The sequence below is a fragment of the Mauremys mutica genome, chromosome 4, assembly GCF_020497125.1.
Source record: "Mauremys mutica isolate MM-2020 ecotype Southern chromosome 4, ASM2049712v1, whole genome shotgun sequence".
Taxonomy (NCBI): Eukaryota; Metazoa; Chordata; order Testudines; family Geoemydidae; genus Mauremys; species Mauremys mutica.
In genome coordinates this window covers 28848581-29376328 of record NC_059075.1, presented here as the reverse complement: position 1 = coordinate 29376328, position 527748 = coordinate 28848581, and the positions used below count along the sequence as shown (strand labels likewise).

The 527748-nt window shown below is 43.7% G+C and overlaps 5 protein-coding genes and 1 long non-coding RNA gene across 20 annotated transcripts; 3 read left to right on the top strand and 3 right to left on the bottom strand.

The window, feature by feature from the left end:
* Positions 1–31992: 31992 nt before the first annotated feature.
* On the top strand, positions 31993–191244 carry UNC79 (unc-79 homolog, NALCN channel complex subunit). Its single transcript, XM_045017008.1, has 52 exons — positions 31993–32092; positions 44949–45069; positions 50820–51124; positions 54591–54761; positions 57457–57549; positions 59198–59253; positions 59988–60117; positions 61945–62009; positions 66123–66211; positions 67328–67368; positions 69721–69749; positions 72430–72659; positions 74520–74691; positions 79533–79763; positions 80896–81086; positions 82050–82173; positions 83641–83781; positions 90992–91213; positions 94313–94540; positions 95402–95543; positions 95973–96055; positions 96146–96294; positions 99175–99332; positions 100808–100989; positions 103576–103777; positions 105428–105607; positions 106728–106793; positions 112555–112841; positions 116586–116768; positions 117647–117809; positions 120202–120351; positions 121493–122704; positions 125159–125266; positions 133311–133427; positions 135306–135389; positions 137785–137887; positions 140172–140312; positions 143995–144033; positions 145495–145607; positions 145698–145783; positions 146757–146930; positions 148239–148307; positions 148888–148998; positions 157083–157187; positions 166911–166988; positions 170102–170191; positions 174948–175123; positions 177060–177246; positions 179038–179235; positions 183217–183294; positions 188992–189033; positions 189854–191244. The coding sequence occupies exons 1-52, from the start codon at positions 32071–32073 to the stop codon at positions 190052–190054; spliced, it is 8118 nt and encodes a 2705-aa protein (XP_044872943.1). The 5' UTR covers positions 31993–32070; the 3' UTR covers positions 190055–191244.
* Positions 191245–206269: 15025 nt separating this feature from the next.
* FAM181A (family with sequence similarity 181 member A) lies at positions 206270–433339 on the top strand. Of its 11 annotated transcripts, none has more exons than XR_006579003.1 (3): positions 206270–206391; positions 236382–236449; positions 242074–242128. XR_006579003.1 is itself a non-coding variant. In XM_045014785.1 (2 exons), exon 2 carries the CDS (start codon positions 431947–431949, stop codon positions 432820–432822), a length of 876 nt encoding a protein of 291 aa, XP_044870720.1. In that variant the 5' UTR covers positions 206278–206391; positions 431878–431946; the 3' UTR covers positions 432823–433339. The 11 variants fall into 11 exon arrangements, 1 of the variants encoding a protein (XP_044870720.1); XR_006578997.1 differs by lacking the exon at positions 242074–242128 and adding an exon at positions 241031–241114; XR_006578998.1 differs by lacking the exons at positions 236382–236449; positions 242074–242128 and adding exons at positions 337998–338081; positions 339776–340496 and having other exon boundaries at positions 206271–206391.
* PRIMA1 (proline rich membrane anchor 1) lies at positions 237550–322455 on the bottom strand. Of its 3 annotated transcripts, none has more exons than XM_045014786.1 (5): positions 321585–322453; positions 321125–321253; positions 311790–311940; positions 272246–272375; positions 237550–242080 (listed from the first exon to the last, which is right to left on the bottom strand). In XM_045014786.1, the coding sequence occupies exons 2-5, from the start codon at positions 321215–321217 to the stop codon at positions 241984–241986; spliced, it is 471 nt and encodes a 156-aa protein (XP_044870721.1). In that variant the 5' UTR covers positions 321218–321253; positions 321585–322453; the 3' UTR covers positions 237550–241983. The 3 variants fall into 3 exon arrangements, with proteins under 3 accessions (XP_044870721.1, XP_044870722.1, XP_044870723.1); XM_045014788.1 differs by lacking the exon at positions 237550–242080 and adding an exon at positions 246969–247423 and having other exon boundaries at positions 321585–322455; XM_045014787.1 differs by lacking the exon at positions 321585–322453 and having other exon boundaries at positions 321125–321406.
* LOC123369328 lies at positions 403333–406236 on the bottom strand. Its single transcript, XR_006579007.1, has 3 exons — positions 406175–406236; positions 404625–404740; positions 403333–403525 (listed from the first exon to the last, which is right to left on the bottom strand). It is a non-coding gene; the product is annotated as an uncharacterized LOC123369328 (long non-coding RNA).
* Positions 433340–435728: 2389 nt separating the features above from the next.
* On the bottom strand, positions 435729–476934 carry ASB2 (ankyrin repeat and SOCS box containing 2). Its single transcript, XM_045014784.1, has 10 exons — positions 476688–476934; positions 468923–469187; positions 467099–467191; positions 464575–464741; positions 460891–461046; positions 458533–458778; positions 454002–454173; positions 446793–447354; positions 441759–441912; positions 435729–440189 (listed from the first exon to the last, which is right to left on the bottom strand). Exons 2-10 carry the CDS (start codon positions 469174–469176, stop codon positions 440053–440055), a joined length of 1941 nt encoding a protein of 646 aa, XP_044870719.1. The 5' UTR covers positions 469177–469187; positions 476688–476934; the 3' UTR covers positions 435729–440052.
* Positions 476935–484286: 7352 nt separating this feature from the next.
* On the top strand, positions 484287–526455 carry CCDC197 (coiled-coil domain containing 197). Of its 3 annotated transcripts, none has more exons than XM_045015281.1 (10): positions 484287–484313; positions 491350–491544; positions 494352–494397; positions 496372–496548; positions 497170–497327; positions 504270–504352; positions 508263–508435; positions 509704–509814; positions 512047–512163; positions 513304–514716. In XM_045015281.1, exons 2-10 carry the CDS (start codon positions 491435–491437, stop codon positions 513499–513501), a joined length of 1173 nt encoding a protein of 390 aa, XP_044871216.1. In that variant the 5' UTR covers positions 484287–484313; positions 491350–491434; the 3' UTR covers positions 513502–514716. The 3 variants fall into 3 exon arrangements, with proteins under 3 accessions (XP_044871216.1, XP_044871217.1, XP_044871218.1); XM_045015282.1 differs by lacking the exon at positions 484287–484313 and adding an exon at positions 491007–491121; XM_045015283.1 differs by lacking the exons at positions 484287–484313; positions 513304–514716 and adding exons at positions 519479–519570; positions 526349–526455 and having other exon boundaries at positions 491228–491544.
* The last annotated feature ends 1293 nt before the right edge of the window (positions 526456–527748 follow it).

The following is a 527748-nucleotide window of genomic DNA, read 5'->3' as shown; positions in this document are numbered from 1 at the left end:
ACCAACCCTTTCTCATTTGTGTTCTTTTTGATGCAATATATACACCAGACTTTCATTTTGTTAGTTTTGCATTTTGCTAGATCTCTGATGCAAATTTTAAATCTACCGCTTTTCATCTAAAGAGCTGGTAGGTGTGCAGTTAGCTCATGGAGATTCAGACTCAGCCCAGTGCAAAAGGCTTGTCAAAGCCTGTTGTAATAACTAAGGCCTAGCTAATTCTTTGATACTTGCAAAATTAAGTGGATGAAATATGACATCAGCAGTCATCTATAACAACAACTGTTGTCAGAAAGACGTATAAATGGAGACAAGGAGACTGGAGACTAGTATATATATCTACAGTAACTCCTTGCTTAATGTTGTAGTTATGTTCCTGAAAAATGTGACTTTAAGCGAAACGATGTTAAGTGAATCCAATTTCCCCATAAGAATTAATGTAACTAGGGGAGTTAGGTTCCAGGGAAATTTTTTTCACCAGACAAAAAACTATATTATTATATATGCGCACAGTATAAGTTTTAAACAAACAATTTAATGCTGTACACAGCAATGATGATTGTGAAGCTTGGTTTAGGTGGTGAAGTTAGAAGATGGAAGAGGGTGGGATATTTCCCAGGGAATGCCTAACTGCTAAATGACGAACTAGCATTCAGCTGAGCCCTCAAGGGTTAACACACTGTTGTTAATGTAGCCTCACACTCTACAAGGCAGCGCGAATGGAGAGAGAGGAGACAGCATGGCACACACCTTGTGTGAGAGGGAGAGAGACGTGCATTGCCCCTTTCAGTACGCTGACACCACATTCTAAGTACATTGCCTTTAAAAAGATTAGGAAGTTGAGACAGCAGCTGTGGCCAACTCTCTGGTCCTGAGCCCTATTGTGTATCCCCCATTCTGTATAAGGAGAAGGGGATAAGTGGGGGGCAGGAGTAGGGGGGAGGGGGATATCCTGACATTAGTCCCTCTCTTCCCCCCTCCCCTGCACAGCAAGCAGGAGGCCCCTGGGAGCAGCTCCAAGGCAGAGGGCAGGAGAAGCACATGGCAGTGGTGGGAGGAATAGCTGAACTGCCAGCAATTGGTAGCCTGCTGGGAGCAGGAAGCTGATGGGGGGCTGCTGGTCCACCCTGGTCCCTAGCCCCTACCAGCTAGCTGCAAAGGGCCGCTCTTCCTGCAAGCAATGGACAAAGCAGGCGGCTGCCAAACCACGTTATAAGGGAGCATTGCGCAACTTTAAATGCGCATGTTCCCTAATTGATCAGCAATGTAACAACGAAACAACATTAACCAGATCACTTTAAGTGACGAGTTACCGTATATCTAATTGATGAAAACATTCTAATGAAAACGGTCTTTATGGCCCAGCAAGCCTTATTGAGCTCTTTAGAAAAGAAGTTTTGGGGAGCCTTGGGATTGACTGGGGAGTTTCCCTTGGGAAAGCTAAAAGGTTTCTGTCTGTTTTGAGTGCTCTTATCTTTATTCATGGACTTTGTGTATACTCAAACATCCAGGTCTCAACACAGCTGGTGAGGACACCAGACCCTCAGTGCCAGATCAACTTGCTCCCAGATTGCCTCCTGGATGTAAGATTTAAGATGTTGGTTTTTTTACTTTCCCTCCCCACATACGTCTTTTTTATTTACCCATTAGTCTCTTCCTCCTTTCCTAACTCCTTCCTGGCTACTATTCAGATCATCTGTGCCATCTACAGCATGGCACAAGCACAAAATAATGAGATATCATTGTCCAGACCTGCAGAGCATAACATGGATCAGCTGGGGGAGACTGGGTTGGGAAGAGACTAACCAAAGACCAGTGGGATGTCATCCCAGGACCTAGACCTGCATCTGTTCATAGCTGAGCTGCCGGTGCCAATTCTGTAAGCTTTAGTGACAAAGTCATATTTCCCCCACCTTTCTCTATCCTGTTCTCCGTCCTACTCACATAAGCCTGTGTATCTAAAAAGCAGAGATAACAAGTGACTTGAAGCTGAAGACAAAATCAGCAGCAAAATTAACCTTCCTCTTCTTTTTACTAAGAAAGAGTTAAAAAAAAAAGATGCAAGGGATTCTAATCAATATCCCCTGTACAAAGAATTTTGCAAAAATTAAAATGACTGTTTTAAATGAATAAACCTTCCATTTTTAGACTTTGTTAAAAGATATTTTAAGGGCTTTGGGTTTCTTTTGCCTCTTTATTCTTAATACACTTTTTAAAAAATGGACAATATTTGCTTAGTAACTAATCCCTCTGTGTTTACAAACCCCCCATATTTAACTATTTAACGTGGTAACAATAATAGGAGTGTCATTAACATCTTTGACTCACTGAGCCTGCTACATCATTCCTATTAATACGAGGCCCCACTTGTTACTTAAGTGAAACTTAAGTCCCAATAGAGAGATTGAAGTAGTGGATAGAGCTTTGATTGGTCCTCTGCACTAGGGTGTGGACTTCCACCCAGAATGAAGTCATGAATAGCAAAGAGCCAGAGGAGCATGTCCAGATCTTGATGATGATGCAGTCTGCCTGCTTCTTTCTCCCCCTAGAATACAGTGTTTAGATATGAGTAGGCTTGGCAGAATTTGATTTTTTAATATAATTTTGACAGATAATATCAATGTTTATTTTTAAGCATTTTAAAAATAATTTAAATTTAAATGATCACAGTTGTGGGAAATCCTAGGGGGATGGGGTCATGCATTAATTATTTAAAACATAAGAACAGCCATACAAAGGTCCATCTAGCCCAGTATCCTGTCTTCCCACAGTGGCCAATGCCAGGTGCCCCAGAGGGAATGAACAGAACAGGTAATCATCAAGTGATTCATTCCCTGTCGCTCATTCCCAGCTTCTGGCAAACAGAGGCTAGGGACACCATCCGCCAATCCTGGCTAATAGCCATTGATGGACCTATCCTCCATGAACTTATCTAGTTCTTTTTTGAACCCTGTCTAATGATAGTAGATATTAGATTCAAAAAGTTAAAGCTACCTGAGTGGCACCCCACTGCAGTTCCCCTCATGCCAGCATTACAACACATTTCATACACATACAGTGGGACTATAAAGTTCTCAAACAGCATTTTTCTTACTTTGCCTATCTTTAAATTTTGATCAGTATTGATAGAAATATGTATGTACATGGTGAAATCACTGTTTATTGACATTTACCAATAAACATGGAATTCTTCCAAACCTAGATATAGGAGAAGCAGAACTTTTTTGCTGGGCTGCTGAAGGTTTCTGGGGGCTGGGGGAGAATGGTGAGAGGAGCAGGCCAACTAGAAACCCCAAGAAGATCCTGGCAGTGGAGGGGAAAGTGGTCCTCTGGAACATGAACTCAGAGGAAAGATTTCAGATCATGGCAACAGGTAAGGGAGAAACAGATCCAATTAGTCTGAAAGGGGGCTGTTTGGGAAAGATAGCTTATATGAGCTGACTAGAAGCCAACCAGACTTCTCTTAGGGTATGTGTGACACTCTGTACCCCAAAGCAACACCCTAGATACCCCTATATTTACCATGGTGACATGATTATGATATGTTTTGTACAATTAATATTCTGTTAAATTGTATGTGTTATCATTGTATGTGGAATTATGAAATTTTGATATGTGTATGTTCCTGAAATATGTTGTAAAGCTGGAAACACCCACAACGAGCCTTTCAGGTGCAACAATGGGACAGCCAGACACTGATGATGGCCCACTAGGGGGAATACACACTCATAAGGACTACCCCAGGAACTGAATATAATGGAGACCTCTCAGAGAAAGCACATAAACAATGGAAACTGCTTGACTCATGTCATAGCAAGAGATCTTTCCAGCAAGCTATAAAGGAGGGGAAGTGCCATTGTGATTTGTCCTCACTCCCCCCACAACTTGTCACCTGGAAACACGTCTGGAGAACAAACAGTTTGAATGGGGGAGGTGGTCTCAGGCTGGAAAGGAGAATCCGAGCTTGCGTAGTAAGGAACTATACCATCAGGGTGAGACACTGCTTGATTCAAATCCTGTCTAGTTAATAGAACTTAGATTGCAATTTTACTTTTTATTTCTTAGGTAACAACTTTCGTCTCAGAGTGGTAGCCATGTTAGTGTGTATCAGCAAAAACAATGAGGCGTCCTTGTGGCACCTTAGAGACTAACAGATTTATTTGGGCGTAAGTTATTAAGATATAGTCTTCACCATGCAGAGTTTGGGAACTTCTTGGGGTAGATAATTAAGTTAGAATATATAACATGCCATGAGTGCTTTACCCTTGGGAAAAGACAACATCTTCAATTAGTTAGCCATGGATGATAAACTAGTTCCCACTAAATACTTGATCACTAACAGAAATAATATATAGTAACTCCTCACTTAGCGTGGTAGTTATGTTCCTGAAAAATGTGACTTTAAGCGAAACAATGTTAAGCGAATCCAATTTTCCCATAAGAATTAATGTAAATAGAGGGGTTAGGTTCAAGGGAAATTTTTTTCATCACACAAAAAACTATATATTATATAGATATACACACTGTATACATTTTAAACAAACAATTTAATACTGTTCACAGCTATGATGATTGTGAAGCTTGGTTGGGGTGGTGAAGTTAAAGGGTGGAAGAGGGAGGGATATTTCCCAGGGAATGCCCTACTGCTAAATGATGAACTAGCACTCGGCTGAGCCCTCAAGGGTTGATACATTGTTGTTAATGTAGCCTCTCACCCAAGGCAGCACGAACATGAGGGAGAGGAGACAGCATAGCAGACAGAGAGAGACACACCTTGTGTGTGGGAGAGAGAGAGAGAGAGAGATGCACACTGCCCTTTTAAGTAAGCTGACCCACTCTTAAGTACATTGTCTTTTTAAGTGGATCAGGAAGTTGAGACAGCAGCTGCTGCCCCAAACTCTCTCTGTCTCTCTCAGTCCGTCCATGTCCCCTCCCTGCTCTATATGGAGAAAGGGTAAGCAGGGTGCAGAGGGGAGGGGGACACTCTGACATTAGCCCCCTCCCTTCCCCCCCTGCACAGCAAGCAGGAGTCTCTAGGAACAGCTCCAAGGCAGAGGGCAGGAGCAGCACATGGCAGTGTGGGGAGGGACAGATGAACTGCTGATTGATAGCCTGCTGGGTGGCTGCAGCACAGGGAACTTAGGGGAGCAGGGAGCTGATAGGAGGGCTGCTGGTTCACCCTGGTTACAAGGCCCCACCAGCTAGCTGCAATGGACAATTCTTGCAAGCAATGGACAAAGCAGGCGGCTGCCAAACGACATTAGAAGGGAGCATTGCACAACTTTAAATGAGCATGTTCCATAATTGATCAGCAACATAAGAACGAAACAGTGATAACTGGGACAACTTTAAGTGAGGAGTTACGGTAATTAATATGAAAATAGGTGTTTGTACAAAGTGAAATGGTGACTCCATTATTTACTACGGCTGGTTTCATACTGCTCTTGAACAAGAGATATTTTACTCTTGATTTTCTCCTCTGGAGTTTCTAGTAAACACTCAGGACCTGATTCCCTCCTCACTTACACAAATCAGGAGCAACTCTATTCAATTCAATGGAGTTATGCCCAGGTGAAGCTGGTTGAAAGGAGAATCAGATCCAGAGTCCACCAGGTGGCACTGTTTGCACTGAAAAGAAACAACAAGCTCCAGTGTGGCAATGGATAGAGGTATAAATATTACACCATGAATTAAAGATACTGGGCCACATTAATCTCTAATATAACTCCGATGGCACCTGTAGAGTTATGCTGGGGCTGAAGTTGGCCCAATCTTTTTGCTTAATTCATAAAAACACTTTAAGCAAAAATATTTGCTTATGTTTCCATCCAGCTTAATCAAGCAGATACTTACTAGGGGTTGCTGAAAGGAATTCACGTAACTCCTATTAAAACTGTCATCTGGATTATGACAGCCTGCAATTTTAAATGATTATTCATATGTAAAATGCAATGTGTGTTATTACGTACCAGCTAGGGGAAGGGTTACCACTTAAAACATCAACATTTGAGCACAGCTATTACAGGTCTGAAACTCAGAGGAAAAGTCTGGTATCCTTGACATCACAGTGTAGTAATTGCTGGTAAATGTGGACTTTATATTGCCAACCACTGTTACTTTAAACTTTTCATCCTAATAGAATAATAGAATCATAGAACTGGAAGGGACCATCTAGTCCAGTCCCCTGTACTCAAGGCTAAGCATTACCATCCCTGACAGGTGTTTGTCTAATCTGATCTAAAAAATCTCCAACGATGGAGATTTCACAACCTCCCTAGGCAATATATTTCAATGCTTAACCACCCTGACAGGAAGTTTTTCCTGATGTCCAACCTAAACCTCCCTTGCTGCAATTTAAATCCATTGCTTCACGTCCTATCCTTAAAGGTTAAGGAGAACAATTTTTCTCCCTCCTTCTTGTAATAACCTTTCATATACTTGAAAACTGTTATCATGTCCTCTCTCAATCATCTCTTCTCCAGACTAAACAAACCCAACTTTTTTTCAATCTTCCCTCATAGGCCATGTTTTCTGAACCCTTAATCCACTTGACATGCCGTTCCAGCTTGACTGTTAACTACTGATAAATACTCTCTGGGAATGGTTTTTTAACCAGTTATGCACCTAGCTTATAGTAGCTCCATCTATGTTGTATTTCCCTAGTTTGTTTATGAGAAGGTCATGTGAGACAGTATCAAAAGTCTTGCTAACGTCAAGATATGCCACATCTACCGCTTTCCCCCATCCACAAGGCTTGTTACCCTGGCAAAGAAAGCTATGAGGTTGGTTTGACATGATTTGTTCTTGACAAATCCATGCTGACTGTTACTTATCACTTTTTTATCTTCTAGGTGTTTTCAAATTGATTGCTTAATAATTAGCACTATATTTTAAAATAATAGCGGAACTAAGTCAAGATAACCTGAGATCTCCCTGGGAAACAGAACTGATTTTCTTAAACACAAAACCTCAACAGAAAAGCCATAGAATTTGAAATTGGCCCGCTTTGCCTTGTCTTCATTCAAACTACAGTAGGCTAAATATGGGCAGTTAAAAAAAAAATACTGTGGCCAAAATTTCTGAAACTGGATGCCTAAATCCCAGCAGACTTCTTTTGGTGAAACTCCATGGATTTCAATGGAATTATTCCAGATTTACACTGTTGTGAAATCACTGTTTTAGTCCTATGAGCCCGTTATCTCCTTTGAACATATTTTTGAGGATAGTGATGTCTCCAAATCTTATTAAATCTAACTCTACACAGCTGTCCCATTCTGCAAAAAAGAAAAGAATTAGAAATGGATAGTCAAAGATAATCTTCAAGAATATATCTGGGGAGAGTTACTAAAGCTAGATGGATCAGAAAGAGGAAAGATTAGAAAAAGAGATATCAATTTTGCATGATTTCTGATGGATTTGTAGGTATTTACCACTACTACATTAGAAAAAATGTGCAATTCATTTTTCTTAACATGTTATTAATGTACATATTGCCATTGCAGTCTGCATTATAAGATGAAGATGTACCTAACATTCTGACTGATAGATGTCCAAAACCTTTACACATCTTTAAGCCTTTTGATGCATAACCAACTCCACTAGTGAGCAAATCCTAATCAGGAGGGAAAATATAACTGCAGACATGCAGAAGAGAGCTAAAAACAAAACTCATGGACTAATTGTTCCCTTGCCAAAGAATTAGTCAAGTGGATGGTGGTTCCTTATGCAACCTAATAAAGTGCACAGATTATTGGAAAATGAGACAAGGTGGGAGTCCAGCTGTACCACATAATGGTGTCAAGTTAGAATTATATCATGATTTTTATATGAAACATTTAGACTGAGGCCTGGTCCACACTAGGACTTTAATTCGAATTTAGCAGCGTTAATTCGAATTAACCATGCACCCGTCCACACCAGGAAGCCATTTAATTCGACCTAGAGGGCTCTTTAGTTCAAATTCGGTACTCCACCCCGACGAGGGGAGTAGTGCTAAATTCGACATGGGTATGTCGAATTAGGCTAGGTGTGGATGCAAATCGAACTTACTAGCTCCGGGAGCTATCCCACACTGCACCACTCTGTTGACGCTCTGGACAGCAGTCCGAGCTTGGATGCTCTGACCAGCCACACAGGAAAAGTCCCGGAAAAATTTGAATTCCTTTTCCTGTCTGGACAGTTAGAATCTCATTTCGTGGTTGGACATCGGGGCAAGCTCAGCAGCACCGGCAGCAATGCAGAGCTCTCCAGCAGAGGAGTTCATGTAATCTCTGAATAGAAAGAGGGACCCAGCATAGACTGACCGGGAACTCTTGGATCTGATCGGTGTGTGGGGCGAGGAGTCTGTGCTTTCGGAGCTGCGCTCCAAAAAACGGAATGCAAAGACCTACGAGAAGGTCTCCAAAGCCATGAGAGACAGAGCATACAGCCGGGATACAACGCAGCGCCGTGTGAAAATCAAGGACCCCAGACAAGGCTACCAAAAAATCAAAGTGGCAGATGGACGCTACGGAGCCTGCCACCACTGCCCCACCAGCGACCATGGACTCTGACGATGGGACAGTGTCGACGGCCAGTTCCTCGGCGATGTTCGCGGACGGGGAAGATGAGGAAGGGTTTATGGAGGACGAGGCAGGCGACAGCGCTTACAACGCTGGTTTCCCCGACAGCCAGGATCTCTTCATCACCGTCACGGAGATCCCCTACCAACTGTCCCCGGCCATTAACCCGGATCCTGAATCAGGGGAGGGAGCAGTGGGTAAGTGCTTTAACCATGTAAACTTTTATTCTTAATATAACAGGAATCTGAAGTATGTGAAAAGGAGGTCTCTCTATATATGGGGATAGAACAGAAATCCTCCTGGGAGATCTCCACGAAGCTCTCCTGGAGGTAATCGAAAAGCCTCCGCAGGAGGTTCCTGGGGAGAGCTGCCTTATTGGGTGCTCCGTGGTAGCACACTTTTCCACGCGAGGCTTTCATGAGGTACTCAGGAAGCATTGCCACCCCGAGCACGGCTGCATAGGGCCCTGGTTTGTGCTGGCTTTCACGCAGCATGCGCTCTCTATCTCCTTCAGTGACCGTCCTCAGGGTGATCTCGCTCGGAGACTCCTGCATCTAATTAGGGGAATTACTGTAATGTTACGCCTGGTCCAAAGTATTTTTAAAAAATCTCCGGACAGACGGCATAGCAGAGACTCAGCACGCTGCTGCGTGACGAGCGTAACAGAAACCCAAAGAATCAAATGGACGCTCATGGAGGGAGGGGGGACTGAGGACGCAAGGTATCCCACAGTTCCTGCTGTCTCCGAAAAGCATTTGCATTCTTGGCTGAGCTCCAAATGCTTCTAGGGTCAAAAACAGTGTCCGCGGTGGATCAGGGCATAGCTCGGCAATTTACGCAGCCCCCCACCCACCCCCAGAAGTGAAAGGGAAAACAATCCTCTCTTGACTCTTTTACATGTCACCCTATCTTTACTGAATGCTGCAGATAGACGCGATGGTGCAGCACTCAACACCAACATCCTTGCTCCCCCCACGCTATGGATGGCTGATGGTGCAATATGGCTGATATCCGTCCTCATCATCAGCCTATTGGCACATGGGGCAGTGCAAAAGGGCTGGTAACCATGCAGACTAGCATCCGTTAGGTCGATCAAGGGCGCCTGGCCCTAATTTTTCCTGGTAGATGGTACAGTATGGCTGATAACCATCGTCATCATAGCAACAGGGGGCTGAGCTTCATCAGCCCCCACCCTTCATGTGTAAAGAAAAGATTCAATTGCCCCTGGACTAGCAGCAGGATGCTGGGCTCCTCTCCTCCACACTCCTTAATGTCCTATCTGGACTATCATAGCAACTGGAGGCTGCCTTCCACTCATTTCTCACTAACAAGTCACTGTGTCTTATTCCTGCATTCTTTATTACTTCATCACACAAGTGGGGGGACAATGCTATGGTAGCCCAGGAAGGCTGGGGAAGAATGGAATGAACAGGTGGGGTTGTTGCAGGAGCACCCCCTGTGAATAGCATACAGCTCATAATCTATGCAGGATCTGACACAGAGCGGCTGTGCTCTCTGGTTCTCTGATACAGTGGTTCTCTATTACACTTGCCCATATTCTAGGCAGGACTGATTCTATTTTTAGATACCAAAAAGGAGGGATTGACTCAGGGAGTCATTCCCAATTTTGGCTTTTGCGCCCCTGGCTAAGAGCAGCCAGGGGCACTTATGACAGCAGCAAACGGTGCAGTGCAAAAGGACTGGTAACCATGCCCATCTTATTACCAATTTATGGTATGGTAGATGGTACAGTATGGCTGGTAACCATCTCTGCTGTCATGCAAAAGCAAAAGCATGCTGCTGTGTAGCGCTGCTGGACTGCCTCTGTCAGCAGCATCTAGTACACATACGGTGACAGGCACAAAAGGCAAAACAGGCTCCATGGTTTCCACGCTGTGGCGTCTGCCAGGGCAATCCAGGGAAAACGGGCTTGAAATGATTGTCTGCTGTAGCTTTCCCGGAGGAAGGGGTGACTGACGACATTTACCCAGAACCACCCGCGAAAATGGTTTTTGCCCCATCAGGCACTGGGATCTCAACCCAGAATTCACAGAGACAGACTAGACTGTGTTCATTGTTTGCAAAACTTTATCTTTGCAAGGAATTCACTCCCTTTTTCCCATCACACAGCTTCGACTGTCTCCAGACCCGCCACAGCATCCCCCTCACAGAGGCTGGCAAAGATTAGGCGGCGAAAGAAAAAGACACGGGACGAGATGTTCGCTGAACTTATAGGGTGCTCCCGAGACGAGGCGGACCAGCAGAGCCAGTGGAGGGAGACCCTCTCTCTGTACCAGCGCTCACACAGCGAACGGGAGGAGAGGTGGCGTGAGGAAGACAAGCAGGTGACTCAAACGCTGCTTGGACTAATGAGGGAGCAAACGGACATGCTCCTGCGCCTTGTGCATGTTCTGCAGGACCTCAGGCAGGAGGACAGAGCCCCCCTGCAGTGTATCTGCAACCGCCCTCCGCCGCCACAAAGTCCCATATTCCCCTCACCCAAAATAACCAGAAGGAGGGGCGCCAGAGGCCATGTAAACTGTCACTGCACCCCAGCAGAGTGCTCAAGTCCCCAAAAGCTCTCATACCCTAAATTTTGAGAAGTCCTTTCCTTCCCGCCTCACCCAAGCCCCCATCCCAGTTTCATCCCCTAACTGTCTAGTTGATAATAAAAAATACTTTTCTGTTAATTACTGTTTCCGTCATGTTCTTTTAGAGGAGACTGTGTTTGAAGGGGGGGAAGGGGGTTGGTAATTTGACAGGACAATCACCTTTACCAGGGTACAGACATGGGGGCAGGATCAGCAGCAGGTCACACACACACTGCAGTCAGTACGCACCCTGGTCGGTATGGGAGGTGGTTTGCAGGTTCTGTGTGGGTGGGGGGGTACGTGACTTTGTAGCGGGGGAGGGGGGATACAGATCTCATGCAACGGTCCCTGTCCTGGACCACAGAGCCACGCAGCAGAGGAATCTGTATCCGTCCTCCCCCGCCAAAAGGCCACATAGCCCCCGCACACAGAGTCCCAAAAAGGAGGGATGGCAGGCTCCGTTGAAACATCCAGTCCGGCACTGCAGACCGCTCTGGGAGCAGGAGCCTGTCATTCCTCGAGTTTACAGGCGGTCTTTACATCACTGCACACCCTACCCAGCACAGTCCGTGTCCCAGTTTCAACCCTGTAACGCAAAGTCATCAATAAAGAAACCTTTGTAAAGTTACAGTGGAACATGTATTTTATTTTTAAACGTGTGTTGGAAGTTGGGGAAGCGGGGTGGGCGGGGTATGTAACTGCAGATGCTAGTCAACAGTCACTTGGTAAAGAAACAGGGGCAGGTTCAGCTTCTCTGTAAAGAAACTGAACAGTCACAGGTCACGCTGCTCGCTGCTCGCTGTTACTTGAAGAGTTCCTTGTCGCTGTGCAAGGCGCCTGCACAGAGCTTCACGAGCCAGGGCATTAGCGGGTAGGCTGGGTCCCCGACAATCACTATAGGCATCTGCACATCCCCAAGACTTATTTTGTGGTCCGGGAAGAAACTACCTTCCTGCAGGCGTCTAAACAGACCACAGTTCCTGAAAACACGCACGTCATGAACTTTGCCTGGCCACCCGACGTTGATGTTGGTAAAACGTCCCCCATGGTCCACCAGTGCTCGCAGCACCATTGAAAAGTAGCCCTATTTCTCAGCAGCTGACTGTGGAAGAGGTGGACGATAAGGTGCGAGGAGTTGACAACGGCCATAACTGCAGCGGGATCCGTGCTCAAAGTGCTGTGGTGCCCGCGCTGTCACTGAGCAGAAAAGTGCACGAACAGATTGCCCGCAGGCGATTTCAGGGAGGGAGGGAGGGAGGGAGGGCGTGATTGACGGTTCAATGATGACAGTTACCCAAAACCACCCTCGACACATTTTTCCCCCCAGCATGCATTGGGGGGAAATCCCAGAATTCCAATGGGCAGCGGGGAGTGCGGGAACTGTGGGATAGCTTCCCACAGTGCACCGCTTCCAAAGTCGACGCTGGCCCCGTTACTGTGGACTCGCACAGTCGAACTAGTGTATTTAGTGTGGATACACAACTTCGACTTCATAAGGTCGATTCCACAAATTCGAATTAAGTTGATTCGAAATAGTCTTGTAGTGTAGACATACCCTTAGAAATGAAAAATGGTCTTGAAAGGACCATCATAAATCTTTTGACTTTTTCCTCCAAATCTAAGGCGCATTTCTTTGACCCTGCCTTCAATAAAATAAACATGGTGGTGTGCACATTTAAATAAAATCCCCCCAAATAAAAACACAACCAAAATAAAATACCTCACTATAGATACAGATCTCCCTCTGGGGAGAGGAGGCACTAGTGGGAGGCTATCAGATACTATGGTTATAAGGGTGATATAAACCTGTATAGCATAATATAGAATTGCAAGGGGTTCATAATCCATCCTCACAGCTAAAATGTGAGGAAACTGTACTAGTTACAGTGAACTAGAAGATGGAGGATGTCATCTGTAGGACAGTTCCAAATGAAGCAGCCAAATTGCCGTAATTTATCCAGTGATATGACACCGCTTACCTCTATGCAAAGAACACGGCTGACTAGAAGGATCTATTTCATGATCCTGAAGACCTACCAGGTGTGTTCCACTTAGAGGTGGCCTTAAAAGTTAAGCCAGTATAATCTCAGCCATGAAAAGTATGAGCAACCTTGGAAGCAGAGCTCAAAAAAAGAGAGACAAAAAAACAGCCTTGTGGCATTAGAAATGCAGTGAAAAAAATCACGGGGTGGATCAGCAGTACAGTGGCAGTGAGAAAGCTAGGTGAGCTGATGATCTGCATTAACCTTAAAGAACGGAGTAGAGTACTAACGTCCTCACGCAATCTCCCTGCAACCCATGAAAGAAGTATTGCTGCAACTAGCCAAAGCAAAAGGTTTTTCAATTCTTCCAGCAGTGGCTGGCTGCAGATACTTCAGAGGGAATGGACAGAACAGGGTAATTAGCGAGTGATCCATCCTCTGTCGTCCAGTCCAACATCCTGCAGTCACAGGCTTAGGGACATCCAGAGCATGGAGTTGCATCCCTGGCCAATCTTGGTTAATAGCCATTGATGGACCTATCCTCCATGAAATTATCTAGTTCTTTTTTTAACCCAATTACACTTTTGGCCTTCACAATGTCCCCTGGCGACATGTTCCACACACTGTCTGTGCACTGTGTGAAGAAGTATTTCCTTATGTTTGTTTTCTTACTCTGTTGCAGCCTTGTAATTACAAGTTCAGAACCTTTCTCTATTGCCTCCCTTCTGCTGGAGCCTTTCATTTCAAAAGGAAAAGACTCAAGCATGTTGGAGGCCGTGGGACACTGCACTGCAAAAAAAATAGCACTGTAGATGTGGGAGGCAGTGCTTGGGTGTGTAGAGAACTATGTGGGGTACATACCTTAGGGTTCAGGTGTGTAGGGCACAGCACTCTACTCTACTCACGTAAGCAGTGCCTCACCCTCTACACTGCTATTTATACCCATGTTAGCTGGATGTGCAGTGTCTGTACTCTACATTGCCACCATAAGTGTAGACATAGCCTAAGAGTACGTCAACACTGGAGCTGGGAGCATGCTTCCCAGCGTGAATAGATAGATGTGCTCTTCTCTAGCTAGCACACTAAAAATAGCAATGTAGCCTGGGAGTAGTAAAGATGGCGGCTCAGGTTAGCCACCAGAGGATGTATCCAGGGGGTCCTGAGAGGTCTTTATTCAGGCGGTTAGCCCAAGCTTTACACTGAATCAGCAGATGATGTTACTGAAGGTTCTGGGCCAAGCAAGTGTAAAGTTCCTGGCACAGAAGAACATGCTAAGGAATATGAGAAACTTAGACATAAACACACTTTTCAGAATTCATAAAAAGTTAAACATTCCATGGATTTCATGTTTGAAAGTCAAAATGTTTTGTGTAATTTGGAGAAGCATGAGAAACTTTCTGAAAAGGGCAGTTCTCTGGTAAGTGGGTGCCAGACTTTTTACATCCGATTCCCCACATGTATCAGACTGCTCTTCTGCTCATGTAAAATGCCTACATATAGAGGAATTATTTTGTTCAATTTTTTTTCTGTAACAACTACAAACTTTTTCAAAAATTAACATTTTTGCAGAAAATTTTCCTTTAGAAGGAAATGTAATTTGATTTAGTGGAAAAAAAGGAAATTATTACAGTTTTTGAAATCAAGAAGCTTTGGGTTTTCAGTTTCTGGTTCCTCTCTTCCTCTTTTTTTCTCTCTTCCCCCTTTCCCTTCAGTGGCAAAATGGTAGGAAATGAGGACAAAGGAGAGTGCCAACAGTTAAATACATGTCTAAGTGTTTTGCTGAATCGGGGCCAAAGAAAGAGGTGTTTTCTCTACCCATATTGTGAGTGAGAATCAGCCACAATGGCCTGGATTACCACTGCACCCTGTGTAGTCATTTACATCTGTGTAAAGTCGGTGTAAAATGATATCAAGTCTCTAATATCAAGAATGAACGTAAGTCAAGAAGTGAAGGAACAGTGAAATCTGGGAATTAATTTCTCAAGTCTCTGCCCTGAAGAGAGGTCATTATTTTCCAACATCTTCCCTACAACTGTCTAGTACAGCATGTGCAAAACTCCTGTTGGACCTTTGTAAACTAGCCAGGGCTTATGGCCACATTCCTTTCTAAATACAAACAAAATGAAGACTAATAGGGAACAAAAAAGCTCTAGGCATTAGAAAGAGCACAAGTAATTAATAAGCTATATTATTAACAAAAATGAACAGAATCAAAGACATATGGAATAACTTATGAAAATGCAAACAAGTCAATGATACCTGCCTCAAATAATAAATGAGGCATTTTCAATGTTAAGGTGACAAACTACATCTAACAGAGTTGCAAAAACTGTAAGGCAAATTTGTTACTGTTCAGTCACGTTGCCTGTATGTGGTTCCCTTGCCCACTAACCTTTGTCTCCGTGCTTGTCTATTTATATGGTTATCTCTTTGATCTTCATACATGTTTGCAAATTTCCTTGCCCACTTTTGGAGAATAACAACAATAACTGAAGAAACGGTTGCTCTCTGAGATGTTCCAGTACAGGACGTAAAGGACAGGTTAGCGTGTGGATCCCATGTATGCATGTACACCTGTCTGCTTCTGGCTTCTTTGTCCACCACGGCAATTTAGAGTAATCTACTCCCAGCATCTCTGGCCATGCCCCCTTTCCTTTAGTCATGCTCCTGACATACTTCCTATGCCAAGGCTAGAGCTGGAGGGGCCAGCTGTATGTTACCTGGGCATTCTCCCCGCTATGGAAATCTTTTAACTGTCCAGTTAGGCCACTTTACAGCCCCTTTGCACCACTGAATCCAATTATATTTGGGGGAGAGTGCTGAAGGAAGTATATTGAATGTCTGCAATAGAAGATAGAAACATTTGGAGGGGGCTGGTTGTTCGTTGAGCAGATAATTTTGTGGGGGAAGATGATGGGCTATTTGTAGTTGTGGACAGATGGGAATTTCAGAGAACATATAATTTTGGGGAGTGATGGTTCATTGTGGGGAGTGATTTCAAGGGCCTAATAGTGATGGGGAACAGATATTTGTGAGGTGATGGGATTTTAAAGTTTAGGCTCCCTTCCCCTTTATCAGTCTCTCTCAGCTGCAAGGACTGACTCCTCCTGTTCCCTGGGCTCAGTAGCTTAAGCAAGCTTGTGGGAGGTGGCTGCAGTAATCCAAAGGTCTTTCTTCCCTTTGGAGAGCAGACACAAGCACTCCGGCAGATGCTGAGCCAGAGGCTGCAGTTCCACAGTAGGTTCTGGTTTCTGTTGACCTTTCACGCATGCATCTTAAAAATAAAAGGATTTGGTTGTTGAGCACAAGGACTCCTTACTTCTTCGAGAAGAACTGCACACCCAACACCAAGCTCCTGGCAGTAGGTGAGGGGACAGAGCCATCCAGGTCTTCACAGCAATAGTTGCTGCTTGGTCAGGATTCCCCAGCTGTGGCCTCCTCTCTCACCAGGAAAGGACGATGGCCCCTCCAGTGCACTATGGATCCCGACTTCTTTCCAGCTATCTCTTCTGGAGGACTGTCAGCAGGGGCAGCCGCCTCCTCCACAGCCAACCACCCCAGGACAACGTGGGACTAGTGGTGAGTTCCTTTCCTTCATCCTCCTGGCTTCAATCCTCACCCACAGCTGGGGGCGTCAGTATGTCCCAAGGGGGCTCTTCTTGCACCTTCCATATACAGAGGCCAAAAAATGTTTTCCCACAGGCACTCCTCTCCCCACAGGGTGGAAGGGCTGGCCAGTTCTTCCCCAGAGCTCTCTTTTCTTTCTAGGGGAAGGAGAGTTCCACTCAAAGCTTCCTATTTCCCCGCAGGCCGGAAGGACTGGCTCCTCATCTGTGGGAAAGGGAATCCTCCTCTCACACCAACATAGATACATAGCAAAAGCCTGTTTACCTGAAATGCCCTTTAATATGAGTCTTAATTACATTACCCAACAGAAATCACTCAGTAACTGCTCCCAATTATCCTAACACTAGATTATGAGTCTAAATGACATCCTCCACCACAAACACCTTACCCAGCATCTCCTCCCTATTGTAGCATCCCCTTTTTTGTCCCACCGTGTTTCATGGATGCACAAGTCTGTCTTGTGTGACTCATTTTGAGGTAAACATCTGTGTAAACGTAGCTCTCAACCAAAGTGATATTATTTCTGTATAGATTTTATGGAAAACAGAAAAAATACACAGAAAATGCACTGTATTTATAGAAATAGCTGCAAAGCTGCTAAACCCTGGGGACACTTTGAAAGTTCTTTGTGTTTGTAGTGGTCTGAGATTTAAAAATCACAGTTTGTTTTTCAGTTGACTTGAAGTACTTCTGCTAGTGAGTTTCATTTAAATTTGTATAATAATCCTCTGTTGTTTGTTCTTCCTTTAGAATCTATCACATTACTGGGATTAGAGTGGTAGTAATTCAGTAATATATCATTTGGTCGGCAACAGACTGCTTCCTTTGGAAGCGTTCCAACTTTTATAGCTTCATTTAACCTTCTTTCCTTTGATTCAGGAGACTGTCATTGGTTTATCAGCATTTTCCCTGGCAGTCCTTGGACCAGCTGGATGGTTCCTGTTCCACCTTCCAAGCTATAAAAAGAAGTAGAAGATGTGCTTTCCTATTTAAGACCTGGAGCCTCAGATCTGCTGTAAATATTCCTTTATGGAGCATCTTTAAAGCGAGAGTGTCAACCTGAAGTCTAGTCAACTAAAAAAATAAATGAGTTAAATGCTAGTTTCAGGTTCTACATCAACTACCTTGTTAGTGTGTGAAAAACTCACACAAGCAGGGAAAATTACTAATTCAGGTCCCCATCCTGCAAAGCCTCATGCAGGTACTCAAGTTTATGCTCTCTGAGTAGTCCCGTTGACTCCAGTGGGCTAAGGTTAAAAGTTAAGCAAATGCATAACTATTTGCAGGAGTGAGGTCTGACCATATAGGGAAAACAGTAAAACTGACACAAATTGCCATAGTATGGCCTGATCTAAGTGGGCTCAACTACATTGACTTCAACTGAGTTGCACTGAGCAGACCCAGCCTGAGTTTGGCCCAGTGTGCTTTCAAAAGTGTAAGCTAAGCTAACTAAAAAAATACAAAGAGATCATTATTTTTAAACTCTTTTTCTGCTTTACAAATATTAGGGGTTCATTTTAACAATAGGAATAAATATTGACAGAGAAGGGTGATTTTTAAGTTGATTGGTTCTCTCTAACTCTTTGTGTCTCTTCTGTGTCAATAGAAAAACCTGTGCATTCCCACTCGAATAAATGTATCCTGCAAATTGCGGTCGGCAGAAACATCAATTTGTTTTAAACTTTTATGTTTAGATTTATGGTATGTGAAGGATTTTGCCATTTTTTATGTTTATAATGGATAGTATTGCAAATATTTTAAAATCTAGTCTTCATTTTAAATAAGTATAATAATGGTTCAATATGTCATAATTACATGGTATTATTCTTGGTTCAAGTCATATCTCTTAATGAGTACATTTCTGGTTTGCAAAAATATAGAGTCCACCCTCTATGATGCTTGATCCAAATCATATTCTGCTAGCTGTCCGTCTCCATTAAGGGTAAATCAACTCACTGTAACATGAAAATACAGCTTCTGAAAACATGGATTTCAGTGCAACTTCTTTCTAGCTAAGTGAAAGTATAAATTCTTAGTGTGCTTCTAAAATGTAATTTTCAAAAAAGCTGAACTGTCTGGTTCTTCTCCACCACTTTAAATGCTTTTAGGCATTTATGAATTGGAGAGAATGGGGGCTCTTTGATAGCTTATAAATAGTGATGCTGTTTTATTGTTCGCAGAAAAATATAGCCCTGTCACTGTAATTCTACCAGCGTGATTCAACGTCCATTGATGTTTATGGAAGGATTCCCACAGATTTCAATGAGCTTTGGATTGAGGCCTAGATTCTTGATCTCCAGAGAACAAACCATGCCAGTACTGATTAGATGAAAACAGAAAGATAGCTGCAGGAAGACACTGTGGAGCACTGATTTTGCAAACATAAGTAGTCAATGGGACTATTCATCTGTGTTAAATTACTCAGTGTGCATATATGCTTGCAGGATCAGGGTCCTAATTTGGTTATTCCTACCTCATTTAATATACAAGAAATAACTTAGTAAGACATGACATATTTTAGTTAATGTATTTGTCCTTCTAAGATATGATAATATCTAGTGAGGTTGCCTGTTTATAACAAAGTAAATAAAGTATGTCAAAAGCTCAATGAAGCAATTGGAATGGCACTAGATGAAAGTCTGGTAAAAAAATTGTTTAACATTTGGAGACATAAGAACATAGGGATATTTATCTTTCAGTAGAAATGCTTCCTAGAAATCAGAGCAGTTATCTGGAGGATTGTTTAAAATATAAGCATTTTTCAGAAATAAAAGAACATTCAAATATCCAGTCCATCTTTAGATGTGTTTCTCTTTCTGCAATGGGAATTGGGTTTCACGGTTCATTAATAATATTCCTTAGCTCTGATACAGCACTTGTCACCAGGAGGGCTCAAAGTCCTTTACAAAGATAGGTGAGTATCATTGTCCTGTAACCCGCATCACAGATGGGGAAGCTGCAGCAAAGAGACTTGCCCGAGGTGACACAACAATTTAGGGGTAGAGCTGGGATTAGAACCCAGGGATAAGATTCTGTTCTGTGTCTCTACAGGGCACAGCACAAATCTAATAGCCCAGTGAGGGCGCAATAGTGGCTTTAAATCACCTTTGTGCCCTCCCAATCCTAGGCTACTCTAGGGCAGTGGTTCCCAAACTGGGGTTCGTGAATCCCTGGGGGTTCGTGAAATGTTACAGGGGGTTCTTGGGGAAAAATTCCCTAATGGCAGACAGAGCTGTACCTAGGGATCCCGGGCAGCACAGGGCCAGCAGCCAAGAGACCCTGGACTTCCAAGAGCTAAGCAGATCAAAGCAAGCGTATCTATCACCCCAAGGAGATTTAAATTTCAAGACTCCTTATAAGAAATGGAAAGGGATGTGGATATTTTTTGCTGTTTTTAAAATTAAATAGGCAGCTAGTATTGTTTTTAAAATTATTATGAAGAACAAGTTTAAGCTTTGTTGTAACGTGTGTTGTTTGCCTGGACTGCTCAAGACCTGAATGCTTGTGTAGGAGGAACTCATTGAGTTGGCTTCTTAAATACCTTCATGCTGTTTCACATCTGATACTCCTTGTTGAAAGATAGGAGCCTTGTCTTATAACAAGCTTATTCAAAGTGATACAAGCTACGAAAGTGAGATCGTGGAAGAGTGTTGCCATTTTCATAATATAATAAAAATACTGTAATGATAAATAATAATAATAAATAGTGTGTAATAAGCATGTCATAAAAACAAATTTCATACTCGGGTAAAGGAGAAAATCCTGGAAATATTCATTTTTAGGAGGGGGTTTGCGAGACTGGACATTTTAGTGAAAGGGGTTCACAGGTTGTTAAAGTTTGGGAACCACTGATCTAGGGACTAGTGGGGCCCCTGACAAACTTTAGACAACTGTGGTGCCTGTCCAAATTACAGCAACCTCCTTGGAATGCCATAGGTGCTGCAGTGCCGCCTGGAATCGTTGCAGAACTGTACACAGTGTGTCCCCTTCCTTAGCCCCAGCTCTGGGATACCCCTATGCCAGGAGTTGCTAGGGAGTCCTCAGAAGGCAGCGTTATGGCTGTCTGCTGCAGTTCCTGTGCCAGCAGAATGCGCTCAGAGCTGGGGCTTTTAGTGGTTCTCTACACCAGGGTGGTGCTTTTACCAGGTGCAAAGGGGCCAGAGCAGGAGTGAAGAGGGTGATTTTTTAAACACTTTCCCTCTCAACTCATAAAATGCACAGGTCTGCTTTTGGTCTATAAATAGCTGGTTTGGCCAATTTTGGGTAAAGAGAGGCATAGCAGAAAGTAAAATGAAATTCATGCTTTGGGGAAAAGTCTTGTGGGTGACATGCATTGGCAGAAACATGGCATGGTTAAATGACTGTTCCTAACACTGTGTTCCTTAGGGCTAATCTGTTAATAGTCCAAGTCTATGTTTATCAGGATGGTACTAATTCTCAATGTGGGATGTCACTTACTTCTCTGAACCCCTCTGCCATGGCAACAAACTAAGCATTTTGGTTTTTTGATGGCTAAAGAAATTACTCAATAATTTAGAGTATTTACCAAAGCTGTTGGGTATTTTTAGCTCACAGATACTGACATTTCTCCCTGGGTGAAATTCACTCTATGCAGGGAGCCAATATCAGATCTAACCCACTTAAGTCCTATTTCGAGGTCTTAAGTGATGCACAAACATGTGCTGGTCCTCTGCACAGAAGTGAATTTCACTCACTATGATCACTAACAGAATCCACTGCTATTGATGCCCAGGCATTCATCTTGCTGTCGTCACATTAACCCAGAGATCATGAGCCCAAAGGAACTTCCCATAGCTTCCCATAGCTCCTCCTGAGTCAGCACCGATACGTGTTGCCCTTTATTCTGGGCTGAGCCTAATGGCTCAGTTTAGCCCTACATCTCATGGATGTTTTCCTCAGCTGTAAATGATAATACCTATCTACCTCATAGGCATGCAGTGAAGATTAATGCTTACTTAGGATTTAGGGACAAATAAAATCAAACAGGATTGACCATTGTTGTGTGTGATGGGGTGTACAAACATTGCACCACAAAGGAAGGGGTTAAAGAGCTACTCTGAGCCCAGCTAATCCCTCCCCACCACACCTGCACAGCATGCCTGGGTTGGAGGAGAAGCTTAAAAGGAGAACAGACTAGCTCACTAGCAGTGGAGGATAATAGTCTTGTATTCTGTTAGCTTTTTGTAGTGAGTTCTGTGAGGGTGTTCAGCTGCCTGGGATCTCTGACTCTGTGACCTACTGAGCAAAGGGATTCTTGACACTCAGAAGGTCTGGAATTTCCTTTTGATATATATTGTTTAATGTCTTTGCTTGTGGAGAGAAAAGGACTGGTAGAAAGTAATTCAGGAAAGCAGTAGTACAGCACCTTTGGGTGCTGACTTTAGATGCTTTCCACAGAGCCCTGAACTGGAAGCTGGTGGAAAGGGTGGGCCATGGTTTCCCTACCTACACCTAAGAGGTGCAGAGAGCTGCGAGCCTACCCTGGCAGGGGAGAATCTGGATGGGAAACAGGGCTCCTGAAACCAGAGGAGTAGAGACATTGAGGCATAGATTTGAGGGAGGCCAGGTAACTTCTTGACTGAGCCTATGACTATCCTTTGGCTGGACTGCTTTGTATATCTTGCATGGAGCAAGGCGCTATGTGACCTGGTTGAAGGGTAGAATGTCACTGAGCCTCTGAAGCTAGTGTCCTGCCTGTGAGCTCCCAATGAGTAACTACAGCCGGACCCATTGTGACCTGATACAAGGGGGTTTCCTGCTGGTGAATTGCTACTGCATATGACAATGCAGTAGCATTGCAAACCAAGTAAAAAATGAGTCAGCTCTACAAAAATCATGAGATTTTTCTCTTTAATTAGGTCATTTTATTTGCCTCCTTTCCCTGAATCTTTATGGTGCACTGGGGTCTTCAACCATGAGGGTTAGAAATGTACTTTTTTTTAAAATGAAAGTTAAAATTCTCATGTAATCCCATATCTCCAAGAGCTGGAGCTTTGAGGAAAATACCAAAGACTTGTGACACTTCAAGGAATTTTCCATACAAGTCAAGGTAAAATGGTTTGATTTGATCTTTTGTATTTTTCCATAAGAATTATCTTCCTTAAAGCAGGCTTGCCAGCACAGTGGATTAAAACCAAATAAATAAAACTGCATGTTATGTGGTTGTTCAGAGTTTATTAGCAAGAAGTTGCATCCACTGTAAGGGACAAATACAGAATGTAGCTTTGAAAACCCAGGCCACTTCTTATATCTTATAATGAAATCAAACTTTCCACTGTTATAACAGATAATGTTAAAACAACTATATATGTGGAAAAAGAAACCAACACACACACCAATCAATGGAAAAAAATCTGTGAATTAAATGTGTCTCTTGGGACAGCAAAGTTGAACTTGGCCAGTAACAAATGTGTCTGATAGAGGCAGATTTTGCAGCTCTGTTAATTCTACTTTGCACCTTAACATCCAGAAAATTTCACTTCTTATGAGGCAAGTATCAATTATTTTGCATTTTTAATAAATTGGTCCAAATGTCTTTGCTTCTCTGTTCATTTGTTGTTACAAACATGTCTTGTACTAATTACTTATGAACTTTCTAGTACTAAAGCTTTTCCTGTTAATTTTTAGTTTTCACAAAGCAGTAAAAGGCATGTGAAAAAACATGAACTGTTTAAGAAGTTCCCAAAGGAGTTCTGTGCATCCTATTAGACAAAATCATGGGGAACTAGCTGGAAAATAATGACCTCTTTTCAGTGGAAAGAGATGAGAAATAAATCCCCAGAGCTCACACTGTTCCTGCAGCTGCTGCCTGCTGATATTAGAGCACAGCTTAAAACATCTGAGCGACCTACTCTCTATAATGACATTAATAAACTAGTCCAACCTAGTTTCATCAAACAACATGTGATCTGGATTTAGTTGAGACAGACAGTGTCCAGGCTTGCACAAAAATTATGGGTAGCAAAAACTGTCTTCTGTATACATGAATCACAGGCTGATAGGTGTAAGACCTTGTTCAATCATGTAGAAATAGCTGTAATTTTCCTGCACTCTGTGAGGGAATAATTGTTATATTAGAAGAGGAACACATGTTTTTCCCACCTGCTCTTCCTCACCTATCTGTCTAGATTTCTATAATGGCCCATCACTATAGTATGTGGACACTATATATATTTAAAGGAAATACCCAGAATCTGTTTTTCTCTGTTTCATGTGCTCCTCCATGCTCTAGAGTTAGGGCCCTACCAAATTCACAGTCCATTTTGGTCAATTTCCCAGTCATAGGATTTTAAAAATCGCAAATGTCATGACTTCAGCTATTTAAATCTGAAATTTCACAGCGTTGTAATTGTAGGGGTCCCAACCCAAAAAGGAGTTGTGTGTGGGGTGGAGGTTGCAAGGTTATTTTAGTGGGGGTTGTGGTACTGCTACTCTTACTTCTGTGCTGCTGCTGGTGGCAGCGCTGCCTTCAGAGCTGGGCAGCTGGAGAGCGGTGGTGGCGGCTGGGAGCCCAGCTCTGAAAGCAGAGTCGCTGCCAGGAGCAGCACAGAAGTCAGGATGGCATGGTATGGTATTGCCACCCTTATTTCTGTGCTGCTGCCTGCAGAGCTGGGCCCTCAGTCAGCAGCCACCACTCTGCAGCCATCCCGCTCTTAAGGCAGCAGCACAGAAGTAAGGGTGGCATGGTATGCTATTGCCACTTTTACTTCTGTGCTGCTGCTGGTGGGGCGCTGCCTTCAGAGCTGGGCACCCAGCCAACAGCCGCCGCTCTCCGGCTGCCCAGCTCTGAAGGGCAGTGCAGAAGTAAGGGTGGCAAGTAATTTTGGCCTGGTCTACACTAGGGGGGGGTCGATCTAAGGTACGCAACTTCAGCTACGTGAATAGTGTAGCTGAAGTCGAAGTACCTTAGCTCGAATTACTTACCCGTCCTCACAGCGCGGGATCGACGTCCGCGGCTCCCCCGTCGACTCCGCTACCGCCACTCGCTCCGGTGGAGTTCCGAAGTCGACGGGAGCGCGTTCGGGGTTCGATATATCACGTCTAGATGAGACGCGATATATCGAACTCTGAGAAATCGATTGCTACCCGCCGATCCGGCGGATAGTGAAGACGTACCCTTACTGTTATAACAGGCAGGAAACTCACTCTGCAGATGAAAATTGCCTGAGGTGGCCTGCTTCTGTCAGATCTGCAGTGCATCTTTCTATATGTACAGCTATGTAGGGTTGCCAACTTTCCAATTTCTTAAAACCGGACACTACAGAGCCCCTACCTCCCCCCGCCTCTGCTCGCTCACTCCTCCCCGCTCACTTGCTCCTCCCTTCCTTCCTCCAGGACCCAGCAGAGCTGGGTGGGGAGCTGAAGCGGAGTCTGCCCACAAAATGCAGTTAGGAGTCAGCCCTGGCGAAGGGGTTGGTGCAGGTTGATGACCCAGCGCCCCTGGTCTCCACGTCCTGGGCCAGGCTGGCAGTGGCCTTTGCAGGCAGCAGTCATGGAGCGGGTGTGGGGTGTTGTCAGTATCTCTGGATGAGCTGGGCCAGGCTGGGGGAAATGACATTTCCTCCTCATGCTGTGTGCGTGAGCTGGGTTCCAGACTCCACAATGAGACGCATGACCTGAGTTTTAAGGGCACTGCTCCCCCACTCTCCTGGGCTGGGCCAAGCTCTCATCTGAGTGGCACAGGGAGGGAGGCGAAGCAGGAGCTGGTGCTGCAAACTCACTTTTCCCTAGTTGCATCTCTGATGCTGGTCATGCATGTTTTGAAGCCCCTGGAATGGCTTCCCAGGAAGATGGGGGGTGGGAGCAGAGCCAAAGAGGAGAGTGGAAAATAGGACGTGATCTAAATGCAATCCCACAGCATGGATTGGCACCCCCCGGCTCACAGCGATGCTGCCCCCAGCTCTCTGCAAGTGCCCCGCTGTGGTCATACACGCTGCAGTGGGCGGTGTCTTGGCACCCCCTGTTCAGACTCCCCTGTGGGCAGTAACTGGACTTCTGGTGTCCAGTCAGTATTTCTGACCAGACACTGTACAGGTCCCTTTTCGAGTGGATTTTCCGTTCAAAAACCTGGCAACGGTAACAGCAGGCACTTCCACTATCAGGGGGTCTGTGTCTAGTGGGGCTGGAAGTATCATGGTACATTAGCAGCTGCCTCCACCCAAAGCTCATTAAATGGAAAGACTCCCTGTACAAAGATTTGCAGGGGCTTGACCCTCTCTGGGGCGGCGGGGAGCCACACCGGCTCACTGCACACAGTTGATCCCGGGGAATTAGTCCCGGGGATAGGTCAGGGCGGGGCAACAAATGCTGAGTCAGTGGCTCAGGCCCTCAGGCAGGGCTGAGCAGTAACAATAGACTCCAGCCTCCTCAGGCCAGGGAGAGGGGGAGTCTGCCACCCAGGCGTTGGGTGGCAGGGGGACATAGGCCCTCCCACTCCACTGCGTCCCAGCCCGGGGCCCTAGCAGCGGCCGAAGAGCCGCTGCGTAGTCAGTGGGGATCCTGGCTGCAATACACTGACATCGGCTCTGGGTGGGCTTCAGCCAGACTAGGGTCGGCTGCCCCCAGGCTACTTCCACACTCCCCCTCGGGCCCTACCTGGGTCCTGGTGTTGGCCTCTGGGGGATCCAGGAGCATGAGTTCTTCGGGGCAGGAGTTGATCAGCAGGCCCGGCAACTCCTCCGGACAGCGGGTGCAGGGCAGGTCCAGCAACTCCTCTGGATAGCAGGCGCAAGGCAGGCCCGGCAACTCCTCCGGACAGCGGGCACAAGGCAGGCCCGGCCAGTCTGGGTGGCCACCTTGGGCCACAGGGGTTTTCCAGTCATGGGCTCCACGAGGGACATCTGTTCCCTCTGCCGGCTGGGCTCCTACTGAGCTCTGAGGGCCAGTCTTTATAGTTCCGGGTCGCTGCCTGACCCTCTGAGGGGTGGGCTCAGAGCTCCCTAGCTCCACCCACTCTGGCCTCCGGATGGGCTCTTCCCCCTCCGGGGCGGCGGGGGAGCCACACCGCCTCACTACACTTTCATTGACTTCAATGGGTTTTGGATCACCTCCCAGCAGCCTATTTCTAATAAAAGGCATGAACCTTGCAGCATGTGCTTCACCTCACTGCACCCCCCCCCCAGACCACACATCTGGGGATATTACAGAGAGCAAGAAAGGGGAATGATGACAGATGGGAGCAAACCTATCCAATGATCATTATTGTGAAACTAATTCTCAGGACCATTGAAAGCTCTCCTCCCCCACTGTGCCCAGGCTTTTCATTTGTCACCCACTCTCATGGAGGTAACTGCTGCTTATTCCGATCCAGTGGCTCTATTGTAAACAGGTTCCTCTTCCTGTCAAGGGTGTAAAAGCCGCAGGGAGTATGGAAGGAAGAACCTCGCAAGGAGGTGCGGGAAGCTATCAGATAAGGGAGGCGGTGATGGCTGTGGTGGAGTGGAGAGTACATTGAGGATTCTGGTGTGGAACTAATTAATTGGGCTGTGAAGTGGGGAAAATGTTGCACATTCAGTATTTTTTAGTTGGTATGAAAACAAAAATAACTAGTTAAAGGCCAATGTATAGATCTGCCTATTTACTGCAGCCCACCAGTGACAAAGGCTCAGATCCTCACAGGTAGTTAGGAACTTCACTCCCACTGAAATTTGAGGATCTGGACTCAGTTGTCTATTGTTCTCAGTCCTGGGCAGCAGTAAGTTGGGTGCACTGGACTCTGTGCCATGATTCTGCTGCAGTGGGCATGGTGGTGCTGCTGACATTTATAGGAAAAGCCCATATGCTTATGTTTGGAAGTCTTGAGGGAAGGACTGGTGTATTGACTATGCAAATAGGCTGTTTTCAGGCTCCCCTGCTCCTGTTGCACAGCCCTCTTTGGCTTCCATGGCCTCCCTATTTTCCTGCCTATCAACTGTTTAGGGGTAGGCTGTTTCCAGCAGGCATTTTATATGTAACCCACAGCTCCTCCATGTCCTTTGCAGATGGAATACTGTTGCTCTGTCACATGGATCTTCCCTATGAAGTTCTCCACAGGAAAGCAGCCTAGAGCCCCTAGTGATGTCCTGGATGGCAGAAATGAAGAAATGTCCCTAGTGAGCCCAGAAAGATAATGGGAGAGCACCTGAATTTACAGCTCAGGTGGTGACTGTCCTGGAATAACCCAAGAGATACAGCAAGGCACAGGGATACATTTGCTTTCTGGAACACATGTCCTGAACTTTCTTACACTACCCATCCAAACCAGCAGCTCCCCCAGTGCTGGAGGAATATCCCTCACCCACTTTCCTCCTTCCTGCCATATAACTGGCACTCCTAGCTGGGAGGTGGGAGAACACTCCCCCTACCTCCTGGAACCAGGGCCAGATTAAGGTTATGAGGGGCCTAAGGCTAATGGGAGGGAAGGGCCTAAGTATTAATTGCATATTGCAAAAAAAATTATGAAGTTATCAAACATTTATCTGCATACATATTTACATATTATTTATTTATGTAAAATGAACAAGTTTATTCTATTCTCACTACCCTCAAGTCTTTGAACAATTTTTTCCCCTAGTTTAGCTGTGGCAAAGTCATGAATGATGTCATCGTAATTCAAAGACCAGCCAATTGCATTCTCAGTGCTCAAGAGGGACAAAGCACTGAGATGCTCTTGAGTCATGGTGGATCAGAGGACATTTTTTACCCTTGTTAGAAGACAGGAGGAATGTTCTCCACTACAGTTAGTGATCATTAGCAACAAATACAGCCATAAAGCAGTTTCAACATTTGGGAAACATTCTATCACATTGGATTCAGAGATAACTTGGTACATCCAAATAGATTTGCTTTCATCATCTTTTCTCTATATATCTGAGAGTGATGTGAATTCAACAAATTGAAGAAATTCTTTAGTAAAATCTGCTGTGAGATCATCTGGGTACTTCAGACACAGACGTTTGATATCTTCACTGACTTTGGAACTTAAAATGTTAGGCGAAAAATTTGTCAGTACACTAAAGGTTTTGTCAATATTTTTGTAAGCTTTGATCCGATGTTCTAATGAAGTCTTCAGTTTGTTGATTGTGATGAAGGTATTAACTCTGAAGGCCTCCTTGTCACTGAATGAGTGGGCAGTGGCATCATTGCATGTCTTCTGTCTTTTGGGGTGTTTGGCTGACTTATACTCATGGTTAGCAGTCCTTGCAGCCCCCTGAATTTCATATTAATCAAAACTATCCTGCATTTGTTGAAGAACAGTTCCAAGACTCCTCATTAGGTTTACAGTAGTGGAAAGATCAATTTGAGCACTTTGCAAGCTTAGACAGCACCTGTTGAATGGCTGAAGTATATCATTCCAGAGCTCACACAAAATACCAGTTTCCAAAGTGTGCATTCCATCACTCAGGATCTTTGCATCTTTTCTTGTTGCTGATTTTTGAGATTCATCGTCCTTGATGCTCTCTAGCACTTCAAGGATGTTGGGGTATCCCAGAACAACTGCATTCACAGCTTCAGCACTGGCACTCCACCATGTCCCTGAGAGTGATTTGGGCACCGGGCATCCCTTTGGTAGTGAATCTCTAGGAATCATCCAATGACTGGTTGATGCAGAGAAAAAAATTGTACAATTCTTGGACAAATCCAAAAAAAGAAACTGTTTCAACACAACAATCTATGGCGGACTGGCCAACAAGGCTGACTGAGTGTGCAGCACATGGTATGTAATCAACCAAAACATTGCACTCTTTTATCTTTGCCTGCATCCCTGAATATTTGCACTCATATTACTTGCATTGTCATAGCTTTGGCCACGACAAAGGCTGATGTCAATCCCATTTTCGGTGAGGAAGTCATGTAGATACGAGGCAAGTTTCTCTCCTGTGTGGCTGGTGATGTTTATGAAGGTCATGACATGCTCAACTGGTCTGCTGGGTAGCACATTATGCAAGATGACAGTCAACTGATCTACGTGACACATCCAGTGTTGAGTCAATGGACACTGAAAAATATCCCACATCTTTAATCTCATCTACAATGGCTGACAGTGTCTTCTTTGCCAGCAGTGCAATGAATTCGTCACAAATAGTCTTTGATAGATATGATGTATGGCCTTTTACATGATTTGCATGCTCATTTATGTGCTGAGCTAAGAAAGGGTCGAACTTAGCGATTAGCTCTAGAATGCCAAGATAATTGCCATTGTGTTTTGATCCAACAGTCTCATCTGAGCCATGGAATGGCAGACCACACTCAGCAAGAAAAACTATTGTTTCAACTATGTGTCTGAGAACATTCTTCCAATAAGCACGAGCTTCCAAAAACTGGTTTTCCATTTGGGTATCAGTTCTGCCACTTTCTTTCAGGCACGGTAGCTGCTTACTGACAATGTATTCTGCTTACTCATTGCATGATTGGTAATGTATGCAGTATTCTTCCAATCATTGAAGCCTTCACAGAACATTCCCCACTTTTTGGTATCAGAAATCAGGCAGCAATAGAAACAGTACACTTTCTTCTTAGAAGGCAAATAGATGAGTCATTCTCACTTGCCAATCTATTTGCTAGGCTTCACATATTCAAAAAATGATTTGGTCAGATAACGATTCTGATTGGTGTATTTGTCAATGAAAAATCAGCATCTAGATTCTGGCATTTCTGTGGGCCCGTCTCAGTCCAATATGTAATGAGATCTTGAGAAGTCATGTCCCACTCACCTGGATTGTTGGAGAAGGATATTTTTGTATTACTATCACTGGGAAAGTGTTCAGAGGAATGAGGTGAGACTGCAGCTGGAGAAGTCACAGGAGGCTGTTCCTTTTCATCAGGCACAGGCACAGCAGGTTCACTTGGGCTGGTATTCATCTGGATTTCCTCACCACCAGACTTAGTAGGAGGAAAAAAAGTTAGGAGAGAAGGAGTATCTTTCAGCCCTACATCTTGTCTTTGCCGTCTTTCTTTGGCCTCCTTCAATTTCTGCCATCCTCCTTTCTTCGACATGGTTTCTATTGTCCAGCGTAGGCCTGCTGTGTACAAAGTTCAATATTGCTTGGGCCCACACTTACTTAGCCCACAAAGACAAAATCACAACCACTGTAAAATGAATTCACGATCTTGATGAATTAATTTGTACAAAGCAATATCTAACGAGACAAAAAAATTTGGAATGCCCCGCTACCCTGGCTTGCTGTTACTTCAATATGGAATGGAAGGCCTACAGTAGCGCCTAAAAATAGGAGGGCCTAAAAATTAGCGCCTAAAAATAGGAGGGCCTAAGGCTATAGCCTTATTAAGCTATGGGTTCATCTGGCCCTGCCTGGAACTAGTAACTATTGGGGGTGTGGAACACTGATTCACCCACTGAATTAGCCTCTGTCCCAAAAAAAAACGAATGGAAGGGAGATGATACTCACACACCTTGACTAGCCCGCCCATCTCCCCCTGGTCCTGAACTGAGGGAGATTTGGGGGCACAGAGAGGTTGGAGTGAGGAGCTGGGAGTCTGGCTGGGAGCTGACGCGTGGGGAAATTATCCATAGTGGGATGCGGATGGGGCTGCAGGGAAGCAGAGGCCTCCACTGCTGGCGGGAGGGGAGCCAGAGCCCTACAGAAATGATAAAACCAGCGCAGCAAAGAATGAAGGGCCCAGGGCTGTTCGACTGGGGCTCCTCTGGCCGCGGGGGGAGGGGCCCCGTGGTAACTCCCCGAAGCAGGGGGTTCACGCGCCGCCCATGTCCAGGGGCCCTGCATTTGTACATTATCCGCACTCTGGAGCTAGGGGGGATCAGAAAGGCTCCGTAGTCAGGTCCAGAACAAAACTCGGGGTGTGTGTAAAACAGGCGCTGCAAGCCTGGGGTGGGGGAAGAGGGTGTCTGTTGCAAAACAGCTCTCAAGAGTATCGGGCGCTTTAATTTCCAAGTCTTCTCCGAGCCCCAGTTTAGGGGCTGAGCAGAGCTTCCCCTTTAAGAGGCTGTTCCTTGTGAATGGAATCGCTCCCCCCCCCCTCGCTGGTAGCGCTCCCGGTGCAATTCACCAGGGCCCCCCAGTCACGCCTCCTGCTCCGTTCTCCCTCCGCCCCTCACGCCCGCAGCCCGGGCGCGTTGGGCTCCGAGCTGCAGGCCAGGCCCCCGGAGGGTTGCTCGGGGCTAGATTTGCCGCCCCAAGCATGGTAGCGGCAGAGGGGCGGGAGGGACGCAGCTCGGCCGGCCGCTCGCGCCGGGGCCGCGGGGAGGGAGCATCGCTCATCGCGGGCTGAGGGGGAGCGAAGAACCCAAAGGCCACCGACATTGGGGCGAAACATTTCCACCCGGACAACATCATGTCCACCAAAGCGGAGCAGTGTAAGTAGCGGGGCCCCGGGGGTCGGTCCCGGCCCCGGCCCCGGCCCCGGCCCCTGCTCTGGGGAACGAGGGAGCAGCCCGGGCTGGGGGGTTGCTGTGTGTGTCCGGGTGCGGCGGAGGAGGGGCGCTGCACTGTCCATGGTCCTGGGAGCTGGGTCGCAGGGGCGGATGGCCGGTGGAGGAGGGTGTGTCAGCGGGGATCTATTACACTGCGCCTTGCAATTTGTCAGCTGCCTGCCACTGCGCTCTGAGCTGTGTCGGGGTGTCTGGCTGTCTCTGCAGTGCGATTTATTTCACACAGCTGCTGAGAAACCCTGTCAAGGGTGCCCACTTTGTGCTCTGCATGATATCGGAGTTAAAAACCGGAGGCTTTTCTGCCTTCCTCCAAGACAGGAGGAAGGAGGAGAGAAGGGAAGCCAGGCCCTGGTTAGTTCTGGTTAGGGCCTGGTTTTAGGTGTTTGATCAGTCTCCCTTGCTGTAAATGGCAGCTGTGGGTTAAAGCTTCCCAGCCTTTGTTCAAAGCTGTTGTACATCATTTTCAGTGCCTGTCCTCTTCCCTATGTAGGGTGACCAGATGTCCTGATTTTATAGGGACAGTCCTGATATTTGGGGCTATGTCTTATACAGGCACCTATTACCCCCCACACCCCATCCTGATTTTTTACACTTCCTGTCTAGTCACCCTATCCCCATGAAGTCTTGCACTTGGTGATTTTTCAATCCCCGTACTGATACAAACTGTTTTGGTTGCTTTTAATAGCCCTTAAACGTTTCACCTATTGCTTTGCATGCTTACCAATGAAATAATATTTACATGCTCTGTTAAAAGGAAAGGAACATAATTATGTGTTGGGGGCGGGAAGGGGGGAATGATTGATTGGCTTGGTTTGGCTTGTGGATTTAGTGATAAAATACAGAGCCTAACACTTCTTGATCACTAGCCCTGATCAGTGGTGACCCAAAGTGAACTGACAACTTCATTGGTTTGTATGAATTGAAGTAAGGGTTTAGTTTGGGTCCTAGTATCTGTATCAAAAGTCACCCAACTAATTGGTCCAAGAGTCTCAACAGAGAGCCTACAGATTGAACTAACATAGAACGTGATCTGCCCTTCACAGTCTTAAGCCTGGTCTACACTAGGCGTTTAAATCGGTTTTAGGAGCATAAAACCGATTTAACGCCACAACCGTCCACACTAGGAGGCACCTTATATCGATTTTAATGGCTCTTTAAATCGGTTTCTGTACTCCTCCCCGACGAGAGGAGTAGCGCTAATATCGGGATTAACATATCGGAATAGGGTTAGTGTGGCCGCAAATCGACGGTATTGGCCTCCGGGCGGTATCCCACAGTGCACCACTGACCGCTCTGGACAGCATTCTGAACTCGGATGCACTGGCCAGGTAGACAGGAAAAGCCCTGCGAACTTTTGAGATTCATTTCCTGCTTCCCCAGCGTGGAGAGCTCATCAGCACAGGTAACAATGCAGTCTCCTGAGAATCGAAAAAGAGCCCCAGCATGGACTGCACGGGAGGTACTGGAACTGATCGCTATATGGGGAGAGGATTCAGTGCTAACAGAACTGCGTTCCAAAAGACGAAATGAAAAAGTATTTGAAAGAATTTCTAAGGCTATGACAGATAAAGGCCACAGCAGGGACTCAGTGCAGTGCAGAGTGAAAGTTAAGGAGCTCAGACAAGCCTACCAGAAAACCAAAGAAGCAAACGGAAGGTCCGGGGCAGGTCGAAAAACATGCCGCTTCTATGCTGAGCTGCATGCAATTTTAGGGGGCTGTGCCACAAGTACCCCACCCCTGATCGTGGATTCCGAGGTGGGGGTTGTAATCTCTGCCATGGCTGAGGATTATGCAGACGGGGAAGATGAAGATGAAGAAGAGGAGGAAGACCTAGCAGAGAGCACACAGCACTCCGTGAGCCCCAGCAGCCAGGAGCTTTTTATCACCCTGACGGAATTACCCTCCTCCCAGCCCTCCCAAGCAAGTATCCCAGACAATGACGCCATGGAAGGGAGCTCTGGTGAGTGTACCTTTGTAAATAGCAAACATTGTTTTTTAAGCAAGCGTTTTTTAATGATTGATTTGCCCTGAGGACTTGGGATGCATTCGCAGACAGTATAGTTACTTAGAAAATGTGTTAACATGTCCGGGGATTGAGAGGAAATCCTCCAGGGACATCTCGATAAAGCACTCCTGTAGGTACTCCAGAAGCCTTTGCAGAAGGTTTCTGGGCAAGGCAGCCTTGTTCCGCCCACCATGGTAGGACACTTTACCACGCCATGCATGTAGCAAGTAATCAGGTATCATTGCGTGGCAAAGCATAGCAGCGTATGGTCCCGGTGACTGCTGGCATTCAAGAAGCATCCGTTCTTTATCTTGTTGTGTTATCCTTAGCAAAGTGATATCGTTCAGGATAACCTGGTTAAAAATCAGGAATTTAATTAAGGGGGATGGCCATTTTCCTACTGGGTTCGTGGACTGCAGCAGCTTAAAAAAAAATCCTTTCCTCCACGTAGCCAAGCGGGGGGAGGGGAGGAATGAAATGCCGATGATCTTTTTTGTGTTTGGTCAGCGGGGCTTCCCCAAGCTACCAGCCACGCAGTGGGTGGGGGGGTGGGAAGGGTGTTGATTAGCAGGGAGCTAGCGTGGTATTAGCTATGCATTGGGGGGAGGGGTAAATCACTGCAGAAGCCGAAAGACAGTGGCTTACCATGGCCGCATGCAAGCTGAATTCTGATGCCTGGACCTGTGTCTGTGAGATCTGTAACTCCAGAGCTGCAGGCACTCACTATTAAGATGAAAAATGCGACCTTGTAGGGAAATCACATGTGCTATGTAAGGTGAATAGAGCTGTTCACTGTGAAAGAGTATAACCATTGTTCTGTAAAATGTATCTTTCTAAATATTTATCTCCCTCATGCAGCTGCAAATTTTTCAACCATCCCTCCTCCATCCCAAAGGCTAGCACAGATAAGGCGGAGGAAAAAGAAGACGTGAGATGAAATGTTCTCGGATATTATGGAAGTTACACGCAATGAAAGAGCTTATCTGAATGAGTGGAAGGACGTGGTATCAAATTACAGGAAAGAGGCCAGTGAACGTGAGGACAGGAGGGACACCTGAGATGAGAGGTGGCGGCAGGAAGACCGGCAGGAAAATCAGCGGTGGCGGCAGGAAGATCAGCGGTGGCGGGATGCAACTCTGGGGCTGCTGCGTGATCAAACTGACATGCTCCGGCGTCTGGTGGAGCTTCAGGAACGGCAGCAGGATCACAGAGTGCCGCTGCAGCCCCTGTATAACCACCCTCAACCCTCACCATGTTCCATATCCTCCTCACCCAGACGTGTAAGAATGCGTGGGGGGAGGCTCCGTGCACCCGCCCACTCCACCCCCGTGGACAGCCCAACCAGAAGGCTGTCGTTAATGTGAATTTTTTTTAATGGCCTTCTCCATCCTTCCTATCCTCCTCCCAAACCACACCCTTACTTCTCTCCCTCTTTTTATAATAAATTAATAAAGAATTCATGATTTTTAAATGAGAGTGACTTTATTTGCATAAGTAAGCTGTACTCGAAGGGGGAGGGTGAGTTGCTTACAGGGAATGAGTCAATCAAGGGGGGTTGGGTGTTCATCAACAAACACAGCAGTCACACTGTACCCTGGCCATTGATGAAGCTCGTTTTCAAAGCTTCTCTGATGCGCACCGCTTCCTGGTGTGCTCTTCTAATCTCCCTGGTGTCTGGCTGCGCGTAATCAGCGGCCAGGTGATTTGCCTCAGCCTCCCACCCCGCCATAAAGGTCTCCCCCTTACTCTCACAGAGATTGTGGAGAATAGAGCAAGCAGCAATAACATAGGGGACATTGGTTTGGCTGAGGTCTGAGCGAGTCAGTAATGTCCGCCAGCGTGCCTTTAAACGGCCAAATGCACATTCCACCACCATTCTGCATTTGCTCAGCCTGTAATTGAACAGATCCTGACCACTGTCCAGGCTGCCTGTGTATGGCTTCATGAGCCATGGCATCAAGGGGTAGGCTGGGTCCCCCAGGATAACGACAGGCATTTCAACATCCCCAACTGTTATTTTCTGGTCTGGGAAGTAATTCCCTTGCTGCAGCCGTTTAAACAGAGTAGTGCTTCTGAATACGCGAGCGTCATGAACCCTCCCTGGCCATCCCACGTGGATGTTTGTGAAACGTCCCTTGTGATCCACCAGTGCTTGCAGCACCATTGAAAAGTACCCCTTGCGGTTTACGTACTGGGTGCCCTGGCGCTGCGGTGACAAGATAGGGATATGGGTTCCATCTATCGCCCCCCCACAGTTAGGGAATCCCAGTGCAGCAAAGCCATCCACTATGGCCTGCACGTTTCCCAGAGTCACAACCTTTCGTAGCAGCAGCTTAGTGATTGCTTTGGCTGCTTGCATCACAGCAGCCCCCACAGTAGATTTTCCAACTCCAAATTGATTCCCGACTGACCGGTAGCTGTCTGGCGTTGCAAGCTTCCACAGGGCTATCGCCACTCGCTTCTCTACTGTGAGGGCTGCTCTCATCTTGGTATTATGGCGTTTCAGGGCAGGGGCAAGCAAGTCACAAAGTTCCATGAAAGTGCCCTTACGCATGCGAAAGTTTCGCAGCCACTGGGAATCGTCCCACACCTGCAACACAATGCGGTCCCACCAGTCAGTGCTTGTTTCCCGGGCCCAAAATCGGCATTCAATGGATAGAATCTGCCCCATTACCATCAGGATCTCCAAAGCGCAGGGGCCCGCAGTTTGAGAGAATTCTGTGTCTACGTCCTCATCACTGTCATCGCCGCGCTGCCGTATCCGCCGCCTCCTCGCCTCGGTTTGAAGGTCCTGGTTCAGCATATACTGCACGAGAGTGCGCGAGGTGTTTAAAACATCCACGATTGCGGTATTGAGCTGAGCAGGGTCCATGCTTGCTGTGTTATGGCGTCCGCACAGTTCACCAAGCAAAAAAGGCGCGAAACGCTTGTCTGCTGCTTTCAGGGAGGGAGGGGTGAGGCTGTACCCAGAACCACCTGCGACAATGATTTTTGCCCCATCAGGCACTGGGATCACAACCCGGAAATTCCAAGGGGCGGGGGAGGCTGCGGGAACTATGGGATAGCTACGGGATAGCTACCCACAGTGCAACGCTCCAGAAATCGACGCTAGCCTTGGACCGTGGACGCACACCACCGATTTAATGTGTTTAGTGTGGCCGCGCGCAATCGATTTTATACAATCTGTTTTGCTAAACCGGTTTATGTAAAATCGGAATAATCCCGTAGTGTAGACGTACCCTTAGAAGTGATCTACCCATGAAGAAGATCATTGACGGAATAGGGAAGCTGGCCTGCTGCTCTGGCTCACACCATGCATCTTCTGTGCTTATACAGAAGTCATCGTTCTCTTACCTTGTCTACTCTATTGTTTCAAACTATTCTGCACTGCTGCTAAAAAACACCAGGGGAGCTCCATTGACGTACCCTAGAGTGGATGCTAGTAGCCACTGACTTTTTAACCACCATGTTTTTTAGATCTACTCTGCCAGCAAAGTCAGATGATGGTGATTGGAATGCAAGCAGCTGGCCCACATCAGCACTCCCACTATTGTTACTACTGTTAATAACTGGCATATTTGCTAGTGCAATAGTGGGAAATTATAAGAAAAATGCCACTGTAGACCAGCACTGAATCCATATAACCTTTTCTTCTGATGCACTATCTTAATGATGTGTTGGGATTGCTCTGTGATCAAGGGCTTAGAGTGCTTTTGGCTCAGCTGGAATAATTTCACCTGACATTCTGGATGTTGAAATTCACTTCCCTCTTTGGTCCATGTCTGTTGATCTTTAGGTTATAGTGCAAAGCCTTTGTGTTTTTTACAGGCCTTTGCCTCATTAGGACAAAGGGACATCTTTTTTTTTTAACTTTTGGGGTTAATCTCTAAGTTATTGTAGCTGATATTTTTGTCTTTTAAGTGTTGTGCTGATGGCCTAGGTGCATCCTTTATGGAGGGTGCATTTTTATAAATCAAGGGATGGTGTCCCTAACCTCTGTTTGCCAGAAGCTGGGAATGGGCAAAAGGGGATGGATCACTTGATGATTACCTGTTCTGTTAATTCCCTCTGGGCCACCTGGCATTGGCCACTGCCAGAAGACAGGATACTGGGCTAGATGGACCTTTGGTCTGACCCAGTATGACAATTCTTATGTTCTTAAAAATGAAAGAGAAAATTCTGTACTTCCTCTCTGCACGATGCAATGTTCTGCTCTCGCCCATTGTGCTACTTTTTTTCTCTGTCTCTCCCACATTTTCTGAACCTGCTCCCCCTTCTCATGCTACTCTGTATCTTACCTCAGATTACTTCACATTACTTCCCGGTAAGTCTAACATCAGTACTGGGCAAATTAGTTGAAACAACAGTAAAGAATAAAATTATCAGACACATGGAAGAACATAAATTGTTGGGCAAAAATAACATGGTTTCTGTAAAGGGAAATCGTGTCTTACTAATCTATTAGAGTTCTTTGAAGGGGTCAACAAACATGTTGACAAGGGGGATCCAGTTGACATAGCGTACTTAGATTTCTAGAAAGCCTTTGACAAGGTCCCTCACCAAAGGCTCTTATGTAAATTAAGTTGTCATGGGATAAGAGGGAAGATCCTTTCATGGATTGAGAACTGGTTAAAAGACAAGGAACAAAGGGTAGGAATAAATGGTACATTTTCAGAATGGAGAGAGGTAACTAGTAGTGCTCCCCAAGAGTCAGTCCTAGGACGAATCCTATTCAATTTATTCATAAATGATCTGGAGAAAGGGGTAAACAGTGAGGTGGCAAAGTTTGCAGTTGATACTAAACTGCTCAAGATAGTTAAGACCAAAGCAGACTGTGAAGAACTTCAAAAAGGTCTCACAAAACTAAGTGATTGGGCAACAAAATGGCAAATGAAATTTAATGTGGATAAATGTAAAGTAATGCACATTGGAAAAAATAACCCCAACTATACATACAATATTATGGGAGCTAATTTAGCTACAACTAATCAGGAAAGAGATCTTGGAGTCATCGTGGATAGTTCTTGGAAGACCTGCACGAGTGTGCAGTGGCAGTCAAAAAGGCAAACAAGATGTTAGGAATAATTAAAAAAGGGAAAGAGAATAAGATGGAGAATATCTTATTTCCCTTATATAAATCCATGGTACGCCCACAACTTGAATACTGTGTACAGATGTGGTCTCCTCATCTCAGAAAAGATATACTGGCATTAGAAAAGGTTCAGAGAAGGGCAACTAAAATGATTAGGGGTTTGGAATGCGTCCCATATGAGGAGAGATTAAAGAGGCTAGGACTTTTCAGCTTGGAAAAGAGGAGACTAAGGGGGGATATTATACAGATATATAAAATCATGAGTGGTGTGGAGAAAGTGAATAAGGAAAAATTATTTACTTATTCCCATAATATAAGAACTAGGGGCCACCAAATTAAATTAATGGGCAGCAGGTTTAACACAAATAAAAGGAAGTTCTTCTTCACACAGTGCACAGGCAACCTGTAGAACTCCTTGCCTGAGGAGGTTGTGAAGGCTAGGACTATAACAGGGTTTAAAAGAGAACTAGATAAATTCATGGAGGTTAAGTCCATTAATGGCTATTAGCTAGGATGGGTAAGGAATGGTGTCCCTAGCCTCTGTTTGTCAGAGGGTGGAGATGGATGGCAGGAGAGAGATCACTTGATCATTGCCTGTTAGGTTCACTCCCTCTGGGGCACCTGGCATTGGTCACTGTCGGTAGACAGAATACTGGGCTGAATGGACCTTTGTTCTGACCCTGTATGGCTGTTTTTATGTTCTTATGTTCACATTAATATATGGAACAGTTCCTTCTGCTTTCCACCCTCTCCATCAGCACCATTTTTGATGTTTTCCCTTTCTGTTATCAGCCTTCGTGTTCCCTCAACCCTAATATTCTTGGCCTGTTCTACTTCGGGCTTCTTTCACTCACTTTTTGCTGGCTGCTATTTACTTTCTTCCCCCCCCCCACCTCTGGTGCTGCTCTGGAGCCCTCACACTGGCATTGCCTTCTCCCTGTTTCTTTTAGTTTTAAGGAACCCCCCCCCCCTTTTTTTTTTTTACAGTTTTGGTCTGTACATTGGTTTTAAATGGGATTCACTTGTGGATCCAGATCATGGATTTCTCCTCTGTTCCGGTCCTGAAGCTGGCTTTCTCCTCCTCATGATGCTTCAGGTTGGGGATCCAGAAATTCCTAACCCACTGAACTTTTGTTTTATAATATGTTTATCAAGGCTCCTCCTTTGCCTAGTTCTTTATGGCATTGTAAAGTGTATTTATTTCCTCTTTGCATAATTCCAATTCTCTTTCACCTGCACTTTTTGACACATGGTGATGATTTCCAACAAGAATTACACTGGCTTATGCACCATTACCAGGCTATCCCTCAAACCTCAACTGATGCTGCCACTGCTACTGTCCTGCTTGACTGACAGGCAAGAAACAGATTGTCTCTCGTAGGCGTAACAAGTAATGATGAGTCCAGAATTTGCCATGAAACAGCAGAAAAAACTAAAGTGAAAGAATACACTGACCAGATCAGAAATGCAAAAATTCCAATCCTAATCATTGGTGGTGTGGAACTCCGCAGGAATACATGACCAAGTAACAGTTTGTTTCCTACTGCTCTGAGCAATACCAGGTCATCCTAACAAAAGGTATAATGGTGACAGCCAACAGAGGGTCACAGGAGGTCACCTGCCATGCTACTCTTCTTTATCCTCTTCATCCTTCTGAGCACATTCTGAAAAGTAAAGTCAATGATTAAGCCTAAAATCACAGCACTCCAGTGGAGCTGAGTTATTGCACATAATAGCACCCACTGACAGCAAACAACCTGGAGACCACCTGTTAATTCCCTTTTCCTCCAGTAATTAAAACTGGCATCTGCTCATGGTAAGTAATGTTCTGGGAATGCCAACTCCCCTCCATTTTCCTGTCCAGGACTTTGAAACAAACAAGGAGACCATCTCCAAAGAATCCAACGCAGCTTTTACACTTGTGTCAAAGAGGAATTTCAGAGTTTAGATGCATATGCAGGGTGGAGATAGACATTGAAGCTAGCAGATATTTATGTCAACATTTTAAAACATGGATAGTTAAAGCAAGACTCCTAAATCCATATTTAGACATAGCAGTACAAGTGGCCTGATTTTCTAAAGTGCTAAACACCTGCACTTCCTGTTGAAGATAATAGGATTTATGGATGCTCAAGGCTTTTCAAAATCAGTTATTCATAATCCAATGCCTGCACTGGATTTAGGAGCCTATCTGTAGGTACAAAGGTTTGCAATATGATGTAATGCTTTCATTCAAAAAAGCTCTCATTAATCTGGGACATGATATAATTACATTTCTATGGGAGGTATGGTCTGATAGCAAAAGAACATGAAGTGACTCATTTTACAAACAAAATTATTATCTAGCTATTGCATTTATGAATGTTCTTTTATGTTGATTGATTTCATTTGGGCACTACCTTGCTTAATAGAAATAAACAGGTTTCCTACTTTGCACAAAACAGCTCCCGACATGCTTTTCCCTCTCTTGAAAACAAGTGGCTGTAAAGATGAAGGAGGCTCTTTAAAATACAGCTTGACTAATATCTCTGGCATTGGTTTTCCTATTTCAGTTATGGACATCTGACTGCGTAGCATGGCACCTGCAATGAACTATAAATCCAGCTGTGAGTTGTTCTTTGGTTGGGAAATCTGATTTGTGACCTGATTATTTTACAAATCTACTAGGCTTCATATCCTTTGCACCAGGGAGACTGGCAACACAAACAACATTAAGTAAATAGAAAAGGCTCTTTCCTAATCTAATCCATGTATTTATACTGTATGACTCTCATTACCATGGAATCTGAGCACCTACGCAAAGGATGTTCTATAATCTAGTTGTCTAACGAGATTTTGGGAACAGGGATCCGTATTCTTACTTATTTGTAAAGGGTCATTTACATCTATAAGGCTGTATCAGTAAACAGTAATAATATACATTATACGCAGGGAGAATGCATGGTGTACTAGAAAAGCTTTTTCCATTTAAATCTGAGGTGCCTGTTTTGCTCACAAGTGGAGAACCCAAATGCACCAGTTCTGCTAACAAGAATGTCATAGATATTGTGGTGGAGGGAAAGAAAGCCTTCCTTGCCTTGCATAATCACTGAATAAGATTTAACACGTTTATTCTGTAGTCATTCAGAACTCAGAACATGATTTTTGCTACTGGATTCTTTAGCCTTCTATTTTGTTGGTCCCAACCATCTGTATATTATTTTGAGTCCACTGAATGGATAGTTGAGGACAAAATATGACTAGTATGACCCACAAGGCCATCAATACCCAGTTGGATGCACAAATGTAGCTTGTTTATGCAAAAACCTTGCTACTGTAAAGATACAAACATGAAAAATTGCACACTGAAAAAAAGGAGACTTTGAGGGGACTTTTTTTTTTAAATTATGAAAGTTATCCATAAAATTAGAGATACAGCCTCCACCTAAGCTCCCCTTTAGGCATACACAATTTTGTGCAGAGGTCCTGGGAAAAAAATAAATATGATCATGTTATTAAAATCAGTATCATAATGCATACATCCAACAGGGCTGAATTCAGGTTGCATAGGCAACCTTAATTCTGGCATTTCCTAACTTTTGAGTGCTTGACTTTGCAACCTGAATAATTATAGCATAGTTTTTGTATTTAATAAATATATAGGATTGTTCACTGGGGGAGTTGATCAAAGCAAAATATATACCGTAAATGTGTTCAAGAGATACCTACATTTAGCTGTAGTCTGGCATGTTGTGATGGATGGCCTTACCTTGTTCCTAAATTGTTTTATATATCTATAGGGCAGGATTTTCACCAATGCTAGCACTGCCCAATTCTGCTTCCACTGAAGTCAATGGGATTTTTAACACTGACTTGAATAGGGGCAGAGTCAGGCCAGTTCTGAGTGCGTGGAAAATCCCACCCGTAATGTTCCTCATTGCAGAGAGAATAGTGAACATGCACTTTGAAGTTCTCTTGCTTTGTTGAAGAAGAGTTAAAGCATTTAAAATCTTAAGCTGTGCTGACATTTATTATGTCATGTTGTCCACTCTCAGAGAATGACAACAACAAAGTGACATAATGAAATAGCATCAGTATTTCATATTAACAAAAATGTTGACCTTTTCTATAGCTATATTGTATTTGTTTGCTGTGGTATTGTACAGAAAATAGATGTGCCCTCTAAGCTTAGGCCTATAACTGATTTACATGCTGAGCTTTCTTTATAATTAACCTTCTTTATAATCAGGGTGATTTTTATGGTAGAAAATAGAAGACCAGCAGTCCATTTGCAGACCAGCAGTCCATCATGAATAGGGAAAGGAACTTATTAGAATAAGGAAAATGCTATTCTTCCTAAAGCTACGATTTCGCCTCCTGCACTCCACTGTAGAAAAGCTGCTTTGAACCATCCCTGACCCCAGCCCACTCTGACCAGGCTGCCTGCTATAGATGTAAATAAACTGTACACATAATCTTACACAATTGATTCACTACATGGCCTAGCGCAAACCACTGAGTTTCTCTTTCCCTCAGGTTGTCCATCCATAAATTGACTGTAGTAATACTTACCTATCTCACGTGAGTGTTGTGTGACTTACTGAATCAATAATTATTGCTCACCCTTTTTGACCTGAGTGGCTAGTCAAAATGTGGAGCCCTGTACATGTTCCAGTTGGGAGTAGAAATTGGTGGTAGTCAGGTATTTCTTGGATACAGTTTATTTTGTTTACAAAGAATGTACAAGAAGGAAACAAACAGCTTATTTTGCTCACAGCACCAAGAGCACTCTTTTCAGCCTGAGCCTGTGACCCAAAAACCTCTCCCTAGATTTCTTCCAGGGTGAGCCACATGCCTTCAGCTGCTGCTGCAGGTGATCCCTCTCACTCAGTCTGTTCTTGGCTAACCTTAGTTTCTGGGTGATCTCTCTTCCCTTGTACCCACACACCTACCCAAAACAACACTCAGGCAGGAGCTCCCGGGGTTCACACACACCTTTTGTCTGAGGTGGGGCTTATGCATATAGTTATAGGTAGAGATCTACCAATCTCAAAGAGGTTTGAACTCAATCCATGACAAGGTTTCACCCAGCTCATAACATTATAAGTGACGCTTGAGATCCATGAATGGAAAAAATGAGACAGGCACTAAGGGCTAGTCTACACTTACCTGCGGGTCGACGCGGTGAGTTCGTCTTCTCGGAGTTCGAACTATCACGTCTAATCTGGACGCGATAGTTCGAACTCCCCGCGCACTCCAGTCGACTCCGGTACTCCACCACTGCAAACGGCGGTGGCGGAGTCGACCTTGGAGCCGCGGACTTCGATCCCGCGGCGTCTGGACGGGTAAGTAGTTCGAACTAGGGTACTTCGAGTTCAGCTACGCTATTCACGTAGCTGAACTTGCGTACCCTAGTTCGACCCCCGCCCTTAGTGTAGACCTGCCCTAAGTGTTTGTTTGATCTGTTAGCACAGAGTAGGCCTAAACCAGATTTTAAAATACTATATACAATTTTTCCTTTTGCTTCCCTCCTTCATCAAAGGATTCAGTTCATTCAGCCACTATAAAGATTGGAAAGACTTGTCTCTTAGGTTTAGCTCACTGCATGAATTTTAACAATACAGTAGGGGTAGAAAACTGATATGGTGTCTTAACCTGAATTAAGCTAAATTAAAGTCTCTGTGTTTTTTTTTTTTTTATCCAGTTGCTTCCAAGATCCGCTACCTACAGGAATACCATAACCGCGTTCTTCACAACATTTACCCTGTGCCCTCTGGAACAGACATTGCAAACACTCTGAAATACTTTTCTCAGACTTTATTGAGGTAAGTTTTAAATTATGCTATTCAAGAGAAAAAATGTTAGGGGATAAGTATTGATTTCTTCTTGGTTAATGGATCTTATGGATCAGTGCTCAACCAGAAGGAGTCAGAGCTCAATATAATTAAAAGTACGGTATGGTATAAATAAATTACAGCAGTGGCTGTTGCCCAATTTGCCCAGTTGAGCTGCTTATTGAGTGGCTGATTCTAAAACAAAACCTGGTTTGCTTGGCCCTACTATAGGTTAGTGGAGTGCACACATGCTTAAAGTAAAGAAGAGAGAAGGTTGCTATAAAATTTCACAAGTTTGACTGTGACCTCTCTGAGAATCCTAAAGCTGTAGGATCCTACCGAGATGAGCCTGAGCAGCAAAACTAGAAGCTGAGCTGTCCCATAGTTCAATGGGCTTTCAGATCTGGATTTTGGTCCAGCCTATTATAGCAATGGGCATAGGCAAAAAGTTTGGATCCAGATCTGGATCTGAATGACATTAACGGTTCAGAGTTGCTCTGATCTAGTGATTTGGTTTAGTCCACTCTAGTTGCAATATAAAAACCAATAAGTACTAAGTATGATTAGAGAATAGATTTAGGTAGGTGATATGACCTTGCAACTTGTTAAAGAGAGCTGTTATGGGTTTGGGACTTCATTAGGAATATTACTTGTATTCCAATTTTCCCACAGTATAATGGATTCATTGACCTGAATTTTCAAAGTGGCCTTCAGATGGCCTTTGATATTGCAGATATAATTTTTGTATGCCTACATTTTTGTGGCTTCATTTTTCATATGCAGATAGTTTTGAGTTCACGGTGCATTTTTGTGTATAACTACGTGATTTGCACCTACAAAAATATTTACGCTTAGAAAATTGCACCCATACTTTCAGAGGCTGCTTTGGAAGTTAGACCATTTGTATTGTCTTGGAGAGAAGAAACATTCTCTCTTGCTCTAAAATATGTTAACAAGCAAGTATTAAAGTTGAATGAAAAACTCACTGAGAGCCTACATTCAGAGACCATGGAATTCAGAAACACTCCATGTTCTATGTTAGTGGGAAAAGTACGTATGTAGAAATACACATTACCTGCAGAATCCCATTTTGGCTGCAAACTCTCAGGAGCTGTGTTTATACTTCACATTCCCAGATTTCATGAATAAAATCATTTAACCATCATGAAATGTTTAGCTCACTGAATATTTTAGGGTGCTGAACCCATCTGTGTTAACTTAAAGGACTCTTTCAGGTCCAACAAATGGAATGATGTTCAATTAATATGTTGCATTAATAGCCAAAAAATCTTTATAGGGATATTGAGAGTAGCTAGGAAGTGTGGTTCTTATTCCATGTCAGTGTATTTTCAATTGGCTAATCAAACAATGAAAACATTTGAAAATCAGGCAAACACTGCACACAAGACTTTGTGTGCAGCAAAACAGCCTCAGCATAAGCTGAGTGGGCCTCCCAAACTATTCAGCCATGCAAATTGTCCTGGATTCTGGCATGTACTCTTCCTCTCCCCTCTCATTAGTGACTTGCTCAAAGGTATACACTAGGATAATCCCCATTTGGGTGGAACTCCATCAGTGGCAGCACTGTTGGAATTTGCAGCATAGAAAAGGTGCAAACATTTTACTGCTGTGTCACCTAACTCTGCACAGAGCAGTACATTGCATAGTGTATTCTTGGTGAGAAATTCTTCACACTTTATAAGCATTCAAGTTGCTGGACTGAGTGAAGCAGATAGTTTTATAGGTTACAAAAGCAGAATGTAGAGGTCTGCACAACTCCCTTTTCTGTGTGGCTGTTTTAAATCTGCAGAATTGTTAATTCCATATGAAGGGAGCAATTCCATTTAACTTCTTTATTTCATGCTAGAGGTTGGACTGAACCAAAACCCTGGTACTGATTACCCTGAACTTGATAAGGTTTGAGGTGATACACACAGTGTATATTCAGATCTGGATATAATTTCATAGATGGCCTCTTTCTTTATAATGGGCAAATCAAAATGCTGAATCTGAACATCCTCCAAATTAGGGAGAGGGCATTAGAAATCCAGCCCTGGATCCAGACCTGAATTTCATTTTAGGCCATTGCCCGTATCCTTAAAATAGGCCAGATCAAATCTCTAATCCAGACCTCCTTTAACTTTGGAGTGTTTGAAATCTGGTTCTGGACCTGGGTGCTGTGGTGTGAGCCCACCACATCTTCATACACATGTTCACACCTAGACAGGGATTAGACAAAACACCTTACCCTACACTGAGTGTGGCAAGTGGAAAGAGAGAAACTCCTGTCTAGTGCACGCAATTCCCTTTTCAGGGACCTTAAGAAGGCTTATTCTAAACAAACATCTCAATACCCTGGGCTTGCTCAAGATTTTGTTCAAGAGTTTCCCTGAATGGCATGCATCCCAAGTCTTCTTTCTGCCTCTCACACTATGAGCGTGTCCACACTCATTATTGCACAACGGAGTATAAAACACAGTCAAATATACCCCATTCAGTTGTTAGCATACTAGGCCTTAGCAGGTGTAGCTTTTGCAGCTTGTTGTACCTTGACAGTACAGTTACTTTTCTGAGTTATAAACATATTGACTTAGTTCTTCCGAGTGGGGCAGTCCCACTGTTTTGGGTCAGAGTCATATCTGGTGTAATACTGGTAGCTTCAGTTTAGTTGAAGCAGGGATTAACTTGGTCCTTTGGTTTATATACATTTGACTATGTAACAGGCTCGGGGTGGGGGCGGGAAGAAGTGGCTATGGTTGAAAAAAGTGAGGCATTTACTTTTTATGAATAAACATCACATAAAATCACCATACACAATGCATAACATATTGATTCATTTAGCTCCTCCTCAATTTTCTCTTTGGGCAGAAGCATTTCTTTACATTACAGCATGAATTTAAGTTTCATGCATTACTCATTTCCAGCCTTTCCTCCCTCACTTGAGGATTGACCTAGAACAACATAAACCTCTTACAGAACATCTGCTTTTTTCTTGTTTTCTTAGAAAAAACTCCTCAGTGCATTTCTTAACTATAGACAAAATTATTTAGTTAATGAACAGTTATTAATGCACAAGATATTTTTACTGCTTTCTTGTGTGTGGAGAGATGCAATTTCTCTGGCACCATGTCTCAAAGAAACACCTCGGGAAGGTAGTAATTTGGAGAATGGCCTATGTTGTAGCAAGCGAGCCCAAACTTTGACCAATTAAGAGATGCATTGGCAACTCATTTGCATATAGTGGGACAGATTCAGTATGGAGGTGGCTTGCAGATACTACAGGTCCCAGTGTACAATGCTCCATATTGAGCAGAAAAGGGAACGAGCTACAGTGGCCAGATCTGAATCTGCAGCCAAACTTTCTCAAAGTTCAGGATTGTTATTGGATCTGGAGTTTTGACTGGTTGCATTATAGAACTTGGCGTCAGCTGCATATCCAGATCCAGAGATCCTCTGAGTTTGGGGATGGTAGGAACTTGGGCTTTGGTAGGGGCACATCCCTAATACCTGAATTGAATAAAAGGCCTCTGTGATCAAGATGGAGTATTGTATGCTGGGACCTGTAGTCTCCATGGGTCCCACCTTCATATTAAGGAGAAGGGAGGTGAATGTTAGCCATCAGTGCCTTTCAACAAGGATTTATTAATGCTCTAATGTCCTTCCTGGAAGTATTGCTCCCAGGGGGCAGCACTTCTGGGGAGTGATGTGTTGGCAAGTGAAGGAACTGGATTTGGTGGGTAATTGGGTAGAATCTGCTCACAGAGAGGGGTTGAATGTAATTTAATACCTCCACATCTCAAATCAGAAGCTGCAAAATGTATTATATGAAAGTCAAGCAAATTAAAAAAAAGCAAATCCAAAAACGAGGAATCAGCACTCTGATCATTCACTTTTAAAATCCTAATAGATCTTGGTTGGTTTATTGATATGATTTCTTAAAAACTGTCAGAACAGTCTTATTACCACTTTTCTTAGACTGGACATTGGGTAACAGAAATGAAAATAATTTACAGGCATACAAGGCACAATAAAAAAAAATAACAACAACTATGCAGTAACTTTTCTTAGGGTAGATTATATTGTATTTATATAACATCTGCATACTTGAGAGATCAGGCATGCCTGACGGTAGCCAGCTTTGCTCAGAGATGTACTTGTAAAAATTTTAATAAAATTTATATGGCAAATAAACCAGGCCCTCTCTTACAAACACATAAGCATGTGTGAAGCTTCCCCATGTGAATTGTCATACTGACTTCTATGGGACAACATGTGAGTAAAGTTACATGGGTGTTTAAGTGTTTGCAAGATTGGGGCCTGAATTCTGTGTAGGGTGGGTGGAATTTTCAAAAGCGCTTACCATTGACCTAACTCTGCTCTACTGAAGTCAATGGATGTTTCAGTGCCCCACCTATACTTTACTAGTTTTAACACTGATTTCAATGGGAGTAGAGGTATGCCAACACTGGCCATTTTTAGAAGCTCACCCTATGGGTACAGTACATGTAAAACAAGTTGGTCTGTGGTTTAATATATTAAAATAGCATATAATACTTTTATAGGAGCATGAAAAAATTTATTAGATAACCCTGTAATGCATATTCATTTTCTGTTAGGCTAGCCAAAATATAGCTTTGTTGCTTAAGCAGCAATTTATTCTATTTTTAAAATTATTAATCATTTCAGAACAATTGGACTAACATGTTTATAACAATTTTTAAAAGACATAGCAAGCTGGTTGATTTTTAGCCTCTATTTTGATGCCCACTAATTTTAATTTTAATTTTTGAAATTATCTTTCCTTTAGTTTGTAGTGGGTTTTGTTGAATAATAACGTAAGTACGTAGCAGCAGGAATGTATGATAACACACTGTCTGTGCAGTTCTATAACTGGTATTGCTTGCTTAGCCCTTAGATTTGGAAGTAACTATTTACCAAAAGAGTGTTTGTATTCATAAAATAAAATGTTTCCTCCCCAAACATGGGCAAAATTAAAAACACACATAAACAACCATTATCATTAGCTCACAAACATATGCTAAAGATCATCTACTATATATTATTTTATAGCTTCTCCAAATGTAGTTTAGTTAACATTTTAGAAATATGATATTATTTCTAAATCCATGTGCCTGTTTAAACTTCATTATCTCAAATGATACTGACGGAATGTCATGAAACAGTATCATAAAATACATACAGACATTATTTTAATGCGATAAACATGTGATTTTTAAGACTATCTTAACAAACCCACATGTTTATTCTTTGCTAAAACATGTTTCTGAAAGTGCCACACCTTTATTTTACAAGTTTTCACTCCCTTGGTTCAAACAATCTTACTGAAAATGTATTTCCCCCAAACCTTCTCAGAAGCAAATTCTCCAGCTATTTGAACACAGCTATTCTTTGCTTAGCAAGCAGCTCAATTCCCAAATTTTGCTTAATTGTGAAACATGGGTATGGCACTGAAACATGCATTTTTATATTTTTGCTCCTTATGAACCAGATAACACATGAGATGCAATGGAAATTTTTACAAACGGCAATTTTTAATTTTACTATCTTGACACATGGAAGTGAATGGTTGCTAGATTTGCCAACACACTGGTATTGGTAGAAATTGCATCTTATGTGGGGTGTATCTGGTGTTTTATTATTTGTTTTATAGTGTCATTTCAATGTAATGTGCTGTTCTTTGTGTCTTTGTTGTCTCTTTTTTTTCTTTGTCCCCCCAACAGCATTTTGTCCCGCACAGGGAAGAAGGAGAATCAAGATGCCTCCAATTTGACAGTGCCCATGACCATGTGTCTTTTTCCTGTGCCATTCCCACTCACCCCATCTCTAAGACCACAGGTCAGTTCCATCAACCCTACTGTTACTCGCTCCCTCCTTTACAGCGTCCTGCGAGATGCTCCATCTGAACGCGGCCAGCAAAGTCGTGATGCTCAGTTATCAGACTACCCATCATTGGACTATCAAGGACTTTACGTGACATTGGTGACTCTGCTGGATCTAGTTCCTTTGCTACAGCATGGTCAGCATGGTAAGCAGGCCTTTGAATCCTTACCGTACACGTAGATCCAGTGCTTTGAATCCATGTGTGGTATGTAAGGCCTGGTCTATGCTATACAGTTACGTTGATGTAAGCTGCCTTGTGTCAACCTAGCTGTGGAAGTGTCTACACGTAAATTTGGCTCCTGCCGACATAAGTGCCTCTCTATGCCGATTTAGTAACACCACCTCCCTGAGTGGCATAGTCACGGTCAATGTAATTAGGTTAACGCAGTGTCAGTGTAGATGCTGTGTTGCTTAAATTGACTGTTACTGTCTTTCAGGGGCAATCCCACAATGCCCCACACTGACAATTCAATCGATACAAGTGCTGCTGGTGAGGAGGTGAACTGCCAACACAAGGACCCAAATGTGCGCGCACACAAGCGATTTAATAAGTGTGGTGGCTGTATGCTGATGGAAGTTAGGTCAACATATTTTGTAGTGTAGACATGGCCTTAATAAAATAATAGAGATGGGCCTAAACCTGTTCAAAAAATGGAAGTATTTTTATCTGGCCTTTTCATTTGACTCAATTGAAGAGTCAGGGCCTATTTGAAAATTGTGGATCTGGCTTTGGGTTTGGATTCTGAAGCCCACTAATGCTCAGGGATGTTCAGATCAGACCCATCTCTGAGTAAAATGTAAAGTAGATTTGATAAAAGATCTTAACAACATTTTAACAATGTAATAGAGCAGTTGTTCCCAAACTTGTTCCGCTGCTTGTGCGGGGAAAGCCCCTAGTGGGCCGGGCCGGTTTGTGTAGCTGCTGCGTCCGCAGGTTCGGCCAATTGCGGCTCCGGGCCAATGGGAGCTGCTGGAAGCGTTGCGGACTGAGGGACGTACTGGCCACCGTTTCCAGCAGCTCCCATTGGCCTGGAGCAGCGAATTGAACTGCTGGGAGCGGCGATCAACTGAACCTGCGGACACGGCAGGTACACAAACCGGCCCGGCCCACCAGGGGCTTTCTCTGCACAAGTGGCAGAACAAGTTTGGGAACCACTGTAATAGAGACTGGTTTAAAATGTAACTGGGTAAAAAGAAAGGATTGTAAGTCTGAATATACAGAAATAGATGGTTTTGCACAGTGCTTTGAATCATCTCATCACAAAATTTATTAGTTTTTGATCACATGTTGCTATTTATATTGTTCTTAGTCAACTCCTCCATTATTCAGTTTTGTAGACTGTGGTTATCTTTACTGAAAGCCTGGGGCCCAGTTCTCCCCATCTCAGGATACCAATATCTATCTTGATTTCAATGGGTGTCACTTGTACACTGAGGTGGAGAGAACTGTGCTCCAGGCTGTTAAGCTTTGGTAAGTATATAAATTAATTTTGCAGGAAAGATTTCCCTGTTGCTTTCAGAATTCCTTTTGGATAGATAATGTATTTTGATTCCAGTATAGACGTAGGAAGAGATGATATGATGTCTGTACAGTGGATTAAAATTTGTAATGAAACTTGTAATTTATTCCTTCCTTCATCTTAGTAATTTCTTTAATAAAATGTAGTTATCAGAACAACTTAGACCTAGAACAATACTGTTGTGCCTTCAGCCAGACCACTTGTATTTTGATCCTGTCAGATTTCACAAGCTAGGCCACATCTGTACTTAGTACTTTTCGTGCAAGATGCTGAGCATTTATTGCAAGAGAGAGGCACTCTGCATCCTGCAGTATGTGGCCCTTGCATGGAGGACCTTTGAAGACACTAAAACGGAATACATTAATGATTGTTAGAACTTATAGAGTGCTTTTCAGTCATAGATCTCTAAGCACTTTACAAAGGTAGGTATAAATATCCCCAGTTTACAGATGGGAAAACAGAGGCACAGGCTGCCTAAGTGACTTGCCCAAGAGCACACAGTGAGTTAGTCACAGAGCTTGGACTAGAAACCCACTTGCTTCAGGAGGAGGTTTTTGTGATTCATAGGAACACAGGAATTGCCAGACTTTACATCAGACTCAAGGGTACCTCTAGTCCCCTCTGTCAGTGGCTGGCACCAGATACTTCAGAGGAAGGCAAATGTGGGAGAATGTGCCTCCCTCACAACAAGTCTGATCCTGATATCTAAAGATTGGCTTAAGCCCTGAAGCACAAGTTTTAATATCCTTTCCATAATTTTTTGTATAATTAATTATGATAACTCTGAATATACTTGATATCCATATAAATATCCAATCTCTTTTTAAATCTTAGTGAGTTCTTGGCCTCAATGACTTACTGTGGTAATGAATTCAGCAGTTTAATCACTTGTTGTGTTGAAAATACAGTGACATTCTTCCCTCTGAGTCAGCACAGAACCAGTGCCCCAGTCTGGTGTTCTGGAAACACTTTGCTCTTTGAATGAGATTTAAAACATAGGTTCTGATTTCCTGTGGCTATGACAGCTGCTATGGCACTTTTTGCAAGAATAGGTCGGTTAATATACCAATGTCCTGGCCAAATTCTAACTCTGATAGTGGCATTCTCCCTACCTAAACCCACGCCCCCATCCATGCTCCTGTGTTGGTTTCACAGAGTTCATTTTCCCTCTAGATGTGGGGTGGGCAAACGTTTTGGCCTGAGGGCCACATCAGGTTTCCAAAACTGTATGGAGAGCCGGGTAGGGAAGGCTGTGCCTCCCCAGACAGCCTGGCCCCTGCCTCCTCCCACTTCCTGCCCCCTGACTGCCCCCCTCACAACTCCCAACCCATTCAACCCCCCCTGTTCCTTGTCCCCTGACCACCACCTCCTGGAACCCCCTGCCCCTAACTGCTCCCCAGGACCCCACCCCCATCCAATCCCCCCTGCTCCCTGTCCCCTGACTGCCCTGACCCCTATCCACACCCCCGCCCCCTGACAAGCCCCTGCGACCCCCTGCCCCTTATCCAATCACCCCGCTCCCTGCCCCCTTACTATGCTGCTTAGAACACCAGAACTGGCAGCCGCACCGCCCGGCCGGAGCCAGCCATGCCACTGCGCAGTCTAGAGCACCAGGGCAGACTCGCGGCTCTCGCCGCCACGCTGCCTAGCTGGAGCTTGCAGTCCCACTGCCCAGAGAGCTGACAGCACAGTGAGCTGAGGCTGCGGGGGAGGGGGAACAGCAGGAGAGGGGCTGGGGGCTAGTCTCTCTGGCTGGGAGCTCAAGGGCGGGCAGGACAGTCCTGGGCTGGATGTGGCCTGCCAGCTGTAGTTTGCCAGCCTCTGCTCTAAACTGTTGCTATTTGCTGTTAAACAGCTGCCTCCTTCCACCCTAGAAGGAAATTCATTATAATGGTGGGTGAAGTGATTCCTGTGTGGTGTTTAAATATCAACTAAATTTCTAAACAATTTTGGGGAGAAAGGCACAATTTAAGTTTAAGTTATTATGATTGTTTTGTAAACAGTCCATAAACCAAAAAATATATCATGTTTTTTTTTTTTAAAAAAAAATAAAATATAATGATGCTCTGTTTATTGAATTTTCTTTGACAGATCTTGGACAGTCGATTTTTTACACAACCACATGTTTGCTTCCTTTTCTCAATGATGACATCCTGAGTACTTTGCCTTATACAATGATTTCAACATTAGCCACCTTTCCACCATTTCTGCACAAGGATATTATAGAGTATCTCAGTACCTCTTTTCTGCCTATGGCTATATGTAAGTGGAATTCATTCTAATAATGTTACATTTCAGAAAGTACGTAGGTTTTTAAAATAACATTAGACCATAGTTATCCATGTTTTATTTACCATGTGGATGTGGTTACATATTAATCTACTTGCTTGCTACAAAATGTAATTCAATGTGGCTGCTGTTACCAGAGGAAGAAGTTATACAGAATGTCTACTTCTTATGTTGTATTACTAGGTTATTTCTTTTCACTTAAAGGGTGAAATAAAACATCGTAAGGTGATATACTGTACTAATTACACAGAGAGCTTCCAATGATAGCAATGGGAGTCCTGAATACAGAGCAAATGTACAATATGTTCCTGAAAATACAGATGCAACAGCAATATGTATAACATTTGCATCGGGATGCACATGAACAACTACAGTCAATATAACTGATGGACATCCAATAGCAGAATTTGGCTCTGTTTATCTTATTGCTTTGTACTGAGTAATTATGGGTGCCAATGGAATCTGTTCTAACTGTAATTGTCAGGAATGAATCTAATAGGTAGCTAATTTTCTGATTTTTCTGAAAGGATATTGAATTACTGCATAAAGTTAAAATCCCTGCAGGCTGTGGATCCAAAGCAATACTGACTAGCTGTGATTTGAACACTCATCTATGTACCTGATAAAAGCTTGCTGACCTTTCAGTAGCTGCTGTAAATACATCTTTTTTTCACATTTCACAAATTTGGAGACTGGGGACTATAACAAGTGTCAGTTGTACCATAACCAGCTAAATTCCCCTTTCTTATCAGCCCTATAGACCTTTGTTGTATGCAGTGTTGTTGTGTAGCCATGCTGGTCCCAGGATATTAGAGTCCTTTATCTGACAGTATGAACTATTTCTGCATTCAGAGCTCCATTAATGGTACTGGGAGTTTTGCACAGCAAATCTCTACAGAATATCGGAAGAAGCATGGTCTAGTGTCCTAAAGCATAGGACTCTGAGGAGGTCTGTTATCTGCTATTCCTGGCTCTCCGACAGATTTGCTGTGTGACCCTGGGCAGGCCACTTAACAGCTCTGTACCTCAGTTTCCCCATTTGTAAAATGGGAATAATAATACTTCCCTATATCATGAGGGTCTTGTGAGGCTTAATTCTATAATGTTTTCTAAAGTTCTTTGATATTGTGGATGGAAGGTCCTATAGAAATACAAATTAATATGCAATAGTCTCACTGTGGTTTAAAGAATCTTGAACTAAAGCCTTTATCTATCCATTATGCTAGATTGTGAAAAATGCATTCAATGCAGAATTTTCTATAGAGTGCTCCTCCAATCCTGTATTTCCTCAAATCTCTGAAACTATTCTCCAGAACAACCTATTAAGTCTAATTCTCCCTTTAGTTAAATGGATACTAGTCCCGCAGTGGATATTGTACATATGTAACTGAGAGCAGTAGTTAGCCAATTGCCTTTTTCTCACACAGTTTTCTCAAATCGCTGTATAAATCAGTCCAACTCTATATTTTGTTTCTAATACCGCATGGTACCTTTTCTGTATAGACTATTTTTAAATGCTAGGTCAGAACTGTGGGAGAATATGTATTTCGCAATATAAATTATCACAAACAGATCGTGCCATAATAATTTGGGGATTGTTTTGAGCGGCATGTAATTACTGGGCTACTGACGTGGCAGAGAATAGTTCCAGCAGAACAGTAATTAAATCAGAGGTAATTACACTTGTGGCATGTACACTCAGGGGTATCAATTATATTCATTATCTGAGTGCTATGATCTATGGGTCCGGCCATCTATAGCACATTGCTGAACTGTTTCACAGCTTCTCTTCCACTAACCCCACTTGCTTAAGCAACTCATAACCCCAGCAACAGGCTCCACTAAGCCTTTGCTTTGTAACTCTGTTTCTGCAATCGATATCAGGAGATGAATGATGGCAGCCCAATAAATACCCTCAATCTTCAGGGCTTTCCCAGGATTCTAGCTGGTGGTGACCAGTAGCTCAACATTGATCAGTCCACTAGGAGATCAGCAGAAGCTCCAGCTAGGGTCTATTAGGTCTTATCCCCTACAACCAGAATCATAGCTCCCATGTTTAAATACTGCTGTTGGTATCAGTGTTCTAGTATAGTTACCCCAGCTAGTGAGGAATGGGATTTTTAGTCTGAATAGTGATTAAAATCATGCTGCCTAGGGACTAATCTATACTATAGACCAACAACAGCCAGCACCCTATTCCACTCCAGCCCCACCCACCATTCCTCAATACCAGTCCTCTCATCAACCCCGTTGCCCCACTCAGTAGCTCCCACAAGCTTTCCATTGTTTCCCCCAGGACCTGAATCCTAACAGAAAAGGATTGTGGGATATGGTGTGTTGTGAGCTGATATTGTGGCCATTTTGTGGGTTGCAGACTGAAAACATTTCAGAGCCATGGTTCCGGAGGAGGGTTTTGCTAGCACAGCTCTCAGACAGAAACCTTGCTATTCAGGGGAACTAGGCTAAAGCCCTGGGAGCAAACACCACATCTACAATAGTCTTTCTTTTGCCATCAGAGAGCTTTTACCCCATCACGGTTGGTTTTTTTTTTTTTTAAATACACGCATCCCTATGCATTTTATTTGCGTCAGTCAAAATCTAAACTGGGTGCAGTTGTTTTCTATTTTTCTTGCTGTACACTAGGAGATATTTTTTGCTTCCCTTTAAGTGGGATCTTCGAGGAGAGAAGGGGTGCCTGCACACGTCAATCTATCTGCATCTTCAATGCTAATGATTGCAATGCAGTACACATCAAATCCCGGTATGTATAAATAAATATGCACCATTGTTTGTATCTCTCTGTCCTTGTAAAGGTATGAGTCATGAAATATTACGTCAAAGAAAGTGTTTGAGAACTCAGCTCGCTGAAAGTTCAGACAATTGGAAATGCTTCTCCTCACCATGCTGGAATTGCGAAAATGGATTTAAAAATAGTCCTTTTAGTTAAAACTTGGCATTTCTGAGACTGGTATTTGAAGCAGCAATGTTTCCAGACAACTAGGCTTGTCAGGATTCCATTTTAATTTTATTTGTTTATAATTTTTATGGATAATGTTGATTATTTGTAAGTATTTTTTTCCTATTTTTATCAAATTAAATTTTCACAGATGTGCAAAATTATGTGTTTTAAGCATATTTTACCAATTTAAAGTTCACAGTTGTGGGTATTGGCGGGGTGGTGGTGGTGGTGCTGGTGTCAGAGAACGGGGTCAGGAATCAGACCTTAAATATTTAGTGACAGCAGATGTTGAGACTGAAAAAAACTACAGCTTTATAACCATTAAAACACAAATTGTCAACATCACATGTCAAAACATACAAAGTACATATTCTTAAATCCAACTCTAGTAAGTTCTCAAGCAGTATTTTTCTTACTCCTCCTATCTGTAAATTTAGATTATTATCAATGAAAATATTTTTTTCATTGGTTTGTGCATGTACAGTGAAATTGAGACTTTAAAGCAGTCCTGCTTATTCTAGCTTAACATCAGAAAATGGAACATTCTAACATCAGTGCTTAGCAATAATTACTAACCATCAGTCATAATTAAAGAATCTGTTTTATTGTCTCATATACTGGACTCCTGTACTGCTAGAATCACAATTGTTGTCACTTTTTTAGCGAGACAGCGATTGCTGTCTACAGGCTCCAAAATAAACTGTAATTAATTTAATTGTAATTAGAAAGCACCCGAAGGCAAAATCTGCTCTCTCTAACACTGGCGCAGCCCCAGTGATGTCAGTGAGGTCACACTACTGTCAAGTGAAGATAACATTTGACCCATAGGAATTGACTCTCTCTTTGCCGTAAACAACTCTCTCCTATTTATTTATTAAGTGGTGTAGATATTGAAATGCACTGGGCCGTCTGTACCATGAGCATGTGAAGAAGTCTTCCACAATACAAACATGATTAACCAAAGCTGAATAAAAGTAGGCCACAACCTAGAAATATGCTATTTTTATGACAAATTTTAAATATGAATGAGATTTTTGTATGAAGTATTTTGCTTTTTGACTCCCAAATCCCTGCTCTAGCCACAACACTGTTACACCAGAGCTGAATTTGGCATCATATATTCACATACTGCCATAAAAACAAGCTCTAAGTGAATAGGCAGATAAATCAGATGTAGGCAAAGGGAACTACTCCATATCTGTGCAAAGAGTAAGTGCCAAAATTTGGTACACGCATTCCTCAGCATCAACGAACTACTGATATTTAATTTCCGACTCTCAATTATCTACTCTAACCCCAGGACAATGAGCCCTTAGCAAAGTGTTCACTTTGTAAACATGGAATTAAACAGAATGTAGATTCAATAAACTAAATTAAATGCGACACAAGCCATTTCTTGAACTTGAGTTTCCATTTCAGTGTCATGCTTATATGATCTTTTCTCTCTCAGTGTATCATTGTCAGTTACTGGAATGCCTCATGAAATATAAGCAAGAAGTATGGAAAGTAAGTTTGTGACCAAATATACCTTTATATAGACAATGTTGTTTACAATAATGAAAACCAGATGGCTTGAAAACTGTAGTCACTTTGAGCCAGAAAGTCAGAAGTAGTGATTTCCATGTGTGATCCTCCTGCTGAATTTGGGGCAAGCATGTGTTGGTTGCTCAGAATTGGAATTTGTAGATGCTGTTCCATCCCTTCAGATCGGGGCCCGTTTTCTGAATCCTGCTTAAATGTTGCTCACGTTGGGAAAAATCTTGTAAGAGCAAGAGATCTTACTAGTTCATATTGGACTGAATTTTTATGAGGATGGTTTGTGTGTAGTATCATTGAGGCCAGAGGTAATTTAGTCCCCATTTGACCTCAAATCTGGATTCTTATCCTTAGCCTGAACCAAATCTGGATCCAGTTATGGATCCAAACTCCACCTTTTTGGTCTGTATCTAGACAGAAGGCTTAATTTGCTTGAAGTTATTATATATTATATGCATTGTGGTAGCACCTGGAGGCCCCAGTCAAGATCACAGATCCATTGTGCTAGGTGCTTTACAAACATACCGGTAGAGTTGCCATCTAAGCTCCCCCAAAGAGTTTGCAAAAGTTGGTGGGCAGGGTGTAAAATGTATACAATTGGTATATGTGTAAGTACATTTGAAAACATACATAAAGTAATGTTATGAAATGAGTTGTGTTTTGTTACTATGCAAACTAAACAGGCTACACATGTTGTTCCTTAGGACTTGCTGTATGTAATAGCTTATGGTCCTTCTCAAGTAAAACCTCCAGCAGTACAAATGCTATTCCACTATTGGCCCAATTTAAAACCGCCAGGGGCAATAAGTGAGTACAGAGGATTGCAGTACACAGGTAAGTGCAAAAATGTTTGTATAAACACAATAAACGAGGTGGTCTGGTGTGTACTAGTGTTAGCTGTTAACTCCTGTCAGAGGGATCCTAACTACAATATTCTATAGGCAATGTCTATTTCAGTGTGCTTTCAAAAGGTGATGGTAACCGGTAGAAGTTATGGGTAGTAGAAGCTGGGATCAGATCCAATAAATCCAGTGTGTCAGTCCCAACACTAACTGGATAACCTCTCCCCATAAACCTACAGTGCAAAGTCCCAAACTGGGATATAAAGGTACCCTGTAGGTACCCAGAAGGGATCCATTCAATGTCCCTTTCTAGTGTCACGTTGGATGCTATTGATGTCTCATTTGTTATAGCTGCTGCTGTTGCTATGACTCCTCTTCTAGCTATTACTGTCACTGGAGTCACGTGCAAACAGAGCTCAGTAGGAAAGTTCCCAGGGCTGGAAAGAAGGATGTGGGAAAGCAGGAAGAGAGAGGCAAAGCTGAGTAGGTGGATGGCACAATGTCTCACGCTCACCTTCCTCTGTGCTGTTTTGCATCTTATATTGGTAGGGACTGTGCTTCTGCTGGGATGGTTCTTAAGGGTGGGAACTTCCTTTTGCTGCTTGTTGGCCTTAACCCCATCTCTCTGCTTTGAAGAATCATATTTTCAATGTTGTGTTGTCTTTTTGGATTTTTTTCCATTTGGAGTACAGTTGGGCTGGCACCAGAACCCCACACTTAAATGACCCTGAGCTTTGGGACATTCAGAATGTGAACTTGGGTCTGGATCCACTGGAATGCACCTCTAATATTTGATTACTGTCACCTCCTATGTAGCATTCACTTTCCCTTTTAATGAGGTCAGATTATTGGGATTTATATGTCGCTCTGGTTTGTATATTGCTTATCTCTGACCTTGTTCATTGTATTATTATATTTTAAATTGTTCTGCGGCTCATTTAGGGCTAGATTGTGTTTCTAGGACACAGTATTGCCACCCTCAAGAGAGCAAAAATAAAGATTTGGACCTCAACAAATCATGAGATTGCCCCCCAAAATCATGGGCTTTCTAAAATAAGATATTCTATTCTGTGGTTTTTGGTCTGTTTTCTGGTTTTTGAACTGCTCCTGCCCATCCCCAGTGTGTGCATGACAGTGTTGCAGATGATTCCACATTTATTGGATAAAGTGATTTTTGGCTCCTGCTACAGGAGCTCTCGCCCCCACATTTGCCTGTTCCCCCCCCCAGCTTCCCCTCTGCTCTTCATGGGTTTTCATCTCCCTCTCCCAGGCCTGGGGGACTGCAGCAGGGTACCCTCTCCCCTTTCCAGTCATGGGGGGCTCCTGCGGAGGAACACTCATGCTGTCCTATCCCTCACATTGCTCAGAGGATGGGATGGAGTTGCCCTGAGCCGCTGGTCTGTTTAGCTCCTTCCTTTCCCCTCCCCTCCTGTCAGAACAGTTTTGGATTGCTATGGGGTGGTGGTGGGGAGAGCTTTTCCTGTAGCAGTCCTGATTGGTTGCTCAGCCCCAGGAGGCAGGTGAGTGGGGCAGACAGCTGATTACAGGGGGTTTCCCCACTAGGCGTGGCTCAAATTCCCTAGAGGGCTGGAATGTGTGACAAAATCTGAGCATTGAGGACACAGCCCTTAGTAAGGGATAGTGTGTTGCTGAGCTGCCCTAGGAACAGCTCAGGAACAGGGGTCGTGTCTTCCTTTGTATTTGTACAGCAGCTAGCACAATGGGGCCCAGTCTGGATTGGGGCCTCTTGGCACTAGCATAATAGTACCTATGAATAATATTTATTTTTTTGTTAATCAGCTGTGTTTTGGTTTTGCAGCCTGGAATCCCATCCACTGCCAGCACATTGAATGCCATAATGCAATTAACAAACCAGCTGTGAAGGTACCGTTATTTCCACAGGACCAGAACTTTGCCCAGTTGAGGGCCTTAATGTAAAATTTCTGTAAGCCCATGGGTTGAAGCTAGGACCCCATTTTGTCTCCGGTCATACACGGAAGTTGGTAAGACTTGTATGTAATCAAGGGCTGAGTTTGGCGTGGAAATCGCTTGCAGTTACCCATATCTTTAATGGCCTGCTTTTGCTTCTACTGAAGTCAGTTGCAAAACTCCTATTGACTTCCATAAGATCAGATACAGGAACTAAGATGGCAGCATGGCCTGTGGAAACTAAAGGGCTTAAGAATATGTCTTGATCTAGATGGCCTACGTCGCCTGGCTGCTCAGATGAAGATGGAGTATTTCATCCTGGATCCTCCATGAGCTATGTCCCAATATTAAATATAAGGATGGTTGCGGGCCACATGTAGGGTTGCCAAGTGTCTCGTTTTTGACCAGAACACCTGGTTGAAAAGGGACCCTGATGGCTCCGGTCGGCATCACCAACTGGGATATTAAAAGTCTGGTCAGCAGCACAGCAGAGGCCCAGGGCTAAGGCAGACTCCCTGCCTGCCCTAGCTCTGCGCAGCTCCTGGAAGTGGTCACCAGGTCACTGCAGTCCCTAGGTGCATGGGTGGCCAGGCAGGCTTGGCACGCTGCCCCTCCCCTCTCCCCGAGGGCCGGCTCTGCAGTTCCCATTGGCCAGGAACCGTGACCAATGGGAGCTGTAGGGGCAGTGCCTGTGGGTGTGAGGGCAGTGCACGGAGCCTCCTCGGCTGTGTCTAGGGGCTGCAGGTACCTAGCGGCAGCTTCCTGGGAGCCATGGTAAGCGGTATCAGGACTGCGCAACTCCTCCCGCATCCCAGCCCTCTGCCCCAGCACAGAGTCCCCTCACACACCCAAACTCCCTCCCGGAGCCTGCACCCCACACCCCAACCCCCTGCCCCAGCCCAGTGAAAGTGAGTGAGGGTGGGGGAGAGTGAGCAATGGAGGGAGGAGAGATGGAGCAAGCAGGGTGGGGCGGGGCTTCAGAGAAGGGGTAGGGCAGGGGTGGGGAAGGGGTGTTCAGTTTTGTAAGTTTAGAAAGTTGGCAACCCTATCCACATGGAAAATCTCTGGAGTGGTCTCTGGCTACCCCAGTGTTATGTTTTCTCAAAAATATTACTAATTATTTTCTCCAAAGTGCTTTAGAAAGGAGATAAATAGCATCATCCCTGTTTTACAGGAAACAGGAATCACAGAGAGGTTAAGTCATTTAGACCCCCGGGTCATTCAGTGGGCAGTAGGAGAGTCAGAAATAGAACCCACATTTACTGAGTCCAAGTCTGGTGCACACTGCCTGTAGTAAAGCTATTTATTTATAGACCTAACCTATATTCCAGGCACCGCAAAACATTAAAACAATTAAACTGATCAAAATGACACTGGATAGATCTCTCCCTCCCAGCAAACTAGTCTCCAGTGTATTATAATTGCAAAAAAAGATGTTCATACTTGACTTCAGAGCTCCCAAAATTTCCCACCCAGCATACTTCAACCCCAGCCCCTCATCCAGCCGTTCCCAGTCATCCCCAGTTAGGTCCTCCCATTGCCAGAGAAAGATAACAGGCAGGTGTCGCATTGTGACCTAAAGGTCACCATGTTTGGACTCCAGCCATTCAGTGGGGAGAGTAACTCTTAGTGAGATTTACAGTTCTAAGGTTTGTACATGTAAATGCTTAATGCTTAGGAGTCTTGAATGGACTTTCATTTGAACTACTTTTTGTTGTAGAATGAAGATCCGAGCTATGTAGAGATATATGAATTGAGGCCTATTCTCTCTTAGATACATGCCCAAAACTCTTGTTAATAGAGAGAAGATGGAAGTTACATCCAAAGAAGAATCTACCCTCTGTCATTCGCAGCAAGATCAAGCTCTTGGCTAGATTAAGAAACACTTTAATTTAGTTTAGAAGTGATATTATGGTGTCTGTTAGCGATTGCCTTTTGTCTTTACTGCCCCCTTGTGGTGAAACTGGGTGACACAGCAAGGCTGCTCAGTTTGCATTCTACTCTGATGGATCCCCTCACCATCTAGCCTGCTCATGGGTCCTTTGTCGTGACCCTAGCCCTCCGGCTGCATGGCTGGTAGTCCTTTCCCCCTTTCAGGGGGCTAAAGAGTCCAATGCTTCAGGAGGTCAATCACCTTAGATGAGAGTCATACAGTCATTGATCTCTTTGAGTGTGGCCCTCTTGCTCAGGGCCTTAGTAAACCCTTCTGATGGGTTTGGTAGGGGAGCCTAAGGCCTGGCCATTTTCTGGGTTCCAGACTAGGAACCCTGTATAAAGGAGTTTGTCAATTTCTTTCAACCCTTTACTGTTTCCCTGGTGTGCTTTCTAACATGCTGCTCCTGTAGACTGTTCCTCTAGTTCACATCTTGTGGTCCTCTCCTCTAGAGGGTCTGGTTTCCTAGGTAGCTTCTCACTGGTCTGTTACAGAGACCTCTGTTCTCTGTGGCTTTATAGTCTATTTGGCACTCCCCAGGCTATGCTCCAAACTGTCCTTTTGGTTTCCCTTCTGGTTTCCCACATCTAGAGGAGTGTGCCCCCAGCCCTCCTCTTGACACTGGGTTTGTAGTTCTAGTCATCAGCATGTTCCTGTTTCAGACAGGAGCAGGCCCAGATTAACCAATGTGCACTTGGTGAACTTGCACAAGGCCTGCCAGAACACAAAACAACACTTCCCCCCCTTTCCCCACAAATCCCACATTTGATTGGTGCTGGGACCCTGTGCGTCAGGTTGCAATGCTACTCAAATTTGGTCCAGCCACTGTCGTGTCCAGGGCTGGCTCCAGGCACCAGCCCAGCAAGCAGGTGCTTGGGGCAGCCACGGGGAAGGGGCGGCATGTCCGGCTCTTTGACAGTAATTCGGTGGCGGGTCCCTCACTCCCTCTCGGAGCAAAGGACCTGCCGCCGCATTGCCACAGAAGACTGAAGTGGCGGCAGTAGAGCTCCCACAGATCGCGATCGCGACTTTTTTTTTTTTTTTGCTGCTTGGGGCGGCAAAAACCCTGGAGCCGGCCCTGGTCGTGTCATGCCACAGGGAAACTGGAGTGAGTAGTGCTGTGACCTGGAGCTCGGCTCCCCACTTTTACAATAATCATTGGACCAGCAGAAGGCTTGCTGTACCCCCACCCAGAAGTCCAGGGGGATGCACCTCCTCGCTCGAGAACCTCTGCTCTAGAGGGTTGGATCAGGGCAGCAAAATGAAGTTTTGCCTAGAGCGGTGATTGTCCTAGCCACCTTACCCCTTTCAGGCCTTGTGTGGGGTGGACACCCCATCACAGTGCCATGCCTTGTGACTGGGGTGGGCTGACCTCTAGGCACCAGTACCCATAAGGGAAAGATCAACCCATCAGTGTCCATGTCCAGACCTATGACCGTCCTGCTTCTAAGTACTTAAATAGTGGAATGCATCTGCTCAGATGTGTGATCATGTTGCCATCTAATGGCTAATCCACAAAAAGGATAAAAGCCTCACCACTGGTGCAAGACAATGGAGTTATTCTTTTAGCTCTGGTGACAGAGGCCTGCATTTTGAGAATCAGAGCTCCTGGGTTCTATATGTGCTGTATAGCCAAGAGCCATGTTGCTTGTATACTTGCAGCATATAGATGTTGCAAGTGACACCACTGAGATTGAAAGATCTAGAATTCTGCCTTAGCTTGGCCTAAAAATATTAAGCCAAATTCTCCTGTATGAGAGTCAGCCTCTTAAAGAAAGAACTGCAATGACCATGAAATATAATACGTGTTTAGTTATAGTAATATAACAGAAAGACATACGTGTGTTACTGCCACTCCCATAGGCTCACTTAAAGCAAGAATGCAGAAAACAGGACTGACAATGCTCTCCTTTTACACAAACTGATTCCCTGTTTTGAGCTTGTCTTTGGCAGAAATCATTTGGGACACAACACTGGCAGGTGCTGCGTGCCTCCTGCAAGATGACGAATGCCCTCCACAAGCACTGATGCTAGTGGATGCTCATTACCTTGTAGCATTGGCCCCTTGGATTGTTATGAAATCAGACCACTTTCATGGAGAGAGGAGTTCATTCTGTTCTTCCTGTGTGTTTCAGATGTGCATAGAACCTTCCTTGTCTGTGGCTCTGGGTGATAAGCCACCCCCGCTTTACCTGTGTGAAGAATGCAGCCAAAGGATTGCAGGGTGGGTAGACTAAGACTCAGAGATGAACGATGATCACAAATAGTTTAAAAACAAATACATACAATGAGTGTACAACTCCAGATTCTAACACCCTGCCTCATCTTGAATAGAATCTTACTCCACAATTAATCCCACTGAAGTTAATAGATCCACCTGTAAAGTAAACTGCTACCTGGTACGAGTAATTGTAGCAGAGTCCGGCCCAAAGTGAACAGCATTTGCTTTTAGTTTTCACATTAGTCTTAAAGATAAGATTTGTGAATGATATGATTTTATGTTATGAATCCACACCCTTTTTGCACAAGAATGTCTCTCCCCTCTCCTTACCATTAAGAGCACTGTAGTGAGGTCTCCCTTGCTGAGGCATCATTACATTTATGGAAAATGTACTTCAGAACGTTCTCTAGTGTATACCATGAAGCAACTGCATAAGGAGTTAAAACTAGATCACACTTGTGAAGTACATGCAGAAATACATTCTGACATGATTTAGCCTCACATTTTAAGTTTTGTTTGGAAACTTGTTAATTTACAAAATCCACTAATTTGCAATGTGTCTCCCAATCATTAGTGCAAATGAGTGAAGTTCTGCTTAGTTCAGAAGCTGTGCATATTTATTTTTGGCTGTTGTTTAACAGACACCTCTGTATCATAGCAGCTGCAGGGAAAAGTAATTAAATTTCACAGAAGTCACCTTTGTTTTGAAGTCATTCTTGATTTAAAGCTACAGGGAAAAGTAATCAAATTTAATTGCAGCCATGGCTTCTAAACAGATATACAGTGTATGGAACAGGTACTTTTCCTTTTTTCATGTTTGTCTAACACTGTTCACCATCAGTTTTTAATCTCAGGATATACAGAACACACTGTATTTTCTAAATTGCTAAATTAATGTCTTCAAAGTAATATTTGAAAGCCTTGAACATGGACAAATATCAGCACAGTGGTAATTTGCAATCAATAGGGCATAACAACGAGAACTGATTTAAAACAGCCTGGTATTTATGATGTGCTATTTACAGAAAAGCTTTTTCAGAACAGTGTAGATCACTGATATTTCTTTTGTGCAAAAATAAAATAAAAAGGGATGTTAATTAAATATTTGAATTATTTTAGGGACCACAGTGAATGGTTGGTTGACGTTCTCCTGCCACAAGGTAAGATTTACTTTAAGGATGAATAACAAGTAATTGTGACTCTACAATCATAGGTTTGTTTATTTTTCTCTGTTATCTGAGGTATTTGTATTATACTTTCAAGAAAACCACACAGAATCCTAGAAAATAATAATTGTTTATATTTAAATGCTCCTTAGCAGCTTCAGAGTAGTGTGCAAACATTCCTAGTTATTATTATGTCTATTACGGTAGTCCGTAAGGGCAAACCAAGAGTGAGGCCCTATTATGCTGGGTGCTGTACAAATAGACTAGCAGATGGTCCCTGCCCCAAAGAGCATCCAATCTAAATAGACAAGACAGACAGAGGCTGAGGGAAGGAGTAGAACACACAAGCAGAATGAACACTGCTAGCAGCAAACATGTTAACTCTGCCATTTGGGGTGCTTGTGAATTTACTTGGGAGGGGATCAGCTAAATGGTAAGAAAAGGGAAGGGAAAGCATGCGTGGGGCAGGGGAGGAGAAGGTAAGAGGTGCAGGTGTGAAGTGAAGCTGAAGTGAAGAGAACGTGAAGGAGAGGGAGGTGGAGGGGGTAGAGCAAACAGCCAGTCAGCACAGGGCAGAGACAGTCCAGACAAAACTAGAAAGTTCTCTGAATGCCTAGACATACAAAGGACCCTGCTTTGACTGCTTCTGCTCCCACCAGCTGCAGTCTCTGGCTGGCTCCTGCCTCCTTTCTGTCTTCTCCCAAGCCCACATAGTGGGGGGATGGGAGTCACCACACTGCGGGCATTGAGACCTAGGTGGAGTGGTCTCCCTGCACAGTTCTGGGTGAAGAGGTATGTTGGAGGAAGGGTAGCTCTGGGTGGGTTCCATTTGATCCCTTCTCTCCAGTGCAGCAGTCAGTATTGCCAACTCCAAGAGATCAAAAATCATGGGCCGGACTCCCAAAAATCATTGGCCCCAAAATCATGACATTTTAAAAGAAGTTTATACTGTGTTTTTTAGGCCAGTCTCTTTATTTCTGAACTCCCCTTGTACATTCCCAGGGGATGTGCATGTAACAGTGTTGCCCACTCTCCACATGTAATGGATAAGGTGATTTTTGGCCCCTGCTGCAGGAGCTCTCACCCCCACATCTCCTGCTCAACAATTAATCCTGTATCCTAGTCCCCCATCAGTTCTCTCCTCACCCAAATCTCCTCAGTACAACCCCTGCCCTCAGTTCAGTCTCCCAGCCCCCATCATCACCACCTCAACGGTTCAGCCCCGTACCCCATCCACCCCCACTGCCCTCAGTTCACCCTCCTGGCACTCACCCCATCTACTCAGAACCCACCATCAGCCCTCACCCTCCTCACTTCAGCCCCCTCTGCAGCCTCCAGCCTCACCTCTGCTCCTTAAAGATTCTTCACCCTCCCCAGACCTGGGGGCGGCAGTGGGGTCCCCTCTTCCACTTCCTAGGCTTGCAGGGGACCAGCCACCCAGGGCTGACAGCTGGAGACACGGCTGTGCCTGGGGTGGCTGACAGGATTTCTAAGTAAAATTAAGCCTCACTTTTAGAACTCTCAAAATCAGGATTTTTTTTTTTCAGTTGATGCTTATTTGAGGTTTGGCCCTCCTCCCCTTCTATCAGATGAAGTTTCTCTCCCCTGCTGGGGTTTAGCCAGCCAGCTGTCTCTTGTTAGTTTGATAGCTCTGCTTACCTGATATGTAAATGAATTATCATTGCCCAAGTACTTTGGAATTAACTGCTGGATGGAGAAAACACCTTCCTTTGTTTAGAATGGGGTATCTCCTGTTTGACTGCAAACACATGATTTGTGCCATGGCTGACAAAAAAAAATCCTATAGTTTACAGCATGCAGCGACCTAACTTGGCCCAAACAGCCTGGCACTGGGGCTGAAGTACTGCACTCTTGGGATGACACATCCATGCAGGAGAGAGAGGCAGTTGTGGCTCACGTTTAGATTTCAGTGGTCTGCATTTTATCAGCCCTTGTACCCAGATGTTATGACTTGCTGGTGGAGAGAAAGGGGCACTGGTTTAAATTCTGCTAGTATAGAAAGTGAATGTAATTATGAAGAACTTTCCTTCAAATTACAGGGCCTGACTTTGCAGTCCCTAGGCAGACAAAGCTTCCATTAATTTCACTGGAATTTTCGCTTATAGAGTTCGGCCCATTGGCTGGGTATAGTTGACATCAATCATCCGATGTGTTCCAGATACAAGTAGGGAAACCTACCATGTAGCTGGAGGAAAAGGCTAATGTTTGGAAAGTCAAGTCAAACCCTGGAGGCTCTTTTTACACATATGTTTCTCCCATGATTGCCATGGTAAGGGAGAAAAGTGATAGTACTGTGTTGATATTTTGTATACCTTCCCCTTACAGCTGAAATTTCTGCTATATGTCAGAAGAAGGTAAGACTAAGTTGTTTCTGTGATGGGGCATGATTTGGTGTGTTTGTGCATAACGTCATCCCATTACTGTGTGATATTTTTTGCCATCTGAAGTTTTTTCATTATGTATCCATTGCCACATTTGTTAAGGGGAAATGAAGGTGATTTAGCAGTAAGATTTGTTTTGGCTCAGATTGCTGCAGTCTGACTCTTGATTTTGAGATGTTTCCATTAAAATAGCTTAACAAAGCAGTCTTCTTGTTCAGTTGATCTTACCAGTCTGTGTATAATACTCCTGTAACCATGCGGGACTCACCCCTGCGGTGCCTCCTGCTGGTACCTTCTGGGAATTAGCGCTCCAGCCATCAGAGCATCCTCCACCGGGCAGTGTCCCCCTCTCACCAGGCCCCCATGTCCCTCCCGGACCTGGTGCCCTTTACACACCAGGGTGGTGCCCCCTGGCAGTACACCCCTCAGTCTCTGGGTCTCCCCTCCCGGGGGAACCCTCACCTCCGCCTCACCTCAGTATATGGCTACTGCCCAGTCCCCATCTAGCCCCTGGTCACTGGGGCAGACTGCAGTATATAAGCCACTCATCACAGGCAAGGGGGGTTTGGACCTGCTGCCTCTGCCTACCCTTGGGCTGTCCCCTGCAACCCCAGTACCTATTTGGCCTTACTCTGGGCCTGTAGCCTGCGGGGTTTCCAGGCCGGAGCTCCCCAGCTCCTTTGGCTTTCCCCGAGCCCTGCTCCTCCTCAGGTACGCTCCCCAGCAGCCAGGCCCCTCCCTCTCAAAGACTAGAGAGAGAGTGTCTCTTGCTCCTAGCCCACTGCCCTCTTATAAGGGCCAGCTGGGGCCTGATTGGGGTGTGGCCACAGTTGAGGCTGCATTCCCAATCAGCCTGGGCTGCTTGCTTCCAGCTAAAGCCCTCTCCTGAGCTGTTTTTAACCCCTCCGGGCAGGAGCAGGGTGACCACTCAGTTACAACTACTTATAAAGAGGAGAGTATGAACTACATCTCTACCCCGATATACTGTGACCCGATAACGCGGGTTTGCATACAATGTGGTAAAGCTCTGACATGCTGCTCTGAGCAGCGTGTTAAGGGTGCTGGGCCAGGCCAGAGCCGAGGGGTTTGATAAGGGGCAGAGGGTCTCGGGGGTGGTCAGGGCCCTCCCCCGGGTCTGAGGGGCAGGAGCTGTGGGAGTGCACTTTTGGGGGCCCCCGCAGTCCCAGAGTGGCCCAGGTGATTAGTGGTGTGCTGGGAGCAGCCCGCTCTGCTTCCCTCGCCCTGGCCCCAGCCATGTCGCTCGGGGGAGGGGGTTTGGGGGAAGGGATCCCCCCCACTAGCAGCGGCGGAAGCGGAGCAGCCCGGCCCCAGCCTGCTCCACTCCACCAGCTCCCAGCTGCAGCGCTCCGTTTCCTGCCGCAGGTGAGTACGGGGGGGCATCCTTTCCCCAACCTCCCCGCACTCACCGACGGCAGGAAGCGGAGTGCCGCGGCTGGGAGGTGGCGGAGTGGAGCGGACTGGGGCCGGGCTGCTTTGCTTCCCGCCGCTGCTGGTGAGTGCCTCTCAGGGGGCGGGGTGGTGGTGGTGGTGGATAGGGGTTGGAGCAGTCAGGGCACAGGGGGTCCTGGGGGTGATTAGGGACGGGGGTCTCTGGAGGGGGTGGTCAGGGAACAAGGAACAGGGCGGGGCAAAGCAAGTTTGATATAACGTGGTCTCACCTATAACACGGTGAGATTTTTTGTCTCTCGAGGACCGTGTTATATCAGGGTTGACGTGTATTAATTTAAAATCCAAGCATTTTATATATTCTGGGCCACAATACTGAAGTACTGAATTAGTCCTTAATTACGCACAACTCCCATTATAGTCAGTGAATTTTGGCTTAGGTAAAGACCAACTCAGTCTTCAGTATTGGATCCTACACAGAGTACTGACCAACCAATCTATTTGCAAAACATACTAGCAACATTTTCTTAATAATAATTTAATAAGTATGGATAGACATGTTCAAGGTCTCATGTGCTAGAAAAAGCCTATACATTGAGCCAAAATCTCAGCTGGTTTAGACTGGCATAGCTCAGTTGAAGTTAATTTATATTTCAGAAATTCTGAAAGTTACCCCGATTGAGTTGGTGTAAATTGGCATATTTCCACTGAAAACAATGAAGCTACATGTATTTAAACCAGCTAAGGATCTGGCCCTGTTATGTGTAACTTTCAAAAATTCTGAGCTATAATTAGGGAGTGAGAGAATTTTGCAGAACACAAGTATTAAATATTCAACAAAGTGAACTCCTTTTCCTTTCTGTATTTCTAGTTTGTTTCTTAGAATCACACTGCTATGAAGAATGAGGGGAATGCTCTGAATCAGAGTACGGGTTTGCTTAGAAATAAATTGGGTACAGGTGAACTGAAAATTAGATGCTGTTATTACCTTTAGAGATTGGCCCAAGCCAGAAAGTTGAGGTTGTTGGCTGAGGCATTGATTTGGCCCATTCCAGAGAAAGGAGACTACATGTATCTTTCCTTGAAGTTTGGTAATGCTTGGCTCCAGGGGCATGTTTTGGACCCATCTCTAGTGAATTTTAAAAAATGCCAACATATTTGCTAGCTCTGTTATGTTGATTTTTCATTCTCATTTTCAGTTCCACTTACTGCCACATGTGGCATGATAAAATCTGTTTGTTTCCAGAACTGTAGCTCACATGTCAGAAGGGCTGTCGTCACCTGCTTCTCAGCAGGCTGCTGTGGCCGCCATGGTAACAGGCCAGTGCGCTACTGCAAAAGATGCCATTCGAACCATCACAGCAGTGAAGTTGGGGCAGCAGCAGAGACCCACCTTTATCAGACATCTCCTCCCCCAATCAATACGCGGGAGTGTGGGGCTGAGGAACTAGTTTGTACTGTGGAAGCTGTGATCAGGTAATGAGGCAAACAAACACAGGGTCAGATCATGACCCTCACACCTGTACTTAGAACAGGAGTACTTGTGGCATCTTAAAGACTAACAAATTTATTTTAGCATGAGCTTTCGTGAGCTGCAGCTCACTTCTTCGGATGCATAGAATGGAACACACAGACAGGAGATATTTATACATACAGAGAACATGAAAAGGTGGAAGTATGCATACCAACAGGAAGAGTCTAATCAATTGAGATGAGCTATCATCAGCAGGAGGAAAAAAAACTTTTTGAAGTAATAATTAAGATGGCCCATAGAAGGTGTGAGGAGAACTTAACATAGGGAAATAGATTCAATTAGTGTAATGACCCAGCCATTCCCAGTCTCTGTTTAGGCCAGTGTTAATTGTATCTAATTTGCATATTAATTCAAGTTCAGCAGTTTCTCTTTGGAGTCTGTTTTTGAAGTTTTTTTGTTGCAAAATTGCCACCTTCAAGTCTGTCACTGAGTGGTTAGAGAGGTTGAAGTGTTCTCCCACTGGTTTTTGAATGTTATGATTCCTGATGTCAGATTTGTGTCCATTTATTCTTTTGCATAGAGACTGTCCGGTTTGGCCAATGTAGATGGCAGAGGGGCATTGCTGGCACATGAAGGCATATATCATGTTGGTAGATGTGCAGGTATACGAGCCCCTGATGGCGTGGCTGATGTGATTAGGTCCTATGATGGTGTCACTTGAATGGATATGTGGACAGAGCTGGCATCGGGCTTTGTTGCAAGGATAGGTTCCTGGGTTAGTGTTTATGTTGTATGGTGTGCAGTTGCTGGTGAGTATTTGCTTCAGGTTGGGAGGCTGTCTATAAGCGAGGACTGGCCTGTCTTACAAGATCTGTGAGAGTGAGGGATCATCTTTAAGGATAGGTTGTAAATCTTTGATGATGCGCTGGAGAGGTTTTAGTTGGGGGCTGTAGGTGATGGCTAGTGGCGTTCTGTTATTTTCTTTTTTAGGCCTGTCCTGTAGTAGGTGGCTTCTGGGTACTCTTCTGGCTCTGTCAATCTGTTTTTTCACTTCAGCAGGTGGGTATTGTAGTTTTAAGAATGCTTGATAGAGATCTTGTAGGTGTTTATCTCTGTCTGAGGGATTGGAGCAAATACGGTTGTATCTTAGAGCTTGGCTGTAGACAATGGATCGTGTGGTGTGTCCGGGATGGAAGCTGGAGGCATGTAAGTAAGTATAGCGGTCAGTGGGTTTCCGGTATAGGGTGGTTTTTATGTGACCATCGTTTATTAGCACAGTAGTGTCTAGGAAATGGACCGCTTGTGTGGATTGGTCTAGGCTGAGGTTGATGGTGGGATGGAAATTGTTAAAATCACGGTGGAATTCCTCGAGGGCTTCTTTTCCATGAGTCCAGATGATGAAGATGTCATCAATGTAGCGCAAGTAGAGTAGGGGCGTTAGGGAACGAGAGCTAAGGAAGCGTTGTTCTAAGTCAGCCATGAAGATGTTGGCATACTGAGGGGCCATGCGGGTACCCATAGCAGTGCCACTGACTTGAATCCTATGCAAATCCTATGCAAGTCCCAGGGCCAGGTTGTGATCCTAGTTTCACCAGCATAAACTACAGTGACTGCACTGAAATCATCCTGGTGTAGCAAAGATGAGAATCCAGCCGAGGGACTTGTACACATGTCTGAGTTTCAGAATTTGACCTTGAAAGCTGAGACTTTATCTTATTTCATTATGTTTTTTACCCTTCAAGGACACCGTGCACAGGGAGATGAATGAAATCTAGTGCTTTAATTTGTAATAGTCACTGACCAGCTATCTACTTCCAGTGCAGAAAGGCTGAATTACGGGCCACATTCACCTTGTTTTGCAGCTTGCTGAAAGAAGCAGAGTTCCATGCTGAGCAGAGGGAGTATGAACTCAACCGCAGGAGGCAGATGGGCCTCTCCTCTTCCCATCATTCCTTGGACAACACTGACTTTGATAACAAAGATGATGACAAGCATGACCAGCGCATCCTGAGCCAGTTTGGAATCTGGTTCTTAGTAAGTGTTTCTTGCTGTTTCTCCCTCTCCCCTCTTTCTGCAGGGTCATCTGTCCTATCATTGACCTCACTCTTAAATTCATTTAGCTTAATTCAGTCATTTACCAGGACAGGATTGATCTAATTAAATTGGTGCCATTTTTATAATACAGACAAGCTCTCAGGCCACATGGCAGAGCTGGGAGGAGAATCCAGATTCCCTGACTGAGTTACTTGCTGTAATCATTGGACTACAAGTTTGCCTCTATATGATGTTACATACTGTATCTTTGTAACTGTTCTACATTGATGTGTTTTACACTATTTCTAGGTAAAGGCAAAGGTATTCATTTTTTTTTCTAATGTGCATAACTAGTTTATAAGAGTTCAGTCTCTAGTGCTTTCCACTATCTTCAAGAACTTTTGTGTTTCTGCTGAAACATCTCAGACAACGAATTTGTTACTATGGTATTATTGCTCCTTCCATTGTGAAGGATGCTGTGCCACAGATTCGTTATCTTTATAATAAGCAAATACTTTAGGCTCGTTAGTTCTTTTCCCATAATTTGCATGACTGGATAACAAGAGGAGTTTGTCTTGCTAGTAGAAATCTGTTTTCACTCTTTCTGCTTTCTACAGTCTGCCCCTTTCTTCTGTTTCAGACACGGATGTTTTTATTGAAGTGCTCCCAGCACTGTTCACATTCTCTTCTCCCTGTGTAAGAAGGTTTTTCCTTAAGTTTAGTATCCAGAAATTCAGTAGTAGTTTTAGTGACAAACATAACAGGAGCACTTTCGTGTACACCAGAGGGCGGAAGCACACGATACATATAATTTTAGATACCATTTGATTTTCATTTGTTTTTCATTACTTCTCCATTGCTTGATGTCTTGCCACTACACATTTCCCAAATTAATTGTGTTTTTTCTTCACCATCCCCACTCACTTTTAAATCGGTTTCAGTCTTGAAAAGATGCTTTCCAGTCTCTGCCCTGCTTCTGCCAAATAAAGCTCTGGGAATGTTTGCAACACACCCTCACAGTCCATATTAAACTCATCCACTTGAGAGTTTTGTTTATTACAAATTTGAAATTCAGCCCATGTTAATTCAAGGTTTGCGAAGGTTCATGCACTGCTTGCTTGAAACTGTGCTGATAAACCCCCCAAAGCCAAGTGTATCTGGATCAAAGTAATGGGGCATTTGTACTTTAAAGATTTTTTTTTTTATCTGAAACCAGGTGAAACAAATTTTGATTGAGTTTCACTTTGAATTTTGGTTTGATTAAAACCTGCAGTTCAGAATGAAACTCAGGAGGTACAAATCCATATTGACTAAAGCTGATGAAAAGGTTTGTATTAACTGCTATAACTACTTAGGGTATGTCTGCACAGCAGCTGGGAGTTTGCTTCCCGTGTGGTTAGATGGACATATGCTAGCTCTGCTTCAGCTAGTGCACTAAAAATAGCCAAGTAGTCTACCCATGCTGGGAAGCATGCTTCCAGTTGCAGTGTAGACATGCCCTCAGTTTCATACATCTCTACCAGCTGGGCCTATACTACCAGTACAAACTTAGCCAAAAGCTCTTTCCTCGTCCCTTGAGGAGTTCTCAAAATTTTCCATAGCATGAACCACATCTTAAAACAGAAATTATCTTGTGGACAACTCCCTTGTTTGCAGTCACATAGGCCTTCTCCCTCCCCATTTGGACTGCACAACATCGCTGTGACAACTACAGCAATTGCCCATATGGAAAAGTAACATTAAGCAAATATTTAATGTGATTTAAGTGTCTTCTAATGTGGAAATAAGGATGAGGAGACAGCACCATGTAACCAGCCAGCTGTCTCCTTCTGCGCTAGGCATTTTAGACCAGTAGTTTAACCTATTTTATCTGCAAATTATTTGTAGAGTATGAAGTAAATCTTCCTGCCTCAGAGTTCCTTTTGGAGGAGAGAACAAAGGTGGTGTGTTGGTGGTTCCACTCAGCCTGTTGTGTGTGGCTGTAAGAAGTTGCCTAAGGACTCTCTGCTCTTGTCTCCTTTAGTCCTAGCCATGTGTCTGAGTACCCTCCTTCCTCATGCCACACCTGCCTCTGTGCCTTTTTTTCATGCATCTCTGTATGTCTGGTCCCCATTTAAGACTCAGGCCATCATGCCTCCACCTGCTGTACTGTTGAGTCCAGTTCTTCAAGGCCATTGATAAAGTACAGTCTTGAAATATATGCTTCATATAGAACAAAAGAAATTTAAAAATCCCTGTGGGGCCTGATTCATCTTTCACTGACTCTGGTGAAAAACAGGAGTAATTTCATTGAATCAAATGAATACGCTGCTTGTAAAATGGGTGTGAAAGGAGAATCCACACCTGCTAACTCTCTGGGTTTTCAGACCCAGCTAGGGGAAAACTCATAGGCTACCAGGAAATTGCCTCTGATTGGCTGTCCTTTCCCATTTACCCACCTCTTGGGGAAGGAGAACCCAGAGCTGCTGCATAAGCTAAATGGACAGCTCATTCCATTAGCCTGGGTAGCAGGCAGAGGTCAGCCCCGGCCTCCCAGCTGGGTAAACAAAAGGGCTGAGCTCTGGTGAACCCCCCAGGCCTTTGATCTCTGTGCATGCTGGGATGCAGCTTCCACCTGCTGGCTCTGCAGCTCCCCATATGCCCTATCCCCCATGTATTTTTAACCATTTCCCAGCATCCCCATATTCCTCTGCTGCCTTCATCCTCCCCATTTACCTCCAATCCACCATGTACCTCTGACCTCCCATGTTCCTGTGATGCCCCCTCCTGATCCCCACCATGTCTCTGACCCCCGGTTCCTAATAGCAAACCCAGGGGTACCAGTTTCCCCTCTTAATTCAGAGTCTTCTGGGAGGGACCCTGATGGGCTGCCCTCCCCTCCTGGATTCAAGGGGTGCCCCGCTGCTCTTTCCAATCTCTAGCCTTCAGGGGGCCATCAAGGGGGAGGTGTCACTGTCCCCCAGCCAATCCAGAGAGAGCACTTGGGGACTGATCACTAGGGGCAGAGGGCAGGGATGGGGCAGAGTCCTTCACCCACCCTGCTGTGCTCACAGGCTGAGTCCTGCTGGCTTGGGTGTTGTTCCAAAGGGTGATGAGGATGGTGAGAGGTGTCTCCCTTGGGTGGGTAGGTAAGCCCTGCCCAAGAAGTAGACATGCCCCAAGCCTGCAGGGTGGGAACGGGCAGGGCCCAAAGTGTAAGCAGTGCTGGGACCTGCTGGGTGAGGGTAGAAAGAGTATCTCCCAGCCCCTGCTGATTGATCCTGGAGTGCTCTCGCTCTCTGAATTGCAGGGAATTGGCAACCCCTCAAAGTCTAGAAATTAGGGGGCAGCAGGACACTGCCTACAGCCAGGAGAGGAGGGCCACCTACTGAGGCCTATGGATGGGTGCTGTCCCAGGGCACCCCCACATGATCTGGGTGGCCCTGCAGGTACCCTGCCTTAGTTTCCCACTGAGTTCCCAGAATAATCCAGTCACAAGAAGGTCTTCGAAACTATATCCCCCCATCTGGAGTCTAACTTATTAAGTAGCATTCAGCTCCCTGAATGACCCCTTTCTGCTCACTCCTCAGGTTTAGGGTCTCACAATCCTTTTTGGGACTGCGTTGCCAGTCCTGGCTTCCCTGGCCTGTAGACTCTCTCTCCTCTGGTTCAGGGATCTCACTGCCTCCCTTCCTGGGGCTGTATCCCAGCTGAGCTCTTCCCCCTCAGCAGCTGTGTGACATCAGCTTGCCCCTTTGACTGGGCTTGGAGCCTCTCTGTCAACTAATTACACTCTGGGCTTCCCCCATGTGGGTCAAAGAACCCCAAACCCTTCCGTGCTGGCTGGGGCTGCAGGGAATCTTGCCCCAGCCAATCTACAAGGCTCCTGATCTCAGGCCCTTAAAGGAGCACTGGTCTGGGATGGCCCCGTACTATCCCTGTCCCCAACTACTCCCTGGGACCATCTTTCTCTCTCCCAATAACTGCTTCACTTACTTCCCAGGACTCATGGAATGGAGTGATTACCTCCTCGGGCCTTAAAGGGCCAGCACCCATTTACAAGGCCTCTTCCAGAAGGCTGAGGAAAGGGGAGGGGAGCTAGGGCCCTGGGATGTGGTGTTAGGGTATGGTGTAGGAAGGCAGAGACATTTATGGAAATATATGTAAATGAGAACCTACGGCTTTCTGTTTACAAATGTTGGCAGGTCTGAGAGTTAGGAGGTGTTTGCACTACTGACTCAAATGATCATGTGACTTTACTGTCTTCACCCTCCTAATATCTCCATGTCTAAACTTCGAGTGTAAGCACTTGAGGCAGAGATTCCAATCTTGTTTTGTATGTTGTTGTGTCCATCTATGATGCTTAAAACAGTTTTCTTGAAAGCTGAAGGTCGCTTTATATTCACAGGAGGTGTAGCATATGGGCAACAGCAGTACAAGCTTACCTGCTCTGTTCTGTCAATGTGCCTCATCTCTGACCTGGAGGGAACATCTCTAGATGGCAGAGTGAAAAGTCAGTGATTTTACTGAACGCCTGTGCAATCCTAGACCTCTCAGAGACTGACAGCAATGGTGCCAGTTAGCATGAAGTGAACACTTTTCCATTAGGAACTGGACAGAGATCAGCAATTCATTTCAAAGAGACTCTCAGATGATAATACTTTTCAGTTAATACACACCTGAGCTGTATTCATACAAATACTGAGAAACAAGTAGCTCCATTACCCCATTATCAAGATGCAGAGTGGAATCTCAGAGAAGATGAAGAATCTTATAGAAAATGGTACAGTCCCCTCCCACCAGCAGTTACCACAGTATCTTGGGATAAATTGAAAATTAGGTTTGTTTTTGCTGTCTTCCAGGTGAGCCTTTGTACTCCCAGTGAGAATACTCCAACAGAGAGCTTAGCTCGCCTGGTTAGTATGGTCTTCCAGTGGTTTCATTCCACAGCTTATATGATGGATGATGAAGTTGGTAGCCTGGTGGAAAAACTCAAACCTCAGTTTGTCACCAAGTGGCTGAAGACGGTTTGTGACGTTCGATTTGATGTCATGGTTATGTGCCTACTTCCTAAACCAATGGAGTTTGCCAGGGTAAGAATATTTTCTGTATTTTGTCTGGAGGTTCTATAAAAGCCATAAAGCTTGAAGTCTTACTGTGGTATATTTAGAAACTTTAAGGAACAAATTCTGCCCTCAGATCAACGCATACAGGCCCAGACCATAAGGGTATTTAGGCACTTAACTCTCAGACAGGGTGCTCTACTCACCACAGGAGGGCACCTCCTCCTGGCCATTTTGGGGATTAGCTTAATGTAACCATTGGTCCTTCTTGGACTTTTCAGCTTGGAAAAGAGGAGACTAAGGTGGGGGGGGATATGATACAGGTATATAAAATCATGAGTGGTGTGGAGAAAGTGAATAAGGAAAAGTTACCGATATGTTCCTGTAATATAAGAACTAGGGGCCACCAAATGAAATTAATGGGCAGCAGGTTTAAAACAAATAAAAGGAAGTTGTTCTTCACACAGCGCACAGTCAACCTGTGGAACTCCTTGCCTGAGGAGGTTGTGAAAGCTAGGACTATAACAGGGTTTAAAAGAGAATTAGATAAATTCATGGAGGTTAAGTCCATTAATGGCTATTAGCCAGGATGGATAAGTCCCTAGCCTCTGTTTGTCAGAGGGTGAAGATGGATGGCAGGAGAGAGGTCACTTGATCATTACCTGTTAGGTTCACTCCCCCTGGGGTGCCTGGCATTGGTCACTGTTGGTAGACAGGATACTGGCTGGCCGGACCTTTGGTCTGACCCAGTATGGCCATTCTTATGTTTTTATGTTCCTGTTGAAGCTGTTCCACTTTGGATAAATAATGAGAGTGACTAAAACAGGTGGACTTGACCTGGTGTCTTCCACCTTTCAGCTAGCTACCCTAACCACTGGACTACAGTCTTTCTCTACTGTGGATAAATACTTAAGTAGTCATTAGGCTGGACAGGGAGAACTGCATTTAAATCTTCAGCTGCACTTCAGTTGCCCCTGGATCATATGAAAAAAAATATGCAGTCCCCATGGCTGAATCTGAAATATGCACTGAACTATACTACTGATCCGTCATCATGATTTAATGTCTGTAAGGTGCCATGCAATTATATGATGCTATACAAATAACAAATGGAAGAATTATAATAGCAGCTAATAAACACTATTCCTGGAAATGCCCTCAGGTTGGTGGATACTGGGACAAATCCTGTAGCACTGTGACACAATTAAAGGAAGGTCTGAATCGCATCCTCTGCCTGATTCCATACAATGTAATAAACCAGCCAGTGTGGGAATGTATTATGCCAGAATGGCTGGAAGCCATTAGAACAGAAGTGCCTGATAATCAACTGAAAGAGTTCAGAGAAGTACTAAGGTAGGTAAACGGGTACTTGAGCTGTAACAATGGTGAGTATATTAATCAACAAGGGTTTTAGCACAAGAAATTGGTGACACTGAATAAAAATGCCTTTCAGAACTGCTTTGTTTATATGCAGTATAAGAGATAGTGACTAGATGCAGCTGCATCATTAATAAGTTAAAGTTGGACCTTAACTGGAACATTTGATCCAAAGTTCCACAGTATCACTGGATCTGTATCCTGATCCAAAAGTAGGACTAGATTGACCTTTACTCTGAGCAGACAACACGTCCAGGGGGTTCGGGCACAGTGGAGAGAGCAGTCTCCAGGGAAGTGCTGCTACTCCCTTACACGTGGGTCTGGAGTGGGTGTGCATGGGTGGGGAATGGGCACAGCTGAGCTGGCACAGAAGCGGATTAGTCTGCTACTGGTCTAGCAAATTACTTCCCCTCTGGAGCAAAGGGGAAGCCAGGGTGTGTGCTCTCAGAATCCCAATGCCCCGTTTCATGCATTCTGGGACAGTGCAGCTACACAGTGCCTCTTAAACTTACAGTCAGTCCTCAGTGGCTGAGGTCTGTCTCCAGTATGCAATGCATTTTCGTGGGGGAAAGGTAAGGAGAGAAATATTTCTATGTGTTGGAGGTAGAGAAAGTCATCACTAACAGATGAAAATATTTCTGCTCTCTGATCTTTCCAATCCATCTGCATAGCCTGGCTGAACACACTTTGAAATTTCATTTGAATTGTTATGATGCGTGACAGACCCACCAAACTCAGGAATGACTCCCCGGAGTCAAAATGACAATTGCAGGTAACACACTCCCTGTGTGATGCAAAATGAGCATGCAAGTGATACATTAGTGAGATGTTAGTATTATTTAGTTGTGATTGGTATTCTATTAATTGTCCGGGTACAGTCTACTATGTACTGCACATAACAGCAAACCAGTGATCATGTATCTTTATTCTTCTTTGCAGCAAAATGTTTGATATTGAGCTTTGCCCACTGCCTTTTTCCATGGAGGAGATGTTTGGCTTCATTAGTTGTCGATTCACAGGCTATCCTTCCTCTGTGCAGGAGCAAGCTTTGCTCTGGCTACATGTAAGTGACTATTATGGATAGGTCGTGCTGAAGCAGCTTATTGGGGTTGTAATTAGAAATGGGTGAAATGGTTAAGACATAAAAGCGCTATCTTGAACTTTCACTCATCTCTGAATCAAACCTTTTTTAAGGGTCAGGAAGTCTTTTTCCTCTTCGCTTACCCCCAGTGCAAGCAAATAGGTAGCTCAGTGCCTACAAGGGAGGTTAGATGTCACTCTCCCATCTCAGGCGATAGGTCTGGCCTTTTGGTGGAAGGCTAGAAGCCCGTTTTCCCTTTGGTTGTAGGTTGTGGCTTGAGAGTAGGCCCGGTGCCCCTGCCTCTTCCCCAGCTGTACGCTAGGGTCTGCACCTAATTTGCTTCGTAGACTGCAGAATGACTTCAGGAACACTTAAGCAGTTTTTAAGGGTCCTTTGTTGTGAAGAGCTGGATTGGATTCCCTTTGGAGTCTATCAAAACCACTTGTTGCCTTGACTTCACTGCTCCTATGTACTAAACCCTGAAGCTGGCCAGCTGGAGTGAAGGTGTACACTGCAACCATGTGTGCTTCCCCTGCATACTGAGCAGCTACTTGGATGAGATTCATCCTGCAGGGTGCAGCTCCCCTTAAAGCCAGGTGCATTTTACAATAGTTGGCCTTTTGTGAATAACGCTTATGCCCATTTTTATTGTTCCTGCCCCGATGAGAGTTATTTGCAGTCAATGCTAGGTTACCTATTTGCAGAGAACAATTTAGTTGATGGCTGTAATAGTTTTGTCTGTTGGCAAATTTTCCACCAACAGATTGTGCCTTTTGCAGATTTGCTTATTAACAACTGTTCGATGACTGTTTGAGAGAGCTCAGTTTTGTCTGGTTTGTTCATGAAGAGGTCACTGTGAGAATTCCCTCTTGGTGATTTGCTGCATGTGATGGGTCCCTTGAGAAAAGGAAGAGCCTCTGGTCTGTTCACCAATATTTGAAATTGTTTGATGAATCTATTGAGGAATAATGAAAAGAGCTTTTCATAATGGCCACAGGAATTATTCTGACTGGAGCCTTGGGGCACTACTGCAATACAAATAATAATTAGTACCAGTGGTATCACCTATTCATGCTAGTAGTTGTGTCATTTTTGCTTCACACAAACATCTCGTGAAAACACCTCACATCGGAATGTTTGTGAGTAAAAGGGGCCTCAAATATCAGCAAAGAGAGTTGTCAGGTTTCAGTTGCAAGCATATTGGAAAGTGCTCTTTGTTGTACTCAGACAGATTTGCTTGGCTCTGATTCAGCCAGGTACTTAGGCATGGGCCTGACTTTAAGCACAAATAGTCCCATTGACTTCAATCAAACTACTCACGTGGTTGAAGTTAGACACATGTTTATGGATCTTGTTGAAATAGGGTCACGGTTAAAGTATTTATAAAGGTAGTTAGTATTTTTGGTCCGAGCTGAAAACTCATGCTTTTTTATTTTTATCTTTCTTCAGGTGTTATCTGAGTTAGACATTGTGGTTCCTCTTCAGCTACTGATCAGTATGTTTTCCGATGGAGTTAATTCTGTCAAAGAGTTAGCAAATCAAAGAAAATCAAGAGTCAGTGAACTGGCAGGGAATCTTGGAGCTCGAAGGGTATTATCTTTCATCTTGTCTAGTTTTTTTCTTTTTCTCCTTAAAACAGTTTCCCTTTTAATTTGCATATGAAGATTTAAAAACTTGCTGCCAATTACTCTAACACTTGATGGAAACAAAGTACAGATTTTGAGAGTGATAAAAATCAACACAGCTTGAGTTAATGCCAGCCTCCCATTCGATCAGTTTTAATTTATAAATTAATTATTTAGTAGATGTGTTGTAATTTGGCAGAGTGTAATTGTGAAATCTCTTTCTGAGTGAACTATTTCACTTGATGTATGGCATCTATATAATAGCTAAGCATTAGTATTTATTTTGTGGTGTTAACTTTTCCAACAATTTTCATTCTCTGTATCTTTTGTCCACTACCATCAACCAGCAATTTTTGATGGACATCTGGTCATCTAGGGTGAGCTTTCATATTCGTGTCGCACATGTTTGGTAGGGCCTAGGCACTTATTGGTGGTGATGACTGAGCAGAATTAGTTTCTTTGTCCCTCCATTTTTCCTTGTATTTTACCTAACCAGCCTCTACACTCTCCAATATTTACCTCTGATGGAAGAAGAAGGAAGCAGCTTCCTTGACCTATTGCTAAGAGCTAACACTTTGTTCAATAGGCAAGCATGCTTAGAGACTTTTTGAAGGGGCCTTTTTGGTGGCAGATGCATATTCAGTCATTGCAGTTAAATCCAATCCTGTCTCAATTTCTCTCCTCTAGTCCTTAAAGTGTTATCTGCTGGTAATATATCAGCAGACAACATAGACTCTGAATCTCTAGGCTGTCTGCTGTACAAATCAAATGAACCAGTTTGCAGCAGCACAAACCCAAACTGGCCAATATTTAACTCATGCGACAAGCAGCAATAGATCAGACATTTGACTGAATGCTTCTCTAACAGCTCCTCCATTTGAAATGGATTCCTCTATCTGGCTCTGGCTTCCAAAATGAATTCATTGGTCTTAAAAGAGAAAATGTGAAAAATGAAGCAAACATATTTATTGAAACCTGTGCATAAATTCTGAAAATCTGTTAGTACTTCATTTCTAAAACACTGTACTGTTTCCTGTGTAACAGAAACACAAGCATGTGTCATTAATAATGATCAGTGGAAGCATGCCCTTTTGCTTTCATCAGCCTTATAAATTCTGCCCTGGTGACTCAAAACTATAGAGTTTATCCTCTGATGTTTCATCTTTTAACATCACTTCCTTATCTTTACTTTTTTTGCTGCTATTCAGTTATTTTTAGTTGAGTTACAGAAAAACAATGGAAAATCCTGCAGTTACTGGGCATGCGATGTTTATGAAAGCAGTGAATGTTTGTTTGCTGGTACTGCAGGTGAGGTGTGGAATGTTTCTTTTACGTTTTAGCACACCTATATTGGGCCAAATTCTGCAGTAGAGGTGCAGAAATAGATGTAAACTAAAGCCACTTGTTAAAATGTGTTCAGGCTTTAAAATTCCAAATTTAGATTCTGTGGAGCAAAAGAAGATAGGTTGGCGCCCAGAGGCATAGTGAATATTCAGGAGAGAACAATGTGATTATCACGCTAAGAGCCTGACTCATAGAGGCGAACAGGAATACTGCTAAATGACACCTCAGGTGACAGTCAGGCAGCTTAAACTCAGAAGGTCAGATCCTCAGCTCCACTTATGGTACAAAGGGGCTAAAAGCTGCCTATTTCAGACAATAGTTGGCCTCAGGCCTGGTCTACACTAGGACTTTAATTCGAATTTAGCAGCGTTAATTCGAACTAACCACTCAACCGTCCACACCAGGAAGCCATTTAATTCGAACTAGAGGGCTCTTTAGTTCGAATTCTGTACTCCACCCCGACAGGTGGAGTAACGCTAAATTCGACATGGCTAGCTCGAATTAGGCTAGGTGTGGATGCAAATCGAACTTAGTAGCTCCGGGAGCTATCCCACAGTGCACCACTCTGTTGACGCTCTGGACAGCAGTCGGAGCTTGGATTCTGTGACCAGCCACACAGGAAATGACCCGGGAAAATTTGAATTCATTTTCCTGTCTGGGCACTTTGAATCTGACGTCCTGGCTGGACATCGGGGCGAGCTCAGCAGCACCTGCCACGATGCAGAGCTCTCCAGCAGAGGAGTTCATGTTATCTGTGAATAGAAAGAGGGACCCAGCATAGACTGACTGGGAACTCTTTGATCTGATCGGTGTGTGGGGCGAGGAGTCTGTGCTTTCGGAGCTGCGCTCCAAAACACGGAATGCAAAGACCTACGAGAAGGTCTCCAAAGCCATGATACAGACAGAGGATACAGCCGGGATGCAACGCAGTGCCGCGTGAAAATAAAGGACCCCAGACAAGGCTACCAAAAAATCAAACCGGCAAACGGACGCTACGGAGCCTGCCACCACTGCCCCACCAGTGAGCATGGGCTCTGATGATGGGACAGTGTCGACGGACAGTTCCTCGGCGATGTTCGCGGACGGGGAAGATGAGGAAGGGTTTGTGGAGGATGAGGCAGGCGAGAGCGCTTACAACGCTGGTTTCCCCGACAGCCAGGATCTATTCATCACCGTCACGGAGATCCCCTACCAACCCTCCCCGGCCATGAACCCGGATCCTGAATCAGGGGAAGGAGCAATCGGTAAGTGCTTTAACCATGTTAACTTTTATTCTTAATATAACAGGAATCTTAAGTGTGTGAAAAGGAGGGCTCTCTATATATGGGGATAGAACAGAAATCATCCTTGGAGATCTCCACGAAGCTCTCCTTGCGTTAATCGAAAAGCATCAGCAGGAGGTTCCTGGGGAGAGCTGCCTTATTGGGTGCTCCGTGGTAGCACACTTTTCCGCGCAAGGCTTTCATGAGGTACTCAGGGAGCACTGCCTCCCCGAGCACGGCTGCATCGGGCCCTGGTTCGTGCTAGCTTTCACGCAGCATGCGCTCTCTATCTCCTTCAGTGACCGTCCTCAGGGTGATCTCGCTCGGAGACTCCTGCATCTAATTAGGGTAATTACTGTAATTTTACGCCTGGTCCAAAGTATTTTTAAAAAATCTACGGACAGACGGCATAGCACAGACTCAGCACGCAGCTGCGTGACGAGCGTAACGGAAAGCCAAAGAATATAATGGACGCTCATGGAGGGAGGGGGGAATGAGGATGCAAGGTATCCCACAGTTCCTGCTGTCTCTGAAAAGTATTTGCATTCTTGGATGAGCTCCAAATGCTTCTAGGGTCAAACACAGTGTCTGCGGTGGGTCAGGGCATAGTTCGGCAATTTGCGCACACACCCCACCCACCACCAGAAGTGAAAACAATCCTCTGTTGACTCTTTTACATGTCACCCTATCTTTACTGAATGCTGCAGATAGACGCGATGGTGCAGCACTCAACACCAACATCCTTGCTCTCCCCACGCTATGGATGGCTGATGGTACAAAACGACTGGTATCCGTCCGCATCATCAGCCTATTGGCACATGGGGCAGTGCAAAAGGACTGGTAACCATGCGTACTAGCATCTGTGAGGTCGATCAAGGGCGCCTGGCCCTAATTTTTCATGGTAGATGGTGCAGTATGGCTGGTAACCGTCCTCATCATTGCAACAGGGGGCTGAGCTCCATCAGCCCCCACCCTTCCTGTGTAAAGAAAAGATTGAATTGCCCCTGGACTAGCAGAGGGATGATGGGCTCCTTCATCCACAGTAATTAATGTCCTGCCTGGACTATCATTGCAGCTGGAGGCTTCCTTCCACTCATTTCTCACAAACAAGTCACTGTGTCTTATTCCTGCATTCTTTATTACTTCATCACACAAGTGGTGGGACAATGGTATGGTAGCCCAGGAAGGCTGTGGGAAGGCCGGAATGAACAGGTGGTTGTTGTTGCAGGAGCACCCCCTGTGAATAGCATACAGCTCCAAATTTATGCAGGATCGGACACAGAGCAGCTGTGCTCTCTGGTTCTATGATACAGTGGTTCTCTAGTACACTTGCCCATAATCTAGGCAGGACTGATTCTATTTTTAGATACCAAAAAGGAGGGATTGACTCAGGGAGTCATTCCCAATTTTTGCTTTTGCGCCCCTGGCTGCTCGGCCAGGGGCACTTATGACAGCACCAAATGGTGCAGTGCAAAAGGACAGGTAACCATGCCCATCTTATTACCATCTTATTACCAATTTATGGTATGGTAGATGGTACAATATGGCTGGTAACCATCTCTGCTGTCATGCAAAAGCATGCTGCTGTGTAGCGCTGCTGGACGCGCCTCTGTCAGCGGCATCTAGTACACATACGGTGACATACACAAAAGGCAAAACAGTGTCCATGGTTGCCACGCTATGGCGTATGCCAGAGGCAATTCTGGGAAAACGGGCTTGAAATGATTGTCTGCCGTTGCTTTCCCGGAGGAAGGAATGACTGGCGACATTTACCCAGAATCCACCGCGAAAATTATTTGTGCCCCAGCAGGCACAGGGGTCTCAACCCAGAATTCACAGAGACAGCCTAGATTCAGTTAATTGTTCGCAAAAATGTATCTTTGCAAGGAATTCACTCCCTGTTTCCCATCTCACAGCTTCCACTGTCTCCAGACCTGCCACAGCATCCCCCTCGCAGAGGCTGGCAAAGATTAGGCGGAGAAAGAAAAAGACAAGGGACAAGATGTTCGATGAACGTATGGGCTGCTACCTAGCCGAGGCGGACCAGCAGAGCCAGTGGAGGGAGACCGTCTCTCTGTACCAGCGCTCACACAGCGAACGGGAGGAGAGGTGGCGTGAGGAAGACAAGCAGGCGACTCAAACAATGTTTGGACTAGTGAGGGAGCAAACGGACATGCTCAGGCGCCTTGTGGATGTTCTGCAGGACCGCAGGAGGACAGAGCCCCCCTGCAGTGTATCTGCAACCGCCCTCCCCCGCCACAAAGTCCCATACCCCCCTCACCCAAAATAACCAGAAGGAGGGGCGCCAGAGGCCGTGTAAACTGTCACTGCACCCCAGCAGAGTGCTCAAGTACCCAAAAGCTCTCATACCCTACATTTGCAGAAGTCGTTCCCTTCCGGACTCACACAAGTCCCAATCCCAGTTCCATCCCCTAAGTGTCTACTTAAGTAATAAAAATACTTTGCTGTTAATTACTGTTTCCGTCATGTTTTTTCAAAGAAGACTGTGTTTGAATGGGGGGCGTGGGGAAGGGGGTTGTTAATTGCATAGGACAGTCACCTTTCCCAGGGTACAGACACGGGGGCAGGATCAGCAGCGGGTCACACACACAGTGCAGTCAGTAGGCACCATGGTAGGTACGGGAGGTGGTTTCCAGGTTCTGTGTGGGCGGGGGGGATGTGACTTTGTAGCGGGGGAGGGCGGTTACAGATCTTATACAGCGGTCCTTGTCCTGGACCGCTGAGTCACGCAGCAGAGGAATCTGTATCCGTACTCCTCCGCCACAAGGTCACATATCCCCCCCCACACAGAATTCGAAAAAGAGGGATGGCAGGCTCCGTTGAAAGAAGCATTCCGGCACTGTGGACCGCTCTAGGAGCAGGAGCCTGTCATTCGTTGAGTTTAGAGGCGGTCTTTACATCACCGCACACCCTACCCAGCACAGTCTGCCTCCCAGTTTCAACCCTTTAACGCAAAGTCATGAATAAAGAAACCTTTCTTCAGTAACAATGGGACATGTATTTTATTTTTACACGTGTGTTGGAAGTGGGGGAAATGGGGTGAACGGGGTATGTAACCGAAGAGGAGAGTCAACAGTCAGTGGGTAAAGAAACAGGGGCAGGTTCAGCTTCTCTGTAAAGAAAATGAACAGTCACAGGTCACGCTGCTCGCTGGTATTTGAAGAGTTCCTTGTCGCTGTCCCAGGCGCCTGTATAGGGCTTCATGAGCAAGTGCATTAGCGGGCAGGCTGGGTCCCCAAGGATGACTTTAGGAATCTGCTCATCCACAACAGTTATTTCGTGGTCCGGGAAGAAACTACCTTCCTGCAGGCGTCTGAGCAGCCCACAGTTCCTGAAAACACACGCATCATGAACCTTGCCCGGCCACCCGACGTTGATGTTTGCAAAACGTCCCCTATGGTCCCCCAGTGCTTGCAGCACCATTGAAAAGTAGCCCAATTTCTCATCAGCTGACTGTGGAAGAGGTGGACGATAAAGTGCGAGGAGGAGAAAACGGCGATGATCGCAGCAGGCTCCATGCTTGCAGTGCTGTGGCGTCCGCGCTGTCACTGACCAGAAAAGTGCACGAACAGATTGCCCGCAGGCGCTTTCAAGGAGGGAGGGAGGGAGGTTGTGATTGACGGTTCAATGACGACACTTACCCAAAACCACCCTCGACACATTTCTCCCCCCAGCAGGCATTGGGGCCTCTACCCAGCATTCCAATGGGCAGCGGGGACTGCGGGAACTGTGGGATAGCTTCCCACAGTGCACCGCTTCCAAAGTCGACGCTGGCCCCGTGAATGTGGACTCAGAAATTTGAATTAGTGTATTTAGTATGGATACACAAATTCGACTTCATAAGGTCGAATCCACAAATTCGAACTAAGTTGATTCGAAATAGTCTTGTAGTGTAGACAAGGCCTCAGAGTAGATAAATGTGTGGTTTGACGCAGACTTCTCTGCACCAGTATGGGATTTTGTGTGTGTTACTGGGAGTGATGTGGGGTGCCTATCATGGTGTGGGTGTAAGTTTCCTGTGCCTGTGTTGCTTTATTTTATGTTCTTTTGCTAGTTGCTTTTCAGCTATCTGACACATCTGCGGATCGCCTTAGTTGACACTATTTTCTTAATACACCCTCTTTTTTTCATCAGCCACTACCCTGCTTACAAAGCATTTGTGGGGTTCGATTCCTTTTGCCTATCATAGAATGTGAGATCAGTGTAACTTGGCTGCTTTATCACCTATATTCATTTTCTGGCCAGTTTACACTAGGAGGCCAAATTCCCCTTTGATGTAACTTTACTGAAATTGGTAGAGTTACACCAAGCATTAATTTGACCTCAACTGTCTTGCATACACCAACATGTACATCAGTGCAGAATTTGGCCCATTGTATTTATAATATATTTTAATGTTTAGTGACATTAACAACCAGTTGAAAATGTACAAGAAACAGCACTAACAGGGAACAGTAAAGCAGTTTCCCTCATTTCCTTTAGTATCATACTAGCCAATGCCAAAGTGTTTAAAGTTGACTTGTGTGCATCCATTTTTTGTTTCTTCAGGTGAGTGTTGCCTCTGACCCTGGACGCAGGGTTCAGCACAATATGCTGAGTCCTTTCCCAAGTCCTTTCCAGAGCCCATTTCGCAGCCCCATGCGCAGTCCTTTCCGCAGCCCATTCAAGAACTTTGGGCATCCTGGAGGGAGGACTATAGACTTTGACTGTGATGAAGATGAAATGAATCTGAATTGCTTCATACTGATGTTTGATCTCATCCTGAAGCAGGTGCCAGCAGATAAAGAATGTCTATGTTAAACTGATGCAGAAATATAGTTCTCAATACTACACACTACTCAGGGGGAGGGATAGCTCAGTGGTTTGCGCATTGGCCTGCTAAACCAAGGTTGTGAGTTCAATCCTTAAGGGGGCCACTTAGGGATCTGGGGCAAAAATCTGCCTGGGGATTGGTCCTGCTTTGAGCAGAGGGTTGGACTAGATGACCTCCTGCGGTTCCTTCCAACCCCGATATTCTATGAAACTCACCTATGTTTTTTCTGAATGACCTGAAAGGAAATTAACTATTCCCATATTTAGATGAACACAAAAGTCAAAAGACATGAAAAATATGTGGATCTAAACAGTGTAATCAGGCTGGTCACTTTATTGTGACTTTTTTGTAGAAATCAATTTACAGCTGTCAACCTGCAGAGTTTCATCGATTTAACTGAAAGTGCGATTTTAAACTAATTTAGTTAAACTTGTACAAAAGGCACCATGGACACTTGTTTAGGTTTAAACCAGACTTATTTTAGTTTGCTTCAATGTCAGCACTTTCCTGTACAAGAAAGTTGCACAGGTTTAATTTAAGGTATAATATTAAATTGCTTTAGTTAGCCTGATGGAAACTCCTTGTGGACAAGTTGTTGAATGGATTAGGCTGAATCAAAATAAGCCACACTTAAACCAGAATAAAAATGTTCACATAGAGGTTTGTATTGATTTAATTAAGTCACTTTATAAACTGATTTAAAGCCAGGTCTACACTAAAAAGTTAGGTTGACCCAGCTAAGTTGCTCAGGGGTGTGAAAAAACCACATTCCTGAGTGACGTAGTTATGTTGACCTAACCCCCAGTGTAGACAACGCTAGGCTGATGGAAGAAATCTTACTTTGACCTAGCTTCTGCCTCTTGGGGAGGAGGACTGACTGTAGCAACAGGAGAACCCATCCCATTGCTGTAGTGAGTGTCTACACTGAAGTGCTACAGCAGGGCATCTGCAGTGCTTTTAAGTGTAGACACTTCTGTAGGTAGACCAGCCCTTAAGAACAGAAATAAACAAAACCAAAATAAACCACTTTTCAATTAAAATAACTGTGTGGACACACAGATTTGCACTAGTTTAGTGAATTTTTTATTTAAGCGGCTGCACTAATTGCAAACGTATATGTTAAAAACCCCATAAGGTGTATCTTTACTAGAGCCATGTCTACACTAGAGAGCTTACAGCAGCGCAACTGTACCAAGGCAACTGCGCTGCTGTAAGATTTCCCATGTAGCTGCTCTATGCCAACAGGAGAGATCTCTCTTGTTGACATAATTAAACCACCCCTAATGAGTGGCGGTGGCTAAGTTAGCAGGAGAATGTCTCCTGCCAACATAGCACTGTCCACACCGGTGCTTCTGTCTGTGTAACTTGGGATGTTTTTTTATACCCCTGAGCAATGTACTGATCGGCGGGTAGTGTTCGATTTATTGGGGATTGATTTATCGCATCTCGTCTGGACGCGATAAATAGATCCGCTAATCGACGCCTGCACTCCACCTCGTCAGGAGGAGTAAGCGGCGTCGATGGGGAAGCCGCACCAGTTGACTCGCCGCCGTGAGGACAGCCAAGTAAGTCGAACTAAGATACTTCAACTTCAGCTACATGAATAGCGTAGCTGAAGTTACGTATCTTAGTTTGAACCCCCCCGCTAGTGTAGCCCAGGCCTATGTTATACTGACAAAAGTGCTAGTGTAGACATAGCCTAGGAAAAAGGTGTGAGTTTAATTTGGGTTATCTAACATGAGGTAAAATCCTAGTGATGGCAATTTGTGGTTTTCACATGAGTTAGCAAGTCAAGTTAAAGACTAGGGGAGCCTCACTGCTAACTCATGTGAAAACTACAAACTGCCTTGTTTTCAGCTAGGGTTTTACCTCATGTTGGTTAGGAATACATCTCTTTTCCTAGTGAAGGCACCTCCTTAATGGGGATGCCTTCATCCAGTGTTAAGGGATTCACTGGTACTTAACCAAGTGTTAAATTGGTGTGAAATTCTGAGCTCTGACCTTTTAATATAGAATTTACCAAATGAAGATTAGGAGCAGCAATAAAGACAAAGTACAGTCTAGATCTTTCTCATTCTTGTCTTTTTTATTCCATTTAAGTCTTTTCCAACTTTTTTTTTAAATGGCTGCCTTTCAGTTTCAGAACAGCTACTTATTCAGGATGATTAGCTGAAAATGGCCTATCCCAGTATATTGCTCTCTAGATATAGGTCCAAATATCCAGAAATGGCCTTTGATTTGCAGTGCCTCTGTTTTTGGGTGCCCCCCCATTAACAGCTGATTTGTAGGTGATCAGCAGCTCTAAAAATCAGGCTCAGATTTCAGATCCCAGCCTCTGCTGAAGTCCCTTTGTACTACTCTAGTGATTCAGAGAGGACATAAAGTTGCCTTGAGTGGACAGATTAGGATGCTCCTGGTTGGAGGAGTCTCAGGGTCACATAGAGTTGTCATAGGTAGCTCTACACAACCTGCTGTCACAGCCACTGATTTAGGTGGAATGGCAAGAGTGTAGGCAGGAAAGAGGATGTGGCCAGAGCACTGCTGTGCTCTGATGATCCTCAGTTGGAGTAATGGCCCCTTGGGGCTGTTACCAATTGGGATAAATGAAAGGACACCAGATGGTTGGTCAAACTTGTGCTGAGAGCCAAACTGGACCTCGCAGACTCAGGGATCAGGGGAAAGCACAAAGTTAGTGTAAAGCCATCTTTGTCTCTCCCCTTAAGTCCTGCACCAAACACATCTCTGCTGGACCCAATGATGGCGCTAGGGCTGAGATTTACAAAGTGGTCTAAGTGATTTAGATACCCATCTCCTATTAAAGTTAATGGAAATTGGACATGCAAATCCCCTATGTGGCTGTGAAAATCCCACCCTAGGTGTCTAAAGTTAGGCACCCAAAATCAGGGGCCACTTTTGAAACTGTGAGCCACACTACATGTCATACTCTTCTCTGTCTAGTTAATTTTAATACTGGCAGTAATGTGAGACCAAGCAGAATAGGAAGAGCACTGGTCATTAAATAGTTAATTCCTTACCATTCTATCACTGACTTTCAGATGGAGCTCCAAGATGATGGCATCACCTTGGGTTTGGAGAACAGTCTCTCGAAGGACATAATTTCCATCATAAACAATGTGTTTCAGGCCCCTTGGGGTGGCTCTCACACCTGTCAGAAAGATGAAAAAGTAGTAGAATGTAACCTGTGCCAGTCTAGCATTCTCTGTTACCAGCTGGCTTGTGAGCTGCTGGAGCGACTAGCTCCAAAAGAAGAAATCAGGCTGGTGGTAAGTAGTGAAAAAAATAGCTTATGTAATTAAATGACAAATTATGAGAGTTCCCCAAAACTCCTGTTTTAATTAGCCTGACATAAGGACGTGAACTGCATTGATCTTGTGCATAGAGGAATTCTAGAGCGAAATTCCCATTGACGTGTCAGATCTGATAAGCTTGGATGGGAAACCTTCAAGGCACACTCGCTAGCAATGATATTGATACAATAGGTGGCACTCTTCCTTCTATATCAGCTTTGAACCAGTGGTGGCAGGGCTCTGCTGTTGGAGGTGATGTCTTTCAGATTAAAAAAGATGCTGCTTAGTGCTTTTCATCTTCAAAGTTGTTTATATAACTAGTTAAAAGCAAGGGCCAAGATTTTCAAGTGACTAGTAATTTTGGGCAATTCAGTTTTCAAGTGTCCAAGTTGGGGTCCCTTAAAGGGGCCTGATTTTTAGACAGTTAGGTCCCTCGAAGCTGTTTCAGGTTGGGCACCTCACATCACTAGTCATTTCTGAATTTCTTAACCAAAGTTCCTGGCCACTTGTGATCATTAAAGATCCTTTGTTACTTTTTATGAGACTCACTTAAATGCCCAGGTTTGAGAATGCTGACATTATCACACCCAAATGTACATGTGTACAGTCCATTCATGCTCAGTTTGGGCCCCATTTATGCATGCAGGATTCAATTTAAAGATTAGTATTTGGCCTACTGTATTGAAGGCTGTACATCAAGAAATGAATGGAATTCCTCAGTTTCCCCATCTGTAAAAAGAGGATGATGATACTGGCCTCCTTTGTAAACTGCTTTGAAGTCTACTGATGAGAAGTGCTTAATAAGAGCTAGGTATAATCATTGTTGTGTTCTTATAGGAGCCCACAGACAACCTTGAGGATAGTCTTCTGTATACTAGACCCGAGTTTATTATAGGAACTGAAGGGGAAGAGGAAAATAAATCTGCAACAAAACATGGAGAAAACCCAGGAAATCATAGAGAGACAACAGAAAATGCTGGTAAGTTAGGGGGACATTTGAACTAGGTGTTAAATGAAGCATTGGTTTGGCTTTATTCCTTAAAAAAATACAAAGATTTGAAGTAATCTTGCAAGTCCAACAGCACAGAATTGATAGTTTTTCATGCATTTAATACTTTAAAAATGTGTTCATTCTATGGGAAAGTTGCGTTCCATTTATACACTTTTATATAGCAAAATTGTTGGACCACGAAAAAAAATCATTAAAAAACCCATTCCTTTGATCACACAGAAAAATGTTATGAGTCAAATAAATTCCTAATATAATTCTACTGACTGCAGTAGAGGTATAGCTGGCATGCATTTGCCCTTTGCAGCAATCTCACCTTCCCTTGGTTTATTTTCTAGTTTCATTCCCAACCAGCAAAAGAGATGATATATTAATGACTCTAATGTAACTTGATTTTAGCATCAATAAAAAATGACACCGAAAGAAAATTCTGTTACCAGCAACTTCCAGTTACCTTGAAGCTCATATACACTATATTGCAGGTACAGCTGATTACTTTTTAAATTTATATATTTGATTTAATGACATCCCTGCTTTGAGAGTAGCATTAATTACATGAATTGCTTGCACAGGAAATGGCTAGATTTGAAGAGCCAGACATTCTTTTTAACATGCTGAACTGTTTGAAGATTCTCTCTCTTCATGGGGAATGTTTGTACATTGCAAGAAAGGACCATCCACAATTCTTGGCTTACATTCAAGATCAGATGCTGATTGCAAGGTATGTTTTTAACCCAGGAATTGTCATTTTTATTTATATTACAGTTAGTGCTTCTAAATTCCAACCAGGATCAGAGGTCCATTTTGCTAGGCATTGTACAAACACACAGTGAGAAGCAGTTGCTACTTCAAAGATCTTACAGTTTAAATAGACAAGATAGACAAAGAATGGGAAGGGAAACAGAGGCACCAAAAAGTGAAGTAACGTGTCCAAGATCACACAGCAGGTCAGTCCCAGAGCTGAGAACAGAACCCATGTATCCTAACTCCCAGTCCAATGCTCCCTTTGCTAGACCACTAGCCTCCCTGATTGCAGTGCAAATTTGCAATAATGGTTCCAGGAATGCTCATATATTGTCCATGAAACTGATTTGTGGACAGTAAAAAAAAAAAAAACAGTTCAAGGAAAAGCAGATCAGAGCTATGTATAGCATGTGAATTTTATTTTTAAATCTTAATAAGTTTTGTTTTGAGTGCTATGGGCTTTGCTTGCAGTAGTTTATTTGCAAGGAGTTTGGCCATGTGAACAACAGACTTGTCATATCATTTACTAAGAAACAGACATTGTGTAAATCTCATTCCTTTCTTTCCTCCCTTCCCTTTTGTCCATTATTGTCTCTCCTTATGTCAAGTCGTATTGCTCTGGGGCCCAATCATGTACCCCTTATTAGCATAAGCAATTCAATCAGCTTTGGAGGGACAACTTGTGTGAGTAAGGACTTGCAGGATTCATCTTAGACTGTTAAATCTTCAGAGCTTTCCTGGATTTTTTATTTGTCTGTAAGGCACCACATGCACTTGTGGTGCAGTATAAATAATGATAATAGTAAGAAGGGTTACACAATATCTCTGTTCTGAAAAGTGCATATGGCAATGTTTGTATTTAAACCTTAACTAGAGCTGATCGAAAATCAGGAAATTGTGGTATTTTAACATTTTGTTTTTATCTGTGCATGCAAAGCGATGCAGTCTAATTTAGCTGTAACCACTCAAGAAAGAGATCTTGGAGTCATCATGGATAGTTCTCTGGAAACATCTGCTGAGTGTGCAGTTGCAGTCAATAAAGCTAATAGAATGTTAGGAACCATTAGGAAAGGGATTGATAATAAGACAGAAAATAACATAATCTCACTCTATAAATCCATGGTACGCCCACTCCTTGAATACTGCATGCAATTCTGGTTACCCCATCTCAAAAAGATATATTAGAAATGGAAAAGGAACAGAGAAGGGCAACAAAAATGATTAAGGGTATGGAACGGATTCCATATTAGAGATTAAAAAAACTGGGACTGTTCAGCTTAGAAAAATAGATGACTAAGAGGAAATATGATAGAGGTCTATAAAATCATAAATGGTATGGAGAAAGTGAATAAGGAAGTATTATTTACCCCTAACACACGTAACACAGGAACCAGAGCTCACCGAATTAAATTAATAGGCAGCAGGTTTAAAACGGAGATACGGAAGTACTTCTTTACACTACGCACAGTCACCCTGTGGAACTTGTTGCCAGGGAATGTTGTGAAGGCTAAAAGTATAACTGGGTTAAAAAAAGAATTAGGTACGTTCACGGAGGCTAGGTCTATCAATACCTGTTAGCGAGGATGGTCAGGGATGCAACCCCATGCTCTGGGTGTCCCTAAACCTCTGACTGCCAGAAGCTGGGACAAGATGACGGGATGGATCACTCGCTAATTGCCCTGTTCTGTTTATTCCCTCTGAAGCATCTGGCATTGGCCACTGTCTGCAGATAGGATACCGGGTTAGATGGACCATTGGTCTGACCCAATAAGGCTGTTCTTATGTTCCAAATCTGGATGAAAAATTGAAATATTGAATATTTTTTCAATGGAATTAGATGTTGAAATGTTTAGGTTCAGTTCGACATTGAACTGTGTCTGCCTGGGTTGCTGCAGTGCCTCAAAGGGATTGTAATTTGGGTGTGTCATCCTCCCCATTCTCTTCTATGGACTGGGTTCCCGTCACAGACTCCATTTCCTGTGATGCACCATAAAGGGACTATCTAGAAGGGAGAATGAGGTGCACCATGGGAGATAAAGTCTGGCTGGGGAGCCAAGCCCATAGGGGAAAAAGGGGGCATGAAGCACTTGAACTACAGCTTCCATGAGGCACTGCAGCTTAATGTTGGACGCAGATTAATGTTGAACTGACCTGAAACAAAATGTTTAATTCAGTTTAAAAAACCGAAAAGTTTTGATTCAGGAACACCCAGTCAGAAATGAAATATTTCATTTAGATTTTCCCAATAAGAAATCAAAAACATTTTGGTAAAATTAAAGTTTTACCAAGGACAACTTACATTTTCCAGGAACAACATTTTCTATCAGAAAAAAAAATTGTTGGAAAATTCCCTGCCACCTCTTAATATTAGCTGAGAAATATGTCGTTTGGCGAGTGTAAAACCAAAGGGGAGTAACCAGCTGTAAGGAGGTGCAAAGCATCACTGTTGGAGGGAGGACACCAGATGAGATCTTCTCTGATCTGATCAGGCCTAGCAGTTGCTACATTCCACACACCAATTGGTTTACAATGAGTCAGATGTATGTTTTTCATGTGGAGTAATACATTTCTGTCTCAGTTATGCTAGTGAATGTCTCTGACAGACAGTTTCCAAAAACTGCTAGAACCTCCCCCAACAAAATTAATTTAAAATGAATGTAGATGCAGGCATATATGAGACTTCCACATATGTTAACAATTCAATGTTGCTGTGAGTGCCGGGTGTAACTCACAAATGTACCCCTTTTCTTATTAAGCAAATTTCCCCAGTAACATAATGTAGACATTTAGTATGAACGATGTTCTATGAGTAAAAGACAGATTCTGTGATCAGATTTGCTTTTGTTGGTCCTTCTAGTTTATGGAGAGTAGTGAAGTCTGATTTCTCTCAGCTTTCTTCATTGGCTGTTCCACTCCTTCTACATGCTCTGTCGCTTCCTCATGGAGCTGATATTTTCTGGACAATCATAAACAGCAATTTTAACAGCAAAGATTGGAAGATGAGGTTTGAAGCAGGTAGGTCTGAAAAGTGTATGATATTTGCATGCAGGTTGCTATGGCAGAGAGGAAGGGGTTTTGTCATTTGTAGATATTGTAGTTGACAATAGCTGTTTAAGGTAGAGAGGCTGTTTTTCTACAGTTTCTTTCCATCTGCTACCCATAAGTGTTTTTTTTTTTAATTCATTGTGTTCATTGGCTGCTCTGGTGGTTGGTTTAATAAAATCATACACCACATTGATAGAAAAGACCCATTAGGTCCTCCACACATAGTCCATCTACCTCTCACTAATGCAGGATTGTTCCTTATAGTCCATTTCCTTGTACTCTGGCTAGCCTAGTTTAAATATCTCCAGTAATGGAGCATTACTCACTGTGTACCCCCTTGTATTGCCTTTTAAAGGTTATTTAACTTAGCTCTCCAGTATTGGTGCATGTTTGTAACATGATAAAATTCTCTAGTAATCTCCATGCATAGTTTTACCCTTCAGAAAAAACAGATCTATATTACTGCCCATTGGATTGATCTTCTCTGTGCTGGTCAATCAAGGCCCATGATGCTACTTCAGGTTTAATGCCAAGAAGCAGTGGCTGTTCCCATCTGCTCCTTAAAAGAGGAATTCCTTCAAATCAGAGTGATCCTGATGTTTGAAATAGGGGAATGAAAAGAAAGAAGCAGCTATTACAATCAATGAGCCTTATTCTCCTTTCTTATCCTGGTGTTACACTGATGTCAATCTATTGACGTTAGTGGAGTTACTTTTAATTTACACTGGTGTAAGGGAGAGGAGACTCAAGCCCACTGGATTTTGTTTTGGAATTATTGGCCCACATCCTTGGCTGCAGACAAGGAGTGCACAGTACAGCTTGGGAAAAGGGGTGGGGTGTAAAGAGGTCTTTGGCCAGTGGTGCACCAGGACAGTCAATCTAAAAGCTGCTCTAAATTCTGCTGTCTGCCAGTGCCCCCAAAGTGCCATTATAGCTGCAATTGCCAGGATGCAGAGAACAGGGTGAAATTTTTTGGCCTGTATTATACGGAAAGTCAGGTTAGATGATTGTAATAGTCCCTTGTGGCCTTAAAATCTATGAATCTATGAATTTAGAAGCTCCTTCCTATAGCCCTGCCAGCTGTAGGCAGGTTGGGTGGTGCAGAAGCAGCTGTGCTGGCTCTGTGCCTCCAAAAGATCCTCCTGCACTGGAATGATCCTCCTGTGGCTGGTTGTGCTGGCGTTGGAGCTACTTTGCACCAAGGGAATGACACGAAGTGGCTGTAGTGTAGGGGAGAATCTGGGAAACTTGTAAGTAATTGGGGTAATGAGAAAAATGTGCACTTGTCGCACAAAGCTGACAGTGAAAACAAGTTGATGTTTTGATTATTCTTTGTTCTTTTCTATGAGATACAGGCCTGTGTATATTGTTCAAAACATAGGGGAAAAGGTCACTGCTTGAATTAATGTGAATATTCTCTTTGTTTGGGGGCTTGTCTGCTGCAGTAGAGAAAGTGGCTGTTTTGTGCAGGTTTCTGGACATTCACTCAGTGACAAAAAATCACCTGCTGAAGTATTCTTTGGCTCATGCATTCTGCTGTTTTTTGACTGCCGTGGAGGATGTCAACCCAGCAGTGGCAACAAGAGCTGGGCTATTACTTGACACCATAAAGAGGCCAGCTTTGCAGGTAGGTTCACCATATGGAACAAAAAAATGCATCAAAGCTAGAAATGAGTGCAAGTGACAAAGACAGGATCTTGACCCATTTTTTCCCCCAAAAGATCAAAGGTGTTCAGATCCATAGTTTGGAGTTTGGCCCATCACTATAACCTCAGAAAACACAGCATCTTAAGGTTCTCAGTAGCTAACTCGCACAGTGGCAGAATGCCCTTGACAGATTCTAGAGGTGCCAGTCTTCTGGTCCAAAACACTAGAGCTTACAATAGGGTTCTACAGCATCTGAGCTATTACTTGAAAAAATATAATTATTTTTATAATAGTAAAACAAATTGGGGTGATTTTCTTTTTAATGCTGGAAAAAAATATAGTTCAAAAATCTGCTGACTCACAAGTAAGACCCTCTGTTTTCACTTTTACTGATTTTTTTTTACTGAAAAATTCCCAGGTTTTGCAAAAGCTATTATTCAGTTTTAATTGGTTTTCACCCTAAGTTTGGACCAATCATGTACAGGAAAATACTGCTTATATTAAGAAAATCTAATATATTATATGAGATAAATGTGTTTATGTTAATAATAAATTAGTCTAAGTGTAATTGCGAGGTTGTCTGTTAAAGTAAGGCAAAGTAGTGGAAGATACACACATGCACATGTGCATATGTGTACAAACTGTTAATGTATATTTTATGAAATAAAGCACAACATTAAACTCCTTTTACTTTCAGTATTTTTACTTTTCTCTATATGTTGCTTTTTCTGTCCTCCTGTCCCCCAATATTTACCAGAAAATGGTGAAGTTAATTTTTTGCACTGATTTTCACCCATTTTTTATCTTTGTAGTAAACACTGATAAATTCCTAGGAATTTTTAAACAAAAAAACCCCTGTATATGAAGGGCCATACTCACAGGTAAACAGATAGCAGAAAATTTATGAAAACAAAGCTACCTATTGCCTTGATCTTTGAAAGATTTATACACATGTTTACCTTTAAGCATGTGAGAAGACCCCTGATTGGACTACTCATTTGCTTAAAATTAAGCACATATATAAATCTTTGCAGGATTAGGACCTACATTTATAAGCAAGATGAAAAAATCTCATTATAAAGTTTAGTGCAATATCTGGTATAAATTATTTCTGGTAGGTAGAACAAAAATGGTATTTAAGTAATAATTCCAGTACAGTTGCCCATAAAATGCAGTTAATAGGTTTGCTATTTTATACGATATATGGGGCAGATTTTCAAAGTACAGCTCAGGGAATGTGGATTCTGCTGAAGACAGTGGGAGCTGCACAGCTCCAGTCCTGTCTAAATCTTTTCAAACGTGTCCCTAGTGCTTTGACAAATTGATTGCATATGCCAAAGGCTACAAATAACTGCCGAAGCCAGATTTTTCTTTGTGGTCTGGCCAAAGGTGGTTCTTGTTGAGGAAGACAGACTTGTCCCACATATGCTGCACGTGTTAAATATTTAATTCCTGTTGTCTTTTTCAAACATGAATGTTGACACCAAGCTCAAAATTCTTGTGCTAATAAAACACAGCAGCATTTGTGTGCCTTTGGTACTTTTAACCATGTAATTTATCTTTCTCATTTGGGGCCTGAGCCTGCCTATCTAAAACGCCTACTGAAATCAATGGGAATTTTGGGTACACTAGAAGGTCAGGATCAGACCTATACTTTTGATCTATGTAGTTATTAAAACATTTAAAATAACAACATTTTTGATTACTTTAAACAGTTGAACCAATGGAATTGCTGCAAAATTCCCATCGTGTTTCATACGTTTCTAGTGGTACATGCAACAATAGTCTCCACTCTCCATGAACTGTATTGAACTCCTTGGATTCCTGTTAGCAAGCGAAGTCCTTTCCATTAGCTTCCATTCATTTTATTTTATCAGAGTATGGTACATGCTTTCTACTTAAGTGCTCTAGCCCCAATGCTACTTTAATGGCTCTGCTGGAAATAAATGGCCAAATTCCCTGAACCCCCCTTGGTTTTGAAGACTCCTTGAAAGCAATGAGTTTGCATGAACGAAAATGAAGGCAGAATTTGGCCCAAGAATTCTAAGGCAAAGGGTTTTGCATGGTATGCACATCTGCATTGCTAATACCCGCAGTGTCCTTCTGCCTGATAGGTATGTCATAGCAACAGCAGGGTTTGCGTTTGAAACTGTTTCTAGATGCACTACATTGGTTCCTATATTCTTTGCTTGTCAGAACTCTGGGTTGCTTCCTCCACTTTAAAATGACTTGGTATACTGGTATAACTTCACTGAAACCAATAGAGCATCAGGGTATGATCAGGGAGAATTTTGTGTTGCATGTAATAGGGTAAAATTTTGCCCTATACTTACATATTTTTAAAAATTAAAATGAAAAATCCCCCATTCAAAATGACGAGGGCCTAATTCTGCCCTCACTTACATTGGTTTTCCATCAGTTTTAGTAGAGTTATTCCCAGCTGACATGTGTGAGAGGGGCCCTTCTTCTCTACCAGCTGATTAGAGAAGTTGAGAGGTTTGCCTCTCTATTTTAAAGAACACTTATACTCTTTCCATCTGAGTTCTGTTCTTTTTTTCCTCCACAGGGTCTGTGCCTCTGCCTTGATTTCCAGTTTGATACAGTTGTCAAAGACAGACCCACAATTCTCAGCAAGCTTTTGCTCCTTCATTTTCTAAAGCAGGACATTCCGGCTTTGAGCTGGGAGTTCTTTGTGAATCGCTTTGAGACACTCTCTCTGGAAGCACAGCTTCATCTGGACTGCAACAAAGAATTCCCTTTTCCAACAAGTAAGCAGACTCAGAAACACATTACCTTTCACCACTGCTGGAATTCAGCTCCCTGAACTAGGGAAGGAGAGAAGTGAAGGCCCCATCTGCAGTGGGGCTTTAACCAGGTTTGCTGAACTGATGCAGTCATTTTAAACTAGAAGTGGATAACCCCGTGTAAACATGCCTAGACCAGATCAGGATACACTATGTTTAAATGTTTTTGAACACTATGTTCTGCTTTAGTTAAAACATGGGTCTCAGACTTTGTTGAAACATGATTTGGTTCTGTGAATAGTCAAGGTCAAACTGAGTTAGCCTGAATGTTCTTTAGAACCGGTTCCCCCAAACATTGTTCTTGACCCCAGTGCAGACGGATATATAGTTTGCCCTCTTAATAATAATTAATACATTAATTTATTATTATTATTTATTTTATTTATTATTATTCCCAAAGGCCCCAGTCATGCTTAGGCCTCATTCTGCTGGGTGCTGTATAAAGATAGGTAAAGAGACAATCCCTGGCCCAGCAGCTATACACTCCAACAGATACAAATGGATGAATGGGAACGATGATATTACATGACAGGTTTTGGAGCTCATACAACAGTTAATAACAGTTAATAATTCCCACAGTATCTGTAACGGACATTTGTTAACAGAGGTACTGCACATACCTGGCTTCCTGTTAAGATACCCATGGAGATCCTGTCTTTTTCCATCCTCCAGTGGGCTAAGACAAAATAATAATTGCACTTGTCTTTGTAGGATTATTTTTACATGGTTTATTGTAAAAATTACAAATCAATCAGTAACTTAAAGTGAAAAATATTTGGGAGCATTTAATATGTAACTATGCTGCAGATGTCCACCTTTTGCCCCTTTGCTTCTTGGCTTTCCAAACATAACCATAAGGTGTTTAGGGGATTTGATTATCTCTTTTGGATCTCTAATTACTGTAAAAATCAAAGGGCTTCAATGTCTCATGTGCCCAGATCATCAATGACTCCATTAAAGCTAATTGAAGTGTACTGGGAGGGCTGAAAGTAACTTAAGGGACTTATCGGTATGCAGGGCTTGGGGGAAGGGGTTGGGCCTTTAAATCCTTGGGCCCTTTAAATTGCTGCCGCTACGCTGGGGCTCTGGTGGAGATTTAAAGGCAGTGGTGACAGTAGTGGAAAGTAGTGGCAGCTGGGAACCCCGGGCCCTTTAAATCACCGCCGGAGCCCCATGGTAGCTGTAGCTGTGGCGACGGCAGCCCTGGCACCCAGGGCCGGCTTTATGATCTGCGTGGCCCAATTGGAATGCTCGGCAGCGGTCCGGGGGCCTCAGTGGCACTTTGGCAGCGGAGGGTCTGCTCCGGGTCTTCTGCGGTACCGAAGGACCCCCTGCCGCTGAAATGCCGCCGAAGACTGTCGGAGTGGACCCTCCACCGCCAAAATGGTGCCAAAGACCCCCGGAGTGGGGTCCCCTTAGGCGCGGGGCCCTCTTCAGCGCGGGACTCGATTCTGGGGAATCGGGGGAATTGGCGTAAAGCCGGCCCTGCTGGCACCCATATAAAGACTTGTTGACTTCAGTGGGGCTCGGGATCTGCCTGTATGAGAGACTTTTCAGGATTGCAGTAAATATGCAGTGGAATGAATCATAACATGGTCGATTGCATTTGTAAAGCTATCACTGCTGTCCGGACAAATGTCGCCAACCTCAGTGATACAGCAATGTGGAAGATCAAGAGGGCTCGTTTTGCACGTAATCGTCAGAAGAGCGTGCGTTCACTGAGGGACAGCGTGAAGGGACCTGGGGAATCAAAGAGAGCACTCTCCCTTCCAGAAACCTTCACCACCAAAATCCGTTGAGTATCCATTTATATTTTTGTGATAAGCCTGCATCTTCTCCCTTAAGATTGCATCCTGTTGCTGAGTACATAATGGAACTTTAAGTATTCATCCAGTGGGGACAGTTTAGCATATCTGGGTAACAGACTGACTCAAACATTATTCTGGTAGTTAGAAGTCAGTGAATTTTGCAAATAACAAGGACCACATTCCAGTTTTGTGCTATACTTGTTTTATTGATAGAATGAAATGCCCTGAAACAAATTTGTAGATAGTTTTTAACCTGCGTAAGGTGGCTAATGTATTGGCTACTTGGACAAGAACTAGAGGAGCTTTTGGAAAGTGATTCAGTTATTTCTGATTATTATTAATATGTTTTTGTCAAATTATACAACACTATACATGTGCTTGGCACTTTTCAAACAACAAGAAATTCTTTGCTGCAGCCATTCTATATTTTCAGATTTCCTATAGCAATATAATAATGTGCATACAAAACATTTTTATAACCATCTTACATACGAGGAAATTGATTCTCAAAATCCTTTGGGCTGCATGCGCTGCAAAAATATCAATGGCTAGAATATTGTTAATATTCTATAGGAAAAACGATATTTAAATCTACTATTTTTCATTTTTAGAGGACTTTACAAATATTAATTAGTCCTGTACTTAAAAGATACTTCAGCAACACTTAATACCCCCAACCCGTATAATATAATACTTGTTAAAATTAGCCTGAGTCGTTGGTGCTAATGAACTGCTAAGATTAATTAGAATTTTTTCCTCTAAAATTAGTAGAGAACAAAATTAAAACCAAAATTATTTTGCTTATAGTTTTCTGTGAATCTTATGTAACTTTTATTGATTAATTCTGGATCCTGCACAAGTCCTTCTTGTTTAATGACTCTTGGACCAGAAAAACTGAGTAATAAAGGAAACTAGAGTTAAGGGATACAGAGTATAAAATCACAACTCCACAAAAATAAATCTTCTAAAATTTTACATTCACTGCATAACAATTAATACATGCAATTGAGAATTCTCTTGGATCAAACTCAGCTTAATGCTGAGCATATGTTTAAGTTTAAGTTGTCTCTATTGCTTATTTAAACAGAGTTATTCTTGGTTTTTAGCTGTGAGGTTGACCAGGCATGAGCAGTCTGCTCCTGCACTTGGTGGAACACCAGAGCAAACGCCAGGTGGGTACTTCCTCTGTTGAAGAGAAGGGTGTATAGTGGATATAGGAAGAAGGGAGGGAATGCAATCTCTTTTATTGGATCATGATTTAATTTGCATTAGGCACTAGCTTATCAAAAAGGTTCTTTCTTAAAATGTTGAGTGCCAGAAGAAGGAATTATTTTGGCCTGCAAGTTTTTGTAAGTTATACATTCTTAGTTTGTCAGTCTGTCTCCACTTCTAGTCTCTTGTCTTATGTAAACTCCTTGGGGCAGGGACTGTTCTTTTGTTCTGGGTTTGTACAGCACCTAGCACAATGGAGTCCTATTCAATGGCTGGGGTTCGTAAGTGTTACTGCACAATAAATAATAATAGTAATATTATTTGCTGGTCTGTGTAAATCAGTGTACAGACTCACCGTCAGGGGACAGAAAAATAAAGTCCCAACTACACAGGGTCTCTTCATGTCCCTTTCTTCAGGTCTAGCTTTATTTGCTAAAATATAAGCTCAAAATTAGGACAAATAGCTCAAACTCCTGAGTGATAAGCTGCAAGGCCTTCCCAGTTTCAGCAACCTGGAAAGGGCAGGAGCACAACCTTGCTTGATGCTAGCCTCCTTTGAACCAGCACCCCCTTCCTGTCATAGCCCCGTGCAGATCAAATCATGTGGCAGGCAGAGATGTATGTCTACACTGCCCGCCAGATCGGCGGGTAGTGATCGATCTATCGTGGATTGATGTATCGCGTCTCGTCTATCTAAGTCAATCTAAGTCGATCTCAGATATGTCAACTTCAGCTACACCGTTCTTGTAGCTGAAATTGTGTATCTTAGATCGATTTCCCCCCACTCCAGTGTACACCAGTCTTTACATGCCAGAATGCCTTTACACTTTGTCACAATCTGATAAAAGGTGTGATACACAGGAGTGTTGGAAGTGACTATTCTTTATTCCCAAGCCCCAGTCAGCTGGCAGAGATCAGGGTTACCAAGGTCAATTCCCTTGTCATATGGGAAGTGTCAGCCTCACAGTACCTAACTTACAGTGTTGCCATCTCTCATGATTGTGTCATGAGTCTCTTGATAGTTTATCTTATTCTTAAAGACTCAGCTCCTGGATTCAGGTGATTGTGAGAATCTCAGCTTTTGTTTTAAAAAATTGGACGTTTCTAGCCCTCCTGATGGTGAAGAAAAGCCTGAAATCATGACCTGAATGCATCCCAAAGTCTTGGAAACCTGCAGGCAAAAAGAGCCCAATGTTTATTATATTTAAAAAAACAACTCATGATTTTTGGAGGCCTGACTCATAAATACTTGCGATTAGTGATACTGAACTTGACTGATTTTTCCAAAGAACCAATATGGATCCAAATACTTTCTGCACATCTGCTATCAAAAAACACACCTCTCTCTTACACTGAAAAAATGTAGAAGTAAAGATTTGATCCTCGTCCCCATCCACTCCATCATTTTAGGTTTAAACCTGCAGTCCCAACTCAGTCAAAACTCCTGTTGAAATCAGTGGAAGTTCTGTGGGAATCAAGGACACAGGATCAGGCCCTTATTAATTATTAACTCTGTTCAGCATTCCAACCCACTTTGTCACAGAAGGCAGGTCATGTTTAGTATGAGGCACAGTCTAATCATGGATTGGTGTTTCATGGTATATTTGATAGGTCATGAGGTAATTTGAGGGTGAAAGGAACTCAGATTAGAATAATAGAATCATAGAACTGGAAGGGATCTCAAGAGGTCATCTAGTTTAGGCCCCTGCACTCAAGGCAGGACTAAGTATTATCTGGACCATCCCTGACAGGTGTTTGTCCAACCTGCTCTTAAAAATCCCCAATGATGGAGATTCCACAACCTACCTAGGCTATTTATTCCAGCGCTTAACCACTCAGACAGTTAGGAAGTTTTTCCTAATGTCAAACCTAAACCTCCCTTGCTGCAATTTAAGCCCATTGCTTCTTGTCCTATCCTCAGAGGTTAAGAAGAACAATTTTTCTTCCTCCTCCTTGTAACAACCTTTTATGTACTTGAAAACTGTTATCATGTCCCCTCTCAGTCTTCTCTTCTCCAGGCTAAACAAACCCAATTTTTTTCAATCTTCCCTCATAGGTCATGTTTTCTAGACCTTTAATCATTTTTGTTGCTCTTCTCTGGACTTTCTCCAGTTTGTCCACATCTTTCCTGAAATGTGGCACCCAGAACTGGACACAATACTCCAGTTGAGGCCTAATCAGAGTGGAGCAGAGCAGAAGAATTATTTCTTGTGTCTTGCTGACAATACTCCTGCTAATACATCCCAGAAAATGTTTGCTTTTTTTGCAACAGTGTTACACTGCTGACTCATATTTAGCTTGTGATCCACTATCCCAGATCCCTAGGCCGTCATTTCCTATTTTGTATGTGTGCAAGAAGTTTAGTCTCCAAATCTGACATACCTTAGAACTGTTACATACTGGTGGGTAATATCGAAATATCTGTATACTGAATTAGATCTGTTGATTCCTACACATTTAAAACAAATAACAGACCAAATACCACTCAAATCCCCCAATAAGCATTGTTTAGCAATTATTATGGGGTAATTGATAAAGAAGCACACATCTAGCCAGTAGGAGGAGGACAATGTAACTAACATATGCCGGGGCTGATCCTCAGTGGAGCTATGATAATTTACGGCAGCTGAGGACCTGCCACCCTGTTTTCCCTGGTGTAGTTTACAGTGGCATCATAATGGCTGCTGATAACAGAGAGAAGTACCAGATATGAGATTTTGCGTGCTTGTGAGAGCATAATACTAACTCTAGAGAGTGAAAGCTCAGAAAAAGTCCTTGGAAGTGTCCATTAACTCATGCCACTACTGTATACCCAAGACTGAATATTTCCTTATCTTCAAGTTTCTGAAAGACACAGCTCAGTGAGCAAAAGTAAAAAGGATAATTTTATCAGATTAATTACTCATTTAATTGTATATGGAAATTTTGGGATAGATTTAGACCCACATTAATGACTCATTCAGTTCCATAGTTACATTTTTTTTTATGTTAAGGAAAAGTCACACAGAATTTAATAGAGATGAAACCAGTAGGGGGCTAAAGAAAAAACTGTAAAATCTTCTGAATGAGACTGATGTCCTTTTCAGAGAAAGTATTCAATAGAACTTAATAGAGAATTATATCTCTGCTGTGGAATTGTTTGGAAAGATTATCACTCTCAATTGAATTCTAAAGGACCAAAAGGAGTCAAGGATGAGAGAGACATACTGTGGGTGAGGTAATATCTTTTACTGGACCAACTTCTGTTGATGCAAGAGACAAACTTTTGAGCTCCCCAGTGCTCTTCCTCAGGTCTGGGGCCAAATTTGAATGAGAGTGGTGCTGAGACCCTGTGTGTCAGGTCACAACGCTTGGAGCCTGGAGCTGAGCCCAGCCTGCAGGACGCAGGAGCTGCCACTGCCTGACTTGAGAGCAGGGTGGGTTCACTCTCAATCCCCAGCCCCAGTCCCATGGGACACAGGAGCCACTGCTGCAGCCCTAATTCATACCTGAAAAAAAGAATGGGAGTTTGAATTATGCAGCAAGTACTTTATTTTAATCAATATTTAAACAGATTGTGTTGGAATTACAGTGCATTGCATTCTCTACCAACACTTCTGCTTTATACCTTCACATACTGTTGTTTGTAAAAAGACCCTCATACTTAGAGGTGCTGGGCACCTGCAGCTCCGGTTGACTTCAGCTGGAGTTGTAGCTACGCAGTACGTCTGATACTTCATCTCTAGTATGAAGGATCTCAGTAATAAAGACGTGCTTATACATATGGTAAAATGGAGGATGATCTTTCATGGGCCAGATAGAGGGGCCCTGACAGGTTAAAACAGGGGTGCTGGAACAGTTTTTATAATGGGGATGCTGAGAGCCATTGAACCAAACTAAACCTGTATATGATGAAAACCACTCCAAGCCAGGAGGTGCGGCAGCACCCCCTGCACACCTAAGTCCAGCACCTATGCATAGGCGCCGACTTTCTAATATGCCGGGGGGTGCTCCCCCCAGCTCTGCCTCAGGCCCTGCCCCCACTCCACCCCTTCCCACAAAGCCCTACCCCTGCCCCGACTTTTCCTGCCCCTTCCCATCCTGCTCAGACCCCTTCCCAGGGTGTGCCTTGCTCTCGCTTCTTCCCCCTCCCCCAGTGCCTCCTGCACGCTGCGGAACAGCTGATCGCAACGGGTGGGAGGTGCTGGGGGAGGCACTGATTGGTGGGGCTGCTGGCGGGTGGGATGCATTGGGGGGGAAGGGGCAGGAGTTGATAGGGGGGCTGCCGTGGGTGCCTAGCACCCACCATTTTTCCCCGTGGTGCTCCAGCCCTAGAGCTCCCAGGGAGTCGGCACCTATGCACCTATGACTTAGAAATCATAAGGGTTAAAAATATTCCTTACTTAAAAATGTTTCTGAAAAGGTTTTAGATTATGAAAATGGAAGGATTGTTATAAATCTAATTTACTATTTGTTCTTTTTGCTGCTTGTTTCCTTTTTGCATTCATTCAGAATGGACAATGATGCTCAGTTAGTCAATTTCCCTCTTGTTCAGATTGTCATGCATTACTGTTTGAGTTGCATGCACTGCAGGGAAATGATCAAATCCAGCTTCTTTCACAGGACAATAATCATGAGAATATTTGTACTAAATATTTAATGTTTGTAAAACTATATATGATATGATATACTGTTGTATACTACAGTATAAGCAACAATTTGGCTTAGTCTATCAGACAGCATACCTTTAACACACTCTGTGTAGATTTTCGGGATTTACTTAGCAGCATTAGATGATAGTTAGGATCTCTGCGTTCCTTTGGAAGCTGGGCTTTCCTGGATAAACCTAAAATGGCACAATCTAATCAGGTAAATCCACTATTCTTCTGTGTCTGGAGAAAAGTATGCACTATGCACGTTAGAAGGTAAATCCTTCATTATCTATTTGATCAAATGCAGGATCTCCTCTCTCTCATATCCTCTAAAGCAGTGGTAGGCAACTTGCGGCCTGTCAGGGTAATCCGCTGGTGGGCCGCGAAACAATTTGTTTACATTGACCGTCCACAGGCACGGCTGCCCACAGCTCCCAGTGGCCGGAGTTCGCCATTCCCAGCCAATGGGAGCTGTGGGAAGTGGCGGGGCCTGCAGGGACATGTTCCCAGCTACTGGGAGCTGTGGGCAGCTGTGCCTGTGGACAGTCAATGTAAACACTGCCTGCCAGTGGATTACCCTGATGGGCCGTGTGTGGCCTGTGGGCCGCAGGTTGCCCACCACTGCTCTAAAATTTTATTGGGATTACCCTTAGCTGGAGTAAATTGTGTTCCATTGAAGTCAAAGGAACTATGAAGAATTACACCAACTGAGGCTCTAACCTATAAAATATTATTCTTCTTTTGCTCACAGTAGTGTAAACCAGGAGTAAGGTCACAGAACGTGGTGGAGTTACACTGGTGTGAAAGGAAATCAGAATCAGTCCCATACAGTATGACTGTTCACTGAGGACGTTTGAGGAATTGAAAAGCTTTTGATTTCAACAAAATACGGAGTTAATTTCATATACCTAAAGTACCTAAAGGCGAGAGTAGATTACTGGCCTCAGAAATGCATGCACAATTCCTACTGACTTCACATGTGCATATAGGGTCAGAAGTGGGACAAGTCTCTTGGATAGATGTCTCTGGCCTGATTCTTTATTGCCTTGCATTGCACTCATTCTCATCATTGTCTTTCTTGTGCTGATAGGACAACCATCCCCAGAGAATGACAATACAATAAAGGACCTGCTTCCAGAGGATGCTGGGATTGATCATCAGACCGTCCACCAGCTGATTACTGTGCTAATGAAGTTTATGGCAAAGGATGAGAGTAGTGCTGAGTCAGATATCAGCAGTGCTAAAGCCTTCAACACAGTGAAGCGCCATCTGTATGTCTTGCTTGGCTATGATCAACAGGAAGGATGCTTCATGATTGCGCCTCAGAAAATGCGCATTTCAACTTGTTTTAATGCATTTATTGCTGGAATAGCACAAGTAGGTGTGATTTATTCTCACTGGGCATATGTGATCCAATGAGCTGGAACCAAAATACCTCACCCAGCCAGTTACTGTTGTCTGGGGTTCCTGAAATGTCTGCAAGGCAGTCGTCTTTACAGTATTAAAAATGCTGGTTGAGTGTTCAGTAAACAAACATAATACCTTTAGATATATGCTCTCATTGTAATAAGTGGATGAATTTGAGAGCGAGAAGGGCTGTGTTGCTTGTTCACCCTTCAAAAGCTCAGTCCAGACATATGAAGTACTTTCATAGTGCTATTGCTTTGGAGAAGGAAGGAAAGTGATTAAAGACAAAGACTGCAAGTTAGAATTGATGGGTTCTATGCCCATTTGCACTATACACTTGCTATATAACCCCGAGCAGGTTAGTTTTCCTCTCTGTGCATTACTTTCTTCGTCTGTAAAATGGGGTCCACAATAATTCCCTGTCTCGCAAGGGTTTAATTAACTCATATTAGTAAAGTGATACTTGGCTGAAAGGTGCTACATGGTTGCAGAGTATCATTATTGTTTTTGATGACAAAGGCTTTTCATTGCTGCAATGTTTCCCCGTAGCTCCTTATTAAAACTCCCTCTTACGTGAACTTTAAGGGAGAAAAATGGTCACTAGTTCAAATAACCGTAAAACATTAAAAATGCCCAATAAAGATGCAAGAATATCACTTTTTTTCATCTGCTTTGTTTGTTATACACATTGGAGGAAGCACCCATTTTTTCCAAAGCAGAGTGCGATGGATGAATCTGCAGAAATTCACAGGCAGCCCCAGGCAAAACATGCAGACATTTGTACTTGCAGATCAGGTACATATATGTGCATGTGGGCAGTTAGATCAGGATTCATTTGTACAAACTGCATGCCAGACCTATCAAGATGCAATCACAGTGTATTGTTCCTGATTTACCTCTCATTTACTGTGGATATATAGTAGTGTATATGAAAGGAGGTTCAGGCCAATTGTGTTGTGTTTAGCTTGAAGGCTCAGAAGGTAGAAGTTAGACTGTAGAACCGTAACCTAAATTTTCCAAAGTAACTAATAATTGGGCTTGCCTCAGTTTTTGGGTGCTCAACTTGAGACACCTTTGAAATGCTTGATTTTTCAGAAGTGCTGAACACCCACTCTCTAAAAATCTGGTCTCTTTAAGGTGTCTCAAGTTGGGCTCACAAAAGCACTATTCACTTTTGAAAATTTAGATCCATGGGTGGAATCCACTGAAGTCAATGGGAACTTTGCCATTTACTTTAATGGGGCCAGGATTTTACTTCATGTCTTTAGTGTGAAAATATTAATTTGGAATTTGTTTTATGATTTTTTTTTACTTGTGATTAAAAGGGAGCATTCTGTAGTGTAGGGAATCTCCTTAGCTGTTAGAGCCACACTCTTTATTGCAGCACTGGCATTTGTTCACAAGAAGAGGGAACTTTGTAAAGTACAACATTAACATAACACAAAATTTATAAATATATACTTTCTATTGCCAGTTCTGGATGAATGTGCTGGTTTATTAGCTTTAACTTCCACAAGCTTAAACCTCGAAAGTTTAGCTCAAGGGAACATTATTTCCAAAGATTATTGTTAATATTCAGCTCCTTACACCCTAATATTGCTGCTCTGCTATTTATTTGTAAGATAGAGATCTTTTATTCCGAGCAGCAAACACTGAGATAAGACTGTGCAAGGTAAAATCATTTTGATGTTATCCCACCAGGTGGTGGTATTGGACAGTTCTTTTTGGAGGAAAGAATATAGCACAGATGGGCCTTGATAATACTTAGTAAAACTGTGCTTTAAGTCCTGTGATTGAGCTATAGTCAGGATATATAATTTTAGACTTCCCAAATCTTAATATAACATGTAGAAAAGTGCCATTGGCTCCAGGGCCTGTCTGCATTACAAAATGTACTGCATTGAGACACCTTGTTATAACACAGTTTGGTCTTACCTGTGACTTACCTGTGGATGATTTGGTCAAAACCTAGTATAATAATGTTATAGCCTTGTTGCAATCAGATGTCAGGCTCTAGGACCGTATACAGAGATACACTATATATTCATCTGACAGTTTATGTATATTGGTAGACAGACAAGATGAGTCTCATTAGCTCGACTCAAGGAATGTTAAATGCTAAAGTAAGAGAGAGATGGAGACAGGAACAGGAAACTCTGCATAGAAAAGCCTAGTCAATCCACTTGTGCAGGAGCTTGGGTGCTAAATCTTTTGTTTGTATATACAGTCCTGTCTTAGGGCTTTGCTACTTTAATAAAAAAATGAATGCAAACCCCAACAGTGAGTAAATTTGGAAAATTGTGTGTGTGTGTGTGTGTGTAGGGCTGAGAGTGAGGTGATTAGACCACCCATTTATATGTGAGGTATTGCTAAACCAAAGTATTTAAAAATCATAAGTCAGGCCCACAAATTATATTAGATATATATAATAGATATTAGAACCTTTAGAGCTGACATTTTCAAGCTTTTCTCTGCAGTAATGAGAGCTAGAAACTTACTTTCTCAAGGAGATATGAGAGTCTTGGCTGGTCACATGACTCCAGGACCTAGGGATTTAAGAAAAACACCTAAAATCAAAAGACTCATGATAAGATCATGAGAGTTGGCAAATTTAGCTGGTTAACTAACATGGGTATAAGTTTGTTTGGTCCTGTTTGTGCATTCATGATCAAACTATGTTATAACATGTGAGTGTTCGAGCATGATATATTTTGTAATATGAGCAGGCCCTGTGCACACTACAGTTCAGACTGTGCTAGACAGAGCTGTTTTTAAACACACCTCTTACTAACACATTTTCCCCATCTAGCTAAACAGGGTCTCATTACAGGATAAACCATTTTACTTGATTTTACGTCACTGAGCATTTTTGTTTGGAAAGTGGTTTATAACATAGTTAGGCCTTGGAGAAATTTTTCAAAAGCGCACAAGTGATTTAGGAGCTTACATGCTTTTTTCAAAAGTGATTCAGGCAGTTAGGAGCGCATTAACTTTCAATGCTATAAATGTAAAGTTTATAATTAATTGAACAATGTATTAAAAGAGTAAAATGTGCTCGCATCCTTCAGTACTAGGATGGTATTTAAGCAAGAGATGTGCAACATTCAGTTTATAGTTCAACCCATTTGCCTGGCTGACTGATCCCCCAAATAATTTTTTTTTGCAATGCCTCACAATATAACACGACATAAAGGCCCAGTTTTTGCCTTAATTTGCTCTTGTGCAAACCTGTTGATAAAAATTATTGTAACTGAAGGCGGAATTTGATCCGCCGAGCTACATTTTATAAGCAAGGCTGCACTCATTGGTTGCAAACTGGGCATTTGTGTGCGTGAACACACACGTGTTGATGCACATCCTCAGTTTCTACACACGAAAAAGGTATTTAGAAACCACAGCAGACATCGATACATATATTGTCGCTGCAACTTAATTGGGGAGGTTTGAAAATGTTGCCAATTGTCCGTTTTGAAATGATAAATAACATAGTGGCAGTGTTGTAGTAAATGACTCATCATGCTGATACCAGGCAAAGAGCTAACAAAATAGCAAACATCCTGAACGTTTTCTAGGGGATTGTGGAAACTCCCTGCAGGCCCTTATTCCCTTCACCTTCCCAGTATTTAAGCTGCTGTTGTAGTATGACAATTGCTAACACAAGTGGAGCTGATTTTCTTGTCGGTGCACTAAAATCTAAATGAATATTCATTTCAGGTGATGGACTATAACATTAACCTGGGAAAACATCTCCTTCCATTAGTGGTTCAGGTGCTGAAGTATTGCACTTGTCCTCAACTAAGACATTACTTCCAGCAGCCACCCCGCTGCTCCCTCTGGTCCATCAAACCTCACATTCGGCAGATGTGGTTAAAGGCGTTACTTGTCATCCTTTACAAGGTTCGTTGTCTTGAAGGGGTGCTGTTATCTTAACATTCACGCCACTCTACCTTTTGTTTCAAATGGTGCCTACGCCTACTGAAACCAGAAGGGATTAGACGGAAACATTTTTCTCTCTTCATTCAGTTTGTTTACTTTGGGTATTTACTTTCAGTTTCACTGTTCACCCTACATAGTCAACTAGCTAGTCAGTTTCCCCCATTGTTGATGTGGATCTTTCACCTAGCAGCTTGAGCAAGAAAAATGTTTTTGAATACAGGAAAATGGGTTGTAAAACCACAAAACTGGCAGGTGGACTCAGATGTGATATCTGATGTTACTTAAAAAACTGACTACATTTTAAGTTAATAGTGTCAATTTAACAACTGGCATTCTTAATTCACATAATGTTTTTATGTGAGTTGTAAAGAACATAACTTCAGTAAAGTACCTACTGGAGCTGAGATCTGAAGCTTTGACAATAATTTGACAAACAGGACACAATTCTAGTGGTTAGATTTGACGTGCCTGAAAATGGAGAAATTGGAAATCAGTGAAATAGCAAATATTTTGCAAATAGATCTGGTAAGACCTCTTGAGGTATCATTAAAAGGCTGCTTTATCATATAAAAACCAAGGAAATCATATATTAAACTATCCTCATAGGTAATTCTTCAAAATGGTTTATCTATAGACCAGTTTTTTTTATAAAGCATTCTTTACAAAGCGGAGGAATATTTCTGCTTTCTAGCATGTATTTAGAAACATAAGATCATAGGAGTGCCAAAGGCCATTTCTATATTATTACCTAAATATTTATTCAAGGGAAGGGCCTACTGTAGACAAATCAAGAGGAAAAGTTAGTTTTTAAGGTAAAATCTTTTTATTTCACCGACTAGTATCCGTACAGAGACTGTGACATCAGCAAGATTGTGCTGCATCTGATTTACATAACAGTCAACACACTCAACGCCCAGTACCACAGCTGCAAGCCACATGCCACAGCCGGTCCTTTGTACAGTGACAACAGTAACATAAGCCGATACAGTGAAAAGGAAAAAGGTATTTTAAATATTTAAATTTCTGTACTAGTCACTGATTTAATTCATTAAGCCGTGGGTGATGAGGGAGTGTGATCTAGCAGTTAGAGGTAGGACTGAGAGTCAGATTCCTGGATTCTATTCCGAGCTTTTCCTGTCTGCTCTTAAGAAGGGGAGCTAGTTTTTCTGCACCTCAGTTTACCAGTTATGAAATTGGTACAGTAATACAGGGGCATATTTGGAGCTGATTTTCTTGTTGGTGCACTAAAATCTAAATGAATATTCATTTCAGGTGATGGAGTATAACATTAGTGTTTGAAAAAGTGACTTGATATCCCTGGGTGAGAACCTATATAATTGCAAATTTTATTATTATAAATCAATTTGATAATTTCCTAGAGGGGTTCTATTGATGATAAAACATAGCTGCCTTTTAGGGAATCTGTTATTACGTTCTTAAGTGACAAAAACTCTTCCTGGTGTGCAGCAATCTGTTTTTCCTGCATGAGAAAAATACTTACAGAGGGGGCAAATTTACCATCGGTTTCTAAAACTTTTCTTTTACCGAGTATGGGCTGGGTACCTAGAGTTTATCCAGTTTCACTGTGATTAAAATCTACTTAAGACTTTTGTGAAAGACTATACCCGCGGGATAAAAGACAAAATGAGTAAAATTAGAATGCGTTTTCTGCCCACTCCATCATTTTATTTATGTCAGTACCTTTTCTGCTGTGCTGCATGTTGCTTAGTGCTTGGCATTTTGAAAAGTTGAATGATAAACGTGTCTGTCAAACAGAGGCCAAAATTCTCATTTACACTAAGGCTACTTTACACCACTCTGCAAGTGTAAAGGGGCCTTCAAATGGTTGTGAATTATATATTTTATATTTACAACAACTTTAAGACACCTTGATGCTGCTAGGGAAGCACAAAGAGGCCTAAGTGTTGCTGAGAACCAGGCTCCGAATATTTTGTTTCTTCAGATGACTCTGGACTAATTTCCCCATCTGTTTGTCTTTGCCTTGATCTGTACAGTAAGCTATAGTGATAGGGAGAACTGGCAATATGCTGGCCTGTAAAATGGAATCAAATTTGAGGGCTGAGATTTAGTAATTCTAAAGGACGTCTTTAAGGGATGTCTAGATACTTGTGGCATCGTGGTCTAGGAGAACGGGCAGTTTGTAAGGATTGAAGAAGCCCTGAGTTCTAATCTTGTCTCTGCTATGGGCCTAGACCCACTGTGTGGCTTTGGACCACACTTCATCTCAGTTTCAAGTAGGGAGAATACTACTTAACTACTTTGCCAGGCTTTTGGGAAGTGCTTTGCAATGCACAAATGAAATGGTCTTTATATGGACAAACTATTACTATATTAGCACAGAGTATTATTATTATTATTAAACTGAGGGATGAATCTCATCCTGTGCTTACTAGTGTGGAAGAACAGGAAGGGGGTATAGGAAGGTTTTTCCCAAACCTGCAAGAAGTAGGCCAGGATCATTCCATAGTGTTTTGGAAAACTGAAGGGCTGGTCCTTTCCCACATCCCCAGGGGTGTGTGTGTGTGTGTGGTCGTCTACAGATTAACAGTCATATTTAGCCTCCAATCAGCTAATGCATATGCCACTATCATCAGCAAATGCTAGGCAGGGGTACATTTTGCTCCTGCTCAGAGGACCAGCAATAGGAGTAATCCTATCTTAGCCCTGGTCTACACACAGCCCCTGGTTCGAACTAGGGTACACGAATTCAGCTACGTGAATAACGTAGCTGAATTCGAACTACCCTAGTTCGAATGACTTACCGTCCAGACGCCGCGGAAGCGAACTCCGCGGCTCCAAGGTCGACTCCGGCAACTCCTCCTGCCGCGGTGGAGTACCGGAGTCGACCGTGGCGCTTCCGGAGTTCGAACTATCGCGTCTAGATCAGACGCGATAGTTCGAACTCCGAGAAGTCGAACTCGCCGCGTCGACCCGGCGGGTAAGTATAGACGTGGCCTTAGTCAGCACTAGTCCTGATGCAGAGGATGCATTTGCCCAGCATCCACCATCTCTCCCAACATCTCTGCTGTACTTCACTGTACTAGTTGTGACAGGTCTGTTGACTTCAATGGAGCTGCACCAATTTATGCCAGCTGAGGATCTCACCATATACTGTGCATGGCGAATGCTACAAGAAGCATTAATTGCTTAGAAAAAAATTCTATTCCTTACTTTTCAGACCTTAATTGTTCAAGCTGTAAAGTGTGTTTTGAATGGTATTACTGTGATACATGTTTCTTTACAAACCTATAGAATGTTTTGAATTTTCTACTTTAAAAACTGATGTGTAGCAGCTGAGGACTTGGTCCATTGGCTCTGTCTCTTGTGCAAGGCCTGACTCTGAAGAGTAATGATGATTTTCTTTCCCAAGCAGAGGAAGATAGTGTCTTTGATGAATCTGATATTCATGATACCCCAACTGGACCCTGCAGTAAAGAGTCACAAACATTCTTTGCAAGACTGAAAAGAATTGGTGGCAGCAAAATGGTGAAATATCAACCAGTTGAGATGAATGCCCAGAGAAGTATGAATTTTTTTATCAGAGTTAATTTGTGAAGAAATATGATAATCTGCTGCTTGTGTCATGCTAAAACCTTAATTTATGTATGCTTTGTCACTATGCATCATTTTAATATTCTCATTCACACATTTCAGAGAATGAATGCTCAGTACTTTCCAGAAATAAGGCCTCTTTAAGACATCTTACGTTGGGCCACAAAATCAATAGTTTCTTGTTAAAACGTGACACAATAATATATAGAAAAGCTATTTAAAGGTCAGTTTGAGAAGTTTCTAAATTTTTCCTCTTCTAATGGCTAAACTGGTGTTGGTTGAAATTTTCAGTTGAAGCTTCTTTTTTGACAGAAGTTGGCTTTTTGATTAAATGGATTTTTTTGTGGAAATAATGCCAATGTTGTTGAAAATGTTTTGGTTTTCCATTGCTTAAAAAAATCAGTTATTATTTGCCCAAACCTGAAAAATGTTCAGTTTTCAGTTATTTGGTTTTTAAATGACCCTTTTTTCTGTGGCAAAAAAATAATTTTCTGACAATCTCTGGGCTGAATGTTTGGAGTAATTTTTCCTTCTGTTTTTGGGGTGATGGGTTTCCAAGGCAGAATGATCTATAGTACCGATAATGACCAGGGCTCCTTGGTACTATAGCAGTGCTACAGCAAAATAAAGTATTTCTAAAACCGTTTTCCTCTAACATATATGCCATATACTGAATACAGGGAGGTATGGGGTAAAGGTGTATTGATGTATGTTTGGGATGACTACTGCGTGGCTTGACCACTCATAAGTAATGCAGCCATCCCAAATGGATGCCAATAAAACCTTTTCACCACACCGTCTTTTATTCAATATATACCGCCAAATAGACCCTATCAAGGGCACATCTGGTGGAAGCTGAGAATTTGCTTTTACAATCTAATGGTCTGAGTAAAGTGATCTGGGCAGTGGATTTCTTGTTGTCTGTGGCAAAATTCTTTGTGGTGTGACTCCGAGATTAAAAGAAATCTCAGACGATTTTGATTGAAGATTATCTGTCATAACACTGGATTTGTATCTGAAATGTCAGTCGTGTGCTGAACTATGAGATGATGACATGATTTCTGCCAAAAATCTCCAAGTAAAATAGTACTAGCTTTTTCTGTTTTAATCAGGTGAAATAGAACTGGCTGAATATAGAGAAACTGGGGCGTTACAAGACAGCATTCTACACTGTGTGAGAGAAGAAAGCATTCAGAAAAAAAAACTGCGCTCTCTAAAACAAAAATCTCTTGATATAGGGAATGCAGACTCCCTGTTGTTTTCATTAGATGAACATCGTAGGAAGTCCTGCATAGACCGGTGTGACTTAGATAAACCACCCACCACTGCTGCTTACACCATGCATAGACAGAATGATTATGGACGACCTAGACAGAATTCTTCTACCAGGACTGAAAATACAGAGACACAAGAGAATCCTTCTGTCATGGAAAGCTTCCAGGAAACAAGGAGACCTGTCATACCAGAAGTCAGGCTAAACTGCATGGAAACATATGAAGTAAAAGTGGATTCTCCAGTGAAACCTCCTGTTCTTAAAGAGGATTTAGATCTGATAGATTTGTCCTCTGACTCAACATCAGGGCCTGACAAGCATTCAATCCTTTCCACTTCAGACAGTGACTCTCTAGTCTTTGAACCTCTTCCTCCCCTGAGAATAGTGGAGAGTGATGAAGAAGAAGAAACAACAAACCAATTAAATGATGGTTTCTCTGGCAAAACTGCTGTGTCATCTCCCTCATCTTCCATCAGTGCCTCTGCCCTCAACCTCAGTGCAACCCGCCTCGTGCAGTTCAGCATTCTGGATTGCTCCAAAGACTTTACATCTAAGGATGAGAGCAATAATATTTCATTGGGAAAAAAGGAAATCCCTTCCACAGCTCCCAAAGATCAAAAAGACTTTGAAGAGTTAGCTAAGCCACAGGAGCTTCAAGATGTATCCTGCGGGAGCCCACTAACACTTAAGCAAAAGCGAGACCTATTGCAAAAGTCATTTGCACTCCCTGAGACGTCCCTTGATGATAACTCTGAGCTTAGCGTGGAAGAAGTTAAACCTAGTGGACCAGTTCCAAGTTCAAATGTAAAAACTGTCCTTATTAAGGTTCCTGAAGACTCTGAAAACCAAACAGAACCTGATAAGCTTGATGCCAACACAGAATCTGATACAGAACAGAAGCAGGAGGAAGAAGCTGAGGAGTCAGAATTTAAGATTCAGATTGTTCCCAGGCAGAGAAAACAGAGAAAGATTGCAGTGAGTGCTATACAGAGAGAATACCTTGACATTTCCTTCAACGTTCTAGACAAGCTGGGAGAACAGAAAGAGGCAGGTGAGGACAACCACAAATTATTAAATTTTCAGTAATGTATCTGTTTGATCAATCAGTCCTGTTTACATGCCGGACAGTAGGATATAAAATGTGAGAACTGATCTCATATAGATGTACCCTTCCAGAGTGTCTGCTTCTCAGTGAATTTGCTGTCAAATGTGTTTGAATCAATTAGGAATGTACTCCCTACACAAGTATCGTGTATGGGTGATGGCATATCTAAAAGACATGCTCTAGTTCAACCACAAGTGTTGTTGGGCTTGATATAGGAATCAGTGGGTGAAATTCTATGGCGTGTGTTAGGAGGTTGGACTAGATGATCACAGTCGTCTCTCTTGCCTTAAAATCTATCAATGTAATCTGTGCAACATTCACTCACTGTTCTTAGAACTTATTTTCTCTGCAGGCTGCAGTCAATAGATAGTAAGAAGATTGTATAGACTAGGACTTTTGGAATCTAATTCCAAGTCAGCTTTGGTTTGAGTTCAGCCTGTCTCTTGGAACCAGTAGAGATTTGCTTGAAGTTTGTTCTTCACAAAATGTTCCCATGAAATACTTTTGTTTTTGCTGTATCTGGGTATCCATGAGCTTTATTAGTCCATTGTTTGTGGTATATTTCAAGTTCAGCCCCAGTTTATTGGGAGAGATCACATGATATTTCTGCTGTAGCCCTGATTGGTTGAACTGATCTCAACACAAAGTATTTTCATTTGGTTTCTCCACAAGACAGAAGTTACATGCTCTGATCCAATTAGCAAAGCCAGAAAGAAGACTTTGGAGGCTGTGGCCTAGTACCATCAGTATTTTTCAGTTATTGAGGACTTATTGCTCAGTTGAGGTCACACACAATAATTAATGATATCACAAGTTTAAAAGGTAAAATATCCGTAAGACTAGAGTTATCTTGTTGCATGAGAAGTGAAGTCTAGTTTTTGTGTACGTCTAGCTCCACCTCCTGTAAATGCCCTTCCATTAATGAGAACAGTCTCCTTATTTTATGTTATAGTTGATGTGATAACTATATTCCAGTTTTGCAAGGGTAAATGTGTTTAACTGCGATCAGTGTTGGTGTTCTGTCAGGGCTGAAGCCTAGTCCCACTTGTGGTTCCAGTGAGCCAAAGAGCCAGTGCAACCAGGTGAAAATGAACCAACTGATCCTAAACCCTTTGTACAGGTTTTCAAAGGGAGGTGGCCACGGGAAAACTGGGTTTGTTCAGACTCAACCCCCTTTTTACCATTAGAGCCTGCAAATCAATGAGAATCAGGTTTCACATGTACACTCACAAACTTCTGTTGAACTGGAATGGTTGGCACAGCTCTGACACACATCAGAGATGTTAGCATCATACCTAGTGTCAAAATATTTAGCCACTGAAGAGCAACATGATTACGCATTTCTGAGTGTATTATTATACAGCCGCATAAAACACTCATAATGTTCCGTTAAATGACCTTGGTTTATAATGCTGTATGTTGCTGGTAGTGACCAGAATGAGTTACATATCTTGTTTCTTTTATCATCCTGATCAGTTTTCTAGTTTGTGAATACATTTATTATAGTTTAGGAAAGTAGGCTTGATGTGATTATCATAATTTGCTGGTTACAGTTTCAAGCACCTATTGCAAAATGCTGAAACTTGCATGCTTTAATATCTTTGGAAAGGATTCTGACATAATTTGTTTCCTAGTGGAATATCCAGATGATCTGTTTCTTCAAATGAGTAATCCATGGGTTCCTGCTTGAGATTTTTTTATAATAATATATAAATTCACATTTTCTTAGTTATTTTGTGCTTGCAGAAGACAGCTAGTAATGCCTGGAGAAACTTTGGGGTTGATTCTTCCAATTTTGATAACTTCAGCTGGTCAGAAATCACGAGATTAGCTTAAAAATCATGATTTAAAAAAATCATATATTTGGGATTCTTTTCCAGTTTTTTAACCTTTAGGATGCATATTTTCAAGCTTTTCTCTGCAACTCTGATAGCAATAAACTTTTTTTTTAATTAAAGTGGAGATTCTCACACAATCAAATAACTTTAGCAACTGAGGCTTCAAGAATAATACCAAATATTGCAAGAGTTGTGGCATTCTGTCATTTACACTAGATTTACACCAGTGTTACTCCATTGACTTCCATTAAGTTAGCTCTGATGTACACTTTGTAACTGAGATCAGTCAGGTGCTTTATGTACATTTATTCATTATAGTATGTACTATATATGAATAGTATCCAAGAGGCTTATCCACAAATCTTCTTTAAAAAGTGATTTAGAAACAATTCCCTGTGCACCTGTAACATCACCACATGTGTATAGCCACTGGAGGTGCCAGATGGCAAATGGAACATTGAAAAGATGTGAAAATGGCAATCAGAGAAAGGAAGCTGATGAAAAAATGTTCTCTGATTTTCAAATAATGCACTCAGAGTTTAAGCACCATTTCCATTTGCAGATCCCACTGCTAAAGGACTTTCAACTCTGGAAATGCCAAGAGAATCATCTTCTGCTCCAACACTTGAAGCAGGTGTGCCAGAGACAAGTAGTCACTCTTCCATATCAAGTAAGTTTTCCCCTAGATTGAAGAACTGAAATTCAATTACTGCATTTGTACATCTAATATGCATCAGCATCTGGAACATTATCTTCCTCCAAACTTTATGTGACTGGAAGCATATTTGTGTGGTGTATTGTTAGATTTGCAATTAAGGACTACAAGGTTTATTGTGACTGGGGGCTTGGCTACACTTACAAGTTGCAGCGCTGGGAGTTACAGCGCTGGTCATGCAGCTGTGGAAGGGCCAGCGCTGGAGTGTGGCCACACTGACAGCTACCAGCGCTGCAGTGTGGCCACACTTGCAGCACTTTCCAGCGCTGTATTGAGAGGTGCATTGTGGGCAGCTATCCCACAGAGCACCTCGTCCCGTTTTGGCACCGTTTTGGCGCTGAGTATTGTGGGAAGGGGAAGGAAGTGTGCGGGTCATTCCGCTTCCTGTTTGCCAGCGCCCCAGTGGTGCATCGCTTCACATCCCAGCATTCACTCTTTCCAGCAGCGTTTGGCGCCATTGTGAGTGTCTTTCTGTTACTCTCTGTGTGAATCGCGATTTCTGTGGCAAATGGAGCCCGATCTGCTGAGGACTCTGCTGATGAGTGTCACCAGCACAACACGTTTGGCAGTCCAGCTATTCCTTCAGCTCCAAAGTGACAGTGAGGATTCCGACGATGATATCAATATGGATTTGCCTGCCGCGTGTGACACTAAAGTGCTTGCGGCATTTACGGAAATGCTCAGCACCGTTGAACGCCGCTTTTGGGCTCGGGGAAACAAGCACTGAGTGGTGGGATCACATCGTCATGGAAAGTCTGGGATGACGAGCAGTGGCTGCAGAACTTTCGTATGAGAAAAGCCACTTTCATGGGACTGTGTGCTGAGCTTCGCCCCCACTCTGCGGCGCAAGGACACAAGATTGAGAGCTGCCCTGACGGTGGAAAAGCGAGTGGCTATTGCAATCTGGAAGCTGGCAACTCCAGACAGCTACCGGTCGGTCGGGAACCAGTTTTGGTGTGGGAAAGTCGACCGTGGGAATCGTTTTGATGCAAGTTTGCAAGGCAATTAATCGCATCCTGCTAAGAAAAGACCGTGACTCTGGGGAGCGTGCAGGACATTGTGGATGGCTTTGCACACATGGGTTTCCCTAACTGTGGAGGGGCGATAGATGGGACGCATATTCCTATTCTGGCCCCCCCCCACCACCCAACAGAGTACGTTAATATGAAGCGATATTTCTCTATGGTTCACCAGGCGCTTGTGGATCACCAGCGGGCGTTTTCATTGACATTTACACAGGCTGGCCTGGAAAGGTGCATGATTGCACGCATCTTTCGGAACAGTGGCCTGTTCAGGAAGATGCAGGCAGGGACTTTTTTCCCAGACAGGAAGATCCCAGTAGGGGATGTCGAAATGCCCACTGTGATCCTTGGAGACCCCGCGTACCCGTTACTGCCTTGGCTCATGAAACCCTATACAGGGAAGCTTGACAGGAGCAAGGACCGGTTTCAACTACAGGCTGAGCCGGTGCAGAATGACTGTGGAGTGTGCTTTTTGGGCGTTTTAAAAGCCCGCTGGCGTTGCTTGTATGGAAGCTAGACTTGGGGGAAAGCAGCATCCCCGCGGTTATATGCGCTTGCTGTACCCTCCATAATATTTGTGAAGGGAAGGGTGAAACATTCAGTGAGGCATGGACCACCGAGGTTCAAGTCCTGGAGGCTGAATATGCACAGCCAGAGAGCAGGGCTAATAGAGAGGCCCAGCACAGGGCTACAAGGATTAGGGATGCCTTGAGGGAAGAATTTGAGGCTGAAAGCCAACAATAATGTTTGCTGCCTTGCATGGGAGTGAATTGCACTGCTTACACTGTTATTCTATTATCCATAATTATTAATATGATTTGTAGTGCCTCTTTCTTTACTGGGCTAAGGTATCTTTCACTATCTGCTATAATAAAGACTGTTTTCAAAGCCAAGAATTGTTTTATTGAAAAGAAAAAAACTTCCTTGACAGACAGACAGACACACAACATTTCATGAACACAAGAGGGCAGGGGTGTGTGTGTGGGTTGGTGAACTGTACAGTCACAAGTTTGCATATGCCCTGTCTGGATTGCTGTTTAATGAATCCTGCACTTCAGGGTTCATATACTGCTTGGTGATGGGGGTTGAATGCAGAGGGTAAGGGTGGTGGTAGGTATCAGGGCTGGTTGGGGAACATACAGGTGTTGGAGGCAGGCTGGTGGTGGTAAGAACCTGGATGCTGGGGAAAGGTGGTTTGAGCTGACATTGGGGCACAAGGCACAAAGGACGGGGGCGGGTGGGGGAGTAGCACGGTAGTGCTCTGCTTGCATGGCAACGAGTGACTCTATAGACTCCGCTTGGCGCTCCAGGATGCTTAGCAGCCGCTCCGTGGGTTTTCCTCTTGGCCACTGCATTTCTCTTGCGTGTCCTGCTTTCTTTCTCTCGCCAATCCTTCAAGTCCTTACTCTCTCGAGCAGACTGATTAAGAACAGTTTTCAGCATGTCTTCTTTGCTCTTTCGGGGATTTTTTCTCAAATTTTTAAGCCTCTGTGATGTTGAACATCTGGGCAGTCCAGTAGTCAAGGTCACTGTAGAAACAGAAATGACAACATTTAACACGGGCAGCATTGTATCCACTATCTCCAGACATGAATTGTTACACTGAGGGAGTGAGTTCTTATTTAAGCATTCTTTTACCCACACGCATAACACTACAGAAGCCACGACATGGTGAGTGAGCAGTGCTTATATGGGGAGAAGTGGGGCTTGGGTGATAGAGGGGAGCTGGTTGCTTCGGGTAATCTGGAGTGCTAGAGGGTTTGAGTGAAATGAAGATGCAGATGCAGGGGTGATCTTATCTCCCTATCTCTTCACTAAAGAGTCTCCCAACATTTTTCACAGGACTTAATCCTGGAAGATGTTTCCCTACTGCGAGTCACTAGGGAACAGCGGGGGGCTCTTTTAGAGCAATGTGGATTCCGCCCGGGACCCTATGCGGCTTGCCTGTGTTCAGAAATGGTCCCCCCACCACTGGCAGAAGAGTGGCGCGGACGCGTCACCGTCACTGGGACAAGGGACACAGTGGCTCTGCCTATAAACCTGCGCAGGCATATTGCCCACGCTCTGGATGAAGCTTTTGCTGAGATAACTGAGGCAGATTACCGCGACGTGATAGACCACATCAACGGGCTATTCCACATCTAGAGGCTGGCATGCATGCATCCATAACCCCCCCTCCTCTCCAGAAACATTTCACCCAGAAAATAAAAGCCGCTTTACCGGTAACACGCTCCTCTGCTTGTCCTTCTGCAACTGCTGGCTGCTGCGATTGGGTGCTTTCCTCCTGGCTTGAGAAGAGCTCCTGGCTGCATGCCTCCAGGGAATCTGCGGTTTCTTCCCCCATGCCAGGAGCTTCACTCGCGGTTTCCTCCCCCCCCCCACGCCTCCGCCTCCGCCGCCTCCTCCGCCTCCTCCTCCTGTCCCCCACAGCCTGCTCAGAAGTGTCCATCGTTATCCTGGGATTGGCAGTGGGGTCACCCCCAAGTATCTCATCCATCTCCCTGTAAAAACGGCAGGTCGTGGGAGCAGCTCCGGATCGTCGATTCCCCTCTCGGGCTTTGTAATAGGCACTCCGCAGCTCTTTAATTTTCACCCTGCATTGTACTGCGTCCCGATCATGGCCCCGATCCAGCATGGCCCTTGATATCTGCTCAAAGATATCGTAATTCCTACGGCCGGAGCGCAGCTGTGCCTGAACAGATGCCTCACCCCAAACACTGATGAGGTCCTGCAATTCACCAGTGCTCCATGCTGGGGCTCGTTTGCCGCGTGGAGGCATGGTCACCTGTAACTGATTAAAACTGATTGCACTCCACACCTGGCTGCAGCAAACAGGAAGGAGATTTTTAAATTTCCCGGGGCATTTACAGGGCGGGTCACCTGAGGCAAGAGCAGTAGAGTGCAAACTGATGTGCAGAGTGGCTGAACAGGAATTCTGGGATACCTCCTTTATTCCCTGGAGGACAGGTTAAAGGCGCTTTCTGGTGAGTGTCCACACCTGCTGGGCAGCGCTGGATCACCAGCGCTGCACTCCTTATACCCCTGCCGGGATGGGTTTTCAGCCAGCGCTGCAACCAGGGAGTTGCAGCGCTGGTTGTGCTCTGCAAGTGTGGACGGGGTGTTGTTGCAGCGCTGGAAAGCCTCCACCAGCGCTGCAACTTGTAAGTGTAGCCAAGCCCATAGCAAACTTCATGGACATTGATTTGCTGCATATGCATTTTACATCCTTAAGCAATTAATGGAATTTTGAGGATGTGGTTGCTGAATGCAGCCTTTTGCTGAAGTTGTGTGTGCACTTTGAATGAGATGTAGCATTATCTAGTTGTCTAAGCACAGGACCAGGAGACAGAAACTCCTCAGAATTCTATTACTAGCTATGTGGTCTTAGAAAAGCTACTTAACCAATTATAAAACAGAGATAATAACTACCCTGCAGGACAGCTGTGAGCATTAATCATTTAAATTAGTGAAGTTCTTTGAAGATTTTGGGCCTGATGCAAATCCGATGTAACTGCACTGGAGCCAAGAGCGTTACACTGATGCAAATGGGGTTTAAGTGAGAGGAGAAACAGGCCCATAGAGTGCTATAAAAATGCTGAGTATTAATTTATTTAGTGATATCCAAGAACCACTGACTTCAGTGGAAGTAATATCAGACCTATAAAAGGAAGGATGGTCTTGAGGTTAGGACTCAGGCAGAGCTGGAATCAGTTCTCCAGCTGCACTACCAACTTCCAGTGTGACCTTGGGCAAGTCCAGAGGGCCAGATTTACAAACTATTTAGGCAGCAAAAGATGCAGCTAGGCACTTAGGGTGATTTCCAAAAGCACCTAAATTGGGGCAGGTTAGCTGCTGAATTCCCACTGATGTAATTGGATATGAGGTGCCTACCCTGCTGAGATGCTTGTGTGAACCCCACTAAGTACCTTTCTGTATCATTAGGCACCTAAAGACCTCTGTAAATCTCGCCCTTTTTGTCTCTGTGTCTCAGTTTCCATCTGTAAAATGGGGATAAAAATGTTTTTGTCTTTCTTGTCTATTTAGCTTTTGAGCTCTTTGGAGCAAGGGCTGTCTCTTGCTATGGGTTTGTTCCGTGTTCAGTACAGCGGGGCCTTGATCTCTGTTGAGGCACTACTCATTATTGTAATACGAATACATAATTATACTTAGGCTGCTGGTTTATAGACACATACATTGTCAAACAGTCCTGATCATGAAAAGTTCCCATAGCGCCTGTCTTCTCCCATAGGAATTTCCATGGACAGAAAGAAACATAGGGGCAGATCATCTGCTGATACACATTATCCTGATCATCAGCTGATACACTCCAATTGAATTATTATGACAATTTACACCAGCTGTGGATCTGCTCCCTAGACTTTTTCAAGTTATTGGTAGAAAACAGATCTTGGAAATAATGTTTCTATTGGTACAATCATACTACATGAAATGTCACATGCTTTTCTGTAGCGACCGACTTGGCTCCAATACAGTTCAAAGGCTGGAGGCAAATTTTTTGTTTTTTCAACGTTTGAAATCACAGCTGTCCTTCAGAAACCAGGTAAATAACTAACTCTGGAAACACGAACCAGTTCAACACCACTGTGATAATGTTGAATATGCATTAAAAAAAAACTTTAATTACAATCACAAAAGCTGGTAAGGAAGTTCAAAGAGATAATTTCCTAGATTTTGACAGTCTTCTGCAGTCTAAGCAACATTGTCAGTTCTGAAATTAATTGCCATTCTTTCATTTGGAAATTTGGTCTTTGATAAACTGATAAAGCATCTATTTAAAACCCCTTGTCCTGGAAGAGATGGAAATTAGATTTTTCTGCTAATTTGCTATGAAAGGCAGCTGCAAAACAAAACAAAAAAGTTAAATATTGAATGGAATCACAATTCGGTTCAGTTCCAGAAGCTCATTTATGCAAGGTTTGGCTTACTGCAGAGTTGGATAATTTTTTGTTGTTGTTGGAGTTTAAATGTGCTTTGGTATATTGAAAGGGTATTGCATAAAAGGGGGGAAACCTACACCACTTCTCATTCTGATGTGTATGACATTGTTTCGATGAGCAGATTCCCAGTGGATGTTGTTATACATTTGATACTGGTACTTATTCTGTTAGAAAGTTCTTTAAATTGTTCTCCTTATGAGATGAGATCCGGGCAAGAAGTAACGGGCTTAAATTGCAGCAAAGGAGATTTAGATTAGATATTAGGAAAAACTTCCTAACTGTGAGAGTAGTTAGGCACCAGAACAAATTACCTAGGAAGGTAGTGGAATCTCCGTCACTGGATGTTTTCAAGAACAGTTATGACAAACACCTGTCAGGGATGATCTAGATAATACTTAGGCCTGCCTCAGCGCAAAGGACTGGACTAAGTGACCTAAAGGGTCCCTTCCAGTCCTACATTATCTATGATTCCATTATTCTGTTTAATTTGGGTTTGAATCTTCTTTGTAGTTAGACACTGAGATGGATCTAACTGAAAACCTGGGATCTGAGTGCCTCGAAACTTTGGGCAAAGTTTGGATCTGAACCTTATGGCTTGTGCTAATCTCCAGTTTTGCCTTTTCAGTTAATGATGTCAAGGACTGTTTGACCTTTTTTTAAAGCTTAGCTGGTTACTATTGTACTGGCAGGTGTCACATTAATACTATTTTTAAACTATGTTAGATTTCTTTTAGTTGCAAATGAAAATGATCACGATGAAGAGGTCTCACATTGCTATCATGTAGGCCTGACTTCAAGAAAATATTTAAACTCAGGCTTAAATCTACATGCTTAAAAGCATCCAGAATAGGTATGGATTTAAGCACATGCTCGAGTGCTTTTCAGATTCAGGGCCCAAGAATCAGTTTCAGGCAGTGAGTAATGGTCTTGGTTTCATTGGGGGAAATACATTGCTCAGATGGGTTGATAAAGTAGAGGAGCCATCCTCATCCTTCTTGATGCTTCTTGTTGAAAGGATGGAAAAAGAAGATAGGTTGGGAGCATCCTATCACCTGTTTCTCTGTCCATTTGAGTATTAGGGAAATATGTTACAATACTGGTCTTAATTTCTGGTTATGTTATAGTTTATTCAGGGAGTATTGTCAGCTAGTCATTTTCAATAAAATATACAGCAATGTAGGTTAAAAAGTATAGAAATTGGGAACCCAATGGACCAGCAGAAGTTGGCTACTTAAAGGACGAGGTCTTCTAATAAAAGTGGAGGGGACAAAAGGGCCATTTTGTGCTATTTGGATGCTGGCCTGCCTAGAAGGTAGTATGGCGTCACCCGACCCCTGGGGAGCTCCGGAGAGAGATGGAATCCCTCCCTGAGTGGCAGGGTGTTCAGTGAGACTATAGGATGCACCAGTCACATAATGTGTCTTGCACTCTGCAGGCCAGTGCAGGGGTTGGGGCACAAGGTCATGATCCTACCACGGGGTGCCTAGAGGGAGCAGTGCTCATGCTTTCCCAAGTGCAGAGACTGTCATTCTACTAACTCTACAATGGCGTGTGCAAATGAAAGGGGATTGTTGGGGAAGACATCCTCCCCAGAATCAATCCAGATGTCTCCTCCCCCAGCATGTGCACACATGGACTAGTCACAGTCTAACTTGATGTCTGGCGATACTTTACGGTGGTTTCTTAAGTTTTAGGGATGTCTAATAAAGGTTGTGTCTTGAACACGTTTCACTGTATTTTAGAGTAAAGATCACAGGCCAAGGAATTGCTAGTAGACACTATGCGTGAAATCCTGGTTTCACTGAAATCCACAGGATTTTTGCCATGGACTGAAGTGGGGCCAGAATTTCACCATGTACAACTATGTGAATAGAGCAGATTACTTTGAATAAAATTCTGAGAGCAAGCAGCTGGTCTTTGTGGATGATATCAGTACCTCCTTCATGCTGATGGACAAAATCGGGGGAATAAGAGCAGCTTGTGTGATTCTCTGAACTCTTTTCAAATTCTGATTTGCAGCTCAGTTCAGACAGATGAAAAGGGGCTCCCTGGGAGCTCTGACAATGAACCAGCTAATGAAGAGACAGCTGGAACACCAATCTAGTGCACCCCATAATATCAGCACTTGGGACACTGGTAAGTTATGCTTCTCTATTCTTTATTTCCATTCCCTTAAACCAGTTAGTGTCTCTTTCTGTGGTGATCAATTGTTGTGAATATAAGTGAGACATTACCATTCTTCCGTTGGAGAAAAGTAACCAAGCTCAGGTCTACAGTGGAATTATATCAGATTCTCTGCTGGTGTGAATCAGGATGGCTCCATTGTAGTGGGATATTTTTCTTTTGAAATAATGGCCGTTACCATTTTGTATACAGCTAGGTGAGATTCTGGTCCTATTGAGATCAAATTGAGTATTGCCACTGACTTCAGCAGGGCCAGGATTTCACCCAGTGTGTGTGAATCATTTTTATAAAGACAAACCTTTTTTCTTTGTTTGCAATCATATTGAGACATCAGGCATTTAAACCTTATGCCAAAGAGACTCTCACTTCCCCATCGGCAGACACTTGGGAGTCTTTTGCCAGCTCATGCAGAACTCATGGGGTTTCTGCTCAGTAATTCATACTGGGTTTCCATGTTTCTCATTAAGAGCAAAATGCAAAGCAGACAATGAAAACTGAATTAAGTACAGAATGTCCCCACTAACCACCTGAAAAAAGTTTTAACCTCTTCTTTTCATTCTTTTTCTCTTGTGTGAAATCTTCTATAGTTCATTGAATTTGTCACAGAATGATGAATTCTGGCATATGTTTCATTGTGACATAATAGAATGATGCTTCCTAGAATTTCACTAGCAAACCAGGAGGTGACAAGAGGGAGGGAAAGAACTGTAAAACATTGACCTGGAATGTAGCACTTGGTTGAACGTCCCCACTGCCAAGTTAGTGGGGAGATTGGTCTCAAAAATTGTGCTTAATTCAGTTTTCACTTTTAAGTCCCATCAGTCTCTTTCCATTTGTGACTCTGAGGCATGGCTTCTCTTGTGACATCCATCCTCAGAATGAAGTGGATTGTCAGTTTCCCTTCCTATCCTTCCCCACATCATCAAGCACAGAATTTGTCATGGGTAGCAGGTCCATGGTAGCCTTCTGACATATCAAGTAAGTTTATCTCACATAGAAATTCAGTTAGCATAACTTATACAATAACCTGGTTTTCCCATTTAGTATTTCAGAACCATATAGTTTATCATTTACCTCTTATGTGACCTATTGAACCTGTCTTCCAAGAGGGCAAGTCAATATTCTAATCACTATATCTTTGAGGAGCTCCATCTTAATGTTCTTGTTGGGAATCCGCTAGCATTCTTTTCACATCTGTCACCTTTCTCTCCAAAAGACCTCACTTCTAGTCACTTCCTCCAGTGACTTGAGACACCAACTGAATTTTTCAAGGGAACTTTTACAATCCCTAATTTCACATCATTTTGTGGCTGCTTTATATTTTCTACATCAGTCCAGCTAAACTGGGTACCATCCTCTCTTTCTTCATCTCTCATTTCAAACTGCTCTGTCCCAAAATCTTTCTCTGAAAAATAAACTCCGTGTGTGTCTATCCTATGCCAGCACAAGCATGTCCATGAACTACTGATCCCTTGGTGTCCCTAAGCATTAACTTTTACTCTTTCTGTGACTCTTTACATATCCATTTCTTGCTGAATCCTTGCAATTAGCCCTATATTTCTTATCAAAAGACCCTGACTTTGAGCTTTCCTAAAAGGCCTCCTTTAATATTGCTAAATCTGGTTCTTGCTTCCTCTATGGAACTATCTTTTACCTTCTTTTCTTTTCTTCTTTTCTGTCTTCATGCTCAGAGATTTAACCCTCTGTTTTCCAGCTGTTGTGTATGTGTGTGGTGATGGTGGTGTTTTAATTGTTGGAGTGAATTTGTGGTGCTGGTGAGAGGCGCTGCATTAACAGTACCACAGTCTGAAGTCTTCTATTTATCCACAGAACAGATACAGCATGGGAAGCGGCCGTGCAATGTCTCAGTTTGCCTAAACCCTGACCTGGAGGGACCACCACTAAGAATAAGAGGTTAGTTCAGTGTCCACATTCATTCAAACTTGGTCTCTCTGCTGAGACTACCAACAAGGTTGCCAATTAGTACCAGTTGTGATGGTGGCTTTGTGTTCTGTTCAGCTAACGTGACACCACCAATTCTTTTTACACAGGACATGGATAGTTGATGGATGCTAATGACTTCCTGTCAGTACCTAGCTCGTCTGGACGTAACTGATGACTTGGAAGTGAAAGACTGTGTGCCCCATTCCCGGTGTCACCAAGTCCCCACTTCTTAGCTATTCAGATTCTCATTCCTGACATCCAAACTGCTCAGCCTTCCTTACAGCTTTTTAATGGCACCACAAACTAGCCTTGCTCTAGCTTGAATCACATTCTCTCTCACTTTTCACCACAAGAGCAAAACAAGTGTTCTTATTATTAGCAGCTTAGCCTTACTCCCAGTTATGTAGCCATGGTTACGTCAACATCCAGCATTTGCATGCTATACTGTAACCTGTAGCTAGAGATGGCATCAGTTAAGCTTCCAGCATGATAATAAAAGGGAGGGTAAAGTGAATCAGTTTATGAAGCAAAGACTAGCTAACAAACTCTTATTTCTTGCATTCTCGATGGTTTCCTATATCACTGAAGACTCCTCAAGACTTTCTAAATTGTCTGCTGCATCCAGTGCAATCTCAAAGGGACCATTACTCAACATATAGGATAGGGTCTTAGCTTGTATAGAAAATAATTATGTTTCCTTCCAAACTTAGCAGAACAATTGTTTGACACTTCTATTTTCATTAAAGCAGCACTCAGCACCCTCCCTATCAGTCTAGAATGGAATCTCATATAGATCATTTGGTCTGAGCTTGCCTTTGCAACAGCAGCTATTGGGACCATATCAATAGCAACTCCATTTGTAACAGGCTTAGTCAGACAATCCACCTCTTGTTTCTTTAACCCATAATGAGGATTACAATAGGCTAGTTTCAACACTAGCTATGAATTCTGTTTGTGAGGCCTTCAGATTGCTGTTTGTTTTCTTGCTGGCTTCTTCAATCACCCTCCAGACCATCCATATCTGCAAGGGTCAAACTGGAGGGAAAAAGACATTGGTGTTCTTCCAAGCTGTAACCACAAAATGAGCTCCACCCATGTGCAACTTCAAAACGAGATGCCACTCAGTGTGGACCATGCAGGTGTGAACACATCTATAATATGAGTTCCACTGGGTTCCTTGAGTTTGGCTCTTCTCAGTGGGTCTTAATTAACTTGGGGGAAAAAGAAGTGGTGCTGTCCCACAAATGCCACTCATGTGTGGCATCAAAATGACATTACTTGATAGTAGGTTGTGCAGATCTATGGCCTTTCCTCTTCTTTCTTACCTGAGAAAAGAAATAATTAACAATGTTGACGTTAAAATATCATCAAAGGGCACTTGCATTAACACTTCATTGAGATGAATGGGGCAGTTCACACCTCTCTGTGCTATTCCAGAGGTTTTTTTTCACAACCATAACATCTAGAGAATTACCTTTAAAAATAAATAAATAAAAATAATAAAAAAGAATTACCTTCAAAAATAAAAAGAAAGGCAGCCAGCAAGCAAGCTGTGATTCTGGAGAACAAGTTAGCTGTTTCAGAGACATGGTGTCCTATAACATCAATCCAAGAGTCCTGTCTTCCAGGATACTCCACCTATTCAATACCTGTCCTATGAGGCTCCTGTTGCCTTCAACCCTTCCTGTTAAACCAAGAATCCACTGCCCGTCCCATCTCCCATGATTTGGGCACAGAAGAAGTGCCCCCTGGGCAAGGGAGAGCCACATGTGACTGCACTATTTGTATTCCTCTATGACCAGGTCTGTAGGCGGTCAGTTCCGCCTCATCGGTATAGCTTGCCTTTAAAAGTTTTCTAACTGAAAATAACACTAATAATACTTTGCACTTCTAAATCATCTTCCATCAATGATCTCTAAGCCTTTTCAAATCTTGATGAATTAAGCCTCAACATTGTTGTGAGGCATTATCATCTCCATTTCACAGATGGGGTGACTGAGGCAAAGAGGATGTTAAGTGATTTCCTCCCCCAAGGTCACACACAATTCTGGGGGGGAAGAATCCAAAGTTCCTAACAGTCTCATACTAACTACAGGACCATCCACTCTACCTAAAGAATGAGGGGATAAAAACTTGACAACTGAACACTAAAGCAGTCATACCACCTTGAATTTGTTTCATTCCTGGCCTTTAAAAAATAAAATAAGCACAAGTAATTGGAGTAATTTTACAGAACCAAAGAATGTGTTGTATCTTTCTCCAGAGAGAAATTTTTATTTACATACACTGCAAAAGCTTTTTTTGTTCATCTATGTCCATTCCAGATTTCCATTTACCATGCTTCTTTTCTTTTAATGGCTTCAAGGTGCCACCAAATCCAGCTTACTGTCAGCACCCAGTATAGTCAGTATGTTTGTACCAGCTCCAGAAGAATTTACCGATGACCAACCTACTATGATGACTGACAAGTAAGCCAGTTTCTATTTCTTTCAAATAATTTGGTAGTTAAAAACCACTGAGCTTCAGAACATATTTGGATGGGCCCTGACTCAGTGAAAGAACATTCTCAAATTTTCTCCTAAGCAGCATAATTTTTTGTAGCAAGGGAAAATTTTCAAAATATTGCAAACCGGGTGTGCTGTGAATATACTGGGACAAGAGTATGTGTGTGCAAAGTGGTGGCTGGGAGTATTATTAGTAGTACTGTTTTATTATTTGAGTGTTGACAGTTTGCCTTGTATGGTATTTAGAGAAAGGTGTGTAGCCTGATTCTCTTCTCACTTACCCCTGGTGAAAATCCGAATTAATGCTATTAAAGGCAAGGTTGTTACGCCAGTGTAAAACGAGTACAAGTAAGATCAAACCCATGGTACCTGTTGCATGGAACTCCTCCAGTTTTAAAGGAACATAAACAGGATAAAGACTGTATCCTTGGGAAAAAGGAGATCTTTCTTTAAAGGGGCTTTTTTAATGATATAGAGATAGTCCTGGGCTAGGACCTGCACTCCAAACTCTTGGATACAAATTCACTGCAATGGTTTTGGATCTGAGTCAGAACCAATGCCTGAAGGAGATCTGATTTGGAAAAGATCCAAACAAAGAAATCTTGTGAGAAAAGCTGACGTCATGAGGTTTCTGAGAACCATTGCCATCTGTGTGGATAGTGGGATAGGAGGAGACACTCAAGTATTAGAGTTTCTATGGCAGTGATCAGGGAATTCATTAATTCTTCTGCTCTGCTTAATCCCTTGATTGGGTAGAATTTGCTGTAAGCAAGTTTTGGGACTTGGCTGATTCTAAAAGCTTTTTGCCTTGAAACTAGGAGTGGTTTTTATTTGTTTGGCCTTAATCAAACTCAAAACCCTGACCTTAACCTAAGATGTATGTGAATCTACACATTGCCTTCATGGCTCATTTTGTTTCTATGGATTTGATCTAGGAAGGGACTTTTATTACATTTGGTTATGTAAATGGATGAAATAATACTGTATCCACAATTAACTAGAGTTTAATTCTACAGTTGAGCTTTCTCTGTTTTTTACTATAAGGGCTCATTGTAATCCACTGAAAACTCTAGTTTTTCTCCCTAAAATGAAAGTTACCATGTTTTTGAATTGCTATGGCTTTTCCATTGCAATGTAAAGCCATGACTGTAAATCAGCACCTTGAATACTACTGTTACCTCCACTACTGCTATTTTGCACTTACATGCTTTTCCTCTACAAGGATCCCCAACACCTTTTACCAACGTTAATTCTTTGATCAAAATCCCATTGAGGCACTGTAATTAAATATGATGGTACTCGTTTTACAGAGAAGCAGTGAAATAGCTGGCTTAAAGCCACCCATTGATTCAAAGGTAGAACTGGGAGTAGAACCCCAGAGTTGCGGCTTTCAACCCTGTGCTCTAGCCACTAGATGAACTGCCAAGATGCTTACTAGAGAAGGTCAAGGCTGTTGTGTGAGTCTTCAGTGGAACTGGAAGTTATGTTGTGTAAATGCTAAACATCCCAAGAAGAGGCTCATTTCATGATCTTCTTTGGCCTTTTTCCAAAAGCTTTGGCATCAGATGCCAAACCAGACGAGATTGATTTTCATAACCTTGCTAGCATCTTCTTCTCCTGTTGAGATCCAAAGGGAGGGAAATTGCTTGTAGAATCCCATTAAGTTAAAATATCAATCTGTTGGAGTCATTAGCGACTGGTTGATCTAATTAACCAAGCCTCCCTATTGGGCTGAGATGTACCAGTTTCCCGGGTTTGTTTATCTTTTTATGTGGTTTTAAAACCCTGCCTCATCTCTCCTGCAGCTGACATCTCCCTTATGATTAGATGTTACAAAGCTATTGCAGAGCTTTCAGAGTTGACTCTCAGCATTGCAGGAGGGGGCAGCAATTCAACAGCAAAACTGGTTTGGAACAGAAAGAGACATCTCTAAAAACAAAGGGAATCTTCCTTGGCCTCCTCCCCACATAAAAATCCTATCATTTCCTCTTGCAAGTCTATAACCACAGCTGTAATCTGATCTCATCAGATTATTGCTTTATTGTTCATCGACACAAAGCATGGATTGGAGTAACTGACCACCTGCCACAGATCAACATTGCCTGTTGATGGAGCTAGTGAAAAGTGTTTTGAATACAGGGTTTAAAGCACAGTGATCTATTTTCTTAGCCATAAAATGTTCAGTGTAACATGGATTCTCCTAATTAATTGAACAAATAATATTAGCTTTTAACAACTTCCCTTGCAGATGCCATGATTGTGGGGCTATCCTCGAAGAGTATGATGAAGAAACACTAGGTCTGGCCATAGTTGTTCTCTCCACATTCATTCACCTCAGCCCAGATTTGGCTGCTCCTTTGTTGTTGGACATCATGCAGTCTGTAGGAAGGTAACCTTTGGACCGCGCTCAATCTCTCTCTCTCTCTTTTGTGAGGGAAGGAAGATTTTTGTGCCCTTGAATTGTGATGAGTTCCCTAGGAGAACTGAAAGGGATGTCCTGGTGGCATATCAGATAGCTCAAAAGGTAGACCATGTTCACTAAAATGTCAAGTCTTGCAAACCCCCTCCTAAAAATGAATGTCTCTAGGGATTTTCTCCTTTACCTGAGTATAAATTATAAAAGCAGTGATCTTGGAAATATAAAATTTGTTTTTATAACATGCTTATTACACACTATTTATTATTAATTATTATTTATCATTACAGTATTTTTATTACATTATGAAAACGGCAACACTCTTCCAAGATCTCCCTTTTGTAGCTTGTATCACTTTGAATAAGCCTGTTATAAGACAAGGCTCCTATGTTTCATCAAGAAGTATCAGATGTGAAACATTATGAAGGTATCTAAGAAGCCAACTCAAAGAGTTCCTCCTACACAAGCATTAAGGTCTTGAGCAGTCCAGGCAAACAACACACGTTACAACAAAGCTTAAACTTGTTCTTCATAATAATTTAAAAAACAATACTAGCTGCCTATTTAATTTTAAAAACAGCAAAAAATATCCACCTCCCTTTCCATTTCTTATAAGGACTCTTGAAATTTAAATCTCCTCAGTGTGATAGATACGCTTGCTTTGATCTGCTTAGCTCTTGGAAGTCCAGGGGCTCTGGGCTGCTGGCCCTGTGCTGCCTGGGATCCCTAGGTAGAGCTCTGTCTGCCATTGGGGAATTTTTCCCCAAGAACTCCCTGTAACAGTTCATGAACCCCAGTTTGGGAACCACTGCTGCAGAGGAAGGGGACAATGCTCTGTGCACCAATCTAGTATATCAGGCCCTATGCAGTGGTATGGTGGATTTGAGGTGATATCTCTTTTTTTTTTTTCCTGGTCATTGTTGTATAGCTGAAAAATGGCAGCCAAAATGAAGGTGATGTAGAGCATGATAAATTCCACTATTTCCAATCACATACAATTCAGAGATGAGAACCTCCATGACACATACTCTGCCGGGATAACAGATGGAAGAAAGCTTATACCCAAAGGCTTTAAAAATGTTAAAATTAAACAACAGCAATGCCCTGCAGAGCTATACTGAGAAGTGTAAGTGATTCAGGACATAGAGAATTGTCTAAAGGCATGTCCACATTGCATGCCACTGGCAGTGGGATGTAGGGTACATCGTAGCTACTGCTGTGTGCAAAGCAGGCTGTGTCCACACTGAGTTTTGTAACTACACATGGTAGTGAAAGGCTCTGGCAGCAGGAAGGTGTTGGAGTTTTTCCCTGCCACAGGGAATTGCATGTCAGGGATCAGGGCATAGGTGGTCTGGCCAGGTGGTCACAGCTGGGCTGGAGTCCACACAGCCAGTGAGCAGGGGTCAGAGGAATCGTTAGAGCTGGGTTCAATAAGCAAGAGTCAGGGTCAAAGTGACGCCGGGATCGGAGACTGGAAATCAGAGGTAGTTCCTGGCTGGAATTGGGAAGTAGGAATTGGGGTCAGGCTGGGATCAGAGGCTGGAGATCAGGAGAGGTCTGGAATCACAGCAGGCCCAAAGTCTGTGGTGTTGCTCAGATAGCTTTCTGGGGCACCCTCCAGGGCTAAATAGGGTGGTTGGCCAATCAGAGGGCCACAAGATACTGTCACTCTGGCTCCCTTGGGTAGTACTTCCTCTAGGCCCCACTCTCCACAGTGCTCCCTGGCTGGGGCTCTGGCACAGTGGGAATGTCAGCTATCCCAGGCTCTTCAGACCTGGGTTCTAGACCCTACAGCCTTATGCTGCCAGAGCGTTTCCCTGGTGCTTCCCCCTGCTACTGGGGCCTTCCCTTACCACAGGTAGTTGCCAGAGCCTTTTCCTGTGTCAGGGAATGGCTCTGGCAGCTCCCTGTGGTGGTGAAAGGCTGTGTGAGCAGAAAGCTGGTGGAGATGGCTTCTGTGCCAACTGCTCTCACAACCCCCAGCATAAGAGGGAAGGAAAGTGTTTGTCAGGGGTATTCCAGGAGTGGTGCCTAAGCAGGATAGTGAAGCAGAGCTCTCTTATACCTGATTCTCCATTGGCATAAGACCCCTGAGGAACCTTAAGTCCGTGGTTTAAATTAAAGCTACTCCCCTACAGCTTTAATTTATGCAGGGGCTTGGTGGTCAAGGATTCTGAAACTGCAGCTGGCTCCCTACAGCCCTCCCTCTCCACCATGTCTGAACTCCACTTGAAGATAGTGGAGAATCAAGCCCTCCATTTCCATTAACTCTGAGGCTGCAGTTCCCTGCTGTCAGTGTTAATGAACTCCGGAGGAGGTAGAGTTTCCAATCTAGACTGATGCCATCTATCCTACTTGTTACTCATAAATACAGCACTAATAGGGCCAGTGAGAAGCCGTGAACAATTAAACTCCTGAAGATTAGTTATCAAAGTGTGGGGGGGGACATCGTACATTTTCCACTCTGAAGTGGAAATACTGCATCCTCAGTGAGACACATCTGAGTCCATTAGTCAAGCAGGTGGTAAAGAATCTGGGGCATTCCAGTATGATGAATGTACTTGGTCATTTCCTAGCATTCAGTCCTGGTCACCACCATTTTTTACTGATCAAGGTGCAGTTACAGGCCCGTGAAGGAATTGCTTTGAATAGATGCAGAACAAGGCAAATTCCCATAGAAGTAGATATGGCAGTGGTTCTTAAACTTTTGTACTGATGACCCCTTTCACATAGCAAGCCTCTGAGTGTGACCCTCCCTTATAAATTAAAAACACTTTTAAATATATTTAACACCATTATAAATGCTGGAGGCAAAGCAGGGTTTGGGGTGGAGGTTGACAGCTCGCAACCCCCATGTAATAACCTCGCGACCCCCTGAGGGGTCCCGACCCCCAGTTTGAGAACCCCTGAGATATGGGGATGAACGCATTCAGGTGGCCTCAGTGTACTTGCTGTTTCATTCCTAGTAAACTTTTTTTTCTGAAGTTATTTTTGTACATTGCTGTCTTTTATCCAGTCTATTAACACAGATGATATTTATGCCCGTGCATCACAAGTGAATTACTTACTCTTTTACTGCTTAGAGAAGATAGTGTTGTCTGATGTTTAGATCAGAGGACTTGGAGTCAGGAGACTCAAGATCTAGGGTAAAATTTTCAAAGCACTAAAGCAACGTAGGGCCAGATTGTCAAAGGTATTTGGGAGCCTAAAGTTGCAGATAGATGCCTAATGGGATTTTCAGAAGCACCTTAGGGGCCTAACTCCTGTTGATTTCAGTCAGCATACAGTTCCTACGCCATCTCTGCAAATTTCTGCTCTCCAAATTGCCCAGGGTGAGTAATTGTTCTTGATGTATGAATACAAGATACTTTCATTATCATTATGGTGATAAGGGAGGGCAATAGAATTTGTCGGAGCTGGCAAATATTTATGACAATATTGCAAGACTGACTTTGATTTTGACTTTTACCCTTTACAAAAATGAATTTAAGAATCCCCTGTGCATCTGATCAAAGGGTCTCTTGTGACCTTTAAAACATGTTCTCCAAAACATCTATTTACTAAATTTTACTTACTGGTAATTTTATTGGCTTGATTAAAAAATATTATGAACAGTACTTTTGTGTGATTTGCTGTTTTCTGCTCTTTACTCCAGGTTGGCGTCAAGTACCTGTTTTTCTAATCAAGCAGAAAGGTACAGTAACCCCGCACTTTCCCCCCAAAAGTGTGCTAGATGTATAAACAAAGAATCAAATCCTGTGCTTTTTTACATAGGTACAAATATCTCATGTTTTCTAGCGATGGGCCTGGACCAAAAAGCCCAGATCCAAACCTCCTTGAACTTTGGAAAAATTCTTACTGGATCAGGGATGAAATCGAGGGCCCCATAAAGTCAGTGACAAAACTCCTATTGATTTTATGGATCCTGGATTTCACTCCACACCTTTGTAGCTCATTCCCATGGCTCATTATATGTGTGGTTTTCCCATTATGCTGGTGAATAAAATGTATGGCCCTGGAAAGGGTTTTCATCTGTATGCATTTAACTAAGGCTATATCTACACTACCACCGTATCGACGCTCTGTCGATCAATGCACCAGGGGTCGAAGACCCACCAAATTGACCACAGATCACTCTCCGGTCAACCCCAGTATGGACGAGAAGAGTAAGGTCAGTAGATAGGAGAGTGTGTCCCGTCGACTCAGCGTTGTGTAGACACCACAGTAAGTCGACATAAGCTACATCATTACTCACATAGCTGGAGTTGAGTAACGTAGGTCGACTTACCGCAGTAGTGTAGACATAGCATAAGTCAGTCATCCATAATTGTGGAGAACACCTACTGGTGAGGTCCCATCATGCAAATAGACCACTGTCCTTCTACGGGGACATCATATGGGCTGCATTCATTTTTGGAAATTGTAAAAAGATTGTGCTGCTTAATTCATTAATGATTGGAAAGTGCTTTGAAGTCTTTGGCTGGGAGGTGCTAAAGAGGAGTAAATGAATGAGCTTCATGGGAGCTTGCATCCAAATGTGGAAGTTCTCCAGGAAGCTGATTCAGCATCCCTGAAATCAGTGAGAGTTTTGCCACTGACTTCAATGATAGCAGGATTGGGCTTCAAATGCTGAAGACTCAATGGCAAAAACATTCCTGACACTACGTAGAGAATGAGAAAAATTTAAACTAACTATTGAGGCCAGAATCAAGCCACGGCACTTCAGCACTTGCTTAACTTAAACCATGTGAATAATCCTGCTGAAGTCATGCAAGTTAAGCCTGTGATTACATGGTTTTCTGGATCAGGACCTTTTGTAGAGCACTCAGGAGGACTCAGAAGGCCTGTGTTCTATTCCTAGCTCTGCTACTAGCCTGCTGGGTGATCTTGGCAAGTCACTTTACCGCCTTATGCCTCAGTTTCCCTATCTGTAAAATGAGGATAATGATCCTGGCCTCCTTTGTGGTCTACTAATGAAAAGTGCTTTATAAGAGCTAGGAGTTATTATCATCACCATCTTCTTGTATTCATAACTGAATTTGTCTTTATCTGTTACTAGAAATAATAGGATCTTCTTTACCTTCTCCAATTTTCAGCTTTGGGAAATATTTTTCATCTACTATGGAATTTCTCCCTCTTTTTTCCTTCATTTCAGCATGATGATCCCTGGTAATGCTGCCGGTGTGGCTAAGCAATTTCTCCGTTGCATTTTCCATCAGCTGGCTCCCAATGGTATATTTCCACAGCTGTTCCAGAGCAATATCAAAGGTAATGTGTAATGCCTGAGTGCATTTCTTCCACCATCAATCATCTCAAGCATTCCAACACTTATCAAAAAGATATGGTTCTGATTTCCAGATGGAAGTTTTTTACGGACCCTGGCTACATCTCTTATGGACTTCAGTGAGCTGAGCTCCGTAGCTGCACTGAGCCAACTATTAGAGGTATGTTCACAATAAGGCTGACTGTATTAGGTACTACCAAGTATATATTTCCGTCCTCCTCTAACATACTAAGAGCTGGATCCTACACCATTAAAGGCAATGAGAATTTTTGCATTGACTTACATGGAAGCAGAATCAAGCCATAATATCCTCCACCGTTTTCAGTCAGAGTCTTGCTCTCACTTCTCCTGCCAGCTATTGGGTTCTTCCTTCTTGATGCAGCAGACCATTTCATTCTCCTGCACTGTCTCCATTTCTATTAATGGTTCTTGTCATAGTGCTATTGCTGCCTGTAAAACCATTTCTCCTCTGTATCTAATGGCAGTTCCCTCTCTGCAATCCTCCTCTGTGGAATCCCTCGAAGTTAAAGTCTAGTCCCTCTGCTTGTTCCTTTCTGCTTCTCCTCCCAACTTAGCTTGTCTCTACCTCAAGTCTCACTTCCTAACATACCTTTCAGCACTAACAGGAACCTGGGGATTGCTTCTTTTTCTTTCAGTAGTAGCCCTATAAGCAAAGCTTTTGATGATACTTTAGCAGTGCTTACATCTTTTCAGCTCACCCACTAGAGACTAAAACAACTGTAGTCTGATAAACATTTGCACAAGTCTGGCATTCCTTCCAATATAGGAAAATGATAGGTATGTACAAGACAATTTGTCACACATGGTCTGCTGGGCCAGAGAAGTGCTGGTGGCTGGTTCTTAATGGATGTCTTTCAGTTGCCTAAAGCTGATTCTGAAAATATATGCTGCTCTAATCTTTTCCTTACCACTATCACTGTTGATGGTCTGCCTCATATTTTATCAGAGGTAGATGCTGTAGAGAAGCAATGCACTTTAAATTATTTGTAGGAGAAGATGGAAATTGAACTGTTAGTCTGACCTTGGTGATTGTAAGTGTGTTTTAAAATATTGTTTAGATGGTTATTTTCTGATGTTTAATTTGTTTTCAAATTCTGCATTTTATTTTCTAGGGTTTAAACAACAAAAAGAACTTGCCAGCAGGGGGCGCAATGCTACGTTGTTTGGAAAACATTGCTACATTTATGGAAGCTTTGCCAATGGATTCTCCTAGTAACCTCTGGACCACTATTAGTAACCAGTTTCAGACTTTCTTTACCAAACTGCCTTGTGTTTTGCCACTTAAGGTATGATGTATGTAATAAAGTTTTTTATTTATAAGGGTAATTTGTAAGTGATCAACCAAAACATCTGACACAAGGGCTGTGCTACTATTGGCTAAGGCATGTGCAAAGTGTTTGAAAGTTGTATACAAACAGAGCATAGTTTGTAATATTTTGTTGTAAATTACCAAACATTTCCAGTAGATCAGGCCTGATCCGTCCCTCTGTCTATACCCTCCATTTAGTAGCCACCATATGGCTGGGGTGGGAATATTTTTCTCCTCCTCACCTTCCACGTCCTCTCTTTGTCAGATTAGGACAATAAATTAGTGATAATCAACATTCTTGGCAATAAAAAGTTCATTCACTGTTACCTCCTTAAGAAGAATTCAATCCCATAGGAAGAAAGGCTACCTCTAAATAATTCCTTAAAATTAATGAATACATAATAGCCAGTCAGGCAGAGAGGCCTTCAGACAGCAGAAGTTGACACATCCTGCTTGACTGATCAGGTTATAATCCCATCAGAGGAACCTAATCAAGATATAGTTGTAGAGGCCAACTTCAGCAGCTCTGGGTTCTGAGCTGTGAACACTCATGGGGCCTGCACAGATGCCTTATATCCAGTAAACAAAGTTCCAAAGGCCTCATTCAAAGTCCACTGAAGTCAGTGCGACTCTCTCCATTGACTTCCATTGGTTTTGTATCAGCGTTTAAGGGCCATATTCTGATACATTTACTTATACTGAATAACAAGTTGCTCCACGAGCGGTCTCATTGTAAAACAATGCTCAGGCAGTAAGACACCATTCAATATATCTTCCATTGTTGTAGCCATGTTGGTTCCAAGATATTAGAGAAACAGGGTGGGTGAGGTAATATCTTGTATTGGACCAATTACTGTTGGTAAGAGAGGCAAGCATTCGAGCTACACAGAGCTGAAGAAGAGCAGAGAGAGACACGGGCCCAGACCAGCTACAGAAACATAGGACACTAGGCTCCTGCTAATCTGTCAGGAACATGTTCCCATACTAACCAAATTCTGTTGGACTAGAAAAGTTGGGCATTTTCTGTTCTACAGAGGATAACGGCAGCATCTTTGACAGCAATTTGGAGTGAACACGGCAAGCCAAGCCTTACTGAGAATTTCCTTCTCCGTAGGCTTTACTGCTGGAGGGGACAATGCAGTCTATGATATTTATATTCACAGCATCCTGCTAAAGATAATTTAGAAGTGATGGTTTTTTGACTTCACCTATTGCATGTTTACGTCTGTCACCATTAAAAACAAGAGGTGTGCAGAGGAAGACACTAACTTTTCTTTTTCCACAGTGTTCTTTAGATTCCAGTTTAAGAATAATGATTTGCCTGTTGAAGATACCTACCACTAGTGCCACCCGGGTAAGTTCCAGAAATACACAACTCTTCTGCAACAGAGTTCTCCATCCTTCACTGTATTACAAATTTGTTCCTTATCGCCTGGCTAGGGAAGTATTATATGTGAGCATGAAAATTTGCAGTCTAGTATTCTATAGTGAATGATAGGAGCTTCAGAATCTAGGTTACATGAATGTGTGCGCGTGAATTTATAGCTTCCTAAAGGTTTGATGTTTTTCTAAAACAACAACTGTAATGATAAACTTTCCCAGAGTCTGATCCTGCAGCCCACTTACTAGTGCAATTCCTGTTGAGGTCAATGGGAGTTTAGTTTTTGTAAGCACTACCAGTAAGCACTGGTATCAAGTAAGCACTGGATTAAGGTGAAACTCTGTTTTCTATTCCTTTGCTTTTAATTTGTTTTATAAACATGAAGTCATATGTCAGAACAACCCTTTGTCTGAAATGGGGTATACCACAGCAACTTATCCTCTGAGTTAAAAATAAAGGTTCTGTTCCATTAAAGCGTTCCAGAACTTGAATGTCATTTATTTTTGCTGAATGATTCAGCTATTGATTTCCCTAAAATCATATTTCCTTGCAGAGTCTTCTTGAGCCGTTTTCAAAATTATTAAGCTTTGTCATTCAGAATGCTGTCTTCACTCTGGCCTACCTGGTAGAACTGTGCGGCTTATGCTACCGAGCCTTCACTAAGGTAACAATGAGCTGATATTTTCCCTTAGGAACAACTGAAAACGGAAGAAAAATGATTAGTTCCCTATGTGGGAAATGCATAGCTAAAAGCTGAAATCAATGTCAAGTCTCAGTCATGTCAGCAGTTTTAATATAGCTTGACTAATCAGTAATTTGGTTGATGCAGTGCCTATTGATAATATTGACTTTCATATTTCTGGTACAGGCACAAATAAAGGGAACTTCCTGTAGAGGTTGTGAGTACAGGATCACCAAGATACACCTTTGAAAATTCACTCCTGTATAGTTCATGTCTGGGCTTTGGGCATGATTTAAAAATATGTGAGAAAATGTAAATCCCGTCAAACATCCCCTAGCATGTGTGTTCAACCACACATCTCTGGCAGTCAAAAAATCAAAATATTTTGAAATTTTCCTATGGTTGGTAGCATGTCTTGACAGTAAAGTTCATAGGGAAGCAGCGTGGACTGATAGTTAGAGCAGAGGACTGGGAGTCAAGAGACCTGGGGTGCATTCTCAACTCTACCCCTGTTTGACCTTGTATGAATCACTCAACCTTTCTGTGCTTCAGTTACTACACATATAAAAAGGAGATGATAGGTGCCCACCTTTGAAAACTCTTTGAGATACTTGGATGAAAGTCACTCTATATGTACAAATAATAAAAAATTAGCCAAATGCATTTTTAGATCAGTTATTGACAAGAGGATACACAATACACAAACAGCAGAAAACAGATTTCCATAAAACTTTTAGCAGAATTCCATAAAGTCCATCAACTCAGTTGTTAAAGCAATAAACACAAGCCTTATCCAGCCTTAAAGTAGACTATTTCCCAATGTAGTCGTTATTATCATAACAATAATTAATACCAGGGAGAGCATTTCTTTCATAAGTAACTATATGCTTTACCAATTCAATATTACACACATACAGGAGGGATCACATTACCCTTCATCAGAATACAGCTACCTGTTGAAAGGGGATGCAGCATCCATAATAAAGGTAACATCAGTGTCACTCAGTAGTTTAATGACAAAAAAATAATTAAATCATTTTATCAGCTGAAGTGACGGGGGAACTTCAGATAGATGGAATTTGTCAGACACCCAGGTGAACGCTTGCAAAAAGTTGCTATCTCTAGTAACAAGTGGACAGTACCTTGGTTTTATGTGTCATGTAAAAGATAGAATCTCTTCCTTCGTAAAATCTATATCTGGGAAATCCTGTCCAGCCATTAGAAATAATTACTCCAAGGGCTGTAAATGATAGAAGGATGGGTCATGTGGAGTAAAGTCAGGAGTGTTGAATTGGTTCCCAGATCTGCCATAGACTTCTTAGTCAAGTCACTTAAAATCTCCATGCCTCGCTGGGACGGGGTGCGACTTACCACTGCGGTGCCTCCTGCTGGCTGACATGGTGATTAGCTCTGCTGGCCAGTGCAGCCTATTCTGATGGTGTCTCGCCGCCATCATGTCTGCTCCAGGACCCATGTCACTCCCAGAACCACGACATCTTCTTCATGAAACAGCCCCCTGGCTGTGCCACACTCTCTGTGCTCCCCCCCTTCTGGGGGAACGTACCACAGTCCAACGGTCCAGCCACTTCCTCAGTTACTTGTGGAGGTGAGAGGGGGACCCGGGCCTGCTCACTACTCCATATCTCGGCCCAAAGACCCTGTAGATGGCAGCCACGCTTTGCATCCCCTCCAACCTCTCAGCCTAATTCCCAGGACCACTTCCCCGCAGCCCCAGCACCATCTCCACCCTTATCTCAGGGCCTCAGCATGCCGGCAGTCAGCCCGGAGGTGGCTCTCACTCCCCTGGTCCTGCCCAGCACTGCTCTGTCCAAGGTGCTAGCTTTTCTCCTCCTGCAAGGTAGGAGCCTCAAGTTCCAGGGAGCAACTGAACCTGCCCTTCCCAGCAGCTATTCTTATATGGACATCTCCTCTTGGCTGCCTTTCACACAGCCTCCCTATGGCTCCTTTAACCCTTTATAGGCCAATAAGGGCCGGACACCCCATCACACTCGCTTTTCCAATCTTTACAATGGAGACAATGATACTTCCCTACCACACAGAGGTGTTCCGAGGCTGAATTCAGATACTGTAATGTATAGATAGTTTCTCATTTTAAGAAATGGTAGGAATTTATGCTATCTGAAAATATTTATCTGAAAATAATACTTGGCACTGTCAGTATAGCACACCTGAATCATTCTGTGTTTGGGCTGTGATAAAAGAATTTATCCAGAGCTACCAAAGCAAATCTTGGAGTGTATGAAATATCCAGGTCCCCTCACATACACCCTATTGCTACCTCAACTTCAGTTATTTCAACAAAGTTCTCTTTCTGGTGTGGATCTTGGTTAGCATTTTTCCCTTACATTTCTCAGTCACATATTCTAAGAATATATTGACTTATTTCATTACAAACAGGAAGCTTGGATTATATCTCTTGGTGAAAATTCCTGCTTGAATTTGTTAATGCAAACTGGTGACCCAGAATGGGATCGTTAGCAAATGTTTCTCTGCAATTTATACCCAGAAAATGCTTCATTTAGTAGAACTTCACGCTACATTATCCTTGCTATTGCTGAATCTTTATCATATGTTTTCATTAGAATTAGCAAATTTATGACTGCCTTTAGGAGAAACTTACCAGTTCAGCCCTCTGTGTTTCTTATATTGGAAATCCCTGTATCTAAAGGACTAATTTATCCGACAGAATACCATACAGGACTGCATGCTGGACAGAATACAATTTGTGAATCTTTAAACTATTCAGATTCACTTGTCCATGTCACAACTTAGGTTTGTCTGTTGGAACCAACCATAGCAACAATAGCATACTCAATCTATGTGTATGCTATGGGGTATGCAGTGTTGTTGTAGCTGTGTTGGTCCCAGGATATTAGAGAGAGAAGGTGGGGGTGAGGTAATATCTTCTATTGGACCAACTTCAGTTGGTGAGATAGACAAGCTTTTGAGCTACACCGAGCTCTTCTTCAGGTCAGGGAAAGGTATTCTGAGCATAAAAGCTTTTATCTCAAATGAACTCACACAGGAAAATGATAAAAGACAAAAACAACCTATCACCTGTGGTGAATACTTTTCATAAAACGATCACTCTGTATCTGACCGATCAGTCCTCATTCTCAAAGGAAACCTGCACAACACTTAAAAGATGAGCCTGGGAGCTTAAATTCATAACTCGGCTATACACTAAAAATCATGGACTAAACAGAGACACTGGATTTATGGTTTATTACAACAATCTGTAATCTACTAATTCTGCCTTTTTTGTCCTATGATGGCAACATTGATAGTGAGCCACTCTACCTTGAATGGTCACTTAGAACACATGCTAACTACCTATGTTAAACAATCTGTTCCACCTTCTGTTTAGCTGTGATGCTCAGAGTACTTTTCCTAGACCTGAAGAAGAGGTCTTTGTCTTTCCCACCAACAGAAGTTGGTCCAATAAAAGATATTACTTCACTTACCTTGTCTCTCTTATGCCATGAGCTGGTATTTATCCCTTTCCAAGGAGCAATGCATTCCTCCACAGCACGCATTTTAGAGGTCAAAGTTGTAGAAGTGGTCAGCATTTTTTATCCATCATTTTCCTAATCCTCTGTGGGAGAAATATCTCAATTTCTCTTGTCTTTATGTTTCCTGGGATTCACATCAATCTCATATTTCTTATCTGAGTTAATTTTCCACGTCACTAGTCTTATTTATCAATGCCTATGGTACTCTCATGCGAATAGCTCTGCCTCTGAGGATTGTAATCTCAATATCTTCAATTTCCCTCTCAGTCTCTTCGAGTCTTAAGTGGATGCTTTGTGGATTTCTTATCTCTTGCAGCCACTGAAGTTTGAACCCCAACTTAGCCTTTTATGAACATTTATAGGACTCGTATTAAGTAAATGTGGCATTGAACTGGACGTGACATCATCTTGCTATTGAAACTTTATGAACAAATTATAATGTGCCAGATCCTCAAGTGTTGTAATTTGGTGTAACTCCATTGAAGTAACAGAAAGATCAAGTTTGCTTTCCTGGCTTGTTTTGTGGGCTATGGACTATTCTACTCAGGAACTGAATACATTCTGGGGACTTTTTTTTGGCGTGAGGGTCATTAGAATTAATGATTAGGTAGACCTCCAAAGTTTCCACACCTATGACTCTCCAAGGTCACCCTGTCCACACATACCGCTGGCAGGGTTTATATAAGGCTTGCTAAGCAGCCTTTCCTTATATAGGCCCACTGCATTTTGTTGAGGGAGTGAGCTTCCATAGAACAAAGTTGAACAAGGCTGAATTCCAATCTCATTTATACCAGTTTTACACTTATGTAACAGCATTGGGCCTTATTCTCTTTTACACGACGGCCCCTTCACACCACTTGGCAGTGCGTGCGTTATTTGTATAATGTATACCAACAGAGTGGTGTAAAGGGCCTTAGTGAGAAAGGGAATCTAGCCCATGGACTTCAGTAGAGTGACTCCTGACGTACACTGGAGTAAATGAGAGCAGAATCCGGCCCATTCAGTTTTTAATTCAGATAGCTAAGAACTGTAGCTCTTTAGAGTATCAGTAAATCAGCCGGCATACATTTATTTTGCACTGCTGTGCTCACTTTCTAATATTGGGTATGGGCAGAGGAATTTATTTCAGAAATATACTTTCAAATGATGGAAGTTCTCCAGAGTTTATTTGTCTTGTTTGTGTACCCATGCCTGCTTGGTGTGGTGTGGTGTGGTGTCATCCTCTAGTGGTACCTAGCCCATCTAAAGATCGATGAGTCTGCTACAGCCTTGGCTTAGAGCCATGTGGCTTTTAGCTCATGCAGTAGAGGCTCATACACTAAGTGTCAGAGGTACCAAGTTCAATCCTGATGACCGAGGTCTGTTGGTGTTACATTTGCACATCATCCACAGATCTCAAAGTGCTTTATAAACATGGAGGACTAGAGCATGTGATAAAAAATCTGCACTGAGTAAAGGGTAGCGCTTTGTTGTATTGTCCTTAGAATAGTTTGGGAGGGAGATTGTGATTCACAGATTCTGTGGTTCCCCCACTGCTCTAGGGAGGGAGTAAACTTTACCAGGTCTATATCCAGAGCAGCATACACTGCCTGAAGTGCTCTTTGAGAAGCAAGATGGGTGACATCTTTTATTGGACTCACTTTTGTTGGTGAAAGAGAGAAGCTTTTGAGCCACACAAAACTCTTCTTCAGGTCTGGGAAAGGTACTCTGTGTGTCACAGCTAAATACAAGCTTGAACAGAGAGTTTAGCATAAGTGGTTAGCATGTATTCTGAGGGACGATTTAAGGTGAAGTGGCCCATAAATACCCCTGCAGTCATAGGACAAAAAGGGGGGATAGTGGTCTATAGTTTGTTGTAATAAGCCATAAATCCAGTGTCTCCTATTCAGTCCATGATTGTTAGTGTCTAGCAAAGTACTCTTTGTCTGTCTTTTTATTGTAGGGTTTTATGCTGCTGCTCATTACTTGGGAGGGTGGTGAAGCACTGGAATGGGTTACCTAGGAAGGTGGTGGAATCTCCATCCTTATAGGTTTTTAAGGCCTGGCTTGACAAAGCCCTGGCTGGGATGATTTAGTTGGGGTTGGCCCTGCTTTGGGCAGGGGATTGGACTAGATGACCTCCTGAGGTCCCTTCCAACCCTGATATTCTATGATTCTATGATAACTTGTAGTATCTGAATGCCTAGCACATAAAATCCGTAGCAGTAGCAAATCCCCTAGTCCAGTTTATGGAGTCTCTTGTTCTGCTCCCTTTTCAGGGTAAAAACTCTGGGGTATTTTTTGTTTGTTGATGATAGTTGATTTGTTTTCTACAGTTTTTCTTTCCTTTCCTTTTCTTTTTAAATTGTTTTTATTAGTGATAATGGTTTGGGGGTGGGGCCACTTTTGCAAAGACTAAGGTAACAATGCATAGAGCTGGTCAGAACATTTTCAGTGAAATTTCATATGATCGAAATATGCTGTTTTGTCAAAGGCAAAATGTTTTGGCTTCAACAAGAAAGTTTTTTGGGATTAAGAGAAAAGGGCTGTTGTGCTCCGTAGCCTGATGGTTAAGACACTGGTGTAGGAAGCTTCCTGAATCAGAGTGCTCTGGGATGATAAACTCTCCTTTGAAGCAGGCAGAGCAGGGAGGTGAACGCGGGTCTCCTGTATCCCAGGCCAGCACCCTACCCACCAGGACAGACAAACACCTCAGACGTTTTGACACCTCTTCCTCAATAAAAAACAGACATTTTGGTACAATGGCATTGTTCACTGAAACGTTCAAGAGGTTTTGGATTTGTTCCAATAAGGAATGAAAACAGATCTTGAAACCTTGAAAGTTGCTGTGCAATGGAATTGTCATCCACTGGCCAGCTCTACTGTTGTGAGTGTCATTCACTGGCCAGCTCTACTGTTGTGAGTGTCATTCACTGGCCAGCTCTACTGTTGTGTCATTCTTGCTATACTGGAAAGGCTTGTTCGAAGAGGAAGAGCTATGCAGCCTGCAGTGTTGGGGGTGGGGGGGTGGAGCCAAGACTCTTGCCAGTCCCTAGCTCGTTCGGCCGATTTCTCTCTCAGTTGCACTTACTACCTTGCATGGCTGCTGGTTAATGAAACCTCACAAGACTTGCGTGTGGTAGAGGCAAGTATTAATTGTACCCATTTACAGATGCCATAGAGAGATTAAAGCCCTGACTCAGTGAACACTTATGCACGTGCTAAATTTTACTAACATGAGCAGTCCTATGGACTTCAGTGGGGTTACTCTTGTACATAAATTAATCATTTCTGTAAGGGCTAGTCTACATTACTGTGCTATATCGGCGCAACTGTATCGATGCAGCTGCGCCACTGTAGCGTGTCTGATGAAGATGCACTAGGCTGATGGGAGAGCACTCTCACGTCTGCATAATTAGTACGCCTCAATGAGGGGTGAAAGCCATGTCAGTGAGAGAGTGTCTCCCGCTAACAAAGCGCTGGTGTGGATGGCGCTTAGGTCGATGTAACTTGCGTCATTCAGAGGGGGTGGCTTTTTCACGCTCCTGCATGATGTAAATTACATTGACTTAATCGGTAGTGTAGATGATCCTACAAACATTTGGGGTTTAAGGATTCAGTGACACCAAGGACTGGTGAATCAGTGGCGGAATTAGGGATAGGACTCCCTCATTCAAATTGCACAGTAGTGCTCAAACCCCCTTGAATTGCTAGTTTCAATAACAATTTACAAATTGGTTCCACGTATCCTATCTCCTAAAGTCACAAAATATCAGATTGAGATTTGTAATATCTTCGGCTAATCTCATCATCTGTCCCATCTCCAGAACTCGTGTTCTTGGCCTACATCTTCTAATCTCCATCTCCTAATCTTCCCTCATGTGCTTTAAAATGAGTTTCTGTTGCACTAGCTGTAGCTAAGAGGATTTTACTGTGGAAGTGGAAAAGTACTGCTTGGCTGATGAAGTCAGTATAGATGTCTGAGCTGGTTTAACGGAGACACTAATTTTGTGGGGAAAACAACAGAAGAATTCATGATCAAATTTGGAGGTTTTATGATAGGCTTAATGAAAGACTTATGCTACATGAGTCTAGTGCTAATTTTGCTCTTCTGATTCAGACCTAGCTACCGACGTCCATATTCTTTTTTTACTTTATAAGGTAGATCTACCATGTAGCTTTATATGTGCATAGATAGATTAAATGATATATCTATACTTTACATATAAAATATACAAACACACATACAGGGCCTGATGCAAAATCCACTGAAGACAATAGGAATATTTCCATTGACTTCAATGGCCTTGGATCTGGCCCATAGTATTGTATAAATGAATGATGCGTTATTTGAATGCTTTCTGGGAGGCAAGGACAAAGGTACACACCTCCATCTTTCTTTTCTCTTAACTCATTTTTTTAAAGTTCTCAATTAAAAACAAATGAAAAACAAATTGAAGCTATGGGGAGCGTTGTGGTGCAGTATTTGATATCAATGCACTTTAGGTGAATTTCTAGACACCTTCACTTATTTTATTTTTTTCTTCTGTTTAGGAAAGGGATAAGTTCTACTTGTCCCGCAGCGTCATCTTAGAATTACTGCAGGCCCTGAAGTTAAAGTCACCCTTACCAGATACGAACCTGCTGCTGTTGGTACAGGTACAGTAGATATGCCTTTAAAACTATTTCATGCTATCCACGTATTGTGGGTGCTCAGACCTCAGTTCAGCAAAGCACAGAAGTAGTGAGTCAGTCCTTCACCATTCCAAATAAAAGCTAAGTATGTGATATTAAGCATGTGCTTGTCCGAATTGGGGCCTTCAGAACTAAGGATAACATCTGAAAACATGGATGCCTAAATTTGGACACCTAAATTCATATTTATGCACCTAAACAAGTGGCCTGATTGTCAAAGGTGGTGATGACCCACAGCACTTTTGCTAATGCGCTGGGCTGCACATCCCATCTCAAAGGAATCTCAGCCTGCAGGGTTCATATCATAGCTCCACAGCTGTCCAGGTGATAGACTGTGATTAGCAAGGCATGCTAATGAGCGAAGATTCAATTTGCTCCTGCTTAGAGGAGCAGCAAAGTTGTCTCCGCAGCATGTCCGTCCAGGCCATTAAGGATCCTCCCCTAGTTGAAAGCATTCTTCTAACTTTGTAATGTAGACCAAGCCTAGGAAACATTTCTTCTCCTTGCTATTCTGCTGGCTCAAGACAGGATTTAGGCTGGGATTTTCAAAGGGATCTAAGGGAATTAGGCACTCAAATATCATTGAAAGTCCATGGGGGTTGGGTGCCTAACTCCCAGAGACTCCTTTGAAAACTCCAACTTTAATCAAAGAACTCTTCATCTATCCTAGCTACCTATGTGACTAAATTAGAGGTGAGCCTGAGTTGTGAAATGCAGAACTGGATCCAGACTTCTTTCAGGTTCAAGGGTGTGAGAAAGATCCAGTGTCCTTCTTTGGATCCCACTTGAACTGAAAATGAATTTTAAGGACTCCTGTGGAAGCAAACTGAAAAAACAAGCCATCCAGCAAAGACCACCTACTGAGGACCAGCAGTTTTGAACACAACCAGCTGGCAGTAGCTGTCCTCTGCAGTACAATGGACTCGCCAATGTTTGCATTAAATAGCTTTAAAATGACAAGGAGTCAGCACTGAAGTGACACACATGGCCCAAAGCAGGATGTTGTGCTCTGTAGATGCCCTCTTTGGGTCATTCACAATGTCCCGCTCATCACAGTGTTTTCCCCTTTTATCTGGCCAGTGGCGCACAGCGCATATATTACCTCTCCTGAGTCACACTGGTATATTAGTTGTAGAAAATAAGCAGTTGCTTATTGACAGAACAGTAAAATCAACAGCTTAAATTACAGAGCCATTAGAACAACTCTGAAAACAACTATTATAATAGCAGTATTGAAAAAACAGAGGTTTCTTTTTGTGTGAGGAAAAGTGATTTTATCCACTTTAATTAAAAATCAGAAATGTGCTTTTTAAACAGGGACTTCAGGTAATGTCAGCCAAAAACACAAAGTAATTCAAAAGGAGGAGACTGGATGGCTCAGAGAATTGTTAGTGTTCTTCAAAACACTGATCCAAATCCAGCCCGGAGTGGTAGTGACCAGAGTTACGATCTGATGGCTATTCAGTGCTTAGGACAGGCAAACTTTTTGGCCTGAGGGCGCATCAGGTTTCAGAAGTTGTATGGAGGGCTGGTTAGGGGAGGCTGTGCCTCCCTAAAAAGCCAGGCATGGCCTGGCCCCCGCCCCCTGCTTCTCACCCCCTGATGCCCCCCACCGCTCCCTGTCCCCTGACCGCCCCTGGAACCCCCATCCCTGACTGCTCCCCATTGCCCCATCCAACCTGTCCTCTCATTCCTGACTGTCCCCACCGGGACCCCTGCCCCATCCAACCACCCTTTCTCCCTGACCGCCCCCGGAACCCCTGCCCCTGACTATCCCCCACCACTCCCATCCAACCCCCCTCTCCTTCCTGACTGCCCCCCTGGCACCCCTGCACCCATTCAAACCCCCCTGTTCCCTGCCCTCTGACCACCCTGACCCCTATCCACGCCCCTGACCCCTGACCACCACCACGAACTCCCCTGCCGTCTATCCAACCCCATCTGCTCCCTGCCCCCTTACCGCGCTGCCTGGAGCACCAGTGGTTGGCGGCGCTACAGCTGCGCCGTCCGGCTGGAGCCAGCCACGCCACCGCGCAGCACAGAGCACCGGGTCAGGCCGGGATCTTCAGCTGTGCTGCCCAGCTGCCCAGAGCATTGTGCTGGTGGGGCGGGGCGGCGTGCTGAGGCTGTCGGGGAGGGGGAATTGTAGGGGAGGGGCTGGGGGCGAGCATCCCGGAGCAGGAGCTCAGGGGCTGGGCAGGAGGGTTCTGTGGGCCGGATGTGGTCCACAGGCCATAGTTTGCCCATCTCTGGCTTAGGGCCTGCTACGCTGAGGTTCCACCGCAGCTGTCCTGTTGTAAAATCTCCCGCGTAGCCGCTCTATGCTGACGGGAGAGAGGTCTCTCATCAGCATAATTAAACCACACCCAATGAGCAGCAGTGGCTACATTGGCGGGAGATGCTCCCCCGCCGTTATGGCGCAGTCCATACTGGCACTTTTGTTGGTGAAACTTATGTTGGGCAGGAGGGTGTTTTTTCACACCCCTGGCTGACACAAGTTTTACCGATAAAAGTGCCAGTGTAGACATAGCCTGGCTGCCACTGCATCGCAGCCTAAGCAGTTCCAACTTTTCCACATTGTTGTATCTATGCACTTCAGTCCTGGGGCTACCTCGACCGGTGACAAGATAGTTTCATCTCCATAGCCGATTCAAGCTGGATTTCCTCTGCTGAGACTGCCGGAAAGGGTGTCAATTAATAACCGGTTTGGTGGTTAATGAGGTCATGACTTGTCCGCTAGGAACTGGACAGCCTATCTTGTGTAAGGCGCAACCACCTATGCAAGTGCCTGATCCAGGTAGGGTCTGAGTGCTTTCTAAGGGCTGGGAAGAGGACCCAGAGCCGCTGACTCAGTCCCATGCTCCAGCTGCTAAACAGAACTCCCTCTCGTCTACTTGTAAATATATAACTACAATTGCTGCCAACCCAGCACTTTCTCCATACACTAAATTCACAGAAACACCCTTGAAAGTAATCCGCTAGTAACATCACATTTATTAATTTTTAATAAATGTAATTAAAATTTTAGATTTACTTCAATATCCTTGAAATGAGGAGATGTCTCATTTCACCACTTCAGTGCAGAGAAGTCTGTAGAAAATTCATATTAATTGTATTATCTTATGTTAATCAAACCTGTGGCAGGGGTAGCGTGAAATGAACACAAAGACAGTTTTCATTTTCACAAAGGTACCTGCAGACCCCCCCCACCTATTAACGTGTATATACACCGCTCCATGTGTGATGCATAGAGTACACTGGGATTCACTCCAGATGATCGAGATAACGTGGGGGCTCGGAACACTTTATTTTAATGATAGAGCAAGCGTGGGCTGAATAACAAAGGAATTACTGGAATGTACATTCAACACCCACATTCATTCCAGATTACTCACTGCCATCAGCATTACTGATGACATACATACTAAATGTGATGAGAATCATTTTTTCACACTTTACTAGGAGAGTGATAACATTTTGGCCAAATTATGCCTGGCTGGGGCACAGGTGTCCTGAGTAGGTTGGAAGAGGTACAGGGAGTCTCTTCCTCCAAACAGCCCCTGCAAGGGACAGCTATAATGCGTCTGCTTGTCCTCTCCAGCAGTATGCAAAATAAACACCATTTTAAAAAGCAAATACGCACTTCACCTTGCTGATTTAATTGGCAAGTAGAGCTTAGTTTGAATGATTCCTTACAGCACTTTGTAAAGGGTGTTCAGCCTAGTACTGTTGTCCAGCTGCTGTGTGCTGCATAGGGATAGACACCACCAACCCCACACTACAATGCTCCCTTTGGCTTGTGCAGCTCTGCCAGCTCCCCCAGGGCAGGGCTGACATTCACCCCTAGTGTGGAGCACTTTTAACTCGTCTGTCACACGGAGCACCCCCTCATGGCCATGTGTGGCTCTGCAATGCCTTGCTCCTGTTTTCCCCTTCGGGACTCCTTAAACAATACTCGCGCAGTCTTGCTCAATCGCAGCACTGCCTGGGGTCTGATTTTTTTTTTAATTAAACTAACAAAGTTCCCAGAAAGAAACATTTTAAAATGTTCCCCATCTCCCTGACGTACTGTCCCTTCCTTGGGGACCATTGCAGGAGGCTCTCTCTCCCTGCAGCTTCACTCTGCAGTCCCCATCTAGCTCTGCTTTTCCTTTGAGCTTTCTTTACTCTCACTCACAGGCTTTATCTGCCTAGCTCCCCCCAGCAGTCTCCCGAGTTTCCCCAGGTAACTGGCACCTGCCTCTGGCAGTCTCAGCTACTCTGTCATCCACACCCCTTTCCCCTGCCCCCTTCTTCTGTTTTATGGTGAAGCAGACTCACTTGCTGAGTCTAAGACGGCCAAACATTGGACACCATAGATAATTCAAGAATTAAAGTCTTTCACCTTTCCCCTAGTCTTAAAGAATTGCAGTGCTGCTTTTTTTTTACTAGGGCCCCATTTTCCTGAGGCTCTTACTAAGCATTACAGTGAAAATGTTAAGGCCTCTAAATTTTTCATATAAATACCCCCTTTTGATGGTAAACTCTTGGTGTTCCCAAAGGAGATGATCAGCTGTTTCCTGGACCTTGCATCTTTATGTTTGTTTATTAGAAACAAATGACTATTTAAGCCACAATGGCTAGTTAAAATTATAAATGGAACCACTTTACTCTTTCTCTCAGGGCCTTGGAATATATCAGCATTTTCGACTCTTGGGTGTATTTCACGGAATCTTTTCCCCTTTGTTTCTTGTGCCTATATTTCCTGCCATTCCTCTCTTAACTCATTTTAAATTAGATTATTAAACTTCAGTTTACTTAAGGGGATTTCTAAACCAACTTGCTTGTGTTTGACAGCATTTTTTGTCACTTTGTCTGCCTGCTCAATATCCACCACCTCTGCATGCGCTGGGATCCATGCTGTTACTATGATTACACCCGTGTCAATTCTGTTAACAGTAATAATTCATTAAGCATATTATTTCTGCTGTCTGAAGTGCCATTTCTGATTGCCAGTAATCATGATAAGGAATCAGACAGGATGACCACGGTGGCTGGGTGCTCAGCTATGACCCAATTTAATGCCAGCATTATCCGTGCCAGGTTAGCTGTCAAAGTGGTTACAAAATTTGATAGCCGTACAGCTTTTTGTGTGAAGGGCCACAGAATGCTGCTCCCATTCTTCCTGTTCTTCCATCTTTGGAGCCATCAGTATACATTAGGCATTAGCATCCCCACTTATCACAAATGGATTGATTTGCTGTATCCTGCATATTTAACACTCCTTTTCCTCTTTGAAATTCATTATACAGTTCTGTATCTACCTCAGGAGGTGTAATTTTCCAGTTAGAATCATAGATTATTAGGGTTGGAAGGGACCTCAGAAGATCATCTAGTCTAACCCCGTGCTCAAAGCAGGACCAATCCTCAAATCCCTAAATGGCCCCCTCAAGGATTGAGCTCACAATCCTGGGTTTAGCAGGCCAATGCTCAAACCACTGAGCTATCCCTCCCCCCAGTTGTAATGCATTTCCCCAAAGCTATAGATTTTAACCTCTTTTGGGTTTTTGTTTTCACTAATTCTTTTGTCCACTCTTTAACCCTACTGAGATGAGGCATTCTGAGTTTTTGCCCTACCTGTTGACCCCTTAACACCCAGCATGCATCATATATTAGCTTAGTGTTTCCGTCTTCACTGTTTCCAATGACTTTAGCCCAAAAAGTTAAGTCTCAAACCTTCCCTCTAAACGTAAGAGGCATTTCACCTGCAGCTATCTGCAGTACACACAGCGGCATTGTGATGAAGGCACCACAAGCAATTTGCAACACTTGAGCTTGAATTGAGTCAAGTTTTCCCAAATTTGTTTTTGATGGTGCATGGGATGCCTTGCACCCATACTCAATAACTGCGGCCTTTTACATTGGAATGACCAAACTCTTCTCAGCTGGGGCTCAACTCATAATCAGGCTTAGCCCCAGTCTCTCCAACCTATGGGCAAGCCACTCTGTTACATCCTCATTGACTTTAATGGGAGCTGAGGGGAGAGAACCCTTCTGAGGAGTCACTCAGCACGTCTAAGGATTGGGCCCTAGTTTCTTCAGTTGTTGTTCTGCATTATGTTAAGCAGAGATTTGTTTATCTGAAAGGTCCAGTAATTCAGAAAGAACAAATCTGTACTGCTGTAGTTCTCAACTGTCACTCTTAGAAAAGTTGAAGGTTTGACTTTGGCCTAGAATTTAGTCATTAACTGAATGTGAAACATGCTTGTCTACTGTAGCGTATTATTGCTTTCATTTTGTTACTGGTCTAAGTGAAGAGTTTGGCAGGTAGTTGTGGTCATATTAACATTTCACAAATGATTGTTTGCAGACTCGGAAACTGTTGGTTTAGACTCTTATAATGTAGTTTCCCAAATTCTCTGGGTTCCTCAGTATTATATTCTCTTCCCTCTGTTTTTTTGTTTTACGTGTTGATCAACATTTATATCCAAATATTCAAATTAATTAGTGAAACTTTCCATTAGGGTTAATTGTATTCTGAAAATTGATAGTCACAATATCAGTATAAGCATCTATTTAAGCACGGTTTTTACATTTTGATGATTTATTTATTGCAAGGTTTCTTGGTGGTGGTTGTTTTTTTTGCCTAGCATCCAAATTTTGTTCAACCGAGGATAACACTGAAATCTTGCCAGGAGCCAATGGCCATGCCTGCTTTGCAGCCCCCACACCATATCTTCTTTATGGAGGTGTGGCCCAGGCAGATTGTATAGGAACTGCTGCTTCTACTAGCATTTTAAATCCCAAGGGCTTGATTCCGTCCTCCTTGCAACAGTGTAAGTCTGCATTACCTCTGTGGAAATCAGTGCAATTAAAGCAGTGCAGGAGAGCTCAGAATCAGGCTGATTGTTTCATTTCTTTTTAACTTACATGTTTTATTATTTCCCCTTTTTAACAACAAGACCCATGAGATGGCACCCATTCTGGGCCAGACCGTAAACTGATGTATATCAGTGTAGCTCTATTGACTTCAGTGGAACCATGCTGATTTACACCAGTTGAGGATCTAGTCCTCAGAATTTAATCATAAAGCATAACTGACTGAAATGATCAAAGATGAAGGTCACATGTTAAGATATTTCTCGCAAATATTTTTTTAGAACTCTGAGCATGAACAGATGGATATTTACCCACCCACATTCAGCAGACATGTCCATTTATCCATTACCCAACCACTTTCTCTCAATTAGCAGACAATGTTAGGAAGAGGTCCAACATATATTTCCCATCCTTTTGCAATGTGACCCTGTGTATGACTGGTACTAAATCCATTGCCAGTGGCATCTTGATTCCTCATAGTACACCTCTACCTTGATATAATGCTGTCCTCGGGAGCCAAAAAATCTTACCGTGTTATAGGTGAAACCGCGTTATATCGAACTTGATTAGATCCGCGGGAGCACGCAGCTCCGCCCCCCCGGAGTGCTGCTTTACCGCGTTATATCCGAATTCGTGTTATATCGGGTGGCGTTATAATGGGGTAGAGGTGTATTTGTAGGGAGTTAATATGAATGTCAGTGAGTTGAACTGGAAATAAGAAATTTTAGTATTGAGCATTGGTTTGGTTTATCCAGCCCTTCTTCCCTGCAGTTTAGCTCTGGAAAGATCCTTGCAGCTGCAGGCCAGATGGTAACCAAAATTATAAACTAAAGAGGAGCTAATTGGGCATTACAAACTTTATGGATTGCGTTAGCCATTGTTCTTGTTTATATTAATCTTTGTGCATAACTCACCCCATTGAATACTTTGCATTTAGTATGTTAACAGGATGCTAATAAGGCTTTTTTGTTTTAAGGGAAAATAATATTTAAAATCAACAATGTTTCACTTTAGCAGATGTTCTCAGTTGACTTGAAATTACTGAATATTGACACAATATTTTACCTATAGCAATGCACATAACCTACCATAATGTGTTAGAAATACCTGGCCAGATTCTCTAGTGAGTACAGCAGGAAATGTTCAGCAGACAATTCCTCTGGCACAGGAGAACTTCCTACTGGCATATCTTCTCAGAGTAGGGGATGTGCCAAGGGTGTGTTGGGGGGGCATGTCAGGAGTATGCCTGTCCTCCACTGGTATAGGGTCCCTTAAGGTTCCTCCATCTCTGGCATAATTTAGAGCAGCCTAACAGCTACTCTAAATATCACTGCGGCTGGTGCATACCATAACTGCTCCCAGAGGCCTCCTTCTTCCCTCCATATGCCAAATAGAGCTCTGGCACAGAATAGATTCTGACCAACCATGACTGAAATGGTATGGGTCACATCATGATCTCTCTTCAATATAAATTGGAACCACTGTCTTTACTCTGGTGTGAAACTAGTGTAAATGGGATCAGAATCATGCCGTGTATATGGGGATACCCTGTCTGAATGTTACCCTACACATATCTTTTTCTCTTTGTGGCATTTATCCCCAAAGAACAGATTGATGTCAAAGATCTAAGTTTACTGTTTGAGTGTTTCCAAGTCTTGGTATATAATACGAATGTTCTAATTAAAATATATTGCAAAAGATCTAGGTCATGGGAGATTGACTAGAAATGCAGCTTCGGGCACTGCAGGGGACATCTGGGGCCAAGATTGAGGACAATCAGTGGTGACAATGGTGCCAGACTTGTGTGTCAAACGGTTAATAGATATATTATGTAGTTTGAGGCTGCCCAAATCAGTGAAACCACAACATACACTGAGGAAGTCCAGGTTGACACCTCAGCTTGGGAACCTTGCTTCTGTGTCTGCTCTTTGGGGGATGACATACTGCATCTCTATGGACAGAAACTACAAGAATTGCTCAAGTACAAGGACAATGTTTGTTAGGATAGTAAAAACTCTCTTGGGCCGGGATCTCATCATCTTGTCTGAAAAGTGTCTAGCACAGTGTTGGAGATATATAAAGAATAAACAACAACATTAAAAGGCCTGGTGTATGAATACTGTGGACATCAGTGGTTTTGGGGGCAGGGGAATTAAAAGTAAATGGAAGTGTAAAAATGGAATCAAGAAAAACAAGGAAAAATTAAGCATGATAATGTTCAATGAGAGCTGCTCTAGATTAACAAGAATTTATTGGGATTGATTCAGGGATCAGTGGGTGAAATTCTATGGCCTGTGTTATGCAAGAGGTCAGACTAGTTGATCATAATGGTCCATTCTGAATTTAAAATCTATTAATATAATTCATCCTTAGTGTAACTCCAGTGATAGAGTTCTCCAATAGAGATTCATGAAAGTTGAATATTGCCCATTGATCCATCCTCCTTTACTCCTGAAATCAGTCACATTAAGAAGAGCCCGTTGAGGTTATTTGGAGAAATGCAAAAGAGTCCTGTTGATTACAAATATATTTAGGTTTGATTGAAAACTTCCTATTTTATCTTATATTTTTCTTCAAACCATTAGTGCACAAATCAGCATATATATGTCAATTCATATACTTTAAAGTCAGTTTTTCTATCTGATGAATTAACTTGTTTATAACTGACAAACTAGCTTTTTAATAATGGCAGGAGCTCTTTTGTAGCCAAAAGCAAGTTGCCACAAAAGTCAGCAAAAAGAGATCTGAGCTGAGTTTAATAAAATCATAAATTACTTTTTGATGTCTTCAGTCTCCTACAAATATAATTCATCTTTAATTTCTTATTAGTTTGTTTGTGCAGATGCTGGAACAAAACTAGCTGAGTCAACAATCTTGCATAAACAGATGATTGCATCTATGCCTGGAGTAAGTACTGAACCACACTCCATCTCTTTGTTTCTGCTTTTTTTAAAATGATGTCTCACACAGTTCTGATGTTCAGATTGTTTCATGGAAATGTCCTTTCTCTTACCTTTGTTTCTCTTCTGGCTTACCAGGGCATTGAAGATAGAAGCTTGGATGATTCATTTTTATAGAATGTTGAGAAAAATTTAAAGTAACACAACATGATCCTGCAGCCTCTACTTTATATGAGTACTCCTTACTCACATGACAAGTCCCATTGACTTCAGTGGGGCTTCTCACTCAAGTAGGGGTTACCTTGCTAGTCTCCAGAAAACTGAATTGGAGAGCAGACCAACTGAATGCCCCAAAAGATGTCATAGGGGAGGGAGAGTTCAGACCATTGCCCCCACTTTCCCAAAAGAAAGACACAGGTAAAGAAGGAAGTTAAATAATCCTGTAAGGTATTCAGATTTATCATGCTGGGTGTAGCACAAATACCAGTAGATAGATAGGGTCTTGGGCCTGTCCTTAGTCATCCCAAGTCTGCTCCAGGATTTGCAGACTGCTTTTCTATGTGCAAGTCTCACCAGCTCTATAGATGACCTAACAGGTCTTTTCTGTATCTAACTTCTGTGATTCTATGACTTTTAACTCCAAGCCACAATGATAATTTTCACCTCTCCTAACAGAAACTGTGAATTGTATTTTGATCAAAGTAGCCAGATTGCTCTCGATATAACAAGACATGGAATAAATTGATCACTTTAGAAGAACTAACAGAAGAGAAAGTTGTTCTGCTGTTTGAATGCAACATATTACTGCCAAAAGAAACTGAATACATAGTAGGAGAGAAGTCTCTTGCAATAGAGGTTTATTATTCAGGAGGTTTGAACACAATGCCTTTTAGAATTCCATCACTCAGTTTAAAAGAACCAATGTGGAATCCTTAGTCCACAGAAACTGGATGGAGGACACTCTGACAGGGCTGCCAGTGACCTTCTTTTACTGTTTGTTATCCTGTCAAGAGAACTGACAGGCTTAGCATTTGAACAGGCAGGAAGTGTTATAGTTCAGCACCGTGTAGATTTATATTAACATAGAAAAATGATAAATACTTCGGTCAGCTGCTTAAATATAGAATTTGAGCAGATTCTCAAATTTCAGCAACTAAAACTCACGGCTGAATAGTTTTAGGAACAAAAACAACACTGGCTGTTACTCATGCTCAGTAAAGGGTGATCAGTTCATAGAATCATAGAATCTCAGGCTTGGAAGGGACCTCAGGAGGTCATCTAGTCCAACCCCCTGCTCAAAGCAGGACCAACCCCAACTCAGTCATGTTTAGGATGTAGACCATTTACTAGAGGGGTCAAAGAGGAATATTCTTTCCCAATGTACAGTATTGCATTACAGGCCAGGTGCATTATGACTTCTTGTCTTCTTTTAAAGCTATAGGTATTGGCCACTCTTGGAAGCAAGATATGAGATTTGATAAAACAACGATGTCATGTAGTGCAGTAAGTGTATTGGACCCAGCATAATCCTGAATTTATAGAAGTTTGATTTTCAGAGGTGCTGAGCAGCCACAGCTCCCACAGACTTCAGCTGAAATTGTGGGTGCTCACCACCCCTGAAAATCAACCCCTTGGATTCAGAGGATTCTGCCTTTGGAGTGAGGTGAATACTCCACCTGTTGTATGCACCTTCTCACAAAGCTGTTATGAAGAGCTCTCTGGTATGATCTATGTTTAGCTTGGTCATTTAATTCACTGCATTGCTCGGCATGTGCCTTGCAGATCTTTTACGAACTGAGGGCTAGACTGGCACCTGGCAGTGTGCCCTGAGTAAGGGGTCATGCACAACTGCACTTCCCGGGAACAGAGCCCAGGCCAAATTGTGACTCTATTACATTCCAGTTTGGTCCCTGCTCCCCGTTTGCTCTATGGGGGAGGTAATGCAAGCTAGCCATTTTCCTGGTACAGATTTCTTCTCCCTGTATGCTGGCACAGCTGCTTACCCACCTGTGACTGAAATGCAGATAGCTCATGCAAGAGCATCGGGGGATGTTTTATACCCCCTAATTCCCCGGTGCTGCTGGTGTGTAGGCTGGCTCATGATTGAGCCTAGTGTGCCATCTGTCCTCTTCATTTAAATGGGAGTTGAAGGAAAGAAACTATCTTTATTGTGTCTATTTCCCTAAGGCTATTTGTAATTATGGAGGGGGGGTTGTTGCAGTTTCTTAAAAAAGAATCTTACACAGTTTTGCTTTGTACAATTTGGGCTCCCAGAATTTTGCATGCTCCCAAAGTGTTGTGAAAACAGTACTTTTGTTGCTACTCTGAAAACACTTACATTTTTTAAATCCTACCTGTTGTGAAGTGTGATCTAAATTTAGCATGTTTTTGATTTTTTTTAAGTACATTTGAAATGGCAGCAAAGTGCTGATCTTTGGAGTACTTTGTCAGTGAAATTATTCCACTAAGCTCTGCTCGCAAAAATTGTGGTGCACACATTCATCTCTGTTAACAAGTGAAAAGCATGAGAACAGTGATTAAAAACAAATTTTTCTGGTGCCATTTTCACTGGGAATTTGTGAGCAAGGAAGAATGACCATGTTCTTTACATAAGCTTCCTGAACTGGACTCGTTCATATGAACACAGAGCGTCCGTGCCTGTGGTTCTATTTCAGTTTCTTAGGGCTCAGTCCACCAATTTGCCTCAGAGGAGAGCTCAGCTGCTTGAAAAGTTGTGGGACTAGAGGCCTTATCCAGAGCCCATTGAAGCTGATAAAAAGGCTCCTGTTGACATCAGTGGACTTTGATTCAGGCCCCATGAAAAGTTCAAGGGAGTACACTGTACTAATATTCTTAAAAGGTCTTCACTTCACTTTTTATTACAGTCACTGATGAGAAATTCTGTGATGGATGAAGTAGGTACTGAGATTGGCTGCTTTTTGTATAATGGGGCAAACTACACCGTAAAGAAGACTCCCACAGAATATTTCAGATTAAACGGTACACTACCGGAAGCAGCCAAGAAACAGATGTTTTTTCAGTGAACATGAGGCAAATCCAGAAACCTGAATATGTCAAAAACCAGATGACTGAATTCAGTTCTTTTGTGTTTTTTTTTAGTGTGGAACAGCAGCAATGGAGTGCATGAGGCAGTACGTTAATGACGTGCTGGATTTTATTGCCGATATGCATACCTTAACCAAATTAAAGGTGAGTACGTTACAGGGATATGTTGACCCAAATTGTATTTGCTAATTATGACTTTCATCCTTTCTGTAAATAGCACAGTTGGAGGCACCTATATGAAAATGACCAACAGAGAGATTTCTGTTTTAAAGCTAGTGTTATCATAGGTTAGTCACTTCCTCAGGGAAAAACAAGAATGAGCTTATGGAAAGGGCTGAAGTTAGGATTGGATTTGAATATGCATAGCACACAAATAAAAATGCAGGTTTCATTTTTTGAAATGTGGCTGCTGATAAAATAATATCATACAAAGATTGCTTTGGAAGGGACAGTCAGGTTAAATAATCATATACAGAAATATTAAGTTCTGTATCCATGTTACTAATTCTGTTTTAATGGACCAATCCTGCATCCCTTATACACACACACACACAGACATTACTTGTCTTTGTTAGGGAAGTATGATTTAACCATGTGTTATTAAAATTGTAATAATTTTAAAATTCCAGTTTTCTTTTCCGCATGTATGATGATGCATTTCACTCAGTTTGGACAATGGAAATAGACTAGTTAGTTTCGCTTTGGTTCCTAGTCAGTGTTGTTTTCGGATTCTTATACATTAGCCTGATGCGGCAATGTTTGGACAGCAAACATGCCAGAGAAATGTTTACATCAAAATACAATATTTTAATTTTAAAAAGCCCATAAAAACAGTTATACTATTATTAAGTTTTGTAAAATAAGTTATCATAACTACTAATTTATTTTTATTTATACAACTTAAATTGTAACATTGTCCCTCTAAACAAGTGTGAGTATAGTTTAGAGCTGAAAATACATGCACAGTGGTTGAAATTCACCTCTGAGCAGAGGGGAAGCACAGGTATATCAATAGCACTGCTTAAATACCTCCTACATCCTCAAAAATGGTGTTAAGTGGGATTGAAATGGTCTGTTGATCTAGTGCTGCTTCCCTGCACAGGAGTGGATTTCATCCAATTAGCACATAAAGTAAAGCAGGAGGGGGATGTAAGCAGGTCTTGCTACTTGTAACCCATACAAAGCTTGCAAGACAAATAGATGGTTTGGGAGTATGGAAGAGAGGTCATTCCAAAGTACAGAAGAGAGTCCAAAAGCTGTAAAAGATGCAGCCAATGCTAAAATCTGGCAAAAGGCCATTAGTGTTTGAACAACAGGAACTCAGTGATCCAAGGGGAAGTCCATCAGCAGAATCAGAAGTCAATCCATCACTGAACACAGGCAAATCAAACAGTTGCCAAATTGTATTTTTGTGATCTAAAGCTCAGTTAACAGATAGTACAGCTAGTGTTGCCTAATTCTAACTAGCAAGAAAACATTCCCGTCATTCCCACATTGCACCCTGGGCTCTGACATACACATAGTTCTAGGGAGGCTCAGCTACTAATCTCCCACGTTCACTTCTAGCCTGTGCCTAAAGAGCTGTTGATTTGCTCCAATGCATTTTGCAGCACAGGTCAGTCTGTAGGGGATACTGAAAGGCTGCAAAGCAAACACCGGCTCCCCTGGAGATGAGTGTGCTGCTTCTCTTATAGGCCAAGCTTTGGAATGTGTCAGTCTTTTTCTGAAAAGTAGTGGCAGTGCACTAGATCGCCTCGTGCTACCAGTTCATCTTTTATCTTCACACAAACATCTTCTTGCAGGGAGAGAGTGTCAGCCACACAAACGAGGAGGAATCATGGGTAAAACCTGAAAAAAATGCTTCTGTTGAAACCCACAAGACATTTTTTTAAGAGAGAAAAATCTTTGCTTCCAGTGCCTGTCCTATTGAATGTCTGTCTTGAACTCTATTCAGAAATGCTCCAGTAGGGGAAGCTGCTTTTTTCCTCTTTCGCACTGGAGTAGTAATCCACTCTAAAGCATGAACTAATTCATCATTTTCAACTGAACTGAATTCCCAGCCCACTCTAATTTTTCCCTGTTAAAAAATTATTCACACATTCTGAATTACTTTCCAAATATACTGAAAAATGAATCAGTGGTGAAACTAAGAGACTCATCCTGTACACTTATCCCACAGAAAACATGAATTTGATTGAAACCATAAATGGAAACCATATCTTTGTAAATGTATTCAGATGACCTCTCTCATCTGTGAAATATTCCTAAAAAGAGCTCTCTTTCTTGCATACTTTTTTTTAATTCCCCCTTCTTCCCTTTTCTTTTCCCATTTTACTAAATTGTTGCTATCTCTTCAAGGCTCCAATCATGGAAAAGCTCACACTTGGTGAGGCAACTCCCATCCTTTCATGTATTTACACCTGCTCCTGTATTTTCCACTCCATGCAGCCGATGAAGTGGGTTCTAGCCCACGAAAACTTATGCCCAAATAAATGTGTTAGTCTCTAAGGTACCACAAGGACTCCTCGTTGTTCTTGAAAATGCATCACTCCAGGATTGGAGCAGCCAGGGAAAAAAACTAGTGGGTGCTTAGCACCCACCGGCAGCCAGCTCCCTCCCTCCCCGCCAGCACCTCCTGTCCTCTGGTGGCCCCGCCGATCAACTCCTTCCCGTCCCTCCCAGTGCCTTCCGCCTGCCGCGATCAGTTGTTCCGCAGCGTGCAGGAGGTGCTGGGGGAGGGGTGAGAGGAGCGGGGATGGGGTGTGCTGGGGGAGGGGGCGGAACTGGGCAGGAAGAGATGGGGCAGGTATGGGGGCTTGGGAGAAGGGGTGCAGTGGGTGTGGGGGCAGGGCCTGGGGTGGAGCAGGGGCAGGAAGAAACAGGGTGGGGGTGGAGGTTTGGAGGAAGGGATTAGGTGGGGATGAGGTCTGGGGCGGAGCAGGAGGTTGAGCACCTGGGGCCTGGAGGAAGCTGGTGCCTGTGGTTGTGTTGGTCCCAGGATATTATAGGGACAGGACGGGTGAGGTAAAAGGTCCAGTAAAACATATTACTTCACCCAACTTGTCTCTCTGATATCCTGGGACTAATATGGCTACATCAACACTGCAAACAACAATGGGAAGATATGGAATTTTTCCATCTGAAATGGAAACTCCACTACATGAAGAAAAAGGATGAAAAACTTAACAGTGACACCTACTTTCTGAGCAAATGCAAGAAACAAAACATCTTTCCCAGAGGTCTCACCATCTATAGCCCTCTGACCACTACATATAACAGAAGTTGGTCCAGTAAAAGATATTACCACCTCATGCACCTTGACTTGCTTAAATTACACAGCTGCATAAGTCTTTGCAGAATCTACAAGTTCTTCATGTTTATTGTTGGTCTTTGTATAGCAAGCGATGGACCTGGAAAAACCAAACCAAACCAAACCAAAAACCCTACAAATGTTCAGTCAGAGTTTTAAACAAGTCCACATCATCCATGTTCATCCCCATTCATACTCATTTTACATGAATGTTCATATTGACTGGGTTTCACTAATGCAAATGTCCCTGGAAAGTGGATTTTAAGTTTGTCCACATTGTATATTTGCTTTCTGCAAATATTCCCTCCAGAGGCCTGTTGGTCAGAGTTACACTAGCCAATCCAGGTGATGGGAACAATATCATGTGACTTTTATGACCAATCACAACCTAGGAGCACAACTTGATTTGGGATGTCAAATTGTGAATAACAAGGCTTTGAGTTTAAAAGGGGGAAATTGTTCATCAGCTAATGAATAAATCTAAGGAAAGCACTGTTTGCAGAAATTCAATGAACAGAAAAAGAGGTAAAGTTTGCTGAATAAATATTTAGTTAAAAGTTGTTAGTTTAGCTCTAATAAAGTGTTTTGTTAGACATTAATTGTGTATTTCAGCCTTGTATTAGTAACTAGTGCATTATATTAGACTTGCACATGATAACTTCTCAGCATAGCCATAGTCTCATTTATAGTCTGTGTTCAGTTATTTATGGTCTTTGTTTTCTCTTGGAATAAGATGTAAATTTCTAGAAAGTCAGAAAAGCTGAATTTATAAATTTCACTATCTGGACATAAGCAAAAGATCGATCTATCTATCTGTCCATCCATCCATCCTCATCTGTGCTGGAAGATTTTGCACTTCTGAAACAGGAGTTCAGTTAAATGATTTCATTTGGTAGAACTAAAATTACTGAGGCCAGATCCTCAGCTGATGAAAATCAGCATAGGTCCATTGACTTTCATGCCATTATAGCAATTTATTCCATCTGATGATATGGCCTCTGTTGTGCAAAGGGCAGTTTGTCCCTTTAAGCAAACCATACACCAATTGACACTGCCATCATGTGCAATAGCAATAGACAATTCAGAGTTAGCACATTTGGGAACATGGAGGAATTTCAAGAAGCACCAATTAAGCATTACAGCTTACAACAGTGTTTTATAAAATACGTTTTCAGGGATAAGCATATGCCACTCAATAGATACAACACTGCCCTTAGATTTTCAGGGCCTATATGTCCTCACAATAAATGAGCCATGCAAAATGGTCTCTCACCCACTGAAGAGGCAAAATATTGTATTTTTAAAGGCAAATGGCTATTTGCCTGGGTAAAGCTGGTAATTTCTTGTGCAAATTGTATTACCGTGTGAAAAGATTGAGTCCTTTGATGTGCAATTAAATAAATTGAGTATGCAAAAGCTAGTTTGCATACGTAGTTGCAGGGTTTGCTGATAGAAAGGATGTGTGCACATGTTGCCTAACTCTTTCTTTGTATGGGTGATTGAAGGTGAACAGACAATATGTGAGAATTTGCATAAAGTGGATCTAGTGCAATACCCTACTGGATAGAAAATCAGATCTTTACTTTGCAGAGTCACATGAAGACGTGTTCTCAGCCGCTGCATGAAGACACATTTGGTGGACATCTCAAAGTTGGTTTAGCTCAGATTGCAGCTATGGAAATTACACGAGGAAATCACAGAGATAATAAAGCTGTGATTCGTTACTTGCCATGGCTGTATCATCCTCCTTCTGCAATGCAACAGGGGTAAGAGCACTTTTGTCCCCAAAAGAAGAACAATGAGGCAGAAATTCCCACAATAATTCTGGGGTTCTTGCCAGATTAAAGGGAATGCAGTTAGTGATGACAGTGGGTGTGATTTGATGATGGATGTTGAAACAAAGATAATTCAAGGTTAAATGTTTGAACAACCCCAACTTTATGACTCAGTAGTATTGCATCATGGTCTCAGATGGATCCATGATGTAACTTCATTGGCTTCAGTGAGGTTACATGAGGGATGAATTTGAATAAGGATTTTAGAATATGAGTTCATAGTAAAACAGAATGAAAGTGTTAGATCAGTTCTGGTTGTAAACCTAGCTATATAGGGCCAGCTCCTGACTACTTACTCATGGCAGTTTGCCTGTGTAAGGAGTGAATGTAAATGAGCAGGGGCTCCAGGACTGGGTCCATTCTGAAGATGATCTGTTAAAAAAAAGACTTCACAATAGGAGGGGTTTGTTGGATTTAATCTGTGAAGCTGTACATATACTCTAATTTTAAATACATGCTTAACCCTCCCCAGTCAAGGTAAATGTGAGAGATCCTGACCTATAGTATTTCTGTGTGGCTGCGGGTTGTGTAGGATAATGGGAAATGATGGAGGTGCGGGTGAAGAGAACTAAGCCTTGTTTTATAATTATTTTTCATAGAAAGGATGGCCGTGTGGTTAAGACACTCGCCATAGCTTCAGCAGATTTGGATTCAATTCCTGGCTCTAGTACAGATTTCCTATGGGAGCTCAGCAAGTCACTTTGGGCCTGATTTTTCAAGGTATTTAGGTGCCTAAAGGTGCAGATAGGCACCTAGTGGGAGTTAGGCACCTAGACATTTATGAGAATCGCACTAGGCACCTATCTGCATCTTTAGGCATCTAACACCTTGAAAAATCTGGCCCCCAGTCCTGTGAACACTTATGTATATGTGCTTAATATTAAGTATGTCTATGTGTGTTTGCAGCATTGGGATTATCATCTCCCTGGGCTTCAGTTCGCCATGTGTAAAATGAGGCTAATATGTCCTGAGGTGAGGATAATTAATGTTTGTGAAACTCCAGGTCCGAGGTGCTGAGCACCATAGAAAAGCCAATGAATAAAATAAATGTATTATCGTTATGCCTCATTGGTGTTTTGAATCACTGATATTAAATTAATAATGAAAAATGGCAGTGAGAGATCTGCTAAGCAATGGCTTTCTGACCTGAAATCAGTTTCTTTTCAGTGCCTATGAATTCAGATGAGTAAGTAATCTAAATTCCAGGCTTTGTGAAAGCAAGGGAGCTTGGATTGAGATGAAACCCAATGGAAATTATTGTTACTCTTGTGTTACACTAACACTTAGATGCTCCAGCGAAGATCAGGATATCATTGTGCTAGGTGTTGTATGATCTTTTAATTAGAGACAGTCCCTGCCCCAAAGAACTTACAAACTAAATGGACAAAGACAGACAAAAGGTGGGAGAAAGGAAGTGTGATTAACCTTATTTTACTGATGGGGAAGTGAGATCCCGAGAGATCCAGTGACTTGCCTGTGGTCACACAGGAAGTCTCTGGCAGAGCTGGGAACTGAATCTGGATCTCATGAATCACTGCCAAGTGCCATAACCATAGTCTTTATTATACAAAGGAATCATGATATAAAGCTCCTTCGATAATTTATATCCAAATAATCACTGTGTGTGGCTCTGAGTTTGCCACATCAGCCTTGTGCAGAATCTCAGCTTTGCAAGGACAGAACAAGTGCATGTTAGTGCCATGCCAGGTCAGCCAATCTACACACGGCTCTTCCTGGCATTCCCACAAGCTATCCAAATGATTTAGACTCTAGCAAGCACAGGCAGCATTTTGCAAACGTGGGATTTTCAGTTAATGAGAGATAGCGAAGTTTACATGCATTGTAAAAATCAGTTGTTCTCTGACAGGCCCAAAGAATTCATCGAATGTGTATCTCATATTCGTTTACTCTCCTGGTTACTTCTGGGGTCTCTGACACACAATGTCGTCTGTCCGAATTTTCCCTCGTCTTGCATGCCAATTCCTCTGGATGCTGGCTCCCACATTGCAGACCACCTTATTGTTATCCTGATTGGGTTTCCAGAGCAATCAAAGGTAAGGGATTCCTTGGGTTTAAGATGATACACCCTATGCAATGCCATTAGTATTGCAAACACTTAACCAGTTGTGTTTTTTTTCAGGGAGGTGAAATGCATCTTACAACTTTTCCTCCTCTGGATATTATAAAAGCAACTTCATGTTAATGCCTTATTTAAAGTGGCTTAAACTCCCAGATGGTACCCCTTGTACAAGTAAAATATTCCAGCAGTATTGTTTGAATGTTTTAAAATTACACTGCCCACTTTCTTGTTCAATAATGGTCCCACCATACTAAAATGAAAACTGCCCAAACTTAGCAGGCTGCTGTATTCATAAGATATAGGAAATTGGAAGCATAGTAAAAAACTTATGATTATAATTCAGAAAAGAAACCCCAAACCTGCCCAGTCTTTCTTAAGGTAACTGCCCCAGTAGACACAGAAAACCAGTGATAAATTCACTAAAAATCAGCTTGCTAGAGATGTTTTATTGTCTGAGAGCATCACTGTCTAGTGGTCTAAGCACAGGAGTGGGAGATGGGTATTCCTGAGTCCTAAGCCTACCTCTCTCAGCTCCACATTGACTCTCCCTGTAGCGAGTGACTATTCTATTCTATTCTATTCAAATAAGACTTGCTAACCTCCATCACAGAGGTAGTGTGAGGATTAAAAAAGACTTAATATTTGCAAACAGAGATGGGCTCAAGCCCAGCTTGATTTGTCAAGTGCTTTGAAGATGAACAATGCACATTGTTGCAAATCGTAAACCATTTATGACAATAATTAACATAGATGCAGCAGGCGCTATGTGTTTATTAAATAATAAATAGGAATTTATTAACTACAGAAGTAGAATGATCACATGCTTGTCTAGTACTTGGCCTCCCCTCACCCATTCAAGACTGATGCTTCCCATTAATTCCTTCTAGCTCTTTTTGCTCTTTCAAATACCTCCCTCCAGTTACCAAGCAACCCTGGCAGTGTTTGGTGCAGTCATACTGGCATTGGTCATGAATCACTGTTGCGCTTTTAAACTGAGAAAACATCTATGACCTGAATTACAGTAGAACATTTCTTTTATAATGAACTAGTGACATGTCTAGGAGTCGTGACAGTTCTTTGGTGTGTCTGTCGGAAATCACTACCTCTAACATTTATTGTTAAAGGGTCATGCTCAGGTGCATCTGTAAAACTACACAGCGAACCTTGCAAAGTTCCCATTATGGGGCTGTACCATGGAGGTGTTTTGGGGCCATTATATTCTGGTAAGATGGAACTAGGTTGCAGATCAAAAGAAGTTGATGTAAAATGATTTATTTTGTGTGGATACATGTTTCCTTGGGAAACTCTCACTCCCACTGACTTGGGGAGTAGCATGTTTAAGGTCATGAGTCATAAGGCCCTTCTACAGGCAATGGGAGTTTTACCTCAGTGAGGTCAGCAGGATTGGTTCCCAAGGACAAAGTGGTCTTCACACTCCGACCCTTACTTTAATACCCCTTAGTGCATCTGCACAGGTAAGGGCCTGTATGTGCAGATCTGTTTGCAGGATCGGGCTCTTAGGCTGTAAATATAAACATGTTCTTTCAACATGCATGAGCTGTTATCAGATGCCTTTCACTTACTGCATCCTAACGAGAGAAACACTTTGATAGTTGTGGATTTGATCAGGGAGTACCTCATGGGGGAGAATTCCTTGGGGGATTTAATTTGATGGAGGTTTATGTTAATGGGGGATACTTTGATGAGGAATGTACTTTATACTATTTCAAGAAAACCCTTTTTCTTCTTGTTACTCTTTCCACAGACATCAGTGCTGCACATGTGTTCCCTCTTCCATGCATTTATATTTGCTCAGCTCTGGACAGTGTATTGTGAACAAACAGCAGTAGCTCCTACGGTCCAAAATCAAAATGAGTTTAGCTTTACGGCCATCCTTACAGCTCTGGAGTTCTGGAGCCGAGTGACACCTAGTATCATACAGCTTATGGCACATAACAAAGTGGTGAGTCAGATACTGTATACAGATTTGTTTATTACAGATTTATATAAAGCCAAACCTTCTAGGTTTAAAGTTTAAAACTGAATACATGGGACTATGCATAATTTTGTGAAGCAGTTGTGCTATTTTTGGAAGTGTAGTATATGTTACCTTTGAGAGTTCAAAGGGGAAGATAACTAGTAATAATTTTACCCTGTGGGGATCTGAACAAGGATCTTAGTGCTAGTCAGTTCTATTGGATCGCAGTGCTGTTCAGTGTTAGAGCTCCTGACTTTGCATAGCAAAAGTGATCACATACTTCAGAAGGGTTCTGTAAATATTTGTTTGAGTTTTTACCCTGTGATCCATCTGTTCAGTCAAAACAGCTCAAATGATCAATACTGAACTCTCACAGTTAACTGGTTGCAAAGAAGTTATTGAGCAAGCATAATCCACAGAGATCATTCAGCAAATAGTTTTGAGTAATGAATGATTTGAGAAGACCGCAGTCTGTTCATAGACATTTCACAAACAGAAAATGAGCCAAATTTGTTCAATTAGTTATTTGTTACGAATTATTCATCCAGTTCCACTGCTTAGCATGCAGGTGCAGGATGTAGGTGCAGTTCACTAAGGACCCAGTGCTATGCAAATTGCCCAGTGCCTCCTGATATGTGCTGAGTGCTCTAAACTCCCATTGACTTCCATTGCTGAGTGCCTCAGAGGTTCAGGCCCTAAAGCATGCACAGTGCTAGAATAATAGCTTTCTCTGTTTGCATGCTCAGGGTTGACAGCTTGCTTAAGATGGGCAAGGTACATAGCGGTCTTGTCTCTCACTTGCCAGACTCGTCATGAGCTTCTGGTTCTACTAATGTGATGGATATTCTCCGTTAGCTGAAATGGTAATTGTTGGCTTTGGCTCTGAGGGTTCTGATTCTAGGCCCAAGACAAAGAGATTCCTCACATATAGCCAGGTCCTCTAAGCATGTAGCTCTCAACATTTTCTAGAATGTGGGTCACCTATTTATGCAGAGACTGCTTTGTGGAGCACCTCCCTGCTCACGTATGAGCATGTAGACCACCTCCCATTCCCCCTATGTTTGGGCATTTTCCATTTCATTTGCAGTCACATGGACTGCAGTTGGAATATTTTTGTGCCAACTAGCAATTGTTTACATTAAAGTCACATTAGGCAAGTACTTAATATAGGTATAGCTGTCCTTTAATGTGATTTTAACCTCTGGAAATGTGGAGAAGCCTGGGTGACCAGCAGTGATGAGCTGCCAAAATCTTAACAACGGGTTCCCTATAAAAAGTTCTGATTTAACAATGGGTTCCCTATAAAAAGTTCTGATTTAAGGGATGTGCGACAGCATGTATTTTTTGTACCAATAGGGTTACCATACATCCATATTTTCCCAGGAGGTGATTATGAACCGAAAAGCCTGACATGTCCAGGAAAATACAGATGTATTTTAACCCTACCTAAAGTTCTTTTTTAAAAAGATGGGGCTGAACTAGAAATGAGCTCCGTTTCACATGTGGGGGTGGTGATCAGGGACAGTCTCAATTTTTGGGTCTTTTTCTTATATAGGCTCCTATTACCCCTCACCCCCGTCCCGATTTTTCACACTTGCTGTCTGGTCACTCTAGGGTGTGCACATGTGTGGGTCCCAGCTGCTCCCTCCCCCCCCCTCATTAAAGCAGGTGTGCAGGGTTACTGCCCTGGGAACTGCAGGGCACCAGTGGATGTGGGGCTGGCTGCAGATAGGGGCGTGGGGCAGGACTAGCTAGAGGCAGGGAGTGACACGGGCTGGCTGTGGGCAGGTGATGCAGACGGGCGGGCTGCGGGTGGCTGTGGGCAGGGGGTGGCTGCGGGCGGCTGTGGGCAGAGGCTGGCTGCAGGCAGGGGGTGGCTGTGGCAGGGGCTGCAGGCAGAGGCTGGCTGCGGGCAGAAGGTGGCTGTGGCAAGGGCTGGCTGCGGGCAGAGGGCGGCTGTGGGCAGGGGCTGGCTGCGGGTGGCTGTGGGCAGGGGGTGGGGCAGAGGGCGGCTGTGGGCAGGGGCTGGCTGTGGGTGGCTGTGGGCAGGGGCTGGCTGTGGGCAGGGGCTGGCTGCGGGTGGCTGGGGGCAGGGGCTGGCTGGGGGCAGGGGCTGGCTGCGGGTGGCTGTGGGCAGGGGCTGGCTGTGGCAAGGGCTGGCTGCGGGCAGAGGGCGGCTGTGGGCAGGGGCTGGCTGGGGGCAGGGGCGGGCTGCAGGCAGAGGGCAGCTGTAGGCAGGGGGGTGGCTGTGGGCAGCGGCTGGCTGGGGGTGGCTGGGGGCAGAAGGCGGCTGTGGGCAGGGGGTGGGGGGGGCAGGGGCGGGCTGGGGGCTGGGGCTGGCTGCGGGCAGAGGGCAGCTGTAGGCAGGGGGGTGGCTGTGGGCAGCGGCTGGCTGGGGCTGGCTGCGGGCAGAGGGCGGCTGTGGGCAGGAGGTGGGGGGGCTGGGGCTGGCTGGGGGCTGGGGCTGGCTGCGGGTGGCTGTCGCAGGGGCTGGCAGGGGCTGGCTGTGGGCAGGGGGTGGGGCAGGGGGTGGCTGGGGGCAGGGAAGGTGGGGGAGGGGCGCAGATACTCACACGGGGGGGGGAGCGGCTGGGAGCAGCAGGAAGCAGCCGGGGAATCACGGGGCAGCAGCAGGAGCCCCAGGGCCAGAGGTCCAAAGAGCAGGAGCAGCAACAGGGCCAGGAGGCAGCTCACATGGCTCCCGCAGCACAGCGCAGCGCCCCCCGGTGGCCGGGAGGAGGAATTACAGGCTTCCCAGGCAGAGCCCATCAAAGCTTCCCTCCCAGGGAAGCTAGTTAACAAGCGGTTCTAAAACCGCTTCTAAATTTAACAACGGGTTCGTGCTAACCGGCTTCAGCTCACCCCTGGTGACCAGCCCGCATCAATGGGCTACTAGTTAAGTGCTCTGTGACCCACTTGTAGTCCACTGAACACAGTTTGGGAACTGCTGCTGTAAACCTGGAACTCCTAGTGAAGTCAACTGGAATTCTGCGCGACCTCTATCTCTGACTAGCCTCAATCTAAGGGGAAAGGTGTGGGACTGGGAACCCCTGAGTTTTAATCTCATTTCTAACAATGAGTCATTCTGTGGCCCTTGGCACAAGTTATTAAACTCTTTGCCTTGACTACCTGCTCTGTAAAATGTGGATTATACTTATTCTCACAGGGGTATTTTGAAGTTCAATTAGTTAGTGTTTGTAAAGCTCTTCGAAGAAGACAAGCAATACTGAAAAGCTAAATTTATTGTTATATAGGGGAATCCATGCATAGTTCAGACAGGCACTGCAAATACTCACTGCTATCTCAAGATATTTGTCTTGTTGTACCTGTGCATTTACAGAACATAAAACATTACCAAAAAGCTAATATTTGCATATGCCGTATTTCATGCTATAAAATCCAAGAATTATATATTCATGGCCCCCTGCCAATTCAGAACAAGAAATCACCTTCAGATGGAAAAAATAAAATCTGATCTTTGTTAATTTTAAAAGGAATTCAGTAAATAAAAATACCAATTTCTGACTCAGTGATTGATGAGAACTACCCAACAGGGACATGTAGAAGGAACAATGACTGAGAGAAAGAAAACTGAAGACAGTTTGTCTTGGTGTGCAATAGGAGGTAAACAAAATATATAGAGCACTCTAACAGATAGGTGCTGCTGCATCAGAGAAAGACTTAGTAAATAGAAATGTCCCCCATGTCATCATGTGATATTTAACCTGAAATGTCAGTGGTTACAAAACATACAGCTTATGTCCCAGTGTGGCTGCCAAGAAAATGGAGTGAGACTGTCCCTAGGGACTGTTGGCTGTGTGTGGGGCCATGCATCCGATGAAGTGGGTATTCACCCACGAAAGCTCATGCTCCAATACGTCTGTTAGTCTATAAGGTGCCACAGGACTCTTTGCTGTGTTCACAATATTATTACACTGGATATTTATTTAATATTTTTTCTTTCAGATGGTGGAAATGGTGTGTCTACATGTGATTAGTTTAATGGAGGCTCTACAAGAATGCAATTCCACTATCTTTGTCAAGGTATGTGAATCACATGTTGTGAATACTTCTTTAAGGATTCGTAGGGACCTTTTTTCCCACCAGATTTCCTAGAAGAGGAAACTAGAAGGGGCTGAGGTTAACAGGCAGTGTGGGAATTTACAACATTAAAAGAGTAAAATCCCTAACATAGAGGCACAGACGAAAACGCTGAGCCCAAACTGCCCTTGAATTTTGACTTTGTATCTTATTTACTCCTAGTTTCTAGAACAGAATGAAGCCAAAGTCTGCATTCAGATACCCCTGAACTTTGCAAGGAGCAGGATTCAAAATCTGGATTTTAAGTTTCCATTTTGGACCAATCTCTAATTCCTAACAATGTTGGTGTCACACAGCTTCCTTTGCAGATCACGGTTATGTCCTGGCACTCAAATTCTTTCAGGGAGATAACACAAGACTTGTGCCTGAATAACGTCTGGTTTTATTAAATGCCTGTGTGTGTGTGTGTTTCTTCCTTAACTGAATATAATTAGATGGTGAATCCTATTCTTTTAGGGAAGCACCATAGGCTATTCACCAGTCCAGGGCTAAGTCCTGCTTGCATTGCTTGTGCAAAACTCCTTTGGAAATCAGTGGCCTGCAGCATTTGGTCCAAAGTTTAAACAACGCAGTATTTTCCCCCTTGTGGATGACCACAGTGTTCCCTGCATTGATCTGAGTAAAACAAGCCAAACCAAAGAAGAAATGAAAAGAATTGGGGTGGTTACACAGGCTAAGTCAAGTCTTCTAGCATTATAGATGCTTTCCCACTTAGGCCTCTGGATAGCTGGTTTTCAGATGAAATAACAGCAAGCAAAGCAGTCCTTAGTCCTAGAAGTCTAGATGAATTGTGTTCCTTTGTATTTTGAGCTGTTGCATTGCATTCGAGCAAGCCACTGTGTGTTGTTCTTTTCTAGCCTCTTAGGGTATGTCTACACTGCAACGTAAGCGCAAGGTTAATGGGACTGTAGTCATCTGACCCGTGTTAGGGAACCCTGGGCTTGACCTTACGTTAAGACTTTTCTAACCTGTGTTGAAACCTAGAGCTCTGGTGTCCATATTGCAGTGCACAGACCCAAGTGAAAGTAACCATATCCCAGACTCCCTAGCATCCCCTCCCATCCCCCCAAAATGTGGCTGCTCTAGCACTAGGACCATGATGCACTGTGGGAAAACTTTACTGCCCTCCCTGCACGTTACCAGAAAGCAGCTCACTTTGCCAAAGACTTGATCTGTTCGCTCTCCATTGCAAACCCAGGAGGCTCTCTGAATGTGTGCTTGCAGATTGGTGATCATGAGAGACTGGGTTAACGCTGAGCTGCTGCCATTTACAAAGGGGGCATGGCTTCCATTTTCAATACAGTGGATTGTTGGGATAGAGAGTACTACGGCCATTGTCCCATGGAATTGTGGGATATGTCTGGCCGACTCCCAGGTCCTGAGTCAAGTGTGGCTGCATCTACACTGCAAAGCAACAGGGCTCAGACCCTGGGTCCTGGCTTAACTTGAGCTTGGACCCTCCAACCATCCAGGGTCCTGGGACCCTAGGTCCAAAAGCTGGGTTAGCACAATTGCAGTGTAGACCCAAGAGGGAGTTAGGCTTGAGCCCGGGTTCAAGCACAGACTTATGTTGCAGTGTAGACATACCATTAGTGTCCAGCAGTAACACAATAGCTAAAATTGAAAGGCAATCCCCCTGTTACCATGCCTTCTTTAAAATTAATGGCTGATAGAGTTATACTGTTGTAGTATTGTGGAGAGCTACTTAAACATTCCCTGCATGATGATATCAATCAAAGAATGAAATTTCTGAAAAGATTTCAGACATACTCTCTCACTGCCTCACTTCAGGTATTTCCCTTCAGTAAATAGGGTGTTTTGACCCTTTCTAGGCGGGGGTGACATTTGAATGAGATAGCGTTTCACTTCCTAATGGATGACTGAGCATGAGGCAGATTGGTTTGAAAAGATTCAGGTTCTATTAGCAAATGTTAAAATTCAGATTTATAATAAGGTAAAGAGCTCAGTTCAGTACCTCAGCTCTGCAGGCCGGGGCCCTAAAAGTAGGCAAGGCTGTCCCAGGATGGAACATGGACAGGGTTCCCAGGACATGGACTGATTCAGCACCTATGAATCAGGATCTTATGAAGCCCAGGGTGGATTTTAAAGCACAAATTCTGCAGTAAATTCCCAAGCAAAAAGTATGTACAATGGAGTTAAGATTGAGCGTATGTGTCAGTAATTTATAGTAAAATACACTAAGGGATGTTGTAATTATTGCAAAAACAAGCATGATAAATCTAGGAAATTCGAGATAAGCTTAAAAGAAATCCAAGTATGTTAAGGTTTGGAAATGCATAGGGCAACCAGACAACCTTAACTCTCCCCTGCAGTGACGTCATGCATTAACCATATGTTTATAATTAAGGCTTTTTCGTGTTTAAAGTCCCAGATTAGTTTAAATCGATTTGTAGAAACACAGTATTTTGCATTGTGTTAGTGTTCAATCTCTACTTTAAAAGTAAGTTCTGTAATTGTGGGGAGGATATGCTGTATTTTAAAAACATTCCAAAGAGATTGAATCCCTGCTTTAAGTTCAGAGCTCAGCTTTAACTATGGAGCCATGACTTGCACCTCCATAATTTATAGCAGTGGTTTTCAAGCTGTGGGCCGCAGACCCTTAAGAGTCTGCTGACCATGTCTAAGATTTGCAAAGGAGGCCACACCTCCATTTGAAATTTTTTAGGGGTCCACAAATGAAAAATGGTTGAAAACCATTGAGTTACAAACAAGAAATTTTACCCCAAATCAGCTTTGAAACTGGTTGCAGAGAAGACTTGAATCTTCACGGCCCTAACCTACATGAAGAGGCTGCAAAGATAACAGCTCTCTGATTGTTGGCTGATTGTTGTTTTTTATTATGTTTCAGACAATGTAGAAAATCTTGTATTGCCGTGACCTTGTTGGTAATTAAGTGTAGGGGACAGAATATATTTTATGTTTCAAAGCACCTGTCCTTTATGTAGATGTAAGCCTTTCAAACAAAAATAAGTTATCACTAAAGAATGGTAAGGAGGAGAGAGTGGAGTGAAAAATAATCTTATTTTTTTATTCAGTTTCAGCACATTCTTAATATCCTTTTCCTGAGCTTTCTGCATTGTGCAAATCAGATCACCACCACCAACCCCACCCCTTCTTAGCACAGTGGTTGCCACTAATCCCTGCACACTTACTGTCTTCATTAATTAAGTTTATTGCTGTATTTCTTATTCTAAATAGGGAATCAGATGTGATTAAAATGTTCAAGAAGGCCACTGTACAACTTCATCACAGCAGACACAGGAAAAATGTGTAATTGTAATGATCACCACAACGGGGAGTCAAGAGGGTCATACGTTGCCAGGTGGATTATGGGAAGTGTGTTTACTTGGATGCTGACCTGGTGGGGAACCTTATTAGGAATGAGCTGTGGGGAGGGTAAAGCCAGGGAAAGTAGAGCAAGATAGGGGACTGCAGATCCTCCTAAACTAAAAGCAGAGGAGGAGTTTTCTTTCATCTCACTGGCAGGGAGCAGCACTTTCTCTCAACTCCCCTTCCTCTTTGACTGGTATGGTGAGAGTTCCACGTCCTGATTTCATCTACATTTAGCCATTGGTGTTACGTTCCCCACCCACTTGTGCTGTGTATGCTTCCCCCTGGGATAGAGCTGCTCCCTTTTATTGTCAGATAGCACTTTTTGGCTGGATTTTTAAGCCATATTCCCCCTTTTGGAGAAAAGCCTGATTGGGAGATGGAAAGAAAAAAATCCAAGAGTTCCAACTCAATTTCTTCCTCCTCCACCCAGCTAGGTGACAGTGCGAGGAGTGGGAGGATTTGCTCTCCTCTAACACCCCCACCAAGGCAGAGGGTTCAGTCCTCCTAAATCTTGTGTGGCTCTTGGGGTACATAAGAGATCCTGTGTTTCTGCACAGCTTTCCGACCAGCTTCCCTTCCCCTTTAGCAGGAAACATTCTGCCCCTGGCTAGTTCCATAGGAGCAGCATGAACTCCTGATCAGACTTCCAGTGGTAAGTCTGTGAGGTTAGCAGGGGGAGCATGCCATGGAATGTGGGTGCTCTTTTAGCTGTCCTATTTCTGCCTCTCAAAAATGCCACATAGACCTGAGTCATCAGAGCTCCAGTGGAGGAGCTTTTGCAAGGTCCCAGCGAAGGAGATTACAGAGCTAATGCTCCCCTATTCTCTGGCTGGGTTCCATCTGTTTTGGCATCCATCTGCCTGCAGAAGCAGAGGATTGAATATGGTTCTTTATTTGGTGGACCAAGTAATCAGTACTGACAGAGCTGCATATGATCCACTAGCAAAACAGCACTGAAATTTATGTTATGCAGCCAGAGAAACAATTAGCATTCTTTAAACAGGGGGAATGGTGCTTTATCTAATGCTGTCAATACTGATTAGGTTTAACCTACAACTCTCAGTAGCATAATTGGTAAATTGCAAATTCTGATGCCATTTGGAGAAGCATTTCAGAACAATATGCCCAGTGGTTAAATTAATATTGGAGAGCATGGATAGAAATGGTTTCCGTAGGCTTGTCATGTAAAGTTATTCTCAAATAAAAGTTCTGTTAAGAGATATAGCCAGAAACAAATATCAGCTCTTGGATTATGGATTCCCAGATCCCTCCTTGCCTCCCCTACTCTGTTGGTGTCTGGAGTATGACCACACGAAGCCCTGGTCCTACAGTTGCTCTGAAGATAGAGTGCCCAGGGAAGTCAATGGGAGTTCTGAGTGCAGATTGATGATGCGCTGTCCTGGAGAAAAGAAATCCAGGCATAGGTCAGAGCCTAAGAGTTACTTTTTCATCCTGATGAGTGAGCCTTCTATCTCTTGGGAGTAGGGTGCACGGAGGGCTCCTGTTAGGACAATGCACAGAGATCAGTTGGAGATGAGGGATTACAACATGGCAAGGCAAGGGTGAGGCTGGAAGATCCACTGCTACATGGGTTCACCCATCCCTCCCATGGAGGGCTGCAGTAAGAGCTGCACAGCAACTCCACAGCTGCTTGGCATACTGAAGGGAAAATTCCTTTTCCACTGCCCCAGCACTAAGATACCCAACTCACTGTCTGCAATACGTGCTATATGGTGAAAGGAGGTCTTGGGTCTAAATTAGATGTGTGAGTATAGCATGGATGCCTGCGATGGTTGACCTGTAAAACAATGGTCAGTGATCAGAATATAAAATGTTCTGCATCATCATGAACTTCTGCCTCAATCCTTTTCACTCTTCAACATCTGCAGCAGTGTGCACCTTTTTGTGCAATGCTTGGACCGCATTCATTCCAATACCTGCTCACCTGGGTATTAAGAAAACACCTCCAGGGAAATATTCCTTTTAATGGATTTTTATTTTAAACTATCAACATTGCCTTAAAATAGTACCAGTAATTGCTCCTTATTGTAAAGTAGGATACAAATGATCAAAGCTGGCTTCTTAACCTCTGAATGCCACATGTCCAGCGTGCCCATCTTTTACAGAGACATTTCCATATTTATGGATGAGCCCTTTCAGCATGTGTCACCATCCATTCAAAGGGCTAAATGAGTTGGACAGACCCTGCTCTGACTCACTGTAACTGGAACAGATTCATAGGCCCATATAGTAAACTAACAAAACATTTGTTGTCTCTTCGTACAGCTAATACCCATGTGGTTGCCAATGATTCAGTCAAATCTAAAGGTAAGTTATTTTCTCTTGTTCTTTCATGCTTGTTGGTATTTCTGTTCTGTGCTTTGAATGTACGCTAGAAATAAGACTCATGCTCCCAACATTCTGACAATAGATCATAAAAACTCCATATTATTTTTTCAACATACATCTTGTTATAATATGCAAACTGCTTGGTATTTGGGGATAATCAGTTGCTCAGCATTGAATATGCCAAATATGAATGGGCAGAGGCATCATTTAGGACAGTAGTTCTCAACCTTTTCTGTACTGAGACACTGCGCCACCCATGACTTACATATAACTAACTAGGATCTAGATGGGAAGCCCTCCCAACTCCCATCTAACGAGCTAAGCAAAGCAGGGTGGTCATAGCCCCCTGACATCGATCCACAGGTTGAGAACCCCTGATTCAGGGAGTGGCTTTCAGTTCTGCAGCACCTGATGTTGACCTGCTGTGGTCTGCTGGTTGGATGATAATAGTGCTAAGTGGCCTTGTTTGTGACAGAAATGAGGATGAGGTGTACCAGTGGGTCCTGTCAGTCCAGAGTGGATGGGAATAAAGGCTGTGCAGAAAGCTCCACTATAAAGTTGCTGTTGAGAATGTAGTGATTTGAGGGATGCTGGCCTGAAATCAATGCCTCTTGTGACAACATCTTTGTCGGTGGTTGGAGATTAGGTAGAATGAGACCTGGGATGGAGGGGGTGGGGCATGCAGAGGGACTCCTCCCCTCCCAAAATCAGCTCCTGGCAAAAAAAATCTTACATAATCCCGATTTAATGTATGTATTAAATAAAAGAGAGAAACTCAACCTTCTGCTGGTTTTAATAGCATTTATCTGCTGGACTCCAACTGCGCCTTCAAGCCATTCAGAATAACGTGAACCACTACAGCCTGAGGATGTTACAAGGGTCAGGACAAATGAACAATAGCTCATCCGCACTCCGCAAATGGCTACAGTGTACCCAGTTTAAAATGGCTCAAGTGGAAATTCAGTCATCTGAAGCTGCATCTCAGTTTTATCCTCTATGAATTATGTAAATTGTTCCAAATCCTCACTTTTGGTCTAGCAATAAAAGGGTTAAAGCTATATGATAAAAGCCCATTTTTGTATATATTAGTACTTTATCTCTGCTTTTTAGCCTAGGACAATTGTGCGAAAGCTTAAGCAGGGCAAAGCTAAGAGCCTGATCCTGCCAATCCGTAATCACACATATAAATTATTGCTCACACGAGCAGGCCCAGTGAAGTCATTGAGATTGCTATCAAGAATGTTTGCAGGGTCGGGCTCTATCTTTCATGCTAAACATATCTCTAATCATTGAAATATTTGATTCTGAAATGGTTCTTTATATTATTTTTGAAACAAAAACAAAAATCATTTTTCTTTAATTAACTTCTTTTTTTTTAAATGAGACTAGTGCGTATTCACCGACGCGTGAAAGTGCTATGTTGCTATTTTGGATGATAACCAAAAAAAAAAAAAAGGGTGGTGGTGCTTTGGGATCCTTTCTACAGCTTTTTCTTTAAACTCACAGTTGGCGAGGCAATAAAATTTGTCACTGTAAAACAGTTATGTTACAGTGAGGCTTTTTGTCATTATGTTCTGGAAAAACAGCAGCTTGGGAGGAGCATTATTACAAAGCACACTTAGAAATGAGGTTGTTAAACTGTGCCAGTTCGTCTTTTTGTTTAATGTTTACCACACCTATCAAGTATGGTTTATTATTTTTTGAAAAAGTTACTTTTCACTTCATTGATTTTTGTGCTGTACTTTCCTGTAAGCTTCATGGAAACCTCTTTAGTTGTGTGAATACTTTATTTTAGTCTTATGTGAATATTTGTATACAGTGCAATTAAAAATGTACAGCCCAATTCTGCTCTTTTTCATGTCTAGGGAAGTTTTACCATAGAGTTCAGTAGGAGCAGGTTTGGTCCTGAACTTTTGCATTATGATGATGATAAATTATAGCTATGGCATAAAATTGCATAGAAAGTTTGTTTAATAACAAATTAATTTTAACAGCATTAAAGGACTGAGCCAAAGCCCATTTAAGTCAATGGAAAGACTTTCACTGTCTTCAGTGGCTTTTGGTGAATTCCTAAAAAGACCAGAATTTATCACCTTGTGTAATTAATATTTAATTCTGTTGATTCATAAATTATATCTCTCATATTTATTACTGTAATGCACTGACTAGAATACTAATACATAAACATGTAAGCTGTATATTAAAATCCTATTAAAAACATACCCTTTACTACCACTCTCAGCATTAATGTGTTTTTCCCCAGCTCCTTTGGAGGGGGAGAGAGGTCCTGAAAATAATTGCTTGAGTAAAAATTTTATTTCTTTTTCTCCTATTAGCCTTGCAGAACCAACACAGTTGAGAGAGAGAGAGAGAGATCTAGATTCGGTTCCCTCATAGATTCATAGAGTTTAAGACCAGAAGGGACAAGGATATCATCTAGTCTGACCTCCTGTACATCACAAGCCATTACATTTCACCCCCCGTAACTTGTGTTTGGGTAAAGACTATCTTCCAGAAAGGTATCCAGTGTTGATTTTAAAACATCAAGAGATGGTAGACTGTTCCAGTGGTTAATCATCCCAGCGCTGAAAATGTGTGCCTTATTTCTAATTTGAATTTGAGCAGTTTCATGCCTAACCATTGGTTCTTGTTCTGCCTTTTCCCTCTATGTTAAAGAGCCCTTTAGTACCCAGGATTTTCACCCCATGATGGTACTTACACACTGTAATCAAGTCACCTCTCAATCTTTTTTCTTTGATAAACTAAACACAATAAGCTCTTTAAATATCTCATTATATGGCATTTTCTCCAATCCTGGATTCTTCCACCCTCTCCAACTTTCCAACATCCTTTTAAAAATGTGGACACCAGAATTGTATGCACTATTCTAGTATCAGATTCACAATACCATATACTGAGGTAAAATCACCACCCTGCTCCTACTCGCTGCTTCCCTGTTTATATACCCAAGGACTGCATTAGCCCTTTTTACTGTATCGCGGCACTGGGATATTATATTGAGTTATTTATCCACAATTACCTGCTAAATCCTTTTCAGAGTCACTGCTTTCCTGGCTAGAGTCCCCCATTCTTGCATTCCTTGTTCCTAGATGTATAACTTTACATCTGACTGTATTAAAATGCATTCCCTGTGGTGCATTATCAACAGCATAGTTTATACCTTTGTATCCCCATTGAAGATAATGGGTGTAATGAGGGAGGCTTGGAAGACATCTCCTGCCCCAACTTTCATACGGGGGGAAGGGGGAGGAACAGCAATGCCTTCCTCCAACGTTTGGCAGACTATGAAAGGGAGGGAGGGAAAGCTGGCTTAGTGCTTAGTGCAGCTGGGCTTGGCATCCTATTTCTCCCCACCCCCCTTTTCCTCTTGCAGGGTGCTGATCAGCTGTTACAAGCTCTAGGAGCAGGAGGACAGGGCTGCCATCTCCTCTTGCAGGATAGACAGGAACCAGCTGTGGTTTGGTGCCTGAAATGGGCTCCTTAGGGTGCATCCCTGGCCGCAGCTGCTGTAGAGCCGGAGGGGCCTGGATATGCAGCAATCATTCCCTCAGGGGACAGGCAGGGAGGAGCTGTGAGGGGCAGGCAGGCACCAGGGGAGGACAGCTGGAATGGGCACTAGGGGACACCTCTACGGGGGCAGGCACTATGGGCTGACATAGACACTAGAGGGAACCTCTGGAGGGGCAGGCATTAGGGGGTGACATGAGCACTAAGGGACACCTCTGGGGTGCAGACACGGGGGGTACCTTTGTGGGAGTGGTCACTGGGGGGGACCTCTGGGTTGACATGGACACTAGGGGCACCTCAGCGGGGTGAGCACTGTGGGGGCAAGATGGATGCTAGGGGACACCACTGGGGAGGCAGGCGGGTAACATAGGCACTAAGGGGCAGTTATGGGGGGGACGGGCACCAGAAGTAGGGTTGCTAAGGGCTTGGTTTTCAACCGGAAAGTCCAGTTGAAGGAGAACTTCTAGGATGTCTGGTCAGAAGTACTGACCGGACACCAAAAATCTGGTTATCGCCTGCAGGGATGCTGGAATGAGGTGGAAGTTGCTGCCTGCAAATGCCACTGCCAGCCTGTCCCATGGTCCCTGCCAGCCTGGCCCTGGATATGGGGCTGGGGAGGGGCCGGGGTGGGACCATGTCATCAACCTGTGCCAGCCCCTTCTCAGCTGGGGCCACCTCCTATCTGTATCTTCTGGGCAGGCAGGCTCTGCATCAGCTCCCAGCCCAGCTCTGTAGGCGGCAGGTGAGTCCCGGGGAGGGGGGAGTGAACGAGCGACCAGCAGGGAGGAGCTGTTTTAAGAAATTTGGAAGTTGGGAACCCTAACCAGGAGACAGCTGTGAAGTGAGAGGCACTAGGGGGGAAAGGGTCTAAGGGGCAGCTCTCGGTGGAATTGGGAAAGGAAGAAGATGGCAGGATATAGAGGAGGGTGAGTGATGGGGTGAAAGAGAGGGATTGAGGTGAGTTTGGGGAAGTGATGCGGTGGGCAATCGTGAGGGGGATCTTGGAAAAGAGACTGGGTGGGATTTGGGGGATGAGCGTCTCAGAAGCAAGAGGAGAGAGAAGTGGCTTAGAAGAGGACGAGGAGGACACATGGTGGGAGTTTGTGTGAAACAGGTGAGTGAGAAGATTTCACACAGAGACAAATCTGTAGGGGAGAGAGGAGACAAAGTAGGTAGCGGAGTGGGAGAGTTGAAACTCAGCTTAGCACCTAGAGCTTGCTACACTCAGGACAGGAACAACCAAAGGCAGCACCAGAGGAAGACAGGTAAGAGCAGAGCAAAGTAAACACTGTGAGAGGAGGCATCTTTGTTTTTTGTTTAAAGGAAGGTGAGTGAAAGGCACTTGTGTTGGAACTCTTTCAGGGGGTTGCAGTGCAGGGGGGATTTCATGACCGGGGGGAGGGGAAGTATCTCTGCCCCTCCCCCTGCAACCTTTTGGAGATAATTACTCCACTGTGCACAGGTGTGACTGAGGGCAGAATGTAGGTTGCAGAACCTGTATTACTGGTGATAATGGGCAAGATAGAAAGGATCCCAGTTTGACTTAGATTCCCTGGTGAGTTTGTGATTTGGACAGCTAGGAAAAACCCTACAAGTTTACTTGGAAAGGGAATATACGTGATCTGGAGTCACTGAAAGACAACCATTGAGCTCCACAACGTTACTTGTACAGAGTTACCTTCCAGAGCAGAACCACATTTGCTCAATCATTATCATTTCTATTGTGCGATAAGTGTAGGCAGCACTGTGCATAACCTGCCCCAGAGGCCTAACCACCCAGAGTTACAGAACAGAACAATGTAATGCAAAATGTGCTGGTGGACAGTCCATAAAATTAGAAATGGGTCAGAGCTGCAGAGTTTGCATCCAGATTCACATCCAGACTCTTCCAAAGTTTGGGGGAGTTTGGATACAGTTTTGACTCAGCACCCTAGAAAGGTAAGATCTGAATGTCAGTATCTTAAGGCTTTGGTATTGGTCCATCTTTAACTATAATCAAAATGCATCATGGAACAAATGGGTCTTTTTGAAGCAGGGCAGTGAGAACTGAATATATGAATTGGGAAGCTATATTCATTCCAGCATAAGGGACAGCTTGGAAGAAGGCATAAAATCAAAATGAACAAATAACCCCAAGGGGGATGACATAAGTGACAGATTATTCGGGATATTTTTAATAATGCCGGCTAATACTGATAGTTCATACACTAAAAAATTGCACCTTGTATACACTACATGTTAAAGCACACATCTAGCCAAGTCAAATGTAATATATATCTCTGGAAACAATGTAGGCAGCCTTAAGGAGAAGAGAATGATCTACTTTAATTGTGTTTAAAGCGTTTAAAATATATCTTTAGGCTACTTGAGGGTAATATGCTCAAGCGAGTCATTCATATTATCTCTGAAATAGCTCAGAGTAGCAAATCTTTGTATTTTGCAGGCAGATTAGGAAGTAAATAACATTTGGTGTTCCATAAAAATGCTACCAAATAACACAAACTAATCTTCTTGTTCTGTTATGCTCCCAGAATTCGTATCTCTTTGTGCATGTGTCAAGAAGAGTCAGTTTGGATTGCTGTGGTCTCTCTTCTGGGTACTCTTAAAGAGCTGGAGCTTAGAAATAGCATTTGGTCATATGTTGTGATAAGCTTCTTAAATCACTGGCTGTTACACCACAGCTGACCTAGTAAAAGAATCAATTTATTTTGCACTGAACTGTGAAATTTTCAAACACAAGACAAAGCACTTGGGATCAAATGACTGTTAAAAACCACAATGTAGGCAGCACAACTGGCAAATTACATAACGCTGTGTCCTGCATGGCAAGGTTATCGGATGCACTGAGCACCTTGAGTTACTTAATTTTCTGCACAAGTGTCTTTAAACACCTCACAGTTTTATTCACATCGAAAAATACACTTCAGCTAAAATGGTGTTCCAGTTGATTTTAATTTATACTCTGACAGCATATCTGGCCCATTCAGTGACATCTAATTACAGACTTGTCACTGGTTAAAAGTCCTAACCAGGGGCCATAGTATGTCATCATTTTTTCAGTTCTGCTTAAAACGTGATGATGCAATATGGCCTGATGTGCCAGGGGAGTGATAAACCTGTCGTGAGGCCAAATGCTTCTCTAAACTACAGCCTGTGCAGCCTCATTACAGTTGAGAGGGTCACAAGAGCCCAGGGATTGCAGTTCTTCCAGGCCCTTTTTCAGGCTGTGCCAGGGTGGGGCAGGAAGGCTATTTTCACTTTGCTCTTCCATTGTGCACCCCCATAAAGTCCCAAGAAATCTGACCCACAGTAGTGGGCTCTCCAGTTAGGCTGGGATTGTCAAAGGGGCCAAAGGGCATTCCATACCCAACCCCCATTGACTTTCCCTTAAACCCCTTTAAAAATCCCAGCTTTGGTGAACAGAGTGGATCTTCAACTTGGTGTTAGGCCTAAAACCAGGTTAGGACACTGTCAAGCAGGGGCGCTGAACAATGTGTATAGTGGAGGTGCTGAGAACCATTGAACCAATCTGTAAAGTAAACCCTGTCTCTGATGGAAACCATGTCAAGCCAGGCAGTGCTACTGCTAGTTCCGGCACCTATGCTGTCAAGACTATGGCCCACAATGTCACACGTTTAGAATGTGGGGGACAGGTCCCTGCTTAGGTGGAGAGGTTGTGTGTGCATGTTTAGGAGGAAAGGTTGTGGGGAGACACTTCTTCCAGCTACAGTGATATACATCTAGAATTACTGTTCACTTCTGGTGAAAGAGTTTGGATCTGAAAAAGGATGTAAGAGGGAAGCAGAGGGAGATGAGATGGGCAAGGTGTATGGTTGGCAGGTGTAGGCTGGGAGAGACAGGAAGCAGAACAGCAAGTGGTGGTGTGCAAAGTTAAGAGAAAAGAGTTCTGACATTACCCAAGGCTGAAGAGGGCCTGGTGCTCCCCAAGTTCCAACTGCAGCTGCTGCCCCCTCCTGTGGTTGCTTCTGGGAGGTTAGAGGCTGGTGCCAGAAATGCTTTTGGTGCGGGACCAAGTGGGAGGAAGGAAGGTCTGCTGGAACTGACTAGCTCCAAGGGGTTCAGTTCCAGTCCAGTAGGAGCCAGGGTGTAGGGCAAAAGTGCTTAGTATTTTTTCAGCAGTGAATAAGCCATATTTATTGCCCTGTATGTACAAATAGTAAAGCCAAAAGCACTATTTTCGTAAGTGGCTGGTTTTTCACTCACTGCTAAGGAAACTTTACATAAAAAAAAAATCTGTGATCCAAATGACGGAAAATTATTCAATTCATTGCCAATATTTTGCTGCGTTTGATAAATGTTACTAATATCCTAATTCACTATTGAGCGATCTGTGAGCTGCGCCGGCTAACATTACACTCTGGTATTGTATTTAACCAGTTGCCCATCAAACCTGACAAACCATGACTGTGGGCTGAGAAGCTCTGAGTTTGATGGACATAGTGTAACTCGAGGTCAGCGTTGTCTAGGTATAATTCAGTAGCGGGGCAAACACAAACGGTTAGGCTGATTGATATTTTAGATCCTTTCAAAAAGGTACAACAGCGTGTCTGTAAAGTTTTACACACACAGTAAAAATGTCATAGGTAGGTCTTTCTTTGGGCAGGTTTGCTTTTCTGACAGCTCTACGGCTTTCCCGTGAAATCAAATGACTGGCAGTCAGGTTCTTTACAAAAGCGTTTCCGAACCTGAGAATTTTTGCCTCAAAGGAAAATGTCAATAAAGCTGACTATAAATAACCCATAGTTAAAAAATCGTTATTATTAATTGAAAACTTTACCTGTGTTATGCTGCTGGACTCGAGGAAATTATGTATAAATGCTGACAAAGGGTTAGCTCTTCAGCTGGTGTAAATCAATGGAGCTACCCAGATTTACACCAGCTGTGGATCTGGCCCAGTACTTTTAGCTTGTGAGGGATAAGGACTGTCACAGTGAGGATGTGATGAAGGCAAATGATATCAGAGCATATATAGGTTCTAGCGTTAGCCGATTATAGATGTGCATTATATTGAATGCTGTTTAACAAATGCTGCCATGCCTTAGTCTTCCTCATGCAGATGTGTTTATTAAAGCCGAGATTGTGCCATTAAGGAACAGGACAGTGCTGGGGATGATGCAGTGCTCCTAGGGGCATAGGATCAGCCCTGCCAACATTGGGAAGGGGTAGCATGCCCCCATGCATCCTGCCTCCTTCACTTCCTCTGTGCTCCACACCCTACGTGGCCCTGCCTCCTCCTTATTCCCTGGGGGAGGGGGGCGGCGGAGTATCCCTGGATGACCAGCAGTCTTGAGCTAAGAAGAACATGGGATCTATAACTAAACCTGGCTACTGAATAGGAGTGCAATGGGAGCCAATTGTGGCTGGCCCTGTGTGGGTGTATGAGATGGAGGACAAAGCAGAGGGGAACCCCTTTCCTCTAGGGCACCCATGCTGGAGCCAAAGCACCCACACAAAGGGGTGGGGTTGGCCAGTGCTATGGTGCACACCTACAGGGTGTAGGTGGGAGGCATGTGCCCATGCTAGCACTTGGTGCCTGCCACTGCAGGGAATGTGCTTTGAAACTTCCAGGAGGTGTGCAAAGAGCCATTGCTGGGTACATTGCTCTCAGCAGCCCCCAGCCGTTAGGTGACCAGGCTGCTGAGCCGCTGAACTTTCTAGGACTGTCTTTATCTGTACTAAATACTGTATCACTTAATCCAAGCGCTTCTTAGGGATTTTCAAAGCATTTATAGAAAGTGCTCCGGGGGCAGCTACGTTATTATGCCAGCTGATTTCCTAGTGGCAGCTTTCAAATTTTGTAACATTCTTCTTCTCGTCCTTCCTTCCCCGTGCCCGTCCACATCTCTGCTCCAGCAAACACTGTAGCTCTCTGGACCCTGATCAGAACCTTATACCTCAGTCCCATCGCTAATGATTGGTTATGATCCAGTGAGAGTTGTACAAACCAAGAGCAAAAACCTGCTCCAAGGGTTCGATAAATCTTCAGTGATTTGAGCCCCAGAGCTTAAGAAGAGCAACTTCTATCTGACAGTTCCCATCCCCAAACCTTTTCAGCAACAATCTTTGTAGCTATAATATTTTTTAACATTCCGGTCAAAAGTGAATTACGTCTGATTCACCTAATAGATACTAATTTGCACATTCATTATATTACCTAAGGTATGCTTAATTGATCTGTATTGTCCAATCATTCATTCGATTCGCCCATCTACATACTGAACAAACAGCCCCAGTGGGTAATTATTCTGTTCCTTTTGAATCACAGGACAGCTGCTGATTTTCCCCATTTGTGATGCTGAGATCAAACGTTAAGCTGCTGAAGATGCTTTGCTTCAAATGAGGACATTAGGAGTAGGGAATTTAATAAAATTGCCTCAAGTGTCACAAAGCTGAGCGGAATGATGTGGCTGGGAAACTAAATCCACAGCAACACAACATGGCTCTGTTTGGCCCCAAGCTATTCCTCTGTTTACCGTGTTACTCCTCGGGCCCAACTGTGGCTGAGTGCTGGTTAGAATATACAGTGAAACCCTGCTATAACGCCATGTTTGGGGTCCAAAAACTTCCATTGCGCTAAGTGTGGGGTCGCGGTATAGCGGGGTTTCAAGCCAGTCAGTTTGTCAGTGGTCCCCAACGCGGTGCATTGATGTGCATCGCCTAGTGCCCCTAGTGCCTAGTGCCCAGCAGGGGAGAGGAGCCGCGGCCCCCCGCCTGCCGGGGACAGAGACACCGGCACCCGCAGCCTCGGAGTTCTCTGTCCCCGGCAGGCGCAGGGCCGCGGCTCCTCTTGAAGCCAGAGAGAAGCTGTGGCCCCACACCTGCCAGGGACAGAGAGCACCGGTGCCCGCAGCCTCGGAGTTCTCTGTCCCCGGCAGGTGGGGAGCCACGGCTCCTCTTGAAGTCGGAGAGAAGCCGCGGCCCCGCACCTGCCGGGGACAGAGAGCACCGGTGCCCGCAGCCTCGGAGTTCTCTGTCCCCGGCAGGTGGGGAGCCACGGCTCCTCTTGAAGCGGGAGAGAAGCCGCGGCCCCGCACCTGCCGGGGACAGAGAGCACCGGTGCCCGCAGCCTCAGAGTTCTCTGTCCCCGGCAGGTGGGGAACCGCGGCTCCTCTTGAAGCCGGAGAGAAGCCGCAGCCCCGCACCTGCCGGGGACAGAGAGCACCGGCGCCCGCAGCCTCGGAGTTCTCTGTTCCTGGCAGGCGCAGGGCTGCAGCTTCTCTCCCCTGCCATGGTGTTGGGGACCACTGGTACAGTACTGTATTATGCCTTAAAGGGGAGCCAACCTATTATCGCATTATATGCGATTTCGCATTATGGCGGGGTGCGTTATTGCGAGGTTTGACTGTATCTGGAGCCAGTTCCCCTCTGTTTATGGGCCAGACACAACTGGAGTCACCGTACTAACACTCTAAAAGCAGGGTGCGGTGGAAGAGGCAGGGAGACCCTGGCTTTGCCCTCCCCTGTCCCTCACAGCTGCATGGCCAAGGAGGGGCCAACATCTGTAACCAGGCCTGTGCAAGGGAGAGGTGGAGGAGCCATCTGTATCCTTGTGAAGAGTGGTGCCATTCTTGTGCCTCACAGGATCTCTGGAAGCTTTGTGTCTGCTTGCGATACAATAGTTCCTGGAGATCCATGTGAGGTGGGGCACTGCCAGTAGTTCCAGCTAGAGCCTTAATGGAATTGTTAATTTTTAGGGTTTCTAGCCAATTGTTAGTTTTTGGAGGAGGGCAGGTAATGTTTCAAACCACAGTCAGGTAAGGTTTCAATGTAGGTTTGTTTAACGTAACCACAGTCAGGGCCGGCTCTAGGTTTTTTGCCGCCCCAAGCAAAAAAATTTTTGGCTGCTCCCCGTCCCAGCCCTGGGCTACCCCCCCAGACCCCCGTGCTGCCCCTGCCCTGGGCTCTCCCCTGCCACCCACACCCCCTGCCACCCCAGCCCTGGGGTCCCCACTTGCCCCCCACCAGTGCCCCATCACACACCTCCTGCTGCCCAGCCCTGGGCTCTCCCCCGCCACCATCTGCACTCTCCTTCCGCCGCAGCCTAGGGTTACTGGTAACTCGCTCCTGGGGCGGGTCATTCAGCCGGAATTTTGGATGTGCACAAAACACAGACAGGATTGGTTCCCATATGGTTACAGAGCTGCAGTAAAGTGGAACAATTTTCAGCTTGTGTGATTGGAGGCTATCTGGATGCATATTATAACACTGTCCTCCATAAATGAGGAAAAGTTGAGGTGCCTTTATTATTCTTTTGTTCCACTCTTTCTTTCTATGGGGAATTTGCTAATGCAATATCACTGTCTTCCTTTTAAACAAACAAACAATGGCTGTTGAAAATAGCAATTCCAGTCCTAATAACCACTGGGAAGCGTTTCTTGCTCAATTTTATCCTACAAAAATTTTTCTACAGCAAGTTACAGTGGATCAGTACATTTGATTTGGGAGAAATGAAGTAACAGCTGCCCAAACTGAGCTTGAGCATTCCTGAATTTTGAGGTGTTCAAATCTGGAAGGCAGGTGCTGTGTGTGGGGGGGGAGGGGGGGCTGTGGGCTCCATGAGGGAGCACGGCAGCATGTATGCAGCAGCGTGTCTGGCGCTGCACAGAGCCAGACACGCTGGTCTGAGTGGCACGGTAAGGGGGCTGGGGGGTTGGAGAAGGGGTAGAGGGTTCAGGGGGGCAGTCAAGGGACAGGGATCGGGGGGGTTGGATGGGACGGAAGTTCGGGGGGGCAGTCAGGGGCAGGGAGAAGGGGGGGTTAGATGGGTCAGGGGTTCGGGGGGGGCAGTCAGGGGACAGGCAGCGGTTGGATAGGCATGGGAGTCCCAGGGGTTTCTCAGGGGACAGGTAGGGGGTAGGGTCCTAGGGGGGAAGTTGGGGGGGGTCTCAGGAGGGGGCAGTTGGGGACAAGGAGAAGGGAGGCTTAGATAGGGGTGGGGCCCCAAGGGGCAGTTAGGGGCAGGGGTCCCGGGAGGGGGCAATCAGGGGACAAGGACCAGTGGCGCTTAGATAGGGGGTGGGCTCCTTGGGGGCAGTTAGGGGCAGGGGTCCCGGGAGGGGGTGACCAGGGGACAGGGAGCGGGGGGGAGTTGGATGGGTTGGGGTTTCTGTGGGGGCCAGTCGGAGGGAGTGGCTGGTGGCAGGGTGGGGCTTCCCTCCCCGTGGAGTGCCCTGTTTTTTGAATGTTAAAATATGGTCTCCCTACCATTCACAGCACGCTGCCGCATGAGGTCCCCCTCCTTCCTTTCCAGTTGGTAGTGGCCAAGGAATGCTGGGAAATGTAGTTCTTCCCTGATCCAGGGCTGGCTCTATAGGCAGGGAGCTAACCAAGGAACTACAGCTCCCAGAGCCCCCTGTTGGTTCTCAGCTCCGGTGCTAGATCCCTGCCACCCCTGCAAATGGGCTGCCCCAAGCAGGTGCTTGCTTTGCTGGTGCCTACAGCCGCCCCTGACCACAATATCGTTCCAAAGACTTGAGATGAAAGCATTGGAAAGAAAGACACCTGGGTTAGTCAACATTGTGCCATTTTTGCAGGTAAGTATTGCTCCTTGTAAGGAAATGGCATTTGAAGTTGCTGGGAGTCCTAATGTAGCTCTGGATCAGATTGATGTTCATAGGCCCATGTACTTCATGTCATTGCCTTACACAGTGGGCTGTGGGCCTCTGCACGGGAATGCTCGAAGCACTGGGGGCCGTACTTGTTAGCTTTGGTTCCATCAAAGGGAAAATTCCATGATAGAGGAGAAACAGGAGCATGCTGAACTGGGAGCAGCTTTCCAGGAACAGTGTGTCCAGTCCTGCAATCCTTCTTTGGGCAACACTCCTTTACGAAGGCAACAGATTGTTTTGCCTGAGTAAGGACGGCAAGATTTAGGCCTATGCACACTTGTGCTGATTTTACCACACCCTCAGGGTGCTTACTTTACACTTTATAGAAGCTTTATAATTGCTTTATAGAAGCAATTACCCTCTGTCACCAGGAATGTACCTGCTAGCAAATGAAGATGCTCTGGCTGTGATCTATGTTCCCTGGGTGCCCTCTGAAAAGGAAAGCAATGATTCTGACTCTAATTTTTATTTTGTTGTTTAGGGGGATGGGCTGGTGATTCCCAGGGGAAAAACTGACTAGAGGGAAGATTAAATCAGCTGAGCTCCTCACTTCTCTGTTCAGATTTCAGCAGGTGAAAACTGTAAGGTTTGCACAGTTCTGACCTCCAGAGAAGGATTTGGCAAGCACTGAGCCTGACAGTGACTCACTCCCCTCAGTAATGGAAAGTTTTGGAGACTAGGGACTGACCTTTCACAAAGCTTTGATCTTGGGATGTTTACATTCCTATTAACCCTTGCACACTGTGCAACAGAGGGGCTAGCAGGCTGGGGGCTCTGTGTTAAGACATGTTGCTCAGTCTCTTTATTCAAAGCTTTGGCTTGAAAGGGATACAGCTGCTGATGCAAACAACAGAGAAGAGCCAAAACTGGAACCTCCAATCCAAAACCCTTTGAATTTTAATGGGTTTCATATTTGACTCTCCAGATCCAATTTATCCCTGTGGTTTTTGGTTGCAGGCTGGATCTAAAATTGGAGGGAGTCTATTTTTTGGTTCCCATTTGGATGCAGAGAACAGCTGAGCTTGTGAAATTTCCACTATTCAAAAGTAACTCACAAGATTCTGCTAGCATGATATTTGAAACCTAGTGCTGTTTAAACCTAATACTTCTAAACTGATAACATTTAATCTGAACCCTATTTTCAGTCCAATATGGACCTTGATCTTACACAGCCTCCTTGGTCCACCCATATTAATATCAATAAGGTATTAATGGTACTCACAATACCGCTGTCATAAGAAAAAAATTGCCATTGAAGCATATTGATTTTCCAGTGAAAATTTAAGTCTCATGGGTGGGGGAGCTGGATAGCTTACAGGATTGTATAATATACTGGGGAGCATGCATGAACCACTGCTGCTTACTGGAGAGAATGTCAGGCCACATGTGTATGATGATGCTTCCTTTTGGCTGGATCTCGGGATAAAGGCCCTAAAATTACAAACAGATAATCAAGAGTCTCCTTTTGAACAACTGGTCTGACCTATGCTTTTGGAGCAATTGGCTGGGAATGGAGGGAAGCAGAGTGTGAAAGCAGAGTTGTTCTCCCTTCCCAATCCTTTTAGGAAGATGGAGATTTCATCTCAAAATTGTGCTAACATTTAAAGCGTCACCATTAGGTTTCAAAGTTAACTATTGCATTGCTGATAAAAGCATACAAGAAAAAAAGGATGATCATCATTTTCAAAGCTGCACAATTTGAGGGTAGGGGTTGAGACTGGAAGGGTATTGTCATTTTTTTGACCCTGGTTTGGATTGAAAGTTAATAGGAGTACAGAGGTCAGTGGATCTGAAACTGACTAGCAACTAATTTGGGAAAAACAGATAAAAGCTAATAATTTCAGTTCTGACTATTTCAGCAGAAACTCCTCTTATTAAAAGTTATAGCTAGATATCTAGTTGCAAGACTTACCTTGCCAGAAAAAACTCTTATTGGCTGATCATTCTCTGAAGGCATGACCTTGTAGCTAGCAGCTTGTGGCCATATATGAAGTAATCATGCCCTAGATATCACATGGAATGGAGCGCGGGAAAGGTAAGCTTGCTGACACCTCATGGGGGAAGGGCAAACAAGTGCGAGACTGTTTTCCTCTAGTTAAGGCACAAAGGGAAGTTAGATATTCCATTTTCATGAAAAAAGCAGCTGGAGTTGGGCATCTAATTCCCCCATACGCTTCTGTAAGTGCAATCTCCCATCTGTAGGTGCACTAATCTAAAATGGGTGATCTTTGAAGTATTGCACAAAGGTAAACATAGTTCCAGCATGGAGAGGATTTTCAAGGCCGAAAGGAAATTTCAAATCTTTTAATTGGTTCTGTGCCTCAGTGTGGATAAGTGACAGAACTTCTGAAAAGCTCTGAGAGCCAATACAAGTGTCCAAATAGTCTGAATGGCAAAGCACACTTTTTTGCACTCAAGGGACATGAAATTACAGCAGAAGCGTTTGGCATTTTAGAACAACTTTTAATTAAAGCAATGAAACACGCCACCCACCGCAGATTCAAGTGGTCTCCCCTTTGTCTTCTGAACAGTAGCTGTAATTTCAGCTACTTTAAGACCACTTATAATAAACAAGAATCAGAAAGCAATCAAGCCTAAAGTACCACAGAAATCAGATTAATACAATCAACTTGGCAGCAGGGAGATTTATTTTTTATGCTGCTTCTTGATAGACAAAAATAGGGGACATAAATGCCGAGTAGGTCCCATATGTCGTATTGCTTCTTGTTTCACACCAGTAAATGTTTTGGAAGCAATGTTCGGTAGCTTCAGCTATTACAGACAAACCTTAGATGAATGTGCCTGTCAAAAGCTAAACGAAATCCTATATCACTTTACTTATGTTTTTTTTCCCCATTCTAAATGAAATTATGGAGAATTAAATTTCTGAAGCATGACCACTGCACAAGGAATTATTCAGGGAAGCTCTGGCCACCTGCATGAGATTCTTTCCCCCTAGCTTGTTTGTTCATTTTCTCTGTTACTAATTAGGTTTCTGACTTAAACTTAGTTTGCAGATGATGGATTTTAAAGATTATTATAAAGGACAGGACATCGAGGTCAATCTTTTGAGCTGGCAGTGGAGTAACTTTCAGAATGCTTATGCTTTATGATATCCTGGGAAAAGGAAGGGCTGCCATGTCTGCTAAGCTGACATTCTTGTTAGGGATTTAAAAAAAACAACAAACAAACCCCACAGTATGCAGCAAATAACATTGACACAACAATTATGGATGATAAAAGTATTATAATCCATTTACAGCAGTGACCACTATATGTGAGCCACTTTGTAAACATTCAAGAAAGGATGTCAAAGGGTTTTAATGGTATAACTATTTCACTGAAAAATCACACCCCTAACTGACATACTAATACCAGTGCAAATTCTTCCTGTGTGTAGACCCAGCCTTTACTTTGTGTATTGCTCCACTGAGACTTCTAGGAGAGTAAGGGGCTACTCAGGCCTGGTCTACACACAGTTTTTGGACTGGATTTAACTATAATTTAGGGGTGTGATTTTTTTTTAAACCAAAATAGTTAAATCAGTGCAAACCCAAGTGTGGATACAGTTATATGCATATAAAACTGCCTTATTCCCTTTCCCATTGTGGTGGGGTACTCCGCTTTATCTAACCACCAAGGTGAGTGTACCTTTGCGATAGCTAGTTCCTTATACCAAGAATCACAGCAATATTCAGTTTACTCCAGGTCCCAAAGGACCAGTCACTTACCCCAAGTCAATTTCACCTTAGATCTCACACTGAAGACAATGCTTCTTGACAATCCTATAATAAACTATACAAAGATTTATTAAGTAAAAAAAAAGAAAGAGTTATTTACAAGATTAAAGTGGTAAATATGATGGGGTGTACCAGGCTCAGCCGCCCCTTGCTGGAGGCATTTCAGAAAGGAGCAAAGGAGTTGAGTCCTCCAAGCAACCAAGAGAGGCTGCATGGGGAGCAGTCAATTGGAGACAGGCTGCTTCCTGCAGCCTATCAGGGTCTAGGAGGGCCATATAAAAGGAGCTGCAAAGCTAGCAACAGCTAGTTCTTTGCTGGAGTCACAGGAGTGCAGGTGGTGCTCCTGGATGGTCCAAGGGAGCTGTAATACCAGGGACTGCGGGAACAAGAAGGAGCTTTTGGCTGGCTGCTGAGACTGAGTACAAGACTTCAGCCCTATGGTAAGGGTGAAGTATATGTGAGTGAAGGTGCTGTGGCTTTGGGGAAGTGGCCCAGGGAACTCTAGTAGCATTGTGAGTGGTCAAAAGAACACAATGGCATGTGACTGCTATTCATAGGGTCCCTGGGCTGGGACCTGAAGTAGTGGGTGGGTCTGGGTCTCCCCCACTGGCAGCAGGTGGAGTGGATCTACTTCCTGAGAAGGGAGTTGAACCTAACCCCAGAGGGGGGACTGAAGCTCCTGAAGAGGGTCAGCAATTTACTGAATATTGAACTAAGCTATGTCTCTGGAAGGGGAACTGAACTGCTTAATGGCTCAGCTAGAGAGCTGAGGCCAGAAGGACCCAGAGAGGGTGAAAGCATTGCCTCCAGGGAGGAAGCCCTGGGGGTATGGCTTGATACCAGGCCTGAGCCTGTGTGAAGACTGAAACTGCTTGAAGACAGCTATTGTCACAGACCTCTGTTGGACTGTTTACTCTGGAAGGGATCTGCTTTGTTTGTGTTTCACATGGACTCTGTGTGAGTCAGCCAGAGGGCTGAGTTAGCAGAACTGCTGATGGGGTCACCATAAATTGTGAGAGGTGCAGCTGTACACCTGAACAAGGGGGTGCTCACGTGAGGTGAGTGCCACCCTGTTACATGATACACCAATAAGTTACTCTTAAATTTCAAAAGGTAAACAGAAGCTTCTATAATCTTCAAGCTCTACATCTTCTTTAGGGCTGGCCCAGGCTAAGCAGCTGGGATCTTATGCTTAGAAACAATTTGTCCCCCAGGGTCCAAGCAGCCTAGAGATAATCAGTTTCTTCTTGTTAGGAGTTCTATTTTCCCCTTCCCACATGCTTTTGGCTGCAAAGCTCAGCTGATGGGAGGAGTCCCTTGCATGACTCTTCTTCATGGGGAGGAGGCAGAATAACAAGTCTCTCAGTCACAAAGGCTCACAATACAACCTCTCTAATGCTATCTTACAACATGGGATATAGATGTTAGGGGTGAGATCAATGTATACAGCGGCTCACAAGCATTTAATGAACTCTATATACCTAAACAAATTCTTATAATTCTAATACCCATATTAACAATACTAACACCTCAGCAAGCAAGACTTCTTCCAACTATGTATTTGTCAATGTTCAGTTGAGATATGGGGATCTTGGCATGAGCTGGCACCTGGCCTGGCAGAATCACAGGTGAGGCCTGAAACAAGAGGCCAGGTTCCAGGGAGACAGTGCTAGGCCCAGTGTTCTGGAAGAGGAATAGGGAACTGACAAGGAGCCCACAAGAGATGAGGAGCCCAAGCCTGGGGAGGGGCAAAAGCTGCTTTGGTAGTCTTTAATTTTGTATGTGGTTTTGAGTTCTGCTGAGGGGCCCGGGGAGAAGCCGGCTTCTCCTGGAAAGAAGAGTGTGATTCTTGTTTGATGGGGTAGGACTTTACTGCAGGTCTAGGGGGGAGCTGGGAGAAAGGTCTCTGCAGAGACCAGCTGGGAGAAGCCAGCTTGGGGCCTGATCAGTTACAGCTGGACATTTACAGCTGGAGAGGGGACTCGACTTGACTGGCCAAGTCAATGCACCAGACCCCCACAGGGTCTGAATAGCCATCAGGAGCAAACAGTCGAGAGAGGCCCAGCATCCCCACATCTAGTCATGAGATGTGTTGGCTGTAGAGTCATTTGTATGCATGTGGGGCTTGCTCTGGAGTGGGACCCATTTATATCTTCATCTCCTCCAGCTGGGTTGTACTGCATTAATTACACTGGTACAGCTAAAGTGATATGACTTTCTAGTATAGACAAATCCTAGTATGACAAGAGTTGCAGAACCTGGCCATTTAATGATGAACTCCTGAACCCACTTTATAATCACCATCTTCAGAAATCTCTCATACCCTGGATGTGTTAAATTGGTGCATTAAGGCACTAAAGAATACAGCTTTTTACTAGGTGCCAACTGTATGGCTTCTTGCTGCCCTTGGCAAATGGGAATATTTTTTCCTTTTCACAGCTCCGAGTCACTCTCACAAACAGCCAAGATAGATCTTGCTTTCCCAATTCTTTTGCTCCTTTAGGCAATGGCAGTGGGGTGTGATAGAACTGAACAGGTTCAGCAGATCATTGTGAACAAGACCTCTGCAGTCCATACCATATGCTATGGCAGAGTTGTTTCAGGGAGTGTTATAACAACGAGTAATGTCTGGAGGAGGCACTGCTCCTGCATTGTGAACTTGTGATGGGGTATCTGGAATTCATCAAGGCCATTTTGTCAGCACCGTGTACTCTAACAGAAATAGAGAACAGTGGACCACATCTGTGAAGACTGGTGGCTGATCTGAATTTCCCCATCATTGAACCTGGAATTTGGGACCCATCTCTAATAAAGGGGGGGAGGATGTATTTGTTATGACTAATTTTAAGACTTCATATGCAGAAATAGTACCAAGGGTGAAAACCAAATACCAGCTTTACATCACTTCCAATTGATTTACTAAGTGTTTTATTAATTCATCCAACACTGACAGCACAACCCAGTCATCTCAGGCCATTATTCTTCTGTAGCTTGTTGAGATTGCTTGGTGTTTAAATATGCAAAGCCTCATTTTCTCATACCAGGATCAAGTGTTTGGACTCACTAATTTCAATCAGTTTCACATTTGTAGTAATTTAGCTCACTGCAGCATGTTGATTAGATTCATTGGCTAAGACAGCTGCAGAATATCCTGTGGCAGGAAAGAATTACTCTTTGCAAAGCACTCATGTTGATGGAAGAGATTATGATGGGGAATGCCAACAGTAGAATGATTTATCCCTAGAGGTTAAAACATGATTGTGGATAGGTTGGTGGGAAAGAGGGAAAGGTTTGGGGATAGTGGTGGGTTGTTTTTTTTGGTTAAATGATTGGAGTGTATTGGATTTGTTGAGTTAAAATCCCTTGTAAGTTAATGCTCAGGAACAAAAAAATTGGGAATAGAAGAAATGATATTGATGTTCAATTAAAATGATTTGTTCCCAAATTCTTTGATCTCCTTTATCATGGACAGCCCCATTTTTTAAAAAATGTGTATACTTGATAGGATTTCTAAATCCTGCCTATAGATGCTTAAATTGACCCTTGGGCACTGAAAGTACCATTTTATGAGAGTCACTCTGAATTCCAGGACTCAGATGTGCCCTTTGAAAAATAGGCCCAGTATGTGATAACTTTAAATGAACAATCTTTTTTCCATTTAGGTAAGTATTCATTGAGAAAGATACCATAGTTACCTGGATTTGAGTAACTATTGGCAGCCTGGGTGAGACGTCTTATAGCTAACTCACATGGCTGAATTAGAAGAGCGGAAATGGGGCTTATTCCTGCCTCTGCTCTAAATTCTCTGTGACCTGAGGCAAATCATCTGCTTCAATTTTTTCATCTGTAAAATTAAGATAATGAACTTTCTGTAGTGGAGGGAGGAAGGGGAGTTCCCACTGGTACTAAATGGGTTAACTCAGCGGTCCCCAATGCGGTGCCCTGGCGTCCTGGCCAGCGGTCGAGCATCTGCCGAAATGCTACCGAATTTCGGCGGTATTTCGGCGTTGCTGCCTCTCGATGCTGCTGCTTGCTGCCGACAAGCAACGTCATCGAGAGGCGTCACCACCAAAATTCGGCGGCATTTCGGCGGATGCTCGACCGCTGCCATGGTCCTTCGTCTGGCACCCGCCAAAGGTTGGGGACCGCTGGGTTAACTAAAGCTGGCTAAGGTACCTGGTTGCACCTGGAGGGTGGCTCAGGCCCAACTGAAGATGCAGCCCAGTTGAGGGTAGTGAGCATAAAGGAGGAAGCCCAGATGAGAAGGTGGCTGCCAAACTCTTTCCCTGCAATCTCTGGTTTCCAGAGTGTGAAGGAAGGGCCTGGAGGCAGAAGTGCAGTAGCCCAGGAAAGGGCTGTAGGAAAGGGCTTGAAGGAAGACAAATGTAGCAAGGAGTCTGAGGGAGCAGACATTAGTTGTTTGTCACAAGGTCCCTGTACTGGAAACTAGAGGAGAGATAGGGTCTGGATTCCCCTACTGGCCATTGGAAAAAAGTGGTGCAGAAACACCCTGCTGCAAGGAGAAGGACAATTGAGTTTGGAACTAGCGATCGCTGGACAAAGCCTTATGAGATGCCATTCTGCATAAGAGAAGGAGGATGACTCTGCTGCAGGAAGGGGTGGAAGGATTGGAGGAGGGAGCCTGGGAAGGGGTGACGTTATGGGTGCTTGAATTTAGTTTATTGGATGCCATGTTATGTTTGTTCCAGAAGGGGAGAAACTCTACAATGCCTTTTTATTTGAACAATCCCTTTATGAAATGTCTGCTTTCTATGGAAAACTTTTTTTGTCAAATCAAAATATGCCAGAGATTTTTGGGTTTTGGCCCAAAACCTAATTTCAGCTGAAAACCAAAAATGATTATTCAAAAATTACCACAATGCCTCATGGGAGTTGTAGTTGCAGTGCCTCGTGCACTTCTTCCCTTTTATGGGTTGGGCTCCCCAGCCAGAGTATATTTCCCATGTTGCACTGTGGGCATGGGATTCCCATGATGCTCTGGTCCTGCCCAGGAGGAAATCCTGGCTGATTGACTTCTTTTCCCACTTCCCTGCCTCCTGGGGAAGAGCAGCCAATCAGAACTGCTGCAGGAGGCAGGCAGAAGTCTCCCCGCTCCCTTCGAGAATCTAGAGGTGTTTTTGGGTAGGGATGGGGAAAGATGGAGCAGCTGATACCATGTTCATAAGTGGGGAGGACGAGGAAGATGGAGCAGAAAGAGCCCAGCAGCTCAGGATGGCTCCTCCACCTCCCCCTTGCCCAGGTCTGGTTGTTCCAGGGATGAAGAGTTGCTGGATCAGGCCTGCGAAGGGGCTTTGGGGACCCTGCTGCAGTTGCTCCCCACCCTCACAGCCCTGGGAAGTGGGGGCTGAAGGACCCCTGGATGTACAGGCAGAGCAGATGCAGGGTGAGGGGCATAGTTGCTGTGGGAGTTGGGTGTGTGCATAACTTATAGCTGGGCTGGGGAATGGTTAGATGTGGGGGAAACACATAATTAGAAACTTGTGGGCTGGAGGGGTGAAGCTGGAAGCTTTTACTGTGTAACTTGATTTCTGGGAGTCTTCCACTGAATGCCAAAATCACCTTGCTCTAAATTTGGGAGAGGGAGATGGCAACACACACTGGGATGGGCCAGGGAAGTTTAAATATCAACACAGACCCAAAACACACTTTTTAATACAGTGAGTTGTAGGGTCTGACCCATGGTTTTTCTTGGCAGGGAGGAAGGGTTGGCAGTACTGCTGGAGTAAGATAGTAACATCTTTGTTCCAGATTCTGCTGTGATCCAGGATATGTTTTTCAGGCTATATCGGAGTAAATGGTGTGGTGTTTTTTGTTTTTGTTTTTTGTTTTTGGGCAAAACAAACTTTACTCAAATGCTTTAAAATAAATCTAGCTGACAAGATTAGTAAATCTTGTCTTTTTGTAACAAATTTTCCAAGCCTACAGCATTATCAAGTACATACCTGCTCAGCCAGCAAACTTTTCCAGGTAAAATCCAGTTTCCCCCTCCTCTTTAGCAGATGAACTTGGGCCTTGACATTTTATTATGAGGCAAGGACAGATTAGCTCAACAAACATCAAAACCCCAAACACTTGCAAACTACCATTGAGTAGCAATTCTGAAGCAATTAAAATCTAAAACAGTCACTTTGTGCTCAATGCCAAAATACTTGCAGAACATTAAATTGTTGAAAGCAAGGTTTGCTGGTTCATTTCTGTAACGACTTCAATAAAGCAGGATAAATGAAAGAAAACAACCTCCCCTTTTGACTTTTGGAAACATTCATTTTCCTTCCTGCCTCTTGTTTGTTCATGTCCCTTCCACATGAACTCCTGGAGGCTGTAAGGCCTGCACTGGAACTTTACCAGAAGCTTCATGCAGCTCACTTGGGAGAGAAGCTGTGGGCTGGATATTAGCATCTGTCTTTCCAAGTCTAGTGCTTAGAGACACAAAAAAATTGTACTCTTCTGTGATCATGTAGTGCAGTGGTGGGCAGCCTGTGGGCTGCAGGTGGCCTGTCAGGCCAAGCTGCTGGCAGGTCACCAGGCTACTTGTTTATATTTGCACAGTCACCCGCAACTCCCAGTGGCTGTGATTCACTGTTCCTGGCCAATGGGAGCTGAGGGAAGCAGCACAGGCCTGGCTACCGCTTCCTGTAGCTCCCATTGGCCAGGAACGGCAAAGCTCCATCCTTTTTGGAACCCCACCTTCAGCTAGTTGAAGGCTATCAAATCCCCTATCACTCTTCTCTTTTGTAGACTAAACAAGCCCAGTTCCCTCAGTCTCTCCTCATAAGTCATGTGCCCCAGCCCCCTTATCATTTTTGTTGTCCTCTGCTGGACCCTCTCCAATTTGTCCACATCCTTTGAGTAGTGGGGGGGCCCCAAACTGGGACTGTAATCATGACTTGATTACATTTATAATGTGTAAGCAGAATAAAGTCCCAACCAGTAATGTGTGTTTACTAGGTGCTATAACAACCAATTTCACGAAGCTGAACATAATTATGAGCCAAATCAGTTGGGATGAAGAATTAAAAAAAAAAAGTGGGAATCATTTAAGAACACCTTATTAGATGCCCCAAAAGCCATAATCCCACAACTGAAGGAGAAAGATGTAGATTTTTTTTTTAAAATTTGATTTAAAGGGGAAGTGATGGCAACTGTTAAAAATAAATATATAAGAAATGGAGGAAAGAGGAAGTTGATACTATAAAGCAGAAGTTAAGAATTGTAGAAAACTGATAAGGGAAGCCAAAAGACAGAGAAAAATCTATGGCTAGTAGAGTTAAGGATAAGCCTGTTTGCCTGACATCAATCCCAGGCAAGATAATGGAGCAGCTGATATGGGAATTGATTAAGAAAACTAAAGGAGGGTAATTAAAATCAGCGTAAGTTTATGCGGGCAAGTTAAAGAAGTATGGGCTGGATGAATGGACTATAAGGTGGATAGAAAGCTGGCTAGATCATCGGGCTCAATAGGTAGTGATCAATGGCTCCATGTCTAGTTGGCAGCCAGTATCAAGCGGAGTGCCCCAAGGGTCGGTCCTGGGGCCGGTTTTGTTCAATATCTTCATTAATCTGGAGGATGGTGTGGACTGCACTCTCAGCAAGTTTGCAGATGACACTAAACTGGGAGGGAGTGGTAGATATGCTGGAGGGTAGGGATAGGATACAGAGGGACCTAGACAAATGAGAGGATTGGGCCAAAAGAAACCTGATGAGGTTCAACAAGGACAGTGCAGAGTCCTGCACTTAAGACGGAAGAATCCCATGCACTGCTACAAACTATGGACCAAATCGCTAAGCAGCAGTTCTGCAGAAAAGGACCTAGGGGTTACAGTGGACGAGAAGCTGGATATGAGTCGACAGTGTGCCCTTGTTGCCAAGAAGGGTAACAGCATTTTGGGCTGTATAAGTAGGGGCATTGCCAGCAGATCGAGGGACGTGATCATTCCCCTCTATTCGACATTGGTGAGGCCTCATCTGGAGTATTGTGTCCAGTTTTGGGCCCCATGCTGCAAGAAGGACGTGAAAAAATTGGAAAGTGCCCAGCAGAGGGCAACAAAAGTGATTAGGGGGCTGGAGTACATGACTTATGGGGAAAAAGCTGAGGGAACTGCGATTGTTTCTTCTGCAGAAGAAACAATGAGGGGGGATTTGATAGCTGCTTTCAGCTACCTGAAAGGGTGTTCCAAAGAGGATGGATCTGGACTGTTCTCAGTGGTAGCAGATGACAGAACAAGGAGTAATGGTCTCAAGTTGCAGTGGGGGAGGTTTAGGTTGGATATTAGGGTGGTGAAGCACTGGAATGGGTTACCTAGGAAGGTGGTGGAATCTCCTTCCTTAGAGGTTTTTAAGGTCAGGCTTGACATAGTCCTGGCTGGGATGATTTAGTTGGGAATTGGTCCTGCTTTGAGCAGGGGGTTGGACTAGACCTCCTGAGGTATTCTATGAAACCCGGATATCCAACCCGGATATTCTATGAAAATAGATCCTGTCCAATTAACTTGAGATATATATTTTTAAACGAGATTACATGTTTGGTTGATAAATGTAACATTGTTAACAATATACATAGACTTCAGTAAGGTGTTTGACTTGGTACCACATGATTTGATTTAAAAATTAGAATGATATAAAATTAATGTGATACACATTAAATGAATTAAAAACTGGTTAACTTATAGGTCTCAAAATGTAACCGTAAACCCCTCAATGATGTTTTCCTTCTTTATTTCCAGTGGGGTCCCACAGGGATCAGTTGTTGGCCCTACATCAGGGGTCTCAAACTCAATTTACCTTAGGGCCAGTGCCGGTCCTCAAATCCTCCCAGTGGGCCAATGATGTCACTCATGCCATCCTGGCTGACTCTGCCCAGTGACTAGTGATGGTATCTCTGTCCCTCTCCCCCAGCCAATGGGAGCTGCAGCAGACAGCGCCTGCAGCAGACAGTCGGCTGCATGGGTCTCCTGCCCACTCCCCTCCCGGGCTCCTTCCTCCCCCTCCCCCAGACGGCAGCCACAAGGGCAGGATGAAAGAACTTTTTAAAAAGTTTCCGTGGGCCACACTGGGGAGGTTTTCAGGCCACAGATGGCCCATGGCCCGGGACTTTGAGACCCTGCCCTACACTCATTAATATTTTTATCGAGGATCTGGGAGCAAACATAAAATCTTTGCTGAAAGTTTGCAGATGACACACAAATTGGAGGAGTGATAAATAAGACAGGTCACTCATTCAAAGCAATCTGGATCGCTTTGAAAACTTAGCACGAGCAAACAATATACATTTTTAATATGGCTAAATGTATACATCTGGGAACAATGAATGTAGGCCATACTTACTGAATGGGGGATTCTAGCTTGGGAAGCAGTGACTCTTTTTTTTTTTTTTTTTTTTTAAATTTTTAAATTGGGCAGGAGCAGTTGTGGTGGATAATCAGTTGAACATAAGCTCCCAGTGTGATGCTGTGGCCAAAAGATCTAATGCAATCTGGGATGAATAACCAGGGGAATCTTACATAGGCGTAGAGAGGTTATTTAATCTCTGTATTTGGCACTGGTGTGACCGCTGATGGAATACTGTGTTCAGTTCTGGTGCCCATTCAAGAAGGATGTTGATAAATTGTAGAGTTCAGAGAAGAGCCACAAGAATGATTAAAGGATTAGAAAACCTACCTTACAATGATAGACTCAAGGAGCTCAATCTATTTGGCTTAACAAAGAGAAGGTTATGGGGTGACTTGACTGCAGTCCTTAAGTACCTACATAGGGAACAAATATTTAATAATGGGCTTTTCCATCTAGCAGAGAAAGCTATAACATGATCCAATGGCTGGAAGTTGAAGCTAGACAAATTCAGACTTGAACTAATGTGTACATTTTTAACAGAGTAATTAATCATTGGAACAATTGACCAAGGGTCATTGTGGAGTCTCCATCATTGACCATTTTTAAATCAAGACTTGATCTTTTCTAAAAGATGCACTCTAAGAATTTTTTTGGGGGGAAGTTCTATTACCTGTGCTATACAAGAGTTAAGACTGGATGATTACAATAGGCCTTTCTGGCCTTAGAATCTATGAGAGCAATAATTTAAATAATATACATTAGAAGCGACTCATTTATTATTAACCATTTTGCATCAATTTTGATGGTTTCAGTCTATGTTGCACCCCCATTGGCTTCAGTGCAAGCTTACAGTGGGGTTGACCTTTGCCCAGAGTGCTATATAAGTTCTCAGTATACTTATTAATAATCTGTCATACAGTTCCCAGACAGATTAATCCAATTTTCTTTCTGCAGTAGCTCTGGTCTTATTTTATTCAGCACATTCATTTTATTCTCTACTAATTAAATGTGATTTTTTTTTCTCAGCAGAAGCCCTTTTTATTTGAATTTTTGACTCAGCAAAGCTGAATAACAGGCCTCCCATTCTCAGTTAGCATTCCATCTCTGTCTCACAGCAAGCACTGTGTGCAATGTGCTGCCAGCCTCCAAGAAAGTCAGAGCTCCATAAATTCACTGGAGGGAAGATCTGTCATGTTTCTACGAGCCCTACAGCACAGATAATGTCCTCATGTCTGGATTTATAATCAAATGATAGTCACAAAGGCAGACTGTGCATTCTTAACATCACTTTTAGAGAATCAATCTTACAAATGTGATAAATGCAGGAGGTTACTGGATCTTTGAAAATACAAAGATAAAAATCTAGGAGGATTCTGTTTGCTTTCCTTTATCTTGCAAACCCCAACTATCTTCAGGCACCATCCTTGTAATTTTTTTTTAAGTCTCCCTTATCTGTATTCTGGAGGACCCAGCCTCTTTAGAGTGAAGGGCTTGATTTTTATCTCTTTGTGAACTGCTGGCTTCCTGAGACATTTGGGAAAGCAAAACAATGGTGCCTAATTATTCAGGTTATTATTCACAAAGGCTGGATTGCAGCAACTGCCCCATTCATTTGAGTTAGTGCTTCTGAGTTACTCATCAAATGTGTAAAACAGCCTGGATCCATTAAGCTGATCACCCCTGGCTCCTCAAATGGGATATTTAAAAATAAACTAAACAGGCAAGTGGCAAGATGACTTCATTATAAAAATAAAACAAAGCAGTGAAACATAACTGAATGGGCTGGAATGAAGAGGATGGTACATCTAGTACTGTGTAGCATGCAAATTCCATTATTTACAGAACTTAAATTAGTCAGTGATTGATTTTTAAGGAGGAGTTGAATCCAGTGGATAAAGAGTTATTATTGCATTAATGTTGATAAAGTGGCGCCCTGGAACCTGTCTGGAGAAGTGCTCTGCATTTGTTTAAATAATGGAGATAAGGTAATAAAATGCTTTGGGAGCTGGGAGAACAATCTCAAGCTTTACAAGGAAGGCATAGTGCTGTGCAAAAGCACACATTTCTACACTTCCACCACTGAGAGTAGCGGAGCCCAAACCTGTCTCAGCTGAGAGCCAGATGAGCAACTTGATGAACCAAGGCCTCAGATGGTGCAAATGAGTGGAATTCACTATGTTAATTTACACTGAGGTTCTCATTCAATTTGTAGAAAAGGGAGCAGATTGTTAGAGCTACTTTCATCATTATTAAAGGAATGAAGCCCCATGGGAATGAAAGATCCCAGCATGTGATGAGCCATCTGAGAAATCTGGGGTAAAAGGGAGCATTGCTCACCCGCTGTATTATAACAACTTCACCAGCTACCCATAGGCCACATGCTGAGCACACCATGTTTGGTACACAAATTGTAGCAGCAAGGAGGGTGTGGTGGAAAGGAAGAAATGCAAAGAGAAATGGGGCACTGGAGAGAGAGAATCAATTAGTAAATATTTAATGCTCTGAATGAAACTGTTTTGGAGTAGGATGCCAAATTCTCCATTATGTCTTCTGTCCAATGAAATGTGTGACTTGGAAATGGGATAAAAGTAATGGCTTCTCTATTTTATGTGTTTATAATATGCCCATCACTGTAATGTCTTGATACCAATGATGTTCTCTATGTTTGGCAGAGCAGAAGGCTCTAACCTCAGAGCTACTTTGACCAAATGGGAGATGTTCAATGGGTATTGAAACACTTATTGTGCCTGTGTGTATCAAATCAGCTATTCCACTTGAATAAAACCTTCTGATACTGGTAAGTGTTGGGGTGAGTCCTGAACTAATTGCCACAACTTAACTGCCTGAGGTTACCCTAACTATAAGGCTAAGTCCACTGAAGCTGGTATAGGGAGATGTCCGTTACAGATACTGCTAATGCTAGACAGGCAGGAAGTAGGTTTTATAAAAGAATCATAGGACTGGAAGGGATGTCAAGAGGTCATCTAGTCCAATCCCCTGCACTCATGGCAGGACAAATATTATCTTCACCATCCCTGACAGGTATTTATCCATCATCATCATCATGTTCCTATTATTCCTCTGGCATTTAGGGCAGTGATGAAGCTCCTCCGCTCCTGTCTGTTTCTGGTACGTCTTTCAATGGTTCCCCAGCTGTACCCCAGGCTCTTCAGGTCAGCTTCCACAGCTCTTCACTATGTTTTCAGGTGGCCTCATTTTTGCTTGCCTTCAGGTGTCCATCTTATTGCTACTCTGGTGATGGAATTAGTTTCCATCTGAAGCACATGATTGATCCATCTCCAACACCCTCTGGCAATGCTGGTGCTCAGATCCTCTTGGCTGCACTGTGTCAATAGATCTTGGTTTGAGATTGTTCTGGGCCAAAAGATGCAGAGGATTTTTCTGAGGCAGGTTGTATGGTATTTGTATAACCTGCTCTTAAATCTCCAACAATGGAGATTCCAAAACCTCCCTGAGCAATTTATTCCAGTGCTTAACCACCCTGACGACAATTAGGAAGTTTTTCCTAATGTCCAACCTAAACTGCCCTTGCTGCAATTTAAGCCCATTGCTTCTTGTCCTATCCTCAGAGGTTGAAGAGAACAATTTTTCTTCTTCCCCCCCCTTGTAACAACCTTTTATGTACTTGAAACCTGTTATCATGTCCCCTCTGTCTTCTCTTCTCCTGACTAAACCCAATTTTTTTGTCTTCCCTCATGGGTCATGTTTTCTACACCTTTAATTTTGACTGCTCTTCTCTGGACTTTCTCCAGTTTGTTCACATCTTTCCTGAAATGTGTCCAGTTTTGGGTGCCACAATACTCCCAGTTGAGGCCTAATCAATGCAGAGTAGAGTGGAAGAATTACTTCTCAGGTCATGCTCACAACACTCCTGCTAATATATCCCCAAATGATGGTTGCTTTTTTTTTTGCTGTTGACTGACTCATTTTAGTTTGTGCTCCACATGACTCCCAGATCCCTGTCTTCAATAGTCCTTCCCAGACAGTCATTTCACAGCTCTTTCCTTAGTACAGTACTTTGCATTTGTCCTTTATTAAATTTCATCCAATTTGCTTCAGATCTCTTTGAACTTTAATCCTATCTTCCAAAGCACTTGCAACCCTTCCCAGCTTGGTATCATACACAAACTTTAAGAGTCCTCTCTACGCCATTATCTAAATCACTGATGATATTGACCAGAACTGGACACAATTGATCCCTACAGGATCCCCACTCAATATGCCCTTCCAGCTTGACACTGAACCACTGATGACTACTCTCTGGGAACTGTTTTCAAACCAGTTTATAGTACCCACCTTATAGTAGCTCCATCTAGGTTGTATTTCTCTAGTTTGTTTATGAAAAGGTCATGTGAGACAGTGTCAGAAGCATTACTGAAATCAAGATATACCACATCCACTGCTTTCCCACCCATCCATAAGGCTTCTTATCCTATCAAAGAAACCTATTATATTTAACAGTTTGTTCCTGACAAATCCATGCTGACTGTTACTTATCCACCTTATTATCTTCTAGGTGTTTGCAAATTGATTGCTTAATTATTTGGTCCATTATCTTTCTGGGTACAGAAGTTAAACCAAATGGTGTATAATTCCTTGGGTTGTCCTTATTTTCTTTTTTTATACATTGGCACTATATTTGCCTTTTCCAATCCTCTGGAATCTCTCGTCTTCCATGGCTTTTCAAAGATAATCGCTAATAGCTCATATCTCCTCAGTCAGCTCCTTGAGTATTCTAGGATGTATTTTGTCAGGCCCTGGTGACTTGAAGACATCTAACTAGTCTGAGGCCTTGGCTACACTTGAGAGTTACAGCGCTGGTGGTGGCTTTACAGTGCTGTAACTTACTCCCCGTCCACACTGGCAAGGCACATACAGCGCCGTATCTCCCTGGCTACAGCGTTGCCTGTACTCCACCTCGACGAGAGGAATAAAGAAAACAGCGCTGGTGCTGCAGCGCTGGGGTGCCAGTGTAAACAGTGATTAATCTTACTACGCTGTAACTGACCTCCGGAAGCTTCCCATAATGCTTTTAAGTAAAGATAACTCTCTTTGTTTTGTTGTGATGCCTCTGTTTGTTTTTGTTGTGAACTCGGAGCGGCTCCGCTTAGCTAAAAAACAAACACAGCTACTGTTTGCTGTGAATGAGGCAGGCAGGGGGGATCCCTTTGGAATGTCCACAGCTAGTGTTTGCTTGAGGAGAGAAGCAGCCCGGCGTGCAGGAGGAGGGGGAGGGGTCAGTTTCGGAGCAGCTGCTTATCTGGTCTGTGAAGAAAAAAACAAAAGGCTATTTGCATTGAGTGAATGAGAGAGGGGTTGGGGAAGGGGTCGGAACTTGTAAGGCAGGGAGCTGACAGTGTCAGCTCCAAAAATCCACTCTCTTCCCCACGCTCCCTCTCACACCCTACCCCCCTCTTTTGAAAAGCACGTTTCAGCCACTTGAACGCTGGGATAGCTGCCCATAATGCACCACTCCCAGCACCGCTGCAAATGTGGCCATGACAGTGCGCTGGTAGCCGTCAGTGTGGCCAAACTGCAGCGCTTTCCCTACACAGCTGTATGAAGACAGCTTTAACTCCCAGCGCTGTACAGCTGCAAGAGTAGCCATACCCTAAGTAATCTAATTTTTCCCTATTTTAGCCTCTGATCTTACCTCATTTTCACTGGCATTCACTATGTTAAATGTCTAATCGCTACTAACCTTTTCGGTAAAAACCAAAACAAAATAGTCATTTAGCACTTCTGCCATTTCCACATTTTCTGTTATTGGTTTTCCCCCTCATATTTGAGAAAGTCAGTGCAGTGTTTGAGGCAACAGGAACTCTGGCTATAGCTAGGCAAGACTTGCTTTCCAGTAATAGATGGATTACCTTAAATGCTGGACAAATGGGGAGGGCCTTGTGGCATGACTGGCTGAAGTAGCACCATTAGTAAAAATGTTGCACTGTGTTATACTCCAAAGTGTGCTGTGTGCCTAGTTGAAAGGTGTGGTGGAGACCAGGATGAAAATAATAATTTTAATCAGCGCCTCCAAGTCTGCAGCACAGACTATTTTGTGAGCTGGGTGCTGAGTCCTCTGCAAACCATAAAGATCTTTTTTCCTCAGTGCTGTCTCAGTAAGGGCACATCACTGGCACACACATGCAAGCCCAAGACTTGTACATGCAAATCCCAATTTGCATTTATGAAAGTCACGTAGAATGATGCTCAAACATGCTGACAAAGAAGCCTCTGGAGAGCTGCCTTTGTGTAGCAGTCACTTCACTGAAGCCAGGTTTTAACAAGCTAGTGCAAAGCAAAAAGTGCCACCTTGCTCACTGGTAACAAGAGGTAAATATTATTACAGCCAAGGACTTTCTCTCTATTAGCTGCCACTTGTCTAATAAATTATCTGGAAGAATTAAGCTTGTATTAAATGGCAGAGAACTCTTTATTCAGGCACAAAATTCAGCAAAACAAAATAAAGTTTGAAAAAGTCAAACAAAAATGATGTGGTGAGGAGGGCTTAATGTCAGATTGGAGATGATGCAGCAGTAAGGAAGAGCATAGAATGAAAGTATTGAACATTTCCACTTCAGCTGGGTACAGAACTTCAACACCCCAAGGTGGTCTGTCAGCATGGTCAGTGACTGAACAAAATTTCAGTGTGAAATTGCAGCTAAAAATATCACTTCCCTCTGTCCAAATGTCTAGTAATCTGAGAGCATCTGATATCTTGCCATTTAGATAAATGCAGTTCTCCTGTGTTTTAATTCAGAAACTTTTCATGTACATTTAAACACATTGGAACTAGACTGATACATTTGAACCCACAGTGGTAAACTTTTTTTAAATCAGGTGCTTAATCAGATGCTTATGCAACATATACAATGATCAGTAACTGATATGCTTTCATTAGAAAGCAAACACCTGAAGATCCCTTTGGCCCCAGAAAGTGCCCTGTGGCCAACCAAGATTTGGACATTTGCTTTAGCCAGCCCACCAGAAAATGTAGCTGAATACCACTGTACTTTCAAGTGTCTTTCATCTGCTCAGTTTCCATAGATAAAGGCATATCTCTCGAGCACATACTGAACTCAGAAGACATAGACAGATTGCAGCCATCAGAATGGATGAGTTTGCTTTTTAGGCATCCCAGGTCATTCTTGTCTATGGCATGTGGCCAGTCAGCTTGAACAGAGGATACAGTAGGTTGCTTTTGAGGCAGATAGGTTCAAAGTATTCTGAATGATGTGACAAACTGCTCCAAAAAAAATTGGAAAGAGGAGTCCTACAGTTGTAGGAAACTTGATCACTCAAAAATAAAATGGATTTTCACTCTACAGATTTAGAAGTCTGTTTATGATATTTATATTTCTATGTTCATTTATAAGTACTCAGTTTAACAGACAGGAAGGATGGTCTTGTGGATCAAGAACTGGACTAGAATTCTGGATTCAACTCCCAGCTCAGGTGTAAACTACTTGTATGATCTTGAACAAATCATAAAGACCTTGTCTACATGGGAAAGCTTCCGCCCCCCTCCCCAGTTGAGGTTTTTTAAGATGAATTGCCTTGTGTCTAAACATACAAGTTCTATTTTTGAATTATCTGGCATCCTATCCTACATTAATCTGCTTTTGAAGTGTAATAATCCTGTTCAGGAATGAGGGTGGTTTTTTGGGGGGGGCAGGGTAATAAGATTTGTGTGGTTGCATCTGTATTTTGGATTAACTATTTTTCTTCTAGCAGTCATCCACTGCTTTCCCCACACTGCATTGCTTCACACCTGGATCAGTCACATTAATATTGGTGAACCTTCTAAGGTGATCAACCACGTTTTGCAGCATGATGGAGAAATACTACTTTCTGCCTGGTATTGGGGCAAAGAATAATCACATGGATCTCATCAATGGCGTCTACAATCAGGGAACCCCAACTATGCAAATCCCTAAATTATCTACTTTATAACTTGGCCCAGCAACAATCTCTTAATAACAATGCAGATGTCCATGACAGCAGCCTTGTCAGATGATCTAGCAACATCAGAATGCCACTGGGGGTGCTGAACTTCCAGATGGCAAGGGGAACTCTCATGTTGTTCCACCACCGCAGTTCCAGGGTGAGCTCTGCACAGAACTCAAGGAATGGTGCCTCCTGCCTCCTGACATTCTGTTGCCACTGCTAATCATCCCCAATCTGCCTCACTATCCTGTCCCCCCAGTTGGTGCTAGCTGGCCAATCCCAGAAGCATTTCACTCAGTGAAGCGACTCCAGGAAAACATCCTGTAGAAGTGACTGCTTGATTTCCTCCTCCTTCTCCTCTCCCTGTATCAGTGTGGCATTGCTGTGCCTGTCTCCTAACCCATCCAAAGTCAACCAGCTGCATGACTACCAATCCATGTGGCGCATCCTGTTCATATTGATGGCTATCAGGATTGTGGCACCAAACTATGCTGGCTAAGAGCACTGGACTTGTGAAAACCAGCTGAATTATGGGATACAAGGATAGGAATCATGGGATCAACCTAAAACGCCCAAGTCCCAGAATTCCAGTAGGTTCTGATAGGCATCACACAATGAACCTCCAAAAATTCCAGCATGCATAGAATGGTAGAACACGGTGCCATGAGCTATCTGCCCAGAATCCTGTGTTCATTTAAAAAAAAAATAAAATGCAAAGCTGGCTAGATGCAGTGATTCACAAGGTAAGCATATTAAGCTGGCATAAGCAAAGTGGCATGCATGCGTTCTTTCAGCACAGTTATTCTGCTTTCGTTATAGCAGAAAAACACATTCTGAAAACCATTCCTTTCTCCATACTGTACCTAAGTACCCCATCTGCAAAAGAGGCATATTAGTGCTTCCAGTCTCTCACCCCTTGTCTACTTAAACATTAAGCTCTGTGGGGCAGGAACTGTCGTGTGGCATGCCTAGCACAGTGGGGCCCTGATCTTGGTTAGAGCATCCAGGTGTACTGTCATACAAATAAATGGGATTATGTCACAAGACATTATCATAAATTAAAACTATTTTTCAAAGCAAATGTTGGAAGTCAAATATCACCCCAAATGTGTGGTGGATGTGTTTACTGTTTCTGCAGTACATAATTGAAGGATTTTGGTGGTGAATTAAAGTTTTAAAAGTATGGCTCTACTTTGAAAGGTGACACTGTAAAATGGCACTATTTTACTCCACCAATATGTTTAGTGAATTCATAGTCACTAAAGTCAATAAAATAAACCTATACTGTTTCCTACTGCTTTTAGTCCAGCAGAGCCCACACACTTCCTTATATGAGAGCTATATTAATTCTGTCCCTTCTCATGCATCAGCTATGGAAATGTTTACTAAATTCCAATCAGTTCTACCTGGATAAACCCATTGAATGCGTAGAGGTCACAGAAGCCATAATCTCAAAACATTGGGGTTGCACAAGTGTAACTGAGGGCCTACTTTGATCCCCAGAAGCTGTATTACAGCTGATGTGTGAGAAGAAAAGAACAGAGGGATTGATCCTGCAATTTGCATCTCAAAGGTGGACTCCTGCACCAGTGTAGAACCTCATTCACTTCAATTTTGCACAACTGGGGCAATTCTCTCTATCAGAGTTCAGATTGGGTTTGCGGGTCTGGCACTTATGAGGCGGAGGGAAATCTTGTAAACTGAACACATTTGTTATGGAGTCAGTAACAGGCAAATACGGAGCCCTAAGAGGCTGTGTTAACACAGCGACTTTTAAAGTAGAACCGAATGAGGAAAGATTCTGCTATAGTGATCAGGGGCATGGGAAGGGATTTGCTTTGACAGATTTGAGATAATATAAATTATATCTTGTACGTTGCAGAATTTTAGAAATACTTGCCTCCCACTCCTCAGAATCTGTGTAGGTCTACAAGGGAGTGTAGAATTTCTGCTGTGTATGTGTAATATACATAGTACTCTGCCTAAGATTATGCTTAAATATCAGAGACCGGGATTGTAATTATATATAGCTGCTGCACAGAGGGGCAAGGCGAGGGAGGAGTGTTTTGAGTCCAGTCCATTCTTGCACACATCTGGAGCAGATGGCAAAAACTGGCCACTGCATCAAGATGAGAGAAATGCTAGTACATGTACGATTAATAGCATTTGTTAGGCCATATACTGCTTAATTTTTAAAATTCCTTTATTTTAAGCCCATTGATGCATTGAGTTAAGGGGTCTGCTGGTCAGAGCAGTTGCTCATAAAAACCCAGAGCAGTGGGTAGTTAATGAGTAGCTGCTGTGCACACTGGACCACTGCTGGCATTTCCTTGTGTCAAGATTAGGGGACAGGGAAGATAAAGTTTTCTTTTTTTGTGGTTTTTTTTAAATATTCACTGCCTTTTATCATAGCCTGTGCACCCAAAAATTTACCAACAGGGAAGACAGCAGCACTAAATTTTTTAGCATCAGTCACTATTGCTGTGGTAATACATTAAAAGGGAGTAGGTAAACAACACTTCATTACACTCATTGTTTTAGTCAGTGAAAGACACAAATGTTACTGAGATAAATGGTGCTGTGGTTGCAGTTCCTGGGTTGTGTTTGTATATCCACGTGCATTTGAATTTGGACAAGCCACTAACCTCAGTGCCTTTAATCTTATCCATCTAAAAATTTGGGTTACTTTTGTACCCATAACACCAGTTGTGTAATATTTCACTTGTTGGCAACAGGGTGGCTCTAGGCATTTTGCCGCCCCAAGCACAAAGCCGTGGGACCAGCGGACCCTGCCTGCTGTCCTAGCCCCCAGTGGCTTGCCGTGCTGGGCCTGGAGCCGGCCCTGGTTGGCAAAACACTTTGAGATCATTAGATAGGCGGTGCATGGGCAGTCTGGTCTCAGGAGGTGAGGGGATGGAGCATGCTCATTTCAGATGGAATCTTCAGAGAACTTTTGCTGCCAAATTCCTACAAGTGTCTCTTTATGATGTGCAAACTGCAACTTCTTTGAGGTTTACAACATAGCCGGATTTGGATATTTTTTTTCCACAGGGCAGCAAATGACATCCCTGACACCCCGCTGACCTCCTGCCAAATTTCAAGTCCCTTCTCTAAAGCATGAAATTTTACAGAATTTTAAATAAAATGGTTGTAAGAATTATTTTAACATGGGCAAAACAATGTATTTTTCCCCAGTCTCATTCTTACAAATGGCTGCTTCATTTTAGCAGCCTGAGGCAGACACTCGAACAGTTTAAATTTTGGCAAAGTAATAAGCAACTGAAAATGGTATTATAATGAAATTTTATTTAGTTTAGTGTCTTGAGCATTCATCTTAACTTGGTCCAGCATAAAAATGGGTGCCAGTATTGTACATCCTTGAAAGTTTCTGCATGTACATTCTCTGCTAGGGAAATTACCAGTTAGCAAGATCTGCTGGGTTGGCAGCCTGTTTTTGCATCAGTGGAACAACTCAAAGGGGATATAGCCAACCCAAGAATTGGGCCTTAAGAATCCAAGATGCTTTTATCAGCCTTGTCTCCAAATGACCTTAGCCAAAATGAATGACTTTGTTCAGTGAAAGGTTGAGTCCACCAGAAGAGGACTTTGCCTGGCAGCCAGCCAGTCAGTAGGTTAACATGACCTTGTGCTCCCAGTACAGCTGTATTGTGGAGGGGACAAATAGCTTCTCTTCAGCTAAATTCAGAGGTCGTAGGCGATGCTATATTTTAAGAAAATAAGGACTCAGATCCTTCTGGCTTTAAATTCTGTCACGTTATTGATTTGTTGCGCATGGTGCTTTGCTAATAGTTGAATAGGCAAAAACATCCACACTCATTAAGGAAGTTTTACATGCAGTTTTTTTAATCAACCATGCCAAATGATCAGTAATTGATGTGCTTATTCTGAAATACCAACTCTCTTGTCCATCTTGCCAGTAACACCACGTGTTGTGTGTTGCTTGACTTCTTTCAGTGTTTTTGTGCAGAAGTTATTGTGCAAGCTGCTGCCATCTTTGCTTTCTGTGAACAACTTAAGTCTTGAATTCAGCAATTCTTAGGTTGAATTATTCAGACAGTAGAAACTCAGAATTACAAACTGAACAGTCAACCACACATCTCATTTGAAACCAGAAGTACGCAATCAGGCAGCAGCAGAGACCAAAACTAAATAAATACAGTTTTAAAGTATCAGAGGGGTAGCCGTGTTAGTCTGGATCTGTAAAAGCAGCAAAGAGTCTTGTGGCACCTTATAGACTAACAGACGTTTTGGAGCATGAGCTTTCGTGGGTGAATACCCATTTCGTCGGATGCATGGGGGTTTTAAAGTACAATTTTAAAGTACAGTACTGTAACTTTTGTTTTGTAGTTTACATTTTTTTTTTTTTGCCAAGGTAAAGAATCTGTTTGTTTCATTTAAATTAAGAGGGTTAAAAGCAGCATTGTTCTTCTGCATAGTAAAATTTCAAAGCTGTATATATTAATGTTCTGTTGTAAACTTTTGAAGAACAACTATAATGCTTTGTTCAGTTACAAACATTTCAGAGTTACAAACAACCTCCATTCCCACAGTGTTCATAACTCTGAGGTTCTACTGTACAAATAATTCCACTAAAATGCTACTCAATATGACTGAGGTTTGCAGAAAGGAAGGATGTTTTCTTTGGCTCAAGCACTGGACTAGGATTTTGGAGTTCTGGGTTTAATGCTTGCTTTGTTAGAGACTTCCTGAGTGACCTTGAGCAAGTCACTTAACCTCTGTGCCTCAATTTCCTGCCTGTAAAATGAGCATGATACCTCCTCGCCTCCATCTTTTCTTTCTGTTTAGACTGTAAGCTCTTCAGGGCAGGGACTTTCTCCTGCAATGTGTATGAACAGCACAATTGAGCCTTGATCTCAATTCTTAGGTGCTTTGGTAAAACACTCAATAACAGTAAGAAGAATCAGGCCTTTAATGAGTTGCTACAAGTCCATTCTGTTTTTTTTAAATGCCTGCCTCTCGGCTATCATTAGAAGAGGTATAACAGATGGGCTGTCAGGTGCATTTGTATTTTAATCTTCCTCTGAAGAGAAGATACAAGCCCTTGAAGTATTCTATTAAGCAGATGACTGCAGATGAGGTGTGAACCCACTAATGGGAATATACACTTCACACCATCCTTTGCATTTTTTTTCCCCCCAGAAGGCATTGATTAAGTAAGGGCTTTTCTGGGATTTTAAACATTGGGATTTTTACTTGGCCTGCTAATGCTGTCAGGTCTAGTTTGCTGCTGAAACAGTTCATGCTTTGATACTGGACAATGCATGAATGTTTAAATTGCTTGAAATGTCTAATTGAATTATCCTCAAATTACAAACCCAAATGGGAAAGGCTGTCTCTAGCTCACAGGCTCATTCACTTGGACGTGTGTGTGCCATACTGCTGCTTTTCTTTTCACTCTCTATTCGCTTCTGACTACATTTGTGTTAAATGAAACCTTAAATACTGAAAGCATTTCTGGGGATGGGTGGGGGGAGTGACACTGAACTCCTACCACTTAAAGGGAAATGCACCCACAATTCCATTCAAAGTCTTATTACCAGGTACAAAACCTAGTTCGTCATACTTCTATCAAGTAATGTGAAAGCAAACCAGCCAGCTCCTTTTTACAATTAGCCTTCCTTTCTCTAGACAGGTCACAGATAATATATTGTATATACAGACATTCATAAATACCCCTTATCCAGTCCCACTAAAGGCATGTAGGTTAAAGAAACTAACAGACCAGAAAGAAGCTGTTGCATGTGTCAGTCATAACAGGACTGGTATATTCTAGTACTACTATTCATACACAGCTGTAGAAGCTAAAAGTCTGACTCAGTTTCCATTTTAAATTGCTAATGGAGGGGGAAATGAATCCTAGATATGAGTATGACCCTGTTCCCCCTGCACACTGGCTGCACTGAAGGGAGTTCTCACTAGAAAATTTTGTCATGATAAAAATGTCAGTCGGGGTAACATACATATGCAATATTTGTATATTGGCAAAAGCCTTAGTATAAACAGTTATACCAACAAAATCCTTTTGCTGAGAGAGCTTATTTCAGCCAGAGAACTGGTATAAGCTTTACAGCCAAAGCATATTTTTTGCTGTCAGAAGCTGTCTACAGGAGGAGGTTTGCTGGCATAGCTATACCAGCAAACCTTTTCTAATGTAGACTAGGCCTAAGATGCATTTCCCTCCAGTGCCACACCTTTCACACGCTGCCTCCCTCCCCCATCTTTGTGTGCTGCTGGCCCTCTCCCCCGTTACACACCATTTGGCTCCCATGAGCCATAATTTAGCTCCTCATGTGGGAAATTCCTGCTGCAGTTAAGTGGTATATGAATCAGTCAATAGTAAAAGGCTGAGGAGTAAATACTCCGGCACCTTCCCTCCTGAGACTGAGGCCATGTCTACAAGGGAACAGCCCTCCTGTGTATGATACTATAAAATCCCTCCTGGCCAGAGACACCACAATCCTTTTACCTGTAAAGGGTTAAGAAGCTCAGGTAACCTGGCTGACACCTGACCCAAAGGACCAATAAGGGGACAAGATACTTTCAAAGCTTGGTGGCGGGAAGGCTTTTGTTTGTGCTCTTTGTTTTGGGGGTGGTTCACTCTTGGGACTCAGAGGGACAGGACATCAATCCAGGCTCTCCAAATCTTTCTGAATGAGTCTCTCACTTACAAGTTTGAAATATAACAGCCAGGCAAGGCGTGTTAGGTTTAACTTTGTTTTCTCAACTTTTAAATGTTCCTTTTTGCTAAGAGGATTTACCTCTGTTTGCTGTAACTTTGAACCTAAGGCTAGAGGGGGTTCCTCTGGGCTCTATGAATCTGATTACCCTGTAAAGTTATTTTCCATCCTGATTTTACAGAGATGATTTTTACATTTCTTTAATTAAAAGCCTTCTTTTTAAGAACCTGATTGATTCCCCCCCCCTTGCTTTAAGATCCAAGGGGATTGGATCTCGACTCACCAGGAATTTGGTAGGGGAAAGGAGGGGGGATGGTTAAATTCTTCTTGTGTTAAGATCCAAGGTGTTGGATCGGTGTTCACCAGGAACTTGGTGAAGAAGTCTCTCAAGACTATCCAGGGAAGGGAGTTAGTATTTGGGAGTGGTGGCAGCAAAACCAGATCTAAGCTGGTAGTTAAGCTTAGAAGTGTTCATGCAGGTCCCCACATCTGTACCCTAAAGTTCAAAGTGGGAAAGGAACCTTGACATGTTGACAAAAGGCAGCTTTCATCAATAAAACAGTGGGAGTGTACATTGCTCAGAGTCATAGTCCTTCATAGGACGAGGTGATCAATGGTCCTGCACGCTTGCATCACTGCAACTCCCATGGTGGAGTTCCCAATTCCAAACTGGTTGGTGACTGATCGGTAGCAGTCTGGAGTTGTCAGCTTCCACACAGCGATTGCCATTTGCTTCTCCACTGTGCAAAAACAGTTTAATTTACAGTGGTGGATGATCATCAACATAAATTAGGTTGACTTAACTTTGTGGTGTAGACATAGCCTGAGTGTGGTACCAGCACAGAGTTCTCAGCCTCCACGTAAAGACTTGTTCATTTTCATATGATGGCAGGGCAGTGTCACAAAACCAGACTGATGTGCTCTCATTCTTGCTAATGTAATGAGTCTGATTTGTAACACTAAAGAGAATCATTAATCTTTATTTCAACCTGTGCTGAGGTTCAGAATAGGAACTTGACATGGGGCTTTCTAAGGAGATGGGAGAGGTTTCTAAATCTGAGAATGAATGTTACTCTTTAAATATGACTCAGAATAAAAAGTTTGTAACACACAAGTATAAAAAATCCTAAGTATTTGTCTTGACAGTTAATTAGATTTGGGTCACCTTTAAGGGCAGCTGTTGTATTAGTTTGAAATTAGATGGCCATTTTTGTTCCATAAAAATTATTAAAGGCATAATAGCCATAGAAAGAAAGGATATTAAGATGCCAGATATGATGCTTGTTAAATAAAAGACTAGATGTGTGTATGAGAGAAATATTTTTGGTGGTCAGAAGAACATTTAAACTAAGAATTCCAGCAATTTATTAATACCCCATTTTTCTTTTTTTAAGATCATGTCCTCTGTCCTTTCCAAGTGTGACCACTTTAAAGCATCTGTCAGACACAAAGAAAGTTGTAGTTTAAAAAGTAATTGTAGTGGACATCTTCCATTAAAATGCTGGGGTCCTCAATAGAACTTGTCTCCAAATGAAACCACTGAAATGCACTTGATCATGATTATGCAGAGAGAATCAAAGTCACATAATACACTGCAACAACATTCATTATAACGCTCTCTATTTCTCTCGCGCGCTCTCTCTGAACAACATTAAAACCCAGTAATCTGGTTACTCTATTGGTATCACACAGAAAGCTTGGTTCCTAGTGACTGACCGATAGGGACAGGCACACCACAAGTCTTTCTGGAGATGTTTTGACTTGCCATTTCCTTTATTTATAATGCTTTCAGTTTTATGCTCAGAAACTTTGTTTATACTTTGTTACAAGTATTGAGTCAAATTCTCCTGTGCAGTAATCTAAGCATATTTATACTATATATTGATTTGGCTCATTCTAGTTTACTAGTAATTTTATTAGAAGACTGAAATTTTCACTCCTTTGGTTAAATGATCATTTCGCTCGCACACTTGACCAAATCATTAAAAGTCTAGGCAATTGATCAAATGAGTGACAATTATGGATTGAATTTTTTTTTACTAACCTAGGCAAACTAAAGAATTTTTGAATTTTAAATTGACATAAGTTATGAATCTTTGTAGTTTCGCTATAACTGTGGCTTACCTTTTTAGTGACTGTTCTCCAGAATCACCACCTGTTCATACCAGGGGCTTCTCTTCAATACTACAGCATCAATGTTCCTCCTTCTTTTTCTCCTCCTCGGTTTGAGCATTGGCCTGCTAAACCCAGAGTTGAGTTCAATCCTTGAGGGGGCCATCTGGGGCAAAATCAGTACTTGGTCCTGCTAGTGAAGGCAGGGGGCTGGACTCAATGACCTTTCAGGGTCCCTTCCAGCTCTACGAGAACCTTATCTCCATATTTTTTTTCCCACACAGACTGGGAGGTGCTGGCAATGTATCAGATCTTTTCTTTGCCTCTGGAAGCTGCAGTGGGGCTCTCCTGTAGTCACATCTTTATCCCCCTTGACTGCAAAGGCTTCTGACATGGATGTGTATCTTCTTCACAATATAGGCCACTTCCTTTCTCACCTGAGTGGAGGGGGAGGTGCCAGTCCTCTAATTTGCTTTCAGTTGAGTGCTTCACATTTCACAATCCTCAGGTTCTTATACCAGAAAAAGCATTATTTTCCATATTATTGACACATTTAAATGTTAGCATCAGGTAAGATACTAAGTCTGGGAGTACAGTGTGCTGTCAGGGACAGTGTCTTAGAGAAAACTAGCAATGAACATACTAGTTAACAAGGGGTTTCTATTTTATGCTCTTGTCAGTTGCTCAATTTGTTTTCCTTCTTTTTTTCTCCTGTTTTCAGTCAAGCTTAACTCTCTGCATTTCCTGATTTCAGTTTGTCCAATTTCCTCAAATCAGATTGTAACTTTAGCCCCTTCATCACCCTTGAATTTAAAAAAATCTGGGAAGGGGAAGAAATCAAGTGGATTGCAACAGCAAGCTAAAGAAAGCTAGAACAGCTCGATAAAGTGGGGGAAGTGTTGTAGGATGATCGGGCACAAGGCAAAATGGCAGGGAGAGAGAATTGGAGAGAGGTACATGGGTCTAGGTGATGTGCAACGAGAAACCAGAAAGGTGGGTGGCTAGGAAACTTGCATGATCAAAGAGGCAAGACCTAATCAGACCGTTCATGCATTTTTATGCCTAGAGTATTCCATTTTTAATAGGTCTGGGGCAAAATCTCATCCCCGCTGAAGTCAATGGGAATTTTGCCTTTAATGTCATGAGGGCTGAGATTTCACCTCCTCCCTAAGTGGTTTAACGCTCTTTGGATGATGTCCTGGCCCTATTGAAGTAAATGGCAAAACTCCCATTGACTTCAACACACACTCCTTTGTTTAGGATAGGCCTGTTTAACAACTTTTGTGAACATGTGCTAATAACATCATAGAATCATACAAGTGTAAGACTGGAAAGGACCTCAAGAGGTCATCTGGTCCAGTCCCCAGCACTCATGGCAATACTATGTAATAACTAGATCATCCCTGACAGGTGTTTGTCTAAGGGTAGGTCTATATTTACCTGCCGGGTCGACGCATAGAGTTCGACTTCTCGGAGTTCGAACTATCGCATCTAATCTAGACGCGATAGTTCGAACTCCGAACGCGCTCCCGTCGACTCCGGAACTCCACCACCGCGAACAGCGGTGGCGGAGTCGACGGGGGAGCCGCGGACTTCGATCCCGCGGCGTCTGGACGGGTAAGTAGTTCGAACTAAGGTAGTTCGAGTTCAGCTACGCTATTCGCGTAGCTGAACTTGCGTACCTTAGTTCGACCCCCCCCCTCCCCCTTAGTGTAGACCAGGCCTGAGCTGTTCTTAAAAACCTCCAATGATGGAGGTTCCACACTTTCCCTAGGCAATTTGTTCCAGTGCTAATCTCCATAACAGGACATTTTTCCTAATGTCCAACCTAAACCACCCTTGCTGCAATTTAAGCCCATTGCTTCTTGTCCTATCCTCAGAGGTTAAGGAGAACAATTTTTCTCCCTCCTTGTAACAAGCTTTTATGTACTTGAAAACTGTTTTCATGTCTCCCTCGGTCGTCTTTTCTCCTGAGTAAGCAAATGCAATTTTTTCCATCTTTCCTAATAGGTCATGTTTTCTAGACCTTTGTCATTTTTGTTTCTCTTCTCTGGACTTTCTCCAATTTGTCCATAGCTTTCCTGAAATGTGGACACAGTGCTCCAGTTGAAGCCTAAGCAGTGCAGAATAGAGTGGAACAACTGTTTATGTCTTGCTTACAACACTCCTGCTAATACATCCTACAATGATGTTTGTTTTTGTTTTTTTTCCCGCAAGTGTTGCACTGTTGACTCATGTTTAGCTTGTGATGCACTATAACCCTCCCTTTCTGCAGTACTCCTTCCTAGGCAGTCATTTCCCATTTTGTATGTGTGCCATAGGCACTCATCATCAGCCTGGCAGATCAACTTCTCCCCCAGCGTCTCCCATTTGCTCGTGATCAGCTGTTCAGTGGCGTGCAGGAGGTGCTGGGGGGGGAGGAGGAGGAGCATGGGCAGAAAGAGGCAGGGGAAGGGGGCAGGAGAAGGTGGGGTGGGGGTGAGGGCTAGGGGGAAAGGGTGGAGTGAGGGTCGAGCACCCCCTGGGAACTCAAAGTCAGCGTGTCATAGGTCTCACCCCCACTTAGAGCTGCATGGACTCCTCTAAACTAAAATCCTAGTTTAGATCTGGTAAAAGCTGCCACCACCCAATAATGTACGTGTATTGGGACACAGTCCTTCCCCAAAATCCTTGGGGATCCCAAGAGCCCCAAATCCATGGAGTTCTTACACCTAGGAGAAGTAAACCATTCCCCCTGCTTCCTCCCCCCTCCCTTTTCCTAGGAGAGATACCGGGATTCAACTACAGAGGGATGCCTTCCTCCTCCCCTTTCCCTGAGAATTCACCCAAGGAAAGATCAACCAAGTCCTTAACAGAAAAGATTTATTAAAGAATAAAAAGAAAGTAACTGTCTCTGTAATACCAAGATGGAACAATACACAGGGTCTAAACTTATCAATCTCTGGAGAGAATCCCCCCTCCTTTCTTTCTCAGTAAAAGCAATAACAGTACAGAATTAAAGAAATTCTATAGCAAAACACAGAATTGCAAATACAGAAATAAAAGTATAAGAATACTCGTTCCTTGCTAATACTCACTAGCTTGAATAGAAGAATTTATTGCAGAAACCTGGGAGGACTTGATTAAGATGTCTGGACTCCCTTAACTCCCAAGAGACTCTCTTTTAAAAAAAAAAAAACAGAAAAAACTTCCCTCCACAGGGATTTGAAAATATCTTGTCCCTGATTGGTCCTCTGGTCAGGTGTTCACAGGTACTGCTTGTTAACCCTTTACAGGTAGAAAAAAACCTTAACCCTTAACTAACTGTTTGACACAGCACCTCTGCGTGCAGTTGATTGTTCCTTCCTAAATGGAGTACTTTGCATTTGTCCTTATTGAATGTCATCCTATTTATTTCAGATCCTTGCAGTACCCTGCTCGATATGCCCTTCCAGCTTGACTGTAAACCACTGATGACTACTCTCTTGGAACAGTTTTCCAACCAGTTATGCCCCCAGCTTGTAGTAGCTATATCTAGGACAGTTGTATTTCCCTAGTTTGTTTATGAGAAGGTCATGCAAAGCAGAATCAAAAGACTTACTAAAGTCGAGCTATATTACATCTACCACTTCCACCCTATCCACAAGGCTTGTTACCCTGGCAAAGACAATTATTTGGTTAGTTTGACCCAATTTGTTCTTGACGACAAATCCATGCTGTTATTTATCACCTTATCTTCTTGGCATTTGCAAATTGATTGCTTATTTGCTTCATTATCTTTCTGTATACTGAAAGTAAGCTGACTGGTCTGTAATTCTCTGGGTTGTCCTTATTCCCCTTTTTGTAAATTGGCACCATATTTGCTCCCTTCCAAGTCCTCTGGAATATCTCCCGTCTTCCATGAGTTTTTGAAGATGATCACTATTGGCTCAGCTATCTCCTCAGTCAGTTCCTCGAATATTCTAGGATGCATTTCAGCAGGCCCTGGTGACTTGAAGTCACCTAACTTGTTTAAGTAATTTTGTAACTTATTTCCCTATTCTTTCCCCCACCATCATACAGTGGGAATTTACAACTTTACATATAAAGTTGTTACATACATTTCACCATGATATTATTGATCAGTGAGTTATTAGTTGTCAAATGCTACCTCACAGGGCATATTTTGTACAAAGATTATTGCAGTATAGGGTGCAAATAGTGGTGCTTAGTCACAACTGTATAATATGATATGATTTATTGCTAAACTCATTAAATTGCAATCAAGAATTTTGCATCCATATTGGATTTTTTTTTCAATTCAGGAAGTTCTTTAATTAAACTGGAGTACGAAATCATCTTCAAAGAGCCATTGAAAGCTATTCAGCATGAAGTAAGCCTGCTATTATACATTTTTGTACTGCACAAGAATCTTCTCTTGGGCATTAAAATCAACCAAGACCTTTATATATTTGAAGATAAGTCCTATGCTTCCATACAAAGGGCCAGGTTCTGAGCTGGGGTAAGTTGATGTAGTTCCATTGGAGCATTGGCCCAAACTTGGCAGAACTTTTCCTTTCACTGTTATGGGTGCTAAAATGTTAAATTATGCTAATCCAAATAGAAATTGATAATGGTGTGATGGGTAAAGAACATACTCTCAAGATAAGCAGTATTTTTATTAGGCAAGTTTCAGTGGTAGCCGTGTTAGTCTGTATCAGCAAAAAAACCCCAAACAAACGAGTCCTTGTGGCACCTTAGAGACTAACGAAAGCTTATGCCCAAATAAATGTTAGTCTCTAAGGTGCCACAAGGACTCCTTGGTTTTTTTTTAATTAGGCAAGTTAGAGAAACTCAGTTGAATTTATTCATATTTTCCCCCATATATGATAGAAAATGCCAGGTGCTTTTTTAACCCTTTTTGGGCAGCTGCAACATTTTACTAGTTTCATTGCTTGGCTCTCCCAAAAGTTACTACTTCACTACTTTTCCCTGAAACCAAAAACGTAACGAGTTCCTGGTTCCCATTCGTATGCATCCTGCAGCCTCCTAGTCTAAGATCTGTTGCGGATTAGAGTGTGTAGGGTTGAAAGGTGAGGTCCAGCACAGAAGTCGGACTATGGGTTCATCATTAAGGCAAGGGAGGGCAATTTCAGTGCTAAGCATCTGGTATCGGGACTACAAATAGATTTTTGGCTGATGCAGTGCATGTATCCATGACTAGGAAGCACTGGTGAAGAGGATGTAACTGGAACTCCACTAAATACACGATGTGGACCATAGCCACAATTTGTTTTGAAATCAGAAGGCACTCTATTTTGAAACAATTGTAGTTAATACAGGTGACATTAGAAAAGCCCTTAAAAATGTACTTATTTCATTCTGTTTTTCTGTTTCCCTTTGATGCATATAGATTCTCAGCTACTCAAATGACAAGACACAGGAAACTTTTATAAGTACATTTTTATTTAAAATAAAAATTAATTATGGTGCCTTTTTAAATAGGGTACTGCACAATCTGTATATGCAACACAGTTTTTGGTACAGAACATACTTATTGAGCAATATCCTTAAATTCTAAATATACATTAATGGCTTGTTTGAGAAACATGACAACATTAATTCGGATTTTTTTTTCTCTTTAGTCATTTACCACTGATACAGATTTCCCATAAACAATATTTGTTTTCGTCTGTACATGTGGTACACAGTCAAGAAGGCAGATCTCAGAATATTTACATTCATGCATTAATTTTAACACATCTTTGCAGTATAAAATCATATTTTTGTTTGTACAGATGCAGGGAGTATTGTAAATATATATATTTATAATAGGTCTGATTTTTTCCATTGCTTTACACTATGTATAGTAATTTATACCTCTACAAAGTGAGTGGAAAATGCCACCAACTCAGAACAATAGGTTTCTACCCACGTTGCAGAGTGTAAATGACAACACACAGTGCAAGGCTGTGGAGAATCAGGTCTGTACATGTATAATCTATACCTTAAACCTAGTAGAACTGTCTGTCCTTTGTAGTCTGTTTTTGCAGCTTCTAAGCAGGGTCTGGGCTCTATGCTACTCGTGTTTGTTGTGTCTGAATTAGCAAGGGCCTAAGCACCTTCAACTCTCTTGATGTCAATGAGGGTTGGGTGCTCAGCACTTGCAGGATCAGGCCCTTTAGAGCTGGTCTCAGCTATGAGTCCTCTAATTGCAAATATTTATTTAAAATTAGATTTAAAAAGAAAAATAAGTTAATCCATTGTCTCAGGCATAAAATATTCAGGTAGTTTATGTGCAAGTCTGACCGTGATTAGGGGGTTAAAGCTATAGTCACGAAGTAAAGTCTTGTCTTGGTAACAGAGGAATGCAAATCTAGAAACTCATAACTCTCTGAGCCAGATCCTCAGCTAGTGTAAATCACCCTGACTTCACATCAGGAGCCAGATCCTCATCTGGTGTATCTAGCTATACAGGGCCTTTCAATACTTTATCATTTTAGAGGCTAAAAATACACTTTAAATCCTGTGAATTTCTATTTTGAATCACCAATTCCTGCTCTACACGGTCACTGTTATAGTGCAACACTTATCTCTCAAGACCGCTCTATTCCTTTTATATTTAATTAAATGTGTAATAAGGGAGCACACAAGCCCCTTTTATTGAAGCTTTGCAGTCTTAAAGAAAACCCTGAACTCATCAGAAAGCTTCAGAAGTCGTCCCCCAAGGCATTACCTCACTGGCCTCTCTTTTCCGAAGATTGGAATCCACTTCCAGTATATTTCTCCCAGTGCCCCTCTCAAGATCCCCTTAAATTTTGAGGCAATGTATTCAACTGCATGTGGGGAAGTCAGGATTCTAAAAGCAGAATTATCCCTGCAGAATTTTCTACCTATTCCAAAATCATGATCTGTGAATGTTCAGAGTAAAGTCTCTTTGGTAAAGCAGAGAGGAGAAATTGCTTATTTTAACTGGTGCTGTCCTAACTTGGCAAGTGAACAATGAACAAATTTTAGATTTGTTTGTGCACTTCAATGCATTTAAAAAGCATTCAGCAATAAGGGATCAATATTATGGTGAACAACAATTTACAATTCATGTGCCTTAGTATGCTTATAGAAACTGTCCACAAATCTGGCTCCTACTTAGCTCCTATATAGTGCTTGTCATTGTATCTCAAGCCACTGTCGTAAGGAAGGCAAGTATCATTATTCCCCTGGGGAAACTGAGGCACAGAGAGGCAAAGTGACTTGCCAAAAATTACACAGCAGGTCCATGGCACAACTGACAATAAAACCCAGGTCTCCAGAGTCCCTGTCCAGTGCTCTTTCCATTGAAACATGCTGCCTCCCCATTTTGTGTTCACTGTTTAGGTCACACATTCCACTGTAAATAGTTTAGGGAGCCTGGGTTAAATTTTGATTATATTTTAGGTCATGGGTCAGATTCTCTTTCCATTGAAATCAATGAGATTAGGATTAAGCCCGTATGGTCTGTGCTTAGATTTTTTGCAAAAACATACATTTTAATAGATGTAGTGATCTGCAAACCCCTTTGTAATCTTGCCCTTACAGAGCATGTCTTTAAAGCTTTACTAGGAAATAAAGAAAATCAGCGCACATTAAGATAAGGTGCTAACTGGGAGTCTGGACCATGATCGTACTATATACTCTCAGCTATGCATGCAACCAGTCTCAAACTATGGCACAGTTATACAAAAAAATAAAAAAGACAAAACATAACTACACCAAAATAATCTTATGGATTGAGAAACCCTGGAAAGACAGTAACATGTTTTTATTATAGTACTTAGGGGGTAATTGCCTTAGGCAATGAATATTGGGGACAGTGGATTCAACTTGTAAATTCTATTATTGTTAATTCCACCTAAAAACATACCGGTGTATTTTGTGCAAGCATACAATATAAATACAGCAGGGAAATATATGATCATGTTCTTGAGGTGAAGGGTTACTTATTTCTTTTCACATGTTGCATTTGCATTCACTCCACCTCAAGAAAGACTTGTCATTTAAAAAATAATATTCATGTACCTAAATTGCTATATAGGGATGACAGGCTGAAAAAACAATCACATAACTCCATAGATTCCTCAACAACAGTATATAGCAGCATTTTGTTTTGTCAGTGAAAGGATACATATACCCTATCCATTCATTAGGTAATAGAAAACTAGAGATGTGTCTGAACCAAAACTCTTGACCTGAGTACCCTGGAACTTTACTGGGGAAGGGCTTCAGAATCCAAATTTCACAGCTTCCCCATATCTATATAACTGGCCAAAGACTAAACCATGAGACATGGAAAAGCCTCAAACAATGGAGTGTTCGAAATTCAGATCCAAGTTTTGCAACTCAGGCCCGTCCTTATTTAAAACTGAAAATATCAACATGTTGCTGTACTGACATGCTTAATGCCAACATGCAGTTACTTTAGTTAATGACACTGCAATGGCTTGTTTGAGTTTTTTCAAAGACACAGAGACAAAGTATTATTGAAGCTTGATAGCAAGATGAGAAGCCAGCGTGTGGTATAACTTTCTTTTGATAAAGGGAGACATACAGACTGAATGACAAAAATATAATTTCCAAACATCCTATGTCAGAAGGGTGGGGTGGGCAATACTATAGACTAAACACTGGCCTTTACCCTAGGGGATTACTGATTAAGTCTAACCTGAGATCCTAAGTGAAATGAGTCTGGTGGATTCAGCTTCACTTTTAATAATCTGCAATCCATGTCACGAAAAGGTACAACACAAAACTATCACATAGAATTTGGCACAACTGGCAGTCCCTGCTCAGGAAATGCAGAGGACTGAGCTAACACGGGCACACCGATTTACTAGTCACTAGTAAATAGTCCTCTAAGTCAGGCCTACAAAGTCCTTGGTGGGCCAGCTCAGGAAATGAGAAACCTTCAGGAAATGACACTTGTTTTCTGCCCCAGCAGCTGATCAGTGGATAGATAAGGAGGACTTCAGTTTCCAGTCTGCCACTCCTTTCAACATGGTCAAGCCCAAATATTCACTCCAAACTGTAAACAAAATCCTTTCTAGAGGGATTCTCTGATGGATCTGTATGGTGCAAATACAGTAAATGTGCAGAACGTCACGCAGAGGAGAAATCTAGAACTTGTTTAAAGCTAGGAAATAAAGGATATGCAGGGGGAAATAGAGGTTGATTATGAAGTAACAGTGTTCAAAGCACCTTTTAATATTATCTTATCTTTAATAAACTATGCTAATTGCCAATGATCATACTTTGACTTCTTTTGTTTGAAAAGTCTTCAGCCATGGAAATTGCATAGTCACCAGACTGCAGCTGTATTTCCTGGGTTAACTCTCAAATTTATGCAATTTTTGGTTGCTTGTTGGATTAACGGAAACCCTTTTCCTTCTAATAACATAATAGTTAATTAAGACTATGAAGTTTCTAGCTTGTAAAAGAAAACACTGCACAAGCTAGAGAAGCATGCAGGTGAAGACTTCCACCCTCTGAATCTCAGACCCATTTATAGTAAGTTGCTGCAACTCTGAACTATCACCTTCACATCAAAGGACCCTATTTAAGCAGCTCTTTGTGGACAATCAAAAATAAAGAGGGGGTGGGGAAGCTGGAGGCATCATGATGTTGCTTTCAACAGATGTAGCATGCAGTGATTATGCCTTTGTGAGGTCTTTTTTCTTGGTAGCCTGGATTGGCAAGTTTATCTTCCCTTTGACAATCAGCAAGGCTGAAGAGTAGTCTGCTTTTCTTCTCTGAATAACTGATACGTGCACTATTCCTGAAATGAAGTCCATGGCCACAGAGCTCCTTTCATTTCCTTATTTCACCCACCTTGCATACTTTGTATGTGTGCTTTTAAAGTTTAACACCTCCCATGTCTTGAGGGGGTCCCGGGGATTATACCACTGCATTATCAACTGTTTTGTTGTTCTGGGAGGACGTCATTGCATATTCAGCTCGACTTGTTCCATTTTCTTCTTTTCTCAGTGGTTTCCTTGGGTGATGACGAGTTCAAGGACAAATGGGGAAGGGAAGAAGAAAGGACAAAAACATCTTCATTATGAATATAGACTGAAAACAAGGACATTTCAGAAATGTCCTAGGCTAATAATTAGAATGTCTTCTAGATGACAAAATGTTTTATTTTACAACTTTCTGAATACAAGTCAAATCAGAAATTGTCTTCCTCCAACCTTTTGCTCTCCCTAGAACATATTGATTCAGTTACTTATGTTGTATCATAGACTCTTTGGCTTTTCAGTCCCAATCAGTATCTAAATATGTGAGTGAATTTGCTTGCTGGAAAGACAGACTTTGGAAAAAGAATTCATGATTTAGCTAGCAAGCAGTACATCCTGAGTAGGGGCATTGCAAGTTTTCTCACATCCCCACCACCATAGTGCTTCAAATTTGTCCTGGAGAGAGCGCATCATGGGTTGAGAAAGTAGCTCTGTCTCCATGCTTGTTCAGTCCTTGGCCTCTCTCCTGAAAGGACCAAGTAATGCAAACTCTGATGATGGAGAAACAGGTCCATGAAGAACCGAATTTCAACTAATTTCACATAACCCATTGAACAGTCATAATGTGACAGTTTTCAGTTGGTAACAAAATGGGTTAGATTTGAACCAGTGACTTGAAGGTGAAAAGCTGGGCGTACCTGTGAGCCATTCCATCCGGTCAGGCTAACAGTTGAACCTACCACACTCTTTTTGCCAGTGTCATTAGTTGGTAACAGTCTACAACCTTAAGCTCTGGTAGTGGCGCGCTTCCAGAAATGTGCTGCAGGGGTAGAAATCTCTACCAATAACTGAAACAAGTACTGAGGAAACACATGGCTGTTCTGTATTTCAAAGGGTCCCTGCAGAGATAGACTTAAGTACAAGTTTCATATCTGAACATTTCCCATAATGTAGGATAACCATCTGTGATGCATCCTATCTCCCCCATGAATCCTCTCCTCCAAAGTGGTATACCCTTCATGTAAACGTGAATGTAAAAGGTACATCATATGGCAAGGGCAAAAGCACTAGTGGTTTTCATAAAGATGTTGGCCTTTAGCTTAAGGCACTTCTACTTGTTTTGTATGGCCAAGAAGACTAGAGGAGCAAACATAATATACCATTAAAGTATCTGGTATTGTTTTGAGATGGTTTTGCAAGGTAAAGCACCAGAAATAAACTATTAATACCAAGACAATTCAATACAGTACAGTTTCAATGAAGAAAAAAAAGTTAGTTGAAGGGTTTATGATGGCTGATTACAAGACAACAAATTTGTTCCAGTAATAATGTACACAGCACCTTTTTGCATTGCCTAGCTGCTGAGTCAAGGCTTGTTAATATTAATTGTGGTTCCAGCTGTTAGAGTCAATAGTATTGGAAGGGAAAATTACAAAGCTTTGAGTTCTTTTTTGGTGATTATGTGCACACTTGTCTGTAATTGAAACACATTTGCTCTGGTTCTATACCTATATTTAGTTGTATTAAAAAGCACCCAACCCATCTGCCATCTCTCTGAGAAGAAGAATGAAGAACCGAATGGTTCCAGGCCTTTTCGCTCTCGCTCTCTCTCTCCTTCTTATTAGAAACAGAGGAACAATTTTGTGAATTATTTTTAAATCCTAATTTTTTCAATATTCAATTTTTTAAAAATGTCAAAATCTGAAATTCAGCCCTATAGTTGTTGGAAAAAATGGGGGAATTTTGACCATCTTTCTATCTTATCTATTCCCCATCTTTTTCTTTCATCTTTTTATGTCCAACACCTTTCTACTTTTCTCTGATTGAATTCTCTTTTTATGCCTTCTGCATCTTTCTTCACTTCTACATGGGCCTTTTTCTTCTAGTTTTCTCTCTAGTTTCTCTTTTTCTCTGCATTACTTCCTTTTTTGAAGCTCTCTTTTTCAGACTCTTTTGGCTCTCCATTCTCTTTCCTCCTTTTCATCATCTCCCTATTTCTCTTTTCCTCCCTTTTTGCTTTCTGTTCTCCTTCACTATCATCTCATGTTCACTGTCCCTGCTCTTCCCTATTTTCTTTTTTTAAGCGTGAAGCCTATATAGAGCTGGCCTATCCATCTTAAAACTTTCATTGGGAAATTCAGAAAGACCTACCTTCCAGTGGGTGAGGCCTCTCCAACATCAGTAGAACAGAGAGGTCTACAGAGATGCTCTATGACTGGCCCTAATACACTCTATGACTGGCCCTAATACACACTTGTGTTTCTAAGAGCTTGAAAATAATGGAATGGGATGGTATCAAAGTCATGATGGCTTTCTCCAGTCATGGCATCCTATTTTGCCTCATCACTGCTTTAGGGTTAACATTAGTAAAGCAGAACAGCTATATTATTGAATATCAATGATATAGCAATTTGAGACCTATACATTTCAGAATTATATTTTTGTTCAGGTATGGAGGAGTGGCATGGTTCACAAATTCAGGAAACCATACCATTCTCAAATGTATTGCAGGTATATGAATTGTATGGGTCAAATTCTCCTCTTAATTACACCAGTGTAATTCCATTGACTTAATGGAGTTACACGAAGTGACCAGATTGATGAATTTGACCGTGTGTGTGTTAAATGCTATCATCCTTTTCCTACAATACTTAAACTGTCATTATATGTGAGGCCTAAGATCATGGGCTCTTGTTTTTCTAGACATTATTCGCTTAATTGAGATCCAGGTATTCACTGAGATTCCATTTTTTTTAATAGCATGCTATGGGGGGAATACTTTTATCCTGTTTAGTGTCTGATAAGATTGTCTGTTCCTCACCTCGCTCTGTACAAAACTCTTTGAATCACCTTTAAGATGATGTTCTAGACCAGTGATACTCAGACTGAGGCTCGTGAGCCACAACTGGCTCTTTAATGTGTCTCCGGCAGCTCTTTGCAGCACATGATATTAAAACTCTGTGTGATTTTAATTATTAATCAATATAAGTTATTAACCAATCAGGAGTCTTTTACTATGTTATTAACCAATTGTCATTGATAAAAAAAAATACTTGGTCAGTCATTTTGTTTTGAGAATATATAAAAATAGTAACTGAAGCCATGAATTCACACTACTGTGGCTCTTTTGGGTAATGTTGATGCTAATTTGGCTCCTGAACCACTGAAGTCTGAGTATCCCTGTGCTATAGCACTGTTATTTACACTCAGTACTACTTTTCATGGGGTAAGTGCTCCAGAATTAGTGAGAGTGTAAGTGGGGAACTCTTCACATCCATGATACTCACTCAGTGGCAGGAGAAACAGGCGGTTCTCTAACAAGCAGTTTGCATCTCTTTAAAGTGCAATTTACTACACACAGAGCGTTGATGTATAGCAAATCGATCAGTGTACTCTTCATAGAGAACAGTTTCAAATTAAATGTACATGCAGCTCTGCATAGCTTAACGCAGGTGACTATGGCTCCCAGTACATGCGTGTAATGGTGCTTCAAAGTCAGAGTCCATAATAACCTCTCCACCATGTATGCTTTAATGTGCATGTATCCTAAAATCAAGAGAGCATCAGAACAGCCATTTAATGGATACACTTCACATGTTTATAGAACCTCATGTTAAATAAAAGCGTAACATTGAATGGTAAATCATGTTTGTCAGATAAATATACATCCTATTCTCTGCTAGCTCTCTGCAACACTGAAATGCAACCACAACAATGCAATGCAAGTGGCCTTTTTATGTTCTTTCTTCAGCAAATTTCTTAAAGGAAAAGCATTTTGGGCACTTGATCTCAGCTAACCAGTGAAAATAGTTTGCCTGTTTTACAAAACCTCTTAGGCCAGATCCTCAGCTGATGTGCATTTGGCATAGCTCCACTCACTGTCTTCAGTAGAGCTATCCTGATTTTACACAGTGGATGGTCTGGCCCTATTTATCTCAGTGTGACAGGACTTTGAATGGGTGTGTAAGACCTGCTGGACAAAAATAATAAAAGATCAGTGGATAATTATTTTAAACAAGAGATTATCATGCTTTGTAACATTTGCCATAAGTAGGTTTATTAAAACTTCAAGAGGCTGGGACCACCTAGAAATGGGAATAAAAGTGTAATTCAGAATGGCAACATGTAATTTACAAATGTAGGGCCCAAACCTGTGAGATGCTCAGCAGCCTGAATGGGAATTAGTGTCTCTCTGTACATTGAAGCATCTCCAGGCCCAGTGCTGAAGAGGCTCCATGTGTGAAATTCACAGCAGCTAAAAGGATCAGGCTCTAAAATTCAATATTCCCCTAATACTTCAAAAAAAAATTTTACTGTAGAAACACAAAAATGGAGTTTTCAGTGCCTCTGTGAAGTGAAAGCCGGTTTTATTGAGTTCAGCATACAGGAATAAAAAAATGCAGTAGTATTTCAATGTGCCACAATTCCAAAATATGGTTGCTTAAAAAACTATTTAATATTCTCTCTCTTTCCTTTGAGAGATGTGGATAAAAGTAAGAGCCAGCATAAGTGGCTTTCTGCTACCTTTCTTCCACCCCGCCACTCAAGCCTGGAGGCAGCTGGCGGGTCATTTCAGTCCATATAACAAATTCAAGCAACCTCAATAATGACCCATTTAGGGACTGTTCTGTTGGCCCAGGATAGTTGGAGAAACGCGAACTCCATGTGGGCTTTGGGCCAGGAACTGGTGGAGTAAACCTGGCCAGCGGAATCCCAAGCTGTCAGCACCATCCCTTTTTGCCATTGGTGCTGCACATAGGGGGCAGAGCGAACTCGAGGATCAGGCCCTACATGACAACTGCTGCCAAGCGGAGAGAAGGCCAAGGGATTGAACATTCCTCTGCAGTGTTAGAAAACCAAGCACAGACGAGCATTGTGCTAGCACATAGCAACTGAACAGTGAAGTGTATAGACCCCAAAACCAGTCTGCTATCAACGGCCGAAGTGAATGGAATAGAAAACGTAAACAAACTGCCCCAAAAGTACATGCAATTTTTCATTTTCTTTCAATACTAACAATAAAGGTGTTAACACAGAAATGTGCATTGGACTTAATTCTCCTCACAGCAATTTTACACTGGTGGAGTTACTAACTTTGATGAAGTTACTAGCAATAGACATTGGTATAAAGGAAATAAACAAGTCTATAATTTTGTAAATTTTGCCAGGTCTCTTTAAATACAATTATATGCCATAGAGGGAAGAAAATGGAGTAGATAAATACAAGTATGAAGAGAACGGTTCTATGGGTAGCCCATATAAACTAGAATTGGAAATTGTAATTCTGGGTTGTCTGTTTCTCCTGTGTTCCCAGTTACACATTTCTTTCTTTCTTTAAGGAATGTGTCTCCACCTTCTCATCAGAATCTCTGTGTTATCTGTCAGGCATCAAACGGAAAAGTAAGGAAAGAGACAATATCAGGAAATTAAATGATCATTTATATACAAGCACTTCAAAGAATTAAAACTTCCTATTTTGATTTAGAGAGAGAAAAATAAAAATAATTGACTTTCATTGGAATTATGCAAAATAAAGCCATTCACTTCTTCGATTGCTATGCTGCAAGTCTAGACAAGCTGACAATTTTGTTATGGGCCTGCTTTAAAACATCCTGATTTAGCAGAAGCAGGACAGGAATGGAGGAATAAGTATTATACCATTATTTAATGATGTTACTTTTATTGGACAATCTCTCTCATTACATATCAGTGACCTGTACAGTTATAGTAAGTTTAAAGAAAACAAAAGGGAAATCATCTAAATTTCAGCAAAGACAAACAGTTTGAGTGCTGGATGTGAAAGCAATCATCCAATGTGCATGAACTGATGATGACTGACGGTGAGAAGTTAATTTTCTTCATAAAAATGATCTGTGAATTACAGGACCAGCTGATGAAAGAACTTTACTGCACCAAAGACAATTATTTTCTGTGACAACAGTAAAACCTAGAATAGGGATTGGCAACCTTTGGCACGTGGCCCGTCAGGGAAAGCCCCTGGTGGGCTGGGCTGATTTGTTTACCTGTTGTGTCCGCAGGCTCACTGCTCCAGGCCAATGGGGGCTGCGGGAAGTGGCGCGAGCCGAGGGATGTGCTGACCATGGCTTCCTGCAGCCCCCATTGGCCTGGAGTGGCGAACCGCGGCCAGTGGGAGCCACGATCGGCCAAACCTGCGGATGTGGCAGGTAAACAAACCAGCCCGGCCTGCCAGGGTGCTTACCCTGGCGGACTGTGGGCCAAAAATTGCCGATCCCTGACCTAGAATCTTCAGCTGCAAAAATCTGAGATCTCTTCCATTACAGCTAAAGGAACTTGTGCCAGCTGTAGTAGTATTAGGACTTGCAGGTAGGGCAACCATATTTCAATTTTTTTTAAAATATATTTTTCTGGCAACATTTTTCAAAATTATGAAATACTCAAGTGATCCGCATTCTGGCTTCTTCTTTTGATCTGTTTCATAGGAGTCAGAAAGCGCCACCTGGAGCAAAAGAGCAGATCCAAAAAAGCCTGACCTCAGCTCCTGCGCCCATGCTGCACTTTCTCTCTATGGTTCTGATGACAGAGAACTGGCAGGTACCTGCTCTCGATCTCCCCTCCATCCCCAGGGGCTAGAGCAGGAGGCTTGCACTGACCAGACTGGCTCACTAACTCACCACACTCAGATTGCAATGTGTGAGCTTAGCTTAGGCCTTGAGTAATGGTTGGTGTGAAACACACACTTGCTATGTGATGAGCATAAAAGAGGCTGCACAAAACATCTTACATCAGTACTATCATTACTTTGTAGTTTATAAAAAAAAAAAAAAAAAACCTGAACATTCTGGTTGAAGAAATATTAAAAACAAAACAAAACAGGATATTTTAGAAGTTCTTGGGACATGATATAGTAAAACTGGGAGGAAAGGTCTTTTTACTTACTTGCTTTTTAGGCCTCCAGCCACTAGAGGAAAACCACCACATAGATGAGAGCAGGTTTGAATTCCTTCCAGTGGAGGGCAGTGCTGATGCACAAAAGCCAATACCTTACTTTTACTGAGAACTTCATAGATTCCAAGGCCAGAAGGGACCAGTGTGATAATCTAGTCTGACCTCCTGTATAACACAGGCCAGGGACCTTCCCCCAACTAACTCCTTTTTCTAGAAAAACAAATCCAATCTCCATTTAAATATTGCCAGTGATGGAGAATCCACCATGATTCTTGGTAAATTATCTCATTGACTTCAGGATTGGCTCCCTTACTTGTATGTTTGGTAGCTTAGAAAGCTTTGGGGAGTCAGATTTCATCTGTGTTGCTGGAATTTCTTTTCCAATAAGTGTCTTGATCTTGGAGTTTCAGGCATTCAGTGGCCTTACAGGGAGTTTCTCTTTGGAACAGCTGATGCCAAGGAACAAGAAGGGCAGATGTACTAAACTTTACCACCTCTGTGCTGACTCTAAGACATCATCAATGCTGCAGGCTCTGTAGAATGCTCCCGGAGGTGTTATACCAGGTCTTATGCCAAAAGCTCGTGATTAGGTAGATGTGGCAAGGGGATAGGGTATTTCATGCAGAGAATTATACATTAGTGAGACAGATGCGCACACACACAAGTCTGCCACTAATGCGGCATTTGTGAAATTCTGGAACATGAACAATTCCACCATGTAAAAATACTGTGCTGTATATACACAGAGTTGTGTTACGTGAGACTGCAGACTTTGTGAAGGTCTTTAGAGAGAAATCGAACCAAGTGGGAAGGAGATTTTATGAAACACTGACATCTTTTTATTAAATTTTATAGTTAATGACCACTTAAGTGCCAACAATATGCATTCACAGATCAACAACTGAGTTCTTAAGGTGTAACAGTCCTACTATTAATTACTCATAGGAAGTGGTTACTGGCTTAGTCACCTCCCACTTTCAAAGAAAATGCTCTACAATTGCCATAAAACGCACCTATAGCTGTGCAAGTTTCAGAAGCACGCTCAGTACTGTTCAATTTTTTGTCAATGTCCAATCTTCTGAATTTCCCAAGGCTTTTGTACATATTCCAAGCAGTCCAGTCTTCCAATTATGCTAGCCAAGATGTTCTAGAGATTTAGGCTTCTGTACCTAAAATATAATGTTGTTCCAGTATTTATCATTGCAATATATCACCCTGTTAGTTTACTCTCAAATTAGAATGAAAATAGAAAAGAATGGATGGTCTATGAAGAAAGATTGAAAAAATTGGGTTTGTTTAGTCTGGAGAAGAGAAGACTGAGGGGGACATGAGAACAGTTTTCAAGTACATAAAAGGTTGTTCCAAGGAGGAGTGAGAAAAGTTGTTCTTGTTAATCTCTGAGGATAAGACAAGAAGCAATGGGCTTAAATTGCAGCAAGGGAAGTTTAGGTTGGACATTAAGAAAAACTTCCTAACTCTCCGGGTAGTTAAGCACTAGAAAAAATTGCCTAGGGAGGTTGTGGAATCTCCATAATTGGAGATTTTAAAGAGCAGGTTAGACACACACCTGTCAGGAATGGTCTAGTTCAGGGATTGGCAACCTTTCAGAAGTGCTGTGCCGAGTCTTCATTTATTCACTCTAATTTAAGGTTTTGCGTGCCAGTAATACATTTAATGTTTTTAGAAGGTCTCTTTCTATAAGTCTATAATATATAACTAAACTATTGTTGTATGTAAAGTAAATAAGGTTTTTTAAATGTTTAAGAAGCTTCATTTAAAATTAAATTAAAATGCAGAGCCCCTCTGACCGGTGGCCAGGACCTGGGCAGTGTGAGTGCCACTGAAAATTAGCTTGCGTGCCGCCTTCGGCACATGTACCATAGGTTGCCTACCCCTGGTCTAGTTACTACATAGTCCTGCCTAGAGTGCAGGGGACTGGACTAGATAACCTACTGAGATCCTTTCCAGTCCTACAACTTCTATGATTCTATGACATTACCTGTATGATTGAGATGGGTGTACATTTCAACTACATTCTGTTTTGGACCATATGGCATGAGTTCTGAGTTACTTACATTAAGGCCCCTTTACACCCTCTGGCAGTGTAAAAGAAGCTTTCAGACGGGGCATAAAAGTAATATACACCCACTTTAAACTGCCAGAATAGTGAAAGGGGGTCTTTGTGTACAAGTGAATTTGTCTATAATTTTATAAATTTTATCTTGTTTAAATCTGATTTCAGAGCTCACCACACTTGAGTCATTAATAAAGATACATTTGGCCTGATTCTCTTCTGTAATATCAGTGGAAATCAGGAGTGACTTTAGTAAAGTCAGTAGAGTTACACTGGTGTAAGTAAGAGGAGAATCAGTTCCATCAATGGAATCTTAAGGAAGATGATCATATTCTTACCCTAACTAGTGAAGACCTGTTATCAAAATTGTATACACGTGTTATTCCAGCAGGTAGTTTGTAGGTAATATTTACACTGATTCTGATCTCAGTTTTTCAGTGTACAGTAATACCCCTATTTTACAAACTAATTGGGGATGAAGGAATTCATAAAATTGAATATCTCATGAGATACACTAATTGAATCTATTTCCCCATGTTAAGTATCCTCACACCTTTTTTGGGTCATCTCGATTATCACTTCAAAAGTTTTTTTTTTTCCTCCTGCTGATGATAGCTCATCTCAATTGATTGGCCTCTTACAGTTGGTATGGCTACTTCCACCTTTTCATATTCTCTGTATGTATAAATATCTTCTTGCTGTATGTTCTAGTCTATGCATCCGATGAAGTGGGCTGTAGCCCACGAAAGCTTATGCTCAAATAAATTTGTTAGTCTCTAAGGTGCCACAAGTACTCCTGTTCTTTTTGTGGATACAGACTAACACGGCTGCTACTCTGAAACCTGTCATAATGATGACAGGTAGGATGCCTAAATTACAGTATGGTATGCTGCATCACTTTATTTTTGTTCAAACCATGGCAAATCAATTTCTAATGCACCAAAGACATCAGAATGTGAAAGGATGTTGACTTGTTCTTTGCCATCACTTTTCCCATGTGACATTTTGTTCCCCCCAAAATGCTTCATATAACTGATTGTTCGTAAGATTGGTGTTTGTAAAATTGAGGTTCTGCTTTAATTCCATTAATTTATAACTTCATTCCCAATTTACTGCAGCATAACAGAGAAGATCAGGCCCTCTGAAGACAACAATACTCTCTGTTCAAGGTTCATTCAATCAGCCAACAGCAAATTTATGTGTAAAAATCTAGAAGATAGTTATGCAGAATCTTCCTTATTTAGGTCTGTGTGTCATGTTAGCATATTGTGCTTGAGCTACAGTTACACACCTGCTTGGCCCCAAAACTCCCCATTCAGAGAGGTCAGGTGTCTGGTGGGTAACTGATATTCTTGCTCAAAACCATCTTCCAAAGTGTTAAAGAGAGATCTCACTTCAGCTGGCCTTTCACTGCCCTGACCTTGCCCAAGCCTTTATGTGACAGATCGGATTTACAGAGGAAAAGCCGCACACATTTTATGTGTCCAATCTTTTCTATCTCTCACAGATTAAATAAAAAAAAAAGGACTTTCAGAATTGCATGCCTCTATTCTATTAGGCTGTGAGGAAACACATTTTCATATAATTGCAAGTCACACTGGCATCAATGGGTTTAAGATTAGGCCTCACCTGCCTTATTTCTTAGGTCAGGCTCCTACTCTCTTTGAACCTTAGAGCCTTGTTCACACATTTTCAAATCGCCAGCATTTCACACTGACCTCTGCTCTCTCTGAAGGATGTTCTTAGCTGGCCAATTTCTAGGGTAAATTTTAGCAGGCCCTGAAGGCTTGTGGGTTATTTCCACTTTTGGATACATCACACTCTTCAGTAGTGGCCAAATCTTCCCTTCCTGTTGTTAGGCCTGAATAAAGATGTAGCACAAAACCAGTTATGCCAACCTGACTGAAGTCAGGCTAACAGAGGTTTCTGGGTAATCCCAGAGTGGAAAAATACTGAGAAGCAGCATGTTTCACAAAGCGCTGGGAAAAAGTGAGATGTGGGGAGCTGCATTCCTGGCATAGTACCAGCTGTGCTGTGTTAAGAACAGTTCGTTTGAGGAACTGATAAGGAGCCAGCCTCCCTGTATTCACTCCCTGTTTCTGTCTTAGGTCCGTTCTTAACTCCTGTCTTCCAGTTTCTGGTGCTTGGCAACCATGCTGATAAGAAAGTTGCTGGGGCATCATAACTTGCTTACACTATAAAGAAAGATAGATGTGCTTTGTTACTAGGGTTTGTTACTAACCAAAGGGGGGTGGGATATGGGTTGTGTGAAATGAATAATCTGTGACGCGACGGAACTGTCTATATAACCTATACTTAGTTGTAAAGGAGGGGGCTGGTTCTCTCTGGAGACGAGCCGCTCTCTATTGATGCATGCACTTGTCAATAAAGAGCTTTTGTTTGGACCTTGCTGGTGTTGCCTGTCTCTCTGCAGTCAGACAACGAACTTTGCTGTCGGGGTTAGAGTCCCTGACACTGTGCAAAGACTGAATATGCTGCCTTCACCCAAGGGCTCTCTTAGGGCTTGGCTACACTTGAGAGTTGCAGCGCTGGTGGAGGCTTTCCAGCGCTGCAATTAGTAATCGTCCACACCTGCAAGGCACATCCAGCGCTGCAACTCCCCGGCTGCAGCGCTGGCTGAACACCTGGTCTGCTTGGGGTGTAGCGAGTGCAGCGTTGGTGATCCAGCGCTGCTCATCAAGTGTGGACACACACCAGCGCTGTTATTGGCCTCCAGGGTATTAGCAGATATCCCAGAATGCTTTTAACTAAATTACTCTCTTTGTTTTGTTTTGTTGTGAACTCGGAGCTCCGGGAGCTGCTTATCAAACACCTCCTGTTTGCTGTGATCAATCTGTACCTAACTGTGAACAATCAAATGAGATAACCCCTGTGAATGAGGCAGGCAGGGAGTGAGTGTTTGCTTGACAGAAACAGCGTGGGCAGAGTGGAGAAAGGGAGTCCGTTGGATGCAGACTGTTTGCAGTTAAGGGTAAGGGATCGGGAACATTTTCTGATTTTTCAAGACAGGAAGCTAACACACAGTGTTGGCTCCAAAAATCCACACTCTCTCTCTCTCTCTCTCTCTCTCTCTCCCCCACTCCCTGTCACACTACGCCCCACCTCACCCCCTTCTTTTGAAAAGCATGTTGCTGCCACTTGAACGCTGGGATAGCTGCCCATAATGCATCACTCCCAACAGCACTGCAAATGCTGCAAATGTGGCCACACACCAGCGCTGGTAGCTGTGAGTGTGGCCACACACCAGCGCTGTTCCTACACAGCTGGATGACCAGCGCTGTAAACTCCCAGGGCTGCAACTCTCAAGTGTAGCCAAGCCCTTAGGGAACAAAATACTCTTAGCTGAGCTGCTCATCAGCTGTTCATCAGCATTTACAAGTTCCCCGACCTTGTGCTCAAAGGTGTCAGAGAGTCTAAAATATGATTGTTTAAGCTCTTCCTTCTCAGATCTTCCTAGTTCAATCCATTGAAATCAATGGGTGCGCCCAAAGGGAAGATCTGGCCTTCTTAGATTACAAATCACATTTCTGAAACCTAAAAGAAATTAAAAGGGTGGGGAGCTTATTCTTACACCATTGTAAATCAAGAGTAACTCCACAGACTTCAATGGAGTTGATCAGAATTTAGTGTGGTGTAACAGCACAATCTGGACCAGACAGCCAGAGATAATTCAATCATATTTCCTACCACCACTAAGTATTCTTTAGAAAGAAAGGAGGCATTATTGTAATACTGGACTACTTAATAAAGCCAATTTAAGAAAAAAAAATACTCATAGCAACCCAACCTAATCCCACCCCCCTCCTTTCACCTCCTAATTAAAAAAAAATCCCCTCTAAAGAGAACTTAGAAAGTAATTTCTGACTAGAGAGATTTGATATACAGCATTATACCTCAGTTGTTTCCAGTGCAGAACACATCTTTGATAGATTTTTTTTGACAGTAGAGAATAACTGAATGGGCCTAAGGTAAAAAATGAACTCAGTTTGTTGACTGTTCCCACATGGTAAAAAGCCACTAAATAAAAGAAATCAGCATTCTCTACTAAGGGAATCTGAATGAAATAAGTTTGGGCAGTGAATTAAGCTATACTATGTGCCTAAGGAAGGGCAGCCTCTCTGGAACAGAAATGAAATGTAAGCCTCACAAATAACACTGAAATCTAAAGGGATCCCACACTGTGCAAATTTATTTATCCTTTTGGAAAAGGCTGGGCAAAACAACCACCCGTTACTGAGAAGAAAGATGATCTTGTGACTAGGGCACAGGAGACCTGGATTCTATTCCCAGCTCTGCTCTAGACTTCTGATGTGACCATGGGCAAGTCAGTATTATCGCTGTATGGTAGCACTGAGATCAGGACCCCAATGTGGTAGGCACTTGACATAACATAGTAAAAGACAGATCCTGCCCTAAAAAGCTGACAATTCAAATAGACAAGACAGACCAAGAAAGGGGGAAATTGTTGTCCCACGTTTAACAAAGAAGGGACGGAGAGATTAAGGTACTTGTCACTGGGTAGATAGGAAACGTGTGGTAAAGTGAAGAATTCCACCCAAATCTCCTGAGTCTCAGTGCCGTACCTTAACCACAAGCTCATCCTTCCTTCTCAAATCCTTTACTCTTTACTCAGTTTCTTCAACTATTAATTAGCGATGAGGGTTTTCATTCATGCTGGTGCAATATAACTTGTGGGAAGTCTGATTGGAGCAGGAATGTAGTGAAGAAAACTCCCTGTAATATCTTCAGTCTTAATGAAGCTGAGTCTCAGCTATGTGGGCCTCATCCGATCCCTAATCTCAGCCAGACATTGGATGAATCCCTTAACTGCACTATCTGGATCTTATGACCTAGAGATGTAGAGCTAGCTGACATCTGCATACTGAAGGCACCATCTCCCCTAATGGTCTTGCATACATGTTGAACAGGAGTGATACCAGAAAAGAGTTTTTGGTGTTCCCCATGTGCAAAATCCCGTGGGGCAGACAAGCACAAATTGGGAGTTTCATTTGCAATACTGGAGGCAGCATTGACAGCTCGGCTCACGAAAGTCAGAACCATGGTGTGCCTGTAGTGGTGGAAGAGGCTTTACAAGAAACAAGCCCAACCACAGATTCTGATTGTGTGTACTCACTGTTTTGCACCGGGCAGGACTAGTGGCCAGAGGACTCATTGCCATGCCCAAGCCTGTTTCTGGACACAGTTTGATTCTTCAAATATAAGAATGTAAGAATGGCCCGACTGGGTCAGACCAAAGGTCCATCTAGCCCAGTATCCTGTCTTCCGACAGTGGACAGTGCCAGGTGCCCCAGAGGGAATGAACAGAACAGGTAATCATCAAGTGATCCATCCCCTGTCGCTCATTCTCAGCTTCTGGCAAACAGAGGCTAGGGACACCCATCCCTGCCCATCCTGGCTAATCGCCATTGATGGACCTATCCTCCATTAATTTATCTAGTTCTTTTTTGAACTCTGTTATGGTCTTGGCCTTCACAACATCCCCTGGCAAGGAGTTCCACAGGTAGACTGGGTGTTGTGTGAAGAAATACTTCCTTTTATTTGTTATAAACCTGCTGCCTATTAATTTCATGTGGTGACCCCTAGTTCTTGTGTTATGAGAAGCAGTAAACAACACTTCCTTATCTACTTTCTCTACAACAGTCATGATTTTATAGACCTCAATCATATCTCCCCTTAGGTGTCTTTTTTCCAAGCTGAAAAGTCAGTCTTATTAATCTCTCCTCATACAGAAGCTGTTCCATACCCCTAATCATTTTTGTTGTCCTTTTCTGAACTTTTACTAATTCCAATGTATCTTTTTTGAGATAGGGCAACCACATCTGCATGCGGTATTCAAGATGTGGGCGTACCATGGATTTATATAGAGGCAACATGATATTTTCTGTCCTATTATCTATCCCTTTATTAATTATTCCCAGCATTCTGTTTGCTTTTTTGACTGTCACTGAACATTGGATGTTTTCAGAGAACTATCCACAATGACTCCAAGATCTCTTTCTTGAGTGGTAACAGCTAATTTAGACTCCATCATTTTATATGTATAGTTGGGATTATGCTTTCCAGTGTGCATTACTTTGCATTTATCAACATTAACTCATTAAAACTTAGGTGAAACATCAAAATAAAAGCAGTTCCTCTGCCAATCCTGTGCTACAGCTCCCAGAGGCTTTCTCCCTCGCTTATCTCGGTGCTGGAAGGAGGAGACACCAGCCCTGCTCCAGGGTATACTGCTGGAACCCATCTCTCTCCTGCAGCTCTGCTTACTGGGCTCTTGTAGCCCTTAATAGGGATCACCTGACCCCTTCTAAACTGGAGCTGATAACTGAACAGGGATGGCTGGCCCCAGACTTCCTGGCCCTTGAAGGGCAGACCACCCTGTTACTCATACCCACACAGCCATAGCAGGTTCCTAACTCCCTGTTCTCTGCAGAAAATGGAGGTTTTGTGGGTGCGATCAGTTGTATGCACAACAATAGGTGCACACACATGAGTCAACTTGAAGGTACTGACAATTTTGCATTTGCATCATACGTGTCAGTAATATGGAAACTCCATTACATTATGCATTAGAAAGCAAATGCAAAAATGTGGCTAGAAGCCAAAAATGAGAACCCTTCTCATTCTGTTCCCATAACATTTTCCAGCCCCTTTCCCTCCCGCGGTACAGATTGAACGACGGCTACTGTTCTTTATTATTTAGTAATTATACAGTGCTTTTCAGCTTCAAAGTGCTTCACAAACATTTACTAATTAAATCTGAAAAATAAACATTACACAGACCATTACAACTTATCAGTATTAATTAGCGCTTTGCTCATTTCTTGGATTTATGTGGGTGGGGCACATGAAAATGTAGGTTGTACAAGCGTTGAGAACAGGCTGTTTCTGCTCAGTGACAGTAAGCACAGTAAAGGCTATTTATAAGCAGGATTAGCACTTTGTTCTTTTCTTTTTCAAAAAAAGTGATTTATTTTTATTTTTCAAAGGCTGAAAACTACAGGGACTTGTGGTCACTCTGTACAGAAAACAGTCATTAGTATTTAAGTTCCGGAGCTTTGCTCCTCTTTATGGACCAAACGCATCAATCAACTTATTGCCTACGTTTCCCAGGGCCTGGTCCCTTCTCAGTGGGCCATGGGAGTTACATATGTGTATCCAGAGGCCTAGATCTCTAAGAAATACAGAACTAAATTGTACCTCAAGGATCACAGTTGTGCTGGGAATGGGAACGAAGTACAGTGACCAAATGGCATTGTCTGGAGGCACTATGCCTGCCTATGGTATAATGCTTCCACAATCTCAGTTAGGAGTGAGCTAAGGATCAGACCTTGCTGCATCTTAAAAAGTGTAACACTCTGCCTTCCCCAACTGCTGCCATCCCAGTGCTGTCTAAAGGGGCAGGCTCTTTCTATATCCCCATGGCCATTCAGGACTGATGGCAACACTACGACAGTAGCCGAAATCCTGAAGCCCTTATTCAGGGTTTACTCAGTCCTCCTTCCAGCAAAAATTCCCACTGAAGACAATTGTTTTCTTCAGGACGGACTTAGTACAAACCAGGGCCAATCTGCAAGGAAACTTAAAAAAAAAAAAAAAAAAAAAACCATGGAAGAAGAGAATTTAAGCTTGTTAAATAAGTCAGCCTTTCGTACCAGGAGGAGTACTTAGCATTTTGGGAGCAAACTTACTCTTATACCAGCTTTATAACAGTGGAACTCCATTGGCTTCCATGGAGTTAGAATCATAGAACTATAGGGTTAGAAGGGACCGTAAGGGTCATCTAGTCTAACCCCCGGCCAAGATGCAGAATTTGTTGTGTCTAAACCATCCAAGACAGATGGCTATCCAGCCTCCTTTTGAAAACCTCCAGTGAAGGAGCGTCCATCACCTCCCTAGGCAGTCTGATATAAATGAGTTACTTCTCATTTACATCAGTATTGGAAGACAACTGGGCCCATGAATCTAGAGTCTGCTCTCACCTAGTCTGGTGTAAATCTGGAGTAACTCCTTTGGAGCCAGTGGTGTAACTGTGGATTTACATCACTGTGACTGAATGCAAAATGTAGCCCCTAGTCTAGAAATATTATGGGGAATTTGAAAGATTAACAGTTGGACAATCTGTGAACTTCTAGGTTACTGACTTGAATCCAGCCCAGATGGGTATCTAGAGTTTGGGGCTGGCAGTTGTTTGAGGGTCTGTATAAATGAGTTGCCTTTTCAGTGCTTATATGTCTACTTCAAACCTTTTCTCTCTACTTAGACCCTTCCTGACAGCCTAAGCAGAAAGGCAGAGGACTGAATAAACACGGAGGTTTTGCTTCCATCTCACATACAGAGTTGGTTCGTTCAGATCAGGAATAAAACACTTTGGCAGGGGGTAGTGTGGTGAACCCTGCAGTTCCAATGCCCTTTATTATTATTATTGATTGCTTATTTGTATAGTGTAGCACCTAGGTGCTCCAGTGTGCTAAGCAGGGTACTAACACACAACAAAAACAGCAGTGGCCCCAAAGAATTTATAATCTGCTGGGCTCTTTCTGTGGTTGGAGAGAGCTTCAGTCTTTCAGGGATTCCAGACCTGCATTTTTCAACAGCACTAAACCCACTTAACATGTTTATAGACAAGCATAGTAGACAATGTGTGTGGAAGAATTTGGCTGCACTCAATCATGATTCTGTTAGAACAAATACAAGTGGGGAGGGGCGCAGGGTTCTTCATGTCACAGCTAATGAACAGCAAGCTGAGCTTAGCTTTCTGTTATTGTTTCCTAAGAAAATGGCCATCCTTCATACCTCTGCCTCAAAAAGCAGACATCAAAGAGAGGAACTCCATAATTTCCCTATCTGAGCCACTTCACGTGATTAGTTTATTGCAAAGGCCCAGAATGGGAAATGACCTTTTTTTTCCATTCTTGCCTTTTTTCTGGCTAACACGTAGTTGGTTCCAGAGTCTTTACTCCTTTTGTTAGCACTTTACTCCATCACAGGGATTTAGCGTGAAGTGTGGCTGTTGTGTGATATTATAAGGACAGTGAAGGTCCACAAATGCTTTTTGACATGGGCATTTAATACTTTGCTCTTCAGAGCCAGACAAAATGGAGTTGATTCTCCAGTGGCATATACCAATGTAAATCGGGAATAAATATATGTAGCACAATGGAGTGATACTAGTGTAAAACTGATATAAGTGTATGGAGAATCATGGCAAATAACACACTCAAGCTCCCTCCACCCATAATTCTGCCAATACAGTAGGATCGCTCCTGAGGAGAGAACTATCAGCTGTTAGCAATACAGTAACACTGTAAAATAGTTAGGAGTACATACTGTAGAGGGGAAGGAAGATGTGGTAACAAAAATAAGATCATGTGGCTACATAGGTAGCTACTGTACAATTTGATGGTGGTTGTGGGTTCCAAATCATCATAATTTCACACCCATATAATGGCCAGGCAGAATTGCAGCCTTTGTGCTTTGAGGATCACATGGGCTCCTTTTCTCTTGGTGCTCCCAAAGGAACAGTGGGCATGAGGTGACACTCTGGCTTCACACACCTTATGCACTGGCCAGTATAACCAGTCAGCAGCATAGGGGGGAGTATAGAAAGTTGATCCTGTAAAGGGCTGTAACAGTAGGCCGGCAGAGGCTGTGTTCCCCTTGGGGTAGTGTGGCTCCATACCACCCATTCCTAGGATTGTCCCTAAACAATGCCATTGGGCTCTTTATCAGCACATTTTGGTTTAAACTGGGATATGTGTAAATTAAGAGGATCCTAGTGTCCTTGCAAATATGACTGTATTCAGGCTTGTAAAATGCACAGGACCTCACTGTAGTCAACAGACCTGCACAGATGTAAAAGCAGCATTACTGAGAGAAAATTCAGGACCATGGTATTCTACAGTGTGGTCCTGATTTTCAGACGTTCTAAGCATCCCCATCTTCAGCTGAAACCAGTGGGAGCTGCAGTTGCTCAGGCTGTTGAGAAATCAGGCCCCAGTGGCTCCATTCCAGATGTTCTGTACCTCTTCAGTGGCAAAAAACCCAGCTATTAAACCAGCTTAAGTGGCTCTCTCAAGATTCCTTTGTGTAAAGGGAATCCCTGGGTGGTGGAGAACCAAAGTCATTATTCTGTGTCATGCTTTTCCCATGTCAAGGAGTATTCCTGGAAAAAAGAAGTATGGCTAGGGTATCTCAGTGATCATTGACTGCTGGAGCAGGATCCTGCCTGTAATGAAGAGTAGCTCTGAGATTGCTGTAATCATACCAGGGACTGGACTGAACCCAGGATCAGGGAAAGATCAGGTTAAATGCCATCTTGGCTCTTCCTACAAACTGTGCTGAGTGTATCTCAGGCACTCAGCTGTGCCAGTACTCTCAACCCCAAGTGTTCAAAAATCATCGGGCCCCCAAACCACCTGAGATTGGCTTAAAAATGAGATTATTACAAAAATAACATATTGGGGTCTTATTTGCCTTCTGATTTTGGAGTCTTTAGGGTACACTCATGTCATGATTTCAAGGTTTTCTCCACAATCATGAGCGCTACAAACTTACTTTAAAAAAAGAAAGAAAGCCACTATTCCCATGTATTAACATGATTCCAGGAGCTGGGGCTTTAAGAAAAACACCATTTGTGGTCCCCAGGTAAAATTATGAGAGTTGGCAACACTCCCTATTAACCTCAAAACATTACTATGATCCTGAGTCTCCACTTAACTACACAGGTGCAAATTGGGAAGTGGGTTATGGGGAAAAAAAGTGACATTTTCCTTTTTATGGCAGCACTCTTTGTCCTTAACCACATGTTTGTGTAAGTTTGTGTAATCTTAAAGGAGACAAATAGAAGATGTAGCCTACTTCTTCCCGCTCCCCCCTCCCCAAATAGCTATGCACAAATGAAGTGTTTATACAAATTCCAGACTGACAGTCCTGGAGGACAGAGTCCAGTGCTGATTCACAGAACAGATACTGTGCAGGCAGCAGCAGAGCCAACTTCCCCACACAGGACTGCTGATGTGCTTCAAACTCTACCCTTTTTCATTTGCTATGGCCATTCAATCCTGTAAAAGCAGCAAAGAATCCTGTGGCACCTTATAGACTAACAGACGTTTTGCAGCATGAGCTTTCGTGGGTGAATACCCACTTCTTCGGATGCAAGGTCTGCTTGCATCCGAAGAAGTGGGTATTCACCCACGAAAGCTCATGCTGCAAAACGTCTGTTAGTCTATAAGGTGCCACAGGATTCTTTGCTGCTTTTACAGAACCAGACTAACACGGCTACCCCTCTGATACTTGACACCATTCAATCCTTAATCTGTCCAATGAAACTGCTAACAAGTGGTAGCAGTGATTTTTGATGAGACAGTCACTTATGTACCAGGACCACCAAACTCATGTCACATTGACTATTAAACAGCCATCAGATGGCACCAACTTTCAGTACGTGCAGACTAAGACCCCATTGTGCCATTGAAGTCAATGGAATGGGTCTCATTGAGTCCAGTGGGATTTGGATTACGCCTTTAGGGCTTGGTTATGCAACACACTCTCACAAGTAATCCCATGAAAGTCATTGCACAGTAGAGCCCATAGTCTGGATTTGAACTAACAATTTAGAGCTAAAAGGTATTTATACCATTACCCAATGCCCTGAGATATCCAGTCCCCTTCACACACAGCTTTTATGTAAATTAAGGGTTGGATTCCGCCTTAATTTACATTAAGACAACAACATTCTTATTCACAGTGGAATGAATGTGTCTACACATGAAATATGATAAACGTAGGTTGGGTTAGCAAAGATGTGGGTCCGACGTGTGTTAATAGCCAAATTTCATGGATTGCTGGAAGTAAGGATAATTTTCTTTTTAGACAATACTCAATTTTAATTCAATTTGGTTAAGTTCAGGTTCAGTAAATTTTGGTCAAAATGAAATAACACAACAACAGGTGACCTGGGGAAGAGCTCTGAGTAGCTTGAAAGCTTGTCCCTTCCGCCAGTAGAAGTTGGTCCGATAAAAGATATTACCAAAATTACCTTGTCTTTCTCACATTTCTTCACAGGTAAAAATGACACTGCATGAAGTTTCATGCCGAGAGTAAGACTAGTTGTTCAGAATATTTAGTATGTGATCAGTGGGTCCACCACAAACCTCACTACCAGGTGCAAGAGGAGACTAAATCCATAGTACTGTGCTTAGAAATACAAGCCAAGCAACACATTCATTGGCCTTCGTGCTGTGATTAAAGATGGCAGAGCACTCAGCCAATCCATTTATGATGACCATAAAATTATAGATGAACTTTGTGTGGAAAAACTTGAGGTACTCAGGCTATAATATGTTTTCTAGGACTTACTGTTTTTTTGATTTTCTGGCCACTTCGAAATCCTTCCAAATTCCTTTTCCACTTCCTTTTCCTTCCAAATTCATCTCCGAGTCAAAGTACTACTCCTTGAGGAACTGCATTTTCTATGGACTGACTCCCTTGCAGGGGCGGCTCTAGGTATTTTGCCGCCCCAAGCACGGCAGGCAAGTTGCCTTCGGCGGCTTGCCTGCGGGAGGTCCCTGGTCCCGCGGATTTGGTGGCTTGCCTTCAGGAGGTCCACCGAAGCCGCGGGACCAGCGGATCCTCCGCAGGCATGCCGCTGAAGGCAGCCTGCCTGCCGCCCTCGTGGCGACCGGCAGAGCGCACCCCGTGGCTTGCCGTCCCAGGCACGCGCTTGGCGTGCTGGTGCCTGGAGCCGCCCCTGCTCCCTTCCATGTTGGAGGGATCTGGTTTTGGGTCCTGGAAATGGGGTTCTGGGTGGCAGTGTACATTGAAGCTGCTTTCATAAAGGGTTTGTCTTCTGCTTACACAATGTCCATCATCACAATCCTATGTCCCAGTCTTCTAGCTAGATGAGTTAGCTTGAGCTTCTTCCAAACCTTGACTAATGATATTCCTGCATTGGCCACATTGTTGATTAATTTTAACTCTCTCATCAACCTACTAAAAGCTATTCTAATAGATGATACATATTTTTTCCATTGCATTTTAGCATACATTCTGCCTCTACCAAGAGAATACGTCTTGCCCCTAGTCTATGTCATTTACTCAGTCCAACCCATAACAAGCAGTGCTTTTCCTGTGAGTACCACTGGTTCATTTAGCTAAATGTAGAAAGGCAGTTCAAGGTTCCCTTGATTATTTAGTACATCCTGAAGCCACCCAGTGCCTGGGTACTGCAGCATGTAAGGTATTTAATGTCATATGTTGGATATTAGACCCTCTGGAATACCTAATTTATAAATTTTCTTGTTTGTCAGTTTAAATATGACCAGTCACTTTATTTCAACATAGTGTTTTGTTCTATTAGAATATGATTTGAAGGTGAATGTGCCAGTTATTTAAGGAAATGCATATGTAAGTATTTAGGGTATCTTTCCCCTGTGCTATGGAGCGTATATGTAACTGTTGTAACTTTGCTAAGCTACAAGAATGAGCAAAACATCTGTTATGTGAAATTGTTAACCAATATGGGCCTGCTTTTTCCTGCTGATTTAGCAAGAGTATTTTTTGTCCGCAAACCCTTTGATATACAATTGAGAACAGAGTTATTCATCCTACCACAAATCCAGCAGACCTGAGAAGTCACTTCCTTGGACAAAATGGGCTGCTGAAAGGTCATCTCAGAGAGTGAGGATGTGCTATAGATTTTTAATGCAGACTTTTCACACACAGAAAAATAATCTGAAATAATCTTCTAGGAAGTCCAATACCTGGAGCATCCGATGGCACAGAGACTTGGGATGCTCAGGCTGGCTATTCCCATCACGTCTCAGGAGATAGCTGCTGTCTCTTAACTTTACATAAGAAGTCAGGAGTATTTTTTTTTACTTTTATATAAATATCTTAGTCCTCTTTTAGTAAGATGATGACATACTAGTGAGTTACAGAAATAGGATTATGTAATGCATCACCCTCCCTCCTTCCCTCATCTCATCCTCCTTACTTGTCTATTTCCCCTCTTTGCCCCTCCCCCCAATCTTACTGTTGTACTATGATCTAAGTGCTTACATTGTAAGGGAACGTAGAAATGAGTTTAAGAGACAACAAGAGCCTCAGATGATTTCAATGGGCATAGCTCCACTGAGTTCATTGAAATTACATTGATTTACACCAGCTGAGGATGTGGGCCACATAGCACTGCTTAGACAACAAGCTCACATTGAATTATCTTGAGTTCAACCAGCAATTTGAGTAACTCCAGGAGGGTCAAATGTCCATTCTCCCTCTCCCTGCATCCTAAGCTATTTACTGATTTTTCTTGACTCATCTGCATTTACTAAACAGGATGCACCCGCACCCATTCAAGGGAAAGGGCAGGAGTGACAAGACTTTACAGAGACATACTAGAAAAATAACTACAAATGTTTTTGAATTTGAACTGTTCATTTTCTCAGATATGCTGGTATAGCTGTTATAATACATCACCAATAATTACTGGCTGTGTGACTAGCTAGTCTCTTAAATGCTCTGTGCCTCAGTTTCCCCATCAGCAAAACGCATAGAACAACATCTACTACATGTATTGTTCTGAGTTCAAACTAGTGTTCTGTACATTTCTTAGAAATTCCTGAATGAAAGATGTTACAGGTTATGGCTGCTCTTGGTATGTAAGGGCCAGTCCTTAAATTTGGCCAGTTCTTAAATAATTTTCAGATGACATTGAATAATGTCAGATGATAAATATCTTTCATGAAAGAAAGTATCTACCACTCTGTCAGCAAGAAAATAAAAAGAAACTAAATAGCAACTTTACATTCCTGAGGTGTCCTTTCTGTCTAAAATATGAGGGTGCTGCCACAAAATATATAACCTCATTACAAGCATGACACATCAGTGTGTGAGCTCTCCTGGTGCTCAGTGCATGCCAAGAATTCGTGCATATACAGATAGGGTACTGATAGCCAATCATTGGGTGTTGAACATCACAATATGCATGCACAAATACTATTTGCATGCACAAATATACATTTCTCAGGTGCACAACTAGGCTGTGAAAAACTATGTACAAGAAATCCAATCTGCACTCACAATTTTTGAGGCCCCTTTGGAAATCTGTCGCATATATGTCCTTCTAAGCATATAATTGATCTAGCATGTCTTTTTAAGCATATAATTTGTCTGGCACATCTCACTGGTGTTCTAAGCATTAAAGCTGATTGATACCCTGTGCTATTAGAAATGAAAACAGAGGAACTGATTACAATCTTCCTTACATCAAGTTTACACTGGTGCAAGTCCACTGATTTTAATGGAAGCCAAGAGAGAGCCACATGCAGATTTGACTCTGGCAATAATTTTTCACATGAAAAGCATTGATCAGGGCCGGCTCCAGGCACCAGCATTCCAAGCTGGTGCTTGGGGCGGCAAGGGGTAGCAGTCCCTGTTGTTTTGCCCCCAAGCAGCACATCGAATTGCCACCATGGACGGCGGGGGCAGTCCCTGTGCCCTTAGGGTGGCAGGCGCGTTTCTGCGGCGGCGGCAATTCGGCAGCAGCTTCTATGTTTAGCTGTCTGCGGCGGCTTCAGCTAAACATAGAAGCCGCCGCCGAATTGCTGCCGCCGAGGAAACGTGCCTGCCGCCCTAAGGGCACACGGACTGCCCCCACCGTCCGCGGCGTCAATTCGGTGCGCTGCTTGGGGCGACGAAAACTGTAGAGCCGGCCCTGGCACTAATACATTGTATTGTATGTTGTGAATTGTAAAGTTAAAGCTGATACTCTCATGAACTTCCAGCATTAAAAATAAAACAAAAGCAAGAGAGACAGTTTTGAGCCAGATTCAGTAAAAATGTTGTTGAGTTACTGTTGCATTGAGAATGGTCACTCCCCCGCTTCTCCTCACAGAAACAGGCAGACACCAGACTGAGTTTGATTGAATCTGGCCCTTTGAAACCACCAAATGAGATTTAAGTCTCAATACAACAGGATTTTTCTTCTTTTTTTCTGCTTTAAATTTGATTCTTATGAAAGTGAGGGACTAATACAGTCGAACCAAGCGCTGTGCAAATAAATCTCTGTCCAAGCTTTCCTGCATGTAACTTTTAACTCTTACTGCACCTGAGACCCATCTGACTCCTGTTATTTCATTGCTCAGCTTCCTCTTAGCACCAATACTGCTAACCATGTCAAACTGCATGGTACAGACAAACATGACATAGCAACCATTGATGGTGAAGGCTGTACAACTCACTTCACTTGTGGGCCCAACCAAACGTGAGCCCACGTTTCCAGAAGGTTCTTGCAGTAAGATTACTTGGAACAATGTCCACTGGCACAGCGATGCTAGTGGGTCTGCTACTGACTTTTCCCTTATTCACACTTTGAGGGAAATATATATCTGTATTTTTTATTCATAGTGGGCTGCACTGTGGTGACTGATCTCATGCCACATAGGCTTTTCTTTTAAGGAATCAGAGGTTACATTGCTGTGATGTTTTTTATGTAGACTTTTCTCTTTTTTGCCTGTAACTGATGGGTTAGCTAGAATTTTTTAATTTTGTGCTAATTGCACAAAACAAGGTATGTATGGTGATAGTGTAACCCACGCACCTCCTGGGCGTGGTGTTCTGTCCCATCTAGTGGCACCCAGACCACTTAGAAAGAATGAGAGTTAAATGAGTCTGCTCTACAGCCTTAGCTAACAGCCAATTGGCTTTTAGCTCATGCTGTAGAGGCTAATGCATTAAGCTCCAGAGGTCGAGGCTTGATCCCGCCCGCCGACAACCGGGGTCTGTTGGTGTTACAATGGCAAGACTTATTAGTGTATAATAGCAGCAATGGTCCATGGGCTTGGCTACACTTGCAAGTTAGAGCACATTAAATCAGCCCCGGGTGTCCTAACTTCTGAGGTGTCCACACTGGCAAGGCACATAGAGCACCTGGACTCTGCAGCTGGAGAGCTGGTAATCCACCTCCACGAGAAGCATAAAGCTTGCTGTGCCCGGCTGAAATGCCCGGGTGTCAGTGTGGACAATGTGTTGCATTACTGCGCTGTGATTGGATTCTGGAAACATCCCATAATCCCCTGAAGTCAAGTGGCCACTCTGGTCATTGTTTTGAACTTGGTTGCAGGCATGCGGATATCCCCTTTCAAAGCTCTGTTTCTGACAGGCGGCATGCTTATCTGCTCCGGGACAAAGCAAACCATTATTGTGGAATGCTGTGAGTGTATGTGAGAGAGAGATGCGGGGGGGGAGAGGGGGTCTGCTGCTGTCTAAACTTACAAGACAGCATGCTGACACACTCTCCCCCCACATACACACAACACATTCCCAGTCACACTCCACCCCCTCATTTGAAAAGCACGCTGCAGCCACTTGCACACTGGGATAGCTACCACAATGCACTGATCTTTGTGGCGTTGCAAGAGCTGCTAATGTGGCCACGCTTGCAACTGACAGTGTAAACACATGGCGGTGTTTTCCCTGCTGCGGTCTCCGAAGGCTGGTTTAACTCCCAGCGCTCTACATCTGCAAGTGTAGCCAACCCCCATATTAATATAGCTGTAATGCCCAGACGCCCCAATCAGGACCAAGATTCTACTCTTCCTGGTGTTTTACAAACATGACCCCTCTGCCAAAGAACTAACAATCTAGGAATGCTAGAGTGCCATAAGCATGTGCAAGATTTTAAAGAACATATGACATTATAATAATACTTGACACTTGTACCCTTCAAATACATTAATAAGCATCAGGTAATGCATCCCCATGACACCCCTGGGAAGTAGGTAAATTTTCTTATGCCTGTTCTACAGACAAGGTTGGCTTTAGGGTGATTCCCCCGATTCCCAGGAATCGGGCCCCACAGCGTCTGGAAGAGGGGCCCCACACCTTCTGCCGAAGTGCCGCCGGAAACAGCGGCAACCGATTGAGCTGCCGTTGAATTGCCGCTGCTATCTTCAGTGGCCGCTCACTGTCTTCGGCGGCATTTCGGCGGCAGCTCTTTCAAGTTGGGCCCAGCACGTCCTAAAGCTGGCCCTGTCTACAGATGAGGAAACTGAGCTGTTAAGGGCCAGATTGTTCCTAATACCATCTCAGGTACACAAGGAGAAACAGTACAAGGAGCCTCTGCTTTTTCCAACTTGACTGTAGGGGGATCAGCTACACTGTGACGGGAACAAAGGCTATGCTCTCTCTTAGTGCCAGTACAGGCTCTAACTGCCTGAACTGGCATGAGGAGGGAGGGCCATAACCATGGTGTCCTCTGTACCAGCCAGGCATGGAGTGGAGAGCGCTCATGTAGCAGTCACACCAACATGCACTGCTTAGAAACTCATAGGGTAACTTCTCCCGGTGTGCCTGGCTGCAGTGCATCCACTCCACAGCTACTCCCGTTCAACTCAGAGAGACTAGGGCACCAGTAGCCTCTTGTCGCTCATTCAAGCCTACAGAGAAAGTCAGTGTCAGAGCAAGGATTGGAACTGGAGTGGTTCTGATTTCTGTGCCTCTATCTGAAGAAAGGAGGTTCATGCCTCAGTGAATTCACAATCTAATTTAGCCACAGAAATATAGGCTCCATAGGTCAAATGAGAAAGGAAGCAGGCTGCGCCAGTGTTGGAAGGCTTCATGAAGACAGGTGTGTATGGGAATGAGATTGGTTGGTGCACAAGAAGTGGGCTTCAGTTCCAGGTATAGGGTGTGATGTTAAAGAAGGTGCCAAGTGAAGAGTAACGGAAGATGAATAATGATACAGAGTGGGGAGGGAGGCTTGGAGGGACTAGCAGCTTTCGAAAGGCAAGTAGCATGCTTTTCATAATACACAGACCAAGACAAAACACATGTACAAAGTGTCACTACGGACTGAAAAGACACTGCTAGGAACAGAGAACATATTAGAATGTAACCTGCCTCGGAGGGCCACCTAGGTTCATTCCCTTAACTTCCTTTTGCTTATCCCAAAATATTGTTTCTCCTATCTGGACAGATGAGAGTAATGGAAACAGGAACAGGGAATACAGTTGGGGATTTCTCAGACTTTCCAAAAAACAAGCTGTTTAATCATAACAGATGATTCTCCATGTTGAAAGTAATATCTTTTACTGGACCAGCTTCTGTTGGTGGAAGGGACAAGCTTTTGAGCTCCACAGAGCTCTTCAGGTCATATTTTGTCTCATTTCCTAGGGCTTACTAATAAATATTCCTCAAAAAGGATCAAGGCAACAACTCTTGGGGAATATTGCCAACAGCTCTAGGGCATCCATTCAACATAACTTTACTGAAAGGATTCATTGCAGAGGACAAATGCTCTAGTTACTCTGAAAAATACCCAATTTCAGTTAATGAGATTCTCTTTTATAGACATTCATCCCCCCTTTGAGCAGCTCTCAGCTTAGTGTTTGTCAATAATGTAATCATCAGCATAAGACTCAGCAGCTAAACTAGCATTTGGCTCAGAGAAGTGAAAATGCCTGTCAGTTCTTCCAGCTTAGGTTGTCTTTATCTGGTAGCTATATTGTTCTTCCCTGCAACAAGATGCGCCATAGGCTTTCCACTGACTTTCTGGAGGCACGCAGCAGCTCTGAACTCTTTCACATGAAGCCACTGAACAGTCATGAGAGACTAATAGTTTTCAGTCTATTGAGGTTGGGTTAGAACCATGGAGAACTTTTTACCAATTATCAATTCCATTAGCCATCCAGTCCTCCGCAAATTTTCATTTTAAAACAGTTCAGCTATTTAAGCTGGAAGTTTTAGAAGTCCTTGAAATTGATAAAAATACAGGTTTTGGCTAAACTATAAAAAGAAAAGTTGATTTCTGTCTACTCACTAATAAAGTAAGTTAGCTACAGAACATTTCATTCTGCCCTCTGAATCCTCATCCTCCCTTTGGCTGCAAGTGGTTACATTATTCTTCATTTCTTGTCTTGATCCGCTGGATAGGTTTTGTGGATGCTCTTAAAACATGTACAATGTTCCAACATTGAGATGTCTGTATCTGGGATGATTTTCCATCTGTTTTTGATGAAACATCGGGTTTCTGACTAAATGAAATATCTTACAAAAGTATCTTTTTTCTGCAGCAAACTTCTACTTTTGTCAAAAAGTATAAAAATGTCTTTTTCAGTTTTCAGCCAAGAAGCCCCCCAAAATTCCCATTCAGAAATGCTGCCGTAATGCTTCATGCTCCCATTCTTCTCTATGGGCTGGGTCTCCTGGCCAGATCATATGTCCATGGCCAGTGACTCCACTGAGGCACCGTGATAGCTCAGTAAGAGGGAAGACTGTGGTTTACCATGGGAAACATAATCCAGCCTGGGAGTCTAGCCCATAGAGGAAAGCAGGAGCGGGAGGCACCATGAAAGCATTTCTGAATCTAAATTTTTGGTTTTAAACCAGAAGGTTTTGGCCAAATTTTTTCAACTTTTGATTTTTTCACCAAAAACTCCACATTTTCCTTGGAAAATGAGACAAAAGTGATTTTTTTTTTGGGTGGTCAGGGGGTGGTTTTTTTGTTTTCCAACTAGATCTAGCCTGTACCAGTGGCAGCTACAGGTTGTACTAGTAGCAACTGAAGTGATTGCTACACACAGTGTGTACATGGAATTAAATGAGGACACCCAGTTATGCATTTGGGTCTCAGGGTGACAATTTGGAGCCCTGAATTAGGGATAGTTTAAGAGCCCCAAATGAAGTGTCTTAGGGTTTGGGTTGCAGGGTACTGTATCTGTCTAAGCGATTGTTATTATTATTAGTGGTGGACAGTAACCTCAAATCTGAACACCTTTGAATTCTGGGGAAAATCTTGGACTTGGATCCAGACCTGAACATGACAGCTGGCTCCTACTTCTATGCTGGGCCAGACCAAAACCTAGATACATATCCCAGCACCCAAACTATGGAGGAAATACCCATTCGAATCTGAATTTCACAGATTTTAATCATCATCAGGACTGAATATTTGTGCTTTGAAATTCATCCTTTACATAGGAAGAGAGTCAGGTTATAAAAACTGGCTTTATAATGAAAACACAGACAGGCTATTAACTGCAGTGATGTCACAGGCTGCATTAGGGAAAGAAAACCAGGACGCAAGATGGCAGCCAGATATCTAAAAGCACTTTGAGGACTTGATCTGCCCTAGGCACAATCAGGGTGCCCCCAGTCTTACCTTTTTATGGCTTTGTAGCAAATGATGACAACTACAAAAAGGAACACTAGTGTGGCGCAGCATACCGCAATGATTATAACCAGGCCTGGCCACCAGGTCTCTTCAGTGGGGCAAAAGGTAGACTTGGGAGCTGTAAAAGATAATGTGAAAAACATACATGAATCCCCCCCGATAAGTAGTTTATAATCAGATAGGCTTCATTCAGCCTGAATATAGAACTGCGCCAGGGCCTGAGACATGTACAAAGAGGTTATTTCACATCTGGGACCAGTTTTCTGAGCAGTAAACCCTACTTGCTGAGTACTGGATGGATATTGCTTGAGAACCACGTGACGCAGCAAGTCATCAAGTGCTGGCCACGGTTCTTTGTGTTGCTCCATCATCCACCACATTGCATTCAGATACAAAGAGAAAGGTACAGCTCTGCTGCCAGAGAGCAATGTCTTTTCTCTTGGTGATTGCCCATCTACGGCAGGATCAGTTTTAGTTTTACAGAGAAACATCATGCTGATAAGTTCAGGCTTTTAAACAAAATTAGGAAAGGTTTATCTGGGAGAAGTAGCAGTACCTACAATCAGGGATGGAGCTGCTATCATATTAACCTTGGATGGAGGATGGTGAATTAATTTAAAAGAACGCAGGAATTGTATTACAGTTACTAATAGCTTTTACAGGACTTTACTCAAACTTTTTTCTACCGTACTGTCACTTTTTTAATGCATTTAATTAATATCCATTAATTTATGCAGTGCTTATGAAAATATAAATTAAAAGAAGAAAAGTGTATTTATTTCTAAGGGCTAGATTGTGCCCATAGGCACTGCCCACAACAAGGAGTAAACTGGACCAGAAGTAATCATGGGAGACATTTAACTCAGAGATAAACCTCTGCAGCACATTTGTTTCCCTTGTGGCTTGAGAGGATAGAAACATGCTGAAGGTCTATAGGTAGGCTTGGCAGAATTTGTTGTTTTTTTTTAAATTGATTTTGACAGGCATCAATGTTTATTTTTAAGCATTTTTTTTTTCAATTTTTATCAATGTAAATTTTCACAATGGCACAAAATTGTGGGTTTTAATCATTGTTTCTGATTTTTATCAATTTCAGTTGTTCACGGTTGTGGGAAAATATGGGCATGTTAGACAATAACTGTTTAATTATAGTAGACGTTGAGATTCAAAAAGTCAAAGCATTGTGGTCATTAAAACACAAATTGTCAACATCATATGTCAAAATTGCAAGTAAATATCCTTAAAACAAACTCTAAATTCCCAAATAGCCTTTTCCTTATTTTTCTGATCTGAAAATTTCAATTATCGATGGAAATATTTTTCCAACGGTTGGTGATATGGTGAAATCTGTGTTTACCAACATCTACTGATAAAAGTGTAATCCTTCCAACTGTCTATAGGGCAGCAAATTATGAAATCAGGATTGGATATTTTTCTAATAATCTGCTTTAGAAATTATTTTGGGGAAGTTCTATGGCCTGTGCTATACAGGAGGTCAGACAAGATGATCACAGTTGTCCTTTCTGGCTTTGGAAGCTATGACATCCTCTGTGCCAATACAGCTGGGACTAGGAAGAGATCATTGAACTCATTGCACTTGTGATCTAACCAACATTATAATTCATGTCTCCATAAATAAATACTAGCAATGCATCAGTCAATGGGAACATCTAGGTTTCCATTGTTCAGTTAAATAAACAACTCAACAAAACGTAGCACCAGACACTTCTTAATGTCTTTTGAACATGCTGATTTTATCTGGTGCATTTCACTCTCTGAGCCTAATATTATATCAGTCACTGACATTTTACAAATGTGAATCAAACCCTTCCCTCAAAACTGTTGTGATCAGATTTTTTGCAATGACATGATCTGTAGGGCACATTCATCCTAAGAGGGCTGCACAGAGATTCATAAGAAAGACACTAGATGTAACAAAGAAATCAAAATGATAAAGTCAGCCGGCTGCAGGAATGAAAGTGACTTAAAGGACTTACCAGTAAGTCAAAGTCCTGAGCGGGGGCGTGGCCTCAACTGGAAGAGGTGGGGCCTTAACCAGAAGAGGTGGGGCCTTTAAATCCAGTTTTAAAGGCCCCGGGGCTCCGGCTGCAGCTGGGAGTCCTGGGGCCTTTAAATTACCCCTGGAGCTACCAGCCCTTTAAAGCGCCACCTGAGCCCCGCTGCCTGAGCCCCCGGGTAGGCAGCAGGGCTCGAGCAGCCCTTTAAAGCACCAACCTGGGGAAGCTGGTCCAGTCCAGCATGGCCTACCGGCTCTTACTGGTACGCCGTACTGGCCCATACCGGCGTACTTTCACCTCTGGCCGGCTGGTAACTCTACTGGTCAGTTCATCAACTGGTGCCATTGAGGAAGTGCTACCCTTACCACAGACGACAGTTCTCCATTAATATTAATGCATAGCACTTTCATCTTCAAAATACTTCACAGATATTAACTGTGAGATAGGTAAATATCAACTCTGTTTAACAGAAGACAAAACTCAGAGTTTTCTCCTCAGTTTAAGTAACTTGAGGAGCCTAGGGTTCCCAGCTCCCAGCCCTGCACTGAGTCTACTATATCATGCATCTTTCAACTCATGTCCTCAGCAGTTGAATTTCTATTTTATTACTATAAATTCTATGGAACTAGTTCTCACTAAGCAGTGAACATGAGAGTTGTGTCATGAGATGGGGCAGGAGTCAACTTCAAATATTTGTAAACTATTTTTAATATTATTTATTATTTTATCACACCCCAAAGTGGACTGGGCATTTCAAAGAAGACATCGCAAGGTCTCAGCCTGAAGGAGCTTACAATCTAAGGGCCCCATTCTATCACCACTATGCAGTACTTGCAGATGTGAGTAGTCCCACAGAACTCAGTCAATGCTACACAACATGAAAAAGGGGGTCAGGATTTGGCTTTTAGACGTGACATGATGAGTGAGGGTAACAAATAATAGGGAGAGGGGATCCAGCAATATGAAAATGTGGCAACAAGGCTTGGCCAAGTGCCCATCCACCACACATTTCGGTGGTTCCACTATAGTATTATTTTTTAATATGGAAAAATACAGAAGATGAAATGAGATAGTGAATATTACTGCCAACACTGAGTGAATCATCATCTTCATATATTTATTGATGATAAGAACCATAGGAACTGCCATAATGGAGAAGACCATCGGTTCATCTAGTCTGGGGTGGGCAAACTTTTTGGCCCAAGGGCCACATTGGGGTTCCAAACTGTATGGAGGGCTGGGTAGGGAAGGCTGTGCCTCCCCAAATAGCCTGGCCCTGCCCCCTATCTGCCCCCTCCCACTTCCCGCCCCCTGACTGCCTCCCTCAGACCCCCTGACCCATCCAACTCGCCCTGCTCCTTGTCCCCTAACCGCCCCCTCCTGGGACCCCCACCCCTAGCCACCCCCTGGGACCTCACCCCCTATCCAACCCCCCTGCTCCCAGTCCCCTGACTGCCTCAACCCCTATCCACACCCCCACTCTCTGACAGGCCCCCCCAGGACCCCATGCCTATCCAATCCCCTCTGTTCCCCGTCTCCTGACCCCTATCCACACTCCTGCCCCTGACAGGCCCCCGGGGACTCCCATACTTATACAACCCCCCTGTTCCCTGTCCCCTGACCATCCCTCGACCCTCCGCCCCATCCAACCTCCCCCTGCTCCCTATTCCCTGACTGTCCTCTGGGACCCCCTGCCCCTTAGCCAATCCCCCTGGCCCCCTTACCATGCCTCTCAGAGCAGCATGTCTGGCAGCCATGCTGCCCAGCTGGAGTCAGACACGCTGCTGGAGTGCGCTGCTCTGCGGCCCAGAGCACTGCCTGCATGGTGGCATGGCTGCAGGGGAGGGGGGACAGCAGGGGAGGTGCCGGGGGCTAGCCTCCCTGGCCGGGAGCTCAAGGACCAGGCAGGACAGTCCCATGGGCTGGATGTGGCCTGCGGGCAGTAGTTTGCCCACCTCTCATCTAGTCTGATTCCCTTTCTCTGACAGTGGCCAGCCCCAGATGATTCAGAGGAACGTGCAAGAAACCCTGCAGGACATCCGCAAAAGAAAGCTTCTTTTTGTCTCTGTTAGTTAGAGGTCAATTTATGCCATGAGGCATGAAAGCTTATATCCCTTCCAAAATTCTTTGGATTTTATTTTTTCAATCCTTACTATTACAATTCTGGTTCTCCTTAGAAATGTCCAATCCTTTTCTGCTAAGCTCTTGGCCTCAATGATATTGTCTATCTAGATTAGGTATTTATATGACTACTGTAGCATCTAAGCATCTCACAATCTTTAATATATTAATCCTCACTACAACCTTGTAAGGTAGAGCAGTACTCTTATCCCCAAGTAACTTACCCAAGATCACACAAAGTCTCTGGTGGAGAAGGGAAGTGAATCCAGGTCTCCAGAGTCCAAAACTAGCATCCTACTCATCTTTCCTCAGGCTAACTGTCCCGGGCGAACTGAATGTTGTTGTGTGAAAAAGTATTTCATCACTTTTGAATTTGCCACCTTTCAATTTCATTGAAAGTCTCATCCCCTTCTCTTATTATGAGGAAGGCTGAATAGAAATTCCTGATCTACCTTCTCATCTAAGTTTCCTCCAGGCTATCAAAGGCCGTGCGGACATGGAGACTGCCTTTCTCTCAGCCCCAGCCCGGAGCTGCTGCAGCCTGGGAGAGGCACCTCTTCCTCGTCCCCGGACTGCTGTGGCGAAAGAAGGCTGGGGGGGCGGTTCTCTTTCCCTGTCGCAGCCCTGGGGCAGCCTGCAGCCCAAGCCCCTCATTCCCAGCCCCACCCCAGAGTCTGCACCCCCAGCCAGAGCCCTCACCCCCCCACACCTCAACTCTCTGCCCCAGCCCTGAACCCCCTCCCACACTCCCAAACCCTTGGCCCCCCACTCCCCACACACATCACCTCCATATTGGTGCACATAACAAAATTAATTCTGCACATGGATGTAAAAAATTAGAAGGAACATTCATTATTTTGTATCTCTTAACCATGTTACCTTCTTATTTGTCTCCTTCCTAAGGAAGCAGTCCCAATCTTTACAGTGTCTCTTCATGAGAGAGTTTTTTTCCATGTCTCTAATCATTCTCATTGTCCATTTCTGAATGGCCTCTGCTCTTTCTGCTATATCCTTTTTGAGATGGGGTGAACAGAACTGAATGCAGCATTCCAAATGAGGGCGTGCTTATTATTCATGTAATTACACTGTACTGTTTTCACTATTATTCTGCATCTCATTCCTTATGTGTTTGAGGTTTTTGTTTGAGTTTATTTTGCACACTGAGCAAAGGTCTTCATTGAGCAAAGGACATTTTTTCTGAGCCATTACAGTTAGTTTAGAAACCAGTAAGGTATAAGATTAATTCAAATGATTGCTACCTAATTCCTACCAGCACTTTCAAATTAATCATAAAAATCAGCGATATCTATTATTTGAACCAACTTGGATGGTTTATTTTGTCATTAAAAGAATCAGTGAGCCAAATGCTGTTCTCACACTGGTGCATATGTGAAAAGACTTCATGGGACTCAGTACAGTCTCTTCACATTTACACTGCTCTGACTGGGAGCTGAATCTGGCCAAATATTAGAGGTCGTCTGAACAAAAACTTGGAGCCAAACACCCTAAAACTGTGAGAAAGGTGCCTGAGTAGGATCTCAGAGGGCACGGCTACACAGTGAGCTGCAGCCTGTGGCAATGCGTCTCGGAGCCCGGGTCGACAGACCTGGGCTTCTGCTACCACGCTAAAAATAGCTGCATAGATGTTGAGGCTCTGGCTGGAGCTCAGGCACTGAAGCCAAGGTGAGCTCCAGCCTGAGCTGCAGCACCTACACAGCTATCTTTAGTGCAGCAGCTTGTGCTCCCATGAGCCCAAGCCTGTTCACCTGGACTCTGTGACTGGCTGCCATGGCTTGACACTCGCTGTGTAGATGTACCCATATTGGTCTCATGCTGATGGAACTCCATTAACTACAGGGGAATTTATGGGCCTGATTCTCCTCTCATGTCATTTTACATTAAATCAGAATCAGGATCCTAACTTTGCTGGTCCCAAAAGCTCAGGTCCAAAGACCTGAAAGTTTGGATCTCAATCTGGATCTGGACTTTGTGGCTCAGGCTCATCTCTAATTAATATAACAATCAAAATCTCCACAGTATCTTTGATTCTTGAGTGGACAGAGGATCACTTTCAATTATATAAAGTGGCTCATTACTATTATCCAGAATTAGCTAAAACACACATTGTTGTAGGTCCTGTCATTCACCAATGCAAAGTAAGTCAAGAGACTTGTGATACTCTCCCAAGTTGTATTCAGTCACTCTGCACATTGGACCCAATTCTCCTCATAGTCCCAACAGTGTGAATTAGTCATCGGAGTCATACTGGTGCGAAAGAGGAACCAGACCCATCATCTATGGGTCAGATCATCAGCTGTGAATGACAACTGCCTTTGTCATTCAAACTACAAATCATAGGATGGAAAATGCCCGACCAGCGCTCTGGGGTGGGGTCGGGGGGGGGTATTGCATGCTGCCCGCCTGGCACTCAGGTTGTGGGGGAAGGGGCATGCGCCGCCCACCCAGCGCTCGGAGGCTGGAGGTGCTTGGGCAGTCCAGGATTGGGGGGGAGGAACTGGTGAGGGAGGGAGGCCTCTGGGCTTCGGTGGGGGTGGGCAGAGGGAGAGGACAGGCAAACAAGATGTGTTTCAATACAATTGTAAAAATGTCAATTGTAAAGTCACATATCTAGGAACAAATAATGTAAATCATACTTACAGGATGGCAGGCTCTACCTTGGGAAACACTGACTCTTGACTTGGGGGTCATGATGGATAATCATCTGAACATGAGTTCCCAGTGCAAAGCTGTGGCTAAAAGGGTTAACACGATCCCTAGATGGATAAACAGGAATATCGAGTAGAGGTAGGGAGGTTCTATTACCTCTGTATCTGGCACGGATGTAATGGCTACTGGAATTCTATGTCCAGTTGTGATGTCCACAATTCAAGAAAGATATTGAAAACTTAGAGAGGGTTCAGAGAAGAGCCATAAGAATTATTAAAGGATTATAAAACATGCCTTATAGGGAGAGATTCAAGGAATTCCATCTATTTAGCTTAGCAAAGAGAAGGTTAAGGAGTGATTTGATCACAGTCTATAAGTACCTACATTGGAACAAGACATTTTTAAGAGGACTTGTCCAGTCTAGCAGATGAAGGTATAATAAGATCAAATGGGTGGAAGCTGAAGCTAGACAAACTCAGACTAGAAATAAGACACAAATGTTTACCAATGAGGGTATTTAACCATTGGAACAACTTGCCATGGCTTCTCCATCACTGGAAATTTTTAGACCAAGATTGGGTGTCTTTCTAAAAGATATGCTTTAGTTCAACTATAGCTATTAGACTTGAAGCAAGACTTAATTCAATGAAGTCCTGTGGCCACACTAGATCAAGGGTGGGCAAACGTTTTGGCCTGAGGACCACATCTGGGTATGGAAATTGTATGGCAGGCCATGAATGTTCATGAATTTGGGAGTTGGGGTGAGGGAGGGCGGGAGGGCTCCAGCTGGGGGTGTGGGCTCTGGGGTAGGGCTGTGGATGAGGGGTTGGGGGTGCAGGAGGGTGCTCTGGGCTGGGACCAAGGAGTTTGCAGGGTGGGAGGGGGATCAGGGCTTGGGCAGGGGGTTGGGGCATGGAAGGAGGGAGTGGACAGGCTCCAGGTGGCGCTTACCTCAAGCAGCTCCCAGAAACAGTGGCATGTCCCCCCTCTGGCTCCTATGCAGAGGCACAGCCAGGCAGCTCTGCGCGCTGCCCTGTCCGCAGGCACTGCCCCTGCACCTACCATTGGCTGCGGTTCCCAGCCAATGGGAGCTGCAAGGGCAGCACTTGGGGTGGGGGTAAGCATGCAGAGCCCCCTAGCTGCCCCTACATGTAGGAGCCAGAGGATGGGACGTGCCGCTGCTTCCGGGAAACGTGTGGAGTGGGGCAAGACCCCAATCCTGCTCCCCAGCTGGAGCAGGGCCAATCCCAGACCCTGCTTCCTGGCGGGAGCTGAAGGGCCGGATTTAAACATCTGAAGGGCCGGATGCGGTACCTGGGCCATAGTTTGCCCACCTCTGCACTAGATAACTGTGACGTTGTGCAGTCTATATGGTTTTATAAAAATGTAATAATAAGTGAATATAATGTAACTGAGATATGCTTCATGCAAAAGCTCTCTTGTAAGGTATCATTACAAAGCTTATAATCTACTGAGTGTAATCATCCTATTTGTATAAATGTACCACTCTTGTATCTGAAACTAGAAATATGAAATATAACTCTGAGGGCCTATTGTAATTATGCAAAGTGTGGGCCATTAATGGCGGTTTGGAATCTTGATGACTCTCATTAACCAGGACCATTGTCTGCAGATGGCTGTGTTTTACCTGTGAGTCTTCCTGTATATGTGTGTGCTAGAAAGTGGGCAATGAAGTCTTGCAGTGACATGTGATCATGTCACCTGAACTGGAATCCATCTTTAACCTGGTGCTTTTCCAGTAAGGGGGGGTGGAAACCCAGAGGTACAAAGGGTTCCCTCCTTATGCAAAAGATATATAAAGGGGTGGAACAGAAGAAAGGGGAGAGAGAGGAGCCATCATGAAGAATCCCCTAGCTACCACCTGAGCTGGAACAAGAGCCCAGGCCTGGAAGAATTGTGCCCAGGCCTGGAAGGTGTCCAGTCTGAGGAAAAAACTTACTGAAGCATCTCTGAGGGTGAGATTATCTGTATTCAGTTTGATTAGACATAGATTTACGCTTTTTATTTTATTTTGCTTGGTGACTTACTTTGTTCTATCTGTTACTACTTGGAACCACTTAAGTCCTACTTTCTGTATTTAATAAAATCACTTTTTACTTATTAATTAACTCAGAGTGTGTATTAACACCTGGGGGAGCAAACAACTGTGCATCTCTCTCTATCAGTGTTATAGAGGGCAGACAATTTATGAGTTTACCCTGCATAAGCTTTATACAGGGTAAAACTGATTTATCTGAGTTTAGACCCCATTGGGAGTTGGGCATCTGAGTGCTAAAGACAAGCACACTTCTGTTAGCTGCTTTCAGGTAACCTGCCGCTTTGGGGCAAGTAATTCAGACCCTGGGTCTGTGCTGAAGCTGACGGGAGTGTCTGGCTCAGCAAGACAGGGTGCTGAAGTCCTGAGCTGGCAGGGAAGACAGGAGTAGAGATAGTCTTGGCACATCAGTTGGCAGCTCCCAAGGGGGTGTCTGTGATCCAACCTGTCACAATAACAATGATCCCTTATGGGTTTAAAATCTATGAATATATGAAATACAAAGTATTATTAGGTTTATTCTTCATGGGCCAAGTTCTGTTCTCAGTTACAGCAGCATAAATCCAAAGTAAACACACTGACTCAGTGGTATTACCTCAGATTTAACACTGGTGTAATGGGATCTGGCCTTATGAAAACAAGCTTATAAAAATAAGTACAATTAGATCAAAGGAACTGCGCAAAATAGTTCACTGTCAGAAAAAGCACACACAAGTTCTTTGCTTGACCAAATTATCCTTGCAACTCTTTTTGTAGAACACTGCAAGGAAATGTTCCAAGTCTCAGCTCCAGTTCTAATTTTATACTCGCAGCCGGTGAGTATTTGTATTCATTTGGCTCCCACCAAAAATTAACACACCATGGAAGACTAACCCAGCTACAGAATGTTAGTGTGAATGGTCAGTCTCAAACTCTTCAATGATTATTAGAAGCTGAAGGTTGTCTTTGGAAAGGAAATTTCCACAGAATCACAATGAAGTTTCAATTTTCACTTAACAAATCTCAGAGTTGATTTATGACCTCCTCAAATCCTTGCTAAACTGCTAGGAGCAGAACATCCTGCCACAGCATTGAAACAGTTTCTAGATATGTCTTCTGGGTCAGAGTTAAAGTCATTGTGTATAAGCTAAATTGTCACATGCTAATACTGTCCCTAATGGAATGCAGGTAGTTGTGAGGCTAACGGAATATTTATAAAAATTACCCTAACTGGTCATTACTATTACTTTATAATGCTTAGGTTTTGTAATTCTAATGCTCCTGTTATTTGTTTTGCATGAAGGTTATACTGTATTCACTGTTACAACACTGACTGTAAGCTAATTATGTTTGAGTGTGGGAATGTGCACTAAATGTGAATGTAATGTAATCAAACTTTAAGGAGGGAAGGAATACTATGTTCCATGTGAGTGTGATGCAGAGGAGTATATGACTTTGAAGCTGTACTACATTCCAGCACTGCACAACTGTCATCAGTCTACTCATACGCAAGGCTAATGGAGGAAGTCACTGAATCAGAACACTGCTTATTCTCTGCCTGTCAGTTCTATTGCTCATGTTCTGAGGACACAGCTATCCCAATAAAACACAAGATGGGTCTGATCCTGAAAACAGATCCACATGCACTAACATCATTCCCACACAGAGTCCCATGAGATGTTCTCAGGACTATAGGTGCGTGCAAATGGGTCTTTTTACAGAATCAGACCCAAACAACTGGCAGTTGTGCACTGACATGATGTATAAAGGACGAATGTAGCCTCTCTCACCTCTTTACAACAAAAATGACTCCATGCCTTAAAGAGGAAGAACGCTTTTAGTATAAATCACAACTGATTGTTGTTTTACTCTTGCTTTTATTTTGCTCTTACAGAAAAGTCAAGCGTGCTAGAATAGTCATCTCTAAGGAAAATGTGCATGTTTTTAGCAGTGTACATTCACTATGGGCTGAATCATGCGGTCTTTATGCCTGCAGAACTTCTATTGTCTGAATAAGGATGGCCAGGTTTGGCCATATGCTTTGAATTAATATGCTTTGAATTATACTGTGTATATTTTGTTTAAAAGGCACTTTCATTTGCCTCTAAGGAACTGGAATGTTTTCTTAGGCAGGTTGGAACTGAAAGGGACCTGGTGTAGGATGGAGGATATGTATTTCCCCATTGCCAATATAGAGCAGGAGTTTGAAATCCCTTGTTGGTTTTACTGTCGTATTGTCAAATAGCCTTGGTCAATTCAAATAATCTGTCTGTTTCTTGGTATCCCGTCTGTGAAGTGGGATAAACAGTACCTTACATCAGGGATTGTCTTAATGTGATGGACTGAAGGTCAGATAACTGATGAATGTGATAACTGAGGGAGTGTTAAATATGATTGACAGATCCTGACGTGTCAGAATCTATGGCCCTGTGTCAAATCACAGGGATGTTAGGAGAAGTGATGTACAGAAAGGTGGATTTTGAACACTGAAATTCGAGACTGTTCTGGGAGGGGGAGGGGAGTTGGTTCATCTCATGATAGTGAAAGGGGACAACTGTGAAAGTGGAATCCTGGTTTGAATTCAGAACCCCCTTTCCCAACCTAAAATTTGGGGAGGGAGTTCGTGTCCTTAGATTTAGCTCAGGCTCCTCATGCCTTCCCCCGCCCCGCATTCACCTACTCCACAGGGGTGTTTGGACTAAAGATAAGACAGAGCCATAACATTCAGATCTGAAGTCTGGGGAAGTTTAAATGGTCAGGGATGAAGGGTCCAGGGTTCTAGTTTAGACGTCTCTCTAGTTGTGAGGGTTATTTATATAGCACAACTTGTATTCTGACAAAATGAGCCATATGAGTGCAAAATAACGTGTATACATACATAGACACCAACAACAATACCTGTCCCTTGAAATACAATGATGAGTTTAGCCCATACTGTACATGGTCAAAGCCTTAAACTCTGTATTATCTTGACCTCAGATTTACTAATGGATATGCACTGTGGTCCCATTACTAATGCAACTCTCTACATAATTTACAAAATATTACCAGGCTGACACTGCTGCTCAGTAAGAATGATTTAGAATCCCTAGTGAGTGTCCTTACCTTCTCAAGGCTGAATTACTGTCATTTTTTTACTTTGTGTGTCTTCTGATCAAATTAGCTCAAGGATTCTGTTTCTCCTAGAATGTCGCAATTCGTATCTTTACAGCTGTGCCAGGCTGGCTTAGTGAATCAATCTTATTCTAAATGCCTTACACTGGCTTCTTATAAAGTTTAGTCTTGAACAGGCTGGAAGAACTTCCACTGACTTTCAGATCCTTGAATTGATATAGGCCAGCATATATAAATTATGCCTTCTGATCATTCACTCTTATGTACTCAATAAAACTATAATCAATTGGTTATTTAATCTGACCAGATTATAATTTCATGACAGTGGATGCCATACTTTTCTGTTAAATTGCTCTGTGGGGTTGCACTTTTTTCTGTTAATTTGCACTTCCTATTACCTTTCAAAATGTTCAAGCCATGCTGACATTTAAAACTAGTTTAAAGGAACAACATCTGCTAATGTTTATACCTGTTCAATTGCTGATCATTTTATAGGACTGCACTCTCAAACAGCTGCATGGTGATTGGGTGGTCCCATTTTTATATGTGCAGCAGACTGCACCAACCAAGTGGGTGCACTCCATTTTGCATGTGTGCAAATCCCACATATTTGCATGCAAATTATTCATTTATCTGCCCAGCTGTCCTGTTGGCACATATATGAAAGTTGCACACACAAAACTGGTCTCATGAAATCAGAAACCAGAGTGGAAAATGTCAGCCATAGTGTTTCCTATGGTTTCCTGACACACTTTCCAAATTTCTGCTCCCAGTTGTACTGGTGTAAATCAGAAATAATTCTACTGAAGTCATGAGCTAAATTTGTTTTTTTTACTGCACATCTGCTGCAATTCCGTTTATATGAATGGGGTTACTCCGATGTACGCTGGTGTGAATGAATACCGAACTTGTCTTGGTGGTGTTATGTTTAGTAAAGCTGGGGTGAGATCAGGATTAAATTGTAAGAGCCTGAACCATGGAGCACAATGGAAAGACTCCCATTGACTTCAGTGGCCTTTGGGATCTAGGTCCTATACATGTAATTTGTTGATGTAAGAAAGCACAAAAGAGAAGGAGAACTCCCCTGGATAAATGTTTACCATTCAAATTCTGCTCTTAAAAAAGCTGAATTCAGGACCACGTCTGATTCTCATTTATAGTTACAGTATAAAGCGATACAGAGGCACTGCTTCCAGAGACGACAGGTGGGGCGGGGCATGCGGGGGTCACGTGCCTCCCCAGATTTCTGCCAAGGTTTGCCGGGTGGCCACCCTCCCTGTGTGGCAGCTCCTGGAGCTGGCAAGCTGAAAGCTGTGGTGGCGGGGAGAGGCAGCAGCAAACAGTTGGGAGCTAAAGGGAGGGGCTGCTGAGAGTAAGGGGAGGGATAGCTCAGTGGTTTGAGCATTGGCCTGCTAAACCCAGGGTTGTGAGTTCAATCCTTGAGAGGGCCATTTAGGGATCTGGGGCAAAAATCTGTCTGGGAATTGGTCCTGCTTTGAGCAGGGGGTTGGACTAGATGACCTCCTGAGGTCCCTTCCAACCCTGGTATTCTATGCCTGGAGTGTGTGACTCAAGCTGGGGAGGCAAACCTTTAAATCGTGCCCTGCCACTATCAGCAGGTACCAGTCATCTCTGGCTGCTGCTCCAGTGCAGCTGTGCTGCAGTAGTACTTCCCTGTAGACACTACCTATGCCAACGGGAGGGGTTCTCCTGCTGGTGTTGCTAATCCACCTCCCTGAGAGGTGGCGGCTAGCACTGTCCACACTGGGGTTAGGCTGGTATAGCTATGTCTCTCACTCCCCAGAGAGAGGTAGTTATACTGATGTAAATTCCTAGTGTCGACCAGGCCTTAGACCGCTGCATATCACTCTAGCAGTATAAAATGGCCTTAAGTAGGCCTAGGTATAAATGAGAGTCAGGCCCTGAGTGTCTAGGAATAAAGGGCCTGATCCTCAGCTGGTGTAAACTGGCATAGCTCCATTAAGCCATGCTGACTTATATCAGCTGAGGATCAGGCCCAGAATAGTTCATATTTCCATAGGTGGTGTATAAACATTTGCAGAACTGGTTCCAAGCTGCAAAATTCAGCTCTGGATCTAAACCTGAACTTCCTCAAAGATCTGGGCTGTTCAGATTCAGTTTTTTTTATTTGGGGTTATTTAACCTCTTGTAATAATGGCAGTGTTATAATACGTTCTGTGACTCAATGTTAGCTCAAGAGTCCTTGAGTTGTTTATTGTATTTCGTTATATGGAAAAATTTAGAAATGTGGTTGGAAAGTTCATGTAATAAGAACATGCAGTATGTATCCAAATTTGCTCTTGCAGAGAAAGTCAGCCAACATGGGGGAAAACAACCTTTCACAAAGTGCACTGGAATGAAATTTGTTACAAATACAGATCTTCCAGTGTTACTTTTTTAAATAATTTGTGACAGCAGGAGTATTACCCATGTTTTGCTTTGGAACCCCTGAGCCTAAACTGTTTAATTCATAAGATCTCACAGTCCTTTCAAAGAAGGATTATACTGGGCTAAATCAAAGCTCAAGTAAACATTCACTTCCAAACCAAAGCAGGCCATGGAAAACAATGCTAAAACGTTTCAAAATATACATATATATCTATATGTTTTAAGGCTAACCCCCTCCAAACACACACAACCAGAGTGGACTCCATTGTTCCCTTAACAAACAAATAAAAAGCCTATTAATCTTAGAGTTAAATGTGCTCATTGGGAGGAACCCCCCCCCATTGTGTGTGTGTGTGTATCAAACTACTGTCAATAGTTTTGTAGCTTCTGTGCCATTCTGAATGACTCCAGAGGATTTAGTAAGGTTTTGTCCTACCTACAGTATATTTGAGAAGTACTTTCTCTTGCTCCTTTTTATTTTTATTTTCTTGCCAAAAGTGTTTTTATGTGGGCTGAAAAGTTGAAGAAAAATATTTCAGATGTAAGCATCTAAATGTATGTTTAAGATTATCCATTTTTAAGATACGAGTAATAAAATATTAATGGATGTGCTTCAGTGCCTTTCTGGCAGGTCCAGGGTGTCACCTCATCAACTTCACTTCACAGTTCTTTCCCCCTAATACATCAGGCGACACTTGATCTGCCAAGAGAGACATGCAGAATCACATCAGATTGAATACTAAAGGTGATGCTGATAATGTCACAAGGTGCTCAGCCAGGTTTGTTAGATTCCAATCCTTTTCACAGCCTGGCAGGTGACTGCTCTGGGATACTACTTGCAAATGGCAATAATAACCCATGGTATTTCTCTTCAAACCATTTTGAAAACACTAGCTAATTAATCCTAATGGTATCAGTATGAGGCAGATACTATCAATCCCCATTTTACAGATGGGGAAACTGAGGCAAGGGATATTTAAATAAAAAGTCCTAGTTCAAAAGGGGAGTGAGTGGAAGTCAGAACTATGGGGTGTCAAGAGTCAGGATTTGATCTCTTCGGTTCCTAGTGTTCAGATTACTGTTCTCACGCTAAGAAACAGAATCACAGCAAAAGACAGCAAAATCACAGCAAAAGACTCTGAACACTACAATAATATTAAGAGATGCCTCAAGGTCAGTGGGCTCAATAAAATATGAAATTTCTGAGAGACCTTTGATTGCAAGAGAATCTGCTCCCCTGAATCAAATGATAAAATATCCCCAATACAGCGAGATGGGCAAGTTGTGCAGACAAAAGACAGATTTCAAACAAAAAGCCATTCTTGAGTGTCTGTCATCATTAACACGAAGGACTGATTTGATGCGCCTGGCACAGGAATATAAAGTAGGCTTGGATGTAAGGGTCAATAAAAGACAATAAAATAAAAGTCCACGCCAGAAAGGTTCATATCCACTGAGCCATGTCCAAACATCATGGCAAGGATTTCGGCAATTGTGAATCCTCAGCATCATAGTGTCATAACTCTGCTTCACTTGAGCCCACTCCCCAAGATTATATGATCAAGAACATGGCAGTTGGGGAAGCAGCCAGCCCAGAGGAATCCTGCAAATCGGAAATATCACCATGCATCATCATCCTGCCAGCTATGCTCATCTCTGGGGTATGGATGCTACTGGGTGAGCTTTGCAACAAACAAGTTCAGATAAAATAAGAACCAGACTAAACTTATCTCAAAATTTGAACCCAACCAAAGCCAAACTTTTGTGAGATTCAAAAATGTTCATTTTTCTTTCTTTACTTTATCACACACCTCTGAACTTTCTGTAGATTTGGACTGAAGCCAAATCAGAAATCCCATGAGATGGACTATTCATACTATATGTCCAACCCAACCATAGCCAGGAAATAGTGACAAGTTCACCAGAAAGTCTGTCCTGGTGAGATTTACAGCCTGATTTCTTGACCAGGAAATGTCCTGGTAATGCTTGTTTAAATACAACTGGTGGAAATTTGCAGGAGATACTTCTGTTTGTTACACTGTGCTTAGAGTTGCCACCTTTCTAATTGCTGGTAACTGGACCCCCAATGCCCCGCCCTTTCCCCGCCAAGGGTCTTGCCCCTGTCCCCCAAGGGTCTTGCCCCTGTCCCATGGGGATGATGCTTGAGAAAGTCCTATCCCCATGACTTTGAACTGTAGATGTTTTTCTGCACTCTCCGTTTTCCCTTTTTTCTTTGGCTTTTATTTTTTCTTTCTAAAAATATTTTCAAGTGAGGAACATGCTTAGTTCCAGGAAGTGGAGCTTGCAAGAGGGGTCTGAAAGGAGTGGTTCTGCAGGAGTATTGCAAACAGCAAGGAAGGAGGTGAATAGTTCAGCATAAGATTGGAAGAAGTGGGACTGTAAGTGCTGGGTGAAGAGTCACAGATGCATGTAGTATCCTGAACGGGGGGAGTGCAGAGACATGGAAACTAGTAAAAACTGTATTCTAGAGGTTGACGAATCCCAAAGATGTTTGGATTCAGGTTTAACCACACATTTCAGTAAACCCCCATATTGCTGTGATATATGGTTGTATAGCGCTTTTCATCTGTAGATCTGAAAGCCCTCTACAAACAAAGGTTAAGGATCATTAGCCCCGTTTTACAGAGGAGATAACGGAGGCACAGAGAGGTGAAGTGACTTGCCCAAAGTCATACAGCAGGTTAGAAGCAAAACAAGGAAACAGATCCAATGTCTTCTGACTCACAGCCAGCGTCCTATATTCTGAACCTCACGGCCTCCCCTTGTCATTGAGAGGCAAACATTGTATTTGTCCATAATTACATTACAGGAGTGGAGGCAGAAAACTTCTACTGACTTGGGGCCTAGATGCAAATAGGGACTCTGATCCCATGACAGTGATCACAGTATAAATGCCTAGACCAGACAGAAGGAAGTAATGTGTTGCCTTGCCTGGTGTACGGTGGGTCTGGTGCTAGGCAATTATGGTGACTATTTAATCTGTTTTAGAATTACTGGAGAGTAAGATTTTATTTCCGTTCAGATTATCTTTTGTCCTTATGGATGTATTACAATACGGATAGTATAGTACCGAGGAGCTTACAATGTAAGGGTCAGATTCTGCCTCCCTTACTCATGTTGGGTAGTGATTGAAACTAGGGGAACTAGTTGAGGAGTGAGGTGTTACTCAGTGCACTTAAGAGTAGCTGAATATGGCCCCACGTCTCTTGTTAGTTTCCAGTTCTGGGGTTTGATGGGTAATTTTGCTGGTTTTGAGGTGATTTGTGGGGAGAGTGAAGTGAAGGCCATTTTCCAGCAAACTGTTTGGGGAAGTATTATGGAATATAGGCCTCATGGAAGAAGTGACTTTTAGGGAGGGTCACATAATATTGTACTTCTGTGTTTATATTCTGCTATGGCATTTATCTTCGGCAATTTCACAATGGATGTTCATGTTGAGTTCGCTATCAGCTATAACCCCCAGATCTTCCTCCGTCAGACACTTTCCTAATCAGCAGGCTCTCGCTGAGAATAGTCCATACCTATCCATCAAATTCTCTCTCAGCAACTGGACCGCCTCGGCTTTTCTCCTGATTAGATCACTCCCCACTGATTGCTGTCCAGAACAAATTAGAATGTACATCAGCAAAGTTCAGAGCCAGGATTCAGTTGCCTCATCACAGAAATACAATAGCTTTAGTAAGGGCTTGTCTACACTGGCAATTTACAGCGCTGCAACTTTCTTGCTCAGGGGTGTGAAAAAACACCCTCCTGAGTGCAGCAAGTTACAGCGCTGTAAAGTGCCAGTGTAGACAGTGCCCCAGCATTGGGAGCCGTGCTCCCAGCACTGGTAACTATGCCCCTCATGGAGGTGGTTTTTTTAGAGCACTGGGAGAGCTCTCTCCCAATGCTGCACCGCGATCACACAAGCCATGTTAAAGCGTTACCAGTGTAGACTAGCCCTAAGTCTAATGAAGACTATGGGCCTGATTTATCACTGTATTACCCAGTTTTCCATCATGGTTGCATCAGTGTAAAACTGGAGTAATGCAATGGTGACACTATGTTTGGTACAGGGTACTGCAGAGAGGGGACAGGTTGGTCCAGTGCGTAGGCCGTGGGAATCAGATCAGTGTTTTGTTATCTGCTCTGTCATTGACTTGCTGTGTAATCAAGTTATTTAGATTAAAATTTCCAACTTGGTGGCCTGATTTTCAGAAGTGCTGAAAACTCAGCAGCTCTCATGGAAATCAATCAGACCAACAGGTATCCAGGGCCCTTCAAAATCAGGCCAAAAATGCCTGATGTTTTGCTCTTAAATTTGAATTCAGGCATGTAAATAAAAGTGGCCTGGTTTCCGGAAGTTCAGGGCATGCAGTAACCTGAAAAATTAATGACATTTTTATTTTAGTGCCTGAATATGGGTATAGGAACTTAACTTTAGCCCCCAAGTTTCAAAATGCAAACTTTAATCTCTCATTACTTAGGCAGCATTGCCTAGTGGATAGAGTACTGGACTCAAGTTACCTAGGTTCTATTTCCAGTTCTGCCTCTCTGTGGGCTTGGCTACACTTGAGAGTTACAGCACTGGTGGTGGCTTTACAGCGCTGTAACTTACTCCCCGTCCACACGGGCAAGGCACATATAGCGCTGTATCTCCCAGGCTACAGCGCTGGCTGTACTCCACCTCGACGAGAGGAATAAAGAGAACAGCGCTGGGGTGCCAGTGTAAACAGTGATTAATCTTACTACGCTGTAACTGACCTCCGGAACCTTTCCATAATGCTTTTTAAGTAAAGATAACTCTCTTTGTTTTGTTGTGATGCCTCTCTTTGTTTTGTTGTGAACTCGGGGCTCCCGGAGCTGCTTATCTAAAAAACAAACACAGCTCCTGTTTGCTCGAGCAGAGGCAGGCAGGGGGATGAATCTCCACAGCTAGTGTTTGCTTGAGGAGAGAAGCAGCCCGGAGCAGGGGAGGGGAGGTCCGTTTTGGAGCAGCTGCTTATCTGGTCTGAAGGCTATTTGCATTTAGTGAATGAGAGAGGCGTGGGGGAAGGGGTCGAAACTTTTAAAATGATTGAAGGTTGGTGCTGCAAGGCAGGGAACTGATACAGTGTCAGCTCCAAAAATCCACTCTCTCTGTCTCCCCCACGCTCCCTGTCACACTCCACCCCACCTCCCTCTTTTGAAAAGCATGTTGCAGCCACTTGAACACTGGGATAGCTGCCCATAATGCACCACTTCCAACACTGCTGCAAATGCTGCAAATGTGGCCACACTGCAGCGCTGGTAGCTGTCAGTGTGGCCACACTGCAGCGCTTTCCCTACACAGCTGTACGAAGACAGCTTTAACTCCCAGCGCTGTACAGCTGCAAGTGTAGCCAAACCCTGTGTCTCAGTTTCTCCATCTGTAAAATGGAGATAATGATACTTATCTCTGCTGTAGAATGCTTTGAGAGCTACTGATCAAAGGTACGATAGAAGAGGTAGGTATTCTTATTATTTTCCCCATTTGTAAAATGAGGATAAATGATGTTCACCCCATTGTGTACGTGCTTTCTATTGATCTATGTACCTGCCTGGGTTAAGTATTATTACTTTTAATAAACTCTTTTTTCCTTATTTTTCTGACTTTCCTGGCACTTAACTATTAGATAAACACAACAGTTGGGTAACAGTATTAATGCAAAAGAACAGTAACACATTGCTGACCCAGGGACAGTAATTCTCAGTGCTTTAGAACAGTAAAGCAACTGAGATATAGTACATGAGGTAGCACATACAGTGCCATCTACTTCATTGCACGCATACACATTCTCATATTTAAATGGCAAGTCACATACTAGGAAAACGCATATACCCCTCTTCACTACTGAGAATCAATGGATGGTATTATCCTGTGATCCCATCAAACTATGGGCATTGTTCACGCCACAGAAGTGAGAAGAGCATAATGAAGAAGAGCCATTAAAACCTTCTCACTAAACATGCAATTGTAATTTTGGCTCTTTGCTTCCTAAAAATGTATTAACGTGTTACCACAAGTCACTATTCAGCAAACAGTTGTATTTATATATTTTCCCAGTTCTATTTTTGTCAGCACAAGTCCCCTAGGCAGGATCTAAAAATAAACACAACAATACACGGAGGTGCACACACAATTTTTTAAAGGATAAATTTAACGCATGTGAAAGGTGCCAGACTGACAGCCTGGGAGGCTGATCCTCACTGTTCACAGAACCAGTACTGCATGGGTAACTGTAGTTCAAGTTTCCCTACGTTGTCCTGACAGTGCGCCCCAGCTCTGCTTGGGGATCACCTCTGTGAGAGGCTAGTTCAGTCTCCCTGCTATTTTCAGTCCTGGGCCTCTCTGATGAGATTGCTAACGAGGGTGAAAATGAGTGCCAGCTGTTTTGGTGATTTCCATGGCATGCCACCTGTCCACTGTGAATTGGACTGAGACCTCACACGACTCATTATAGACAGGAACAATTTTAAGACAGGAAGTGGCTTTTTAGAAGTAGGCTTCTTGATACAAATCATTGTGTGGAGACATATTTTTAGACTGCAGGTAAGCTCCCTGGGGAAGCATCTCTGTTTTCTGCACAGCACTAGACACCGTGGCACTTAACAAATATGAAAGAATAAGAACAATAATGGAAGAGACAGAGGTTCATCTCCAAATTAGAGATCACTGCTGACAGGAGAGGAGCTTTCCTAGAGATCTTTCCCACTTTAGCACGTATCCATATTACCCCCCACATATCCAGTTGCATCTATACATTGACTAGAGCAGGGGTAGGCAACCTATGGCACGCGTGCCAAAGGCGGCACACGAGCTGATTTTCAGTGGCGCTCACACTGCCTGGGTCCTGGCCACCAGTCCAGGGGGCTCTGCGTTTTAATTTAATTTTAAGTGACGCTTCTTAAACATTTAAAAAACCTTATTTACTTTACATACAACAATAGTTTAGTTATATATTATAAACTTATACAAAGACACCTTCTAAAAATGTTAAAATGTATTACTGGCACGCGAAATCTTAAATCAGAGTGAATAAATGAAGACTCGGCACAGCACTTCTGAAAGGTTGCCGACCCCTGAACTAGAGATTAGAACGCTGTAAGTTTTTAGAGACATGCATGGCTTGCTGTAGTTCAATGACGTCTTTGTTTTTCTTACACTGTATAGTGGTACCAGAAATCAGCACCCCACACTATCGACTCAATTCAGCCCAATTATGAGGCAAAAGCAATTGCATAACCAGGACGCTGGGGCTTTGTGTACAATTTACTGTAACAAAACAGCAGGAAGGTCTGAAGTGGTGCTCTGTACTCACTCCTCAGGAGCAACTGAGCTTTGCTGTGCAGATAGCAAAAGGCATGGGTGAAGATAGTAGGCCTCATGCTCCCTGTATCATGCAATCAGGTGTGCACAATGGCTACTCCGGCCCAGAACACTTACTCCAGACTCTGAATTGCAGTAATAGGCATTGCTCAGTAATGAACAACCTCCAAAACACATTGCTGTGTTCTGTGGTTTACATGCTAGCCTGGGACTTTGAAAACCCTGGTTCAAGTCCCTCTGTTGCCACAGACCTCCTGTATGACCTTGAACAGATTATGTAGGGCCAACTTTTAAATGTATTATTTGCCTAAAGATTCAGTTAGGCATTTAGTGTGATTTTCAAAAGCACCGAGGTCCTCACTCCCATTGGTTTCAAAATCCCTTTGAAAATCCCACTATCTGCATTGTTAGGTGTCTAAATACCTTTAAAAGTTGGCCTTAGTCTCTCTGGGCCTCAATTCCCCACCTGTAAAATGGGGAGAATAGCACTTTCCTACCTCACATCTCTCTAAAAGTGGCCAGTTAACAATGCCAATGCATAGCACATTCAAGATACTTTTCCAAAGTGCATTCAGGTACCATCTAAAGTAATTTTTCTATATTTTAGCTAAGAGAAATGCAGCTAAATGACAAACCAGCTACAGTGAAATGGACGTGAAACCTGAAATGTTCAATGAACCAGAGATGTAATTAATCCTAATAGTATTACATTGTATTTCCATGGCACCTATCTGTTAATGGTTTCATATGCAAGTCCATAAAACCTAGTATAGTTAAAACAGCAATTGAATCATATTAAAATATCAAGCCATTGCACCATGCCAAAAGCCCCGATATAAAGTCTTTATTTTCCATTTAAAAGTAGCTACCTCCATGAACATTTTAAGGTCGAGAAACTGGGTACTGCATAGGCCCAGGGTTGTAGAAGAAAGAATGTAGGCAGTGACTGCTCTACCTCTGCACACCCCCAGGATTCCCACCAACCATTCTTATCTAAAAACCAGAGCATCTTCAAGCATCTGAGAGCTTTTGTAGAGGTGCTGATCACCCTTACCTCCCACTGAAATCAATAGAAATTGAAGAGAATCAGCACATTGCAGGATCAGGCCCTAATAGGCTGAGCTATTGTACCGTGTCCAAAGCCTGCCAAGATAAACTAAGAGTCTGACCTTTGCTTTGCTCCATTGATAAAGTCATTTCCTTAAATATGGGCTATAAAATAAGATTAAATACTGCTTCCAGCCTGAAAGGAAGGTGTGCAATGTAACCCCAGTGGCAGTACAATAGAATTTGCTCCACCAACTCCCTGGTAAATGCCCTGCTTAACTGGGGTGTTTTCCAAGGAAGAGATTCAGTGTAAAGCAATTCTAACCCATGGACTGATGAAACACTAGTCCATTTTAAAGCTGCACTTCAGAGATGTAAAATACTGCATTGTTTAATGGCTCATTATTACTTGCCAGGATATATATTTAATTATAACATGATATTTACTAGTATAAATATGAAGTTATTAGTGACAGCAATAATTGTAACTGTCATAAATTACTGTTATTTGAGAAATTGTTATTGGAGAGATTATGTTGATATTATTATCAGAGCTTCCCTGCTCTATGATAGCTGCTTAAAAATTACCCTTATATAGTTATTTTAAATACATGCTTTTTACAATTTTTTTTTTAAATAATGCTTTCCAGGGGTGGGGGTCCTGTGAACAGAGCAGGTGCTTCCTTTCTTTTTCCACAGGGATTTGTGCCAATTAAGAAGTATCTCCTGAATTGTCGAAATGAGGCACTCCATTGCTGGCCTTGTTAGACAGCCTCGGGATTACTCATCAATAACTTCACTGAAGAGTTTTAACTTCTTAATCAGTAGAGTGAAATGCGTGAACAAATGGACTGTCATTCACACAGGGGAACAAACACCTTCATCTTAGCCAAGTAACTTTAGTAAAAAGACAGACATTTGATCCAAGTCACTGAAATATATACCTCAAAGCAGAAAGAGTATAGTTCCAGTATAGAATCAGTTTAATGCTCGATACACCTTCTGTCGGGGTTATTCAATCTGAAAATGGTTGAAGACTGCATCTTCTGCCATTGATAACAGAACTCCCATGACTTTAGCGGTGCACAATCAGGCCCTATGTTCCTACCTCCAAAATAATGTAAAATTTATAAAAAGCTGCATTTTCAAGATAAAATAAGTTTTATGAATATGGATTTAGCTGCTACCAAAGATTTAAAAAAAATCATCTGTAAGATCCTAATAGCTGTAAAGAAGGGGGTGACTTATCACTTGACTAATTATAAACTGGACTGCACAAAACACTTCAAATTCTACTGTACCGAACAATCCTGAACAGGGAAGGTGATGGACAACATGAACTAACAAGGCTTTTAGATAGAGAGATAGTGTTACACAAACCCCATAAATGTGGAGATGTTAGCCACATGATCAATTGCAGAACCACATGATAAATGTATTGTCATGTACCTTTCATGGCCTCATCTGCTGCCTGCCCACTAATCCATCTCCCTAGGATTCAGCAGAAAATCCCAAAGGCCTGAACAGTTCAAGCTGCTGCCGTTTATTCTGAATCCACCTGCCTGAGAAATCTTTCCTCTTTCCCCACCAAATACGGAATTTCCTCCTGCTGAGGTGAGGATTAGCAGCATTCTGTCCTGGGCCTGAGACAGCTGTTCTATACATAAAATGTCTAATATCTTATAGCCCTGCAAGGATAGAAAGGGAGCCTTATGCTACTGAGGGGAAAACTTTGCATCTTCCAAATGAGACCCAACTTCTCACCCTTGAAGATCCTCAAATAAAGGACTTTGAATGCATGGCATTTTTATGTATGAAAAAGCCATTATGGGTCAACTTTAGAGCTATTTATAACTTCTTCTGTATCCTATACAGTTGGACTCATAATAATTAAGGCACCTGCCTTTACAGGTGGAAGGATACCAAAGTTTGATGCTAAAAACATTTTTTAAAATTCTAAAACACTTGTAAAATAGTTTTTTTCTATAACACATGAGACCCAAATACGTGGTGGTGCTCAGGTTTTATTTAATATGCCATTTTTGCTTGACGGTCTCAGGCCTCTGTACCAGACTTTCTATAGGCTGATCTGTATCACTGCCTGTTTGCAGTATAGAGCAGCTTTCAGCCTAGTGTTTCCAGTTCTAGGCTTAACCCAAAGTAAAGCCTGAAGACAAAAATTTCCACTCTGTTTATACCAGTGTAAATCCACACCAAATCTAGTCCAACTTCAGTGATGTGATTCTGAGTGTATTCCAGTACAAGATATTCTGCATTCACATCCCTGTAAGTGAGAGAAGAATTTGAATCTGAACCTTTTGAGGGCTTTTTGTATGGAAAAAGAATTCCCACTATCCTTTGCTGTTTTAAAGGCACACTCCATATTTTTAATACTGTTCACCTGGGATTTTTTCAAATTATGTAGTTGTACTCTCTGCTTTTTCTATCATCTGCCATGCACTTAAGATCAATAATGCAATAAATAATGATGTATCTTCCACCCAAGTAAAAAATTTGACAAGTTTTTGTCCCAGGGCTTGTCTATACGAACAATACATGGGAAGCTGGGGTATAAACCTACCCTGTGCTAGCCTACTGTACACTAACTGTCCATGTGGATCCTGCTGCCACGCACTAGAAGTTCCCCTAGTGTGCTTTGATCTACCCTGCTTTGCAACAGAAGTAGATCAAGGCACACTAGGGAACCTTCAGTGCATTGCAGCAGGGTCCACACAGGCAGTTAGTGTGTGACAGGCTAGTGCGAGGTGGATTTACACCCCAGCTTTTCGCACACTAATTGTTCATGTAGACAAACTCACAACTGAATCTAAAGCTGAATCGTAATGTGTCAACCAAACTTCAATCACTAGCCTAAACTTGAACCAGATGCCAGTGCAATCACCTTGGACCATCTCTAGGTAGAAGTATAGTTTGCAAAAGAAAATATTCAGTGTTAAGTGAATTTAGTGCTGGTGGGAGCGGACAGGTTGAAAGCTCTGGAGACCAAAGTATTCCATACTCATAACAGATATAACATGCAAGTTTCCTCACAAAGTGCCTCGTCAATATGTCCTGGAGAGATCATCCCTAGGAAGTCAGAGACTAGGGGCCAGATTTTCAAAGCTAATTAGGTAACAAAAGATGCAGTTAGGTGCCCAGTAGGGTCCCCAAAACTGCTTAAGCAGGTTAGGCACCTAATTTCCATAGCTTTCATGGGAGTTATGCCTCTAACCTGCTTAGGTGCTTTGGAAAATCTCACTGCATGCTATTTGCATCTTTCAGGAGCTAAATACCTTTACAAATCTGGCCCTCGGACCTTACACAGGGAGTAAGGCTCCCCCGTTGTGGCATCCTAATGGCAGGTGCTTGAACACTTCATGATGGTGCAGTGAAATAACTGCTGAATTATACTAGTAGGTGGCTCTTATTTGCTCCAACCAGGATATCAACAGGCCTAGAGTCCCGTCCCCCCCACCTCCCCAGAAGAGAAAAGTAGGGTCTGGAACAGAGAGGTCTTGTACAGAAAACCACAGGGGGGAAAAAACAAGCATGGGGATAAATCTTAACCTGAAGCATCTGTTTGGTTGTAATCTGAGTTGCCAATAATATCAAACATCAGGAAGGGGGGTCAGTCTGGGCTAAATACTGGGGGTGGAGATTCCGTTTAGAATAGGGTAAGAACCACATGTGGTTACAAGGAGTTTGGCCTCTTCGCCTATTCAGTCTTTATTGTCTCTGCTGGATCTGCCAGCAAGGGCAGAATTTAGTGCCAATGGAGATGGTGGTTTTTGTCATGTGGAAACCTGATCCATGGTTTAAGGTCACCAAGCTAATTGCACCATACCCTGTGAGTACTGTTTCCTGGGCTGGGTTTTAGCTCTAGATGTTAAAGTCTCTGAATCCTGTTACCATTTCTTGGAGCTGTCAATCCCCAGAGTAAAGGAAATATATTCTGGAGAAAATAGGATGTTAATTTTGTTTTGTAAAATACGAACACCGCTCATCAACATAAGTCTATAATTCACAGCTGTGTTACCCAAAGTGAAATGGCTTTTTTTTGGTTTAGCATTCTGCTTATACTTAGAAATCACTGTTTAGGTCTTCTCGTTAGACCAGCCTTTGGCAAAATATATTCTCTCAATTTAATTATCGCTACCGGGACTTTCTAGTGGCATGAGTTTATGTTGACCCACCCATCCTTCCTACCGTGCCACAGTTCTGCACCATTAAGTCTCACTTCAGAAATCTTATCAGGTGGTAGATGTGTTCATCCCTGCAGTGCCTGGTGCAAGGTGAAAGAATAACATCATCCCTCTATTAAAGTAACAATGTATTTGCTTGAAATTCTTTTGGAGGCCAGTCTCTGCTAAAATGTAAATCTGAGATTTCCCTGATACGTGCTCTTATATCAAATTAGCCTCTAGCTCAAAACTGTTCATTAAAATCAGAATTTTGCTGGGCTGGGTTTAATATTTTAATGACACTTGTGACAGACCCAGACCAGTGGGGTACAGGAGTCTGGTAGAGGGCAAATATACTGGTCACTGGATGAGTAGTTTTCTGTTCCCTGAGTGACCAGAGCAGGGGCTGCACTAGAGTAATCAGGAACCTGCTAGAACCAATTAAGGCAGACAGGCTGATTAGAACACCTGCAGCCAATCAAGGCAGGCTAATCAGGGCACCTGGGTTTAAAAAGGAGCTCACTCCAGTCAGGCCAGGGGGAGCCAGAGGAGAGGAAGTGTGTGTGAGGAGCTGGGAGCAAGAGGCACAAGGAGCTGAGAGGGAGAGGGTGTGCTGCTGGAGGACTAAGGAGTACAAGCGTTATCAGACACCAGGAGGAAGGTCCTGTGGTGAGGATAAAGAAGGTGTTTGGAGGAGGCCATGGGGAAGTAGCCCAGGGAGTTGTAGCTATCATGCAGCTGTTACAGGAGGCACTATAGACAGCTGCAATCCACAGGGCCCTGGGCTGGAACCCGGAGTAGAGGGTGGGCCTGGGTTCCCCCCAAACCTCCCAATTCCTGATCAGACACAGGAGGAGTTGACCCAGACTGTGGGGAAGATCACTGAGATGAGCAAATCTGCCAATAAGCGCAGGATCCACCAAGGTAGAGGAGGAACTTTGTCACACACTATTGAAAACAATACAGTTATGGTCAGAATAACTATGGAGTCAGATTCACCCAAGCTGTGTAGGGAGGTGAATTCCCCTGCACCCCAGAGGGATTCTCCCTAAGAGATGACTGACACTGGGACCTTGGTGTTTCACTGGGGAAAGGAAGCTTTAGTTGAAAGTCAAGGCTCTGTAGATGGCTGCTCAGGGCATATGCTGGATCATTACTTACTTGACTGCCCTAAGCAGGCCTTTTCTCTCCGCAGCACCTCCTGCTCTTGCAGATGCAGGAGTCCCCACTGGGTCCTCTAGCAGGGAGGAGATTGAACTTGTTTCTGCAATTGCAATATCCCTCCCACCTCCGGGAGGACTCTCTCCCATCAGAGGCCTCTGCGAGGACTTAGGCAGGTGGAAAAGCATAAACCAAACTGTTCCTCAGTCTTTTGCCTCACAGTAATTTAGATTTCATCTTGCAGTTTTTCTCTACAGGAAATGACTAGTAAGAAGGATTATGCTATAAATGACTGAGCAGCCCAAACTACAATATTTAGCTGGAGCTCTGCATTGAAACTTCCTCTGACGCTGGAGGGGGTTCAGCCTAAGAGTTGCCCTTCAGATCCACCTGGGCTACAAATGCATATTGTGACAATCTGTACTAATGTGGCCAAATCTATTTAGCCTTCCTCAAGGCCCACTGAATGAACTGTGCAAGCTTTCACAAACTGAACTGTATGTTTGGGCTGACACAGATGCGAAAAAGCTGCTCCATTTCTAGAAGCGTTTGTGGTTGGATGTCTTTTTTTTAAATAGGATTTTCACTAGCTCAACTCATTAGTAAATTAGGCCCATAATTGTGGCCGGAAATTCAACTCCAGGGGTTCCAGAGAGAAAGGAGAAGATTTCCTGTTGAAAACCAAAATAGTACAATTATAGCCTAGAGATGTGGAGTCCCCTGCAATGATGTAATTCATTTTGGCTTTGAGCACTGAATTGATGGTATTGTTATCTCATCTGAGAGCTTGGGACAGACTTTTGCTGAGTTCATGAGCTGTAAAGAGCTAACCATTTATGCACATGCAAGTGTCAACAAATCAATCCTTGGCATACATGGCTTCAGTTCACACATTAGCAATTATTTCAGCTAATTGTTAACTAGTGGGTGTTTAACTAACTGAACATCAGCCAAACCAATACACTCACACTCCCTTATAGGGCTGTCTGGCTCTACTACTGGGGCATGTGTGGTGGTGATACCGTGCCACCTCTTTTGGGGGTAGCTAGTCGAGGGACAGCGGATGTTGCTGATGCTGAATAAGGGGTGCAAACAGAACAAAGAACCTTTTTGCCCCCTTTCTCTTCCTTGCACACTCTTGCAGGAGTCAATCACAATGTGAACCTTGCTTTTTAGAGAGACAAGGTGAGTGAGGTAATATCTTATATTGGACCAACTTCTGTTGTGAGAGAAACAAGCTTCCGAGCTACATAGAGCTCTTCTCCAAACATGAACACAAGCTCTGTGTAAGCTCAAAAGCTTCTCTCTCTCACCAACAGAAGTTGGTCCAATAAAAGATATTTCCTCACCCACCTTGTCTCTCTAATATCCTGGGACAATCCTGATTACTACAACAACCTTGTTTTTTAGTCAGTTTTACTCAAGAAAAACTCCCATTGACTTCACTGAGCATTTTGTAGCAGCTGGGACTTAAAGCCTTGGTCCTCGATTTGTGAATTCTTCCCCCAGCATCTCAAATGAAGTGTTATCTTTACAGCAATGCATCACTGAGAATCTCCCATGCTTCCACAATATTCAAGGACTGCCGAAAGGTGTGTTTTAGTTTCTGCTCAGTGAACGTTATCTGAATTATCTTAACTCTTTGGGTCTGTAAAGCTGTGCTAGAAACCTTGCCCTGATTTTCTGTGGAGGGAATTAACTGATCATTATTCCATCAGAGAAAATACAACATTTGCCTGTAATTATGTCTGACATTTGGTCACTACGTTTACAAACTGACTGCACAAAACGTATAGTTAATGTAATTATTCAATAAGAAAATGGTAGGCGGAGCTTAACATTTGCCACATTGATCTGATACCCAAATGTCTAAACAGACACTAAATGCAAATCTAATGCTCACATCATCCCCTCAAACACTCCTACTATTAACCATAATAAGGACATTCAAGGCCCACAATAACTGAATGTACAAAAGAACTTAGTACTTACTGAACTTTCACAAGTAGTCTCAAACCACAATAGCAATTTTAGAATGATTTGGGAGTTACTTAAACCTCTAGCAACTAACAGTTCTACTGCAAAGTGCTTTTAAGAATTGTATCTAGCAGTTTGTAGCCTTTGCGTGGGAAGCTTGATAAAGAGCTTTGAGAATCAGGACCTAAATCTTTTCAAAGTGCCTGAGGGTTCAGACTCATTATCTTGTAAACATAAAGATCTTGTAATCTCCCTGGGCTGATGCTTCTTGCTGAGGCCTCTCTAGTCTTTCAACTTTAATGATTTCACAGTGATTGCACACTGTGCAATTCTAGCATCAACCATTTAATAACTGCCTGTCCTGTCCCTATACTGTCCTCTCTCCCTGAATGTTGTGTAACCCCCCAAGGAGATTACCTAGATTCCTGGGGCTCTGTCTGCTGGCCGCACAGGGAGAGGCACCCTGTCCCTGGTAGGGAGGGGGAGCCAAGGCAGACTCAGAGTCTGCCCAGCAACCAACAGGGAGTGAGATGCCCTTCCCAGGGAGATCGGGAAAGGGGAGAAGCCATTTTTGAGTTAGTCTGGAGCCAGCTAGGGCAAGGCTGGACTGGCTGTGTGGGGAGCTGGTGAGTCCCAGGCCTGCATGCAGGGACCCCCTGAGAACTGGCCTCTAGGGACCTGACAGCAAGATCCCTCAGCTGGGCTTTTCCCTCTGATGACTCCCAGTTTGTAGAGTGTTACTGGGAAACTTCCCCAGCCAGGCTGAGTTAGCCCTCCAGCTCCCTAGGTGAAACCAGTCACCACATGGTCAGCTCTGCTCTGGCTGCTGCTCCAGGGCTGCTGCCTGCTGTGAGTGTGTCTAGATGCTGAGCTAGAAAACTACAGTTTGGATTTTAGTATAGTTGTGTAATCTGCACCTTGAGCTCTGCACCCCTTTGTGGTGAGGGGAAATCCTGGGACCACAAGCAGCCTGACTCCTGTCTGAAGAGGATCCCTGTCAATAGAGATCAGCCCCTCTGCAGTGACTGAGGAGTCCAGAGTCATCTCTGAACCTGAGGATCATTCATGGAGTTTGTGAGTGCACCATCTTTTAGTTAGTCAGTCAGGGAACTTGTTTTGGGGACCCCCTACTCCCTGAACTGTGTCCTCAAGCCAGGGAGTGAGGGTTTGGGGATTTTATAACCTGCTGCATATTAAACCTATAAAGGGACTTACCACCTCCTCCTACTTGTGAGTCCTTTGGGCTGTACTGAACCCAGTCAGCACACTGCTAGACCACTGCGGAGAAGAATTTTGTGGCCATAAATCAATAAGGACCCCAACAAAGTATGTGTACCAATGGGACACTAATCTTATATTTGCTGCATCAGGTTACGTGACTGGGGAAAGTCATGGGTATTATCAGCATGGGCACTGGTGACCCTAAAAATAGTGTTTTACCCTGTTATGTTTATTTGTCTCCTGTTTAATATAATTATTGTGTTGAATATATTGTATGTGTTTGTGTTATTTCTTGGAAGTCTCCAACTATCTGGCGAGTAAGTGGGAATTACCCTGTAATTAAAATTTTCCTCCCAAGCTGCTCTGGTAACCCTGCCAGGAAGGAGCAAGGTGGGTGAAGGCATGGCCAAATAAATTCATAGGAAAAAATAAAGACGATACACCCTGCTAAGTGGGTGGTGGGATCCAGAAAAACCCAGACCTGTCCATCAACACCTGTAAGCAGATTGGCATTAAAAAAGGTAACCAGGTGGAGAGGGGGCACTACAGTTGTTCAGAGGAAACATCCATAACACTGATATTTAACAAGAATATTTGCACACTGTTGCAATAGAGGGATTGCTGGACACTTACGTTAATTCATGGCACTTAAGGTTTTGGTTTAGTCTTTTGCTAGTCTAAAATGTACTAGGGAATGGGACGTGCAATTTTTTTGATACATTTAAAACAAAATAACTTGTTAAAAAATTAGTCATTTGGGGTTAGGTCGCTCAGGGAAACAGTGAGTATAAATGTACACAGTGTCTTATCAAATGCTGACAAAGATTCTTCCTGATATTTAAAACCTTGATCTCCCTTTTTCAAGTTGTCAGTAGACAGTATATTTTCCAAGGGTTCAAAGCACTATTATTTTGTTGCCTTAGACTCCTGTGGCATGGCAGAGATACAAGACACTCTCCTAGCTGAAGATACACTGGAAAATTCTGCTCCTTTTCTCCTCTGCAGTAATAAACTTATGAAATACCCTTCTTCACATGTTCAGTGAATGCCTTCTCACCCCCAAGTGCAAGAGTTGGTGGTCTTTGCATTAGAAGAGGGATTTGGGAAGTAAGGCACCATTAGAACCTTTGGGGACTGATAAATTGAGTGATAAATAGTCAAGAGACACTACAGAATGGTTACATTTCCCTTCAGGTAATAACTTGAAGGGTACATTGCAACACTGACCTCCCAGGGAGTTTATTAAAGGCAATGGTAGGAATTAATAGTGCAGGTTGCCTTTTTGGAGAGACTAATTTGCAAAAATATAGACAAATTAGATAGATACTCTGGAATATGGAACTCCTTTCTGAAGGAACTAAAAGCATCTAGGAGGAGAATCTAAACATTGCTGCAAAGGCCCTAAAACAGCCCTTATGTGGAGAAAACCCATGAAGGAGCTTGGGGATGTCACAAGAGATTTTCCTCCACATTGTTCACCTAGCCCAGTCAACATAGTGTCTGTTTTGTGGGGCTAACCCTGCCTCCACCTTTCAAGGGAACTACACTGCAAGGAGAGTCTGCTTCTGGGTGCTGCCTCGGAACTTCTTGGTGTCAGAACTAAGAAGTGGCCTAGTGGTTCGGCCAGGGACCAGAGCCAGGGGTAGAGCAGGAATCAGGAACCAAGAGTGGGGTTGGAACAAGGCTGGAGCAGGAAGCAGCTGGGGCTGGAACAGGAGCAGTCTGTCAGAACCACCAAGCAGCAGGGGATACTCCTGGTGAGGTAGCAACATTGAGCAGACTGGTGTGGCTACTCTTATGGGGAGCCTATATCCCTGGCCTTGGGATCACCTGGATAGACCTTTGCCTGTGGATTGGCTGAGCCCTAGTTGATTGATGTGGAGCCCCGAGGCAATCATACTCAGGGATGGCTCATCAGCCTAAGGCTCAGAGAGCACTCATTAGGCTCACAAATGACTCATTAAATTACCCCCTCTTCAAAAGATGCCTACCAGGTGTCTTTGAGCCAAGTTTATCATGGTGTGACCAATGGAATTCTTGAAGCAGGTCAGGTGCATGTATATTTTTGTCTGGCTCCCATAACCCTCCCAATCAACAGAGTACATGGGTTTTCCTTGAGAGAATTTTGGAGGCCTAGATCTGCTTCACTAGATATTCCTCAGGCCCCTGGACTACGATGGGTGGATATGGCAGTTGTACTCATCCGAGGGAGGAGTGGTCAGTGTAATTTTTCAGCAAGTAGATGTAAAATACTGGGTGCATTTTCATCGCCCTAGGCAGTTGGAGTTTGAAGGCCACAGGGCTGATCTGCTGGATCACCCAGAATTGGACAAGATATCAGTAATCTGACTTCCTTGAAGGCTGAGTAGAGTCAAGGTATTGTGTTGGAGCCATACTTTATCTCCAACTGCAATTTGAGGGGTTGCCCACTGATGGAGGTCAATGTAATGCTTCTAATCTCTTTTGGCTAACTCTAGGTGGGTTTTCAGTTCTTCCTGGATGCAGTGAAGGTCTTTGAAAAGGTTGGAAACTGCAAGTACCTAGGAGGCTTGTGGCACGGATGGGTGAAACCAAGGGTGGAAACCATATTTGTCATAAAAAGGACTCTGGCAGGTTGATCAGTGGTCAGAATTATTGTATGTGAATTTGGTGAAGGGAAGGAGGGAATCAGCAGTGGAATCAGAGCACCAAGATGTTAGTGTGGGGGAATCTTCATCTGAGCACAGACATCATAGGAGTCAATATAGGACTTAACATACAGATGTAGTTTTGGCCACCAGAAATATCGAGAGAACAGCCGCAATATTTTCCAATGGCCAGCCAGGGGCAAATTGTAGCAGACCTGGAGTATTGCTGGACGTGGTTCACCATTAGGGACATAGATCTAGTCCCTAAATGTGAGAAACCTATTCTTGGAAGAGAATTTTGAGTCAGGACCTAAGTCTGTACAGGTTGACATAAGCTTGACATTTACTACAAATGGATTGTGGGATAGGAAGGGCTTCACAAAAGAAAGCAAGTCATTGTTCATCATCACATGGGTGAAACGGCAGGGTTTCATACTCTGGTAAGTTCAGAACCCTTATTTTTCTTGTCCAAGTACTCACCCTTGCAGTCCAGTATATATGATTTACCATTCTGGGTATATGGATGACAGGTTAGTGTTCATCTGAACCTGAATAAAAAAAAGGGACCACTGGATGCTGGTTAAGAGCCCTTGAAGTTCACGGGTAGTCCAAGTTCTTATGATCTGTATATATCTGGACCAGGAAATGTGAATCTTGGTGATGCCATTCCTCAAAAGCAGCCTTGATGGCCACTAGTTCTTTGTCACAGAATTCATAGTTTTCTTTCATGGCCATGAGTTTCTGGGAATAAAATGCACAAGAGAGGAGTACATTCTGGTGCCTGTGCTGTTGTGACAAAACTGCTCTGATCACATAATTGGAGGTGTCTCCTCCAGCAATGAAGGATTTTGCCAGGTCCAGATGTACCAAGATGGGTGCTGATATAAATGCTTCCTTTGATCTATTAAAGGCAACTTGGGCCTCCTGAATCCAAGTAAATGTGGTATTCTTCTGGAGCAGCAGGGTAATTGGGGTCACCACCTTCAAAAAGTCCTTGATAATTTTTTGGTAAAAATTGGCAAGCCCCAGGAAGCACAGGACATCACGGACATTCCTTGAGGCTGCCCAGTCCACAATTGTGTACATGCTGCAGGGGTCCATACCTAATCCATCAGAAGAAATGACACAGCCTAAGAAGTCAAGAGAAAAGCTGTCAAACTCACAGTTCTTGGGTTTTCCATGCAGGCTGTACACTTGGAGACATTCGAGCTTACATCTGGAAGTGTTGATCATGAAGGGTTTGACTTTCCAAAAAGATGAGGAGGTCATCTAGGTAGATCCCCACGAACTGGTCTAAAACATCCCTGAAAATATCATTGACAAAGTGCTGGAATGTGGCTAGGGCATTGGAGAGACCAAAAGGCATAATCAGATATTCAAAATGTCCATAATGGGTGCAAAATGCTGTTTTTCATTTGTTGCTCTCCCAGATATGGACTAGGTTGTAAACCCATGAAGATTGAGTTTGGTAAATACCTTGGTGGAACAGATCCTTTCCAACAGCTCTTTGATCAGTGGCAAATCCTACTTGTCCATATAAAGGTACAAGGTACAAGGTTCTTTTTCACAAATAAAACTGGGGCCTCAGCAGGAGATGTGGTTGGACGGATGAAGTTCTTTGCAGGATTCTTGTCAAGGTATTCTTGTAGGGCCCTGAATTCTGGCTCTGATAAGGAGTAAATCCAGCCAAATGGAATTTTAGCCCCTGGGTGGAGATGGATGGGACAATTGTAGGTCTGTGCAGGGCCAAAATATTAGCTTTCCTTTAATCAAATATGTCAACAAACTCTTGATATTTCACAGGGATTAATGAGCTGTTGGCTCCTTGAATCTGCTGGGCACAGAAGGCAGTAGGTTTCTCAGCACTGGTTCTTGTTTCCTTGGCCCTTGACTCACCTAGACATGATTGTCAGCAGTAGCTCAACTCAAATCATATCTTGAGCTTCTTCCATGAGATGTGTGGATCATGCACTGAGAACTAAGGAATACCAAGCATGATCAGAAAGCAAGGTGACATAATCTGAAATGCAGAGTCTCTGATCTCAGATTTCAGTTTAGATCCAGAGTGGGCTTCCATTTCACCAGAAGTTGTGTTGCCTTAGTGAATCCAACATCTATTAAATTACTAGATGCACCAGAATCCACTAGTTCAAGTTGGGTGAAATTCACCCCAGATGTAGCTGGGACCCAGAGACAGCAAGACCTGATGGTTTGGAGGATGACAATTCATGACTGCCAAGAGGGGACTTGCATGGAGGACTCAACTCTGAGGTTATGTCCACCTCTAATGGTGCTGGACATGATCATTTCCCCAGGTCTGCCCAAGGTCTAGATTTAAGGAGGCACTCATGGAAAAGTGGCCCTGCCTCCCAAAATACAGGCAAAGATGGTTCTGCGGTCGATATGCCTTCTCCTGATCTGTGAGATACCTTTGCGTCACATCAATCTGCATAGGCTCCAGCTCTGGGATAGCTCGATGGGATGGCTGGAACAAAACAGGACGAGGCTGGAGTTGTGGGTATTACCTCTTCTATTCTTGGCATCACTGGAACAAACAACTGTCAGTCTGGAGGTACTGCTCAATATATGAGTCCAAACTAATGGGAGATTCAACCTGTGCCAATTAATCTTTTCATGTCATAGTTCAGAGCCTGGCAGAAATAGTAAAACTGTGCTGCCTCATTCCACTCTGTATTGGGGACCAGATGCTGAAAACGGGCAGATAGGCTGAGACGGGCTGATGGCCTTGCTGGAGAAACTACAGGGTGGGCTTGGTGGTACAGGTGTGATTTGGATCCTCAAATATTACAGAGAAGGCCTGGATGAACTTGTTGATTAGATTGGTCTGTTCCAGGAGCAGTGAGGCCCCCACAGGGCTTCAGCAGTCAATAAACTGATAAGCCCCAGCTTGGTCTGATCAGTGGGATAGATTGTAGGATGCATCAGGAACAAAAGGCAGCACTGGTTATGAAAACCACAGAACTATTGGTGGTTTCAATCAAATCTTTCTGGCAATGGAACCTTCAGATATTGTAGCTGGCTGTATTAGGGTTACTGTGGCTGCCAGGATCTGTGAGCAGAGGGAGGCATTCTCCAGATGCAACTGGGCAACTTGATTCCAAAGGCTCTGGACCAACTCTGTCATCTCTGGAGCATTGCCAGCAGATCGAGGGAAGTGATTATTCCCCTCTATTCAGCACTGGTGAGGCCACATCTGGAGTATTGCATCAAGTTTTGGGGCTCTCACTACAGAAAGGATGTGAACAAATTGGAGAGAGTCCAGCAGAGGGCAATGAAAATGATTAGAGGGCTGGGCACATGACTTATGAGGACAGACTTATGAGATGCGTGAGCGGGGATTTGATAGCAGCCTTCAGCTACCTGAAGGGGGGTTCCAAGGAGGATGGAGCTAGGCTGTTCTCAGTGGTGGCAGATGACAGAACAAGGAGTGGTGGTCTCAAGTTGCAGGGGGAAGGTCTAGGTTGGATATTAGGAAACACTATTTCACTGGGAGGATAGTGAAGCACTGGAATGGGTTACCTAGAGAGGTGGTGGAATCTCCATCCTTAGAGGTTTTTAAGGTCAGGCTTGACAAAGCCCTGGCTGGGATGATTTAGCTGGGGTTGGTCCTGCTTTGAGCAAGGGGTTGGACTAGATGACCTCCTGAGGTCTCTTCCAACCCTAATTTTCTATGTTTCTGTCTCGGTGATGGACATTCCAGGGGTCTCCATCTCAGCTGCTGGAGCCAGCACAAAAGGAGGTAGTCTGCACAAACTATCAGAAACTGAGACGTGGATGGTCATGCCTAGTGGTTGAGGCAACAGCAATCAGGTCTAGTGGTTGGAGCAGCAGCTGTGAGACCTAGTGGTCGGGCTCTGGAATGGAGCCAGGGGTCAGAGCAGAAATCAAGAACCAAGAGATGGGCTGGAACAAGGCTAGAGCAGGAGCAGTCACAGGCTGGGACTGGGGCAGTCTGTCAGAATTACCAAGCAGCTGCTCCATGGTAGCGACGTTGAGCAGACTCGGAATGGCTGCTCTCATTGGAAGCCTGTATCCCTGGCCTTGAGATCACCTGGTTAGACCTTCATCTATTGGCTGAGCTCTGGTTGATTGATGTGGAGCTCTCAGGTAATCAGGCTGAGGGATGACACGTTACATGAGAGTGTATGAGGGGAGTTCCACAGCACAGAAATGATTCATGTAAAAATTAAACTCAGTTAAAAGTTAGATTCAGTTCCTATTAAATATTATTGTGGAACCTTTGCAGGGTTAGTAGGGGCCCGTTGTGCCCCAGCCTTAGGTATGCCACCACCTGCCCTACCCTCTCACTCAACCTCATGTAGTCTGGAGATCCGGAGTTCACAGAGGCAGCACTCTCCATTTTCACACCTCCTGGCTGGGGATCCACATTGTTTTCATTCCCTCTGCCTGACCACCCTATTCCTGGCAATGTAAGACTCCCAAAACAGTGGAAACAGCACATTTCTACTGTACTATGGTGCAAGCTGTAGAGACCATTCAAGAGATTCACACTCCATACTCTAGAAAAATCTCTGTGGGAGTGCAGAAACAATGTGGCGTGGGTGGGCTGAGCTATTGTATCCTTTCATGGTATGGGCCCAGTGGTCCACAAACCTGTATGTGATGGGAGAAGTGGCCTCCAACTACTACTCCTGCCTATAGCTTGTAATAGCAATGGCATAATGGGTGTGCATGAGCAACATTTCACTGGGCCTACACAAGCCTCCATCCCAACCCACACCGATAGAGAAAAAGGTACAAACATACTCACCGAGATTATATAAATAACATTTAGTCGAACTCAAACATCTACAATTTAGCCTGATTTTTTTCCCTCACGAGTGATGGCCTTGTGACCGGGGCCTGGTAAAATGTACCCATTTCCTCCCATTTACTTGGAGTTTGAATGCACCAGTTGGTTGGGGCTGAGGATATGCATTTTGTGTCTCTGCACTTCATATATATGTGGCTGAGAGCACAGTCTGCTTGCTTGGGCTTTTCATTCTTGACATGTCTCTCACCGTTACTGTACTTTTAAATAATCAAGTTACGAACAACAGGCCAGCCTGACAGCTGGTTTAAACTGGCATAGCTCTATTGACTTCAATTGAGCAAAAACTGACTCCAGTCATATTGTTTGGCTTTTAGCTTATTCATGGAGGCTGATTTGTTTGTGGTTTACGTAAGGGAAGCTACATAAAGATCTCTAAGCTGCAGACCCAGTAACAAGTGAGTCATAAAATATTTTAAAATGATCATGCAAACGAGGGGAAAATATAGAAAACAAGGTGGGGAATACATTCCCTGAGGCTAGATCATTAGTGAGTCATTGAGTGCAAGGGAACACAAAGCTTAATGAGGGGAAGGATTTTCTCTGGCTCCTCTACAAAAACAGTACATTATTAATTAATCAGAAAATACATTTCTACTTTTACCAAGAACTTTTTTCCCATTCACTAAGTGAAAAATTACAACCAAGTTTAATTGTGCTCTCTCTCGCACTTTTTCACTTTCCATCTGTCCAAATGCCCCCCATTGTCCACTCCTCCCTCTGACATACGGCAGCAGTACCAATCTTTACTTACTTGGGACCACAAGCAACCTAGGAGGTGGTGGAGGTGGTGGGGGTGGTGGTAATGGAGGAGGTGGTCTACACTGGCAGATTTGCTGGCAACTCTCTGTAACCTTCTCTGCTATAGACTTGGAACATGACTTCTGGGATTCACCTTGAATGATCTGTAAAGAAAAATATGAATTATTTCCTGGAAACGTATCTCAAGCTAAAGAGAGTTAATAAACATTACAAGATGCCTAGGGCCAAATTCTGCCCTCAGGCACACACATACAACCCCATTAGCTTCTGTGGACAGAATTAGGTTCCTTTTCCTTACGGCAGAAGTAGGTAAAAAAAAAGTACAAGCAAATTGGTGAGATCTGATGAGGTGACTTGGCGTCTTTGGGAAGAGAATGTTATTGATAGAAGAGCTCTGTAATGGAACGGAAAGCTGCATTTAAGTCAATGGCATGCACATGGCATGGTTTCCTATCTCCTCGGGAGTTTGGCAAGGCTGTGGTCTGTCACCATTGTTGTTCAATATTGATACCGAGTGATTGATGGAAAGCTCGAGGTGACAGCTGTCTGTGGCATTGAGCTGATCGCCATTCTGCTTCAATTTCTTGTTGTCTTAGTTTGGTGAGATCACTGCAGCTGATGGCTGATCTGGTTGGTTATTAATCCAGATAAAACTAATTCCCTGGCTGTTACCATCAATCAGCCTCTATCTCCAGATAACAGCCACTTCAGTATTAACCTGTTCGGGTGGGACATTGAACAGATGGCAACAGTCAAATATTTGGGCAGCATCACAGACAGTGCTAGAGGATGCTTGAAATATTTGGACACTTGTATATCAGCAGCTGCTGCCATGTTTTGGGCCCTTCTGTGTTCTATCTGGATACATCGTGATAGCAAGCCGGCTATGGTGCCGCGGATCTATAGAACTACAGTTATACCAGCTCTGTTGTAGAGAAGTGAAATACGGGTGCTGAGGAAGGCTGAAGAACACTATTTTGAGGTTTTCTATTCTCATTGTCTTTGTCAGCTGCATCATATCAAGTTGCTGGACAAGATCAGAAATGAGGCTATTCCAAGCCAAACCCAGCAACTGCCTCCATCAGTACTGTTTCAGTTTTGGCAGCTTTCTCTGTATGGACATATTATAAGAATGGAAAACCAAAGGATTCCTAAGTGTGTATATCAAGGAACGCTGCTACACAGCCAGCAATCATGCAGGGCCGCCCAAAGGGGTGGGGGGCAAGTGGGGCAATTTGCCCCAGGCCCCGCAGGGGCCCCAATGAGAGTTTTTCGGGGCCCCTGGAGCAGGGTCCTTCACTGGCTCCGAAGGCCCCGGAAAACTCTTGCGGGGCCCGGGCCCCTGGAGCATCTTCCGCTGCAATTTGGCGGCGGGGGGTCCTTCTGCTCCGGTACCCACTGCTGAAGTGCCCTGAAGACCTGCAGTGGCAGGTCCCGGGGCGGAAGGACCCCCCCCCCCCCGCCGCAGTGCCGGGTCTTCAGCGGCAATTCAGTGGCGGGGGGTCCTTCTGCTCCGGGACCCGCCACCGAAGTGCCCCGAAGACCTGTGGTGGGGGGTTCTTCCGCCCCGGGACCCACCGCCGAAGTGCCGGGTCTTCGGCAGCAATTCGGCGGCAGACTCCAGGCCCCTTGAATCCTCTGGACAGCCCTGCAATCATGTGGGCATCAAAAGCTTCGGTGGCATGACAAGATGTTGCCAGCGGTGGACATAGATTGAGTATACAACCACACCTAGGGTGACCAGATGCCCCGATTTTATAAGGACAGTCCTGATTTTTGGGTCTTTTTCTTATATAGGCTCCTATTACCCTCCACTCCCTGTCCCGATTTTTCACACTTGCTAACCCTAACCACACCACCTTAGGCAACTTTGCCAGAGATTGACCCAGATGGTGCTCAGTTTGCAAGGAGGCCAAGTCCTGTTGGGATTTGCCAGGATGGTGATGATGGTGATTTATGGCAGAACTGAGGGCCAAATTAGATCTCTTTTCTGTACTATGAAAACAACCTTTTCTTTATGTCCAGTATCTATTGTGTTAGCCCTTTCACTTCTGGCTATTGTAAACATAAGACAAGACAGCCCAAACTTTGTCTATCTGAGGACCACATGAATCACACACTCATTTCAATCAAGATGGAATACCACATGCTGTGACCTATAGCCTGTGTGACATGCACTCTGTGCTAATGATAAAGGTGGCTATGGGCCATTGTGGGATCCTGTAGGCATCAGTTGCCTCGTGTTTTTAATTTGGTGACCCCTGGTATAAAATATACTCAGCATCTTGATACATTACAATAGTAATTTAATATTTATACAATTATCAACTTTAAAAATATAGACAAACCCTAAAATGACTCATCTGAGACCACAGAAAATGTAGAAAGATTAAGCAAGAGAGGTGAACCTCTGGTAAAAGTGAAATTATGCAAGCATCCCAATAACTTGCAATGAGTATTTAGTTCTAGAGGTCTCAAAGTCAACTTCTTTTGAAATTAATTTAAACTCATATTTAAAATAAGAATCTATGCAAGATCCTATTTTGAGGAGATAAGACTCAGAAATTAAGAAAAAATGTCTAAAATGCATTTTTAGACCTTGATTTAGGAGAGCATTTAAGTCCCTGTGAAGTATTTAAGCATGTACATAAGTGCAGTCTTGAATAGGAGTGCTTTACTGAACCAGGGTTTTATAGAGGATACTATGTGGAAGTAATATTAGTAATGGTCTATTGAATAATTTTTGATTAACTGTCATTTGATTATAATAAAATGCATTGATCCTTGCAAAGGGAAAGTGTGGTGTATGCCATCTTCTGGCCACATTAAAGTTACATACATTGTACTCCTATTTCTGGCCATATACAAAAACTGCAGTTTTAACAAATGTACCACTGGTGCACACACTACAGTCCACGTGCACTGTATACCTAAATACACCCTGTGGCTTTGGTTATTTGGAAATAGTATTTTGTAGCTCAAACAGCAGTGAGTGCAAAAGGGAAAAGAAAAAGTGATGAGTTGGAGAGAGGCTCCGAATAGCAGGCCTCAGAAGATTCAGTACCTTAAACAACTTATCAAAATCTATTACCAAATATAGGAAAAAACAGATTTAATCACAAATACTTTCCAACTGTCTCCCTTACAATCAGGAAGTAATAAAGAGACCGTTATAGACCATCCCAAAAAGTTTCCAGGAACTTACATGGACTCTTTGAACACTCTAATGAATCAAAGTGACTCAACTGTATAATCCTCCAGAACTGGTGATAAATCTGATTGCTAAGCAGGCTTCTTTTTCTCTCTAAATTGAGCTCCCAGAGTTCACAAGCCTCTGAAGAATCTATATGTCATGTTCATTATTCTTACACTGCTTATATATAGTATTGTTGTATTGATAGTTTCAGCAATAGCCAAAACACTAGCTTGCTACAATGCTGAACTCTGCTGACCTGTGCTGGGCTGTGACCTGCGGTCTTTCATGGCTTTGGTTGATAGTGATAAAATTTATACTCATCAGGGAGGTTGTGGGGCAATATCATTCCAATGCGCACTGTCAGCTAACTAAGGAGGCTATCAACTCATAACGATATCGTCCCTTGTCCTGGTATTCAATTTGGTGCTTACTTTAGGTCACTAAAATTACTTGGGAGCCAGGGAAAATGGAGGTGACTAGTGATGGGATGGAATAACACTAGAGGGATTCGGAGCAAACTCTTCATTTACCGCCTAGAAGAAGCTCTGTGTATAAACATACGATGATAGTGATGGTATGGGAAGGCTAGATTGACTTATTACTCTAATTTAATATCAGCCAAGACCAAAAGGCTCTGTCTATTTTTAGAACTATTGACTGCCTTTTAAATCCCCAGAGGCTGTCTTACTGTGGACTGGTAATAGCATGTCCTCAGAAGCCAGTGGACATTTTTCTCAATTATTTTGCAGACAAGATTAACCCTATATGTGTCCAGCCATACTGCAGTGGAGCATCCTATTTCTGTTTAGTTTTTGGGGTATTTTTTGATGCCTTAGTCCATATTGGCTATATTTCCTCACACTGATTTATTCTCAGCAAATGGCTTAGATTCAAAGGGGTGGGCTTTTACTCCCTTGGCTGCTTTGTCACACAGCAGAGCATCTGGAAATTTTCAGGAATTATGATGAACATTGTAGATTTCACCCTTACTCAAGGGGTTGTCTTAAAGGGAAAGATCTTTAAAAACTCTAAAGATGTATAGGTTAGCTGAAAGAGGACTAACCAGAGAGGAGTGAAAGCCTTATAATAGGAGAGGATTAGTTAAATATTATTACAAGGGGATTAACTAGAAGTAATGAGATAGAATTAAGAAAAAGAATATGAAAAATGTTGGCTCATTCTCAGGAAAATCTTTACTTCTGATGATGTCGATTAGTCTTCTGATGAAAGGCCATTACGTGAGTCTTTTAAACCTAAATGTAGAAAATGTACTGTAGGGAATAATCCTGCACTGGCAGAGACTGATGAAACACATGACCTAATAGATCTTTTTCTGTATCTAATGTGTACAATTCAAGGTCAGCTGCCTTTACAGAAGATGACAGGAGTGAAAGGTATGTTGAAAAAGTCTAGACCTTTTATGGAAGATTCTGCTAATTACGGACCTGTCTCAAACTTTACCATTTGTTCATTTTGTCAAATGTTAATTTAGCCACAGAAAAACTTCAGAAACACTTCATAAACAAGGAATTATCAGACAAATATCAGTATGGCTTCCATTCAGTTTATTGCCCAAAGATTGCCTTTGCAAGGGGTCACGAGTGTCTGTAGATATTTTTTGACCAGGATTTGTTTCCTTGTCCTTTGAGCTTTCAGTGACACTTCCTATTGGTGGACATGGCTGAGAAGTTTTGTCTCATTGGCCTGTCTAAAAAAATGAATTCTTTGTTTTGAATCTGGTTTTCTCAATACATTCAGTAATGTGTCAGGTCAGCCTCTCAGGTTGCCTGGACTTAGAACTAGGTGAACTATCAGTGGCAAAGAATTTACTCCTTTCTCCATTCTCAAATTACCTATGGACAGAGCTGATTTTTATTAATGTTTTCATTATTCATAATTGTTTGAACAATTTACGTGAATGTATTTTGCATAAAGGTCAGACATTTCCTAATACTCAGGTAAATAAAAATCTGTTTGCATGGAAAAGCAAACAAAAAGTGGTATAAATACATTCAAATTGGAAAGCAATTGCTTGCTTGTATAGTCAGTTATATAAAGTCCATGTCTGTGAGGTTGTTTCTTTTTAATCAAGGATTTTCTACAGAAAGTCTGTTCCCAGTTCTGCATTGCATAGCACGGGGGTGCAAAGGTGCACCTGTGCAGAGCCCCACTGACTTCAGTGGGACAATACGTGATCACAGCAATTCATCTGCACACTACATAAAGCAGGATGGATTCCACATTTGAGAATAGAGGATTACAGTGCAGTCCCCAATTGATGGTCTCTATGAGACATTCTGAATCAAGTGCAAGGATGATAGTCTGACCGAAAAAAAAAGTGCTATCAACTAATAGAGAATCAAGAACCCTTACTGCCTACTTGATGTGACAATAACTTTCTGTCATGACAGTTGTCTAGCAGTCTGATATCATTTCCATTGGTGTAGATCCCAAATAACTCCACTGAAGCCACAACAGAGTCACTCTAGATTTACATCAGTGAGACAGATTTTCTGAGATAAGATTTTGTCCCCATTAATTTATGATGCCCGTTTATTATTTTCTATTATTTGTATTATGGTGGCCCTCAAAGGCCTCAAGCAGAATTGGGGCCCAATGGCGCTAGGTTCTATACAAATAAATAGAACAACGTGGTCACTGCCCTGACATGCTTATAACCTAATTTAAAACAAGTCCCAACAATTGAGCAAAGCAAACAACAGGAAGCTAAAGGGAGAGAGGACCAGGGCAGCAGTAATAATTCATGCAAATAGATGGGCCAGCAAAATGTACAACTTGATGCTTCCAAATCATTTAATAGTATTGTGAGGCTTGGTGGTTTTTGTTTTATTTTGTTTTTGTTTTTTTAAATAAATTAACATCAACTGCTCCTCACCTAGCCACCCTTATCTGGCTGATTTCTTGTGGATGTTTTGAAATAGGTCTTGGGGAGGGAATGAGAAGAGGTAATACCCTGACAGATTAGTTCAGGTAAAGTAGTCCATGTGCCAAGAGCAGCATGCAAGGAAGAGCGAAGAGAGTGGTGGGAACAGAAGATAAATGAGAAAGTCAGATGGATATCATTGACAGAATGGAGAGAGAAAGGGGGCATGACAGTGAGAGAACAGTGAGGGCCTGGAAAAGACTTTTAGCTGTGTGCTCCACATGAAAAAGGTTAAGTCTGGAAAATGCTATAGAGGAAAATTTGGACTTGGACTGGACCTGCACCACTGCAATTCACTATTTCTGGCAACTCTTCCACTTCCCTCAGGTGTGGGTAACCTAACTGGAACAGTATTGACAACCTGCTCATGGAACCCAGGCTCTCTGGGTATGTCCTACTTTTTTTCCTGAGAGTGTTTCATTAATTTCCTGAAAAGCAGAAAAGTTGCTACAGAATTATTCTGGTTAGTCTGGGCAAAGTTATGAGGCTAGGCTTATTTAGCTAAAGATTATGGATCAAATTCATCCCTTCTTAGTAAATGAAGTTACACCAGGGTTGAATATGACCCAAAATCTTGGCCCATTTACTTATGAGAACTTGTACCTGGGATGATTTTCCCTTTGAGTCTAATCTTGATGGAAGGGAATTCATATTGGTAAAAGAGCTAGGATCATATATGGATACCGCATGGCTCAGTTTAAGGTTTAATACAAAGAATGTGCAAACGTCATGCCTCATTAAGGGCACTCTTGGCTATTCCATGCATGATCTTTGCGTTACTATATGCATATGTGAGCCTTATACTTTTATCACTGGGTGGGGTGGGCAAGTAAAAACTCTAATATGAGCAGATTGATTGACTGGACTCATACAAAACACTAAAAATATTGCAGTTATCAATCAAGAATCAGGCAGTAGAATTTCTAAACTATTGCAGAGGAAGGCTGGGCAACTCTGGTTTGCCTGTTTCACAACCTATTTAAAATATTATTGATTTATTTTTAATTAAATCACCTGAGTGACTTGTGTGAAGGGTGCTCATGCAAATTTTGGTGACTGCCTGATCTTTTGAAGGAGATGGTTTTCAAAATGCTGCTCTTTTCACGTCATTGCATTTTCCTTAACTATATACACTTTCAATTACAGAAACTAGTTTAGCCATCTGAATTCTAGAGCAGGACAGCCAGCAGAATGAATAAATTATTTATTGCAGTTGGAGAGCTCACAAATCTTATAAGAGACAAATGTTAAAACAAATAAAAAAAATCTCAGTGTAATCTTTCGGAGTCCACTAAGTTTAGAACAGAGAGTAAAGGACATTAAGTCTTTGCTATGTTTTCGCCAAAAAAGAAACTGCAGTTGCTCTGTGCTGAAACAGTACTCGACTAGCTCATCAATTACTGCTTTGAAGACATATATTATAAATAAAGTGTAAAATATCAAAGGGATGTGTTTTAGTTAGTTTTGCTGGTTTCCTGGTTGCCTGAATTGGAAGCTCACTGTCCATTGTAGTCTGCTGTTTTCTCCGAGTCCATCTGCAGAAAGGTCACTGGTCACCCCACATTACAATCAAGGTCACACCACATAACAGTCAGAGGCTGCGAATGGACAAAGCTGATTCAGCTTTTATCCAGTGAATTCTCAGTTCAGAGACACTTCAGACACCATGCCAAAAATTACCAGAATGAGGCTTTCAGCACTTCCCCAATGTGTTCCTTGTTTTGTACATATTGCCACCTATAGTAATTACACTCTAAACCCGCTCACTGTCAACATGTTTAAAAAGGTCAACCACATCTTGTTCAGAAAGAACAACTCGAGTTCTACAGACACAAGATTCTCTAGGATGTTGATCACTTAGACTCCCTAGAAAGGCCTCTATGTCCCTCTGTAATCAGCAGTAATCGAAAGAAATTGGAATTATAACTAGGCAAGCAACAGCTACATATATTGGGCTATTCCTCCCTGCTACATGGACGACTATCAGTTTCCAAAGTCAACAATTTGCAAAAATTAAAATCTGAACAATTCTCTGTGTGTACATAGTCTATTTTATACATGCAGAAATCCTGGCTCCATGGAAATGAGTGTGAGTTGTCCCTATTGACTTCACTGGGGCCAGGATTTCATTCATCATATAAAATACACGCACATGTGCATTCCCTCTCTCTCTCTCTATGTATATAATTTTAATATTTATTATTAAGTCAGCACCAAGTGTGACTTTCTTTGCAGACAGAGATGGACACAAAGTATGTCCCTGGATGAGTTTACAAATCGCTGTAAGTAATGAATGACAGTATTGTTTTTTGAAGTGTTGTTGTAGCCATGTTGGTCCCAGGGTATTAGAGAGACAAGGTGGGTGAGGTAATATCTTTTATTGGACCAACTTCTGTCAGTGAGGTGAGCTGAAGAAGAGCTCTGTGTAAGCTCAAAAGCTTGTCTCTCATCAACAGAAGTTGGTCCAATAAAAGATATTACCTCACCCACTTTGTCTCTCTAGTATTGTTGTTTAACATTCGTATATATCACCATGTGCACGCTGAACTGTTTGAGAGGTCACTGAAGTTCTCTGTAGAACATTCAGATATTCAGAAGTATATGAAAATAAGGAAAATTTAAAAGTGGGGTATGTCTGAGATGCCAAAAATATAAAAAGCCATTTAAAACCGCCCACTTTTGAGTCAAACCCAAGCAATTAGAAGTTGTTCTAAATGCACCATTTTGACCTGTAAACTAAGGACCATTTTCAGCAGTGACGACAGACAGACTTTAAAGGTGGGGGGAGTGCAGCATTCAGAGATCTAAATGGCACTCTGGATTTTACAGGAAGTCTTAGAGTCTCTTTCTCTGGCTCTGGGTGACAGTGATCTCCAATTTCATCTTTTTTAACAGTACAGGAACATGTATCTGTCTCTAAACACTCTCCTAATCCAGGAGATGAAGCTATCAGACACCACTTATTCCCAAACCCCACCAGGAGAGTATGGGGCAGGAAGCCCCAGGATCCAGGACCCCAACCAGCAGTGATTATTTCCAGCTCAAGAGAGTCCTCTCCCTTCTCCCACTCCGGGCTACGGTCACGGGGCATCAGTAAATAACGCCAGAGGTTCATCTGTGCTGCCTGCCCCCTCCGACCCAACTTCTGAGTTAAAGGTGCCCGGGGCTGGGGCAAGGTTGGAGTTACCTGAATGAAGCCCCAGAGGGGGTGGAGGGCACAGTGCAGCAGCAGGGAAGGCCAGCAGCCGTGGAGGAGCAGCAGCAGCTCTCTGATCAGCATCACTCCTCTGGGCGAAGGGGCTCGTCGGCTCACGACCTGTGTAACCGAACGGGGAGAGCGCACAGCAAAGGCGTTTCCGATCGCACTCCCACCCGCAGAGCACGGCGCCTCCCTCCCCGAGAGCTTCCCAACTTTATTTCTAAAGGCGCGGGAGGGGCCTTTGGAAAGCTTCGCAGCTACAAGCAAGTCCTGGCTTCCCGGGTCAACAAGACGTGCACCCCCCTCCCCAGCTTCCCCTTCTCCCCGCCCCTTCGGGCGTGCCAGCGGCGGGGACCCCCGCCCCAAGAGAATGGGTGTCGGTGATGCTCGTAGCGCAGCTCCTGCCGCGCAGGGCAAGCACCCAGATCGCTGCTGTTTTCCTCCTTACCTTGGGGGCTGGGCTCTGGGTCTCAGGTGAAGCAGGACGCTGCTGGCGCTTCCTTTACATGCTGTGGCGGGGCACTGGGTGCAGGCAGAAAAGTTTGCAGCAGGATCAGTCGCAGCTGGCGCGCCGCCTGGCTCCCCCCTGGCGTTGCCTCCGCTCGCTGCTGAGCCGGATCCCTGGAGCCCAGCCGCCTCTCATCGGGGGGAGGAGGGGCGGAGGTGAGGGGCTCCTTTCTCAGAACAGGAGCTTGCCCAGCAAAAAGCAGCAGCAGCAGCAGCCCGGCCAGTCCTGTGTGTGTCTCTCTGGCTCCGAGGAGGGAGCCCACCGCCCGAAAATGAACCTGGGCTCCAGCCTGCAAAACGCCACTTGGTCTCAATGGCTGTAGGTAGGACGCGAAGCCCCAGAGGATAGTCCGAGTCTCGGAGCAATCCCTCCCTCGTTCTCTCTCTGCAATTGCAACAAAACTGCAGGCTCCCCAAAGTAAAAGTGCCAGACAAGGTGCCCTGGAGCCCAAGCGAAATCGGCTGTGAAATCCGCTCCCTCTAGCCCCTCTCCTCTCCAAAAGCGAAGAGATCAACTGCTCCCGTCCGCACAGAGCTCCCTTCCTGCAAGTAGTAGGGTTGGTGTCTAGTGCCTTGCCACTTCCTCTGGGTACCAGATCCTCAGCTGTCCATCACCAGAGCCCCAAGAAACAGCAGGCTAGAGAGAGAGAGAGGTCGGCTGTGCAGAGCCCATGGGGAGGGAGCAGGGAGGACGACAGGGCTGGAGAGGCGCTGCACATGCAAAAGGGAAGGGGTGGGGGAGGAATATGAGAGCAAAGCCAGAGGCTCCTGGCTCGCCTGTGAATTTAATCTCTCCCCTGCCTGCTGCTGCTGCAGTGATTTTTCATACCCATCTAGCGAGCCCATTGTGTGTTTGGCACTTGGCTCGGTGCTTTTTCTTCCCTCCTAGGCTCGGCTGATGACACTCGATCGGGGATTTCTTCTTGGGAGGCTCAGGGGTTTTCTCCCACACTCATTACGAGATCATTGCAGGTTGGAAACTGACACGCTTCCCCTCTCCTCCCCCTCCCCTCCGCCCCCATTGCTGCTGGAGGCAAGTTAGCAGCGTTCTGGGAGGCGAGTGTGGCTTTGCAAATACCCCCCCCCCATGGGGCACCTCAGTGGAATAAGTGAAGCCCAGGAACACTTGCAGGTTTAATTGTTTTACTCATTTCTATACAAGTGGCTACTATAGGAGACACAGTTATAGAAAATACAATCAATTAGTATGAATGTTTCTGCAGCACCTGCCATCTGAGGATCCCAAAGCACTTTACAGTATTAATGGATTTAGCCCCAGTGCGCCCCAGCAGGGTCGGGAAAGTATCATCATCCCCATTTTAAAGAGAGAGAAACAGGACGAGAGCGGTTAATGGCTGGATTTTCAAAGGCCTAAGCACCTGCTGCTCCTGTTGCAATCAAGGGGAGCTATTGGGTGCTCAGCACGTCTGAAAGTCAGGTCCTAAGTGGCATGTTGATGGTCCCACAGCAAGTGTGTGACAACGGTGGTTGTAGACCCCCAGGTTTCCTGACTCCCAGGGCTGGGCCTTCCCTATCCGAGATTAAAGCACATTAATAAAACCAATATTGCAACAAAGACAAGCAAAAAAGTCACTCAAAGCTTAAACATAGTCAGCGCCCTGACAGCCATGCGACTTGAAGCCCTGAAGGTTTGATGGGCCACAAAGGGTACAAATGTCAGTCAGATGCCTTCTGCTGGGAAGCGACATTTCTTTCAACCTGGCGTGTGGGATTATCCTGTCATGTGAGTGAATTATTTGCTGTATGGGGTTTTTTTTTTCGTGTTTCGTGAGATGTAATAATGAAAGACACTTTGAGACATTCGTTTCTATTGTGTTTCTATGTGATAATGAAGCACATTGGAACATTTAAGAGCGCGTGCAGGGAAGTGAATAAAGAATCCTTTATTGTAAGGGTGGCACAGTCTTGCCTCTTTACAAAGAAGAACTAGAGTGGAAAGATGAAAATGGGTTTAGTTTTTTAGTGAGCCTGTTAATGAGCAGAGCTGCAGGAGGGCCTGTGAATAGTGGCTGTTTCTGTAAGTTAGATTTGTCATATGTCAACACGCTAATAAACATTTTTGCTGCGTCGATAGCTTGAGTCAATTTTTAGTGTCACACTCTGTTTCTAATTATGGAGAGAGATGGGCCTAAATCAAAATGTCTCATCTGAACACCTCCCAGTCTGTGGGGGTGTTTGAAATCCAAATCTGGATCCAGATCCAAATTTTGCAAATTGGTCGCTGTCTTTATGATGGGCCAAAGCAAAATCCTGGAGCTGAACATCTCAAATATTGCAGTGCTTGGGCTCCAGATGTGAAGTCTTAAGCCCAGCTCTAGTTATGTATTTTATACACAGGTTTGAATGAGGGAGCGCAGGGATGCGAGATTAATTTTTTTCTCTATGTTTTTGGCACAAATTCAGCCTAGTTAAGCAAAATTACTGTTTCACGACTCCACTTTGTGAAGCAAGAATAAAAATATGTCAACGCCATTGCAAATAAGGGCTAGAATTCTTCTCTTACACCACTGTTACATTGGTGTAACTCCACTGACTTCAGTGAACTTACCCCTGATTTACACTAGTGTAAGTGAAGGGAATCAAGCTCAGCAATGTCTTATAAATGGACACAATGCAGCTGAACTTAATGGACCAGGATGAATTTGTCCCAATAGAACTACGTATTTATTTGTAAATGAATGTGTGTGTTTGAGAGAGGGCAGAATAAAGAGAGATGCATAGCTGATGACCTTGGATACAGTCAGTAATTGTATAATAAATATATTTTCTGTAATGATGCTGAAAAAGCCGCACTCCTTTTCCATAGGTCTACTGCATAACATACAGTACTTAATATATTGTCCTTGTTCAATTATAGTTTTACCGAGCTGGAGTCACAAGAGACTGCAAGCTTTTCGGGCTTTCTGGTGATTCCCTGAAGGTATTTCAGCACTTGATCGCAGTACAGACCATAATAAATTGCACCATCTGTATACATAGTTCTTGGTTCCTGACAGAATGAGAGATAAGGCTTAAGGCATTGTAAGCCAAAAAATACAACACAGATTTCTTTTCTTTCCATGTTTACAGTGACTTAATGTCAAAAGAACTGTGGATTCTCCTGCCATTAGCAATTGTCCTAGTACCAGCTCTAAGTGTTGTTCCTTTGGCCCAAAGACACACCAGGGAACTAAGGGCACAGTGGACCAAACTCTACTCCCAGTTCCATGAGAGCAGCCACAGTTGGTGTTGCGGCACTAGTGTAACTAAGAGCTGGTCCACACTGGGGGGCGGGGATTGATTCGCGTAGCTGAAGTCGAAGTATCTTAGTTCGACTTACCTGGCCGTCCTCACGACAGCTAGTCGACTGCTGCGGCTCCCCCGTCGACTGCGCTTACTCCTCCTGACGAGGTGGAGTACGGGCATCGCTTCACGGATTGATTTATCGCGTCCAGACGAGACACGATAAATCGATCCCCGATAGATCGATTACTACCCGCCGATCCAGCGAGTAGTGTAGACGTGGCCTTAAGAGCTGATTTTGGCCTACCTGACTGGCACCTTTTCTGCTTTGGGGTGGTAATTTGGCTTTAATGAAACCACTGGACCGCAAATATTTTAAATCAAATGTTGAACTGTGGGTCAAATCCTGTAGTCTTTACTCAGGCAAATCTCCCATTAAAGCGAATGGGATTTTAGCATGTGTAAGTGCTGAGTATGGACCCTGTTCTCCTCCACATATGATACCAGTGTCCTCCATTAACTCCAGGGGGACTTACTGGTTTTCTACAGGGGGAGAATAGGACCCCAGAATTTTACCTCTGTGAGAAAGATAAATGATATGATTGGGTCATTAAAGAATTATAGACCCTGATTTAGCAGAGCTTAAGAAAATATTTAAGTGTGTAAAGTTAAGTACACCCTGTCATGAATAGTTAGTAAAGGGTTAAAACATAGTACCTGGTGGACACCTGACCTGAGGACCAATCAGGGAAGAGAATTTGAAACTCCTAGGAGGGAACTTTTCCCTCTGTTTGGGGGGGGTCTTTGTCTTTAGCCGTCTGGAGTTACAAGGGTCCAGATGTTTTAATCAAGTCTACAAGTTTCCACCTTTCTGAACTAATTTCTTCTAGTCAAGATAGTGAGTATTAGAAAGATACGTTGTGTCCTCACCTAATAATCCTATGCTTGCAATTCTGTGTGTTTGTTATTGATTATTCTTATTCTGCTGTTTTGTGTACTGAGAAAGAGAGAGGATTCTCTCCAAAACTTAGCAAGGTTATACCCTATGAGTGTCCAGCTTGGGCTCATAGAGATTCTGTATTTTCTTGTTTTCCTTTTAATAAATTCTTTCTATAAAGACTTGATTAAATCCCTTCTACTGTGGATAGGGGGAGGGGCGAAGACACTCTCTCGGTGGTGAGACAGGCTTATCTCCGGGCAGAGAAGGGAGGGGGGAGATAGTTCCTCCGGGGTTTGATTCAAACAGTTGAATCAGGTATCTCTTTCCAGTGGCTAGGAGAGAGGGGGGGGGGGGAGGTTTCCCTCCGATGAGTGGATCTGTATTTCCCCAGGGAACGTCTCTGGAAAGGGGAGTGGGAGGGGGAATATAGGGGTGTCTCGGCCCACGTAATCGACCGAGTGGTGGCAGCCTGAAGGAGACCTACCCTAGGATTTTGGGGTGGGGGGAAGACATGCGGGTCCTCACTTTGAAACCGCCCAGTTTCAAGTGAGGGTAGACTCCTGACATGGTGGCAGCGGAGTTTCGATCCCATTGTTAGAAGGAATTTTTTTCAGCTGGGCTACGCTGAAGGGAGCATTCTCTTTTTCTTACTTGTCGCTTGGACAGGCAGCTTGAGAAAAAGGTGGTTTTGAAGCAGTTTCAGGGTTAGAAGATTTTCAGTTTCTTCCAGGGCTTTCTGTTACAAAGCCCCCTGTGGAGCGGTGTTTTCGTCCATTGTGAGACGAGATATCACTCAGGATTCCTAAGGTGGGGGGAAGTGCTCGACAAAGTACATTCCCATCCAACAGGAAAAACAGGTTTGGGGGGGGGGAAAGAGACAAACCCTCCAGCCAGGTTTCTGTTTTTTTTTTTTTTTTTTCTCTCCCTGTGTCTTTTGAAAGGATCAGAAGACAGGAGAACACCAATCCCTGAGGAATAGACCAGATTTTTCTCAGGGGTATTGTTAGCAGCAGCCTTTCAGCTGGGCTGCTGAGTACAGCAACTCAGAGCAGAGGGAGACAGAGGAATTTTTTTTTACTCTTTCCCTCTTTCTCAGTACAAAACAGTCACATTACACAAACCACAGTTTGCTATACAGAGGATTGCTTTATCTTTCTGTACTCAAGTTATCATAGCCAGGGTTAGGGACTGTCAAACACCACAAACAGTTCACGGACTGCAGAGGGGTGTGGCCAGCGCCAGGACACAGACACAATGAGTGCCAAGGCCGCATCTAAACTGGAAACAAGACACAAAGAACTGCAATTACAAGACATGGAATTACAATTAAAACTCAAGGAGATTGAAATGAAAGAAAAAGCCAAAGAGGCTGATCACAAGAGAGAAATGGAGATAATACAAGCCAAAGAGGCTGAGCACAAGAGAGAAATGGAGAAAATACAAGCCAAAGAGGCTGAGCACAAAAAACAACTGGAGTTGAAAGACAAAGAACTGGAAATCCAGAGACAGGCTCTGGAATTAGAAAAAACTAAACAGCAAACTCCACCCAATCCAACCCCTCTTCAACCTAATGATCAACCTTCTCGGAGAAAATTTCCCGCCTACAGGGCAGGTGAAGATGTTGAGGCCTTCTTAGAAAACTTTGAAAGGGCCTGTCTGGGATACCGTCTTCCTGAAGCAGAATACATGGTAGAGCTGAGGCCACAGCTCTGCGGACAATTAGCCCTGGTGGCAGCTGAAATGCCTAAGGGCCAAATGAACGACTTTCAACTATTTCTAACCAAGGCCAAACTCAGAATGGGCATCACCCCTGATCACGCCCGTCAGCGTTTCAGAAACCAGAAATGGACACCAGAGGAGTCATTTCCAAAACACGCCTCCTACATTGAAAAGCATTTTTCTTCCTGGTTAGCAGGAGCCAATGTTCAAACCATGGACGAGCTAACCCTCCTGATGATGATGGAGCAGTTCTTGGATGGTGTTCCGGAGAACATTAGACGCTACATCCAAGATGGTAAACCAAAAACTCTCACTGAGGCAGGAGAGATTGGAGCCAGATGGATGGCATCAGTAGACAACACGAAAGCTACTGCCAAGGGGAGCGAATCCAACAGGGTACACACCGACACTAAACCCTACCGTCGCGGACCAATCAAACCCACACCTACAACCCACGGACAGTCACACTCTACCTCTTCTTCTACCTCACCAGTCTCCAGTAGACCAACACAAACCGGTGACCCATCAACTGGGCGATGTTTTCAATGCAATGAATTGGGGCATATCAAAGCCAAATGCCCAAAGAACCTAAACCGAGTGCAACTCCTTGCACCTTCACACCAAGGAAAGCCGGACATAGATGTATCTCAAATACCCTTAGAACATAGGGAAACTTTGAGAGTGGACGAAAAGGAGATCATCGCATGGAGAGACACTGCAGCACATGTGTCAGCTATCCACCGAACCTTCGTGGACCCCAAATTCATCAACCAGAAAACCAAAGTGACAATTCGACCCTTCATGTCAAAACCTGTAACATTACCTACTGTACGTTTACCTGTCCAGTACAAGGGCTGGTCAGGGAAGTGGACTTTTGCTGTCTATGACAACCATCCGATTCCCATGCTACTGGGGAACGACTTGGCCCGACACATTGAACAGCAAAAAACAGAGGGAGTGGTTACACGCAGCCAAGCCAGACGAGCTGCCGGACCCATCCCTGTTCCTGAGCCATCCACCGAGACCCCGTCTGTGTTACCAGAGACCCAGACAGAGGTGGTGGAACCGGATCCCAGGCCAACACCTACAGCAGCCATAGTACATCCAGTCCCAGAACCGGAACTGGAAGAGCAACCAGCGCCAGCACCGGCGCCAGCGCTTGCAACTCCACCGCCAGAGGGCGCCAACGGGCCTGAACTGGCAGAAGCAGCAAACAACCCTACCCAAGAGGCTCAGCCGGAGCCTGAAATGACACTTTGTGCACCAGCGGGGAGCGGTCCACAGTCAACGGAAACAACCTCATCACCTACATCGCTTCCAGAGGAACTGGTGTCTCCCGCCTCAAGGGAACAGTTCCAGAAAGAGCAGAAAGCTGATGACAGCCTCAAGAAAGCATGGGCGGCGGCACACAGCAACCCACCGCCTCTCAGCTCTACTACCCGATCCCGGTTCGTTGTGGAGAACGGACTGTTATACAAGGAATTTCTTTCTGGTGGACACCAGGAGGGCTGGCATCCTCAAAAACGGTTGCTCGTTCCGACCAAGTACCGGGAAAAGCTCTTAAGCTTAGCCCATGATCACCCTAGTGGCCATTCTGGGGTGAAACGAAGCAAAGACAGGTTGGGAAGGTCCTTTGACTGGGAGGGGATGGGCAAGGCGGTAACCACTTACGTCCGGTCTTGTAAGGTATGCCAAACGGTAGGAAAACCCCAAGACCAGATCAAGGCCCCTCTCCAACCACTTCCCATAATGGAGGTCCCATTTCAGCGAGTAGCTGTGGATATTATGGGTCCTTTCCCAAAGAAGACCCCCAGAGGAAAGCAGTACATACTGACTTTTGTGGACTTTGCTACCAGATGGCCGGAAGCAGTAGCTCTAGGCAACACCAGGGCTAACACTGTGTGCCAGGCCTTAACTGACATTTTTACCAGGGTGGGTTGGCCCTCTGAAATTCTTACAGATTCGGGAACAAACTTCCTATCAGGGACCATGAAAGACCTGTGGGAAACTCATGGGGTGCATCACTTGGTTGCCACCCCGTACCATCACCAAACTAATGGCCTAGTGGAAAGGTTCAATGGAACTTTGGGGGCCATGATCCGCAAATTCGTCAATGAACACTCCAATAATTGGGATCTAGTGTTACAACAGTTGCTGTTTGCCTACAGGGCTGTTCCACATCCCAGTTTAGGATTCTCACCATTCGAGCTGGTGTATGGCCATGAGGTTAAGGGGCCATTACAGCTGGTAAAGCAGCAATGGGAGGGGTTTACACCTCCTCCAGGGACTAACATTCTGGACTTTGTAAGCAACCTTCAAAACACCCTCCGAGACTCTTGGGCCCTTGCTCGAGAGAGCTTAAAGGATGCTCAAGCGGAGCAAAAGGTCTGGTATGATCGACATGCCAAGGAGCGGTCCTTCAAGGTAGGAGACCAGGTCATGGTCTTGAAGGCGCAACAAGCCCATAAGATGGAAGCGTCCTGGGAAGGACCATACATGGTCCAGGAGCGCCTAGGAGCTGTTAACTACCTCATAACATTCCCTGATTCCTCTTTAAAGCCTAAAGTGTTTCATGTTAACTCTCTAAAGCCCTTTTATCCCAGAGAATTACAGGTCTGTCACTTTACAGTTCAGGAAGGAGATGACACCGAGTGGCCTGAAGGTGTCTACTACGAAGGTAAACGAAATGGTGGTGTGGAAGAGGTGACCCTCTCCACAACCCTACAACGTCTACAGCGGCAACAGATCAAGGGACTGTGCACTGACTTCGACCCCTTGTTCTCAGCCATCCCAGGACGGACTGAGCGAACCTACCACTCCATTGACACAGGTAATGCTCACCCGATTAGAACACCACCCTACCGGGTGTCACCTCATGCCAAAGTTGCTATTAAACAGGAGATTGACAACATGTTGGAGATGGGTATCATCCGCCCTTCTACCAGTGCATGGGCATCTCCAGTGGTTCTGGTTCCCAAACCAGATGGGGAAATACGCTTTTGTGTGGACTACCGTAAGCTCAATGCTGTAACTCGTCCAGACAACTATCCAATGCCACGCACTGATGAGCTATTGGAAAAGTTGGGACGTGCCCAGTTCATCTCTACCATTGATTTAACCAAGGGATACTGGCAGGTACCACTAGATGAACCCGCCAGGGAAAAATCTGCCTTCATCACCCATGCAGGGGTGTATGAGTTTACTGTGCTTCCATTCGGACTGCGGAATGCACCTGCCACCTTCCAAAGGCTGGTGGATGGTCTACTAGCAGGATTGGAAGACTGTGCAGTTGCATACCTCGATGATGTGGCCATTTTTTCTGATTCATGGCCTGAACACCTAGAACATTTGAAAATGGTTTTAGAGCGCATCAGGCAGGCAGGACTAACTGTTAAGGCCAAAAAGTGTCAAATAGGCCAAAACAGAGTGACTTACCTAGGACACCAGGTGGGTCAAGGAACCATCAACCCCCTACAGGCCAAGGTGGAGGCTATCCAACAGTGGCCTGTCCCAAGGTCAAAGAAACAGGTCCAATCCTTCTTAGGTTTGGCCGGATATTACAGGCGATTTGTACCACACTACAGCCAAATCGCTGCCCCACTAACTAATCTGACCAGGAAAACCCAGCCAAATGCAGTTAAGTGGACTGATGAGTGTCAGAAAGCCTTTACCCAGCTTAAGGCGATGCTCATGTCGGACCCTGTATTAAGGGCCCCAGACTTTGACAAACCCTTCCTAGTTACCACCGATGCATCTGAACGTGGGGTAGGAGCGGTCCTAATGCAGGAAGGACCAGATCACAACTTCCATCCTGTCGTATTTCTCAGCAAGAAACTGTCTGAGAGGGAAAGCCACTGGTCCATCAGTGAAAAAGAATGTTACGCCATTGTGTATGCCTTGGAAAAGCTACGCCCATACGTTTGGGGCCGGCAGTTCCAGCTACAAACTGACCATGCTGCGCTAAAGTGGCTTCACACCAACAAGGGAAACAACAAGAAACTTCTCCGCTGGAGCTTAGCTCTCCAAGACTTTGACTTTGACATTCAACACATTTCAGGAGCTTCCAACAAAGTTGCTGATGCACTCTCTCGTGAAAGTTTCCCAGAATCAAGTGGCTAAAAAGTGTTATTAACATGTTTTCATGCTTTGTAGTCTATGTAATAGTGCATGTGTTTTATTGCTCTGTTTGTTTTACAGTTCTAGGAGGAAATCGCCGCCAGTGGATCCCACTGTAGCGATTTGGGGGGCGTGTCATGAATAGTTAGTAAAGGGTTAAAACATAGTACCTGGTGGACACCTGACCTGAGGACCAATCAGGGAAGAGAATTTGAAACTCCTAGGAGGGAACTTTTCCCTCTGTTTGGGGGGGGTCTTTGTCTTTAGCCGTCTGGAGTTACAAGGGTCCAGATGTTTTAATCAAGTCTACAAGTTTCCACCTTTCTGAACTAATTTCTTCTAGTCAAGATAGTGAGTATTAGAAAGATACGTTGTGTCCTCACCTAATAATCCTATGCTTGCAATTCTGTGTGTTTGTTATTGATTATTCTTATTCTGCTGTTTTGTGTACTGAGAAAGAGAGAGGATTCTCTCCAAAACTTAGCAAGGTTATACCCTATGAGTGTCCAGCTTGGGCTCATAGAGATTCTGTATTTTCTTGTTTTCCTTTTAATAAATTCTTTCTATAAAGACTTGATTAAATCCCTTCTACTGTGGATAGGGGGAGGGGCGAAGACACTCTCTCGGTGGTGAGACAGGCTTATCTCCGGGCAGAGAAGGGAGGGGGGAGATAGTTCCTCCGGGGTTTGATTCAAACAGTTGAATCAGGTATCTCTTTCCAGTGGCTAGGAGAGAGGGGGGCGGGGGAGGTTTCCCTCCGATGAGTGGATCTGTATTTCCCCAGGGAACGTCTCTGGAAAGGGGAGTGGGAGGGGGAATATAGGGGTGTCTCGGCCCACGTAATCGACCGAGTGGTGGCAGCCTGAAGGAGACCTACCCTAGGATTTTGGGGTGGGGGGAAGACATGCGGGTCCTCACTTTGAAACCGCCCAGTTTCAAGTGAGGGTAGACTCCTGACACACCCTTAAGTGCTTTTCTGAATTGTGACCTCATCAAAGGACAAAAGCACGTTTAAAGTTAAGTTACATTAATTTTAAGCACATGATTAAACCCTTTTGTTTAATGTTAAGCACATATTTAAGTGTTTTGATGAATCAGAGCCAAAATTAAGAAGGACTGCGTGATTTTCTGTGGTAGAGATACTATACGTACACTGAGAGACAGGCATGGCTGAGTGGTTTGATCCCAGGACCAGTAACCAAGAATTCTTGAATTGTAATCTCTGGTCTAACAATGACATCCTCTGTGGCCTTGGTCAAATAACTTAAACTCCCTGCCTCAGTCTCCTTATCTGTTAAATGGCAGTGTAAAAACCCAGCTACCTGAAAGTGGTGGTTTGAGGTTGAATTAGTTAATGAGTCCAGTCCTGCAACATGTGCTTAGCACCGTGCAACGTTGGACATTGTGAACCTATAAATCAACATCGCTCCAGATTCTGGCTCAGTGTTGGCAAAGTGAGCCTGAAAAGTGCCATGGAAATGCGGTTTGAATTCTAAACGAGATTTGTTTGAAAAAAGTTTAATCTCTTTCAGGAAAATGCTGTTTGCACTGCATTACTCAGATGATCTAGCAAAAGTAACCCACAAACCAACACCAATATTTTACTCTTGTGATACACCCAAATAAATTGGCAACAACTTCAGGTAAACTGACAGTTACTCCAGATTTACACCAGAGTAAAGAAGAATGTTACCTCGAATGACTGTTTTGTGGGATATTTACTTAGGTCCTTGGTTTGATTAGCATTGATCAGACTAGTTTATTTTGTTGTGTTATAGAAACATTTAGTGATAAACAATACAGTCATGGTAACATTCTGCTTTTCTGACTATTCAGGGAACATTACAATAACTGGAACACTGATTAGCAATCAGAATAATTATTGCTATTCTTATATTCCAGGTAGCCATTCTGGTTATGATGATCCATAAGAATAATTTATTTTTTTCAGTATAGACTGATTTTATGATATTATTAAAGTGCTTTGGAGACCTGGGCCAAGAGTTGTAATGCTGTACCTCTGGAGTAATATCATGGAAATCATGAAGTTACTATGGATTTACCCCCATGTAACTTTGTCCCCACCTCTTCTGATGTAGCAAGCAGGCTTTTAGCTGGAGTGGAGACTGAATCAAAGAAAATGAAGGTTACCACATCTCAAGGAAGGGCTCTGTGGTCAGTCAAGGCTTGGAAGCTGCCATTTAACATTCTACTGCTTGCTAATGATATTTCTGGGCATATGCCAGTGAACTCAAGAAGAATTTAGTTAGCTTCTTCCTGAACCACTGAGATACCTAATTTTCTACCTGGGAAAAGGAGCAGGGGCAAAAGGAGCAGAACGTGCAACCTCCAGTGGGGTTGCTGTACAGATCCCAGACAGGAGGTGCAGCTGCGTGGAAGGGCTGGAGGTGGGGCTGGGGGTGGTACAACCGCACCGGAGGAGCTGACGGCGTGGGGCCACCCAGCGGTCTCACGTTCTGCTCCTCCTGTGTCTTTCTGGTATGGAGTACCGGCTATAAATATTGTAGTGGTACGATGTACCGTACTGTACCACCCTACTTGCACCACTACCTCTCTCACCCCCGCCCCCCTAATACTCAGCAAAAGCCCTCCATTCATTCTGTCCAAACTCCTGTGTGGGTACATAACCTCTTTTATCTTAGATGGGGGGCTTCTGATTAACTCATTGAGACCATTATGTTAATTGAAGGGTGCATTCACACCCAATCTCAATGTGGTTTTAACTCAACTCATAACACAGTTTCACCCAGCTTGTAACAATGCTATCAGGAGAACTTCACATATAACATTATCTTTGTTATTTCTAACTTTCCAATGGTATGGAACACATTAGGCTACATCGACACAAGAAGCACTATAGTGACACCGGAGTGCCACTGTAGTGCTTCTGGTGAAGACACGTTAAGCTAATGGGAGAGAGTCCTCCCCTCGGCTTAATAACACCACTCCACCTCCTGCCGACATAACCCTGTCTACACCAGTGCTTAGGTCAGCATAACTTACGTCGTTCAGGGGTGTAGGTTAGTCACATCCCTAAGTGACATAAGTTATACCGAAGTAAGTTCTAGTGTAGACAAGGTCTTCCTATTCTTTTTAAAAATTTCTTTTGATCTATCGATCAATCATTCTATCGATCTTTGGTATTTATAGGTCTCCAAACTCCACAATATCGTAGTTCTTTTGGGCTTTCACCTAGAGGATCCCAAAGTATTTTACTGCCTGTGTCCAAAAATATATACATAAAAGGATGCCTAAAGTGAGACTCCTGAGTCATATTTAGGCAGCTAAATAAATGACCTATTTTTTTCAAAAGTTCTGCGCATTCAGTAGCTCCCCTTGGTTCAAATATATAGGGATAAGATCCCCAAAGTTGTAAGGATTTTGATTAAAATATTAGAACTGGAGTTTGATTTTTAACATGAGGGGTTTCAATTAAACCTCTCTTGGGTTTCCCCCTACATAAGTCCTGGGGCATCATGATGTTAATGGAAATCAAAGTCAATGAAACTACACTGGTTTGAGTGAAAATAAAAACAGGACCTATGTATGAAGCTACATGACATAATCTATAGCTCATGTTCATATGTGTGTACTTTTCTCTGTGTGTATGTTAAATCACAAGGCACTGTCTAACTACAATACCCACCTGCTGAAGTGAAAAAACAGATTGACAGAGCCAGAAGAGTACCCAGAAGCCACCTATTACAGGACAGGCCCAACAAAGAAAATAACAGAACGCCACTAGCCATCATGTTCTCTGTATGTATAAATATCTTCTGTCTGTGTGTTCCATTCTATGCATCTGAAGAAGTGAGCTGTAGCCCACGAAAGCTTATGCTGAAATAAATTTGTTAGTCTCTAAGGTGCCACAAGTACTCCTGTTCTTTTCTTTTCTGTGTGTTAGTCCCTGCCCAACTTTCACCTCTTTTTTACTTTCTAGGATTGAATACCCACCGTTTGCACTTGTAAATGATTGTACACGTACACTGCTTACACACACCACACACTCTATCTGCAGTTCCCTTTCTAAGATCTGACTTCAGATAAAAGTAACATAGGGCTAGATTATGTCATTAATTTTCAGGCAGAACTCCTAATCAATTACATTACAGACTTCTGCTTTAAAAATTGATAGTACATAATGGCCTGTACTTATTCCTCCGGCTATGAACATGCCGTAATTAGCTGATATAACTTACTAAACATCAGTTAGTTAAATCTTTCCCAACCCTAAGTAAAAATACCTATTTGTTTATTTTGCATCACTCTGTTAAAGCTTTCATTTGTTTATTATATTTAAGGCTGTTATAAGTGAAAAATGAAAGTAGGATGGTCATTGGCTATATTATTATTGAAACTGATAAGGCTAAGACTGAGTAAGCTTAATCACGTGACAGTGCAAATAGAACTGTCCAGACATTGAGCATGAACAGGGAATCACCTTTCCCCGAGGAATCGATAATGATCTATGTGGCTCCTTTTTGAGAGACGAGGTGGGTGAGGTAATATCTTTTATTGGACCAACTTCTGTTGGTGAGAGAGAGAAGCTTTTGAGCTACACTGAGCTCTTCCTCAGGTCTGGGAAAGGTTCGACCTTGTATTTAGCTGTGATGCTCTGAGTATCTTTCCCAGACCCGAGGAAGAGGCTCTGTGTAGCTCGAAAGCTTCTCTCTCTCTCACCAACAGAAGTTGGTCCAATAAAAGATATTACCTCCCCCACCTTGTCTCTCTGGGGATCGACACGGCCCAGCAACACTGGCTCCTTTTTGTTCAGTTTCACCTGCACGCATCACGCATGAAGCTCTGCACATTTGATTGTGGATGCCACAGGTGTAGAACTCATTAAAAGGAAATGAAAGTCTCTAGTTTTACTTTTCAATAAAATCCTTTTCCTGGCTGTCTCTTCACTGAACCCGTAGGAGTCAGAATCCTCTCCAAAACAAGCCAGGGGGATTTCTATCACCAGCATGTATATGATTGAGCTACTTGAGATGGTTCCTTTCATATCGCTATGAGTGATTGTTCTAGAATCTAGTGGAGAATTTGGTCTAAGGCCTGTTAATGTGACATGACAGCAGCACTGAGGGCCTAATCCAATCTTATTGAAGGAATGTGGCTCAGGCCCTAAGGATTCTTAGGATCCGACTCTCTCATCTGGAACTCAACATGCATTGGATGAAAAAAGTGAAAGTGATGCCCTGTGCTCTCAAAAGACAGCAAATTACCTGGTACTCTATATTCTTGCCATTAGCTAGAGGGGAGATTACTTGGCTTGATCACTTTTCAGATGTGTTGCAGAAATAATGGCCATGGCCACTGAAAAAGTAGGAGTAGCAGCTTCCATGGTGAGCTGCCTCTAAAGACAATGGAGGAAGCAAAAGGGGAATAAATTAATCTCATCTGTCCCTTGCACAGTCATATACTTCCAGGAAACAGAATAACATTTCCTTATTACTATGTTTTAAAGACAGTCCATTTCATAATTCATTTCTTTCCCTTTCTGTCCATGTCTTCTTTATACGTTACTGCTGTTTTTATTAGAGAAGGGGCCCAACCTGTAAAGTTAGAACCCAGATTTTAAATACCCTCCTCCCCTTCTGCAAAGTTCAGAGATCAATAGTTCAGCCCATCATTGTGATTGGGGTCAACCAAACATCTGGATTCATAGCCAGATTCCAAACTGTGCAGGGGTCTTTGGCTCTGGGTGCTCAGATAAAATGATGAGGGTCCTGGAATAAAATCCTGTAAAGATACACAGAGAAAGAGTGAGGAGGGGGTTTGGTTTATATCTATATATGTCTGATTTATACTGCTTTTAATTATATACCATATTCCTGCTAAGCAAAGTTAGAAGAACTACTGGGAATAACCCAGGAAGAGTTGTTCAAACAGAACTGGCCGAAACACAAATAAACAAGAAAAATAATAGCCAGTGGAATAGAGGTTCAACACACAGAAAGACTCCCTTTCTGTGTACATACATCCACACCATTTATACAGGAGGCAGGAACACATTGTGGTGGCTGATTGATTCTACCGTGTAAGGTTTTTTTTTATGATACTATAAACTACAGGAAAAGCTTGAATAATGTATGAAATTATTCAATAATTAATAAAAGTAATCAGAAACACTCAATTGAAAGGCAGCTTTGCAAATTATTTCTCACCATTCTTCGTTTGGTTCATTTCACAGCATATGCTTGAAATGAACAATTTCAATCCGTCCATTTTGATGCCTAGTTCTGTGTGTCTCTGTGTTAGAGACGAGATGGGAGGGCTCCACTTATTGCTGGGGAATTGTTACTTCTGTTACAGGTGTGCAGAAAGCGACTGAAATCTATTCCAGCAAACCAAGCGGACTGCTTCGAGAGGAAGTAATTTGCTACAGGATGGAAGAAGGTGAGAACTGTTGTGTTCAGTAAGGCTCTGAGTCTGGCTGCACTAGAGAGCTTACAGCCGCACAGCTGCACTGGTTCACTTAAATTGGCATAAATTATGTAGTGCAAGGTGGTGGCTAATTTACACCCCTGAGGGACATATGTCGACTCAAGCTGTAGTGTAGCCATAGCCTAAGACAGTGGTCCCCCAACTTTTCACGATCACGACCCCCTTGCCCCTGTCAGCGCCCCTCCCCCATGGGAATTGGGGCCTGGAGTGGGGCTACGGCTCCCATGGGGCAGTAGAGGTGGGCGCAGGAAGGGGTAAGTGGGCCTGGGCTGGGGCTGGGCCAGGAGCAGAGCCACAGCTGGGAGCCGAGGCTGGGGATGGGACGGGGGCCAGGAGCGGAAGCTGCAGCCAGGCCACAGTCAGGGGCTGAGGCTGGGGCTTGGGCTGGGAGCTGGGGCGAGGGCTGGGAGTAGGGGCTGGAGCAGAGCTGGGGGTGGAGTGTGGCTGGGTGGTGCTCCCACCCCACCCCCAGTGGGGACTGGCCTGGGCCCTGCTACATCCCCCCTGCACATTCCTCCGTGCCCCCCTGTGGGGCGTGCCCCACAGTTTGGGGACCTCTGGCCTCTGGCCTTGGGGACTTGCTGAGCAGTAATGTGTCGCTATATTAACTACCATTAAAGAAAAGGTTTCAGAATTGCTTTGCATCCATCTTGCCAGCGGCAGCTCCGGGCACCAGCGCACCAAGCGCGTGCCTGGGGCAGCAAGCCGCGGGGGGTGGCCTGCCAGTCCCTGCGAGGGCAGCAGTCAGGCAGCCTTCAGCGGCATTCCTGCGGGAGGTCCGCCGGGCCCGCGGATTTGGCGGCAATTCGGCAGCGGGTATGCCAAAGCCGCGGGACCGGGGGTCCTCCCGCAGGCGCGCCGCTGAAGGCTGCCTGCCTGCCATGCTTGGAGCGGCAAAAAAGCTAGAGCCGCCCCTGCATCTTGCAATTGTATATACACTGTCTCCTGCAGTTCTTCCACAGCTCATGCACCTGGGACATTTATCTCTGGGTGGGATTCCTCCCATTGTGAAGGGTCTGCACAAAAGCCACCATGCTGCAAAATCGCCACAACTATCCAGTGTGGTGGGGCTGCAAGAGAAATGGCCACATGCAGGGAGGAAGGGGAGAGCTGCACACCTGTGCACCAGAGAGCTAGGCTGTGCTCTGTGTCTGATTAAGCCAATCTCCAGGTGACCACTAGAGACTAGGCTGAGCTGTTTGATTTGCCTGAGGGCAGAGGCTGCTATTCCAGGTTATAGGTAGAGACAGTGGCTGGGACAGTTGCAGAGGTGCTGGGCTAAAGCCCTGTGGCCCGCTGCTAAATTGTGCTGTATGCAGATTCTCTCACCCCAAACCCTGTCCTAAGCCCATCTCTGTTACCTTGTGCTCCTCTGCCAGTTTGTTGTATCTGGCTGTTGTCTCTCATCTGATACTTCTAGTGTAAATGCTTTGGGGCAGGGGCTATCATTTCACTTTGTGTGTGTACGGTGCCTAGCCCAGTGGGACCCAATCCTTGAATGGGGCCCCTAGGCACGACTACAATATAAATAACAATACATTGCGGACATGGCGGGGGAGGAGGGCATACATCACCCTCAGAGAATTGCCAAGTTAGGCACGAGAGAACTAAGAACCACACAAACGCTTTGTTTTCTTAAATCCTAGAAGCCAGAGATGGAAAAGACCCATTGGATCACCAAGTCCGTCCCCTGCCAATGCAGTGTTGTTTCCTCGAATGCATTCTTGTGTGCGGTGTCCCATTTCGTTCTAAATGTCTCAAGTGAAGGATTCTGGCCAAGATGTTTGTCCTGCCATTAACTCTAGTTTTCACTTTTCTGACTCTCATCCCATTCCTGTTACTACCCAAGTCTGACTCTTCCATCTTAATACTCAGTTTTACCATCCTTCCTCCTGTTAAGTAGTATCTTATGAAACAATTATTCCCACTGACTTCACTAGAACCGAATATGGAGGAAGGTGCTATGCAGGGAGATTGAGCCTGTAGCCCTGTCTATACAGGGAATGTTATCAAACAGTTCCTTCTGTTGTTAACACTGGCCTACTGTAGACACAGCCTTTGTGTCTACACTACTTTAGGAAACTATCATGTCTCCATCACTTCCTCATTTGTCACTTAGCCCAGATGTACACGTCAAAGGCCAAATTCTGCCACTTTTACCCATATCAAGTAGTATCTTACTTTGTGACTATCCTCACTGATTCCAATGGGACTACTCCCGGAGTAAGGTACTATTCATTGTGAGGAAGGGTGGCAGAATCAAGTCCTAAGTTAGCCTCTCTTCATATAGCCATAGAATCCACAGTGTATTTTTGTTTAGACAGTGGCATCAGCTCCCATTATGTTGCTTCCATTACAACATGAGCAACCAAAATTACATCTGTTGTAGTCAGCGGTGACATTATATATAGTGTTGTAGCTTGATGTTAGTTAATGGCAGAAAAATAAATACAAATTTGATCTTGTCGCTGAGCTAGAACTATGGTTAATACTTTACATAGATCCAGGACGAGAGTTAAGAGCCACATATCCAAATAGCTGGGGTCATATGTCATTACAAGCTTATAACAGACTATTGATCTGTTATTACTGCATCTCTAACAGGAAGATATTACAAAACTAATGCTAGGCCACTGTTGGCAGCACAGCTCATTACCAAGCCATGCTGCAAGGTGGTAGAGGTGGGAGTAGTGTGGAGGAGACTAGGACAATATTGGAACTCCCAAGATCCTAAGGGATTGTCCTGTGTATTTTTTGGTGTGTATGTGGTTAGCAGGCCAAAGCCAGGGCCGCCCGGGGAGGGGGCAAGTGGGGCAATTTGCCACGGGCTCTGGGCCCCACAGGGGCCCCCATGAGAATATAGTATTCTAGAGTATTGCAACTTTTTTTTATTGAAGGGGCCCCCGAAATTGCTTTGCCCCAGGCTCCCTGAATCCTCTGGGCGGCCCTGGCCAAAGCCACAAACCTACCTACTGCTCTGCTTCCTCCATCCACATAGCTGCTAGTTTCTTCCTCAAGGAGATAAATGCATCTGGAACCACACTGAGTTTACTGAGTCACTTTTTCCCCTTCCACAAGTTTTGGCATGGAAGGGGATGATATTTCTCTATAATCTGACATTATCAAACTCTCAGCATCAAATTTAGCCCCATGTAACCAGACACAACTTTCACTGATTTCAGCAGCAATTGTGCCAACTTGCTGCAGCCGGGCTGCATTTGGTCCTTAGAGCTGGCATTTCTTTTGTCTCAGAAATATCTAGCACTTCTGTTCCATTCAGAAAATATATTACAGTTCTGTCTGCATTCGGGAAGGGAGACCCATCTGTTTTCCAGCTGTTAGTAATGGAAGCTGTCACAAGGTGTTACCTCTCTATAAGTCACTGCATGATATATGTTTGAAAGTGCTGATGTCAACACAACAGAATGTTTTTCAATCCAGTTGGCCATTATCAACATTTCAAGGGTATTTTCTCAGAGTCTGTGTGTTTATCTCAAGAGAAAGGAGAGAGATACCAAAGATTTTCCAGCATACAGAAGGCTATATTTGGCCATATCTCAGTGTTTCCCTTTTGTCCTGCCCCTTCTCTCAGTATATAAACTATCTTTCCTGGCTGTCTAATCCATTACATTTCTGTTAGTAGTGAGAACCCCTCACGATTTCTTCACTCAAGGGAAGTCATGCCAGTAGCATTTCAGAATAAGATTCTTTATGGACCAATATGACTTCTATAAAATGATGTGCGGCGCACACACAGACACACACAGAGTTACCTAACCTCTTTTTCCACGTTTCACTGTCTGTGACATGGATCTAAATAATTACCTACCTCAGGTATGACTTCCTTCGTCAGTGTTTGTAAAGCGCATTGAGGTCACTGGATGAAATGTGCTACAGAAGTTCAAAGCATTGTTATGTTATAAAATATTATAAATATTTAACTAGTGGTGGAGAATTGAAAGGTTCTTTCTCCCACTGCCAAATGCCTGGGTCTCCAGACCGGTTTTATAAACCAGTACATAGTGGGCCTGATCCAGAGCCCATTGAATTCAATGGAAAGACTCACCTTGCTTTCGATTAGGCTCATAGTGTGTATATGTGAGTTCTATGCTAACGCTCACAGATGGGCACAGAGGCTGAAAGCTAAGACAAACAGCCAGCCTTATATAAGGATTCTATTGCTTTTGTTATTGTTGTTCAAGCCAGATGTTTCATATAGTTTTAAGGGAGTTTTCAATGAATCTAGGTTCACCTCTCACCCTTCAGATCAATTGCACTTGCACTCCCCAGTGCATGTACACAGGATACAGTGTGCCCATCACCAATTACATTCTCGATGAGGCTTGACGACAGTGTGTTTGGAAAAGTAGAAGTGTGAGAAAAAAAGCAAAGACACTGAAATGCTTTACACTGGGTCCCTGCTTTGGATGGTCTCATGCACCAAGACATAAATTACACAGACTGAAACATCACTCGTATCACACATTGTCACAGTAGCTCAACATCACTTTCAGGGCTATACCTCAGAGAAGTAGGTATGTAAATACTAGGACCTTCCCTCTTCAAGTCTCTCTCCATCAATGAGAATTCACCGTCCTACAGTTTTGACACACCATTGGCTTTGATCCCTGCACCAGCCATTGGAGTCTTTCACATGTTAAAAATATATCTTCTGCTGGAAGAAGCTAAGCCTCCAATCTTCAGCGTTTTAAAGCAGTTCAGTTCAATCTGCTCCCTATTGTGTTATTAGTTTTTTAAACAGATCCTGCTCTGCGTTTCTCGGTGCTATCTTAACAAATTAGTATGTTTGGTAGAAGAGAGTAACAACTTACATAGGGACAGACTGAGCTTTTTGGATAAGCCCAAAATAAGTGGTTGTGTGTAACTGCTCCACCCCAGGGCCAGACACCTCCGAGAATCACAGTTCCTCCTTATACACTATGGGAAAGAGAGGAAGGCAAATACTGTAGTTCTTAAAAGGGTGCAGCTTCCTTCCCTCCTCACACGTGGGCATCTTCACCCACTCTAACCCCTACCTGCCCACGTGCTCAGAGTGATGAGTATCCAGACAGCCAGGGCTGTGCTTTGCTATAGACTCAGACTGAAGATGTGGGTAGGCGGAGCAACGGGATTACCTGTGGAGTAAGGTACTCGCTCCTCAGTGTGAGTGAAGGTGTCAGAATCTAGCGCTTACACTGTAAGATCTTTGGGCAGGGATTGTCTTTTACTCAGGGCCAGATTGTGAACCCCTTGTTCACAGGGCTGAGCATCACAGAAATAGTCGCATTGAGGTCAGCAGGACTATCCGGAGGAATAACTGCTCATCAACATAAAGAGTTCACAGTCCAGCTCAATGTGTTTGTACAATGCCCAGCTCTAGAGGTTACTGTGATACGAATACATACATACAACAACAACAACAATAATAATAGTAATAATAATAATGAAGAAGAAGAAGGGTAAAGGTAGCAGAATCTGGTCCTACAATTACTCAGGGATTAAGGTGCTACTTAATGAGAGTAAAAGCAGCAGAATCTGGTCCTTACTAAAGATAATCCGTTATATTTTACATATGCCACCCAAACGCACACAAACTTTGAAGTGTAGTTTTGGAATGTTCTCTAGCAGAGAGATAATGATCTAGCAGAGTGCTCATCTTTATATTGCTGACTTTCCCTCACAGAGAGTTTAATCTGTTCCCATCTTTCAAAAGCCAATCTTATTTTATTGATCACCTGACTTAGCTTTACTTTTATCATGCCCCTTAGATTATTTCTTCTTTTAATTCCCAGATGTATTACCCACCCCTCAGCTGCCGATCTGAGGTTTGATGCTTTACAATACACCTTGAAGCACCCTTTTGAGACTGCCATTATTCTGAATTCATCCCAGTATATCCTAAGCACTTGGAGAGCCTCTGATGAAAAGGCGTTAAATAAATGCAAAGCATGATATTGTCAGCACTTTAAATCATGACAGATTTATCAGGTTAGGAATGTGAATACATATTTTTGTGACTCAGCCATGAATAATCTACATTTGCATATAATATTTCTCTGTAGTCAACACACCTTCCTTCTGGTTTAATCCTTTTGACTTTTGCTGCTGCAGTGGAATCTAAAACTAAATTATAGAAGTCATTATGGACTAGTTTGCTGAGTACTTGGCGAGGAGGCACTCTTGGGATATACATGGAGGCATCTATAGACATGGATGGCACCTAGTCATTTTTAGCAAGTAGGCACAGAAATGTTCACCAAAGCTAATTTTTCCCCATTTGCAAACAGATGCTTCCAATTTGCTCTCTCTGAATCCAGAGTTAACATGGCAACTTTATGTGCCCTTCTAACATTGTTAATTGAGTTTATTACAGTAGCGCTGAGGGACCAACCAAGACTGGAGCCTCGTTCTGCTTGGCACTGTACAAACAGAGAATAATAGACAGCCTCTGCCCCAAGAGCCTACGGTCTAAACAGACAAGACAGACAATAGGGGAGGAAAGGGATATAACATACCAGCTGTAATTAGTATTAATAAGATCTATAAGTAATCTTATGTCAAAATAGCTTTCCTTGGAAAAATCAGCCTAATTTGGCTCGGAGATTATGCTGCTTGTCTAGCCATCACCTTAGCAATTATTTTACAGTTCATATTAAGTAAATAGGATGATAATGACAGCAACACAGCATCTAGGTTTTGAAATGACTGACATAAATGTATTTCTTTATGCCTATAGAAACTTTATTGAGTATATTAGAAATCCTGGGCTTGATTCTCCACTGTTGCACCAGTTTTTCAATAGGATGAATCCACTGTTGTATATCTGGCATAACGGAGTGGAGACAAATGCCCTGAATGCCTTTCTAAACTAGAGCTGTGAACCTGACCATAGCTGGGACCTAATCTTGCGGTGAACTCTCCCAAGGCAGACCCCTGCACCCATGCAGAGTCCCATTGCCTTCAGTGGGACTCCATGGAAACACTTGGGTCTGCCACGTGGAGCTGTTTTCAGGGTCTCTTCCCTTTGGGTTGGTATCTTAGACTAGCAGCCATTCTAGTGCATAGTGTATTCCCTGTGCTTCATTTTCATTGTTGGAGACCTTAGTCAGACAAAGAGTGGTTAATTTCCTGCTTTGTGGGTGATTACTTTCAGAGCATATAACTGAATAAAATAATCACAGTAACTCAGAGATGTCCTTACCAGAACACCAATGTCCTTACTGTACCCTTATCCCGCACTTGAATACTGTAAATGCTATTTTTATGTTGTTTTGAGTTGGCACAACTTCACACTAAATCTGCTCAGAAACTCAGAGGACACTAATGTTCAGAAGGCATGTTACTCCTGCCCAACCATATCATGTTAATACTACACTTTCCTATTTGTCCTGGAGGAGAGGTGGATAGACAGAGAGAGATGCACTGATTTCTGTGTATAAAGATCTTGTTCTTTCATTTTATGCTTTTGGACCATGATTACAGATCAGATAAATTTAGCCACTAGAGTCCTCAACCCTCACCACTCTTCAAAAGTATTTTAATTATCATGATTCACTGGTGTGATAGGTCACATTTATGTATATGTGTTTGCAGGACTGGTGTTTTCGCGTTCCCTTAATGATTAATTTAAGCAGTTCATCACATTTTAAACTCATTTCTATAACCACATAAAAATGGACTCAACCTACTCATCTAACTTACACCAGTTTTACACTTATGTGACTTCACTGACTTCAATTAAGTTGCTCCAGATTTACACCAATGTGTAAGGAGATCTCTATCATTGTGACATGAGGTCCTACTTGCTATCATTTGTATAGCACAGATCTTTTCTGTCAGTAATTTGAATTTCATAAATCTCCCAAACAGGGGGAACTTTTGTATTTAAAACCTATATCCCATTCCTCTGTAATAATATGCTTTAATGCACGTTTCTTATGTCAACCTCCACCACTGTAAGATCTCTTGTGTAGCTGCTCTATGTCAATGGGAGAGCGTTCTCCCATTGACATAATTAATCCACCCTAACGAGGGGCGGTAGCTATAGTGGCAGGAGAAGCTCTCCCACCAACATGGAGCTGTCCACATAGTGTAAGTGTCAGTGTAATTTATGTCACTCAGGGGGGTGCAAAGGATCGTTTCCCACAACCACCAATAAAAATGACTAGCCCACTGAATTTGGCCACACTTGATTTGATCGTGTTGGCCTCTTTCTTTTGTCTGGAGAAAATCTGTTTATCAACTTTCCCATTTTAGTTATAATTTCAGCACAACTGCATACTCCTTTGTGGGTTGACCGTACATCCATCACACCATAATTTTTCCAATGACACATTATATGAAACGTTTTAGACACATATGTGACGGAGTAGGGAATAGGGAGTTTTAACCTGGTAATGTTACATTGGAGTTTTACTAGTTTACTGTCTAGATGGTGATGGAAAATAAGGGTGTGACTTCACTGAGGGATGACACTTGACGGACAGCACGTAAAGGATGACGGCTGCCCTTTGTAACTTGAGCCCAGGAGGGGTTTGGGGCCAGGTGACACCTTCTGCCTGGGAAACTGGACAAAGGCTGGAGGAGGAGCCGGGGTGTGTGGCTGGGTGAGGCTGCTGGAGGGAGTTTCAGTTTGGAGCTGACTGGGGAGATGTGGGGGAGGTCCAGAACCTGGGTCTGGGCTCTTCTCCCCCCAAGAGGGACCTGACTTGAGTGGTCCCGTTTTCTGTACCTACAAGCTCTGTTTTAGACTGTGTTCCTGTTGTCTAATAAACCTTCTGTTTTACTGGCTGGCTGAGAGTCACAGTGAATTGCAGGAAGTGGTGGCTGCAGGGCCCTGCCTCCCACACACTCCATGACAACATATTACAACAATAGTGAGTTGGGATACACTGAGCGGGTCAGGCCAGCCCAAACTCATTGCTACATACCAGGGACCCCCTTGTCTTCTGGCATAGGGATGCTCTTAGGGTCACAACGTGCTTATGTACTTTGCTGAAATAGGGACTCTTTCAATCAATACTTTTGCATTAAGAACAGCAAAGTGATGTCACCATGTTTTATAATCTAATATAAAAATAATTACTAAAGAGCTCTAAAATATCAGTGTATTCTCCATTCCTTCTCCTTCCTACCTTTGCCCCCCCAAATCTTAGAGCTATATTCAGCTTTTGCTTATACTAATGCAAATCCATCAACTACATTGGGGTTGTGCGTGTTTTAAAGAAATTCAGATTAAGCCCTACCCGTCTAGCTATACTGGAGTTTCTTCGGACTAAACAGAAGATTCATTGTCAGCTGAACAATATTGACCTTTTACCCAACAAAGGAGACTTAGTGCCAGTTATTTATAGAAGACTTAAATAATGTAATTCTCCCAAAAGGCTGGCTGCATAAAGCTAGAGCTAGCATAACTCACACATACCATAAACATATCTATGACTCATACAGCAGACAGTGGATGAATGCACTGGATTTTATTGAACTGTAAGACCCTACAGTAAATCTGCTGCTCCTTTCTCCATGTTCCACTTCCCTCCCTGCAGTGACTTACTTTTTTGCCCCATGGTGACAAAAGGGTTGAGTTTTACTACAAATCTCCTCAGAGTGGAAGATGTTGATAGTTGTTCTCCACAGTTGCTTCCAGGCAGGCATTGCCAGCAGAACCCTGAAGTTTTATATGCTACCAGTTAAATGTGACCTAACTGGGAATATTCTCCAGGGCTTTTTAATTTCTGAACATGAACAACATTGTTGTGACAGTTGGCCAGGTGCATGTCCTTTGTGATGGAGTGGCTGTTTTCAAAATCTCTCAGCTCTGATTCACATTGGTTCAATTTATTGTTGTCTCCAGTAGTTGAGATTAATGTGGATTTTATTTTATAAGTGAATATGAAGTTCATTTGCAGGATATTTATTGCTCTACCAACGCAGCAGAGATAAATCTTTTTGAAACAAAATGTCCTACTGCTTGCTTTGGGTTCATTAAGTTTGTCTAAACACTTAAGAAGTTCACTTTTAGTCTCTGCCTAGCATCAATTCCCATGAAGCTAGGACTTAAAAAGTAAAGTGCATTGAACATAGTGTGTGGAGATGTGATATCCCCAGAATCCTGGTCATGCAGTCTCCTCACCTACTGATTTTCATTTCAGAATCCAGGGCTATTATTAACAAATGAAGCTTGTATCTGTGCGCGGTCTTGTGCACATTTTCATTCAACATCACCAACATTTTAAGTGGAAGGGTAGGTATGTGTAAGCAGGTACCTTGCCCAACGTGCTCTGCAACCACTGTCACAATATGTCAATTTCAAAATCACTGAGGTTATTTTTCTGAGGTTTGGCATCATTACAAAGGAGAACAACAATAAGATAATATAAGAAACAGTTTAAAGTTCTCCTCAAGCCTGGTTGCTCCTACAGGTACTCCTTTAGGACTGCTCACCCCAGACCTAAAATCTTCTCTCCACAGAAAGCCACTTCACCTCCCCTATATCAAGATATGGTAATAAATCACATATGCCAGAGAGTCAGCAGAAACAACTTAAGCCTTTTCGAGCAGGATCAACAGGGTTTACACAGAATGGCTACAGTTCTCTAGTGTAAGAAATTTGGAATACTGGTCACACTGCTCTAAGATTGATCTTCCACATGTCTGTGTCTGATACATTAGGGCCAATTTTTTCAAAAGCAACTAGTGATTTGGGGTTCCTCAATTTTTGAGTGCCCAACCTGAGACAACTTAAAAATGCCTGATTTTCAGAAAGTGTGGAGAACCTGCCCTTTGAAAATTAGGCTCAGACTGAGAACCCAAAAATGGAGGAATCCAAAAACAGTAGTAACTTGGGAAAATCTTAGCCTATCTGTATAGAATTTTACTTGACATTTTATGTCCTGTGTGTAATCTGCATAGTTGAAGCTAGAAAATATAATTCTGAACACATAACTAGACCTATAGCACAGTCGTGCCAGTTTCAAAATGCCATGTGACAGGGGGCTATCTATGGTTGCTGCAGCACAGGGAAGTTTGCAGGTTTAAAAGAATTCAAATAATCAGTTTCTGTTGGGATCACTGATCCTTGGGTGTCAATTGCTGGGCTAATAAGGCAATTGGCTCAATAATTGGGAGGAACAGAGAGGTAAAGAGTGGTCTTAGAGAGTGAGCTGGGAAGAGGAGAGAGAGTTGTGTGGAAGCCTCTGTCTGCTGTATACCTAGGGTTCCTTCTTTGCAGTCTTGTAGCTGTGTTGGTCCCAGGATATTAGAGAGAAAAGTGTGGGTGTAGTTCTTTCTTTTGTGCTTGGAAACTGAAGATTAAAAGCACACAGGATGAAAGGGAAATGGCCTGTGTGTGTTGGTGGCTAGGAGACCACAAGAACAGGCTAGTCAGAGGTACTTATAAGTAGGTGAATGGATGCCCTATGGCATGCAAATATTTAGGACTACCTTTATTTTTCATTAGTAATAATATATTTGTTCTGAAGCTCCTGCAATTTTACCTTATGCCACGGTGTTCTCACAAAACACAAGCTCTTGGAGTATGTAGTTTTATAGAAGACTTTAATACAAATACTTAGGCCTTGTCTACACTCTGGGGGAGATCAGTCTAAGTTATACAACTTCAGCTATGTAGCTGAAGTTGATGTACTTAGATCTACTTACTGCGGGGTCCACACTATGCTGTCGACGGGAGCATCTCCTGTCGACTCCCCTTGCACTTCTCATTCAGGTGGAGTACAGGAGTTGACGGGAGAACGATCTGCGGTTGATTTAGCGGGTCTTCACTAGACCTGCTAAATCAACCGCTGATGCATCGATCGCTGAGCATTGATCCCCCGGTAAGTGTAGACAAGCCCATATTTTTAAGTTAATAAATGATTCACTTTAACTTTACAGTATGAGAGATGCTCAGGCACCCAGGTTCTATGTGGATGGATGTGGTAAAACACCGCCACCACCACTACGGGATGTATGTCTTGATGTAGAGATAACATTTAAGGCCCCAATCCTGAAAAACTTACACACATGCTTAATTTGATGCATTATGAGTAGTCTCATTGAAGTTAATTGGACCTATATCAGGTCAGGTATTATCCTTCGTGCATCTTAGTCCGTTAAACCCTACATAACATTCTTTTAGGATATCCTTTATGTCCTTGTAGCAAGGTGGTCCCCTGCTCTTGCCCTAAAGGGCTTAAAACAGCCCAGGAGAGGGCTGTGGGTGGGGCAAGAAGCCTGGGCTGATTGGGGAAAGTAGGCTCAGCTGTGGCCATGCCCCAATCAGGCCCAGCTGGCCCCTATAAGAGGCTGTGAGCCAGAAGCCCAAGCAGTCTCTCTCTCTAGCTATAGAGGGAGATGGACCTGGCTGCAGGGAGCTGGACATAAGGTACCTGAGTGAAGCAGGGCTGGGGAGCGGCAGAGGAGCTGGGGAACTCTAGCCTGGAAAGCCCCAGGCTGCAGCCTAGCATTGAGCTGGGGGTTGCAGAGGGCAGCCCAGGGGTAGGCCAAGGCAGCAGGTCCAAACCCTCCTTGCCAGTGATGAGTAGGCTGATACTGCAGTCTGCCCCAGGGCATGGGGGCTAGACAATGACTGGCAGTAGCCATACACTGAGGCAAGTGGGGATAGATGGTGGGGAGTCCCCCGGGGAGGGGAGACCCTAAGACTGAGGGGTTACTGCCAGGGGCAGCACCCCAGGTAAAAGGGCACCGGGTCCAGGGAGGGACACGGGGGCTGGAGGACAGGTGGATCACTGGCCTGCAGAGGGTGCTCTAGAGCTGGAATGAGCTAATTCCCAGAAGTCACCAGCAGGAGGCACCGCAGGGGTGAGTCCGCTCGTCTACAGTCCTATTTAGTAGACAAGTTATACACCTGTTTGATCATGTGCATTTGCAGACTTTACTTTAACCCAAACACATATGGAGCTTCCCATTCCACCATTTCACTGTCTGCTGTGTGGTATCTTTCCTTAAACTCACGCCAGTCTGGCTTTGCTACATGAATAATCCTAATATTTTTTACTTTACCATTAGACAGTTACTAATAGTATTGCATATGTTTATTGTGGTTATGTTACACTCACCTCTAGTATCCGTTTTGAAATTCACTCTGTGCTAACTTATTTCTATTGCCACAAACTAATTTGTTGTAGAAACTACATTCTCATCAGAGCTTTGTCCTCTAGCTGCATGTTTATGAATGTATTTTGCTTTTGCATTTTTTTCTGGTTTGAGCAGCTAGGGACATGCTTTTTCAAAATGGTTGCTTTTAGTGTATGTGTGACATTCACCAACTCCAGGGGCTGCTGTTATATATAATGTGAAGTCTTTATACTAGTGGTTCTTAACCTGTGGCCCAATCACTACAGAGCTGAAGCCCATGTGACATCCTCAGAGCCATAGAGGTAGTATTGGATGCAGTCCAGAATGGTAAATAGGTTGAGAACCACTGCTTTAAGAACATAAGAACAGCCATACTGGGTAAGACCAAAGGTCAATCTAGCCCAGTATCCTGTCTCCCGACAGTGGTCAATGCCAGATGTCCCAGAGAGAATGAACGGAATAGGTAATCATCAGGTGATCCATCCCCTGTCGTCCATTCCCAGTTTCTGGTAGAGTCTAGGGATACCATCTCTGCCCATCCTGGCTAATAGCCATTGATGGACCTATCCCCCATGAATTTATCTAGTTCTTTTTTAACCCTGTTATAGCCTTTATACAAAAGCTGAAGAGATCAAAGGGATCTGCAGCTTTTGAGTATACTACATTACCTCCTATTAGACTGCTACATATAAACAAGTTTTCAGTACAACTTAACTGATCACTTCCACTTGGAGCCAGGATATGATGGAAACCTGATGGCTTGTAACTCCCTAAACTTGTCATGTCTCCCGTCTTGAATATTGAAGACATATTGGTTTTATTCTCAGACATTCATTTTATTCAACTGCTTTTGATGAATACTCCAAAATGGCATGTTTCATTTTGTTTTAAGACAGTTGCATAGAAAGCTGTCTAGTCCTGGAGACCTGCTGGGATTAAGTTAATTAGCCATTACATGAAAGATTTGTTTCATTGCAAGTTAGCACAGTAGAAGGAGTCTTGTCTTGCAGCTTGTCAGGAAAGAATTAGTCTGTGTGCTAGGGTTGTATGTATGTGTACATATACACAGGGGTGCTGAAACAGTTTTTATAGTAGGGTTGCTGAGAGCCATTGAACCAAACTGTAAACCCTGTGTATCATGGAAACCATTTCAAGACAGGTGGTGCGGCAGCATCCTAGAACCCTAGTTCCAGCACTTATGCATATACATATTATACACACACAAAATAGGAGCCTGTAGCCTTACTTGTTCATCACCTAAGTATTTTTTATTTCAGCTCATTTGTCTTCAGCAGAATGATTGGGAATGTCGCCTGGATCATCAGATGGCAAAAAGACACTGATAACATATGATTTGATAAACAGGGGGTTCAGGGTGGTTCCCGCTCCAAGATGTGCTTAGAGTAAAAGTACGGAAAGAAAGGCCTCCCTCTAAAATAAAACCACAAGGAACACAGAATAAGCATGAGCTGAAGTGATAAATTATAGAGGGTGTCATGTGGAGAAATCAAATAAATCTCTCCAAATATTTTTAGCTTGCTCAGTTTCCATTTGGTAGCTCAACAGGAGGTTCTGCAATCTCACCTGGCAGCTTATTAATACTCTACTGATTGGTAAAAATGTAGGAAGGGCATTTTGGTTAATCAGATCCTTTAGAAAGTTATGCAAAGTGACACAGGAGACACTATATGAAATTGGAGTTTACATATTGCTACAAAATAGGATCTCTTTTTTCAGGCTCAGTAATCTGAAAGGACTAGGGGACCATAAATCCAGCACTCTTACACAAGAAGAGAGTCTGCTCACAAAGGGGTCCAATGATACACATAGTATATTCACATCTAGATTCACATTACAAATCACACTTGCTGCTAAAGGAAAGATGGGCTCTTTCCTGTACTTGAGTGTATGTGGGGTTTTGTTTTTTTTAATTTGAGAAAATCTTGTCTTGCTTTCGTTTCATTAATGGCTCTTACCTGAGCTTTTGTTTGGATCCAGCTATTTTAGAATATTTTGGATTAATGTTATCGTTTTCAGTGTTTAGCATTTTCTTGACTTTTGAACCAAAAACTATATTGAACTATTTTGTATGTAACTCCCATGGCAAACTTCCTTTCAGTGAACAATTTGGATTTTTCTTTGCTGATGGCACTTTATTTTTCCTTTCCAATTCTCTTTAAACCGTTGACACTAATGCTTTATAAAACTTGTTGAAGGCCCTGCTCTATGTCTAGTATATATTCAGGATTAGGGAGAATTTATTATCATGTGGCAGGAAAGCAGCTTTCTTATAAATCTTGAGTGTACTATCTCATCAGGTGAGCTCTGACTATATATCATAGGCAAAAAAAAAGAAGTTAAAATAGAACTAAGGATGGAAAAAAGCCATCACTGTATATATACTCTTAAAAGAACTCTGTATCTCTTTTCAAAAGCACAAATATTGGCCTGCACATCCAAAGTGGACTCTTAACTGAAAGGGCCCAATTGTCTGTTAGGTTAGGGCAGTGGAAACGGGCTGTATTCTGGCACACTTGACCACCAGTGAATGCTTCTGTCATAGAAGGTAGCACAGAGCTGACATAATGGCTCTATGCCATCATCCCTTTCATGGCACCTTGTGTGGGAAGTGTGACTAGGGTAAAAGGTAGTTATGTGTCCAGACTGGTCCCTTGGAACCATAGTCAATCAAGTTTTAAGAGAAATCAGATCTGAGGCTGCTGTAATTTATGGTAGAGGCCAGATCCAGAATAGGAAAAGCACAAAGGTGATAAACGTCCTTCTGTGCCTCCCTCTCCCCGCAAGATCCTATGCTGTGTTTAGTTTGGATGGAACTGAGAGTTGAGCCCAAGTTCATCTTAACAGCTTTAACTCTGTGCCCATATCACCTCCCAGCTAGCCACCAAGCATGAAGGAACAATGGAATCTTCTAAGAACACACAATGTTAATGATTCAAATAATGCAAAGATCTCTTAGTTATACAATGAGCATACAGTATACATAGTTTGCAGCAGTGTCACCCTCTGCTGTGATGCGATCCTTGTATACCTCACAGATTAAGCAGGGATGCAGGGTTGGGCTTTGTTAGTATTTGGATGAATGACCTGCCTGGAAAACCCAGGCTGCTGCAGAAAATGCTCCTGGTAATTCAATAGGTAACTCTCTTCCCCCTGAGTCATCTGAGGACCAGTGCCCCAGGAAATCAGTAAGGGAGCTGGAGGTTTTAACAACTCTCAGATAACATGTAAATCTATATTCCATCCATCACCAGAGTTTAGGGGTGTTCAATCTGGTGTTTTGATTTTGTTCAAGGTAAGAAGGAAAGAGAGGTGATATTTAGGTCAGGATCCAGATTCCTATTCTGGAATCCCACAAAGTTCAGGAGTGTTTGGTTCTGGGGCTTCAGTTCAGGCCCAGCTCTAGTCTGAGTGTGAGCGTATTTTTATAACTTCTATACAGTATACATGCAGACTGTACACATAAATACATACAATATAATTGGAGATCCCAACTTGTTGAGCACCCATTCTCTGAAAATCAGACCCCTCTAAGGCACCAGCAAGTGAGGCACACAGAATTACTTATCAAATCTTGGCCATAAAATTTGTGCTGTTTCCAGAAGAAGGGCTTACAGCAGAGAACTCCCCTGGTACTGAGGGGTCTTTCATACTGTACAGTTAAAGTGATTTCAAAATCATTCTTTTCAGAAAACAAATACTCCTGTTACACAATCTCTTAATGAGCTACAAAATATGTGTGCCCTAAAGGATGAATCTCACAGATTAAAGTGGCAGGGTCCTGGGAACAGGATGATCCTTCTTTTTTTACTGGTAATGAATTTATCTAAGTATTGACATTTTGAAATTGGTATGGCTATGCTGAAGGTCTAGCTATTTGTTCAGAATTTATAACCTGTATAACTTCAATGACAGCAAAATGTATGTAAGTGGATCAATTTTTTTAATACGTGTAACTGCAAATCTGACAGAGAAAAATCCTTAGATGAATCACAGGTTAAACCTCTTGTTTGATGTTGACAGTCATTTAATTAGATTTGACTTTAAAAAAAATCTCACAATGATGTAACATTATAAATGATGAACTCCCATTTAAATTTCTCACTGAAAACATGTAATGAAATACACGAGCAGTCAGATTCATATGGGCAGTATATTTTACAAATTACGTTGGATTACCAAGAGATGTTTTCATACTGGGAAATACCACAATTACGTGTTAGTTTGGTCTAGTGGTTAAAGCTGGAGATAGAACCTAGGAGTAACCACTCATTCCAAAGCCTGGATGGTTGGACATTGAGCAAAACAGAGTCTTTGCTTTGTTTCTTCCCTTGTAAAATGGGGTTAATATTTAGTCATCATCTCTGTTATGGGGGTTGAATTTATTAAAGTTTGCAAAGCACTTTGACAGCCTCAGGTGAAAAGGTGCCAGAGAAGTGTGAAGTGTTATTGCTTTACAGATGTTCTTTGCAATTCTCTTTAAAATAAGGGCTCAAAGCCTTAGCCCAGATGCGGTCGTTTTGTGCTTCTTCTGTGGTGCAAAATCTGCCCTTCAGTCAGCTTGGGGGAATTCTTGTGCTGTGTAAAGCTGACAGTTTCTTCTGTTTGTTTCTGCTCCAGTCAGGTCCATACAGTCATATTCAACTCACTTTTTCCTGTTAAATTTCAGAAGAAGAGACATGTAACAGAGGGAGTTTAGAATGAAACAGCAGTAGGAAAACTACAGTCTTACCTTCCTTGTATAAATCAACCTCCATGTATATCATCACACGAACTGTTTTAACCAACACTTTGTCAGTAGCTTGGCTCACTCCTATTGCATTATGAAAACACAGACTTGCTAATTTTCTGGGTACTTTCTTAAGTCTTTGAATTTAGTGACTGACATTAATGACTCTGCCCCTGGCTGTCTCGTGAGTTGACTTTCTTTCATGCTTATTCTGACAACCTTGAAAAGCATTTCAACGTTTTTAACATGTTCCCCCTTCCCAGCCTTTCAGGCACCAGCTGTCATTTCCTTTCCTGACTGTGCGCAGCAGAATTTCCACCTTAAATGTTGTTTCTCTGAAGCCAAATTGCTGTAGATGTCATCTGCTGGCAGTGGAAAGCCTTGTGTAATATTTAGCTTCACTTAAAAAAAATTAGCATTGGGTTATCTTTACATATCTCTAAACATGAGGCCCAGAATACCAACCTGCAAACACTTGCTACCAGATGTGCTTATTATCCGGCATAGTCTCACTGACTATACTGGGCTTACTCAGAGATCTATGCCTGGTAGGAAATCTTTGCTCAACTCATAGGGCTGGATTCACCCCTTCGTTATTCCATTTTTATGCCATTGTAATGTAGCTCCACTGACTTAAATAGAGTTATATTGGAGTAAAATATGGTGGGTCAGGCCTATTGATTTCAGTGGACTCTTCAAGGTTCAAGAGTTTTGGGATTAGGTCCTTAATTTGTACATCTTTGAGTTCGTTAGAGAGAAATTGTTTTTAAAGAGGGATGGGTCTGGTCCTACAGGCAAGTGTATATGATTTTTAAATAACAGGTACTTGATTCTGCTGTCACATACGTACACTGGTGAAAATCCAGAGTAGCTCTACTGTTGTAAATGGAGTTTAAAGCTCGTACAAGTGAGTGACAGGACAGTCTGGACTCAGGTGTGCCTCTCTCATGCAACCCAGACAAAGTCTGCATTCCTCTGGAAAAGAGTCACAATAAACATTAGCACAGCCTGCTAATACAGGTTTCACTTTGGGTTTGGTTTTTAGATCCCTGGGCTGGTCTTTGCAAGCGCTTCAGGGTAACAGATTATTGCAATCACAGTGGCATTTCCACACGTATGTATGACAGCTGACTCATCCTTTTCACCCCTAGGCCCATTTCTATATCCAGTTACGCTCCAACGAATGTTTGTGTCTCTGGGAAGCAGTCTTTCTCCTTCACAGGCCTCTGAGAACTGGAACCTCTGTAATGGGAGCTTAGACTCCCGTTTTAGTGTTGACAAGGCAGAGATCAAATCAGTCTCAGGAAGCTTGGTGCTCCCAGACATTCTGTGGTAGATTGTGACTTCAGGCACATTCCTGAGCAAGGGGTGGTTCAATTGCATTGGGGGCATTGTGACAGAGTCATAATCCTTGCCCTGCTTCCTCCTTGCTTCAGGTAAGAGGATGGGTGGGGGTAGGGAAGAATTAGTAATTGTCTGCTGGAGTATACCAGCAAAACAATTACTAACACCCCCTCACACCAGCTCGCTTGTGCTGGCCAGTGAATAGGCTCCATCCATTCCCTTCCCCTCCCTGCCCACCTGCTTCAGAGGTGGGAGCAGGGAAGGTAAGTGTGCATACAGTTATTGCTTACCCCTGGGCTCCCAGACTCAACGTCTGGCTGGCCCATGTGAAAGGGGAGTTCAGTCCTTACTCCCTTGCATAGCTGTGCGGTTCAAGTTTCACTCTAGTCCTTTGAACTTTGCTAGGTTTCAGGAAACTTTTTGCACTATCTAATAGCCTGTACTTTATCATTTATTTTTTTCAACGAATTAGCAGCTCGTTATAAATAAGAAATCCAGCTGTGCTTAGTCAGTGCTGACCTTAATGAAGCAATCTGGTAGGTCATATGCTTTTATTTTGTCACCTCTTTTCTTTTTCCAATCATAAAAGACCTTTAGAACATAAGAACATAAGAACGGCCGTACCAGGTCAGACCAAAGGTCCATCTAGCCCAGTATCTGTCGGCCGACAGTGGCCAATGCCAGGTGCCCCAGAGGGAGTGAACCTAACAGGCAATGATCAAATGATCACTCTCCTGCCATCCATCTCCATCCTCTGACGAACAGAGGCTAGGGACACCATTCTTTACCCATCCTGGCTAATAGCCATTTATGGACTTAACAACCATGAATTTATCCAGTTCTCTTTTAAACACTGTTATAGTCCTAGCCTTCACAACCTCCTCAGGTAAGGAGTTCCACAAGTTGACTGTGCGCTGCATGAAGAAGAACTTCCTTTTATTTGTTTTAAACCTGCTGCCTATTAATTTCATTTGGTGACCTATAGTTCTTGTATTATGGGAATAAGTAAATAACTTTTCCTTATCCACTTTCTCCACATCACTCATGATTTTATACACCTCTATCATATCCCCCTTAGTCTCCTCTTTTCCAAGCTGAAGAGTCCTAGCCTTTTTAATCTTTCCTCATATGGGACCCGTTCCAAACCCCTAATCATTTTAGTTGCCCTTTTCTGAAACTTTTCTAGTGCTAGAATATCTTTTTTGAGGTTAGAAGGCCACATCTGTACGCAGTATTCAAGATGTAGGCGTACCATGGATTTATATAAGGGCAATAATATATTCTCAGTCTTATTGTCTATCCCCTTTTTAATGATTCCTAACATCCTGTTTGCTTTTTTGACTGCCTCTGCACACTGCGTGGACATCTTCAGAGAACTATCCACGATGACTCCAAGATCTTTTCCTGACTCGTTGTAGCTAAATTAGCCCCCATCATATTGTATGTATAGTTGGGGTTATTTTTCCCAATGTGCATTACTTTACATTTATCCACAGATAAATTTCCTTTCGAAAGGAAAAATTAATGGCAAGTCATTGCTGAAATATAGGCTAACTTGCATTACATAATTGTAATCTCTATCTCAGGGAGTTATTAGCTGCGGTGACATGCTTTGCATTTATTTATCTTTCCAGTGGCAGCCAGAACTTCAAAGAGCACAGATCCTTATGGGACCACCCTATCTAATTCCTAACTGGTGTAGTTATTAGTTGCTACCACAGGCCTCTTATGGCTGAATGTGCCTCGTTTAGTGTGATTCTGGAATTCAGCAAAGTGACTGGCAAAAACTTGTCTTTAATTCAATGGCCCAAGGGTTCTGGGATGAGAAATATAGCATAAACATGGCTTAGTACCCTCTCTAACCGCCTCTTACAGAGCTGCAGTACCAATAGAGCCCAGGATCTGGACCTAAGTATTAGATTAGGATGAAGGTTTGTATTGTACATACAAGAGAGCAACCAAAATTAGGTCTCCTCTTATAGAAATGAATGCTCCCTCTTCCACTCTTGCTTGAGACATGCTGTCAGCACGTTCTGTGGATCTATTTCAGCATAATCCTGCATGGAAAATATTGGTGATAGACTTCTTTTACCAAAATATGATGTGTCTCTAGGGGCCTTCATCACTCTTGCAATGAAACCAGTCATGCTTTGTAGCCTCAGAGCTTCAAGCTCGCTCTCATTTCAGTGCACTGTCAGACTCTTAGCGATGTAAATACATTCTCTGATCAGAATGTGGTGTCTGCATTTGAGATGGTGGCTTTAAAGTCCAGGGTTAAAAAATGCCTGAAAAAGGCAGAGGGAAAAGGTCCAAATTCTTTGAACTCCTCCAAACACTACTAAAGAGAGGAATAAATATTGTCCATTGACTATCTAAGACTTTAAAAAGATCACAGTGAACAAGGCTTTCATCATAAGTTCCAGATGCTTTTATTGAAAGGTGAACTGCAGAGGGAATAAAAACAATGGGTCAATGATATGATATTCTTAACCTTTTTCCAGAGGGTCTGGCTGGAGAGTCTTGCCCGCATGCTCGGGGTTCAGCTGACCGCCATATTTGGGGTCAGGAAGGAATTTTCCTCCAGGGTAGATTGGCTGTGGCCCTGGAGGTTTTTCGCCTTCCTCCGAAGCATGGGGCAGGGGTCGCTTGCTAAAGGAGTGGGGGGATCAGCTTATGTGGCCTGCATCTTGCAGGAGGTCAGACTAGATGATCATAATGGTCCCTTCTGATCTTGAATTCTATGAATTCTATTGGCCTTGTGCTCTTTTTTTATAATTAGAAATAATAAAAATGAAATCTCTTCATACAGCATCAAGTAGTAAAAAAGCTTTATTTCTTGTTGCACATTTACCATGCAGGTTAATATGTGGAGTTATTGGCTGAGACATTAAAGTCCACCCACCGCTAGGGTGACCATAATTCCCACAGGGAAAATGGGGTACTGTGTGTGGGGCTAGCCTGAGCGCCCTCCTTCCCCCCACACCCCCATGCAGGGCTAGCGTCGCTGCTCACCTGAGCCCCTTTTTCCCCTGTGCAAGGCTGGAGCTGGTATCGCTGCTTGCCCGAGTCCTGCCTCCCCCGTGCGTGGAGCTGGCATTGCCGCTCGCCCTCCAGAACGTTCCTCTGGATCCCACTTTTTTTGACAAACGTGGGCATTTGTCCCATTTGCCCCAACTGATCAAGTTGGCAAGAGCAAATGGGACAAATGCCCACGTTTGCCAAAAAAGTTATGATGGCCAGGACTGGGCTTAAAAAAGGGACTGTCCTGGCCAAAACGGGACGTGTAGTCACCCTACACACAGCAGAAAGGTGTTTTGTAAAGTATCCTTCACATTTTGTGAAAAATGTCTGCGTCCTTACCCAAAATTGCCCCTTTGCAACATGCTGTGTGCTGGCTGAGATCTGCATTTCAACAGCCTTGTATTATTGCAATTAAAGTACTCTGGGAAAGGCCATGTATAAATATAAGGAACTGCTATTAAAATATTGGGGGTGATCCCAGCTTTGTATTGTTGTTCTGTTTCCCTTTTCAATGATGCTTAAGTCTGCATCTTCATCCCTTCTCCTTCCCCGATCTCTACAAGAGCCACAGTCGAGGTGTTAAGTATTCTAACTGGTCACTTTCATCTCAAGTTGCTGTTCTGTCCTCTCCTAGATGCCATGCCAGGTTTTACTGGAGTGTAACTGAAATCTGAGCCCAGGTCAGAGACTATTTAATGAAACAATGAGGTCAGATGAGAAGTCCAAGTTAATAATTTTAAAAGGAAAATATGTGCAGCATTAACAGTATAACAAGCCTCACTGTCTCCATGCTGTTGATCGTCTGAGGGAAGGAGAGCAAATTAAGGGCTAAATCCTGACTGCAACCCAGGCAGGAAATCCCCATATGGCTGAGTAAATCAGCTGCACACTGACCAAAGATGGCGAGGCTGAAGCCATGATTCAAAGCACATTGAAGTCAATGAGAGTTCTTCTATTGACTTCAACTGGCTTTGGATTGGGTCCTAAATATGAAAGAAGGAGCTGAGACCCATGCTTCTCTGTAGCTGCTCAGATGGTAGGAAACTCAAATAAATGAGCTGGCTTAAGTATCCCTGAATGCACCCTCTCTCTGCAGCTCACAGAAGAGTTACCGCGTGCCTGCTGTTTTCTCTATCACCTTGTCTATTGTGGCATTACCTAGGGGACAGGCTGGACCAATGAACAGCTGTGACCTCTCCGTTCTCCACCCTGGGGTGCCTTTTACACTGCTTTGCTGTGAGACTACCACTCCTGGTCTGCTCTCACATAGCATCCAGCATGTAAGTTACTCCCCATTATATTGTATGAGTGTGGTAGCCAGCCACTCATGAATTACACTGCAGAGCAATACCAGCAAATTCCCAGTGCCAGACTTTCCCCCAGAAATGTACGTCTTGTGCTGCCCAGCCCTCTCCTGGACAATACAAGCTCGTATGAAGTCTGTCATTTTATTAATAGAAAATGATATGCAAAAATCCTGTTATCTCAAATGGAGTTTCCCAAACACTTCAATCCAAACACACTGTTTTAGATAAAACAATAAACAAGTTTATTAACTACAGAAGAATATATTTTTAAAGTGACTACAAGTAATGAGACATAAGAATCCAAATTGGTTACAAGAAAATAAAAACAAAATGCAACTAATGCCTAACTTAACAAGCTAAGTGAATTCAAAGGAAAGGTCTCTCTCACCACATGTTACAGGTAATCATACTGGCTGAATTTCTTTCAGTCAGGATCCCTCCCCTAGTCTAAAGATGCTTCCTTTGTTCATCATGTCAATGCCATGAGTAGAGATAAAGGGGGAGATAATTTGGGGGGGTCTGCTTTCTCTTCTTATAGTTATTCTAAAAGAAGAGAAAGCATCTCCAGCTGAGGTTCAGGAGACAAAGTCTGTGTTGGACTGGAACCCCGAGCCATTTCTTTGTCAAGATGTGGATTTATCGCTGACACCCTCTTTCCTGCCAAAGAATGGTCACTTCATAAGGTGATGGTCCATTTGATTTTGTCTCTGGGGAACTGGTTTGTGACTGCTCCCCAGATTTGGAACATGTCTTAGTAACATCATAGAGCAGAACCTTATAACTTTACATACAATGATGCCACACATTTTACCAGGACAATAATGATCAGCAAATTATGAGTTTTCAAATGATCCCTCACAAGGCATATTTTGTATGAAATTTATCATAGTCCTGTAAAAGGGGCAAACATAGGGGTACAGACAGTCACATATGTAATCATCCTTTCTTGAGCAGGAGAATAAGGTGAAGCAGCCTCAGTGCTAATTAGCATTGTCTGTGTCCCACAATCCCCTCAGCTTGGCTTTGGATCTGGGTGTAGCCAGATCAATGATCCCTCTGATAATGGACAAAGATCAAGTGTTCATATTGATTCTTCTACATGTATCAGCTGCCTTTAGTGCTTTACCCTTTGAGATGGGGCTGATAAAGCTTTGGACTCTTACAGAAATAGATTTTTGAAATGGCTCCACTGATTTCTCCCTGTAAACACTCAGATTAGCAGAAAAAGGATGATTGCTCATCTATCCAGAATGCTCTGTCACTTGTCATTATTATTAAGACTGCAGTAGCACCCTCAATGGGGTCGTGCAGAGTTCTTCTGTCACTCCTCAATGTCTCTGTGACATGGCTAGAGGAGATAATGAGATGTCTTGGGGGTACAGAGCTACCAGTATGCTGATAACGCTCAGCTCTACTTCAGTCTCTGACTATATGTCTGGCATGCTTTTTCAGTGTTAGGCTAAGATCAGGAATGGCCATATTGGTCCATCTAGTCCAGTATCCTGTCTTTTGACAGTGACCAGTGCCAAATACTTCAGCGGGAATGAATAGAAAAGGGCAATTAGTGAGTGATCCATCTCTGTTCTTCAGTCCCAGTTTCTGGTATTTGGCTGTTCAGGGACACCCAGAGCAAAGGGTTGCATCCATGACCATCTTGGAACCCAGTTATACTTTTGGCCTTCACAACATCCCATGGCAATGAGTTCCACAGGTTGACTGTGCTTTGTGTGAAGAAATACTTCATTATGTATGTTTTAAACCTGCTGTCTAATTTAATTGGGTGACCCTTCATTCTTGTCTTATGTAAAGAGAGAAATTACACTTCCCTATTCACTTTCTACACACAATTCATTATTTTTATAAACCTCTGTCATATCCCGCCCCTGTCATCTCTTTTCTAAGCTGAACAGTCCCAGTCTTTTTCATCCCTCCTTATATTCAAGCCATTCCATAGCCTAATCATTTTTAGTTTCCCTTCTCTGCACCTTTTCCAATTCTAAAACATCTATTTTTGAGATGGGGCAACCACAACTGCACGCAGTATTTAAGCTGAAGGCCTACCATGGATTTATATAGAGGCATTATGATATTTTCTGTTTTATTATCTATCCCTTTCCTAATAGTTCCTACCATTCTGTTTGCTTTTTTGGCTGCCACTGCTATTAAGTGGATATTTTCAGGGAACTATCCTCGATGACTCCAAGATCTTTCTTGAGTGGTAACAACTAATTTAGATCCCATGATTGTGTATCTATAGCTGGGATTATGTTTTCCTATGTGCATTACTTTGTACTTATCAACATTGAATTTCATCTGCCACTTTGCCACCTAGTCACCCAGTTTAATGAGATCCTTTTGCAACTCTTCACAGTCAGCTTTGGACTTAACTATCTTGAGTAATTTTGTATAGTTGGCAAATTTTTGCCTCTTTGCTGTTCACCCCCTTTTCCAGATAATTTATGAATATATTGGACAGCACAGGTCCCAGTACAGATCCTGTGGAGAGGAAGGGATTCCTGCTATTTACCCTTCTTTTGCGAAAACCGACCATTTCTTCCTACCCTTTGTTTCCTATCTTCTAACCCGTTACTGATCCATGAGAGGACCTTCCCTCTTATCCCATGACTGCTTAGTTTGCTTAAGATTCTTGAAGGGACCTTGTGAAATGCTTTTTGGAAGTCCAAGTACACTAATGACTGAATCACCCTTGTCCACATGTATGTTGACCCCCTCAAAGAATTCTAAAAGATTAGTGAGGCATAATTTCCCTTTACAAAAGCTGTGTTGACTCTCCCCTAAAATAGTGTTCCTCTATGTTTCTGATAACTCTCTTCTTTACAATTTACCTGGTACTGAAATCAGGCTTACTGCCTGTAATTGCCAGGATCACCTTTAGAACCTTTTAAAAAAATAGGCATTACAATAGCTATCTTCCAGTCATCTGGTACAGAGGCTGATTTAAGTGATAGGTTACATACCACAGTTAGTAATTCTGCTGTTTCATATCTGAGTTCGTTCAGAACTCTTGGGTGAATATCATCTGTCCTGGGGACTTATTACCAGGGGGCGGAGAGAGGCGTGAGTGGCAGGTGGGGGTGTTCCTTGGGGGAGGGGGAGAGAGGCATGGGTGGGCAGGGGGGCTCTACAGGGAGCCAAGTGGGACCGGGGCCTGAGGGCAGAGTGGGGATGGAGTGTGAGCGTGGCCTTGGGGGAGGAGGCTGAGCATGGGCGGGCCTTGGGGTGGAGCCATGGTCCAGGTGGCCACCCCCTGCTTCTAGGGAGCTTCCGATGCTCAGGCCCAGCCTCCCTAAATGTGGGATACACGCGACGCTCATGGGCACCACTGACTGATTGTTTGTCAGGCTTCCTGCTTCTGATGTAATTTTAAAAAATCTTGTCTTTTTTGCCAGTTGTTTTTCAAATTCTTTCTTGAATAAGATCTCACTGGCTGAGGTTTAACCCAGATACACTACTTCCTTTCCCCCAAATGATCGCTGGTCTATCTGGTGTGTCCACCTTTTGATGATAAAGTTTGCAATCTAGGGCTCATGTTAGATCCATGACACCTTCATGCTGCCCAAACAGCAGCAGTAGCCAAGAGTGTTTTTTTTTCATCTTCACCTGACTAGGAGGTTGCAGCTGTTCTCTGTGAGGCAGACCTAGCCTTTGTCACCCCTAGATTAGATTGCAGAAGTGCACTCTGCTTGGAACTACATTTGAATACCTTCCAGAAACCTCCATATAGGATAAAATGTCCACTGCTGCCCACTTACTTAGCAGGGTCCCAAACATGGGGTAAGCTTTCTGTTTTATTCAAATGACCCCCATATATTACTATCCCTGACCACTTCTAAAAAGTGGTGCCACGTTTTCCTATGTGTTTTGGTTTGTTTTGTTGTTTAACTGAAGTGTATTCTGCATTGCTGTGCAGCACCACAAGTGCTAGCCAGTTGTGATGGGGAGTTAGTTTTTAAATGATGAGGATGATTATTAAATGTCACATTGTAAAACAATAGCCCTTTAATTTGACTTCATTAAGCATCCTGTATTATAAATCTTTAATTCATAAACCTCAGCATTGTCAGCATGTGGCCACAATCAGATTCAACCTACTCAGTGTTCTGAAATGATAGATAAGGACACACTTCACACTGGGTTGTCTTCTAGTGCACCTTTTAATCGCCTGTTAAATGCAATAACCTGCCATTCCAAATCTTATTTACCAAGGAAAGGACACTTCATATTCTGAAAAAAGAAACACATACATGTGTAAATACACTGCTCCTGACCCTGCAAGGTGCTTTGGGTGGGTGGAAGTGAGCCAACTGCCTGGAGCCCACTGCAGATTCAGGCCTAATACGGATAACTGTGCATACACTATTGTGTGCTTAAAAAGATGAGGAGCAGTGTTAACCCTGGACTGTTATCAATAATTCATTGTCTATCTGTGGAATAATCTAATGCCCTTTGAAGTCAGTGGAAAGCCTGCCATTGACTTCTTTGGGCTTTGGATCAAGCCAACACTCTTAGAGGAAGGTGGATTTGATTTTCTTAAAGGTCCATTTCATCTCTAGCTACTATGATCCTATTTTCTGAGAAGGAGGAGAGAATTTATAGCCAGGTTTGTCACATCACAAGCCCTTCTATACTCCTCAAACTCAAACTTTTCATATAATTATTGGACAACGAAAAGAGGTATAAATAGCATCAGAGCAGCAATCCATAAAGCCGCTTACATTTCTTAGGTAGCACATTTTAGCCCTTTGATATGTAAAGGCTCCAACTACTTCAGGGCAACAAAAGAAAATGAAGGCATGAATTCTGCATTGTGGACAAGCTTTGGCAAAGTTTGTCGGTAACGTCATTTAGATACCCATTGCCAACATCATTTGTGGCCCCCCCAATGAGTAGCCAACCCAAAGAGATCCCAGTGAAGTGACATGGAGCGTGGCATGCTATGGAAGCTAGCTGCCAGGAGAACAGCTGCCCAAGAAATGAGGAGGGAGTTAAAATAATTACAGCAACCAAACACGCTTCCTTGCACTGCAAAGTGAAAGTGGAGGATTAAGGGTGTCTTTGGTGAATTTATTTTCAAACAGGGTTATAGAAAAGGAATGAATTATCCAGACCTCCTCTTAGCAAGCTGCCTTTGTTTATAGTGAATGTATTTCTTACAACCAGCAGGCCTGGTCCTAGTAGAAGATGAGCACCAACCATTCCCATTGCACTCAGTAGGAGCTGTGGGTCCTTGGTACCTCTCATGATGAGGCTCAATTAAATGTCCCCATGACAATTTAGCAGTGATCATGTTTTAAGTGTTACTTTGTGTGTTAGGTACTTCTCCACTGTGGTCACGTCAGTTTGAACCTGACAGCAGTACATCTTTTATGAAGATGTATGTTGGGGTCATACCTGATTTTTCTACCAGCTTTGGGCTAAGTGAACATAAGGTGTCCCAGTGTTGAGTGTTAATCAATCTCTCTTGACAGCTAATACCTTCAGTGCAGGTGGGAACACTCCATGCTTAGGAGCATGTCAGAGTGGGGTGGGACTACTCTAAGTGGAAACAGCCTTGTCTTGTCTATAGGTTGGGATTTACTGATGAGAGAAAAAACAATGAGGAGTCCTTGTGGCACCTTAGAGACTAACACATTTATTTAGGCATAAGCTTTCCTGGGCTAAAACCCACTTCATCTAAAGAGAAATCCAGTTGCAACCTGTGCATCTGAAGGCGAGAAAAGGCTGTGAATAATATTCAGCACTTCCAGCCCCACAAATTTTGTGTGTGTGATTTCAGCCTCTTTCACCCCACAGCCTGACTAGCCAATAAGGGTACACTGAGCAGGTCTAAGCTTAAAAAGCTGCCGTGATGCAGCTGTGCTGTAGTGCTTCGGTGAAGACACTACTATGCCCATGGGAGAGCTTCTCCCATCAGCGTAATTAATCCACTTCTCTGAGAGCCCTCCCTTCGACATAGGTGTTTGGTTGGATTTTTCCCACCTCTGAGTGATTTACAGATGTAAGTTTGTAGTGTAGACCTGGCCTTAGTTTATGCATTTACTGACAGGGGATTAATTGTGTTTAAATAATAAAAAGGTTTGTGTTTGGTTTCAAAAGTCCTTGCCTCTCCAGAAGTGATGGATTTTTGTAAGTAATATAACAGACATGAAAACATCAGTACTCCCCCCCTGCACACACATACATTTTGATCCCAAAACTGTTCTCTCTCCAAGATACACACTGAGAAATGAATAGCTGCTTGTTGACAATATCATGTTAAAAGAGGATCAACAAGTAAAAAAAACAATGACTTTATTGGTTGGTGCTAAGAGGCATCCATTGGGATGCCCACTCAACAGATTTCATTAACTCCAATCACTGTCAGACAAGCACTGTGTGAAGGGCTCTCCATCTAAGTATGCATTAACTCTTCATTATAATTTAAAATTATGCCCTATTGCAGCTATCAAGGTATTAAATGATGGTCTAATGATTTATCATAAATATGAATTGTAAAACTGTAACATATCACTGATAAACAGCTCAAGTATTTACAGCTATCAGTAATGGGCCTGACTCTGACCTCACTCATTTTAGTGTAACTCCACTGACTTATGCAGAATAACTCTAGAATATATAAGATCAGAACCACACACTCAATCCCCCTCAACCACTTACCTACAGCCCCATTGATTGACTCCAGTTTAAATCAGCTGAAGATGTGGCTAAAGTGTATTTTAGGTGAATAAAAGGTTGATCCTGCTCCCCTGAAATCACTAGCAAACTACTCAGTAAATCAATGGGAACAGGATTAAGCCATTTGGGGAATCTCTAGTTATACAGGGCCTGATTCTTTTCTCCCTTACTCCAGTTTTACACCAATGTAATACATTTACTTCAAAAAAGTCACTTCAGATTTACAACCATGTAAACAAGAGGAAAACCAGACTAAAGTAGGAAGTAGAGGGTTACTGAGTGGGTTTCTTAAAGGAAGTGTATGGAAGGGATGAGAGATTTCTAAGGTGACAAGTTTTTATACATATTCTACAATTTTCTAAACCCTTGTATGGCAGTTTCACATCTCGGCTTCTCGTGAGCTTCTTCCCTTGTGTTTAAATATACCTCTCTCTAATATTCCTAATACCAGTAAAAACAAACAAAAACCCCTCAAGCTAAAGCCCAAGATAAATAGCAAATACACATTGGCATTTTGGGAAGAATGAATGATGTGAGCAGAGCGATCATGGATGTGACTATGGGAGACAATAAGAGATGGAGTAATGAGTGACACATGCAACACAACCAGTATTGGAAGTGGGGCTCTACTGCTATTGCCAACAACTAGACCAAGCAATCCCAGAAAGAATATCTAACCTTTTCCTTATTTTCCCCACAATCAGATGACATTCGTCATGATAAATCTGTTTTCCTCTAAAATGTATCATGCCAAAAATGTATCTCCAGTTGTAATACACTCTATACCAGTGATTCTCAACCTGTGGCCCATTGGCTGCTTGTGGCCCAATCAGCACACAGCTGCAGCCCATGTGACATCCTCACAGAGAGCTGCATATGCAGCCCATAATGATAAATAGGTTGAGAACTACTGCCTCTATACTGTGGCATCCTCAGTAACTACTTTTTTAAACTGGCTTGTCTGACATATATCCTCAAAATCCATTTCCCACAATTGTAACAAATTTCTAGATAGATATAGAAAACACTTATTACTGAGTGTTTATGAACAAGTGATTAGGATTGTATAACCTAAGGCATCAAATGCTTTGTTTCAAACAGTGTAACACTGTTGCAAAAAAAGGAATTATTTTCTGGGATGTATTAGCAGGAGTGTTGTAAGCAAGACTGGAGAAGTAATTCTTCTGCTCTACTCTGCACTGATTAGGCCTCAACTGGAGTATTGCATCCAGTTCTGGGTGCCACATTTCAGGAAAGATGTGGACAAATTGGAGAAAGTCCAGAGAAGAGCAACAAAAATGATTAAAGGTCTAGAAAACATGGCCTATGGGGGAAGATTGAAAAAACTGGGTTTGTTTAGTGTGGAGAAGAGAAGACTGGGGGGGGGGGGGGAACGTGATTACAGTTTTCAAGTACATAAAAGGTTGTTACAGGGAGGAGGGAGAAAATTTGTTCTCCTCAACCTCTGAGGATAGGACAAGAAGCAATGGGCTTACATTACACCAAGGGCAGTTTAGGTTGGACAATAGGAAAAAATTCCTAACTTTTCAGGGTAGTTAAGCACTGGAATAAATTGCCTAGGGAAGTGGTGGAATCTCCATCACTGGAGATTTTTAAGAGCAGGTTAGACAAATACCTGTCAGGGATGGTCTAGATAATACTTAGTCCTGCCATGAGTGCGGGGGACTGGACTAGATGACCTCTCAAGGTCCCTTCCAGTCTGACAATTCTATGATACAAACAGCTGTGTATAGGAAGAACTGTAGAGAGAAAGCATAGACTAATGGTTGGAGCAAGACTGGGAACCATGTGATTTGATATGTTTGTCACTCTTCCATACACCAGTTGTAGTACCTTGTACTAATTACTTCTCTCTGTGCCCCAGTCTTCCCATCTCTACAATATGGATACTAATACATGGAGAAGAAGCCATTAAAAAGTCAGCACTTGGCAGCAGATATGCCCTGTTATTAGCATAGCAATAGCACTGCATGGAAACTATTTATAAATGCTGACTCCCTAATAGTGACGACTGTACCTACTTCACAAGGGGGTTGAGTCTGAATCTGTTAAATGTCAAAGCACCAAGCCAACATTTCATCTGGAAAGTGCTTCTGAAATGCCGAGTACCAGTATTTTAGTAATTCAGCTCATGTGCCTTGGTGCCTTTTTGCTGACTTAGCTCTCATGAAACATTACCGTCTGATTCCAATCTAGGGATCTGGGTACCATATGTTGAATTATCTTGATGGAGCTGAGGCGTGTGCTTTTAGTTCTTCTAACAACATTTCTTTTTCATGCATTAGCTCTGTTATTGATAATATTGGATCAGACGTTCAGCTGATGTAAATCAGTGAGGTGCCATTGGCTTCAATGGAGCTATGCCAATTTACGCCAGCCACCTAATGACCATAATAAAATGTGTAACATAATCAGCAAAGTGTTTAGAAGCAATATAAGTTAAACCAGTGTGAGAGGAGAATGAGGTCTCCTACTGCTCAACAATCCGTGGTATCAGCTCCTCAATTCCCCAGCCACATCTGCAGCTGTGAGCTTGTGCTGAGAATTGACTATTGCAGATGTTATCCGAAAATCTCATAAATGAGACTTCTGCATGACTTTGAAAAAGGGAGCTTGTATTATGGCCTGCATCTGTTTTTGCTGATAGGCTCTGTGAACTCAAAGAGTCGGATTTTCCCCTGTGGTGCATTTTGGGTACTCATTTACATCTGTGGAACGGGAGTGCCAAGTGGCTGGAAATCACTAATAAATCAGAGTGGTTGCATTTAACACCTAATTTGCACAGGTGTGACTCCAGAAAATGCAAAGGAATGAAGAATCAGGTCCAAGATACCCTTCCAGTGTCTTCTCTCCCACCATCCCCCCCCCCCCCCCCCGAGAGGTTATGGTATCAAGACGACTGGAGCATCCCCATACTGGGGAAGCACAAGCTAAAGGGGAGGACATGTGACCTCCCCGCCCTCTCCCCGCCCCATGTTACCTGTGCGGGGGAGGGGCTCAGTCCTCCTGCTGCACTGGCTCCCAGCCTCCCCCGGCACATTCGGCTGCTCTCCCTGGTAGCCAGGCCCAGGCGGGGAGCAGGATGGAGCCGCTCCCTGTTGCTGCTCTGTGCAGCGTAGCCAGCTGCAGGGGAGAGAGCCTGACTGGGGAGGGGCAGCCAGTGGCAGGGGGAGGGAGGGCTCTGGCTCACTTGGCCGCTGTCCCTGGAAGCCAAGCCTGGGCAGGAGGCAGCCCACTGCTGCTGCAATGAGGCTCTCTCCCAGGCAGCTGCTGCGCTGCATCAAGCAGCAACCCAGCGGGTGGAAGAGGCTCTGGCCCCGCCCCTTATGCTCTCCGACTCTGGCTACACCCCTTCTGCTCTCCGGCTGCTGGGAGGGACACTTGACCCTGCATGCCCCCCCTATGCGTCGCCTTACTATCATAGAATCATAGAAGATTAGGGTTGGAAGAGACCTCAGGAGGTCATCTAGTCCAACCCCCTGCTCAAAGCAGGACCAAACCCAACTAAATCATTGCAGCCAGGGCTTTGTCAAGCCTGACCTTCAAAACCTCTAAGGATGGAGAGTCTACCACCTCCCTAGGTAACCCATTCCAGTGCTTCACCACCCTCCTAGTGAAAAAGTTTTTCCTAATATCCAACCTAGACACTTCCCCCTGCAACTTGAGACCATTACTCCTTGTTCTGTCATCTGCCAACACTGAGAACAGCCTAGCTCCATCCTCTTTGGAACCTCCCTTCAGGTAGTTGAAATCTGCTATCAAATCCCCCCTCACACTTCTCTTCTGCACACTAAGTAAGCCCAGTTCCCTCAGCCTCTCCTTGTAAGTCATGTGCCCAAGCCCTCTAATCATTTTCGTTGCTCTCTGCTGGACTCTCTCTAATTTGTCCACATCCTTTCGGGGGAGAAGAGGGGGGAGAAGGAAGTGAGGGGAACTGGACGCAATATGCCAGATGTGGCCTTACCAGTGCCGAATAGAGGGAAATAATCACTTCCCTCGATCTGCTGATAATGCTTTTACTAATGCAGCCCAATATGCCATTACCCTTCTTGGCAACAAGGGCACACTTCTCGTCCACTGTAATCCTCAGGTCCTTTTCTGCAGACCTGCCCCTTAGCCAGTTGGTCCCCAGCTTGTAGCAGTGCATGGGATTCTTCCATCCTAAGTGCAGGACTCTGCACTTGTCCTTGTTGTCATCAGATTTCTTTTGGCCCAATCCTCCAATTTGTCTAGGTCACTCTAGACCCTATCCCTACCCTCCAGCATATCTACCGCTCCTTCCAGCTTAGTATCCTCTGTGAACTTGCTGAGGGTGCAATCCATCCCATCATCCAGATCATTAATGAAGATGTTGAACAAAACCGGCCACAGGACCGACCCCTGGGGCACTCCGCTTGATACTGGATGCCAACTAGATATCGAGCCGTTGATCACTACCCATTGAGCCCGACGATCTAGCCAGCTTTCTATCCACCTTATAGTCCATTCATCCAATATGTACTGTGGGAGACCGTATCTAAAGCTTTGCTAAAGTAAAGATATATCATGTCCTCCTCTTTCCCCATATCAACAGAGCCAGTTATCTTATCATAGAAGGCAATCAGGTACCTGGTCAGGCATGACTTGCCCTTGGTGAATCCATGTTGACTATTCCTGATCACCTTCCTCTCCTCCGAGTACTTCAAAATGGATTCCTTGAGGATCTGCTCCATGATTTTTCCAGGGACTGAGATGAGGCTGACTGGTCTGTAGTTCCCTGGATTCTTCTTCTCCCCTTTTTAATAGATGGGCACTATATTTGCCTTTTTCCAATTGTTCAGGACCTCCCCTGATCACCAGGGTTTTTTAAAGATAATGGCCAGTGGCTCTGCAATCACATCAGCCAACTTCCTCAGATGCATTGCATCCGGCTCCATGGCCTTGTGCATGTCCAGCTTTTCTAAACAGTCCTTACTCTGTTCTTTCACCACTGAGGGCTGCTCACCTCCTCCCCATACTGTGCTGCCCAGTGCAGTAGTCTGGGAGCTGACTTTTTCTGGGAAGACCGAGGCAAAAAAAAGCATTGAGTACTTCAGCTTTTTCCACATCATCTCTCACTATGTTGCCTCCCCCATTCAGTAAAGGGCCTACACTTTCCCTGACCACCTTCTTGTTACTAACATACCTGTAGAAACACTTCTTGTTACCCATCACATCCCTTGCTAGCTGCAGCTCCAATTGTGCTTTGGCCTTCTTGATTACACCCCTGCATGCTCTAGCAATATTTTTATACTCCTCCCTAGTCATCTGTCCAACTTTTCACTTCTTGTAAGCTTCCTTTTTGTGTTTAAGTTCACCAAAAATATCTCTGTTAAGCCAAGCTGGTCACCTGCCATATTTGCTATTCTTTCTGCATATTGGGGTGGTTTGTTCCTGTGCCCTCAATAAGGCTTCTTTAAAATACAGCCAGCTCTCCTGGACTCCTTTCCTCCTGATGTTCACCTCCCTGCCCATCAGTTCCCTGAGGGAGTCAAAGTCTGCTTTTCTGAAGTTCAGGGTCTGTATTCTGCTGCTCTCCTTTCTTCCTTTTGTCAGGCTCCTGAACTCGACCATCTCATGGTCACTGCTGCGAAGGTTGCCACCCACTTCTACTTCCCCTACCAATTCTTCCCTAACTCTTCTAACATGTTGTTCTGCTGACTGCTAATCCCCACCCAGTGCAGTTGGCCAAATATGCCCAGTTATACTTGTACAACCCAATTGGCAGAAATTGGCCCTATGTGTTTAGCCATTTAGTGGTGGCTGTACATTGCATTGTACTCTGGTTACAAACACAGTCCTATTAAAAATTACGTAAAATGGCTGTACAAAGTTAAATAAGCACACTCCATATTAAGTAGTGCAACTCTTAAGAATTCTCTCAACTGTGCTAAAAGTAGCTTGAACAAGCTTCCTTTGCCCTACGCAATGTATTTATTATTATAATAGTATCAAATGTATACTAGGCACTTTACAGATGAAGTCTGTTCTGAGTAGGTTACGGTGTAAGACCCCACTTCCTGCAACTGGATCCTCACAAGTTGACCCTTGTACCTAGACCTGGTTGGAAACTGAGCCAGAATTCTTTTTCATTGAAAAATGCAACTTTGTAAAAGCCAAAACTTTTTGTGAAAACATATTGATTTTGACAAATCAATCAACAAGAAGAATTTTCAGGTCCAGGGTGGACTGTCAAGAGAGGGTGCAAAAACCTGACCTTTCTGATCCAAAACTGGATGTTTGGCACAATTCCATTTCATGAAAACATTCTTATGTGGAACAAAAACATTTCATAACCTCAAAAGTGGTCATGAAATGGAATGGTTGTTCTCCAGCCAGCTCTACTTGTACCCACATAGAGCCCCACTGATCCAATTTGGGGCCTTGTTTGGGGATGGGGGGTGTAGTTCAAACCTGGCTACACTGCCCAGTGGCAAGTCAACAGCCATGTCATCCAGTGGGGAGGGTCAATGGCTCTGAAAGTAGGGGAATCCAAGACTTCCCAGCTCCACCAAATTCCTACCCAGGGCCCTGTGAGTAATAGTTCAACAGTGCAGTCAGGGAGAGGGCACCCCTATGCCTACTGCCTGAGACACTTTCTACCCCAGCTTCAGTTCCTACACTGACACCACTGATCTGCATCTGGATTCTCCCTGGAATCCTATAATCATGCTCCAGAGGGTTTTACTCTCTGTTGTGACTCATTGCTCCCAGACTCCACGGGTGAAGAGCCTGTGGTGGCATTGTGGTGGGGCCTGTCCCAGCCACATGAAGCCCCAGTGGCTTCTCTACGGGAACTTGCAGCAGATGACTGCTCCCCTGCTCGGCCCACTTAGACTTAGCTGAGCTGTGCCTTTTGAACTCAGCCTCCAATGTGAGCACGCCCAGCAAGTGTGGCTGGGCAGGGCCTTCAGGGCCCAGAGCTGCTCACTGACCCCTAGTTCATCACTGTGGGGCTCATGCTCCCCATTACACCTTCCCCCTTGGGCTAGGACCTGGCAGTGCGTCTTCCTCCTGTTCTCCTTCTCCACCCCCATTTTATAGCCAGAGCTGCCTCCTCAATTGTTGAGTAATTCACCTCCCATGGGAACAGCTTTCTACTCAGAAAATATCAGATGTTCCTCATCTTCTACCTCTTGGAATAATGTGGTCCTGAGACCCACGGTTCCAACACGTTTGTCTGAAGAATGAAAGGCTTTGAAAAGTCAGGAGGAAAGAGAACTGGCCCATGGGTTAGCCCAGGGGTGGGCAAATTTTTTGGGTCAAGGGCCATATCTGGGTGGGGAAATTGTATGCAGGGCTGGGGCAGGGGGTTGGGGTGCGGGAGGGAGTGTGGGGTGTGTGTGTGGGGTGCGGTGTGCAGGAAGGGGCTCAGGGCAAGGGATTGGGGCAGAGGAAGGGTGCGGGGCGTATGAGAGGGATCAGGGCAGGGAGTTGGGGTGCAGGAGGGGTGCGAGATGCAGGCAGAGGGCTTAGGGCAGGGAGTTGGGGGGTGGGCTGCAGGAGGGCTTCGGGCTCCGGTGTGGCAGCAGCGCACACCAGGGCCAGAGCAGGCTCCCTGCCTGCCCTGTCCCCGGCCCCACGCCGCTCCAGGAAACGCTGCGGCCCCCGGGGGACGGGGGAAGGAGGGCTCCATGTGTGCTGCCCTTGCTGTGCCTCCAGGTACCTCCTACGAAGCTCCCATTGGCCGCGGTTCCCTGTTCTCAGCCAATGGGAGCTGCGGGGGGTGGTGCCTGGAGGCAAGAGCAACGCACAGAGCCCTCTGCCCCCCTGCCTGGGGCCATGGTGCTAGCCACTTCTGGAGAGCGGCATGGGCCCTGCGGCACCACAGGGGTCAGTCCCGCAGGCCAGATCCAAAGCCCTGAGGGGCTGGATCCAGCCCCCGGGCCGTAGTTTTCCCACTGCTGGTTTAGCCGGTTCTTTAGTGTTCTGAAGGCCTTGTCACGTGCGTTGGCCCTTTGCACCTTCCTGGGACAGGTGCCTTCCTCCAGGTTGGTAAGGAGGGGACGCTATTGTGACAGTCAGGTACAAACTGCCTGTAATAGCTGGCCAGTCCCAGGAAACATTGCAGCTACTTCTTGGTTGATGGGATCGGGCAATCACTTAGTGCCTGGACCTTATCCACAAGGGGGTGTAGTTGGCCTAGCACCATGTGTACCTAAGATACATCACTTCTCTCTGCCCAAAGTGGCAGTTGGCAGGATTTGTGGTAAGCCCCTCCTTCTCTTGGATTTGGATGACTGTGGTGATATGCTGTATATGGTCTTCCCAGCTGTGGCTATAGATGATTGCTATCAATGTAGGTGGCTGCATACTTGTCATGGGGCTGCAGCAACTGCTCCATCAGTTGCTAAAAAGTGGGCCCGTTTAGGCTGAAGGGCATGGTTACAAACTAAGAGGCTGAAGAAGTAGGGAAGGTTGTCTTTTCCCAGAATGCCTTCGTCAGGGGGATTTGCTAGTATTCTTTGGTTAAATCCAGTATGGAAATGTACTCAGTGTTCCCCAGTCTCTCTAATAGCTCATTCACACAGGGCATCGGGTACATGTTGAACCTCAACATAGCATTGACCCTTCTAAAGTCTATGCAGAACCTCATTGAGCCATCTGGTTTTGTCACCAGCATGAGAGGCTCCTCCACTCACTGTTGGACTCCTTGATACCCCTCTCCCTTGGGTCAACATAGTTTGGACCATCTCTCACACACTTTTTTTTTTTATGTGGAGGGGTCGGCCATTCTCATGTACCCTCTGTCTAGGCATCATTGCAATGTAGTGGTAGGTGAGGTGTGTCCTCTCTGGGAGAGCCAAGAACACTGCTTGGAAGGCAGAGTCAGCTGAAATATTTGAACTTTCTGCACCAGGCTGAGCTCTGACCTCACTGACATGGGGGCTGGGTCCAGAGATGTCATAGCTTGAAGGTACAGGGCTATCAGAAGGTTCTTCTGAACCTTCCAAGCCTTCAGGAAGTTGACATGATAAATTTGCATCTCCTTTTGTTTCCTGGGCTGAAAGATCTCATACTCAGTTGGCCCAACCCTCCTTACCACTTCAAACCTCATTGACTCGGACATCAAGAGTAACAGCAACATCTGGTCACCTGGTTCAAACGTTTGCAACGGTACCCCTTTGTTGTACATATGTTCTTCGACTTGCTGGGCTTTCAAAAGTTTTCCTTAGCTAAGCCCCTTAGCGTTTTCAGCCGTTCCCATAGTTGGAGAATATAGGGCACTGAGCCCATGACCCGCAGTTCCTGCTGTATCCAGGAAGCCTGGGAAGAGGTTCAAAATCCCCTAGGGCTGTCTCCCATATGGAAGCTCAAAGCTGAGAACCCTGTGGAGGACCTCCAGTATGGTGAATAGCAATGATAGCGGTACTTGGTCCCAATGCTGTGGGTCTGTGTTGATAAATTTCCTCAACATGGCCTTCAGGGTTCCGTTGAACCATTCCACCAATCCATCTGTCAAGGGATGGTAAATGGAAGTCTTGAGGGCTTTGATCCTCAGCAATTTTCAAAATTCCTGCATTAGTTTGGATGAGAACTTGGATCCCCAGTCCGTCAGTATTATCCCTTGGTATTCTGACCCTTGCAAAGACCTTTATGAGTTCATTTGCCATGGTGGATGCATTTGTTATGCACAGCAGGATGGCTGTGGGGTACCATGTGGCATAGTTCACTATCACTAATATGTGATGGTACCCCAATGTGCTCTTCTTAAGGGGCCCCACTAGATTCATTCCTACCTGTTCGACAGGTTTGTCCACCACTGGGAGTGGAAGCAGGGGGGCCTTTGGCATCCCTTTGGCCCCTGCTAACTGGCATTCTGGGCAAGAGGCACAGAAATCACACACCTATTTGTGGATCCCTGGCCAAAAGAACCTAAGGCCTCTCTTTCCAGTATCTTTTCTTTCCCCAAGTGCCTGGCACATAGCACCAAGTGGGCTAGGTGGAGAAGCCTCCAATGGAACCTTCCTGGACTTGGAGTTGAGACACGTGGGGTTTTGTTCCTAACTCTGCTGCAGACTTCCTGTGTGACTTTTGGCAAGTCACATAATCACTCTGTGCTTCATTTCCCCATCTTTATAATGGTTGTTTATTTGCCTTGATTTCAATGCAATTACTCCTGGTGGACACCAGAATAAATGAGGGGAAGGAGGCTCAAGCTCATAAAGCCTCCAGGAGAGACCATATGTCAGTACATTGGAAAATCATATAGCTACATACACACATCTCTGAAACTGGGAGTAAATCTGCAATGAGGCAGGACTAAAAAGGGGCGTTCTTCTCAAACTTTGGATCCAGTCTTAGAAATTAACTTTCCCAAAGTTCAAGGGTGTTTGGACTCAATGTTGGATGCATGTATCAGAACTCCTCCACAGTTTAGGGGTTGAATCCATTGCTCCAGACTGGAACAAAACTCTAAGCCTAATAAAGGGTGAGCAAGTCTCCAAGGACAGCAAACCAAAATGGCAGTACACTTGCAGCATTTCCTAACACACATTTGAGTACAGGAAATGTTAAATTTCTCACTTAGGGTCTACTCAATTGCATAACTGAGCTATGCTTAGTTTTGTGCCAGCCTTTAATTCACCACGGTCTTGTTTAAAACTGACAATATTTTACTGAGCATGGATAAGCCAGACATATTTATAGGTATTTGAAAGCCATTGAATTGGTTATGCTGGTTGCCAAATGGCTCTTCACTACATTATAGAGTAAGATATATTTTTGTAAATGCACAGTGTTTGCTGCTTCTGTTTCAGAAAGCCTTATGGTTCGGCAAGACTAATGCCTGATAAATAGATTGTCCCTAAATTTTGGCCAGACCCCAAAAATCTCTGCACTTGAAGGCTTTTAATGTAGTTTTCTCCAATTCTTGATCACTTTACTTTCCATTGTCTAGTATTCTTGGAGTTGTTCCCCCTGTAGTTCATTCTGGCAGTGAAATTCTCCCATGCAGGGTTTTTTAATTTTTTTTTCAAGCTGTAATGCTTAAAAATCACGGCAAGGAGTGTGATCAAGAGATAATCACCCCCCTGTGGAGATATGAAGTACAAGGTGCAGATGAATATCTCAGATTCCTGGGGTGGTGTTATCCAGCAATAACCACTCTCCCGGAGACATCTCAGAGTTACTGTGAAATGTCTTATTTAGAAAAATAAATTACCATGACGGCTGGAAACCACCAGTTGATTTTCTGTATCACTTAAATGAATGGTACAGAGAGAGCAAGAGCATTTCAGCATTTCCCATCAAGCCATGTTCCATTAGTGTGGGCTGATGTAAAATTGTATTTAATTATATGATTTTTTTTTTGTTGAGGAGGGGCAGGGATTGAGAAAAGGACATTGAAATCCTTAGAGCAGGGCCAGAGCTACCCCAAGTGCCATAGCTAGGCCACTGATCTACAATGCTACCTGCAGCCACGCCCTACGTAGAAGATGCTTTGTCTTGATCAGAGTGTTCTCTGAGATGGGCTGTCACATGTTGGGTTCCATGGTCCCTGCATTAATGATCATGGTGATGGCAATCTGATCTGTTTTTAAGCAATGTATATGTAGCCCTCCAACTTCCGGTACGTTGGCAATGCAGAACGTTCCCTCCCGCACCTCCCCGGTGAGAGTTGCCACCACTGTATTTTTAAAATACAGGGCAGACCTCAGAAGTCCCCAAACTTCTCTCTCTCTCCAGCTCTGAGCGCTGCATGCCGGATGGAACAGTGACCCGGCCAAAGCTGAGGTGTGACTGGGCCAAATTTGAATGGTGTTTTGACCCCATGCACCAGGTTGCAATACCACTCAAATTTGGCCCAGCCACCTCTCTGCCCCGGATGTCCCTCCATTGTGCCAGAGAAACTTGAGTGGCATTGTGTGCCAGGATAAGTTGCCAACCAGCAGCACTTTGTCAAGTGAAGTCCCAGAGCACGATTCAGTCCTGGACTTCAGGTCCTGGAGCAATGGTTTGGAAACTCCTGGCCAAAAAAAGGCATAAAAGGTAACCCGTACTGATTTAGTATGGGACAGGGCATTTTAAAATTAAATAAGGACATCCCTTATAATACTGAACTGTTGACAACAGATGCCTCTGTGGTTGGGCAAAGTTTTAGAGCAGGGGGCCGTTTTAGATTAAAGAGACTTTGTTGCCAAATTTGGTTGGTGTTAAAGGTCTTAGGCTTGTATTTGTTAGGAGTAGGTCATGATATCTGTGTCTGGGCCAGTATTATTTCTTTTGTCAGTCCCTATCATCAGAGCTTAGATTCCACATTTAGCTTTGAATAAGCAGCACTGGAGATTGATTTATGGCTGATCGCTTTGCTTTTCTGTAAACTTTGTGCTACCAGTCTGTGCACTCCTGTTAGCATTTGTAATGTACAAAAAGAGTGTAAAAAGTTGACAAGAAGCCAGAGAATTATTGTGATCCTATTTTAGTTCAAAGCACAGAAAGATTTAAGTCTCATCAGTTGAGGCTGGAGAGAGATTCACTATGTTTGAGCTTGTAGCAGGGTGGACCCTGCTCCTGCTGTGAGGGGTTTAAAAGCAGCCTGGCAGAGCTTGAGAGCTGTGGCTCTAAAAGCTGGGCTGATTGAGGAAGTGGCTGCAGCTGGGGCCACACCCCAATCAGGCCGCAGCTGGCCCCTATAAAAGGCTGGAGGACTGACGCCAAGACAGTCTTCCTTTGTCTGAAAAGGAAGAAGGGCCTGGCTGCAGGGGCTATAGGTAAGGTACCTAGGGTGAAGCAGGGCTGGGGAAAAGCTGGGGAGCTCCAGCCTAGAAAGCCCCAGGTTGCGGCCTAGCAGTGGGCCAACAGGTACTAGGGGTTGCAGAGGGCAGCCCAGGGGTAGGCCAAGGCAGCAGGTCCAAACCCTCCTTTGCCTGTGATGAGTAGGCTGATACTGCAGTCTGCCCCAGGATGTGGGGCTAGACAATGACTGGCAGTAGCCATATACTGAGGCAAGGTGGGGATAGAGGGTGAGGGTTCCCTGAGGAGGGGAGACCCTAAGAGAAAGGGGTTACTGCTAGGGGCAGCACCCCATGTAAAAGGGCACCGGGGTCCAGGGAGGGACATGGGGGGGGGCAGTACTAAACAGGTGGATCACCAGCCTGCAGAGGGCGCTCCTGGGCTGGAAAGAGCTAATTCCCCAGAGTCACCAGCAGGAGGTGCTGTGGGGGTGAGTCCGACCCGTTACAGAGCTCAACTTTTTCTCCAGGTTATTTAGAGATAGGCACAAGTCACAAATGTTGGATATAGTACTGGATTCTGAATGCCTCAGAGATCAGGGGCGTTTAGATCTGGAGATTTAGTCTCTAATACTAGTTTAGTCCCTAATACTAGTACCTAAATATTTAGTACTTTTGAACATGACTCATGATTTACGGCTACTATGAATCATATTTAATGCCATTTTCTGTAACTGTTATTAGTGGATCTCTACAAATCCATGCTTCATTCTTATGAAATAGAGGATGGATTTACATAACCAGAAATGCCTCTGGAAAGACAGTCTTGTTAATAAACATTGTAGTGAACCTGCCGGCTCATTCCTGGGCACTCTGTTACCACTCAATATGACATCCATTCAATAGAGGGCATCAAAAATCCCGTCACCATCGGGAAGGGAAATACTTCCGGAGGCCAGGAGGAATCTTGGCTCAGGCAGAGGGAAGCCAGAGGCTGTGTGTGAGCTGGAGCAGGAGGCTGGAAGCAGCTAGATACCTGGGAGCTGGGGCTGCAGGGCCTGACAGCTCAGCTGAGACATACCTTTTTATGGGCAGGGGACAGCAGGAGCCATAGCAGGAGGACACAGGGCTGCAGCCTGTAGGCAGGAGGACAGTGCAAAAGGGTTACACTGGGACTCTGGTGCTTTCATACCCCTGGACTGTACAACTCCTAGGGGGCTGGGTTGGGAACTGAAGCAAGTGGGACAGGGGTGTTTGCACCTTTGATGTCTGGCAGCCTGACTAACAGAATCCTCTTCTGTCACTCGAAGGGTGCGAGTGCACTTGCCTCAGAGTGTGTGGTACACACAGCGTGCTACAGGCAGCTAGGGGGAGGTGAGCCACAGCACAAGCAGCCACTCCCTGCAGTGGGGTCGGGTACAGTGGTATCAAGGCTACCTTGGACTTCAGTTCTCATTCCACTGCGCACCAAGGGTACTTGGAACTTCATGGAGGCTGTGGAGCTAGGAGCCAGATCTTGTTGCTCCCAAACACAGGCCCCTCCCACTTGAGGAGGACCTCTGTCTGCCTGCAGTTTAGGGCCTAATATGTGGTAGAACAGGTTTTATTCTATCCATCAGGATGCAGTGTTACACATTGGCCCACTCATTACAGTACATGAATCTGACATAATGATTTAATACAAGATGTCAAACCAACTTATAGTTAATAATATCAGTAAGTATCATGACACCCTGTGAGCTATTAGCATGTAAAGCATCATGTCACCTACCACTGGCACGCAGACACCTCTGGGGAGGAACAAAGAGGCTATTTAGCAATGCATAGCAACAGCACCCAAGATTTTGGGAGCAAGAAATAAGGAGGATTGTATCCAGCAAGGAAATAATACTGTGCCGAATAAATTCCTGAGTTGGCCAAGCCACCAGGGCTAACACACCTGCCCTTGTCAAAAGCGTCTGGGGACCACAAATGAACAGGATGTTTTATTGTACACCTCATTGGAAAGAGATCCCTTCCAGCAGCATGTTGTCTTCTAACACCGTAGCGAGACACTGGTAAATTATTGACTCAGAGGGAAGAGTGGCACATACTAAACTATGAACATTACACCCTGCAACACATACTTGTTTGTCGGCAGTCTCCCACTAAAATGCTAATAAAGCAAAAAGCAAAATTCAAAACAAAGCTGACAGCACAAACTAATATTAGCTGCATTTCATAGAATGGCCCTTTTCAAGACATTTGGAAGAGACCAATGGTCCCTTTCATCCTATAATCTGCTGGTGTGCTGCAGGGGAATAACTACTGCTGGATTTGTATATTGCCATCTAAATGTCTCACTAAGGAATCTGTAGTCCTAGGGGCTCTTCTAGTTAAATGGAAATTTAGTTATAAAAACTCTTGATCTGATTCCCTCTTATTTACCCTGCTGTAAATCAAGAGTAACTCCAGGGTGGTCAGTGAAGTTCAGAATCAGGACCATTATGTTTACACATTGATCTTGAGATCTAACCAGCTAGTTTTGATGATTCTGTGCTATAAGCTGTGCTATAAACTGGTATTTGTGGATATACATTTTAGATTGTCAGTGCCTGAGTAACATTGCATTTGTGAACTCAGCAGGATACTAATTTTAAATGATTAAGGTGGTCTTGGTAAAGGGAATTCATTGGTTGTTCCCCACCTGACTGAACCCTCCTTAAGTGCAAACATCTCCTTTCACATGAGTTTTCGCAACAGGAGCTGTTTGAGATTTCATGTTCTGATTCACTGCCGTGGGGGTGTAAGAAAGGCCTGTGTTGGGCTGGCTGTGGCCACAACCTTCCTGTGTTTGGTTTCCATTTGTAAAGAAAGGAAAGACAGAAGCAGAGCCTGATTCTCCTCTCACCCCAGTTTTAGGTCAGTTGGCAGATACTCATGGTTTTTGTAGCTGAAGGTTCAGGGTAATAGCCCCAGTTTTCCACTGGCAAGTGTAAGTCCGTGCCGCTAATAATAATGGTGTTTGTGCGCCGCAGATCACAATTCTTTACAGAAGTGTGTGTCCACTGAGACTTCAGCTGACTTGAGCCTAAGGGCTGGGCCTTGTCCTTGGGTAAATGAAAACCCTTTTCGTGTGACAGATTCTGTTTACTTCTTGTTACTTTTATAAACTATTCTTATTTGAAACAGAGCAACTGTGATCTCAGGACTCTGTTAATGACCAGGGCAGCCTACCCCATGTTCTCCAAAAACCATTCTTTTGTTAGCAAGCTGCCAATTTAGTACTTTAGTACACAGCCACAGCTATTTTTGTTGGGTTTTGATTATGCACTTAACTGAGATCTCAGCAAACACCTCTGTGCCTTTTGGCCCTATTACCTTTTCATTGGCAATTAGAACAAAAGGTTATTAGAGCATAGAGAGCCTTATGTACTATAGTGCTCCGGGGAGCGTTAAACTGATCCGTCAAGCTATAGTAGTAGCAGAGGTAATCAGTCTGTTGCCAAAGACTATGCACAAGGGGAGCACAGATCATACCATACTTACAAATGTGTTCTTATTTTAAATAAGATTTGATTAAGATCTTAAGTTGAGATGTTCAGAAAATTAAGGGTAAGACGTGGGGATACTCTGGTTGTTTACTGACTGGCTGTTTGTTTTTCGGTGCAGTGGGAGTTGAGGTTGCTGTGTTTTTGGAGGTACTGTGCTTTTCCTAATTGTTATGGCGCCCAGAGCCTGGTATATATTTAAAAATCAAAAGAAATAGAAACAGTAAATAATAACGAATGGCAACAGTCTGCATATACAGCCTGATTCTCCAGAGGTTCCTGCAATAGTGCTGGCTACAGTTGTTCACACATACTTTTCATACATACTAGTGATAGAGTGTGTGTGTGTGCGTGTGCACGCGCGTACACACTGCCTGGGGCAGAGTGGGGATCGAGCACCCTCCAGGGAAATTAAAAAGTCAGGGCCTCTTATTCCATCAGCCAAAGTGAACCATATTGCTCTGTTCTCGGGTTCTATGGGGATCCATAGATAGATGGATGAATAAATGGATTGAGATGTGGTGCTAAGAAGCCTTTTTCCTCCCCTATTTTAGAACATACTGTAGATTATCTGGATGGACTAGCCCCAAGGCTGGAGGAGTGTAAAGGTTGCTTAGTCAGCAGTCTTGCTGAGAGCACAGATTAGAAGGCCATATCCTCCTGTCCTGCCAAAGACGAGTGAGAAAATTATATTAAAGAGAATGAAAGTGAAAAATAAAATCTTGTGTTTCGTTCTGTGTTGCACCTCTTTGTCTGCATACTGTGTTTTTAGACTAGACTAGGTGCTTCAGAGGAGGGAAAACCTACCTTATTTGAATTTTATTTTTAATATATTTTGGGGCAAGATTATGCCTTGTTTGATGATCTCACAGGGAATTCAGAGGGTCTCTCTTTTCTCTTCTGCATGGGCTATGTGCCTGGCAGTCCCAGCCTGGGGTGGGGGAAGCAGCCTCTGCGTAGCCCCTACTTCCCTTCCTCTACAGATGGGTGGGGAGTGGGCTAGTAGGGGCAAGGAATAGGCAGAGCCTTGGCTACTCCCCCACAATGCACCAGCCTACACAGCTGAGCCAGCCTGGCAGGGATGTAATGTTACTGGTATAGAATCATAGAAATATAGGGGGGAAAGGGACCTAGAAAAGTCAAGTCCAGCTTCCTGTACTGAGGCAGAACAAAGTAAGCCGGGACCATCCCTGACAGGTGTTTGTCCAACCTGTTCTCAAAAACCACCTTCTTTAACAAGGTAACAGGTCTTGTGAATGGAATGGAAGCAGTAGATGTGATATATCTCAACTCTAGTAAGACATCTGATACTGTCTCGCACAAACTTTTCATAAGCAAACTGGGGAAATATATCCTAGACAAACCTAGTATAAAGTGAGTGAACAACTGTTTGGGAAAGTGCACTCAGTAGTTATCAATGACTCGCAATCAAGCTGGAAGAGCATATTGAGTGGGGTCCTACAGAGATCTGCCCGGCGTCTCGTTCTATTCAATATCTTCCAAAATTATTTGGATGATGGCATAAAGTACACTTATAAATAAGACCCTGCCAAATTCACAGCTGTGAAATCTGGTCTCACCTATGAAATATGGCTAGTATAGGGGAGGATCAGGGCTGGGGGCTCTAACCATGCACCGCTCTCCAGATGCTAGTCCTGGCTGGGCTTGGGAGGGACGGGACTTCTTCTTCTCCTGCAGGGGCTGCTTCTGGGGCTGGGTCAGACCCATCTCTAGGGACCTTCGCCAGCTGCAGGTAGCTCCATGGCTGCTGGCTGGGAGCCCAGCTCTGAAGGCAACACGGTCGCCAGCAGCAGTGCAGAAGTAAGGGTGGCAATACCGCAATCCCCCTACAATAGGCATGCAACCCCCTCACAGCCCATTTTTGGGTTGGGACCCCCACAGTTACAATGCCGTGAAATTTCAGATTTAAATTATTTTTTAAATCCTATGACCATGAAATTGATCAAAATGGACTATGAATTAAGTAGGGCCCCAATTATAAAATTTGTAGACAATATCGAGTGCTTTGGAGGACAGGATTAGAATTCAAAATGATCTTGGCAAACTGGAAAAATGGTCTGAAATAAACAGGATGAAATTCAACAAGGATAAATGTAAAGTACTAAGCAAGAAATGACTGCCAAGGAAAGAGTACTGCAGAAAAGGATCTGGGGGTTATAGTGGATCACAAAATAAATGATTCAACAATGTAATACTCTTGGGGGTGGGGTGAAAAGCAAACATCATTCTGGGATGTATTAGCAGGAGTCTTGTAAGGAAGATATGAGCAGTCATTGTGGGCACCATGCTTCAGAAAAGATGTGGACAAATTGAAGGAAGTCCAGAGAAGAGCAACAAAAATGATTGAAGATCTAGATAACATGACCTAAGAGGAAAGATTTAAAAAAAACTGGACACACTCTGGAGAAAAGAAAAGGGGGGTGGGGGGGGACATAAGTCTTGATGTATGTAAAAGATTGTCATAAGGAGGAGGGTGATAAATTGTTGTCCTTACCTTCTGAGGACAGGACAAGAAGTGATGGGCTTAAACTTCAGCAAGGAAGATTTAGGTTAGACCTTAGGAAAAACTTTCTAACTGTAAGGGTAGTTAAGCACTGGAACAAATTACCTAGGAAAGCTGTGGAATTTCTGTCATTGTAGGTTTTTAATAACTAGTTAGACAAATACTTGTCAGGGATGTATAGATAATACTTAGGCCTGTCTCAATGCAGGGGACTAGACTAGATGACATAACAAGGTCTCTTCTAGTCCTACATTACCATGAGTCTATGATGGGGATTCCACCCCATCTCTTGGAAGCCTATTTAGAACTTAACTGCCCTTACAGTTAGAGAGTTTTGTCGTAATATCGAACCTACATCTCCCTTGCTGCAAATGAAGCCCACTACTTACTGTCCTACCTTCAGTGACCATGGAGAACAATACATCACCGTCTTTATCACAGCCCTCAACCTATTAGAAGACTTATCAGGTCCCTCCCTCATTCTTTTTTCAAGTCTAACAGGCCCAGTTTTTTTTTTAAACATTTCCTCCTAGGTCAGATTTTTCTAAACCCTTTATCACTTTTGTTGCTCTCCTCTGGGTTCTCCAATTTGTCCACATCTTTCTTATAGTGTGGCACTTGGAAATGGACACAGTATTCAGATGAGGCCTCACCAGTGCTTAGTAGAGCAGAATAACTATCTCCCTTGTCTATCTTAAAACACTCCTGTTAATACACTCCAGAATATTAGCCTTTTTCACAACTCATAGACATTAAGGCCAGAAGGGACCATCATGATCATCTAGTCTTACCTCCTGCACATTGCAGGCCACAGAACCTCACCCAACCACTTCTGTAATAGACCCATAGCTTCTGACTGAATTACTGAAGTCTTCAAATAATGATGTAAAGACTTCAAGTAAATTCACCATTTACACTAGTTTAAACTTGCAAGTGACCCATGTCTCATGCTGCAGAGGAAGGCAAAAACCAACCAACCAACCAACCAAACAAGTTTTTCCTAGAAGGTGGGCACAATCTCTACCAATCTGACCCAGGGGAAAATTCCTTCCTGACCCCAAATGTGGCAATCAGTTAGACCCTGAGCATGTGGGCAAGACTACACTGCATTGTTGACTCATTCAATTTGTGATCCTCTGTAACTCCAGATCCTTTTCAGTCATACTGCTGCCTAGCCAGTTATTCCTCAGTTTGTAGTTGTGCATTTGATTTTTTTCTCTAAGAGAAGTACTTTCCACCTATCTTTATTGAATTTCATCTTATTAAATTCAGCTCAATTCTCCAATTTGTCAAGGTCCTTTTGAATTCTAATCCTGTTCTCCAAAGTGTTTGCAGCCCCTTGCAGCTTGGTGTCATCTTCACATTTAATGAGCATATTCCCCATTATCCAAGTCTTTAATGAAAATATTGAATAGTACCAGACCTAGGGCTGACCTGGCTGGACCCCACTAAATACACCCTCCCAGTTTGACAGCAAACTACTAATTATTACTCCTTGAAGTATAATCTTTCAACCACTTGTGTGCCCACCTTCTAGTAAAAAAAATTTCAAAGGTGCCTAGGGGCATAGGAGCCTAAGTCCCACTTTCAGAAGTAATTAGGCATTTAGGAGCCTGCATCATTTTCAAAAGTGGCTTTTAATGAGACTTCAAACTTAATTGCTTAATCACTTCTGAAGAATGAGCCTTAGGCTCCTATGTCCCTTAGGCACCTTTGAAACATTTACTCTAGCAGCTTACTTCACCCCGGGGAGGTAGGGATCGAAGTGAATAGTGAGAAACCCACACCCTGGTTTCTCTATAAATAGACCGGACTTATTCAGGCCTTACTCAAGCAAAAGTGTCCACTGACTTCAGCATGTTATCTGAGTGAGGACTTCACAGTACGGCCCATTGAGAAATCTCCCCCTGTGCGTTGGCACTGCATTTCCCCAGTGTATGCCTTACAAAGGGCCATATCCTGGTCTCACTGCGGGGTGAATCTGTAGGAACTTCATTAAAGCCAGTGGACATACTCTTAATTTACAATAGTGTAAATCAGATTGTCCCTAAATAATTTAAAGCTTGACTTGCACAGTGAAACGGATGACACTGCTAACTTAAGAAGATTAGAGCATTTAAATGATGTAGGGTAGTAGCTTGGAATCAGGGCTGGCTCTAGGTTTTTTGCCGCCCAAAGCAACAACAACAAAAAACCCTCCGAGAGCGCAACTGCCGAAGCAAAACAACAACAACAACAAAACCCAAAAACACCTCAGAGATAGCTCCTACTTCTATAGCTATCTATTTAATGGTCTGAATAAAGAAACTTTCTTTTGCTGGATTTTTCACAGTGCACAATTTACAGCTGCAAAGCCCTAGTTTTTTGGGGGATGTACTTTACAAGGAGGTACAAAAACAGCAGAATGCAATAAAAATACCTTCAACCTAATTTTACTCTCAGTTGCAGGTCCATAATTTTCCTCCAGCTTTCCAATCTACCACATATATTAAAAGCAAACTCCATCCTGGCTTAGGGCCCAATCCTACCTACTCTATTATTTACGTATTTATTAGTAATACAGTTGTATTACCACAGCACCTAAGAGTTCCTATTATGCTGCATGGAAAATGGTGACCTCTCTGTAGGTTCATAGATTTTAAGACCAGGAAGGACCACTATGGTGATCCAGTGTGACTACCTGATCTACTCCCACTTCTTGGTTTGTTTTAAAATCATCCTGCAGAACTTAATAGAATTTTTTATCCTTGCTGCTACTTAAAGGAGTCAGTAGCAATATGTACATTGTACCTCAAGGAACTGGAATAGGACCACATTGTTTTCTGAGCTACAGCCAGCAGTGGAGCTTGACTCCTTCCTTCTTTTTACTGGGGCCCTGGGTTTATGGAAATGAATGACCAGAGTTTAGGCTCCATCCACTTGACTCTTTAGTGCAGGGCCATAACCATTCTCTCCTTCAACTGTTTACCGTACATTGTGCACCTACGAGTAGGGGAACAAGCGTGAGAGTCAAGTATTGTCTCCATAAACTCTTACCTGGAGATGAATCACACCCTTATGTTCTTTAATGACCTTGACTGAATGATCCCCTGCATCTCACTCAGGGTGCAGCTTATAGATTTGGGTCCAAATTTCAAATCTGACCCCACCCCATAAAGAAAAGATATGGGGATTAACTTCAGCCCATTAGCGATGAGGGTTGTTTGCATATCTTAGACCTCAGACTGTCACAGTGGGTGAAAATCACCATTGGGCAGAAGGCCAGCACAAGGCCTATTTTGAGGGTCGCATAAGCTATCAGTCTAGATGCTTATATGGCCCTCACTGCCATGGTGGCTGAGTAACTCAGACTATTAATGGGATTTTAGCCTCATAACACTCTTGCATGTTCGGGAAGAATTATCCCCATTTTACAGATGGGAAACTGTGCAGGAGGATAGATGGCATGACTTGCCCAATGTCACAGCTGTGCAAATAACTGACGTTTGTTTGTTTGCTCAAAATTGTGAAAAATGGCTTTGGGTCAACCTGAAAAATTTGGGGATTTTTGACAAATCAAAAAGTAAAAAACCATAGCCTGCTTTGGTGTGAATAATGTTTTTTTTCAATTTTGCACAATTAAAAAAATTGAAGGAAATTTTGAAAGTCACTCTAAATTGAAATGTTTCATGTAAAAAATGTCAACAAAATCTTTTGCCTCTTTTCTGTTTGTTTATTTATTTATTTTTTTTGGACATGAACAATTTGTCAAAACTAACATAGGTTCACAAAATATTTTGGGGTTGCCAAATCTGCATTTTTCACTGAAAAACTTCATCCAAAAATGTTGGCCCAGCTCTACTCCTGAGTCATAAGCCAATGCCCTAGCTACTAGACCGGGGTAGCCAAACCATGGCTTGTGAGTAGCAGGGGTGGCTCTAGACATTTCGCCGCCCCAAGCAGGGCGGCATCCCGCGGGAGGCACTCTGCCAGTTGCTGGTCCCGTGGCTCCGGTGGACCTCCCGCAGGTGTGCCTGTGGAGGGTCCGCTGGTCCTGCAGCTCCACCAAAGCCGCGCTGGACCAGCGGACCCTTCGCAGGCACGCCTGCGGGAGGTCCACCGGAGCCTCTTGCCGCCCTCCCAGCGAGCAGCAGAGCGCCCCTCGCGGCATGCCGCCCCAAGCACGCACTTGGCGTACTGGGGTCTGGAGCCGCCCCTGGTGATTAGGGTGACCAGATGTCCCGATTTTATAGGGACAGTCCCGATTTCTGGGTTTTTTTCTTATATAGGCTCCTATTACCTCTCACCCCGTCCTGATTTTTCACACTTGCTGTCTGGTCACTCAACTTGTGAGCCACATGTGGCTCTTTTACAACTTGCAGCTTGTGGAGCCCTCCATGTCTCTTCCCTCATGCTCCATTTACCAGAATGAGGGTGGAGGAGCTTGGGGTTGATACAGCTTCAGCCCCGCAGGGCACACCTTCCCAGGCTCGGGGCTTCAGCCCTGGCAGATGCCCTCTGTTGGGCTGAAGCCCCGAGAGCCTCCTCCCAGCGGGGCTGGAGCCCGGCAGGTGCGCTCGGCTCTTGAACTTCCGTATGTGGCTCAGAGGTCAGTAAGTTTGGTCACCCCTGTACTAGACTATCCTTCCCACTGTTTCTTCCTACCTAGGCTTTTCGTGCTGGGCTTCTGCACAGGGGTGAATTTCACCCACAGCTTGTGGGTCCACCTCTAATTTTAATCGCTTTATAATTAAACAAGCAAATGAAAATACTAATATTACATGGATGGGTCACGTATTTTGACATTAAATAAATCCCCAATCTTCCAGTTTTTCCCAGGCAAGTTGTTGACTTGGTCCCAGATCAAGTTAGCTGAAAGTTAAACATTTCAAATCCTATTTGCAAGGACTGTTCAGCCTTCTGGATATTCCCAGATGTAAATAGTGCATTTTAAAGACAGACTTTTGGTTCTAAGAGGGAAAGGTTATGAATATCAGTAGCTTTCAGATTCGGAAGGCTTAGTCTTTTTAATCAGGGAGGTTAAATCTCTCTGACTGTTCCCAGCAGCATTTTAGCTTCGCAGTGACGGAGCTGTCATTTTCCCCCCACTAATGGACTGAAAGATTAGTTTGCTGATCTACGTGCCATACCTACTTTGAGCAGGTTTGCTGCCAGAAGAAATCCCATAGAGCTGCATACCAGGACAAGGCGGGTCACTCTTCCCCACAGTAAGATTTAAGTCAAATATATCAAGATGAAGAGATTAGGAAATACAGGGCCACATTCAAGGATCAATCTCCCGGCATGAGAAGGGCACTAAAGCATCTACTGCCATGCTGGATACTGCTGAGTCATCTCTTTGCAGCACCAGAGAGAACTAGCTTCCAGATAGCCTCACTGCATTGGCTGGATCACTGGTAGAGCTCTAACAAACCCTTTTCTTGTGTCCCCCTAGATTTTTAGAGTCAATTTTCCATTCTCAGTCAATGTGTACGAAGAATGACCACCTGCCAAACTGCCTGCCTGGTATGTGCAAATTGGTCAGCTTCAAGCGGCAAAGTAGGCAGTTTCCAACAGGGCCTCCATGTCTTCTCTTAAATGGAAAGAGGTGTGGTGAAGCCAGAGCAATTACATATTTGTAAGGGGCAGGGAGGTACTAGGGAAGTGCAGAGTACAAGTCAAGCCTAGCTTGCAGGGAAAGGCTGGTTTAAGAGCTAAGACCATGGTTCAGGACTCAGGAGATTGGATTTTTTCCTGCTCTACTACAGACTCCTTGTGTGTCCTTGGGCAAGTCACTTACTCTGCCTTGTGTGTCTAACCTGTCTTGCTTACCCTTAAGTACACATTTTACTTTCCCTCTTATAAACCCATAGCTAGGCCAGATTGATACATACGGGGGGAATTCCTACTCCCCCTCCCCCCTGAACACTGAGGTATTCAGAGGCAACAGAATGAGGGCAATTAGAGAGCCAAAGTGGGGGTGAAATTTGGGAAGTGGGTGCATGGAGCCTCACTCCCTGGAGTGTACCTTGCAGCCTGCCATGCAAGGGGATCTGAGAGCAGAGCCAGAGAGGAGCAGAGAACGGCCCTGGTGGATCCACCAGCGACTGTCTCTGCAGTCCCAGGGCATCAAAGCCAGCCACAAAGCAACTCCACTGTGGTGCCACAGCCTGGAGGGTCATGTAGATTCTTTCCCTACTACCAGCCACTCCCCACTCCCCAGCTCCTAACAGACAGCCCAGCACCTTAAGCTGGGCACTGGAAGGAGGATGTACCCGAATGTGAACAAGGAACTGGCCTTTTGTGATTCAGTCATTCCAGTGATGCACTGTCAATACTCTGCCTCCTGGAGTTTGGTACACGCCCTGGAGGTGTGTGGTGTCAGGGGGGATGGGGGAATAAGAGCAGAAAAAAGGAAGGGCCTGGACTAAAAAAAGCAAGGTACACAGTTTCTCCATTGCCCTTTAGTGGTGGTGTGTTTAGTCTGCTGGAGGGTTTAATACTTTGCTCTGTCTTTGGTCGTTGGGTTTAGTGTGTGGGTGCTGGGTGGCCTGTGAGACACAGGAGGTCAGACGATGATCTGGTGGGCCTTTCTGGCCTTAAACTCTCTGGGTGTAGAAGGTAGACATGCCCCGAGGCAGCTGTCATTTGCCCGACCATCACTTACTCAGCACAACAGAGCAATGTCTGTCTTTTTGACCTTGGCAGCATGACACGGATGGGAAGTTTCCGTGGATGACCTGTTCCTGCACAGCTTCTCCCCCCATACAAGGCACTAGTAGCCTCTTTCCTTCCAGCACACACATTCTTTCTGACCCATTTCCTTTTAGCCAGTGGGAGTTTGGGGCATGTAAGGAAAAGTCCATCGTGTAAGCATGCTTGAGTAAGGGCTTGTCTGCACTGGCACTTTACAGCGCTGCAACTTTCTGACTCGGGGGTGTGAAAAAACACCCCACTGAGCACTGCAAGTTTCAGCGCTGCAAAACGCCAGTGTAGACAGTGCACCAGTCAGTGCCGGGAGCCACGCTCCCAGATCTGGTAGCTACGCCCCTCGTGGAGGTGGTTTTTTTAGAGCGCTGGGAGAGCTCTCGCCCAGCGCTCTGCTGCAACTACACAAGCCACGTTAATGTGCTGCTGCGGCAGTGTTTTAATGTTGCCAGTGAAGATGTGCTCTTACAGCAATATGGCCACTGCTACCTACTTCCAACAAAGAACTTTCTCTTTAGGGAAGTTTCCCATTCACGTTGTGCTGACACTAATAAGAAAAGAGAGGAAAATTCAAAAGCTATAGTAAAACCAGACTCAGTTGCAGCATTCCTGATAGTGAGATACTGACACAACTAGCTCTGCTGACCTGACAGACCCTTTGTTGTGGCTGTCCAGAGAACCACCTATTGCGAGCCTGCATGCTCCTCAGCTCTGTTTTGGGGGTTGGGGGTTGGTTTTTGTTTTTGGCTGCATGATATGGATAGCTTACATGCAACAAATTGATGTCTCTTGTGACTGAAGCTGAACTGTAATACTAGTATAACAGAGGGAGCTCCTGACAGACGGTCATAGTCTACGTTGCCCTATGCTGGTACAATTTACCCCTTTTCAGTTTCCAGTTTCTTAAGGCTTGTCTACACAGAGACATGCAGGAAAGTTAATCTAAATTAACTAAAGGTGTAAATCTGAAGTGCATTAGTTTAATTCTGAGTAACAGCATCCATGCAGTTTAAAGTGACCTCAGTTTGATTTAGCTTAATTCGTTCTGGAAGTGAATTAAATTAAACCAAATTGAGGTCACTTTAATTCTGACTGAGGGTGTTCACACAGCGACTTAATGCGGTTTAACTAAGCCACTTCAAATTCACACCTTTAGTTTATTCAGATTAGCTTTCCCAGACAACCCTGTGTAGACAAGCACTTGTACTAACCTGCTTTCCCGTGTCTCCTCTACTTCTTTCCACTTGCCTTTACATTTAAGCTACTCTGCTGCAGCAGTTTTATCTAAGCTATTTCTAAGGGCCCCTAACAATCACATTCATGTAGAAGCCCAGAAGTCCACACTACGATTCTTCTTTTTCTGTCCTCAAATGATTTCTGGGTGTTTTTCTTTTCCTTAAGGAAGGAATCTGTTTCTGGAGGAAGACTTTCTGGAAAAGGTAAATAAGAGCACAGCTGAGCTTAGATTCAACCTGGTCTTCTCTGGCAAGGAGCTGAGTGACTGGTGTCCGACTGCTGAAAGCACTTTGCCTCCAGTGCTCGAAACTTGTATCTTCAGTCTCTCCAAACACATCATCCTATAGAGAGCAGCCCTCTTCATGGATAAGTCAGTCCCTGAAAAAGCCAAGTCCCAGACTGATAAAGGCCTTATACATTAGGTATATGGCCTTGAATTCAGTGTGGAAACAAAGGGAGAGAGTGGAGTTTGTGGTGCTGCTGTCTTTGCTGGGACATTAAGATACTGGCTGCTACATGCTATATCAGCTTCAGTTTGTATGATGATTACACTCAGCTCCAACTGGAATGAGAGGCAGAAGTCTAATAACAAGTGTGTTTTTTTCCTTGTGGCTTTTTCCTTGTCTGAGAGGAAAGGGCAGAGGCCCCACACCAGCCAGAAATAGAGGAACTCATTCCTCAACACACTAATCATACGTATGTCCAAGAGTAGCGAGGAATCCAGCATCCCACCAAGGCTGTGTGTGGGGTCTGGTCACCCAGTCAATGGTGAGGTTAGGCTGCTGGCAAGGTAAGTGCTTTCCCTCTGCCAACCACCATTACATTTTTCTTCCCAGGGTTAAGTCTGAGCCAGCAGCTCTCTCTCTGCTTTCCCTCCTCTGTGCTCAGCAACCATTAACATTGGCTTTATTCAATCCTTAACTCACCAAGGATGCAGTTTATATAATACTAATGTAGCGCTGCAGGGGTCCATATTGATGGCATTATGGTATGGGCCGGATTGCTTTTTGCCACAGCCCTGCACAGGGGCAGTGTGGAACCATCTCACCCAAGGGGACATTGGGTGACTTAAGCTCAGAGGCTCTTGGAATATGCAAGGACTAAAATTTCAACCCCAAAGTAAGAGCTGATAACAGATACAAGACAAAAAAAATGAAGGCTTCTGCCTTCCTTCTCCCCTTGCCCTGCTCAACACCCACTCTCTTGCCAACCATAGTCTGGGCCTAGATTGTTAAGCACTGCTTCACTCACTAGCTTGGGTTAATGTTCTGGTCTCTGGTACAGCACTGCTCCATCCATAAGACTGAACAGCCTGGATTTGTGGGACGTTTTCAGCCAGATCCTCAGTGTGATCTTGGCTTAGTTTTACTTGTGTTCATTGTTATAAGTGTTGGTTCCTGAGCTGTGCGGATCCAATTATTTTCTTTCAGAAAATGGAGACAAGCCAATGGACTGGTCTCTGCAAGTAAAGAATAAGCGAGTTCCAAACATGAGCCTTCATCTCATTGACATTTTTGTCTGGATGAAGCTCAACAGCATCCTTAATAATAGGCTCCTGAACTTCTTGTATTCTCCAGGCATTTAAAGACACTGCAAATTAAGATGTAATTGAAAAATGAGTCTATTTCTAAGAAATGAAGTGTAACCAATAGCCCAGGTCTGCTGACTTAATAGAGAAGCTTAACATCATTATATCTGTATTAATAACAAGACCAGTCAGCCATTAGCAAGAGAAGTTCATTCATTGCATCTCTTGACACTTTCCAGCCTGCTTTTTCTTGGTAAATGAAGGCTGTTTGTGCTCATCTTCCATTCGGCTAATTCCCAGTAGTGAGATAAACATATGGGTGAAAGATCTTACTTTTCTCCTCCTCTATCTAAGAGCTGCTAGCAGGATAATGATGGAAATAACATTAGCATTTGTAATGGAGGCAAATACAGAAACACGAAGGACCAACAGAGAAAGCAGCAAGTTGAGCTTTGAAGGCTACATAATCAGACGGATGTGACTCTGTAATAAAACAATGACTATTTAAAGGCCCTGCTATACATTGTCATGTAGAACTTGTTTAGAATGAATAGTTTATGTAGTCAGGTTCATGCAGTAGCTGGCTAACACCTGAGCACAAGGTGGATATTAACAGTCTGCCAAGGCTCAAGGCATAAATACCTTCTTAGGATGAAACTGAGCCACAGACATTTGTGCTTATCTGTAAAATGGACATAACAGCACTTGCCTATCTCAGGGATTGGGAGTCCGAATTCACTTAATTCTGCAAAGTGCTTTGAGCAGATGTTATTGTAAGAAATCCATGATCACCTAGCACTTCATGGTTGTTGCTATGATCATTCAGAATTTCACAGAAACAGCAGAATGTCCTCCTGTACCAAAAGCACATGCTCCTACTACTGAGCTGAAGGAGAATCTTCATTAGCTGTAAACCATATGTGGGCTATGACATAGAAAAGCAGTTCTGATTCTAGCCACCAGAGAACAGTGGCATGTATGCCCTAGCCAGGTCCTTACAGTATCAATATTTTCACATTTTCCTTGTCATCCCCTTTTCTTATTGTTTATATTACAATAGCACCTAAGGGCCCTAGTCATGGATCAGGATCCCATTGTGTTAGGTGCTGTACAAACACAGAACAGTCCCTGCCCCAAAGAGCTTACAATCTAAGTATAAAACAGGAGATATAGACACGTGGGGCAGTGCAAGGAAACAATCAGCCAATATTGGTGAAGGACTGCTGGTGTGCTGTGACCACTGTGTAACCATTGTTAACAGCATTGTGGCAAAGAAGTGTTTTGTGGAGGAAAGTGAAGATGGATAATGAGTTAGCTTTGCAGATGTTGTAGGAGGCACGCTCTGTAAACCTTTGAGTAAAGATGCAAGAATGAGATTCTTTTCTTTCAGCAGACTAAAATAATAAAGACTTTCTATACTTGGCTTCAGTAAAGCTGTACTGCTCTGCACCAGCTAAGGGTGTGGCCCATCTTCTCTTTCAGAACAGACAGTATACAAACAATTAATGCTTCTGCCTAGGGCATATAACTGATTTGTAGCAAAGGAGAGTTATCAAGAGAACACTACTCACTTTCTGACATAGAAAATACACATGCAATGAAACAAAGCACAACATTCTTTTATGTAAAATATGCAGCAATCATAAGGTATATTCTCTACAAACATCTCAGGAAATAGATTGTCTAAATTTTATGCATACAAATCAATATTTTAGCTGAAAAGTGATGCTTCCTAAGCCAAGAAGCATTCAGATTCTTAATGCTTTTTTCTAAATACCAACTGAGAGCTTTTATGCTGGCAATTAGAGCTGATTGAACTCTGCAAATAGCATTTGTAAATATTTGTGCAAATTCCCAGTCATTGTTCAACTCAGCTCTAGTCATGACCTCTTGCAGGCCACTACTTCAGACATTGGTATGAACCTTCCCCCCAACCCCCAAATGGCTGTTTGAGAAATGGCTTTTTTTTGCATATAATTCACCCCTGTGCAGAGGGCCAGCACAAAGCCTATGATTAAAACTGGCTAATAAAATTTTATGAAGTTCTAAGTTATTAAAAACCTGTTTTAGCAAACAAAATTTGATCCGTGTTTTTCAAACCATGATTGAAAGATGCCTATAGTGGTTTCATTTATTGAACTCCATTTTTTATTTTTTTTAACCATTATAGTTTTTGATTTTTAAAGTGATTAAAAGGTTGATTTTAAAATGTCAGCTTTTCCCCAAAAAAGATTTGATGATGTCGGCAATTTTTCATGAGCTTTGTTTTTGCAAAGGCTGTCTTTAAATGCGACTTTTTTTATTCAGAACACTGCTACCAGCTCTACTGTGCATCACACTTAAGCCCAATTCTGACAAAATGAATGAATGAATGTACAATTCTCAATCAGAAAACAATGAGTATTATACTCAGCAAATATTTGACCAACTGTATTGGGTATGTACACTAGGACAGTCTGCCCCTTTAAAGGCCTGGGGGGCCAGTGAGCAGCTGCCCCTTTTCTGAAGGGAAGTTGGACAGGCAGGTGCTGGGAATCAGCCTGACAGCATCTAATGACTGGGTCTGAGTCTCAGCTAGAGGATATAAATGAAGCTGCCAGGTCTGTGAGCGAGCCTGGGACCAGGAAAGAGCTGAGAATATACTCTCCTGTGGCTACAGCAGCAGGCTGCAAGAAGGCAAGCAGGCTCTGTAAACCCCTGGGCTGAGGGAATTGCAAACCCTTTAGCTATTGGAGGCCAGGGGGTCCTACAGTCTCAGTCCTGAACAAGATTATTGCTTATTCCACATTTCCTTTTGTTTGTTGTGTGTTTGAAGAATAAACATAGCCCCAAGGAAAGGGCTACAAACAGAACTGGGCATGGCTGATGGATCTGACTAGCCTAGGACAGACAACCAGCCCACAGGAGATGTTTCCATTCATGTAAAATTAAGGATATGGAAATGAGAGGAAGGAGAATGGTTATTTATACATCTGCAAACCAATAAGGCAACCATTTTGGAAGCCCTGAGCTAATTTTATTCACGGTCTGAGATTTGAAGGAGGCAGAGCATAAGGATGCCTATTCTGCTTCTCCCAGCTTGGCTGTAATAGTACACTAGATTGCACAAATACTGGAAGAAAAGACTCTTGAATCCTTCCCTCCCAAGCTTACCCCAAACATATTGGCCTCAATCCTGAAACCGGGTCTACCCTTCCTGAGCTCTTTGCAGGGCCAAGGCCTTTAACACCACCTACCAGTAAATTAACCCACTGAGAGTTGCAGGAATTTCCAGTGAAAATGAAAAGGCTGCTTGAAAATAATCTTCTTACATCATCTAAAGACTTATTCTGTGAGAGTCATGGCCACTCCCACTAGTAACTAATGCCAGGGTTGCCATACCATTCCCTTGGTATGACAGAGTTTCTCTGTCATACGTAGGACAGCTATATACATATTGGGTCATTAGCATTACTCAGTTACTCCCCTTTCCTTTCACTTAGCTGGACCATTGCATAATCATTCTCACCAACATTTGTTTCTAGGCCCTGTCAAGGTGCAACTGCAGAAACAGACAAGCTTCTGAGTGCTATGGTGTATGTGTGTGTGTTTGGAAGGAGACCTGACAGCTCATGAATCATTGGGGCATGAAAAGCTGACAATTGGTTTTTAATATTTGAAATGAATAAGGCCACAGTTTAATCACCAGATAAATCATAGGAAATGTTCCTGGGAATTGAAGGGAAACTTCCTTTTGTGGACAATATTCCTCCCACTTTCCTGGCTTTGCATTATTTATACCTGTTTCATACTGAACCTCTTCTGTTGCCGGAATGCATTTATTAGAAAACAGAGAGGTTACTTTCTATAATAGCTTTTTCATGTTGTGTGAGAGCCATTTATATTATGCACAGTCAGGAATGACAGCTCTTTGGCAGGAGACAAACAACATTTCTCTTCTGTCACAAATCACTCTCTGTATTTTATAGCATTATATAGCCTAAAAGCTGAAGTAAAGTATATGTACTGTCCTTTTCAACTACGTGAACAGCGCTGACAATGATTAAACAGCCATTGATACACAAATTCAGAGCATAAGTGGAGACATTCCCTTGCTTTCATTTTCTATGAACAAAACACCTACTTTGATCTGAAATTAGTTTTATTTTAGATTGTTATTTCTTGTTGTTTTCCTTAAGGTCTCTATGGGAGACCACAAGTGGGTGCATTGTAGGCCTGGCATCCTCTCTGTAACTAGCTGCAGCAAGCCTGGGAACAAAATGGCTGGTAGTTGTGCACATTGGGGACTGTCATGGGGTTTGCTACTCACCACCGGGGTGCCTCTCTCAACTCTATTGTTCCCTCTTCATGGCTTGCCCCTCCAGCCAGCTCACTCTAATCCTACACTTGTAGATTATCAAAGTCCTACTGGACAAACAGTCTCAGGCAGTCTTTGGCTCCACAGCCCAGTCTGTGCCACTTCCCCAGTGGCTGGTAGGGGAACCTGGGCCCACCCACTACTGCAAGTTCCAGCCCAAGGACCCTGTGCCCAGCAACTACCGTCTGCTCACACCCTGATCTTGTTGCTGTTCCCCTGGGCTCCTTGTTGCTGTTCTTCTGGTCTCCCTCTGGATTATTGTTGCTCCCTATGGCTATTTCACCCTCTCTCTCAGGTTCTTGCCAGAGTCTGTATTTTAAGGCAGGATCTCAGGGCTTATGTGTTGTTGTCTGTTGCCAGCTCCCCACCTCTCTAGGGAGCAACTGCAGAGTTCTTCCCTTATCACCAACTTCCTCTCTTTATGCCAATCCCAGCTACTTCCCAGCTGGGTTTCATCAGCCATTAGGCCTTATCAACCCAGTCTCTCCTCCAGTTGCCTCCTGCCATAGGGTTAATGGGGCCTTTTTACCTATTCAGTCGGGGGGGAAGAGAAACCCCATGGCAGGGACCAAATTCATCTGTGCTGGATTTCCACTGTACATAGACTTCCATTTTAGCTGAAAATAGGCATCTACCTTGATGCTGGGGCTACAGCGGGGATATTTTGATCCTGAGAAAGATCTTAGAAACATAAAGGTGTAGTACACTTAAAACAGAGGTGTAATAATCACAGAGCTACAATATAGATACTTCTTTCTAATTCTAATCACTTCGTCGAGTTAGCAAGTAACACAAGGTGTTAGGGTTAATATAAGAAAACATTCTGAGCTATCAAGCAGAACATTGTTTCAACAACAGAATGTGTTTTGATGTATTTTCAGTAGAGACAGGGGCATAACAGAATTTAGATCCAAACAACTCTTTGAATGGGTGAATCAAAACACTCTGAAATAAGGGACTGTACAGATTCTGAGTTGGAGCTCCCCTTTTTAGGGGAGTTTAGGTCCAAAGAGTCAAATCCTGCTGACTGTATCCAGGTGAATAATTCCATTAATTACAGTGGCGCTCCCTGCACAAGTAGGGTGAGCACGATTTGACCTTGGGGGGATATTGATTTGGCCAGTTACAGGGATAAAGGGCCAGCAGCAATTTCACAGGGGCCACTGAATGACCCAAAGAGCACCCAGAGCACACCATGGGATCTTCCCCAGCCTGTCCTTGCTCATCAAGTCCCCTCAGCTGCCAGTCCCCTTAGTGGAGACGGGCAGTTGGACAGCATAGAGGCATCTATGCTAGCTCTGTGCCATTCAAGGATTCTGTTCTGTCTGGAGAAATCCTCAGATAGCCCTTTAGAGCATCTTTCTGGCTGCTTTGCATTGCTGGGAAAGCACAAAGCTGCCAGATCCAGGGCCAAAGACTGAACTCCCGAAGTTTGGGTCCGGAGCCATGGCTCATCTGGGATTCTGGTTTGGGCCCGTCTCTTATTTACAATGTCTGTCTTACCTTGTGGTGAAAAACCACAAATAAAAGAGATGCCCCCTCCTCTTAGAGGATATTCCTGGTGCCCTAACCACTTGCCCATTCTGCCCACCCAAATTCCCTCTGTAGCTTCACCTAGAAATGGTGTTTGCCCCTTTCTGTTTTAAACTGGCCCACTGGGATGCTTAAATTTCAGAGGTGGATGAAGTGACCATCCTCATCAAAATGTACAGTTTGCTGAGGACTGTTTTGGCAGCCAGAGTGACTACATTTGATGATATTGTACTAGTATTGTAGAATGAAGTTCCCAGATCTGGCTCCATCCTATGAATGCACAACTCTCTAGGGCAGCCCCATTGGCAACAACACCGGGTAGGGTCACAGCATGCTCTTCTTTGCGCATTGATGGAGAGTTGAGAACATGAGGTGCTTTTGTCCATAGCGGTGTCTTTGCCATGGAGCCCACAATGCTGCTTTGGAATCTAGTGAGCAATTGGAAGAAGGATAGATGTCTGTGAGATTATGAAGTGGTCCCAGGGTCTGAATCTCCTTATATGAGCAACTTCCACTGATTCCTATAGGAGTTGCTCATATGCAGCAACTACTGGGTCAAGACTGTAGATAGCTTGTGTCTCCTCTTGTCACGTGCTTTGGGACTTCTCTGGATCAAAGGCACTATGGAGTTGTAAATTTTGTTATTCTATTAATCTCAAAACAAAGTTCCCACCCATGTGGACCTTCTGCAAATGCACCTAGCCCGATTTATGGGATTAACTTTCACAAGAGCTGCAGAATACGATGGTGATATAAGTAACTGTAGTTGAAATGGAATTCTTTCTTCAGTTAAGCTGCTGAGCTTCTCCACCTATCCACAGGCATCAATCTGCCCTAAGAACCCGAAGGGGCGGAGTGGGTGCCCATAAGTAGAAAGGAGACAAGTTGAAGGAGCATATTTTATTCATGACCACAATCAGCTAAAGAGGAGCAGAGAAATCTGTGTGTGGATTTACATGAACAAACTCTCCATAAAATACTTTTCCATTTCAAAAATCCTTATTAAAAAGTTGGACTTCACTTTAGCTCCAAGCAGGCAGGGACTGCAAATAGACATCTCCTCTCTCTTCTCGCTCTTCTATTGGGAGAATTTTACATAAATTAAAATTAATGCATTTTTTCAACTAGGTCAGTTGAATGTAAATGTTCTGTTCCACGGAAGATTATGCATCATAACTCAGTTAAAGGATACACAGCACAGATCAATCCGGCTGTACTTATCAAAGCAGATCCATTTGGATCAGGAAGCAAACAAAATTTTTCTACCAAACACTTCGCTGTAGTATCTGAAAACTAGGAAATTGATTGATAGAGGAAATGTATACAAGTGATTTGGTGAGTCTCCTACCATTTTCCGCTAGTACTATCAAAGCTCCAATTCCTCTTGTATTTGGGATGGCACAGCCTTCCCCTCCAGTGCGTGGCTTCAAATTTGCGCTCAGAGTAAGTCTGAATAAAATGTGGGGCCAATAGAAATGTTTGACATTTTTTTAAATTCCAGTGGAAATAGTTCTCTTGTGTTTGCCAACCAGACATTGCAACACTGTGCTAGTGCATGTGAATCTGTGACACGACCTAGAAACTAACACAAAAGAAATATTCTTGTGGTTGGTTTTATTCCTCTCTCAGCCCTTTGCTGCCTATGTTCTTCTCCTTAGGCCCTGGTCCTGGGTACAGACACACTGATTTTGGTGGGACTATTTGCTTGAGAGAAAGCTAAACGTGCACAGGTGTTTACAGAATTACCCTCCATCCCCAGATTGTTAATTCTTTGGGGGAAAAGACTGTCTTCCCGTGTGTGAGAGCAGTGTTTAACAGGCTACAGGTGGCACCAGAATCTACTACTGCTGAAGCAGAACTACTACATTTCTATTCTGAGTCATAAAAAATGAAATTTTTGTTCAAGAATGGACCACACTTTGAGGGACATAAAGTCCCATCTTTGCTCGAAAAAGCACGTGAAGTCAGTTTTGAATTGAAACCTCCATTTCATGACACGTCACATAAAAGCAGAATTCCATGCATGCAAAGTTGTTTGAATTTCAGAATTGTGAATGTTTTTGTGCAAAGAATCATGGAGCGCCTTTTTTTCCACACGACCCTGGCCAGCCCGCAGCTTCCAGGCCTCACACACAATGGTGATCACATTCTGTTTCCAGAGGGGCAGGATGGAATACCTTCCAGTGCGCATCGGTGCCTCCTCTTCACTGGCTAAAGAAATTACTGATAGCTGATGTGAGGTACTTTCTGTCTCTAAGGCATTGAGCGTCCTCCTGCCTCTGAAATTCCAGCCCTAAACAGAATGCCATTTCATTACCTTTGTTATGCAGAATACCTATATATATATATGCCAAGTGTCCGGTTTTTGACTGGAAAGTCCAGTGGAAAAGGGAACCTGGTAGTGTTCGGTCAGCAGACCAGGGGGCAGGAAAAGCAGCAGCTACTGCTGGAGGCTGGACGATCACTGAGCAATGGCTCTGGCAGAGAGAGTTACCGGTAGCTCCCCAACCCTGCCCTGACCGTGGCTCTCCCTTCCCCGCCCTGCCCTACTCACCCCTCCACCTGCAGAGCATGGCTCTCCCTCCCCCACCCTGTCCCATTCACCCCCACATCCCTAGAACCCAGTGCTCCCTCCCCCATCTTGCCCCAGTTACTCACCCCCAGAGCCTGACTTTCTCTCCAACGTCTTGCCCCAGTCACCCCTCCACCCCTAGACCCTGCTCAGCTGGCAGGTGAAGGGTGGTGTAGAGACCAGGGAGTGACGGGGGCGGGGTCTCAAGGAAAAGCAATGGAGCAGGGGGCGGCGGGAGGTTCTGGCACTCAGTGTCTGGTTTTCACAGATTTAGATAGTTGGCCATAGTATTGGGTGACACTGCCCCAGTTAAAGGCATTGGCCAAGCCCTTTGCACTGGAGTGACTTTCCAATTAAAACTACTATGTCCTCTTTAGACAGTGTTTAAGCACAGCATGGCCCCTATTCAAGACAGCACTAAAGCCTGTGCTTAACTTTAGCATTGACTTCCATGGGATTTACACACATGCAAAAAGGCCTATTGATTTAATTATAATGTCAATTTCAGTAGATCTCAAAGGCCTTCACAATCTTTTAATGTATTTATCTTCACAACGGTCCTGAGAGGTAGGGATTATCCCCATTTTAAAGGTGAGAACCTGAGGCCCGGAGATGTTAAATGACTTGCCCATGGACATACAAAGTCCATGGCATAGCAAAGATTTGAATCTGGGTCTGTAACATCCTAGGCTTATGCCCTAACCACTGGATCATCCTTCCTCTCCAATAGGGTTTAAAGTTAAGCACATGCTTGAATGCTGACCTAACTAGTACCACACATAATCAAGGGCTTTCCTGAATTGGGGCTAAACCAGGGGTGGGCAAACTTTTTGGGCCAAGGGCCACATCTGGGTGGGGAAATTGTATGCAGGGTCGGGGCGGGGGTTGGGATGCAAGAGGGAGTATGGGATATGGGAGGGGGTGTGGTGTGCAGGAAGGGGCTCAGGGCAAGGGATTGGGGCAGAGGAGGGGTGCAGGGCATATGAGGGAGCTCGGAAGGGGGTTGGTGTGCAGGAGGGGTGCCGAGTGCGAGAGGGGGCTCAGGGCAGGGGGTAGGGGTGCAGGAGGGGTGGGAGGTGCAGGCAGAGGGCTTAGGACAGGGAGTTGGGGGGGCAGGGTGCAGGAGGGGTTCGGGCTCCGGCCCGTGCCACTTACCTAAAGCGGCTCTGGGGTGGCAGCGGTGCGAACCGGGGCCAGGGTAGGCTCCCTGCACGCCTGCCCTGGCCCCAGGCTGTGCCGTTCCGGAAAGCGCTGTGGCCCCTGGGGGAAGGGGGGGTGGAGGGCTCCGCATGCGCTGCCCTTGCCGCGCCTCCAGGTTCCCCGTTCCCAACCAATGGGAGCTGCGGGAGGCAGTGCCTGGCGGCAAGGGCAACACATGGAGACCTCTGCCCCCCCCGCCCCTGGGGGGCTGCAGAGAAGTGGTGCCGGCCGCTTCTGAGACCCGTGTGGGGCCTGCAGCACCACGGGGGACAATCCCACGGGCCGGATCCAAAGCCCTGAGGGGCCGGATCCGGCCCGTGGGCCGTGGTTTGCCCACCCCTGGGCTAAACCAAAGTGTACATGTATAATTAAACCTTTTTCTGTATTTCTCCTTGATGGGAGGGAAACCATTTTCTGCCTCTTCAGCTCCCCCTTGGGTTATAGCATAGCTCAAGTGGCTAAGGCCTGGTCTATACCTGAAACTTAGTTAAAGTTGACCTATGTCACACAGGGCTGTAAAACAAATCAAACATCCCCCCTAGGAGCTGTAGTTAAGCCAACCTAAGCTACGGCATAGACACTGCTAAGCTGACAGAAGAATTGGTCTGTCAGCCTAGCTACCACCTCTGGATGGGGTGGATTTACTACAGCAACAGAAAACCCCCTTCTGTTCCTGTAGTGTCTATGCTATGCTATGTAATGTAGACATTTCCTTCATGCATTACAGGCTTTCCTCTGACTTATCAGGTGCAGGCCACGTCTCAAGCCAGGATGGCAGGCTAGATGGGCCATTGGTCTCTTTCAGCGTGGCAGCTTTTGCATTCCTATTGGTTTCAGCAAAGAGTAATGAGCATAAATTGTTTAAAAACCTTTCAGTGGGGTGTGAATTGCAAACATGAACTGTTACTATTTTCTCACCGTAGATTTTCGGATTGTCCTCCAAATATAATTTAGATTTCAAGAATAACAAAAGCTACTGTCATGTCATAGCCTGTTAAAATGTTTTGATAAGTAAAAGCAGAAATCGCCCTCTACTGGTTATTAATAGGAACCATAATGTATTTCATAACAGTGCTTGCTGAAAATGTCATGTTTTAAAATGTATTTATTAGGAAAAGCCGTTTTAGGTGCAGCATTGAGATGCAGGGTACACATCTCATAGTCAGGGGTGCTCAGACTGTGGATTATATCAAGAGTAAGGTAATGAAGTCTGGCTAAAATGTTCAAATGTGGGTAACCTAAAGTTATTAGATATTACAGTAGCACTTGGAGGCTTCAGCTGAGATCATTGCGCTAGGTACTGTACAAACACATAGCATAGTAAGATAGAGCCCCTGCCCTGAAGATCTCACAGTATAGATAAAGGAAGTTCTATCACCCCCATTTTACAGAAAGACACTTGAAGCACATGGAGATTAGGCTGCTTAGGAAGTCTGTGTCAAAGCCAGGACCTGAACCCAGAGCACTCAATCCCTAGGTTTGTGTCTATTAGGAATCTAAATGAAAGAAGACTGGTACCGAGAGCTGCTCAGCTCTTACTAATGCGATGGAATGCAAGCCCTGTTAGTGTAACCACCTTGGTGTGCAGATTGACACTGCAATATACTTACTGCATCTCCACTCTACAGTCCTGATGAGACAACGTGCGTCCTGAAGAAAAGAAAGCAAATGCTGAATAAATGTTGCAGCCATTAAAGTGGCGGATTAAAATGGGTTTCCTTTGCAAGGATTCAAATCAACAGACAATTTAAGTTACAATGAGGCATGGCTGGAAGCACTGCCTTCTCCAGATTAATAGTTGAAGGTAGCATTTCGTGAGGGCCTTTATATGGCTCTTTTAAAGCATTTTTAAATAGGGCCCCAGTCCTACAATCAGATCCACCTGTCTTTGCCCATCCTCATTCACTTCAATGGGGCTCTGTGTGTGCTCAGTAAATTTGATTGCAAGATCAGGACCTCGATAACTATTGCAACAATAACAGCCTGCAATCTGTACCAGGTACATGGAAGGAAAAAACAAACCAAAAGACCCAACACTCAGCTTTGGACTTGCAAAATCCTATTTGGCTGCTCTCCTCGGGCAAGACACATTTTTATGATAGACAAATAAAATATTCATTTTTTCTTTTATCATCAATCATCATCAATAGAAAGGATGGATGTGCAGATTCTGTACTTGGCCACATAAATATTCATGACAGTTTTATTTCAGCTTATTGAGCTCCCCCTTTAAACACTTCATGTTCTACACAAATACTTTTGATGGATGCTGCTGCTGTTCATCTCCACTTATGTGCAGATGCTTGATGGAATTTACCACCTGTACACCAGGCGCACCACAGTATCTTAAACATACGAAGCATTAACTCCAGATATAGGGGGGTTGTGCTTGCAATAGAATGCCCCAATCCTGCTCCTGTTAAAATCAATGGCAAAACTCCGTGGAAGCAGGAGTGAGCTCAGAATTGTTATATCCCAAGCACTGAACTCAAGTGTATAATCATAATATTTAACTGTATATTCTTATATGGGCCTAATATCGGCTCTGTGCTCTGCTAACTTTCTTTGACATTTATATAGCAGGCTTTGGGCCTGATCCCACCTTCAATGTGTAAACCAAACCCTTTGATTGGACTAGGATTGTGTAATTGGGCCCAATCCTGGAAGGGATTGAGCATCTTCTGCAAGGCACTGAGCACCATCAGCTCCTATTCAACTCAGTGGGACTTGAGAACACTCAGAATTTTGTAGAATTGGGCCCTAACTCTTTATATACATTGTTTTGTTTTACCTGCAGTGGTTTCTGGTATTGAGTATCCTTAAAAAGGCAGAAGTGCAGCAGGAGAATATCCCACCTAACATTAATGTGTTGAAACTGGAACGAGGGGAGGTATTTTTCATTGGATTCATTTTACATAAGGATGAAAAAAAATGTCTGCTTTTGTGGAGGGAGCAGTGGTGTTTCTTTAAATTGCTGGTTGCATGCTCTGAAAGCCACCCTGGGACTATTGTAACAGAAGAAAATAGTGCAAACTTTAGCAACATCAATACAGACGACAGTTCCAACTCCCAAGCTGGTCCCTACAGTGCACTCTAGTGGCAACATATCATCAAGGTCAATGACAGATAAGCAGATAGAAGCTTAGATCAGGAGCAATTTAAATTGTACCCAGACAGTCTGAGCATCCACAGGTTCCAGTGAGAATTGTCAGTGTTCAGCAGCACCTCTGAAATATCAGGCCCAAACTGCCTGACTCTGATCTCAGTGAAAGTGGAGTTATTAAATCAGGCGTGAGTCCACTGAAGTCAATTGAATCACAGCTTATGCTGGGTGAAATCAGAATCAGGCACCACAGTGATGGGTAGTGGTTGGTTTCTACAGGTGACTGGTGACCAAGATTACGTTGTAAAGTGTGTTCTTCCCTCCACCCCAACCAAAATCCTGGAATAGGATTTCTATCTAGACTTTGCATGATGGTGCCATTTCTGATGTGGCTGATTATTGAAAAGAAAAAGATCTGGAGCAAGTGTTTGCCACACTTACTCTGTTCCACTTTGAACCTGTTTTACTAGAGGCAACGTTATCCTGTACCAAACATGCACTATAGAATGACACACTCATACCTTCTGAACATCACAGATGACAGCATCTCAGGCTATGTAGCAAAGGCCCGGTGGTTTTGTGTCTATGTCAATATAAATGAAACAAATATTTTTAAAAATTGTGTCTTACAGGCAAGAATATTTTCAATTTGTCTTTAACCCTTCTGAGCACTGATAGAAAGTTATAAAGCCCCTGTAGCATCTAGGCCTGATTTATTATGCTATGCTCCAATCACCCAACAAGGGAGTTTTGTCTCAGATAACAAGCTTATAAAGAGTTCATGGGGCACCAGCAATGGAAAGTTGTTAGGCCAAACAGGGCAGTGAAACTAACACAGAAATGCTTTGCTGGGCTGTGGATCAAAATAGTTAACATTTCCTAATAACTGAGATGGAGGCAAAACTCAGAACATGGGCAACTGGCTGGTTCAGGAGAATGAGAATGGGATCTATTGCCCTTCAGTTAGGTTTCCAGTTTGCACCATACCCAGTGACTGAAAGCTGTCATCAGTGTGGTAGCTGGTCTGGTAAGAGTTCAAGTTCTCAGTTGGCAGGTGTCCCTATCAGCAAATCATTCCCACAATTGGCATTAATTGATAACCTTGTTGGCAGTCTCAGCAATGACACCAAGGACTGAATGATCCATGGAGACTCCTTCCATAGAGACGTCCTCTCACTCCACGACAGGGTTGAAGAATACTGGGGGCAGGGTGCGGGACCATGCACTGCCATGGCTATTCTGTGGATACAGACAAGACCTCTGTCTCTGAACAGGTCAGAGCAGCACCCTTCATGAGCACTAAATTCCCGTACCCAAAAAGGGAGCGCATCAGGATCACACACGACTCAAAAGAGAGCTTCAGGCATAAGGCACATGTCCTCAAGAAGGGGAAACAAGCTGTGTTTTAATGATGAGGGAGTGATTAAGGTCCAGGTTTCTGCCCTTTCGGTGGATGTTGGTGATAAGATACTGATGACAGCGAGTAAAAAAAATAGAAGTGTCATTTAAAAAAAAAAGTGGGGGGAACCAATGACACTGCTGGGATGGGAGGCTTCCCTGGTTCCTCAAGCCCTAAAGAAGTGATAGCTGCTCTACCTACTAAATGGACAGCACTGTGCTATGGAAGTGCCTGGAGTGGATCAATGCAATTCATATAAGCAGCAAGAGCCAAATATTCCGACAGCGTGTCAGTCTCTGGGCTTCCCTTAGTGCTGCTGGGCACAAGAGTATTGAAATTCAAATTGTCAGAGTGACAGTTTCTTTTTCTTTCTCTTTAGTATTATTATAGCACTGACATTTGTGCAGCTCTGGTTAAGATTGTCTCAGCAGTTTTTTATCCCCTCCTCCTCCTCCCCCCGGCTTCTTAACTTAAGTACAACAGTTGACTTGGGGCTGAAATTTAATGTGTGTCCCCCGCAGCAAAAGCAATTCTGAGTTTGCAAAGAGCTATTTATAGATAGCTGTTGACAAAGGAACAGCAAAAACCATTTTCCCTGCTCAGCAGGGGTGGTGGGAGGGATTCTCTCCAGGTGGGAGGGCAACTCTTTCCCCTGCCTTGAACTGTCCCCTCACTCTCAAGCTGCAGGTCCCAGCCAGCACAATGGTCCATCCAGCTGCAGAGGAATGGACAGGACTTGATTCCCTTTGGAGCCCCTCCTTCCTTGTACCATTGAGGGAGAGCAGGTCTTTCCTCCTACCTCAGGGAAATCAGATTGCTGGTTCTGCAGTTCTTCTAGCCCTTGCCTGCCCTAGAAGGTGAGAGAGCTGGGCTGCTGGTTGAACCCAAATAGCAAGTGTAGGCTGCAGTGTGCTACCATTAAGCCTCTGGGCAACGTTTTTTTATAGTACTGAAGCACCGTACTAAGATACTGAGCCTGTATGCCCCTCGGGATCCATTTCTTTCTTTAAAACTATACCCAGGCAGACAATAAATATAACGGCTCTAACCATATACCATTCCTTCTACTAAACTTGCTATTCCACTTAAAGATACAGTGGCTTTTCTCTCTACTATTGAGATTCAATTATACTTAAAGAAAAAAAGAAGTTGTCAGCGTTGTTTTGAGTAGTGGGGTCCTTCCCAAGCTCTCCTGTATGGTTAATGGTGCTGGGTTTTATTTCTCTGCATACATCGTGGTGTTGGAGTGAGCTCGTACTCACAGTAAGCCCTGTGCTCCTGCCCCCCCTTGGCAGCTGGCACCTATGTGCTGATGCCCTCCTGCCCAGGTGCTGGTGCTCTGTCCCTCATCCAACCTGGGGGCGGGTGCACATGATTCTGCCCCTGTCCGGTGCTGGGTGTCTCTGCAGGACCCACGGTGGCTGGAAGGTGGGACCAGCCTGGGCTGGCTGCCAGGGAGTCACGTAAATGGCCACCTGTCCTGGATAACTGAGGGCATACATCGTGTGTCACTGCGATGTAGTCCCTGCACACCAGCCCCGCGCGGCCGGGCCCATACACTGTGTGTCACTGCAGTATGGTCCCTGCACACCAGTCCCGCCCGGCCGAGGCCATACAGTGTGTGTCACTGCGGTGTGGTCCCTGCACACCAGCCCTGCCCAGCTGGGCCCATACACTGTGTGTCACTGGGAGAGAAGAGCTGTTCCTGCTCCCTCGCTACTGGCCCAATTCCAGGTGCTCTGGCAGCCGCCTCACCCCACCTCTGCTTCCCACTCTTGCCTCCATGAGACATTGGGGGATGGAGAATACAGAGGGATGGAAACGTATCAGCCTCCCCCCCGGATATTTCCATTGCGGGGATGCTAGCTGCCACAACCACCCCGGTTCTGCTGCCTCAGTTAGATCCCGCTGCCCTTACTCATTCCAAGTAGTACTTTATTCCCCTCTCATGGGGTGTACAGACCCCAGGCCGTCTCAGTCACTAAAGAGCTAACAGGGAGATCAGCTGCCTTCTCAGCTGGGGCTTACTGGGGGGCCTGCAACAACTGAGGAGATAAAAAGGCTGCAGATCTTAAGGGAGAGGTGGCTGCCAAAAAGGCTGAGGACTCACTAAGGACAGTGTCCTTCAGCAGCAGACTGGCAGAAAGATGCCTAGGTACTTGGACCTCCAGAAGGAGAGGATGACAGCGCGTGAGTCTGGGGAACACCCTACTAGAAGGGTGTGGGAGGAAGCCATCCAGAGGATAAGTAAGGCATTGGGAGATGCTGATTCCAATGGCTTCGTACACGGTCTCTGGATAGGAACCTAGAGGAACGCGTGGGTCTGGGTTCTCCTATTAACCCCAGCAGAGGGATTATTTATGCTTGTAGAGCAAAGGATCTGAACCCCAAAGAGGCTGGAGACTGTCAACCCTTTGCTAGGGTTGCTGTCCTCCTGACTCACTAGACTCTTCGCTGCCCAGAGAGAGGAGAAACTATTAACAATCTGGCTCAAGCCTTAGTGAGGAGCTACCAGAGGGCTAAATTGTGATTGGCTAAACAGAGGGGAAACTGAGGCAGACTTGCCATAACACCTGCTTAATGGTTGTGGGAAGGGGCTTGCCAGCAACTGAAAGCAGCCCTGGGCAGCCCCAATTGTCTCACTGAAATCAGCGAGACTAAGCAAAGAGTAAGACACTACTCCACATGAGCACAATCTAGGACAGCGAGATCTGTGATAATTAAGGAATCTGGGCTTACGGCCACAGCTATACTACATTAGTTCTGTAGTATAAACTGATAGAGTACAACAGAACCACAATTAGTGAAGGTGGATGAATTTGACCCACTGAGTCAATGAATATCAAATTCATTCATCCTGTCCCTGTACTACCTTTTGCAACTGCTATGATCCATGTTACTCACTGATGTCATTCAGAGTGAAACCAATGTGCTACACATCAGTGACACATGCAGGCATGTGAGTCACTCTCATCTGCCACATGTCCATGAAACGTAGCATTGGAGCTGTTCCTATGGCACAAACATAGAGAACCCCCCTGGAAACAGAGCTGCTCCTGTGTGTCAAGGGATTCATATGGAAACAGCAGTTCCCATGGTGCCTCATGTTGATGACCACAGGACAGGAAGCATTCTCATATGCTGATGTAATGACTTACACTACACCTGCACAGACACCAGGCCATCAGCCAAGATCAAACCTTTGACCTTCTACGTCAGGGGTGGGCAAACTACAGCCCGCGGGTCAGATCTGGCCTGTGAGGGCTTTGGATCCAGCCCACAGGATTGCCAGTCCCATGGTGCAGTGAGGCTAAGGCAGGCTCCTTGCCTGCCCTGACCCTGTGCCACTCCCAGAAGCGGCCGGCACCATGTCCCTGTGGCCCTTGGGGGAGTGGGGAGGCAAAGGGCTCTGCGCATTGCCCTTGCCTGCAGGCAGCGCCCCCTGCAGCTCCCATTGGCAGGGAACGGGGAACTGTGGCCAATGGAAGCTTTGGGAGTGGTACCCACAGGCGAGGGCAGTGCCTGGAGCCCTCTGTTCCCCCTCCCTCAGAGGCCGCAGGGACGTGATGCTGGCTGCTTTTGGGAGCGGTGTGGGGCCAGGGCAGGCAGGGAGCCTGCCTTAGCCCTGCTGCATGCCGCTGCCACCCCAGAGCTGCTCAAGGTAAGTGGCTGCACCCTGCACCTCAGCCCCCGCCCTGAGCCCCCTGTTGCCCCCTGAACCCCTCCTGCCCCCCAACTCCCTGCCCTGAGCTCCCTCTCCCACTCCGCACCCCCTCCTGCCATGCAACCCCCCGCCCTCAGCTCCCTCCCACACCCCACATTCCCTCCCCCACCCCTACATTCATGGCCCTGCATGCAATTTCCCCACCCAGATGTGGCCCTTGGGCCTAAAAGTTTCCCTACCCTTGTTCTACACCAAGAGCACCCACCTGTAGAACTTGAGATAAAGTAGGAGTTCTTTAGTGGTGTGACAATAGCAGGCTTTATGGTTGCTGGGGTCAGCTACGAGAGGGTGTCATGGCCACGCCCAAACAAGGCCAGTGTATTATATCCTTTCCCTGTTGGACAAGCTTGGCCCAAGCACCTGTTGACTACGGGTGTTCAAGTCCCAGCTGCAGCTCCATCTTGCAACAAGCCATCTGCTTGGTTACAATGAGATAGTTCTGTGACTGAGAGGCAGTCTCAGGACCAATGCAGATTGGCAGATGTAATGCTTGTACCACTGGCCCAGTGTGGGGACAAACCTGAACCCCAAAGGGCAAAGCCAACAAGAAGCTGTGGTACAGGAAATGTTTTTAGTTCTAGCCAGTGTTGGAGCTTGGAGGATGCATTGAATTGATTTGACAATTATACTTTTAATGTTCTTCTTACCAGGGAGACTAGGACGAGTCTAAGTGGTAATAAAGAGTGGCTATGGTTGTTCTTATTTATATGATGGTAGTGCATACTAGAGGCCCCAGCCAAGATCAGGGCACAAACACACAGTCAAAGACAGCTCCTACCTTAAAGAGTTGTCATCGAAACACACCAGGCAGGCAAAGTGCAGTTCTCCCTATTTTATAGCTAGGAAACGGAGGGAATGAGTGACTTGCCCAAGGTCACACAGGAAACGGGTAGAAGAGCTGGGGATTGAAGCCAGCTCTCCTCAGTCCCAGTCCATTGGCTTAACCGCAAGACCATGCATAATAAGTAACACCTACGTGCCAGTGTGCTAAGGACTCTAGAAATACAGCAGCTAGCTAATATTTGCTATTGTCAATGCCTAATTCTGATACTGCTCATTCCACCCCTCCAGCCTTTTAAACAATGGCTCTGCCGGCACATTTAGAATGGGAGATGCACCAGGGTTACCCTGAGTGATATACTGGCTTTCTGGAAAATAGCTAGAGCAGGGGTAGGCAACCTATGGCACGGGTGCCGAAGGCGGCATGCAAGCTGATTTTCAGTGGCACTCACACTGCCTAGGTCCTGGCCACCGGTCCGGGGGGTTCTGCATTTTAATTTAATTTTAAATGAAGCTGCTTAAAAAATTTAAAAACCTTATTTACTTTACATACAACAATAGTTTAGTTATATATTATAGACTTAGAGAAAGAGACCTTCTAAAACGTTAACATGTATTACTGGCATGCAAAACCTTAAATCAGAGTGAATAAATGAAGACCCAGCACACACCATTTCTGAAAGGTTGCCGACCCCTGAGCTAGAGGTACCTGATACATAATAGATTCTTCAACTGCCACATGGTGGATTCACAAGGGCAAGCAGATTTCCTAAGTGTAATCTGGTGCACAGCTTGATAAAGCCAGGTCACTCTGCAGCAGTCACAGCAGCTCTAAGTCTTGTTTCTCATGAGGTATGTGATAAGTGCTAACTACCAGGTAGAGAAACATGCAACAATGAATTGTAACTCCAGCCTGGGACTAGAAGGCTGGACTAGAGTATGTTTACCAGTCTTCCTAAAGAGAAGATGACAATCACTCCGCCAAATGAGGAATCCGCGCACTGTTTATCATTCTTTGGGAGCTTTATCATATAACTGGATGGCAGCAACAGATTCCATTTTGCATGTCCTGCTGCTTCAGGCTCCTTTATTCTTTAAAACCTCACTTGTTGGCAATGTTTGTGTCCCCTAACTCTGGCTTTGCAAGCCTTTCAGCATGTCACATCATCCCTCTCCAAATGTCAGTGCATCTGCCACAAGCCAGGGGAGTACTTTTCTTGGGATAGATCATTTAACTGACAGTGAAGCATTGCAACTCTTCTGGTAGCTACATTGGGCAAATCCTGCGGTCCCCCTGCGGTCAATGGGACACCTGGTGAGTAAGGCCAGCAGAGGATGACTCTCACATTAAGCCAAAACATTTGTCACGTCTTTCGGTTTTCTCGTGAGACTGAAAAAAAATCAATAATCATATTTCAGTAGCTAATATCATAAAATGGTGAAACATGTATGTGTCTGGTACAACAGAGCCATTCTACTCAATGGGGCACGTTCTCCGCTGGTGTGAATTGCCGTGGCTCCATTGAAATGAGAGTAATTTCTGAGAATCTGTCCCTGTAAAACAAAACTAAGCCTAAACAGTCCCAGATTCTCGTACAAGCAAAGGGGTCAAGTGTTTCACCCTGGACTGAAGAGGGGGGATAGGAGCTTTCTTTACCTGCTACTACATACGTGAGACAATAACCCATGGTAGCTAGGTTGCAAGAATGACACTGGTGGTTCTGTTTCTGGCTGAGCACTGCTATCCCAGCTCTGGTTAAGAACTAGGTGAAGGTAGCATATGAGAGCAGAGCAACCTGCATGGAAGGAGAGATGCCCTCATCACTACAATCAAACTCTCTATTTGACATTTACTACTGTTCAAAATAACAGGGAGTGGAGGCGATTAGAACAACTTTGCTTGTAGATTAGTCATTTTTTTAAAATGGTGTTTGAAGGACTATCATTTTAAGGCATATTGGGCCAGATCCTGCATAGGTATTTTAAAAAAAGAAGATGGATGTCTTCAAGACCCACACATTGAAAATGGAGCAAGAGGCAGCCTGTGGCCTGTGTTATGCTGGTGGTCAGAACAGATGATCGCACAGGTCCCTTCTGGCCTCGGAATCTGTGAATGAAAGAATCTTTCATTCGGATCCTGTTCACTCCTTGCTGCTTCTGGCAGCATTTCTCTAGTTACTTCTCCCAACGGGAGCAATTTTTTCTTCAACAAAAGGGCTGCTTTGCATGTGAGGTTACAGTCCGTGGTTTGGCATAAGGAACCCCACCCATGGCCACGCACAATTGCCATCCATGGCATGCCTCCTTCCCCTCCCCCTATTGTACAACATAGAAAAACGGGTAGCATGGGGTGGATGTTTGTTCTATGGCGTGTAGGGGGGAAAAAGAGGTGGTGTATGGATGGCAATGGGGAGGGCCAAATCCTGGATCCCAACCTCAGGTGCTCAGCAGCTGTTTGGCTAAAGAAAGAGTTACTCTGGCCACGAGGGGGCGCAAAGGGGGAAACACTGCCTGAGAGGAACAGGACAGGGAGCAGGGCTGTGTGCCCTGCAGCAATTCATGCAGGATGCAGACTGACAAATCTTCACAGTTACCTCTTTGCTCACCCTTAAGCCCCTTCCTCTTCCACACTCTGCAGGGTTTGCCTCATTGCTGGTCTAGTGTCCATGGTGCATTGCTTTTTCTGACTGTTGAACTGGGGCCTTTAACTGCTAAAATGCAAAATCTCCAATTCATGTCAGATCTTTAGCCTCTGCTATAGCTTTTCTTTGCATCCCTGCTGCAGTATTGTCTCTTCAACAGAAACCACCTGCAGCATCTGTCACTTAATTGACTCCCTGATCTTGCAACATTTAAATAAACTGGAATTATGCAAACCAACCAATATTTGTGGCTGCTGCCACCCCTGCCCTACCTGTCTGTGTGGAGAAATAGAGGGTTTAAGCCCACACAGGCACCAAAAGCAGAATGAAACCAAAATCAGGTTTGTCTTTAAAAATGCATTTGATTTAGCTGAGGTGGTGAAAGCCTTGAAGGGATTTGATCCTGTCTATAGAGTGGAATGCTGGATGTTGCTCATTTCCTAACAGGTTCTTGCTATAGATTTTTTCTGTCCATAAAACCAAAATTGTCCTTAAAGAAACAGCTGTGTTCTGCCTGTAGCCAGCAGAAGAATGGCATTAGTCACGTGCAGTCCAACACGTAGCACAATTGTAAAGTTCACTCTATGAGACTGACAGCAGCTATTCATATCAAATCATTCCACCATCTGCCTGAATGGCAGGCTTCTGGGTAGCAACCACCCCCCTCCTCTCTTGCTCTCTCCCTTCTGCCTCCTAACAGCCTCAGCATTTAGCAAATACTCCGTCTGCCCCTAAGTGCAGCAAACCGGGCAGCTGAACGCACAGCGGTGAGGCTGGTTTGAGCAATGCCGATTGTGAAATCAAAGAAGAAACGTGTAAAAGCTGCTCCCTGGGTTAGGGCCAGGTTGCTGCTGTCCTGTGTGGGAAGGTGACCACTCTGAAAGCCTGAGACTACCAGGCACTGCAAATTGACCAAACCCTCTCTCTCCCACTGTGCCCCCTTCCCAGTCCTGAATGTTGGGGAGACGAAGAAATGGAACTCTGAGCCAGCCCTGGCTTAGGCTCTCCCTGGCTCAGTGCTTTAGCCCGTCTCCGCCAATCATTCAGGCCCAATAGGTGGGCCTCGTTTGTGTGTTCTTTGCACACCTCGAGCGCTTGTTGACTTACCTGGGAATTTGGAGTGCGCAAAGAGCACATGATCAGACCCTTAATGTCATGGAGGGAAAGCCTTGCTGAAGCCCAAGCAAAAGGCCGGAAGACGGCAGAAACAACACAATTCTACTCCATGGCAGATGGCAGGGATAGGGCAGTTGTGCAGGGTGCCTAGACCCCTGGTACACCTCAAAATACAGTGTTCCGAGGCTCTCCATAGAATCCCACCACGGCCAATGGACCTAAAACTGGCTCCTCATTGTCTGTGGAGGCTAGTTTCGCCCCTAGGCTGCCATCACGGCCAGGGAGAGGCTCTGTGGCCTGGAGAGTCTTTCCCAGCAGCTCAGGATCTCTCCAGATTGCTCAGGCAGTGAGCTGGCCCCTGGTAGCTTTGGCCCATGTGAGCGTTCAGACAAACATACACAGCTATGAAGTTCACCTAGGGAATATTTATTAAGTTAGCAATTTCTAGGTTCTGAGAGCAGAACCAAGCTGAGGTCATCAGTAAAGAAATGGGGGGGGGGGGAGCTGTGGCTACTGGGGCAGGTAGGTTAAAATGCCAGGCCAGAGTCATACTGCCCTCGTATTAGGAATCGGTGGGGAGGAGGAGGAAGGAAAGCAAAGTAACATCTCAGTGCCTTGCAAACAGCAGGTCTGGCTCTGAAAGCCTCAGCTGGACATAAGGGCTGCAGACTCTGTTCCTGCTTCTGGTGCATTTGACTATCAGGAAGGAAGGAGGAAATATCCTTTCCTTTAATATGCCCCAGAAAGACGTTGGTGAAGCTCATGCTTTTAGCATCCACAAGGTACTTCAGTCAGTAAAACAAATACATGGGAAACCTTTAAAGAAGGGAAGGGACAGGCTATCAGTGCTTTTGCCAGGAGTCAGAATGGGCTAACTCTATAGACCAAGATCCATGATCAACAGGATTTTACTCTCCCACCTATGGCAATTTTTTCTGTATCGCACTGTATACCTGAAAGTGGTGAAATGGGATTCTCTCAGGTAACTTACATGAGTTCAGTATCCTGCAGCATTATTCACCTGCTGTACAATGATATAGGGGCTAAGGGTGTCCATAGATGCTCCAAAGGGGAAAGAGGGGATCTAGCAGGAAGGAGCCAGTCACACTGATTCATATATAAAATCCAGTGTGCAGGTCTGACCTAAGAACCACCCAATACCAACTGACACGAGGGTCATTGTAATGTCAGCAACTTCGCTCAGGCCTGACAAACTCACTACACCTAACATATTGCTGTCATAGTATTTATCTATAAAGAATGTTGTGTGAGGTATCAAATGAAAGCCAGTGACGCACTGGTGATTAATATCTATGTATGTATTAAACACTAGGTGAGGCATTATGTATACCTACTTTTATTATGCTTTAAAGTCTGTAACCAAACAAAGGAAGAAGCAGGTTTCTTCCAGACCAGAGGGAAGGTAATTATCTCTCTGCCATATGTAAAGTAAGTATTGTGAGCCAAAAACAATGGGAGCTACATTTGCCTATAAAGTCAACAGGAAAAACAGGTTGATGTGGGAACGAGAACTCAGTATGACACCAGCACGTTGGAGAACAAATAGGAATGCATTTCAAAGGTTTATTGGACTATAACAGGGTACAACAGTGGTTCTCAAACTTTTGTACTGGTGACCCCCTTCACATAGCAAGCCTCTGAGTGCGACCCCCCCTTATAAATTAAAAACCATTTTAAATATATTTAATACCATTATAAATGCTGGAGGCAAAGCAGGGTTTGGGGTGGAGCCAGGGCCGGCTCCAGGCACCAGCGGAGGAAGCACATGCCTGAGGCGGCACATGCTAAGGGGCATCATTCCATCCATGCCTGGGGCGGCACAGTCCGAGCGGCTTTTTTGTTTGCTTGGGGTTACAAAAATGGTGGAGCCGGCCCTGGGTGGAGCCTAACAGTTCGCGAGCCCCTTGTGTAATAATCTCATGACCCCCTGAGGGGTCCCGACCCCCAGTTTGAGATCCCATGGGGTACAAGGACAACACCCCATTATCTATTTCACTGAGGAACACACGCGGTGGAGAGGGGTGAGTGATGAACAAATGGGTCCTGGACTGAGTGAAAACCAGTTTACTCTGCAGGAAGACTTTGAGGGTGAGAAACTGCAGCATGTTAAGCTTTGTCTCTAGAGAGCATGTTATACTTTTGTTTTATTTGTAACCATTTCTGTTTCTATTACTCTTACTCAATACCCACTAGAATCTGCAAATAAGCGTCCTTTGTTAACAAACTTACATTTGTTTTCACCATAAATAGGTTGCAGTGCTGGGTGGTTATAAAGGACCTGCTCCTGAGCTGTAACCTTCCAGGTGTATGTACAGTGTCTCTTTGGGGACAGCTTACCTGGTAATTACTGGGAGTGTCTAGTGACAGGGATGGATGCTCTAGGGGGATGGTTCTGGGGAGTTCAGTGGTGAGCGTGTCAGGGAACTGAAATACAGCTTAGCACCAACAAGTGTCTCTTGCTGAGCTGGTGGGAGTGCTGGGGGGGGGGGGTAACACAGTGACCTATGGTTCTGAACACCCTGAGAAATTGTCTCAACAGGTTAAAACAGGGACTGCATTCAAATGCTGACTCTGGCTCCTCTTGTAGGATAGTAGTTTACTTTGAGACTGTAAAATGCATTATATACGTCAGGTAGGTAAGGATTCACAATACCCATTTTATAGATAGGTAAGTTAAGTGATTTACTCAAGGCCACAGAAAAAATCAACGTCAAATCCAACCCAGGACTGACACCCATCCCATGCTTGAATCACCAGATCCCACTTCCTCTCTTTCCACAAGGGCACTTTGTTCTTTAACAGATACACCAATGCAGAGCACACTGTTAGGTTGGGCATGCTGTTACATGCTTAGATTAGGTTTAACGCTGAGCCCAGGCCAAACCTTCCCCCCAGAGCCTGACCTCCACAGCCCCCTGGGGAAGGGTTGCTAAAGGACTGAGGGGAAGAGGTACTTCTGTGTCCCATGCTTCTTCCACCAGGTTTTCATGCTCCCCATTTGTGGAGGGAAAGGGGATGCTCTGGGGCTGAGAATATTTAGCAAAGCTAATGAATTTAGCAGCTCTGTGGCCACCTGTTACTTCTGAGTTCGAAGGCCCCTTCTTCAAGAGAAGCCATGTGTAGTGAAACATTTTTTTTTATTATTTTCCATCCGTATTTAATAGAGACGCAAAAGTGATGTTAAGCAGGCAGGCCATAGGGGACCTTTCCTGTTTGTTATGTTCTTGTTATCCTGACTGCAAACAAACAGACCTTCAGTGTGGCTAAATTAACACTGCTAATGAGCCATGCGATGCCGAATGGAATTTTGACCCAAAAGAAAAGAAAATAAGGTTGAGATTTTCTATGAATTTGGCCTCCTGTCTTTCAGTCAGTTATAGAACTGGTCAAAAAAGTTGCAAATTTTAATATCAGCGAAATTTTTTGATTGAAAAACATGACAAAATTTCCAGGAAATTTTTAGCCAAAAAAGTCTGTTTTTTGTATGGGGGTATTTAACTAACTGTAGTCATGGTTAATGTCTGAAGGAGGCATTTTGATTTTCTTGTATCACAACAGCTAAGATGTTGCAGTACCTCTTTATCAACATTCAATAGCTCACCCTTGTACTACTAACATGACAGGAAACGATACCGATCGTCGTTTTACAGATCTTAACACCCCTGTGTACATCCATAGTGCTGCAGCCCAAAGCAGGGTCTTGTTTTACAGGATGAAAATGAACGGTGGTTAAAGACAGCTCTGGGCTGCACAACAGTGGTTTCCATTCAGTCAATAGGTTACTGGAAGGGAAATAGCAAGATTAGCTCCTTTTCCTACTCACTAAGCCACACCTCACCCTTCAAGCCATGGAGGGGGGGAGCATCTGAATAAAGTGACTCGCACATCAAGGGAAACTGCTTTTATTGGCACTGAACCTTTTAAATGACTCAAGGTCCCCACCAGTAAGCAATGTGGTACAATGATTTCAATGGGATACTCATATGGTTAAAGTTAGGCTGGTGTTGAAGTACTGAAGGCCTCTGTATGTATAGGGGTAGTGGGAGGATTTGCTGTGGAGACAGCTAAAGCCTGACATAGTTTAAAATAAATGACACTTTAGAAACGCTTCTAAGGTATTTCCACGTAAGAAAACCCACTCTTCCCTTCTCTCATTGCTTCAGCTTTGAAGCAAAGGCTGCATGGTTGAGAGCCTGGCTGTAATTTTAAATCTAATGTATGTATTCTCATGAATTACTTAACCTTGCATCCTGAACATTCCCAGGAAGAGAGCTGTCGAGGGTGACATGTCAGATATGAAGTGGCTCTCCAGCTGGTCCCTGTCTGCATGCTGGGAAGGCATGTGGAGACATTTTTTCAGTTGCTGTACTAGTGTGACACTTTCACAGTGGAAAATGATGTATCATTCTTAAGCCATTGCTGGGTGGACACTTCAAAGTGCATTGGAAACTCAGAGAGAAGTGCCCTATTGTTAATTGTTCCTTTCACACGTACATTGGGATGAACATGGTTAGAGCAGAGAGGAACAAAAGGGCTCCGGTGGCCTCTTAGAGAAAACCCTATGCAGCTCAACCTGAGTCTGACCTTGAAAGGGTTTTAAAAATAAAAATCCTGCTCTCCAGTCTATTCCCCTTAGGATCCCTATTGTTATCCAGCTGCAGGGGAACAGGGGTACCAGAGCAGCAGACAAAGCCTCGGCACCATGAACTACCTTCTGCAGCAGCACAATAGCTGCACAGGGGAAAGAGTTAGTGGACAGAGCTCTTTGATTCTAAACCCAGCTATATTAGGAAGGGCCATACACAATGGAGCACGTAAAGGGCTAGAATGGGATGTGGGCCATGTCTACACTACAAAGTTACGTTGATGATCATCCATCACTATAATTAAACTGCTTTTGCATGTCCACACAATGCTTCTTGTGACGATGGAGCATGCCCACTGGTGGTACTCTTACATCGACAGAGAGAGCAGTGCTCCATGAGTAGCTATCCCACTGTGCAACTCACCACCATCCAGTGGCGCTGGAACACTTTTTATAGTGGGGGTGCTGAAAGCCAGCAAACTATCCCCAAACTTTTTACCTTGCGCTCCCCACCCCAGTTGAGGCCATGAGCAGGGCTGTATCTCCAGAAGAGGGGGACACAGACAGGGGTAAGGGGTCTGAGGCTGGGGCCATGGTTGGGGGCAGGTGTGGGGCTGGCAGCTGGCACCCCTGGGCATGGGACCAGCAGCCGGGACCCCGCATGCTGGGCCAGCAGCCAGGACCCTGCATGTGCAGCGAGGCATGGGGCTGGCAGCTGGGACCCCACAGAAAATCTAGGGGTGCTGCAGTACCCCCCGCACCTCTACTTCTCGCGCCTATGCCGCCATCTGCTGTTGGGTATTCTGGGAAGGGTTCGCAGGGCTTCATGGGGGCGGGCTTTCCATCATTCCAGGGGCTTCTGACTACATTTTGTGCCTCTTTTCAACAGCCCCTTTAAACTGTGTGCCCACCATCTCTGTCTCAAAGCATGGATACTACACTGCTCTCCAGTATTGTGATGAGTATTATGAATGCAACACAACTGATCCTGCAGTATTTCATGTGCTGTGAATCTGATAATGAATCCGTCGTGTCTGCCCTGCTGGGTGCTATGGAAAGAAACAATTTAAGATTGCCTTTGGCATTCATGGATCAGCTGCACACAGTGGACTGTTGGTTCTGGGCATGAGAAACAAGAACTGAGAGGTGGAACCGAATCATGATGCAGATATGGGATGACGAGCAGTGGCCGCAGAACTTTTGGATGTGTAAAGCCTCCTTCCTGGAACTGTGTGCGGAGCTCGCCCCAGCCCTCTGGCACAGGGACACCAGAATGAGAGCTGCTCTAATGGTGGAGAAGTGAGTGGAAATCGCTGTGTGGAAGCTGGCAACTCCAGACTGCTACCAATCAGTCATGAATCAGTTTGGAGTTGGGAAGTCCACCATGGGGATTTTAGTGATGCAAGTGTGCATCACCTCCTGCTACAAAGGACTGTGACTCTGGGCAATGTGTGGGAACTAGTGGATGGCTTTGCAGCAATGGGATTCCTGAACTGCAGTGGTGTGATAGATGGCACGCATATCCCATTTTGGCCCTAGATCACCTTGTGGCAGAGTACATCAACAGAAAGGGCTACTTTCCTAGGATTTTGCAAGTTCTGGTGGATTACCGGAGTCGTTTCACCAACATCAACGAGGGGTGGTTAGGGAAAGTGCATGATGCACTCATCTTCAAGGAACACTGGCCTGTACAGAAAGCTGCAAGCAGACACTTTCTTTCCAGACCAAAAGATTCCAATGGGGGATGTGGAAATGCCCATAGTGATCATTGGAGACCCAGCCTACCACTTGCTCCTATAGCTTATGAAGCTTTATACCAGAAACCTTGACTGCTTCAACAACAGGCTCAGCCGGTACAGACTGACGGTTGAATGTGCCTTTGGACAATTAAAGGCTCGCTGATGCTGCCTTTTTGTCAGGTTAGACCTCAGTAAGGAAAATACTCCCATGGTCATAACAGCCTGCTGTGCTCTACATAACATTTGTGAAGCTAAAGGGGGAAATTTTCTGCAGGGGTGGAGCATTGAGATGGATTGGCTGGCTGCCGATTTTGAGCAGCCAGATACCAGTGCTGTTAGAGGGCCTCAGTGGGGGACTATTCAAATCAGGGAGGCTTTGAAGGAGCATTTTGACAATGAGCCCCAGTGATGCGTCTGTCTGTAATGTGTTTAGCTGAGCATTGTTTTCTTGCACTGTAGTATGAACCTTGTAATGATCGCTGTGTGTGCATTAATTTTACAATGCAAATGCACCGATTGCCACTGTGTATGAATTTCAGAAGCAGCAACCATCGTCTCTAGGACACAAGCATAGATTCCTTATCTTTCTATAAGTACATTTTTATTCAACAACGATACAAACATTATTATGTTGTGCCAGGGACATGAAAATGAAGGACATATTTTCAAATGAGGCTCTCACAGTTGGGTATACGTCCAGATGTCATTGTGATACATGTCCTCTAGGTGGAGTGCATGGGGTACCGAGACAGCCTGGGAATATGCAAGGAATGTGGGGGTGGAGAGTGGGGAGGGCATGGAAGGCAGTTCTGTATGGGCTGCAGGGGGAGGTGAGAATGGATGTGTTCTGTCTGCAGTTCAGTCTGCAGTTCAGTCAGGGTCCTCAGCATGTCTGTTTGGCCCTGTAGCAGCTGTATCATCTGTTCCTGCTCCTGTTTCCTCTCCTGGCTATCCATATATAATTTCTCATTGATAGCCTCTCTCCATGCTCTCTGCTCGCAATCGCACCTCCCTGAACATGTCTTCCTTATTCCTGGTTCAGCCTCCTTAACTGGAGCCACTCAGCCAGTATGCAGGAGGAGACAGTCAAGGGCACAACTGCAGAAGCTAAAGAAACAATAGACAGAAGCATTATTGTGAGTGCACTCACAACCTTGATTCAAACAAGTTAGAAACACAACTTGTTTCAGAAGGGAGCTTCAGAGCGGTATCACTATGAGCACCTAAGGCCACTATTCTGAATATTGGCACCATTTTCCACAGGCACGGGCGATAGCAGCTGATATCTCGTTCCTGAGGGTAACCGAGGATGCAAGTGTGCAGCTTCTGCTTGCATGTGGCTGCTAACCGGGTCCGTATACTGCTCGCCTGTGTACTGCTTTGTTGCCTGCAGAAGTAATTGCCAATTGGTGCAGCAAAGTTTCCTACAGCAGGGGAAGAAGCAAGACAGCCTCTCAAGAAACCTTCAGCAGAGGATTGCAGAATACCTCCAGGGAAGTTTCCTAGAAATCTCAGTGGAGGATTCCTGTGACATCCTGTGGTGCATCAACAAACTTTTCCGCACGGCCCCCTCTGCCTAGCTACTCAGGGGAATGAAACCAGATACAAATGGTGCTTGTGTTGGTTATTTCAATCCCTCATCTATCCTGGTTATAAAAAGGAGACCTCTACTTCATGTCTCCCTGCAGTATCAAAGCACAATGAATACTTAACAGAGCTCCCCTCTTCTGCAGCAGGCGTGCCAGAGTCGGAGTGCTGGGACTGGCTAGACCCCTCTAGAGTTAAGAAGAGGTCCTGGCTCGCCAGGCCACGGGACATTCCTGTTGCCTGTGCTCCAGCTCCTTCCTCATCTACAACGTCATCCTCGGGCTTCACTCTGCTAGCCACTGTCTCCAGCACCTGCCCCCCGAAGTATCCACGGGGCTCTTAGTAGTGGAGGTGGGGTTGCTGCAGAGGCTGGTATGCAGCTCTTTGTAGAAGTGGCATGTCTTTGGTGATGCATAGATTGACGATTGGCCTCCCTTTTCTTCTGGTACGCTTGCCTCAGCTCCTTGATCTTAGCATGGCACTGCTGCATGTCCCTATTGTGCCCCTTCTCCTTCATGCCATGAGCAATCTGCCCAGAAGTATCAAAGTTCCTGCAGCTGGAGCAGAGCTGTGACTGCACAGCCTCCTCTCCCCACAGACCCAGCAGATCCAACAACTCCGGTGTACTCCAGGCAGGCATGAGTTTGCTGCAGGGAGTCGGCATGGTCAGCTGGGTAGATGCAATGTGAGTTCTCCAGGCTGAGCAAACAGGAAGAAGCATTTCAGAAATTCCTAGGGGAGGGTCACATGCCTGAGTACCTGGCTGCAGGGCAGCGGAGTTCAAACTGGTGACCAGAGTGGTCACAATGGGCATTGTAGGACACCTCCTGGAGGCCACTTAGGGTGACATAAGCAACTCAGTGTCTACACTGACACTGCTTGCTCTAAGAACGTCACCATAAGCGCTATGCCTCTCTTTGAGATGGTTTTATTATGTCGGCTTAGCAGGGGAGTTAAATCGGTGGGAGGAGCATTGCAGTGTGTCCAAAGTAAGGTTAAAGTAAGATGACTTATGTCGACTTAACGGTGTAGTGTAGACATGGCCTTAGATGCCACACCTGCCCAAGGGACCAGCAAGGGCTTAAAAGCCCACGAAGCGGTTACAGGGGGTAACAGGCCTGTGGGAGTAAGCAGAGCGAGGCACCTCATTGGAGCCAGTGGGTAAGGAGTAGGCAGGGAATGCATTGCTTTACATCCACCCACTCACTCCACTTGCTGGCCAGAGTAGCTAAGGTTGAGGGAGGCAGTAAATTAGGAGGAAGTGGGGGAGGAACTGTTACTCAGCAGGATTTCTCTGAGCCACAACACCTCCCAGGGTTGTTCCTCCCAGCTTGTGCACCTCTCCTTGCTCAGAGCTCTCACCACCTAGCTCATATAACGAATGAGCCGACACCGTCCTAGGGTAACTCCATCTACATCAATAGAGTGAGACCAGGGTGAACTTGGTGCATTTAGCCCCAGCAATCATTTCACAGAGGAGACTTGAGGGGGCTCCCACTCTGCCCAGGTAGAGGTGGCTCTGTTACACGTGCCGATGGAGGCTCTGTGTAGAACCTTTCAGTATGTTGCATGAGTTTCCCAAGTCTCGGCGGATACAGCTCATTAACATTCTGTGACAGCCCAGAGCAGTCCAAATCCTTCTCCCATCTGTTTGTTACACTCTCTTCCCGAAATCTGGGCCAGCCATTAAGCTCTTTAGGAGGGGATTACATTACTCAAGGGCTTACACAGTTTATCCAGCCTAGTTCATGTGTTAAGTGTACACAAGATGTAATTTTGTTACCTGGAAATAAGCAAAGAGATGAGCCCTTGGAAGGATACCTGTTTACATTGGTTGGATGAGAACACTGTTTTCGAGCCTGTGCAGTATAAAAAAATTAATCCTGGACATGGCAAGCAAAATGATCACTGTGTGAACTGGGACTGGAAGACTAATCTCTGATTTATATATCAAGAGACGGCTGCTTGTCATTCCCAAGCAGTGGTGTGTGTGGAGGGGACTGAAATTATAAGAGTGCAGAGAGATTTCTAGCATGGAATAACACAGGACTAAGGTCTCAGGAAAGTTTCTTATAAAAGCTCCTGAGGCAGAGTTGTCTAGAATAGATTCCCCCACCTGGTGGAACTGCCCCTGTAATTGGAATGGTGGGAAAGGTTATGTAAGGCAGCCTAGTGTAGTTACAGCTCCATCTAGATGATGATGCTGTGCTTATATAGCACTTTGCATCAGTAGATCTCAACTTCTTGTCTGCTGAAACTTTATATTGTCTCTTCAAGAATGTTTACCCTCTTCTGCCTCCGTTAGCTGGAAACAGAAAGACAGATGCTTGGGTGCCATTGGGAGGTTAGTGCAATGGAACCGGTTGCAGGTCACCAGTGCTGGAGATGGATCTGTGCCAGCCCAGACTCCAGTATAGTTTGGAGCAGACACTGCGGTGGTGTAACCAACAGCTGGGGCCATTTTGGCAGCTGGTGATTGCCAGAGGACAGGAGTGTTTCAGCCATGCCTCTTACTGCTGGCCTCACCTGCTCCACCAGAAGCAGGGTGGCCTAGAGATTGTGCCTCCCGTGGGGAATTCTCTGCTGGCTGGACCTACCAGCTTCCAAGACCTTTTGTGCCGATGAGACCTGTACAAAGGGGCTGTAGCACACTGGGGATCTGGCCCGGCATGTAAATCCAGTCTTTAAGAAAAAGCCTTAGGGCCTGATTTTGATCTCACACTGTGTTAAACCAGGGGTAAAACAATGAATTTAGTGCAGTCAATGAAGCTATGCTGATTTACACCAGCTGAGGATCTGGCCCTGAGTTTTTACATCGCCCTTACATGTGCAGAACTCCTGATGACATCACAAGTGGCTGGGGAAGGGATGATCAAAAAGGGAATAGGGTCTTCAAGATCTGGTGCCAAGTGAGACACTTAATTTAAAGGGCGTCATCAACCCCACATGGCATAAGCAAGCACTTTTCTTTCCTGTAAGGAAGTAAAATTAATAGAAATGGGCACAAGCTGTAAAATATGGATGTTGGCTATATTTTAAAGTTCAGGTCTTTGCGACTGGCCCTCGAAAGAGTGATTTTTTGTTTGCAAATGTTGGATCTAGGTTTGGATTTCAGACAGCCCCAAAGCATGGATGTGTTTGAGTCTAGAGATTATATTTGGGCCTCTCTCTTAATAATAATAATTAATAATGTTTAGTCCCTATACTGTATTTCCACCTCAAAGGCACTGCAATCTTTATTAGTCTTCCAGCTGAACACTGCAGTTCAGCTGATGGCTGCTCAAGCCTGAGGCGATGGCTGTTTGGACGGGAGTGCAAGCTGCCTTGAGTTCTGAATGGCTGGCATTTCTGAAATTCACCAGGGGCAAGTTTTTCTGCTCTCCTGTTCTCACAGATCTCCAAGGGGATAACGTGCATCATGGGACTCCGGGTTGTACTGTGCTATTAAGTTATTGCCACCCCTTGGGACAGCCCTGCAAGGAGGAGGAGGACTCGCATAACTCTGGATCAGTAAAGGAAGCAGCTCAATTAGCATTTCACACGCTTTTCTTCGCTCTCTTCTTCCCTTCCCTGCAGTGGGCATGCTTTCCCCTTAAAGGATTGTCCTGTTTCTGCTCCTTGCCAGCGTTGGCAGGGTGACAGTAGTCGAGTGTGCAAACTTGTGCTATTGTCCCCGGGCCAGGGGGAGTCATGGAGACCCATTAATATGACACAGGAAAATGTTTGCTGATGGCAATTCTATGGGCTTTGTCTAACTCTTTCTCCATCATGACGACTCGATTTAAGTCTCTAACTGTTTGACTACAGATGCAAGAGTACTATCCAACTCCATCCTTTTGTCCAGGCAGTTTGAATGGGTAATTCAGCTTTTGTGTGGCTCAATTGAGGGGGCAAACATAAAGACAAGATTCTTGAGCGCTCAAGCTCCCTTTCCATGGATATCTGCACATCTCTTTAGAGATTTGTTCCTTTCCTACCTTTTTTTCTGACATCATCCTCCCTTTAAAAAAAAAAAAAAAGCCCTGATCAAGAACAGTTAAAAGCAGGCTAGCCTGGTCTCCCAAACTAGCATTGTCCTGTGTCATTGAAGCATGGTTACTGCCAGCCTCCAGACAGCTTTGGGGTAGTTTAGAGAAAAGGGTGTCTAAACTTTCTTTACTCAGCAGCAGCATATCATGTTGGATTGTGTTGTTGGAGGGGGAGCAAAGAGAAGGCCTTCACAGGGGTGGAGGAGGCAAAAAGGGGTGGAGGAAAGAGTGGAGAATGGTAGAAATCACAGGGAAATGGTCGTATTTATTAGCTGTCTTTCTGTGGCTGTCCCCATGGCGACAATTTGTGATGACAAAGAATGTGAGAACGGGGGAGCCTAATGCCTGATTGGGATGCTTTGTATTTGGCAAAGTGGCTTCTGATTGGTCTGAGAAAGCCCCCTAACTAGAAGGAGTTGATATTCATTCAGCTTACTCAAGTGCTGCTAAACTGCTTCTAAACACTCAGAAGGTCCGGTTGCTTCTCTAAAGGTTGGTAGTGTATAACCTGTATAACAAGATTAGCCGGGGAACTGGGTTCTTCTCAGCAGTGATACAGTAACAATCAATATTAGAAAGACAATCTACTCAGTGTGTGTGTTTTGGTTACAGTGACATGGAAGTGCTGCTGAGCTTTCTGCTTACGCTTTAAAAATTACCTGTCTAACAAGATTAACCATTTGGTTCTCAGCAGTAACAAGCTGTCGTGTGTGCGCGTGTGTGTGCGTGCCGTGGTTTTGTGATTGCAAGGACGTGGATGTGCTGCAGGTGTTTCAAACTTCGCCAGCATGACAATCTGACACCCGGCTTGTTCAGCTGAGAAGTTTGATTTGTTCTTGTTTTTCCCATCTACTTGATGCTTTCGATTTTTTTTCCTGCTGCAGGGGAGCATTTGGGTTTTGAAGTCATGAATATGTCCCTCCTGCTTTCACAGGTTTGCCCAGGTTTGAGGAGTGGGATTATAAACTTTTGATGGAAATCTTCAGGAGGGTCCCTCTTTGAAATGGCATCAGACAGCGAGGTGAAAACGTTACTGAATTTTGTGAACCTGGCCTCTAGTGACATCAAAGCCGCTCTGGACAAGTCTGCTCCCTGCCGCCGCTCAGTTGATCACAGAAAATACTTGCAGAAGCAGCTCAAGCGTTTTTCTCAGAAATATTCCAGGATCCCAAGATGCCACCCCAGCAAATCCATGGAATCCAGCTCCAAACGGGGGGCAGAGGATAGAAATCGCAGTTCAGACCCAGATGGCCCGGATCCAAATCACTGCAGAGCGTCCAATGAAAAGACCCTGAGGCTATCAGAGGTGGAGGAGAACTTCAGTGGGGAACAGGTTTTGCAAGAGCAAAGCCCAGAGTCTGTAAGGCCAGATCAGGTGCCCATGAGGAAAAGACAGCTGCCCGCTTCCTTCTGGGAAGAACCCAGACCAACTCAGAGTCTGCTGGTCGGGAGCTTTCCTGCCGCATTAGATGGGCTCCCAAACTCCAGGGACCTTCCTCCTTACGAGGGCAAGAAAAGCAAAAAGGGTCCCAATACCACTGAGCCAGGCAGCCCGCCTCTGCCTGCCCAGCCCAGTGGGGAGAAGGAGCCTATCAAAGTGCCCGGGACATCCTTATCTGGCCGGATGAATGCCTGGAGCTGCTGTCCATTTCAGTACCATGGACAACCTGTTTACCAAACCCATGGAGCCCTACCTCAGTCACCCTTTCCAGGCCTGGGGCTATGGAGGAAAAGCACAGCGCCCGCAGGGGAGATCCAACACTTCTGCAAGGAGGCGGGCAGTATGGGGCAGAAACTATACAGACCAGTGGTTTTGAAACCCATCCCTACCAAGCCGGCCGTGCCACCTCCTATTTTCAATGTGTTTGGATACATTTAGCCTGAGGGAGGGGAGGGGATTTTGTGCTGTGTACGGTGGCTCTTTCAAATGAAATTGAAATGTAACTTCAGACATTGGCCCATCAGCTAGTCACGCTGTGGAGTAATTCTTAGGGAAAGAATATGCTATCATTTCCATCCGTCTGTAGACGGGCAGCTATGACAGGCTGCTCCTTTAATCGGAAAGGCACAAGCTGGCTGACTTAAATAGTGGTTGTGGTGTCAGTCTCCCCTCACTGCACTGGTATAAATAACTCTTACTGAAGCCAGTGCAGTTAAATGACAGGAGAACTGGGCCTCTTGTATTTAAGATAATTGTTTGACCCAGGGTGTGTCAGGCTAAGAACCATTTGGAATCTGCACTTGTAATCCCTATGAGACCTTTTCCACATGGGAATGTCTTTATGGGGACGCTCTGCACCACCAGCAGCAATGACCTGATTAAACTGATAACATCTCTTGTACTTTAAAGTCATTCTAAAGAAATCAGTTAAGGTTTTCAGGTCACTTTCTTTTACCAATAGGACAGTATTTAATGCAGAAGATAAGTTTGTAAATCGATTTCAGCTCTTCTCTCGTGTAAATATCAAGAGAGTTTTAAAAAAAATAAAGCAGGTAATTTTATTTGTCTCCACATCTCGAATATGTTCAGATTGCATGTTTATTGTCCTCCCAGCGAGTAGATTAGGTTTAGTTTGTAAAGGTGTTGTCATTCAGAAATGAGGGCCTGATTCTCTAATCATTCACAATGGTGTAAATCAGGAGTAGCTCCACTGAAGGCTATGAAATTAGCCAGTTTAAAACTGGTGTGAATGAAAGCAGACCTGCCCTCTGACAACTAAGAGAATAGACTGGAAATGGATTAGCATTTGAACATGTAAGTGCAAAACCAGTGATATTAGAGAGAGGATCTGAGTGTGAACACATTGGCACTAAAGCCTCAGGGTATGTGCGCACCAGAAATGCTACAGTGGCACAGCTACAGCACTGTAGTGCAGACACTTTACTACAGTGTCTGAAGGTCTTCTCCCATGGTTGTCATAAATCCCCCCCTCTGCAAGAAGCAGCAGCCAGGTTGACAGAAGAATTCTTCCATCTAAAGGTGTCTACAGGGGGCTTAGTTTGGCTTAACTATGTATCTTTGGGGGAGGGTTAATTTTTCACACTCCTTAGCGACATAACTGGATTGACCTATGTTTTAGGTCAGGTAGGTTTAGGTAGACCAAGCTTCAGTTGATCAAGGCAATGAGCTTCCCAGGGACAATTCTGTGCTCTGCCTGAAGACTGGTCTACACTAGGAGCTTACATTGGCATGGCTACACTGCTCACGGGTGATCCACACCCCCGAGCAACATAGCTATGCTGACCTAACCCCGAGTGTAGACAGCATGAGGTGGACAGAAGAAGTCCACAGCAGCTGTCCCTCTACAGTGGTTTAAGTGTAGACATGCCCTGATTCTAAGCTGGAAAGCTGCAGATTAATAAGTACTCTAGTAGTTTGCAAGTTATTCACTTGCAAAGCTGGTCATGTGTGATGAAATCACTTCTGATAGGTTAAAAGGAGTGTTTTGTTAAACTTCTCTAAAGCCTACAAAGAAGTGATACTAAACAAATAGGACAGGAGACCCTATGATTAAATATTATGGACCTGATTCTCCAGTCACTTAGCGGTGTAAATCACTGAGGTCAATAGAGCTACCCTGTATAAAAGTGACAGGAGAATTAGACCATATGCATCAGCTGAGGGTCTGGCCTTGTATACTGCCTACAACTTTTATTAAGGGCATGCAGACAATTGTCTGGCCAGTGGGCCCATTCTTCCCAGCCATCTCAATGGTAACCCTGAGAGTAGCCTGTGCAGAAGTGAAGCCACAGTGGGTTATTCCTGTAGTCTAAAAGTAACACCATGAAAGATGAACCAGGCTTGAGCCTTAACTTCCTTCTCCTTGTTCAGTCATTTACACCTGTACAAAGAAGGCGTTATACAATACGATTCTCTGATTTGGTAGCATTTCACCAGCTTTGCATAGTTGTAAATAATAGCACAAGATCCAGAAGAATCAGATCCATAGAGTCTTGGGGGCCAGCATGGAAGTGTGGGTCTGGCTCCTCTATCATACGTCAATACCTCCTCCTTGTCTTCAGAAAAGACTCCATGAAGAGGCAGTGTCCCTGATCCTGCATCCATTGAAGTGAAATGCAAAATTTCCTCTTAGGAGGAGAAATGGGCCCAAGAGAGGCAAGGTGCAGAGCTACAGACAAGGGGTTCCTGCAGCTCTTTCTCACATGAGTGACCCTTACTCACACTTGTAGTCAGACTGAAACCAATGGGCCAGATGCTGAACACAGTCACAGCTGTGTGAACCCCGAGTAGCTTCACTGGAGTGATGCCCAGCTGCCAGCAGGCAGGATGCCTGGGATCAGCACCTGGCTCTCTGGAACCACTTCAGAATGTATGGTTCCATCAAAATGGAAACACTTCATGAAACTGGGTCACTGTCATTTCAGAGGAAAATGGGGTGGGGGAGGGAGAGTTCTGACAATGTCAAACGACTTCTGGGTTTTTTTTTCATTTTTAAGTGACTTTTCATTTAGAACTTTTCCTTTTGTAGGATCCTGGATCGCACTATAATACGGTAACTTTAGAAAGTCAAAATTGGAACAAAATGTCAAAATGAAACATTTCTATAATTTTTTTATTTTTTGTGTGTGTAATTTTTCTTTGCAACTTTAGAACAAAGCCAAATTTTGGAAGCTAAATTTGGAACGAAGCCAAACAGGAAGCCCATTTTCTGGACGGTTCTAGTTCCAGGGCTGGGACCTTTCATGGAGTTCTGGTGTATTCTAAGAAGTGAAGCAGCAGTGCTCCAGAACTCGAATGACATCGTTACATGTAGCTGAAGTAACTGAAGAGGTTTGTGTGAGACATTCTTCTTAAGTCTTCTGGGAAGCTACAACCTCTCCTCCAGCAATACAAGTCTCCTCTTCCTGTGACTACTGTTTAGATTATTACTTATCACTGCTTCGATTGGTTCAAACTTTCCCCAGATACCTCTTTGTCTAGGTCCTCAGTGCAGCAGGTAACATTTTAGAATGTTAGTTTATTTGCATTTTGTTTAGAAGCTGAAAAACATAACACCGGAAAGCCACCATTTGCTAAAACATAATGCAAATGTAAAATATTAAACCCACACTATATTTTTATAAATAATGGCAAAAAATAATAAAACGATTGAAAAAGCTTTTGTACAAAAAAGTGCACAAGAACATAAAGTGAATTGCACATGTTGCAATAAAAAAGTACAGTATTCTGGCCATTTAATATTCCTGGAACAGCTGACAACAATTCTCATCACTGAAGATGTCTGTCCTGATGCATAAAAATATACCAATTTATTGCATATTGGAACTACTGAACTGGTTCCAAAGCCTTGGCTCCAAAGTATTTTTTCAATTTCACAATGACTTCTATACAGCTGTATTCATTTTTATAAATGAAAAGAGAATTTGTACAGATTCAGGACATCAGGTGTGAGAGAGGTAGCCTGCCCTGTTTTAGTGCAAATAAATGTAAATTAACTGTGGAAAGGCTGGCAGTGAGGGTCAAGCAGAAAGGATAAAGTGATATTGTGATTGCCAGGTCAAATCTCCAATGGAGTGATCTCTCCTCAGTTTATGTGCACAGTATGGGCCTGATTCTGCTCTCGCTTGCACTCATTTTATACTAGGGTAGCTCTATTGATTTCAGTGGCGGTACGCCTGATCGATACAAATATGATAGAGCAATCAGGCCTGTAGGTATCCAATTAAGGAGTAATATGTCTTTTGCTCAACCCATACCCAGTTTCAGTTTTTCCAAGTTCAACAAAACAGAACAACCCTGCATCCCATGAGCCTTTTGCATATGTAAAGGTTTCATCTCCATAGTATTCCACAGCTTTGGATTGCTTATGAAATCCCAACACTGCTGTATATACACCGTTTGTGATTTCAAATAATGCTATCAGAAAAGTGGCCTCAGATAATCTGATTATACAACAAATAGCTATTTAGGTAAACCATCACCATGCCGGGTTTCAGTATCAATATCTGTTTGCAACTCAGTCTGATTCTAGCCTGTGACACTGGTTTAATTTCAGATGTCTGCTCTGATGCATAAAAATATACCAATTTACCGCATATTGGAACTACTGAACTGGTTCCAAAGCCTTGGCTCCAAAGTATTTTTTCAATTTCACAATGACTTACATTGTGAATTTATAATAATGGAAGTAAGCAAGAACCAGGCCCTCCATGCTCAACCCACATAGATGTGAGCTATGTCAGCTAACCAGGTGATTTTTCTGTATATCAAAAGCTCCTTAGTTCACACAGTCCTGTTAGGACTACGGGAGCTGGCCTGTGGAATCCTTTCACATGTGGGTGTGCACTTTATTCACAGGCATTAGTCTCTTCAATGAAGTAAGTGTTCACCAGCATAAGTAAGGGCTGTATGGACAGGCCATGCATCTGTTCACCTAGGATGTTCATGCTAAATATTCAAAAGCAAGGCTGTGTCTCAGCAGCTTCCTGTCAGGCCAGCGGTAATATGCCTGGGCTCACAAGGAGGGCTCCCAGGTTGGGTCTTTTTCCGATTCTTTATTGTATGTTTGTTTCTTGGCAAATTACGGTTCATTATTGAAAGGGGGAAATTTGGGGAGTTTTAAGTGGTCAAAAATTGTTTTCTTAGAATTATGTAAATATTCTCTGAGGTGCCGTGCTGCTGGGATGAGTTACCAGACAGCAGGGGTGATTTTCAGAGCTCCCTCCAGCAAACTGTTTGCAAACACCAAAGGCTGGATCCTAGCTGGTATAAATGGGTGCTATTCCCCTGGAGTAATGGGTGCTGTGCCCATTTACGCTAGCTGCAGAGCAGGTGCCTGTTCTGAATTATTTTCCCTCTGAGGTTGCTATATCGAGCTGCTCAGCATCTTGCAGGATCTGGCCCATCATTGTTTTTGGAATGGGAAATAGCTTGTTGTTTGGCATCTCTTCTGTCCTTCATCTCACTTTCAACCTGTCTGGAGTGTAGTTCACCAAAGCAGGAGATACCCACCGGAGGAGGAAGAATGGTCAGCATCATTGTTAGACCTGAGAATGAGGGGCCAGAACATAAGTGGGAGTAAATGAAGACAATGGGTGGAGCTTTCCCCATTTTCACCAGCTGAGGAGCTGGCCAGGCACTAATCACTTTCTTCAAAGCTCTGCTAGAGGATCACAGCTCAATCTGAATTGAAACGGCGTTGGTTTCTCAACTGCCATTGCATTTTGGAAGGGGACAGTCAACACACAGCGGTGCAATTAGCTGCAGTTGTTGCTACTGTTGCTTACATCCCACACCTTGCAGCGCTTGTGGAATTTCACCCCAAACTTTGGGCAAAAACAGACATGCATGTGTGCAATACACTTATAGTTTTGTGGTAAGGTGTACAAGTCTCTAAGAAGAAACCTGTGTGTCACAAATAACTGTATTTCCCCTGCTTTGCTTAGATTTCTGTCTGAATCAGTAGCTGGTGGGCAGGTCAACACACAAAACCATACCTAATGTATGTATGGTTGGACGTGCAGATAATCTCTGGTATGAATCCAAATCAGACTGGAGCCCAAAACTCCTTTTGTGTTTACAATTAGAGGGCAAAGAGCCTGTATATTTCTAGGCCAAGATTTGCAAAGATAGGGGTCTAATGTAAATCCTTATTTGGGTGCCAAATAAATTATTTGATTTTCAAAGGGGCTGAAATCTAGCAGCTTCCATTGATGTCAGTGGGAGCTTCCGGGTACTCAGCATTTTTGCAATTCAGGCCACTTAGGGCCAAATTATGATACTGTAATTTTCCTTGAGTAGCACCTTACTGCACAAGTCCCCTCACTGACTTCAGTGAACTTACTTGTGGCATAAGTAAATGTTCAGTGCAGGGCCGGCTCCAGCGTTTTTGTCACCCCAAGCGGCGAAAAAAAAAAAAAAAGAAGCCGCGATCGGCGGCACTTCAGAATTGCCGCCGAAGACCCGAACACATGCCGCCTCTTTCTATTGGCCGCCCCAAGCACCTGCTTGCTGCGCTGGTGCCTGGAGCCGGCCCTGGTTCAGTGTAAGTGTATCATAATCTGGCACTATTTAAATGCATAAATAAGGACATAGGAGCCTAATTTTTGAAAATCTTAGTGCCAGTGTTTATAATTTTGAAATAATCTCACTCTTCTACAAGTAACAATAGCTCAGTGTCTTGGCTTCACTAAAATCTGTCACCTGAACTTCAGGGTCTGATTCTGCTCTCATAGCAATTTTATGGTGGAGACAATCCATTGACTTCTGTGGTGCTATTTCGGATTTACACCAGTTAAAAGTAATTCAGAATTGCTTTTGGATCTTTACTGCAGAAATTCACTTATACCAGAACCCTACTTCTTATGCACATTTAATATACCACAAACAGTATTTACTGTGAGCTAAATCCTTCAGTCCTGGTATTTTTACTCAAATAAAATGTCCACTGACTTTAACAGGAGTTTAGGATGAGTCAAGTCTTCTTGGTTTGAACCAATATTTACAAAATGTCTTTGTTGGGGAGAAAAAATCTTCTCAAAAGCTCTGAGTTTTGAACAGTTGGAAATCAAGGGAAAAGGCCAAAGAAACAAAATAAATAGGCGAGAGAGATAATGTCAAGGTACCAGAGAATTAGCAACCAGCAAACGGCTCAGTCTAACATGACAGAAAACAAAATAACACTCAGGGAAACGTGATTGTTTCCCCAGATATGCAGATTCTTGACAATTACTGACTCCTGAGCACTGAAGAACTTTAACCTCTGAAAGACCCTCAGGTCTTTTTTGAATCCCACAATGTCATGGGGCTTTGACTCTGCTAGTTTTTCAGTGCTGGCTTTCCTGTCCCCTTCCCTACGGATCTCTGAGGTGTGTAACATTCCAAAGCTCTTGTTTTCTTTTGGGAAAAAAAATCAAAGGATCGTCTGTCCTTGTCTCTGTCACTCTGTGTCTTTCACTCTCCGTTTCTTCTCTCTCCCTTTCCAGCATTGTAATGCACACAGATTAGCTAGGGGGTGATCCTGTGTGACATGTGACACAGGTTCCTTCCCATCATGCAGTCCGTTCAACATGATCATGTGAATACTCTTCTCTCTAATGAATTGGGTTGTTGCACAAGGAAGCTGCTGATCACCAGGTTTGCACGAGGTCACTGTGAATAATCATACTGCAGGTATCGAATCAGTCTGCCCGGCAAAGGCAAAGTGTCAATCAGTTTAATGCGGTTTCTCCCAATCACATTTCGAACCTTGATCCGGCAAAGGTGAGCGAGAGGCCTGGGGGGTTCTGGAAAAGAGACAGGACTTAAATGTTAGTTGGGCATTTTCAGATCAGTTGAGTTATTAAGCTAGGTCAGTGCCTCACATGCTGAGCCATTACATTTATTAGGGGCTGTGGAGGAACGACCCCCAGCAGCGGAGTCAGTGCAGTCAAAGGGGATGAACTGTGCAGTGAGCCATGTATGGTGTGTACATCCTCTGCACAGCACGCAACTCAGCTGAGAGTTTGCACCTTAATACACGTCCTGCACTAACCACAGCCTGCATCCAGTCTGCCCGACATTGCAGCCCTGTGGAGTTCTAGGTTCAGACCTGTCAGGGAGAGGACAGCTGGCTCCTTGTGCTAATGCATCACACCGCCATATGGGGCTGGGAGCTATGTCCCTTGGTCTCAGGCTGAGACACAATGTGAGGCGGAAGAGAGGAAATACTTCAGATAGCTCTGTGGCAACCCCTCTGGCTCGACCAGGAACCACGCTCAGCCCTCCTTGGCCAGAACAATGGTACGCACAAGATGAGGCCTCGCAGGTGGGTGGGGAAATGGGGTTGGGATCCCCAGGATTCTGAAGGGGGCTGAAAGAATCCCCTGGAAAGGAGATTTGTAAGTGTGCAGGGGGAACAGGGGGAACCCTTGTGCCAATGAGCCAAGTCACCAAGTAATCCCCTGCATTACAAAATGCCAGCCGTGAGGATCTGCCAGCTCAGCTGTCATTAGAGCTGACCCCCTAATGCAAACGCAGCGTAGCAAAAAGGTGGAGATGCAAATATAAACCAGAGGAAAGCGTGAGGGATAAGCACAAAAGGGGCTCTTTGTTTCTGGAACAGCGAAGTCTCACTGGGATCTGTGGCTGCCAGGCACTTAGGTATAGTGCAGAGAGAGGGGACTAGAGGTCAGGACTCCTGCAATCCATCTCAGACTCTGCTACTGTCTTGCTGGGTGGCTTTTGGCAAGTTACTTAATTATACTCAGTTTCCCACTATTACTTACCTGGCTCCCCGAGGTGCTGTGGGACTCAATACGTTAATGTTTGTGAAGCCCCTAGGGATCCTTAGATGAAACATGCTTTAGAAGGACAAAGTATTAGTATCATACTGCTGCATTTCAGGCTGCCTGTGCCTGCGGGGGGGGGGATTATTGACCTGCTCCGTTTTGACTGATGTAGAGCATAGACCTAATGCCCCACTTTCATCCCTAGTGTGTATCCACTGAAATCAGGGATGGCTTGGACCCAGTGCGTCAGATCCTCAGCTGGTGTAAAACAGCTTAGCTCCATTAAAGTCAGTTGTGCTATGTAAATTTATACTAGCTAAAACTATGGCTCAGAAAGGCATTCAACCCTCTGGGATAACCTTATAGAACTTAATAAGGTTGAAACCAAATACAGTTCAGTAGAAATTACACTAAAGACCTACCCTACCTTTCCACAAGGGATCCAATGATAGAACATCCTACTTGTGAAAGAAGGTGGTTTCTGACTGGCTGAAGCTTTTTATGACCATCAGGCCATCCCCCAGCAATGTGATTTCCTGGGTACTAATTCTGGCCTGTGTAATGTAATTCAGCCCAGCATCATACCTGCTTTCTCTTTAACGACTGCCCAGTCCTCGTAGCTGTCTATGTGCTCCTTTAGCCGGGCACAGAGCTGCACGTTGCCCACATAATCCAGGAGAACATCGATAATAGGCCCGGCCCAGCGATTCATCTCCGGAGCAGACACCATATCACAAAACTGAAACAAAAGCCAGAGCTACTGCAGTCAGTGTGAAATTGATAAGTTCCTTGTGGGGAGAGACTGTTAGGCCATCATGTTGGTTACGCCTTCATACCATGGATAAAGACAGTTCTTAATTTTTCCTATGAAAACTTCTGCTAAAACCCCCTTATTGCTGCTGAGGGAAAAATCACCCCCTCTCCCACTGTGGGTGAATGAAACAAAATCCCAGTGGATTCCTGGCTCTGGAGCATGGAAGAGGTGTCAACCACCTATAGGGCCTCAGTATCCTTTGTCATTCAATAAGGGTCCTCAGGGTAGCCAAGGATCCATGAGTGGCTGGGTGCTTGGATGAGAGCCCACAGCTTCCCCTGGATACCAGCAGAGAATCTGCTTTAAAGTCAGAACAATCTTAGGCTCTATCACCCTTAGCATGTTCCATTTCTCTTCTTTGGGATCCTAGTTTGGGGAAAGTCTGAGGTAGCAGTTGTCAGGGTTGGTAGTGCAGGGGCACAGGTCTTCGACATGGAAGGACAACGCCTCCAGTAGATTCCCTGAGATCTGTAGGTTTGTGGGGGAGCTGAACTCCTGGCCAAGGGCCAGTCTAGTGGAGCTGCTACAAGATAAACCACATGAAGCTTTTGCTTCACTATGTAGGTTATTCTGTGTCGGAAAACAAACTGGGCCTAATATGGGGCCAAAGCCTGCAGTCCCCCTTACTTTCTCCTGAATCAGGAAAAATTCATTATCAGTGGAAGCTGGTGGGCTCTCAGCACCTTTGAATATCAGGCCACTCATTTAGATGCCTAAATACAATCTTAGAAGCCTTACTTTCAGCACCCATTTAAAAAATATGGCCTATCTTTCTACATAAATCTAACCCCATCCGTCTATTTCTTTTAGGGGGCTGTGTTATGACCATCACCAAAGTATCTGACTGTTTTCCAAGTAAATTAGATCTGTGTTGCAAGGTCCCCAGTGGACTTCAGTGGGTCTCCTACTCTTCTCCTGGCTATAGGAAGCACTGTTTGGGCTACATGGGCCTGAGCCTGCCTAAAGGGAGCACAAAGTGAGTGTAAAGTGCTACCACATCCAAATGGCAGCACTTTCTACCCACTTTATCCAGGTTTAAATGACGACACACCGTGCAAGACAATACAGAAGCAGATCCTGTGTCTAATGTTCTTATTCTTCTTTCCTCTGGCTGCTACCCTCTCTGCACATACACAGACAACATTCAAACACTCATCAAAAATGTTTGGGCGGGGGAGGGGGAGGAACCACAGAGTGCAACCCTAGGAAATGTGAGCGTTACAGAAACAAAATTACACTGGGACTGGTATCAATCTGGACTTCACTCTCTGCACAAAGGTGTTGGGGTTCCCCCAAGACCTCTTCCATTTGGCTCCCTAAGAACTCCGTTTGACTCCAGTCTCATCACTCAGGGTCCTTAATCTGGCAGAGAGCAAAGCTATGCTGAGTTGGTTAGACTCAAGCATGGGCGGGAGGGGCATGGGTATACCACACATCCAGAGTTACACAGCAAACCTCTGCCTTCAATTACATTTACACATTGTGTTGCATTGACTATACATTGCATCACATGTTTTGGGATTGGCTTGGTTATTCTGTAGGAACCAATTTCTGTACAGCATGTGTAATGCCCATAGACCCCGGTGCTTGGCAGACGGGATCAAACCTGGGACATCTGAAGCTTAGTGTATGAGCCTCTACTGCATGAGCTAAAAACCACATGGCTCTGTGCCAAAACTGTAGTGGACTTATCAATCTCTAGATGGTCTAGGTGCCACTAGAGGGGGACAGAGCACCACAGCAAGTAGACATGAGTTACACGTGCACTGTCCATGCACAACTGACTCTTTACCTCATCTTTACATTCCTAATTTATCTCATCCATTTTTATCTTGTCCATTCAAAATGGTTCCTTGGGTGTTCCCCCTTATCTTATCTAGTACAGACATTCTGTTTCCAACTGCTGATCCATTTACCTCCCCAATCCAGTGTCCCAAGAAACGAGGCCTTGCCATGTCCAATTACTCATGTCAAGCCAGGCCTACAAAAGGTAAATTCCCTCTAGTGGCATTACAATGAATTACTCTTCATCTTCATATTTCTAACATTCTAATTCAAATACATGAATTGAGAAGAAACCAATTGTTTCCCTTTTACATGGGTAAATGAAACATTTTATGGAATCATGAACTAATATATTTGTAGACTGATCTCCCTATCCTAATGTTCGTAGAAGTCTTAAGTACTGTAGATTGGAACAATAAACTTTAGCAACAATAGTAATAATATGTAGTGATGTACTTTTCAGTTCATCTTCTGATACCTAGTTATCTTTTCTGGGGAAAGATTAATAATTCAGATCTATTATCAGCTTTTGGTCCGTAAATACTTATTGGTGAAAAGTCTGGGATGCCTGTAATTTCAGGTAATCTCATATGACTGAAATAATGAGTGCATGTAATTTATGTGAAGTTTAATGACAAAAGTCCTAAATGATCTCCTGGGCTTTATTTCAAAGTATAAAGGTATACAAAAATATTAACAAGATAAACCATATGCACCTATCTTTTATTAACCAATCCCCTAGTCCCAAGAAGCAAATTTTATAACAATTTTATAACAAGATGAGGGAAAATGCCCTCTATGCTCAGTGATTTCTCCTTTACTTTAGGCACAGGTAGGATTTTACATGACTTTAACTAGTTGTGTTATGGCAAGTTTAAACTGCAAAATCTTCAGGGCAGGGATTTAGTTTTGTGAGGCACCTAGCACAATTTTAGGCACTAGAATAATTATAATAGTTGAGACCCAGAATGGGAAATGAGCTATTTGCATGGGTAAAATGTGAGCTGGTTCTGAGTTGCTTGGAAATCATAGATGGGTATAAACAAAACCCATCTTCTGGCCTTAGAATTCTAATCACTACACTTTGTGTTGAGTTCCAGCCATGTCTTGTGTACTAGATGGGCCATGTTTTGTTATTTTCTTGAAGAAAACCATGATAAACAAGTGATACCTGCCTCAGTACATCCACTCGCGACAGGCACACGCTTAGTTTGGGACCAGTGTATTGCTATTATGGGTGTACCTTTCCTACATTCTTCAGCAAGGTTTTTCGCTCTAGATTTGTCTTGAAGAAAAGATCTTTTGCAGGAGGAGCTGTGGGGTCCTGCAAATACCTTTAGATTCCTGGGATCCCCTACTCTCTTTCCTTTACTATTTTCATCCTCAAAGGCCATTGGTCAGTGACCATACATCTGGGCAGAGAGGGCTGGATGGACTTTCGTCTGACCCCCTATAAGCTGATACTAAACCAGACAGAATGTGTCCTACAGATCAATGGGAGCCACTTCTTCCTTGTGACTTCGTGGGGGAAGGGCTGTCACAGGATATCTTATAATGTGGCATGTTGCATTGCAAATTTGGGTGGGGACAGTTTTGGGTGGGGACATAAGCAGATGGCTGAGTGCAAGATAAGAGGATCCTTCCCAACTTCCTTGCCACACACGCATACATTGTGATGCTTGAAAATACTGGGTGGGGGGGTCCCCCAGTTGTTCCTACAACAATAGCATCATCTCTCACACTCCCAGCAACTTCACTATCCCTGAAACCCCATTCTTTCCTCAAATGCAATTTACCACTAAAAATAAATAATAATAAAAAATGAAGCTGCTCAGGGGAAAAGAAAAAGGAAAGGGATAAAAATCCCTGATTTCAGAATCCTTTGTGGCATTTCTGTCGCAAAGAAGCAAGCAAATAAACAACCCCCCAAACTCCAAAATATATAATTGCTAACTGCTTAACGCTGCTTGTTCCATATATGGCCAAAAAAGGCTTTCCATTCAGTGCCTATCATTTTGATCATTTCACTTTTTAAAATATATGAAAATGTATAATCAGACTTCTCGAAGCAGTCTAGGGGAATCTTTCATTAATGATAGTGGAAGATATGTCTGAAAAATATGGCTATATCAGAAATATGGCTAATTTACAGCAACTGGGCATCAAAATCCCTTCAGTGGATTTGCAAATATCAGCCTATGTGTCTAACTCCCCTAGATGGCTTTGAGAACCTCAACTATAAGTTACTTGTGTTGCTAATATTATAACTCGCACTTTCTCTAATGCTATACATTCAGTGAAACAAATTACTGCAATTATGATCATTCACTAGGTTACCCTCCCAACCAGAAGGGCTAGAAACCAAATTTGATTTTAATCAGAAGGGTAGAGTCTGTATCAAACATCACTCCAGCCCCAGAAAACAGCAGCATGGCCCCTTTTGTCATAGGCTGGCCTCAGAACCGCTGGCACAGACCACTAAAAGAGCACACTCTTTTGGCACACGGTGGAACATTAGAACAACAGACCACACATCATCCAATGGACCATTGGGGGATGAGTCCAATAGAGCACCCAATCGATGTTCAAAGTTTACCAGTCAATTTATAACTGAAAGAGTCTAAAATAGAAAATGTTTCAAGGTAGATCTCTTCTGCCCACCCCCCAGAGGAAATAGGGGGTGCTACCTAGAGAGGTAATTTAATTCATGATAGCTCAGATACCAAGGCAAAGAGAGTGGTATCAATGCCTACATAGGAAGACTCGTCCAGTGGTTAGAGCACTAGCTGAGGATCTGGTTTCAATTCCCAGCTCCGTCACAGACTTCCTGTGTGACCTTCGGCAAGTCGCTTAGCTTCTCTGTGACTCAGTTCCCCATCTGTCAAATGGGGAGAATAGCCCTGCCTCACTTCATAGGGGTGTTGGGAGGATAATTACATTAAAGAGTGTGAGAGGCTCAGATACTATGTTAATGGTGGCCATATAAATGCCATAGATCGATTAGATTCGATAGCACTTACCTGTACTATGTTTGGCTGTTTGTTCACCGGGGTATCATCCAATCTGTTCCTTCTATGTTCCAGCACAGGATGTGGGCCATTTCCATACTGACACTTAAAACAGGAGTCGGCGTCACAGCCCAGATCCATTAGAAATTTGAGCAGACTGAGGTACTTCATTGAAAACATGATGGTGGCCGGGAAAGTAGTGGGATGGCTAGAAATGTACGCATCAATATTCGCCCCGTGGTCTAGAAGCAGCTTCATGGTTTTCAGGCAACCGTGGCGAATGGAGATTAGCAGGGGGTTGATAAGATCGATGTTGGGGTTGGCGCCGGCTTTCAGCAGCAGCTCTGTGGCGTAGATGTTATTGTTAATGACGGCGAAGTAGAGGACGGTGCTGCGCCTGTCCTCGTAGAGCCGGGCTCTCTCAAAGGAGAGGGTGGTGTTCACATCATAGCCGGCCTCAATTAGCTCTTCCAAGATGTCGTCGTTGTTGCGCTCAGCCGCAAGATGGAGCGGGCTGATGCCGCTGCGCTTGACCCGAGTGCGGCTGGTCACGGGGAGCAGCATTTTGACTATCCTGCAAGAAGGGGATTCAGTGGATAGCTGTTAGCCTTAGACAATCTGCAGCAAATAATAGCGAGGCGGTTATAAGCATGGGAGTGAGCCAGCTGCTCATGAAGGTGAAGGTCTGATAACACAGGCATGAGCCATACAGCCCCTTCCCCCACAACTCGGCCAGTGCATTTTCATCCTGACAGGGTGGGGTTAGCAGCAGAGGAGCTGCCAGACTGGGTCAGACACAATGTCCATCTGGTCCAAGAGACCTCTGACAATGGCCAGCAGCAGATGCTTCAGAGGAAGGAGTAAGAACTCAGCAGTAGGCAGATGTAGGATAATCTGCCCCCACACTAGGTCTCACTCTAGTCCCTAAAAATTAGGATTAGCTTTGGCCCTGAAGCATTTCTATGCATTGATTTTTCACAGTGCTTCAAACGAGAGAGAGGGCAAAGCCAGAAGCTCAGTTCTGAGCTCATCTGGTCCCAGGATCCAAGCCAACGTTACAGTTCTGGTACTAAATCCAACTCCCTGCACTGGGCACTGCTCGGGAGCCCTTCACTCTGTGGGTATTGGGAGGGGCAAATCCATGGGGCTATCGGAGTAAACCCAAGCTGGACCGGTTGTGATGAGCCAAAAGGACAATTAGGAATTAAAATAAAATAAAGAACCAAAGCCGTTTTCCAGGCAAATTGCCAAGCATTAGCCCAGAGGGGAAAAAATGTACAGCTAAATTATAAACCTCAGTAAACAGGAATTTCTGTTGGAAACAATGGTGCTTCCTTAACAACTCAAATAGAGCTGCCATCATTCTACAGCCTTAACAATAAAAGTGTGATGAGCATTAGACATATAGTAACAAATCTACGGTTGCTTTTAGGTCTTCATGGTTGTTACTAGACATGGGCAAGCAATTTGCAATGAACATTTTATTCAGTGAGTTTAGCCCTTCTTCCTGCTTATAAATCAGCTGCAGACAGGAAGGTGGGGTTTTTGGTCATGGCACTAGTCGGAAGCCTCAGGAAATCTGGGCAAGCCACTTAATCTCTGTGCCTCAGTATTGCTCTCTGTAAAATGAGGATAATTAATACTTTCCTCCCACCTCACAAGGTCCTAGAGTCTGAGTGCAAGACTGAGCCCAGACTTCTACACAGCAGTGAAACAGCCCCACAGCCTAATCCCTGAGAGCCCGAGTTGGCTAGCATGGGCCAGCTGTGGGTGTCTAGTTGCTGTGTACACATACCCCGTGAGTCTAAATTCATGGTAGTCTGTGAGGCATTTGATTACTAATAGTGATGAGCACCACAGAAGAGCAAATCAATAGCAGACTGGGTTTTTTATTAATGTATTCACTCCTCAGACTTGATTTATGTTTTCTATGAATCACATTCTTCAACCTATGGGTTGTTGGATGCAGCAAGTATTCCCTTGCGTGTTCGCTATTCCTAACTCCTTACCTGGGTGATCACCTCAATCACATGACACAGTTTCTGTACTCTGAACTAGAGAACCAAACTGTTATAAATCACTGTTGTCCAACAAAGATTTAGTTCATTTGTGAAATGAATTTGGGATTAAACTAATCTCCTCATGGGCCTCAAATTTACCTTCCACAAATACATGAATGTTTGTAAAGAGTGAATGAAAAGACATTGACTATGATGCAAAATTCTCCTTAGAAGGGGGTCTAAAGGTGCAAATAATTTTGCACCCAGCCATGCTGCATCTTAGCTATCTGGAATTTTGCAACAGTGGGGGGCAGAAATTAGATTATCCTGTGCCCAAAGCAAAAGCATAAGCCTGTGCCACTTGAGCTAATGAAAAATCTCTGTTAAGTGATAGCAGCACCTGATCTTTGACACGCAGATAAGCAGTGTTGATTCCAGCTCATGGAGGGTACTGCTACATGCTAGCTAGTTCATCATAACGCTTCTATAAAGTGTGCAAGCTTATTCAGAGATATGGAAGACTAACACACACTATATCAGGTGACATTAAACTTTAGTTCATTTAATCATTTCTCTCATATTCCAACTAAGATAGTTAGGGATGTAAACACTGATTTGGATAAAAACAAGTAATAGTAAAATAATAGTCATACTATGGGTAGGATAATTAATAATACTTAGCACTAGAGAAGTGCCTGAGCTAAAGCCGCACGTCAGAACACCCCAGCTTTTGTGTGGTTCAGAATCTGAACCTGATTCAAATGTCCTATCTGCCCCCCTCCTCTAATAAATCAAACCAAAATTCCTGACCTAAACACATCTAGCTCTAAACAGATCTAAAACACTGGTTAAACCTTTTTATTTGAAAAACAATTTTTTTAATTGAAAAACTGCTTTTTTCTGTCAAAATGGTCATCTTCATGGGAAATGTCTGTTAGTGAGGCCAAAGAAAAAGATAGTGAGGGTCTGCTGAAAACTCCCCATATGAAAAATTTTAGCAACAAAACCAGAAAAAATTCAGCAAATCAAGTTTTCAGTAAAACTAATTTTTTTTGCCCGACTGGCCAAAATTTTTCTGGTCTCAATAGCCAAATGCCAACATTTTAAAAAACAACTTTTGAGTTTGGGGCTTTTGACAAAAAACTGATTTTTTTCAATATAACCATGTATATTGACATTTTTTGCAGGGAAATAAAAATTTCCTGACTAGCCCCCAAAATCTGAATGTATTGTGAGAGAATCTAGATCTGAATCTTGTTGCCTGGATCCATCCCTGCTCAGCAATTATACACAGGTGGTGAATAAGTACTAATTAGTAACTAACCCAATCCTTTACTCATCTCTTGTGCCTCCTAAGCCATCACAACTAACAAATAAACAATAAACGTTTAAACCCACTTACGGCCCATTTAAACCCATTTAGGGCCCAATCCTGCAAGACATTTGGGTGCCTTCTATAAGGTATTGGCCATCTTTAGCTTTACTGCAATGGCAGCTGCTCAGCATATCCCATGATCAGGATATTTACAGGATAAATCCAACTAAATAGTAATTATTATGACTTTTAAAGCATCTGATGATGCCATGTGCTTAGCTACTCCTAAGTGGTGCTAAGACCCCTCTATTTGGACTAAAATGAGAGTTGGAGACATGCAGAACCTTATATGCCTATTTACATGTTGGACTATGATGTCTCCCATGGCAAGTTTATAGCCACACCATTAGTCATATACTTGAAGAAGTTTTGTCTTTATTTAAGGAAAAGATCCAAAGCCTACAGAGGAAATTTCTACCCAGAGCCTTTCTCAAAGCGGAGAGACTGACCTCATGTAACAAAGATGCTCACCAGAATCCAGGCAATTTGGGTGCTGCTTAGATGGCTACCATCCATCTCCAACAAATGCTTCATAATAGCCATAAAAGCAAAAAAAGCACATGCAGCACTGCAGTGACACCATGCCAAGTGCCAGCATTAGTCATCCCATGATTTACTGGGTTTTATTAAGATTTAAGGGTTGCTTTTGTTCTCTTGCTCAAGAAGTGAATGTGCTCAACCCAGCTCTCTGTATCTGATTGAAAGGATGCAGCAGCGTTTAGAGAGGGGCCTGAAGAACCCTGAACTCCGAGGGTGTTTGAAATCCATGCTTGGCTCTGGATCTGAATTTTGCAAATGTCCCCTCTCATGCTAAAGTGTCAAACCCAAAGCCCAGATCCAAAGCCTCCTGCATTTATTTTAGGATTGGGGATGGGGAACACTAAAATCGGTATCAGGAACCTAATTTTGCAGCTGGCGCCCCTCTCTCTTTCTGACCCCCCAAGGGCTCTGTTCAGCATGACCACAGCCGCCGACTCTACTTCCTATTCAAAAGTGAGGTGTTATTCCCAGTGAGAGACAGCCAAGCAAAGCCAATTACTGCTTTACATGACAACCCAAGGCCACCTCCTGCACAGAGCCACCTGAGTGCCATACCCACACTGGAAGTGATGCTGAATTGCCCATGGTCCCTACCCACCTGACCCTTTCCGCCACCTGCTACCAGGGGTGCTGGAACTAGGGATGCGGGGAGTGCAGCGCCCCCTGGCTTGAAATGGTTTCCATCATATACAGGGGGTTTGGTTTTGTTCAGCACCCCACTGTACAAATTGTTCCAATGCCACTGCTGGCTGCATTGCCTCCCAGCTGCTGTAGATAATAGGATGCTAATAAAAATGTACCTAGCAATTGACTGCTATCTTTAATAAGTCAAAATAAATCACGAACAAATTCTGCCCATCTCCACCACCACTCCTGAGCACTGGGAAGAAAGGGGTTAAGTGACATCTTGCTATGATCACGATACCGATCATACACAATTATGAATTCCATGCCAACAAAATTCATTTCACATTAATATTGACAAGGCATCATTTAACATAAACAAACACCAAGCAATAAGAGTTGAATGTTGAGCCCTGGGACCACATTCTTGGCTTTTTGACGTTTTGAAGCCTCCGTGTTCTGGCAGCAAGTCTGAGTGTGGAATTCCTGGAGAATTACGTATTAAATCCACAGGAATATAAAGAGAGGTCACCATGAAGGGTGTTATTATATTGAATACCAAAGAAATTAGGAACGACTGGCCACTTGGGGTAAAGCTTTGTCATCTGGATAAATATTTGATTCTGGCTGCTAAAGAAAGGATACTTTTGTTTCACTTCAGTTCACAGCAGTTATAAACCAAAAAATGTGCTCAACCTCTTAAGTGTGAAGGAATTAAGACTTCTGACTTAATTCTGAACTCATTTGCACTGATGGGAATCAGCAATGACTGGTGAGAGATTTGGATCAGGCCCCTTATTTTGAAAGTGGGGTTGGACTCAAGCTGGAGACATTTGGAGCTGAAGCTAAACTTGTCCAAGTTTTGGGGGTGTTCAGACTGAGAGGTCTGTTTCAGGTTTAGTATAGACGTTCAGATTCAGAGCCACTTTTCCAAAGCTTAGGGAAGGAGGACTGGAACTGGGTTTCTGCCTCTGACCCTTTTCTAGTTTAAAATACGTTTGTTTTTAAGAAAATCTCTTTTTAACTTACACCCTGGAGAGAATTCCGAGTTATGCCAGCATAAGGCTATAATAGCTACTCCTACCTACATTATAGCAATATATACATCAATTACATAAATTCATTCTGGGATGCCTCCTAGCACATACAGCCTCCACAAAGGTACAGTTACAGAAAATAACAATCCTTACATACATCACAGTAATATTGGGAACTTTAATTAATGTCTGCAAAGTGTATGGAGATCTTTGGATAAAAGACATGGTGTTGTCAAAAAAGTTTAGTTCTTCGTGCATTATGAAATGGGAAAAATCCATACACAGATTTTGCAGCTGTATTTAGTTTATGATTCTACTGTTTATTTGGGGATTTTGATGAAAAAATGAATAGGTCCATAGAATTTAAGGCCAGAAGAGATGATTAGGATCACCTAGTCTGACCTCCTGTATAACTGCATAGATTTCACCAAGTGATTTCTACAAGAGCACATTTTTTAGAATGATTTCCAACCTTGATTTAATGTTTTAAAGTGCATTGGTTTTTGGCATTATTTGACTAGCTCTAGTCATTACATGGTTTAATGTGCACATCAGCAAGAATAAACCATTATAAAATATTGTTGGGCCACACACATCTATCCCATCCTATGGTATGTTGTTCCAATAGTTAATTACTCTCATGATTAAAAATGTGTTTTGTCTAGCTTCAGCTTTCAACCACTGGAACTTGTTATGCCTTTGTCTGCTCAATTAAAGAGCCATCTATCAGAAATCTTTTCCCCATGTAGCGACAGCAGCGGCTCCAGGCACCAGCACTCCAAGCGCGTGCCTGGGGCGGAAAGCCATGGGGAGCGCCCTGCCGGTCCTTGTGAGGGCGGCAGTCAGGCAGCCTTCAGCGGCTTGCCTGCGGGAGGTCCGCCGATCCAGCAGATTTGTTGGCAATTCGGCGGCGGGTATGCTGAAGCCACGGGACTGGTGGATCTCCTGCAGGCATGCCGCCGAATCCGCAGGACCGGGGACCTCCTGCAGACACACCACTGAAGGCAGCCTGACTGCCATGCTTGGGGTGGCAAAAAAGCTAGAGCCGCCCCTGCTTAGAGAAGATGATCAAGTCAATTCTTAACCTTCTCTTTTGTAAACAAAATAGATTGAGCTTATTTAGACTGTTACTATAATTTAAAGCATGTTCTGCAGACCTCAAATCATTCTTATAGCTCTTTTTTCTGAACTCTCCAATTTCTGAACATTCTTTTCAAAGTGTGGACACCAGAACTGGACACACTATTCCAGCAGTGGTCTCTCTAATGCTATAGAGATTCATTTATCCACTCCTCACCTGTCAGTCTCTGAATTATTTTTCTCTATAAATGGTAAAATCTGAACACACTGAAGACTTGGGCAACATGTTCTGCTTCTGGAGGTCCACCACTAATAAGTAATATCTCAGCTGAGGTAGCAGAAGCCATCCTGGGTGTGGAAGGGAAGGCCCTATGACTGGCTCATATCATCTCAGCAAACCCACCCTTGAGTTTAGTATTTGAAACCCAGACTCATTTGACTTTACTTGAGATATGCTGGTGTACACTATGGGAGGATCTGGGCCATTAATTTAACAAAAATCTGAATTCCTTTCTACAGGGTAAAACGATACAATAAAGTGATTAAAAACACACCAAAAACTTACTCATAATTGCCTTTTTTGGATGCTATATGAAGAGGTAATAAACCATCCTTATTGGTTTTGTTAGCATCTGCACCTTGGGACAAGAGAAACTCCACCACCTTTTCATGTCCATTTTTACAGGCTTCATAAAGAGCAGAGGCACTATCGCTGGCTTGGGTGTTGATATCAGCACCTAGGAGCACACAAAAAATATTGAAGAGCTAAATGGCTAGAATCAGGTGTAACATATTTTGGATCAATAGCCCAAGTCTCCATGACTTGCCTAAGGTTTCAACTTCAAAACTGCCACTAAGGCCAATTGATTGCTCATATTTCCCTAACACCATTTTCTGGGGTGGGGTGAGAGTGAGGGCAAGGCGATAAAAGAACAGCTTATGTCTTCTTAACTGTGTTTTTGCTATGAGGTAAATGTTTTCCCCAGCGCTGAGGGACTGAGTGTAACAGGGTATTCCTTGGGGCCAGCCAGTCCACCGAGGACAAACCATTGCATAAAAGTGGTGATATACTACATAGGAAGGGAGGTTAAACAGTAGTACTCATAAGATAATACCCACAAAGGGTGTCTACAGTTAGATTCTGGTCACAAGCAGGGCCGGCTCTACAGTTTTCACTGCCCCAAGCAGTGCGCCAAATTGCCGCCGGGGACAGCGGGGGCAGTCCGTGTGCCCTTAGAGCGGCAGGCATGTTTCCACGGCGGTGGCAATTCGGCAGCAGCTTCTATGTTTAGCTGAAGCTGCCCCGGACAGCTAAACATAGAAGCTGACGCCGAATTGCCGCCACCGCGGAAACGCGTGTGCCACCCTAAGGGCACACGGACTGCCCCTGCTGTCCGCCGCGGCGATTCGGCGCGCTGCTTGGGGGCAAAACAACAGGGACTGCCGCCCCTTGCAGATTGCCGCCCCAAGCACCAGCTTGGAATGCTGGTGCCTGGAGCCGGCCCTGGTCACAAGCCTAGCCCCACCCACATCATCTTCTTTACCATGTTTAAATATGATTGAGGAAAAATCATGTTATAACATGGCCTTTTCTTGCCTGCGTGGGAAAAGAAAGTCCCATGTTTTATAACCCTGTGCTGAAGAACCATGTTTTAATCCTTGTGCATATACCCAGGCTAAAAGATGATTCTGTAACATGGTAGGGTTTTTGCATTTCATTTTATTTTTTGCATTATTTGAATAGCTCTAGTTATTACATGGTGCACACCTGCAAAAATAAACCATGATAAAATACTGTTGGGCCACAACCATGTTGAAATGTAGTTATTTTTGTGGCACAATTTTAGGCCCTGAAAATCTGTCAATTTCCAAACCTGGGCTTCCATTGTAATACACAGTGCCACTCTGCCTTCAGGCTGCCTGATCTATGGGTATCCTAAAATGAATTACAATTCATTGGTTTTCTGCTTCCCAAACTCTGATAAGAAAAAACAAAACAAAACTACAGTCTATCAGTCTTTTGTTTGGGCATGAAAACTCCCTGCCAAAGAGAACATTTCCCCCCTAGCTGAAACATCTGTGTTTTGTTTGGCAATTTAAAGATACTGTAGCTTGAAACACCAGGAGAATTTCAATGACAAAACACAAAACAGGGCTACTTTCTTAATGAGAAATAAATGAAATCTTTCTTTTTTATTTATGGCAAACATTGTTTATTGTAAAAATACAATTATATTATTACTGAGGTTCTCAGCAGGTCTTTTATGGCTTGAAAATATTGGGCAGTTTTATTGGATTTTCCTCAAAATTGAACTTTAAGGGCATACTAACATGTAATTGAGTTGAACCACAAATCATATTCAAATCAGTGTTTAAATCACGATGGAGTAACTGGTTAGTTTTCAATGTCACATAAAGCTGACTTGTTAAAAATGTGAACTGGAAAGCCAGCAATATTTTTTTGGTCTCTATCAGCCATAACTGCAGGCTGTATTTTTACAATCACATATCTTTCTTTGGAGATTTTTCTTATCTTCATTGCAGTTTAGTTCTTATTTCATCAATATATTTCTATATGTTGGACCTGATTCTCATTTACTCATTTACTTATTCTCATTTAAGGAGGCTGTGTAAAGGAGACAGTAGGAGTAAATTATATTTGCATCCACTTTTAAGGTGCTTTTACATGATGAAAGTGGTGTAAGTGGCCTTAGTGTAAATGAGAATCAGGCCCACTATATCTGTCTATACCAACATACCACATATTGTCTGATTCCCAGCTGATGTAAATCAGTGCAACTCCATTAACTTAAATGTTGCCTTACCAATTTATACCAGCTGAGAATCTGGCTCATTATTATTTGATAAACTACATAAAATTTGTTGTTTGCACTGGAAATTAATAGGCTTAAACATGGTCTCCCTTTATTTGCTGGGGCCAAACTATCACTTCTTTGTAAGGGGTGGTGAAACCAAAGGGTTGGTTTTACAGGCATCATGAAGTGCCAAGAATCTGCTCTGGTGCATGTGTAAGAGAGATTTTAAGGTTATGAACCCACCTGAGAAGAAGTGAGCACAAAGACTCATGGGACCACAGGAGAGAGCTGGATTCTAAAAGGCCTTTCTGGGGTGGAAGTAATATGAGATGTGACTTCTTGACTCATTATGAGAATCAAAATATTCTTATTCTTCCTCTGACTAAGAAATATATTCTTCCTGGGCCATATCCTGCTTGCCTTACTCACAACACTAGACGTGGTAACTTCCAAGGGACTAACTCCTTACATGAGTAATGAGAGCAGGATTTGGCCTTACCTAGGGACTCTAAAATCCTCCCCCCCACCACCACCAACACTAATAAACTTATTTAGTGCTTTTCAACCACAAAGTGATTTACAAACACCTCCCTATGAGGTGGGAATGGTGAGTATGGTATCTCCTTCTGTAAAATGAGGATAATGAGGTAACCAGCCCCAATGCAGGTGTACAAGTGTGGAAGGTACGAGAAGTCTTCTCCCCTCTGTGCCCCTTGCTAAAGGGTTGGACAAAAATCACATAGATTTCAAAGACTGATCCTTGCCCTCTGGAGCACAAGCCACTTGAAAAGGGATAGGGAGGGAAGAAACCAAGCTAAGGTCCCTCCTACCATCTCGTCAGCCAACAGAGCTGGCTGTCCGAGAAAGGGAGTGTACGCTGCACCCGCCTACAGATGGACAGTGCTGCACTTTCTCTGCACGATGCAGAGCTCTAGGAAGCTTTGTGCCCCTCATTGCTCCCACTGAAGACCTGTGGCTCCACAACTCCTACTCAAGGGCTATGGCTAAAAGCTACTAGAATAAATGGACACAAATCTGACATCAGGAATCATAACATTCAAACACCAGTAGGAGAACACTTCAGTCTCTCTGGTCACTCAATAACAGACCTAAGAGTGGCAATTCTTCAAGAAAAAAACTTCAAAAACAGACTCCAACGTGAAACTGCAGAACTGGAATTAATTTGCAAATGGGACACCATCAGATTAGGTCTGAATAAAGACTGGAAGTGGTTGGGTCATTACAAAGCCTAAGCCTAATTTTCCCAATACTAATTTCCCTCTACTGTTACTCACACCTTCTTGTCAACTGTCTGAAATGGGCCACTCTCATTACTATTTCAAAAGTTATTTTTTCTCCCTTGCTATCCTGCTGTTAATTGAATTGTCTTGTTAGACTGACCTCACACTTGGTAAGGCAACTCCCATCCTTTCATGTATTTATACCTGCACCTGTATTTTCCACTCCATGCATCTGATGAAATGGGTTATAGCCCATGAAAGCTTATGCCCAAATGAATTTGTTAGTCTCTAAGGTGCCACAAGGACTCCTCGTTTTTGCTACTAGATCCTCAGTGAACTACCCTACGCCACAAGAGGGAGTCCCTCGACCATGGAAAAAAATTGTTTCTGGAATATCTTCCCTGTGACCTTCTGAGAAACAAGGTGAATGAGGTAATATCTATTTATTTTACTTCAGAAGTTGGTCCAATAAAAGATATTACCTCACCCACCTTGTCTCTGCAATATCCTGACATGGCTACAGCAGCACTGCATATTGTGAACCTTCAACATTATGGGAAACAGGACAAAGTGATACAATATTTGAGGCGAACTAGCTTTGCCCAAGTCATATCTTATTGAATATTCATGAGCAGACCATGCTTGGCTAACATTTAACTCTGACCTTATTCTTATCTTTCCCTGTCTGTGACTTATTCTTCTGTCAATGGATTTTTAGGATACACATGTACAGTGACAGTCATGAAAACTTTTGTGTTATCCTTGCCGCACAAAGTAAGGGCACCAAATTGCTTCTAAATCGAGTGACCATTGATACTGAAGAAGCACAATCATTGTGCACCTGTATTCTAACCCTTTCTCACCCATGTGGACTGTTCTTGCTAGAAACTTTCAGGGAGCAAGAGGTGTTCACCACCTCTGAAAACTAGGCCTCGTCCTCAGTTGGCTACTGAAAAACTGAGCCAACCAAAATTAGTGGATATTTTTGAATATTTAGGCCATAATATATAAAGCAAATGAACTGCACCACTGTACTCACCACACTTGGCAAGGTATCGCAAAGCATCTAACTGCCCACCCTCGGCAGCCACAAATAAAGAGGTGATCCCATAGGTGTTCTTGCTTTCAATCTTGGCTCCCCCTTTGATCAGGATATCAATTATTTCTATGTCATTCCGAGAGACGGCCTCATGGAGAGCAGTCCATCCCCGGTTGCACCGGTGGTTTGCATCGGCATTGTACTGCACCAGCATCCTCACAGCTTCGATGTTTTTGCGTTCACAGGCTGTTTTAACAAAAGGCAGGTCATTTAGGCCAAACTTTTCAAGAAGCCACAAACTCTGGGTGCTGCAGTTCTGGGTGCCCATTACAACACGCTAGAACCTGAGGTACCTAGAATCACAGGCACAGGCGCTGGCTTCTTCTTTGCCCCGGGAGTACTTAACCCCAGTCCTCCCCAGACCCCGCTCCCACGCCACCCCATCCCTCAAGCCCCCACCCCCACCCTGCTTCTTCCTGCCCCCACTCCACCCCTGCTCTGCTTCTTCCCACTCAGTTCCACCCCCTCCCTGGAGCACGTCCCATTCCCGCTCTTCCCCCCTCCCTCCCAGCGCCTCCTGCATGCTGTGGAACAGCTGATCTCTGGTGGGCAGAGGCCCTGGGAGGAAGGAGGAGAAGTTGATCAGTGGGGCCGCCGGCGGCCGGGTGGCACTGGGATGGGGGAAGATGGCTGCTGGTGGGTTCTAAGCACCCACTCATTTTTTTTCCATGGGTCCTCCAGCCCTGGCGCACTCATGGAGTCGGTGCCTATGATCACAGGCCACTTTTGCAATCTCTGGCCATAATGTATTGTACATCGCATATTGATATGGGCTAGGACAGTACAATGGCGATTTCTTTGTAAGTCAAAGTATAATTCTTTATGATGCCATCATTTCTCCTGTGGGTTGATTCTTTCCTTGATGAGCAGGTACAGCTCCTGCTATCATTAATGCATGTCATTCAGATGCATTGAGAGTGGACTATCTGACCTGACATTACAGCAATTATCTATCCATGGCAGCGTTGCAAAATTCAGCTCACCCACATTCCGAAAGGTAAGTAATTTTTTCATCATCATCATGGTAGAGGGTGAGTGTAACAGGGTATGCTGGCCCTTCCAGGAAAGAGGAAGTGGGGAGAGGAAAGATCCAGGCTACCCCCATTCCAAGTAGTTTCAACTGTATAAAAACCCTAGGAACAGCAGGGACAGATGTGGGCAGAGAAGAGGTCCTGGGGTAAGATATGAGAAGATATGACTGTCTCTTTAAGGCACCAGGAGCCTTGTAATGAAGGGTGGGGCAATGCTCCTTTCTCTCCCAATCAAGCCTCCAACCAGTTAAAATCAAACCCTGGGAGAAGGCAGAGGGAAAGATTGTTCTGCTAGTAATCCTTCAACCCTCACTCCCAGAAGGAGCAGGTGTGACCTGGGTTCTCCTTGCCAGACCTTGGAAGAGAAGTGAGAAATGCTTCCGGCCAGGAGGAGAACTGGGAAGAAATCTGTTGGTTATCAAAGTTTGAGTTTAAGATCATTTTGACTTTGAAAGACTTTGGCAAACATGCCCAGTGGAGCTGGTGCCAGGAAATTTAAAGGAACCCACCAAGAAATAGGTAATACACTGCCTGGGTAATACACTGCCACCTGTGGGCAAGCAGATTTTGTGTTGAGGCTAGTAAATTTTCATAACAGTTTTCCGAGGCTGGGTGTGCTTCCATATGCTGTGTTTTGGCCCATCTTTTATATTTATTGAGAAGTGAAACAGTCCCTTAAATCTGGTAGCCTATTTTGGGCCAGAGTTTCAAAATCCAGTGTCAAGTTGGTTGTCCATAAATCCAGGCCCTCAAAGAGAGTGGCCACTTTGTAAAATCTGGGCCTATACCTTTAAGACTAGGCTAGCCAGAGCACTAGAAAGAGTACCATGGGCACTAGACAGAGCACTACAAAAAATACCATGGGGAACCATCCATTCACAGGGAGATGGACCTGATGACCTAAGAGAACTTTTCCTTTTCCAAACTCTGATTCCATGGATTTTGTGTGGTTTTGCTGAATAAAGTGTTCTCAACACAAAGCAACAATGTAGCATACCCAGGATCCCTTATAGCATTTTTTCATATTAGAATACATCTGTTGTAGTAAATACTGTACATTTGTGCCTTTGCCCACACTATAAGTGAACGACTGACATCTCGGTTAGTTTTGCTCTGATATCTAGTAGGTGCTTTGAATTTTGTATTGAAAAAGACACATACATACTCATATAGAAACAACATGGGCTTGATCTTCGCAGGTGCTGAGCACCTGCCACTTCAGTTGAAATCTAGGGGGCTCAGCACCTCTGAAAATCAGGCCATTTACCTTTATAGAGTGGAGTCTCCCTGGACTTGTTTGTAATATCAGGTTCAGCCCCGGCTTGCAGCAAAGACAGTAGACAGTCCAGGTTTCCCCTGCTTGTTGCTATGTACAGCGCTGTCTCTTCCTGAAGCGTACGCTGATCCGTGGTTCCGGGGTATGCTAATGAGATGTCATTGTTCCATAGTTAGTAAGGCATTTAGTGCATGTTGTCTAACTCTGAGACTGAACGCTGTTGCTAATCATTTTGGGGCAGGGATGAGCTAAGTATACTTGATCCTGTCTCAGTGTGGTGAGGATGGACTCGGTGACTTGAGTTCCCTTCCAGCCCTACATTCCTATGATGATTTCAAACACGAAACACCAAATGCTAGGAAATTACCCAGGAGATGGCTTTGCCATGCCATCCAGATCAGATTCCAGGATTCTCTGCAAAACCACCAAAAACTCTCTGATAAGAAACATTGTTTAAAAGAGGAAAATAAAATCACTTGACATTACATATCATTCCAGATATTAACATTGCAGTAAATATGGCAGCAGAAATCAGTGCTGCAGTAAAAATTGCATCAGTGAGTTTGCTGACACATTGAAGTGCTTTCATCTATACAGCTGGCCAGTGCCATCCCTAGCTATTCTGGGGCCCTACGCAGCCCCCCAGTGGGGTGTGGGGTGGGGCCCCAGGCCTGCGTGGGGGGGTTGCGGGACCCAGGCCTCCGCGGGGGCATGGGGGGGGCTGCGCTGGCTTAAGGGGCAGGGGAAAACCACCCCCCAGCAGACACCGGCGGTGCGGCTGGGGCCGGGTTGCTGCACTTCCCACCCGGCCCTGCTGCAGAGCTCAAGGGAGTGGGGGCGGGGCTTGGGCAGAGCAGGGGCAGGAAGAGGTGGGGTGGGGGTGGGAAGACACGGTGTGGGAAGAGCCAGAGCAGGGGCTGGAGCAGCATGCAGCTGTGCAGGGCACCAGAAAATTTGGTGCCCCAGATTTCCTGGTGCCCTATGCAACTGCGTGCTTTGCATATGGGCAAGGATGGCCTTGCAGCTGGCCTGCATTTAGACAGTCATAGCAATACATGCTGGCTAACACTCAGCCTTAGAGGTGATGCATTTTCCAGTTATCAGTAAGAGGCACCTTATCTCACTGATGGGAAATTAACCAACATGTTAGCGATGGATCTGAAGCAGAACACAAGAACTGAGCCCCTCGAAGTGCAGATCAGGTACAGAGGAGGATTCAAAGTTCAGGACTTGGGGCTGGGCCTGCCTGTACGTGGGATAAAGTGAAACACCAAATCTGAACACCCCTGCGCTTTGGGGGAAGTTTGGGTATGGAGCCAAATCTGGATGTAAACATCATGACTCAGGCCCATCTCTAGCCCATCATCTCTGGCAGGGTAATCCAGGATGGAAAATTTACCATGCTACTGCACAGAGTGTCTGCAATCCAGCTCCTCTCACTGCAGGGCTCGTAACCAATCAGCACAAGCCGCAAAGGTGACGGGCACTGGCTAGGAGTAAGATGTGACCAACGTGTTCCCTGAGAACAGGGTGACTCAGTGCAGCCCTGGGGCATACGCTGCTGGTGAGGCTCCTGTGAAGTCCCAGCCACAATGTAAAGCTGCCATGCCCCACTGGAAAGCCTGGGGAAGGGTGATGATGTTGTCTTCTGCGGATGGGAGTCTGCATGAGGATCAGAAAGGTGCAACCTGTATCTGCCAGTGCTGACAGTGCCTTTTATTGGATGACATAGGAATAAACTTGAGGGGTTGGAGCATAAGCCAGTGCACCCCAGAGCAGTGCTCCTGCTGACCATGGGTATGCAGCACACCATTGGCTTTGACATCTTGGAGCACAGTGTTTGGATCCATGTGTTGTGATGCCCAAAATCTGTGCACTGCATTTTCTTTTTGGAGCCACTTTAACTCTTCAAAATATTTCAGGGTCCCATCCCCTCCCCACAAATAAACAAAGTCAAAGTAGGTTGAGAACATCCTGCAGGTTGACTATAAAAGAGGTAACAGAATAATAGGTTGGACAGAAAATTAGGTTAAAATGTTAGAAATGTAGGTTGACTATAGCTACTGTAAAAGCAGCAGAGTCCTGTGGCACCTTATAGACTAACAGACGTTTTGGAGCATGAGCTTTCGTGGGTGAATACCCACTTCATCGGATGCATGCATGCATTCACCCACGAAAGCTCCTGCTCCAAAACGTCTGTTAGTCTATAAGGTGCCACAGGACTCTTTGCTGCTTTTACAGATCCAGATGACACGGCTACCCCTCTGATACTTATAGCTACTGGTGATTCACAAAGCAATTGAGCAACTGCTCTCTAATGGGAATTTGAAACCAAAAGTAAACCAGTAGTCCATTATTAACTATTAGCAAGCAGAGGCTAGGCCAGATCTTCAGCTGGAGTATATTGGTGTAGCTTCTCTGACTTCTCTGGAGTTACATTGATTTACACCAGCTGAGGAGGTGTAAATGGGAGCTGCAGGAAGCAGCATGGGCCACAGGGACGTGCTGGCTGCCACCAGGGCCGCCCGGGGAGGTTGTGGGGGAGCAAGTGGGGCAATTTGCCCCAGGCCTCAGGCTCCGCGAGCTGCTCCGGGTTTTCGGTGGCACTTCGGCCTCAGGTCCTTCAGTGCAGTGGAAGACTTGGAGTGAGTGAAGGACCCGCTGCTGAAGTGCTGCCGAAGCCTCGGAGTGCCGCCCGGTGAATACAAGTGCCGCAAGCAGCGGAGGGGGGGGGGGCGGAAGCTGCGATCAGCATCACTTAGGCTGCTCTACTGCCACCGCTTCATTCTTTGGTGGCAATTCGGCAGCAGGTCCTTCCCTCCAAGAGGGATCCGCCGCTGAATTGCCATCGAAGACCCGGCCCTGTCCCAGGCCCCCTGAATCCTCTGGGCGGCCCTGGCTGCCATTTCCCACAGCTCCCATTGGCCAGGAACGGTGAACCACGGTCACTGGAAGCTGCGGGCGGCTGTGCCTGCAGACGGTCAATGTAAACAAACTGTCTCGCGGCCTGCCAGTGGATTACCCTGACGGGCTGTATGCGGTCCGTGGCCACAGGTTGCCCACCACTGGTCTAGACCATTATTTTATACCCTAAGAAACCTGGTAATATGCGGCAAGCCAACATCAGCCCAGAATAGCCCAGATATCGCTCAGCATTTAAGATCTTAACTGTTATTTATTGCATACAGACTGCAAGCTGCTTATTCAAATAGGGTGAAATTCATACACATGCACAAGGCTTGAGTAAAGGGTCTTTTTGTGAGGAACTGAACAAAGGTTGGTGTGATGTATTGAAAACGCTGTTAAAATTGTAGCTTGTCACTTTAAATTTCAGGATATTTCCTGATCCTGCTTGCAGTCTACAGGGCTCTGTAGGAAAGTGTGTGATCTGGGCCTACCAGCACTCAGTCTGCAGCCAGCTAGCCTACAGTAAGGTGGAGTGAGCTGTGCCTCTCTATTTCAGGGAGCAGCCTGCTGTGTCCCCCTCTGGTTTTAGGTTCTTGTGTATTATCTAAGAAATAAAGTAGTGTTACAGTGCAACCTTTTAGCAAGAGTATTTATCTGTCTCTGTGTGTATGCCATGAACAGAACATGGAGGTGGTTATATTTTCTTCTTTTTGGCTGATATTTTTAGTTTCTCTTTCATTTGTAATCAGTTGTTTTTATTTTACTAACCTCTTTGCAACACTTTCAGGCAGCCTGCTTGGCCATAGTAGGCAGCTTCGTGCAGTGGTAGCCATCCATCCTTGTTAGGTTCGGAAAGGTTCTTCCCTGATTTCATCATATTGAGCAGGGCATTTTCATCTCCTTCCTTGATTGCTTCCACTACAGGATCCAGCTCTCTTTAAAACAATGTTGAAAATCAATTACATTTTGCAGCGTTACAGTAAAGCTTTTCACAGCATCAACCAAGAAGGACTGTGAAAGCCTAAGGCCTACTCATGCAAACTAAAATGGCAAGATTTTGGTGGCTCGGGTGCACTGGCTGCAATGGACATTAGCTCTATAGTACTATGTGATTCTACTCACATATACTGCTTTCCTCTAAAAGGTAACTCGGGATGGTCAAACCTGTCTAGAAACCTCTTTCCAATGCTTCTTTCCAAACTCACACCTAACCTGCACCAAACTTTTCTGAGGTTTGAACAAGTTTGTTTAATTGTGTAAAAGAAATGAGCCCAGAAGTAGAAATGCTGAAATACCATGAGAGATTGTTCTTGTGGTATTTCCGGAAAGCAGAAAGTGCTGAGAACCTCATAAGAGAGTCTATTCTGGGAAGATAGCTGGTCCAGTTTCTCAGAAGTCAGTCATGTAATTCAGATCAACACCTAAACCTTTGTGTAATGATCTGAACTCAACTCCACTGAATTAAGGAGTGGAAGAGAAAAGCTGTCCACCCCAATGAAACTCCAAACATGACACAGTAAGGACTAGGTATTAAAAAATGCTCAGCTTCCACTTAGGCACCAAAATATGTGGCCAGATTTTCAGAATGTTGGCTATTGAGTTCCTTTGAAAATCTGTCTGTAGGAATCACAATGGGAGCTGCTGAATGCTGAACAGTTGTGAAAAACTGGTCCTTTAAAAAGGATTTATATGGTATCTGAGCTCTTGAAAATCTACCCCTTAACTCTTTAGAAAATCCCTAAAGACACCTTCCTGAAAACCCCTCACCCAGGTGAGTAGTCTTCATTCCCATGAGTAGTTCTTTGAATAATAACTACTGGTGTGAGTAATGGGTTTGCTGGACCAGGCCCTACATGCTCTAGCCAAGCAGACTCCGCTGCAGCACAGAAAGTTTAACGAGTGTCACACTGGAGCCCTTGTGTGACTGGCCTGCAGCACAGCTGGTCAGTATAAAAAAATAACCCCTCTGCTGCTTGGATTCTGTCAGAAACACGACAACTTCTGCAGCGGGAGCAGGGAGGAAGCGGGCAGTTTTTTTTTTTTAATCTGAATCTTGTGAACTGCTCAGAATTGCTACTGCATCTCGAAGGCAGGTAGCAGGCGGCTGAATTCCCACTGCAAGAGCGATTCAGGATGGGATCTATTCTGAGTCGTCCAGAGCAGGTGGGCAGGAGCACAGACGGTGCAGGAAGCATCTTCTCTTCCCAGCACTCCATTCAGGCCCCCGGCAGAATGATGCTACTGGCGCTCTCTGAGTGTATGGGGGTTTGTAAGGGTTTGGCCAGCTTAACTGGGGGTGTGACCCAGGCTCCCACACATACATATACCCAGTCACATTCCTGCTAGCACCCACAAGCAGGTGGGCAGGGTAATTTAGGTTGCCCCTTTCTGCAGTGAGTGCTCAGTGCACTCTCCTTGACACATCCTCGCAGGCATTGTGCCTGGGACATGCAGCCACCATGCAGTTGTTCTCCCTCCCCCCAGCACTTTCACAGGAGTATGGGCACAGTTTGGTCCCCTCCCCCTGTTTCATCTTCCCTGTCTGATCTCTCTAGCTAAGCAGTTTCCCCCAACAGTAGCTGTACTCAGCCAAGCACATTTACACTCTTTCAAAAGGAAGAAGTCCAGCCTGCAATGGCAGCTTCCCCCTTGGGGTAAGAGCCACAGCCTGCGAGGAGGAACATCACGGCCCCTCTTGAGAGCGTGGGAGAGGACATGTACCCCTGCACGTAGGAGCCCTGTTCAGTGGCCAGATGAGACTCACGCTGTCTGAAGACATTGACCAAGCGCACTGACAAGGATCAGGCTTCTTCACTCAGATTTGATGCCCCTTGACGTGTTTATGTTCCTGTTTCCCAGGCTCGACCTCTGAACTTCATACAGATGCAGTTAAAAATAACACCCGCCTGATTCAGTTGTGATTGCAACATGGAAGCCAGCGTGTATAAATAAACCACAACACACACATCCCCTTTCCTCTCTCCCCTGCCATCTCAGTGCTGTCTAGGGACCCACAGAAGCCTGCACACATACAGTAGAGTGCGGGGGTCTGTAGGGCTGAATAGCCCAGGAGTGACTGAGTGTGTGTAGGGGGCTCGGGGGCGGGCAGGGGAGGACAGGCAGGGTGGAGAAGGGAGGAAATGAATAAGATTCCCTCAGGCAATTCTATGCATTCCTCCCGACACACATAACACCACAACCCCCGCCACCCAAAAGCCTCCAGCTGGCTAGTGAGGGCAGACAGACAACAAGGCTAATTTGGAGCAAGACACAGCGAAACGGAGATACTTACACAGGCTGGGGGGTGATGAACAGGCTGCCGTCGTACCTTCGTCTGACCCCCCAAGATGACCCCGGAGCTTGGCCTCCGGACTGGGCTGCCAACCTGGCATAGCGATGGCACGAATGAAATAAAGAGAAATACTCTGAATAGGAGAAGCAGGTCATTTTCGGGCCCCTTACTAAAGGCAGGAGCCGAAAGAGACACAGAGAGAGAAGGAGCCTGCCGCTGGGGCTTTGAATGAAAGCAGATGGCCACGGTTTGCTCTGTGCAGAACTCAGCTGCTCTCTCAGCTCTGGATTATTTTTGGCCCACTGAGGAAGTGTCAGGGGATTTGAATGACCATATAAGACAACACTGAGGTTAACCTCCCCACACTACACAGGAGGAAGATACAGAGTCGGACGACATTCTTCACCTCAGGGAAAGGAGGATCTGAGAGCACAGGCAGATGAGGAAGCCTGGTGAGGGGTTGAAATAGGGTCATTAGCACTGTGCATTCAGGAACTGGCCTCATGTTGGACCTTACCCTGCTAAGGTCCTAAGCCAGCTAAAAACCTGGGGCCACAAACCTTCCTGTAGGCTTCCATACCTGCCTAGTAATAGGGTGGGCAGCTGTGCCCTTGCAGAGCACGGGAGCTCTAAACTGCTGAGCTCAGGCAGAGGTGGGAGAGCACCAGTCAGTATGCAAGGCAGCAGATGCTATCCTGTGCTAAAATCAGCAGGTGGCAAGGGACCCTTCGGAGTACAGGGCCAAAGCTGACAGATCTGCCCTTAACCTGACCCATATCAGATCCCCACTTCAGACCCTATGCTAACCAACATGACCAGGCCCCACAACAGATCGCATATCAGGTGCCATACAGAAGTACCTCCACCAGATCTTGCAATGCTACAATAATCACAGTGGGTACAGTCCTGCCTCCATTGAAATCAATGGAAATGTTGCCAGGATTTCACTCTGTGTATATATGACACCCATCACTTTGTTTGGGGGGCCTGTAATTAATGTGTCATCGTAAGATTACAATTAGAGCTGTCAAAAATACACAAAATATATAAACATTGTTGTTCTTTTGCAAGGTGTGAAATGCACCTTTTATTTTTTGATTATTTGAATTTTTGTAGAACTTTTTTAATGAACTTTTCCATCTTTTTTGAGAATTTTTCATTTTAAAAAATGAAAATCAAAAATATTTGCTTTTTAAAATGGCAGGTTCCTATAACCCCGTGGGCTGCTTAGGCGTCGGTAATGAGCGTGACATTGTGCGGGAAGAGGGGTCTGCCTAGATATGGAGTTACTCTGGTGCACCTGGATGTACATGAGCTCAGAATTTGTGCCTAAGGAAGCAAAAGCAATATGTTTGGGACACCTCAGTCGTGTTTATAGCCGTGTGTTTTATATACAGAGTTTGGTTCTTTTGTGTGGGGGGAAAAAATCAGAACCTTTCCACATTTTTTCATAAAAATCCTGCAAGCCTCACCTGACCAGAACTAACTCAGGAAAACCCTCTGTTCCCTGCGGAGCAATGAGGCTGCCACCTGAGTGAGGACTCTTTAGGTAAGAAAACGTTGCAGGACTGGTCCAGTGTTTTGTACAGATACACAACTTTTAGCAGACACCATGTTCTAATCTAATTGACAATAGTGTCATGCCAGAGTAACGCCGCTGACTCCAGTGGAGCTACCCCAGCGGCAATGAGATCAGAAGCTGACCATTGTAAATTAATTACAAGCTGATCTGTTAAATGAGTTTTCGTGCTGTTTTGTAAAACTGTCTAGAAAGCCATGTTTCAATGGGGCTTTGTGAAGGCCCCACCTCACTCACACACTCACCTGTGCCAAGCATTAATCTGGTGTGGTGGATTATGAGAGCAAGGACGCGTCAACGTAGGTGGCTCTCCTGGGGCTGTCATGACTGATTTCTGATGACTCTGGGCAGCTGACTGACCTGAGGGATCCTCTGTCAGGCTCTGTTCTATGGCCAGTTGAATAAGCTCGTCTTCACTCATGCTACTGTACAGACTGTACTCCTCGTGACCTATTGTTTTTCTTTGGGTGTTTGTTGTGGCCGTAATCTTTGTAGCCATCTTCTGCTTGCCTAGTACCAGGGGATAAGAAGAAACTGTAAAAATCAAAATCTTGAAAATGTGAAATGACGTTCAACCATCTTGTGTCCAGGGTCAGATCTGTACCTTGACTTATACTGACCAGGAGTCCTTAGCATATTTTCAGTCGAGGAGAAAACACATTTTAGCGAATCCACTGGAGGCGACATTTAAACGTAATGGGCCTGATTTCTTTTTTTCTCTTTTAGCCCTCTTATAATAATTGCACCTCGCGGACCCAGATAATTTATCTCTTGCTAAATGGGAGAAGTTCCAAGTGAGTAAAGCAGACTTTCTTCTGCTTCCTTCAGGTTAGGGCACTTCTGGGCAATAAGATGTAGTGGAAATCCCCCCAAGGGATTAAGAGAACAATGTCAGTTTAAAAATGAATCAGAGACAACATTAACACGTCCCCCTCTGTGTTACTGTCCTACTTGTCTTTGCTTATTGAAGATGGAAGTTGCTGGGCCAGATCCTCACATGGTGTAAAGCAAGATACCTGTTGATTTCAATGGAGCTAATCCCATTTACGCTAGCTGAGGATCTGGCCTGCCATGCCCTTTTCACCCTTTATGCTGTTAGGTTAATTTCTGTAGTGCACTCAGCTTGAACAGCAAAAAGAGACTAGTCAGTTTCACTTCTGTGCATCTGCTCCCTCTCCTGACAGCAGCACTTCTGCAGGCCCATGTTCTGGTTGGTCACTCACCCCTGGCCGGTGCTAAATCCCCGGCTTTTCAGGGCCATGCAGACACAAGGGCTGATTCTCTGCTCCCCCTCCCACCTTGTGCACTCATTTACACCTGTGCAAAGAGGGTGTAAAATGCTACCCAGTCGGAACGGCAGTGATTGATGCCTGCTTTGCATTCACTCTCTGCAGGTACGATATCTGAGACTACACAAGGCACCGACTGGTGGAGAATTGGGTTCAAAGAGCCCAAGTTCATTTCACATATCCATTTGGATGGGAGCATGCTGTACGGTGTGTCTACCGCCCTGTCTCCTTCCTCCCTCAAATGTGCACTAAGCCCCAACATTAAAACCAGCCATGTGTCTCCCATAGGATTTGGAGGAGGGGGAAGAAAGGAGCATGCAGCAGAGACAGCATTCCTCCTTCTGGCACCAGCAGAGGAGTGAATATGACTCCTAGATAATCACCTCTTTGGGAGAAATAATGAGAGGTTGCATTTAAAGAAAGAAAAAAATCTACGGGGCTTGCAACAGCTGCCTTGTTGGTTAATCCTTAAAAGCAGGTTGCTACCCTCCCAAGATGCTTAAAAGCAGTTTATAGGGAGTGGAAGAGACCCAGGGAGGCAGCTCCTTTGAGGAAGTAATGCACAAGGCGGAAAAGCAAACAGCCGGTTAATGCTGCTACTCCAGTGGAAATAACTTTGCCAGCAATGGGGTTTCTAATAGGGAAACAAGAGCCAGGTTCAACTGTGCCAAAAGAGAGTTTCTGACAGTGGAAAGCTGGTGAGTCCCTATTCCTTGGACTGAGTCTCATTGGTGCAGATCTCCATCAGCTCTGCAGGATCCACGAGGGCCTCTCATTAGGGTTGTTATGTGTCAGTTGTTCAGCCCAACCGTTGCGTCCCTTTTTAGGCGCTCTCCTTGCTGTCCGATTGCAACCGACATTTGCCAAGTATTTTGTACGCCGCCATAAGCAAAATAACAGGCTAGCTCAAAATTGCTGTGAGGAGTCACATTTGAAAAGCAGGGTCTAACAGAAGAGAACAGCTTGGGTTCTTGGGAGAGATGTCAGGCACTGACAGATCTGTAGCATTTGTACTGCACTAAGCACACTGGAAAATGCCCCCCCTCTCGCCCCAGAGTCTCTCTCTCACGCACACTCTGTAGGGAGCCATATAACCTTTTAAAAAAACAACGAGGAGTCCAGTGGCACCTTAAAGACTAACAAATTTGTTAGTCTTTAAGGTGCCACCAGACTCCTCATTGTTTTTGTGGATACAGACTAACACAGCTACCCCTCTGATATATAACCTTTTGTTGCTCTAGACCACCATTCATTCCCAATCACTCTAGGTTTCTGTGCCAATTTACTAGGACAAGAACTCTGCTCTGCCAGCCCCATGTGTAACTGTGCACTCTCCATTTTGCAATCTGGATCATTAGACTGCAGCTAGTGGAGAACATAACCCACTGGTAGGGGTTATGGCAAGTACAGATGCATGGAACGTGAGCAGCAGTGGTGCATCAGAGCCAGGCACAGAGGCATATCACTGTGGGCCCAGGAGCTTAGAGAATCTCATGTTCCAGCTACAATATGTTACCACTGCTCTAAACAACCTTTACAGACCTTGTCTGTAGGGCAGAGGAGACAGCTCTGATACTCGATTTTACAGTGGTAGACGGCTGTGTCAAGCCCATGAAGACAGTCTCCATTCATATTTCCATTGAGAGGTAGGATGTTTTCTCTGACTACCATTAAAAAAAATCAGTGGAACTGTCTTTGAAGCATTTAAAGAAAATTTAAGAGCTTGAGTAAAACCTACAAAAGCAAGGAAATGTGGATTTAAGGACTCACCTTTATTCTCATTTATCCTGCTGTGCAACGTTCCAAAGTAACACATGTGATTACTGCCTGCACTGATCTCAGACTCCAAGCACCACAGAAGCAAAAGAGGGAAAGTTAAGGGTGGAGAGTCACCCTTGATGGTGTATGTATTAGATCATGCTGGGAGTCGTAGTCAGACTATTAAGGGATACAATATGTAAGCTGTACCCCAAAACAGTTGTCTAAGTAAAAGGTTGGAGGCTTGAAGTTCTTCAACTCTGTTTTATGCCAGATCTCACAATATGCCTGATATTTGATTATTGTCTTCAGTGATAGCTGGCACGCAGGCAGTGACAGCCTTAGGCCAGTGTTATGACCTCTGTGCATCCAAGGGATCTGTGCCAAGCCACTAAACAGCTGATAGCTCCAGGAACAGAGCCACAGTGGCCCTTCCTCCCTTCTCAGCCACTCCGTTACCTATCCATGCTTTAACATTAGTGCCACACACAAGCCAAGTACCATGACACAGACCTTCCCCCAATGACTCTGTTTGCCCCTATGCTGGTTGAACTCCTGACATGTTGCTCTGCTGTTTTACACTCCATCATCCACTGTACTTGCTTGGCAGCTGGTGTCCGTGTGCTGTGGATGTATGGATACTGCATTGTCTGACTGCACATGGCAAAGTAGCTGGATGGCATTTTGTATGATAGAAAGCCTCATACAACCTAGACAGGAAGGTAATTTCTTAGTGTCCCTCTCCCCCTTTTTCTTTTGTTTCATCACCTGCAGAGTGTGTAATGGGGGGTATATAGGATCGTGAATTTTGGGATGACTCTTATTTTCTCTCTTAAGCAATCCCACGCACTTGCAAAAAAATCCATATCGATGCTCTCCCCTTATCTAAATATTATGACAAGAGTCCCAGCGAGTGCAGAAACAACAGCCTTGGCAGCGGCTCCAACCGCTGACTCATCCTGCAGAGAGAAATGGTGTGGGGCCCAAAATAGAGTTTTTTTACTAGTAAGTCATGTTTCTCTCATCTAACTCGCAGGACCAAGGATGAGGGAGCCAAAGCCAAATTCCTGACTTCTAGGGATTTTCAGACAGGCTCGAAGTAACAGAAAGTCGTGACATTCTGATTCCTTATCGATGAGAATCCAGATCTGATTCTCACTCATTCTCTGCTAATAGGTCTCTATTTTCATGCATATCCAGGGCTCTGACAGTGAGGTCACATTTTCACTGGACAACTGCACTGTAAAGCAGAGGTGTCATCATAACCAAACAAGTAGGCGCTTTTGATCCTGTGTCATTAGACACAAGTTATATTGTCCTTGCTAAACAAATAAATAACAACAAACAATCCCAAAGTAACCATGGCCCAGCTCTAAATAACTTGACTAGATGCTGGGGCGCTTCAGAGGAGGAGGTGGGGAGGAATCCTTTTTTTCCATTCAACTCCAGCATAAGGGTTGGAATAGACTCCATATCATGCCTCTTTTGTGAGAATCATCATAGCATTGGATGTTCCAACCCCCGCCTGCCTCAAATGCTGCCTGTCGCCATCCTGCCCCCAGAGAGTTAGCTCTGGCACAAAGAGTGTGCATGATCTGCTGTGTATACATGCTGATCTCCCCATCTAGTGGAATCATGCCAGTTCAGCTGTGTCAGAGGCCTTCTGCGCCCACAGCCTATGGGTAGGGTTTGGGCCCAGAAGTCTCTGCATAACTCCACTCAGCATAACTCCCCCCACTCCACATAACTCCACTCCTCCTCTCTTATCTTCTTCCTCTCCCTCTGGCTCCCATTGCTCAAACTGGCCCACCCCTTCCATCTACTGCCCCCTTTGCACCCTTCTCAAGCTCCTGTCTGTTGCCAAGGGTTTCAGGCACAGGTGCCTCAAGTTAGATTACTATTGTCCTTATGTAGGCACCTCAGTGAGTGTCTAATTGCAATCCTGACTAACTTTGAGGCATCCCCAGTTTTGAAAATCTTGGCCCATGTGCCTGCTCCCATGGCATGCCTTATGCTTAGAACAGTCTCCCTGTTTTGTGCACCAGCAAATGACCACTTGCATCCAAATCCTGCCTGGACACACACTTCTCCTGAGAGCTAGTTAAGCAAGAATCCACCAAAGATAGAAAACAAAACTGCTCCATTTTGAGACTGGGCAACTGGTGTATTGTGCATCTGAACTAAGTCTGATGAGGCAAGAAGCATGCCTTCCTCTCTCTTTGTACCGACCGGAGTGCCTGGCCAACCTGCAGTCTACTGCTGCACAATTGCTGGTAAGTTACTGTTCCCTCTCACAATGCTTTTCTGATATGTAGCTGAGCTGCATTAATTTAGGGGGAGGGATAGCTCAGTGGTTTGTGCATTGGCCTACTAAACCCAGGGTTGTGAGTTCAATTCTTGAGAAGGCTACGTAGGGATCTGGGACAAAAATTGGTCCTGCTAGTGAAGACAGGGGGCTGGACTCAATGACCTTTCAAGGTCCCTTCCAGTTCTAGGAGATCAGTATATCTCCAATTATTACCTTTACCTAGTGGTGAGCTACCAAAATGACCTTATGAATGCCCCTGGATTAATATACTATAAACTGAATATTCTCCACCCACTGCAAGGGAAATTAGTGCCACCAAAACTCTTTGTGACTAGGAATGGGTGAACCAGTTTAGTTAAAGTAAGAATCAGCTCAAATCATCTCCTCATATTGAAAATGAATCTTGCTTGTAGGTTTAAAAATACTGGTTTAACTGTTAAAATGACTGCATTTTATTTGGATTTGAACTTCTGAATGTCCCCTGAATTCCCAGGCAATACTGGGAATCTCACAAGGGCCTGTTCTCACACAGTTAGACTGAACCTATTGTGCCTGACAGGAACAGAACCTAAACATTGAGGCATTTTGCCCATCACTATTCATTACCAAACCCTTTGCCTCTATTCTGAATTGCTGTATTACTGATCTCTTCTTACACTGTACTATTTTGCTGACTGTTCTATAATTTAATATCTCAGATTAACAAGATCCTCCTGGGTTTGAATTCACAGCCATTGCCACATAGGGTCTGCTCCTGCACTTTCAGCACAGGCAAAGCTCCCCCTTGCTAAGTGTTCTTCTTTTTATTGGATTGACTTCAATGAAAGTTTGTCTAAGTAATGCATAGAAGAGCAGACCCATAATGTACATGGATTTGTTAAGCGAATGCAGAGACAAAAGGACATGGTAAGGAATGAAGTGCTAACACTGTAGGCCAGGTCATGACTTCCTTCCTCGCATTAGTGAGCAGTTACATATGAGTAGTCCCATTGAAATCAAGGTTGCTACTCATGTGAGTAACTGCTCACCAACGTGAGTAAAGACTCACCATCTGCCTCTGTGGTAAAAACCATGGACATTTGTCGTTATTGTTATAGAACTGTATGCTCTTTGTAGCAGAATCCTCCTTTTTGTCGTGTGTGTGCGTAGTGGCTGGCAAAATGGGGCCCTGATCCCTGAGTGGGTCCTCCAGCCACTACCCAATGCAAATCAAAAATATTAGTATAGGGAATAAAAAATCGGTCCTTAACTTCTTGAACCACAGTTCAGTACAATTAGTGACTAAATATGACAATTTATATGAAACAACAGGTCACCTCTGAATGCACCTCCCATAAAACATAATATATCCAGACTGCCAGTCCCTGTTCAAAAGACTCAGGGAAGCAACACTGCAGCTTACTGTTAGAGAAGGTGATAGTAGGTCAAGGATAATGAAGAGGTCATTAAAGGAGCAGTGCTCAACTTGTAGGTGGATACAGAACTTCAGTTTCTATGGTTTATGCTTCATTAAACATCATTGACCACGCTGACAACAACAACAAAATTAAGAGACTCCAAATGAAAAAGAGTTAAGTGGTATTTCCTTGGTTTACTATTTCTTTCCCCTTTTTTTTTAAGGCCCCAATTCAGCAAACACTTCCACACATACTTAACTTTACATATAAAGTTAACAGGATTGCTCAGATGTGCACAGTTACGTATGTGCTTCAGTCTTTTGCAGGGTCGAGGCCATAACTTGTGCCTTTAGGTCTTCATGTTTTGGGCCAGATCCTCACATGGGGTTAAAGTCTATGGAGCTTCGCTGATTTATACCGGCTGAGGATCTGGCTTATTTTTTTTATTTTGGGGGGTAAGTTGCCAGTCAAACTTCTACAATTTTCCACGTAAATTATGGCAGTTTACTGCTAAGAATATCATGGGCTTTTTAAACAATGAAAAGATTTTACATTTGAAAACATTCCGAATTACCATGTTTAGAGGGAAAACAAATAATGTAGGTCAGCAGCAGCAGCCAAATATATTTTTGCAATAACGGTTGATGCAAGCCGGTCAAGTTATAGCACGATGCTGAATAAAGCAACTATAGGCTTCCAGATGGAACTTTCCAAGTAAACAAATCCATTCCAGCCCCAGCTGTCAGAACATGTCTAACTGTTTATGAAGTAAGATTGGCACATCTCACAATGCTAGCAAATCATGATTCTGCACAAATTCTTTGATGCAAAGGGTTTATTTCTTACCTAATTGGATCCATCAGTACAGAGTTAACTGCAATAACAACTTCAAAGATATAAATAAAGGGAACCATTTGCTAATATCATTTTGCTAGTTACTCTATATGTGGTACACTGCATGCACTTTACGGTACCTTAAATATGTCATAACAGCAGCAGCAACTCTTTTTCCATGTGCCTTAGAAACAAGACATGCAAACATTCCAAGTGCACATTCTCCGTGTAAAGGAAAAGTAAATAAACCATGCCGCTATGACTCTTTCCAACCATTTCCAAATTAAATTTAACTGATAAGCATTTTTTAAAAAGTCTTGGTTAGTTAATAAAATATTATAGGAGTAAGTATTTTCACAAACCGTAACAAATTAATAGATTCTGCATAAGATAAGTAAATTTAAAGCATGCATAGTTGCATTACCTGATGGTTTCTGAAACAAAACAATAATGCTGCAAAGACTTCTCTCCTTGGGTAAGTCTCAGTACAGAAAATCCCTGTTAATATTCATCTCTTGCCTTTCCTTGGGTGCGCTGATCTACTGCAGGGCAGCTTTGAAATGCACTCACTTTGAAGCCTGTAGTTTATTTCTGGATCACCCCATGATCAACGATTACCAGCCAAAATATAAGTTGTTCTGAATCTCAGATTTCCTGCTTGAAGATGCACTGGAGAAACTTTTACCCATCCTAAAGTTCTTCTTTGTTGCTTTAATTTGTAGAACGTCACTTCATCAAGCATCCTGTAGCTAAATGACACAAGGTTGACCTTTCTATTATATCATTATTTATTGTCCTTGACAAGTAGACCATATATGGATATGTTTCTGAAACTTAAAGGAAAAAAAGAAATTGCAGTGTATTTTTGATATAAAGTATGTGGTGCTGGAGGGTTTCATTTATTTTTGGGGAAAGCTGCAGGCAGATTTTCTACTGTACCTGCTTTTGCTGCAGCTGCTGCTGCATAAACAGAATAGGGCAAACATGACAGTGGGTGCTTGCTGAGGTTTTACAGTAGTTAACGTATTTTAAGACTACTAGAATTTATGGAGCCCAAGTCTTTAGAACTTCCAATATATTACAAAAGCACTTGTGAAACAAATCCCACACAGTATTCCATGAACATTTACTATAGAGAAAGAACTGCTCTAAATAGCATGTGAACATGAAGGAAAGCCCCATCACCTAGACAGCTTAAGGCCAGTGTATGTGCCATGGTGGCCATACACCTCATGATGGCCTTTAGAGCAAGTTGCTCAAGGAGCAGATAATATTGATCCAGGTCAGTCTAAAAGAATAGCAGATGGACTGAAAACAACTAGGCATTGGTGACAGGGTGACCTGCTCCTTTAAGGCCTGGGAAACCTAAGGCCAGTCAGTCTCATTCTGTTAGACCCACCCTGCCACACCTGGGTAGGATGTGGGCCTTGAAAGGAAGAAAACTCACCAGTAGGAGGCTGACTAGGGAGGAGTGGAGAATGAATGCTCCTACCTGAGGGATGGCTGAAAAAGAGATCCAGAGGTAAGCAGGGAGTCTTTTCACTGGAAGACCTGAGGCAAAACAGGTGTGGTTGTTAGGTTTCTTCTGGCAAGGGCCTGGGGAAGGAGCCTAAGTGAGCCTAGGGCCAGAGACCATTGAGAAGGCCTAAAGTTTACCTGGGCCTCTTGTGGACCCCTCCAGCTATGGAGGGAAAAGACTGTTCACAGACCCCACTGAGAGGGCTGTACAGGACCCCTGCAGTCGAGAGGAAGAAGGAATGCTTTGTGTCCTGATACAGAGGAGGAATAAATATTTGCAGGCCTGAGTGTAAGGCCTGGGAACATTGGTACCCCAGAAGAGGTGGGACTAAATGTGATTTTATCAGAGGCCTAAGTCACTGAAGTAGCCTGGAAGGCATTGATAGTTGAGTGGAGTTGTAGAAGACCAAGGGGAAACTGAGGTAAAGGTGCCACAATGCCCCACTATGTTACAAAGGGCTGCTCTAGGACAGTGGGTTGTGTAACAGCATGTGTAAATGAATTAACATTGGTAGGTTGGCTGGAAGAAGAAAAATACCACTTGCCTGAGGCCAAGGAAGGTAACTAGTCATTTGCCCAGAAGATGCCCAACTGCAATGACTGTGGAGAAAAGGCATGATATGAAATCAGCTGATACTGACACTCCTTCTTCTAGCACTTACCATGTTGGTTCCACTAGTGAAATGGAGGGCAAGCTCATGTGGGTGGCCCTTTCCTCCATTTGTCAACACCTTGTTGAGCCTCAGCCTGGTGGCAGAGCACAAATACCCATCATGCTGATGTACAGCAAGGTGGCCTTAGATGGAGCCACCCTAGTAATATTGCTTCATCTATCCAGTTACTTTCAGTCCATCTGATCTTCTTTTAGATGCTTTCTGCATCAGAGTTACCACTTCTTTGTTCCTTCTCCGTGACCAGCTTGCTCAGGTGTGACATGGATGGCCATCACGTCATGCATCTTCCCTCTAAACTGCTGTCGGTGAATGTTCTGTCCTTCATGACTGCGTGATGTTAGAGGAATTCTTTTTTCAGTCCACATTTAAGGTATGCTGGCAGTCAAAGGAGCAATTGCTGCGGTGACACCCTAGGGTGTGAACCTTGCACACCTTTGACGATCATCTCAGCAATCCCTTCTCCACTTTTAAATGTAACCTAAAACCTTCTCTGGGTTGGTTTTAATTATAACCACTGTTCATTTAACATGTAGAGCTTTTTCCCTTCTTTTTCTTTACCCTTATAAGACTGTCCTGCTGCTTGTTTCTCAGGCTCTAACCCTGCCATCAGATCTACTTGGCTGTGTGGAGTCCCACTGAGTTCAATGAAACTATTCATGCACTTAGTCAAGCTCGTGCCTAAGTGCTTGGCTGAGTTGGGGCCAGAGTGCTCAGTACCTTGCAGGATGGAACATTTAATGAGAAAATGGCATTGGGGCCAGATTCTGGTCTCAAGGTCCACACGAGGAAAGGACTTTCCATGTGCCAGTGTCTTCTTTCTGCATAAACAGGGCATGCATAGGATGCAGGGATGCACTGTGTGTCCTGCGATCTGCGAGGGGTGAGGCAGTGGGAAGGGGGATAGAGGTGGCGCAAGGCAGAGTAGGACATGTATCATCCCCCATCAGAGCTGTGCTGCCTTGGAATGCAGGAAGGATGAGCCACCAGGGATACAGAGCTGGTGCAGAGGTACAGGGCTCTCAACAGCTGGTTGTGAACTGCCACTGATTCCCTTTGATCCATACAGATCCCAGGGGACCTATGGAACTTGTCAGCCAATGGCACTATTGGAAAGAACACTTAGCCTCCTCCCAGGTGGGTTCATGAGGGACAGGGCAGTGGGACTCATAGCTCCATTGCCCAAGAGACAGGCCAAAACTGGCAGCTGTTAGAACTTTCTGAGAGAACCCTCTTGCAGAACAGTGGCAGGAACAATGGCTTTGAAAATGGGTCTAATAGTTTGTAAGAATGTAGGTTATTTTTTAATGTAGCATTTAGGTCTTCCTGTTAGGCTCCATTGACCAGCATACATTGAGTAATGCAATTTTGCTGCAGTTTGTCAGTAGTGACCTTTCCTGCTATCACTAGAACCACCCTGTACACAAAATAGGAGTTCTCATTCTGCATCCTGGATAAATATTCATAAATATTCATAAATGAAAGAACTCTGCAGCCTGTGCAGATATTCACAGTTGTATAAAGGGTATTTGCTTTCCTTAAAAGCACCCAGTACAGTTGATTGCTGAGGGCAGGATACTGGAGTATGTGGACCATTGTTTGATCTGGTATGGTAGTTCCTGAGAGTTTTCCTATAATGAAAAAGGACATCTGGGTCCTATTCCCAAATACTACTGACTCTCTTTGAAGCCTTGTGCAGTCACTCAAGTTCTCTATGCCTCAGTTTCCCTACTTGCAAAATGGAAATAATGGCTCTTACTTACCGCATAAGGGTGTCTAGGGCTCAGTCCTGACATCTCACTGATGTGAAGCCAGTAGGACTATTTACCTGAGGAAAAACTGTTTTTGTATCCTTGGAAGAAGCTCCTCTGGAAGTTCGAAGTATTAGTTGCTGAAGTATGAATGTACAGAAATACATTTTATTTATTTTTCAATAAAGCAAAGCTGTAAGTCTGCTACAACACATTCAAAGCATAGTAATAATCATGACTGTAGAAAATGTGTTAATACTTTTCCTAAAGACACATCCAGTTGTGCATCTTAATTTAATGCTTAATTCCAAGAGATTACAAAATGTCACCAGGAAAACTAAGTACATAAAGCGATGTCATTTTCTGGGAATGCTTTCAGACTCGGATGCTGCACGTTAATATCTGTTTGTTTTCTCTTTACACAGGAAAACAGTATCATAAGCCAGCTCATGCTGGCTATGGGAAGTGGATTAGGGTCTCATGAATGGGGTGCATAAAGGGGGAGCTGAGTTTGAGGAAAGAGGAAGAGAGGAGACCCTGTGAAAAGTTGGTAAATAAAAAAAAGCAGGTTCCTTTTCTTACTTCCTCAAAAGTAGCCAGCAGTAGTTTCTAAATGCCACTTTAACCTTTGCTTCAACTTTAGATTTGCTTGCAAGCTCGCCTTCCCCTTGTTTTAACTAACCAGCTCTTCAGTTCCCTTAGGCCTTGTTTCTCATCAGGATCCACTATTGTGGATGCAGCTAAGACTGGTGCAGAAACCAAATTCGCGCATGCAAGCCAGTGAGACTGAAAAGCATTTTTTTCAACTGATTCTATGTACAAAGTCAGCAAATAGAAATATTTTTGCTGTCTTATGATTAGAAATCTTCATGTGCAAATGAGTATGAACACATCATGTATGTTATCCTTTCAGTTGTGGAATGGTATTAACGGTGCCTAAACTCTGCTACACTCAAGAGTTTGGATCAGGTGAATTCGGGCACCATCAAGAAAGCAAGAACGTTATTGAATAGATGCAACAGACTAACTGTCCCTGATGGACACTGTAATTCCAATAGGCAACGTAACCACTTCATTTCAGCCGGCCTTTAGACATGGTAGTTCTCTAGCAAATGCAGAAAGTGGGCACTGAAAAGTCACAGGAAATATGAGATGCAAGAAGATCCAGATAATGGGATCTCTTACATTATGCATTTGCAGAGCCGCTGTTTAATTAGGTTTTCTGCCTGACCTGAATTTCTTATGGTAAATTTAGTCACAGCATTTACTACAATACCTTCTCAGCCATAGTCCACGGTGATATTCGATTGGTTATCTGGAGCGTGACACCGTTCATGGGTAACATGGAGCTCTTCTAAGCTTTGGCTTAGTCTTTAGGTGCAGTGCATTATGGGTGTTGTTCACTGAGGAAAATGTGTAATACGTGCATTCTCATATTTTACAGTCATCTTTATCAAAATCTGGTGCCAATTCCTGCTCCCATTGATGTCAATGTCACAACTCCCATTGGTTTCAATGGGGAGTGGGATTCCACTATTGATTGATATTTGGTGTGCCTGCAGTATTTCACTACCATCATACTCTCAGAGATAACCAGCAAACTCCAATGCATCTCTCCTACCCCACACTCACCCACCAACCCTGATCCTTTCCAAAGAAAAAGCAAATGATTTTCAATAGACCTACATTTTGTTTTAGATGCCTTTTTATTTTATACCATCTGGCAAATACCTGCCTTCTATTTGATTCCTCAGCACTTACACACCTTGTAACCAAATTCTTAATTTAAAAACATTGTTTACACCTCACATTTCAATTTTCACATTTAGAGTTATAGTAGCAAAAAATGCCAACCAACAAAATACTGTACACTGAAGTGCAATGGTGAAAGAGGAGAAACACATATACTCAGTGTTTATGCAGTGCTTTGCACTGATGGACCCTAACAACAGGGAAAGGAGACTGTTATTAGCTCAGCATTGTAGCTGGGGGAAAGGAAGGATGAAGGACAGAGCCACAGAAGGAATCAGTGTTAGCGCTAGGACTAGAATTCAGGAGTTCCTGGCTTCCATTGCTGTAGAACAAACCATTCTTCTCTCTCTCTACACACACACATGTTGCTACTAAAACTCCATCCAACTAGCAAGGGGACAAGAATTTCAATAGATGAAGAAGGTTTCAATTTCTTTCTCCTAGCAAGAATGGGCTGAGAAGTGATTGCTTTGGCCATGCTTAGATGATGGTGGCAATAAGCCAGCAGCACTTTAGTGTGTGGGTGCTGGATGGTGTTGGTAGCTGTGATGTACAGGAGGTCAGACTAAATGATCTGGTAGTCCCTTATGGCCTTAAATTCTATGACACTAATAAAAAATGTGTGATATCAAATATGCCAAGGCGTGGGTAATTGCTAAGGTGCGATGTCTACAGCATATATTGCTATCTAAGGCCCTGATGCTGCAAAGTCCTTCAGTCCTTTCAACCCCACCAATTACTCCAATCAACTTAGAATTAGAGCTGGTGATTTTTCAGTTCACTGGCAATTCCACAAAAATTGAAAAAAATATTCATAGCTGGTTGAATGAAATGTTTTATATTGACAAAATGGAAATGTTTCATTTTGAAGTAAACCACTTTTGATTTGTTGCTACTTTAAAAAAACAACAGTCATTTTGAATGTAAAAACAAAAGTTTTATTTCCAAAATGTCAAAATGAAATGTTCTGATTTTTTTTTCAGAAATATTTTTCAACAGAAGCAATTTGGTGAAATTGCCATGAATTTGCAAAATGCTTTGGTGTTGCTGAATCTGCTTTTTTTCCCCCCAAAAAAGACAGCTTCTCAGACTATATTAGTCTTAAGACTCGAGTTTCCTCTCACCTTAATGTGAAATCGGTGTATATCCTATAATTTGAATGGAATGGCTTCTCATTTATATTAGCGTGACTTAGAGCCCACTGGCTCAGTGGTTCAGCATAGCGGCTGAGCGTAGGGACTTCTTTCTGCATCTCAGTTACAGTCTGGAGGGAGTCCTCACTTCTTTGGAGATAGTAGCACCAAGGGGAACAACAAATATATACGTTCTTCAGCACCATTTTAGCTGCTTACTGACTCAGGCTGGACCTGACAGCCAATAAACCTTGGAGATATCTGCAGTTATTACAGTCTCAGCCTCTCTCTGCAAATATCATCATAAGGTCAAGTACACAGACACAAAATGAAAAAGGACTAAAGTACAGGAGAATATGTAATCATAATACACAATGAACAAAACCGCCATGGCTATGTAAACAAAGACATGTTCCTTTTACGTGGGTAAACATCACCTTTCCACTATTCTTTGTTGGGCAATTATCATTTATATTTTATAATGAGATTTATCAGGAGTTCTACTGAAAGGTTTGGTCTTTTCCTTGACCTTTCAGAAACAGAAGAAAATAGATCGCCTTTGCTGCAGACCCATTATTAGAGGGAAGGATGAAGGCAAGAATGACAATATGTTCCACATCATTCTACTACATACAGTGAACGTAATGGCCAATGCCACTGTTTCTGAATCACTGCCCTAATGCAGATACCCTACAGAATGTGACAGAGAATGATTTTTCGATCGAATTTTTAAACCAGTCTACAGAAAGCTATAGTAGGAACATACTTCTCTATTAAACTCCATAGACTAGTTTAAAAACTGACAGAAAGGGTATCAGTCTCTACTAAATTTTATAGTTTGTTGAGCTATTTCTATGGTACCCTTAGAATTTCTATAGAACTCTGTGGTTTGCTCTCTATTAATTTTTATAGGACATTTCCTTAAAGGGATAAGGCAGCGGACTCTACAGAGTCAGTTTTCAGAAGTCCTGAGAACCAAAATGTAGGGGTACCTTTGATCTTATAAGGAGATATTTATACCTACCTGGAGGCAGCTCAGAAAGTGATCCTTTCAGTAGTCTTTTTAACTCAACCTGTAGAATTTAATACAGAATCACACCTGTGGTATATTGAAAACTGTTGGAATTGCAAGCTATCACTTTAAGAATGTGGGCGAGTTCTCCATTGTGAAAGTGAAGCGTGTAATCTGGGTCTCTCAGTCAGGAACGAGCCAATTCAGAAAAAGGTGGGTTGAACTTTGCCTTTCTGCCTTAAAGAGCAGCCTGCTTTGTCTCTCTCTATTTTTGGTTACTGTGTGTTATTGTTCTGGATTCTAAGAAATGAATTAGTTTTACATTGTAATCTTGAAGCAAGAGTATTTGATGTTATTTACCTTCTCTGTTTATAGGCCATGAGTATAACAATACCCCTGCTCTAGAATTCTATAGACTAGTTTTAAAAATCCTACAGAAAGCTCATTCTTTAGGGCTGTGATTTGGAAGTACTGTTTTCAACTCTTCCATTCACTGTGTGTAGTAGAACTGTGTGACTTTTTACTGTCAATCTTGCATTCCCCTTCCTTCAGTGACATGAAAATAGGTCCGCTGCATACCAGATCTAAAATTCCTAAGGGTCAGAAAAAATTCTTGCTGAAGTCAATAGCAGAGGCCCCCACCTAAAGTCACAATCCAGCAAAGCTGATAAGCATGTTCTTACCGTAAGCACATGAGTAGCTTCATGAAATTCAATTGGAACTACTCACATGCTCAGGTTAAGTATATGCTTAAGGGCACTGCTGGGTTGGGGCCTTATTGAGGGCAGAACTGGGCCCTTTGTATGTATAATATGGAGAGAAGAAAAGTGAACCATGCAGGACAGATGTGTAGTCATGTCACTTAATGCACTTCTGGAAGGCACTCTCATACTATGTAAAAGCAGCAAAGAATCCTGTGGCACCTTATAGACTAACAGACGTTTTGCAGCATGAGCTTTCGTGGGTGAATACCCAAGCTCATGCTGCAAAATGTCTGCTAGTCTATAAGGTGCCACAGGATTCTTTGCTGCTTTTACAGAACCAAACTAACACGGCTACCCCTCTGATACTTGATCTCATACTATGGTGAGGAAAGCTGTAAAAGGAATAGAACAGTCAAATTGAAATGTGTCTAATTTCATCATTTAAAGTCCAGTCCAAATGAGAAAGCTTAGACATCCTGCACCAACTACTTTGTTTATGGATAAGAAGGTACGAAGGATTTTATTTCTCTTCTAAATGCAAATCATAATGCAACAGGTTTGTTTTGCAGGGCTGACATTTAATTGTTTGCCCTATATCTCTCAAGAGGAGTTAAATTTAGCATAAGTGTCTGGACAGAATGTCATCTGACACCAGTGTATGTCTGTTGCACAACGTGCCATGGAACGAGTAAAATTTAACTTAGTTAAAAATAACTGTATGCTTACCTCGTAATTTGGCAGACTCCTGGATTTTATCCACTGCAATGATCAACAGATGGTACAATGAGACACAAATATGCAAGGGAACAAGATTGATCAATAAACTTGAGAAAACATAACTTCCCCCTTTTTCTTTACTATATTAATTCATTCTCCCTATTTAGATAAATACTAAATAGCATTCCATAGTCATTTATTTAGAAGCAGGTGGACTCTTTTAAACGTATTCGTATTGTCACAGTGGGGCATGGCCTCTTTAAGGGGATATGGGCTCGCTCAAAGAGAATGGGCCCATCTCAGCCACTTCTAAGTAACTACCTTGGTGATTGACTAATGAGCACCTGGACTTGACAAAAGGCTACCAGAGCTCATTTGAAAAGAGGAGCTCCTAGAGAAGCCTGCCTGCCAGCTGACCTCTCCAAACCTACCGGTGGAATGACTGGGTAGGGAAAAGGGGCCAGCAGGAGGACTGTTAGAGTGCTTGTCCATCAAATTCATACCGTTAGTTAATTTGGATTAATTTTTCTTGAAATGGGTTAGTTAAACTGTATTAAATCCATGTGTGAACACCCTCATACAGAATTCAAGTGGCCTTAATTTGATTTAGTTTAATTCCTATCCCTATTCTATAAATAGCCAGATTCTTCCACCCTTGCTCACACTGTATAGCAGATTACTGCACATGTGGTTCCCTTAATTTCAGCATGACTAGCTGTGGAGTAAGGTCAGGGCTGATGGCGGCAGGGGAAGCCAGTACAAATTACCGGGGCCTAGTGGTCCAGAAGGGGCCCTGGGGCCCAGCTTCCCTGTCTTCGTCGGTCCTGTTTAGCTGGTCCGCCCTTGCTGGGGGGGCCCAAAAATTTTTTTTCACCGGGGTCCGAACCCGCTCTCGGCAGCCCTGAGTAAGGTACTACTTGGTGTGACTGAAGGTAGTAGAATCTGCTCCCCAAATACGTTTACAACTGGCTCCCAGCTTTGTTTTGTTGTATTTAGAGTCCTCTTAGCCCTGCAGGGAAAACTCAAATACAGAAAAGATTGTTGCACAAATGGCAAAAGTACCCAAACCATGTTATGGACAACAGTAAAACAGGCACAAAACCATACACTAGTGTCGAAGTATCAACCCTCATCTGAAATGTCTTGACTTGTGTCATACTCTTAATATTTTAATAAGCTCAGGGTCTTTTTTCCATTTTTGCTGCTGACAGACCACTGTGTCTTGTCTGAACACATGAGGTAAACAAGGTCAGCACTTCTTCTTCTGGCATTGGATAGACAACCGTAGATGCCACAGACAGTAGTATGGGTGACACGTCTATCATCCACCATCCGTCTATCCAGTTGTGGTATTTTTAAGGCACCTACTCCTATCATCTTGGTACTTAAAAATTGTTCCTTCTAAGTCAATATTTAGCCAATGGCCCTGCTTCATGCTGAGGGTCCCTTTGCTCCTAGAAGTACTGGGGTAGATCTGCAGTGGGTGTAAATTGTCTTGGTTTCATTGAAATTGACACCGGCTGAGGATCTGCCCCACGATCTTTAGAAGAAAGCCGAAATCTCTGGCCACTTGTGGCCATTAAGCAGCTCATGGCACTTTTGCAGGACTAGGGATAAACAATGTGGATGAATAAATTCTGCTTGCCAACATTCCCTCTGCAGTGTGTGATACATTCATTTTTCTTCACTAACTAAAATCCAGTTGTGTCCTACAGCACAGTTGGTAAAGAATGGCTGCTAAGCTCTGTCCCAAAGAAGGCTCAGTTTCAGTAGTGTATGAAGTTTACATCAGTTTACTCCAGGTATTTCCAAGGCACCCATCACAGTGGTATCTATATATGAGCCTAAGCTCAGCATCTAATAGTGCTTCTGGATGGTGAATGCTTGGGACATACTATGGGTGTAAGCAGAAGAGAGTATGAGGTGCTATAAGAACATCAGAGAATGTGGTGATGCAGTGTGTGGAATTTAGTAACTTCCACGTGGCTGCTGAGAAAGGAAAAGTTTTTCTTTCAAGGGATTAGAAACTGGATATAGGGATTCTAGGTTCCCAGGCCAAATCCAGCCCAGCTCTGGTTGGAAGTGGCTGCCATCTGAAAGCTGTACAGTACCCTACGAGAGATAAGTTTGGAGGTCCCAATCTAGGTAGCAATGGATAGATGCTCACATCCCAAAAACGATCACAACTGCATAAATTGGACCCTTTTGGGTGATCTCAGCAAAAAAGCCTGCCTCATAGGTTGAGTGGATCTTTCAAGGTCAGAGCTGAAGCACGTTACCATGTCACTGCGGGGATGTTTATATTGTCCATGCTGTGCCTGTTTTATAGATACTAGAAGACTTAGCTTTTTGGGGCTGTCAGGACAGCAACTTTCATGAGCACTTAAATCATACAAAAATGGCTTTTGTTTTTGTTTAACTTAAGTACTTTAGTCATGTTTGCATTATCTATCTATCTATCTATCTATCTATCTATCTCTTGCTTAGTTTAATTACCTGTTTTTTCAGTTACATAAGAATTGCCAGATTGGCTCAAACCCAAGGTCCATCTAGTCCAGTATCCTGTCTCTGACGCTGGCCAACACCAGATGCTTCAGAGGAAGGTGCAAGAAACCACACATTAGGCAGATGTGGGATAAACATGATCCCCCTGCCCCGGGAATGTCTCCTCTTTAACCTAATATTTAGAACAGGGGTCGGCAACCTTTGCCACGCAACCCATCAGGGTAATCTGAAGGCAGGCCGCGAGACATTTTGTTTACGTTGACCATTTGCAGGCATATATTTCTAGAGCATGCAGGGATGTAATCAGGAAGGCCAAGGCACGATTGGCGTTCCAGCTAACAAGGGATGTGAAGGGTAACAAGAAGGGTTTCTACAGGTATGTTAGCAACAAGAAGGTCAGGGAAACTGTGGGACCCTTACTGAATGCGGGAGGCAACCTAGTGACAGATGATGTGGAAAAAGTTGAAGTACTCTGTGCTTTTTTTGCCTTGGTCTTCACAGACAAGGTCAGCTCCCAGACTGCTGCACTGGGCAGCACAGTATGGGGAGGAGGTGGGATATTCATTCATGCATATATAACAATCCATTGTAGTATACAAACATCTCATGATCACTAGCAGGGATTGAACCTTGGGTCTTTAGCACCAAAAAGCACAAGCCGCCTTGTACTGTATTGCTGAATCCTGAAGCTATGAACAAGCAGCAGGATGTTGTAGTTGCTGAGGCCAGCCAGTAGAGGGAGACAAGATCACATTTATTAAGCCAGTTTACCACACATTGCCCACAAATTGCATAATGTATAAAATGATTTGGAAGTCAAACACTGAATGCTTTGTTTCAATCTGTAGAGGAAATGTGTAGCTATGTTTTATAATCACAAACCTTCCTAAAAAGCTCCACTTCCTGCAAACAAGGACTATGATGAATATGTTAACAATATCTCAGTGAGGCAGCCTGGACAGAGACCCACTAACGTTACAGCAGTGAAACGTTATCCACATTTTTCATTTTGCAGTGTATAATCAGAACCAAAGCTCTTTTGTTATAAAAAGAAAATCCCTCAATATTTTAAATCAGGATAAAAACATGTTGTTGGTTCAGTGTTTAGGTGGGCTGGAATGTTTCATAATCACGTCTATTTGCTTTTGATTTAAAAGAAAAAACAAGCAACCAAAAAGATGTAACAGAAACCACTGGAGCCTTTCGAGGACACTGAACCCTGGCATGTGACATGAGCATTGCCTTTTGTAACCTTAACCCATCCCACATGCTTGGAGTCAGTAATAAAGATCAGTCCAGCACTGCTGGGTTTCACACCTGTGTTACAGACCATTAGGGCCAAATTTTGCTTTCAGTTACATTAGTGCAGCTCCCGTGAAATTAGTGGGGTTGCACTAGAGTAACTGAACAATATTTGGTCTACAGAGTGCATAGAAGATCAATGGAAATAAAACTAGTCTCCTTTTGATTAACTAGAAGTTACATACATAAATACTCAAAATACCGGTAAGAATAGCCCCCTAACCATTGACAGGCAGTTTTTTTCTGAGCAAAGTGACAAAAGTGATGAAGGAAATAGGTATTTTCTATTTTTAGATCCCCCCCCCCCACAGTTTCTTGGAACAGATTCTTCACCTCACCTGAGTTCTGCTTGGATGCAGTGGAGGATGTTGGTTCCAGGATCCTGAGCTGCCCAGCACAAGTTAAAGTGGCAGAAGAGTAGTCACACCGGGATGGCAACTGGCCCAGGAACCACCTCTGCCAGCTTTCTGTTGGTGGAGAATTCCCCTGCCCAGGTAGAATTTGTCACTATCTATTTCCAGGTGCTTTTGGTCAACTTGCACTATGCACACTTATATGATGTAAAGTGTATGGAGTGGACCAGAGAATGTATCCCATTATCATTAGACGTGTTTGTCAGAATTATTGAGCCAGTTCCTATGTTGATTTAAAAGAGCTTCTCTCCATTCATTTCAATTCAACTATTCCTATTTACCCAAGCTGAAGATCTAGCCCAGTGTCTTTGGACCCAGAAAGTATTTAAGAGAGAGTCTCACAGCTTCTTCCAAAGGGCTTTGGAAACTATGTTTAAAATCTTACATAACACAATATACAAATGACATACACTGACTTGTCATGTGATGTTCTAGTGACATTTTCTGTACTTTAAAAAAAAAAAATCCAAACTACAAACTGGATCTAGTAAGAGAAAAACAATAGATTTCAGGCTCCTCGTGGTTTAAAAAAGAATCGTGCAGGGGATCAAGGGAATAGGAGATGGAGCCTTTAACCACAGAGGTTGACGGTTTGAATTCAACAAAGGTTGATGGATATTGTGCAAAATATATGATCTTATGGTTGTGTGCAGTTGTGATGTCATGAGTTGGTGGGTCACAGCCTAGTATGAATTGTACAGGTGTCCTCTTGACAAAAATCATCATCCAGATTAGAAGCACTGTACGCATCTCAGAAAACCCCCCGCCTGCTGCCTCAAAAAACCCCAAACATCATGTTGACTGAGTCTCCTTACCCCTTGATGGGGTCCCAGTGTGTGGGGGCAGGAGCGAGGGTGATTCCCAAACTTGCACAGCCACAGCCTGCTCTGTGGAAAGGGAACTTCAGTGCCCAAGTCTTAGTCCAGTATCAACTCATTTGAAGTTTGAGAGGTTTTAAACAGGGATTGGGAACTGTGGGGAAAGGACAGAATTAGGCAAACCAAACAGCTTCCAAAAGCTCAAACAAATGTCACCCCAAACTTCCATTTGCAATGTTTGTATCCTTAAAGTATTCAGGACTTGCTTTTATTTTTCCTTTATTTCAGTGCATCTGGACTGGGCTCTTTTACTGCAGATGTCAGGTGGGGGAGGAAGTGTTTTCCTTTTCCAATTGCAATAAAAAACAGGGTGTTTTAATGAGATTGCCGTGCATAGCTATGCAGCGGAGTTGTTCCCTGGGCAAGCAAAGCCCAGCCAGCCACCCTCAGCGAAGACACTCTCCCTGCACCGAGGCCCTGATCCACTCTGTGTCCCGCGTTCTCTTTTAGAACGCGGCCCGGGGTTGCTAGGGGAACGCCGAAAGAAGCCGGCTACTGAAAGGTAACTGTAGCAACAGCAAACTCACCCCCTCCCTCTTCTTCCCCCCCGCTCGCCCGCCTTCCCCGGACTCTTGTGCGTGAGCTCTGCAAGAGCTTTGCAACACATTCTGAAGTTGCTACTAAAATAGACTGCTCTGCATCTCTCGTGCAGTTAAAACAATACACTTCTAATTGCTTTGTTGTAAGCAAACTCTTACAAACTCTGTTGCAAACTCTTTCCCTTCTGCAGAAGGAGAACGACACTGCAACGCACATGGCTTGTGCATGAAGTATTGCAGGTAGGGAAAGTCGCCAGCTAGATTCCCGAGCTCACCATGAATGACCTGGAGTCCCTGGCAGTGCCAAGGAACGATCATCCTAGGTACTCACTGCAGCTGGAAAACAGGAGGAGGAACGTTTTTGTAACCCAGTTAGGGGAATACAGGTAGGTGATGTCACTTGCACTCACGTTTTATTTCCTTGAATCTAAAGTCTAAAAGGGGAGTGTTAAAGTGAATGTGCCTGTGAGACCTGAGGTTCAGAAATTGAATTCCCCTTTCCCTGTGTGTTTCTAGACATTTAGAATAAGAAGAACAGATTGATTAGTATTGAAGTAGCCTTTATGGTAGACATATAAAAATAGCTCCCTCCCCTGGGGATCTGCCTTGACTGTGGAGTTTGTGTCTCAGGGGCTGAGCTATCGCAGATGATGCTTTTAGGCTGGACAATTTAGTCAGATTGAAGCCATCTCAATTTCGACTATAAAATTATTGTTTGCAACATCTGAATGTGTCCATGTATTGTATCTGAATCCATCTTGCAAACCCAGAGTAGAGTAAAAGACAGCAAGGCAGTTAATCATTTAAACTTACAAGGTATAGAAGATAGTATGGAGTCTATTAAAAAAACACACCATGCATAATGTGACTCATATGCACAATTGGCAAACTCAGCCCTGGAAAAGTCCAGGACAAATCTGGGAAACTGGATATGTGCAGCAGCTGCTGCATATGTGTGTCCTGTTAATCTGTCTAGTTTGCTGTTTGTAATGTGGCCATCACTGTGGTTTCTGTTTGCCAAGATACTGTACTTGTGACGTAAGTATGAATCTACCATATCTGGTTGACTTGCTGGCTATCTAAAAAGTCATGAGAGGTCAAGGATGCATAGTTTTCATGTATTTTGGCAGCCATTTCTTTTTTTATAAAACATCTTTTCAAAAGAATAAGTAATATACCAGACATGCCCATTAGTTCTAATTGTGCACATTTAAGGGCCATCTCTAGAGTTTTATAGCACCCTGGACTCAAAGATTTCAATCCCCAGTAATACAAGGCTCAGGGTTTCTAACCCTCATGACCACAAATAAACCAAAATGGAAAATGGTAACTTGAGACATTTTGCAGTGGGATTAATCTTGTAATGGAAACTTAAATTCTTTTTCCAGTTCTGCCTGACTTTGTGGCCAGGGCAGGTCACCAACTGCCAATGTTTCACTTTTCATATTTGTAAAACAAATAACATTCATCCGTCCAGGTACTTATCTGAACATTTGATAATACTTCTGTATGTCCTAAGGTGTTGTGAGAGCACTAAATTAATCGTTTGTTTAGTGATTAACTAAGGACACCAGGGCAAACTTCTAGTCTTAAGAGAAGTGCCAGGAAACCTTTAATGTGCACACACGAGGTCTCTTTCAGAGTCTCTCACACTATAAAGAGCACTGAACACAATTTATTGGCCACAGAAAGATGAAGTGAGTCTACCCTTTTGGGATTTGAACATGTGGATTTAAGTTTCATTAATGACACAAATGGCACAAAAAGTAGAAGTGTGCTAATGAAATTTGCTGATGATACAAAGTTGAGAGGCATCGTCAATACAGAGGAGGATCAGAATATTATACAGGAAGATCTGGATGACCTTGAAGACTAGTAACAGAAATGGGATGAAAGTCAATAGTACAAAGTGCAAGGTCATGCATTTAGGGTTTAATAATAAGAATTTCTGCTACGAGCTAAGAGCTTATCAGTTGGAAACAAAAAAAGAGAAGAGACCTGGGTGTGAGGGTCGATTATAGAATGACTAGCCATCAATGTGATGCAACTGTGAAAAATGCAAATGCGCTCCTAGGATGTTTTAGGGAAGGCATTTCCAGTAGAGCTAGAGAAGTATTAATGCCATTGTACAAGGCATTTATAGGACCTCCTGTGGAATACTTTGTACAGTTCTTGTCACCCATGTTCAAGAAAGATGAATTTAAAGTGCAGCAGGTGCTGATTAGGGGAATGGAGGGCCTATCTTATGCAAAGAGGCTGGAAGAGCTTGGTTTGTTTAGCCTAGCAAAAAGAAGGCTGAGGGGGGTTATGAGTGCTCTGTATAATTACATTGGGGGTAAATACCAGGGAGTATGAAGTGCTGTTTAGGCTAATGGATAATACTGTCACAAGAACAAGTGGATATAAACTGGCCATGAAAAAATTCAGGCTGGAAATTAGAAGAAGGTTTCTAAACATCTGAGTGGGGAGGTTCTGGAACAGTCTCCCAATAGGAATTGTGGGGACAAATAACTTAATTCTCTTTAAGAGAGAGCTGGACAAATTTGAGTACAATTGTATGAGGGAGTTGCTTGTGTTTGGGGGGGGCGGCAGGGCTCAATAGCCCTGGGACTCACTTCCAGTTTATACAGGGATGGCCATGACTGGAGATGGTACGATGGTGAGGTGGGCCAGGGCTCTGAGAGGGCACCGAGCATTCTCTCTCTCAGGTGCTTGGCTGGCTGGTTCTTGCTCATGTGCTCAGAGTCTAACTGATCTCCATGTGTGGGGTCGGGAAGGAATTTTCCTCCAGGTCAGATTGGCAGCGACCTTGGGAGGTTTTCGCCTTCCTCTACAGCGTGTGGGTGCAGGTCACTTGCCAGCTACACCTGGGTCCATCTCACTTAATCAGTTCCCTGCCATGGCAGAGGGTTGGACATTGGTGCTTCAATCCTTCCTATTCTTAGCCTGTGGCACACAATAGTCTGATCTCTTGTGGGTCTTATTTACTTTGGTCTCATTTTCTTTGTTGGGTTTAGTGTGTGGGTGCTGGGTGGTGTTGGTGGCCTGTGATATGCAGGAGAACAGACCTGACAATCTTGTGTGGTCCCTTGTGTGGTCCCTTCTGGCCTTAAACTCTATCACTCTGATCTGGCCTGTCAAAAAGATGTCCTTAATTCTCTCCATGTAAATTGACTCTCATTTGTTTTCCCAGGGAAGAAGAGGATAAAGATGTTACTCATATCCCTATCATCAGCGAGGTTAGATGTGGGGTTTTTTGCCTTCTCCTTTTGTGTCTGTGTGTGACAGGGAACATAGTTCAAGAGCTTCCCCTTCAACAGGGTGCTGTGTATGTGTCATCAAGACTCAGATCACCTGTGTCTGTCTATATGGGAATTGTATGGCCCTCATTGGTGTAGGATCTGAGTTTGGTGGCTGGATAGGTGTGCAGGGCCTCCTTAGGCATACACGGCTGCGTAGGGCACCTGAAAATTTGGGGCACCACCGGGACCATAAGCAACGACTTCTCATCTTGCCCGGGGATGCTGGACCGCCTTCCTCCGCTCCAGGCCCTGCCCCACTCCACCCCTTCCTCCAAGCCCCTGCCCCACCTCTTCCTGCCGCTGCTCCATCCCCGTTTCGCCTCTTCCCCGCCTCCTTCCCTGAATGTGCCCCATTCCCGCTCCTTCCCTTCCCTCCCGGAGCTTGAATGCCACAAATCAGCTGTTCACGGCACTCCAGAAGCACTGGGAGGGAGGGGGAGGAGTTGGTAAGCGCCAGGCCACTGGTGCGCGATAGGCGTGGGGGGAGGAGGGTTGAGGGGAAGAGCGTGGTGCCAGTTCCCCATGGGTGCTCCAGTCCCAGAGCACCCACCCACGGAGTCCACATCTATGACCGGGACAGCAGGTAAGAGCAGGTCGGCTCCCGCACACCCAGTGCACGCTGCAGTCTCCTTCCTAGGCAGAAGGCAGGGGCCGTATTCACAGAGGAACCAGTTGCACTGGCATAGATGCACCAGTATAGGGGCACCAGTATTCACAAAGCCAAATATGCCAGCATAGGGGCACCAGTTTAAAAATGCTGCGTAAAGCCCCATAAATCCTAAGGACGGCTCTGTAGGTGAGACCATGGAACCCTTTTCCTCAGGAAAATTACCTCAGCGCCACATATCAGTTGCTGAGGTAATGTGATGACATAGTTGCAGAAAGTTCCTTGAAAGGATGCTGCAGACAGCTCATACAAGAGCTCTGTTCAGCTGTGGGCCTCTCAACCCTGACCAAGCCACGTCATTCTTTATATGGGGGATTTCTTTTGCAAAAACACCTCAGTGCTCTTTTTCATACCCACACAAATACGAGAGGCCACTTAACAAAGAGCATTAACAAACCAGTGTGGGCACCAAGCAGGAAAAATATATTCTGATAAGGAAATAAATTTCAGCTTCAAGCTTCCAACTACCATGGGCCCAATCCTGACATCTTTAGTTAGGAAGACTCCCACTGACCTGAATGGGAACCTTGCTGTGGACCTCAGCAGAAAGTAGAGCAGGCTTTTAGTAAGGGCGTCAGGACTGGGCTAAGAAAAAGTCAAAGACAAAACCTCCTGAGGGTTTAGTGACACCTGCTAATCACTTCTTTATAGTTGGAATGTCCTGTCACATCTTAACACCATCTTCTGAAGCATCTTATCCAACATGGTAAATTCTGATTCTTCTCTCATTTACCCCAGTCTAATTCCATTAACCAAAATGGAGTTATTCTTGAGTTACGCCCGAGGAGAATCAGGTCTTGTGTGCATTGCATAACCATCAAGACTGGATTGTAGAAAATGTTGCCTGTGAGGAAATAAATACAGCCCAGCTGATATTAAGCCCCTGCACTGATATATAGCTTATGTCCCTCTGTATGAATTCTTTTCTCACACCGTGGTCACATTTGGCAGGTTGAGAGCTCTGGGCCACTGTCTGCTCTCAGTGCAGTCAAGGGGAGCTCTGTCATTTGCCTTAATAGGATCGGGACTTGGCCTTAAAACTGCAGCATTCATGTTCTTGTTTGAATCCTTGTTTTCTTATTTTAATCCGTACCTTGAGGGCAAGGGATTAAAAATGATTATGTCGATTAGTACTTTAAGACAAAAAGTAATGATGCATCAAATTTGTTTTTATGCGAGACCCATGGGAACGTCACAGGAATTTATGTGCCTCTATTGATTTGAAAACCCACTTCCACTTGTAGGCCCCCAGCAAGATTCTTGAGACTGATGCAAACTCTTTGCAAAAAACCTTGGTTCTGAAGAAAGAGGTTGAAGTTGATCGTGTCACGGCAGAGCTGATTGCTAAGAGGCAGGAATTTAAAGAGCGGATGGAAGCTGTGGCTCAGCGGAGAGCACAATTTGCCAAAAAGCAGCAGGATGTAAGCATCATTTCCCATCTGTGTTATGATAAGAGAGCACTTAGGGTCCCTGAGGAGTTAGTCCTGGTCTTTTCACATTCCCAGGACTCTGCTCTGGTGGTTTCCATATCTGCACACTTGCTTCTGGGCCTGGTGCAGTGCAGTCAATGGTGCATTTGAGTGCTTGGCAGAGTCATGTTGGAGCAGGCAAGAGCTGCAGCCTGGTACGCTTTTTCCCAAGTGAGAGCAGTGTGCTCTTCTTCGCTCTCTTTGTCTGATCATACTCACAGTGATAAGAATGACTTTCAGATTCCTCCATCAGCATTGGGTTGATCCTGAAGGCCTCTATAGACTGACAGTGTTCCCCTCTGCTTATGCAGTAAAACATGTAGGGCTAAATTCAGCAGTGACCCAAAAGTTGGTGTCAGGTACCTAGTGGGGACCTGATTCTTCATCCTACAGGAATATAAATGGAAACAAACCTAGGTCTTTGTAGATTTGTAAAACTTCAGTTTAACAAGGATCAGCAAGCAGAACATGCACACATTTCATTGATTTTGTACAAAGTCCCTTCCCTGAATGGAGTGTTGCCCTGATTTATTAAATATGTCATCTTTTTTTTCTTTTCTTTTTTTTTGCCAGAGCAGGAATCAAGCTCTTAAATTTGACAAGTTTCTTAAAGAAAGTGATGTGAAGAGGAGGCGTGCACTCCAGAAATACCAAGCAGAAGTAAAAATGAATGAAATAAAACAGAGGGAGATAGATAAATTGGTAGCAGAACTTGAAAAACTCAAAGTCAGGTATGCAACAGACTCATCTAGGTTATCTAAAAAGTTCATGTTCCATCACCCACTTAAAGAGTTTTACTATATCGTTTTGCATGTGTCTTTCTAACCTGTGTTTGTGGCTTAGAAACCTAAACTTCAGGTTTGCATTGTAGTAATCTAGACCCTGAAAGTTCAAATACTAGCAGGATCAACTCAGTTTCAGATTTCTCAGGTTGATAACTTACATTCCATGCAATGTATGGAATGGTAAAACCTTCAGAACAGAGCTAAACCCCCAGATTTGAACATGTATACATTTTGTGAAAGCTTAAATCAGAAAGTCCAGAACTTTAAGAACATAAGAATAGTCATACTGGGTCAGATCAATTGTTCATCTAGCCCAAAATTTTGTCTTCTGATGCCATTGCCAGATGCTTCAGAGGGAATGAACAGAACAGGGTAATTAGTGAGCGATCCATGCCCTGTCTTCCAGTCCCAGCTTCTGGCAGTCAGAGATTTTGGGACACCCAGAGTATGGGGTTGCATCCCTGACCATCTTGGCTAGCCATTGGTGGACCTAGCCTCCATGAATTTATCTAATTCCTTTTTTACCCAATTATACTTTTGGCCTTCACAACCTCCCCTGGTAACAGCCCCAGGTTTACTGTGCGTTTTATGAAGAAGTACTTCCTTTTGTTTGTTTTAAACCTGGTGCCTATTCATTTCATTAGGTGACCCCTGGTTTTTGTGCTATGTGAAGGGGTAAATAACATTTCCTTATTCAATTTCTCCACAACATTCATGATTTTGTAGACCTTCTCTAAAATCCCCCCCTTAGTCTCTTTCTAAGATGAACAGTCTCAGGCTTTTTAATCTCTCCTCATATGAAAGCTAATCCATACCTCTAATCATTTTTCCCTTCCCTATATTTTTTCCAATTCTAATACATCTTTTTGAGATGGGCTGACCAGAACTGCACATACTATTCAAGGTGTGGGTGTATAATGGCTTTATATAGTGGCATTTTGATATTTTCTGTTTTATTTTCTGTCCCTTTCTTAATGGTTCCTAACATTCAGTTAGCTTTTTAGACTGCCACTGTACATTGAGCAAATGTTTTCAGAGTACTATCCACAATGCTCCAAGGTCTCTTTCTTGAGTGGTAACAGCTAACTTAGACCCCATTGTTTTGTATGCATAGCTGGGATTATGTTTTCCAATGTGCACTACTTTGCATTTATCAGCACTGAATTTCATCTGCCATTTTGTTGTCAAGTCACCCAGTTTTGTGAGATCCGGTCAGCTTTGGATTTAACTATCATGAGTAACTTTTTTATCATCTGCAATCTTTGACTTCTTACCAGGGATCCTAGCTTTCCGTGATTAAAAAAAAAAAATCTCTGACAAAAAAAAATATGAAAATCTGTGTTTTTCCTCAATTAAAATGAAACACTGAACTTTAGTTTCCCTAGCCATAATATATATAGGTATCAGTTGAACACAAAGTTTTATTGATATATTTACAGTTTTTGGGCTGACAGCCCAAGCCCGCCAATCGGGGCTTGGCCCATTGTCCTGACTATCCACATTTTTTATTATCTGATCTGACCCCAGTTCCAGTTAGATCAGATAATCAGGGTTCCACTGTATATATTTTTATTTTTTCACAAAATGTAACAACTAAAGAATCTCTGTAAAAATGGAAATTCCATGTTGTTCCTTGTTTTTTCCATGGCAAACGGATTTCTAAGATCCCTGCTTCTCACTGTTTACCCCTTTTTTTCAGATAATTTATGAATATGTTGAATAGTTCTGTTCCCAGTATAAATCCCTGGGGGAGACCACTATTTACCTCTTTTCTCTGTGAAAACTGACCATTTATTCCTACCCTTTGTTTCCTATCTTTTAACCAGTTACTGATCTATGAGAGGATCTTCCCTCTTATCCCATGACTCCTTACTTGAGGGACCTTGTCAAAGGCTTTCTGAAAGTACAAGTACGCTATATCCACTTGATCACCCTAGTTTACATGTTTGTTGACACCTTCAAAGAATTCTAACAGATTGGTGAGGCATCATTTCCTTTTACAAAAGCTGAGTTGACTCTTCCCCAACATACTGTGTTCATCTGTGTGTCTGATAATTCTGTTCTTTACTGTAGTTTCAACCAATTGTCCAGGTGCTGAAGTTAGGCTCACCAGCCCATAATTGCCAGGATCATCTCTGGAGCCTTTTTTAAAAATTGGCATTACATTAGATATTCTCAAGTCATCTGGTAAAGAGGCTGATTTCAGTGATAGGTTACATACCACAGTTAGTAGTTCTGCAATTTCATATTTAAGTTCCTCCAGAACTCTTGGGTGAATACCATCTGATCCTGGTGATGTATTACTGTTTGATTTTTCAATTTGTTCCCCAAACTCCTCTATTAATACCTCAGTTTGGGACAGTTCCTTAGGTTTGTCACCTAAAAAGAATGGCTTTGGTGTGAGAATCTCCACCATATCCTCTGAAGGATACCAGTGAAGACTGATGCAAAGAATTGATTTAGCTTCTCCACAATGGCCTTGCCTTTCTTGGGTGCTCTTTTAGCACCTCAGTCATCCAGTGGTCCCAGTGATTGTTTGGCAGGCTTCTTGCTTCTGATGCAATTAAAAAAAATGCTGTGAGATTTTGTGTATTTTGCTAGTTGCTCTTCAGATTATTTTTTTGGCCTGCCTAATTGTACTTTCACACTTGACTTGCCAGAATTTATGCTCCTTTCTATTTTCCTCAGTAGGATTGGCTTCCAGTTTTAAAGGGTGTCTTTTTGTCTCTGCCTCTTTTATCTGTTTAGCCATAGTGGCATTATTTTGGTCCTCTTGCTGTTTTGTTTTTGTTTAATTTAGGCAAACATTTAGTTTGAGCCTTTATTATGGTGTTTTTAAATAGTCTCCATGCAGTTTTCAAACATTTCACTCTTGTAACTGTTCCTTTTAATTTCTGTTTAACTAGCATCCTTATTTTTGCGTAGTTCCCCTTTTAGAAGTTAAATGCCACACTGGTGGATTTCTTTGGTATTTCTCTCCCACAAGGATGTTAGATGTAATGTAATTATGGTAGCTATTATTGAGAAGTTCATCTATATTCATCTCTTGAACCAGATCCTGGGCTCCACTTAGTACTAAATCAAGAATTATTTCTCTCCTTATGAGTCCCAGGATCTCCTGCTGTAAGAAGCAGTCGTTAATGGTGTCTAGAAATTTTATCTCTGTATCCCCGTCCTGAGGTGACATGGTCCCAATCAATATGGGGATATTTGAAATCCCATAGCATTACTGGGTTTTCTGTTATTATACCCTATCTAGTCTCCCTGATCATTTCACAATCACTATCACCATCCTGGTCTGGTGGTTGGCAGCATATTCTTACTGCTATTTATTCAATATGGAATTTCTATCCATAGAGATTGGATGGTACAGTTTGATTCATTTAAGATTTATACATATTTGACTCTGTGCTTTCACATATAGGGCCACTCTGTCATTCCTGTATATTTTGTATCCTGGTATTACTGTGTCCCATTGCTTATCATGGTTTCATCGCCTTTCTGTGATGCCTAATATATCAATTTCCTCATTTAATACCAGACACTCAAGTTCATCCATCTTAATATTTAGACTTGTAGCATTTGTATATAAGCACTTATAAAATTTGTCAATATTTAGTTTTCTGCTTTCATGTGATGTAACTGAATGGGACTCTTTCTCATCTGACTGTTTCAACTTCTTTTCTCTCCTCTTTAAGAGGCTATAGAGTGTTCCTTTTAATAAATCCTCCTCAGAGGGATGTCTCTTCCGAAATGTGCGCTCCTCTTAACCCGTTGACTTTTCCCCAGCCCTTAGTTTAAAAACTTCTTTATAATCTTTTAAATTTTAGATGCCAGCAATCTGGTTCCATTTTGATTTAGGTGGAGCCCATCCTTCCTCTATAGGCTTCTTCTTCCCCAAAAGGTTCCCCAATTCCTAATAAACCTAAATCCCTCTTCTCAACACCGTTATCTTATTCATGCAGTGAGAGTCTGCAGTTCTGCCTGTCTAACTGGCCCTGCATGTGGAACTGGAAGCATTTCAGAGAATGCTACCACGGAGGTCCTGGACTTTAATCTCTTATCTATCACCCTCAATTTGACTGCTTGGACCTCTCTCCTACTTTTCCCTGTGTCATTGGTTCCTACATGTACCACGACCACTGGCTCCTCCCCAGTGCTGCAGATAAATCTATCTAGATGTTTTGAGAGGTCCGCAACTTCACACCCGGCAGGCAATTCACCATGCGGTTCTTCCAGTCATCATAAACCTAGCAATCTATATTTCTAATAATTGAATCTCCCATAGATGTCTCTTCCTAATAACTCTGTAGGTTGGTCCCATGTCTGCTTAATAACAACAATCAAAAAGACATTCAACAATCAAAATCAAACAGCATGTTTCATAAGATCTGAATTTTCCATGGGGCCTTTGGCCAAACTTTCCTCTCTCCCATGTACTCTTACATTTATTCTATGCTGCTTTGGCTACATTCTACTCCGTAGGCACTTTAGTTAAAAAGGGATGATTAGTCAAGACAAATATTTGTGAACATTTTGCAAATTCACATCTCTTTGATTTGCTTCTGAGTGATATCAGAAGTAGTAGTTGATAAGGGTCATCCAATCAGGGAACAGAAGCAATACCATGTAACACAGCTTGCGTATTGAAAGATGAAGATAGAATGTTTGCTGCAGCCACTTAGTTACACACACTCAGGCTGGAATTTGTTTGCAAAAAATGTTAGTGAGACAACTATGAACAGGAAACGTGTAAAAGTCATGCTCCACTTGTGGACAGCTTGCAAACATTACTATTTATTGTTTATACTGTGGTAGCACCTAGGAGCCCCAGTCTTAGATCAAGGCCCCATTGTGCTAGTCACTGCACAAACACAGAACGAAATGGCAATCCCTGCCCAGTAAGCTTAGGCTAACTTCACTGAATAACTTGTACAGGTTCTGAAGCTCGTAAGGCTTCCACCAGAAACTGAGAACAGGGCAATAATATTAAAAACATGGAATTTAATATAAAATAAATAACACCTATTTAATTAATCCAAACCCTCCACTTTTAATGGAGCTGGTACAGAATTACCACACTAAATCCCTGAACAATTCAGGACCTTGATGGTGAATTTAGGTCCAGCTTTCCACAGAGCACACATTTCATTTTACAGATTAGAGAGACAAAGGGCTTTGCACAGGAAGTCTGTGTGAGAGGCAGGAATAGAATCCAAATCTTCTGGGCCTTAACAAGACTGTTCTTTTTTGCTTTTTACCATCAGAAGATAAAACTTGTGGCTATGGGGGAAAAAAGTTTGTTATGGTTTGATTCAAAAGAACACAAGAACAGCCATACTGAGTCAGACCAAAGGTCCATCTACCCTAGTATCATGTCTTCTGACAGTGGCCAGTGCCAGATGCTTCAGAGGGAATGAACAGAATAGGGCAAGTATTGAGTGATCCACCCCCTGTCATCCAGGCCTAGCATCATATATTCCGAGACCAGAAGAGACCATTCTGATCCTCTAGTGTGATGTCCTGTATAGCATAAGCCCGAAAACTTCCCCAAACTAATTCCTAAAGCACATCTAAAACATCCAATCTGGATTTAAAAATTGTCAGTGATGGAGAATCCACCACGACTTTTGGTAAATTGTTCCAATGGCTAACTACACTCTCATCATTATAAATTCATACCTTATTTCCAGACTGAATTTTTCTAGCTTCAGCTTCCGGCCATTGGATTGTGTTATAACTTTCTCCGCTAGACTGAAGAGCCCACTGTTAAATATTTGTTCTTTATGTAGGTACTTACAGACTGTAATCAAGTCAACCCTTCACCTTTTCTTTGTTAAGCTAAATAGATAAACATAAAGGGTATGTCTACATAGCAAAGAAAAACCTGCAACTGCCCGATGCCAGCTGACTTGGGCTCACAGGGCTTGGGCTGCTTCATTGCTGTGTAGACTTCTGGGCTACCACCTCGCAAAGTCCTAGAGCCTGGGCTCCAGCCTGAGCCCCGACTTCTAAACAGTAGTGAAATAGCCCCACAGCCTGAGCCCCGCCACGAGCCAAGTCAGCTGGCATGGGCCAGCTGCGGATGTCTAGCTGCTGTGCAGATGTACTTAAAGAGCTCAATCACCATAAGGCATGTCTTCTAATCCTTTAATCATTCTTGTGGCTCTTCTCTGAACCCTCTCCAATTTATCAACATCCTTCTTGAATTGTGGCCCTCAGAACTGGACACGGTGTTCTATCAGTGGTTGCACAAGTGCCAAAACCAGAAGTAAAATAACTCCTCTACCCCTACATGAGATTCCCTTCTATATGCATCCCAGGATCACATTAGCTGTTTTGGCCACCACATCGTGCTGGGAGCTCATGTTCAGCTGATTACTCTCCACGACCCCCAAATCTTTTTCAGTCACTCCTCCCCAGGATAGATGGGATGGTCCCGTGATTCAAGCAGGCCACTAGAGTCCTAGTCTCATTAGTTATTGACAAAATTCCCATTGACTTTATTGGTATAAGGTCCCAAGAGTGTTGGGTTCTTGGCTTTGTCACAGACTAGCTAGATAATCGTGGGCAAGTCACTTAACTTCTCATTGCTTCAGTTTACTCTTTTATGAAAACACACTATGACTATAATAGTCCAGTAATGCTATTCTAACAACACTAACTTCTGCACGGTGTTGGGAGGCTGAACTGATTGGACACTTTTGGATCTGATGAAGGATTCTGTGTCATTTATATGCAACATACTTACACCATTATTCACATTTCCCTTGAGTAGTGCAAGTGTGACAAGAAGCCATAATTGACACAGGGGATTCATGTAATTAGCTCCTCGTGTTCTCATTGGTTTTTATTAAACTCTACATATTTCTTGCTGCATTTTTACAGACAACAGAAGCTGCAGAAGAAGGTAGCCAAGCAAAAAGTCTATGAGGATTTCCTACTGAAAGTCATTGACCAATTGCCTGACAGTAAGTGCTCTTATACTGCATCTGCGGTCTCCTTAAGTGTAATAATAGTAACTTTCACTGACTCATTTTGCTCCTGTCACCTGGCCACGTAGCCTAGTCATCGGTACTTTATTTCTGCTCTGCCCTGCATGTTTGCTATGGAAAGAAAAGTCCGACATACAGCTTATCCTTGGAATAGAACAGGTTTCAGGCAGTTCTTAGCTCCCATGGGTGTTTGTTCCACAGCCATGGACCAGCCCCCCAAGAAAGCTAAACTTTATCCTTGTAGTGGGCAGATCCATTGTGCTCAGCAGTAGAGTGATGATCCACAGATGACTCCTGCCAAAGCTTCTGGGGATCTTTTAGGCATCCTTGGCCCAGACCATTTATCCTTCCCTATTTATTAAACAATTGGAGTCACTAGAAGATGCTCCAGACTAACTTCTCACTCAGTGTTTCTCAACCTGTGAGTTGCAACCCAAAGGTCGCAAGGTCATGAAAGATAATCAGGGGGTGGGTGAAGTAGAGGGAAGCATTAAATATTTTATTACAATATAAAGTAAAGGAACTCTTTCTCCTCCACTCCTCACACACTCTTACCCTCTAAGGGTAAGCATTCTCTGGCAACATCTCAAAGCACAAATAATGATAAACCTATAGAGTTTATCACTGATACCATGAACATTTTTGCTTTTGACTTGGGGGTCACCAACCCGAAAAGCTGAGAAACCCTGTTTTAGCTTACAGGAGTGATATTTTGGCTGATATAAGCTCTTCTAGTTTTAAAATATGTGGTTTATCTTTCAGTTTATTCCTATCAGAAGTAAATACAGTGCAGCTTGTTATTTGCATATCAGATAAAGGATCAGCTACTTAATTAATTTTTCCAAAACTCAGATTCTGCCTTGTTACTTGCACATTCCTCATAGAATAAGAATTTGCTTAAATGCATCAAAACATCCATCTGAGTTCTTTCGAGTATGTCAGGTCTTGATTCTCGAGCCCAGACTCAAGGCTGAAGTGATAATTGTTCATTAAAAGGTAATCAGATTATCATAGGTATCTCTTCTGACAGCCATTTAACATCTAGTCAGGTGTTAAGTCTATATAGATTATTCATCTCTTAGCAACATTCAGAACCTGAGCCATGGAAAGTTACCAGCTTCCCTTCACAACACGGTCAAGTTGCATGATGCGATCACCTGCTTGACTCAGAATTCATGACTAAGAGTAGATTCTTTTAAGTGGACTCTTCTATGCTATATTTTACTTTTTGTACAAAATCTTAATTCCTTTGTCCCATCCTATTGCTGGAGAACCTGGTTCTTCTGATTCTGCACTTAGATTCTCTTGCTGTTATATGATATCAATATTCTGTCCTGTGAAAAACTCTTATAGCATCTGACCAAGCTTCCCACAAGTTAAATGTCCCTGTAATAGAACCAGTGCCATCCAGTGGTGGAGAGGTGCAGCTACATTTCAGTACATCTCTTAAAATGGACTGCATTATATTGTTGTAGAGACATAATCATAGAATTTAAGGCCAGAAAGAACCACCAGCTCATCTAGTCTGATCTCCTGTATATCACAGGCCACCAACACCGCCCAGCACCCACACACTAAACCCAACAACTGAAATGAGACCAAAGTATTACAGCCTACAGGAGATCAGACTGTTGTGTGCCACAGGCAGAGAATGGGAGGGACTAAGGCACCAATGCCAAAGGCCCCTGCCATGGCAGGGAATTGATTAAGTGACATGGACCCAGATAATCCTGGCAAATGACCGGCACCCACATGCTGCAAAGGAAAGCGAAAACCCCCAAGCTTACTGCCAATTTGACTTGAGGGGAAATTCTTTCCTGACCCCACATGTGGCGATCAGTTAGACTCTGAGCACATGAGCACCAAGCACCTGAGAGAGAGAATGCTCGGTGCCCCCTCAGAGCCCTGGCCCACCCCACCCAGTGTCCCCTCTCCAGTCATGGCCATCCATGATGCTTCAGAGGAAGGAGATAACCCCAACCTCCAGAATCCATTGTGGGAGGGAGTGGAAATTCCTTCCTGACTCCTGCAGTTGGCAATTAACACCCTGAAGCATAAGGTATTAGGAACATAAGACATAAACTGCAATTGATCACTGGGGCTGCTGAACCCTGCCCCTTACCATCACAAGCAGGCCTGTCATCCAATCATACTCATGAATTTGTCCAGCTCTCTCTTAAAACTAATCCAGTTATTTCTCTTCACAACTCCTATTGGGACATTGTTCTAGAACTTTACCCTTCTGATGATTAGAAACTTTCTTCTAATTCCAGCCTGAATTTGTTCATGGCTATTTTATACCAATTTGTTCTTGTGCCAACATTGTCCTTGAGCTTAAATAGCTCTTCACACTCCCTGGTATTTATCCCTCTGCACCTCAGTATAGTTATTGAGAGCACTCATATCCCCTTTCAGCCTTCTCTTTGGAAGACTAAACAAGCCAAGCTCTTCCAGTCTCCTTCCATAAGGCAGGCCCTCCATTCTCCTGGTCATCCTAGTAGCTCTTCTCTGCATCTGTTCCAGTTTGAATTCATCTTTCTTGAATATGGGTGACAAGAGCTGTACTGTGTACACAGTATTCCAGATGAGGTCTCACCAGTACCTGGTATAATGGCATTAATACTTCTCTGTCTCTACTGGCAATACGTAATACATCCTAGGATTGCATTTGACTTTTTCACAGCTGCATCACATTGCTGGCTTGTAGTCATCCTGTGATCAATCCATGCACCCAGGTCTCTCTCCTCTTCCTGTCACTTCCAACTGATGAGCCCCCAGCTTGTAACAGAAATTCTTACGATAAGACCCTCCTAAGTGCATGTCCTTGTACTTTGTACTATTGAATTTCATCCCATTTCTGTCACTTCAGCCTTCAAGGTCATCTAGAGTTCCCTTTTTAATATTCCAATCCTCCTCTATAGTGATGATGCCTCCCAACCTTGTATCATCAGCAAATTTCATTAGCACACTCCTACTTTTTGTACTAAGGTCATTAATAAAAACAGTGTCAATTGCTCAAAAGCTTGGTACATTTTTATGGAATTAAGTCACTCAAGCCATCAGATTTTCTTACATGCCTACATGCTATCAGAACAAGAAGTCTTTTTTTTCTTCTCAGATATCCATTACAGTGTTTCCAACTCTTGCAACTTTACTTTGAGTCTCGCAATACTTGTTGGTCTTGAAATCCCAGTTCCTGAAGTCAGCTGACTCTCATAAGTCATAAGACTCTCAGCTTTCATTTTAAAAATATCCACTTCTGGCTCTTGTGGTTGTGGAGAAAAGATTGAAAACATGAACCTTAAAGGCTCCAAAAACTGGAAGGCAACTAAAAATAACTCCAAATTTAATATTTAAAAAAAAATCTCATGATTTTAACTCAGTTCATCAGGTTTGAATGTTTGCAGTTCGCAATATTGAGTCAGTTTTCATGGAAAAGTTTTATTTAGCATGGACAGGGCCCAATTGTGCAATTGGCCCCTCCTGGAAGGTGTGGGAGTTGCAAATACATGGTATCTCCCCCGAGTCACTCGGGGTATGTCTACATTGCAATAAAACACCCACGGCTGACTCATGTCAGCTGTTGTGGGCTTGGGCTGCTGGGCTATAAAATTGCAGCGTAGATGTTTGGGCAGTGCTGGAGCCCAGGCTCTGGGAACTGGTGAAGGGGAAGCATCCAGAGCCCTGGCTCCAGCCTGAGCCCCACGAGCCCAAGTCAGCTGACATGGGCCAGCTGTGGGTGTTTTATTGCAGTGTAGACATATCCTCAGTTCCTTAATGGATCCGGTACATAACTTGAAAAGGAAGGAAAATAAAGCGTCTCTAATATATGGTGAGCTAAGTCTGTTTTCCCTTTGTGCTGTGTTTCCCCTGTGTCCTGCTACAGACTATCCGAAGTACGGTGCAGATTCTGTCATTGGAGCTATCATCAGGCGGCATGAGACGCTGTCTGCTACAAACCAGACCTTGATAAAGAACTTGATCACCCTGTCAGATGACTTTGAGAAAAGCCAGCATGACCTGGAAACCTTGCAACGGGAACATGATACCACAAAACTTGTAATGTTATCAAGCATGTTATTTATGGCATATTAGATAGTAGTTAGTTCAAGAGAGTTAAGCCAGGGTCTGATTCTGTGAAATACTGAGCACCAGCAACTTCCACTGAACCCTTAGCTGGGGTCCATCCCCGAGCCCTCCAGGTCTGTCCTGGAGTCTCCAGAATTAAAGATTAATTGAAGATTATGTCATGTGATGAAACCTCCAGGAATATGTCCAACCAAAATTGGCAACCCTATGTCTATATGTAACTGCTGAAAGGGGCAATGATTTCTGGAATATTGCTGATCACAAACACTATGTACGTTCTCATCACTTGATCACCTTGGGCAAATTTCTACTCTCAGATGAGTAGTGTCAATCTCTATGGCACATTCTGTACTCCATCCCCCATCAGAATGCCCCATGGCTATTGGATCAGGCAGGCCCAAGGGCAGACTATGTAGTAATGGTCCACAGCATGGGTCTTCTAGCACAATGTAGACCCACACTTATAAACTGTGGCCACTGAAGGAGATTCTTGCTAGAGAAGAGTTTTTGTGGGTGTTTTATTTTTAATTCAGTGAATAATACTTAACCTTTTCTGTTAATAAAAACAGGGCTAGAGCCAGGCTCCTACAAGGGAAGGGGAAGACTTATGGTTCCAGCTCTTTGGCACCCTTGTTTATTCCCCTGTTTGTAGGCCAAGATGGTGGCTATCATAGTAGCATTTGAGTTGCAACTGGAGGCATTGTTCTGTCAAAGGCCAGGAACCTGGCCTAGTGTAAATCCAGAGTGAGGGCTTGTCTACATAAGGAAGTTGACCCAAAATAGCTATTGTGGAGTTGCTCCCTGTTGTGGACACTCGCCTTCAGGAATAAGAGTGTTGAAATACTTCAGAATCGTTATTGCTCTTTAAATGTGCACCCTACGTTGTTCCAGAGTAACTTCCCACGTGGACAAGCTCTATTGGAGTTGCTTTGGACTTATATTACTGTAATTGCGAGCGGAATGGCCCAGTTTTTTTCAGAGTTATGGTTGCAGGGCATGCTGGTAGCCTATACAACACTTGTTGATCAGGTCCAGCCTGTGCTTCCCCCAGTGCAGCCATGTGGCCAGGGAAAGACTTGCCTCCGAGTGTAACTCACTGTTAGTGACATCGTTTGTTAATCTGTAAAGTGCTTTGGGATCCTTCAAGTTGAAAGCCACTAGGAGAATGAGCGACACTAGGGTAGACTCCTGCAGTGCAAAGCACATCCCCAGTGGGCATTCTTGTTTACCTTGCCTAGATGCTGATTAGGGAACTGTCTGAGCTTCAGATGAAGTGCAACAGAATACAGGAGAAAAATAAGCAGCTGGAAGTCAGTATTAACCACGAGAAAGGTCACTTCAGATATCAGGTAAGTTCAGAAGTGCCCCTTCTGTTCCTTCCAGCAGAACACAAGCTATGGATAAAACAGAGGAGACACATACCCTAACTGAAAAGACTGGCACACGAGTGAGATTACAAACATTCAGGGCCTGATCCACCTTCCTTGGAGGCAAGTGGGGGAGCTGGCAGCAGGATCAGGCCCAGAATTCATTAACTTGCCCATTGTTCTAAGATACACAACTCATCACTCTTCTTGGTTTGCTCTCCAACTTGTCATTTACTTTCATCTAGTTTGTTGTTTGCTGTTGGCTAAACTTCCAAGTCAGGGCTAGTCAGCGGGACCGTTGTGTGAGTAAGGAGCTCTGCGTTTGGCCCTTGGTTCTTAAACGTCAATTCTTTCCAAAAGGACAATTGTACCTATTGGGTTTCCGGGCAAAAGGACAATTGTACCTATTGGGTTTCCGGGCAAAAGGACAATTGTAGCAGGGTGGTTACCCCGCTCCTGCCCTGACGGGCTTAAAATAGCCCTTGGGGAAGGCTGTGGCTGGGAGCTACTAAACTGGGCTGATTGGGAAATGGCTGCAGCTGGGCCATGCCCCAATCAGGCCCCAGCTGGCTTGTATAAAGAGTCTGGAAGCCAGGAGCTCAGCAGTCTCTTTCAGTTTGTAGTGGGAGATGGGCCTGGCTGCAGGGAGCTGGAGACAGGGTACCTGAGTGAAGCAGGGCTGGAGGAAGGCAAGAGGAGCTGGGGAGCTCTGGCCTGGAAACCCCCCAGGGGTTGAATGAGGGCTAAGTGATGACTGGCAGTAGCCAAGACTGAGGCAAAGTGGGGATAATGGGTGGGGGTCCCCCTGGGAAGGGGAGACACAGAACTGTGGGGTTACTGCCAGGGGGCAGCACCCCAGCTAACAGGGCACTGGGGTCCTGGGAGGGACATGGGGGCCAGCAAGTGGTAGTGGGACACCAGCCTGCAGAGGGCGCTCCAATGGCTGGAGAGCTAATTCCTGGAGATGACCAGCAGGAGGCACCACAGGGGTGAGGCCCGCACATTAACACAATGTTAAAGCCAGAAGCTACCATAAAATCTGCAGCAACTTGCTCCAAACACTACATCTTCAGTGGTTTCCAGGGATGGATTCAAGCCTTGTTTACACTGAAGGTTTGCCTCTGTTACAGCCATAAGTGACTAGCCACTGGTATAGCTGCACCACTACAAACCCCTACTGTTGCCAGGCAAAGAGGCTGTGGCCATTGCAGTCTAGCCCAGTTTCAAGTAGTGAATTTAAACTTCAAGTAGCTTTTCTTGTCTACTCTAGGAGTTTGTACTGGTGAAAATGGCTAGTCACTGATTGTCTAAACTGGGGATTTCAGTCAAGGGCCTTAGGCACAATCCTTTCTCCATACAGACAAGTTTTCTCCCAACCTAGCCCCCAGCTGACACCTAGAGAGATTTTTCCAGTCCAGTCCTGTAGACGCACTGTCTTCCTCCCACTCCATGAGTTACTACCCAGTTTTCCCCCTCTCCCTCTTGACCTTTTCTCCCATCTCCTTCACTAGCCCCTCCCAGGGCTCCCTCTGGTTTCCCCTTTTCCCCACTCATCCCTTCATATGCTTAGGTAGCACTCCTGCAATGCCCTACTTCTGGGCCTCTGCCTGCCCACAGCTACCACTTAGCACAGCACGTTCTCACCAGTGCTGCTGCCTCTCATCACCAAGTGAGGCAGCCACAACAGCAAGTGGGAGCCGTGCCATGGGCTGGGACATGACAGAGAGCCCAGGCAGGAGGCAGCACGAGCTTGTGGGAAAATTGCTAAACTCTGCAAGCCTGGCCATCTGGAGGGACCCCAATCTGACTAGCCCCCTGGGGGAGAAGATATCTGGGAGGGCGGAAAAGCAGTTAGGAGGGGGATTCTCAGGTGTAGGATGGAAAGGCCCGTGTCGTTCTTAGCAGTTGCTGAGGCTGAGGGTTATACCTTGTGCAAAGAAGGGCACAAAGTGAGGAGGGAAGAGAGAAGCTTGGGTAGAACAGAGGGGCCAAGAGAGGGATGTAGGAGGAGATGGGGGCAGAACTATAGGCAGCAGTGCAGTTGGGTCACACATTGAGGAGAAGCTAGATCTCACAGCAGAATTGTTACCCAGCCAAACTCCTGTGTAGTAGCCTTGAGAGACGTTTCCTCATGCAGGTTGGCAATCCCAGGCATACTTGTGCGCAAAGTGTTCTATGGGGCGAAATTCACCAACATCTTTTATGCCTTTGCAGAGTCAAGAGCTAGGCAGCTTGTTGTTAGCTATCGCCAACCTGGCTGAGCAGTGCCACATGCAGCATTATGGCTCCTTGCAGGAAATGGAATGGTTGTCAAAGCTGGACATGATCCAAGTAAGTAACAAACATTGCTGTGGCATTAATAGAAAAGCTGCTCAGGACAGCAGGGTGCCTGCTGCTAAGGGAATACAGATTGTATAGGCAGCTAAAATTTAAGCAACTCTGATGTCTGGCTCATTCAAGGATGGATGTTCTGGAGCCTTCTAGCAAATGCAGTAGTGCATGTACTAGCAACATATGTAGAGGTTAGTTATATACACAGTGGGAGAGGGCACACTGCATAGCCGCTAAAGCCTGGAACTGGGAATCGGGAGATCTGAGTTCCGTTCCCAGCTCTCCTAATGACTCACTGTGTGACTTTAGGCAAGTCACTTAATGGCTCTGTGCCTCAGTTTCCACACCTATAAAACTGGAATAATATTTCCCTATCTCTCAGCCATTCCACTGCACACCCATAGCACTTAGCCTGTTCTTGGTTGTGAAATTGGGGCTTGGCGCCATTGTGCCCGTTGGTGGTTAGAGTACATTGCTGAATGGGAGCGGGGTGGCTGTCATGCTCTGGGGACCAGCACAGCAGCTTGTCGTTAAGGTAAAGCAGGGGAATCACAGAAGCCTGCAGTACCAGTAGTGCCAGGCACAGCTAGTCTTGGGAACCATTACTGAAATACCAATACTATCTGCATTGCAATGCAGGGGTTTTGGACCATGTGGTACTTGCAGGTTTTCACCAGAAACACTGTTAGATTGTCAGTCCTGCTTTTTCTGCATGACAATTTTAAACAGGCGCTTATAGTTCAGACAAGAGTGTAGTGTGTGTGTGTTACATCCTGAGTGTTGGAGTCATTGGAAAGAATTGGTACAATTGATTTGCATTTACCATTTAAATGACAGATTAAGCCCCCAGTTTAGCCAGATTCTGAAGCATGTGGCTAACCTTAAGCACATGAATAGGCTCATTGACTTCAGTGAGAATACTCACATGCTTTAAGTTAGGCATGTGTTTAAGTACCTTGCTAACCTGGGGCTAATGAGCCTAATCCTGTATCCCTTACTCAGTATATCTCACTGTGGACAGAGTATATAAAACTGCTGCTTAGTTTCATCAAAGGGTCTATGTGTGTAAGTAAGCGCTGCAGGATGGAGCCCTTCCATGAGTGAATGCCTGCATGGAAGAAACCTCTCTTTTTATACTAGGAATTCATTTTGGAAAAAAAGCATATCCCGCAATTAGCGACTCAGCCTGATGAATCTGGGGCCTTGCTATCTAGTCTTGGAGACCAAACTCAGAGCAGAAAAATGGGAATCACCAAGAAGAAGTTCCAAAGCCAAGTTCCAGCAGGCAGTGGTGGTGTTATACAAACTCCCCAAAACAAGGGGAAAGCGTCAGTGTGACACTGTTTTGTATTAATGTGTTGCAGTTTCCAAAGCAATGGAAGAGAGGAAATATGCAAGCTTCCTCAGACTTACTGACTTTTCTTACTGTGAAATGCTTCTTTCTAGTGCCTTCATTTTTAATATTTGTGTCTTCCATACACTCACAAGTTTGGCAACGGTTTACACAATTCCTGGACTGTAACTCAAAAGGCAAAAAGCCAACCAATAATGCAAATGAAAATTACGTTGGTTTTGCTATATGGATATAGGATTAGTCCATTACTAACTGTGGGTTTTATCCATGGCACCTCCAGTGAAATTAGTAAGGAGTCATTTGTGATATTCCATTCTTTGACTAAAAAGTAAGACTAAAATAGATTCAATAAAACATATTGGACCACAATGTGAGAGTAGTTAATTTGTTGTTTGTAAAACATACACTGAGATCTTTATCTGAAAATTGCAATGTAAATGCCAAGTATCATTATGTTGCAATGTGTGTTTTTCTGTGGGCTTGTTTGAAATTACATCTGGGGACAAGTTCTCAGCTATACTGATTTACGGCAGCTGGCCCGAGACTTTTTCAATGTCGTCACAAGGGTTTCAATTCCCTGTTACCAAGGGGAGAAATTGAAACAGAAGGTACAAAGTGACTTAGCTGGAAAAGCTAGAGGAACTCAATGCTGATAACAAGAAGTTCAGGACTAGGTTAATGGCCTTTGACTCAGTTCAAGTATAATATGAGTTTAATAGCTCAGACATTCAGATGCTTTCTCATGGTCAAGTCTCCCGTGACACCTAAGGAGTTAGCCATCTAATAATGGCTTACATGGAGGGGGACCATTAATATTATTATATTTGTATTGTGTTTTTTCATCCCATCCTTCATCTATTGCTTGTCTTCTTTGATTGTGAGCATTGTTACTTATTGTATTACCATTTGTTTATTGTTATAAGTTACTGTGTCATTCTGTGAACATTCCCTTACCTTAATTGTGAGCTCAACTGTGAGAAGTAAATTTATAGGTCCAGTTATTATAACAGAGCCCGAGTCATGGACCAGCACCTCATTGTGCTAGGCGCTGTATAGACACAGAACAAAAATTGCCCCACTGCACCCTCTTGGGAACCAAAGCAAGGGCTCAGTTTTAGAACCTCAAAGATTAATTATCCTCAGCTCGGTCTCACTCCTTTCCCAAAACAGAATCATTGCTGTGTGGTGTTCTTTTAAGAATAAAAAAATTACTGCTTATTGTTGAGATGGGAAATTGGTCTTATGGTGAAGGTGTGGGAACAGAACTCAGAAGAGCTGGGATTTTTTTCCTGGTCCACCACAGCCTTCCTTTGGGACCCTGAGCAAGTCAAGTCACCTACCTGTGCTTCAGTTTCCCCATCTGTAAAATGAGGCTAATTCTTCCATTAGGTGTAACTCAATCATATTTGTAAAAATGCTTTGAGAGTTTCAGGTGGAAGGTGATACGGTTACATTAACTGGGATTATTTATCACGGGTCAGACCACAGGTTAGGAGCTTTGAAAAGAAGCTCTCAAAAAAGACCTCTACTGCATGACTGCCCCACAACACAGTAAGAGGGACATGGGGAAGTCAAGCAAAGCTGTACAGTAAGAGTCTCTTAAAGGGAAAAAACAAGTGGAAAGAGCTGGGGAAGGAAAGCATTTTCATTGCCTAGTACAGTAGAGGAATGCTTCAACAGCAGTTTGTCCATGTGAAAATCTGGCCCGCCAGTAATTCTACCAAAGTCCATGAGCTGTGGGGCGACATAAAAAGGGGCAGTCAGGCAAGTTAAAGTTATGTGAGGCTTAATTTACCACAATAACGTGCACTCAGCTTCACCAAGACTTTTAAAAAATCCAGAGCGTGGGCTTTGTACACCTTATTCATTCAGGCCTCTTTTACCACTCTCTTCTCCTCTCCACCATGGGCAGATAGTCTGCATTTCCTTTGTGTATTACACCTTCCACATCTCCCAGCATATCCATACAAAGTTTTACAAAGGAGAAAATTGATGGGTATCTTTTTATTGAAAAAGGTGCAATGCATCTCTCTTTGCACTATACAAACTAGGACTCGTCAAAAAAATTCCCATCCAAGCTGTTTTTTGATGAAAAATTGAGTTCTTGACCAATTTGAATTTTTCACCCAAAAATTAAAATTTTTGTTGAAATATTTCAGCTACAAACCAAAATATTTTGGCTGAAAATGGGAGTTGTAGCACCTCAGAGGCGTTGCAGTTTGCTCCTCACATCCCCTTTCTGCACTTTATCTCCCATATTGCACCATAACCAGGAACTCCATGATGCACAGCTTCTCCTCACCAAGAGGGGAGATCATGGAGCATTACGAGTACACGTCAAGAATTTGATTTTTATTACAGTTTTGTTGGATAACATTGACGTTTATTTTAAAGCATTTTTAAAAATTATTTTTATCAATTTAAACTTTCACAGTTGCAGGAAATGGGTGTGTGTGTCACACATTTAACAACAGTAGATGTTGAGATTCAAAATGTTGACGCTTTAAACCTGTTAAAACACAAATTGTCAACAGCACATGTCAAAATATACAAAGTAGATATGCTAAAATCAAACTCTAATAAGTTCTCAAGGGGCATTTTTCTTACCTTGCCTATCTGTACATTTCTATTACCGATGGAAATATTTTTTGTTGGTTTGTATGTGTATGGTGAAAGCGACATTTACTGAGATTTACTGGTAAAAAAAAATTTGGAGCCTAATTATGGGAGATGTAGTGCAGCTGATGATCCTGGCACATAGCAGAGCAAACTACAGCTCCCGTCCCAGGTGGTGCCACAGTTCATGTTTTCAGGGAAAATCTTTGAGTTTTCAGAGGAAAAAAATATGAAATTTCAGAGAAAACAGAATTTTTTTTGTTTTCATCAGAATTTTCCAGGGGCGGGGGGGGAGGGAACATGCAGATGAGCTCTAGTGTTAAATTCTGGGACATATGGACTGTAAGTGAGACCAGAACAGGACTTAAATTCTGGGTTTTGTGCTTAGTTACACCCTTATAAAGCTGAAGTGATGGTTATCCCAGATTTACACCAGTGAAACTCGGAATGGAATTTAGCCCTTAAAACTGCAACATCATAAGTCCTGATTCTCCTGGCATTACATGTGTTTAGTCATTTACACCTGGACAAAGTGGTGTAAAATGCTACCAAATCAAAGTGCAAAGGGGGTGTAAAATGAAGCCATTCTGATCTGGACGTGCTCTACCTCAACTCTGCACAGCTATAAATAACTATGCGTGCAGGGGAGTGGAGCATCAGATGCACAGTAATATATACAGTCCTGTTATAATAATGAATGTTGCATTCTTCAAGGCCTCAGCCAGTTCACAAATGGTGCAGGGACAGGGTGTGGTCTGGGAAGGCCTGATGGGTGTCTGAACCTTGCTCCCACGATTCCCTCGGATGCTAACAGGGATCCTACAATATGCCGTGAAGGTTGCCCACAATGCAATGAGCCTGGAGGCATTGTGAAGGACTCAGAGATACCTGCACACACTATACCAGCTTACATCAATGCAGTGTGGCCCTGTGTAGACACAAGCATGCCCTGGTGCACAAGTAACAGTGTCAACACACTCAACCCAAATAGCTGCATCAATTTAGTTGAACTGATATAACTTTCTTTGGCAAAACTTCTATGTGCAGACAAGGCCTTGGAGGAAGTCAAGTGAATTACACCAGCTGAAGATGCTGGTCCCAAGCATTGATTAGTTATGTTCTCAGTTAATAGCTGCATAAAGCAGAGTTATTCCAGATTTACACCTGGGGAAGAGATCCCAGAGTTTGGCCGTCTGCCGTTGCTGATGTGTTTACTTGTTTTGAAACTGTGACTGTCAAGTGAAATTAAGTGGATTTCTTAGCACATTTGTCATATTACTTGTGTGTACATTTTCCAAGCAACGTTTCTGCAGTTATAATTAAATCGAGAAAGCCGCATTTGTCTTGCCTTTTCAGACTTAATTAAAAACAACGACAGGAGCTAGAGCCTATAGTTGAACCATTCCCTACCCTTCCCTCTCCCACTGCTTCAGCTATTTCTATGTGCCTGCCGATTGGGGTGATCTTATTATTACTACTTTATTCTACTATTTTGATTGATTGATTGACTCTACCTTAGAAATGTAATACCACCACCAAATAGTTCCCCTTTACTCTGTTGCAGTAAAAAGATAAATGAAGATAAATGCTTTCTAAAAAACTGTAAGGCACTGTTTCTCTGCCGCTTTATGCCACCTGGATTTGTGGAGAAGTCAGATGCGCCGGCCTTAAGGCTGCTCTAACTTATCTTCTGGCTGCAATGTCCTCTTAGGGGTCATCTAGGAGGATAGCTGGAATACAGTGTGTTTTGCTCCCACTTCCTTCCTGACCCCCACCCCCTCATCTGTATGTTGGGAGCAGGAAGAGAAGGCTGACAGTGTTGTTCCAGCAGCTCTCCACCAGCTGAAAACCCACTTATGAAGCTCCTTTTTGCCAATGGAACAACTTAAAGGGGCTTCAGTACAGCTGAGAATTGGGCTCTTTGCTTTGTTTCTTTTTGGTGAAAATACAGTGAACTCAAACTCCTGAGAGACACTTGGGAGAAAAGCTCTCTTTGATAAAGATTCAACACTCTTTCCCCTTCAGTAAAGCTCTGTGGAATCCCTGTTTTTGCTGGCGGTTTCTCTCGGGAGAAGACAAGACTTGACACTCCTGCTACTTCTGTGGTAAAAAGCAAAAGCAATTCTTCCAGGTCTCTGTAACAGTGTGGTCTACCCCTTTAAAGGCCATGGGGCCTGGAGCCAGACAGCCCTGTTCTGAAGCAGAGCCTCTTTAAGAATAGGTGTTTGGACCTGGTAGTGATTATCAGACCCAGCTGGGAAGGGATCAGGTGACTGCCTGATGAGCATATGATTCCTGTAAAGGTAGAAAGAGGTGAGTTTGGTAGTGGGCAATGGAGCTAAAGGAAGTAGGTTAATACCTGGGTAAGGGGACTGGTAGGTGGACTTTCCAGTCTACTGGAGGAGTGGGGAAGTGCTGTCAGGAGCTGGGAGGCTCTGGTAAAGGAGCTGCTGAGTCAGGTGAAAGGTAACTCTGGTATTTATGTCAAGCTATTTTATTTTAGGGTTTGCTAATTATTGCTGATGTCACCACTAAATGGTGCCTTAAAGAAAGGGCCTGAGCAGACTCTTAAACACCACACTTAGCCTTCATTGGCTAGGGAGATGGGCCAGCAGCCTGCATCTTATATATAGCTTTGCTTCCTCCTCCTCCTTTCTTCCTCTTCTTCTCTCCCCCACCCCCAGCACTCAAATGTCTCTCTCTCTTTTTTAACTCCAGTTAATAGAATTGTTTCTCCTTTAATGGATTATTGGTAGAGGCTGGTAAATGTCAAATTGTGAGGCTGCTCCATCATGTGAAAGGGTACAAGTTAAAAGAAGACAGATTTCCCCCCCCACACACCAAAGTCCAGCAAAACTTGTTTTTGTGTCTCAAAAGTGCTTTGTAGAAAGCTTATTTTAAAACTTTGATGGTTCCCTTCTCCATTGGTGAATATGTTTACACAGAACTATCTTTGCTAGAGGGTCTGCTTTCCACTTTGGTGTATAGGCATCAGTAGATCCCTTAAAGAAGGGTTGAAGTAACTAATAATATTCTAGAATAGTATTTTATGTGGGACTTTGTACAGGTAGGGATGGCACAGTGAAGTAACGATCCAAGAAGACTTTGATGGCATTAGCCAAGTTATTTGGATTAATACTGTGAACTGTATCTCAGGGGTGTTCAGAACCAGGATTTGTTCCGTGCCTATCTTTCCTGCTCATGGCCGATTGATCAGACTCTGTGTGCAATGCCCTGAGTTGTTTGACTCGGAAATGCTGGGATAAAAGTGCATGCTGTAGAAACATAGGAAAAGTGCAGGTCATATGTTCATCCTATGTCAGACATTTCTCTCCTCTTTGCTAGGTAATTGTCAGGATAAGAAACATCATAGCTGAGTTTATCCATAGAACAGCGGAAGACTAATTTGGACTATCCTGGGGAAATAGAAATGTCAGGTAAGGTATCATCCTGATTATTGGAGGCTAAAAGGAGCTGGTTGACTCTGGGTATGTTTAAACGTATGTCACAAACTGACTTTAAATAACCATAGTGGGGGAAAAACATCAAAAATATACTAGGGGAACACTGACTCCTCTGGTAACTATGAAATGGCATGACAGAAACAAAGGGACAACAGAATATTAATGGTAAACAGCTCAGCTGTAAGCCTGAGAGTTTGCTATACATGGCTACCCTGGTGTGGTCTGCAAATACCACTACTAAATGGGAGGGAACGTTGTCTAGTAGGCACAGGACTAGGATCCAAACCCTCTGCTCTAGTCCTGACTCCACCATAGGCTTCTGTGAGATTAGCTAATATGCTTATTCCTGAATTCAGGGAAGCACGTGCTCAAGTCCATCCCTGCTCAGGATAGGATCAAAGCAATACTTTAAGAATGCACTTAAATCCCATTGACTTCAATGGGCTCTATGCACCTGCTTAAGTGTTGTCCTGAACAGGGATTGAATTGAGGCCATAACTGGCCTGCACAGCCATTTACATGGGAATAATACCCACTTCACAGAGGTATGAGGCTAAATGTAGGAACGTTGCAACATGTTTTGAGACTAAGGAAGGTGTTACACTGTTCCTGGTGGTGTTCAGGTTTGTCACTTATCCCTGCTGTCACTCCAGTTAAGCGGAGTGGTGCTCTCTATCTGGCCTGGATTAATTGGCTCTGGCTGTAGTATTTTTTGATTGTATCCATGTCACTGATTCTGAACATGCATGTAAGGCTTAATCCACCTAGACTGGAAGGTTTTTTTGACGTACATAGAAGAGGTCTGCTGAATGAATGGCTCATATGGATTAAAACAAATGTCCCGTCATCTAAAACTAGAAAAAGTCAGGGCAGTCTGAGCTGTGTTTGAACCATGACTTCTGACGCTTTGTCACCCTGAAGAGGATGTTTGCACTATGATGATAGGTGGCTTCTGGGTTTCGATTTGGTCCCCCTTTACTGAAGCACTTACTTTATCTGTAAATGGTGGTTCCGCTGTAGCAAGTGCCTTAGCCCTAGCTCTAGAACGCTGTGCGTTAGAAATACCTGAGCTGGACAGACAGACGAGACAGGTGGATAAAACGGCGGCACTGACCAGTTGAGTGCTTTACATCCAACAACTAGGCAATCTACCTCCGATAGCTACACTCCTATTGGGGTGAAGGTTTTTTTTGTTTTGTTTTTTTCTAATCCCGATAATGATAGCAGAAGTAGCTGCTTGTCACCTGAAATCTGCATCATGGGAATGCTAGAATCTAACCAATCCATACGGCAGGGATTTACTCATAAAGAACTGAGCTCCCAAGGGTTTCTATAGCAATGCGATACTGAGCTAAATGTAACAAATAGATCTTTTCCTAATCTAGTAGGGACTGTTGTAGGAAACACTAAGCTTCTCTGGGACATCACTGTCTCCTATTCTACAAACATACATAAATCTGACCGTGCTTGAAGTACTGTGTGAGCTGCCACAGGCAGTTTAGCAACAAACTGAATGGGGGCTGGGTGTGGGTGCTTGTGGGGCATTATATGACATTGGAGAAGAAAGATAGTTAAGGCACTGCACTGAGACTGAGAGCTGGGTTCAGTTCTGGGCTTTGCAATTGGTTTCCTCTGATCTTGGGGAAAAGTCACTTTTAATCTCCGCTGTAAAAATGGGGGATATGAGGGAAAGAGAGAGGTTCTTGTCTATGGAGATTGTACATACAATGGGAGCCTGATCTTGGTTGTGGAGCCTCTATGCTACTGTAATACAAATATAAAATAGTAACAAGCAGAAGCATGTTCTCTGGAATGATGGCTGAAACATGAAGGGGCACTTGAATGTTTAGCGTATCTAGCCCATAAATCCCTTGCAACGCCAGCTAGAAAAGTGCCACGTGAACGCCTGTTCTTGCTTTCATGTGACGTAAATAAGTGGGCAGCATTATCTCCAGTAAATGTAAACAAACTTGTTTGCCTTAGCGATTGGCTGAACAAGAAGTAGGACTGAGTGGACTTGTAGGCTCTAAAGTTTTACATTGTTTTGTTTTAGAATGCCATTATGTAACCCAAAAAAATTACATTTGTAAATTGCACTTTCACAAGAGATTGCACTACAGTACTTGTATGAGGTGAATTGCACTGTAAAAGGATTTAGTATTTTTCAAATATTTGTAGTAATGTGAAATGAGCACTGCATACTTTGTATTGTGTTGTAATTTAAATCATTATTTGAAAATGTAGAAACATCCCAAAATATTTATAATTTAAATTGGTATTCTATTTTTAACACTTAAATTAAAACTGCAGTTAGTCATAACTCAAAAACATTTACTTGATTAAAAAATTATCTACGATTAATTGACAGCCCTACTAAGTTTTCATCTTACATACCCTTCATAAAAGAAGTTAAGAGCTTAATGTGGTAAAGCTCTCCAAGCACTCACTATCCTCACCAGTAGTTAAACCTACTGAAGAGTGACGGTCTCATCAGTACCGCAGGCTATATGGTCCAGACATAAAAAGAAATCCTTTTTCACACCATATGCGACTGGAATGCATTGCCATAGGATGATGCTGAAACCAAGAATTTAATAAGATTCAGAGGGATTGGAAGTTTATATGAATAACCAGACTATCCAGAATTATAACTAACTCAACTGGAAGGAAGATAAAACTGCTGGTTTCAGCCCTGAAACCAACTTCTAACTATTGAAGATTAGGATGATACTTTCATGGGGGCAGATTATCCCACATCTGCCTGCTGTGGGATTTCTTGCACCTTCCTCTGATGTAGCTGACACTGGCTGCTGTCAGACAGTATGCAGGACAAGATGGGCCATTGGGCTGATCCAGTCTGGCCATTCCTATCTGAGTGAAGTTAGAATTCTGCCATGGGATACTGCAAAACATTGAATGCCCTCAACCCCCATTGAAGATGTTTGCCCCATGCATGCAGGCAATGGGCAGTTTTCACACCAATATTACATAGCTAAATAGGCTAAAGATGTCTTCCTCAGCAAGGTCTTAAGTGTCTTTGCATTACTTCTGAGTGTCACATGGTACACTTGCATTCCTTAATGGGGTCTCAGTATTGGAGGCAATTAAATATAGCGCCTGTTTGTCCTGGCTTAATTAAATCCATCCTATCTGTAGTTCTAACTTTCAACTCCCTTTTTAGGTATTTAAGGAGGACTCTTTCCCTCAGAACTGAGGAAATTACTGAAAACAAATTAAGGGTACCTTTAAAATTATGCACTAAGTGAATTAGGACTAAAGCTTCATGAAACTAGGCACTGGCTATATAGAAAAGCTTTCTTTACTTTACCATTCTGTGGGATAAGGTCTAAATTCTACTATCTGGTAGATTCCTCATCCACATACTGTCCTGGAGTGCTGCTGTTTGCTTGGGGATGTTACCAGATGTATCTGTAACAGTATACATATCTAATAGCTTCCTGATGACTCCATAGCTAATCAGCCCCACCGCACTTCAGTTATTCCACCTACAGGCTCTAGGAAGACTAGTTCAGAAAACATTTCTTTAAGGCACTGACAAGCTGGCAGTGTGTGACTTAATGGTGAAATGTATCAATACACGGAGCTGGGAGAGAAAAATGGTGCTAGAAATTGCAATACAAATAGGTGTGGGGCTTGCTTGAATAAAGGCTCCTACAATGGGCAGATACTCTGTCTCTAATTGAGGAGCTGCACCAAATCCTCAGGATCAGGGACATCCCTAGGTGGGTGCAGGGCCTGGCACATAGGTGCTGAGTTTCTAATCTGCTGGTGGGTGCTCTCCTGGCTCTGCCCACCCCCTCCCCCGAGCACCCTGCACTCTCATTCCCCTCTTGATGCTGCAAAACATTGGATCTGTGGGAGGCGCTGATTGGTGGGGACCTACCAGTGGACAGGAGCTGCTGGGGGGAGGAGAAGGTTCTGGAAGGGGGCCTGCCAGTGGCCACCACCCTCCTCCATGTTGTCTGCCTGCCTGCTGCTCACCTCCCCCATTCCCCACCTCACCCTGCTCACCCACCTACCACCTCCACGATTTTATCCAAGTGTGGGGCCCCACAAAGCACAGGGCCTGGGGCTGTTGCCCTGATTCGCTGTACCCAAGGGAGGGCTCTGCTCAGGATCAGACCAATCATGGATCAAGTTAATCGTGTGGGGAAGAGTTGGTTGAGGAAGACAGGATTGATGAAGCAATCTAGTCGCAAAAAGCAGGAAGTGAGTGAGCTGCTAAAATATCCTTGCTTCATGGCATGGGCTGCAGCTGCTCTGGGATAACTGTCCAGAATGTCCCACAACACACACTTAAAAACATGATTATGCAGAGTGCTGTGGAAGATGCAGAAAAATTGCTGTACAGACGCAGTCAGAACCCTGTAACCTGTTCGTGTGGTTACAAAATCACTGTTCCATCTGTAATGTGGATGGATCCTAAAGTAACGGCATCTGTCTCTGCTTCATTGCAACGCTTCTGCCTATCCACCTTCCCCAGCACTGCTTCTGCCTGGCTTCCAGAGACTACACCATCCTTACACCCAGGCGCAAAGATAGGACAGGGTGAGGTGAAGAGCCAAAGTGAGGGACATGAGCACTGTTAGTGCAAAAAGCTTCTGAACAATGTGAGACCCATTTCTTTAGCCTAAATGCAGAATTATGAAACAGAGGGGAAACAATGGCATCTCTGAGGTCAATAAGAGTGAAATAAAAGTGAGGCAGCAAATTTGTGGGTTGGCTGGGACTTTGGGGTGACCTTTATTTCAATAAGCAACAAAGAGGAACAAATCTAGGTGTAAGCGTCTGGGCTTTTGGCATCTCTCTAGTGCTAAGGAAGAAGGGCTGGGGGAGGGTTTATTACACTGTTAATTAGTAGTCACCATTGTTCTTCCTGGTGATAGGTAGGGCAGTTTGTCAGTCTGATGCAATCCACTGTCTTGCACGCTCAGTGGGGAGAATACCCACTAGTGCAGTGGGTCTCAAACTTTTTTACCTGTGACCCCTTTCACATTGCAAGCCTCTGAGTGCAACCCCCACAATAAATTAAACACACTTTAACATATTTAACACCATTATAAATGCTGGAGGCAAGCAGGGTTTGGGGTGGAGGTTGACAGCGTGCGACCCCCCTATGTAATGACTTTGTGATCCTGAGGGGTCCCGACCCAGGTTTGAGAACCCCTGCACTAGCGTGCTTGTCTTCTTTCCCAGCCTATCTACTCCCCGTAGTCCTGAGATCTGCATTTCTTGGGCTAGGAACAGATTTGCTGATGCATTTGTGCCACCTAGTGTCTGCTCTTGGTGACTGTCAAAATGTGTTTCTTCCTAAAGAGCAGTCCTTGATCATGATAATGAAGTAGAAGAGACTTTGGAGAGCTGGCTTCCTGGGAGTCGGGGGGGATTTGGTCTCTGGCTGAGCACAGAATTCATGTCATTTAAAGGGCACTGTTAAGGTGAAACCTAGGTGACCTGAAGAAACAAGTTAAAAGTAGTTGCAGGGATCACATGATTCTTCCTGCCAACGTTGGTGTTCTTTTGTTGTATCTTCCTGTTTTGTTTGCAATGTTTTCCCTCCTCTGTCGAAAGAATAGAGCAAACTGAATGGCTACAGCAAAAGTGCTATCAAATGTATAAAGCAAATAAACTGGAATAACAGATATTTTTTTACCCTCTAATCTCTTTCATGTTGCTTTTAACTATGCTTTGGTTTCTGCTTCTGAGAATGGGGGAGGGGCAGAATTCTTGCCTCACACACGTTGTGAGGCCTAATTCCCTAATGTGTGAAGTGCTCTGAGATCCTTACATGGAGGCCCAAAGACTCGCTACAAAAAGGGGTGGGGAGGCTGAAAGCGTGTGTGATTCTTGACACGAACCAAGTGTACAGTGGTTTACTACTTTTTTTACCTCCTCTTCTCAATCACGTCTCCACTGTATCTTGGCTCGCTGCATTAAGCTAATTGAATCTCTGAAATTAGTCTCTGGCCTCCCTACTGAGACGATAAACAAGTTTGCTGGTGGCTTTTGTGGTGTGGGAACCTGTCCGCTGGTAATTGGACTGAGTCAATTAGCTCCTTTTTCTCACACACCACCCAGCAGCCATATTAGATAGTAACAATTTTAGGTTACTAGACTGTATGCTCTTTGGTGCAGGGACCTAGTATGTGTGTTTTGTACAACACCTGGCACAATAGCCTATGGTCACCATTGCACGACTAACTTTAGTAAAAGTAATAATTAGTAATTACTATAATTGAACTAATGACCTAGTCCAGTCGTTCTCAACCAGGGATACATGGTACATCTAGATATTATTTGCCTAGTTTTACAACAGGCTACACAGAAAGCACTAGCGAAGTCAGAACTGAAATTGCATCATGGGAATTCCATATAAATTTGTGTTTGGGGATGGTTACAGTACACATGAAGTCGCTAGGCACATTCCATCTGTATTGCCTTTATATTCATAAGTCATTAAAAACCTACCTTGAGGAATAATTAGTTGTTTTAGTTTCTCTTTTGCGGACACTACTCAGCCTTATTACATCTGTGTTGAGTGGTGGGAAGTAGTGATCACCCAGAGCCCCAAGAGGGCCCTGACATGAGCCCCCCTAGGGCTCTGACGTGTGCCTCCTCCTGCATGAGATTTTGGTTAAAACAAACTAGAATGATAGTTTTATATTACAGCACACATTACATGGATTAAAAGCTGGCTAACTGATAGGTCTCACAATGTAACTGTTAACAGGAAATCATCATCAAAAGGGTGTGTTTCCAGTTGGGTCCTGAAGGGCTTGGTTCTTGGCCCTGCTATTTAAGATTTTTATTAATGACCTGGAAGACAACATAAAATCATCACTGAAGGTTTGCAGATGACACAAAATTGGAAGAGTGGTAAATAATGAAGAGGACCGGTCGCTGGCATAGTGATCTGGATTGCTTGGTAAACTGGGCTCAAGCAAATAATATGTGTGTTAATATGGCTAAATGTAAATATATAAATCTAGGAACAAAGACTGTAGGCCAAACTTACAGGATGGGGGACTTTATCATGGGAAGTAATTACTCTGAAATTTTTTGGGAGGGGCGGGGGAGAGAGGGTGTTATGGTAATGATCAGCTGAATATGCATTCTGTGTGATGCTGTGGCCAACAGCGCTAATGCGATTCTGTGATGGAAAAACAGGGGAATGTCAAGTAGGAGTGCTGAAGTTATTTTCCCTCTGTGGTAACTGCTGCTGGAATACTGTGTTTAGTTCTGTGTCCACAATCCAAGATGAATGTTAATTAAATTGGAGAGGAGGTTCAGAGTAGAGCCATGAGACTGATGATTAAAGAACTAGAAAACATGCCTTATAGGCGCTCCATTGAATTTTAGCTTAACAAAGAAAACGTTAAGGATCATAGTCTGTAATTACCTACATGGGGAATAAATATTTAATAATGGGTTCTTTAGTCTAGCAGAGAAAGGTATAACACAACCAATGTCAAGTTGAAGCTAGACAAATTTAGACTGGAAATAAGGTGTAATTTTTTTAACATTGAGAATAATTAATCATTGGAACAATTTACCAAAGGCCATGGTGGATTTTTCCATCCCTAACAATTTCTAAATGAATGGATTTTTTCTAAAATAACCTTCTCTAGGAATTTTTGAAGTTCTGTGGCTTTTGTTATACAGGAAGTCAGATTAGCTGGCCACAATAGTCCCTTCTGGCATTGGAATCTATGAACAAAGTATAAACCAGAAAAGAATTGGGCCCAAAGTTTCAATTGTACTAATTATGCTAATACATACTGACTCTTCCTGTAAATTTAAATAAAGGAAATATTAATAGCCATGCAATGTGATCACATTCAGATTATTGTGTGCGCTCACGTTCCAAATTCCTCTTCCAGAGGACTGCAGGTGAGATGGACCCAGCAGTTAATCATTGTAACAGCTAATCCTTCAGTTTATTGTGGTAGACAGCTCTGTCAGAGCTGTCAGTCTGCTTAGAATATGGTTTAGAATATGCACAGTCAGCTTTGTCAGTGGCTGGGATAACACCTAGTGTTTTTCACAGCAAATAGCACTTCTTTTAGAAACATGAAGGTTTAACTTCGTGTGGGGAAGTCTTTTGGACTATGAAGGGAGCCTGTGTGCAAA

Bases quoted from the DNA above. Each gene is read 5' to 3' on its own strand.
- UNC79 (XM_045017008.1), top strand. From the start codon at position 32,071: ATGTCCACCAAAGCGGAGCAGT. The intron at 51,125-54,590 runs GTAAGCAGGCCT...TTTCTTTGACAG, and splicing joins GCTACAGCATGGTCAGCATG to ATCTTGGACAGTCGATTTTT. The intron at 117,810-120,201 runs GTATTTTAAATA...TTTCCCAAGCAG, and splicing joins ATACAGTGAAAAGGAAAAAG to AGGAAGATAGTGTCTTTGAT.
- PRIMA1 (XM_045014786.1), bottom strand. From the start codon at position 321,217: ATGCTGATCAGAGAGCTGCTGCTGCTCCTCCACGGCTGCTGGCCTTCC. The intron at 311,941-321,124 runs GTAACTCCAACC...TTTTCTTTACAG, and splicing joins CCCTCTGGGGCTTCATTCAG to ATCATTCAAGGTGAATCCCA. The intron at 272,376-311,789 runs GTAAGTAAAGAT...TATCTTTTACAG, and splicing joins TAGGTTGCTTGTGGTCCCAA to CTCCCAAGTCTACCTTTTGC.
- FAM181A (XM_045014785.1), top strand. From the start codon at position 431,947: ATGGCATCAGACAGCGAGGTGAAAACGTTACTGAATTTTGTGAACCTG.
- ASB2 (XM_045014784.1), bottom strand. From the start codon at position 469,176: ATGGCTACAAAGATTACGGCCACAACAAACACCCAAAGAAAAACAATA. The intron at 461,047-464,574 runs GTTAGTAAAATA...ACATCTCATTAG, and splicing joins CCTGAAAGTGTTGCAAAGAG to CATACCCCGGAACCACGGAT. The intron at 440,190-441,758 runs GTATGATGCTGG...TCTCTTTTCCAG, and splicing joins AGTCGTTAAAGAGAAAGCAG to AACCCCCCAGGCCTCTCGCT.
- CCDC197 (XM_045015281.1), top strand. From the start codon at position 491,435: ATGAATGACCTGGAGTCCCTGGCAGTGCCAAGGAACGATCATCCTAGG. The intron at 491,545-494,351 runs GTAGGTGATGTC...TTGTTTTCCCAG, and splicing joins ACCCAGTTAGGGGAATACAG to GGAAGAAGAGGATAAAGATG. The intron at 494,398-496,371 runs GTTAGATGTGGG...TTCCACTTGTAG, and splicing joins ATATCCCTATCATCAGCGAG to GCCCCCAGCAAGATTCTTGA.